The 576,716-nt window shown below is 40.3% G+C and overlaps 5 protein-coding genes and 1 non-coding gene across 12 annotated transcripts; 2 read left to right on the forward strand and 4 right to left on the reverse strand.

Moving 5' to 3' along the window:
* Positions 1-6,883: 6,883 nt before the first annotated feature.
* Positions 6,884-131,537, reverse strand: TBC1D12 (TBC1 domain family member 12). Of its 6 annotated transcripts, XM_036828757.1 has the most exons (14): positions 98,328-98,454; positions 59,083-59,206; positions 55,685-55,721; positions 38,246-38,361; positions 32,633-32,715; positions 32,165-32,282; positions 30,827-30,933; positions 24,282-24,362; positions 21,272-21,360; positions 20,309-20,380; positions 17,566-17,694; positions 17,193-17,302; positions 9,543-9,801; positions 6,884-8,768 (listed from the first exon to the last, which is right to left on the reverse strand). In XM_036828757.1, the coding sequence occupies exons 5-14, from the start codon at positions 32,655-32,657 to the stop codon at positions 8,700-8,702; spliced, it is 1,059 nt and encodes a 352-aa protein (XP_036684652.1). In that variant the 5' UTR covers positions 32,658-32,715; positions 38,246-38,361; positions 55,685-55,721; positions 59,083-59,206; positions 98,328-98,454; the 3' UTR covers positions 6,884-8,699. The 6 variants fall into 6 exon arrangements, with proteins under 6 accessions (XP_036684652.1, XP_036684649.1, XP_036684648.1 ...); XM_036828754.1 differs by lacking the exons at positions 55,685-55,721; positions 98,328-98,454 and adding an exon at positions 131,462-131,537; XM_036828753.1 differs by lacking the exon at positions 55,685-55,721 and having other exon boundaries at positions 98,328-99,412.
* LOC118883156 lies at positions 107,970-108,076 on the forward strand. The gene has a single exon (XR_005016947.1). It is a non-coding gene; the product is annotated as a U6 spliceosomal RNA (small nuclear RNA).
* A 69-nt stretch (positions 131,538-131,606) lies between the features above and the next one.
* On the forward strand, positions 131,607-162,696 carry NOC3L (NOC3 like DNA replication regulator). Its single transcript, XM_036828000.1, has 21 exons — positions 131,607-131,748; positions 132,736-132,943; positions 136,358-136,490; positions 137,246-137,403; positions 137,991-138,044; positions 139,868-139,998; positions 142,832-142,993; positions 143,754-143,847; positions 146,106-146,281; positions 146,689-146,817; positions 151,012-151,143; positions 152,770-152,850; positions 153,182-153,282; positions 156,161-156,233; positions 156,320-156,383; positions 156,465-156,536; positions 156,894-157,075; positions 158,101-158,229; positions 158,912-159,009; positions 161,938-162,022; positions 162,348-162,696. Exons 1-21 carry the CDS (start codon positions 131,740-131,742, stop codon positions 162,474-162,476), a joined length of 2,400 nt encoding a protein of 799 aa, XP_036683895.1. The 5' UTR covers positions 131,607-131,739; the 3' UTR covers positions 162,477-162,696.
* A 4,370-nt stretch (positions 162,697-167,066) lies between these two features.
* On the reverse strand, positions 167,067-330,444 carry PLCE1 (phospholipase C epsilon 1). Its single transcript, XM_036828066.1, is given in 37 exon segments — positions 167,067-168,238; positions 171,164-171,376; positions 171,708-171,926; positions 173,383-173,541; positions 177,718-177,927; positions 179,600-179,728; positions 183,493-183,611; positions 185,593-185,854; positions 187,547-187,710; positions 192,401-192,691; positions 193,794-193,925; positions 198,367-198,484; positions 199,369-199,490; positions 203,856-203,985; positions 209,161-209,319; positions 212,586-212,702; positions 214,209-214,316; positions 217,594-217,759; positions 218,132-218,193; positions 219,682-219,920; positions 222,051-222,187; positions 222,279-222,401; positions 225,460-225,616; positions 226,373-226,438; positions 226,441-226,489; positions 227,402-227,584; positions 234,608-235,283; positions 244,132-244,258; positions 244,261-244,308; positions 244,311-244,335; positions 246,439-246,528; positions 246,530-246,556; positions 246,558-246,699; positions 252,811-252,956; positions 297,748-298,064; positions 329,725-330,046; positions 330,271-330,444. Coding segments are annotated over 36 exon segments (5,904 nt in total). The 3' UTR covers positions 167,067-168,238; positions 171,164-171,187.
* Positions 330,445-397,575: 67,131 nt separating this feature from the next.
* Positions 397,576-479,382, reverse strand: LOC118882391 (1-phosphatidylinositol 4,5-bisphosphate phosphodiesterase epsilon-1-like). Its single transcript, XM_036828067.1, has 4 exons — positions 479,238-479,382; positions 438,736-440,289; positions 399,890-399,945; positions 397,576-397,765 (listed from the first exon to the last, which is right to left on the reverse strand). The coding sequence occupies exons 2-4, from the start codon at positions 439,936-439,938 to the stop codon at positions 397,576-397,578; spliced, it is 1,449 nt and encodes a 482-aa protein (XP_036683962.1). The 5' UTR covers positions 439,939-440,289; positions 479,238-479,382.
* Positions 479,383-553,606: 74,224 nt separating this feature from the next.
* On the reverse strand, positions 553,607-563,807 carry SLC35G1 (solute carrier family 35 member G1). 2 transcript variants are annotated; one of them, XM_036829401.1, is made up of 3 exons: positions 563,544-563,807; positions 558,864-559,044; positions 553,607-556,882 (listed from the first exon to the last, which is right to left on the reverse strand). In XM_036829401.1, the coding sequence occupies exons 1-3, from the start codon at positions 563,719-563,721 to the stop codon at positions 556,144-556,146; spliced, it is 1,098 nt and encodes a 365-aa protein (XP_036685296.1). In that variant the 5' UTR covers positions 563,722-563,807; the 3' UTR covers positions 553,607-556,143. The 2 variants fall into 2 exon arrangements, with proteins under 2 accessions (XP_036685296.1, XP_036685297.1); XM_036829402.1 differs by having other exon boundaries at positions 558,864-559,041; positions 563,544-563,790.
* Between the last annotated feature and the right edge of the window lie 12,909 nt (positions 563,808-576,716).

The following is a 576,716-nucleotide window of genomic DNA, read 5'->3' on the forward strand; positions in this document are numbered from 1 at the left end:
TAGATAGGAAATTGGGAGATTGAGAAATTAGGTCCACAGTGAAGTTAATAAGGTTGAGAGGCAGTTGAAATTGTAGAGATAGCAGAGATTAGAATAAATAGGAACTTGTGGAAATTAGGTCCACAGTGAAGTTAATACGGTTGAGTGGCAGTTGAAATTGTAGAAATAGAAACTAGAATAAATAGGAACTTGGAGAGCAGCAAATAGGAACTTGTAATAAAAATTTGGATTTTTATTATGAGGAATGTCACTAGAGGCTCCTGAGTAAGGAATAATAGGATTTGATTCACATGTTTAAAACATCATAAAACATGCAGTCTAATTAAAAGTGTGATGAGGGGCTTCCCTGGTGGCGCAGTGGTTGAGCGTCTGCTTGCCAATGCAGGGGACGCGGGTTCGAGCCCTGGTCTGGGAAGATCCCACATGCCACGGAGTAACTGGGCCCGTGAGCCACAACTACTGAGCCTGCGCGTCTGGAGCCTGTGCTCCGCAACAACAGAGGCCGCGACAGTGAGAGGCCCGCGCACCGCGATGAAGAGTGGCCCCCACTTGCTGCAACTAGAGAAAGCCCTTGCACAGAAACGAAGACCCAACACAGCCAAAAATAAATAAATAAATAAATAATAATTTAAAAAAAAAAGAAAAAAAAAGTGTGATGAGAATTGTTTATTTTTTCAAGGGCTCACATAAGTGGCTTTAAAAATCAAATCAGAAGAACTATTACCACTAAGTTATGACAAATTTACTGCATACACAATTTATTTAAAATCACTTGGTATAAATTAAGAATAAAACAAACCCTATCATTCAAACACTTTCCAATTTATTTTCACACTTTAAAGCCCAAACACAGGCATTCAAAGCATTTTACAATCTACAAAAGTTTTAATCAAGTTAATACTTCCCTTTCAAAGTTTTTTAAGAATATAGAAGCTAAAATTAAAAGCCTTGGGATTTATTTGATAATCAGAATACATCATGTACTTACAATATTATCAATACTGCTTAGACCAAAAACATTTGAGGCTTCACTTTCTGCTTTTATAATACCATTTTGTATAGTGTTGTACATGAAGATGAAAAATGAGAACAAACGTATATACCCCATTGTTATCAATTTTATATACTCCACGTCTATATTAGTTTATCATTTACACTTTTATTACAAAAATGATTTTTCCAAGTATATTGCAATAGTACATGTCATTTTACCTTAAATAAAATAATGGAAGTACTGTTTACTTAAACGTTCAAAGAATGAAACACTTTTTAAAAATTTTTATTTATTTATTTTTGGCTGCGTTGGGTCTTCGTTGAGCATGTGGGCTTTCTTCTCTAGTTGCGGTGAGCGGGGGCTACTCTTCGTTGCAGTGCGGTGGCTTCTCTTGTTGCAGAGCACAGGCTCTAGGCACGCGGGCTTCAGTAGTTGTAGTACACGGGCTCCAGAGTGCAGACTCAGTAGTTGTGGCGCACGGGCTTAGTTGCTCTGTGGCATGTGGGATCTTCCCGGATCAGGGTTCGAAACTGTGTCCCCTTCATTGGCAGGCGGATTCTTAACCACTGCGCCACCAGGGAAGCCCAGAACACTTTTTTAAATTTATTTATTTATTTATTTATTTATTTAATGTATTTATATTTTGGCTGTGTTGGGTTTTCCTTGCTGCATGCGGGCTTTCTCTAGTTGCGGCGAGCGGGGGCTACTGTTCGCTGCAGTGCGTGGGCTTCCCATTGTGGTGGCTTCTCTTGTTGTGGAGCACGGGCTCTAGGCGCACGGGCTTCAGTAGTTGTGGCACACGGGCTCAGTAGTTGTGGCTCGCAGGCTCTAGAGCACAGACTCAGTAGTTGTGGTGCACGGGCTTAGTTGCTCCGTGGCATGTGGGATCTTCCCGGACCAGGGCTCGAACCTGTGTCCCCTACATTGGCAGGCAGATTCCTAACCACTGTGCCACCAGGGAAGCCCCCAATGCACTTTTTGTAAAGCCAAATTTCCTTCTTGGAGTATTTTAGAAAATAAACCCAACTCACAGAATAAAATGCACAAAATAAAACCTCATTAATTGGAACCAAGAGAAGATCAATATGAATGGTAGAATGTTTATAAAGAAATGCAGTTTTGCTAACTTCCCAAGCCTTGTAACTTTACGTAGCCTATCAAAATATTAAGAGGCAGTGCTTGGCACATAATCAGGGCTTAACGAGTGCTCCTGCATTCATTCAAAGTACCAAGTAGGTCACTTCTTCTGCAATTACACTGTTAGTAAATAAGCAATATGTTTTTTATTGAAGTATAGTTGATTTACAGTGTTGTGTTAGTTTCAGATGTACAACAAAATGATTCAGTTATACATATATATGTATATATATATATATATATATTTTTTCAGATTCTTTTCCATTATAGATTATAAGATATTCACTATAGTTCCCCATGCTATACAGTAGGTCCTAGTTGTTTATCCATTTTATATATAGTAGTGTGTATCTGTTAATCCCAAACTCCTAATTTATCCTCCCCCCTTCCCCCTTTGGTAACCATAAGTTTGTTTACTATGTCTGTGAGTCTATTTCTGTTTTGTAAATAAGTTCATTTGTATCACTTCTTTTAGATTCCACATATAAGTGATATCATGTATTTGTATTTCTCTGATTTATTTCACTTAGTATGATAATCTCTAGGTCCATCCATGTTGCTACAAATGGCATTATTTCATTCTTTTTTTATGGCTGAGTAATATTCCATTGTATACATATTCCACATCTTCTTTATCCATTCATCTGTCTATGGACATTTAGGTTGCTTCCATGTCTTGGCCATTGTAAATAGGGCTGCTATGAACATTGGAGTGCATGTATCTTTTCAAATTAGAGTTTTCATCTTTTCTGAATATATGGCCAGGAGTGGGATTGCTGGATCACATGGTAATTCTATTTTTAGTTTTTTAAGGAACCTCCATACTGTTCCCCATAGCAGTTATATCAATTTACATTCCCACCAACAGTGTAGGAGGGTTCCCTCTTCTCCACACCTTCTCCAGCATTTATTATATGTAGACTTTTTGATGATGGCCATTCACACCTCATTGTAGTTTTGATTTGCATTTCTAGCAAACAATATTTTTAAAGGGCAAGGCTATCTTCTCTCTCTGAAGTGGCTAATTTCCCTGAAATTAAAAAAATTTTTTTTAAATCTTTTTAAAAATTATTTTTCATTTTTACATGTTGTGAAACAGTGAAGTCCAAATTAATGGTTTTACCACTGTAGGGAAGCAAAATTTGTCACCCCAAAATGTGTCTCTTTGGCATGAGGATTAATTTAGCCTGATTATTTTTAAGAAACAGAAGACTCAGCAAGTTTTTCTTGTTACTGCCCCCTTTACTGCCAAAAAGAATTTTGACAAAGGGCCTGTTCTGGAATAGAGCTAAGAATATGGGCTAGGTGAGGTGGGGAACACTCGGCAGGGCCTAGAGATCAGAGTCCACTCAGTGTACTGCAAGGCCCAGCAAACATTTGTTTACCAAACATTTGCTTTTCATCTCCACATGCATTGCCTCCCCCTTTGAAGTCTCAAACCACTACCCCCAACATCCTCTTTTGTTTTCAGCTGAAGACAGTATTTAAGGTGAGCGTTTCAGTCATTTTGGTGAGTTACTCAGTTTTCCTGGTTCTCTCTCACAATACATGTTATTAAACTCTTGTCTTCTGTTAATCTGTTAATGTGTCTCATGTCAATTTAATTCTTAAACCTGCCAGAAAAACTTAGAAGGGTATAGGAAAATTTCTTCCTCCCTGACACTACATTTGGAAATTCATATTTTGGACACTGCTTCGACAAAATCAAAATAATATGAATTCAATACAAAAATCACTTTCCCCCCCAGAGGTAAGACTTTGTTTTCTGACACTATATATGTCAGATAAACTATAAAACAATCGTGGCAAATTAAAATCTGATTTTCCATTGCTACCTCACATGATTTTTGCCTCTTTTATACCAATCTCTGCTGTCTGAATATGCTCATGAAATACAAAATAATTTTACCTTATCCAAACAAAAATAGGAAATGAAAAATCATAATAAACCATATGGCATTTTAAGACAAATTATTCCATGATTATATGCTTTAGTATTATACCCTCCAACAATGCAGACTCTAAAAAGTTGACTGTTCTAGATAAAAATAGCCTTAGTTCCTAAGCTACAATGAAAGCTGTTATCCTAAAGTCAGAAGCTCTGAAAATCTCAATGCCCTTTTGCCAATGCTACCTAACTTTTGTAGAGTGAAAAAATATACTCAGACCAAATCTGTTGTGTTTCTTTACAATAACAATAAAATATCAGAAAGGGAAAGTAAACAAAAAATCTCTTTTAAAATCTCATCAAAAAAATAAAATAAAATACTTAGGAATAAACCTGACCAAGGAGGTGAAAGACTTATATGCTGAGAACTATAAAACACTGATAAAGGAAACTGAAGATGATCAAAGAAACAGAAAGATATCCCATGCTCTTGGATTGGAAGAATTCATATAGTTAAAATGGCCATACTACCCAAAGCAATCTACAGTTTTAATGAGATCCCTATCAAATTACCCATGACATTTTTCACAGAATGAGAACAAATAATCCTAAAATTTATATGGAACCATAAAAGACACAGAATTGCCAAAGCAATCCTGAGGAAAACAAACAAAGCTGGAGGCAAAGTCCCAGACTTCAGACAACACTACAAGGCTACAGTAATCAAAACAGCATGGTATTGGCACAAAAACAGACACATGGATCAATGGAACAGAATAGAGAGCCCAGAAATAAACCCATACAACTATGGTCAATCTTTGACAAAGGAAGCAAGAATATACAATGGAGAAAAGACAGTCTCTTCAACAAGTGGCATTGGGAAAGTTGGACAGCTGCATGCAAATCAATGAAGTTAGAACACACCCTCACACCATACACAAAAATAAACTCAAAATAGCTTGAATACTTAAATATAAGACATGATACCATAAAACTCCTAGAAGAGAACATAGGCAAAACATTCTCTGACATAAATGGTACCAGTGTTTTCTTAGGTCAGTCTCCCAAGGCACTAGAAATAAAAGCAAAAATAAACAAATGGGACCTAATCAAAACTTATAAGTTTTACCACAGCAAAGGAAACCATTACCAAAACAAAAAGACAACCTACAGACTGGGAGAAGACATTTGCAAATGATTCGACCTACAAGGGCTTAATTTCCAAAATATACAAACATCTCATACAACTCAATAACAAAAAAACAAGCAACCAAACCAAAAAATGGGCAGAAGATCTAAAGAGACATTTCTCCAAAGAAGACATACAGATGGCCAAAAGGCACATGAAAAGATGCTCAACATCACTAATCATTAGAGAAATGCAAATCAAAACTACAATGAGGTATCACCTCACACCAGTCAGAATGACCATCATCATCAATAAGTCTACAAATAGGGGACTTCCCGGGCAGTCCAGTGGTTAAGAATCTGCACTTCCACTTGGGGGAACGGGTTCGATCCCTGGTTGGGGAACTAAGATCCCACATGCCACACAGTGTGGCCAAAAAAAAAAAAAAAGTCTACAAATAATAAATGCTGGAGAGGGTGTGGAGAAAAGGGAACCCTCCTACACTGTTGGTGGGAATGTAAATTGGTACAGCCACTCTGGAAAACAGTATGGAGGTTCCTTAAAAAACTAAAAACAGAGTTACCACATGATCCGGCAATCCCACTCCTGGACATAGATCTGGAGAAAACTCTAATTTGAAAAGATACATGCACCCCAATGTTCATAGCAGCACTATTCACAATAGCCAAGACATGGAAGCAACCTAAATGTCCATCAACATGTGAATGGATAAAGATGTGGTATATATACACAGTGGAATACTACTCAGACATAAAAAAGAATGAAATAATGCCATTTGCAGCAACATGGATGGACCTAGAAATTATCATACTACGTGAAGTCAGAAAGAGAAAGACAAATACTGTATGATACCACTTATATGTGGAATCTAAAATATGACACAAATGAACTTATTTACAAAACAGAAACAGACTCACAGACATAGAGAACAGACTTGTGGTTACCAAAGAGGAAAAGCCAGGGGGTGGGGGTGGGGGATAAATTAGGAGTTTGGGATTAGCAGATATAAACTACTATATATAAAACAGATAAACAACAAGGACCTGCTGTATAGCACAGGGAACTATATTCAGTATCTTGTAACAAGCTATAATGGAAAAGAATATGAAAAAAATATATATATGTGTATGTATGTATAACTGAATTGAATCACCTTGCTCTACACCAGAAACTAACAAACATTGTAAATCAACTATACTTCAATTAAAAATATATATACTCAAACCAACAACATTATATGAAGGTCATCACTGCAAAAGAAATCAGCAAAAACTATGACTATGTTCTCTGACTTTAGAAAACTATGCTAGTTGCTGGAGTCTTCCAGTAGAATTTAAATAATACAATGTAGACCTGCGCTAAAAGGACAATGAAGTGAGAAATACTGATTAAGTAGACAAACAAATAAAACACCATATTAAATTTCACATTATCTTGAGGCTTTTAGGAAAGTTATTTTTTAATTGAAAATATACTTTAACCAAAAAAACTGTCATACAACTGACCATGCGAATAATGAGTAACTCCATACTGCCTGTATAAGAGGTTCAAGGGCAAAGACAGTAACAATATTTTAGCTGCCAGTACTGTCAGTCTCAAGAGGCTAAAGGCCCAGTGCATCCCAGGAAGAGAAATTTGGCAAAAAAGTTTATTCCCTTTTTATCTCCACATGTAGTTAAATATCCCCAAAATAATGAAGACTCATTTCAAGTAATTACTCTGTTTACGAGTTTTATTTACACAGTAATTGTTAATAGTGGTTTTTAATAAATTCCTTGTATTTACATTTTATATACACATTTATACTTGAAAGGTAAAAGAAACTGTACAATAATAAAAATGAGAAAAAGAAATACAGTAACTTAGGTCCAACTCTGGAAACAAATACACAAAAGTAAGATTAAGTTTAGGCAGGTAGTATAACCTCAATGAGATTACTGCCAGGGGTTACATTCCCTTTATCAGGGCCACCAATACCAAGGAAGTAGTTACCAGAGTTAAAATGTCATTCTAAAACCTGTTAAGACCCTGGGTACTCCCTCAATATTTTATTACACTACTAGTTTCCACTAAGCAAGCTCCTAGGAGAGGAGTTAACTTCTGAGGGTTCCATTAGTGGTCCCTAGGCTAGAATGACCCATGGGGTAAAAATACATAGGTACCGTCTGGTCCCATACTCCTAAAGAGGCAGGCGCTACACTAACAAGGTTCTCAGGCTTGTTAGTTTGAAGACTATATACCACTAACAGAAATAGTGTGCTTAATTGTTGTTTCAAACCAAATTGCAACATAAAAGCACATTATAAATCTAATTATTAACCAAATACCTTTTTATATAGATATCACTCATGATATTCAAGTGATTTACTTTAGGTTTAAGAATTAAACATATTATAATAAATTTAATGGCAATTTACCAATAATTAATCATTCCTTTATCCACTATATCATCAAAGTTACTCATTAGAAAAAAATTAATTTTACCTTTTACTCTTATTTCCTTTGATTAGAAAATTATACACAGTGTTTTACAAGTCATGGACTTGGCTACATATTAAGATTTCCAATTTCAAACTGGAATTAACAAATTTTGTTTCTACAATGAAAGAATTTTAACTAACATATTTAAAGTCTTGCCAAGTAGCATTCTAATTAAGAACTCTCAAAATTCATTACTTTTTACTCTTACCAGTGAAAAACCTCATTTATATTTATGGACTTACTCCCCCCAAAAAGCCTTCAGTCCATTAAAGTGCAAAGAAATTTCCTTCTACCAGTTAGCTTTCTTAAATTACTAGATTAACAATTTCTTAGACTAGAAACAGAGAGGATAAAATGCTCTGAGTGATAGGAATTCCTTGAGAAAATGAAACAATTTCCTTTCAAAACAAATAGACATGATACTGTGGAAAAACACCTACACAAATGCTAAACAATCTCCTACCAATATTTCCAGTTCCCAGATAACCTAAATTTGCCCCAACCTGTGAGTGAAGATAAACAACTTCAGTGACGTAAATAATTTATAATCAACATTGCTTATTCTTGGTCTATAATATCTTCAAAAGTTTGGAACTGGAGATAATATCTGTACTCAGGTGTTTATTTCCAATAGTATTTTGGAAGTTAAAGTAGTATTTAACAATCCTGTTCTGACCTCCAAAGTGCTAATTGTTATGCTCCTCCTTTATGCTAAATGTTAAAAAAGAAAAGATGTAAAAATTTGAACTATCTCCAAAGCTGTTAAAAAAATTTATTGCATTAAACTGTTCACTCCAAATTACGGAGTATGAACTAGCCATTTAAACTTTTTTCTTTGTAAAATGGCTCTCCCTATAAAATACTTTTTTATTAATACTGTCAATAGGTACTCATTTACTTCAGCCATGGAATTCAAAATCAGCAGTTTTCCAATTCTTGATTCTTTTAGCTTTCTTCAACATTTTCTTCCATGCTTTTTACATAGGAAACAAAATACTTTTATCAAAAACATTTTTTTAATATTGCAATTAGTCTGTTAATTTTGAAGATTAGCTTTTCAGAGCTGGACTATTATTCTTGTCTCCTTCTTTAATATCCTTCATCACAGATGCAAAGACCTGGAAATTATATAAAGTAAACATTAATCCTCAAAAAAACTACCATGCAGATTAAAGAGATTTTAAAAACTATAGTTTATTAACGTGAAAAAGCTTTAGTATACATAACTCTGTCCCCTGAAAGACTGCCATTCTCAAATCCTCTTGTTTGTTTCAACCCAACTTTATGATATATAGTTAGATTCCAGTTTTCATCACTTGCCAAATATTATAAAATTACTGTTAGGTAACAAAACATCCTCTGGACCAATATTCTTATATTTTCATTTTCATAAGCAATAAAACTTGAGAGCTTATAATGCCTACTAGCTATCATTCATGGAGCAAGTGTTAACACTATTTTTTATGTCATTTAACTTTCGACTGCCAATATATTTGCTTCCCTAACAAGACTAAGCATCTAAAAAGTCAGGATCATACATTATATTCTTTTTATTGCAAACCCTTAGTACACATCAGGTATTTAAAACAATTGTTGTCTATCTGAAATATCAAGGTAATTATACAATTGCCCTGGCAAATACATGACTATTGTAGGCTGTACTTCACTAAATTCATAAAATATTACTGGACTTACATAAAGATAAAGCCATAAGTCTGGAGAGGTGAAAGCGGAGCAATTCATTTTTTTTTTTCAAAGTCAAAAATTATTTTTGCAAGTTTTTTAAAAATTTAAGCACTAACATTTGAGAAATACATGACTTTTTTTTTTTTTTTTTACAAGAAATAAACTGTTTTTATACATCTATTACAAGTAGGAAAATGCCACGCTACCTGAGTCCATTTTTTGGTACTATTCTGCATTTGAATGGCTGCAATACAGGTGAACAGCTTTTCTGATGTGATATCTTCTGGCAATTTAGTTAGAAACTGTGCTATATGAATAAAGTCCATCTGTAGGAGAATATCTTCATATAATCGGAGGATTCCTAATCCAGTCCTAAATAAAAATTCCTCCCCATCTCTGCAAAATACATCCCAGACTCGACAGGCCAGATCAAGTGGTAGTGATTTGCTATATAGTGTGAAGATCCTAAAATTAGGGGGAAAAAGTCATTGGAATTTTTCATTCATTTATTCATTCACTCATTAAGTATCTATATATAAAAAGAACAGTGCTTAACTAGGGTGAAAAAGGCAAATAAGATATGGCTCCTTCGCTCAAAGAACGTGAGTAGTTGGAAATGAAGTAATAAATAACAAAAGTATGTGAATTTACAACCTTACATTGAGATATGGCCTAATACAAACTAGAGTGGCAGAATAACCTCATGGTTAAGGGTATGGGCTCTGAAATCAGAACACCTGAGTCTGAAACTTAGATTTGCAACTTACTGGTTGTGTTACCTTGAGTAAGATACTCATCCTTGCTGTGCCTCAGTTTCCTCATTAGTAAACAAAATAAAATTACCTAACTCTCAGAATTGTTTTGAAAATTAAAGGAGTTAATAAATGTAAAGTATTTTGAATAGTGCCAGGCACATAAGAAATGCTCAATAAAAGTTACTTCTGACAGCAACAGTCAGCTCTACCCACCACCAGAGCCTCCCATCAAGCCTCTTAGATAGCCTCAACCACCAGAGGGCAGACAACAGAAGCAAGAAAAACTACAATCCTGCAGCCTGTGGACCAAAAACCACAGTTACAGAAAGATAGAGAAGATGAAAAGGCAGAGGGCTATGTACCAGATGAAGGAACAAGAAAAAACCCCAGAAAAACAACTAAATGAAGCGGAGATAGGCAACCTTCCAGAAAAAGAATTCAGAATAATGATAGTGAAGATGATCCAGGACCTCGGAATAAGAATGGAGGCAAAGATTGAGAAGATGCAAGAAATGATTAACAAAGACCTAGAAGAATTAAAGAACAAACAAACAGAGATGACCAATACAATAACTGAAATGAAAACTACACTAGAAGGAATCAATAGCAGAATAACTGAGGCAGAAGAACGGATAAGTGACCTGGAAGACAGAATGGTGGAATTCACTGCTGCGGAACAGACTAAAGAAAAAAGAATGAAAAGAAATGAAGACAGCCTAAGAGACCTCTGGGACAACATTAAACGCAACAACATTCGCATTATAGGGGTCCCAGAAGGAGAAGAGAGAGAGAAAGGACCAGAGAAAATATTTGAAGAGATTATAGTCGAAAACTTCCCTAACATGGGAAAGGAAATAGCCACCCAAGTCCAGGAAGCACAGAGAGTCCCATACAGAATAAACCCAAGGAGAAACACGCCGAGACACATAGTAATCAAAGTGGCAAAAATTAAAGACAAAGAAAAATTATTGAAAGCAGCAAGGGAAAAACGACAAATAACATACAAGGGAACTCCCATAAGGTTAACAGCTGATTTCTCAGCAGAAACTCTGCAAGCCAGAAGGGAGTGGCATGATATACTTAAAGTGATGAAAGGGAAGAACCTACAACCAAGATTACTCTACCCAGCAAGGATCTCATTTAGATTTGATGGAGAAATCAAAAGCTTTACAGACAAGCAAAAGCTAAGAGAATTCAGCACCACCAAACCAGCTCTACAACAAATGCTAAAGGAACTTCTCTAAGTGGGAAACACAAGAGAAGAAAAGGACCTACAAAAACAAACCCAAAACAATTAAGAAAATGGTCATAGGAACATACATATCGATAATTACCTTAAACATGAATGGATTAAATGCCCCAACCAAAAGACACAGACTGGCTGAATGGATACAAAAACAAGACCCATATATATGCTGTCTACAAGAGACCCACTTTAGACCTAGGGACACATACAGACTGAAAGTGAGGGGATGGAAAAAGATATTCCATGCAAATGGAAATCAAAAGAAAGCTGGAGTAGCTATACTCATATCAGATAAAATAGACTTTAAAATAAAGAATGTTACAAGAGACAAGGAAGGACACTACATAATGATCCAGGGATCAATCCAAGAAGAAGATATAACAATTATAAATATATATGCACCCAACATAGGAGCACCTCAATACATAAGGCAACTGCTAACAGCTATAAAAGAGGAAATTGACAGTAACACAGTAATAGTGGGGGACTTTAACACCTCACTTACACCAATGGACAGATCATCCAAAATGAAAATAAATAAGGAAACAGAAGCTTTAAATGACACAATAGACCAGATAGATTTAATTGATATATATAGGACATTCCATCCAAAAACAGCAGATTACACGTTCTTCTCAAGTGCGCACGGAACATTCTCCAGGATAGATCACATCTTGGGTCACAAATCAAGCCTCAGTAAATTTAAGAAAATTGAAATCATATCAAGCATCTTTTCTGACCACAACGCTATGAGATTAGAAATGAATTACAGGGAAAAAAACGTAAAAAAGACAAACACATGGAGGCTAAACAATACGTTACTAAATAACCAAGAGATCACTGAAGAAATCAAAGAGGAAATAAAGAAAATACCTAGAGACAAATGACAATGAAAACACGACAACCCAAAACCTATGGGATGCAGCAAAAGCAGTTCTAAGAGGGAAGTTTATAGCTATACAAGCCTACCTAAAGAAACAAGAAAAATCTCAAGTAAACAATCTAACCTTACACCTAAAGAACTAGAGAAAGAAGAACAAACAAAACCCAAAGTTAGCAGAAAGAAAGAAATCATAAAGATCAGAGCAGAAATAAATGAAATAGAAACAAAGAAAACAATAGCAAAGATCAATAAAACTAAAAGTTGGTTCTTTGAGAAGATAAACAAAATTGATAAGCCATTAGCCAGACTCATCAAGAAAAAGAGGGAGAGGACTCACATCAATAAAATCAGAAATGAAAAAGGAGAAGTTACAACAGACACCGCAGAAATACAAAGCATCCTAAGAGACTACTACAAGCAACTTTATGCCAATAAAATGGACAACCTGGAAGAAATGGACAAATTCTTAGAAAGGTATAACCTTCCAAGACTGAACCAGGAAGAAACAGAAAATATGAACAGACCAATCACAAGTAATGAAATTGAAACTGTGATTAAAAATCTTCCAACAAACAAAAGTCCAGGACCAGATGGCTTCACAGGTGAATTCTATCAAACATTTAGAGAAGAGCTAACACCCATCCTTCTCAAACTCTTCCAAAAAATTGCAGAGGAAGGAACACTCCCAAACTCATTCTATGAGGCCACCATCACCCTGATACCAAAACCAGACAAAGACACTACAAAAAAAGAAAATTACAGACCAATATCACTGATGAATATAGATGCAAAAATCCTCAACAAAATACTAGCAAACAGAATCCAACAACACATTAAAAGGATCATACACCACGATCAAGTGGGATTTATCCCAGGGATGCAAGGATTCTTTAATATACGCAAATCAATCAATGTGATACACCATATTAACAAATTGAAGAATAAAAACCATATGATCATCTCAATAGATGCAGAAAAAGCTTTTGACAAAATTCAACACCCATTTATGATAAAAACTCTCCAGAAAGTGGGCATAGAGGGAACCTACCTCAACATAATAAAGGCCATATATGACAAACCCACAGCAAACATCATTCTCAATGGTGAAAAACTGAAAGCATTTCCTCTAAGATCAGGAACGAGACAAGGATGTCCACTCTCACCACTATTATTCAACATAGTTCTGGAAGTCCTAGCCACGGCAATCAGAGAAGAAAAAGAAATAAAAGGAATCCAAATTGGAAAAGAAGAAGTAAAACTGTCACTGTTTGCGGATGACATGATACTATACATAGAGAATCCTAAAACTGCCACCAGAAAACTGCTAGAGCTAATCAATGAATATGGTAAAGTTGCAGGATACAAAATTAATGCACAGAAATCTCTTGCATTCCTATACACTAATGATGAAAAAATCTGAAAGAGAAATTAAGGAAACACTCCCATTTACCATTGCAACAAAAAGAATAAAATACCTAGGAATAAACCTACCTAGGGAGACAAAAGACCTGTATGCAGAAAACTATAAGACACTGATGAAAGAAATTAAAGATGATACCAACAGATGGAGAGATATACCATGTTCTTGGATTGGAAGAATCAACATTGTGAAAATGAGTATACTACCCAAAGCAATCTACAGATTCAATGCAATCCCTATCAAATTACCAATGGCATTTTTTACGGAGCTAGAACAAATCATCTTAAAGTTTGTATGGAGACACAAAAGACCCCGAATAGCCAAAGCAGTCTTGAGGCAAAAAAATGGAGCTGGAGGAATCAGACTCCCTGACTTCAGACTATACTACAAAGCTACAGTAATCAAGACAATATGGTACTGGCACAAAAACAGAAACATAGATCAATGGAACAAGATAGAAAGCCCAGAGATTAACCCACGCACCTATGGTCAACTAATCTATGACAAAGAAGGCAAAGATATACAATGGAGAAAAGACAGTCTCTTCAATAAGTGGTGCTGGGAAAACTGGACAGCTACATGTAAAAGAATGAAAGTAGAATACTCCCTAACACCATACACAAAAATAAACTCAAAATGGATTAGAGACCTAAATGTAAGACTGGACACTATAAAACTCTTAGAGGAAAACATAGGAAGAACACTCTTTGACATAAATCACAGCAAGATCTTTTTTGATCCACCTCCTAGAGTAATGGAAATAAAAACAACAATAAACAAGTGGGACCTAATGAAACTTCAAAGCTTTTGCACAGCAAAGGAAACCATAAACAAGACGAAAAGACAACCCTCAGAATGGGAGAAAATATTTGCAAATGAATCAACGGACAAAGGATTAATCTCCAAAATATATAAACAGCTCATGCAGCTCAGTATTAAAGAAACAAACACCCCAATCCAAAAATGGGCAGAAGACCTAAATAGACATTTCTCCAAAGAAGACATACAGACGGCCACGAAGCACATGAAAAGATGCTCAACATCACTAATTATTAGAGAAATGCAAATCAAAACTACAATGAGGTATCACCTCACTCCTGTTAGAATGGGCATCATCAGAAAATCTACAAACAACAAATGCTGGAGAGGGTGTGGAGAAAAGGGAACCCTCTTGCACTGTTGGTGGGAATGTAAATTGATACAGCCACTATGGAGAACAATATGGAGGTTCCTTAAAAAACTAAAAATAGAATTACCATATGACCCAGCAATCCCACTACTGGGCATATACCCAGAGAAAACCGTAATTCAAAAAGACACATGCACCCGCATGTTCATTGCAGCACTATTTACAATAGCCAGGTCATGGAAGCAACCTAAATGCCCATCAACAGACGAATGGATAAAGAAGTTGTGGTACATATATACAATAGAATATTACTCAGCCATAAAAAGGAACGAAATTGAGTCATTTGTTGAGACGTGGATGGATCTAGAGACTGTCATACAGAGTGAAGTAAGTCAGAAAGCGAAAAACAAATATCGTATATTAATGCATGTATGTGGAACCTAGAAAAATGGTACAGATGAGCCAGTTTGCAGGGCAGAAGTTGAGACACAGATGTAGAGAATGGACATATGGACACCAAGGGGGGAAAACTGCGGTGGGGTGGGGATGGTGGTGTGCTGAATTGGGCGATTGGGATTGACATGTATACACTGATGTGTATAAAATTGATGCCTAATAAGAACCTGCAGTATAAAAAAACAAACAAACAAAACAACTAATACTAAACTTTCATTGGGTTATTTGTATGGAAATATGTTAATATAAATGTTTCAGACATTACATGAAATTTCTAAAAATCTTAAAAAAAAAAAAAAAGTTACTTCTTACTACTGTATGAGGAAACCAAGTACCATCTTTTAGTAACCTAAATACAAAACCATAAATTCTGACTTTCCTCTTTTCTCTTTCCACAAACATCCACTCTTTTGTTTTCCCTTCACCAAACTTTACTTACTACTTCTTTTGGAGCATGTATACCCTCCAATAGAATCACCAAAATGGTTTTTCACATCCTTTCTGATAATGTTTGATCATGTAAGTCTTTATCCAGTGGTACTCTGGGGTAGCACTCTGGTTGAGGAAGGAGGGAGAATAGGTGCTAGAGAACTTCTCTTGATGTTGCCTTGGCAAAGAAGGTACACATTTTTACACAGACTGTGTTTATCTGAGGTACTGCTGATGAAACGTGCGTGAACAAGGGAACTAAAGGCTCTCCCGCTAAAAAATGAAAAAAATTCCCTTTAGCACTGCCACTCATTTATTCCTCTTTTTTCTTGCACCACTGATCCTGGGATTCATATGTTATAAGCTCAACAGAGGCAGTGAAACAAAAATCCGTGTCTACTTCTTAAGTTATAAACATATATTTAATTGCATAACAAAAAACATACTCTTGGTAGTACAGAGAATACTAATTCACTGTTCAAAATGAGGAAGGGTACCAGTAGTGCCTAGGGAATTTCTAGCATACAGTACTACTCAGTACTAATTCCATCCCGCTCCCTTTATCAACTGTGATCCTGCTGTGCCTCATGCTCACAGTCCTTAAGAGGGACAGTTGAGGAGTTTTTTCCCCCTTCTTTACAGATTTACAGATTTGATCTTGGTCCCTTGCGTCCCATATTATAAAACCCTTCTCCCCATGATCTTGGGTCCTACTCAAAGGAATTCTAATGTTCCTAATGGGAATGGAAGAGAATACACTGAAAAATAACTTAGTTTTTTTTTAAAGCCTAAATAAAAGAAACCTCAAACAACTGGAAAGATATTTGATCAATGCCATTATTAATTTATTTTTCCATACTAAAACAATATCATTTATATGAAACCCACTGATGTTTAATGATTAGGATTTAAGGTTTAAATATTTCACATGTACTCCTAACAGTCTATCTTAAGATCAAATGCTCCATCTCTTGGGCAAAGTTCACCCCCCTCTCTGTAATCGATTTTACTGCTCACCAGAGTCCTAGGCAAAATTTCCAACTTAAAACAGAAGAGCTAGAATTGTAAAGTTGAAAAAAAGACATTAGCACCTAAATAAGGCATCATTACTCGGTCAGAAAGCTGGATAAGGCCTTGGAAAAAAACAAAGCCCTCGATAAAGAAACACTATCATAACTATCATAAACCCTTGGTGTTAAGAATATTAAAGGAACAGCAACTAACTCTTTCTGAGAGCTTACTATGTACCAGGCATTGAATGAGATAATCCATGCAAAACACTCTCAGTACAACTCAAGATATAGATATTATTATTCCCATTTTATAGTTAGGAAACTGAAACACAAACTGAGGGATTCTGACTTCAACCCAGAGTCCATGCTCTTAATCAAATGCCTCCCCACAAAAATGTGAGAGTTTCTCTACATGCAAGCGAAAAGTTTTTTATATGTATGATCCTGTGCATGAAATTTACTCTAGGCAAAAAGTTACACTTTGTTTCCTTTTAATAATTATATTTTACATATGTTATGACTTACCAGTCTATCAAGTATATGTCTGGTGTAAGACTGTAAGATTTGAAATGAAGAAACAGTTTGGAGAGATTTTCTTCAAAAAATACTTCAAACGTTGCAAAATATCTCAACATCTAAAGACAGAAATTTCAACAAAATTATTTAAGAGTATACTCTAGAAATAGAGAAAATAAATCCTTAATCGTAATAGAAAATCTTGCTTAACACCTCTGAGTCTTTTCATCAAGCATTCATAGAACTATAATAATTCAATGAAAAGCTTATTTTAGATCAGATTATCTTAGTCTTCTAATTACTGTTTTTCACTCTAAAAGGGCATTCAGACTATAGAAACTGACAGTCAAAGAAAAACACAATTCATTCCAAATGTCCATACCATGCTGTGATCCACACGAAAAAAGGCTAACTGGCATGGCTTATTCAGGAGATTTGCAAATGCAATGAAGGCATCTGCCTCTTCCAAGTTGAGAATGAGAACTGCTGCTATGAAGGACATCCCCTGGACCTTCAAAGGAAAAGAAATTAATCAAAATGTGCTTACAATAATAAATCTATACAGTTTATTTTATTGTATTGTATTCCTGAAAAATTACAAAGTGACATTACAAAGTAGAATTAACCAAGTTTTAAAATTTCTTTTTATCTTCCAACAAAGGTAAATACAGAGAACCACTAAAAATTATGAAATCTCCCTAATTTTACTTTTCTTTCTTGCTCATGTGGTTTAAAAAGTATTAGGGAAAATTTTGGAAAAAAGAAAAAAGTATCAGCTTTTACTTGCTACAAAAGTCTATCTCAGTATCCTACCTAGTTTTCATTTTCTCTCAGTCTGAAGTATTTCAGAGTATAAACTCACAAAATTTAATGAAAATTAGGTGACTGTCTTCATTGTTATAACACATCTGTCTGAGGTAGAAAGTGAAGAACTACGAACAAAAGAGATCTATGAGAAGTGCCACTGAAATTCCAAGAAAGAAGAGACTATGGGGGTTAGGATAGTGGGGCTGGATTCCCGGAAGAGCAGCTGGAAAAATGAGGAAAAACCATTCTAAGATGGAAAAGACACGTCAGCAAAGACATATAGGGTCAGTACAGTTGGAGCAAGCGATTTATAATGGGATTAATGGGAAAAATTAGAAAAAGTAGTATGCATTTACAAATTATGAAAGGTCTTCAGTAAAAGGCTAAGCTATACAGATGTTTGCTTGTGAGTTATGAGTAGCTATTGCACATTTTTTAGCAGATAAGTAATTGGAAACTGCTGTTGTAAAAATATTCATTCTTTCATTAAAAAAACAGTTTACAGAGCACTTCTGATAGAGATTTGTATAACAGACTTACACAGAGAGACCAGGAGAACAAATAAAAGAGCAATACAGATTGGTGTCCTTGGTTATTTTAAATATAACTGGAATGTGAACCATTACCAACTTTTTACAAGATATACTGAAGAAATTCCACAGATAAAACTTCTGTGTGATTTACTTATAGATTAAGTATGTATTATTCATTAATGCAGTTAAAAACCTATTTTATCAAACCACATCATGAAATATGTATTCCAATATAGTTTATACTACTCTTATCACATATTATAAAACAAGTCTGATTTGACTGACTGGCTTGCCAGTGAGGCTTGTCATCACCAGTTAGGTTCTAAGGTGGTCATTTTACATAAATCCAATGAGCCAATAAATTTGTGTATTCTGTAGAGTATTAATGAAGAACTTGTTCATATATTTTTCTTTAAATGATGATGACATATATAAACTCATTATAGTGTTAAAATTCTACTGGCTACACTTTTTAAAAGAAGCATGAATTTTATTTTAAAATACCAATATTTAACAAGTGCTAAAAATTAAATCCTTTACAATTAAACTTACAATAAAAAAATTTAAATGAATGTCAACTTAAAAATGTGAAGGGGTTACATAATGTCTTTCCAGTTCTATTACAGAACACATGAGCAAGAGGGATTCTCTGTTCAAATTTTACTTCCTTCATATGGACATATCCTTTAATACTACAACCTGCCATACCCAAACCTTCACTCCCCCTCAACCCACGCCATACTTTTTCCATAGCACTTATCACCTTTTAATGTAACATATGATTTACTTATTTGTTGTTATTTATTGTCTGTCTCTTCCTTCTAAATTATAAGCATCAAAAAGGGAAGAATCTTTCTTTTGTTCACTGAGGTGAACAAAATGCCTAGAACAAAGCCCGGCATATAGCAATAAGCACACAATAAATATTTGTTAAGTGGATCAATAAACAAATATACAAATGAACATGCAACAAAATAGGGTAAATTGTACCACACAGCCACCCTATTGTGAGATCTCTAAAATTCTTCTTTTTAAGACAAAGGCAAGAAGATGAAGGTTTAATGATTTCTAGTTAAACATGACAAATTGAACATACAGTTTTCTTTGTTCCCTCCCAAATCCAACTAAAATAACAGTAAATAAAATGATAAATATTAACTTAGGAGGACGAAAAGAATGGAAAGTAATATAAACAGTAGATAAAAGATGTCAACAGCATTTTAGAAATTTTAATTTAACTAAATGGAGAATGTTGAAACTAAAATATGTGCAGAGGAGGAAGCCAATAAGCAGCAAGCCAATTCAGCCACAAAATCTGGAAAGCTCAGGAAGTGAAGTTATCAGGTTCCTCTAAAATTGAAAGGTAGGGCTAAAACTAGGATTGGCTGAAAATCTGTGAAAGGAGCAAATCCCCTCCTCTATCCTGTATGGACAGGTATCTATCTACCTTTCCCTCAACCCAGCAGAACATAAGAGGTTTATCTCTGAAGGGACAGTCAGGAAAAGGAGAGTTAGGGAGAAGGCGAGAAGGCACCACAGCAGGAACAATAAATAAAAGTTTACAAATTGAATGGTAAAATCCCCAGCTGCTCTCCGAGAAAGCTGGCTATCAGTCTCATAAGCCTCTGGTAGGAGATGGGAAGATTCCTCTCCGGGTAAGTTAATATGACCAAGAAAAAAAAACATAAAGATACCGACATTTGGGAGCTAATACAACATAAGATACTATGAGATAAGAGAGATAAAATGTTTATATTCAAAAAACAGACTGAAACAAATACTTACATAACCAACATCAGGTCTGTAACATGTATACGCCCCTAATATACTATGTAAGACATCATGATATGGGCCACCCTTAGAGGAGAGAAAAACGAAACGTCAAGCTATACAAATAATTGTCTCTAAGTTAATTCTCAAAAAACATGTTAATAAACTTTACATTTCCTAAATGACTGGTTTTAGTCAGTATACTTTATCACTCCACAAAGATGTTTTCTAAAGTATGAATAAAAAAAATTATGAAAAACCAAAAAAGCCAAATAAACTCACTTGATGGATGGATACAAGCTATGTAGTTTGCGTGCAATTTTAAAGATGTCTAAATTTGGTACAATAAAATTATAATGAAAATAGATTCTTTCATTTGCTATAATACAGTTTCAGCAAGAGAAAACCATCAAGCTACACGAAATTAAGTTTACTAACAATTTTAATCTTAATGGTAAAATTTTTAATCTCATTTTATCAATATAAAGATAGAAGAATTCCATGAATAAAGACTTGAGTCATATAGATATATAAAATGTAATCATTTCTCTCCTCATAAAATATAAACAACTTCATAACAGCCTCTGCACAAAAAATAAACTGTTTCTTCCTATTTCGATAGTACTATAATTCTGAAAAATTTTAAAGTTTTGGAACAAACTTCTTTATCTTTTAACAATTTACTAGGCAAAAATGTTAAAATTTAAATATTTTACAGAATAGAAAGTAAAACAAAGAAATTCACTTCGTGGAAACTCATCAAGTACCTTTATGTGCTATGCTAACTGCAATGCATTCAATCAGTGGAATAAAATAACAGAAATGCCTTTACTATTTTCCTACTAGTTTTACATTTTTTATATAAAGGTCTACAATTTTTATAGTTTTGCCTTTTAAAAAATAATAGCTATGCATTTAGAGAATTTGTTCCCTTGGATTAAAAAAAAAAGTTGTTACAAGCTGGTTAGAAACCCTTACCTTCTGAAAGATGTAGAGAGATGGAAATGTACGGGATATGTCCAACTTAATTAATTCCAGACTGGCCTCCCGATCAGCAACAGATACACCTGCATTTGCCAGTTAGATAAAATTGAAATGATTACTTGACTATACCAAGTTCAATCTTACCAACACAGAATGATCACACAGCATATATGTTACTTAAGGAAAGTTAAAAGCTGAATAATTAAGAAATTTAAAGAAATGCCATATAGCTTTTGCTGGGACTTAGAGCCTCTAATATGAAGAAAGTATCTATACATTTATCAGAAAGGTTTTTTTTTTTTTAATTTATTTTTATTTATTTATGGCTGTGTTGGGTCTTCGTTTCTGCGCGAGGGCTTTCCCTAGTTGCGGCAAGCGGGGGCCACTCTTCATCGCGGTGCGCGGGCCTCTCACTATCGCGGCCTCTCGTGTTGCGGAGCACAGGCTCCAGACGCGCAGGCTCAGTAATTGCGGCTCACGGGCCCAGTTTCTCCGCGGCATGTGGGATCCTCGCAGACCAGGGCTCGAACCCGTGTCCCCTGCATTGGCAGGCAGATTCTCAACCCCTGCGCCACCAGGGAAGCCCTATCAGAAAGTTTTATGGTGAAAGATTTCTGCTTCTAGGTTTCATAGAAGGTAGGGGAAGACTACTGCTCCCACAATAAAAACTAGGAAAAAGGACGAATTTCAAATACCACTTGTTTTAAAAAAGGCATAAGAGGGAATTCCCGGGTGGTCCAGTGGTTAGGACTCCATGTTCTCACTGCTGAGGGCCAGGAAAGCGGTCTAAAGGATTTAAATCCCAGAAAGAGACGAGCCTTCCCTTTCCTAGGTGAGTGGGTACCAGTGGCCATTTTTCTTCCTAGGGGCCTCTGCCAAGTCTCAGAATGGGCTCAGGACTGAGCCTCCATAGACAAAGGTACTCTGCTTAGGGAAAGAGAAACCAGAAGAGCTTTTCATGGCCATATAAGACTGATGTGACAGAAAGGATCTGGAGGGGCCTGAATGTATATTTGGTTTTACCCTGTGGGACTTTTGCTGAGTGCTAGTGTAGTGCAGAAGGCCAAGCTGGAAAGACATAATGAAATCACTCATAAGCACATGGCCCTTGGGAGAATGTCTCATTGAAGAGGGGAGCCTGTAGTCAAAATAGGACAGTTCTTCCTATCAACAAATTTGAAACCCAAGATTAACTAAGTCTATCTAAAGCTGGAATCTTGCCCAACCTAGCTCAGTTACTGACTGAACTGAGGCAATAACCCAATGGCCTAACAGAAAAGAGCATAATTCCTCTGAGGGGAAACACCAGCTTCAATTTATACCTTTTTTATTTATAATAACTGACATACAATTTAAATTTTTAAGATATGCAAAGAATCAGGAAAATATGACGTATAATTAAGGGAAAAACCAGCCAATAGAAGCAGACCTGCAGATGATCCAGGAATGGAATTAAACAAGAATATTAACTGCTATAAATATGTTAAAGAAAATAGAGAAAATGATTGAGGAAATGTGTGGGATGGAAAGATAAAGAATTTCCCCAGAAAAATAGAATCTATAAAAAGAACCAGGTAGACATTCTAGAATTATAAAGTGTAATTTCTGAAATTAAAGATATATATTGGATAAATAGGATATATTTAATAGACTGGATATAAAAGAAGAGAGGGTTCATGAACTTGATTACAAAAATCATCTAAACTGACACACAGAAAGAATACAAATTTAAAAAAATAGTATAAGAGACTTATGGGACACTGTTAAATGGTCTAACATACACGTAATTGAAGTCCTAGAAGGAGAGGAAAGATGAGGCAGAAGTAATATTTGAAAAGATAATGGCCAAAAAAGTTTAATGACAACTACAAATTATAAACACCCAGGAAATAAGAAATCAGTAATTTAAACAGTTCTTCTGATTGAAGCAATTCTTCATTTACATTTAATTTCTACTAAAATATAACTTTTACCATTTATTAATCATGAGAAAATGTCTCTGAAGTAAATGCTCATAATTTTAATTCTTACGCTTCCAATATTTCATAAAAGTGAGTTTAAAACTCAGGCTGAGGCCCTGCCAATTAAAACTTCTTACATCTTCTTCCTTGCACTTTTAGTTTCCCACAAATAGCTGACATAGCTAACAGGTCTTGGGATGATACTTACACGAACCCTTCTGCAAATCAAATCTTCTTTCTAACCTTGTTTAGTCAATTTTCCCCACCATACTGTTCACTTTTCTAAATTAGAAAAAAGAGTATTCAAGGAATTTAAGAGTTGTTTACATACTCATGAAAACCACTATGAGATATGCACCATTTCTCTACCCTAAACCATGCTCATTTTTAGAGTTTTACTTATAGGGAAGAGAAAAATTTGCTTCCTATGAAGTAGAAAGAAAAGTGACTGGCAGATAAACAGCTCCCCATTATTCAAGGACAAGAAATATTTAAATAAATTTACCTAAATTTAATAAACTATGATGACAGGAAAAAAAAGTGTTCCTGTTTTCGCCAAAATGATCAGGAGAAAAACTGATGAGAGTGGAGGGAAAGATGAGGTCTATGCGTGAATTAAATGAACAAAGGTTAAGGCACAATAAGAATTATAAATAATACATTAGGGAGTGAATGAAAGTCAGTGAGAGTCAGGGGAGACAACAGGTCACAAGTGAGGTGTGCAGATATCTATCTTTAAGTTAAGAGTTGGCCTAAAAATACTGCACCCCATTAGTCTTACTGTTATGATTAAATCCTGGACTCTGGGGTCCAACAACCTGGGTTTACATTACAGCTTCACTGTTCCCAAGTTGAATACTCTGAGCCTCAGTTTCCTCTTATATCATTCAGTATAATACCATCTACTTAAAGGGTTATAACATTAAAGGAGATAATGTATGTGAAGAATTACTACAGTTCCTGATACATTGTAAAAATCACACTAGTATCTCAGCGACTGGATTTTGAGAAATTTTTATTAACCACAACAAAAAAAATCACACCTTCTACATCATTCTCTGAATTTGTTTCACTGAAGCTTTTCCACCGTTCCTTTGCTCTTGAGAGGAAGATTTCATAAAGTTCTGGGGGAAAAAAAGAACAAAAATTCATAAATAATAGGAAAGAAATTTATTCTCTTATTATCTATTTTTACTCTTACTTAAAAATAAAGAGAAAAAATCCTATTATAAGGTCAGATTTTTCTTATGTAGCAGGCATCAAAAATGTGGCAAATTGAAGTACCTGATTCTATCAAAACTATTCATTACTCAACCAGAAAGATAGCAAAGAAAATACTGCACAGAGTGGTCATCCAAATAGCTACAATATAGAATGAATGTTAAGAGGCAGGAAGAGATGCTTCTGCTGAAGAAGTATCACTGTAGAATAGCAGAGACATGATTTTCTTGGAGTCAGTCAGATCTAGATTCAAATTCCAGCTCTGCCACTTACTACCTGTGGGACTTCAAGAAAGGTACTTGATCACTCTGGAACTTGGCTTTCTTCATCTGTAAACCGGAGAAAAACACCACCTACTCATGGGGTTACTGATGATTAAATAATTTACATACAGCTCCTGACACCTTACAGACCCTCAGTAAATGCAAATGCTACTTCTTGCTTTCCTTCTCTCTTGAAACTGGTTTCTCCATTATGATATTGCTATCTAAGGCTACCGAAGCTATCCAAAGCTACCAAACTTCACAAATTTCGCCAGCAGGGCTACATACAAAAATCTCAACCCCTATCTTTTTACTTTAATTGCCCAATCACTTTTTGAGACTACCACTCTGTGCTTCCATATACAGCATCTCATTAAAACTTCAAGAACAAAAGAAATTGAAAATTTTTCTCAATTCTTAAATTTTAATTGTTTCTACTTTCTATTATAGATATTTAAAAATACATAAAAATAGTAAATTTCCATGACAAAACAGCAAAAAGTACTTCTTGCCAAATAACAACGTTTATATATTGCCCAAAATACCAAGAACATTTTTTACTTCAGTTAATCTTTTTTAAAAAATGTATTTAGGGAATTCCCTGGTGGTCCATTGGTTAGAACTTGGCACTTTCACTGCTGAGGGTGTGGGTTCAATCCCTGGTTGGGGGACTAAGATACCACAAGCTGCACGGCACGGCCAAAAATTTATTTTTAATTAAAATATAAAAATAAAAAATGTATTTGTTTTTAAAGGTAATATATGAATGTGATTTTCTAAAAAATTCAAACAGTACAAAACAGTACAGAGTGAAAAATAAATTTCCTTCCCTCCAATGCACTTTGTGCTTACCAAAACTCTAAAGATAAAAATATGCAAACACAAGCATATACATATATATTTTCCTTTAAAAAAAAGTGGCAACATATTACATGCATTGATTTGCATCTTGCTTTATCACATTGGAAGTTGGTCCATATTAGTAGAATAAATCTACTTTAGGTTTGCGGGTTTTTTTTAACAACTGCACAGTATCCCAATGTATGACTGCACCATAGTAAGTATACATAATACTGGGTTGGCCAAAAAGTGCCTTTGGTTTTTAAGTAAAAATAAAAGACACATTTTTTATTTTCATCAAGAACTCTATTGAACAATGTATTCACCCTTTTGTTCCACTACCTTCTGCCATTTTTCAGGCATCTTCATAATTCCATCTTCCCAAAACTTTTTATCTTTTTGAGCAAAGAACTGTTCCAGGTGCCTTTTACAGCCTTGGGAATTGAAATTTTTTCCATTAAGAGAATTTTGTAAAGACCGAAATAAATGGAAATCCAAAGGTGCAATGTCTGGTGAATACAGCGGATGAATCAGAACTTCCCAGCCAAGCTGTAACAGTTTTTGCCTGGTCATCAAAGAAACATGCGGTCTTGCATTAGCCTGATGGAAGACTATGCGTTTTCTGTTGACTAATTCTGGACGCTTTTCATTGAGTACCACTTTCAGTTGGTCTAATTGGGAGCAGTACTTGCTGGAGTTAATCGTTTCATTTTCCAGAAGAAGCACATAATGGAGGACTCCCTTCCAATCCCACCATATACACAACATCACCTTCTTTGGATGAAGACTGGCCTTTGGTGTGGTTGGTGATAGTTCATTTCACTTGCCCCATGATCTTTTCTGTTCTACATTATTGTATGATATCCACTTTTCATCGCCTGTCACAATTTGTTTTAAAGGGAACTTTATTATGTATGTATGTATGTATGTATGTATGTATGGCTGGGTCTTCGTTGCTGTGTGGGCTTTCTTTAGTTGTGGTGAGCGGGGGCTACTCTTCGTCGCGGTGCATGGGCTTCTCATTGCGGTGGCTTCTCTTGTTGCAGAGCATGGGCTTTAGTAGTTGTAGCTCACAGGCTCTAGAGCACAGGCTCAGTAGTTGTGGCGTACGGGCTTAGCTGCTCTGCAGCATGTGGGATCTTCCCAGACCAGGGCACGAACTTGTGTCCCCTGCATTGGCAGGCGGATTCTTAACCGCTGCGCCACCAGGAAACCCCCACAATTTGTTTTAAAAACAAAACATCATTACGTTTCAGTAGAGAATCGCATGTGGAAATACGGTCAAGGTTTTTTTTTTTTAGCTTAACGTATGTGGAAACCAAACATTAAAGTGATTCACATAACCAAATTGGTGCAAATGATTTTCAACACTTGATTTGGATTTTTTGAGTATGTTGGCTATCTCCCTTGTGGTATAACATTCGATTGTTCTCAATTAATGTCTCAGTTTGATTGCTATCAACTTCAACTGGTCTACCTGACCGTGGAGCATCGTCCAGCGAGAAATCTCCAGCACGAAACTTCACAAACCACTTTTGACACGTTCGATCAATCAAAGCACCTTCTCCATACACTGCACAAATCTCTTTTTGCCATTTCGGTTGCATTTTTACCTTTCTTGAAATAATAAAGCATAATATGCTGAAAATGTTGGTTTTTTTCTTCCATCTTCAATATTAAAATGTCTACACAAAAATTCACCAATTTTGATAAGTCTGTTTTAAAATGCACGCTGATATGACAGCTGTCACATACAATCTAACAAAAGTGTTTTGAATGAAGTTAAAGACAACTAAGTGCTATGAGCCATCTTACAGATAAAAACGAACGAATCTTTTGGCTAACCCAATATATATACTAACAAGAACCAGATCATTATAAAATTGCTGACTTTTACATTTCAAATAGACTCTTACTATTCTGATCCCTTCTCCCTTCTGTTCACTTCTTGTTACTACTCATGGTTTGGAAAGAAGAATTTTAAAAAGAACAAAAAGCTTAAAATTTCTATTATTTGTGCCCAACTCCATCAATGTTTTGATATAAGACGTAGATATAATCTTAAAATTTAGATATATAATTTTTTTTCAATTCTTAAACTGAGGTTTGCACTTTTTCATTTCAAACTGATTCCAAGCTAGGAATTCCAGTTTCACTGTTCTACTCAAACTTCAAAACTGTCTTGGAAAAAGAAAGACTCACCAAATAAATACATCACTTTTGAAAGTCACAAAATTGATCCAATAATAAAAATGTAGCAATGCATTTCCAAACATCAAAAGATATCTCTTGGGGCTTCCCTGGTGGCGCAGTGGTTGAGAATCTGCCTGCCAATGCAGGGGACACGGGTTCGAGCCCTGGTCTGGGAAGATCCCACATGCCGTGGAGCAACTAGGCCCGTGAGCCACAACTACTGAGCCTGCGCGTCTGGAGCCTGTGCTCCGCAACAAGAGAGGGCGCGATAGTGAGAGGCCCGTGCACCACGATGAAGAGTGGCCCCCGCTTGCCGAAACCAGAGAAAGCCCTTGCACAGAAACGAAGACCCAACACAGCTATAAATACATAAATAAATAAATAAATAAATAAATAAATAAATAAATAAATAAATAAATAAAAATAAAGGAATTCCTTAAAAAAAAAAAAAAAGATCTCTCTTCAGGGAAGAGTTACAGTGCTCATCTATAATAAGATGACCTGCATCTCAGTTCAATTCCATGCTTGACTGGGCATGTCACACATTTTATTCTGTATGTACAAACGTAGAGCTTGAAGCAGACTAAAGAAGTATCTTGGATTTGAGCAGAGGATACTTTGAGATCAGTGTATGTTTCACTTTCTTGTTTTCTGACAGTAATGATACTGTATGCATTCTCAGTAAATTTCACTTTCACTATAATTTGATATTCATCATCACAAATAACTGTTAGAACACTACTTTGAGATAGCTGATTATCTTATCCCCATTTACAGATGAAGAAAACTAAGACCTCTAGATGTTAAGTAATTTGCCCAAGGTCACAAACCTAATACATAGTGGAACCAAGATTTGAACCACATTTGACTGACTTTAGAACCCCTATTCTTAGTTACTATTCTCTAATGGTTATAAATTTCATGATTAAAACAAATACAACAGGAAAAGAATCAAACTATTAGAGCCCCTAAAAGTAAACAAAGTTATCAAAACTAAATTTACTTCCACTGAAAGTTAGCTTTCTTCCCACCACTAATGAAAAAGAAGAGAATGAGTACCCATTTCACTCCTGAATACATAACTGTTTAGTAAAGAGAAGCTAAAATGACTTTGAAAATAAATGACCCAGTTATTTTACAAACCGTACAAATTTCAAGCTTAAAAAATAACTTTTTGATTAGAGAATCACAAAAGATTAATACCAACTTAACCAATGTTTTAATGTCTAAGTTGTCAGGATACCTAAAAGTGTAAAGCCAAAGTTCTCAAAAAAAACCCCAAAACTGCAAACAAAACTTCAAATAGCCACCAATACTTCTTCATCTTACCTATATGCAAAACTGATTCCTAAGACTTTAACCAATACAATACCTTTTCTAGGCTTAATTTAAAACTCAATTCTTGCTCTAAATTCTAATTTTTTAATTAAAAAAAAAGTCAAGTTAAAATGACATGTTCATTATAGGATTTTTGTGAAAATCAATTTTATAAACCATACATGATCATGCTATTCAAAGTTGGCATCACTTTTAAGACTAAAGATAAACATTTAGATTTTTGTTATAAATTCTGTACAACTATATATAATGCTGATTGCTGTAATGAATATCCTTGTAGAAAAGCTTTTGAAACCAGTCCTCATTATTTATTTACTTAAAGTGTTAGAACTGGAATTAATGCATCAAAGGTTACATTTTTTGATGCTTTTGGTAAATATTTCTAAATTATTTTCAGTCATACTCTATGTGGGTAATTTTCATTAATTTTAAACACTTTTGAGGAGTAAAAAAAACAGGTACCTTGATTTTTTTTATTTATTTATTTTTTTTGGCTGCACCGCACGCATGTGGGATTTTAGTTCCCTGACCAGGGATTGAACCTGCACCCCATATATTGGAACCTTGGAGTCTTAACCACTGGACCACCAGGGAAGTCCCGATGTTGTTTTAATATATATGTCTTTGATTTAGCGATCACTAGGAAAATGGTTAAATAAATTATACTACAGCCAAACCGTGGAATACAGTGCAGCTACAGTACATATAAGTGCCCCTTTTATGCACTGACGTAGAGGGATGTTCGGATGGTTTGTGGGAAAAAAAAAATAAAAGGAAGAAAAAGAGAAGGCTTAAAAATTATCATATGTAGATGTACACTTTTTTATGTGCATAGAAAAAAGATCTGGAAGAACATACACCAAATTGCTAACTGGTACCTAGAGTAGGATCAAGAGCAGAAGTTTGGGTGGAAGAGGGGGACGAAACATGCAGTTTGTACTTTACTATTGTTTGACTTTTTTTTCAATAAATATGTAAATAAAAAATTTTAAGTAACAATGTATTATTCATATTATTATACTAGAGTCCCTAAGTCTTTCTGTGGTACCTTTATCTGGCATTATCATTATCACTCAGACCATTTAGTATCTTTTATTACTAATTATTTTACCCTACTGATAATATCCTTATTGTATGTAATTTTTTTTAGTTCATCAAAACTACACTACATTTTACTCCTATCTACATTTTACTCCTATGCATCAAGGTTTTAAGAAATTTAAGAAAATAAAAACAATGAGAATCTTACTTCTTTTTGTTTTTTAAACTTTAAAATTTTTAAATAAAATATTCAAAATGACTGGTTTGGGTAGAAAGATAGGAAAAGAAATTTCTAGCTTTCCCTCAATATTTATGGCTTTTTGAAAAAAGAGGAAACTTTTCCACAGCTATTTTATTTTTCCTTGTATATGTTTATTCACCTATTGTTACCTAGACCCAGAAGTTTTTGAAGTTACCTACAGTTAAGATATTTAGATGTCAAGATTATTATTGATGGTTGTAAACTAAAAGAAAACCCACAAACTTTATTTATATAATATGAAATATAGTAACTTACTTATTAAATCTTACCAGGTTTTAGAAGGGGGTAGGGAATGAAGCATGCTCTTAAAATGACATATATGGTATATGGCCATATATGGCCTTTTCAAATGACCAATCTACTAATCTGCTTTGGAAGGCTGAAGATGGCTGTTTGCATGTGTGGGAGTAACTGAATATAGAATACAAACCAGGAGTGATATTTAGTTCATTTCCTACAGCTAGACTCCAAACTTTCCCACGGACACTAGGGGGCAATCCCTGCCACCACAATTCTCGAACTCTTCTTGTACTACGCCTAGAATTAAAGGGGGAGAAAAAAAGGAGAAAGTTACATTTTATACCAAAAACACTAGTTGCATGATGGTTTATCTAGTCTATGACCAAGTGACTTAATGATTTTTCAGAACATAGAGAGTTAAGTATGTGATGCACTCTTTTCTTGGGTTCATGTATGTAGGCAAAAAAAGCCTAAAAATATATAGCAATTTAAAGGGAACTGCCTTCTACAACTGCTGCTTATACTAAGGATACAATGAGAGAATCAGAAATATGGGGACAATTATGAAAAAAGAAGATAAAAGGAACATAAAAATGCATTGTCAATTCAGTACCAAAAACAAAATCACAACATATTTACTATGTGTAAAGCCCTAGTCTTTGAGAGGCAGCACAGTCTACTGAAAGAAGTGTGGGCTTTAAAATCAGATAGACTTGAGTTCAAATCTGGTTAACCGTTCATTAATTGTACAACCCTGGGCAAATCACTTAACCTCTCTGACTTTGAGCTTCCCTATAAAATAAATGGGAGTAAAGGTTATAAGAATCAAATGTGATTACTTGTATAAAGAGCCTAATATAGTATCTGTCACACTGTGACAATATTCAACAAATTCCCAATGCACATCCTACACTAGGCATTGCAGAAGACATCTCCTACCGTCCAGTCTAGAGGAAAAATAAGGTATGTATAAAAATACTGTCAAAAAATAAAAGGCAAAGTAAGGCAAGAAGTGTATTAGTCTCAAAGTATAATGAGACATTACAGAAGGGAAAGATCATATGTATCTTACTATCTTGATTATGAGAGAAGCATATTAGAAGTCACTTTAATATTTAACATTTAATAAGTGCATATTACAATGAATGTACATATTTAACATTTTCTTTGCCAAAAAACCTGCTATTACATCAATAGTGCATCTTGCAATAGATGGTATGTTAGAATTAAGAAAATATGGTAACTGAGGAAATTAGAAGTTTCATGGATCAACTAATATTTCAGATGGGACTCAAATGATAGGTAAAATTCTGACAGGCACAGAGGGTGGTCAGTAAGGGAAGTAGGCATTAGAGACTGAGGGATTTACAAAAGCAAAGCACAGAGATAAGCATGAAAATTTTCAAACATTGGTTAATAGTATAATTTAGTCAAAACATAAGATACATGCTGGAAGTCATAAAAATACAAAATTGGAAACGAGATCTTTGGAGACAGACTGAAATTCAGGAAAAGTCTGCTTACTTACATTACTTCCCAGTTGGGTAGTATTTCATTGATCCAAATTACCATTGCACTTGCAATATTTTCTTCCTGTTTAAATCGTTCTTTCATTATTTTTTTTCTTTTATGTGCTTCTTTAATTTCTGTTTTAAACAAGTAAAAATTATTTCATGAATAGATTCATGAATAATATCTTCATTTATAAATTAAGATACTAGTAGTCCCAGGTTTATGACACAATTACAGAGTCTCTCATAGATAGTCTGCTTGCTGCCTTTCTCCTCATAATAGTTTTGTAAAAGTACTTACAGAAAAACTGTGATTCTAGAATGATATTTTATTTCTCTTTAAGAACAAATTTAGTTAGAAAAATAAGAAATCAGCATCATCTTAAAGACAGGCTTGGTCAATTTCACCATCTTCCAGCCTACTGAAATTAATTTCCTATTGATACCAATAAATTAAATATACCAATTGGAGTTAAGTTTTATACCTCGTTTTTTAGCCTCAGCCACCATCTCATCATATTCTTGTCGGTGACGTAAAGCTTCTTCCACAGATTTGGCAGGAAGATTTCTGAGGAAAAACAAGTTTTACATCAACTTTTAAAAGACTAACTTAAGTTTATTGACTTCTTTTCTTTTTATAGCTGGATACAAAGAATTTCTAACCCAACCTTCACATTTCATACATTAAGAAAGTCTAAGGTTGAAAAGAACTCTGCATCTTAGAAAAGAATCAGAATCCAGGTTGCTAATATTTGTTATACATATGTGTGTATATAAATTTATATATCATATATATTTGTTTATATATCATTTAAACATGTCCAATTTTAGCCAATAATCCTAGGTTATTTGTTAAACCCACTTACTATAGTTTTTTTTTTTTAGTCGACTTTTTTAAAAAAATATTTATTTATTTATTTGGCTGGGTCAGGTCTTAGTTGCAGCCTGAGGGATCTATTTCCCTGACCAGGGATCGAACCCAGGCCCCCTGCATTGGGAGCGCGGAGTCTTAACCACTGGACCACCAGGGAAATCCCTAGTCAACGTTTTTGAGGTATAATTTCACACAACAAAACGGAAAAACATATTTTAAGAGTACTGTTTGTTGAGTTTTGACAAATTTATATACCTGCGCAAACAACACACCAATCAAGATATAGAATGTTCCTATCATTCCAGAAAGTTTCTTTTTGACCCCTTTACACTTAATACTTACCTACCTCCTACCTTAAGCAATCACATATCTGATTTCTATCACTACAGATTAGTCAGCTGCCTTTAAAGAATTTTGTATAGATTCTTTTGTACCTGACTTCTTTTGCTCAGCATATATATATATATATATATATATATTTTTTTTTTTTTACGTCTTTATTGGAGTATAATTGCTTTACAATGGTGTGTTAGTTTCTGCTTTATAACAAAGCGAATCAGTTATACATATACATATATCCCCATATCTCTTTCCTCTGTGTCTCCCTCCCTCCCACGTTCCCTATCCCACCCTTCTAGCTGGTCACAAAGCACCGAGCTGATCTCCCTGTGCTATGTGACTGCTTCCCACTAGCTATCTATTTTACATTTGGTAGTGTATATATGTCCATATATACACTACCACTCTCTCACTTTGTCCCAGCCTACCCTTCCCCCTCCCCATGTCCTCAAGTCCATTCTCCAGTAGGTCTGTGTCTTTATTCCCGTCTTGCCGCTAGGTTCTTCATGACCATTTTTTTTTTTCTTTTTAGATTCCATATATATGTGTTAGCATATGGTATTTGTTTTTCTCTTTCTGACTTACTTCACTCTGTATGACAGACTCTAGGTCCATCCACCTCACTACAAATAACTCAATTTCGTTTCTTTTTATGGCTCAGCATATTTTTGATATTCATCCACATTGTTCTGTGTATTAGTAATGTATTCCTTTTAATTGGTGAATAATGTTCCATTTATCTATGTGGATGGACATTTAGACTGTTTCCAGTTAGGTGCTACTATGAATAAAAACTACTATAAATATTCAAGTGTGGCTATCTACATTCATTTCTCTTGGTAAATACCTAAGAGCAGAATTCCTAGATCATAATGTAAGTGCAGGTATATTTTTATAACAAAATGCTTTCCACTTTACTAGAGTTTTAAGATACCATTCTGAATAAAAATTTGATAATCAGTTACTTGCATATACCATATTTTGGTTTATAAAATCAAAGGCTTCACAGAGGCAGTGATTTAGATACATGACTACGCAAGAAGAAACACATTTGAATATTACCATATCTAAATGTCATAATAAGGTCCAGTTTTTGGAATTAGATTTTTAAATTATTTTCAACAGGCTAGGTGGAAAAGGTATGTGACAAACTTTCAACTTATACATTCTACTTCTTCTCTTCTTGAGTTAGTCAGATTCCTCAGGTATGTTGTAGCAGGGAGGAATAAAGGTTAAGATTTCTGCTTCAGGCCATAATGGAAAAAGAGAGTCAGGTTTATCCTCTTGTCTTAATTAATTAGAAAAATGAGTTAAATATATTAAACAATATTTTTTAAGATAATTGGACAACAGGCAGCACAAGACAGTGGTCCTTATGAGAAAGGAAATAAACAAGGAAACCCTGCAAGTGCCTGACCTTACAGCCTGTCTCCAGGTCTCAGTGGTAGGAGAGAGTGCCAAAACAGAGCCCACCGGTCTTGCTGAGTTGAGGAAATAGAGTTTGAAGTTGGGGAGTCCAAGACAGACAGAATTTGCATAACAGAGTACCAGAGAGAAAGGAGCTGCGAGGCTTTGCCTGAACACTGATCTATGCATGCATGTGATTAAACTATGGTGGCCAGGGAAAGAAACACAAGAAATAGGCAGAACAATCTGAAAATCACACTGGACTGACCCGTCAAAGTAGAAAGACCTCCTAATAGACAGGGTATCAGATAGAGTCCTTAGGGTATTGCCTCAGTAGTAAGGATAAATTAGCCCTAAAGGCTGTTCTGGAAGCACTCTAACAATGCTTATATCAAAAGGATCAAACCAATTCCAAATAACTTAATTGCATACCAAACCAAAAAAATATTTAAAGTAATACAAGAAAGTCCAATATCCAACCATGTAAAAATACAACAGCTGGTATCCAATAAAAATTACCAGGGATGTAAAGAATCAGGAAAATACACTATAATGAGAAGAAAAATCAATCAGCAGAAATAGTGCAGAAATGTCAGATAACAGGATTATAAATCAAGGACGATAAAACTGCTGTTATAAACATACTCAAGAAGGTAGAAGAAAGCAGGAGCATGATAAGAGAAACTTAAGATCCAAATCAAATGTCTACAGATGAAAATTTCTAAAATGATAAATTCAAAAAATGGGATTGACAGCAAATTATACACTGCAGAAGAAAAAAATATAAGTGAACTTTAAGATATAATAATATAAAACTATACAAAATGAAACAGAGAGAAAGAATACCCCTCCAAAAACACAAATGAGCTATGGGACATGGAAAAATATCAAGTAACATGTTTAATGGACATCTCAGAAGAAAGGAGGGAGGGCAGAACAAAAAACTGTTGAAGAAACGAAGGCTAAAATTTTTCCAAAATCGACACAAAACTATAAATGCACAGACACATTAAGCTCAATGAACCCCAAACAGATGGAACATGAGAAAACCACACCAAAGCAACCATAATCTAATTTATGAAAATCACATAACGGAAAGTCTTAAAAGCATTCAGAAAGTAAAAGAATTCACTGAAGGCTGAAGAAGTCAACAAAGACATGAAAGAAAGGAAAAAGCCTTACTCTTAAAGAATTATGTAGGTGAGGGACTTCCCTGGTGGTCCAGTGGTAAAGAATCCACCTTCCAGGAACTTCCCTGGTGGCACAGTGGTTAAGAATCTGCCTGCCAATGCAGGGGACACAGGTTCGATCCCTGGTCCGGGAAGATCCCACAGGCCGCGGAGCAACTAAGCCTGTGTGCCACAACTATTCAAGCTCCTGCATCTAGAGCCCATACTCTGCAACAAGAGAAGCCACCATAATGAGAAACCCGCATACCGCAATGAAGAGTAGCCCCGGCTCGCCTCAACTAGAGAAAGCTGGCACGCAGCAACAAAGACCCGATGCAGCCAAAAATAAATAAATAAATTTATTTATTTATTTATTTATTTTTAAAGCTCTCCTTCTTTGGCTTTTTTTTTTAGCTCTTTTTTTTTTTTTTTTTTATAGCTACTTTATTTATTTATTTTATTTTATTTTTGGCTGTTTTGGGTCTTCGGTTCATGCGAGGGCTTTCTCTAGTTGAGGCAAGCGGGGGCCACTCTTCATCGCGGTGCGGGGACCGCTCTTCATCGCGGTGCGCGGGCCCCCCACTATCGCGGCCCCTCCCGTCGCGGGGCACAGGCTCCAGACGCGCAGGCTCAGCAGTTGTGGCTCACGGGCCCAGCCGCTCCGCGGCATGTGGGATCCTCCCAGACCAGGGCTCGAACCCGTGTGCCCTGCATTGGCAAGCAGACTCTCAACCACTGCGCCACCAGGGAAGCCCATAAATTTATTTTTTAAAAAAAGAATCCACGGGGCTTCCCCGGTGGCGCAGTGGTTGAGAATCTGCCTGCCAATGCAGGGGACACGGGTTCGAGCCCTGGTCTGGGAAGTTCCCACATGCCGCGGAGCAACTGGGCCCGTGAGCCACAGTTACTGAGCCTGCGCGTCTGGAGCCTGTGCTCCGCAACAAGAGAGGCCGCGATAGTGAGAGGCCCGCGCACCGCAATGAAGAGTGGCCCCCGCTTGCCACAACTAGAGAAAGCCCTCGCAGAGAAACGAAGACCCAACACAGCCATAAATAAAATAAATAATAATTAAAAAAAAAAAAAAAAAAAAAGATCATGCTACCTATCATGTTACTATCTTTGTTCATCTTTGGTGATCATATACATATAGTCCCAATATTCATGGAGCCTATAATCTAATGGGGAGATAGATAATAAACAAATGAGAAAATTATAAAAAAAAAAAAAAAAAAAGAGTCCACCTTCCAATGCAGGGGATACAGGTTCGATCCCTGGTCAGGGAATTAAGATCCCACATGCCGCAGGGCAAGTAAGCCTGTGCACCACAACTAGAGAGCCCGCGCACTGCAACCACCAAGCCCGTGCGCTCTGGAGCCCGCATGCCACAATGAAGAACCTGCGTGCTGCAACAAAAGATCACACGTGCCGCAACTAAGACCCGACGCAGCTAAATAAATAAATAAATACTTAAAAAAAGAATATATTCTTAACAGTAAACCAACTGGTTGACAGTCAGTAGTTGCGTGGCATAAAAGGCAAAAAGGACAAATACATCATAAGTGCATATTAAATGTCAAGAAAGGAAAAATAACTGCTCTATCATGTGACGATAAGGCGGGGGGTGTGTATTGGCAAAATAAATGAAAAGGATTAAGCAGAACAAACCTCCAGTTATATAATAAATAAGTCACAGCGATGGAATATACAGCATAAGGAATATGGTCAATAATATTGCAATAACTTTGTATCAGGAGGGATGGTTACTAGACTTACTGTGATCATTTCACAATGTATGTAAATGTCAAATCATTATGTAGTAGTATGAGTAGACAAAAATATACTTATGCAGTGACTTTTCCAATTTTCAGTTTGTATTATTAAATCTGTATCATTAAAGATATTATGCTATAATACAGAATATATACAATTCATACATTAATTTGGTAAAAAGATGAGGTAGACAAAAACGTCACTTTTTTTTCCCCTGAAACAATACTGTACATCAACTATGTTTCAATTAAAAAAAAAAAGATAAGGCAGAGGAAGGTTGAAATAGGAACAGATATAAAAAGCCAAGATTTTATGTTTCATACACTGGGTCACAGAGATTCTAGAAAATATGCATAAAGCTTGGAGATCAACAATTCTTCCCTATTAGTGTTAGGATTCATCTCTGGGATTAAAAATAATTTTCTCTAACAAACCCATTTCTTTAACTAATTTCTTGGTATCTTTTAAATGAAATAGTAATAAGAAAAATTAAAGTTTAAAATTCAAACAGTGTGCCTGATGATCACTAAAATACTTACGATGGTCGATCCTCAAGAATCAGGGCAGTGGTAGAGAGTGGCTCAAATTCAAAATTCTTTCGTCTTGAAGACTGAGGTGGTGGTTTACAGGTTCTCCCTGTTCGTGCTTCATATTCCTAGAGTAGACAAAAATATACATATGCAGCAACTAACTTTTCCAATTTGCAGTTTGCATTATTAAATCTGTATCATTAAAGATATTATGCTATAATAAGGAATATATACAATTCATACATTAATTTGGTAAAAAGATCAGGTAGACAAAAAAAGTCACTTTTTTCCCCCTGAAGCAATATAAACTATGAATTTATATTATATGTAAAGTATGAAAGTATGTTAAAAGAGGGGAAGATATAAATGTACTAGATTAATTAGCTAAGGTTTTAGAAAGATATTCCTGCTTACTTTCTATGGTATCAGTTATCCAAGTCCAGCTTTTAATAATCTACAGCAGATAAGCCTACTTTCTAAACCTTCAGCCAAGATCAATGATGGAAATGTTGACACAAGAAATAGGTAATCCTGCTGCAATGCTCTGAAGATTTCTCTCAAGGGTGACACTGAACCTCTAATCAAACACTGGTTTTGGATTTCAACCTACTCTGAATCTAACTACTATAAATCTACCTACTTACTCTAAATTGAAACAATAATTCACCAACATATCTTATCCAAAAATACAGCCAAAGACTGTCAAATACTTCACTAAAATTAAAAGACTGTTACTACAGTATTTTTCTCATTCAACTGAATTGATAATTCTCTTAAAAGAAGTGAAGTTAATTTAACATGATATGTTTTTGGTGAACACATTTAAATTTCCACATTTGAGCATTTTTTTCATAAATGTTCACAAGCTTCTGAAATTTATTTCTAGAAATTTGCAAAAGATCAGTAACAAGATTATGGTTTGTAATTTCCAGAACCCACATTTTCCCCGTTCTAAAAAAAAAGTCAAGCTAGTGTTTGATCATCTCCAGATAACGAATATATTTGCCATGACATTCTCAAAGATTACTCAGTGATTTCATGAGATCTGTGAGCCCACTGGCTTCTAGAGAAGACATTAATTTAAATGAAGAAAATTAAATGCACTTAAAGTGGTCAAATGTTTCACTTACTAACTAGCTGCTTTCCTACCATGGCCTATAATTCTTTTAATATTGTTATCTCTTCTAACTCAAAGACTGTTTCTCCCTACTGAATCTGACAGTTGCAAAATATGAACTGATGATTCCATCCCTCTTAAAAATCTGATAATCTTGTTGAAGATTCATCTTATTTGATATCACGTTAAAAAACAGTTTATGTTGTCTTAGTCATTTTCTATAAACTTCAAGCTTACTTTATGGTTCCTGCCACTGTTTATAATGGTTTGTACTATTGTTTTATAACTGTCTTTAGTTTTACATCTCTCCTTCCACCTACTAAATCTATGCTGTTAATCTGAGAGTTCCTTTGCATGACTGCATTGGATTTTTAGAGACTTCTTCTCAAATTATTTAGAACTGTGTACTTTCATTTTTATTAATTCCCATTTCAAAGAACTGCATAGCCTTTCAGTGTCAAAAGCCATGGGGTCACTCATTTCTTTTTCTCTTTCGAAATTTTCTTTCCTAATATCTAGGATACACATGTAATTATGATCAATGTTTCTTTTCTTCATTACAAACTCAAGTGTAACAAATCCCCGTTTCTGCTAATGTTTTTCTTATTAAAAACCATAGATGCTAAATACATATGAGGTTTGTTATCACTTAAACAGCACTTTGTCTTCCTACAATGTGACCAGGTCTCACTGCCAGATAGAATGCAATGAATACTATCCAATAAAGCACGTTCCACGCAAACAAATGCCAGTACATAGATAGCAAAATAAAACTTTTTTCTTTTTGAATTTTATTTATTTTTTTATACAGCAGGTTCTTATTAGTTATCTATTTTATACATATTAGTGTATATATGTCAATCCCAATCTCCCAATTCATCCCACCACCCCCCCAAAACTTCTAAATCAATATATTAATAACAGCTAGCATTTACTGTCACAATGTACCATGCATTGTTTTAAACACTTAACACATTTAATCCTTGAAACAACCTTGTGAGGCACCTAACTCACAGTAGAGGAAACTGAGGCACAAAGATGTGCAGTCACTTGCCAAAGGTCATAAATTGCAGGCAGGGTAGGCTCCAGAGCTTGGCCTTTTAACGATCTATTATCTTACTATGTATTAGCAGACAGTCAAGTAATTATCTATGACAATTTAAAATAATGAGACAGATGAAACCATTCAGTGAGAGGCTGATGGAGAACTTTAAAGTGGGAAGATCAAGCTAACAATACCTCAATCACTGATCCATCTAAACATTATTTTAAAAGACCACCAGATAGTATGTGTTTCCTGATGCAATATGAAGTACATAGCATCATTCTTGAAGTATTCTTGCCAAAAGAAAAATCAAACAAATATGATTAAGCCTATAGAACTGTACTCTCCGATATGGCAGTCAAAAGAAGTGATAACCAAATAAGTCATATATGCTCAAGTTTACATAGAAAAATATCAAGGAATTTGAACTATAAGGGGTTTTCCTCTGGAGGGTTAGACTAGAAATGAAGTGCATTTGTCTTACTTTAAATTATTCAGTACTGTTTGACTTTTCTTACAAGAAATAAAGTAGTTTGTTTGTAAGAGAGATCATTTTATAGTCACGGTGGATAACTCACAAAGATTTTACTGAAGAGTTGGGATCAGAACTGGGGCAAAAATGATAGGTATTAATTACATAGACAGAAAGGATTGGACAGAACATGCCAGGGGGAGCAAGCAAAGGCATGGATTAGGGAAACACATTAATCTCACTGAATATGAAAAAGGATGAGAAATAAAGTATAGGCTAAATTATGGGGCCTTTCACGGGCAAAAATATTTGGAATTCATGATGAACAAAATGGAGAGCCACTGGAAGTCTGAACAAAAAATGAAAAGTCTTTTATTAAAAATTAACTAAATAAGTACACATTTAACATGAAAGGCAAGACAAAAGCAAGTACATAAATATCATTTATTTATGTATCTACCTTACAAATGAGCTTTATACAGAATTGTCACTCAAATATTTTTCACATGAGAGAGGAAAGAAGTTGTATTCTAGTATTTCCTATCACAGATGCTTAGCATAAAAATGCTTTAAATTTCTAGAGAATAATTATTTTAAAAGCTTAAAACATGACATCAATCCATACTTATCTGAAAGTAGGATAGATTTATACATATTTAATGACTTAAATATTTGCCAAATAACTTAAGATGCTCTTTTAACATGATTAAAATTACAAATTATATTAGAAATAGTAAAATATTAAATATCAGTACTTTCAAAAATAATCACAAAGTGATATCAAATACATTTAGGCAAATGTATCAGACCACAGGACTAATATTCCATATATTTAGCTAACTGTGGTCTCTATTTGACCAAGAGGCTCACAGCACCAATCAGAGACTCCACTTCTCTACTACTCTCTCAGCTATGCCCTCCTCCATGTGTGGGCTTCATCTGGAGGTTGGCTTGCTGCTCAGAGAAATGATTGTAGCAAAGCCAGCTGTCACATCCTCATAGCATAACTTTCAAAGATCCTCTAGTTGCTCTTCTAATAATAACTCTCACAAAATACAAAGAAAGCATCTTTCCTGGAAGGTCCCAGGAAACACCTCATTCAACACGCAATCACAATGACCTGAAAAATAAGCTTTATCAATGAGTTAAAGTTAATTAGGGCTTATCCCTATAGGTGAGGAAAATCACATAATTCTTAAATGAGTCGAAGGCAATAGAGAGAGAAAATAGTGTTCAAGTTATTGATAAGTAGTTGATATACATAATAAGATTTCATTTAAAAATACAACCAAATAATATCTCATGGGAGAAATTCCTGAAGTCATTTTCACTTTAAATCCATGTGGGTCATGTCATAAAAATCCCCTGTATATTCCTTCCATAGAAGTTTAATAAGGAACAAAAAATTGATAATTTTATAAGTTATGAAGAAACTTTATAATATTAAAAAGCAATTGGAAATATCATAGTCCAAGGAAATCAGTAAATAATGCTAGCTATAGCAAATCACCGTTTGAAAATATCACATCGATCTACCTCATTTCCTGCCAACAAAGGTCAGTTGTTGTTGTTTGGTTGTTTTTTTTTTTTTGGCCATGTCGCGCGGCATGTGTGGTCTTAGTTTCCCAACCAGAGATTGAACCCAGGCCCTCGGCAGTGAAAGCGCACAGTACTAACCTCTGGACTGCCAGGGAATTCCAAAGGTCAGTTTGTTTTTTTTTTTTTTTTTCAAAGGTCAGTTTTAACTGACTTATTTTCATGAGTTGTTGGGAGCTACCTACCAAAGGTTAAGAGGCATTTAGTTTTTCTTTTAACTTAGGGAACGTATTTTTATGGGGTATTGTAATGAAGCCTGTTTATTTTTTTAATTTAACTTATTCTTCATCTTTCACTCAAAATATTGTTCTATGGAATGTTTACTTTAACTGGGGTAACTAGAATAGAAGATGAAACCAGCGCTAGGGGCAGGCTGGCAAATATCTGTAGGATAATTTATTCTAGTTACTGTAAGAAAATTTGAGTCAAACAGGCAATTAATTCTAAGTCTGATCAAAAGATGGTAGGCAATTGCTGTCATCTCCACAAGCATAAAGTAGAAAAAATTACTTACAATTCCAAGGCAAAGAAATACTGGATTCACATAAACGAAAAAGATGTTTTTCCTCAAAATAATCTCTTAGAAAAGAGAAAGCACATTTGCTTAACAACATCTAATTTTATGGGTGCTTTCTCTCTATTAATTTGAACAGCAAAGCACTATTTGGAGAAGGTGCATTATCTTCAAACTATCTCAGTCAACACTAGTTTGGAAGGTGATTTTTTTTTTAAAATAATTTTTTAAAATAAATTTATTTATTTTAGGCTGCATTGGGTCTTCATTGCTGCGCACAGGCTTTCTCTAGTTGTGGCAAGTGGGGGCTACTCTTCGTTGCGCTGCGCAGGCTTCTCACTGCTGTGACTTCTTGTTGCAGAGCACGGGCTCTAGGCACGCGGGCTTCAGTAGTTGTGGCACGTGGGCTCACTAGTTGTGGCTTGCGGGCTCTAGAGCACAGGCTCAGTAGTGTGGTGCACAGGCTTGGTTGCTCCGTGGCATGTGGGATCTTCCCGGACCAGGGCTCGAACCCACGTGCCCTGTATTGGCAGGCAGATTCTTAACCACTGCGCCACCAGGGAAGCCCCTGGAAGGTGATTTTTTTTTTTAATAGGTTTTTTTGTCGTGGCTTTGTTAAATTGGAGAAGGAAAGGAAGAAAATGGACACAAAGTAATGAAGGATTCCCGGAGGTATAACCATTCAATTGCAAACTATCATAAAGAGCCTTTTAAACATTACCTTAAAGAACAATATAGTAAGAGATCAGGTTGTAGAGATCATAATTTTATAATTATAGAACAAATAAAAGAAAAAATGTAATGCATCTGGAAACTTGTGGCTTGAGACAAAATTTTAGTAACAAGATAATACACTTAAAAAGCACTATATCTCCTACAACTTTGACGAAAGTGAAGATGATGTGCTCTGGGGTTAAAGACCGCAAAAGTGGTCAGTGATGCTGAATGTACTGACATCAAAGATGTATGCAAACAGATCTGAATAAAAAGACACTATTTCTTAATATATTATTATATATGCGAATTGAATATGTAATTAGAAACAAGTAAGTATTTGGTTTTCATCTACATTCCTAAAACTAATATATACATGTTGGACAAAAAAATTCTTCAGAAAGATAGGTAGATTCCCACTTGGTGGACTGGGTAATTCATACCAACTTTCTTGCTGAAAACAACCTCTGGGATCCCAAAGGGGTAACAAACAAGGTGAGCCTATCGATCATCCCATTAGTATGCATGGGGGCAGTTCTGGACATCCAGGGCAGGAAGGGAAAACTTGAAGAAAGCCTGGCTGTTAGTTGGAATGGTCAAGGGGGGCCAGAATTTGTGGGCCAGAGTAGCAGAAAAGCACTCCATTGAGAAAGAGCTCCAGAAATCTGCACAGGAGTCCTCTTGAGTCTTCAGCTGAATACCAAACTGCACATGTGTAAGGCGAAATACTACAAGGCTGGGCAAAAAACAACTTCCGGGGAAAGAACAATTACCGTGGAGTGGTAAGCAAAACAGTTTCCAGAGCTCACCCACGGCTGAGAAGTATTCATATTCCCACCAACCAGAATGGAAAGTCTTCACTGATTACACAGGATATTCAGGAGAGACATGAATGTTCAGACTCACCTGAAACTATGCAAGTCAGAAGACAATGGAAAAACCTTTAAATTGCTGGAAGAAAAAAAATAATAAAATAATGGGGGAAAAAGCCTGTTGATTTAGGACCCTATACCAAAAAAAATATGTATCTTTGAAAAATAAAAGCACAATAGAAATGCTTTCAGACAAACAAAACCTGAGAGAATCTGTTGTCAGTGGACCTGCTCTATATTTTAAAGGAAATCTTTCAGGCAGAAAGAATACATCATATGAAAACATGAATCTACACAAAGAAATAAAAAGCACCAAAAATAGTAAATATGGAAAATATTTTAGAAAAGACATAAATAAGAGACAAAAATATATAAGTCATTTTTAAAAGGCTATCTGACTACTTAAAGCAAAAATAATACCAGTGTACTGAGGGGCTTACAGCACAAAATCAGAAGGGAGAGAAAGGCAGTATACTGTTGTAAGGTTATTACATTATGCTCAAAGTGGTATAACATTATTTGAGCATAGATTGTGATAAAGATAAATATCATAAGCCCTACTGCAGCAGTTCTCAACAGTGTCCCAGAGATGGTTTCATGAGGTTTGCAAAGTCAAAACTATAGTCCTAATAGTGCTAATAGTTTGTCAATGTGTTGACATTAGCACTAATTTTGCTAAAGCAATATTGAATAAAACTGTTGATGCCTTAGCACAAATCAAGGCAGAGACACCAAACTGTACTACTAATCACTGTGTTCTTCATGACATGCACTCACAGGTTAAAAAAAAAAGGGGGGGGGAGGGGAGAAGGGATGGCCAATTTCACTTTTTAAGTGAATTAATAAATATTTCATTCTTTCAGTTTTAATTCTGGGTACAGCAGTAATTGACAGACAATCCCCATAAACAAGAACTCTTTGAGATCCTTCATACCCAGAATCCAAAGCAGTTGTAAAAATATAACGTTTGAGAACTGTTGGCCAAGAACAACCACTGAAAAACTAAAACAAAGGTATATTGAATAAGCTAACAGTGGAGTTAAAATGGAGTACTAAAAAACTCATTTAATCCAAAAGAGGGCAGGAAATGAGATAAAAAGAAACAAAGACCAGATGGGACAATCTGAAAAGAAGTAGCAAGATAGTAAATTTAAAACAAGTCATACCAATAAATGACACTCCATTTAAAAAGAAGAGAGTATTAGACTGCCTACATAGACCCAAATATATGCTACATACAAAAAAACCACTTTAAATATGAAGATGGATAAAAAGTAAATGGATAGAAGAATAAATATCATGTAAACACTAAGTGAAAGCAAGCTTCAGTGGCTAAATTAAAGTTAGACAAAAACTTCATAATAAGAACCATTACCAGGGCAAAAAAGACATTACATTAATGGTAAAAAGGTCGATTCATCTAGAAGACATAAATACGAAGCTTCAAAACAAAAAGAGAAAAAAAAGAGCAAAAGGAGAAATAGCCAAGTAGATTATGGTGGACATTTTATTACTCCTCTCTCAGTAATTCACAGAACAAATAGAAAATCAGCAAAATTATACAAGACTTGAACAACACTATCATCTAACATGACCTAACTGACATTTATACAACATTAACCCAACATCAGCAGAACATACACATTCTTTTCAAGGACACAAGGAACATTCCCTAAGACAAGCTATATCTAGGACATAAAACAAGTCTCAATATATTGAAAAAGACTAAAATTTCATAATGTATACTGTATGAGCATAATGGAATTAAATTAGAAATTATCTACAGAAACATCTGGGAAAATTCTAAAATATTTGAAAATTAAAACAACACATTTCCAAAGAATCATGACAAAAGAAATAACAGAGAAAACATTTTGAATCGAATGAAAATGAAAATTCTGAAACTTGTAAAATGCAGCTAAAGCATAGTTAGAGGGAAATGTATAGCTTAATCCACATATTAAAAAGATAAAAGGTCTAAAATCAATGATCCATCTTAAAAATCTAGAAAAAACAAATTCGAACCAAGAGGAAAGTAAATAATAAAGAGCAAAAATAAATGCGACAGAAACAGAGAAAGAGGTAAAAATCAGTGAAACAAAAGAGGTACACGTTTTTAAAGATCAGTAAAACTGATAACTTCTGGCAAAACTGATCAAGAAAAAAAGACAAATTACTAAAATCAGGAATGTATGAGAGATAATCTGTATCCATTATCACATAACCAGTAGACATTAAAAGGATAAAAAGAGAATATTATTAACAATTTTTTTTCCAATAAGTCCAACAACAGAGGTGAAATGTAAAAATCTCTTAAAAGACATAAGTTAACCAAGTCTGACTCAAGAAAAAATAGAAACAAAAATAAACTCAAAATGGGTTAAAGACCTAAATGTAAGGCCAGACCCTATAAAACTCTTGGAGGAAAACATAGGCAGAGGGCTTCCCTGGTGGCGCAGTGGTTGAGAATCTGCCTGCCAATGCAGGGGACACGGGTTCGAGCCCTAGTCTGGGAAGATCCCACATGCCGTGGAGCAACTAGGCCTGTGAGCCACAACTACTGAGCCTGCGCGTCTGGAGCTTGTGCTCCGCAACAAGAGAGGCCGCGACAGTGAGAGGCCCGCGCACCGCGATGAAGAGTGGCCCCCGCTTGCTGCAACTGGAGAAAGCCCTCACACAGAAACAAAGACCCAACACAGCCAAAAATAAAAACATACAAATAAATAAATAAATAAAATTAAAAAACAAAAACAAAAACATAGGCAGAACACTCTATGACATAAATCACAGCAAGATCTTTTTTGACCCACCTCCTAGAGAAATGGAAATAAAAACAAAAATAAACAAATGGGACCTAATGAAACTTAAAAGCTTTTGCACAGCAAAGGAAACCATAAACAAGATGAAAAGACTACCCTCAGAATGGGAGAAAATATTTGCAAACGAAGCAACTGACAAAGGATTAATCTCCAAAATATACAAGCAGCTCATGCAGCTCAATATCAAAAAACAGACAACCCAATCCAAAAATGGGCAGAAGACCTAAATAGACATTTCTCCAAAGAAGACATACAGATGGCCAACAAACACATGAAAAGATGCTCAACATCACTAAACATTAGAGAAATGCAAATCAAAACCACAATGAGGTATCACCTCACATGGGTCAGAATGGCCATCATCAACAAATCTAGAAACAATAAATGCTGGAGAGGGTGTAGAGAAAAGGGAACCCTCCTGCACTGTTGGTGGGAATGTAAATTGACAGCCACTATGGAGAACACTATGGAGGTTCCTTAAAAAACTAAAAATAGAACTACTATATGACCCAGCAATCGCACTCCTGGGCATATACCCAGAGAAAACCATAATTCAAAAAGATACACATGTACCACAATGTTCATTGTAGCACAGTTTACAATAGCCAGGACATGCAAACAACCTAAATGTCCATCGACAGATGAGTGGATAAAGAAGATGTGGCACATATATACAATGGAATATTACTCAGCCATAAAAAGGAACAAAATTGAGTTACTTGTAGTGAGGTGGATGGACCTAGAGTCTGTCATACAGAGTGAAGTAAGTCAGAAAGAGAAAAACAAATACCGTATGCTAACGCAGATATATGGAATCTAAAAAAACAGTACTGATGAACCTAGTGGCAGGGCAGGAATAAAGACGCAGATGTAGAGAACAGACTTGAGGATGCAGGGTGGGGAATGGGAAGCTGGGACGAAGTGAGAGAGCAGCATTGACATATATACACTATCAAATGTGAAATGGATTGGTTAGTGGGAAGCTGCTGCATAGCAAAGGCAGATCAACTTGACACTTTGTGACGACCTAGAGGGCTGGGATAGGGAGGGTGGGAAGGAGGCTCAAGAGGGAGGGGATATGGGGATATATGTATACATAGAGTTGATGTACTTTGTTGTATAGCAGAAACTAACACAACATTGTAAAGCAATTATACTCCAATAAAGATGTGGGAAAAAAAAAGAAAAAATAGAAAATGTCATACCCCTATATCAATTAAAATATTAAATTTATAATTAAAAAGCTATTCAACAATAACAACGAAAACCCCTGCATACTTGTTTTTTTTAAAAATATTTATTTATTTATTTGGCTACGCCGGGTCTTAGTTGCGGCAGGCAGGAGCTTCGTGGTAGCATGCAGTATCTTTTTTTTTTTTTCAGTTGCAGCACATGGGATCTTCAGGATCTTCATTGTGGCATGCGGGATCTACTTCCCTGATCAGGGATCGAAATTGGGCCACCTGCATTAGGAGCGCGGAGTCTTAACCACTGGACCACCAGGGAAGTCTCCCCTGCATACATGGTTTATGTCAGTAATTCTCAATTGGGGTAGACTTTGGCCCCAGGGAATATGTGGCAACATCTAGAGACATTTTTGGTTGCCACAACTGTGAGGGGATGCTACTGGCATCTCCTGGGCAGAGGCCAGGGATGCTGCTAAATCCTTCACTGCACAGGAAAGGCCCCCAAGAACAAAAATTACAAGACCTAAAATGTCAATAGCACTGAGGTTGAGAAATCTTGGCTTAGATAATTTCACTGCCAAGTTTCATCAAGCATTTAAGGAAAAAAAATACAAATTCTACACATATTCTTTTAGAATGGAGACGAAGAAAAAACTCTCAATTCATTCAATGATTTCAGCATTATCCCAATACCAAAATCAGACAAAGATATTAAAAGAAAATTACAGACCAATATCTCAAATGAAAATGGAAGCAAAAATCCTCAACAAAGTATTAGTATTTCAACTTCTGTTTTCTGCTCCAGCATGCAAGAAGCTTAAAAGTTGCCAACCCATTCCAATAAGTAAAAAGCTGAACAAACTAAAAAAATCAACAACTCTTCTTAGATTCCTCAGAGAAATGAGGTCACAGGGCAAACTGATGCCCCAAAATTAGAGAAATAGACAGGTGGATACAGAGAATCACAACTTATCAGAGCAGAAACCTACGAAGAAACCTCTGTGGGAATCAATGCCAGGGTAGGAAAACCTGAACTGTAATTGACAAACCTGAACTGTAATTGAGAGGCTCAACGTTGACAGGTCTGAGCGCTAAGACTCCAAGAGATCCCAGAACCACATACTTTTGCAAGTTTTACCTCCAGGAACTCTATCAGGTACTCACAGTGCATGTCAGAGAAAAATCTCCTTGTGCTTCAAGCAGTAGGAGGGGAAAAGGAACTTTCTTTTTTTAAAGATTTAATTTTATTTATTTTTGGCTGCGTTGGGTCTTCATTGCTGCGTGTGGGCTTTCTCTAGTTGCAGCGAGCAACTAGAGAGAAAATGGAGTAGAAGCAATATTTGAAGGAATGATAACCAGGAATTTCTATACATTAATGTCAACACCAAACCACAGATCATGAAGTGCAGAACACAAAATTTGGCAGGAAACATGCCCAAATAACTATACGTAGGCATATCATATTTAAACTGCAGAAAATCAAAGATTGAAAAAACATTCTTGAAAGAAGCCAGAGGTGAAAAAAATTCCTTCCCTATACAAAAGCAAAGATAACAATTACATTCAACTTCTCAGAAACCATACAAGCAAGGAGAGAGTACAGAGAAATATTTAAAGTGTTGAGGGAAAAAAGGCAAAACCCTCAAATTCTGTACCCTATGAAATTATCCTTCAAAAAAAAAGAAGAAAAAAAGACTTTTCCAAACAAACAAAAAATTGAGAGAATTTGTTGCCAATAGATCTGCCTTGCAAGATCTACTAAAAGAAGCTCTTCAGAGAGAGGGAAAATGACACATCAGAAGCTTTTATCTACATCTAGAAAGAAAGAGCATCAGAAAGAAATACATGAAGGTAGAATAAAAATTTTATTTTTATTATTCTTAACTGATCCAACAGATAAGTTTGTTCAAAATAATAACGATATATTCAGTTACATATGTTTGTGTGTGTGTGTGTGTGTGTATGTGTGAGAGCATGCTCATGTATAAGTGAAATGAATGACAGCAAAGACACAAGGGATGGAAGGAAGGAATTAGGAGTATTTTGTTATTATAAAGTACTTGCACTACACATGAAGTGGTAAATGTTATTTTAAAGTGGGCTTAGATTAGGTGTAAATGCATATTACAAACTCTAGGATGGAGGGAGGAAGGGAAGGAGAGAGGGAGAAGGAAAGCAGACACAAACTACAAATATCATAAATGAAAGAGGGGACCTCACTACAGATCTGATGTACGTTAAAGTAATATTATGAACAATCAGATGCCCATAAATTTGATAACTTAGATGAAATGGATAAATTCCTTAAAGACACAGTCTGTTAAAACTCACAGAAGAAAGGAAAGAGACAATCTGAACAGTCCTGTTATCTATTTAAAAAATTGAATCAACAATTACACCCCCAATAAAGCTGGAAAAAATGAAAGGAAGAAGGGAGAAAGGGAGGGAGAGAGGGAGGGAAGGAAGAAGGGAAAGAAGGAAGGAGGAAAGGAAAGGAATTGTGTTGATGATTAATTACCTTCCAAAAGAGAAAGCAGTTTGGCTCAGATGGCTTCACCAGTGAATTTTAAGAAACATTTAAGGAAGAAATTATACCAATTCCCTATGATCTCTTCCAGAAGACAGAAGCAGAAGAATACTTCCTAATTTAATCAATGAAGCCAGCATTACCCTAATATTAAAACAGGCAAAGACATTAAAAGAAAACTACAGAACAATACCTCTCAGAAACATAGCTGCAAACATCCTCAATGAAATATTTGCAAATCGAATCAAATAATGTATAAAAAGGATTATAAACCATGACCAAGTGGGATTTATCCCATGTATGCAAGGCTGGCTCAACATCTGACAATCAATTAATGTAATCCATCACATCAATAAGCTAAGAAAGAAAAATCACAAGATCATATCAATACAGAAAAAGCATTTGACAAAATTAAACTCATTCATTGACAAAAACCCTCATTAAAGAAGGAATATAAGGGTACTTCTCAACTTGATAAAGAACATCTACAAAATACCTATAGCTAATATTATATCTAATGGTGAGAAACTCGAAGTTTTCTACGATCAGGAACAAGGCAAGGATGTCCCCTCCCACCACTGCTTGTCAACATTGTATGGGAAGTCCTAGCTAATGCAACAAGACAAGACAAGGAAACACAAGGTATACTGATTGGAAAAGAAAACAATAAAACTGTTTTTGTTTTCAGATGCCATGACTTGTCTGTGTAGAAAATCTGAAAGAACAGTCAAAAAAATTCCTGTAACTAATAAGCAATTACAGCAAGGTTGCAGGATATTAGGAAAGTCAATTGCTTTCCTATATACCAGCTATAAATAAATGGAATTTCAAATTTAAAACACATTAATATTTCCATTAGCATCCCCCAAAATGAAATACTTAGATACAAATCTGACAAAATATATACAATATCTACATGAGGAAAATTACGAAACTCAGATAAAAGATACCAAAGAAGAACTAACTAAAGGAAGAGACAGTCCATGTTCATGGACAGGAAGAGTCAGTATTACCAAGATGTCAGTTCTTCCAAACTTGATCTACAAATTTAACACAATCCCAATCCAAATCCCAGCAAGTAACTTTGTGGATATTGACAAAGTGAGTCTAAAGTTTATATGTAGAGGCAAAAGTCCCAGAATAGCAAACTCAGTATTGAAGAAGAAGAATAAAGTTGGAGGACTGACACTACCCGACTTCAAGACTTACTATAAAGCTACAGTAATCAATACAGAGCAGTGTTAACAAAAGACTAGACAAATAAGTCAATGGAACAGAACAGACAACCCAGAAACAGTTCCACATAAACACAGTCAACTGATCTTTGACAAAGGAGCAGAGGCAATAAAATGGAGCAAAGGTAGTCTTTTCAACAAATGGCGTGGAGCAAGTGGACATCCACACGCAAAAAAATGGATCTAGACATAGAACTTACACTCTTCACAGATATTAACTCAAAATGGATTACAGACCTAAATGTAAAACAAAAAACTATAAAACTATAGAAGACAGGAGAAAACCTAGATTACTTTTGGTATGGTGATGACTTTATTTAGATACAACACCAAAGGCACAATCCATGAAAGAAATAATTGAGAAGCAGGGCTTGATAAAAATTAAAAACCTCTACTCTGTGAAAGACACTGTCAAGAGAATGAGAAAACCAGATATGGACTGGGAGGAAATACTTGCAAAAGATACATCTGGTAAAGGACTGTTATACTAAATATACAAAGAACTGTTAAAACTCTATTGAGTTCTGTTTTTATTATTATAAGAAAATGAATGATTCAATTAAAAATGGCAAAAGATCAGAAAAGACACCTCACTAAATAAGATATACAGATGACAAGTAAACATATGAAAATATGTTCTAATTAATATTCATTCAGAATTACAAATTAAAACAATCAGATACCACTACACACCTATTAGAATGGTCAAAATTCGAAACACTGACAACACCAAATACTGGTGAAGATGTGGAACAACAGGAATGCTCACTCATTGCTGGTGGGAATGCAAAATGGTACAGTCACTTTGGAAGACAGTTTGGTTGTTTCTTACAAAATCAAAATACCATATGATTCAGCAACCAGCCTCCTTGGTATTTACCCAAAAGAAGTGAAAACTTACACCCACAAAAATACTTACATACAGATGTTTATAGCAGCTTTATTCACTGTTGATAAAACTTGGAAGTAACCAAGATGTACTTCAAATTGTTTTCTACATATGATGTTTCAAATATTATATCCAGCACCCAAGCAAAGGTAACCAGGCACACACAGAGATAAAATAGCATCTGCTAACAAAAACTAGCAGAATCAATATTCAATATAAACAGACCTATAGAATTTCCAGACATTGGAATTATGAGACACAGGCTATAAAAACTATACTTACTATGTTTAAGGAGATAAAGGCCAAGCTTGAAATTTCAGCAGGGAACTGTAAACTGCAAAAAGTGATATAGCAGATTTGAAAAAGAAACAACCAGCAACACAAGAATTGAAAAACACAAAACTGACATTAAGAACTCAAAGTAAAGAGCTGAGGGATCTGTATTTTTAACACTTTCCCTACGTAATCCACTATGTTTGAGAACCAGAATCATAGACTACTACAATAAATCTTAATGTCCTTGTTTGCAAACCCACTCTTTTCTAATTTAACTTCTACAATGCTTCCAGAATTTTTCCAGTATATGAATTTGATGTCTCAGTGCCTTATTTAAAAGTATTTTGGTTAAAACCCAACTTTCTAACCTTGTGGCTAATGACCTTCACCATCTACCCTACTTCCCTGAAATACTGACCTAAAATTGAGCTAAACAAGTCTGGTGCATTCCTGCTTGTTCATTCAATTTTCTCTATCTGGAATGGCTTTCCCCATCTTGTCTACCTGGTCAACTCCTACTAGTATACTTCATAACACAGAAACTGCATGTCATCCTGAGCAGAATTAATCACTCTTTCATCTCTACTCTCGTACTTTGGTTCACAACTGTATTACAGCACTCACTACACTATATTAAAACCACATATGAACCTTCCCCCTCCTTCCTACAGTTATACTAGAATAACTGAAAGGCTAGGACTTATATTTATCTATTTCCCAAGAACCTGAACCATGCTTATGGTATTATTCACAGTCAATGTATGTTGAATAAATTACACATTCATTGAAATGAAAGCCAGACAATCTTCGAGAAGAATCTAGGACCAATTAAAGAATTTTGTCCTTCAAGTTCTACTAGAGAAAAGGTTTAGAGCTTGCTAACACGAGGTCACAGAGTAAGATGGTCACAGAATGATATCCTACCACATTCTGATGCCTTGAGCTCTGTATCTAAAGGGATTCACCAGAAAGAAGGTGTACTAGGAGGGAATGTGAGAAAAGATCAGTCTATCGGTTCAAACGGAGGGTGGCAGGAGTCTTTGAACAGCTTCTTGAAGTAAAATATGGGGTCTGGAGAGAAGAAAGAATAGAATAGGAGCTTCTCTTTTAAAGACAATGTAAAAGCCAAAATAGCCTGATGTGTATACAGAGTGACTGAACTTTTGAGTTTCAGTGGACAGTGAGAACACTCTTCCTAAAGGGGTTAGTGCTTTATTCTTTTCGTTTTCTTTACCTAATTTAACCTTCTTTCTTAAGGCTCATACTTCTCCCCTCTCCCGGAAGCACAGGCCCAGAGCTGTTATAAATTCAAGGTGACAATACATTAGGTAAATAAAGGTGAAAAAACATGCAAGTGTGTAACAGTTTTAAGGACTTATCAAAAACAAATTCTGAACTTAGTCCAGCCCCTCCACAATTTAACAACAATGAAGGAAGTAGTTCATTTATTGAAGTGCTCACTCAAATTTTACACCAAAGGTATCCATATTTAAGCATAACTAAAACCAACAAACTGTTTTCAAGTATCCTAATGCTACATACACCAATAAAGTCAGTAACCAGAAAATTAAGCTCTACACTTGCAAAGTGTTATATATTCACTGCTCACAAAGCACATGTATTCTAGTCCTTTCCACAGCGCTCTTGTTCCTGAAGTTAACAATTTCAAAATCAAAGGCTTAATTGAGCAGCGTGACCTATCCTACTTTTAGACAATTTGAAATGCTCAGATTAAGAAATCAGTTAGTGCCTTAAAACTTTTTTCCTTGCCTGCCAAAAGATATCTGAAAGTGATTCAACCACTCAACTAAAACATCACTAAGAAAAAGACATGAGTGATGAAAAACATGAAATATCATCTAAGTACTCCAATCTAATTTCCTCATAATGAAAAAGATGCCAATATAAAAACAGTGCCAAAAAAATCACTTTCTACTGAAAGACTGTCAGTTTGACATAAATAGAGTATACTCAATCTAGTATGCAATCATGTTACAATTATACATAACATGGCGCATTTGAAATAATTCTCACTTGCAGTTTGGAGGTCATAAGACAAACTACGTAGCTGTATTCCAACTTCAGCCTATTAATTTAGAAAAAACCAAAAACTTAGATCAACTGAACTACAATATAACTGAAATACTATTTATAATTAACAGATGCAATTTTTAACATGGCTCACCAACTGGTTCAAATGGCCACAAGCAGGAATTTCACACCTGCAAGAGAACACATGTGATAATCCTCATAAAATAATATTATGAATATTCATGTGATTTGGGAATTGACTGTCAAGTTAAATGCCAAACTTGAGTCGGTCTGACTTTGTTATTACTCTAAAATGATTTTTATGTTTCTTTACTGTTAACATGGAAAGCACTAAAACTGATCAGACCTTTAATAAAATTTACAAGAATAAAACTTTAAAAAATATTTAACCTACAAGTATCTTTCACTTTTGAACTTCATATATCTGAAAATCCATAGGTACAAAACACATAAAGTAAGGCAAAAAAAAAATTTATATATAGTAACATTTTGTTCGTGGAAAAAAATAACACCATATATGTAAAAATATACACACATGAAAATAATTGTGTTTTCCATACAAAAATTGAATTTTAAAAGGCCTAAAAATATGAAGGGAAAGTAAAATGAGACATATCACCCTATAATGTTTTATATTTTATAGAGAACATAATCATGTTATTTGTGCAATTAACAATAGAGGAAAAAGACTGTAAGTCAAACACTACTTTACTCTATAGTTTGGTTTATAATCTTATAGGTGTCTTTCCACTAGAAAAAAATTCTGGCCCCCAAACATATACTCATCCTTAAGAACATGGCAACTACTTTCTGAATATTTGCTTAATAAAATAATTATCCTATAAAATACTACTACTACTCTAATATTCTAACAAATTTTACTGTTTTGCCATTCAATAAGCAAGTGAGGCATCTTTAGGAAGGTCAAAGGAATCTATTTTTTCCTTAGTACTTCTAGCACTGCCTCACTGTTTCAGGCAGTTTTACACTGGAATACTAGTTATCTTCATTTTCTATAGCTTAAGACCTTATCCTAAAACATGACAGATGTGTCTTAACACTCTTCACGGCTTTACTCTTAACATCATTTTAAATTTCTGATTCCAAACATATAACACACATTTGAAAGGAGTAGATAGATGGTCAAGGATCTCAAATGTAGTTTTATATTGATAATATTTTACAGAGTTTAGAAATCAGGGCTGTAAAAAAATGTTTTCAAGTGGGAACAGAGACAGAAAGTTATAACTTTACCATTACCAATAAAAGAAAATCATGCCCACTTTTAAAATGACAATTGCAGTGAAGAGAACAGCAAAGTGAGACAAATGGGGAGTAAAGGACACAAACAGTAGGGAAAGAGAAAGCAGAAAAGGAGAGGCAGAAACATATTCCATCACATGGTGAAAGAGATACATATTTTTGAACATGGAAAACAGTCAGAGGAACAATGACTTCGCTATCCATCACAGCCCCCCAAAAACAAACAGAACCATGAAAAAGGCACCAAAATACACATTAGCACCTACACACAAATGGAAAACTCAAAAATTAAAAGAAGCAGCTGGGAGAAATCATCATGTGTAAAAGGTCAGAAAAGGCACAGAGGATAGAAACTGCATTTCAACTCACTCCTTCTTCCCATATGAAAATAAGAGTTGTTTTTTCCTGACCACTAATCAAATTTTCAAACAACATATATATAAAAAGGAGAGAGGAGGTGAGGCCTTGGCTTTCCAAAATGAAAACAGCAGATTAAAGGCACAGACATATCGGTAAACAGATAATTATCCACTAGTAATTTATTTAGAGTTCTACGGTAAGAAAATATCACAGAATGTTAGTTTACATAAAGATATTAAAGTATATGCACAAGCATATTTCAGGTAAACTATCATAAAGTCAAGAATACAAACATTCAATAGCAAGACCACTGTTTTTGACTCTAGAGGGCAAACTTGGTCTTCTGAAAGACTTCACGAAAAAAGAGTTAAAATTTAAGATGTCCAGATAGCAAAGATGCCCAAACTTTCTTGGATTAACAGTAACCTTAGTGTCTCAGTAATTTTTTCTTGGTGCCCCCTAAACCAACAGAAATCCTTAAACATTCTGTTTACTAAGTAGCTATGTCCAACAATTAAGTAAAGATTTATGTCCTAGCACTTAGTAGCCACTTGAAAAAATAGTACACGTAAATTAAAAGAAAAACGTTTTACTGCATTCTTAAATAACCACAATTAATTACTAATTGGGCATGTGTGCCTTTTGTGCACTGTACAATTTCACAAACCTTGAAATCAGATTGGACACCATCACCTTCATTTCCTGTTCCACACTGATTTTTGCACAGTATCTGATTTTTATCATAGCAAACTTGGAAAAACCAGATTCACAAGGATACGATGCCACAGAAAATAATATATTGCCATTTAATGTTGAAATTGTGTACTACCTCAAGCTATCAGTCTGCACCATATCCAGCAGATGTGTAGCGTCACTGAGTTTGCCATGGTTCCCCCCTGCGTTAGCTGCAGCACATGGGGTGCCCTAGGCACACAGCTTGGGAATCACAGCACTACAGTTTTAAGTCTCAGCAACATATAAACTGGTCACTATTTTAATTACTTGTAAATAAAATTAACTATAACAAATGCTTTTAAAGATCTAAAAATTATGTTCTCATTTACTTGGGAAAACAGTTTTTCTTTCGAGCAATAAAAAGAACACTATTAAATACTTAAAGGAAGGCATTTTTTCCAATTTGAATGATGATTGTTGCTTTAATGTGATTATTTTTATAAATGCTGGATGTGCTAAATTTGATAAATTACAACTGGAAGGAGAGAAATAGGAAATTTATTATTTTATCTTCTGAGAAACAGCTTCTCTAAAATTAAAAATGCTACAAATTGATATAGTCTCACTGCATTCCAGTCTCACTTATCTCCTAGTACTGAGAAGCACAAGCTCAGGAGTCAAACAAGATCTGAAATTCTTAAGAACTCAAGAATATGCGTATTAAAACAGGTAACAGAAGAACTGGCTCCTAAATTACTAGAAACAGACTATATACCCGCCCGTCTCACAAAGTCCTTGGTTAAGACAGAAAACCAGAAAAGTGACCAAGGAAAGAATTCGACCTCAAAATCTACTCAGTTTTCACTTTATGCTGCTTTATCAGTTCACAACTACCCATTATCCATAAAATCTGTGCCTCTGGCAAATGCTACCATGTTCAGCTAGAAGTCAAAGTCTGTGGTGACAATGGTTTGCTAAGGAAAAAAAAAAAGCTATCCAAGGAATAACTAGGAAACAAAATCAATGTTCTATGACTGTAAAGAATTTTCACAACTATAAAAGATAACTGAAAATATGTCATGCTTTAAAAAAAATTTAAAGTTACTACAAATATCTATAGTCCCAAAATTTTACATGTTAAAAAAAAAAAGGAATGAAAGTAGAATAAGGTTAATTATCTAGCAAAGAATATCTGAAAAGCAAGACAAACCACATGGCTACATTAGTACTTACCTGCTGAATGATTCTGGAAGTTTTCTGAAGATTCTCTCTGGGAGGGACTTTACCAAATAATTTCCAACCAGGAGCACTATGTACAACTGACTTGAGTTCCTTTGTCCTTTTCGGAAAAAGGTTTCTGAAACACAGAAAAGTTACATGAATTGTGTTTCTGGTAACCAGGGAACTACTTAATAATAATTTTTAAAGTACGCTTATCCTCAAGACAAATACAAAATACTTTTAAATAAAATTATTTCTACTACTTATACTACTGACTATTAGACTAACAAGACTCACTTAAGACTACCTGGCTTATAAAGAAATACTAGAAGAATCATCAACAGAGATATTACAGAGATAAACAAATTGGGAGAAAAATGACAGCTATAAATAAAATGTAAATATTTGCTTTGAGTTAGCTACAAAGTGTACTAGAATTGACTATACATATACTTGACAATAAAAGTCAAGAATCTGAGGACAAAAAAGTTAAAGAGAACTTATATAAAACAGGTAAAGGATTAAGTAATACAATCTTTGGGGAAAATACTATTTAATTATTCTCAGCAATAATTTGTTATTGCTTGAAATAAAAGGGTACCTACTGAGCCTCTATTCCTATAATATATGTATATGCAAATTGTTTTTCCTAGGACAGGTATGCACAAGAAAAGCTTACTGCAAAAGAGTCAATATGTAACCTAGTAAGAAACTCTCTCTCACTGAAAATCTAAAAAAAAAAAAAAAAAAAAGAATCTGCACAAGGATCAAGGATTTTACCTATTATCTCCATTCCCTTACCAACCAAATTAAGTATCTATTGCACATGTAAGCAGGAATGATATTCAAAATATGTATACATCAATACAGCATGCCAGGGCACCATGGACCAATCAGAAAGGTACAATGAATCCAACTGAATATAAAGCCTTCATATAAGCTGTGATATAAATATTCATTAAGAAAATTTAAAATTTTCACATACAGTTACAGTCACAAAGTATCTGAAAGCCCAAATAACTCAGGTTTTCAAAATATCATATAAATATATCTGTTCTTAAAAGTACATTATTGTGATAAGAAGGGGGTAAGCTTTTAACGCGTAACGTTAAGGCTATTCTTCAAGTTTAGAAAGGTATCAATGGACTCCTACAAAAGAATATGGGTTAATCAATAATAAATTAAAGAAACACTCTCATTTCCTTGGGTGTGCAATGGAAGTGAACTGATGACAATTTAGAGTAATTTCTGCTTAGGATACTCCAGAGGTTTCATCTCTGAGACCACGTATAGCGACTCAATTCTCTATTTTATAAGATCTCTAAGTTGGAGGTTTTCAATAATGATTATACTGAGGACTGGTATATTTATAGTAAAATTTCAAGCCTCAAACGATGGCCTATTAATTTAAACACTATTTGATATCTTATGTGCTGCTCATCAATTTATTGCCTTGTAGCTCTATATTCACCTTGCAATATATGCTCTGTGACAACATGGAATTCCTTTGAGCATTTCTCCTTTTAAAATAAACATGAAGCTGTTAAGCTTACTCGATAGAGGGCACTGAAGGGACACCACAGAAGAAAGGGCCTCTGCTCTCCTGTGGCTTCCAGCTGATGCAGAGTGGGTTAGTGGTTTGGGTATGAGGATATCCAGTAGAATTCTGCTCAGTCACGTGCCCAGAACATTAAGTCCCTGAGCAAACTTACAGCCTCAGCAACTCAACCTGCAGATGGCTTTCCTGCAGTCTTATTAACATGTAAACTGGCACCCAAAGGCTTCCTGCCAGCACTGATGCACCAATTCCCTCTGTAAGCCCCACACAGCTCATTTGTACTCCCCAGACGGTTCTCATCAAGCCATGCTTCCTCCACAAGCCTCTATATGGCCTGCCTACACACCAAAGCTTTGCCATCCAACCATGCTAAACACAGGAGAAAAACTTTGTCACCATGGTTTATGCAAAGAATTCTTGAATGTGACATCGAGCTTAAACCTAAACATTTGCACATCAAAAGATACCACTGATGCAAAATAAAGCAGTAGAAAGATCTAGAATTCAGTCCCTCCACCAAAGTAAAAACTGAGACAGAAATAGCAATTGGAATCAACCATTTTAGAGCTACAGAACCTTATCAGACACTTACAACCACCAAGAGAGTGCGTGAAAGGAGAGGCTGTTGATCTTTCCTAAGTGAACAGCATGTGTGAACCAACTACCATCCCCCATTCCTCAGCTCCTCCCTCCTGTAGCAGTGGGGATAGCAGCCCACTGGCTCCAGGAGCAAGTTTCTGGAACAGGCAGCAGCAGCTTCCATTGGTGGTATCTATCAGAATATTAAAAGAGAACTCTTCTTGTCCCTTTTTTTGATCCAGACATTTAAGGAAATCTTTGTCAGGTCACCAGCTAACTGCAGCAATAACAGAACAGAAACTTGCAACCACACACAAAAAGGATTACACACTTTGCAAAAACAGTTTGGAAATAACACAAACAGATGACTCCAGCCCTTAATGAGCAAAAATCAGCAATCACTGAGAAGTGAGAGAACAGATTTACGTAGTTACCACATTATAATACTTAGAATGTCTAGGTCTCAACAAAAAAAATTACAATACATAGTAAGAAACAGCAAAGTATGGACAATTCACAGGAAAAAGAATTTGGCAAAAACCATTCCCGAGGAAGCTGAGACAATGAGATTACTAGTCTAAGATGTTAAATCAGCTGTCATAAATATTCTTGATGAGCTGAAGGAAACCATGGACAAAGAACTAAAGGAAATCAAGGAGGGAAATGTAGAACAAAATGAGAATATCATTAAAGAGACAATTATACAAAGGAACCAAACAAATTCTGGAGCTGAAAAGTAGAATAAAATTAAAAATTCACTATAGGAGTTCAACATCAGATTACAGCAAGCAGAAGAAAAGATCAGCAAACATGAAGATAAGACAACTGAACTTATTGAACTTATCAATTATTCTTAATTGAATTCAGGAGCACAAAGAAAAAAGAATGAATAAAAATGAGCAGAGTCATGTACTATAAGAGTCCCAGAAGCAAAAGAGAAAAACAAAGGAGCAGAAAAAATTTTGAAGAAATAATGGCTAAAAACTTCTCAAATATGATGAAAGATACAAATCTACACAACCAAGAAGCTCAACAAACTCCAAGCAGAATAAACTCAAGGAGTTATACACTGAGACACATTATGGTCAAACTGTCAAAAGACAAAGGGAGAATTTTGAAAGCATCAAGAGAGAAGCGACTATCAAAAACAAGGTATCCTCAATTTCTCATCAGACACCATGGGAGCCAGAAGGTGTCAGGCTGACATAAAGTTCTGAAAGGAAAAAAACTATCAACTGAGAACTCTATAGGCAGCAAATCTATCCTTCAAGAATGAAGGAGAAATGAAGATATTTCTAGATAAACAAAAGTTGAGGGAGCTCATTCCTAACAGATCTGCCCTACAAGAAATGTTAGGAGTTCTTCAGAGTGAAATGAAAAGTAACTCAAAGCCATAAGAAGAAATAACATTGGTAAAATTAACTACATAGGTAAATGTCAAAACCAGTATTATTGTACTTTTTTGTCTGTAACTCCACATTTTTCCTATGTGATTTAAGAGGTAAATGAATAAAATAACCTTTACAAATTTATGTTGTTGGGCACACAATGTATAAACATGTAATCTCTGACAATAACAATATAAAAAAGAAGGAACAGAGATGTATAGTAGCATAGTGTTTGTACACTAATGAAACTAGCTTATATGCTAATGAAATGAATTTGGTATTATTCAAACTAGGTTGTCTTAAGTTTAAGATGTTAATTGTAACCCCTAAAGTTACCACTAATAACTTCAAAATATACATAAAAGAAGGGAATCAAAATGGTATACTAAAAAAACTCAACTAGGGCTTCCCTGGTGGGCGCAGTGGTTAAGAATCTGCCTGCCAATGAAGGGGACATGGGTTTGAGCTCTGGTCCAGGAAGATCCCACATGCCGCGGAGCAACTAAGCCCCTGTGCCACAACTACTGAGCCTGTGCTCTAGAGCCCACGAGCCACAACTACTGAAGCCCACGTGCCTAAAGCCTGTGCTCTGCAACAAGAGAAGCTACCGCAATGAGAAGCCCGTGCACCGCAACAGAGTAGTCCCCGCTCGCGGCAACTAGAGAAAGCCTGAGCACAGCAACGAAGACCCAACACAGCCAAAAATAAAATAAATAAATAAATAAATAAATATATTAAAAAATTAAAAACTCAACTAAATACAAAAAGTGATAATGGAGAAATTGAGGAACATAAACCCGTATAAGACATACAGAAAACAAACAGCTAAATGGCAGAAGTAAATCCTTTCTCATCAACAATGAATTTAAATATAAATTGATTAAACTCTCCTATTAAAAGGAGGGTGACTGGCAGACTGGATTAAAAACACTATATGGTGTCTTGTACAAGAGATTCATTTTAGATAAAAAAATACAAAGAGGTTGAAAGTAAAAGGATGGAAAATTATATTGAAAGCAAATAGTAACCAGAAGAGAGCTGGAGTGGCTATATTATTGTCATACAAAATAGATGTTAAGTCAAAAAGGTTACAAGAGGCAAAAGAGAACATTATATGTTGGGGGAAGAAAAGTTTAATCCAGTAAGAAGATGCAGCTATTATAAACATATGCACACCTAACAACAGAGCTCCAAAATATATGAAGAAAAATTGACGACACTGAAGGAAGAAACAGACAGTTCTACAATAATAACTGGAGACTTCAGTACCCTACTTTCAATAATAAAACAACCAGACAGACCAAAAAGGAAATAGAAGACTTAAACATTATAAATCAATTAGGCCTAACAGGTATACACAGAGCATCCCACTCAACAACAATAAAATACACATTCTCAAGGACACATGGAATATTTTCCAGGATGAACTATATGTTAATGCACAAATACTACAGTAAGTTTTAAAAAATTAAAATCACACAAAGTATCTTTTCCAACCAGAATAAAATGAAACTATAAATCAATAACAGGAAGAAAACTGGAAAATTCACAAATATGTGGAAATTAAACAACATAGTCTTTTTTTTTTTTTTTTTTTTTCCAGATTTTGGCCACACCCTGCAGCATGTGGGATCTTAGTTCCCCAACCAGGGAATCAAACCCATGCCTCCTGCATTGGAAGGCAGAGTCTTAACCAGTGGACTGCCAGGGAAGTCCCTAAACAACACAGTCTTAAATAACCAATAGGTCAATGAAGAAATCATAAATTAGAAAACACCTGAGATGAACTGAAATGGAAATACAACATAGCAAAACTTACAAGATACAGCAAAGGCAATGTTAAGAGGAAATTTTATAGTTGTGAACACCTACATTTAAAAAGAGCCATGGGCTTCCCTGGTGGCGCAGTGGTTGAGAATCTGCCTGCCAATGCAGGGGACACGGGTTCGAGCCCGGGTCTGGGAAGATCCCACATGCCGCGGAGCAACTAGGCCCGTGAGCCACAACTACTGAGCCTGCGCGTCTGGAGCCCTTGCTCCGCAACAAGAGAGGCCGCGACAATGAAAGGCCTGCGCACCGCGATGACGAGTGGCCCCCGCTCTCCGCAACTAGAGAAAGCCCTCGCACAGAAACGAAGACCCAACACAGCCAAAAATAAATAAATAAATTTATAAAAAAAATAAAAAGAGCCATACCTCATATCAATAATCTAACTGCACCCCAGAAAAAAACTAGAAAAAGAAGAGCAAACTAAACTTAAAGCTAGCAGAAGGAAGGAAATAATAAGGTTCAGAGTGGATAAAATGAAATAGAGAATTGAAAAACAATAGGAAAAAATTTTAAGCAAGTTCTTTGCAAAGATCAACAAAGTTGACAAACTTTTAGCTAGACTGACTAAGAAAAAAAGAGAAGATTCAAATTGCTAAAAGCAGAAATGAAAGTGGGACATTACTACGAATAAGTAGTATATATGAATACTATGAACAACTGTTCACAAACAAATCAAATAACTTAGGTGAAATGGAAAAATTCCTAGAAATATACACATACTACCAAAACTGACTCAAGAAACAGAAAATCTAAATAGACTTATAAGTAAGGAGATTGACTCAACAATCAAAAACCTCCTAACAAAGAAAAGCTGAGGACCAGATGGCTTCACTGGTGAAATCTAACAAATACTGAAAGAAGAATACCAATTTTTCTCAAACTCTTCTAAAAAACTGAAGAGGAGAGGAGTTACTCAGTTTTCCTGGGTCTCTCCCATGTATACATATTATTAAATTTTTGTTTGATTTTCTGTTAATCTCTTATGTCAATTTAATTCTTAGATCAGCCAAAGGAATTCAGAAAGGTAGAGGAAAATTTCTTCCTCCCCGACAGCTCCTTCAAGATTGTTTTAATGTTTTTCCCACTCATCTTTTGTATATTCTTTTTTTTTTTAATTTATTTTATTATTTTGGCTGCGTTGGATCTTCGTTGCTGCCCATGGGCTTTTCTATAGCTGCAGGAGCAGGAGCTACTCTTCATTGCGGTGTGCGGGCTTCTCATTGTGGTGGCTTCTCTTGTTGTGGAGCACAGGCTCTAGGCACAAGGGCTCAGTAGTTGTGGCTCGCGGGCTCTAGAGTGCAGGCTCAGTAGTTGTGGTGCACGGGCTTAGTTGCTCCGCGGCAGGTGGGATCTTCCCGGATCAGGGCTTGAACCCATGTCCCCTGCATTGGCAGGTGGATTCTTAACCACTGCGCCACCAGGGAAGCCCTGTATATTCTTGCTATGTTTATTTCTAGTATTTTATTTCTATTGATATTGAAAAATGGTACTTTCTCTTCCATATATCTACTAATGGTTGCTGTACATATAATAGCTATTAACTTTTGTATTTTAACTTTATATCCTATTACTTTATTGAATTATCTTACTTTCCATTTATTCTCATGGATTATACGGGAACATAGTCATACTACCTGCAAATAAAAGGTTTTACTCTTTACAAGTCTTTCAATCTAATGTTGTCATTGTGCTAGCTAATACCTTCAGTACGATCTGAAAACAGTATGGTAAAAGCGGACTCATTTTCTCGTTAACTTTAAGGGAATCCCTCCAAAAAAAAAACAAAAACAGAAACAAAAAACCCAAAAAAAAAAAAACTAAAGAGCAGAGAACACTTCCTAACTCATTCTATGAGGTCAGCATCACCCTGATACAAAGCCATACAAAGACACTAGAAAAAAGAAAACTACAGAACAAATTCCTCAAAAATCCTCACCAAATACCAACATACAGAATTCAGCAGCTATTATAAGGATTATACACCATGACCAAGTGGGACTTATCCCCAGAATGCAAGGGTAGCTCAACATATTAAAATTAATCAAGGTAATTCATCATAGTAATAGAATAATGGGTAAAACCATATGATCATCTCCATTGACGTAGAAAAAACATGTGACAAAATCTGACACTCTTTCATGACAAAAACACTCAATAAACCAGGAATAGGAGGGAACTTCCTCAACATGCTGAAGACCATATATGAAAAATCCACAGCTATCATCATACACAGTGATGAAGGACTGAAAGCTTTTCCCCTAAGATCAAGAACAAGGCAGGGATGTCCACTTTTGCCAATTCTACTCAACATAATAATAGAGCAATCATGCAAAAAAAGAATAAAAGGCAACCGAATTGGAAAGGAAGATGTAAAGTTATCTCTTTTCACAGATGACATGATCTTATATGTAGAAAATCTTAAAGAATTCACATCAAAAAACTGTTAAGAGCTAATTTGTGAATTCAGCAAGGTTGCAGAAACACACAAGATAGGGTTGTGTTTCTATACACTAGCATGAACAACCCAAAAAAGAAATTAAGAAAACAATTCCTTTTACAATAGCATCAAAAAGAATAAAATACTTAGTATTAAATTTAACCAAGGAAGTGAAAGATTTGTACACCAGAAACTATAAAACCCTTTAAAAAGAAATTGAACAAGACCTAAAAAAATGGAAAGCATCCCATGTTCATAGACTGGAAGACTTTATATTGTTAAGCTGACACTACTACTCAAAGCAATATACAGATTCAGTATAATACCTATCAAAATCCCAATAGCATTTTTTGCAAACATAGAAAAACCCATCCTAAAATTTATAAAGAATATCAATGGATCTCAAATAGTCAAAACAATCTTTAAAAGGAACACAAATTTGGAGTACTCACATTTCTTGATTTCAAAACTTACTACAAAGCTACAGTAATCAAAACCTTGTGGTACTGGCAAAAGGACAGACATACAGAATAACGGAATAAAATAACACAGAAATAAACTCTCACAAATGTGGTCAACTGATTGTCAACAAGGGTGCCAAGGCAATTTAATGGGGAAATGACAGTCTTCGAAGAAATGGTGCTGAGAAAACTGGATATCCACATGCAAAAGAATGAAGTTGGATCCTTACCTTATAAACAAAAATTATCTCAAAATGTATCAAAGAACTAAATTTAAGTGCCAAAACTGTAAAATTCTTAGAAGAAAATGTACAGGCAACTCCTCATTACCTTGGATTCAGCAATGATTTCTTATTTAAGCATGGTACCAAAAGCACAGGCAACAAAAGAAAAAAATAAATTTGACTTCATTAAAATTAAAAATTTTGTGCATCAGAGGACACCATAAGAGAGTGAAAAGACAACTCACAGAACAGGAGAAAATAATTGCAAATCATATACTGGATAAGGGTCTAGTATCCAGAATATCCAAAGAGCTCTTACAACTTAAAAAAAAAGAAAATCCAATTAAAAAATGGGCAAAGGACTTGAATAGACATTTCTCCAAAGAAAATCTATAAATGGCCATTAAACACACTTGAAAAAATACTCTATTGAGTGTATTTATCAGTCATTAGGAAAATGCAAATCAAAACCACAATTAGGGACTTCCCTGGCGGTCCAATGGTTAAGACTCCACTGGAGGGGGCACGGGTTCAATCTCTGGTTGGGGAACTAAGATCCCCCATGCCGCATGGTGCAGCAAAAAAAAAAAAAGGTGCTGCAAGGATTCAGGAAAATGGAACCCCTGGTGGGCATATAAAGCGGTGCAGCCACTATGGAAAACATTTCCGCAGTTGCTCAAAATGTTAAACACAGAATTTCTACATGACCCAGCAATTCTACTACTAGGTATAGACCCAAAAGAACTGAAAACAGGTGTTCAAACAAAAACATGTACACCCATGTCCATTGCTGCATTATTCACAGTAGACAAAAAGTGAAAATAACCCAAGTGCCCATCAACAGATAACTGAATAAACAAAATGTGGCATTTACTTATGTTATGGACAGAATTCTGTCTCCCCAAAATTCATATGTTGAAACTCTTAACTCTCAGTTCTTTAGAAGGTGACTGCATTTTGAGATATGGCCTTTAAAGAAGTAATTAAGTTTTATTCTATTATTATTTTTTTAATTAATTTATTTTATTTTATTTATTTTTGGCTGCATTGGGTCTTCATTGCTGTGCGTGGGTTTTCTCTAGTTGCGGCGAGCGGGGGCTACTCTTTGTTGCGGTGCGTGGGCTTCTCATTGCAGTGGCTTCTCTTGTTGCAGAGCACAGGCTCTAGGCACACAGGCTTCAGTAGTTGCGGCTCGTGGGTTCTAGAGCACAGGCTCAGTAGTTGTGGCCCACGGGCTTAGCTGCTCCGCTGCATGTGGGATCTTCCTGGACCAGGGATCGAACCCGTGTCTCCTGCGTTGGCAGGTGGATTCTTAACCATTGCACCACCAGGGAAGCCCAGTAATTAAGTTTTAATGAGATCATATGGGTAGCCTCTTCCAATCTGATTGGTGTACTTAAAAAAGAGGAAGAAACACCAGGGAGGTACAGCAAACAAAACAAGGTCATGTGAGGACACAGAGAGAAGGCAGCCATTCACAACTTAGTAGAAAGGCCTCAGAGAAAACTAAACCTTCAGACACTTTGATCTTAGACTTTCAGCCTCCAGAACTATAAGAAATAAAATTTCTGTTGTTTAAGCCACCCAATCTCTGTATGTTTTTATGGCAGCCCCAGCAAAATAATACAGCATACAATAGAATATTATTCAGCCATAAAAAGAAATGAAGTTCTGATACATGTATGAATGAACCTTGAAAACATTGCACTAAATGAAATAAGCCAGATAAAAAGGAACTAATATTATATAATTCCACTTATGTAGTATATCTAGAATAGGCAAATTCAGAGCAAGAGAAAGTAGAATAGAAGTTACCAGGGGCTGGGAAAAAAGGGAGAATGAGGAGTTCTTGCTTAATGGGTATCTGTGTGGGATGATGAATAGTTCTGGAAATGGATAATGGTCATAGATGTACACACTGTGAGTGTACTTAATGCCACTGAATTGCACAGTTGTACATTAAAATATGGTTAAAATGATAAGTTGTATATTTTACAATTTAAAAAGGCATCATTAAGAAAGTAACAAGATAAGCCAAAGATTGAGAGAAAATATTTGCACCACATATATCTGAGAAAAAACTTCTGTCCAGACAGTATAAAGAACTCTTACAGCTCCATAAGACAAACAACCCAGTTAAAAAATGGAAAGAGATCTGAATAGACAGTTTACCAAAGAAGATAATTTAAAAGCTAGTAAGTCACATGAAAAGTTGTTCAACATCATTAGTCATCAGGGAAATGCAAATCAAAACCACGAGATACCACTTCACACCTCAAAAATGGCTATAATAAAAAAACACAGACAATATGAAGTACGAAGAAAAACAACCCTTATACTCTGCTGGTGAGAATGTTAAATGGTGCAGCCATTTTGGAAAACAATTTGGCAGGGTTTTGTTTTTTTTTTAAGTTAAACATAAATTTACCATACAACCAAACAATTCCACTCCTAGGTATCTACCCAAGAGAAATGAAAACATAAATCCGCACAAAGGCTTGCACAGGAATGTTAACGGCAGCATTATTCATAATAGCCAAAATGTGAAGACAAGCTAATATCCATTAACTACTGAATGTATAAACAAAATGTGATATATCCAGGTAATGAAACACTATTCGGCAATAAAAAGGAATGGGACGACTGGTACATGCTACAACGTGGATGAACTCAAAAATATTGTGCTCAATGAAAGAAGTCAGATGTATAAGACTGTATGCTGTATAATTCTATTTATATGAACTGTGCAGAAATGGTTAATCTATAGAGACAGAAAGTAGATCAGTGGGGATGAGAATGGGAATTGACTGCAAATGGACACAAAGGATCTCTTTGGTGTGATGGAAATGTTCTACAACTACACTGTTGTACTGTGGTGATAGCTGCACGACTGTAAAAATTCAATGATAAATATTGAATTGTACACTTAATGGGTGAATTTTATGGTATGTAAACTATACTCCTACAAAGCTACTAATTAAAAGACTATTAGACTAACAATCAGAGTATTAACACTGCCAAAAGTTGGTCTTCTGTCAAGTTCAGTAAAAAAGACAAAATTTCCAGGAGATTTAGCCCAAAAAAGACAACAGAAATAAATTAGGAACAAAGAAAAAGGTATAAAATCAGATACAGTAAAAAAAAAAAATTTTTTTTTTTTTTTTTTTTGGCTGTGTTGGGTCTTCATTGCTGTGCGCGGTCTTTCTCTAGTTGCAGCGAGCGGGGGCTACTCTTCGTTGCGGTGCGCAGGCTTCTCACTGTGGTGGCTTCTCTTGTTGCAGAGCACGGGCTCTAGGCACGCGGGCTTCAGCAGTTGCAGCATGCGGGCTCAGTAGTTGTGGCTCACAGGCTCTAGAGTGCAGGCTCAGTAGTTGTGGTGCACGGGCTTAGTTGCTCTGCGGCATGTGGGATCTTCCCGGACCAGGGCTCGAACCTGTGTCCCCTGCATTGGCAGGCGGATTCCCAACCCCTGTGCCACAAGGGAAGCCCTACAGTAAAAATTTTAAAGGCAAGAGAATACTATGAACAACTCTTTGCCAATAATTTAGGACATTCTGATAAAATGGACAGGTTTATGGAAAAATATGACTTACCAAAACAGACTCAGAAGAAATAGAAAATATCAGTAGTCCCAAACTATTTGAAAAACTGAAATAGTTAAAACCCCCTACCTCCCCCCCAAAAAATCAGGCATGAAAAGCTTTACATGAAAGTTCTACCAAATTTTTAAGATAGATATTGCACCAATATTGTATAAAATATTTTAGTGAATAAGAGAGAACAATCCTTAATTAAATTTGTAAAGCCAATGGCAAACACAGACAAGAATAGCTTAAGAGAGTAAAATTACAGAATAATCTAACTCATGAACATAGAAACAAAAGTCCTAAACAAAATATTGGCAAACTAAATATAATCTTGTATAACACAGATAAATACATCATGACTAGGTTGGATTTGCCTCAGGAATGCAAAGGTAGTCAAACATTACAAGGTCTTAAATGTTCTTCAATACATAAACAGAAAAGAGAGAAAAACTGTATGATAACCTCAATAAATGCAGCTGAAAAAAAATGGTAAAATTAAATATTTCATTCATGATAGAAACTTTTGTAAAAGACCTAGAACTTCCTTAACTTAATAAAGGACACCTACTAAAAACCTACAGTAAATGTCATTCTTAATAAAATGCCAGAAACATATTCTTTTGAAATCAGGAATAAGACAAGGATGCCACTATCCCCACTTCTATTCAACACTGTCCTGAAAATCTTAGTGCAATAAGCAAGAAAGAGAAATAAAAGGTATAAGGATTGGAAAAGAAGAGCAAAAATCATCATTCACGAAAACATGAAAGTTTGTATTAAAGACTCAAGAATCTACCATCAAATTAGTTTAGCAAATGGTTAGCTGTAAGATCAAAAAACAAAACCCAATGGACGCAGCTAGAGATTATCATACTCAGTGAAGTCAGTCAGAAAGAGAAAGACAAATACCATATGATATCACTTATGTGTGGAATCTAAAATATGGCACAAATGAACCTATCTATGGAACAGACTCACAGACACGGAGAACAGACTTGAGGTTGTCAAAGGGGAGGAGGGGAGGGAGAGGGATGGACTGGGAATTTGGCGTTGGTAGATGCAAACTATTACATTTAGAATGGATAAACAACAAGGTCCTACTGTATAGCGCAGGGAACTATATCTAATCTCCTGGGATAAAGCATAATGGCAAAGAATGTTAAAAATAAGAACGTCTCTATGTGTACAACTGAGTTACTGTGCTGTACAGCAGAGATTGGCACAGCACTGTAAATCAACCAAACTTCAATTTAAAAAAAACAAACCAATTTTGACTTTGTATCCATCAACAACAGCTAGGAATGAAAAAGTCCAAGGAGATACAATAGCAACAAAATATAAAGTATCTGGGAATAAGTCTAACTGAAGTTTTCTAAGACCTTTACGGAGAAAAGATACAATCATCCTGAAACACGTTTTTAAAAGACCTAATCAAATAGACAGCTTATATTTATAGAAAGGAAGATGCTATCATAAAACTATCAATTCTCCCCAAATTTATCTATAGATTCCATGCAATCCCCATCATAAGTCCAACAAGGTATTTGAAGAACTTGAAAAAACAACTTTAAAATTTATATTAAAGACTAAATAAATGGCCAAAAATAGCCAAGACACTTTGAAGAAGAAAAGGGTAAGGCTGACTTACCCTACCAGATATTCAAATTTATTAAGACTATCATTTTTAAGATAGCATGGTATTGGCCCAGGGATAAAGAAACTGATCAATGGAAAAAAGAATACACAACTCAGAAACACACCCAAGCATAAATGGAAACAGGCAGTAATGCAGATCAGTGAGCAAAGGATAGATCATTTAATAAGTGGTGCTGGGACCTTTGGCTATCAATGTGGGGAAAAGGAAACTGGATCCCTACCACCTACCACACATAAGAGTCAGTTTTCAATGGATTAAATAGTTATAGCAAACATCTAGAAGTTTTAGAAATACAGGAGAATATTTTTATAATCTCACAGTAGAGAAGAATCTAAAAGCAAGACCAAAAAGCACTAATCATTTTTAAAAACTGGATAAAAATCACCAACATTAAAATTAAGGACTTCTGTTCAAAGGCACTATAGAGAAAGTATACAACTTTGGAGGAGAAACTCCAAAACACATAAATGACAAACGATTGGTATACTGAAAATATAAAGAACTCCAACTAATCATTTTCATAAAAGACAAACTAATAGAAAAACAGATAAAAGCTATTGCACAAAGAGGGAAAACACAACAAATAAAGAAACTTATCGAAAGATATTGAGCCTCATTGGTAATAAGTGAGCTCACAAACCAAAACCAGAATAACATTTTATGTACACTGGACTGGCAAAAACTAAGAAATCTGATAATACCAAATTTAGATGGAAAGGAACACTGCGAGGAATTTACGTTGATGTAATCACATTTGTTCCAGTTGCATACACTACACTACAATCTAGGATTATACTTCTAGCTACAGACTCTACAGAAAGTTCTGGACAGTGCACTAGAAGACATATAAAAGAACATTCAAGGCAACACTGTTCAAAAGAGCAAAAACCTTTTTAACAATTCAAAGACCCACTGACAGAAGAATAGAAAACTTAAGTTGTGCTGTATTAGTAAATGTAATATTATTCCACAGTGAAAATGAACCAAAGCTAAATCCATCAACATAGACGAATCTTAAAAACAATGCTGAGTTTAAAAACAAGGGCCGGGCGGTGGGGGTGGGGGACGGGACAAGATGCAGAGTTCACACAGTATATCATTTTTATAAAGCTCAAAAACAATAAAATAATAACAAAAATAATGTGGCAAAAATTATTCCTTAAAACACCAAGGGAATTCAGGACAGTTGCTACATCTTAGGGGTGAGCAGGATAGTAAGACACTCATAGGTAGTATATTAGATACTGTAATCACTACCAAACACATTCTCATTTGAAAAACTAGAGGCTATACATATCAATACTGTATATTATACCTCTATAAGTTACAGAACAGAACTCTTTAAAAATCACAACCAAGGGGCTTCCCTGGTGGCGCAGTGGTTAAGAATCCGCCTGCCAATGCAGGGGACACAGGTTTGAGCCCTGGTCCGGGAAGATCTCACATGCCGCGGAGCAACTAAGCCCGTGCGTCACAACTACTGAGCCTGTGCTCTAGAGCCTGCAAGCCACAACTACTGAGCCCACATGCCACAATTACTGAAGCCCAAGTGCCTAGAGCCCGTGCTCCGCAACAAGAAAAGCCACCGCAATGAGAAGCCCGCACACCGCCACAAAGAGTAGCCCCCGCTCGCTGCAACTAGAGAAAGACTGCGCACAGCAATGAAGACCCAATGCAGCTATAAATAAATAAATAAATAAATAAATAAATAAATAAATAAATAAATAAATAAAATCATAGCCAAAATGCCAAATATACACAAATTTTTTTAAAAAATTTATTTATTTATTTACTTATTGGCTGCGTTGGGTCTTCGTTGCTGTGCGCGGGCTTTCTCTAGTTGCGGCGAGTGGGGGCTACTCTTTGTTGTGGTGTGCGGGCTTCTCATTGTGGTGGCTTCTCTGTTGCGGAGCACAGGCTCTAGGCACGCGGGCTGCAGCAGTTGCGGCACACGGGCTCAGTAGTTGTGGCTCGCGGGCTCAAGAACGCAGTCTCAGTAGTTGTGGTGCACGGGCTTAGTTGCTCCGTGGCATGTGGGATCTTCCCTGTCCAGGGCTCGAATCCGTGTCCCCTGCATTGGCAGGCGGATTTTTAACCACTGCTCCACCAGGGAAGTCCCTATACACAAATTTTTGAGTAAAGACTCTTAGAAATTATTCTGCATCGTTAAAAAAAAAGTTATGCATGTATGTATGTGTTTATGTGCAAAATTAATTTACAAGAATATTTTGGACTTCCAAAGTTAAAATCAAGGAATACTAACTACTTAAATCAAACAACAGTAGGTCTTTCAATGGATGTAGTTTCTGAAGAATCTTGCTATGACTGGCAGGGATACAAAGGAAAAAAGCAAAAAACAAATAGATGGCCTCCACAATAAAAACTGTGGTTCCAGTATGTATTATAGCACAATATTACAATGATGATAAGTTCAGAATGAAGTTTAAACTCTCATTAAGTCATAAAAACAAACCAAAGCTAAATACCTTATATTTACATATCCAGTAACTTTGGTTATTATAAGAGATTTCCATAAAAGAAATACGAACCCACAGGTATCCAATTGCAAAGAAAGGCCATCAGATAATGTTTCACATTAATTTCTTATGCCACTAAGAAATTTTGGATTGGGTTTTCAGGTTATCCCTTGCCACAAAAACTATTTATAATGTAGCTAAATGGCATATACATCTGCAATGAAAATTTTTAAATATTGTTACAAATACACAGAATTATCTTAAAACAGCATTACAGATCAAATGGGCTTCTACTCGTTAGCCTACAAAGAGAAATACCACTTTATTAAATCTGAAGGGGAAAACACAATGAAAAGGTACATAAATAGACTAAAAATGTGCCATACTCTGTCCTCCTTCTCATGCCCAACCCTTGGTCCCTCCTAATCCACCATCAGGGGACTGGGAAAGTTGAGGTCCCAATACAAATAAATATGCAGGACTAGATTCCTCACCATCACCTTTTCAAACCAAGGAGTCTCTCTCTCTCTCTCTCTCTCTCTCTCTCTCTCCCTCCCTCGTCCACCCCTTTTTCCTATCCCCCACCCCCCAAGACAGTCAAAGTTCTTAAATTTAAAGCAACACTAAAGGTTTCTTTGCAAAACAAACTAAATGTGTTCAAGCACCCACACCTGAAAGAGGACAATTCTTTCTCTTGAATTCTGGAGGTAGAGCTGGACTGTATGAATGAGATTTACACGGCAGTGTTGAGAGAGAGAGTCATTCATTCTGTCCGTTTCACGTTTCAGGGGAAGGGCAGGGCAGAGGGACACTCCTAGCTTCTCTTTTCCCCCTTATCCATCCCCAGTTGAGGGGATAAAATTCTGGTGACAGACATTGCTGCCAAACAGCAGAGAAGATACAGTCTGCTCTACTTTTCTAATACGCAGGTCATTTCCTCTGCACCCCTCTGCCCCCCACCTCCACAGGAAAGGCCTGCTGTGCTAGCGACTAGCTGGATACATTTAATTCAGCTGAAGAATCAGGAGGCACACTGCACCCAAAGGCATGTCTCTCAACCCAGATTTCATGAGTATGATGTTTTGAGGTCCTATTTGTCTGTGTCCATATCTTTTTCTCAACTGATTCCAAACCCAGATGGGCTGATAAACAGGTGTTCTCCCCAAACCCCAAAAGTCAAATTTTTATAAGTTGAAAGGTGTCTTATTGCTTCAGATATACTGGAAATATTAAAAACTATGTTTTCTTGTTCGGTTTTTTTTTTTTTTCATTCTGTGACACATTTTGTCAGTATATATAAGGAATAGGGAATGGTAGTGGTAATCCATCTTTCCCCCATTAAAGTCACTCTCCACTCCAATCAACACTATGTTCACATACACAACCATCTACACACATAGAGATACAAACACACTATCTTCCATTCTCTCCACTAACTTGTGTCCACTCTTCATAACAAAAAGAAATTGAGAAAATCTGTTGCACCAGCTGAGATACAGCAGTTCAATGTTTCTCTATTGCTGAAAACATAAAGAAAAAAAGAGACACACCAAGAAAAAACTGATGCGGGGATTAGAAGAGAAAGAGGAAGGAAAAAAAAAGGCCAAGCCTTCTCTTTAGTGGTTTTTATAATAAAGGTTGATGAATGGCTCTTGATTGTTAATACTTGCTTCACTTATCTGTGTCTGTTTCATTTTTCTAAGATTTCTTCATTTCTTTTACCGCACTGAAAGAGTTACAGATGATATAAAAGAGTCAGACCACTTGCATACTACACCTTATTAAAGGATAAAGCTAACCAAAAAGGGGCAAAACTTATTCACACCATGTAAGTTCTCTGATCATCATTTCTAAAGTAGAATCTCCAGTACTTGGGTCTTTAAGAATTGGCAAACCTACTTATATATCTGAGTAAAAGACATGTAAACTCCATATTTTCTCAGATTGTGGAATCTAACACAGCTACAGAAAACTCTGACTACCGAATCCTGAACCTTCTTACTGCCAATAATATTGTCACCTCTAACAAAACAAAACAAAAAACACTGTTTTTTGCCTAACATTTACATATATATAACTATTTTAATATTTTAGATTCATTAGATAAATTCTAATCATCACTTAAATGTAGTTGTACATTAAAAAGGGGTTAGAGGGCTTCCCTGGTGGTGCAGTGGTTGAGAATCTGCCTGCCAATGCAGGGGACACGGGTTCGAGCCCTGGTCTGGGAAGATCCCACATGCCGCGGAGCAACTAGGCCCGTGAGCCACAACTGCTGAGCCTGCGCGTCTGGAGCTTGTGCTCGGCAACAAGGGAGGCCGCGACGGTGAGAGGCCCGCGCACCGCGATGAAGAGTGGCCCCCGCTCGCCCCAACTGGGGAAAGCCCTCGCACAGAGGCGGGGACCCAACACAGCCAAAAATACATATAAATAAATAAACGAATAAAATTAAAAAAAAAAAAAAAAAGGGGGTTAGAATACTTTTCCAAACAGGAAAAAATTCAACTTTAATCAAGAGAGTAAAATCAGCTTGAAAAACTAGAAATCATAATCTGATCTTCAAACTCTGTCTCAGCAGAAGTTGGACCTCTGAAAACACAGCAGCTTCCTGGACTTTGTACTTAAGTTTCCCCAAAGTATAACAGAAGGCCAAAAAGAAAACATTATCTAGTGAACATGGAATGCCACAGTGACTACATAATTAATTCAAAGAAGTATAAGTACTGTCTCTTTAAAACGCGGTACTTTGTCTACCCTTGAGTATTTTGGATTAAAGATCTGGCATGAAGATTACTTACATTCTTTCCAAACCTCAATCATTTTTCACTTGAAAAAGACTTTCAGCTGACAAAATTCCAAAAAGAAAAAAAAAAAAAGTGGTTTTTTTGCTTTGTTTTGTTTTTTGCCAGATAGGCTTTTTTATTAATTCCAAGAATTTTCTTTTTCGGGTCATTTATGGATTTTGTCTTTGTCATTATTACAAACCCTAAAAATCAAAAAATAATAGAGAATTTTATTTAATACACACTGCTTAATTAACCTAAGTATTGCCATAGATCAGGACTATCAGAAAAGGACAGAATTCAGTATCATTTATTCTTTGTCAAAAAACCCCAGAATTTCAATGCTGAAAGTAAGGTTATAATTTTTTTTAAGTACTGAGCTGCCAGGGGCCTCAACTGTAACCAGGTCAAAGGTTTGTCATCAAGAATCAGTGAACCTGGGACTTCCCTGGTGGTGCAGTGGTTAAGAATCCGCCTGCCAGTGCAGGTGACATGGGTTTGAGCCCTGGTCTGAGAAGATCCCACATGCCGCAGAGCAACTAAGCCCGTGCGCCACAACTGAGCCTGCGCTCTAGAGCCCGTGCGCCACAACTACTGAGCCCACGTACCACAACTACTGAAGCCCGTGCGCCTAGAGCCTGTGCTCTGCAACTAGAAGCCACTGCAATGAAAAGCCTGCACACCACAACAAAGAGTAGCCCCTGCTCGCCGCAACTAGAGAAAGCCCATGCGCAGCAAGGAAAACCCAACGCAGCCAAAAAAAAAAAAAAAGAATCAATGAACCTACATGAACAGGGTAGAGGAGGTCCATGAGCCTCCTCAAACTGTATGCACAATTTGAAGTAAATGATGTACTCACGAACATTTTTCTTGGGCAACTGTCTATAGCTTTCATCAAATGCTCCAAGTATTCAGTGTGCCACCCCACCACTCTCAAGAAAGGTTCACGAGCCACTTCCCAAGGTCACATCAATAGTAAGTGTTGGAGCCAGATCTCTTCACACAGTTCCTCTTCTTTTTAATCACACTTATCTTGTTCATGTCCTCCACAAAACAATCAAGACACAAGAGCTTCACAACTATGCCTATTCTCTTTCATCCTACACGTTGCCAAAATGCTTCCTGATATTCATTTAAACAGTTCAAATACATAAATTATTTTCTTCTTTCTCCTGTGTTCATGTCAGCAAGTTACCTTATGGTATATCTTATTTCTTTTAGTAAATAAGTTTCAGGCAATATCTTACTGATAGAAATCTTTTTATTCTTTTCTTGCATGGGAAAACACAATTGAATACAATTAAGGGGGGTAAAGGTAATTATAAAAATATTCTTGCTTTTCTGCTACATACAAATTACATCATGTATCAAAGGCCTCATGAAGAGGAACTCCGTTGCTTTAAGCCTAGTGTAGTACCTAAGACATTCAGAGGAAAGACAGAAACCACTAGAACAAAAGAGGAAGGATACAGTTAAGAACTTTTAGGAGAACATGAGCAGTAACAAGGAACAACATCAGCAAAATATGAGCAAAATATTCCAGTCACCAGGGGGTAAGACATCTTTTAACCTCTAAGAGAAAGTTTGGGGGACTTCCCTGGTAATTCAGCGGTTAGGAATCGGCGCTCTCACTGCCATAGCCCTGGGTTCAATCCCTGGTCAGGGAATTAAGACCCTGCAAGCTGCACAGCGTGACCAAAAAATAAAAAAAGAGAGAAAGTTGGGAAAGGAAAGCAAGATAACAGATAATGATGAATAAAATTAGCCACGTGTGAATACTTATCCACTAATGCCTCTCATATAAATAAAACTATGTTAGTGTTTTTGTTTACAATAAAAGATATCTTTTCATGTATTTAATCTTCATAATCAATACACAGTTTTGGGGGGGTGATAAAAATGTTCTAAAATTGTGGTGATGGTTGCGCAACTGTGAATTGAGTAAAATTCACTGAGTTGTACACTTTAAATGGATGAGTTGTATGGTATGTGAATTATATCTCAAAAAAGTTATTATTTTTTTAAGTGAAAAAAAATCAAAAATGACAATATGTAAAGACCAAGTGGGATGTATTTCAAGAATGCAAGGCTCATTCAATACTCAAAAGTCAATCAATGAACACACCATTGTAAAGCAATTATACTCCAATTAAGACGTTTAAAAAAAAAATCAATGTAATTCACCATCTTAACAGTCTAAAGAAGAAAAAACACATGATCATATCAACTTATGCATTTAATAATATCCTAAATCCATTCTTGATTAAAAAAAATAAACAGAAAACTAGGAATAGAAGTTCTCTGGCCTAGTTAAGGGCATCTACAAAAATAACCTACGGCCAACATCATACTTAAATGTGAAAGACCAAATGTGTTGAAGATTGGAAACAAGAATGTCTGCTCTCATCACTCCCCTCAAAATCATAATGAAAATCCTAGCCAGTACAGTAAGGGAAGAAAAATAAGTGTTACAGATTGGAAAGGGAAAAATTAAATTTTCGCTATTTGCAGACAACACTATTGTCTACATAAGCAATCCCATAGAATCCACAGAAAAGCTCCCAGAGCTAGTAAGTAAGTTTACCAGGGTTACAGGATATAAGGAAAACAAAAATCAATCATATTTCTATATAGTACTAGCAGTGAATAATTAGAAACTGAAATTTAAAAAAATATATTATTTACAATAGCTCCAAAAAATATTAAATATTTAGATATGAATCTAAGAAAACATGAGCAGGATGTGTATGCTGAAAGCTACAAAACTCTGATAAAGGAAATAAAAAAAGACCAAAATTATAAACAGAGAAATATACTGTGTTCCAGGTATGGAAGATTCAACCCAGTAAAGATGTTAAGTCTCCCCAAGTTAATTAACAAAGATTATCTGTAAATATAGATAAGCTGATTCTAAAATTGATGTAGCAAGGCAAAGGAAGTAGAATAGCCAAAACAATTTTGAAAATTTATCTAGTTGTCATTTTCTGCATTAGAATGTGAGCTCTATGATGTTGCCAATGCATTAGACTGTGAGCTCTGTGTTCACCATTGTATCCTAGTGCTGTGCTTGCACACATAAACGAAAGTCTGCTAATTTGGGGGCTACAGAGAAAAAAATAACTGCTGTCCTCAAATTAGCTGTCTTATCCCTTCATGCCTGCTATAACAACAACAACAAAAAACACATAGATTTGCTGGTTTATAAACAAAAGAAACATCTTTCTCACAGTTATGGAGGCTGGGGAAGTTTAAGATCAAGGCACTGGCAGATTCACTGTCTGCTGAGAGACGGCTTCCTGGTTCACAGACTGTAGTCTTTTCACTGTGTCCTCACACAGCAGAAGGCACAAGAGAGCTCACTGGGCCTCTTTTATAAGGGCATTAATCCCATTCATGAGGTCTCCACACTCATGACCTAATAAGCACCTGCCACAGGCTCCACCTCCAAATAGTATCACGCGGGGGATCAGGTTTCAACATATGAATTTTAGGGGGGACACAAACATTCAGTCTATAACACTAGTCTAATGGAAGAGTGCAGTCTGGGGAGCTATTATTTCTATGAACCTTTCTCCCCATAAGCCACTTCTTCTATAAATCATTCTCTCATACTTTTCACTTTCTACCTTAAATACTGATCTGAATGCTACTTCTAAACTGTAAGTGCATTGAGAACAGGATTTGTTTAACTTTCACAGTACCCTGCATATAAGGTATTTAAACACTCAGTAAATTTTTACTTTTTAAACTAACACAATAAAAGTTGGCTGTCTTTATTTTGGCATTCAGTCCTACAAGTTTTACCACATGTATAGATTTGTGTAACTACCACCACAGTCGAGGTAATGAACACTTGGATCACCCTGAAAAAACTCCATCATGTTACCTCTTTGTCGTTACCCCTCCCTCCACTGGCAACCTCTGTAAAGCACTGAAATCAGCCTGAAGATGGACTTACAAGCCAGATTCAGTGCCAGAGGAATAAATATTGCTTCCGTCATCTCATGCTCCCTGCTAGTATCAACATCGTAAGCATATATGTTTGCAATGTGATCATCACTGGCTTTACCAGAAAGGCTTTATTCTAGCTCCTTCTTTTCCGGCTATACAGTCTGTGCTCAAATATTCTTGCTGAATGAACAAGGGAGGATTCAGACAAACAGAAAATTAGAGGAGGAGAATGACATATATCTCATTATGGCTAGAATAAACTTCAAAGCACAAGCAGAAAAGAATAGAGCATTTCATTTCTTGCCCCCAAATCCTTAACCCTCTCTAATATCCATGGAAAAGTTTTAATTTTTTATCCTAGCATTAAAGACTCTTTACAATTTGGACCCAAATTATTTTTCCAACATTATTTCCTACTACCCTTTTTACAACTAGGAGAAATACATGTGGCTTTAGCATACCTGCAACCCACTCCCCACTTCGACACTGCCTTTGCCCCAACCCTGACTGAAGCAGTAGCCCAAAGTGGCCATATTTGTATCTCATGGTCTTGAACCTCACTCAGTACTGATTAAATTGGACTGCTGATAAAACATGGACAAATTCATATGTAGGCTGAGACAATCAGATTCCCAGGATTTTTAAACAGAAGACTTAGAGATCGAGTCAAATGATGGTAAATGCCTGAACTGATAAATCATGTGCAGTTGGGACAGCTGTATAGGGCTTTTGCAGGTAGAAACCATGCACTGAACAACCAAGAGGCAGAATAGAGATGAGAAAAACCAAGCATCCCCCGAAAGGCAGAGAAACCATTATTCCAGGTACTCTGTAGCCCGGGTATACTTTATTTTCTATCTTCAGAATGTGCACAAGATGCCTATTACATGCCTACAATAAACCCTCCTTCACTTAAGGTAGCTTAAGTTGGCTTCTGTTCCTTAAAACTAATTAACTCTAACATATTAGCCAAACTGTACTCTTTTTCACACATTCCCTACTTTCTTGCCTCTATGCTCTGGATAGCCACATACATCTTACCTTTTATAGTAAAAACTAAGTTGGTTACACATACTTAGAACTGTAATATACCAAATTTAAAACATTTCTAATATGGGGATATATGTATACATATAGCTGACTCACTTTGTTATACAGCAGCAACTAACACAACAATGTAAAGCAATTATACTCCAATAAAGATGTTAAAAAAAACAAAACATTTCTACTTTTGTACATCAAATGACACTATCAAGAAAGTATAAAGACAAGCCACAGAATAGGAGAAAATACGTAATTTGTTTCACTAATTAGAAAAGCAAAAGAAAATACTTACTTCACAAGTGGAAAAAGTATACTTCAAAACTGTCAACAGCATTAAGGCAATACTTATAAAGTTCAACATTTCTTTTACATTATAACACTGTCGGTTACAGATGCTGTATTATGGATTTTACCACAACCTATATAAGTTAGTCCTTTAAATATGGACTGTTTTGCAAACACCCTGTTAAAAAGAGTTGTAGGCTTCACCAAAATTGATACAGCTATACCTACTCAAAGATGACCAAATTCAAGGGTGACAGACCCCCAAGTCACTGACTTTATTTAATGCTTCAGAAGAGTACCAGAGGTGAAATAATTTATGCTTGTTTACACAAACCTCTACTATTTACACATTATGTGTCTAAATAATTTGCCTGGGCATGAATCTATTACATCTAGAATATTAGAGTACTTACTATAGTTAACATACAAGTGAACTTGCTTAGTTGGCTTCCTAATGTATTTCAGCTATGACTCCCCTCCAACGTTCAATTCTTCAGTCCTATCTTACGTTGGCCCAACTGATTTCTCTCCAACAGAAACATCCCTCAGAGAAAGGTACCAAAAATACTTTGAGAAATGATACTATTACTCCCAGAGTGATCACTCCAAAGGTGCCAATCATTTGACTATGTAAGTTCTCATACTTTTTAAAAAGTTTTTAATCCAATAAATCTTTGTGTTCCTATATATGGCTCCATATATATGGTTCATATATATGGCTCTATGTCTCTTTGCAAAGACAAAAGAGCAAAAAAGACATTTCAGGGCTTCCCTGGTGATGCAGTGGTTGAGAATGTGCCTGCTAATGCAGGGGACACGGGTTTGAGCTCTGGTCTGGGAAGATCCCACATGCCGCAGAGCAACTAGGCCCGTGAGCCACAACTACTGAGCCTGCGTGTCTGGAGCCTGTGCTCCGCAACAAGAGAGGCCACGATAGTGAGAGGCCCGCGCACCGCGATGAAGAGTGGCCCCCGCTTGCCACAACTAGAGAAAGCCCTCGCACAGAAACGAAGACCCAACACAGCCAAAAATAAAAAAATAAATAAATTAAAATTTAAAAAAAAGACATTTTATATCTGCAGAGAGTTTGCATCTTAGTAGAAAAGACACATACATACAAGTAACTATGGAAGTCTCAATACTTTGTCTTTACCTCATTCAATCCTCAAAAATGGGTGATGGGTATACTTCCTCCATCCACTTTTATGAAGCAATGTACAGAACTTGTGCATTGGACATACAGACTTAATTTTACCACTTTATTCTCTCAGGGTTTTCCCTGAAATCGTTTCTCTTCTGCTCCACAACAACTACAAACTACTAGGTATAAAATAAATAAGATACAAGTATGTAGTGTACAGTACAGGGAATATAGCCAATATTTTATAATAACTTTATTTATTTTTTGTACCTTTACTTATTTATCTACCTATTTTTGGCTGCGTCGGGTCCTGGTTGCTGCGTGCAGGCTTTCTTTAGTTGTGGCGAGAGGGGGCTACTCTTACTTGCGGTGCGTGGGCTTCTAGTTGCGGTGGCTTCTCTTGTTGTGGAGCACAGGCTCTAGGCGCGCGGGCTTCAGTAGTGTGGCACACGGGCTCAGCAGTTGTGGCTCGCGGGCTCTAGAGCTCAGGCTCAGTAGTTGCGGCGCATGGGCTTAGCTGCTCCGCGGCATGTGGGATCTTCCCGGACCAGGGCTCGAACCCGTGTCTCCTGCATTGGCAGGCAGATTCTTAACCACTGCGCCACCAGCGAAGCCCTATAATAACTTTAAATGGAGTATAATCTATAAAAATATCAGATCACTATGTTGTACACCTGAAATTAGTATAATACTGTAAATCAACTATACTTGAATTTAGGGGGGAAAAAACTGGCCTAACAACTATTCTGGCTCTTTTCTCCCCTCATCAAATTCCTTACAAAACATGGTAGACATAATTTTTCACATCACTCTCCATTTTCGTATCATCTCACTTCTCTCAGAAACAAAAATCAGATTCACAGTTTACCTTCATTAAAGCTTCACAAAACAGCTACTGGTATAAGCATATGTCACTGAATTTGTTAGCTACCCCTTCTGACAGGGACTGAATTTAATGTTGTTTACATCAATAATGTGGATATCACACTTTAATAAAGAGCCTGACAAGTACAGGTAAACTACCACTAATGTATCCAAGCCCCAGTTTCTCAAGTCCCAAATCATCTGCTACACTGCTACAAGAGTCACTGTTCTAAAATGCAATCCTAAGCACGTTGCCCTTGTTTTAAAAACCCATCAAAGGGGCTTCCCTGGTGGCGCACTGGTTGAGAGTCTGCCTGTCAATGCAGGGAGCACGGGTTCGGGCCCTGGTCTGGGAAGATCCCACATGCCGCGGAGCGACTGGGCCCGTGGGCCACGGCTGCTGAGCCTGTGCGTCTGGAGCCTGTGCTCCGCAGCGGGAGAGGCCGCCATGGTGGGAGGCCCGCGCACTGCGATGAAGAGTGGCCCCCACTCGCCGCAACTGGAGAGGGCCCTCGCGCAGAGACGAGGACCCAACACAGCCAAAAATAAAAATAATAAATAAAAAATAAATAAATAATTTAAAAAAAACACACAAAAAAAACAACCCATCAAAGGTCCTACGGACTGCCACCTCTCACAGAATCAATTCAAAATGCTTAGTTCTGTCACACAAACTCCTTCATAATTTAGCCCCAATCTTTGTGCCTCGGTTTTTGACACTCTACCTCACCAGCCCTAAGGTGAGGTCATACTTGTAAGTCTCTACAGTTCCAAAAGTGCTGTGCTATTTCATGTATAATTCTGCCTATGCTGTTGTATGCCTATACTGGCTTCACCCTCATTCCAATCCAAACCCTCCTCATTGGTATTAAAAAAACAACAACAAAAAAACCCCAAGCATTCATGTCTCATCTACTGTGAAGAGTTCCCTAACATCTCATCCCAAAGTTAATCACTCCTTCTTCAGTGCTGCTAAGGTACCCTTGCATTTTCTTTTATAACACTAATCAGGTAATATGGTTAAGTACTGATTTATATGACTCTCCTATCTTAAGTTTGTTAATAAAATATTTTTAATCTAATTTCCTTAATGCCTCATATATATATATATATACACACACACACATATATATATATTAAAAAAATAGGGCTCAATAGCATCTGTTGAAAGAATAAATGGTAAGAAAATCGTAAACTAACTCATAAGAATTGTATATGCTTAGCTGGGAGGGTCCAAAAACAAAAAAAGATTCAGTAGCAATCTTATGAATTGTAATTATGTAAAAGAACTGACTTGTTCTTTGTGGCTTTAAAGGGCAAATTAGGACCAGGAACATTACAAAGAGATACACTGTGCTCTGACATAAAGAAACTTCTAACAATTAATACTCTCAATAGGCTGCATTGTTAGTGAAAAAATTGAAGCAGAGGCTAAACCACATCTATTAGGTGCCTAAACTCTCTAACAATAAAGAGGCAGACACTTAGCGCTAGGGTTGTTGTTGTTATTTTTGTTTTGTTGACATTTTGCTCCTCTGACCTAGAAGTACTTCCTGAATTGAAGGTATACATGATAGAACCTATCTTCCAGCAGCATAGTTGAAATACCTCTCCTGACCAAGGTAACTACTGTCTTTTTTTCCACTGGGTGTTATGATGTTTCCATCAAATGGATGACTAAATCAAAAGATTTTGGTGGTCTCATACAAGAGCAAAACAATCTTACCTCTTCATTAAAATGCGTAGCTAGTTATTATTTTAATCAAGAACATTTTATAGTGGTTATCTTCTAAAATTTTTTCTTCATGCAGTATAATTCTCAGTTATTTTATTAGTATAACCAATTTTGAAAGTTAATCCCTGTCCTAGTACTGTATTCTCAACAGCATTAATGTGCTTCTGGAAGTATATCACAAAGATGGACGTCACCCTCTAGTTATATGTGCAGTTATCGTGCTGGTTACCCTATATAGTAACTGTGTATCAAAAGCTTTATTTTATTAGTCTTTAGATAACAAATTCTGGTGCTCAACACCCAATTAAGAATCACAACAAACCTTTTGTTTTCCAAACAACACCCAACACCCATTGGTACTAATTTTAGGTAGCATCAATGAAGTTAAAAAGTCAATTCAGCAGGGGTGGGGTGAGGAGTGTCAAGGACCATGTAAGAAAAAAAGCAACTTAAATTTTATCACTTTTCAAAAACACAGAAACTACTTATTCAATTGAGACCTTTTCCTGATTTTAAACTTTAATAACTTACTTCAAAACTTAAATTTCTACACAATATATCTTCCTGATAATGAACAATTTTCTTCTCATGGGTGAGAGATTTAAATTGTTTGCTAGATTTACCATGGTGCTTGTAGGAGAAATTTGCCTTTTAGCACTTGAACTCAAGTAAGAATACATTCTGTAATATTGTATATTGCATTTATCTTACACTTTGATACATGTACTTTTCAATACATAAATCTATCATACTAACAACCTAAACTTTTAAAGTCTAAATTAAACCTGATATACACAACCTGTCATTAAAAAATATTTCTGTTGCACGATATAACCTGTTAAGAAGCCATGAGGGGATGGGGATATTAGGGAAGTTAAGAAGAAGAGGCACAGCAGCTATCTTTAAGAAGTTGCCAGAAACATCCACAAAGGCATTGAAGTAAGCAGAATAGAAAAATAAATATGTAAATAATCTGTGGCAATACTCTGAAGCCCACAGGCCAAAGTACAGAGCTAACTTCCAGCTAACATTTATTCTCTCCAGCAATTTTTCTCTATACAAACCTCTTCAAACTCATTCTCTAACAGAACCTCCACACCCTCCCAATTTTATCTTCTTTCTTACCACCTTAACTGGTATAGTACAGAAACAAAGTATTTATCTTTAGTTTTATTTTATATTCCCTGTCCTGCTTTTAGAAAGCAGGTAATGAGCATTTTATGTTTTTCTAATAATGACAACAAAAACTAATAAACTGTTATAGTCTTTGAATAACTTTTCCCTGGGACAGCAACAGAAAAGTATTTCCCGTCCTTGACTAGAAAATGACTACAAACAGTCTAGATGAAAACCAGATTTGGAAATTCTAAATAATGCCCAGTGTATGATGGGTAGTTGTATATTACAGTATTGGGGAAAATATGAGAACACAGCACAGAATTTGATTTCGAAACTATCATGTTCAGTTCCAAACCTAAAATGTTTTAATCTGTGTGAGGTTAGAGACAGGCAGAAGGAAGTATTTTTTAACCAAGAAATGTATCCCAAAGTAAAATTCATATTAAAAAGAAACTGAAAAGCAAAATTCAAAGGTAAATTAAACGCATTACCAAGTTTACTCTCAAACTAGCTCTAAGCAGGAACGTAACTTATAGCTTGGTTTCCTAGGTAAACTTCTCTTAATTGCAGGAAAGAGCCTGCTGAAAACCCAGACAGTCACATGGTTTTTCCTCTTTCTTGTTTTGGCCACAGAAATAAGAAGTGCAAGAAAGGCTGAAGCAGCAAATTCTGGAGGGGAATAAGCCATGTACAACATGCAGGATTTTTTCTTAAAGGCATGGAGAAGAATTACAACTACCCAGCAGAAGGACAGAAAATTAATACCCTTTTTGATAAACTATAAATAAGGAGAAGTAAAGTTATGACTCCATGTTGAAGAGACCTGAGTAAGGTTTTGTGAGTTAAAGTTTTTCACAGAACATGTAAGCATGGCTATCTAAACTACATAAAATGAAAGTAAAAGACCTTTCCCACTAATAAAAAGGAAACTAAGATTTAATTAGGCAGAGACAGTTTCTTAACCTAGTGAAAGTTAGCAAAATACTTCTACATTTGTTTTTATACCTCTTCTCTACTATATCTCTATTTATACTCATCAATTACATAGTACCTAAACATGACCCAATTTTAAATCAATAAAGCAATCTAAACTATAAATGTTATGTTGTACCTTCTTTCAGTTATTACCTGAGACCTGCCTATCAATAATTTCAGCTGATACTTGAACAACGCAGGGACTATGGGGACCTACCCTCCACACAGACAAAAATCCCAGTATAATTTTACAGTCTGCCCTCCTTACCTGTGGTTCTGCATCCAGGGAGTCAATCAACAGAGGACGGTGTAGGACTGTAGTATTTACTCTTGAAAAAAATCCACATATAAGTGGACCCACGCAGTTCAAACCCCTGTTTTTCAAGGGTCAAATGTATTTCATTAATTCTAGTGTGGGAACCACCTGCATCAGAATCACTTGAGAATCTCTGTTAAATATCTGGATTCGTACTGGGCCCCACCCAAGACCTACTAAATCAAAAAGGGGGCTCAAGGAATGTGCATTCCTAACGCCCCCCCCCCCACAGCCCACACCACAGGTGATTTTTAACACTAACGTTTAATGATTACCATCCTAGGGTCTAAGCAACTAGCAACCACCACTCCCTGGGGACAACATTTAGTGTAGCTAACAGGGTTCCTAGGAATAAATAAGCCACCTCAGAAAGGACTGGCTTTCCCTTTCTGAATAATACATTCATAGATGGGTAACAACTGTATCACCTCAAAATCTCCAAATGTTTTCACTTTTCCTCAAAGCTTTCCTACCACAAAATACTAAGTATGAAATGTATGAGTAAGCCAAGTTAAACATTTCATGAATTTAAACTTACAAAGTTGTCTCTGCCTGTCGTAAAAGTTCCTTAATACAATAAAAGATGCAAACATTTTTAATCTTTCTCAACATTCTCTCCTTTCAGTTTCTTCTCAGATCTGCTTTTTAGGCGAAGCTTCACTACTTCTGGAAATTTTATATCACTACACCAGAGTCCATTTTGACACCCATCCAATCCCAACACAAATTATTTTAAAATCTGCTACACAAACTGTGCAATGTTTCTTCAGGGAGTACACAAAAAATTCATTCCAGTCTCTCCCTTTCTTTAAACCAGTTGATTTCAGTGATGAAGTTGGGGAAGGGACTGTGGAGGTCATCCGTGGTATGAATAACATTTGAATCCTCACTATATACCAGATAATAAATACAAGGCCCTTAGTATATTATCTTATTTAACCCTCATGACAATCCCATGAGATAGGTATCACTATTACCCCCATTTTATGGATGAGTTGCCTAAGGTCCAGAGAGGTCAAGTAACTTGTCCATAATTACACAGCTAGTAAGCTTATTTAAAGCCAGGCAGTCCAACTCCACAACCAGCATCTTTAACCACTACATTATATCCTACAGTTTGAAGATGCCACCTGCCAAAAGCAAGTCCCCTGAGTCCAACTAAGTAGGGGTTGTGGATTCTGGAGAATCCAATTTTTTTTTAATGTGCTTTTAGGTGATTTTGAAGCACAACAAAGGCTAGGAACAGTCCTCCGAAGTGGAACACTGGCAAACTTTGAGAAATACCTCATGGTCTGGAAGTTAAAAGTCTCAAATTCCAGTTCATTGATTAACTAGAATTTACTTATTACCCTATTCCTACTCCAAAGAAATTTTAAAGAAAAAAAAAATCTAGAATTTTCTAAAGAAAAAAAATGAGAGCTGCTGGTCTGTCCTCTCTGTATATGGGAAACTAAACAAAGATCACTGATGTTTAGACTCTGAGGCAGAGTTAGACCTTTACCGAAGAAAATGTTCAAGGTAGAATCTAGAGTTGAAGGGGATATTTCTATCTCTGGCAACCTTCTCATTTTACAGATGAAAAAACATGCTGTTTTTTTAAGCATCCTCTTTAACTTGGTTCACATTTGTAGTATTTAGCCAACAAATATTTGAGGTGTACAATAGTGAATGCAAGAGAACTGTGCAATATCACAGTGTATTGGAGCTGAAAGGGACTCTGAATCTCCTAATTTCACAGATGGGTAAACTGAAGTCTAGAAATTTAATGATTTGCCCAAGATCACACAATTATTTAATGGTAGAAGAAAAGACACTACCTAGGACAAAAGCCAAGTTTCTTATTTCTCAAGACAACAGTATTTTCACTACACCAAAAGCTATGTTTTTGTTCATAAACTTCTTATAATTCACAGAAATCAATGTATTAGCTCCAAACCCTGGCAATCATATCTATGTCTAGTTCTAATTTTTTTAAATTAATTAACTATCTGACTCTGGGCAAATGAGTATAAAATAAAAAAATAAACCTTACCCTTTAGGTCACAGGAATATTTCAAAAATCAAAAAAAACTTATAGGGCTTCCCTGGTGGCACAGTGGTTAAGAATCTGCCTGCCAATGCAGGGTACACGGGTTCGAGCCCTGGTCCGGGAAGATCCCACATGCCGTGGAGCAACTAAGCCGGTGCACCACAACTACTGAGCCTGCGCTCTAGAGCCCGTGAGCCACAACTACTGAGCCCACGTGCCACAACTACTGAAGCCCACGTGCCTAGAGCCTGTGCTCCACAACAAGAGAAGCCACCGCAATGAGAAGCCCGCGCACCGCAAGGAAGAGTAGCCCCCGCTCACAGCAACTAGAGAAAGCCCGCGCGCAGCAACAAAGATGCAACGCAACCAAAAAGAAAGAAATAAAATTTAAAAAAACCAAAAAAACCAAAAACCTTATATAACAAATAGTTACTGGTTGTTAAATCTAGTAAATGTTGCTCCAAATAGTCTGAACTGAAAAGCTTTAAAAACCATTGCTCTAGATCACCTGAAGAACAACTCATTACCACGTCTAACTCATTTCCAATACTAAATTAATACCACCTTACTAGGTGATGGCTAGCAAATAAAAGTTGTGACAAATGTACCACAGTTATGTGATGCTGCCAACAGGGGAACTGGGTGAGGGGTATGCCAGAACTCTCTGTAGTACTTTTGCAACTTTTCTGTAAATATAAAACTATTCTTAAACAAAAAGTATTTTAAAAAATAAAAAGTAAATCTCTATGCCCATTTTGAACAGTTCAGAAAATTTCTACCGAACAAGTTAACTCCAAGTTAATATTAGAACAATAGCCTGCTTTGCTTATTGGGGCTTAGTGTTAAAATGTTAATTTAGCTTAGCACTTCGAAATAATATGTTTGGGGACTTCCCTGGTGGCGCAGAGGTTAAGAATCCGCCTGCCAACACAGGGGACACCGGTTCGAGCCCTGGTCTGGGAGGATCTCACATGCCGCAGAGCAGCTAAGCCCGTGCGCCACAACTACTGAGCCTGCACTCTAGAGCCCACGAGCCACAACTACTGAAGCCCGCGTGCCTGGAGCCCGTGCTCCGCAACAAGAAGCCACCGCAATGAGAAGCCCGCGCACCGCAACAAAGAGTAGCCCCCGCTCGCCACAACTAGAGAAAGCCTGCACACAGCAATGAAGACCCAACGCAGCCAAAAATAAATAAATAAATAAATTAAAAACAAAAACAAAAAACAAAATAATATGTTTGGGCGATTAAAACTAACTTAGTCCCCCAAAATTGGAGTTTCCCAGTACTTTCTAGCTAATTTATATTCAGATGATCACATCTCTAACCATGAAGTCCTTGAACCAATGCTGGATTGCCAATTGTTTAGTACAGATATCTAGGGTCTTGCGGTTGGTTGGTTTCTTTAAGAAAATACTGGATCTGAGAGGGGAAAAAGGGTCAGAAACAGGGGAAAGATACAAAAGACTCTTCAGCCATTAGCTCCTCAATCTAATATTATAATGGGTAGCTTCACAACACTAAAATCCTAAAGGACCCTTATTTTTATTCTAGAGCAACTGATTACACATTCTTTCCAGCTTTTCTAAAATTTTAAACAGTGTAATTATATTAATATACAGTTATTAATATATAAGTAATGTCCAAGAGAGTTTCATTAATGAGACAAATATTTTAGCCTTTATTTTTACAATCTCTTCTAGTAACAAAAATTCAATGTTTACAGCAAGATATTTCTTCATTCTCCTTATAATCATACCACACCTGTTTTAAAGAACTGCTTGTTTTGGGGAGCTATAAAAATCTCTTAAAACTTATCAGAAGTTGGATATTTTGCCTTTTCTTTATTGAGATGTTAAAGAAGGGAGTTTTTGAGAAACTGGTCTTAAAACTGTAGTTAAACAAATAAAGGAGCCCTATCTGTCGGAGGTCAATGATGGCTCAGGTGAATAATGATTTCATCAACTAGTGTTCACCAACTAAATTCTGAGTAGGAGAGAAAATTTCGTTGTTTCTGAGAAGCTTAAGAAAAATTATAACTTAGAAAGTTTTTATTCTCAATATCATCACAAAAAGTATATTCTCAACAATTTTCCTATTGGGGAGATTGGAGACTGCCTATATATGAAAAGAAATCACTAAATGAGCCTTTCTAGTCTTCCCTGCTCAGCTACTCATAATAAAAGGAGCTCCGTGAAAATAATTTTGTGCAACAATGTTTAGAAAGTTTCAGAGTCGATAATTACTGGGAAAGCTACATGAATCTCTATGTTCCAGAATCTATAAAATCAATCTATAAAGGTCTATATAGATTCCACAATCTATAAAGTCTATCTTTTCAGATAAAAGAAAAAAAACCTTCAGTATTTTTTCCCCTACCTTAGCTATGCCCTTTTAAGCCACTGAATTCTTATGATTCATCTTGAAAATTTTGTAAAAAACTATCAACACTACCAGGAGACACAGATACTTGCGTGTTTCTAAACAACAGTAACTCTGCCAGTGCAATCCAAACAAGCCTCAAAAGTATTAAACAGCTTTTTAAAAATGTTTATTTTATATTAGAATATAGTTGATTAACAATGTTGTGTTAGTTTCAGGTACAGCAAAGTGATTTAGTTATACACATACATGTATCTACCCTTTTTCAAATTCTTTTCCCATTTAGGTTACTACAGAATATTGAGCAGATTTCCCTATGCTATACAGTAGGTCCTTGTTGGTTATCTATTTTAAATATAGCAGAGTGTACTTGTCAATCCCAAACCCCCAATCTATCTATTTAAAAGGTTTTTAAAAATACACCTATTAAGAGTGTATCGACTTAAAGAATAAACCACTCTAGTCTGAAAACAATTAAGACATGAATTTGCTTAACGGACACATAAAAATGGTTTAAAGCTACTTCACTTTCAAAACAGAGTAATAAACAGATCCTTGGGCTTCCCTGGTGGCGCAGTGGTTGAGAAGCTGCCTGCCAATGCAGGGGACACGGGTTCGAGCCCTGGTCTGGGAAGGTCCCACATGCCACGGAGCAACTGGGCCCGTGAGCCACAACTACTGAGCCTGCGCGTCTGGAGCCTGTGCTCCGCAACAAGAGAGGCCACGATAGTGAGAGGCCCGCGCACCGCGATGAAGAGTGGCCCCCGCTCGCCGCAACTAGAGAAAGTCCTCGCACAGAAACAAAGACCCAACACAGCTAAAAATAAATAAATAAATAAATAAATAAATAAATAATTTAAAAAAAAACACAGATCTTTAAGAAACAAAGGCTAGCCTGAAAACACAAGAGATTTGCTTCTTAGCTTTCATCTTCTTCTCACTGCTAAGTTGGTGACAGTGGCAGTAGTGGTACTCACCTAGCATTTCAAAACTTTTATAGACAGGAAAGGGCCAAGGATCTAAAGGAATGTTACTTCTAGGGCTCCCGTAATCAAGTCACCATAAACACAGAGAGATGCCCGTGTGAAGCTAGGGCAAGCCCCCAACAGGGACTGAAATAGAACTCACCTCATCTAGAAGGGAGGGCAAGCAGGAGATGATGAGAGCTGTCCCATCCTGGACCAAATTCCTTTTTCTCCTACATGATTTCTACCCTACTCAATGAAGCTCCTGTCAATGATGTGTCTTGATTGAACATATTTTTGTAGTAATAGATATACTGCTATAAAATGGTCCCCTCTCTTTACTTGTAAAAGGTTAAAACAAACATGAAACTATTCTTTCAAACTATTTCTGTTATAGATTTTTTGCCCAGTTAAGAGAAAGAGAGGAAGTGGAAAGGAGAAGGGAATGATGGAGATAATCAGGCGGGAAAGAAAAGAGTCACAGGTGAACAGAAGTTATAATCAAATTCCTGGACTGAAAATCAGAAATCCTGTTTCTAATCCCAGCTCTGCTACTAGCTAACTAAACTACTCTCTTTAGACAGTGAGATTCCTCACCAAAAAATGAAGTGAGGGAAGGGGCTGCACCAAGAACAGGAATACATCCTAGAACAAGATATCCCCAAAGGAAGGCCTCATCTGGGTTTCAGAATTGAGAATGACAACTGTGCACAGGAAGAAAAAACACTCTTAGGTTGTAGGAACAAGGGAAATTTCTGATTATTCTCTTCGGGGATGGACGATTTGTTCAAAATTACACTACCTAGAGAAGAGTAAAAACGGAGAGTCCATGCAAATTGTCACTTCAACACAATCTGAATGGGATTCTTCATACTAGCACTAGGTACTGTAGATTCAGAAATGAACATCACAGTCTCTGCCTTTAAGGTGTTCAGAATCCAGTTAAGGGTTTGACTAAATGTTAAGAGAAAAATTATGCCTCTGTCTGATTGTGCTCTTTCCCAAGAATGTTAAATGAAGGAAGCAATGATGCTTAGAATCTTGACATTCAGATCTCAAAAATGAAGCTTACATAAATTAACTTCAGGGGACCTAAGTTTACTGATTTCCTACCCAGTGCTCTGCTACACGTGAAAAGCATATGATATGAATGTCAACTACCATGGTAATTAAAGTCCTATCAGTCTACAGGTTAAAGAAATTTTCTAAATTATATAAAAATTCCTGCCTGCTGTCAATGTGAAAGCCTCTTATAACAGATTTGCCTTGTTATTGTTTGAATATTGCAATACATATATAATGTATCTGTCTTCAAACTTAATCCCCACTAGCCTGCACTCCACCTCCAAGTCAGGGACCATTGCACAAACCATCTCTATTCCCAATGGGTGGCACAGCGCAAGTACTCTGGGTATACTGGTTGAATTAGTGCTCTCCACAGCCCCTTTCAGGTGTAAAACTGCCTGAAAGGGCTTCCCTGGTGGCACAGTGGCTAAGAACCCGCCTGCCATTGCAGGGGACACGGGTTCGAGCCCTGGTCTGGGAAGATCCCACATGCCGTGGAGCAACTAAGTCCCTGTGCCACAACTACTGAGCCTGCGCTCTACAGCCCGTGAGCCACAACTACTGAGCTCGCGTGCCACAACTACTACAGCCCGTGAGCCACAACTACTGAAGCCTGTGCGCCTAGAGCCCGTGCTCCACAGCAAGAGAAGCCACCGCAATGAGAAGCCCACGCACCTCAACCAAGAGTAGCCCCCGCTCACGGCAACTAGAGAAAGTCCCCGCGCAGTAACAAAGACCCAACGCAGCCAAAAATAAATAAATAAATAAATAAATTAATTAATTAATTAAAAGCACTTAAGGTGTGTTAAGTTTTTTAACTTGTGACCTTGTGGAACTTTTGGGTGTTTATTGGTCAAGTTTTGATGTCAGCTGTCAGGCAGTTTTATTTATTTATTTATTATTTTTGGCTGCGGTGGGTCTTCATTATGGCGTGCAGGCTTCTCATTGTGGTGGTTTCTCTTGTTGCAGAACACGGGCTCTAGGCACGCGGGCTTCAGTAGTTGTGGCACGCAGGCTCAGTAGTTGTGGCTGGCGGGCTCTAGAACGCAGACTCGGTAGTTGTGGCGCATCGGCTTCGCTGCTCCGCAGCATGTGGGATCTCCCCCCGCCAGGGCTCGAACCCGTGTCCCCTACATTGGCAGGCGAATTCCTAACCACTGCACCACCAGGGAAGCCCCCTTAAGTGCATTTAAAATATTGCCACTACAAGCTTTAAGTATATCTTTGCAATTGTAGGCACAAATACAGATCTCACTACTATATATGTTGTCCTATGAGTAACACATAATTAGGATTTCCCAATCTTGATTTAAACAACTTCATAATTGTAAATTTACGCAAGCAGGAAAAATAAAAGTTAATAAAGTAGAAAAAGGAGTAAGAAATATTAATCAAAAAACTGTGCCTGTGAGTCTACAAATATGCACACTAACTGTATAATCCTCTAAAACTTGAGTCGCATTCCTTATTTCTTTTACTTCTGGTTTTTGTCAAGATCCCTGAAAAGGGAACAAAAACACAAGAGAAAGGAGAAAGAACTCTGAAAGGGAGAGTTTTACAAGTTGGGAATACTTTCCTGTTTTCCTAGAGACTTAAAAAAAAATAAGCGTGTCAAAATCTGACCCAAAAATTGCTTTTTCATTAATGTACATTAAGATGAGTATTTTCTAACGACATATTTATCCCTATCAAAGTCCCACTCTGAAACCTTTAGTGTCCAGCACCGTAATTTAATTTCAAGAATAGCAGGTCAAATCACATATACAACACCATAAAAAATTAACAAGATGCTGAAAAAAAGTAGAGGCCTATCTGGTAAAAGTAAAGAGGGATTTTCTACATAAAGCGCCATAGTAATTTGGCTTTAAAGGCCGCGATCAAATTCTAAACACCAAACTGACGGCATTTTAATAATGGCCACTGAAACAAGCTGTTAAAGGCTATGAAACACAACCACCTCTACTTTTAAGAATTCCCAAACTACTTGAATGGGTTTAGACTCCACGCAAATAGCTCTGCAAAATGACTTCCCTTTCTCTTTCACAACCGCACCCGTACACACACACCGCACCGCACCGCCACCCGCCCCTAATCCTTTGTAGTACATGGGGACGAGGAAGGTGGTCTGTTTTTCCGGAAGAGGGAAAACTGTAGGTAAGGCACTAGCACGCCGGCCTGAAAACACAGAAACCAGGTGTGAATGGCAGGTAGAGCGTCCAGCGGACAGGGGAACAGAAAGATTGGCTCCCCGCGCTCACAACTTCTCCGATACACAATGCAGACCTAGATCCTCTTCCCCCGGTGAAAAATCAAAGCTCAATCCGGACGCCAGCGAGAGCCTCCACGCCGCTCTACGCCAGCTCCCGGCCCGAGCCCTCCCCGAACCCCGGCGCAGTCTGCGCTGTACCTGGCGAAGAAGTCGGCGAAGCCGCCGCTCCGTCGAGCCCAAGCCGAGGTCCCCGCGGGGCCCTGCTCCGCGGCAGGCGAGGGCACCGGAGGCCCCGACGGCGGCAGGTGGTCGCGGGCGCTCTGGAGGCGGCTCACCTCGAATGTGTTCCGAGAGTTCAAGCGAACGTCGGATAAAACGAGGCGCGACTCGGCGCCGGCGCCTCCGCTAGTCCTCTCGGCCGAGGTGACCGGCGACGCGCCCTCCTCGGGACCCCCGCGGCCGGCTCCCGGCTGCTCCAAGTCCTCGCTGCCACTGCCGCTGCTGGCCAGGCTGCCCCCCGAGCCGCTGCCCGCGTCCTCGGGCCTCTCGGCGTCCGCCGCCGCCAGGCAGCAGCTTCGCAGCGGGTCCTCGAGCGGCGCGGCCCAGTCGGACGGGCTGCCCGCGCCGTCCGCGCCCTCGTCGCCAGGCCCCTCCGGGCGGAGGCGGCGGTGGCGCGGCTCCCGGCCGCCAGCGCGGGCCAGGTCGCGATAGTCCGGGCCCGGCAGAAAGCCCGAGTCCCCGTTCGTCATGCCTCCGTGCCGCGCCGCGCGGGCATCCGCCGCCTCCGCGCCGCGGTGCTTGGAGACCGCGTCCGGCGAGCAGGCGTCCGAGTGCGGGGCTGCCGAGCGCGGCAGAACGCGGGGCTGGCCGGGGGGGAGCGGACAGTAGCACAGCCCGGGCTCCAGCTGCCCCCCGGTCGCCGCGAGATAACGCCTAAGGAGCTGCTGAGGCGGCGGCGTCTCCTCCTCCTCTTCTTCCTCCTCCTCCTCCTCCGGAGTCTCCACAGCTTCGGCGCCTCCGCCAAAGCCGCCCGTGGCCCGAATCATCTTCCCGTCCAGGCCTGCGGGCTCAGGCACCGGCACAGGGAGCAACTTCGGGTTTCTTCCCGAGCAGGCTCCGGCATCCTCCGGACCCACCATCTGGGGCCGGGTGAGCGCCACCCGAGGAGGCGGCGGAAGCTCCCCGGCACGGGCTCGGTCCGGGAAGAGCCCTGAGTGCTGGGGCAGCAGCGGCTGCCGCCGCAGCGTTCCCAGACCCGCCCCTCCCTCCCGGGAATTCGGGCTGTTGCGGGAGGGCGGGCACCCGCCTGGGCTAGCGCACGCGCAAAAGCGAGACCGGTCAAGCCCCGACCTGGAGATTCCATGAACCATAGAGACGGTAGCTAGAGAGACACGCTCCGTGACACTCCAACTGCCAATCTGGAATCCGGCGTCTGGATGACGGAGGCTGGTTGGCCCACGCGGAACGTGACGGTCCTTACAGAAGCACGGGTATGGCTCGCTTAGCAAAAATTCACTTGACGTACTTAATTTATGGGAGTAGAATACAGTATGTTAGATGTAAGCCCTTCCAGCTCTAATTGGTCGCTAGTCGACTTTACGCTTTTATATCCACCGCTCCATTGCCACAATTAAGGGTTTCTTGGCCTCAGGTCAAAACTCTTCCTTCTCCACTTCATCTTCCCCAATACTACCAGAGTTATCTTTCTTATCTAGGACCACGTTTCATCATATCGCCCCCTCTTAAAGATTTCCATTATCACTTAAGGAGAAAGAGGAAGTAGAGTCAGGCAGAGAGGGCTATTGAAATAATTCCAGCACCCCACGAAAATGGATTAAAATGGGGTGATAATCAATGAGTGGAAATGAAGTGTAGAAATCAGATGTGATAACTGATCCGATATAAGGAGTGACTGAAGAGGGAGGAAACAGCCAAATTACTACAAAACTCTTGAGACTGAAACTGATGTGGTTTGAAGAAATAAGGATTTGGATTGGAAATAACTTGATTAATAGGAGAAATATATCTGGTAGATATAAGAAAGAAAGTAATAAGTAATATTTATACTTATAAGTATAAGTAAGTAATAAGTAAGTAATAAGAAGAAAGTAAGAATATCCAGCATATAGAGTTCTAAATCTTGGGTTAGGGCTTCGGTTTAGAGACGCAGATTGAAGAGTCATCTGCATAATGCAACTAGGTGAGTCATGAGTAGCATCATCTAGGAAGAAAGACTAAAGATGGAGGTGGGGCAGAGACTCAAAGGTGTCGCTATTTCAGGATGGACAAATAAGCTGTATTGCGAGGGATTAAAGAGGCACTAGTTGTGGATAAAATGAACTGGCAAATATAGACAGCTCATTCTAGAAGTATGTCAATGAAAGGACAGCAGTAGGAGAATGGAGAATTAGAGGAAGCAGCACTGTCAAGCGTTTAAAATATATATACACACACAAAAGAGTGAATGTAACCTATATATGAGAACTAAAATGTGTAAATAAAATGGTCATCCATGTACCTAGCACCCAGTTTAAGAAACGTCAAGTGTCTTTTATAATGAGCATTTTTCAAGGCCCTAAGTAAAGACTAAGTGGCAAGGGCATGGTTAGCAATACATTTAGTATCAAGATCTTTCAGAAGAAATGGCCTCCACGACACAGGTGGAAAAGCTAATATAGGAAAAGAGAAAATATTTGCAATTCATACATATGATAAGGGTCTACTATCCAGAATATATAAAGAACTCAACTACAAGAAGACAAACAACCCAATTTAAAAATGAGTAAAGGGGCTTCCCTGGTGGCGCAGTGGTTAAGAATCCACCTGCCAATGCAGGAGACACGGGATCCAGCCCTGGTCCAGGAAGATCCCACATGCCGCGGAGCAACTAAGCCCATGCGCCACAACTACTGAGCCTGCGCTCTAGAGCCTGCAAGCCACAACTACTGAGCCCACATGCCACAACTACTGAAGCCCGCGAGCCTAGAGCCCGTGCTCTGCAACAAGAGAAGCCACCTCAATGAGAAGCCCGTGCACCGCAACGAAGAGTAGCCCCCGCTCACCGCAACTAGAGAAAAGCCCGCGCGCAGCAACGGAGACCCAACGCAGCCAAAAATAAATAAATAAAAATGAGTAAAGGACTTGACCAGACATTTCTCTGAAGGAGATATGCTAATAGCTGTTAATAAGCATATGAAATGATGCTCAACATAATTAAGCACCAGGGAAATGCAAATCAAAACCTCAGTGAGATAGCACTCACACCCACTAGGAGGACTATAATCAAAAAAGCAGAAAATAACAGGTGTTGTAGAGGATGTGGAGAAAGTGGAACCCTCACACATTGCTGGTAGAAATGTAAAATGGTATAGCTGCTGTGGAAAATGTTTGGTTGTTCCTCAGTAACATAGAATTACCATATGACCCAGCAATTCTACCCTAGGTATATACTCAAAAGAATTGAAAACAGATGTTCAAACAAAAACTTGTACATGAATGTTCACAGCTGCACTATTCATAAAAACCAAAAGATGGAAGCAACCGAAATGTCCATCAATAGAGGAGTGGATAAACAGATTGTGATATATACACACAACAGACTATTACTCAGCCATAAAAAGGAAGTAAGTACCGGTACATGCTACAAAGTGGATGAATCTCAAAAACGTTATGCTAAGTAAAAGAAGCCTGACACAAAAGGTCACATATTATATAATTCCATTTATATGAACTGTCCAGAATAGGTAAATCCATAGAGAAAGAAAGCAGATTGGAGAGTGTCAGTGGCTGAGGAAAGGGGATAAATAGGGCAGGAATGCCTCATGGATATGGGGTTTTCTTTTGTGTGATGAACATGTTTTAGAACAAGATACAGGTGGCGGTTGCATGATATTGTGAATGTACTAAATGCCATTGAATTGCACTTTTTTTTTTTTTAGTTTATTTTTGGCTGCGTTGGGTCTTCATTGCTGCTCATGGGCGTTCTCTAGTTGCTGCGAGCGGGGGCTACTCTTCGATGTGGTTCGCGGGCTTTTCATTGCGATGGCTTCTTTTGTTGCAGAGCACAGGCTCTAGGCGCGCAGGCTTCAGTAGTTGCAGCACGCAGGCTCGGTAGTCGTGGCCCGCGGGCTCTAGAGCACAGGCTCAGTAGTTGTGGTGCACGGGCTTAGTTGCTCAGCGGCATGTGGGATCTTCCCGGACCAGGGCTCGAACCCGTGTCCCCTGCATTGGCAGGCGGATTCTTAACCACTGTGCCACCAGGGAAGTCCCAAATTGCACGTTTTTTTTTTTGTTGTTGTTTATTTAAGACCCATTTATTCTCTAGTTCTGCCCATATGGAGACACCCTCCTTGAAAAGGCGTTAAATCCTTCCGTTCACTGCAATGCCTTGTGCTGAAAACACGTGTTCCAAGGTTTCAACTATGAGATCCACATTCTTAAAGCACTGATTCTTAAACCTCATCTAGATTTTTCCCCTTGGATGGGGGGAGATGACCCAAACACAGCGAAGAACAGCTCAGGACTGTGGGCTCTGCTTGCCCAGAAGACTTTGCAGCTCCCCTGACCACCCAGCTGGAGCCAGGATTAGGACCCTGAGACGAGGGGCACTGCTGGGCTGCTGCCACCGCCACCGGCCCCCAACTCCTGTCCTCTTCACTAGGCTGGCTGTCACCTCTAGTTTCCCTGGAGTTTGAGGATTCCAGACGGTCTCTTCTCACACTTCTGTGTCACGCCTGCTGCCTCAGCACTGCTGATCCACACCAAGGGGCAAAAGCACACAGAACTGCTTTCAACACACCAATGTTCCCCACAAAAGTTATTTGATAAGCCCGCAGGTTCTTTTTCAGCAGAGGAGATTCCCAAGGCCATGACTTCCCCCGGCTCCCCAGTGCCCTTGCCGGCAGACTGGACGTCCGTCGCCACCGTGCTGAGTCGCGCACACGCCCCTGGCTCCACTCCAGCGCACTCTCCTGGAGAACTGAGGACTGTGCCCTGGGCTCATCAGCAGGATCTGTTCTGAAGCCAGTCCTAGAGTGACAAGAGCCACACCTGCAGGTCTATTCCACTGACCAGCCGCACAGGACCGAGCTGGGCCCATGGACCTCGGTCTGGATTGTGTTGGCTGGTCATTCTTGCCTAGGTTCACAGGCCAACCGCCAGTGTCCTTCCTTTCCTGCTCATCACTGCACCAGCGGCTCACTCCTACCTGCTGCTGTCACACGCCTGGCAACCTCGTGTTCCGGGGCCAGCCAAGAAAGAACTGAGACCCCAGCAGGCCCCTAGTTCCCAGCAGGCAAACTCCCCATTAAACTACTGCTGCCTAGCCGTGTTCTCGAGGCTTCAGAGCTGGGAAAGTGCAGAGAGCATAGCAAGCTGCGGCGCTCCCAGCCCCGGACCCGCGATGCTCCGCGGAGGCGCCGGAACCTCGCCGCATCCCGCCCCCCGCAACACAAGCGACCTCTGCGCCCGCCTCTCCCGCGGACCCGGGTGCGCCTCCCGGCTCCGCGACCCAGGACGGAAGCGCAGGGCGCGGGGCCCGGCCGGCGGCGGGCGCTGGGGCGGGCGCTGGGGCGGGCGGGGACCCGGGCTCTGGCCCCAAGGCCGCGCGGACCCGCCAGCCCCACCTCTGTCCCCGCCGCCTGGAAAAAGCTAAAATTGCACGTTTTTAAATGAATTTATTTTGTGTGAATTTGACCCCAATAAAAAAATTTAAGTTAATGTAGGAGATACCTAGACATAAGTATAGTTGTACGATGGTAAAGATGAGGGTAGCTAAGAGAATCTAATCTCAATCGTTTGTCTTTTCAACCTTTTTCCTCTATGCCTAGAGAATTTATCCTTGCAATTTTCTTCCTGCTGTCAAAACTTCCCTAACTTGTTAACTTATTTTTTTCAAGCAACCACTCTATTTCTTCCTCTATGAAATCATACTCTTTTTAAAATACAGTTTCTTCTAATTGTTTATTTTGTTCAACTCCTTTCTTTCCCACGGTCAATAGAAGCAGGTTTTATGAACCATAATAGCCCATACAACCCTTCTATTTTATCAGTGCAGACTTCAAAATTGACACATTTATATTTCGTAACTTTGTCTACAGTAATATGTATTGCATAATAAACAATGTTAGTGGTTCTTCTTAGTGATTAGTGGTTATATGTCCCACTTTCAACAATAAAAGTTTCCGACTTATCTGATAAGTAGTATCATATCCTATCTTACAAAGAAAAAATCAAAAATCTGCTTTCAAGGTGTAGCATATCCTTTCTGTGGTCCTTAAGGGTTTGACATCAAAAACTTTTGTTACCATATTACGTTACTACAACTCAGGCATAAATAATATATCCTGGTACAGTCCTATAAATCAGATGAAATCATTATGATGAGAAGGCATATTCTTAATCTCTGCTGTAAAATATTAATTAATATTAATAATATTAAAATATGAAAAACTATTGGTATACCTGGATTCTTACATTTCTGAGAAATTTGACTTTCACAGAAATTCTCAAAACACACGTAATTAGGGTTTCCCTGGTGGCACAGTGGTTAAGAATCTGCCTGCTAATGCAGGGACACGGGTTTGAGCCTGGTCTGGGAAGATCCCACATGCTACGGAGCAACTAAGCCCATGCGCCACAACTACTGAGCCTGCACTCTAGAGCCCATGAGCCACAACTACTGAGCCCACGTGCCACAATTACTGAAGCCCGCGCACCTAAAGCCCGTGCTCTGCAACAAGAGAAGCCACTGCAATGAGAAGCCTGCGCACTGCAACGAAGAGTAGCCCCCACTTGCCGCAGCTAGAGAAAAGCTCGTGCGCAGCAACGAAGACCCAACGCAGCCAAACATAAAATAAATAAAAAATTTTTAAAAAAGAATTTCCTTCCTTTAAAAAAAACCCCACATATTTAGTCATATTCTATGTGTATGACCCAATTCTCGTTATTGAAGAGTGAAGAATGGTACCACTATCCCATATTATTATTTTGCTACAGTTGTACTCAAGGAGAGTACAAAGGCCTCCAAAAAAGACCTCAAAGCTCCTTTCTTTAGTCATCATTTTTTTTCTTGTTACACTGGATTTCCAAATAGCATTCAAAAGCTTAACCTTCTATCATGTTAAATCACCATCATCAACACCCACATACACTTTTTCTCACTTAGCTGCACATTAGCAGCAACATTTAGGGAGGTTTTTTTTTTTAAATGCTGATGTCTGGGCCACACCCAAGACAAATTCAGTCAATATCTCTGGAGGAGGAGCCCTTACACTTGTATTAAAAGCCACTCAAGTCATTCTAATTTATAGCCAAGGTTGGAAAATGCTGCCTTATAGCTACAACCTATCTCTCTCCTTCCCTGAACAAGCGAGCTTCTTTAAAAAGATGTTGGGCTTCCCTGGTGGCGCAGTGGTTGAGAATCTGCCTGCTAATGCAGGGGACACGGGTTCGAGCCCTGGTCTGGGAAGATCCCACATGCCGCGGAGCAACTGGGCCCGTGAGCCACAATTACTGAGCCTGCGCGTCTGGAGCCTGTTCTCCGCAACGAGAGGCCGCGATAGTGAGAGGCCCGCGCACCGCGATGAAGAGTGGCCCCCGCTTGCCGCAACGAGAGAAAGCCCTCGCACAGAAACGAAGACCCAACACAGCCAAAAATAAAAAATAAAAAAAAAAAAAAAAAAAAAAAAAAAAAAAAAAAAAAAAAAAAAAAAAAAAAAAAAAGATGTTTACACATTGTGCACCTCCAGATGTGATACCCTGAGAAGGATACAGTGTGGCCGAGGATGTACAACCTCAGTCTAATCACACAAAATCATCAGATGAACTTGAAATGAGGAAAATTCTATTTTAAAAAATGAAATGGGGGGGACTCTATTCTTCAAAAAAAGGCAGTATCATAGAAGACAAAGAAAAGCTGTGGACAGGCTTGAGATTAAATATAACAATATGACCAGTACATGCAATACCTGCCCCTAAACTGGGTTTTGTATTAGGTAGAGAAAAGGAAAACATTCTATGAAGGACTTTATTAGATCATCTGACACAATTGTCATAAGCACAGTGGATTTTTTTTCCCATAAATTTATTTATTTATTTAATTTATTTTTGGCTGCGTTGGGTCTTTGTTGCTGCCCGCGGGCTTTCTCTAGTTGCAGCGAGCAGGGGCTGCTCTTTGTTGTGGTGCATAGGCTCTAGGCGCACGGGCTCAGTAGTTGTGACTCGCAGGCTCTAGAGCACAGGCTCAGGCTCAGTAGTTGTGGTGCCCCTTGTATTGGCAGGCGGATTCTTAACCACTGCGCCACCAGGGAAGTCGCAGCACAGTGTATTAAGTAAAGGTGTCAATGTAAAAATTGATATTTATAATTAATAATTGCTATATTCTGTTAGAAAATACTTCTGCTTTTAGGAAATGTACACTGGAGTATTTGGGATAAAAGGCCATGATATACGTAATTTACCCTCAAATGATTTAGAAAAAAAAATTATGCATGCACACACATACACACAGAACAAGGGATAAAGTAAATGGGATAAAATGTTAACAGTGGGATAAACAACAAGGTCCTATTGCATAGCACAGGGAACTCTATTCAATATCCTGTGATAAACCATAATGGAAAAGAATGTGAAAAAGAATAAATATATGGACAACCAAGTCACTTTGCTTAACACAACATTGTAAACTATACTTAAATAAAATTTTTTCAAATCTTAACAGTAGGCAAATCTGGGAAAGATATATGTGTTCCTTGTACTATTTTAATGTTTATAACTTTTTGTAAGTTTATATCCAAAAAATACCGTTTTAAAGATGTCTCTATTTTCTCACTCGTCACCTCCCACCCCCGCCCCAATTTACTCCATTCTAGCTTCTGTCCACAATTCATTACCCTCATCAATGACTTCCCTGTCCCTAATTTAAGGGAAATATGTCAGTCTCCATCTTGCTTGATTTTTCTGTTAATCACTCCCTCCATTTTGAAACATTCTTTCACCTGGCTTTCAACCTTTTAAAAGAAACACTCTTTTTCCTCAGTTTTCATTATTCTATTGTTGCCATACTAAGTTTTCCTCCTACCTCTTTGGCCACTACTTCTCAGTCTCCTCAAGGGAAGAGAGAATTCTTCCTTTTTAGCTGAAATTTCCTAATGGAATAGTTCTGAACCCTCTTTTCTTCTTATTCAACCCCCTTTACCCTCGGCAATCTCATGATTTAGATGATCATCTATAAACTGAGGACTCTTGAATTTGTTATCTACAGGTCCAACATTATAATCCAAATGCCTTCTTGATATTTACATGGAGATATTTTTAGACATCATAAACATAACATGACTAAAATGAGTCTTTCCTAGTTTTCTTCCAGCATTCTCCATCTTAATACATACCACCACCCTCCACTCAGTTTCTCCAGGTCCTATATGTCAACTGTGTACCCAATATATCTGCTTGGTAGTCTCAAAGTCACCTTGATCCCAATATGTCCAAGTCTAAACTCATAATTGCCTTCTCCAAATCAGCTCCTATTATAATATTCCATGTCTCACCAAATGACAGTACTTTAGTTCACACACCTAAAACCCAAGAGTCATCCTTGATACCTCCCTCTTTCTTATCCCCTTATCCAGGTGTAGTGGGTTGAATTGTGTCCCCCCAAAAGATAAATACAAGTCCCAACCGCAAGTACCTGTGAATGTGACTGTATTTAGAAAAAGGTCTTTGTAGATATAATTAAGATAAGGCTCCCAAAATGAGATAATCCTGGATTAGACATACTCCCTCTCCTAACAGAGCTAATAAATAGGTGTGATGGATGTCGCTGTAAAAGAAAAAAGAGGAGTGCTCACTCCGGCAGCACATATACTAAAATTGGAATGATATAGAGCAGATCAGCATGGCCCCTGCGCAAGGATGACATGCAAATTCATGAAGTGTTCCATATTTTGGGGAGGGATAAATTAGGAGTTCGGGTTTAACATATACAAACTACTGTATATAAAATAGATAAATCAACAAGGACCTACTGTATAGCACAAGGAACTCTACTTAATATTCTGTAATAAACTACATGGGAAAAGAATCTGAAAAAGAATGAATATATGGGGGCTTCCCTGGTGGCGCAGTGGTTGAGAATCTGCCTGCTAATGCAGGGAACACGGGTTCGAGCCCTGGTCTGGGAAGATCCCACATGCCGCGGAGCAACTAGCCCGTGAGCCACAATTACTGAGCCTGCGCGTCTGGAGCCTGTGCTCCGCAACGAGAGACTGCGATAGTGAGAGGCCAGCGCACCGCGATGAAGGGTGGCACCCCGCTTGCCACAACTGGAGAAAGCCCTCGCACAGAAATGAAGACCCAACACAGCCATAAATAAATTAAAAAAAAAATTAAAAAAAAAAAAAAGAATGAATATATGTATATGTATAACTGAATCACTTAGCTGTACACCTGAAACTAATACAACATTGTAAATCAACTATACTCCAATATAAAATAAAATTTAAATTAAAAAAAATCAAACAGTGATAATAGTGGGGGAAAAAAAGAAAGAAGAAGAGAAGCCATGGAGTGTCTCCATGTGGAGACATGGAGACTGGGAAGAAGGCCATGTGAAGATGGAGGAAGAGATTGGAGTGAGGCATCTATAAGCCAAAGGAACACAAAGGATTGCTGATGGTGCCATCAATTAGGAGAGAGGCATGAAGTGAATTCTCTTGCAGAGCCTTCAGAAGAAACCAACTCTGCCAACATCTTGATTTCAGACTTCTGGTCTCCAGAATTGTGAGAGAATAAATTTATGTTGTTTTAAACCACCAAATCTGTGGTAATTTGTTATCACAGCCTTAGAAGGCTAATGTACCAACTAGTCACTAAAGTCTGTTTGTTTTACCCTCCTAAATATCTTTTTTTTAATTATATAATACAATGTTACCCACTGTAGTTCACCATGTTTTACATTAGATCTTCTGAAATTAGACAGCTGAGAGACCCCTACAAACTTTCAGCTATAAGATGGATAAGGTCTAAGGATCTAATGTAAATATCCTCTAAATGTACTCACTTCACACTCTGTCTACCCACCCAGACTAAGTTACTATCATCTCTTTCCTGGGTGACAGAATTACCCTCCAACTGGTCTCTCCACATTCACTTGGGGCCACATTCAAACATTTTCCCATGCTGCAGCCAAAGTACATTTTTTTTTAAGATTTATTTTTTTTATGTGGACCATTTTTAAAGTCTTTATTGAATTTGTTACAGTATTGCTTCTGTTTTATGTTTTGGTTTTTTGGCTGTGAGGCATGTGGGTTCTTAGCTCCCCAACCAGGGATCGAACCCGCACCCCCTGCATTGGAAGGCGAAGTCTTAACCACTGGACCGGCAGGGAAGTCCCGCCGGAGTACCTTTTTTTTTTTGATGATGGAGTGGAGGGAACTTTAATTTTTATTTATTTATTTATTTATTTATGGCTGTGTTGGGTCTTCGTTTCTGTGCGAGGGCTTTCTCTAGTTGCGGCAAGTGGGGGCCAATCTTCATCGCGGTGCGCGGGCCTCTCACTATCGCGGCCTCTCTTGTTGCAGAGCACAGGCTCCAGACGCGCAGGCTCAGTAATTGTGGCTCACGGGCCCAGTTGCTCCGCGGCATGTGGGATCCTCCCAGACCAGGGCTCGAACCCGTGTCCCCTGCATTGGCAGGCAGATTCTCAACCACTGCGCCACCAGGGAAGCCCCGGAGCACTTTTTAATAAACACATATCTGATCATGTCACTGCCCTGCTTTTTTAGTCACCTTCATATTAACCTTTCAGCCTTTTAAAAGAAACACTTTTTCCTTAGGTTTCATTTCTCTATTGTCTCCATTTTTTTCTCCTGCATTTTGGCTGTTTCTTCTAAGTACTCTTTGGGAGGATTCCTCTTCCTTAATCCAAATGTAAGTGGCTTCCTATTCTCTTAAGGCCACAGACAAAATCTTTTTCATGGCCTACAAAGCTCTTCATGGTCTGTCTACTTGTCTAGTCTCCCCTCCCACTTCTCTCCTAAACTCCCTGAACTTCAGTTGCGTTGGTCTTCTTTTTGTCATAGTTACTACAAAGCTCCTTGTGCAAGCTTCTATATCTAGGTTGTTCTCCATGATGACCTGGGTCTGTGTTATGCTGATTTTTATCTACCTCTCCAATCTCATCTCTCATTTCCTTTCTCCTCACTCATCATTTTTCAGACACATCAACTTTTCCATGTTTCTGAAATTATGTGCTCAGCCCCTTCTCCTTAAGGGTCTTCGTGCATGTTGGTCTCCCTGCCTAGAAGACTCTTCCCCACCTTGTTAACCTGATTAACTCCTATGCTTTTTCAGGACTCAGTTTTAATGTCACCTCCTCAGAGAAGCCTTCTCTGATCTCCGCTCCAATTGTTTAGACTCTAGTTATATGCTTTCATAGCACCTTTTCTCTTTGTAGTCAGTATCACAGCTATAATTTTATATGTATATATATATATAAATATATTTGGTTGGCATTTGTACAAACACACACACACACACACACACACACACACACACTACACTACAAGCTCTACGAGGGGAGGGAGTATGGCTGTTTTTTTCACCTTCTTAGCAATAGTATCAACCACAGTGCCAAGCACATAGTAGCAATAAACATTTATTAAAAGAATACATGGGGCTTCCCTGGTGGCTCAGTGGTTGAGAATCTGCTTGCCAATGCAGGGGACACGAGTTCGAGCCCTGGTCTGGGAAGATCCCACATGCCGCAGAGCAGCTGGGCCCGTGAGCCACAATTACCGAGCCTGCGCGTCTGGAGCCTGTGCTCTGCAACAAGAGGCCGCGATAGTGAGAGGGCCGCGCACCGCGATGAAGATTGGCCCCCTCTTGCCACAACTAGAGAAAGACCTCGCACAGAAACGAAGACCCAACACAGCCATAAAAATAAAGGAATTCCTTTAAAAAAAAAAAAAAAGAATACATGAATAAATGGGTGAATAAAACTACACTCTTAAACACATGCAATTTCATTGTCCACGGATGAACGTTTAACCTAAAGATGGTTCGTTTTGTATGAATATGCACTAGTGAAACCTAAAATAACTATAGGTTGTCCTCACTATATACAGATCTGAAAACTGAGTCTTTGATGACAAACTGACTAAACAAAATTGTGGTATGTCCATTTGAAAATTGGCTGACAAGATGTGGAATAAATTTGGTATCAAAATCCAAAAAAAAGTTCTGTGAAAGAATCTTCTGTGTGACTATGTGGCTTGGATTGCTGCTGAAATCATCCTCAACTTCCACAAATAATTTAAATTCCATGCATGCCTGGTAAAGCCTCAGCCGGTAAGAGAAGGTGACTAGGACTAAGGTTGTGGGTTATAGTTAGATAACAAGTATTGAGAAGATGTGTATTGCAGATTAACCAGAAGGGTGAGACATGTGGGGAATGAATGATAGTAAGATCACAAAGCAGCTGCTGTTTGGTAAACCACAGCGGGCCAGCCACAAACCAAGAGACTGATGAGATGTTCTAGAAATGCATACTGATCCTTTGGGGAAGCAAACTGATACCACATATCAAGAGGCACTGCAATCCTACTCCTGGGAATCTGTCAAAAGGAAATAATTCAAGAGAGTAAAATAAAAGCTATACAAAGATGCCTGTAACAAAATGTTTAATAGTTAAAAATTAGAAATTACTTAAATTGTCAATAATATGGGAAGTGTAGGAAAAACTAGGTGTATCAGTGAAATATTATGAAGATAATTAAAATGATAGAAATACAGAAATATGGGGAAATTTTACAAAATAATATTAAATAAAAGGTAGAGATACACAATTGCATATCATAATTATAATGACATATAAAATCTGCATCTCTAGCTTGATAATGGTCAAAAAGGATAGATATGAAAAGAGAATGATGGAGTTTTTTGGATTTTTATACTTCTCCTTTTTATGATATTTTTAAATTGATTAAATGGCAATTCTTTAAAAGAATAGTCTGAAAAGCACTTCCAAATACATGTCATAGCTATGAATTTTGAAGAAGCAAGAGTTGCAAACATTTTTTATGCTGCAAGAGGGCATTCAGCTACATTTGGAGAAAAAAGCATCTACAAGCCTACATTTAAAGACTATGCACAGACTTACAAAAACAATGACCTGTTCTGCAAATAGTTGGTACTGCTATAATCAAATGAGAGGTTTTACATAAATTCACTATACGGAGGACTAACATTTGTTAAGTGTTAGTATTTTCAGAAACGTTTGGGGCCAGACCTGAAGTAGGTTAAATATTTCTCTTTTTTTTCAGTGATGTCTGTATGTTGATAACAAAAGTATAACAGGAAGTCATTTTGCAATAAAACATAAGCAGAAAAACTTTTAAAAAGCCACAATCCCTCTACCCAGCACTAATCAAATTCAATATTAATTGAATACTCTTTTATAGATGATTTAATTTGCTGTGTTGTTTCCTAATCTGTGGATGAAATAAAAGCTTATTTAACCAACCCCATTATTGGACATTTTGATGTCTTCCAATTGTTTACTGTTATAAACACTGGTGCAGTTTGATTCATTGTATATAAATATCTGTACATATCTTTGGCTATTTTCTCAGGAAAATTTATCAGAAATGGAATAATAGGGGAAATCATATAAATATACATTTTATTTTTTAATTAGACTTGAAAGCCAAAGATTTTGCTTTCCTTTATATGTTTTTTTCCTATGTCCAATTAAATCTCCTTTCTATCCATTAAATTCTCATCCATTATCCAAAACCCAGCTTTGGGACTTCCAGGATGGCACAGTGGTTAGGAATCTGCCTGCCAATGCAGGGGATACGGGTTCGAGCCCTGGTCCAGGAAGATCCCACATGCCGCGGAGCAACTAAGCCTGTGCACCACAACTGCTGAAGCCTGGGGGCTGCAACTACTGAAGCCCACGTGCCACAACTACTGAAGCCCACGTACCTAGAGCCCGTGCTCTACAACAAGAGAAGCCACCACAATGAGAAGCCCGCGCACCGCAACGAAGAGTAGCCCCCACTCACTGCAGCTTGAGAAAGCTCGCCGCAGCAACGAAGACCCAATGCAGCCAAAAATAAATAAATAAATAAAGGTACACAAAACCCAGCTATAAGCTCTATTTTTCAAGACAATTTCAGTGAGTACTCCAATGCCCACTGATCTCCCACATCTTGTACTTTTACTTATTTTGAAATAATTTGAGACTTACAAAAATTTGCAAAAACAGCACAAGGTATTTCCATACGCTCTTCATTTAGATTCCCCAAATATTAATATCTAACGTAACCACAATACAATTATCAAAATAATGAAACATTGCTATCATACTATTACCTAATCTATAGACCTTACTTAAATATTGCATTATGTCCCACTAATGTCCTTGATCTGGTGCAGGATCAATCATTCCTTTTAGTTTTCATGTCTCCTTCTACCCCTCCAATGCAGGACAGTTTCTCAGTCTTTCTTTGTCTTTCATGGCTAACTATCCAGTTGCACAGGGCCCTGCCCTGCACATTTGATTTAATGCTCTGTTATTGTTGTCTTGAAATTCTTCATCATTTTTAAAGAAATTTTGAAAATTTCACATTTGAATTTTACCAGGGCTCTGTAAATTATGTAGCTGACTCTGAATGACCTTGACACTTTTGAAGAAGATTGGCCAGTTGTTTTATAAGATCCCTCAGTTTAGGTTTGGTTTCATTGTTTCCTCATAATTCAATTCAGGTTATACATTTTTAGTAAGAATACTACCTAAGTGATGTTGTGTCCTCAAGCATTGTAGCAGGAGGCGCATAATACTGGTTTATCCCAATACCTGTGATATTAACTTTAATAACTTAGTCAAGATGATGCCTTCCAGTTTTCTGCACTGTGAAGTCACTATTTGGTCCTTTGATACACATTTTCAAATTGCTTTGTGAAAAGGCTGTACAGTTTTACATTCCCTACCAGCATTGTGTGTAAATGCCCATCTTCCTGAAACCTCACCAAAGATAGATAATATCTCTTTAAAAAACTCCCCAACTTTATATCAGTAAAAGGACTTCTCTTAATTATTTCAAACTACTTTTCTTTGAAAAGTACTACTGGACTTTCCTGGTGGCACAGTGGTTAAGAATCCGCCTGCCAATGCAGGGGACACGGGTTCGAGCCCTGGTCCGGGAAGGTCCCACATGCCGCGGAGCAGCTAAGCCTGTGGGCCACAACTACTGAGCCCACGTGCCACAACTACTGAAGCCCACGTGCCTAGAGCCCATGCTCTGCAACAAGAGAAGCCACCGCAATGAGAAGCCCATGCACCACAATGAAGAGTAGCCCTCACTTGCCGCAACTAGAGAAAGCCCAAGCGCAGCAACGAAGACCCAATGCAGTCATAAATAAATAAATAAATAAATAAATACATTTATTAAAAAAAAAAAAAAAGAAAGAAAAGTACTACTAATGAAGCTGGACCTCCCTCCCCCACCCCATTTACATTTCTTCTTTTGAGACTAAGTCAAAAATTTCTTTGTCCAACCTGCTTGTAGTCCACCTTAGTGATTAGATAATCCTAAGAAATATTTGTGAGTTGAAAGGGGATCATGGAGAAGTATACAGATTATGGGCACAGGGTTTTAAATGTTTAGGAAAAGTAAACAGAAACCTCCTTTAGAAGATGACAATTATCTTTAGTATACAACGGTGTGTTGTAAATTCCTGAAGGGGAATGTGATAAACTGGCTCTGGATCTAGGCTACTGGGGGAGAGGAGAACCCCAGTGGCTTGCTCACAATGGATGTGTGAAGGATAAAAGGGATACAGGAGAAAATAGAATTCAATAGAAGATTCTAGGATGCTCTGTTGGAGAGCAGTGGGGATGAGGTAACCATAAAACAGAAAACCTCTGATAACTGAGTTATTCTGGTGATCCAGCTGGCATGACTTTGTCAAATCAAGTACTTGCATAACCTATGATCCGGCAATTCCACTCCTGGTTATACCCTTCAAAGGAATTTCTCACTCGTCCCTAAGAGGATATGTTAGAGGACGCTCATTAAAGTGTGCGAGTGTTGTTGTTGCTGTTCTTGTGTGAGGTGGAATAGAATTGGAGACAATCCTGAATTGGAGTAAATATATAATAACCAAGATGAAGAACTATGTAACAAATAGTAACAACAGATTAGATATATACAGAGCATGATTAGTATACACAGATATACACAGAACAACTATGTTAAAAACAGTGCCAAGTGAAAAAGAAATGAGAATAATAATACAATATCATTTACATAAGTTAATAACACATACATACAAAACACATATGCCTTTTTCAAGAACATGAATTTTTAAAATCTGTATTAAAATGGTTGCATATGGAAGAGAGAAAGGAATTGCTAAAAGGGGATAAAACTGAGTATACTGATAAAAAATGTAACAGGGGACTTCCCTGGTGGTGCAGTGGTTAAAAATCCACCTGCCAATGCAGGGGACATGGGTTCGAGCCCTGGTCTGGGAAGATCCCACATGCTGCAGAGAAACTAAGCCCGCACACGCCACAACTACTGAGCCTGTGCTCTAGAGCCCGCATGGCACAACTACTGAGCCCACGTGCCACAACTACTGAAGCCCGCGTGGCTAGAGCCCGTGCTCCACAGCAAGAGAAGCCACCGCAACGAGAAGCCCACACAACACAATGAAGAGTAGCCCCCGCTCACTGTAACTAGAGAAAGCCCATGTGCAGCAACGAAGACCGAACGCAGCCAAAAATAAATAAATAAATAAAATTTTAAAAAATCTTAAAAAAAAATGTAACAGAGTTTTTGCATGGATGAATGATGATAATGTGTTAAGAACTGAGGAAGGTGTTAACTCTCTGCATTCAAGGAAGAAGAAAGAAGGGAAGGAAGGAAAGAAAGAAAAGAAAGAATGGCAGAAAGTAAGAAGAAAAAAAGAAAAAGCAAGAGAGCAGCAAACTGACCAGTAATAAGCCTCTGCTCCCTTGGATCACAGGGCTTTGCATATGCTGTTTCCATTTGCTAAAAATTCTAATCACGACCACCACCACCACCACACACACACACACACACACACACACACACACACACACACACACACAGAGTTAATTCCTCTTTCCTTCAGATCTCTGCTCAGTCATCATTTCTTTAGTAAAAGCCTCCTATGACCTCTCTGATGAGGCCACATCCCCCTATTATTAATATAATAGGTCTTAACACTGTATACTCTCTTTTTTGGCACTAATTACAACCAAACGTTTTAGAATTAGAAAACTTTACATTTATTTGTGTGGTTCTTTGATTAATATCTGCTTCCCACTGGTAGACCAAAGCCCAACAAGGGCAGGGATGGTATTTCTCATTCTCATGCCCTGACACTGGCTGATAGAGAGTAAGAGGCCAGTTAACATTTGTTACATAAGTGAATTAATAAAAGGGTAAATGAATGAACTGACAAGAATAAAGATTGGAAAAGAGAAAGTGGAAGAACTATGAAAATACCCTCACAGAAGGTCTTGAAATTATTTACCATAAAGAAGGAAGGACTGTTTCTTAATTTTATCACACCTTTTGCATGCCAGGTGCTATACACCATCTCACTAACAGGTAAGTATTGTTATCCCCATTTTATTTTTTTATTATTTATTTATTTATTTTTGGCTTCACTGGGTCTTCGTTGCTGCGTGTGGGCTTTCTCTAGTTGTGCTGAGCAGGGGCTACTCTTCGCTGTGGTGTGTGGGCTTCTCGTTGTGGTGGCTTCTCTTGTTGTGGAGCACAGGCTCTAGGCATGAGGGCTTTAGTAGCTGTGGCACACGGGCTCAGTAGTTGTGGCTCATGGGCTTTAGAGTGCAGGCTCAGTAGTTGGGGTGCACGGGCTTAGTTGCTCTGTGGCATGTGGGATATTCCCGGACCAGGGCTCGAACCCGTGTCCCCTACATTGGCAGGTGGGTTCTTAACCACTGTGCCACCAGGGAAACCCCCCATTTTAAATTTTATTATTTATTTATTTATTTTTGGCTGCGTTGGGTCTTCGTTTCTGTGCGAGGGCTTTCTCTAGTTGTGGCAAGTGGGGGCCACTCTTCATCGCGGTGCGCGGGCCTCTCACTATCGTGGCCTCTCTTGTTGCGGAGCACAGGCTCCAGACGCGCAGGCTCAGTAACTGTGGCTCACGGGCCCAGTTGCTCCGCGGCATGTGGGATCCTCCCAGACCAGGGCTCGAACCCGTGTCCCCTGCACTAGCAGGCAGACTCTCAACCACTGCGCCACCAGGGAAGCCCCGGGAAACCCCCCATTTTAAAAGGTAGTAAAGGGCTTCCCTGGTGGCGCAGTGGTTGAGAATCTGCCTGCCAATGCAGGCGACACGGGTTCGAGCCCTGGTCTGGGAAGATCCCACATGCCGCGGAGCAACTAGGCCCGTGAGCCACAATTACTGAGCCTGCGCGTCTGGAGCCTGTGCTCCGCAACAAGAGAGGCCGCGATAGTGAGAGGCCCGCGCACCGCGATGAAGAGTGGCCCCCGCTTGCCACAACTAGAGAAAGCCGTCGCACAGAAACGAAGACCCAACACAGCCATAAATAAATAAATAAAAATTTAAAAAAAAAAAAAAAAATAAAAAATAAAAGGTAGTAAAAACTAAGTCTTTCTGCCCTTAATGTTCATGCTTTTTTCCATATACCATTTAGGATGTGGGGATTGAGAGAAACTGGAAAAGGGGAATATTCACCAAGAGTGCTGAATAGAAGGGAAAGGAAAAAAGAGATGGAGAGAAAACAAGGGTTTAGCAGAATGCAAGGGGATACTAAGCTAAAAAGGGAGATGGCTACCAAAACACTACTTTTGACCTAAAGCCAAAAGTGATTGATCTGAAAACAGTTCACCCTTGGGATGGAGAGTAAGAATAGGCTGAACTACAGGAGAAGCAAGAAGAACTACAATTCTACAGCCTATGGAAGGAAAACCACATTCACAGAAAGATAGACAAAATGAAAAGGCAGAGGACTCTGTACTAGATGAAGGAACAAGATAAAATCCCAGAAAAACAACTAAATGAAGTGGAGATAGGCAACCTTCCAGAAAAAGAATTCAGAATAATGATAGTGAAGATGATCCAGGACCACAGAAAAACAATGGAGGCAAAGGTCGAGAAGATGCAAGAAATGTTTAAAAAAGACTTAGAAGAATTAAAGAACAAACAAACAGAGATGAACAATACAATAACTGAAATGAAAAATACACTATAAAGAATCAGTAGCAGAATAACTGAGGCAGAAGAACGGATAAGTGACCTGGAAGATGGAATGGTGGAATTCACTGCTGTGGAACAGAATAAAGAAAAAAGAATGAAAAGAAATGAAGACAGCCTAAGAGACCTCTGGGACAACATTAAATGCAACAACGTTCGCATTATAGGGGTCCCAGAAGGAGAAGGGAAAGGACCAGAGAAAATATTTGAAGAGATTATAGTCGAAAACTTCCCTAACATGGGAAAGGAAATAGCCACCCAAGTCCAGGAAGTGCAGAGAGTCCCAGGCAGGATAAACCCAAGAAGAAACACGCCGAGACACATAGTAATCAAATTGACAAAAATTAAAGACAAAGAAAAATTATTGAAAGTAACAAGGGAAAAATGACAAAAAACATACAAGGGAACTCCCATAAGGTTAACAGCTGATTTCTCAGCAGAAACTCTACAAGCCAGAAGGGAGTGGCATGATATACTTAAAGTGATGAAAGGGAAGAACCTACAACCAAGATTACTCTACCTGGCAAGGATCTCATTCAGATTTGATGGAGAAATCAAAAGCTTTACAGACAAGCAAAAGCTTAGAGAATTCAGCACCACCAAACCGGCTATACAACAAATGCTACAGGAACTTCTCTAAGTGGGAAACAAAGGGAAGAAAAGGACCTACAAAAACAAACCCATAACAATTAAGAAAATGGTAATAGGAACATATATATCAATAATTACCTTAAATGTGAATGGATTAAATGCTCCAGTCAAAAGACACAGGCTTGCTGAATGGATACAAAAACAAGACCCATATATATGCTGTCTACAAGAGACCCACTTCAGACCTAGGGACACATACAGACTGAAAGTGAAGGGATGGAAAAAGATATTCCATGCAAACGGAAATCAAAAGAAAGCTGGAGTAGCAATACTCATATCAGATAAAATAGACTTTAAAATAAAGAATGTTACAAGAGACAAGGAAGGACACTACATAATGATCAAGGGATCAATCCAAGAAGAAGATATAACAATTATAAATATATATGCACCCAACATAGGAGCACCTCAATACATAAGGCGACTGCTAACAACTATAAAAGAGGAAATCGACAGTAACACAATAATACTGGGGGACTTTAACACCTCACTTACACCAATGGTCAGATCATCCAGACAGAAAATTAATAAGGAAACACAAGCTTTAAATGACACAATAGACCAGATAGATTTAATTGATATGTATAGCACATTCCATCCAAAAACAGCAGATTACAATTTCTTCTCAAGTGTACACGGAACATTCTCCAGGATAGATCACAAATCAAGCCTTGGTAAATTTAAGAAAATTAAAATCATATCAAGCATCTTTTCTGACCACAACGCTATGAGATTAGAAGTCAATTACAGGGAAAACATGTAAAAAACACAAACACATGGAGGTTAAACAATACGTTACTAAATAACTAAGAGATCACTGAAAAAGTCAAAGAGGAAATAAAAAAATACCTAGAGACAAATTACAACGAAAACACGATGATCCAAAACCTATGGGACACAGCAAAAGCAGTTCTAAGAGGGAAGTTTATAGCAATACAACCTACCTCAAGACACAAGAAAAATCTCAAATAAACAATCTAATCTTACACCTAAAGGAACTAGAGAAAGAAGAACAAACAAAACCCAAAGTTAGTAGAAGGAAAGAAATCATAAAGATCAGAGCAGAAATAAATGAAATAGAAACAAAGAAAACAATAGCAAAGATCAATAAAACTAAAAGCTGGTTCTTTGAGAAGATAAACAAAATTGATAAACCTTTAGCCAGACTCATCAAGAAAAAGAGGGAGAGGACTCAAATCAATAAAAAGTAGAAATGAAAGAGGAGAAGTTACAACGGACACTGCAGAAATACAAATCATCCTAAGAGACTACTACAAGCAACTATGCCAATAAAATGGACAACCTGGAAGAAATGGACAAATTCTTAGAAAGGTATAACCTTCCAAGACTGAACCAAGAAGAAATAGAAAATATGAACAGACAAATCACAAGTAATGAAATTGAAACTGTGATTAAAAATCTTCCAACAAACAAAAGTCCAGGACCAGATGGCTTCATGGGTGAATTCTATCAAGCATTTAGAGAAGAGCTAACACCAATCCTTCTCAAACTCTTCCAAAAATTGCAGAGGAAGGAACACTCCCAAACTCATGCTATGAAGCCATCATCACCCTGATACCAAAACCAGACAAAGATACTACACAAAAAGAAAATTACAGACCAATATCACTGATGAATATAGATGCAAAAATCCTCAACAAAATACTAGCAAACAGAATCCAACAACACATTAAAAGGATCATACACCACGATCAAGTGGGATTTATCCCAGGGATGCAAGGATTCTTCAATATACACAAATCAATCAATGTGATACACCATGTTAACAAATTGAAGAATAAAAACCATATGATCATCTCAATAGATGCAGAAAAAGCTTTTGACAAAATTCAACACCCATTTATGATAAAAACTCTCCAGAAAGTAGGCATAGAGGGAACCTACCTCAACATAATAAAGGCCATATACAACAAACCCACAGCAAATGTCATTCTCAATGGTGAAAAACTGAAAGCATTTCCTCTAAGATCAGGAACAAGACAAGGATGTCCACTCTCACCACTATTATTCAACATAGTTTTGGAAGTCCTAGCCATGGCAATCAGAGAAGAAAAAGAAATAAAAGGAATCCAAATTGGAAAAGAAGAAGTAAAACTGTCACTGTTTGCAGATGACATGATACTATACATAGAGAATCCTAAAGATGCCACCAGAAAACTACTAGAGCTAATCAATGAATTTGGTAAAGTTGCAGGATACAAAATTAATGCACAGAAATCTCTTGCATTCCTATAGACTAACAATGAAAGATCAGAAAGAGAAATTAAGGAAACAATCCCATTCACCATTGCAACAAAAAGAATAAAATACCTAGGAATAAACCTACCTAAGGAGGTAAAAGACCTGTACTCAGAAAACTATAAGACACTGATGAAAGAAATCAAAGATGACACAAACAGATGGAGAGATATACCATGTTCTTGGATTGAGAGAATCAATATTGTGAAAATGACTATGCTACCCAAAGCAATCTACAGATTCAGTGCAATCTCTATCAAATTACCAGTGGCATTTTTTACAGAAGTAGAACAAAAAATCTTAAAATTTGTATGCAGACACAAAAGACCCGAATAGCCAAAGCGGTCTTGAGGGAAAAAAATTGAGCTGGAGGAATCAGACTCCCTGACTTCAGACTATACTACAGAGCTACAGTAATCAAGACAATATGGTACTGGCACAAAAACAGAAATATAGATCAATGGAACAGGATAGAAAGCTCAGAGATAAACCCACGCACCTATGGTCAACTAATCTATGACAAAGGAGGTAAGGATATACAGTGGAGAAAAGACAGTCTCTTCAATAAGTGGTGCTGGGAAAACTGGACAGCTACATGTAAAAGAAGGAAATTATAACACTCCCTAACACCATACACAAAAATAAACTCAAAATGGATTAGAGACCTAAATATAAGACTGGACACTATAAAACTCTTAGAGGAAAACATAGGAAGAACACTCTTTGACATAAATCACAGCAAGATCTTTTTTAATCCACCTCCTGGAGTAATGGAAATAAAAACAAAAATATACAAATGGGACCTAATGAAACTTAAAAGCTTTTGAAAAGCAAAGGAAACTACAAACAAGACGAAAAGACGACCCTCAGAATGGGAGAAAATATTTGCAAATGAATCAACGGACAAAGGATTAATCTCCAAAATATATAAACAGCTCATGCAGCTCAATATTAGAAAAACAAACAACCCAATCCAAAAATGGGCAGAAGACCTAAATAGACACTTCTCCAAAGAAGACACACAGATGGCCAAGAAGCACATGAAAAGCTGCTCAACATCACTAATTATTAGAGAAATGCAAATCAAAACTACAATGAGGTATCACCTCACACCAGTTAGAAGGGGCATCATCAGAAAATCTACAAACAACAAATGCTGGAGAGGGTGTGGAGAAAAGGAAACCCTCTTGCACTGTTGGTGGGAATGTAAATTGATAACAGCCACTATGGAGAACAGTATGGAGGTTCCTTAAAAAACTAAAAATAGAATTACCATATGACCCAGCAATCCCACTACTGGGCATATACCCAGAGAAAACAATAATTCAAAAAGACACATGCACCCCAATGTTCATTGCAGCACTACTTACAATAGCCAGGTCATGGAAGCAACCTAGATGCCCATTGACAGATGAATGGATAAAGAAGTTGTGGTACATATATACTGTAGAATATTACTCCGCTATAAAAAGGAACAAAATTGGGTCATTTGTAGAGACGTGGATGGGTCTAGAGACTGTCCTACAGAGTGAAGTAAGTCAGAAAGAGAAAAACAAATATCGTATATTAATGCATATATGTGGAACCTAGAAATGGTACAGATGAACTGGTTTGCAGGGCAGAAATAGAGACACAGATGTAGAGAACAAACATATGGACACCAAGGGGGAAAGTGGCGGGGGGGTGGGTGGCAGTGTGATGAATTGGGAGATTGGGATTGACATATATACACTAATATGTATAAAATAGATAACTAATAAGAACCTGCTGTATAAAAAAATAAATAAAATAAAAGTCAAAAATTCAAAAAAAGGGCTTCCCTGGTGGCGCAGTGGTTGAGAGTCTGCCTGCCAATGCAGGGGACACGGGTTCGAGCCCTGGTCTGGGAAGATCCCACATGCCGCAGAGCGACTAAGCCCGTGAGCCACAATTGCTGAGCCTGCGCGTCTGGAGCCTGTGCTCCGCAACGGGAGAGGCCACGATAGTGAGAGGCCCGCGCACCGCGATGAAGAGTGGCCCCCACTTGCCGCAGCTAGAGAAAGCCCTCGCACAGGAATGAAGACCCAACACAGCCATAAATAAATAAATAAATAAATAAAATTAAAAAAAAAAATTCAAAAAAAAGAAAAAAAGAATAGGCTGAACTAATATTATGCAGTGCCATCCTGAGATCTAAAATCTAGATGCATGGGTCTCACATTTCAAGTGTCTTTAGGGACCAGTAAGGCTGATGGATATCAGACAACAGGAAGTAGTGGGGCCTGTGGGGGAACCAAGACTGAATACTGAGTGTATGCCCCACCTAAAGGCATTAAAAAATCAGTGAAAAATATCACACACGCACACACAATTTTAACCAAACAAAACTATTCCTCTGGCACAGTCTGGCCCATGAGCCTCTAGTTTGTGCCCCTGTGACTGCTCTAAATTCTAGAGAAAAGAGCTGACCATGTCAAAGAAATAAGTAACAGAAAACATCCAGAAGAGCCATAGTAATCAAAATCTACAAAAAGCAAATGGGGTATATAAATTTATACCTAGAATTCATCTTAATTCTTCAGTTAAATTTAATCCAAAAAAACAGTAAATATTTATTGATTATTTGTAGATACAAAGTAATGACCTAAGTGTCTGGGGTTAAGAGATGGAATATGTTACTACTTCTGTACTTTGGTATTTAGTTCTCAGTTCAGGTCCTACAAGGTTTTATGAATGGGCAGTTACACAGGTTACAGGTTACAAAATAACCTTTATTGTCTGCTCAGTAGAAAAATCAGTCCCTCATGCTGTCCATGATTTAAATCTCACCTACATGTCCATTCAGCATTAATCCTATCATAGTCATGTAATGTCCTGTATTCTAAAATTGTCTCTTGTCTATCTATATAAAAATTCTGACTTCTTTAGTCTTGGGTGATAATAACTTGTGTTTTAATTCCAGTGCCTACTCAGGTCCCAGTAAAGATGCTCAATAAATGTTCACTGAACCCAAAACTAATGTTTTTGAAATATGTCCACAAATTTTTTTATATTTTCTCTTCAAAAAAGTGAACTCTGGGAATTCCCTGGCAGTCCAGTGGTTAGAAATCCACGCTTTCACTGCTGAGGGCACAGGTTCAATCCCTGGTTGGGGAACTCAGATCCCACAAGACACACGGCGCAGCCAAAAAAAAAAGAAAAAAGTGAACTCTAACTCCCCTATCATTAGAAGTGGTCTGAATTAAGTGACTCACTTTTAAGAAACTGAACAGTGGAAGTGATGACTTCCAAGACTAGATCTTAAAAAGGCATTAGAGTTTTCCTCTTGCTCTCTTGGATAACTTGCTCTGGGGGAAGCCAGTTGCTGTGTCATGAAGACATTCAAGCAGCCCTATGGTAGTGAGAAACTGAAGCTTCCTGCCAACAGCCAGTAAGGAACTGATGCTTCTTGCCAAGAGCCATATGAGTGAGCCATCTTAGAAGTCAATCCTTGAGCCTCAGTAAAGTCTTCATACGACTGCAGCCTTGACCAACAGCTAGATTGCAACTTCCAGAACCAGAACCATCCTGATAAACCACTCCTAAACTCCAGACCCACAGACACTGTGTGAAATAATAAATGTTTATTATTGTTTTAAGTTGTTAACTTTTAGGGTAATTTGTTAAGCAGAAATAGGTAACTCGGGGCTTCCCTGGTGGCGCAGTGGTTGAGAATCTGCCTGCCAATGCAGGGGACAGGGGTTTGAGCCCTGGTCTGGAAAGATCCCACATGCCGCGGAGCAACTAGGCCCGTGAGCCACAACTACTGAGCCTGCGCGTCTGGAGCCTGTGGTCCGCAACGAGAGGCCGCAATAGTGAGAGGCCCATGCACCGTGATGAAGACTGGCCCCCGCTTGCCGAAACTAGAGAAAGCCCTTGCACAGAAACGAAGACCCAACACAGCCAAAAATAAAATTAAAAAAAAAAAAAAAGAAATAGATAACTCATATGCCTACTGAAATTATCATCATGTTATGACATACACACGTCTTATGTCTAAAACCTAGCTGTTTTGGAGCCTCTTTCACTTACCTCCTTCCCCGCCTCCACTTCCCATTTTTGCCACCTCCAGAAGCCACCCATTCCTCTTTTTCTGGAAAAGTCCTAAACAGAATATTAAAAAGTCATTTTGCTCCTAATGGGCCCAAGAGAGGGACTGCTCAGGGTCAGATCTTTACTTCTTTCTGATGTGACAGATGTTGGAGGAGATATTTTGGATCATCCAGACCTCTCATCAATCTATTCATAAATATCCACTTAGTTCAGTTATGTATCCATTTATTCACCCGAGAGGATTTTAATTATAATCAGCAGCGTCAGCTTGGAGAATGAAGGAAAGCAATCAGAAGCATAAATGCCACCTAAACAGGTCTTCGGAGTGTATGTGGATACGCCCATAAGTGGAAGTATTTTCAGACTTGTGACCAGGGGAAGGACTTGACCTTTGGTGATAGATGGAGTAGAAAATATTACAATAAGCAGGGGCAGCATTGTGAGAGGTGTGAAAATGATATACAGGATACCTTAGATGTTAGTTTCATTCTATAGTCTCTTCCCTGCTCAGCATACTTCCCAGCAGCTTTAGCACAGAGGCTGAGACAATGTGTCCTTGTTTTACAGAATATTGTTTTACAGAGAGCTCCTAGAAGAGTCTGGTACAGAGAGGAGAGTGAGCAACTATTGCTGCCAAAGAGAGTATCAGAAACTGGACATGACTTTGTGCATGGAATCTACTTCCCCTTCCCCACAGATTTTGGAAAGCAATGAATAAATAGTGGATCTGAACAGCCAATGCAAGTAAAGAAAGAGGAAACGTCAGGTCTTAGAAGTTTAATTTATCAACAAAAGTCTTAAATAGAAAAGAACATATATCACAACCCTAGGAAAATCCCTCATTGTTTCCTGATCTATAATATTGCAGATTAGAGAAAAAAAGCTTAAGGTATTTGATCTCTTTTGAAGACCACTCCCACTGGTGGGACTGGCATCTTATTACGTTTCCCACCTAATATAACACCAACTTGACTACACTATAATATCTAATCCTCAGATTTATTAACTTTAAAATGGAGCCAATATTTATCTCATAAGATTATTGAGGATAAAGTAAGATAATTATATTTAGGGAAATATAAAAAGTGCTTCATAAGTGATAATTGTCTTAGGTTGGGGGTCCCCGAATTTGACCCTGAGTCAAGGTGTTATGAGTTGAATTGTGTGCCCCACAAAAGATATTAAAATTCGCATCCCTAGTACCTATAAATGTGACCTTATTTGGAAACAGGGTCTTTGCACATGTAATTAAGTTGTGATATAGTCATCAGAGTGGGTCCTTGATCCAATATAACCAGTGTTCTTATATGAGGGGAAGACGGCCACGTGAAGACACAGAGACATGGGGAGAATGCTATGTAAAGATGGAGGCAGAGAATGGAGTGATGCATTTACAAACCAAAGAATGCCATGGATTGCCAGCCATCACCAGAAGCTAGGAGAGATGCATGGAATAGACTTTTCCTCAGAGCCCTGAAGAGGAACCAATTGCACCAACACCTTTACTGTATTTCCAACTTCTGGCCTCCAGAACTGTGAGAGAATAAATTTCTGTTGTTTTAAGCCACACAATTTATGGTACTTTGTTACAGCAGCTCCAGGAAACTAATACACAAGGATTTGAGAGTAGGTGGTTTATCTTGAAGGAGAGACCTGGAACCACTGATAGCAGAGTGGGGAAGTGAGACTGGGAAGAGAAGGCCAGTAACAGAGTGGGCTGATGGGTAGGTTACCTCTGCAGGTGGGGCTCAACCCTTTTGTAGACTCCTGGAGACAACGTGGAAGATGCCTCAGAGCTGTCCTGCTTCTCAGGAGTGAGGACATCGGTATACTTACTAGTATAAATGTCGGTATATTAGTGTTCTATGGCCGCTGTAACAAATCACCACAAACTTGGTGGCTGAAAACAACAGAAATTCATTCTCTCACAGGTCTAGGGGCCAGAAGCCCGAAATCAGTATCCCTGGAATCATGCAGTCAGCAGGGCCACCCTCCCTCTAGAGGCTCTAGGGGAGAATCTGCTCCTTGCCTCTTCCCCCTTCTGATGGCTGCTGGCACTCCTTGACTTGTTGCTACATCACTACACTCTCTGCCTCTGTGGCAACAATGCCTCCTCCTCTTCTGTGTGAAATCTCTCTCTGCCTAGCTCGTAAGAACACATGTGATTGCATTTAGGGCCCACCCGGACCCTCAAGAGTAATCTCCCCATCTCAAGATCCTTAATCATACCTTTGGCTCTACAACATAAAATTCAACAGTGTCAGGGCCTGATATCTTCAGAGGACATTTTCCAGCCTACCACAGTTGGTGTATGTATATATCCTTCAGCTTCCATTTGTCATTGGTTGAAGGCTGCTCTCAGGGGTGTAAATTCCTTGGCACTTCTGGCCTGTCCTGCAGAGGTTGAGAAAAACTCCTCAGGTGAAAAGTTGCAAGCCCTTGCAGAGGACTTTTTTCCGGCATGTACGGAGGAAGTGCTGAGAGGATGTCAATGAGATGACAACAACAATATCTGCTACGTTATTTTATTTTTTGTTATTATTTAGGTTTTTGGTTAATTTTAAATTGAATAATTAATCATTAGTTCTAATTATGGTTATTAGCTATTTTAGCCTAATTTTCTGATGACACACAATATAAATTATTTGCACTCTCTGAACTTAGAAAATATTATCCCACCTATCTGAACTTTGTCATTTCTACAAGGGTCCACTTAAATATACATTGCTCTGTCCTTTCCTCCAAAGCAGCTTTCTTTAATCGTTTTTTTTTTTAGCACTTGTGCAATCTCTTATTAATCTCTATTTGATCATGCATAATTATCTTTCTCAACTATATGTATATATTCCTCAACAATATTTTAGCATTGATGAAGGTAGAGGAATGGCATGTATATTTTCAAATTCTTGATGCTGAGATTTTGGAGACTTATAATTATAATCTGGTACCCTTAGTAATTTTTCATAAGGAAATACGAAGCATCTACTTTGAACCTATTACGTGCTTTTAGTTTCTTCAAGGTCCCTTGTTGTAACATATAAATTATCTTGTAGGACAGGAAACTCTGAAGCCTTACTGTACTATGTCCACTTAGTGACAATTTTCAAACCAGTTTGTTTATAGAAAACAGAACTGTAATATGGTGAATGGCCGAGAAATCCCTGGCTTATTTCTAAAGATCTCTAGAATATCAGGATTCTGGCTATGGGTAAATGAATGAAATAGGCAATGTTGGAAGAGGTCCAAGTGAAAAATATAGTTTCATTTTGAACATGGTGATTTGAAGTTCCATGGTTATCTTCTGGAGATGTCCAGGAGGTAGCTGGTTACAAGACTGAAGCTTGAGGGAGAGGTATGGACCGGATGAAAGATTTAGGAATCTCTTTGCATTAGGTAGATGGATGAGATCACACCAGAAGAGCAAGTAGAACATAAAGAGAAGTAGAAAAGTGGGCCTGGGACTTCCCTGGTGGTGCAGTGGTAAAGAATCCGCCTGCCAATGCAGGGGACATGGGTTCGAGCCCTGGTCCGGGAAGATCCCACATGCCACGGAGCAACTAAGCCTGTGCGCCACAACTACTGAGCCTGCACTCTAGAGACCACGAGCCACAACTACTGAGCCCGTAAGCCACAACTACTGAAGCCCGTGCACCTAGAGCCCGTACTCCGCGATAAGAGAAGCCACTGCAATGAGAAGCCCGCGCACTGCAATGAAGAGTAGCCCCCACTTGCCACAGCTAGAGAAAGCCCGCACGCAGCAATGAAGATCCAACGCAGCCATAAATAAATAAATTAATTAATTTTTAATAAAACTTAATAATTGTGTCTGAGATAGATAAAAAAAAAACAAAGTGGGCCAACAGTGGAACCCTGAGAGTCACCTACATTGAAGAGGCAGGAGGAAGAAAGAATGGAAGTAGGAGGAGAAGCTGGGGAAGAGGCTGTTAAGGGAGCCAAGGAAGTCGAAATTCTAATGTGAGAAAGGAAAAATGCAGCAGAGAGATCTAATAAGGTTAAAAAAGAAAAAAAAAGATGTAATTCAGTGCACACTTAAAAAAATTTCACAACAACTTGGAGGTTCTTGGTGATCTTAATGAGAGTAGTTTCAGTGGAATGTTATGGGCAGAGTCTCAAAAGGGCTCACAGGAATCTCTGGGTACAATACCTGTGAAGCTAGTTTGGGGTAGTCCAGTGACCCCTCTTAGCCCAAGTGTCCAAGAAAAATATGGAAGATCCAAGAGGATCTAGAGCCCAAACGGAGCTTAGCAGTGATTTGAGTGAATGGGAAATGATACAAAGCTGGGGACGACATAACTGAGAAACCAGAAGATCACATTAGTAAGAATCATGTAAACTTCCATTTGTTAAGTTTGCGTTTAAATAATAGATTGCTCAAAATCAAGACGGGAGAGATTTAGCTTGGCAACAACTGCTTAAAAATGATCCAAAGATTTTTAGTTGATTATAAACTTACAACGGAAAAAAAAAAAAAAAAAAAAAAACAACTTACAACGGGCCAAGAGTATGACTTAATTCTTAAAAAGGCTAGCACAGGCTTGGGCTGTGATAATAGAGAAGAGGAAGTAGAGATAAAACTAGTGTTTGCATTTTTTGTTTTTGTTTTTTTCTAAGTAAAGACAAACAGGGAAGGAGGAAAATAAAACAGCAATTAAAAGGAGATGGAGTCATTAGGAAAAAAATTAAGGATGGAAGAGATTTCAGTATATTTATTGGCCAAGGGGAAACATCCATTAGGGAGAGAAAGAATACAGGAGAAAAGGGATAATTAGTGATACATGGAGTCGGATGAAGCTGGGAGAAGTTGGTTTTGAACTGAAATGGGGATGCCTCACCCTTGGAGAGACTGGACAGAAGGCTGAAAGGATGGGAGTGACCACAGATAAGCTGTTATGTTTGGGAGGGAATTCAGACACTTGGGAAGAGCACAGGATAATGTTCTCAATTTGCTTGATGAAGTAATATTCCAGTGGGACAGGTTCTGCTGTTTCTGAGAGTGTGTGTAAAGAAGACAGAGCAATGGGGAAATTGGGGAAGTTGGAAGGGAGGGTAAGAAGGGTTCTGGATAGAATGGGATTCTTGATCTTTGAAGGGGGATCCAGAAATTGGCAGGTTTCCTCTCAGTCTCTATAAGACCAACACCCACTAGGGAGCTCAGATTCTTTGGAGCCTCTGCTGGCTTTTCCCTTCTGGCTCAGGACTGCTAGGCCAGACTCTGTCAGGGATGTGCTCAGAATCACAGACTTAAAAAAAAAAAATCTGAAGTGGAATTTTAAAATTTATTCATGAAAAAAAAGTCTTTGAGAGACAATCATTTTGAAAAACATACTCTTATTCTTGCAATGCCTAAATCTTCCTGTTAAAACTCATGACTGGCGGAATTACTAAGCAGACAGTAGAATTTACAGAAAAGTAACAGTTGTAAGATACTGAAATGCAGATGAATCTCACTGATATAACTCTTAATCAGACAGTGGTTGAAATTAAGGCAAAAAGTGTTTCAAAATAAAACATTAGGAATCATGGACTTTTCAACATCCTGGTTGTTATATCACAGCTTTGCAAGATGTTACCTTTGGGAGAAACTGGCTAAAGGATATATGGGATCTCTATTATATTTTATAACTGCATAGAAATCTACAATTGTCTCAAAATAAAAAAATTAATTAAAAAAAAAAAGAATCATAGACTTTTGAGTGCAGAAGGTCATAAGAAATCATTAGCCATTCCACAAACGCGCCCAGAGAGCTTGTCGAGGGCCAGGCGAGGGGCGGGTACTACACGAAAGGAATAAGCTCTTCTCTGTCCTCACGACTTTACGGGAGGAAAGCTGACTACAAAACTCAGCATCTATAAAAGAAAGATGAGACGAGCTACATCCGACAACAAGCTAAACATGAGGAGAGGTACAAAATGCAGGCAGGTGATTGAAAAAATCAAGTCCTCTCGTTCTGAGGGGAGAAGCCCGATTTCCTGAAGAATTTCAAAGAAACAGGGCAGGAGTCAAAGATTCAGAGACCCTGGAAAGTGAACCCCACCCCAGGACCATTCACCTTTGGCGATTCGCTGTTCTGTGCGTGCTCATGCGCGTGCACGCCGGGACGCCGCCGGCCCAGGGACGCGAGAACGTCACCGCGAAAGGGCGCGTGCCCGCTCCTGTCTACGGAAGTCCCGCCCCCGTTTCCGGCGGCGGAGGGTGGGAAGGGGCTAGGGGCAGCTTCCGGCTAGAGCAGTGTCGCTGGTTTCGCACGTGTGTTTCACTTTCGGGATTCCTGGATTACCCCTGCCCCTGGTGAATTTGTCGGGCCTGGGTTCCCCTGCAGATTTAAGGATGAAGGTGGTAAGTGTCCTTAGAAGCCCGATCCCCGCGGCTTATGGCCCCTTTGGCTCACAGAGTCGCTCCCTGGTGTAGCCTTTCTGCGGCCCTTGTATGGGGGGCGGTGGCCTAGATTAGGGGGTCCCTCCTGGCTCTAAGCGCTGTCAGCTTCCCCGCCCTTAGCCCTGGCTCCTTTTTCATCGCCCGCTGTGCGCGCTTGGCTTCAAGGGACCGCACTGAGACTAGCACGGAGTCTTGAGTTCATACATAGGATGTCAGATTTGAAGGGTTCTACAAGACCATCTTCTGAACCCGTTATTTCACAGATGAGAAGCAGGGTCCTGCCTTCAATGAGCTTATGAGTTGTGGGACCTGAGATAAGTCCATGTTTTTCTTCCTAAAGGGTAGGAGATAGAAAAGCGAGTAATTTCTGAGTGAGAGGTCACCAGCAAGAGAGTTGTAATCCACATACCCAAATTCAGTTTTGCTTTCCTTAATTTAAGGGTGTTTGACAAATCACATAAACTCTTTCAGCCGTAGCTTCCCCAGTAATATGAGGATAACAGCTGTCGCTACTTAACTAGGCTGTTGGAGGTAATATGTTAGAGCACTTTGTAAACAGTAAAGTGATATGTAAACGTCAGTTATTGCGAAAGAGAGCCAGCGTTTTGCTCTTAGTATGCCAAACTACAGGCGTTAAACTAGCCTTGAATAACCGTTTACCACTAGCTTGGTGGTTCTTCACCTTTTTTGGAGTCTTAGACTCCTTTGAACAGCTGTGGATTCTGGTCACAGGAAGACCCTCCCGTTGAATAACTGATGATCTAGTGCCATTCTGTAGGATTAATGCCATAGTGTGGTTTTAGCTCTTATATCCAAGACCCATGGCTGTGAGACATTAAAATTGTGGAATTGGTCTAATGAAATTTTATAATCAATTCTCTTTAACCTGATTTTAAAAATAATTTAAATTTCTGGGTATGCAGTGCTTCTTCTGTTGTTGTTTTCTAGAGAAGAAATAAAAAACAGGTCCCAAGCTTTCGGAAGTTGCTAAAAACTAGTAAAGTCAAACTTGAAAACAAGCTAAAAAACAAACAATTTAAACAACAAAGCACTCTCAAGAAGTACCGAAAAGAACAGAGGAAACTAAGGCAAGCTGTAAAAGATGCTGTGTCTAAGAAACCTATTCCATTGGAGGACCCAAAGGAAAAACGACCAGGTAATTGTGAAAACATTCATGTGCTCCAGTTTCCATTGATTTGTTTTAAAATGTTCTTCATGGAATAACTTTGCTTTCTAGTAATCACTCTTCTTGTTCTCAGGTCTTCCTAAGAGTAGGTAAGGATCGTAGTCCTATATGCTTTATCACAGTTAGTATGAGAAGACATTTCAGTACAGTATTCACAGTGAGAAAGAGCTAGCCTCTCCTTTCAGTTTGTCTAGAAAGCAGATCTGAAGATACAATACATACTTGGGAAAACAGACTGAGAGTAGCAATGTAAATAATTGTTGGGCATGTCAGTGCTGCCACTTTGCCATTCACTGGCAGTTAGTTAAGGTAAGAACATTGCTTTTCTCTGGTGCATTCTTCACAGTATTGCTAAGTTTCACTTAGTTTTCTAAACTTCTGGCTTTCTTTTCACTTGGGAACTTGGAGTGAAACCGAGCTGTAATTGTCAGGGTTATTCTTTTGTAAACCTGTTCAAAAACTCCCAAGTACTCAAAAAACAAGTAAGGAATATGACCATTTTGAGTTAGACCAGTTTTTCTACAGGGTTACTCGTATTTTCAGGGAATTCATATTTGGCTATATCTGACTATTCATTCTTCCCATGCCCATCTCATTCTCTTGTCCTGACCTATTTAGTTTGATCCCTTGGCAACACGTTATTGTGATGTATAAAAGGTCATGGGACTGGAAGTCAGAAAACTTGAACTTTTAATTTTGTTGCTTACTAGCAGTGTGGCCTTAGTCCATCACTTAATCTCCAGGTACTTCATCTATAAAAAAAAAAAATGCATTGGTTGAGTTAGATGTTTTTAAAGATCTATCTAAATTTCAGAAGAATTTAAAAAGCATGATGTGTTAGTAATTACATTTTAAAAATAGAAGCAAAAGATTTCTTCATTCTTATATGTTGAGCATCTAAATGAAGTCTCTCAGGCAGTCGGGTATAAGAGTATAATGTTCAAGTGAAAGATCTGGGTTAGAGAGAATAGTTTTGGGGATTATCAGCATGTAGATGGTAATCAAAGTCTTAGGCTTGGGTAAAATCACCATGGAGACTGTGTAACATGAAAATAAGAGAACCTAGAACAGAATTTTAAGGAACCCCAGCATTTAAGAACTGGGTGGAGGAACCTGTAATGTGGTTTGAGGAGGAGCCAGAGAATTTGGAAGAAAACTTGAATTGTACAGTGTCTTAGAAATCAAAAGAAGTGTGTTTCAAGAAAGAAGGAAACTCTTTATGTTCTAACATGAAATAGTCTATAAAATAAATTTTTATTTTAAAAAACAAGAAGAAAAGTAGTGTGTAGTGGAGCTTTCACCCACATGAAATTACAGGTTATCACCACATGTAAGATAGGCTTACACCAGTTGAGTAAAAAATAGTATGTACTCATAGACTCATATGTGAACTATCAGGAAGAATTAAAAAAAAAAAAGAAAGAAAGAAAGAAAGAAATGGACTTTCCTTTGACCCAACAATCCCACTGCTAGGAATTCATCCTATGATTATTTGAAAAAAAATTTCCAAGAGTATATATGCCCAAGCATATTCATTGCAATGCTGTTAATAATAGCAAAAAAAAAAAAAGAAAGATCACCATCAAAAACTGAAGATAATCAAAATGTCCATCAACAAGGAATTGTTGTAATAAATGATATAAATGTACACAGTACTATACAGCTGTTAAGACTGAGGTAGAGGGGACTTCCCTGGTGATCCAACGGTTGGGACTCTGTGCTCCCAATGCAGGGGGCCTGGGTTCGACCCTTGGGCGGGGAACTAGATCCCACATGCCGCAACTAAGAGCCCACATGCCGCAACTAAAGGTCCTGCATGCCGCAATGAAGATCCCACATGCCACAACTAAGACCCAGTGCAGCCAAATAAATGAATGAATGAACGAATGAATGAGGTAGAGCCATATGCTAGCTATATGATCTACAAGATCTATGCAGCAAATGATATAATTATCATCACTTCCTCCTTTTATCATCACTTCCTCCTTTTTTTTTTTTTTTTTAGCAGTTGCATATTTTTGTCTTATATGTAAATTTAACCGGTTTAAAATGTATTTTAAATTTTGGCAAGATATTGATGTGTTGCTTGCTGGAAGATGACCATCTTAAAATGGTAAGATGAAGAAATTAATAGATTGGAGAGGTTGAAGATGCAGGGGAGAGGGGGCTTCAATGGTACAACCAGGCAAGAGAAGGCAAGAGTTTTTGGGATCCAGAGCACAGGAGGAGAGGTGTCTCTTCCAATGTTATGGGATGGAAAAAGGAAAAGGTGGATGCAAATGCTGTTGAATTCATCATGGGAAACTGAAGGAGTTTCTAGCTTATAGCTTTTCTTAGGGACATAGGAAGCTAGGTCCTCTGATGATTATGAAGTGAGGTGGGTGATGGGGTTAGAAGTGTGATAAAGGTAGGAGATTTGAAAAGATACTCTTGGGAAGAGAGAAAGTTGACCAGGGAAGTAAACTAATTGCTGGTCAGTTTTGAGCATTGGCAGGCTCATCTGTGCAGCATGTACGTTTACATAGCTATGCTTAGGAGAGTTAGTAGAGTTAGGAACAATTATAAGTTCCATTAGGAAAGATGCTAAGATTGTCTTGTTCATGGTTGGATCCTCAGCACTTAGAACAGTGCTTGGTACTTAGTGGACATTCATTTTTTACTACAAAAAAAAGAGAAAGAAACAGAGAAAGAGAACGAGGGACAGAGAGAGAAATTAGAATGATCTGTAGTTGGAGTTTTGTTTGATGTGAGTGCCTAAAATGTTGAAGAGAAAGTAATTGAGGATATTGACAAGGCAGTGTTTGAAGTGATAACCATGCAATCTAAGTGACGAAGTAAAGATAGAACACATTGGTAGATAGAAAGTAGAGTGGCCAAAGGATTAATTGAATGTCTGTATATTTGGTCAAGAAGTGTAGTAGTGGAAGTAACTGAATGAGAGCTAGAAAGACAAAAGGTTCTGGTCAGAGAGTGGAGTCAGCACCAAGGTTTGGGATGTGGCCCTTGGAGGGGGTGGCTGAAGTGGAATGGAAGTGAAAGTCTTTGGAGATCAGACAGACTAAGGGGCTAAGTCATTGATTGGCTCTCAGATGCTCTGAAGGACATCGCAGAATGTGTGGACACATTTATTTTTTGGTTGTTACAGTGACCTAAGAATGCTCCTGGCATTTAGATTTCAGGGGTCAGAGATGCTGGCATTTGGCCTAGCCCAGGACACCCAAGTACAACAAAGAATTGTCCTGCCCAGCGTGTCAGTAGTGCTCCCGTTTAGAAACATTGGGCTAAGGTGTTAGTAAAGCACACGCTTTTCCTATCATAGACACAGAAATGCAGCGTTCTACATTCCTAATACTTGTTTCTGATTTTTTGTTGTTGTTGGAACAGGTAAAAGGATTGAGAGGGAAGAGGAAGACGAGGAGGAAGCCCTTCCTTTAGATATGATGGATGAAGATGACTTACAGTTAATGAAGGATTTAGGGCAAAGAGCATCTTTTCTAACGAGAGATCTTTCTTCTAGGTAATACTTCATTTAGATTATAGTCATTTGCATCCTTTCAGTGCTAAAAACTTGGTTCTGAATTTTACTTAGGTGGTTAGTGCAAGATGCTGCTCATCTCTGAACACAGTGTTTACAAAGAGTAAACCCTATTCAGTCTATTTCCTAAATAAGGTTAGTTCATAAATAAAACAAGCTGATCTTATTTAGTGTATATCTTTATTTCTTTTGAGTCTGAATAGTGAAGTGGAGTGAATGGGTGAAGTATGCTGTTCTCTATTTGAGGCAGAGCAGTCCCGAGTTCTTTATGGCCGTGTTACCCATGTCTCAGTCCTTGTTACCCTATTAGGTACATATTATTCCCTTTTACAGAGAGGAGACTAATGCTTTCCCATTGTCATAAGTAGTGGATCTGAAATTTAAACTTAGATACTTCTAAGTCCAAAGTCCATGCTATGTTGTGACAGTTTTGGGGAAAGTAAAATAGCATGATGTCACCCTTGGCTCTGTGGAATATTCTTCAAAGAAAAATCTGCTGTAACGTTCACCTTTATTTTGCCTCTAAAGGGAAAACTAAGTGTAGCCATAGTTTGAGTCTTTATGGTTGGCTATACAGTTCATTTATTCATTTACTATACAAATGCCTGGTCTAGATGCTAATATCTATATGCCTATTAAAGGTTTGGTTAGTGGTTTATTTTTCTGTGCTTTTAAAATGATAGGTCTCTAGGTTATTTTTTTAATATATTAAAACTAAATTTTTTTTTTTCCTGCAGTGAGCCTGTTCACGCCAGGAAGCGGAAGCATGAGCATGTTATAGATAAATATGAAAAAATACCAAGAACTCTGCAAACTGCACCAGAGAAGGAACTGATTCACTTACTTCCTATTAAAGATAAAAGTGGTATAATCCCACAGACCAGAGAGAAACCAGGTGATCAGCCCATGTATTAGTTAAAATTTTAGTTCCTTACTAATAATCACTTTCAAAATTTTTTCATTCAAAATTTATTTTATTTTGACTTTTACCCGTATTACAAAAGGGGATAGCTACAGTTAGTCATAGAGCAAACTTGATGATTTTGGCCGGAAATACAGATGATTATCTCAGGTGCCCGTTGTACTATGAGTACAGCTGAAGCCACAAGGTTAAGGTGATTCTTTTCAGAGTATTTCATTCTGTTGTTTCTAAAATTAGAGCATATTAGTCATCCTTTTTTAGCCTTTTTTTCCTTACATGCATTTTTTGTGAAAAAAAACACACACAAAAGTCTAGAAATCAAAGATGTGAAGTTATGTGGTATATCACCAAAAACACACCCATAAAACTACCATCCGGGCAAGAAAGAAGTACTGCCAGCACCCAGAAACTTCCCTATACTTCCCTAAATCACTAATTGCTCCCTCCTGACAAAAGTAACTATTTTCCTGAGTTTTAAGGTAGTCACTTCCCTGGTTTTCCTTGTGGTTTTACCACTTATGTATATTATCACATTTTTAATATGCATATTTTCCATATAGTTATTGACAGTAACCAAGATGAAGAGGATCAAGAAGAGATGGAACCTGAAGAAGGTAATGGGATGCATCTTTCTAGTTACTAAATTGTTAATTGAGAATTACATTTTTTTACTTAATAGTGCATTAATTTTACATAAAATCTGGAATGTGCATTTTGGAGTACTGGTCATTTCAAGGTCATTTTGAACATTTTCCCACATTTTGAAAGTCTTACCTTGTGTAATTTGAGTCTTTAAAAAAATAAATAAATAAATACATTTATTTATTTATTTATTTTTGGCTGCGTTGGGTCTTCGTTGCTGCACACAGGTTTTCTCTAGTTGGGGCAAGCGGGGGCTACTCTTCGTTGTGCGCAGGCTTCTCATTGCAGTGGCTTCTCTCGTTGTGGAGCATGGGCTCTAGGCGTGCAGGCTTCAGTAGTTGTGGCATGTGGGCTCAGTAGTTGTGGCTCGTGGGCTCTAGAGTGCAGGCTCAGTAGCTGTGGCGCACGGACTTAGTTGCTCTGCGGCATGTGGGATCTTCCTGGACCAGGGCTCAAACATGTGTCCCCTGCATTGGCAGGTGGATTCTCAACCACTGCACCACCAGGGAAGCCCTGTAATTTGATTCTTTGTTGCTTTTATTATGGAAAATTTTATTCAGTTATGTTTGTGATGTCTAGGTATGCATGAAGAATCTTATAAATTGTTACTGTTTTGAATTCTTTTTAATTGTAAATGAAGGACCTGACTGCAAATAACTATTCACTTTTTAGCTTAAATTATAAAAATGATTCTGTGGTACAAAATTATTTTGGTTCTTTCTTAGAGCAATTATACTTTATGTATGTCTGCTTTACATAACTAAATGTGGGTTCTAATAGCTAGAACAGTTCTAATCAAAGTTAAACTGAAAGAACATATTTTATTTGTTGAAACTATATTGGTTTGGAATTTGTGATAGAACAAGCCAGTTAAATTTTACTTTCTCTTAGCAAACCATATTAGTGTAAATGAGATTACAGGTCAACTGTTAACTGTTTTTAGGCATCCTTCATCAGCTCATTACAGATTATGCTTGTGTGTTTATTAAATCTAATTCCCTGTGAATTTCTTAAGGTGGATGTATTTTGTGTAGCTCAAAGGACTGTATAGAGTTGAAAATAAAGGAGCATGTACTTTTTAAAAAACTAAATGAGATTGCTCTTTCCCTTAATTAGTATGAATTATTGTGGGTTTATTAGCACAGTAGTTAAAAATGTGAACTCTTAAGTCAGACTGCCTGGGTTTGAATCCCATTTCTGCCAGGGATATGAGCTTAGGCAAGTTACTTTCTCTTTGCCACAGTTTATCTACAGAATTGGGCTAATGATAGTACTTGTCTCATGTGATTGTTGAGAGGGTGATATGTAGTAATCTTGGCCCATAGCAAGTGCTTGATAAAAGTTAGCTATCATGATTATTTGTTTTTTATAAATTTATTTATTTTATTTATTATTTTTGGCTGCTATGGGTCTTCGTTGCTGTGTGCGGGCTTTTTCTAGTTGCAGGGAGTGGGGGCTACTTTTCGTTGCGGTGCATGGGCTTCTCATCGTGGTGGCTTCTCTTGTTGCGGAGCACAGGCTCTAGGCGCGCGGGCTCAGTAGTTGTGGCTCGTGGGCTCTAGAGCACAGGCTCAGTAGTTGTGGCGCATGGACTTAGTTGCTCTGCAGCACGTGGGATCTTCCTGGATCAGGGCTCGAACCCGTGTCCCCTCCATTGGCAGGCGGGTTCTTAACCACTGCACCACCAGGGAAGTCCTGATTATTTGTTACTACAAGAAAATTATTTGATTAATTAAGGTTCTTGGATACTTGTAAATAAAGACATGTTTAAGAGGGGAAACCTAATCTGTTTCAGAGATCATTGAAGAACCCATTGAAGAGCTGACATTAGAAGAACATTTAATTGAGAGGAAGAAGAAACTACAGGAGAAGAAAATGCGTATCGCAGCCTTGGCATCTGCCATATTATCAGATCCAGAAAGTAATGTAAGTATAATTAATTTGCTTAGGCTTTTCATATTATATGGTGTAACAGTCTAATCTTTTTTTTTTTTTTTTTTTTTATGGCTGTGTTGGGTCTTCATTTCTGTGCAAGGGCTTTCTCTAGTTGCGGCAAGTGGGGGACACTCTTCATTGCGGTGCGCAGGCCTCTCATCATCACGGCCTCTCTTGTTGCGGAGCACAGGCTCCAGACGCGCAGGCTCAGTAATTGTGGCTCACGGGCCTAGTTGCCCCGTGGCATGTGGGATCCTCCCAGACCAGGGCTCGAACCCATGTCTCCTGCATGGGCAGGCAGACTCTCAACCACTGTGCCACCGGGGAAGCCCCTGATCTTTTAATATTCTCTTGTTAGCTATATGCACACACAGAAAGGAAGATCATTAACAAAATGTAGTAACCGAGTTAGAATAAGAGTACACAGGACCTTAGCCTAATCCAAATCTGTAGTCTTAGAAAAGTTACTTAAACATTCTGAGTCTTACTTTCTTCATCTCTGAATGAAGATATTGGACTTAATGTTGTAACTCTAAAAGTGGTTAAGTGTAAAAATTAACAGTACTAGGGAGGAGGAACCAACTTGCAAATTGCTTGACTGATCTATAGAGTTATTAAGGAAGGTGTTACACAAAAGCCAATGAGATTAGTTCAGGAATACTTGTAAGTGGAAAAAAAATTTTTTTTTAATTTATTTACTTATTTATTTATTTTTGGCTGCGTTGGGTCTTTGTTGATGTGTGTGTACTTTCTCTAGCTGCAGCGAGTGGGGACTACTCTTCATTGCGGTGTGCAGGCTTCTCATTACGGTGGCTTCTCTTGTTGCAGAGCACGGGCTCTAGGCGCGCGGGCTTCAGTAGTTGTGGCACGTGGGCTCAGTAGCTCCGTGGCATGTGGGATCTTCCCAGACCAGGGCTCGAACCCTTGTCCCCTGCATTGGCAGGCGGATTCTTAACCACTGCGCCACCAGGGTAGTCTGGAAAAAGTCTATCTGGTTTAAATGAAGTAGACTGAAGAGTTACAATGAATTATCAGTGAACCATGGGCATGGGGGTAAAGGTGGTGATAGTTATAACATGTGGGCTCAAGAAACCTGAGGTTCAATCTTGGCTCTTTTAAGTACTATCTGTTAGACTTTGGGAAAGTCGTTTTACCCAAGCTCATTTTCTTCATCTCTAAAAAGAGGATGGTACTTTTTTTTTTTTTTGGCTGTGCTACGCAGCATGTGGGATCTTAATTCCCTGACCAGGGATCGAACCTGTGCCCCTGCAGTGCAAGTGTGGAGTCTTAACCACTGGACTGCCAGGGAAATCCAGATGGTACCTATTTTAAAACTGTTGTGAGGATTAAATGATAAAATATACATGAAGTCATTTAAGGGGTACTATTATTCTTTTTAGCTTGGTGTCCCCAGCATCCTACTGTGATGAGTATTTGTTTATTGAATGATAAAATAGATTATTTACATTTATAGAAAAAAAGTTCATATGGTATGCTTTGCTGTAGTACTTGTCCTTTTCTAATAAAGTGAGGGGAAAGGTCTGGAGCAGAATTGGGGAGGGGAATTTGGAATATTTCTCACCAGTATGATCTCATATAATCAGTATAAAACCATAGAGACAAGAGCTATTGATCTCATTTTACAGTTGAAAAATTAAGGCTTACAAATTCAAGTTGTTTCATATTTTAACAGCTACTAGATTGGAACCCAGGTCTTCTAACTCTGGATCCTCATGCTTATTTCATACAAGTTAGGGTTGCAGCAAATAGGTGGTGGTATATTTGTCCTCTCACCACTATATGGCAAACATTTTTGACCAACCAGTGCATTCTCAAGATAGCAAAGCACTCCAGCAGGCAGTGGTAGTTCATCCAGTCAAGCACATTTGTTGAAATCAGTTTTTCACTTCTTCATCACATAATGCAAATGATCTTTATATGAGTCTTGTTGAAACTAAAGTTAATGTGGATACATTATATTTAATTCCTGATTAGTTCATGTATAGGTGATTAATATACTTGATTGATGTATGTAACATTTTAATATATTTCAAAAAGTGTTTTTAGGGACATAGGACACACATGTTTTAGGAAAACCCAGTGCCATTTGCAGCAACATGGATGGACCTAGAGATTATCAGACTAAGTGAAGTAAGTCAGACAGAGAAAGACAAATATATGACATCACTTATGTGTGGAATCTTAAAAAATGATACAAACTGACCTTATTTTAAAAATAGAAGTAGACTCAGTCATAGAAAACAAACTTATGGTTACCAAAGGGGAAAGGGGCAGGGGAGAGATAAATTAGGAATTTGGGATTAACAGATATAGATTACTGTATATAAAGTAGATAAACAACACAGACCTGTATAGCACAGGGAACTATGTCAATATCTTGTAATAACCTATAATGAAAAAGAATCTGAAAAAGAATATATGTTTTTATATATATATATATAAAACAATCACTTTGCTGTACAACTGAAGCATTGTAAATCAACTATACTTCAGTTAAAAAAAGTAGCATCATAAATAAAAAGAAAACCCAATAAAAAAAGAATTTCTAAAAATAGGTAGATTAATAAATTTATACTTTTTAAAGTATATTTTTTCTAACTGCTTATTTAACAAAAATATGATGAACTTATAGCTTTAGTGATATATCTTTTGTAAATGTGAGCAGTGTCTGTAGTTGTGTGTGGCTGGACTAGACTGTGAGCCATTGTGTGAATTCCACTTATTGTGCCAGATGTGAGGCTGTTGTCTTTTGTTTATAATTGTCTTGCCATTTCTCTAGCCGTATGAGTTATTTCTTTAACAGATTAAAAAATTGAAAGAATTACGTTCCATGCTGATGGAACAGGATCCTGACGTGGCTGTTACTGTTCGAAAGTTGGTGATAGTTTCTCTGATGGAGTTATTTAAAGACATTACTCCTTCTTATAAAATACGACCCCTAACAGAGGCAGAAAAATCTACCAAGGTAATGCTGGATATAATTTTTTTTTTAACATCTTTATTGGAGTATAATTGCTTTACAATGTTGTGTTAGTTTCTGCTGTATAACAGAATGAATCAGCTATATGCATACATATATCCCTGTATCTCCTCCCTTTTGTGTCTTCCTCCCACCATCCCTATCCCACCCCTCTAGGTGGTCACAAAGCACTGAGCTGACCTCCCTGTGCTATGCAGCTGCTTTCCACTAGCTATCTATTTTACATTTCGTAGTGTGTATATGTCAGTGCTACTCTCTCACTTCATCCCAGCTTACCCTTCTCCCTCCCTGTGTCCTCAAGTCCATTCTCTACATCTGCATCTTTATTCCTGTCCTGTCCCTAGGTTCATCAGAACCATTTTTTTTTTAGATTCCATATATATGTGTTAGCATACGGTATTTGTTTTTCTCTTTCTGACTTACTTCACTCTGTATGACAGACTCTGGGTCCATCCACCTCACTACAAATAACTCAATTTTGTTTCTTTTTATGTCTGAATAGTATTCCATTGTATATATGTGCCACATCTTCTTTATCCATTCATCTGTTGATGGACACTTAGGTTGCTTCCATGTCCTGGCTATTGTAAATAGTAATGCTGGGTATAATTACTACACAAAATAAGCTGAAAATTTTGCATACCTAGAGATGGGAGAAATAGTGGGGACACTCATATTTTGTGCTAATTTAAAAATGGATTTCAGTATTTTGATTTAAGAAAATCATCTTTTTTGGTCCTTTTAGATCCGCAAAGAAACCCAAAAGTTAAGAGAATTTGAAGAAGGCCTGGTTAGCCAATATAAATTTTACTTGGAAAATCTGGAGCAAGTGGTTAAAGGTATATTAAAAATATCTTAAAAGTATGTAACACACTTAGCTTTGATCAGGAATGTGAATTCTATATTCTGCCCTGTGTGTTGAGAGTCATATAGTGTATGGTCAGGAGCAGAGTCTATAGAGTCAGACTTCCTGGGTTCAAATTCTGGTTCACCTCTTAATACCTAGGTGGTGGGCAAAGGACTTAATCTCTCTGTGCCTCAGTTTTTCCTGTCTATAAAATGGGAATAAGGATAGTACTTTACCTCATAGGATTGTTGTGAGTAGTGAATTAATTTATAGATATAAAGTAGAATTATAGTGCCTATACTAGGCACTGTGCTTTATCAGCTATCAGTATTAGTATTATCGTTGCTGCAGTTCTTTACCTAGTAAGTAGCTGTATGTTTCTTGAATTCACGAATGGCTGGAATTTATTCTACTGTGTTTTTTTTTTGAGGTTTTTTTTTTTAACATCTTTATTGGAGTATAATTGCTTTACAGTGTTGTGTTAGTTTGTGCTGTATAATAAAGTGAATCAGCTATATGCATACATATACCCCCATATCCCCTCCCTCTTGTGTCTCCCTCCCACCCTCCTTATCCCACCCCTCTAGGTGGTCGCAAAGGACTGAGCTGATCTCCCTGTGCCATGCAGCTGCTTCCCACTAGCTATCTATTTTACATTTGGTAGATGAACTTAGGGGCAGGACAGGAATAAAGGCACAGACATAGAGAATGGACTTAAGGACAAGGGGAGGGGGAAGGGTAGGCTGGGACGAAGTGAGAGAGTAGCACTTACCTATATATTCGACTGGTTTTTATTTGAAGGGGGTAGTCAGGGGAGAAAGATAATGTGAACTGGTTGTAATGAGTGCCTTGAAAATGGACTTAACATTATCGGGATGATAAACTCTTCTATCAAACCCTGTTCTCTTTCTCTTCGTTCAGAAGAGGAAGGACATGGGAGACATTCAGGCATGAATGGGGAAGAGATTTCATTGCCAAGGCGAGGTGCTTTCACCTGACTCAGTTGGGCTCCTTTACTCAGTGCTGGGTCTAAGGATCACCCAGCTGCTAGCTCAGCTGCAACAGAGCTACTTAATCTGTCGGCCAAGTAACGACATGGAGGTGGGGTGGGTGGCATGGGTATTGCTTCTGTGCTCTGGCATCCCGACTGGAACCTACATACTAGCATTTATTTATTTACCTATTTATCTACCTGTCTGTCTATCTATTATAATGTCTTCAAGATTCATCTTGCTGTAGCATGTGTCAACATTATCTTCCCTTTTTAAGGCTGAATAATATCCCATTGTATGTATACACTACATTTTGTGTATCCATTCACCCATCCATTATAAAGTCTTGTCAGTTTTAAGTAAATAGAAGGTATCATTCTTACTTATGGTGAATACAGTCTGAGGAAAAATCACATATATGAGAAGCAAGTTTAAAACAAAGGCACTAGGGAATTCCCTGGCTGTCCAGTGGTTAGGACTCCACGCTTCCACTGCAGGGAACACAGGTTTTATCCCTGGTTGGGGAACTAAGATCCCGCATGCTGCACGGCACAGCCAAAAAAACAAAATAAATAATAAAATAAAATAAAATGAAGCAAAGGCACTGTCTTCTGTATTGTCTTTCTCATCTCTGGTTGTGTATGATGTAGGAGGAGGTCTTGAACCTACTCTAGAAAAAAATCAGCGTATTTTCATATCCTCATATTCAAGATACTGTGTTACAGTAACAGAATATGTATGTAGAAGTTTCTAGAAAAGAGGTACTGTGAATCATCAATAATTTTGAAGGAGAAATTAAACTTTTTTTGGACCTCCTGGGTAAAGAAACTACAGTGAGCATCAGCAAGAAGCCAGGGGAAATGATGCCTATGGAAAGCCAAGATTCTTGTAATTGTGGTTAGTCAGAGGGTGGATGATGGTAGGCAAATTTAATGGTAACATCTGTACGTGTGTCTAAGTGTAGACAAGGATGATGGTAGGCAAATTTAATGGTAACATCTGTACTTGTGTCTAAGTGTAGGCAAGGATGATGGTAGGCAAATTTAATGGTAACATCTGTACTTGTGTCTAAGTGTAGACAAGGATGATGGTAGGCAGATTTTAATGGTAACATCTGTACTTGTGTCTAAGTGTAGACAGCTCATATTTAAGAAGTCACATGGTATGTTGAATTTTCATATTACTGCTTATTACTGTAAAACAAACTAATTGAAATTTTAGCCGATGAGTAAAGTAACTACAGTTATCTCTTGATTAGATTGGAAGCAAAGGAAGCTGAAGAAAAGTAATGTGGTTTCCTTAAAGGCCTACAAGGGACTGGCAGAGGTGGCTGTGAAGAGCCTGTGTGAGCTGCTGGTGGCCCTGCCTCATTTCAACTTCCACAATAACATCATTGTACTGGTTGTCCCTCTCATGAATGACATGTCAAAATTGGTGGGTTGCTTTTGTTGCTGTTGTCCTTAACAGAAAATCATAGACGATGTGATTATTTTTTTTCTCTCTCTCAAAATTCTTTTGGCGCTATTATTTATTGCTAAAATGGGGTCCTTTGTTAAATACTGTCTCTTCAAGAAAACTGTTTGAATGTAAGCTTGGTGAAGTGGTTCTGAATAGGAGGTGGTTTTGCCCTCTTCTTCAGGCTGTCTGCACACATTTTGATTGTCACAACTATGGTGGTGGAGGATTGTTGCTGCTGGTTTCTGGTGGATAAAGGTCAGGGAGGCTTCTAAACATCCTCCAATGCACAGGACAGGGCCCCACAACAACGAATTATCTGGCCCCAAATGTCAATACTGCTGAGGCTGAGAAACACTGGTTTAGTGTAACATTTTATTTTTCAGATATCTGAAATGTGTTGTGAAGCAGTAAAGAAACTCTTTAAACAAGATAAATTAGGCCAAGCATCACTGGGTGTAATTAAAGTGATTTCTGGTTTTGTGAAAGGCAGAAATTATGAAGTTAGGCCAGAGGTAAGCCTTTTTTTTCTCACTTTGTATTGTGTTTGTTTTGAAATTACGAAGTTAATTTTCAGTTGTTATGAGGAATTTATTTTTTATAGATGTGTAAAGTATAAAGTGAAAGTGCTCCCCAGAAGTAACTGCTCATAACAGTTTGGCTTGTATCCTTCTAGATGTTTTTCTATGCAGATAGAGACATACTTTGTATTTTAAAATTAAAAAATGGGTTTATACTTTGGAAACTATTCTGGAGCTGTTTTCACTTAATGTATTGTGGACTAATGTATAGGGCTATCCCATTCTTTTTAATGTCTGCTGTAGTATTCCATTATGTGAATAATATATAGTCCCTACTTGATGGATGGCTGAGTTGTTTCTAGATTTTTGCTGTTACAGTCAGCATAGAAAAGAATGTTTTGGCCACGTTATTTTTTCACACTTGTGTGAGTATTCTGTGAGTTAAATTTCTAAACTGTGGATACTGGATCCAACAGTATACACATTTAAATATTTGAGAGCTCATGCCAAATTGTCCTCCAAAAACATTTGATCACTTGTGTTCCTGTTAGTGATAGGAGTGTCGTTTCCCCACAACCTACCCAGTGTTGAATATTTTTACTCTTTAATCTTTGTTAGTCTGGTAGGTAAAAAATTACATAAATTAATGTATATTATTTTGTTTACACATTTTTATTAGTGAGGTTTTACTTCGTTTCATACATTTATTAGTCATTTGAATTTTTTGCCTGTTTGTATTGTTTGCCAGTTTTTCTCCTCAGGTATTTGACTTTCTTAAAGACATGTAATAATTTTTAAAATGTGCCTATATTTGAATAAATATGAGCCATGTACTAGGCACTGTTCTAGGTCCTGGAGATAAAGTAGTGAACAAAAGAAACAAAAGCTCTGTGTGTTTGTTGAGCTTAAGTTAAATAGTAAGGATATTAAGTCTCTGTTGCAAATATAAGTTGCAAATATTTATTTGTTGCTCTGTCCTTTAATTTTGTGCCGTTGTCTTTTTGCTTTATAGAAGTTTTACATTTTAATTACTTATTTTACAGAATTGATTTTTTTTATATTCAAGAATATCAAGTATCTTGCCATTTTCTTTTATGTGCTTAAGTGAAGTTTTATAGTTTTCTTCATTTGGGTCTTAGATATTTTCATTAAGTTTTAGTCATATAGTTTTGATTGTTAAGCTGATTTTTTTTTTACTGTTTTATTTCCTAATTTTGAAGTCTTCTTCCTTTGCCGTCAAATTCTTTTCATCCCTTGTAGCTGATAACTTTAGTTGAACTGCTAAAATTACAAATATTGGGCTTAAGTATTACTCAGAATTTTAGAGTAATCAGGGAATAAGGCTTGAACATGAAATTGGCCATAGGGAAACACTTTCATTTTAATGATGCTAGAATATAAACTGGTTTCTTTACTTTCTTGGTATTTGTTTGTTTGCTTGGTGTCTATATACTTTGTACAGTAATGTGATTTTTTTTAAGGGATACAATGTGGTGATTTAATATATGTATATACTGTGAAATGATTACTGCAATCAAGTTAATTGACACATCCATCACCTCTCATAGTTACCTTTTTTCTGTGGTGAGAATACTTAAGATCTACTCTCTTAGCAAATTTCAGGTCTATGATACAGTATTATTACCCAGAACTTATTCACCTTATAACTGAAAGTTTGTATCCTTTGACCAGGATTTCCTCATTTCCTCCATCCTCTGGCAAGCACCATTCTACTCTCTGGTTCTGTGGGTGCGACTTTCTGAGATCATACAGTATTGATCTTTCTGTATCTGGCTCATTTCACTTAGCATGATGTCCTGCACGTTCATCCATGTTATCAAAGATGACAGGACCCTCTTTTTAAGGCTGAATAACATTCCATTGTATGTATATCCCACATTTGCTTTATTCCGGCAGGCACGTAGATTGGTTCCATATCTTGGTTTTTGTGAACAGTGCTGCAGTGAACATGGGTGTGCAGATATCTCTTTGAGATACTGATTTAATTTCCTTTGGATATATACCCAGAAGGGGGATTACTGGATCATATGATAATTGTATTTTTAATTTTTTGAGGAGCCTCCATACTGTTCCATAATGGCTGTGTCAATTTACATTCCCACCAACAGTGTACAAGGGTTCCCTTTTCTTCACAGCCTCATTAACACTTGTTATTTCTTGTCTTTTTCATAATAGCCATTCTAATAGGTGTGAGGTGGTATCTCACTGTGGTTATGATTTGCATGTCCATGATGATTCGTGCCGTTGAGCATCTTTTCATTTACCTGTTGGTCATTTTTTTAAATTTTATTTATTTATTTATTTATTTATGGCTGTGTTGGGTCTTCGCTTCTGTGCGAGGGCTCCCCCCAGCTGCGGCAAGTGGGGGCCACTCCTCATCGCGGCGCGCGGGCCTCTCACTATCGCGGCCCCCGCCCCGTTGCGGAGCACAGGCTCCAGACGCGCAGGCTCAGTAATTGTGGCTCACGGGCCCAGTTGCTCCGCGGCATGTGGGATCTTCCCAGACCAGGGCCCGAACCCGTGTCCCCTGCATTGGCAGGCAGAGTCTCAACCACTGCGCCACCAGGGAAGCCCCCTGTTGGTCATTTGTTGTTTGTCTTCTTTGGAAAAAATGTGTTTTTAGGTCCTTTGTTCTTTTTCAAGTCAGGTTATTTGTTTTTTGCTGTGAGTTGTTTTGAGTTCCTCAGTATTTTGGATATTACCCCTTATCAGATACATGATTTGCAGATATTTTCTGCCATTCCATAGGTTGCCTTTGCATCTTGTTGCTGGTTTCCTTTGCGTGTGGGAGGTTTTTAGTTTAATGTAGTCTCACTTGTTTGTTTTTGCTTTTGTTGTCTGTGCTTTTGGTGTCATATCTAGAAAATTAATGCTCAGACCAATGTCAAGGAGCTTTGCCTCTATGTTTTCTCTTCTAGGAGTTTTATGGTTTCAGGTCTTACATTTAAGTCTTTAATCCATTTTGAATTAATGTTTATGACTGGAAAGATAAGGGTCCAGTTTCATTCTTCTGTATGTGGATATCCAATTTTCCTAACACCATTTATTGAAGAGACTGTTCTTTCCCTATTGTGTATTCTTGGTTCCCTTACCAAAGATTAGTTGACCATGTGCCGCATTCTTTGACTTGGAGTTATTTTTCATTTGTGGGTGATATTTTATGAGCACATAGAATACCTACAAAATACTCAAATCTTTCTGAGACCTAGAGTGACTTCAGGTTCATTGTTTATGCTTTTAGTTCTTCCTTGTTTTCATTACATGCTTTAAATGAAGTTCTCAGTTTTCTTCCAAATGTACATATTGGAACCTCAAAAGAATACAAACCTGTAGTTCTTTTTTCCTCCAAGAATAATGCTGTGACTGCAGGTCAGTAGAGTGGTTTCTTCCCCAGAAAACGTAGGATTTTAAACCCCCTTTGTCTTTGTGTTTGGATGGTTGCTGTAGCACACAATACATCAGTTTCTAAATTAGTTTCTGAACTTTTTTGAGTGGCTTAAGGCAATAGTACATGTGGTCCCTGGACCAGTATCAGCTGGTGATAAGAAATACAAATTCTGGGGCCCCACTGCAGACCTGCTGAATCAGAAGCTCTGGGGATGGGGTCTAGCTTTTTGTGCTTTAACAAGCCCTCCAGGTGATTGTGATGTTTGCTAAAGTTGGAGACTCATTAGCCTGAAGAAAAATAAGTGGTCTTAATAACACTAGTCTTCATGTTATTTTTTTTGTTGGGAAAAAAAGATTAGAACTGTTAACTGCAAAACTGAATCTGGTTTGGGAATTTAAAGCTGGTTTAGAAATGTCTAATAATATCCTCTTCTCCCGTACTGGTCCAAACCTTTTTCTGACCTGTCTACTCTTTGTAATCCTATCTACCAGTGCCAGTTAGTGTTCTCTCTTCCTTGTTCTTATTTCACTGCAAAGTAATATTATGTGTATTTAGCCAAATACTAGTGTCCTTTCATAGACAAAAATTACTGAATACGTTTAACAAAAAGATAATAGAACTTTGTGTAAAATGTGATAAAAGATTTTTCAAAGTTTTTTGTTTTTTTGGGTTTTTTTGGCATGAAGGAAGGAATAACACTGTTGAATGCTTATTCTGTTTAAAGTATTTGAGGGCAATATAAATATTAAACTGTGTATTTGTGTTTTCTTCAATAATAGATGTTAAGAACATTCTTGTGCCTAAGGATCAAAGAAGTAGAAGTGAAAAAAGATACAGAGGATATTAATAAACAAAAAAAGTTCATGACTTTCAAGGAAAAGAGAAGAACTCTATCAAGAATGCAGAGAAAGGTTTGATTGATTTCCTTTTTTGTTTTAATTGATTTTAGATTAAAATCATAGGCACAGGTAAAAATCATAGTTAAGTCATAAATATAAATATTTTAAAATCTGATATTTAGAGAATTTTATTTTCCCCAGTTATTGCAAAGAAATGTTTTGTTAAATCAACTTAAACAGACAGTTCATTAGCAAAGAGAGCAGTAGATGAAAAGGTTTTCTTGCCCTGCTGGCTTTTTTTTTCTTTTGGCCACACCGCACCACTTGGCATGTGGGTTCTAAGTTCCCCAACCGGGGATCTAACCCGCGCCCCTTGTGTTGGAAGCATGGAGTCTTAACCACTGGACCACCAGGGAAGTCCCCATGCTGGCTTTTGAGATCCTCTTAGATTCATCGTGATAACACAGATTCCTTCCTTAACAGAAAGGATGCATTCATGTGAAGTTGGCAACAAAGTAGGTTTTAGTCGAATCTCCTTTCTCTGTTGGTTTGTATTTGAAAACTAGGTTGAAATTCCAGGCTTTTGTTTATTTACTATGAGACTTTGGAAACATTTTTTTTAATATTCTGAGAAATGGAGCTAATAATAGCACCTACTTTGCAAGGTGATTGTGCAGTTTAAATATAATGACATAGGAAAAGCACTTAGAGTGTGCAGCGCTGGGCACACTTTATACACATTAGTTACCACCACCACCATTATTATGATCACTTCTCAAAACATTTCTAAACAGTTTATTAGGGTTATCAAATGGGTTATAAAAACAAAGGAAAAAATAATTTCCAGGGATATCCATCTTTGAATGTGTCTAATAACTTTTGAAAACAAGACAGGAATATCAAAATAGACTTAATGATTGTTAACAAATGAAGGTAAATATTTAAATTATTTATACCATACTATCTTAATATAAGTTGGATGTGCCTGTTAGGAACAGCATGTATGTGGCTACAGTGGGGAAACAAAGACCAAATAAGCAGCTCTTTAACAACTTCATGTGAGGGAAGGAAACGCCAATCCTCAGTCGGTCCCCAGTGTCTCAGGCAGCTTAGCAACCATTGTTTGCTGCTCTAACAGCATAAGGGAGTGGAAGAAAATTGGTTTTCTGTTGAATTTCTGTATAGTATCTGGTTTTATGCATTGTATGTAAATGAGTTTGGGAAGCATTGTTGATGACTGGTTTCCACATTATAGATGATTTAACAATAAGAATTATTTCTGGGCTCAGCATGTCCTTCCTTCCTTTCTTTTTTTTTTTTTTTTGAAAAAATTTAATTTAAATTACAGAAAACTACAGAGAGTAGTATAATATATCCCATGTATTTACCATTTTGATTGAGCAAATATTAATATACTTCAGTTTCTTTCTTGAAAAGAAAGAAACCATTGGTGATAGAGTTGGAGTCCCTTTGTCCCTTCTCCAGTCCCATTCTTCTCCCTTCCTCCTAGGAGGCAGCCACTGTCATAAATTTGGTTTATGGGTGCTTCTTATCCATTTTTTAAATTTTTGCTTATATTTGTATCTGTAGACAGTCTGTGGTATTATTGTGTGTGTTTCATAATATTGACATAATGCCTCTCTGAAGCTAGCTTTTTCATTCAGTGGTATACTCTTTTTTTTTTTAATCTATTTTCAGTGGAAGAAAGCAGAGGAGAAACTAGAGAGAGAGCTTCGGGAGGCAGAAGCTTCGGAGAGTTCTGAGAAAAAACTTAAACTGGTAGGCAGTTTCACGTATTCTCATGCTTTTAAAATGTCTTGTTAAATGATTTCAACTAGAGATTTATTGCTTCAACTTGTGGTTGTATGACTTTGATTTGTTTCATGAGGCTTAGATACATGATGTGTAAGAAATGATAATGTGATCGATGATGCTAGTTTTAGGAAATCACAGGATGTGTATCTTCATTCTGCTTTGTTGAAGCTCTTAGGATTGAATAGTGGGGAGTGATGGGAAAGCACAGAAAAGGTTGAGTTTTGAAAGCTGTAGTTGTGGTAACTCGGGAGAAAGTATACTAGGTTATACTGAAGTCATTTTGTCTGTTCTGCAGCACACGGAGACTCTGAATATCGTGTTTGTGACCTACTTCAGAATATTGAAGAAGGCCCAGAGGTCACCTCTCCTGCCAGCAGTTCTGGAAGGTCTTGCCAAGTAAGGGCGGTGTAGGTTGAAGCCTTTTAGATTCTTTCTAAATAAATAAGACCGAGGTAACCATGAATTTTAAACAGGGTACACTAATGATGACCCGGTGTCCTTCTTAGTTCTCATTCCTTTTTTATTTGTCACCAGCTTTTCCTTGAAACTGTTCATAACACTGCACTTTTTTGGTTTTCTCATCTCAAACCTTTTATTTTAAAAATCTCCTTCACTAACTCTTTCCTCCTACTTATTACTTAGTTCTTGCTGTCCCTAGGGTTCATCCCTCAGTTCTGGTTTCCTTCTGTTCTGTAGTCAGTTTTTAGTCTTGCATAATCTGGTCCTCTTAAGATAGGTCTTTTTGTATTCTGTCAACACTAATGAACCTACTGGGGCATGTGAGCCAGAATAATGGTTGTCAGGATAGTTTTCTACAATTATTTGAGGTATTGTCCTGTAGAACAGTGCTATCCAATAGAAACATAGTGTGAACTACATAAGAAATTTAAAATTTTCTGTTAACCACATTGAAAAGGAAAAAGAAACAGATGAAATGAACTTAAATATATTTTGTTGAACTCATTTTATCTAAAATATTATTTTGATATACATTAATGTCAAAACATTAATGAGATAAAACATTAGTGAGATATTTGGCATGCCTTTTTTCATAATGTATCTTTGAAAAGTGGTATATATTTTACATTATAGCACATCATCTCAGTTTGGACTAGCCACATTTCAAATCCCTAATGGCCAGTGGTTACGTTGGACAGCACAGCTTTAGAAATAGGACTAATGTCTGGAAGATAGAGAAAAGGCAAATTCGGTTCAATATGGAAGAAATTACTTTCTAATGACTGTAGCTATTTGGTGATGAGATGCTTTGCCTTATAAGATAGTGTGGTCCTTGTCATTGAAAGAGAGGTTGGTCAGAGGTTCAAAGAGAAGGGATTATTCTTACCTTAGGTAGGACCTGTTGTTTGTTTTTTCAATGACCAATTTCTTTTTTTTTTTGTTTTTGTCTGTTGGGCCTTTGTTGCTGCGTGTGAGCTTTCTATAGTTGTGGCGAGTGGGGGCTACTCTTTGTTGCTGTGCACGGGCTTCTCACTGTGGTGGCTTCTCTTGTTGCGGAGCATGGGCTCTAGGCACGTGGGCTTCAGTAGTTGTGGCGCGTGGGCTCAGTAGTTGTGGCTTACATGCTCTAGAGCGCAGGCTCAGTACTTGTGGCGCATGGGCTTAGTTGCTTCTCGGCATGTGGGATCTTCCCAGACCAGGGATCAAACCCGTGTCCCCTGCATTGGCAGGTGGATTCTCAACCACTGCGCCACCAGGGAAGTCCCAATGACCAATTTCTTTATTTAAACAAATTTTTAATAATACATGCTCATTTAAAAAATTCAAATAATGCAATTAAGAATTAAAAGATCACAAGTTCCCTTCCTTCCTATATCAGTATGTAAATCTGCCCACCTGCCTTCTTTCATACAAATTGAATCTTTCACACAAATGTATACTGTTCTGGGGACTTCCCTGGTGGCACTGTGGTTAAGTATCCGCCTGCCAACACAGGGAACACGGGTTTGATCCCTGGTCCGGGAAGATCCCACATGCCACGGAGCAACTAAGCCTGTCCACCACAACTACTGAGCCTGTGCTCTAGAGCCTGCGAGCCACAAGTACTGAGCCTGCAAGCTGCAACTACTGAAGCATGCGCGCCTAGAGCCTGTGCTTCGCAGCAAGAGAAGACACCGCTGTGAGAAGCCCATGCACCATAACGAGGAGTAGCCCCCGCTCACCACAACTAGACAGAGCCCGCACCCAGCAATGAAGACCCAATGCAGCCAAAAATAAATAAGTAAATAAATAAAAACAAAAATAAATTAAAAAAAAATGTATACTGTTCTGTAACTTCCTTTTTTTTTTTGGATAAACAGTTATTCTGGGTATCCTTCCATGTTAGCACATATAGACCCACTTTTTTTTTAAGTTCATAATACTCCGTGTCATGGATATTTAATACTTTATTTGGTCAGTCCCCAGTGCTACACTGGAAATATCTTCAATGTACTTGTGTGCACATATTGCTAGGTCAAAGAGTATGATCATTTAAAATTTTGATAAATATTGCCATATTACTTCCCAAAAAGGTTGTACCAATACACATATGACCTCTGAGGTCCTTCCTTCTTCTAAGATTTACAGTGTCAAAGGCTCTTGCACTAATATTGAAGAGATATCCTGACTTTAACTACTTCGGTGCCTGATATTTTATAGTGTACAGAGTCCTCTGACATTTAGTAGCTCACATGATTCTTTCTCTTTAACTCTATTGAGTGATCTCAGTTATTTTTAGAAATAGAAGGCCAGGACAGTCAGCTCTTACCTAGGATTATATAGGTAATTAATTGCTGAGCCTGAACTAGACACTAGCTCCAACATTTTTTCTTTCCTTTTTAAAGCTTTCATAGGGTCCATTTTCTTATTAATAGCAAAATCTTTCCTCTTTTCCTTCTTCCTGCCCCATTTTCCTAGAAGCTGTAACTGCTGACTCCTTTGTGACTTAGAACATTGTTGGACACCTGGTCAACTTGATTCAGAGAACTTGTTTGCTCTTAGCAACTTCTTTCTCTGGTTAGGAGTATTTTTGAAATATATTTAGTTTGTTTAGTGCTTCATATATTCCTGCCGAGTATAGTGTCCAGTCGTGGATGAATTGTCCAAGAGGCCAGTCTGAATTAATGAAAAGTATCGATAATCACCATCATCTCCATCATAGCTAACATTTTGAAATAAGTAATATTAAAAATATGGTTTTAAAGTCAGGTTTAATTTTTAACTGCTTTATATCTGTTTTTAGGTTACCTTTTAACTAAGTTTTGTTTGATTCTAGGTTTGCTCACCTTATAAATGTGGAGTTTTTTGATGATTTATTAGTAGTTCTACATTCTCTCATTGAGTCTGGTGTAAGTAACTCTACTAATGAATTACTTTTTAAGATATAAATTGTAATTATTCTTAATATCCTTTTTTTTTTCCTCTTCATTTTAAGGACCTAAGCTATCAAGAAAGTCTTCACTGTGTCCAGACTGCTTTTCATGTTCTTTCTGGGCAAGGTAAGATATTTTCTTGATCAAGTTTCGTTTACTTTGCCTTTGGAGGCTTTAACATACCTAATTTTTGTTCTCATTTCAAAGGTGATGTTCTGAATATTGATCCAATGAAATTCTATACACATCTTTACAAAACACTGTTCAAGTTACATGCAGGTATGTATGTTTAGATAATGTCTTTAATAAATCTTTATCTTCTAAGGATATTTTGTGACTGGAATTATAGTCAGTGAAAATTGAGAAATAGGAGCAGGTATATAAAATGCTGGCCTGCCAGTGCCACACATCTGTATTTAACCTTAAGTGAGACTTGGAGTGAGAGAACTTTTGGAATTGACTGGAGATGCAGTGCAGCTCACATCACCGTGTGAGCAGTCTGGCACTGCTTCATCGGTTAGGGAAATGATGTGGGACAGGTGCGATAGGCTCCTCTTGGATTTTTCCAAAGATCAGTGAAGTTGCATGATGAAAAAGTAATGAGAACAGCCCCAAAGGGTATATCTGCTGTTGTAGGTGCTACGAATGAAGGTGTTGAGATCGTCCTCCAGTGCCTTGACGTCATGCTGACTAAGCGCAGAAAGCAAGTTTCTCAGCAGCGGGCCCTTGCCTTCATCAAGCGCCTTTGTACCCTTGCTCTTCATGTGCTTCCAAATTCAAGCATTGGCATTTTAGCAACTAACAGAATATTAATGCATGTAAGTAGTGATGCAAACGAATAGAGCTAAGTTCTTACAGTGCAACAATGGTGTTTTGTTTGATGCATGTTTTTTTCCCGCATTTACATTATTTTTTTAATTATAAAAATAATTCACACTTGTAACAAGATAAGGTGATAAAAGAAGTACATGAAATTACAAAAGGAAAGCATGCCACCCCTACTGACACTCTCCATTTTTACGATTTGGTGGGTATCCTTCCAGAAGACTTAAAAAAATTCATTTATAAATGTGTACACTAAACACACACAAACAACAAAACTTTTTTCTTTTTTAATGGAGAGGGGATTATGATATACAATATTGTTCTACAACTCTTTTTTAACACTTAATGGTGATGAACACATTTTGTGTCAGTACAGATACAGCTACTTGGTCTCTTTAATGACTGTTGGTTTAACAAATACTTACATAGTTCTTACTATGTGAATTCCACTGTTACAATGCTTTACAAAAATTAACTCACTTAATTTTCATAACAACTCTGTGAAGTAGCTACTATTATTGTTCCCATTTTATAGATGGGGAAAACTGAGGTCCAGAGAGACTAAGAAACTTGCCTAAAGTGACGCTGCTAGTAAGTGGCAGAGATGGGATTTAAATTTAGGCAGTCTGGGTTTTACACTTTGCATTTTTCTTTTGATGGATGTAAGTTGTTTCCTTTTTTGCTATTATAAATGATGCTATAGTGAATATTCTTATAAGTGTATCTAATGTAATTATTTCTATAGGAAAGATTCCTAAAAGTGGGGTTGCTGAGTGAAAGAATATCTGTTTTCTTTTGCAAGATAAAATTAATTCTTTTCAAAGCAAGCTAATATTCTTTTGTTCTCTTGTGGAATAAACTTAAATTGCAAAAATTAAGACTAGGTATAAAGTGCATGTGCTTATAGCTCTTACGTAACTGTAAAATCAAATTATGTAAAAGTACAGAATCCAATAACGTTCTTAAAATTAATAATATTACTTTAATTAATCCTTCTTTTTATGTGACATTTTTGCAGACTTTCCCCAAAACAGATCTGTTGCTTGACAATGAATCTCAGGGTAGTGGAGTTTTCCTTCCTGAGCTGGATGAACCTGAGTACTGCAACGCTCAGAACACTGCTCTTTGGGAATTGCATGTGCTGAGGGTAAGAGCCCCCCTCCCCTTTTTGTGAGGGCTTTTTCAGTTTTACCCCCAAGTAGTTATAATTGCCAGAGAACTTAACATATTTTGTTCTGGGACTGCCTTTCCTAGAATTCCTGTCTAAATACTCTACATTTCACTTTGCTCTTACTATTAAGATGTTGAGATGCGTTTTCTAAGGAAGCAGAAAATGATTTCAGTATTGTGGGGTGAGATTTCTTGAAGTCATTCCCTGACACTCTTCAGAATAGAAGATGTGTTATCAGGCACATTTGTATTGGGTCTTATTCAGGGGGACTTCCAGAGGCCTGCGGCCCGTCAGTTTCAAGAGGGTTTCACCTACGTTGTGATCCTACAGTGCGGACAGCAGCATTATAGTGGAAATATGTTTCAGGAAACCTGTTGTAAACTAACTTCTTTCACTCTGAAAGAGAAATTGCCTTTTGATTTTTCTTTTCATACTGTAAAAGCAAGACTAAGCTACTTCACTGGTAACTTGGTCATCAAACAGATTTGTGTTGGAATCTTGTGAGCAAAGATACTGTTTTTTTTCTGTAGGTATGTGGTTCTAATGAATTACATATGCATATGTGGTTTTTTTAAAAAATTAATGTTTATTAAAGTGTAGCTAGTGTCTTATAAAATATTGACCCGTGCAAAATATGGTTGTCCTGTTTCCCCTTCAGCGACATTACCATCCCATAGTGCAGAGATTTGCAGCTCACCTCATCGCTGGAGCCCCTTCCGAAGGCTCGGAAGCACTCAAACCAGAGTTGAGCCGAAGGTAGTATTTAGCATTGCCTTATTATAGAACTGCAAATTTCAGTTGATAGCTGTTTTGACTATGAGAAGTCTGTTTTACAAAGTAATAGATTTCAAAATGTAAAGTGCTGGTTGGTTATCTGGACTTGGTCCACTTCATATTCCTGAATTATTCCAAAGAGAAAACATTGCTGACTGTGATTTTGTTAGTTTGTTTTGAGTAATTACTTAACCTTTTTTTTTTTTGGTCATAAAAAGTTTCACACATACAGGTGAGTAGAAAGAATAGTGAATCCCCATGTGCTCATTACTTAGGTTCAACATTTAATAAGATGATGCCATATTTGCTTTATGTGAAGGTCCATGAGTCCAGCCACAGAACCTTTTTTTTTTCCCCCTCCAAATGGTTCTGCTAGGACAAGAAAGGGAGACATGAGGAGGGAGAGAAAAGAAGTGCTTTGAACACTGCCACCCAGAATGGAGCAGTTTCTCTCCTTGGCCCTCATAGCCATCTCTGTTCAGTGCCCCCGACCTGTGAGGGTTTGGACTGGCACTTCCAGCATTCACCTTACACGCTTCCAAATGGGGAAAAGCGTCCTTCTAAAAGAAGTTTTTTTTTCCCACAACTTTTTGATCTGAAAAAAAATTCATACAGAGAAGTTGAAACAGTAGTAATTATCGTTTTTTCCCCCACAAAATCAACTAGGAAATACTTCAGTTATACAGAAAAGAAGAGAAAATGGTATGACACCCTTGTAATATTCCCATCACTCAGAATTAATATTTTGTTGCAGACTTTTCCCCTCCTTTGCAAGCCCACTGGTTTCTTTAAATCAGAGATCACAGACAAGTGACCTGTAGGCAAGATTTTCTGGCCTCTTCAGAGTTTGAACAAGAATCTAATTGGTTGGTATCTTTTAAATATTGGAAGAATTCGCCTAAAAATCATTTCCAGCTTCTCTTGAAATACTGAGAGGTTTGACGAAACAGGTCTATATTTTTACAAGGCAGTAGTCAGCTGTATCCCTCTCTAAATGAGACATAAATTGTAATTTCCTGTAAACCCTTTTCCTTCTGGGTAGGATAGCGATAACCTTTGCTCTTATTAAATAGTAAAATGGCCATTTACTTCTTTCATCCCTCATACTTCCCACCTGTACCCCAGCTTTGTTTTTCAAAAGGAAAAGGAGAAAATGATTCTTTGTCACTTCTTCACAATCCTTTTCTGGTATGTTTTTGTCAGAGATCCTCACCATTTGCCTCATTTATGCCAGAGGTTTCCTTTTCTGGAGGAAGATGAATGGATTTATCCCAAAGGCTTGAGAAGGGAGACTCTTGATGGGCTTCCCCTGGGGAGTGGAGCTTGGGATGTGAGCCTGATTGCATCCCTTGCCGATCTCCTTTGGAGAATGTGAACCAATCTCAAATCATTAAGGATTCATTTACAGGCATGGGTATAGACATTTATTCTGTCCTGATTGGCCTCTCCTTGCTTTCAATCCAGGCAAACAACTGAAGGGTTGAGCTGATTGAAATCCGTGGAAGATGACTCCATGCCTTACGCTCTCATGACTAACTTACACTTAGTTGCGTATCGTTCACATAACTGGTTGAGTTGGGATTTGATCATATTGAGCTTGAGGGCTTTTGCTCAGCCTTCCTTTTGTCCAGACCTATATTTCTAAATGTATACCAGACCTCTCTGAGGTGGATTTAGTTGGATAATGATGTCATAACATGGGGTTTAGGATTTATTTTATATAAGTGTGTTTTGTTGGTTTCCAAAGAAAACAAAAACAATAATTAGAAAAGATATATGCATTCTTATGTTCATTGCTGCATTATTTACAGTAGCCAAGATATGGAAGCAACCTAAATGCCCACCAATAGATGAATGGGTAAAGAAGATGAGGTATATATACACACAATGGAATATTACTCAGCCATGAAAAAAAGAATTAAAGCTTGCCATTTGCAACAACATGGATGGACCTAGAGAGAATTATGCTAAGTGAAATAAGTCAGAGAAAGACAAATACTATATGATTTCACTCTAAAAAACAAAACAAATGAACAAACAAAACAGAAACAGAGTCATAAATACAGAGAACAAACAGGTGGTGACAGAGGGGAGGGGATTAGGAGGAGGAGAGAAATAGGTGAGGGAGATTAAGAGGTACAAACTTGCAGTTGCAAAATAAATGTCACAGGTATGAAATGTACAGTGTGGGGAATATAGTCAATAATTATGTAATATCTTTGTATGATGACAAGTGGTAAGTAGACTTATTGTGGTGAACATTTTGAAATGTATAGAAATATCAAATCACTATGTTGTGTAACAGGAACTAACAGTTGTAGGTCAATTTTACTTCAAAAACAAACAAACTCATAGAAAAAGAGATCAGATTTGTGGCTACCAGAAGGCGGAATTGGATGAAGGCAGTCAAAAAGTACAAACCTCCAATTATAGGATAAATAAGTACTAGGGATGTAATGTACAACATGATAAATATAAGTAACACTATTGTATGTAACGTATGAAAGTTAAGTGAATAAATCTTGAGTTCTCATCAGGAGGAAAAATTTTTTTTCTATTTCAGTGATTTTGTATCTATATGAGATGATGGAAGTTCACTAAACTTATTGTAGTAATTCATTTCATGATGTATGCAAGTCAGATCATGCTGTACATTTTAAACTTACACAGTGCTGTATGTCAATTATATCTGAATAAAACTGGAAGAAAATAAAACTGGGACAAAGAAGATTTTAATGAGAAAAAGGAAACAAAAACGAAAGCAGGATTATGTTATATATAGGTTTAGAATAATGAGTACAATCTAATTGTTTTCTCTGGGTACAATCTAATTCTCTGGGTACAATCTAAATATTTTCAAGTTACACAGATATGGTGGTGTCTTTACTTTTCTTATATTTGTGATTATAGATCTGCTGCAGAACTTTTTGAGGCTTATAGCATGGCAGCAATGACATTCAATCCTCCTGTTGAATCTTCAAATTCCAAAAGGAAGGTATGTGATACTTTTCATTATTTTTTTTAAAGGATGAAATAACTAAATTAATATGTCTCTTAGTACCTGATTTCAACTTGCTTGTTTTGTGTTAGGAGTTGATGGTAGGATAGATTTCTGGGGTTGGAATTCTATAGAGTCAGTCAGGAGACTGTTTCATTCAATGTAGGATATGGCTGATATGTCCAAGACCTGACCCAGCACCTGTCGTTATGTTTCATGTGTTAGTTTGGTGTCAGCTGTTGCCATTTTTAACTTTGCTCAGGCTTGGCTTTTGCTTATGGCATAAGCAAACTTTTAACTCATACTTTTAATATTTTTTCAGGATAAAGTTTTACAAGGGGATTCATTTTTAAGTGAAGAGTTAAGTCAACTAATCAAAAGACATTGTAGTGAAGTTGCTACTCAGTTGCCTCTGGATTTCACCAAATATTTGGAAACATCACTACGGTAGTAGAAGAATGAAAAGTCAGGGGACTTTGTTGTATATTTGTGTGTTTGTGCAGATGCACATAAAGATATATTGTTAATTTAGGACCTTCTCTTGAGGAGGAAGAATTATCCTTTGTGTGGCACAGGGTTCTGCCCCAATTCTGAAAATATGCACAGGAAAATCAAGACCATGAGATTGCTTTCTACCATTCAGTTACTCTTTATAACCAAATACTTTTTATAACGAAATAAATGTTTTTTTTAATTGTACCACCATGATGGAAGTGAGAAACATTCTAAATTTGAGTATACATATTTTTATGAAAAGTTTTAAGAAAAGAAAAAATAGCTTCCAATTGGATACCAGGTTCTTTGGCTCTTACTGGACGATATGCTTCAAGAAGTAACCTAATTTGGCATTTGTGAAAAAGAGTGAGTGCTCATCATGGCTACTTTCAAAGAAAGTTTGAATGTGATTCTAGTCTCTTCGAAGTTCGTCGCATTTTCTGACATGCTCTGGAGGGTGATGGTGGAAAAAATCAAGTCTGAGACTTTCTTTACCATTCTGTTTTAAGGATAAAGGGTACCGAGCGAGGGGTTTTTTTTTTTTTTCTCCCTTTTTTTTTTTTTAACAGATGAAATGCCTATTCTTATGAATATAATTAAAAAGCAGTATTTTATGTGACAGCTATTGCCATATTCTAGGAATGGCTTATGAAATAAGTGTTTTAATGACCAGGTTGCAAATATCCTCTACTGTGAATAGCTGAATAAAACAGCTGCTTTTTTCTGCTTCTATTCTTGTGAGCATTTAAAAAAATGCACAGCAGTCCAACTAAATAGATCTATTTCTTCAAAGCTGTAGAAGCCAAATATTTTGGCCTAGGGTAGTGCTTAAAGTTCTTTTTTTTCTCATGAAGTAAATGAAAATAGAAAGTTCCTTTATCATGGCAGCAGAGTGGGGCATATCAGCTAAATAGCGCATGTTAATCTTTTAGCATATTATATGTGGTTTTAAAAAGTGTTTTTAAGATCAATTATTTTAGGCTTGATTATTTAATGGTGAGAAATGTATGGTTCATTATATAAATACTTGCTTTTAATGCACTTTTTTTTTTTTACAACAACTTTTTTTTTTTTTTTTAATATTTCAGCTTACTTTTTTTTTTTTTAACTTTGGGTTTACTTTATTTATTTATTTATTTATGGCTGTGTTGGATCTTCATTTCTGTGCAAGGGCTTTCTCTAGTTGTGGCAAGTGGGGGCCACTCTTCATCGCGGTGCGCGGGCCTCTCATTATCGCGGTCTCTCTTGTTGCAGAGCACAGGCTCCAATCGCGCAGGCTCAGTAATTGTGGCTCACGGGCCCAGTTGCTCCGCGGCATGTGGGATCTTCCCAGACCAGGGCTCGAACCCGTGTGCCCTGCATTGGCAAGCAGACTCTCAACCACTGCGCCACCAGGGAAGCCCTAATGCACTTTTTAGATATTAAAGTCCAGGAATGTTATGAATATTTGTTTAGATGACCAAGGGGTCTTTCCCCATTGGAGCACAAGTGACCAGTACATGTCACAAATCATTTATTTTCCAAACATATACAAATACATTTATATTTAACGTTGGCAGTAAAAACTATAGTTTAAATGAAAAATCAATTTTAAAATAAAAATTCATCAACTATTTCACACTTGCATTATGCTTTTAACCTTCTTGTTACACATATAGAGAATCACAATGGGACCATAAAATTATACATCTTGTATTTGAATATCCTATATGAATTTGAGGATGAAACATATTTGTGTACTAACTTCTGTAGCCTTGTACTGATGAGTTTCATTTTCAGAACTAAATATTATAGTCATTAATAATAACATACACACACACCCTGAGGCTATAATAAACTACAGCCTTAATATCTATTTTTTTAACTAGATAAATATTGAGCACCTACTATGTGCTTAGCACTGTGCTAGGCACTTAAAAGTGAAGTCGGGTAATAACAGGCATAAGATGTAGCCTCAGTCTTGCATGCCCTTGCATGTTGAGTCAGATCATTCACACATTTTTTTGAACGCAACATTACCCAATTCAGTGTCAGAGTGAGTTGTTTCGAAGTTCAGAGACCTGTATCATCTGAAATGGAAGGTTTCAGAGGCCTGCTGGATGGCAGACTTGAGCATAGTATGTTTTGGATCTAAGAGATGTGTACGAACAGCTTGGTAATCATGGGGATTAAGTATTTCCAAAACATTCAGGTATTCCTGTCAGAATCCTTAGCCATCATGCAAGGACTGCATTGAGGAAGCTGATAGGAAGAAATGGCAGAGAACATATAAATTGTTAACAATGTACTGTATCATGTTGACCCAAGTTTGGGCTTTGTGTAAGAGGCAGTCTCTTTTTCTAACAACTTTTTGGAGGGTCCAGGTATTCTCCTCTTCTTGCCTTGCTGCTGATTTAAGAGAAGCAACTAAAAGTGTTCGAGGCAGCCCGCTAGAGAGCTCTTTCCCTGTAGGCTGCCTCTCACTATGCCAAGTTCAAGATCAGACACCAGCCAGGAAAATCCTCCTTACTGGCATGGGAGCAGAGTTGGGGAGCTTCGTGTTTTAGTTAATTCAGTTTTACCAGGCCAGTACGCAACCTCTGATTACTTTTCAGAATTAAGCAAGGCCTGCGGGTGTCTGGCAGAAGAGGAGAGGTCTACAGAGATACTAGAAAGGGAGAGAACAGAGGAAGGGGAAGATGTGTTTTAAAAAAAAGTACATCCGGAGCCATAGGGGAGGCCCGCTTTCATTTAATGAGCCTCCAGTGTCTCCAGAGCCATCAAGATGGGAGACCTTTGTGTGAAAGTAAATTTGACTTTTGACTCACTTTTGTTGAGTCTAGACTCCATATTTCTCCCCAGCTGGAGAATTTATAAATAACTTTTACTTGGTAAGGATGACACGAAAAGAGGCATTCCTTTAAGAAGGCACTTTCTTCCCAAATAATGTTGTTACTTCCTGCAGATTTATCCTCAAACTTATTCTCAGCTCCTTCACACCCTTATATAATCTTTGCGAAACAATTACAGAGGAGGTGACTGAGAGGAAGTTAATCTGTTTTTTCCAGCATCACACATCTTATTCTTATTCTTATTATCTTTTCTTGCCAGCTATCATAATCTTAAAAGTGGCAACACCCAACAGAATTCATGCTCCTTTGTTTTTAGTGAAGCATTTTAAAATATTTTTTTTCAAAATCTTGTAATAAATACAGCTTGCATATTTGTTCGTTTATTGGATGAAGTAGAAAAGAACAGCTTATTGCTTTGCCAGGCAAAGGGGGCCACAGGGGGCTAATGCCCTCAAAACTGCGTGTCCTGACCTGGAGGGGTTAGTGAGGAGTTTTATAGTAATGGTTCAAGGAGGGCGCCATCAGCTCATGGACATTCTGATTGGTTGATGGTGAGGTAAGTGGGAGTCGGCATCATCAACCTTCTGGTTCCGACCGGTCTGGGGTCTGCGTGCTTGTGGGCACCATACCCTTCATTTCTCCCACTTGGTGGGGGTTTCAGCCAGCTTGTATATATTTAGATTCTTTTCCATATCGACTTTACTGATGAAAGTTCGCTATCCACATTTTTAATGGTATGGAAAGTATGAAGTAGTAATGGGTATAGTGTGGGTGACTATTTTAGATGCATTCTAAATAGGATAATTTCTTTCGTTTGCTATAGTAATATAACTGTATAATTCAGAGAAGCTCTAAATCAAAATTTCCTACTTTTGGCAAACACCAGGTTGTGCTGGTTAGCTGTAATAGTAGAGTAGTCCCCCCTAAAGTCCCCAAGACTCAAATACAGTAGAGTATGTCCTTTTACCTCAAAATGAACCACCAAGTTGGGCTGCAACATAGGCCGGAGGTTGGGTTCACTCACTTGCTAAAACCTAGTCTCCCTTTCAGTGTCGAGGTAAGTTTCAGATTTTGTGCTAAGGGCCATGGGGTGGAGTGCTGCAGGGCTTAGAGTCAAGGCCAAGTGATAAACCTAGTGAGACCAGTCTTGCTTTCCATCTCGCTACTCTGCACAGTTTTCATCTTGACTCTTGCCAGTTAGACCAGTAACCCAATTTTTATGACACAGTAAGCCCAACCAGAGGAAAAAATGCCTCTTAGTTTAGAGAAACTTGATTACGGTTTCTGGAATATTTTAAAAAATGAGGCAGCATTGTACGTTTGTTGTAGACTGATTATTTGATTTAAAAAGAAACCTGTAGCACTGTACAAACGACATCAAACTGGAATAGCCTGAATTCTGTTGACAAGCCAAGAGTAGTTCTTCTAGCATTAAAGCTTTGACTCAGTCAGAACTTCCAATAACATGAAAGCTGGGCCGTGTGTTTTTAACACTTCTGTTAGCGTATGCAAAGAACTTGGGGATTGTTTTATTCATTTTTTATGGTGAAAAACTTCTCAAAGCAAAGGTTAGGATTTTTAGTGTGTTTTATAATTTGAAGAAAAACGTCTTAAATTTTAATGTCAATAGAAGGATAAAATTTGGATTTTACTTAGAGGAACACCTTTCATTTTAAAAATCATAATTTGCTTCATGCCAAGAATAAGAAGAATCCTTTACACGTACATGATAGTTGTATACAGCAAGGTTTTTAAAATAATTTACATTAAATGGCAAGTTACATGAATTCTGGCCTATTTCAGATATTCAGAGCATACATTTTCTTTTTAGGAGATTTGTTTTCAAATAGTGAGCTAGAACCACTAACGCTTCTAATCTGCAAGCAATATCAAGAAAGCTATGTATAATAAATATATAGGTACAATGTCAGTACAAACCTAGTAAAATAAATAAACACCAACTCAATCTACTTTTGCTTTAAAAACATGGTTAAGTTTCTTGTTAAGATGTCACAACTCAGTAGATATTATACGTTATTCTAAATTCATTTTATGGAAACCAAAAGTCTGTGAATATATAAGCAATAAACGTAAAAAAAACCCAACATCATTCTGTAGCTAAAAAGAAATACTACAGAATTCACAATGGTACACAATATAGAAACTAAATTGAATTACTTTTTAATGAATCTTATAGGACATATTTACACTTGCAATGCCCAAAATCTTCCAATTCTCAGCCATAAAATGTATGACTAAACTAGCCTGCTTGTTTTCATATACCTCTGTGCATCTTGTTCCCAGTTTTCTAAGTCAGGTCAGCAAACTATGGCCCTTGGGCCAAATCCAGCCTGCCACCTGGTTTCGTGTGGCTCTTGAACTAAGAATAGTTTTTACATTTTTAAATGATTTAAAAAAATCAAAAGAGGAATATTTATTACATGGGAAAATTATATGAAATTACAATTTCGGTGTCTTTATATAGTTTTCTTGGATCAGAGCCACATTCATTCACGTACGTATTGTCTATGGCTGCTTTTGCACTACAGCTGAGTTGAGTCATTGCAGTGGAGACCGTATGGCCCATAAGGCCTAAAATATTTACTGTCTAGCCCTTTACAAAGTTTGTTGACCCTTATTGCAAGGTTAGCAATGGTTTTTCCAACTGTTGACACGTGTAAAATGGCATCTGCTGGGCTTCTTTGCTTCATCAGGAAACTGGTTGGTAGCTAGCGCTGTGCCATTTTGCTTGACCTCAGTGTGGACCTCATATCGCAAGTTCAGAAATCATCAATTTCCAGTTTAAGTCTAATGAAAATAAGGAAGTTATATCTGTTTCCATCATGTTCATTCTTGACTTTATAACTTCTTGCCCAATGATCTTCACCTGTAAAATTGAATACATAGGCTTGTTAGTCTCTTTAAAGTTAAGGAGCAGAAACGTTCATAGTGTAGCAAGGTTTAAGGTTGTTCAACCAACAGAAACCCAAGCTCTGGTGACTGGGTTTGGGGGAGACACTATTTCCTATAAACTCACAGTGGTAGAACATGATGTTCCTGGGAGGTGGAACATGAGGCTATTTCTGCCCTGGAACATCACATTCTTTAGAAAGATTTTTTTTTTTTAAACCATAATTAAACTGTTCAGCTTAAAAAAAAAAAAAGGTGGACTTCTGTCAACTACTTGGGTAAGTTAAATAATTATTTGTTTAGAAATTTTTAGATTATTATTAGGAGGTAACTTGAAACTTTAGAGGTGACTATTTCAGAACAAATAACATGAAATATATCACTCAGCCATAAAAATATTAAACTTGTTTTCTTACGAGCATATACATACAGAAAGGCCCTTCTTTTTTCACAAATGCTCTTTCTTCGAAGCACCATTTGTAAAATTAATAACATGGGATCTATATTCCCATAGATGCACCAATGGCTATTACTATTATTATATCAATGGCTATTTTTATTTTATTTATTTTTAAATTAAAAAATATTTATTTATTTATCTATTTATTTATTTGGCTGCACTGGGTCTTAGTTGCAGCACAGGGATCTTCATTGCCGTGTGCAGGATCTTCAGTTGCAGTATGTGGGATCTTTTAGTTGCAGCATTCATTTCTTAGTTGGGGCATGTGGGATCTAGTTCCCTGACCAGGTATCGAACCTGGGCCCCCTGCATTGGGAGTGCGGAGTCTTAGCCACTGGACCACCAGGGAGGTTCCTCAGTGGCTACTTTTAAAGAGAAGCTGGGCTTCCTTGGTGGCGCAGTGGTTGAGAATCTGCCTGCCAATGCAGGGGACACGGGTTTGAGCCCTGGTCTGGGAGGATCCCACATGCTGCAGAGCAACTGGGCCCGTGAGCCACAACTACTTAGCCTGCGCGTCTGGAGCCTGTGCTCCGCAACAAGAGAGGCTGCGATAGTGAGAGGCCCACGCACCGCCATGAAGAGTGGCCCCCACTTGCCGCAACTAGAGAAAGCCCTCGCGCAGAAACGAAGACCCAATGCAGCCAAAAATAAATAAATAAATAAAATAAAATAAAATAAAAAAATAGCTTTAAAAAAATAAAAAAATAAAGAGAAGCTTCCCCAAGTTTAGCAAAAGATGTGAGGTCAATTGACTGATTCTGAATATCTGCTTACTATAGGAAAATTGAGTCCAAAGGCAACTGTCTAAATCACCACCACCCTCCCTACTCTCCTAAAATATAAGCAACTAGTAATGCTCATTATAGCAAGCACATTATTTTAAAGTCAAATTTCTAGTGGAGTTGTATTCTTACGTACTTACTAATCTTCTGGCACACCGAGGGCTCTTTATGTGCAGAGTGTAATTTCACTCTGTCATTACGGAGGTTATAATAGGTGTGCATAACATTATCACACCCATGATTTATTTGATGCTAAGTTCTTGATATGGAAAACAATATTTGAAATTTTGATTCCTGTCTTTATTGTGTGCTCACACACCCACTACCACTGTGAGTCATTTTCCAAAAGTTGGAGAGGCTGAGCATGGTACTTAGTCCTAAAGCTCACTGGGCTTTCGGAGACACTGCCTGTCTTAGTGACACTGTGGCAGGAAAGGAAGTGAGTCTGAACTTTAAAAATGGGATACCGGAGGTACCGCAACAGAAAATGGGTGTTGAGCCTTCTCAGAGTCTGGAACAGCCCAGGGCTTCACTATTCTCTGCATATTCACTATTATCTGATGCTGTGTGATGTGGATTGCTGCCATAGCGCCGAGATTTCTTCCTGATGCGTCTTTGCGTACAGAACCTAAAAAGCCCTGACTCGGGATAATGGGATGTGCAGAAGTTCTGGAGGAGGCAGTTTCATGTATTTGGCCTCGTCTGTTTTGAAAGAGCTTTCTTTGTAAGTGTACACGGGGCACCAATTGTTTTAGGAGTTGCTCCTTAAACATTGGCTCAATGTATCAGCCTTCTTTTGGGCTGTTATAAGTCAAATTTGGCCCTGTCAAGAGATATTAATAAATTCTTTAATTATGAGCTTCTACAAATATCTGATTGTGATGAAGACAGATGAGGCAGCTCTGTAGTATAAGCAACAATGCCTTCACGGTGCAGTTGGTCTCTTGAGAATTTTAAATCTTAGAACTATGATGGAACAGGTGAAAAATGGGCGTTAATAATCCCTTGGGTTCATTAAAAAACTAAGTGAAAAGAAGAAATCTATGTTTGGTTTCCTCACATGCTTTTTCTTTTTTTAAATTCAGGTTCCATATAAATAGTCTGTTTTAAGATAGAATGAAATTTACTCTGTATGTGAATACCAAGCAGTAAGCTGGCAACCAAAGGCATGATTTACTGCAGGGTGTTAAGTCATTTTGCTTTCTTTTTAATCATTACATCCTGGATGCCAGATTTTAATTTTTTAATTGAGGCAGAAGAAGTTGAGGTTGTTGAGAGTAAGTCAGACCTAAATTAGAAGAACATCAAACTAGAAATCCAAAGGAATAAAAGCTGAATGGCCCATAGCCGCCCTTCAAGAATGTTCATATGAGTTACCAGTAATTAAGACAGTTCTGTGTCTGATGAAATAAGGCTGTTGTAGTTTGGGCAAGTTTGTTGTCCTCTTGGGGCCTTTAGTTATCTACAAAATAAGGAGATCTAAAATTATCAGTGCTGAAGTGATGTGTATCCTCAGAGCCCTCTTCCTGTAGGGTACCATTCCTACCTGCCTCAGGGACATCCTCCTCTTGGAAAAGACAAACAACAGTGTACAGACTGTGTCTTACAAAGTAGTGTAAGTTGACCCCCCGTTTCAGAACAGTGCAATGACTCAGAATACCTGGGTAAAACGTGCTACCCTTGCTCACTGTCGATAGTCTATCGTGTCACTGGAGGACATGCTGCCCACAGGTTTCTCCTCCTTGTTTTGGACATTTTCTGAGGCCAAGACCTGAGAAGATGACGTGAGTCCTCGGGGCTGTTTAGTCGACTTGGTGAGCTTCTTGAGTTCGCTTGCAAAAGAGATGCCTTTTCTTTTGTCTTCTCGGGATGCCTGTGGAAAACGAGAATCTTCCATTGGTATTAGGTTAAAGCCAGGGTCCCCAATCACATGACACTGTATGAGAAAAAGCCCTTTCTTGTTCCCTCTCTAGTAAGTAGAGCTTTGGAAAGCAGGGCTGAAGGACTCCCCTCTCAGGACTGCGTAAGCTCAGAGGGGAAGACATTTCTTTCCACACAGTGAAAACAGCCAAACAACATTCTTCCGACTAATTTCCTTGACTCGGGAACTTTCTCCTAGATTTCATTAGCTCCTGAATTTGATTACAGTGTAGTTATGAATATCAAATAATTTGTGAAAAGAGAAGAATAACCTTGCACTTTACCTGCACTTGTTCCTTTAGCTTAAGGATGAATTTTCCTGCACCTTTCCACCTGCTTTGAGCTTGAAAAACACACTCCTGATCCAAAAGGACACGCTGGGAGGACTTTGGGGTAGAAGACTTCCTGTTGGCAGTGTCTTTCACCACCTCTTCCAAAAGCACATAATCACCCGGGTTGGGGTTGCTCAAGATGCTATAGGAATATTTGGCTTTGCATAAGGTCTGAAAGACAAGTTATGATGAACTGAATAAAGACACACTATCTCCAACACCTGCTTCACTGTAGATGAGACTTTGAGGTGGGAAAATATCAGACTTTAAGAGATGGAGGGGGTCTTTCAGATCATGTCATCCCACTTCTCATTATACATTTTCGTAGTTGTAGCTAGCTTATAGGAACTTTCCCACATTGCCTCATTTAGCTTCACAACCGTCCATGATTTAGGTGTTACTATGCCCATTTTTCAGACAAGGAAGTTTAAGCATACAGAGGTCAGGCAGATTCCAGTGGATGCACAGCTAGTAAGTAACAGAAAAAGGACTTGAACTGGATTTTCTGCATCCGCCAAAGCTGGTAGAAATGGAAGGTCACGCAGACAGTGAGTGGCAGAATCTTGACCCTCGGGAGCCTCTCTGTCCCTCGAGGCTCCCTCTTCATCTCAGAGTCTTGGATGTTAGAACTTACCTGGTCTCACTTTTCATTTCGTACAAGATTATCTTTCATTTATGCATTTATTCACTCATCACATGTTTAGTGAGGGCTTACTATGTCCCAGATACTGTATATAGTTTGGGGAGTTCAAAATCTATTAAGGAGGCTAATATTAACCAACTATCATGCAATAAGAATAGCAAATAGCACTTAAGTAGTGTTTGCCATGTGCTAGGTGTTGTAATAGGTGAATGTGCTTTACATATATTTACTTAATCTTCACAATAACGCTATAAGGAAAGTGCTAATGTACTATCTCCATGTTACCTTAGCACATGGTGTTGTGCTGGAGTCCACTGGAATCAGATGTGGTGGGAGGATTTACAAGACAGAAACTGGCAAATGCTATAAAATCAGGGCCTTTTTTTTTTTTTTTTTTTTGAAGAGAGCCAGTTTACCAGCACACCAGCGTAACTAAGGCACAGATGGTTCAGTAACTTGCCCAAGCTCTCAGAGCTAGTAAGAAGTAGAGCTGGGATTTGCACCTGGAGCAATCTGATCTAGAGTCTGTTAACTGTTATGCTATCTTCTCAAGTGAGTGTTTAATAAACGCAAACCATAACAGGGCTTCAAAAGAAGGAAACAGAGTTCTCTGAAGCCATGCACACAGAGAAGCGTGACCAGAGGAGGGGAGAGGGTCAGGGGAGGCCTCCTGCATGTCCTCTGAAGGATCCCTGAGAGACGGCCATTAAGTATTGGCTTAGGCCTTTCTGGGATGATGACATTCCCGCTCTGCAGAGCCACCTTCTAGATCCATTATCGAGGCTTCAGAGAGAGCCTGACTCATAGTAGATACTGGGCAAGTATCGTTGAAGGAATCAGTTATTTCCCAGCCTTAAGAGGCACACTCTCCCTTGTCAGGTCCCCTTTGTTCTAGAACCTCATTCACAAAGGGAGCTGATATCTGATTTGTCCCAATAGTTCACACTGAGGGCAGGACTGAGGTGAGGAAGGGGAGGCCTTCACCTGCTGAATGACGTCCTGCGCGGTGCTGATGCGGGGCGCCTTGATGACCGTTCGCGGTTGCTCTGGAGAAACGTCATGCACTTGGACAAAGAAACTCTCCTCCTCTGAGCTCAAGATCATCTCCTTGTCATCTTGAACGATGCTCTTCTCTTCCAGGTTCTATGTTAAAAAAGAAGAAAAGTCTGAGTAGATGGTAAGATGATGTAGAATACGGAAAGAAAAACCTAGCAAAAATTTGACATGGATCTTGGTAACGTGGAAACAACTTCTTAGCTTTATAGTCCATACGCTAGTTACTATTTCATAAACTATTCTAAAAGGATATACATCTCTTCTTAGAGGAGGAAAGTACTGTAGGTTTCTGCTGATGTTGACACACTGATAAGGTCTGATCCAGAACAAGCCAGTAGATCTGCTCCTATTAGCTGTGGATTTTGAGTCCAAATCATCTAGAGATAAATTTGTTAAAAGACAATATGCCATTTTGCCAATTACTAAAAGCCAAATAAGAACACAATAAATACATTTAAGAGAAATCTACCCATTCCCCCACAGACCTTGAGCACTTAAGAAATGCTAGACATCTGAAACGTGAAACATGCAAAATCGGCATTCAGGCAGGCTGGATGAACAAAACCCACAGTGGAAAGGCTAAAACAATGAGTGGAAGTAAGTCACATCGAAATGAATGTCGACAAAATTCTCAATAATTATGAGAATTGGTCATCAGGTTAGACGGCTTTTGGTGGGTTGGCTTTCAGTGAATTTTACATATATAATTATATATTACATACACAGATATATCTATAGACATATGTATCTTTTAAAATATTTTCAAGCGGTAAAGAAATATATCAATAAAAAGGCAAACTTCCCATTTCTACCTTTTTTCTTTTCCTCTTCCACCTCTCCCATCTCATTCTCCACAAAAAACCCACTCTTATTAGGTTGCATATCCTTTTAACCATCTGCTATGGATATACAAATGTATTTTTGTGTATGTGAATAAATATATACAAAGAAACCCTGGAATTATGTGAATTTAGATATAATGTGATCGTCAAACGGCTCCTGTTCTCTGTTAGCCCCATTCTCAAGTGAGGTCGTGTAAAGTTGTCTTCTGCAAGGGGGAGGCAAGGAGAGGACGGGGAGGCAAGGAGAGGACGGGGAGGCGAGGAGAGTGTGGGGAGGCAAGGCAAGTGAGCAGTAGGCAACCGCATCTCAGGAAGTGAGGGTGTGGCAGGAAGGCCCTCCAGCCCCCAGCGTTCTAGCTTAATCTCAGATCAGGCCACAGAAATGGTGCTACCTAACCAGAAGACTCCAAGAATCACTGCCATTGTCCTGGAACGTCCAGCCCGCCCCAGGACCTAGAATTGTCCCCACTGATTTTAAAGTCAAAATGGGCAACTGTCACCAGGTGGCGCCAAACTGTAGCCAGGACCAGAAAGGACTGGCTCCTGGGGCTTCTCACCAACCAGGCGCACAGCCTCGCCCCAATCATTTCATTAATCTTGCAGTCGTGGTCCCTAGAATTTACACAACTGAACTGTTCTGACCCCATTCATCATGTTATGCGTGAGGGGGAGAAAGCCACTGTCTATTTTTATTACATAACATGAGACTGTACTCTAGTACCTATGTCATTCTACAACTCCTTTTTTCTCTCCACTTAAAAGACTGTGATCATCATTTCATGTCAGTTCCTAAAGATTCTGCATAATATGTCATTGTATTGATTATAATATATTTAACCAATCGGAGAGTGGGGTTGGGTGCTAGTTCACATGACATAATTTATAATCTCAGGGTTCTGAAAGCTAGGATGTAAGTAAGCAAGACAAAAAAAAAAGTTCTAAGTTGCCACATAAAATATCCCAATGACCATGCACTGGGAATTACTTCTAAGAGCACTCCTTAGAGCCTTACTCAGAGCTTATTAATGTTTAAGCCGTTTTCAGCCACATTAGAAGCCACAGATTATGACCATAACAATAACCTTCATTTGCATATTCCTTTATAGTTTACTAAGCGTTTCTCTACATATTGTCTACATGTTTGGCCTGAGTCTCATGATAATCTTTTTGAGTCAAGCAGGGTAGTTCCTCTCATAGATTTTACAAATTAGGGCATAGGGGTTTACAGAATTCAGATGAGCCATTGAAGGTCATCCATCTAATTTGTGTCAGAGGCAGGTTTGTCTGATTTCAAATCCAGCAGGTGTCAGAGGAGAGCATATTGACCACAGGAAGATACCTAACAGCTTGAGAGCCCAGAAGACAAGAAAATCATACAAAGCAGGCAGCAGGATCAGAGGTAACAGACTGCAGCTTCATGGGCAAACTGCTTATATATCTTACTAGTTCCACAAAGTAACTAAATGGAAATACTTATAGCCCAAATCTATCAGCCATGCCAGTGTCCGCTTGCATTCAGTACGCGCGCTGAATTCATTTCGTCAATCAGTAAATTTGTATTGTGTGTTGCTGTGCAGCCGGTAAGCCTAGATACATGAAATATGATTTGTTATCTTCTGAGATGTATTTCAGTCATTTCGAAACTCTCCTCCCAACAAAGGCATATAAAGGAGAACTTGCTGTATTGTACTCATCAGAAAATGCTTCCCCTCTAATTTCTCCTCCTTTTTAAAAAATGCTTCTGTTCCACCAGCCTTTATTAAACATTCGTTCCCTGTGTCTCTACTGCCTGCTGTCATATACATTTTAAATTGCATGTGGGGCCTCCCTTACTCCTGGTCCTTCCAACCATGTGATGAAGTTCCATGGCAACACTCAGCAGGCTGCCCACGTTTCCTCCTGCTCACCACCTCCCACGGTGCGTGTGGGAGAAGACACGGAGACTGATGCAACTCCAGCCTGGCCAGCACAGGGTGGTGGAAAGAACACTGACCTGGAAGCCGTAAGACTTGAGTGCTGTCTGCTTCTCACCCTGGCATGATCTAACTTCTCTGAACCTGTTTCCTTTGTGTAGAATGGTTTCCATTACATCATGAGATCATTCAAACTAGTGGGTGCTTGAGAGCGTTAAATGCTGCAAGTCATGATGCAAAGATATGGTTTAACAAATTCACTTCTTCACTGAAATTGTCATTTCTAGGATACTTTTTTACATGTGACAAAGACAATTAGAAATAGGAAAAAAATTTAGAGAGAAATTAAAGATGGCTTCAAAAATCCAGCTAAGCCCTCTATTTTCTCATCAAGCTATTATTATTAGAATTGCTTTTCCTCCGTCTTAGTAATTTGTATGTCTGATGGGGAGAGGACGCTAGGGAGACAAGTACGTTTCTTTGCTTAAAGCAAGTGTCCTTTTATCATCCAAGGCAATGTTAGGAGGGAAGGTAGTGGCTCTGGTTCCCAGAGGAGATGCTGGAGTTCTGTGGAGGCTGTAGGCAACGTTCATAGTTAGGTAGAGAGTGAAAAAGTAACACATGAAGCTGAAAAGGGGCTCCTTATCATCTCCACTGTGTCCCAGCAAGCATGGACCAGCAATGGGCGTTTTACCAGCCCAGCTCTATTACATGCCCCGAAGAGGCAGATCATGTGCCTAGAACAGGGCTTGGCACATTGTAGGTGCTCAACAAGTATTTGTTTAATCGAATTGTTGAATTGATTCAACTGCTTCATTATCGACTTATCATGAGGCATGATTGTCTATGTAATGATCTTATATGTCATTTTAAAAAAATGGCAGTAAGTTAGTGGGCTCCTGTCAATTTATTAAAAAAAAAAAATGTGTTCCATCAGCAAACCCCATCAGGAGCCCAACAATCTGGAGTCGACAGGCAGTCGTATTGTTTCCTTTATGAGAATGATCATGGGAATATTGTTACAAATTCGGACCAAAGCTGAGAGGTTATTCTTACTTTGTGTAAAGTTATGGAATATTTTCAAAGAAATACTGTTATTTCATGTATTAGCACAAAACATTTTATCAGCTAAAACTTGAACAGGCAACAAACCCCCAAACGCAAAACGCCTACAGGCCTTCCATTACACACTACTGTGACCCTCATAACCATGTCTTCACACAAACAGATAAAACACTGGACGCACCACTGATGACATGCTTAAGGAATCCTTCAGTTCTTTCTCCCTTTGTTTCCTAAGGGATGATTTTTAGACCGAATTTCTGTAACTTAGAGTTAACATTCTGAATATGTGCAGAAGAATAAAATCAATTCTCCACACTTACTTAAGAAGACTATAAAGCAAGTTGCAATGATAAGAAATTCTGAATCTGAGGCAGGCGGCTAGTGGTGAGGTGGTGAGTTACATATGAGCTGCTACAATGTAGGCTGCCCCAGGACACACTTACTTCCTGCTGGGTTTTTAAGACAATCCTGCCAACATATCCCTCTTCCGGAAACCAGCTGCTTAAAATCTGCATGATCTCTTCTTCTGGACCAATGGCTCTCTGGAACGGTTGTTTCCTACATTCATTCTTTTCTTTAGATATAAAATATTTTTCTTCCATTAAAAAATAGTCTGTGGCAATAGGTTTGGTGTCTTGATCAATGGTCAGACTCTAAAGAAAAAACAAAGGCAAATTTAGGCACACCTCTGAAGAGTGGGCAAAAGAACAAGTCTATTTTCATGGGGTTCGGATAGGTTTGATGTGCAATTTATAAGTGAAACCTACCCTGCAGTGTTGCATAATTCTTTTTGGAAGATCTAAGAATTCTCTTACGTCCAAAAAGGATTGTTTATGTTCATTCTGGGCAATGACACAATTTATTCATAATCCCCAGACAGTATAACTATTTTTCCCACTGCTGGAATGAGAGCTCTTACTGAATTAAAAACTTTAGGTTTTTCAAAAAAAAAAAAAAAAAAAAAAAAAAAAAACTTTAGGTTTTTCAATCCGTGAACTTAGCTCTTTGTAATCTTGCAACACAGGACCGAGGGCAAAGAACCTAGTCCAGCTTTTACCAAGATAATCTCCCATTCTCCTTTTGGAAATACTCAATCATCTGCTAATCTCATCTGAGCTAAGTTCCTGGGAATTCCCCTTTCAATAAACTCTTTGGTCTTCGAAGGCTTTCTCTAGTTGCGGCGGGCGGGGGCTACTCTTCGTTGCGGTGCGTGGGCTTCTCACTGCGGTGGCTTCTCTTGTTGCGGAGCACGGGCTCTAGGCACATGGGCTCAGTAGTTGTGGCTCGCGGGCTCTAGGGCGCAGGCTCAGTAGTTGTGGCGCACGGGCTTAGTTGCTCTGCGGCATGTGGGATCTTCCCGGACCAGGGCTCGAACCTGTGTCCCCTGCATTGGCAGGTGGATTCTTAACCATTGTGCCACCAGGGAAGTCCAGAGTCACAACCTCTTAATTTTGTTTCATTTTATGATTGAAGCACTGATTGATTGTAAAGCATAACCCAGGCACATTAGGAGAACTTGGTAAACACTAGCCATCATGATAGTTGCTCTTACTGATGTTTTCTTTCACACTTTTTTCTATTGTCCAGGTTACTGACAGAGGCTAAACTTGAAGTGAGTGACCAGAGAAGGCTGCCACCATCTGGCTTAGATTGAGCAAACATCCTTCTCTTCAGGCATACCCCCCCACCCTCCGCCCCCAACAATGATGCAAGGACCAGAGTCAGCACTTGGCACTGCTGCATCTCACTTGGAGAAGCAGAATGAACTGGGGATGGGGTTGGGGAGCAGAAGATTCTCAAGAAGACTCTGCTCCCCTTACCCCAGCCCTTGGTCTATGGTCGATGCTGGGCTGTGGATTGTGTGGGGCAAGGCAGCTACTACTACAGCAATAATTCAGGGCACGAAGCTTCCAGGAGCAGGTCAGTCGACACTGTTAGCTCCATGATAGGGCCAGCGTCACTCCCTCCCCAGTCCTGCTTTATAGCCCTGTGATTACTCATGTAGGGTGACAGTAATATGCTACTTTTTATGGGTGGTCCGTGGAAATGTTTCCTTACTTTACATCATCATATTTTTTAACGTCTCCAAAACCCCAACAGTGCTTTGTGATCTTAGACACCAAAGTTCATGGACGGACTGATTTAAAAAACAAAACCCCCCAAACCACTTGGTAGTAGCTTCTGTTTGATAATCTATGAAATCTGACACGAGCTGCTTTCTCTGACTTTAAGTCTGTTGTAAAAGGTTGGGCAAAATGTTAACCTGTGCATAGAGATTCCCCTCAAAGGAGAACTGTTTATTAACTACAGGCTCAGTGAACTTACTTGTTGGAGAAGCTGCTTTGCCTTGGTGCCTCCATTTATGGAGAAAACAGCAAAGGGCTCTGGACCTGGGACCCCATGTACTGTGACTCTGTGAATCTGCAAACATTTTCTTTCTTCTGTATTAAACATCTGTCAAGGAAGATCACATGGTTTCTCATTCATTTACATTCTCATATTGTTTCTAGGCTACACCAATACAGAAGTGCTAGTTCTTAGACGTACGTATAGGGACACGTAAATGCAAGACAAGAGCATCCTTTTATAACCAGATGCATCTTTTTGTGGTTCAACAGGCAATGGTGCATCTTGCTTACTAGTCTAGTAAGAATATTTAGCAGCATACCACCAAAATATTAATTTATTTTAAATAACAGTGTCTCTTTCCATCATAATTAGGGGACTGACATTATCTGAAATGTCAGTCAGTCCTTACTTATGAACTGACATTCAACAGTGTCTGTTGAGTTCCATCCCTCTTCAGGGCACTGGGTTAGAATTTTGGATGGTAAGATGATAAATAAAATATTCTGGCCTTAAGGAGCTTGCTGTCCAGGCATACAAATAATTATGATACAAAAAGTATTTCTGTTAGGAGGAGTTGGGGAGGTGTATAACTCGCAAGTCCTTGAGCAGTTTGTGTATTAAGATATATTCATTCATTTAAAATACAAAATCATTTATGGAGGGCTGGCAGTGAATCAGACATTTTGCCTGGCCCTGGGGATTCAGGAAGAAATGGGACATTATCCCTGGCTTCAAGGGCTCCCAGTTGAATAGAACAGCTAGAAGAGAACGTGGACAATTCTAAGAAGCATGGTTAGTTCCTTGGGAACCCAGGTTTGGAGGAAATCAGAGAGCACCTCCTGAAAATGGTTATCATCTGAAGGCCCAGTGTGAATCAGCAGATAAAGAGTGGGACAAGAACATCCCAAATATCGGTATAGCCTGTGTACAAAGCGTTAGAGGTGGCCTAAAGCAGGGCATTCTGGGAACCTCCATGAATTCTGTGAGGTGATGGAGGGGAAAAGGCTACCTAAGTATTTTGTTTAGCATGCATTTTGTTTTCATTTTGTGTGGGGGAGGAGAGGTTGGCTGTTTTGTTATGCTTGTACAATGTGTTTTTATTATTTAATCAATTTTGTTAAGGCATGATTTGCATACCATAAAATGCATGCATTTTAATTGTATGGCTTAGCCTGCACTATATTTTTAAAAAGTTGAAATAGTTGCCAACATTTATGCCAATCCAGATGTCCTGACAGTCTTGAAAACCAAAATATCTGGCAAAACTGCTTGGCAACAAGCAGCTGGAGCTGAGAGCAGGGTGGCAGGTGTCCCTTTAAATGGACCATGAGCTCTCGGCTTTCCCCAGAGTCTCTGTCCAGTCCACGTACAAACGTTATCCTGAGAGCAACGGAGAGCCGAGCAAGGGTTTTTAACAGAAGAGTGACATGGTCAGATTTGAGTTTTAGATAGAACTGTCTAAAAGGCCCTAAAGAAGGACATACAGAGGTGGTCAAACTCAGAGGGAGGGGGACCAATTAGGAACCCATGGCCACAAGCCAGGTGAGAATGAACGAGGGCCAAGATGGTAGGAACAGATAGAGATGAATGGATTTGAAAGATACTAAGGAGACAGATTTATCAAGTCTTACATGGGGCAGTGAGAGAGAAGGAGAAGTCCAGGATGATCTTCAGTTACTGTCTTGAGCAATGGAAGGTGATGACTTCCAAGGTCAAAGAGCACATATTTACCAAGCATATACGCTGCTGCCTGGGATATACCTAGGATGGTATGGTGTGATATAATTGAAAATAAATATTTGGTCTTTGCTCATAGTTCCTGGCACACATCTTCTAAGCCCTCGGAATCTCTGGAGTGACGAGAGTTTTCTGTGTGCTGATAAGATGACTTACGGCTGGAGGCCCCTAGATGGCTTCAGGATGGGAGCTGATCACCAGAAAGACCAAGTCATGATTAGATGGTTGGAACTTTCAGCCCCCGCTACTGCTGACTTCAGGGGAGGGGAAAGGAGCTGGGGGTTGAGTTAATCACTAATGGCCAATGATTTACTCAGTCATGCCTATGCAAGGAAACACCCATAAAACCCCTAAGAGACGGGATTCTGAGAGCTTCTGGGTTGTTGAACACATGGAGGTGCTCGGAGGGTGGTGTGTCCAGAGAAGGCATGGAGACTCTGCTCCCTCTCCCCTCATGCCTCACCCTATGTATCTCTTCCATTGGCTGGTCCTGAGTTGTATCCTTGGTAATAAACTGGTGATAGTAAGTAAAGCACTTTCCTGAGTCATTCAGGAGTCATTCTGTGAGTCATTCTAGCAAACTACTGGCCCTAAGGATGGGGTTGTGGGAACCTCTTGGATTTATAGCTGGTCAGTCAGGAGTACCAGTGACAGCCTGGGACTTGTGACTGGCATCTGAAGTGGGGACAGTGCTGTGGGACTGAGCCCTTAACTTGTGGGATCTGATGCTCACCCCAGGTAGATAGTGTCGGAACTGAACTGAACTGTAGGACACCGAGCTGGCATCAGAGAGTTGGAGAAGTAGTGTCGAGAAGACACCACACATGTGGTGCCAGAAGTGTTGTGAGGAAGAATGGTTCATTCATGGCATGTGTGGGATCTTCAGCTCTAATAGGTATTGAGGGCAAGCAACCCAGAAGTGGACACTAAGCTCTGCCTTGCCTTTCTGAAAGCATCTAATTCTTGCTCTTAGGTACCAGGCAGCCCCGTCCCTGCTTCCCAGTCCTCTGCACCAGGCAGAGGCAATACCTCCCCCTACTTTGGCCAAAGTGCTGTGCTCAACTTCGATCACTCGTTGAAGGGAAAAGGAGGAGAACTTAAGAAAACAAGGTGAGGTACAGAGAAAGAGAAGAAACTGTCGAGGTTAGGGAAAGAGAAGCAGAGGAGAAAGCAGGGCTATTCAGAGGTGGCAGCGGCAGTGGCCAAACCCAGCGCCACTGTGAGCATAGAAGGCGCCTTTCCAAAGGTTGTTAGGACCCTGTTGAAGTACAAGATTGATGCAACCATGAATAGATTATTAAACATGTAAAGAGGCGATTGATGGACACCCTTTTCTATTAATTTTTAAAGAGCAAGCATAGTGGAATTAACCAGTTAATAAAAAGAGACTTCCTTGTTTAAGCAAACAACCCTGCATTACTGGGGTGACTGCTGGTCCAATGGTTCTCGAAGTTCAACGGGTTGGACCTTACCTGGGGAACTTGCTAAAACACAGCTCCTGTAAAGGTGCTGTGGCACCTTTTTGCGGTGTTCCTCTCCCACTCCCAAGAGCGCAGATGCTGTGTCTCCCCAGGTGCCAGGGGATTGCTATGCTTGCACAGTTTTGTGTCGCCAGCGGCGCCTGGCTGCTCACCCGACCCTGCTCGCCTGTGACATCTGCCCCTGGACTGCTGAAGAAGCAAAGGATTTTTTTCCTCGTCTAACCTAAACTTTCCAGAAGTATCAAGATGCTTCCTAGCAGGCTTTGCATAATTAGCCTTTTCCCCGTGTTGTTATTTTTGGCTCACTTCCCTGGTAGGCACTATAATGTACTCGTTCAGCGCATGGGCTTTGGCACTAGATGAACTTGGGTTTATAGCTGTGTGACCTCAGGTGTACTTAGCTGTTACCTTCCTTTGTAACATGGAGATGATACTAATAGCTATTTCATGAAGTTATTGAAAGGATTAAGTGAGTTAGTATATGTGTAAAGTGCTTAGAAAGTGTCAAGTGTCAGCCATTATTATTATTATTATTATTTCCGTAGCTACCTAATCAATAACTCAAATGGACCACATTCCTGGACCACAAGAAAGCCTGCCTCCAGCATAGCAATCCCCACAAATAAGCAGAGTGAAACAGAACTTAATTACCAAAGAGGCCGGCATAGTATTGCCAGAGGAATTTTCTTCCATCCTCCTGCTGTTTATGAATAAACTAGAGATTTCCAAGACTTCATTGTGGAGGTTTCGCAGCTGAAGATGTCGATATCCTGGAACAATGCAGAATTGGGAAAAGCTTGTTAGCTGTGCACTGCAGAGCTCTGCAAAGGAGATCCCCCAGGGAGGTCAGTAAATGATAGGGAGAAATAAGACTTTAAGATGGGCAGGGGTGACAACCAACTGATACCTTTTCCCCAGGAGTTTTGCCCCAGGGGACAGTTTGGGGCTACGTAGTGGTAGTTAACTTGTCCAAGGTCTGTTTTTAACTTAGACTCAAACTGAAAATTTTAAACTCAAACCAAATATAGTAGGAAAACCTGATCATTTTTGTTTATCAAATCATCTAGAATAACTGTTCTACAAATATTCCATTTTAGAACAGCTTTAGTGATAATAAAATATTCCAACAATAGGGGGTTGGTTAAATAAGTTATGGTGTGTATTTGTACAAGTATAAAATGGAATAATATGCAGCTCTTAAAAGTGGTAATGAAGACGTATAGCTATTAACCTGAAAAGTTGTTCACTACATACATCAGTAAGTGAAAACCAGTAAGTTGCAAAACACTAAGATTAGTAGGAAGCTTACTTGTTCAAAATACATACTATATGCTAATATTATATACATGGGTAGAGGTGTAAAGCCTGCAAAAGATATATACCAAAAGTAACTATTTTGAAGAGATGGAAAAAAGGATAATTTAAAAAAAGTTTTTGCTTCTCTGTACTTTGTCATATTTCTGTAATAACTGTGATGAACTGAATGGTGTCCTCCTAAAATTCGTATGTTGAAGCCCTAACCCCCATTACCTCAGAATGTGACTGTCTCTGGAGATAGGGTCTTTAAAGAGGTGATGGGGTTAAAATGGGTCATTAGGGTGGGTCCTAATCCAATATGACCAGCGTCCTTATAAGAAGAGGGGACTGGAGGGCAGACACGGAGAAACACCAGATGCTGTGCACACAGACCAAGGGATGGCCCTGTGAGGACACAAGGAGAAGGTGGCCATCTGCAAGCCAAGGAGAGAGGCCTCAGAAGAAAGCAAACTTGCTGAAACCTTGATCTTGGGCTTCTAGCCTTCAAAACTGACAAAGTAAACCTCTGTTGTTTAAGCCACCCAGTCTGTGGTATTTTGTTACACAGCCCTAGCTGACTAACACAGTGACCATGTACTACTCACAAAATGGAGAAAAGAAACAAGGAAAAACCAAAGAGTAGGAGACTGTAACATGTTGGTGGTGCTCAGAGGCTGGCAGAGTATGGCTGTGGGAGGAAGTATGTCCTGGAAACTTGGTACTCAAAGGAGGTCAGCAAAGTCAGCATCCCTGGAGCTTGTTAGAAAGGCAGAATCTCAAGCCCCAGGCCCACAGCATCAGGGTCTGTATTTTATTACTAAGAGCCTGGTGACTCAACTGCACATCAAAGTTTGAGAAGCAGTGCACAGACATTCTGGACAGGTGCGACAAGCTGACGTTTCCCCCAAGGGCCATGGCAAAGCCCACATGCCGCAAGCCAGCAGCTCTGGCCTTTGCTCAGAATTCTCCACCTTCCCTGCTCTGCACCCAAACCCACCCCCGGCTTCTGACACTGGACTCCCACCAGGCACCAACTCCAACCTCGTCCCACTCATGCCACAGCACACCCCAACTCTCCCTGTTCTCGGTTTCCTCTCCTCACGTCAGTCTCTGCTTTAAACATGCCAGGGGTGCAGTGGGCGCTATCTGGGGAGGGATCTATGGGGACAAGAGCACAACAACTTCCGCTCCCAACATCAGCAACAGTGGGAGAGGCTGCACTTCATAACAGACGTTGTCAATAACTTTGGATTTTAGGATAACGTAAAAGAAAAACGTCTTTTGAGACATGCTCAAACAGTGTTCAAACTTGTATTATTTGCTTCTGCCTCTTATTTTAACTTTTTAATGTGAAAATTGCAAACATATACAGAAGTAGAGAGAAGCGTGTAATGAACCCCGGGGCATCCATCGCTCAGCTACAATGATTATGAACTTTTGACAATTTGATTCTACCTCGCTTTAGAGCCTTGAGGGGGATGATTCTCTGAGCAGTTACCACCGAGCTGTTGTTCTCCACGACGGCAAAACGAAGAAATAGGAGATCTTCAAAGTGAACCCGGAAGAGGAACTGTTCATTCCACATGGGGTTCAGAGTATTGCGGTGGATGGGCTTCGTGCGGAAGTGGCAGCTATCCAGGGCCATGCCCAGGACGTCGACCTCTATACACGGGCTTCCCGTGCTGTTACTCGGGCACACGTTCTGCCCAGAGACAATCTGAGGAGGAAAAAGGATCAGAGTCACTGAAGATGCGAAAGAGACAGAGGTCACCTCTGAGCCTCATCGCTTTCCTCCACAAAGAAAGACAAAGAACCCTCTGGAATGGACCAGGTGAATGATTAATAAGGCTGCTAAAAAAAGAGAAGTTATCATAATCAGGTAATTGCATGACTGGAATCATGGTAGAACCTATTTTGTCAACAGCATTCACCTAACTATAACCTTTCAACTGTCAACATGTTCAAATATCTTCAAAAACCATGTAATTAAGATGAAATTAAGTTTGTCAAGAAGTTGGGAAAAAAGAAGACCTCATATATGAAACCACAAATGTGTTACTTACGTTCTGTTCAAAGTGTTTTAGGTGTATCTTTTACAACTTCAAAAATTTTTTCTTGAATAGTTAGGTTCTGGAGCAAGTCACAGGGAATGTTGTTAAAAATTCATAGCCTTCTGTCAACATGAAGCTATACTCAAGTCTAGTGAAAATGGTCACACAGAAAAGGAGCTACTGCTCTACTGTCTTAGGGAAAGAGAAAAAGCAGTTTGGTGGTAGGAAAATCTCTGAGTTGGGATCTCCCAGGGTTTTGAGGTGTTGTGAACAGAGGCTGCTTGGCATTCCTCCTTTGTAGGGAAACAGATGAGATCTAGAGATGGATGGAGGGATAACTTCATCGCTCTCCGTCTTTTCTATCACCCATTCAGTGTTTTGTTTTTTTTGTTTTTTTTTTTTTTCCCTCAGCTAAGAGGGAGTGAGAGAAGCTGGAAATAAAAATGAGTAATGAGCTACCAGGACTCTGATGTTAAGGGCAGTCTGTGGAGTTTTGACAGTTAGTTAATTAGGCAATAAAAGGAATAAGGAAAGGCCAGGAATGACAAAGGTTAAACTGTAAGGAGGAAAGATATTTAATTGATTTGTATACTGATGCCTGTTTTACCTTTTATAAGAGCTTGTTAGAGTTTAAGATGACCTGCTCTAAGAAAGAGCTCAGCTTTTATGGGATGCACTGAGAGTTATGATTCTGAGGGCCCTGGAAGACAGAATTACCATCATCAGTATGGAGGTGGTAGCAGGGAGCTCGTAACTCCACCTACTGGGCTCTAGCGAATACAGCGCCTGGTGACTGCATACCTAGACCTCAGCCGCTGCTTTCTGAGAAGTAAAGAAATTCTTTTGGGAACTAAATCTGCACCAACAAAATTGTGACATGAGAGTTTTGTAACGCCTTGAGTTCAAAAGGCATTACACCTTACAATCCCAATAGAATATAGGAAGGGCGGGCTTCACTGGTGGCGCAGTGGTTAAGAATCCGCCTGCCAGTGCAGGGGACACGGGTTCGAGCCCTGGTCCAGGAAGATCCCACATGCCGCGGAGCAACTAAGCCCGTACGCCACAACCACTGAGCCTGCTCTCTAGAGCCCGCGAGCCACAACTACTGAGCCCGCATGTTGCAACTACTGAAGCCCGTGTGCCTAGAGCCCATGCTCTGCAACAAGAGGAGCCACTGCAATGAGAAGCCCACGCACCACAATGAAGAGCAGCCCCCGCTCGCCGCAACTAGAGCCTGCGTGCAGCAACGAAGACCCAACGCAGCCATAAATAAATAAATAAATTTATTAAAAAAAAGAATATAGGAAGGGCTTAAACACCTTCCTATATTCTATTGGGACCATCAGGGCCAGACTTACAGTTAAAGAATAGACGGCAGACTCCATGTTGTCCAGGTCTCTTTCCAAGGGAGAAAACTTCTGATACATGGGACAGTTCTTGTCCCACAGAACTGGGGGTTTCAGAACATAACCACAGCCACCGTTGGCCTCAAACATGGCAGCATTTAAATGTAAAGGGAGATCTGCAAAACAGTCAACATCACTTGTTACTTTGTCACTAACGTGTCATCTTACAAATTGACTTTTTCGATTTCCCTAAGCTTAAGCAGGAAGAAGAGAGAACCATCCACTCACTCCATAGATTGAGTGCCTACTACGTGCCAGCCCGTGTTAGGCACCAGAGATACAGCAGGAAATAAGACACAAAATCCCCATCTTCATGGAGCTCACTGTCTATGCGATATGCCCCATGTTCCCACTCCAACCCAGGAGCCACTTAAAAACTCCTGCCACTTAAAAACTCCTTTTGCAAATTAAAATTTACAACATCCTTCCAAAAAATAATCTTTGAAATACCTCATTTTATACTGAATTTTAGAAAGGCATAATGGCATTTTCTTATCCCTAAACACCAAACCATGAAGACAATTGTACAACCAATTCTTGCTCTTTCAAACATAAGATAAAATCTTAAGAATCCAGGAATGATCAGGAGAAGAGCCAGAGAAACATATCTTTTTCTTGAAATTTCAATTTCAACTCATAAATCATAGTGTTTCTACCTCTATTTTTAAACTGTAGTTAAATATGAAAAAAAAAATCATTATCACATGTGATTCACATTATGTCCACAATCCCCTCCATAGTACACTCTGGGAACCCTCACAACAGCTTCCAGTCTTCTGTGGCCAAATTTTATTTGGCAGAGTTGTTTGATGAACGGTTGGATCCCTGCACGGATTTTGGGCTCTTACACACTCAAATGCTCATCTGATGGCACAAGTCTGTAGAAAAGTTGCATTCCAAATGAGCAAAAAGTTTATGAGACACACCTGACGAATGTTCCCTCTGATAGATTCCTTCCATGTGCAGAATGAACTCTGATACATGGACCAACATCAAGGAAAAGTGTGCTAAATGAGCACCACAGAGCAATGAGAAGTTGGCCTCTCCTCATCTCGTGTGTGAAATTTTTCCCCATACGTGGGGTTGGCTGGGATTGTGTGCAGGAATTTCTAGGGTCAGATGTCTTAGACACATATCAAAGCTCCTTGGACCTCCGTCTCCTTATCTACAAAATTAGTGCATTGGACCCCACCTCTCAGACCCCTTCCAGCCCCAATGTGACTGATTCATTGAGGCCAATTGTCTTGCCTGCAGTGGGAGAAAATTCTCTTCCCAGGCTGCTCTGTGACAGAGGAATGTAGATGTGGGTGGAGGATGGTTCAAAGAGTGAAGCAAAGTAGCTCAGGAAGAGTTGGTAAGTAAGAAATGGATACACAGTACATTGCTAAAAAAATTACAGCAGCTCACACTTACTGCACTCTTACTATGTATCAAGCCCCATTCTAAGAACTGGTGTGTGTTAGTGCCTCCCAATAACACATGAGGTAGATTCTTTTAGTATTCTCATTTTTATAGATGAAGAAACTGAGGCACAAGAAGTGAAAAAGCCCAAGGCACATAGCTAGTAAGAAGTAAATGTTAAGGTTCGAACCCAGACAGCCTGACCCACAGTTCCTAATCTTAACTACCGAGCCATTTAATGTACATCTCACAGGGGTATCATAAAAATAAGTGAGGTCATGTGCAAAAATCCCTACCCCAGCATTTGGCACATAGAAGGTGCTCGATAAACAGTAGGTATTAAATTATGATTATGATGTCAACACTCATTTGGGTTTGAAGTCTGATTTCATTAGCACTGTGTCTGTCTTTGTAGCTTTCCAAAACTTCAAAGCACTTTTGCTTAACTAAAATCTCTTTTGATGATTTGGTATGTAACACAGAATCACATGAAGCTGCTCAGTTTGGAGTAAAGGTGGGACCTTAAATCTCGCCCTCCTACTGCCCCCTATAGGTGGTCCCAGAACTTCATCTAGGGCTATAGTTTTAAAATCTCTGTTTTAACCAAGTGAAAGAATGTGCATAGCTCTATGTAACCCCATCACCCCTCTCAGTCAGTGCACGGGATGGCAGATCAAGCAAATCCTTATCTTTATGTCCTTCTATTCATTTAAAAACCTGTATTAAGTGGAAACCATTCTCATAATCATTATCCCTATATTTTGAGGCTGGAAAAGTCATCAGAAAGGGTGTGACAATCATTCAGGAAAGCGTAATAAATATTAATAGAAGTTTTCCTTTTGAGTGGGGCTGCATTTCTACATATTTGTAGGTCCTGGACATGAGGCAGGAATCATTCTGCCCCAGATGGAAAGAACTTTGAGGGGCTGTTGCCTGCAATAACCAGGGTCTGCATACTAGACTCAAGTCAGTTTCCAAACTCAAGAGTTGGTTTTAATGAGTGTAGACCTGAGCTATTTCTGGTTCCAGATCACTGCAGACCTTCTTGGAGTTGATGGAGCCATTAGAGATCTTGGGAAGAGATGACCCTAAGTCCATGGACACCGCTCTGGGGCACTGGGGTCCCCTGAAATTCAGGAAGTGTAAGGCAGATGACCCATGGAATATATCTGGAGGCTAGAGGGGCACTGGGAGGGGGTTCTTTGTTATTTGGTTGGGATGCTTCATGGAAAATCAAGCACTCCTTAACCCAGGAATTCTTTTTCAAAAATTAAAAAATAGTGATTCCAACGTTGACTCTTCTCTGTCTATTTGGACTTGAAATTCACATAGCAATACCTAGAAGAGATCTGGACTCAAAATCAAGAACTATAGGTTCAGACTGCAGTGGGGCTCATTGAGACAATCTGTTAGCTCAGTGCAACATGCATTTATTGAGCATCTACTGTGTGCAAGGGATTGACCAGGCTCTACCCCAGTGCGCAGGAATGAAGACCATTTTTACAGATGAACACACTGAAACTGCATGTAGCATGAGCTTTGCCCAGCGTGGGAGATTTTTAATCATTGCTTGTTGCGTAGAATCAAGAGAGGTTATATGGCAGCACTCCCTCCTGAGTTGGAAGATTATGTAGAGAAACCTGAGGATGAATCACACAACACAGTCTCCTGCCCCACCCCGAGCGGGGCAATGGGAACATGCACTCCGGCTTGATTTGGGAAAGAGACAGAGCCTTCAGGGATGAGTGGAGGCCAAGGTGCAGCCTCAGTGTGTGCTTCCAGACCACAGAGAGGCCCAAGGAGGGGCAATACCCGTGTCCCCTTCAGCTGTGGCTCCCTCTGCCATCAGTGGAGCCAGTGTGTCTGCGCCAGCCTAGGCACTTCAGGAGAAAGGACACGTCCCAAACCAAGTGCATTTCCATTTCCTTGAGAAAACCATTTTGCTAGTTATTTCAGTTCACTTAAAATATTTCAGTATCATCTCCACCAAGGGCAACAGTGGACATGGGGCTATAGTCAGGGCCAGAGATATAAACCCACAAGCCACTTGGGACAGATTGAAAATAAATTTTTACAGCTTTTAAAATATTTCACTATTATTTCCACTTGCGAGTCCAAATCATACTGTTTTCATAACTTATCAAAAGCACTTAATGGTAGCTAACGTTTGTGGAATGCTGTCTGTGCTCCAGGCATTATGCTAAGTATGGTACTTCACCTGCATTATCTTACTCAATTTCAATTGAAAGAAGCAAATATAACAAAGGCAAGAAAATATGACTGATGTCTCTAACCAGGGTCAGCCACAAATGGGCTCTGGTGGTGCCAGTGCCAGGTGGCTAGCTGGTCCCAGAGCTACAGCTGTGGTTTGACCTTGGCTGCAGACAGGGCTAAGCTGTGGTCGATGGGCCAGCACAGTTGGTTAGGATCTGATTCAGTTCACGTGAGAGGAAGGAGAAGGCTGCTTGATTGTTCAAAGAGAAGACTCTGGTTTTTGAATGAGCTTCTAGGAAACGTTCCTCATCTGCTCTTTCCTCATCTGCTGTAGCTCCCCACCTCTCACCACGTCTAAGTGGAACCAAAACACTTTATTCTCTAAACTCCCAGAGTCCTTGAATTTATCATTATAAGTCATACTGTGATTTTGAGCCACTTAATTGCTCTATGTCTTGGTTTGCTCATCTGAAAAATGGGGATCATAAAGGTACCCACTTCTTAGAGTTGTTTCAAAGATTAAATGAGAAAATAGGGGTCAAGAATTGAGATGGTGCCTGGTGCACAGTGAACATGAAATAAAAGGTAGCTTGTACTCTGGAGTTTTTCGCCTCATCCGTTACCTCAGGACAGTGGAGAAGCAGGAACACTACTTTCTCGGTTCATGTAATTCACAGACTTGTTTCCTTTGTGTCAGCTGCTCTTAGAGCGCTGACCATTAATCTCCATCTCAATCTCAAAGGGATGAGGAGAAGCTAAAATGGTATTAACTTGCAAAGTGTTTCGAGAGACCCTACTTTTTCACTGCAAGAGCAAGAGATTAGCAAGACAGTTACTAAGGGGTGTTAGGAACTCTCTACCCCAACAGGTCTTTAAAAACAAACTGGACACAGCCCTGTCAAGAACAGTCTTATGTTTGAAAAGTGCTTTAAAAAGGGGGCAGAACCAGGCGACTAATAGGGGCTCCTTGAAGGTTCTTTTCTATTGCCTTAACTCTGGAAAGTCAAGAGCACAGTTCAGTATCGAATTCACTTCTGTTCTCTGCCATCTGTATTTTTACCCTCACATAGGCCTCCGTTGGGAATCTTGCCCCCTTTGAAACATGTTTTTTGTTGAACTACGTTTGCTGAGATATAAGACGCGAAGGAGCGAGGGGAGGGGGCACCCTTCCGGGTGAAGCAGGCCCGTTACCATCCGTCTGGTAGTTGAGCGCCACGAGCTGTATCCCATGGAGCCAGAAGAGGAGGGGGCTGGGGTTGGATGAGTCGATGCGGGTGGCAGCCGGATACGTCCTCAGCAGCTGGCAGGCAGTGTGCTGGATCAGTTTCTGAGAATACCTGCGACACAGACGTTTGGCGGCATTTTCATTCAGCGAGGAGATGTGGTAGCATTTGGGAGTTCTAATGATCGCGCTGAGGGACGTGGTTGGGTTGACAGAGGAAGGCGAGTCCTCCCAGGCCTGTCGCATTCCTTCACAGGAATCTAAACCCCCCAAAGATTAGCCTCAGATTAGTGCAGAAAACTTTAAATATTTTAGCAAGAGAAACCTGAACAACACCCCAGGAAACAATCACGACACATCACACGTCAGAATACATCTTGAGTGTTACTTGCGAGCGAGTCCACCACCTTGAGACGAAATGATAGCTATCGAGGGTATGCCTTTCTACTTGCTAGATGGGGTGCTAGCCGTTCAAGGGTCAAAAAATAATAAAGCCAATTAGACCTTCTCCCAAAAAGGGATAGCTAAAATGAGTGCAGCAACACCTTTTAAAATTAAAAGCTTGAAAGTCCTTTGCCTCAGTACCTCATCTGTCCTGTGGATATATTTGCATAAATACACAACAGTATATGTACAAGGGTGTTCAATCTAGCAGTGTTTTTTATAGCAAGAAAAAAAAAAAAAAAGCAACAAAAAACCCGGGAAGCAACCCAAAAGTTCCACCAGCGAGGAAGCGGTTAAATAAATGCATTCCACACAATGGAATGCCACAGGGGCAATAAGGAGAAGGTAGATTATATGTACAGAAAGCTATGTGGAAAGTTACAGCAAGTATAAAAGTTATACAAGTTATGTTCAGTTATATCCCATTTGGATTATCTTAAAAAGGATCTTATTTTTCTTGAACTAAACACAATAAACTTAACAGTGGTTACCTCTGGGGACTAGAACTGGGACATTGTGAGTGGAAAGGAACTTTAATAATACTCTGTATTGTTTGAGTTTTTTAACTATGAGAATTTATTACTTTGACAATAAAAAGTAATTAGAGATAAAATGAATATATCTTCTGGAGTTATAATGGTGAAGAGTGCAGTTCCAAGAACCACTAGAAGGTTCCAAGGTGGCTCCAATTTTTATTTTTGAGGCAAACACTGTTAGAACACCTTCAGTGAAATGCTATTTTTTAGGAAGTTAAGGGGGTAATTTTGTAATTTAAAAAATATTTATACCACACTTAGATAACATGAACATTCATGAAAATAAAAAAAGATTTAAAAAGTTCCAGGGAAGTGCTTAGTGAAATACTGGAATCCTCCAGCATGCAGATTCAAGCAAAATACTGTTAGAAGGTGACTTTACTTTTTCCAGATGTTTTGTTAAATGATGCTGTCTCCCCGGGGCTCATTCTGCCCGGATTGTTGCCAAAAATGGACTTCCTGCTTTTCCTTTCTTTTCCTCTGCTAGAGCCAGATGCATTTAGAGTTGACAGGCCTGTTCCCATAAAATGAAGATAAATAAGCCAAAAACTACAAGCAAGGGAACTCAACATTTTCCATCCCTGTTAATGTTTGTTTTGAAGTCCTACTATTCCCTTGTAACCCAGTACAGAAGACCTACTAGCATTTTTAGCACCGTTAATGATAGCATTGCAGGCAATGATAGCAAAGTTTTTATCTCTGTTGGCAAATGTGACAAGGCCTGCATGATTATTACAGGACGACCACAGATCACACTCACACCCATCTGATTGTACACCAGAAAGATTTCGAAAAATTGCGTGAAAAGAAAGGGCTCCAGAACCTAATCACGCAGTTTGGAGAGATGAAAGAATGGCCAAGAGCCTGAGCGGTAGCATCATAATTGTCTAGGATCAATTCCTTCCCGAATGAGCTTTGACTTAACATCTGCCTTCTTGATTCCTCAGTTTTCTTACCTACAAAATGGGTGCAATGATAGGAACTCACTCACAGGGTTAATCTGAGGATTGAATGGGAAACAGATTATGATGGTAATCATGTTTCATGGCTTCTCTTTCTCTCTTCTGGTCCAACCACTCCCTGAATCCTTCCTGCCTGTCACAGTGCCCGGGCGCAGTGGGAACTTCACAGATATTTGCTGAATGAGGAAATGAATGCACACCATGCAGACCTGGCTCCAGGGCAGGAAGTGTAATTTAAAGGCACCAGTGCCTCCAAACCATTCCCACTGTCTACAATTGTACCATTAGAGAGTATTTCCTTTAGCTGAAACAGCATTCGGGGGGCCACTGTGAGATGAAAATTTATCTTCCAAGAACATCATCAGAGAAGACAGGATAAAGTAGTGTTTAATAAGAGTGTAGACTCCGGTGTTTAAACCCTGTTCCCTGCGATGCGACCTCACACAAATTACTTAACCTCTCTGACCACTTCTTCATCTCCAAAAGGGTCATGGTTAGGATTAAATAAGATAATGTATATCCGCATACTTAATAGAGTGTTCTGTTCAGAGAAAATGCTCAGTACACAGCAGCTGTGGGGCTTCTACATTTTTTTTTCTCTGAAGTATCCAAAACTGCAAAGATGCACAAACTTGGACTAGTGAATTCTTATGCTTTACCTTAAAACTTTATGTGAATTTTGCCCTCTACACAATGATCTAACAATGGATTTTCTCCCGAGTAAAAGAGATGAGGGGTCAGAGTGAGGGGCCATGTTCATTCTGGGGTTTTTGCACACACCCCGGCACATGTTGACATCCTCCAGGGGTATGTGGGCCCTCCTGTGAGAAGCCTGGGCATTCTCTGGAGGGGGGAGGGGGTGAGCACGTAAGGAAACAAGGGCTGGGTGATAAAGAAAGGGGAAGGAATCTGGAGAGGCCCAGAGAAGTAACTGAAGGAGCAACAAAGAACCTTCATCTCCCCTGCTGGTCTGTTCACCAATGAAAATGACAACAGCCATTTCAAGAGAGCCAACTATTTTCCAGATAGTATGCTAATCACGTTGCATACCTTATCGCTACTTTTTACAATAACCCTGCAAGTTAGCACTGTTATGCCTCTTTCACAGGTAGGGAATCCGAAGTGCAGAGAAGTTATAGAACTGTTCTGGCCAAGCTCACTGAGAAGTGGAGCCCTGCCACTGAAGCAGGTCTGTGATCTTGGGGAAGTTACTTTACTTCTGGGGAAGGTCGTACCCATGATCTTCATGGTGCCTCACTGCTCGGAAGAGTTTTTTGCATGTGGCTCCTTGGAGGGGACTTGGGATGGTGAAAGGTGAGATGCATTGAAATTGACAACGTAGCAAAATTAAAATCAACAGTGTAGCAAAATGAACATTTTTTTAATTATTGTAATTCATATAATTTATTAAGTTACGGCTCAAGAAAATGAACACTTTAGGGTATTTTCCTCCTGAGCATCAAGACTAATCATAATGACAATAAATATTTAGAAGGTATTACGACAATGATTCTGGCAATACAATTTAGTCATTTTGAGAAAGAAAATAAATTTGGGGAAAGAAAAATATAAGAAACTTCAATTACTAAAAAAATATATTAGAATATAGTATACCTATAAAGAATGTGTGTTATATAAACACTTAAAAAAACCAGCACACTTGGAATTTTAAAAATAAGTCAAACAACCCCATGCTTCGCCTGTGCCTCAAGTCAAAAGCTAGACCAAATGACGTTTTGACCCTTCCACAATTCTCTACCTGTACAGAAACTTTATCTCTCACAGTGACTTCAAATATCTCTTGGAATTTGTGCTCTTTGTTTACTCAGTGCTTGAGAGGAAAAGACAAAGCCAGAGGAATGGTTTGGGTGCAGTGGCAGCTGAATTTATAAAGAACAAGAGATGCAGTGAGTATGATTCTTGGATGGAGTGGTCTTCACATCTGTTCCTGTGATGAAGGACATGCAGGCCACGAGGCTCTTTGACAGTGAAAGGATTTTACCCCGTGATAAGAACAATTTCACCAGCTGCAGATATGGTCATACTGTACTTATGAGACAGAAAGTCAGGATCTGTGAAACTAAACCTACATAGCTAAGGTCTTGCATTTCTTTGAAATCTTTGCTTGCTACTTATTTATTCTCATCCTCCTCAACAGAATTTGCTAGTAGATAAGCAGTAGCAGCTGCCAAAAGTTTAAAAACAGTTTATGGGAGAAAACTTAAAATCGAGAAAGTTCAATCTATGATTTTTTTCCCCTTCTGGTGTGTGAAGAGACCACTCGTTACCTAGTTTTTCAATAGTCCAGGACCTCTGTCCCATTTGCAGGGCAGAGTGTGAGAACTAGGGCTTAAGATAAGCCTCTGGAAGCCAGGATCTGCGTCCAGACCATCTTAAAAAAAAATGAGGGTTGGTATTTTAACATCCCTCTCTAGGCCAAGTTCATATATGCTGCTTACTAACATTTAGACGGATCCCCCAATTCCAGCTGCTTTCCTGTTCTCAGAAATCTTGTACAAGGGAATCCTTCTTCTTAATAGGAGCAGATGAGTTTTTCTGACTTCTATATATTTATGGACTTTCCCGTTTGCCCTCCACCTCCTGCTGCCCCACCTGGATGAGCTCATTGACAGCACACCCTAACAAGAGAGGCAGGGTAGCGCTAGGGTTAAAGGCAGGACTTTGGAGATAGACAGGCTTCAGAATCATAGTTCTACCACTTATTAACTGAAATGCACATTTTTTGGGGGGGCAGTGGTTTATCAGCTTAAGTTCACTTGTACTTCTAAAAATGGCCAACTGGGGAAACCTCTCCACTGAAACCTTGTCCTTGATCTTTGCAGTTTGGGTGGAGACTCACTACCCAGCTCAGGGATGGGGCATGTGACCTAAGCCCTAGACAGCCAGAGCACTGCATGTCCTTGGCCACAGTGATTGGTTCAGGGAGGGGCAAAGGATCCAGTGAAAAACCATGAAACTGCTGCTGAAACTTCTGGAACAGACTAATACTGAAGCTGAATCTAGAAATATGCAGCGCTAGCCTGCTGCAGCTGCCTTGCAACCGCAAAGGGAAAAGAGCCAACATAGTAGCAGCTGAGTGAGAAATATGGAGAGAGAAAGCCCTGGACCAAGCTGTACCTGAAACTCATGTATCCCTTCACTTTTCAACACATAAGCCAATGAATTTCTTCTTTGCTTAAGTAACTTCTGCCACTTTCAAACAAAAGAGTCTTAACTGATATGCTCTGAAACCTTGGGCCAATTATTTCATCTCTCTCAGACTGTTATTTAAAAATGGAGATAAATCCACCTACTCATAGAATTATTATGGAGTCATTTAAGATGATGTATGTAAAATACTTAGCGTAAATCCTGGTATTAAGTGCTTAATATTTTAGCTATTAGATGTTATGAATATTATTATTATTAACTATAATGGAGAGATATATGATCTGAAAAATGAACATTTTATGGTATTTTCCTCATCAGCATCAAAGCAAATAATAATAATAATAATAAATATTTAGAAGATACTGTAACAATGATTTCAGCAACACAATTTAGTTATTTGGAGAGCATTCACAATGCCCAATTAAATAAATAGAATATTTTAATCTTTTGGTATCTTTAAATGTTATAAATGATACTGTCTATTCTTTTTTTTTTTTTTTACCTTTTATTTTATATTGGAGTACTTGATTAACAACATTGTGTTAGTTTCAGGTGTAGAGCAATGTGATTCAGTTATACATATACATGTATCTATTCTTTTTCAAATTATTTTTCCATTTAAGTTGTTACATAATATTGAGCAGAGTTCCCTGGGCTATACAGTAGGTCCCTGCTGGTTATCCATTTTAAATACAGTGTGTAGATTTAAATCCCAAACTCCCTAACTATCCCCCCTTCTCCCGACAACCACAAGTTCATTCTCTAAGTCAGTGAGTCCGTTTCTGTTTGTAAATAAGTTCATTTGATACTGTCTATTCTTACCTGGAAACTTTACTGCTTGGCAATAGATGACAAGGTCAGAAAGCTCTGGTGCAATCTGTCTGCTTTCCTTTTTATTCTGAGGAAGATAAAATTCTTCTCCCAGTTCCATGTCATAAACCTATCAAGGGAAAAATGATACTGGTTTACAGGGAAGGTATATGACACTCACCTTGGAATCCCTAAAGCTCTTTGTTTCTTTCTCATGCCATCACTGTGTTTCACTTGCTCTACCTTATCCATATACATGTCCTAACACCTTCCCTAGAGAAAAGCTTTCTGAGAGCAAAGGGCTGAGTCTAACTCATCCTTCATCTTCCCTCAGAGCACAGTCCAGCGTCTTAAATGTGGAACACTCAATACATAGTTGTTGGACGAACAGACAGCGGAGTATGTATCTTCTGTGGCTCAAATTTTTGGCGTATTTTATTATTTTGTTGTCCAACAATGTCACTGTAACTATGTCTATAGATCTGCTCAGAGTCTATACACTGTGCGGCGCTTGAGGGTTGGGTCCGGGTATCTCATTTTTCTTTCTATTCTTGTTGTCCTTCCTCTGTTAACACTTCCCAATCAGGCCTGTTTATCTTCCTGGTCATCCGGAACACCTTTAAAACTTCTAGCAATTCCTTGAACGTACCAGCCTCCTGGTCTGAATGCCCTGTTTTTGTCTGCTTCTCAACACCATCGTGCTCTGATAACACTGTGTAATCACTGTTCTTTGTACTTATCTACAAGCACTGTTAACATGTTTGTCTCCATGGCCAAATCACCTCCTGTGCTATCTCATTGCCTGCCACACACTACATCTTCAGTAGGTATTGGCTGGACGAATCGATGACTAACCTTCTATAAATTGCAGATGGGGGTCCCATATCATCACCATGTGGACTTTGGCATCTAAGGGAAAGTGAGCGGAGAGGTGAAGGGAAAGGATAGGGAGGGAGTGAAATCCTATCTGAAACTGACGGTCCAAGTGTAATTTAACAGAAACCATTCACCCACCTTTCCTTTGTTGCAAGCAGAGTTATCTGCTTTCTTTATCCTCTTGGGGATTTCTTCATTATACTCAAACTGAAGTTTGTCATTACATGATTTATTTTCAGGTCTGTCTTCTAGAATGTTGTCTGAAAACGAGTTGGCAGGCTTCAGTGAACAAGAACTGAATGCTTCACTTAAGGGCTATGGCTATATCATTGCAAGGATGTTCAGGTACTTGTGCTTATCTGTAAGACTGAGGCGCTGGCTACCTGTTACCAAAATGATGGCTTGAAGTATAATTTTAAAAATTTGTTAAACGATACATTTACTTTTGATTGAATAGACTAATTTACCAGTAGTTTTGGTACCATATAGACGTAATCTAAATGAGAAAGCTCATTTTCATACAGATGATTGGAACTGTGCAAACATTATGGAAGATACCCTGTCAAGAAGCTCTCAGCACACAAGTTTGGGAAGGATTTAGTGGCTGAAGCACTTCTAGATGGTGCAGGCACGATTTAATCACGCTCACTTTAAAGTGAAGCTATTAGCTTTTTTTACCTCTAGAAATGTCAAAACCAGAGGGAAAAAGACACTTACTTGCAATGCAGTTTTCACAATTATGCTTAATTGGAAAGTAAAGTTTTCATAACTGTCTATCAATTTATTAAGGGAAAATCTTAAGGATAAGAATTAAAATATATCTAAAAATTTCCAAAGTATGACAGATAATCTTATACTTTGCTCTTGTTTTGGTATTACTATTCAAAATGATTTTAAAGGTGTTAGAGATATAACATGATTATGTTCTTCTAAAATGAAAAACAAGAAAGCTCATTTCTCACCCATGATTTTACTATCTCATCAGATCACAAATGCTTAGACCAAAATATCCTTATACCAAATCAGGGCCATGCAGGCTGCCAAGAAATAAATGAGATCAATCATTTCATTACATTTTTATTCTTATGAGGGTCACAACTTCATGCTAGTCAGGCCTAAGCAAATGGAAACAGAATGTCGACATTCATGCAGTTAAAAGGTCAGGTTCAAGTGGCTTTACCTTCCTGACTGTTAGGAGCAGGAGAAGCAGTAAGGACATCTGCTACAGAAAAACAGAATCAGAAAGGGGATAAACATAAGGAAAATTAAGGCAAAAAGCCAGATAAATTAAACTAAGGTATGAAGCAAAGCATGAATAACAACAGCTTAGATTACAAGGTAAATGAAATAAGAAATCTTCCATCGGTTTAATATTTTGACTACTAAGGGATGCAAAGGCTAGCAATAAAAGAAGTGCAAACATTGTTAACGTTAATCATGCTGCCACATTCACATTATGTATTTTCAGCTACTGATTGTCCTAATACTCCCCAAAATACTTTATGTCAAATGGATAGAAACTGATTAATTTGTTAGAATCATGCAGTCATTAGACTTCATATATACGAAGTCATAGAATGTCTATATGAAATTGGAAATTCAAATCTCTACTCTAGTGCATGTTCAAAGCTAGTCAAGATAAACAGCAAGGTTGGGAAAAAATTAATTGATATTTATTTAATAAAATTTAATTGAATAAATATTCATCAAGAACTTAGTGGCCAAAAGGCAGAGTAGCAGTTCCTGAAATATTTGAGCCTCATTTGCAACTTCCTTTAGATTTTCTGGAAGTAATTCTGTGCCTAGGAACTACCACATTTTTTCTTTTAAAGTGTTCTTTTCTAAAAATAATTTATTTTATTTTATTTATTTTTGGCTGCGTTGGGTCTTCGTTGCTGTGCGCTGGCTTTCTCTAGTTGCAGTGAGTGGGGGCTACTCTTCGTTGCGGTGCGCAGGCTTCTCATTGCGGTGGCTTCTCTTGTTGCAGAGCAAGGGCTCTAGGCGCGCAGGCTTCAGTAGTTGTGGCACGCGGGCTTCAGTAGTTGTGGCTCGCGGGCTCTAGAGCGCAGGCTCATTAGTTGTGGCGCACAGGCTTAAGTTGCTCCGCGGCATGTGGGAGCTTCCCGGACCAGGGCTCGAACCCATGTCCCCTGCATTGGCAGGCAGATTCTTAACCACTGCGCCACCAGGGAAGCCCAGAACTATCACATTTTTATAACCAAAAGAAGTTTTAGACGAATTTGCTCATTTTATATATGTGAAAACTGAGGACTAGAGCTGTCACAGAGATAAACTGGGCCACCCAGACTTTAGAGACGGGTTTCTAGCCTGAGGTGCCTGCGAGGGGCTCAGAAGGCCTGTGAAAACTCCTGCAATTTTATGTAGAAATTTGAGACCATGTTTATTTCTCTGAGGGGACTGGTCACAGCTTCCATCTCATCCTCAAAGGGATCCATCATTACCAGAAGCTTAGAAACTTTCGGGGTCCTGCTAAGAAGCTGGGAATGGTCCTACCCTTAGCAAGCAGGTTTCTGTTTTCTTCTTATCTCAGCCAGAGAAAGTGAGGTTGAGGGAAGGAGGCAGGGATGAGCTCGGCACCACAAACCATGACCAAAAGTGCAAGACTGTCTGGCATTTAACAGTAGCATCAGGATGCCTTAATAGCGTAAGCTTAAACAAGTCCCGGCATAATCAACTACAAGGCCTATTTGGGAATCAGCCAGTCAGAGGACTCCTTTAATGAAATGGGAAATTATCATGCGGTGGTATTGGAATTAACTGTCATAGCTCATAGATGTTAGTGCTAGAAGGGAGAACATCAGACAACCTGGAACAAAATCTTCCCATTATGCATCTGAGGGGCCTAAAGTCTAGAGTGGCGAAAGGACATTGACCCAAGGTCTCACAGTCTATTGGAGCAGAACCTGCGGGTGCTTTCCATGTATACCCCACCCCAGCACATGTGGGTTTTTAAAAAGCATGCAACTGTCCTAGAGATTCAGTGGGGTAGGGTTTAAATTTTACCCTCCTAACTGAAAATAAATCAGAAAGCTCCTTCCCCCACCTTCCCCTATGCATTTTGTTATCTGCATATCAAAACTTCCTATACTGCTATTACTAATAATTAAGAAAAGTCTTTTCTTTCCTGTTTTCAAAAGTACAGAAAAAAACACAGAAGTAATTTATGATAGAGAGTGAATTTATCTTCCAGAGCACTAACTTCTTACAGGGGCAGATAACATCTGGATTTGGTTGATTTCTTAAATGTGGTTTTCATTTCTTATCAAATAAATTTGTTCTATGAAACAACATTACCATGACTGTGGTAGAGATCCACAGGGAGGAATAAGTCAATATAAAAAGATTCATACTCCCATGACTTCTGAGGAACAGGATACAAGAAATGACCTTGACTCTTTCCCATTTTCTCCCTCTTTCGACCTCCCCATTAGAGAATATGCCCTTCGTGTTATCTGATGGGACTTCAGATCGAGTACATTGGCTTTTAGTTGACGGTATGAAGCAATCAACAATTACTAAGGACAAATATTACATGGACAGAGACTAGTATTGCATTTGGGGGCAGAAAGACGTTGGACTGTAGCTGCTGGCTATGACGGAGGCTCACAAAACCAAACACGGCCAGGAGACAATCGTGCTGCGTGAGAAGCAGATATATGAAGGAGTGTAGCTTGATTCTCTTAATGCAAGTGGTAAACGGTTACTGGTCTGCTTATATCTGCATATTAACAAGACAATATCCTACAGAGAAGTAATATAGTCTACATTTATAACGTTTAAATAAACAAGAATTTTGGTATTTTTTCATTACTAAATATTTGTCTTTCATAAGTTGCCAAAATTAAACAGTCTACCATCAGCAGTGGTACCTGAGAAAACATTTTGCAATCTCTAGCAAATGACACTAATTTAGTGCAAATGAAACACAACTGAAACCTAATTATCTCCTAAGAAGAATCCTTCACCTTTAATAGGTAAATAACATCATTCATGTGACTTTTTTGTATTGCACCATTAGCCATCACCCATATCTTTTTGGTGGGGCCAGAAGGAAATGTCTGGTTGGCTTAGTAATGTGAGAACCAGGGAAGGGGGGCGGGGAAGGGAAATGCTGCTTCTTTCTTTGCTATGCTCTTAGAAAGCAGGAGCGAAAGCAGTGAAGGGGAGCAGCAGAAAGCACAGGAACGCGATGCTGCCCCCTGCAGGTGGTGCAGGGGAGAGAAAAGAGTCAGCCCTCGTCTACAATTCCTGCCAAGAGCATCTGCTACACCAGGTGCTGAAAGGGTGGGAACGGGGTCTCTCTGCAGTAATTCCACCTCTTCCTCTAGAAACCAATTTAGGAACAACCCCTGGATTGCTTCCCACACCCTCCTACTCTTTCCTTGAGTGCTGTCTGTAGTGGCTGACAGAATCCCTTTCCAAGGAGGACAGGTCCTCCTTGCTAAGCAGCAGGATTCCAGAAACTCTTAGATAATATTACAACAATCTGTATTGTTGGTCTATGGAGCATCAGACTTATTTTTGAAAAAAAAGACACCCACAAAACCCAGTAGAAAAATCTTCCAGGCACTTCCCTGCGTATAGCATAGGGTTGGCTCTCTTACCGTCAGAGAGGGATTCATAGTCATAATCATATTCGTCCTCTTCATCTTCCTCTTCTTCGTTATTAGCAGGTGGAGGGTTGGCACTGCCGCCATTATAAGCCTGAGCTTGCATGGACGCTAGCTGATGAGCCTGTAACATATCCGTAATTAAAGACTGCAGATGCCCAGCTACCGAACTTTCATTTATAGCTACCAAATGACCACCTAAGGCTCACCACAGTCATAAAAAGTGGCTTAACCTATTTTGATTATTTGAGAAAAGCCCCAAAACTCTACAGTCACTTAAAGAACAACGTCAATACTTCAGTGAATGTTAACGTCCCTACAGGAGGAATCCAGGAGCTTTTAGGAAACAATCACAAGGAATCCATGTGTGGTGCCCAGCCATCCAGGTTTCCTAGGACAACCCCACCAGGAGAAACCTGGGTGCTTCAGAAAACCACCATCAATCCCAAATGATGAAGAAGCAAATCAGCCCATCCATTTTGGAAAAGTAAATCTCTGCTAAGAAACTGTTTTTTTCCCCCCCTTCTTAAAATACTATCTAAAGGCCTTTGACCTTGAGAAAAATGTTAGAATCCCTATGGACGAGACCAAAAGAATAGTTGATTTAAATAAAGTTTTTTCAACAGACCTTTATCTGAACCGTCAGTCAGATTAACAAAATAGGCCTAGAGATTTCTGGAAAATTGATGTGTGCTATCGGGGAGGTCATGTGCTTCTACATTTGACTAGAATTACTGTGAAGGAATATCACAGGACACAAGAATAAATATAAATCTGGGGCCTAGCATAAGGAAATAGTGCAAAATACAGGCAAAGTTACTTGCGTGAATTAAAAGCAGGAAGCAACCTAAAAGTCCAACAATAGAGGAGTGACGTCAGTAAACTATGGTGTATCTGCTTGAGAGAATAAGACTTGACAAATAATTGTGATATATATTTATTGAACAAAGGATACAGAATTTTGCGTGTGTGTATAGATATAAATAATATTTATACATGTAAGCATATACATATATACATGTATCTATGCAAATATATATATAATTCTATATCCTTTGTTCAATAACTATGTATCTTTCTGTCTACATATAATGATTATAATTATATAAAACGATGTGCATAAAAGGCTAGCTATTAAATGTTAATACGGTAGGAATTCTTGACCTGTTTTTATGGCACAGGCCCCTTAGGCAGTCTGGTGAGGTAAGGTCCCTTCTCAGAATGATATTTTAAATGCATAGAACATTACAAAGGAAAAAAAGAATGCTGATACAGTTATCAAATGTTAAAAAAAACTGTGCTATAGGAATAATATGTTTATTTATTAACATAGTAAAAAATATATAATGGTAGGTCAAGTAACATTTCTGAAATAGTGATGAGCATAAATAATTCTTGGAGATATTAGCAACAGCTGTGATATAATATGAAACATCTGTGATTTCTACTGGTGACAAAGACATAGATGCTGCCAACTTTACTGTGGTTTGTTCCCTACATTTATAATCAGAGGAAAGGCTAAATTTCAGCTAGAGGTTAGTGAAAATGAAGATGTAATTTTTTTTCGGGAATTCCCTGGTGGTCCAGTGGTTAGGACTCAGCACTTCCACTGCAGGGAGCATGGGTTCAATCCCTGGTTGGGGAACTAAGATCCTGTAAGCCGCATGGCGCAGCCAAAAAAAAATTTAATTTTTTTCATCTAATTTCATGGACCCCCTGAATTCTGTCTGTGGATATTACTAAGGTTAAGAATCCTTGTGATACAGGTTGTGTTTGGCTTTGGAATTATGTGTGTTTTAAAATAATTCTTCCTTAAGTTTTCCGAAATGTGGTTATATTACCTTTATAATAAAAATATATACATAAGGAAGATACAGTGTAGGCTATGTTGATATCGAGATAAATCTTTTACATGCCGTCTGCTCCAGATAACTGGGCATTGTCTAGGCTCAACATTTTTATGGAACGCTAGCTCCATGCGTGTTAATAGCTGTCATGTAAAAAAATGAGAATTACTGTAACCACAAAACACAATGGAAGTTTAAAAACAGCATCTTACAGAAACTAAGTTTCACAGAGCCTTCATTAAATATGCTAAAGGGCACCACGGTTCTTCAAAGATCTCCAGTGCAGCATTTCCCACACTTATTTAACCAGGAAAATTTTCTTTTCTTTTTTCAGAGTGTCTCACAGGAGTAGCATTCTTCCAAGCTTTGGGAAATCTGCTCTAGGCACAAGTGAGCTACAAAAGCAAGTCTATCTGTCCTGGATAAGCACAGGGCCTTCCTGCAGTAAACATGCAGGGTGGAGCCAAGTACCGAGAATGATGATGCCAAGAGCCCGGTGGGCCCCCTGACAGAAGGTTTTGAGAACCAATAATGGGGGTGCTGCCGTTCAAAGTCCCACTACCAGCAAATGTCAGAAGGTGGAGTGTCCAGGTCCCTTCGACGCTCAGGTACTTCCCCCAGTGCAGGAAGTATGGGACAGGTGGCCCAGCGACAGCCAAGAGCTGACTTCCTTATTCTTTGCCATATCCTACTTATTTTGAGGCAGAAAAACAGGACCCCAGCCCTTGATAAAAGCAATTCAGATATAGGCCTGGGGGTTAGAGTGGGGTGTCAGGTGAAGAACTGGCTCACATGGGTCCAGGCAGGAGCCATGTCTCATTTGCTCTGTTCCCCCAGCCCCTAGCACAGCACCTGTCACTGAGTGTGAACTGTCTGAGTCTAGCAGGTTGGAGTTCAGGAGACCAAGGGCAGAATACTGGTGATCTGGTGGGGTGTAGTTAAGGATCCTCGGCAAGAGCCTTAGCACGAGCCTGAGGCAGATGGAGGGCTTCAGAAATCCTGCTCTGAGTCAGTGCATCCTTGCTGAGGGTGAGTTCCTTGCACAGAAAGGACCCAGACCTTCTAAGTTAGAGGGCTGGTCTGAGCACACTGGAGCTCCTGGCATGCATTCACCCAACCCCGTGTGAACTCAGATAACCAGGTCCAGACCCACAACCTGCCAGGCAATTAAAAGGCCTTGCAGATATGACTGTCAGTACTCCTTGGGAAATCATGGGGCTCTGGAAGCGATTTTAAAAAACTGAAAATGGGATTATATTGTCCCATTTTTCCAAAAGGAGGAAGAGGTAAGTTGTGGAAGTTGTATGGTAGAAAGTGCCAAAGTAATGCCTGACAGAATCTCAGAATGGATTATTTGGTTGTGAGAACACAGAAAATAAAGAGACGATTCGCAAGAAGTAGCATAGGTTTACTAAGAACAAATCTCCCACACAGTAACCTCTTTAGACTTTGCGGGTAAGGTAACTCACTTTGTGGGAAATAACAGATAAGCAGTATTTTCCAACTTTCAGGGGGGATAAGAATTATTTTTAAATAAACAGATTACCAAGTCTTCCTTATGGAAATTCTGATTTAGTTGGGCAGATTTGGGACCTAAGAATCTGTGTCTTTGAAAGTGCCCCAGTGATTGTTATCAATGTATCCTACTTCTGTGTTGCCTTTGACAAGGTCTTCCCTGAAGACCTGAATCAGAATCCTGGCTCTGCCACTATGAACTAGGTGGCTTCGAGAAAGTCCCATAAAGGCCGAGATCTCAATTTCTATTCTATAAAGAAAGAGGTTGAAGCAGATTCTGCAGAAGTCTGGGCTTCAGAGAAGAGAGCACCAGACAAGAGTTATAATCACCTAAACTTGAGGGAGGTCCTGCAAGAAGGGCCACAGGGCTCTCCACTTGGCCGTCTGGCTCAAGAGCAACTTGGGTGAAGGCACAATTTGGAAAACTGCTAATAAATAATTGGATGACAGATGTCAAAATCCACAAAGAACCTTGTATGCTATAATAACAAACCAAAACCAAGAAGAGCAAGTTTAATAGAGATAAATGTGAGACTCTTGCTACACGAAAGTTTAAAATTAATTATAAACCTGGAAAAATGGTGAGACTAGGCATAAGTTTAGTCCTGTGAAAATAACTGAACTCTTTGCTCTCTACAAACTCAACATGAGCCTGGTAGGCGTTAAAGAATTTAAATAGCGAGAACGGTCCTAGGTTGTACTAACTGAGATATAAAGTTCAAATTAAGAGAGGTGATGGTTTCACGGTCCTTGTGCTGCAGACCCTGAGCATTGACTTCTGGAAATCACATTTTAAGATTCACAAATCCAAGCATATCCACAGATGGAAGAATATCCAAATATTCTTAATGGAAGTGAAGATTTGACGATTGTTCCAAATAGACTACTCAACTAGGTCAAACTGGACTTTTGACTCGATTCGACTTGAAATTAAAAAAAAATTTTTTTTATTGGAGTATAGTTGATTTAAAATGTTGTGTTGGTTTCTGCTGTACAGCTCGACTTGACATTTTTTAATCAATGACTTAGGACAAAGGTTCCAAATCTGTTGGGCTCATAGAATCCATCTGTTCTCTGGGAACCACTTAAAGCAGAACTGGAGTAGGGCCTAGAGGCTTGGAGGTGATGCTCAGAGAGAAATTAAAAGCTCTAGGCCGTGACCTAGTTTTACTTTGGACTGTCCACGCTGCCGGGGCTGCACCATTCTAGTCCTGCGGGGCGCTGAGGTTCATGCAGCAACTCTTGGTTGCTGTAATTTTCAAAAGTGGTGTTTCAGGGCCAACAGTGCTCTCCTAAATAGGACAAATAGTTTTGGCAGCTGTCATTCTGTGGGATGAGTAAGTTCAACCTGGCATATGGATTCAGTGGTCCTGGACCTGAACTTTTTCACAGATCCTTGGGCTGAGGGCCCTCCTACATAGGCAAGTCTGTGGTGCTCGGGGACTAGATCTCTATGGGTGAGGCAGGTACAGAAGTGCCTTGGGGTCCATATGCCACAGTGATACACTGTGCCAACTTCCATGCTGGGAGCACAGGGCTGCTGCTATTGGGGTTCTACTACTGACCTCAGGAGTCATAACCCCATGTCCAAGTGCTCTCCCAACAGGGGACTCTTCTTAAAGAGGACTATAGCGACCATTGTGGGATTGACAGCTGTGAAGCCCAGGCCCAGAGACAAGAGTCACATATTATCCTGCTCAGAATAAATTAAATAATGAGGTACATTCTACATCAATTTTTCAAAATAAAATTTTATGTAAGTGGGAAGAGAGTATTTATCAGTCTATTCAGTGGAAAGCCAAAAATCAAATGTATCATTCGAGGAAACTGAATCTTCAAAAACTGGTTACCCATCAGTCATCTGAAAGGTTAGAATGACATTAATTTCTTTGTTCTGGGCACACAGCATACTCATAACTTCTTTAACAAGAGAGTACCTTTTGCTTTAATATATCCACCGGTGTCTGATGGGCTTTTAACTTCTTATTTTTGAGAAGCACTTTCCTCCTGAGTTGGTCAGGTGAGGGAAGCATTGGATCATCTGAGAAATCACTCTCAAATAAGAATTTAGCCACCAGTTTTTCTCCAAACACAGTCTAAAAACAATAAAGGAAAACACATAATCAATGCCCTTTATCTATACCTGAATCATCAGCTAGATATTTCAGCCCAGTTGAATTGTTCTAAAAATCCTAGGAAGAGGAACTAGGAAAGATGTTGTATCCATGTGTCCCGCGCCCCAGTCCTGCATAGTTTCTTACTGGAAAGAAGGGAAGTGGTTAGAAGGCCAGGAGGAGGGGTCTAGGCCCCTCTCCAGGGGGGGCCCAGCTCTAACTATTTAGAAAAATACTCTGGGGTCTGATGTACTAAAGAAGAAAAAGAGATTCAGTTAGAGGCTGTGATTTGTAGAATATGGTCTGTTCCAGACATGGGTAAGAAGTCACAAGGATACAAACCTTGAAGTAGGTAGGAAGTGGGGACAAAAATGAAAAATAATAGGGAGAATCTGTCACCACCGAGTATAAAGAACCACAGACACCATTCTCATAAAGCTTTTCTGAGCACTGGTCTTCAAAGGGAAATGTGTCTCCCCCAAGGAGGTGGGTGGTGGGGGAAGGCACAGGATGACCCATTTGGGGTGAGGGTAGAAAACATGTCAGTTTCCATTTCTAGTTATTTTTTAATGAAAAAAAGAACAAAATGGAAGCTTATTAGTGCTTAATGTACAGACTGAAAATGGCGCCCTCAGTCTGTATGTCAGGCACTGTTCATGAAGGTCCCTGAGGGACGGGGGGGGGATCTCTTGACGCAGAGGGACCAAAGGTGAGTCCCTCACATCTTTGTTTGCTAACATCTTATTGAGATGATCACAGTTTGGGTGCTTTGGTGACGACGTGTGGTTAATTTCACAAAAAGACTTTTCTTTGAAATATTCTGTAATGAGATGAAAAGTGATTATGAAAATCTTTTACGACATATAGAAGCTCACATTTTATATACGGAAAAAGCAGTTAGTTAAAGAAGTATTCTAAGTTATACAATTTTCTTTAAAAAAAAAGTATCCTAAAATTTCGGACTTTTTCTGTGTTTATAGTGGGTAGCTGTACTTTGTTACCAGACGATGATGATGATGATGATGATAAAATCACTGTTAATCTGTTCCTATATGATAAGGGTAACGTTTTAACACTGAGTGAGAAAGTAATTGCTTTTTTAAAAAAAATAAATTGGTTTATTTTATTTATTTATTTTTGGCTGCACTGGGTCTTTGCTGCTGCACGTGGGCTTTCTCTAGTCGCGGCGAGCGGGGGCTACTCTTTGATGCGGTTCGCGGGCTTCTCATTGCAGTGGCTTCTCTTGCTGTGGAGCACGGGCTCTAGACGCGCGAGCTTCAGTAGTTGTGGGATGCGGGCTCAGTAGTTGTGGCTCACGGGCTCTAGAGCGCAGGCTCAGTAGTTGTGGCGCACGGCCTTAGTTGCTCTGCAGCATGTGGGATCTTCCCGGACCAGGGCTCGAACCTGTGTCCCCTGCATTGGCAGGCGGATTCTTAACCACTGTGCCACCAGGGAAGCCCGAAAGTATTTGATAAAATTTGTGTTCTGGAAAGAGTAAAGACAGCTGTCTAAAAATATTTCTATTGTGATGTGATTTTGTTGTAGGAAACAATGTGTGTTAACATAAAAACTCTTATGTATGCACACTCAGGCTACCTGGAAGCAGATTCTCTAATGATTAAAAAATCCTCTAGGGCTTCCCTGGTGGCGCAGTGGTTGGGAGTCTGCCTGCCAATGCAGGGGACACGGGTTCGAGCCCTGGTCTGGGAGGATCCCGCGTGCCGCGGAGCAACTAGGCCCGTGAGCCACAATTGCTGAGCCTGCGCGTCTGGAGCCTGTGCTCCGCAACAAGAGAGGCCGTGATGGTGAGAGGCCTGCGCACCGCGATGAAGAGTGGCCCCCGCTTGCCGCGGCTGGAGAGAGCCCTCGCACAGAAACGAAGACCCAACACAGCCATAAATAAAATAAATAAATAATTTGAAAAAAAAAATCCTCTAAATGAAGGATTTTAGTGGAGTCTGAACTCATCTGTTAAAAATATAAAAGGCAACACCTTTTCAATAAGTTTATAAGAAAAGCAGATTGATACCAGGAAACATATAAATTGTCTAGCCAAATTCCAATAAGAACCTTTGCCTCATTAATGGAATTGAGAAATGAGTACCATGATTTGGCAAGTGCAGTTAATGACACCCCTTTTCCATTCTGGATACAGGTATCTTTGTAAGGCATTTTTATCAGCTACTATAGCTGTTAAAGCCAAATATTGAAATAATAAACTAAACTTAAAACCAGACATCCAAGTCAGTGATCACAAAAATTTCCAAAATAATGAAGTGTAGTTAATCATATTACTCCCACTAAAAATTTAGATAATAAATAAATAAGTTTATTTAAAATTTTTTTATAATAGCAAAAGGGTTTTTGTATCATTAATAAATAATAGTATTTAAAAGTTATTCTTTACTTCATCCTTTCTGTTACTCTCTTTTATATTCTAGTTTTGCATGTTTTAATTAATGTATAAAATATGTTAATAAGTAGGATATGTATATAATTTATGAATAAGTCAATACACACACAACAGGAATACGTGGTATATTTTACTGATGGGGTATGCAATCAAAAAAGTTTAGAGACCATTATTCTAAATGATGGCAAAGAAAAGGCAACATGAAAGGCTAATCAGTTTTGTTGACATTAGTATTTGGGGACATTTCCCTCTAGCCATGCCCCTCCCTCCCACTGAGAGCCATATTCCCATAAATGCCTCTACCAGTGGAGGAAGGGGGAAGTATAATGGCGTATTTGCCCTTAAATCTGTCTGCATTATAGTTCCCTTGTATAAGGAAGAGCCGAGTGTTAACAGCACTATTCTGGCCAGTCTAACCTCTTCGCCACCTTGGATCTCCATATATGAAGTTGGGCCACAAGAAGATTTGACTTATTTGCCCTGAGATATTTTCAGCTTTTCCACATACAACTGACAGGTGACATCCTGGCATCCCTGATTTGCGGTATCAAAAGTGTTGGAAAGTTGGTCTCTTGTTAACTCCGAAGGTTTTCTGGAAATGCTCAGGAGACCACAGAACAGTGCTTCTATCACTCCAGTTGAAAAGATGGACCACTCAAGAGACAGCCCAAACTCCCAGGGCATCCCCATTTCTCAGGTCTGAGGGACGTTCACTGTACGTGCTTCACAGCTGAGGTCCAGCTGTGGCGTGGTCCACATTGGCCCCAAATTAAGCTCAACAACAGTCACAAGACAAAGGCCAAGATACCATCCCGTCATTTAGCTGATACCTTACCTTGAAAATTTCTGCCATTTTTCGTTGCTGAGGCAATGAACAGTGGTTCTCAATCGATATGATGATGGGGAGGTCGGAGTTGATAAAGGCACTGCGGTCAATGGCTTCAACCACTTCCTATGAGAGCCAAAACAGCACGTGAGAGCTCAGATGTCTGCCCAGGGTGTCAAAAGGCAAGGCACTTACGGCAACAGAAAGCATCTAAATTGTTTATGCAGAAGACTCTGGCCAAAGTGGTTTTTATCTTTTCAAATGTATTTTCAAGTTAAGCAACAGGCTATTTTCTATAAACACATTAAACTATTCATATTGAGTATTGTTCACATACTATGAGGAACAGCTATCAGTATCCTGAATTTAACAAATATATATATATATATATATATATACATATATATATATATATATATATATATATATATATATATATATATATATATATATACTGAGTATAAGTAAAAGACACTGTATTAGTTACAGAATCAAAAATGATAAGGCGAGGGCGTCCCTGGTGGCGCAGTGGTTGAGAGTCTGCCTGCCAATGCAGGGGACACGGGTTCGAGCCCTGGTCTGGGAAGATCCCACACGCCGCGTAGCAACTGGGCCCGTGAGCCACAATTACTGAGCCTGCGCGTTTGGAGCCTGTGCTCCGCAACAAGAGAGGCCGCGATAGTGAGAGGCCTGCGCACCGCGATGAGGAGTGGCCCCCGCTCGCCGCAACTAGAGGAAGCCCTCGCACAGAAACGAAGACCCAACACAGCCATAAATAATGAAATAAATAAATAAATAAATAAATAAATAGCATTCCCTTTTTTAAAAAAAAAAAAGATAAGGCGTATGATACTTTCCTGCTTTCAAGGAGTTTATAATCAAATCTACTTGGGGCAATAAGACATATATCACATATATTTATGTATGTATGTAAACACAGTTATTAACTCCTCCTTCCCTCAATATAGGGTACAAAAAGTTTTAAGAGGGCTGAATAGGAAAATGAGTTAAAGAGAAAATGCATTTTAGCCACCATCTTCACATACAAGACAGAAATAAGAAAATTCCTTCCCAGCCCAGCCACGGTTCAGAAAAAAATGATGTTACCGCCAAAGACTCTCTGAATGAGGATAGTAATTGCACAATGAACAAATAAACTACTTAGAATTTGAAATAATAATACAGTGAGACCAGTCTTCCTGGGTGACCAATCTCCCCAGGTGGAGTCAATTCTCATTACTTCATAATGTTATTTAATCATCTCCTGACACATGATGTTGGCCTTTGTCAGCAGGACACCGGGAGAAATGACCTTTAATTCCTACAGCAAGAGAACAGACCCTGCCTTTTATATATCATCTTATGATGTAAAAATTTCAACAATATTATTACATGATAACTAATTTAAGGTAATGGTTACTAAATTTTGGTCAAATGAGAATCTAAGGAAAGTTCTAGATCAACTCCTAGGAAAATGAACATGTGCACATCCCACACAATTTGGGGAAGCCTTAAGACGCAGGAATAAGAACTCCCAACCTAAGGTATAACTTGGAAGAGTCATTCATTTAAATGACGAATGAAGATAATGACTCTTTGTGATCTGATTTAAAGAAAGTTATGAAGCATTACCTTGAAGGGGATCTTGGTTGTCAGGGTGTGTCCATGATAAATGATGGGCATCCCATCATCTCCGTCCCAGCAGTCCAACTCTACACTCCTACAGCCTTGCAGGAGGACCTGTGGGATCAATGAATGAATCCACCCCAGATGAGCAAATGGAGATAAAGTCTCAAATTAAACCCAGCACAGGCTTCCACATATCAGTGTTCACTCTCCAGGCTAAAACAGAAGGGCCTAAGATTGAAAAGAAATATTGCATGTTGGCCGAAGGCCACAATTTATTAGGGGTGGGGAAGGGAGAGAATAGATTAAGGTAGAAAGAGTGCTTACCAGAGCTGAATACTATTGGAAGGTAAAATTTGATAGCAAAAACATAAGACCATTTTCCCATCAACTTTGGTCCCTCAAGGGACCTACACATGGTGCATCCTGAAATGAGACAGTCAGGCTATAACTCTATCTGGGCAGATGTCAGTGGAGGTGACACAGGTGCTGATGAAGAAATGAGGCCACTGATTCCTTAGTGAACTGGCCAAACATTTATATAAATCCAATCAGGATAAAATCTCCTCTATTTAGACCCACATTCTGCCACCACCTAATACCTTTGCTGTGAACATATAGCATGGGAGAAGAGTAGAAGCAGGGAGTTATCAAGGATTTGCCTTGCTGTCTAATCCTAGAACAGCCTCTACAGCAGAGATGACAAATAATCCATAAAGTCCCCTCTCCACACCCATAGCAGTCATCAGTAATCAATCATAATATACTTGCCCCCTAAGCTCTGATGTGTTATCTCACAGCCTCCTCAGCAAAGAACTCCAGGAAACACTACCAGTGAATTAGATGAGATGATACCTATTTGCTTTTCTGGATCTAGAGCTGGAAGCAGAGCTCCTGATATATGTGCTTGGGTTGCATCTCTGTAACGTTTGCTTGGAGCAACTTCTTCCTCCATAGACTGTATTTGTGGACTATCTTAAAGATGACCATATTTTGAAAGGGTCAGCCAAAGCCAAAGGTGGATATATCTGTGAATGGGCCAACTCTCTGATTTAAGAATCCACCTAACTATTTTCATGTGACAGCAGTCCAGTACTGGGGGCTAGCGGCCACTAGACTTGCTGCAACATAACTTGGATAGTGGAATCCCCCTTATTTTAATGTTTTTATATGAGATACTTGCTAGATTCTTCCCATTGCACAGCATACAGCACCCAGTTTTCCTAGGTAACCTATCTTCCCAGGGCTAACTGATTCTTTGGCAAAGAATCCCAAGGCTATCAGTGTCTGTCAGCACTAGAGTATCTAGAAGTGTGTTGCTTTGGGCTGAAAACTGTTGTGTAATACGACAGGTGGGACATGAGGCTCCCTCATCTCTGTAGTGAGCCGCGCTGGGAAGAATGTTCACTGACCAGCAGCAGATGAGATGGGTTTTCAGTATGAAAAGACTAAAGGTCCTTATCAATGTCTGCATGACATTACGGCTTCCACATATGGTTAGAATAGGAGAACCAGGGCTGGAAATTCCAGGTGAGAACAGGGCTTTTTCTCACTTCTCATCTGACCCATACAGTAATCTTGGGAGGTAACTGGGAGAGCTGAGAGAGAGCAGAGAGTGGTAAGAAATGAAATAAAAGGGAGCTTCATACTAAGTTTAATCACATCTGTGAGTCTATTTGAGAGGTTTCTGTGCCTTATTCAAAGGCTGTGACAATCTCTACTTGAGGTGTAATGTTAAGGAGTAAAAAAAAAAACCTCCCTGATGTCAAATAAGGAAATGCAGTAGGAATCAAAGCTAGGACATTGGTCCCTGTTTATTTTCCTGGGATAAACACACACACACACACACACACACACACACACACACACTTCATTTCTTTCCTCTGGAACAATGGATTTCAAACTTCTTTTAACCTTGGAATTCTCGGTACAAATGGAGGGCCAATATATAAAGTACATAAAAGAGCAAATCTTCAGTGGCAGTGGTTACTGTCTGCTCTTCTGTGTCAGCAGCTGAGGCCCCTTGACAGAACTCTTATTTTGAAAATCACTACTCTAAGGACACATCTTCATTTCATAATAAAATCCCCTTAGATTTTAGAGTTTAAAATACATACTCCAGGGCTGCCCTGGTGGCTCAGTGGTTAAGAATCCGCCTGCCAATGCAGGGGACACGGGTTCGAGCCCTGGTCTGGGAAGATCCCACATGACGCGGAGCAACCAAGCCCGTGTGCCACAACTACTGAGCCTGCGCTCTAGAGCCCGTGAGCCGCAGCTGCTGAGCCCATGTGCCACAACTACTGAGCCCGCACGCCTAGAGCCCGTGCTCCTCAACAAAGAAGCCATCACAATGAGAAGCCTGAGCACTGCAATGAAGAATAGCCCACGCTCCACACAGCTAGAGAAAACCCACGCACAGCAACGAAGACCCAATGCAGCCAAAAATAAAATAAATAAATTAAAAATGGATTTCTATTAAAAAATAAAATAAAATAAAATACATGCTCCATACCAGATAAGCTTTGGGACAGAAGTTTGACCAATGCTTTGAGGAATATATAGACTAATATCAGAATAAAGGAAGCTCAAGTCTGCTGGGTTTTTGTAAACAGTACAATTATAATTTTAACACTTGGACGCCCCCCAACACACACACACACACACACACACGCCTGGACGTAGCTAGCTCCTCCCATAATTAACTCACCTTGTGGGAGTTCAGAAAACAGGCAGCATAGACAAGGATGTTGCAGAAAATATAACAGAAGCAACAGACATATGGATCATTGAGAGCTGGATGTTTAGGTCAAAAGGATGTGCTTTTTCTACTCCGGAGACCCTTCTGAGTTTTCAAGAATATTCCCATGAATTTAAATGTGTAGGGACAGTGCCTGCAGTCTGTAAAATTGTTTTTTGTTGGTTGCCATAGGGATAGATTAATTTTCTGACAAATTGCAAACCAAAACAAACAATATTTTGGGAATAACTTCACAGACAGTTGCATTTTCTGCTATGCTTTCCCACTACAATATATTGATTTATTTAGCATTTAGTGAAGCAATTAGATAGTTTTCCCATGGGAAAATCTAATTTTAGTAGAGGTAGGTCAGACTAACCAGGATCTAAAAGCTATGAGTCTCAAACAACTACTTTTTAAATTTTGCCTAGGATAAAGGTTAAGTGTAGATGGGGGGTGGGGGGAAAGAAACAAAAAGAAGTAAAGAAAACAACTGTATGTATAGGCAGTTTTCCCACACATCGTGTTTCCTCACATTTCACAATTAATAGTGTATAAGTTCTTCAAAGGAGTCTGGGGTCAGGTTTTTGTGACTTTGGGGGTTACGTAAATAAGGTTTAATGAAAACCATATTCCAAGTGAAATTCTCAGTACCTGGCTGTAGAGTTCTACTGAGGATTCTCCTTTGAGTTGATGGCCTGTGAGGTAGGTATTGTGTGACGATTCAATGTAATAGTAGGAGAGGGGCAATTGCAATTCTTTAATGTTCTCCTGCGACTCATCATTTTTTGAGGCAAAATTATCTTTATCCATCAGAAACCTAGAGGAAACAAAGTTTCTTAGAATTGCATGGGAAAAATATATACTCTTTTTTTAAAAAAAACGAACTATAGTTGACTTACAATATTATATTAGTTTCAGGTATACAACATAGTGATTCAGTATTTTTATATATTATACTCCATATAAAGTTATTATAAAACAATGGCTATATTCCCTGTGCTGTATATTACTTCCTTGCATCATATTTATTTTACACCTTGTAGTTTGTATCTCTTAATCCACTTCCCCTGTCTTGCCCCTCTGTCAAACCCTCTCTCCACTGGTAACCACTAGTTTGTTCTCTGCATTTGTAAGTCTGTTTGAAAAATGTATGCTCTTAAATGATGGGCAAAGATTTTTTAAAAGTTACCTTGCAAATCCTTCAAACGACATTAGGCCCTGATGACACATACTGATACTAGGCTCGAACTTCTGCAAGGGATACAAAGAGTGTTATTTAAGTAAAGGAAACTAAAGGGAAAACCCACCACATCATTTTTTGAAACTGTTCTGTTTTCATCAGGAAACATCTAAACCAAATATTTGAACTAATTTAGTTATGCAGTGGTAAGGTGTAGTTTTTTAGTCTAAAAGAAAACATTAATTATGTGTGATTTTATTATACGAAGCATATTTATTTAAGAGAAAAAAGGAGAGTGGGAGAAAAGAATAAGACTGATTTATATGAAAACAAATGATATCGGTTTACCCAGGTGAAGATGGGGATCATAACGGCAGCTGCCATAGAGTTGGTGGGAGGTGAAATGCGAGAATCCACATAGAATCCTCCGTACAGTGCTTGCGCGCCATCATATTACAGTGAGCGCACAGTCATGTGATCTTAACCTTACATTTTTAGCGTTGCCAGTGATCAAGTCCAGTTGCTGGCCAGCTAGTCCACTGATTCCCAATTAACTGACAAGTCAGGCTGAAAACCTAGACTAATTCTGCTGCATGTGAAGCAGCCCCAAGGAGCTATCTCGCCGCCCCCTATCTCCTGCCGCCCCCTAGCGGAAGCCATCACCGCCTCTCGCCTGGGTTACTGTGACAGCTTCCTACCTGGTCTCTCCGCTTTCCTCCTTCCCTAGCACAGTTTATACTCCAGTGGGGCCAGAGTGACCTCTTAAAAACACAAATCAAATCATGTTACTGCCCTGCTCAAAAGTTTCCAATAGCTTCCCATCTCACATGGACTCGAGTCAGATTCCTTCCCATGGCCTAAAATGCCTGGACGATTCGGCCCCTGCCCACCTGTCTGAAATCATGTCAGCTACTGTCCCTCTGGCATTTGTTATTCCTCACAGACTCCAAGCTCGCTCCTGCTTGCTACTCCCTGTCTGGAATGCTCTTGCCTCAGACCTTCACATGGCTTATGCATTCAGGGCTCAGCCCAAGTGTCACCTCCCCACGGCGGCCTCTGCTTACTCCTCTCAGCCCTCCTGCATCCCTCCATCCCCTTACTCTGCTCAGTTTTTCCAGAACCCATTATTACCTGAAATTACTTTATATTTTTATTCATTTATTGTCTGCCTCAGCCACTAGAATGTAACTACTATATTTCCAGGTCCTGGAACAGAGCCAGGTCCATAGTACAAGCTAATAAACATTTGTTAAACAATCAAAGTGGCTGACAACCTAACTACTAATTCTACTGCATGTGCTAGAACTACGAGAAGCAATCATGTACTGATTCCTTACAGGAGTCACTGAGTAAGAGAAGGCTTAGGACCTATGTTAATCATATGTTAAATAAGAACACATATATTTGGTATTTAAAAAAAAACACAAAAACCAACCCTCTATTTCGGCCCTAGACTTAAAGGTGTTAGAAGGAAATATAGAAAGAGTAAATGTTTACAGAAAATAATTAGCATAGTTAGAGGCTTTACACGTTTGCTTGCACACCAAATGGGTACAAACCTGGATGATGCTGAGGATTTCATCGTAAGTGTAGTGTTCTCCTTGGCAATTCACTAGGAAGTCATTGAGCTGGAGGATGCCAACTCCAAATACGCCCAGGGATGTGCTCTCCACCCCAGTGCCATTTGTCACGATACTTGCAGCAGCAATGGCATCAGATATCTGCCTCTGGTTGTCGGACAGCTGCTGTTTACTCTTAATGAATAACCCCAAATCGGAGACATTTCTGGTCAGCAAATCTGAAACAGAACCACCCACAGAACACGGACAGGCTAGCCAGCATCTTTTATAAAGTTCATTTTGGAGATAATGGTGTTGTGGAAATATTAAGCTGGAGAAACTCTTCACTAATCTGTCTAACCAAGCCATCAAACTCAGTGCTTCTTCCTGGCTTCACATAGTTGAAAGAATAAACAAAAATGAATCAATGAATAAATAAAAGAAACTAAGAGAGAGCGAGGTCAAAGATTTTGAAAGCCCATAAGCTTCAGTATTAGATGGAAACTAAATGTAAATTTCTTTGGGGACTTCAGGCTGTATTCAGACTTTGGTTTTTGAGACTAGCTACTTCTACATCTTTATGTTTGCAGAGATGGAAGACGTACCCTTAAGATTACAGTTTTTTCTGTACTTTAAAAGTGTAACTGTAAACATTTGTGTGCAGGTTTCTGTGTGAACATAAGTTTTCAGCTCATTTGGGTAAACGCCAAGGAGTACAATTGCTGGATCATACGGTAAGAGTACGTTTAGTTTTGTAAGAAACTGCCAAATTCTCTTCTGAGGTGGCTGCACCATTTTACATTTTCACCAGCAATGCCCTGATTGCTCCACATGTGCACCCATTTTGGTATGGTCATTTTCATTCTAACCACCTTGGAGGACAGTCTGTCAGTTTCTTGCAGAGCTAAACACAGACGTATCATATGATCCAGCAACTGCATTCCTAGGGGTCTACCCAAGTGAGCTGAAAACTTACCTCCACAAAAACCCTGCACACCAAATATTTATAGCAGCTTTATCCATAACTGCTAAAACTTAGAAGCAACCAAGATGTCTTTCAACAGGACAAATATCCATACAACAAAATATTATTCAGCAATAAAAAGAAATGGCCTATCAAACTATGAAAAGACATCGAGAAACCTTAAATGCATATTGCTCAGTGAAAGGAGCTAGTGTGAAAAGGCTACATTCTATATGATCCCAACTATATGACATTCTGGGAAAGTCAAAACTATGGAGACAGGAAAAAGATCAGTGGTTGCCAGGGTTCAGAAGGAGAGTGGGAGCAATGAAAAGATGGAGCACAGGGGATCTTTAGGGCAGTGGAACTATTTATTCTGTATACTACTGTAATGGTAGATACATATTATACTTTTGTCAAAACCCACAGAATGTACAACATAAACAGTGAACACTAATGTAAATTATGGACTTCAGTTAATATAATATATTAATATTGGCTCAACTGTAACAAATATACCACGCTAATACAAGATATTACTAAGGGAGGGAACTGTATGTGTGTGTGGGGAGGGTACATGGGAACTCTCTGTACTTTCCCCTCATTTTTCTGTTAACCTAAAACTGTTCTAAAAAATAAAGTCTACTAATTTTTTAAAAAGTGTAACTACTGGGCTAGTCCATAGTTATGCCCTTTATGACGAAAGTTGAAAAAGGTCAATATTTTTAGCATAAGGACAATATATTTTAAAATAATTAAAAAAGCAAATGCATGAAAGAGGACAGTTTTTTTTTTTTTTTTTTTTTTTTTTTGCTTTTTAGTGTTTATAGTTTCCAGCAAGAACAGAAGAGAAAAATAATAGGCTTAAAATGAATGGGTGGTGATGGTAATGGTGGTGGTGGTGAGTGGGATCGAGGAACTAGACATTCTGGTTCACATATTAGGAAAAATGTCCTGGATGTTCAGACAGGAGTGCTCTGCTGAGGTCACGAAAAACTCTCCTGTCAAAGGGCAGACAACTTCCACCCTGGGGTTCAGTACCCACCCACCTGGAGGCATGGAAGAGACTGGTGGTTCCCAACTGGGATATGCCACACACCTCGTGGGCTTTTGGAAATCAGTGGGAAAGGTTTTTAGTTGTCAGAATGAGTGGGAGGCTCTATTGGTGAAATATTCTGGAATCCATGGACAGACCCACCCAGTGATGAATTTCCTTGTCCAAAATGCTAATGATACCCTTTCCCCTGACACCTCCATTAGAAAGATAATTCTCTAAGCATTTCACGATGCTCCAGGTAGCAGCATGCCATGTGGGACACAGGCTAAGGACTTGTGTGATTGGATCTCGAACTTTCATTTTTAGGTAGAAAGGCCTCAAAGGGAACTATTAAAATCTCGCACAAACCTAGGTCAGGCTGAAGACCGCTGGTGTTTTCATCAATGGTCAGGTTGGTGTAGAGGGGGGCCGCCTCGGAGCTGGCTCGGTCGCAGGGTACGGCGTAGATGTCAAAGAGATCCTTCAGGTCCTTGCGGCTCCTCACACTGGGTGCGGGATGGAGAACACCTCACCTTTGGCATTGTTATAACAAGGTTAGGGTCAGACAAGAAAGGCTAAGAAGAAATCCAGCCATACCTGAATGATTTGAACAGTTCAACAAACTCCACAAAACTCATGCTGCTGTCTGAAACCATGAAGCTCTGAAAGCCCTTCATTCCTCCTTTGATGCGCCCATGCCAGCTGCTGCTGCTCCAAGCACTGCAACAAAGACATGGCCTTAATGGGCAGAACTGGGACCAGTTTTGTCATTCTGCCCCAAGAGACATTCTCTGATTAGCAACATGAACAAAAACATGGACTGCAAGTCATTGAAGGTTTAGGCTCTTTTCTTTTCTTTCTTTTCTTTCTAAGCATTCCTTTAATTACATACATCTTTTCATTTCTCTCAAAATTAATCCATATTGCATCGGAGGAGATAAAACATTATACACGGAAACCACTTCATGTTTATAGCTTATTTAATAAGGGCACAAAGCTGAGGTTAATATTCCTCTACTAATCATAACAGTTCTTTGAAATCTCAGGTCAATGGGAGAAAAAAACTCCAAAAATTCAGTGGTTTTGAAGAAAAGTCATTTTAAAAAAGAGCTCCAAATTACTCAGTCATGACTTATGGAAGATTACGCATGTTCTTTCCTATATTCTAAAATATAGAAACACATTTAAGAAGAAAATCTTGAATGTATCAATGTCTTCTCTTTTTCCTTTCTTAACCGGTTCTTAGATGAAAACAAGGAAGGGCTTTTAATGTTAATGGAAAATGTGAGTAACAAAAATATAAGGATGGAAAGAAGCCAACTCTGCCTAGAATTATATTTGCACCTACCAAGGCTGGATCTATTTAACATAAAAATATCAGTCAACTGGGTCAAAAATTCAGTCTAGCTGTTTCACAATATTTTTTTATTTTCTACACTGGTTCCCTGAGAGGAGAGTATGAGAAATGTTTTGACTGGTTTTTGGTCAAATCAATGACTAGGATCTTTTTTTTTTTTTCATTTTTGCTTTTGTCTCTTATTTTTTACTTTCTAAATATTTCAAATATGTAAGAAAGTAGAGAGAATACTGTAATGAATAGCTAGTTTGTCCTCAGTCCTGCCAATAGTGTTTATTCATGGAAAATTATTTTGTGTTGACATCAGAAGGTCACCTCCATTAATGGAAGAGTAATACAAATGGATAGGTTTATTGTACTTTGTAGGCTTGGGTTATTGATCGCCAATGTGGTATGGGAAACAGAGGGTGGAGGTTCAGGAAGAGGAAAAAATCCGATAACAAAATGGCTTATCATTTGCATTTAAACAAGTACATTCCCTGCCTTCCTTCCTTCTGGTTCCAGGTTCAGCCTCTGTCTGTAGGCACCCATCTCCGTCTGACTTTAGGAAACTCTATCAGTCCACTTGTTCCCTTCCTAGGGCTCAGTCTTGCTCTCTCCTTGAAGAGCATTCAGGCTGACTTTTCTTCTCCTGTTTCGTCTTCTCTGTCTGGTTTAGCATACTTGGTGGGCACTGCCCCCTGTCCTTCTATGGCAGGGTCCTCTGATCTTGCATCTGGCATGGTAGTTCCTCTACTTTTACCTCTTTGAAAAGATTTTCCTCCTTTACTTTGTCCTTCCTTTTCCTGCTTATGAGTGATTGAAATAAAGGGAAAGACCACTTAATCCAAGTTCTCTGGCTATTTTATTTACCCGGGATACTGTATAGGCTGAAATATAATGTAAAGAATTCTGATTCTTTGTAGCTTTAATTTTGTTACAAACCGGGCTTCCCCTGTGGCGCAGTGGTTAAGAATCCACCTGCCAATGCAGGGGACACGGGTTCGAGCCCTGGTCCAGGAAGATCCCACATGCCGCGGAGCAACTAAGCCCGTGAACCACAACGACTGAGCCTGCGCTCTAGAGCCCGCGAGCCACAACTACTGAAGCCCGCACGCCTAGAGCCCGTGCTCCGCAACAAGAGAAGCCACCGCAATGAGAAGCCTGCACACCGCAATGAAGAGTAGCCCCTGCTCGCCGCAACTAGAGAAAGCCTGAGCACAGCAACGAAGACCCGACGCAGGCAAAAATAATAAATAAATAAAATAAATAAATTAAAAAAAACCCCAAAAAACCCCTACAAACCTCACAAGAGTGGTATAAAGAATTCCCATGTACCTGTAACCCAGTTTCATCAAGTGTAGAAATTATGTTCATTATTCGTATTGTGAAAGGATGCTTCCCTTTAAAAGATGAGTCACTGTAGGGTTCTTTTCTGTAGCAAGCTTCCCAGGAAGAGAGGAAGAGGGGAGGAGGGGTGTGTGTGTGTGTGTGTGTGTGTCTGTGTGTTGTGTGTGTGTGCACGCGTGTGTAAAATTACCGTTTCCAAAGCCAATATCTGTACAGACTCACTTCCTCCTCCCATTCCTCTGTTTGACGAAGTAAAGAATGTCTGTTTTACCATGGTTCTGTCTGGAATCTTTGCATTTCTTAAACTTTAGTAGGGGGCTGAGGGAGATGATGTGGCGTTCTGATTCCTTTGAAAGACTTTCATTTTAATATTAGTTCTTCTGAGAGGGTAGCTGTTGTTTCAAATCTGTAATTTGCATGGACCTTACAAAATAATTTACACTAATACTAGCTAAACCTATCTAACTTGCCGTAAGACATTCAATTCTCTAGACGTGTATATCTCATACATGAGAAGAGTCCGAAATATATTTCACCTATTAGCAAAGGGTCAAGCTGCTTACATTAAAACTTAATTTATTCTTTGTTTAGAGCAGTGCTCGCCAATAAAACTTTCTGCAATGATAGAAATGTTCTTTATCTGCACTGTTCAGTACAGTAGACACCAGCCACTGGTAGCTATGGAACACTTTTAATGTGGCTAGCATGACTGAGGGACTGAATTTGAAATTTTATTTAATTTTAATTAATTAAAATTAGAATTTAAATAGCCACTTAACATTTTTTCCCTGTGGCTAGCAGCTGCTATATCAGTGCAGATTTAGAGACTCACAGCTCCGATTTTGTTACTGCTATTGACCTTTGAAGGGTTGGTCTGTCAAAAAATGAGAAGCAATTATAGTAATATGAGAAGGTAGGAATACAAAATCAAGAAAATTAGGAGCTTTAAAAAAATTGGGGGTTTTCAGTTTTAATGTGATTGTTAAGTCGAAATTAGAGATAGTCTTTCCGTAGAGCACTGGGAGAGGATGCCCTTCTACACAACCGGAAGGATGTGAAGGGTCCTTCTGTTTTATCATGTTAAGGCCCCACCTGGACGGGCTCTTGTTTGAAGAAGACAGCACAGGGGAGGACACTGGCCTGATGGGAGATGACGTCCCGGCAGCCAAGTTAGGGGACCCAGCCGTGGTCAAAGAGTGGGCTCTTCTGGAAGGGAGAGGGTTAGGAGGGCTTGTGATGGCGTTCGCCTCTGTGAGGGTGAAAGACAGAAAAGAGACAATGACTCCGATTATACTTGCCCTCAGAAATCAAATGAAAACCAAAGATGCTTCTGAACGTCTGAGGAAATCAATCCATGAAGGTAATTAATGTACAAGAAGCATCAAAATATTCTGGTGGGTTCTCAGTCCTGGCTACACATCAGAATCATCTGGGGAGTGGGACTTCGCTGGTGGTCTAGTGGTTAGGACTCTGTGCTTCCACTGCTGGGGGCATGGGTTCGGTCCCTGGTTGGGGAACTAAGATCCCGCATGCTGTACGGCCAAATAAATAAATAAACAAATAATGAGTAAATGGTAAAAATTAAAAAAAAAAAATCATCTGGGGAACTTAAAAAGTGCTTAGATGTCCAGGTCCCAGACAGAGAGTGTCTGAATCAGTTGGGCTGGGGTGTGGCATCCAGATATTTTTTAAAAGCTCTGATATCCAGCCAGGGGATAAGAATCACTGGTCTAATCTATCAAACTGTATCTTTTATATCTAATATTCCTTGTCAATAATGGCAAGTTATTTAATGAGAATTTTCTTCTTAATTACACTGGTGTTTGCAAACTTGTATTTGCAGAAATACCTCTTGGGTTCCATCATCTAGTGAAACACAAAGGTAAGTATATTTAATGTGATAAAGAGTTTTGTTAAGAATGCCCACAATATTTAAATCACAATTTAAAACCAAATGCATATATTTTCCCATTAAAAATTCTCAGACGTAAAGACGCTGCTTTACCTGATTCTTCTTGTTCGTTAACGTCTTGAGGATCAGAACCACTCCGACTCCGACACTCTTTGTGCGTTTTGCTTTGCGGGTGGCCATCTCGTCGTCGGTGGCCTCTCCACTCTCACCCTGGGAACACAAAACTCACATCGTTTCTCATTCTGTATTTCTCTCCCATCACTGCTTAGTTCAGGTGGGTCCCTATTTTCTCACTGACCCACCTTCAATACCACCTCCACCTGACAAAAATAGTAAAGACCTATGTGAAGGCTGACCAACTATTCTCATGTTATATTTTTGTTCTTCACTAAAATGCAGCACTCCTCTGGGGAGGGTGACAAGAGGAGGAATAAGACCCTTGGAATCTGTGTAGAGACAGAGTTATGAAGCAGACAAAGTTCAACCTAGGCATCAACATATGTCTTAGGCCTCCTGTATGCAAAGACTGGGATTTCTTCTAGTTAACCAAGAAGAACATATATTATCATGTTACAGTGAGAATATAAATAATGTAATATATAATATATAGTGATACATATATATATTTATCATGGTAAAAAACAAAACATAAAATTTACCATCTTAACCATTTTTAAGTGTATAGTAGTGTTAACTATTTGTACCTTGTTGTGCAACAGATCTCTAGAACTTTCTCATCTTGCAAAACTGAAACTCTATACTCTTTGAACAGCTCCCCTTTTCTCCTTCCCCTTACCCCCTGGCAACTGCCATTCAGCCCCATATTTTCCTTCTCTCTGCTCCCACAGCACTTTGCAGACAGCTTGACAGTGACTCTTATTTAGATCTCACTGTGTTTGTTAACATCTCTGTGTCCCTCTATGGACCTTGACTTTTCCCTGGTGTTGACTCAGTTCCTATCACTGGGCCTGGCATCCAGGAGGTGCTTGGTAAGCTCTTGTGTTTCATTTGTTTTACACCTCATCTTGTCCCCAAGCCAAATGAGCTAAGGTAGTTTATGGTGATGTAGACCATACAGTGGTCCTGGAATACTGGGGTTAATGCTTAATAAATAAACTCTACCCTCATAAGGATTTTCTTCTTTTTCTTGGTGGTGCTTATACCCAAGGTGTTGTTTCTCTGCACGTTGGGCTTCTCAGCACTCTTTGCTGATGTCCCGGGACTGGGGTTTCGAGTACTCCATCGTCTGCCGCCAAACAACTCCACAGCGTGAGCCAAAGTTGGGCCTTCATATCGTCCATCCTCCTGTAAAAGAACCACATTCTGAACACATAAGGAAAGAGCGAGCAATGGGGAAGTAAATATATTAACAGCTTCCAGTAAATTCCCAGAGGTGGAGGAGAATAGGCTGTCACCGAAGAATAACCATCTGGCCACGTAAGTGGCTCTGCTTTCTAACTGTCAGAACTCTCTGTTGGGGATTTCATCATGTCCTCTGTTGTCCTGGTCATGCCCTGCTGAGTTCCAGTGATGTGCTTTAATAGGGCCACGTTCACCTGGGATTAACAAAACAATTTCCCTTCCCAGTTTCAGAGGTTATGTTCCAGAATTATCACTGCAGGCAAATTCATTAAGATGTACTTTGCAGATCTGGCCTTTGGAGGAGTTGGAGGGTATACATGTGTGTATGAATCTATTTAAGTAAAATCAAGTTCTATTTGCTATTGCATCACTCCAGTGTATTTTCACCTAGTTTGATGCTTGGGACAGTCTGACTTGAAGTCAGAGTAGGTGGAGTACACAAAATTCACTTTGGAGGGCTCTGGGAGCACCTTGAGTAGTTGAGCTGCCATCCTCCTTTTTTTTTTTTTCTTTGTTGGATAATCTTTTAATAAAACGAGGTGCACACCACTGATATTAAGAATGGAGGGGCTTCCCTGGTGGCGCAGTGGTTGAGAATCTGCCTGCCAATGCAGGGGACACGGGTTCGAGCCCTGGTCTGGGAAGATCCCACATGCCACGGAGCAACTAGGCCCGTGAGCCACAACTACTGAGCCTGCGCGTCTGGAGCCTGTGCTCCGCAACAAGAGAGGCCGCGATAGTGAGAGGCCCGCGCACCGCGATGAAGAGTGGCCCCCGCTTGCCACAACTAGAGAAAGCCCTCGCACAGAAACGAAGACCCAACACAGCCAAAAATAAATAAATAAATAAATTAATTAATTAAAAAAAAAAAGAATGGAATATGCGCAAAACAAAACAACCCTTTTTGGCTAATGGATGGAGAAGCAAGAAAAAGCATGAGAAATGGAGCTGCCATCCTCTTGAGTGACTGATATCCAAGGACAGAGAGCCCAGGGGACTCAGAGCACCATGCATATTATGATGTTGTGAGCAGCGAAAACATACTCAGTGGGTAGGTGATGGTTTACAATAGCTGCTGCTTGCAAGGCAACTCTGTGTAACATGCATTGAGTATCAGTAGGGATTCATTAATCCCTACTGATTAATGAATGAGTAATCCCTCCTGATTAATGATCAGTGGTCAACAATTCTCCTTATAAGTCAGGAAAGTCAGTTAATAAAACTACAAAAAGGTCACATATGAATTAAAAACAATACTGATGATATTTCACAGGTTGTAGAAAAGGTACCTCTTAAAATTAATTTCCATTTACTATCTTTACTTTCTGCAAATTTTTAAGGTTAGTCCTCCTTTGCAATTCCAAAGAAGTGCTTGTAAATAGATTTTGCTTTGTTATAGATAATATGCAAATAATAGAGGCTTTACGTGTGTGCACGTGCGCGCGCACTTGCTCCTTCATCCTAATGTTCAATGACCATCTGATTTTATGACTTGAGTTGTGACCTCCCACTTCCTGCATCCTGTTATGGATCCCAGCATGCTGAGTAACTTGGATACTTGATCTTCTGAATGACATGTGATGAAACCTTTTAGTGACCTTTTGTCGTGGATATCTGTGATTTATGCCTGCTTATGGATCATTACTCTTTTCTCTAACCATACCCCAATTGTTTTGATCTCTTTTTCACTAGATATAGTCTTGGGTCTATCAATCAAAGGGGAACATCCTCCCTTGATCAATGGTTGGTACAGGATCCAAATAAGCCAGTCAGAATTTCTGTGCGTGGAAAAATGAATCTTGAATGCAGTGATACAGAGAATGAAAATGGTTGGAGATGATTCCACCTCGTGTAGGCCTGCTGAAGAGAGTCCCTGATAACAAGTCACTACAACTGACTCCAAAGTGGAATAAACAATTCATGACACAATTTCATAAATAGATTTTAACTACCTTATTGCATAACATACTCTGAAAGAAACCTTGTGAAATTTTTATCTATGGGTTTTAAATAACACATCTTTAAACATTTAATAGACCCCTTCATTAAAATTTAAAAGTTCTGCTCTGCAAAAGACACTGTCAAGAGAGTTAGAAGACAAGCCACAGACTGGGAGAAAATATTTGCAAAGAAATATCTGAGGAAGGTCTGTTATCCAAAATATACAAAGAAATCTTAAAACTCTACAATAAGAAAACAAACAACCCGATTAAAAAAATGGGCCAAACACCCTAACAGACACCTCACCAAAGCAGACATACAGATGGCAAATAATTCCATGAAAAGATGTTCCACATCATATGTCATCAGGGAAATGCAAAATGAAACAAGAAACCACTACACACCTATTAGAATGGCCAAAATTGAGAACACTGACAACACCAAATGCTGGTGAGGTTGCGGAGCAACAGGAACTCTCATCCATTGCTGGTGGAAATGCAAAATCATACAGCCACTTCAGAAGGCAGTTTGGTTTCTTACGAAACTAAACATACTGTTACTGTATGATCCAACAATCACACTCCTTGGTATTTACCCAAATGAGTTGAAAACTTATGTCCACACAAAAACCTGACCATGGATGTTTACACCAGCTTTATTCATAATTGCCAAAATTTGGAAGCAACAAAGAAACCTTTTAGTAGGTGAATGAATGAATAATCTGTGGTCCACCCAGACAATGGAATTTCATTCAGAATAAAAAGAAAGCTATTAAGCTACAAGAAGACAGGGAGGAAACTTACATGCATATTACGAAGTGAAAGAAACCAATCTGAGAAGGCTACATATTGTATGATTCCAACTATATGACATTCTGAAAAAGACAAAACTATGGAGACAATAAAAAGATAAGTGGTTGCAGGGGACTGGGGGAAGGGGTGGGGGTGGAGTGGGAGAAAGAGATAACAGGCTGAGCACACAGGATTTTTAGGGCAGTGAAAATGCTCCATATAATATTATAGTGATGGATATATGTCAATAAATATTTGCACAAGCCCACAGAATGTACAGCACCAAGAGTGAACTCTAAGGTAAACTATGGACTTTGAGTGATTATGATGTGTCAACATAGGTTCATCCTTTGTAAAGAATGTACCATTCTGGTGAGTGATGTTGATAATGGGGGTGCCATGCAGGCATGGGGGCAGGAGGTTTATGGGAAATCTCTGTACCTTCCTTTCAATTTTATTATAAACCTAAAACTGCTCTAAAAAATAAAACTTTTAATATAAAAACTTAATAGATCCATTACCATGTACATATAAAAGAATCAGCCTCCACTGCTTTGGTTTTTCTAAATTCAGAACAGGTCAACGTGTGCCAAGCTTTACTTTTAATGGAAATATTTTAGGCCTGGAAAAAGCAGGATGCTTTTGTTTAATCTTTAAAGGAGACTCTCTGGGAACTAAAATGTAGTTTGAATCTTTCTTTCGTTTTATACAAAACAATAAACTTGTTTAGGACAGGTGAAATATGTCCTTCTATTTTTAATTTGGGAGAAGGACTGTTGTGAGTGAAGGTACATTCTCAGTTTTAGAAAACAGTTCATGTGGAAGTTGAGGATTAGGAAATTCATTCCTTAAAAAATATTCATGCACTTTTAACTCAGCATGTCTTTGCATATGATATCTTTTTTTTTTTTTAGAATTTTTTTTTTAAAACTAATTAATTTATTTATTTATGGCTGTGTTGGGTCTTCGTTTCTGTGTGAGGGCTTTCTCTAGTTGGCGGCAAGTGGGGGCCACTCTTCATCGCGGTGCGCGGGCCTCTCACTATCGCGGCCTCTCTTGTTGCGGAGCACAGGCTCCAGACGCGCAGGCTCAGTAATTGTGGCTCACGGGCCCAGTTGCTCCGCAGCATGTGGGATCTTCCCAGACCAGGGCTCGAACCCGTATTCCCTGCATTAGCAGGCAGACTCTCAACCACTGCGCCACCAGGGAAGCCCTGCATATGATATCTTAAAGACTGTGAAACTAATCTAATTCTTTAAATAGATCCCATTTTTTCCATTGAAGATAGCCAGAATCTGTTTCTGTTGCTTACAATCAAAGAAGTTTACTGATAATCCTGTGTATAACCTTCTCAGCTTCCCAGAGATCTTTCCAAGTATATGAGTTCCCAAGCTCTGCCCATGATAACCTTGAGCCAAAGCTCATGATACCAGCCTTTCCTCCACACCCCACATGGAATCTCTGCAGAGTTTACTTTCTTTTAATTTCCTGTATTCCTAGGCTTCATTACAAATGTCACTATTTCTTCTTGTCTTTTGCTTTATCTCCTGCTACTATTTCCATTAGATCAATTTACATTTACTAGTACTAAAATACTTATATTTGAAAGTAACCGTGAATACCTTCATCACACAAAAGGACTCTGATGTCAGAAAGATTATTTTCTATATAAGCTCTTCCCAAACTGGGGATAAAGAGATACACTTATAGGGCTGTTAACAGAAGTTTGGAAGAAATCAAGACTTTTCATACATTTCTTTAATTTATAGATACATTTAAGTAGGTTTCATTTGTACTTTGAGACTTCTCAGAGCTTTAAATGTGCTAAGTCGTATTATAAGTCAGCAAGCGGGGCATTTAGCAAGATGCCTGTTTGACCTTTTGTTCTCCAAGTACGAAATTAGCATCTTTTTGATGTTTCCTGAGATCATTTGGGAACTGGTCTATTTGATGGGAAAATGAGTAGTCCGTTGACCTTTTTCACTTTAAAAAAAAAAAGAAAGAAAGAAAGAAATCTTGAGCGTCGAAGACTGTTGGCTGTCTTAGGCAGCTCATGTAGTACATTGTTTTGAGGAATAATGTCACCTGTGTGCTCAGAAGTGACTGAGGTATAATGGAGCTATTTTGCTGTTACACTGTGATGGCTTAGTTCCACACGGGGTGGAGGGGTAGGGGCTGGGAGATAGGAAGGGGTGTAGCTGTGTTTGCAACTGTGTAGGACTGAATCTGCTCCAAGTCATTTCCTCTATCTCTGCTCTTACCTCTTCTCATCAGACCATTGTTCATGGTCTCAGCTGGTGCCTCCTTCAGCACAAACTGAAGGTTGCCAGGTTAAATGAGAAACTAAGTAGACCTTATATGTTAATTCAGTTACTTTATGCTATAACATGGGGAGGGAAACAAATGGAGCAAATAAACCACATAGGCTTTGTGACAGTGATTGTAAATGAGCCCAAAGATTTTGGTTTATGCCCAGCTTGAATGGATTTTCATGATTCTAGAAGGCTGAGAAATGACTATAATTGAAAATCAAGGGACTTCCCTGGTGGCGCAGTGGTTAAGAATCCGCCTGCCAATGCAGGGGACACCAGTTTGAGCCCTGGTCGGGGAGGATCCCACATGCTGCAGAGCAACTGAGCCCATGTGCCACAACTACTGAGCCTGTGCTCTAGAGCCCGCGAGCCACAACTACTGAGCCCGCGCGCCTAGAGCCCGTGCTCCGCAACAAGAGAAGTCACCGCAATGAGAAGTCTGTGCACCGCAACGAAGAGCAGCCCCCGCTCGCTGCAACTAGAGAAAGCCTGTGCGCAGCAACAAAGACCCAATGCAGCCAAAAATATGAACAAATAAATAAATAAATTTATGAAAAAAAAAAAAAGAAAATCAATATTGATAATAGCTCCTGAAGACCTTTCTTCCAAGCAGCTGGCAGCACTGAGAGCTCCCTGTGGAGTAGACAGGAAGCAGGTATTTTGGTTTCCATTTTAGACGAGTTAACTAAGACTGGCTTTGCGCAGTGCAGCATAATCGTGTATATAGGTCTATGTGCTTATTAAGTCATTAATCAAGTTAGTTATTCAGGATATCATCTCTACTCATAAGTACTGCATGGATGTGGGAAAAGGGGAAAGAAGGGGTCCTATATGTGCCTCTACTAACATTCCAGAGGGGAAGATGTTTTTACTTGTCAGAAACATGTTAGCACTGTGAAAAGTACATGAAATCAGCCATTTGAGTAATTTAAATCATACTTCTATTTGTTCTGTGACACTAGTAGAAAAGATAATTTCCCCCCCAATAGATAGAAAAGCATAGAAAAGAAAAACCGAATACTTTGTGCAACTCATTTGACAACACCACTAACACTGTCACCTTGTAGTGGGGTCTATGACTCAGTTTCTGAGCAATCTCTGTCCTCCTTCCTCCACAAATGTGCTACTCTGGTTATGCCTGTGTCTCTTCTCACCACCTCATTCAGCCCAGGCCTCCTGCCACCCTTAGCTGGAGTGTCAAAGTACCTGATAATTTAGGGTTAATGAAAAACTCACTCAGTTTAAGCTGTGACTGTGAGAAACTGCCTCCTAAGAGCTGCTGCCACTACAAATATGGTTTGGAAGAACTCTAGGTATGAGTTTATCTCACATTTGGGAAAGTTTCTTTTAACCTTAAAAGTCCTACAGTTCAGCAGCAATACACAGTAAGTTAAATAACCCTCCCAGAGTCACGGAGCACATTAGAAGATGAAACAGGATTTCAATTTCCAAAGTGAAGGTTTCCAATGTATCAGCTAGTCCCTAATTAATAATAAAAGCATTCAGATACAGTGCTTTCCATTTTCACTTTGAGTAAGTGAAAATGCTTATATTAACTCGTTTCTTTCCAGATGTGAGATGTACAATGACCACAGTCACTGTTTTCATACAAAATAATAATAGGACCTACTATGAGCCAGACACTATTCTTTATACCTATGAATTTACATTATGGCTTTACACATATTAACTCAGTTAAACCTCACAGCCACCCTATGAATAGGTATCATTATTATTCTCACTTTATAGATAAGAAACTGAGGCACAGAGAAGTTAAATAAAAGCTGTTCCATATCACTTAGGTAGGAAGTGACAAAGCTGGGAGAATGAAACTTGGTGGTCTAGTTGTCTAGTGTGTTTTTATAACAATTATATCTGGAGAATTATACTACTGAGGAGAGAGGGAAGGCTGTACCCCTTACCTGGTAGAGGCTGACGTATTGTTTCCGCAGCCACTGCTGTCTTTGGTCAGGGAACTTCCTCATCTTTCTCACAGCTCTAGTGAGTTCCAACAATCCACTGAAGAGCATTTTAGCTGTGTGCTTTGGTGCCACAAAGTGCAATAACCTATTGTCTGTGGTCTGAAGCCCGTAGAGCAGTGTCACTCCAGTCTCTGAGAGAGACATGTTACTCAGTTTGTTCTGGACACACACAGTGTGTATATCAATGCTAGGGTGTCCCATGTACACAGCCTTTGCTGAAAACAGATCCAAGACCCCCTCTGCCAGGCCACTTAATCCAGCATTGCCCAGTAATGGGAATTTGCCAGGCTCGGATGTGTTACTAAGCACACCAAGTTTTGCTTTAGCACTGGCTGGGGAAGCAGTGGTGGGCTTTATCCAGGTCAAGGTGCTATTGTCAGGCTGAAGCTGGAGGAAGCAGCGGGCAGAGAGGTGCATGTCCTGGTCATAGTGGATGACCGTGGCCCCCTGCAGCAGGAATTGGTGCACATCAGCTTGGATGGACAGCGCGTACCACGGGATGAGCTCTGTCCCATGGTCAAAGGCCTTCTGTGGCTCTTCTGATGCGTGAGGGTCCCATTCTTGGGGCTGCTCAAAGATGTCATTTTCAGAATCCAACAGATCTCCAATTATAAACCTGATAGAAAGAGATACAAATTTGGTCTGTCTTATAATCAGAAGTGAGAACAACAGGAAGCTTTCACTGACACTGGACACCATTTTTAATTCCACTGTGAATTCAAATTAGCATATAAAATATAAAATGCTAAAAGTCACAGAGTAATTTTTTTAGCTGTATTTGAAAACCTTATTTATTTAACAATATGTCTGACCAAAGGCTTAAAGAAAGGAACTACTAGATCAGTTACTGCATTTTTAAAGATTTTGTTTGATGTGGACCATTTTTAAAGTCTTTATTGAATTTGTTACACTATTCTTCTGTTTTATATTTTGGTTTTTTGGCTGCGAGGCATGTGGGATCTTAGCTCCCTAACCAAGGATTGAACCCGCACCCTCTGCATTGGAAGGCGAAGTCTTAACCACTGGACTGCCAGGGAAGTCCCCAGTTATTGCATTTTTAATGTAAACAATGATAATCTTCACTATTTATTAGTTTTTCCTTTTGTGTCAGGAACTGTGTTAAATACTTTACATACATTTTTGCACTTTATTTGACCTATTTGCAAAGTAAGTTTTCTTTTTTTTTTTTTAACCTATGGGGAAACTGAGGTTCAGAAAGGATGAGTAACTGCTCCAGGTTACCCAACTCAGAAGAGACCTACCCAAGGCAGGATTCTGGTCTGTCTGACTCCTTAGCCTGGGCTCTTCATTACTAGGTGCGTTGCCTTCTACTTGGTCATAACAAAATACAATGGGGCTAAAATAGGCAAAACAAGACTTAATAAGTGGGCCTGCGAAGTGCCTCTGTTAAAAATAAAATACAATTAGTTCAAAGGCACTCATTGGGAAATACTGTCATGGTGCCAGATGAGCAAGAACAGCCCTCCTTGACTCAACCTTAGATTTTCACTGTATGTGTGTGCGCACCTGTGTGTGCACATGTGCACATAAAGGACTCGTCTGCTTGGACAGTTTAGCAAGTTGCCTTCCCTGAGTCAGGAACCTGGATTACCAAGGCCAGAAGGATCTTAGGGGGAAGGTAAGGGAGCCTTTATTGCCTCCTTTCTATTTGGCCACTTGGTAGAAACATGGCCTAAGAGAGACTCATTCTCTTCAAAGCATGAGGAATTGTTACTAAGATCAAGCTTTCTGCTGTTTGATCCATAGATATCACTAGCAAAGTGGTGGATAAAATTGAGAAGGAGTTGGTCCATACATCCCTGGGAAGGAATGTTCCCATGATCTTGAGGCAGTTGGGCAGCCGACTGCCCCTTGGCAAGGCATGAACAGCAGCCCTGGGCTTCTCGGACTCTCAGTCTAGATCCTGGTCCCTGAGCAAGATCCCACTACTGCTTTCAAACAGCAAGAGGTTCTTCTTCCTTGCCCCACATAAATAGATATTCTTAAGAAAGAAAAGAAATCCACAAGGGATCTCACAAATCTGATGGTCAGAATATCCTTTTCAAATCATCCACACTGGAAACACTGGAAACAACCCAAATGTCCAGCAACAACAAAATGCATAAATAAAATTCGCAGTAATTCATACAACACAATCCTGCACAGCAATGAAAATGAACATGCAATGGCTGACTACGTGCAACAACATGGACAAATCTTAAGCAAGACATACAGGCATATATACTGTATGATTACATTAATATAAATTTCAAAACCAGGGAAAACTATACTATATTGTTTAGAGAGGCATAAATTATAAAGAAAAGCAGGATGTACTATCATACAATCATAGCAGTGAACTTTTCTTTTTTTTTTTTATTTTACTAATTTATTAATTTATTAACTTATTCCCTAAAGCCTAGTAGAGCGTATAGTGCCAAGCTTCTCAAACCTACACCAAAAATACGAAGCAAATTTGTGACATTTCCTGGAATCTTCTCTCCCTGGAGTTCTGGGATGTTAGTTGCAGCTTTGCTTAATTCTTCTTGATAGGACATGTTCTGGAAGTTGATTCACTGAATATAGTTCATGGTCTAAGTACATAGGTTGGGAAATTCTTTTTTTTTTTTTTTTTTTAATTCAAACAGAAAGCCACAAAAATTATAATCATCCTCATCAGTTCACTCAGTCCCATGTAATTAATTTTTTTTTTCATCTTGATCTTTTGCTAGCACTTTTATGAGTTCATCAGTTTTTCATTAGAGTTCTGAAAATGCTTATTCATTCAGTTCAGCAGTACAGTCAGTTACCAGAAACCTGTACTTGTCAGAGTCTTTTCCATGAATTCCTTGAAGATGAAACCCTTTTATAGGAACATATTTGCAAAAGCATCAGAGTACACCCAGAACTGTCTGTAAATGACAAAAGACTTAAAAATGACCATGGTTAAAGATTTGATGAAAGTTCATAATAATGCAATTGACAAGGAAATTTAGTTATTTCTGAGATATACATTTTAAAGTAATAAATAGAATTATGACTTATAACATTATACCAGAACATATAAGATTTTTAGAAATTTCATGTAATGTCTGAAACATTTATATTAACATATTTCCATACAAATAACCCAATGAAAGTTTAGTATTAGTTGTTTTGTTTGTTTGTTTTTTTATACTGCAGGTTCTTATTAGTCATCAATTTTATACACATCAGTAAAAAGTAGTGTCTGGAAAGAAAAATTATGAGGCTTTTCTGGAGCCTGTTTCTGCTGCTCAGAGATGAGGTTAAGTAGAGAGAGAGAGGACACTGTCTTTCTTAGCATCAGTTCTATTTTAGAACACAAAGAGAATTAATGCTAGGTGTTAATAATTCCTTTAAAAGCCATTCTTCCAGGGACTAATGCCCAAGAAAAAATAGACAATGGTTTGTAATGAAATAAGTTCATTTCAAGAAGGAAACTAGTAGCTTTGTCTCTTAGATCATATAGTGAATTTTATGCACTTCTGTGCCTGCTTCTCTCAGGAGACAAGTTTCTGTGGGTTTACAAGAAGGAATAAGGTGGAACTTAAAGAGTTGTTCAGGAACCAAGTGGCATTAACCAAATCAAAGATGTGGCTTACCAGCAAAGAAACTGCCTAGTCAAACTTAGGTCATACGCTTTAACGAGAGGACCAAGGAGTGAAAAGAGAAGGAAAGTTTGTATCCGACCCCTGAAGAGGTTCTAAAGTTAGAAACCATAAATTGACAGATAAACACTTTTCTAATGTTCCCTGATGAAAATCTTATATTAGGGGACAAGTGGGCTATCTATCATCCTGGTTACGTATTTTCTTCATAAAGTTTTGTTACTGCTGCAAAGTTAATATGATTGCACAAACATGATTCATCGAGTGATAAGCTTAAATTTAATTTTGTTAGATGAAAATGTACACCTTTTCCAAAGGACTTGCTATAGCTATTCCCTGTAATAAAATCCAGAGTTTGCCAGAATTTGCTTCCGGCAAATTCTTGCTTTTAATTAACCTAGCACCTTCCTCAACCACAGGCAGCTTCTAAATTATAGCTCCGTAGTGTGAGGACTTCAAAGTCAGCCTTCGTGAGGTTAAATTCTGGCCCTGCTAGATGTGAGATCTTGAGTGAAATGGAATTGCTGTGAGGATTAACTAATTTAACATATGTAAAGTATTTAGAACAGTGTTTGTTTAAAAGTAGGCTCTTGATAAATAATAACATGTCATATATTAATAATATTATTGCCCAGTTTGTATTTGCAAAGTCAATATCCTAAAACACAGCCATCCAAACAAACATTGCTTCTCTGTAAAAATGGTGTCCAAGTTTCAAGTTGGGATTCAAGTGATAGACGAGCTTAAACTGAATGTTGTACAGATAGTGGGAAAATGGCTTTCTTTGTCACAGAAGCAGGACTGGGTCTTGGGTACTTGGTCAAGGAGACAGGAAGAGAGAGAAAGAGAGGGGGTCCTAGGTATCCCCAGCCCCAGGTACCCCCAGCAGAGCCGGGGGTGGGGTGTTGGTGGGAGGAGATCATGTTAAGGTCTGGCCTGGGCAGAGGCAGTCAGCTGTCCCTAAAGGCTGTTAGGAGGTAGGTGTTTGTAAGGCTGGGATGTGTCTGCACCATGCTCTGTGGAGAATAAGTGATTGGTTTCTTATCATTTTATTATTTTGTGTGTGCACATAAGTGTGTGTGTATGTGTGGCAAATCCTGTAACTCTGATCTTTTCTCAGATCCTCTACTTCCTCATGCTCGGCTTTTTTATTTCTATCCTTGTGGGTTGGATCATCTTCCAGGGAAGTCTCCAAGGAGGTTGTTGGGATGGAAGAGCAGAGAGTACTCTGCATTCTCCTGTAAGGAAGGGCAGGGTGACTGAGGGCTGCTCCTAAAATGGTGACTGCTGCCACTGGTACCCACGCCTTAAGGACTTGGGTTGGTATTTGAAGGGTGTGATGGCAGGCATTAATTACAATAGCCACCATTTATATGCCTTTATAATGCAAAACTCCTTATTTTACATGCACCCTCTCACATAATCCTTACAAAAACCTTATAAAGCATTATGATCATTCCCATCTTACAGATTACAAAACTGAGGCTTAGTAAGATTTAGTCACCTACCCAGGTGACACAAATAGTTAAGTGGTGGGGGCAAGATTCAGGCCCAGACAATGTGACTGCAAGCTTTGAGCACTTACTCATCCCAAGCAGCCTCCATTCTAAGGTTCTGTCTGAACTTGTTATCTACTTATATCCAATTTCTGCAAATGGACAAAACCTTTTTAAGCCGCAGCATTTTAAAGAGGGTCAACAATATCGGGTTTTTTTTTTGTTTTGTTTTTTTTACATCTTTATTGGAGTATAATTGCTTTACAATGGTGTCTTAGTTTCTGCTGTACAACAAAGTGAATCAGCCATATGCGTACACATATCCCCATATTCCCTCCCTCTTGAGCCTCCCTCCCATTCTCCCTATCTGACCCCTCTAGGTGGTCACAAAGCACCGAGCTGATCTCCCCGTGCTATGCAGCAGCTTCCCACCAGCCATCCTTTTTACATTTGGTAGTGCATATATGTCAGTGCTACTCTCTCACTTAACAATATCGTTAATAAGAACTTGCAGCTCCTATATGACCCAACACTCTTCTCTATACATCTAAATATTCTTAATTTCCGTTTTCCTACAGTGGTGCTATATGCTACTTCTATGCCTTCATGACAGACTCACACAGGCAAAACTCATTATTCTTCATGCTGGTAAATTTGAAAAGTCATTATTAATGAGCTTTATAGGTCATATGAAATGTAACTGGAATATTTTTAGAATTCAGATGTTCCTAAACTACAGGAACTAGAAATTAAAAAAAGTTGAGGGTTCTACAGTGACAAGAAATGCCTTAAACATTGTAGGAGAAAAGATCCTGCCTTGCAGTTGATCACGTGGTCAGGTTCACGACCCAGCTCTGCTAGGCACCACTTAGGCAAGTGACTTCACCTCTCCGGGTACCACTTCTTCATTTGTACAGGGAGATGATGAGTTGGATGAGTTGACCTTAAGATCTCACTGACATTCTGAGATTCTTTCAACCCTGTTCCTTTCCTGCTGAGGTCTTCAACTTCTTACGATCATTTTTTCTGGGGTTTCTGTGAGTGTTTTGAATGGGTGTTCTGGCAGGAGTAGCTGAGATATTTGAGAAAAATTATTAGAGCACCCTTTGGGCTGCGTGAACCAAAGGACCATGAGATTGCCCCTTCTTTCTTTGATGTCGTTTTCACAGGGTTGGTGGCTGCCATAGGAACAGGGGCTGGAGGTTATTGTTTATAGAGTCTTTGTTTCAGCCAAATCAACAACAAAGCACAGTTCCCATGGGTTTTGGGATCTGGAAATCCCTTTTCCACATACAACCCTGTGCTGGATATTCTAATGCAGGACTCTGGATCAGGAATGGATTCCCAAGTCCTGGCAGATGGCCCCAGAAACAGTGCTCGCTGATCTGGTTTCCGTGAGTTTTATTAAACACCCTCACCCCCATCTTGTGCATTCAGTGGTTCTTTTCAAAATAGCAGTCATGTGGGGTAAGAAAACTTACTGGTACTGAGGTGCATAAATTTCAGTGTGAGGATTTCAATAGGACTTCACAGGTATTGTAAAAGAAATATTTGCATTTTGTGCCTCTTTTCTCTTTGTAAGAGTGCTTACAAGCGGGGTCTGGAAAATTGGAAGTGGAAGAGCAATGATCTTAGGATGTAGATGATAAAATGATTAGGGAGGAGACAAGGGAATAAGCAGAAAATTGGAAATAAAGATTTCATGAGAGGTGATGTTATGAGGTAAGAAATTTATCACTTGAAGGAATCCCAGGCAAAAGGAAAGGACGGTAAATGAAAGTTCAGAGGCTTGGTCTCTGAGGCTCAACCAAAGGTAGCATTCCTAAAAGTATTTTAGAAAGACTGACACCTGTAAGTAATATATACACCTACACACACACACACACACACACACACACACACACAAACACACACACACACACGGCCCCAAGTGAAGGCTGTCATAAAACAGCGTCATGTGAAATTTTATCTATTCAGGGATGATGTATCCTTTATAGTAGGATTTAAGGAAGGAATTTCAGCCAGATCTCAGTATGAAGAACAGGCATGCTTCTCTCAAACATCTGTTGATTTTCTTTACAAATACTGTGAATCCCGATTCCCTCTTTCCTATGGTCACTATCTCAGAACAAAATTTAGTCACTGTAAAGACTATACAGTATACATTTCTGTATGTTTTATTTTTTCCTATCCTATTTTCTTTTTTCCTTAATATCTTCAATTATTTATATTTATTCATATAAGCATCTACAAAATATTTTCCCTTTTCCTTAATATCCTCAATTATTTATATTTATTTTTGTAAGCATATACAAAATCTTTAGTGGGAGGATGTAGATATATACATAGATACCTGTGTATAGAGAGAGGTAGATAGAGGTAGATATAGATTAAGGACTTAAGTGGCTATGAGATGCTTCTTTGTGCTTATTTATAGATGGTCCTCTCTCTATACATAGAGTGGCACCAATGTCAGCAAAAACTAGTGAGAAAACTTTCAAATAATCTTTGACTTGAGATCAACTAAGAAGAACAATTGGTAGAAGCTACTTGTGAGATTTGAGCTTTAGGGACGAGGCATTGTGTTAAGGGCGGTAGTGGTTAATCTTCGAGCACCTGGGTCCTCTATGGGGGAATGAGCTAGGAAGCGAGGTTTGAAAAAAAGCCCAAAGACTTTGGAGAAACCTGGAATACAGGTTCACCTCCTTAATAATAGCATTCGGGATTCAGATACAAGGCGTTCATTTGTGTGTTCACAACTGATTCTAAGGATCCAGCACTACAATTCCAAAAAAATTATTTTCCAAAAACGCTGTCCTCCTTCCCAGTGTAGGCTCATACACACACACACAACCAGGAAGGCTCTGCAAAACAAACAGCAATGTCTCACAACGACTTGGAGACAACCGCAAGGTATGACACATGAGTACTCAACACAAATAAAACCTTTTGTGGCCAAGATGTCAAAGTCAGTAGATGTCATACTTTTGGATGGTGCTCAAGGCTTCCTCCAGCTGGGCCAGGCTCTGTCATTTCAGTTGGGCTTGACCATGAGGAAATGGCCTTGAAGAGATGCAATGCCTGCCCTAAGACCACTGATTTCTGAACTTCTCATCTGGTCGTGGGTTAAGCAAGCATGTCTGGCTAGATTGCCATGCTTGTCAATAAATAGCAATTGAAACAACTGATCAATTACAAAGCTGCAGATGCCACCTGAACATGAGTTACCACCTGCCTTAGAATCATCAGAGGTTGGGGGGTTGGGGGGAGCTGCAACAGTGCTGATTTCTGGGTATGACTAACTCCAACCCTACTAACTCAGTATATTTGATTTAAAATACGTTAATACTCACCCTGTGCCCCACCTAGTGATGAATAAAACCCTTTTTAAAATTTTATTTTTTTAATTGAAGTATAGTTGAATTATAAAGTATACTATGGATACTATTTACAAAGGATACTATATATCCTTTTCATATTCTTTTCCATTATAGTTTATTACAAGATATTGAATATAGTTAGTTCCCTGTGTTACACAGTAGGACTTTGTTGTTTATCTATTTTGTATATAGTAGTTTATACTCTGCTAACCCAAACTCCTAATTTATCCCTCCCTCTGCCTTCCCTGTTTGGTGACCCACAAATTTGTTTTTTATGTCTGTGAGTCTGTTTCTGCTTTGTAAATAAGTTCATTTGTAACATATTTTAGATTACACATATAAGTGATATCATATGATATTTGTCTTTGTCTGACTTACTTCACTTGGTATGATAATCTCTAGTCCATCCACGTTGCTGCAAATGTCATTATTTCATTCTTTTTTATGGCTGAGTAGTATTCCACTGTATATATGCACCACAACTTCTTTATCCATTCATCTGTCAATATACACTTAGGTACATGTATCTTTTCAAATTAGAGTTTTCTCCAGATATATGCCCAAGGAGTGTGGGATTGCTGGATCACATGGTAAGTCTATTTTTAGTTTCTCAAGGGACCTCCATATTATAATAAAAACCATTCTTATAGAAGCTATGAAATAAAGGATCATGGTTTTAATCCTGAAATTTAATTGCTAAATTTTTAGAATGGCCAGGATAGCTCTAATTTTTAAAAAGGGGTAACAGATAGCAAGAAGTTAAATTATGAGCAGTAATTTTGAACAGAGCAGCCAGATTAGACAGGTAAATCCTAAGTCAGAATCGGTAAATTTTACAGATATAAGAAGCACAGCTTTACTGATAAAGGTGGTGAGTTTTTTATTAGGTTTGATCTGAAACCAAACTGGAGTGGGAAAAAGAAGAAATGAGCATCCCAATTTTTAAATGTAAAACTTACTGCCATCGGGCTTTATCCTTCAAGGAATTTTTCCTAGAGCTGTTCCCTTCACTGGAGCTGTCCTCCTCCTCTGTCTCAGACTTCGACTGCAGCTTCCTGATGATCTGAAAGCTGCTGTTGACGGTGACTCCTTCTCTGAATTCTTTAAGCCATTCTGTCCCACTCGCTGTAAGAATTATCTTGTCCACTGTAATCGGCTACAAACTACAGAAAAATATGTAATGAGGATTTGTGATTGCAACTTCACATACTACATCTAAATAACCTACTTAGCTAGGGAAATGAAATCGTAACAGTCATAAATAATGGCATTTGTGCTTATTTTACCGGGGGAAAGAAAACCTCCAGGAAAACATTTTTTCCTTTCACCGCATGAAATACTAAAACTCACTCTTGTTTCCACTAAGACAACTTTAGCCCCTCTAGAATCAACACTCCACTTTGAATTTACAACATAAAAAGCAATATTATTTCAAGGTTCCCTAGGGAGAAGATTAGCCACTTTACAGAGGAAGGACAGGGTTATTTATCCTTGTAGTGAAGAATTGAGAAAAACCATGACAAAAGCGATTATTCTATGGAACTGGATAAAATTACTGGGGCCCAAGAAAATGATGGAGAAAGGGGGACATTTTGCTTTATTTCCCATATATCTTACGGTAACACAGAGGCTTCCTGGTGGTTTATAAGCTCTTATTGTCTGTATTTGTGATCAGGAAGTTTCTCCCATCAGAAGTCAGAGTGAGACAGGCTGGGACCTGGGACCCATTGCTGGGACCTGGGACCCTTTGCTGGGACCTGGGACCCTTTGCTGAAGTGCTGCAGTGCTTGCACCTGGACACACCTCTCCTCCAGCAACAAAATACAAAGAAACTGTACGGGACTAAAAATAACCGGGTGCATGCACAGTTGGGGCAAATTCTAGACCCAAAAGATACAAAGAGACCAAAAAAAACCCAACTGCCACTTTTGAAGAGTGGGGAGCAAAAGCAGGGTACTGAGCATGCCCCGTGCACACAGCACCACCAGAGGGGTTGGCAAAACACCTAAGCTACCCCTCTGGCCCGACCCCTGGACACATGCCTACCCTCACCCCATATAAGGAACAAGCTCTCCCCACCCCCGCTCAGGGAGCAAGCAAGCAGGGGAACCTACTGTTTGTTCTCACTCCCCCTTGCTGCAGCAGGGGCCCCAATAAAGCCTTGCCTGAATTTCTTGTTGGCCTCTAGTCAATTTCTATTGATTGGGGAAGGCCAAGAACCCTGGTCGGTAACAAGAGGGGCAGCTAGGCCATGAGATAGGGTGTTCCTGCCTTCTGAGACATGAGGGAGGCAGTGTGGGTGCAGCTTGGGGGGGGGCTTGCTTTAAGCTTTCTCCTCCATTTCTTGCACTTTATCCCCCCCTCATAAGCCAGGGAGATGCAAGCCAGTAGTGCTGCCGGCACCTGTCAAAGGTTTTAAGTCTCCCTGATACCAGGCGATGCTTTTGTTCCCAGGTGACCTGGAAGAGGCTACAGTTTTAGGAGATTTTTCTCACTGCCACTGAGAAGGGCTGTGTGTGAGTGTGAGAGTGTGTGTGTGTAAGGTCAGCAGTGGGTGCTGTCACCATGGTGAGAATGACTCTAGATTTCGGTGTGGGACTTCCAGGTATGGGACTCCTCAAAATTCTCTGTAAAGTTCCCCCCTTTTAGTCCCTTCTTTCGTTTCTAAACACTATATAAGAGATTTCCAAATCTTCTTCCGTTTTCTCAATGCCCCTTCTCTCCAATGCCCAATGCTCTGAGTCCAAGCTCTGTGGTCTTCTCCACGCTGGGGGTCAGGAATGAGAAGCAATGGGCCAGGGGGGAACGGAGGCAGTGCGATCAGGAGCCCGGAGCTCGTCCTTAGAAGACGTACCAGATTCCCACAGAGGAGAAAGGAAGGCAGTGTTGACTTCCCTTCAGTCTTTCTTCCACTGATCCAAAAATGTTACCACTCTCGCTTGACTTCTCGTATCCCCTGCACCCAGACGTTCCCACCCAATAAGAGAGAAGAAAAACCCCATCAACCTTAAAAAAAAAATCAGGAAACAATACCCACTTGCACTTGTACTTTCACATTGCCCCATTAAGCTAACTTAATGTTAAGGCCCCAACAGTGTTAGTTGGCATTCTTTTCTCTGGAATGTTCAAGGACCTAACTGTTACCCAACACAACAGTGACAACTGATAACCCTGGGCTCAGAAAGGTCTCTCTTCTGGCTTTAGTGAGTGACAAGCCAGGTGGCAACAACGATTCTCCAGACCATGAGGATTTTGAAAGGCCTCACCTCTAGAGTTTCTTCTTGGGAATTGTACCTCGGGCAAAGCTTCATGAGGCCGGAGGCTCCGTCAAGCACCTCACAGAGCTCCTTCAGAACACACCCCGCAGAACGGAACCACCTTACAAGCCGGGGATGTGCAGCGCCCGAGTCACCACCTTCCTGTACTCGCAGGAAGATTCATGCTGGGCCATGGCGTCCTTCAGGCTCCTCATCGTCTCCAGGTCAGACTGGTCCATAAACTGCCACATTTTTAAAACTTTTCTTGACCTGTTACAAGTCAATGACATTTTTTTTTTTAGACTGAAGGAGAAATAATATAATTTACAGTAAATAGCCTAAATTCCATTTTTTTTCATGTTTTCTTTCTGTTTCAATATTTATTTAGGATTCCCCAAATGATGTGAATATTACTTTAATAAATCGAAACACAAAATTAAATAGGACAGATACATACAAAAATACATGTGGGGACTTCCCTGGTGGCGCAGTGGTTAAGAATCTGCCTGCTAATGCAGGGGACACGGGTTCAATTCCTGGTCCGGGAAGATCCCACATGCCGCGGAGCAACTAAGCCTGTGTGCCACAACTACTGAGCCCACGCGCTGCAACTACTGAAGCCCACGTGCTCTAGGGCCCGCGTGCTGCATCTACTGAGGCTGCGTGCTGCAACTACTAATGCCCACGCGCCTGCAGCCCGTGCTCCGCAACAAGAGAAGCCATTGCAATGAGAAGCCTGCACACCTCAACGAAGAGTGGCCCCCGCTCGCCGCAACTAGAGAAAGCCAGCGCGCAGCAACGAAGACCCGATGCAGCCAAAAAACAAACACACACGTGTGGGAGGAGTTAATTTCGGAAGGTGGGCACTGAACTTAAGTTTGAGTTTTTCTGATTTCCCAAAAGAGAAACTTCCTGCGTAATACGGTTTCTACAAGTATTTATGGAGGATCGCCCACAGAAAATGTGTTCCATCCACTCCTCTTGATCTTTTAAATGTTACTGGATTAGGCCAGTCCCGCAGTGATACCCACGAAGCCAGTTTTGACCTCTTCTGTTGAATTGCTTCTACTGAATCCAGCTTTGACATTAAGTCACTGGCCTGTCTTGAGGGACATTATCTTAAAGTATTTGTGCAGAACAGATGTTAAATGAGATTTTCCTATTTGAAATTGCTGCTGAGACCAACAGCTGACATTGAACCCCACCTTCTAAAGAGAGGCAGTGGGTTGGCACCAGGAGACCCAAACTGCTCTGCCCTCAGAGGTCTCCCACCCTCCATCAGCAGAGGAACTGGGTCTGAGCAGCCACGTAGGGAATGCTTCTTTGGAGAGGGCTGTCAGGGCACCGTATGTGAGAAGGAGGAAATCACCCAAGTGCAGGGGCTTCAAGGGAACTCCATGGAGAGGCTGATCCGTGTCCCGGCAGGTTGTTGGTCAGAGACTGACTGGTGTGTGACTTGCCTGGGGGAAGTCTAATGATGAGAGGCTGCCTTGAGCTGCCTGAAGGCAACATGAGGGAGAAGGTTCCAGCGGGCATGGCTCGCATTTGCAGAGTCTGGGCGGGCAAAGCGCTGGGTGTTTCTGTGAGTCAGGAATGGACTCTGAGAGTCAGTGGGGCCTGAGTTATCTTGAAAGGCCTGCCGGTGAGGTGACCTTAGTGGAAAGAGTCTGTGAGGGTAGGACTTGCAGAACTAGACGCTGTAGGGGGGAGGACTCAGTAGTCAGCCAGGCCAGAGGTGCACTGCCCCTTACCAGGTAACGGTGCAGGGAGGTCGTTATGGGACAGTGGGTGAAGTTAAGGCAGGTAACTAGGAAGTAACCCTGAAACCACCCCTCATGGCTCTCAATGGGGGCTCCAAGGCCAGATCACAACTGCCCCAGTCAAGTAAGATGGGCTCCCTTTATCCCTGCACCCTTCTCCTCTCCTCTCCTGCCCATTTTTTCTGCAGGGACCCTGAGTTGGAGGGAGAGGGAGAGAAAGATAAACCATATCTTCCCACACTACCGCAGCTTTCTGAGACTGGTTGGGCTGCAAAATTGGGGAAAGAGTGAAGCTTTAAAATGAGAAGTTGAAGTTTTGATTTATATCAGACTGGATTAAAGATCATTATGTAATATCTCAGATATCCAAAGACATAAGAAGCACAACATGACAAACACCCACACATCAACCACTCAGTTTAAAAAATAAAGCATTAATAATATGATGGAGGCCCCAGTGGATTCCTCCACGAGCACATCCTCCTCCCTCTCTCACCACAGGGGACCACAACTGCGACTTTAGTGCTCTCCTTCCCTTACAATTCCTGATACTTTCCAACACAGGCAGATATCGCTAAGCATTTTGTAGAACTGTTCTGTGCATTTTTAACTTCATACAAATGGTGTCATGCTGTAGGTACTCTTAGGCAACCTGCTTTGTGGCATTGCCGTACGATTCTCAGGTTCATTCACGCTCATGGCTGTAGGTGCATGAGACTGCTTATTAACCACAGAAGTGACCGGGAAAGACACAGCATCCCCAGAGACACGACCCAGAGTCGGGGGAAGGAGAGCTAATTGTCAGGTTTGAAAGACAGTGAGGTCAGAAAAATAAAATTGTCTCCTGATTTCACCCCCACTAAGTTCAGCTTGTTCTACAACCAGTTCCTTATAAGGTGGTGAGAATCCTTTTGGGCCATGGAGGTAGAGGTTTAAATAAATGAGTGAATACATGAATGAGACTTGGTTCTCATTATTTAATCATCCTTCTTTCTGTGAGTAATGGAGCCGTCTTAGTACTTTGGGGGGCAAAAGACAAACCTCAGTAAGATCAATGATTTTTTGTTAGATTGAGAATTGACACTTTTAAAAAAAACCTTTATTTCTTTTTATGATTATAAAGGTAGTAGACGCCCATCGTAGACGACCTGGAAAATACCAAAAATATAGAAAATCCACCCATAGTTCTTCCACCCACAGACAACATTAGGTATATTTCCTTCCAGTATTTATCCTATTTGTGTCTCTCTGGTCTAAACATTTTATAAATTTTGTTGTATAAATATGCTTAGGTTATTAAGTATAGACTGCTTTGTTCCAATGTAGTTTTACGTATTTATGTTACCCTGTTTTCCAATGACATTAAACATTTGTTATAAACATAATTTTTGGTGGCTAAATAATATTCCACTGTAAGCCTGCATCATGTTATTTCCTTCATTTTTCTATTGTTCATTGGGTTATTTTATTTTATTATTTTAAAATTGAGGTGTAGTTGGACACTTGGGTTATTTTATATTGACATTAAAGTTGAGTAAATCTTGTTATATGTAAATCTTTGTACTTCTAACTGTTTCCTGTAAACAGCTGAGAATTTAGTTTGAGGAAGCAACATGTACAAAGTATATAGAAAAGCAGTCACTAACAGTAAGCGCCCCCTTCTCATCTAATCGTTTTAAAAATAAAAAAACTTTCAGTTATCTTGGTGTAGTTCAATTACCTGTAATCTAAATATTTCAAACCTGAAAGTACACACATGAGCTCTTCCTCCACGATCATTCCATCATAAGGACATCTAGCAACTTACCTCCTGTATATATTGTTCCAGCCAAAGAGCTATTAAACTTGGTACTTTTACCTATCTATTTGTAAAGATCAGTTCAGTTTTAAGCCAAATATAGGAGCATGAAACTAGTTAGCAGTGGGTCTGGGGTGCCCAGGAATCAGTGGTGAGGTTCAGCTGGTTTGAGGTTATTCCTCATCTAAGAAAGAGTTACCTGACTATATGGACTTCTTGGATTTTGAATTCAAACTAAGTTGGGTCTAAAAGTTCCATTCACCCAAGGCCTCCATGGGTCATTCTGAGGCCATTCTTGTATCAAGAGAGTCTCTAATACAGCGGTCCCCAACTTTTTTGGCACCAGAGACTGGTTCGTGGAAGACAATTTTTTCCATGGACCAGGGGTTGGGGGGGATGGTTTCGGGATGATTCACGCGTATTACATTTATTCTGCACTTTATTTCTATTATTATTACTCTGTAATATATAATGAAATAATTATACAACTCACCATAATGCAGAATCAGTAGGAGCCCTGAGCTTGTTTTCCTGCAACTAGATGGTCACATCTGGGGGTGATGGGAGACACTGACAACCTGAAGTATGTTGCTTATGTCCAGTCTACTCCGTAAGATGCAGCTTAATTGTCACTTGCCACTCACTGATGGGGTTTTGCTATGAGTCTGCAAGCAATTGACTTATTATAGTCTCTGTGTAGTCAAACCTCTTTGCTAATGATAATCTGTATTTGTAGCTGCTCCCCAGCGCTAGCGTCACTGCCTCAACTCCACCTCAAATCATCAGGCATTAGGTCCTCATAAGGAGTGCACAACCTAGATCCCTCGCATGTGCAGTTCACAGTAGGGTTCGAGCTCCTATGAGAATCTAATGCCGCCACTGATCTCACAGGAGGTGGAGCTCAGGTGGTAATGAAAGCAATGGGGAGCGGCTGTAAATACAGATGAAGCTTTGCTCACTCACCCGCCACTCCACCTCCTGCTGTGTGGCCCGGTTCCTAACAGGCCATGGACCACTACGGTTGGAGACCCCTGCTCTAATACATGGTATGTGGCAGCCAACCTCCAAAGATCCACATGTCCTGCTGCAGTGCGGTCCCCACACATAATGAATCAGTGCTGGTCCTATGTGACCAGTCCAATATGGCAGAAGTGACAGTGTATTACTCCTGAGGCCAGGACATAAAAGGTACTGCAGCTTCTGCCTTGCTCTTTTGGATCGTTCACTGTGGAGGGAGCCAGCTGCCAAGCTGTGAGGACAGTGACATCCAGAAGAGAAGATGTGAAGTGCCCAGACAACAGTCTGCACCAGTCTGCCAGTCAAATACAGAGGATAAGCACCATTAAAATAGAACTATTTTATCATAATATGATCATTCTTTTTTTTTTTTTTTAAGAAAAGTAACACAAGTTCTTTGTAGAAAATTTATCACAAAGAGAACCAAATCATCTGGATAAAGCCTCCTATTCTCCCAGTATTTTTCCTATTTTTCCTTCTTTCGAGCTATGCTTGGTGCATTTGTATGACCATTTCAAATGCCAATGACATGATCATTTGAGTTTATTCTTAGTTGAGAAAGTTCAAAAGGACAAAAAAATTTCCAACTCAGAATTTTCCCCTCCACCCCCAACCCTGAATCCCTATGTAGGGCCTGGAGAATCAAAGAAAAACCTTGAAATGTTATGAAGCAAGATCTATTTATAGATCTATCTATAGATTTATAGAGCCCTCAATGGGAAGGTGAATCTCAGACAACAACAACAGCAATCACAGGTCCTCTTTCTGGAGCCTTACTACATGCCAGACACACATACTCAACACTTTACATTATCACATTAAATCCTATGTAAAGGGGTAGGTGCTTTTCATTATTGTCTCCATTTACAGATGAAGAAACTGAGGCTCAGTGAAGTCAAGTAACTTGCCCAGATCACACAGCTATTCAGGGTGGGGAGCCAGGATTTGATTCTCTGCTATTCTCATTCGACCATTCACACTCTTCTCCTTCACACCACACTTTCACCTGCAAGAGTGAGGAGCAGCTACTTTGTGCAAGGTAACCGAAGCTGAAACGGAATAAGGCGGAGGCTTTATTGGCAGAATGGTGATCTTATTATTAGCTTGATGGAGAAGGCGTAAGAGCAGGATATCACAGAGGTTAAGGGCACGGACTCTGAACTCAAGGTGGCCTGCAGTCACATCCCGGCCATGCCAGGTGACCCTGCGTGAATGACTTAATTTCTTCTGTAGTTAGAAGTTTCTTCTTTGTATGGTGTGGGAATAATAATAGTATCTACCTCAAAAACTGTTCTTAGAATTATATAAAAGATTTAATGCATGGAACATGCTTAGTCCAATGCTTGACACATAGTAAGTATTCAATAAAAATGAGAGCTAACATTATTCAATGCTTATTATCAGTGGTAGCCACTGTTATTGCTAAGGGCAGTCAGTAGTTGGGAGCTTATAGTGCTGGGGTAATTCGTAAGGCAGAGCTGGGAAGAGATAGGTAACAGTGGGGCTTACAGGGCAGGCAGGGGAAGAGACAGGTCAGTGATGGGGTTGATGGAGTTATGCAATCAGATACTTAGCTTGGCCAAGAGCATGGGATCAGAGCAGACCCAGAGAATTAGGATCGTGACTTCTGAATTCTGCAGCATCTTTGAGGGACACGGATTGTGGTGCTAGCAGAGGTTATTTCCCCCAAATAATCACTACTAATTGCCTGGTTTGGGTAAATATGGTTACCCAGACAATTAATTCAGTGCCATTCAGCTGGTAAGAGGAAACCCCCCAGAAAACCATATTCCCCACCGCCCATACCTGAGGCCGGCCAAGAACTCCATGACGGCGTTGTAGTTGCCCATGTTCCAGCAGCATTTGGCCACGTGCACCAAATACGAGAAGACTTCCCGCTTCTCCTCCATGGAGCCCGCCGTGAGGATCAGCCACGTCACCCAGGAGCTCACCTGCAGAATGCAGAGAGGGGCGTCCACTGAAACCATGCACTGGAAGCTGGATACATACTTTTTCATAAGAAAAATGTTTTTTTTAAAAAAAGTCAGTTTAGTATTAGGAAATGAAGGACCCAGCCAAGAGACTGAATTGAGGCTCTAGCTCCATCACTGCTTTGCAATGGAATTAACCTCTCTGTATTCTTCATCTTCATCTTTAAAATGAGGCTGAAAGGTAATTTATACAATCCCTTTTCAGCTATAAAATTCCATGAGACCATAAGAAAACAAGGCCTAAGGATAACTATGATTTAAATGTATTTGACCAAAAGAGCAAGAATAAATGCAATCAATGCACTTAGCCCATAAATGAAAGTCCATTTGTCAAATAGTAAAATGCGTAATATTAAATGAAAAAATGCAAAAAAATTTTTTTGAACTATCTTTCACAAAAGCATTATCTATTATGCTCCTCAAATGACTAAATAATAGAAGCAATATAGCACTTCATATATGTTGACTCATGTATCTCTCACAACAATCCTAAGAGTCAGGAACTATAACTGTGCTCATTTTATAGATGACGAATGAGGGACAGAGGGCCTAAGAGACTTGCTCAAGGTCCTCAACCAATAGGTGGCAAAGCCTGAATTTGAACCGAGGTGTGTGGCCCAGAGGTGTCCCTATTAACCACTCAGTAAATGCCTAATGTATATACTGTTCTCCTGCTCTAGGCTTAAATTTAGTCTAATGTGATTTGTCTTTTCTACTACACAGACTGGAGTATAGTATTTAATAATAATCTACTACTAAATTCCCCCCTTTATGGTATGCAGCCTCAAAATCCTTTGCTTAACCTCTAAGATTATTTTGCTGCTACCTGTACTTTGGTGCTTGGACACTAGTGTTCACTTACGTTACTTTCTCCATCCTGGCTAAGGTCTGGGCTGGTAAGTTCAGTTGTTAATAGATCAAAGCCTTGGTCTTGACCCCACATGGCCCATTAGTTGTACCTGGTTTAGCAACAGTATTGAAACCTGGGGAGCAACTCATTTCCCTGGCTTGAGCGGGAGTGAAGCCTGAACAGAGAAGCCTGAAGGGAAAAAAGAGTTCAAGGTCTAAGGCAACCACTTCCCTGACTCCCTCCCTCCAAATAAAATGAGAGGAATGAATGGCATTTAGTGCTGGCAGCAACCACAGAGGGCAGTCCAACCCCATTCTTCCAGATCAAGAATCCAAGGCTCATGGGAGAAATGATTTGCCAAGGTCACAATTCTTGTTGATGTCAAAGCTAGGACTCCCAGGCTGGTGCTCTTTCAGCTGATGAAGGGAGCTAGTTTTTGTAAACTTGGCTGGCACTGGTAGGTCCTTCTAAGCACTCAATAAGAGATGCACATTTGAAGACAGAGATGGAATCAAAGGAGAAGGTACCGAGAAGAGTACCAAAAAATGATTAAAAAAATTAAAAAAGCAGAACAGAAGAGATCGATGCTGAACATGTCTTTCCTCTCCCTACACAAAAACAAAAAGGGAGATAGCAACAGAGAGTTTCAGTGCTAAAACAGGGTTATAATCTGGTAGCAGCCAGGAGCACTGCAGTAACAATCGGTCTCTTCCCTTCTGAAATTTGCTGAAGCAAAATGTGATGGGCCACCTGCCACCCCTGAGCCCAGCACAAGCCCAGTGGGCTCTGAGCAGGCACCACCGATCTCTACCTGCTCTGGACTTGGCTGAACTCTCGTGAAACATCAGGAGAACAGATCTGGAATCAGACCCCTAGGACAAGCTGTAGTCCAGATCATCCTGCAAGGAATTAAGAGCCTCTTGGAAGAAGATAACCATTCGTTTGATCTCCTGGGACTGCTTTGAGCACACAGGAGCCCTTTGGGATTCCCAGAACCAGCCCCTCACCTGCAGCTGTGAGCAATCCCTGGCTCACTGTCTCCAAGCTTTGTCCCTTCACCTGGTTACCCAGCTAAAAGTCACCAGGCTGGTGAAACTCTGGCTCTCTAGACCAAGACATTATTTTGCCAGTAAAGACTGAATGTTATTAATGTTTCCAACCAATTCTTCCTTTGGTGTGATTAGTTTTGATAAGCCCTATCCTGCTCTAAGAAATCATCAGAAAACACTCAGAATCATAACATCATTGACTCTGGGCTAGAAATCCAAATCCATCTCCTTAAAATAAAAATGAAATCCTGAAAAGTTAAAATGGTTCTTCAAAGACACCCGATGCATTAGTTCTTGAGGCCTCTGGCTATATTCTTTCTATGGCTTTAGCTCCTTTCCTGTTGAAATTGATGGCAAATCAGTGTCTTTGCAAAGTCTCTGTACTTTCAGGCTATTCTGGTACCACACAGTGACTTATTAGTGCAGGGACCTGAAAGGGTTAACATATCTTCCCCTGCAGAGACCTGCTTCACAGAGCAGACACAGACCACCAAGTGGTTTGTGCCTCAGTCCTGGTCACACATCCAGATTTATTTCCTATCAGTCAAATCATTTTCCATATACTTTCCCACAATGCTAGGAAAAAAATAGTGATACCATATTTCACATGGAAACCTAATTTAAGCCAACTGTTCTGTCTCTGAGTGTGAGTCCCCAGGGCTTGGTTATTGAGATTATGTAAGCACTGTTATTACAAACACACAAACACAAACACACACACCCCAACATCTGCTTACAGACTTCAGGGACAATTCTTATTGTGGCCTAATGTATTCATAATTCCATAGGCATTAAGTAACGAGAGTGTCAGCACTAATTATAAAAAATAAATGACACGAAAAGGAAACAAGCATTCAGTGATGACTGTAAAATGTAGCCCAAAGCGTAAACATGGTCCTATTTACTAAGTGGACAAGGCGATGTGTTGCCAATCCAGAAAGAATTTCAGGACACTGAAATCACACAGAAAAACACAAAAATCGCATACATGTACAGTACTATGACTCAAACATAGGGGGCAGTCCTAGAGCAGAAAGGTGTTAAATGTGGCAGATTATTTTGCCTTATTTCAATGGTCAGCACAGCATCAAGAGAGAATCTGGCTCCCAGCCTCATTCTTTAAGCGTTCCTTCCAGAGGCTCTGTGCTTACCCTGATGACCCTGACCCCTTCCTACATGCCTACAAGTCCTCCACAATTGTTTTTTTTCCTTTCCTTCTCAGGCCTCTCTCAGTACTCCGAGGCCCAGCCAAAGTGAAGTGCTTGCTCCCTCTTCTCCCATCAAATGCCTCCTCGTATCACACGAGCTTCGTTTGGGAGGAACGTTCTTGCTCCATTCAAAATGACCTTTCCCTGGCCCACCACGTCTTGCCTGTGTCCTTTGTAAAGTCAAATCCTTATCTTGGCCCTTGAGGCCCCTGTCTGTTCTCCAGTCTCACCTCGGCTCTCCCCACACTCCTGCTTTTAGGGAGGTGAACCAGGCTTTTCCCACCCTAGGGATCTTGCACTGGTTGTTCCTTCTGTGGGAAGCCCCCCCCCCCCTTCTGCCCCATCCCTCCACCTTTGATTTAGCTAACGTTGACTCATCCTTTGGGCAGAACTGTGCTTAGACCTGCAGTCCGACACCCTGCCCACGCCCTGAGCTACAGAGGCCCATGTTGGCCCTCATCCAGCTGTGTTCCCCCCAGAGTGAGAAGCCTGTGGGGAGGAGGGAACCTGTCTGCCCACTGGCTGTGCACCCACCTCCAGATCGCTCACCCCTGTAGACCCAGGATTCCCAATCCCCTGTCCAAACAGCTCACTTCCAGGCCGGCAAGGCCCTGTTTTCTAGATCAGTCCTCTTGAGGGTAGATCATAACTCTAGGCCTGAAGGCTGGCCAAGTGGGGAGGGTGGTGTATTGATGGAGTTTACACTTGAGGCCTGAGGTGTCCACATGATACACAGGCATACGAGCCAGGATGGAAAGAGGAGGTGGGAAGGCCACAGGTGGGCCTTCCTTTGTACTTCGTGCTGACTTCCCTAAAGTCAGGGGCAGGGCTGCCTTCAGGAATCTGATGAAAGCCTTGCTGTCTTGAGGAGGCCTGCCCTGATGTCCCACCTGGGCTGGGTCCATGCGCTGTGCATTATGTGGTGCCCCAGACTCCCTGGGCAGCCTTCCCCAAAAGGCTGACTTTGGGGCTGCCGTGCTCACCAGCAGCAGAGCCCACTGTAAGTGCTTGAGGAGAGTCTACGAATGAACGCATGCGACCTCCCCAGGGAAGGCCTTTCTGGTGGCTCACCGACGCCCCACACGCAACTTCCTCCTGCTTCTCTTTCACTGAATGTCGGACCTTGAGTCCAGAGTCACGTCTGCACTTGGATTCTCACAGCTGTGTGGATTTGCATCTGGCTTAGCTTTGTTATATTTGTGTGCCTGACTCTTTCACATGGGTCTGTTCTGTCTCCCTCCCAGACCTTAAGTCCTTGAGGGCAGAGACCATCTTTCCCACATCCCAGTGTGGGGACGCTTGGTGCCCCTGACCAGCAGGCAGGCCACTCAGAGTCCCAGGAGGCCGTGGGCAGAAAGGATTCTCAGCCTTCAAATGGTCAGATATTATATTTGGGAAAAGGCCTGAACACTTCCTACTGCTGTTCCCAGGTCCAGAAAAAGGGGACAAATGACTTCCTGCCAAAAAGTTTTTTTGAACATGCTGAGCAGAAGTTTTTGTAGAAAGATGATCCTTTGTAACGGGTATCTGGTCACCCTCACTGCTAAGTCCAGCCTCAAATGGTGAAATCTAAAGAAGGCAATGAAAGTCTCTCTAGACAAAGCTCCTCTGAAGTGGGTTGTATGCAGTGCCCATCTATACCCGCCCTCCATTGAGCTTTACTAGAACAACCCTTGAACTAGACGATGTGGCATGCACACGCAGGCAATACATCGATACACGTGTGCATGCGCGTGCGCACACACACACACACACACACACACAATGCCCCTGCCCAGGCAGTACTCCTCACAACATGGAGCACCGGCATCAAAATCTCCAGAGTGGTGGTAGGGTGTTTACTCAAATGCAGATTGCAAGGCCTCATCCAGACCTAGAAACCAGACTCTCTAAGACTGCAGCCCAGGAATCTGCATTTTTAGATAACTCCCTGGTGTTGTTATATACACTTAAGTTGAGAGCTATCCCAGGGGTTCGGTGCTCCTTTCTGCGCCCCTGAGCCTCGAATCAGGAGAGCATCACTTCTGTAGTACCTGTCCAATGCTATAAGTCACCACCTCTGTGACTGTACTTGAGACTGGGGCTGTCACCTGTTGGAAGGTGGAAGGAGGAACCAGCGGGAGATAGCATAGCATAGCTGGTGGGGAGCATGGGCACCGGAGTTGAGTGGACCTGCCTTCAACTCCCAGTTCCACTGTTACCCTGTGCAGGTCCCTGAGGCAAGCAACCTACCCTCTCTGAGCCTCAATTCCCTTTTCAGTAAAAGGGGAATAATAATACTTACCTGATAAGACTGTTGTCAGGATGAACCTGGAGGTTGTATCTAAGATCTCAATGTGATGCTCAGTGTGTAGTTAAGGGCTCAATAGATGTTTACTACTGCGGCCACCTGCTGCTTCTACAACTACTATTAATATTGCTACCTGAGTTGTAGAGAAGCTGAATTCCAGGAAGCAGAGCACAGAAATTCAGAAGAGAGGAGTCTCCAAGTTCCACTTCCTAACTACAAGGAAGGAAGCAGCCCAAGGCTGAACCAGGAAGAATCTGTGGTTGCCTTGAGGAGGGTTTGTGCCCCAAGCACAAGCCTGTCCTAAAAGGATAACTCATATTTCCTCTTCTCTGAAGGCTTCCCTGACTCCTCATTAGGAATAAATTATCCATTGTTTTCTATTTAAATTGCTCAATCCCATATACATATGTAGATATTTATATACACGTATGCATAGGAGTATTGCTAGTACCTTGTCCTAAAGCAACCTCTCCCAAGTGTGAGCTCCTTGAAGCAGAGGCCGGGACTTAATGTCAGGGTCTTGTACTAAGGATGCAGTGACCACCAAGCTACACATGCTCAGGCATCCTCCTTGACGTGAAGTGAGTGCAGAAGAGTCTCTCGAACTCCTGGTCCTGCTTGGCATGGTTCCACCATGACTGTGTTTAGGAGAGGCTCAGACAGAAACAAGGAGGCACCTGAAGGTGGTTTCTGAAGAAGCCCTAAACACATCTTGGATTATACCCTCCAATTGCATCACAGTTGTCTATAGAACAAACTCTAAACCTCTCTTTTTGGCCTTCAAGCACGGTACCATCTGATCTAAATTTACACCTCCAGCATTAATTTTCACTGTTGCCCGCCACTCATCTGTCTGACATTCCAATCCTACTACATTTTGTACCATTTCTTATTCTCTGCCTGTTCTTTTTTAATTAAAAAAAAAAAAAGGGTCTACTTAAATAGACTCTGTCTTCTTTGCAGATATTACATTTCAAAAAAAAAAAACTCTTAAGTACTTAACATGTATTCATTTAATCCTACAACAACCTCATGAAATGTATGTCATTATCATCCCATTTAATAGATGAAATGGAAACAGAGAGGTTTAGTCACTTGCCCAGTGTCACACAGCTAGTAAGTTGTGGAGGGAGGAATCCCAACCTAGGCAGCCCAGGCCCAGAGCCCAGGCTCATAATATTGTCTCTGCAGGCACAAGTTAGTTCTTGAATGCTGGTATTTCTTGGGGCTCTGTCCTTGACCCTTCTTGGATCTCTTCTTATGCTACACCCTCTTCTTAGATGATTTCTTTCACTTATGTGGTTTTACCCACCTCTCTGCTGCTGTCTCCGAATATCTATCTCTTGTCCTGTATATCCAAAAATTAACTGGACCTTTCCACCTGGAGAGCCCAAGGCCACCTCAAGCACACCCTGATTCCAGTCCTTGACTCCTCCTTCACCTTCCATTCCCACATCCAACTGACTGCCAAACAGCCCAGATGTCACCTCCTCCAGGAAGCCTTTCTTGAATCCTCATATGGTTAATCAAAATTACTTTATCACTGCACTGTGACCACTTTCCCCCTGGCCTCTGTCCCTGGAATTTGAGCTCCTTGAAGGCAGGCACTGTTTTACTCATTTATTTCCCAGCACAGGGTCCAGCATGAGTGGTGGGTCATCAGTAACTTCTTACTTTGAGTCACACACAAAGCACAGCAGCCAACTCCCTGCCAGTGCTGCCCTTCTCAGAAGAGTCCAAGGGCCTGAGTGCCCAGGGCATTTGGAGGCTGCAACCCCATCCTATAATCACCTGTCTGCTTGTTCTTCACCCAGGAGGCTCAGAGGCTTGTGCTGGGAAAGGATACTCTGGGAGCCATGGCATAGAAGGCCTGTGGGCAATTGGGCCCATGACAGGAAGACTCCATTTTCCCTGAGAGAACTGAGCATCAGAGAGTTAGGGTAGTGATGGCTTTCTCGTCTGCTCTGGAATGAGCTGGGACCATTCTGAGGTGCCCTGAGTGATGTTCAGGAAATGGCCTCCCTGGTTACTTAAGTCCCCCGATGGGGAACTCACTGACTGCAGGCCACACTGTTTGGAAAAGGGAGAGAGAGAAGGTTGTCTTCCAAGGCCACCGAGCAGGTCTGGAGGTTCTGAGACCTGCTGTGAATCACTCTGGGTCCCAGGGCAGGTGGACACCTGTCACAGGAAAGGAAAACTGAGCCCAACAAGTCACTATTTCACTTGTAGGGCCCAATGGCAAATGTTTGCCGATCGCAATGTGGATGGTGAGCAGGTAACAGGAGACCAACAGTTAAACCGATAGCAATGATCAAACAGGAAGGAGAGAAGGGAGGGGAATAAAATCGTTTGCATGTGTTGGTCTATGTTCCCCTGAAGACAAGTCTGTGTGAAGAAACAAAGGATATTGGCATCCCACCAAGATCAATGACATCCTGCTCTGTTGGACTCTGGTAGATACAATGGATCACTAAGAAGAAGATAATTAAATCTGCCGTCTGTGCAGTACGTGTGTGTAGGGGTGAGCTTCTGTGAATGAAACTTGTTAGGGAATAAATCTGATGAAAGCCAGAATTCTGTCTCTTTAGCTTCCCTGTTTCAATGGGAGGTGGGGGAGAGAAGGGAGAACACTGGATTTGGAGCCAAAGAAATGCAGGTTCACCTCTTGGCACTGCTTTTCACTATTTCTGTGACCTTGAGCAATCATAGATAGGTTCTAAAGGGGCAGCTGCCCTGAGAAACCAGGGCCCTTTGTCCAGGAAACATCAGGTACATTGGACAGCAGTTACATTTGATTCAGAGTGGAATTAAACAACGGCATGGGACACTGGCCAGTTCAACATCTTTCCTACTTCGTGAGAAGGAGGTCACCTTTTCTAGGGAAAGAATAGATCCCAATTCCAAATAAAACCCAACAGAGCTGTACATGTAAGGCAAAAATTCTAGGATGTCCAGCAGAAAATAAAAGCACTCGGTGTGCCTCCCCAACCACCTAATCTATAAAAATAAACAATGACTGTCCTTTGATGAGGTCATGTAACTGGTTGAATGGTAACTACCCTGGTGGCGCAAAGCAACGATCTTGAGCCTGACAGCTGAGTGTGCAGAAATTCACTTCGGGAGGCAAACGACTGCCCAGGGGCCTGGCTCCAGCACTCCCACACTGTACCTGACACTTCATTTGTCCTGTTTGCTGACTGGCATGCTTCTTCATGTGTGCCTGTCCGTCTGCAGCTTTAGATTTCGAAGTCTTGGCAGGCAGACCCTTGCGCCAGTTTTGAGTTGTTCCCATGTTATTCTGCATACAGTAGGTGCTCAGTAAATATTCCAGCAGCTGTAGTTTTCTCTTTCTGCTCCAAAGACCCAGATAGAGACAGGTCAGCCAGATTTTGTGGTAATGTGCCCCAAACTGTGTTCTGGGGACATGTTCTTACCAGATGCTAAGTATTTTGTGAAGAAAGTATCTGGGGCCATACAGGTTTGGGGGATGCTGGGATAAATTAAGATTTCTTCACTGGCAGGATTTCTTAGAGCTTTAAATATGCTAATGTGCATGGTAAATCTCCAAGAAGGGGCTAATATTCAGAGTTTCCCAAATTCTTTATACCATATGATATTTTTTCAAAGGAACACTAGCATCTAGAAAACTCCTGGATTATTGGCACCAGTCTCTCTGAGCTCCTACAGCCTGGAGCCGACACAGCCAGAGGCTCGTTTCCACTGGTAATTCTGGGGACCTCGGCTTGCATCTGCTCAACCTGAGAACACATCCCGCCATCTCTAGAAACTGCACGGTGTGAGCGGACTTCGGGAGGTAGAAATAGCCAGAAATGGCAGCATATGGTTTTGTAACAGGTGTCATAAATTCAGAATCAATATATTATTGTAGGAATTCTAAAACCAAGACACAAAGAAGATTTTCCTTATAATCCAAAATGAGGAGATTAAGGCAATTAAGGCCTGTCAGCAACACCTACCTTACAGAATTGCAGGGTTAAAGGAAGTAAGGTGAAAGTGCTTATACTTAGAAGCACAGTAGAAAGGTTAGCCAATGTTATTAATATTAATGGACATGTATTCAATGATTTCCAGATATGGCATTTGGTTTTGTGAGGCACCTGCATTTAATGTGGTATTTCTTTGAATTTAGACATTACAATATTTAATTAATGTCTTATTGTCTCCCTCACCCCTCACTGGCCTCTGCTCTATTAGACTTGCACATAGAATATGCCTATATTACCCCCAGCCCCACTCTTTTTTTTTTTAAGATTTATTATTATTTTTTTTAATAAATTTATTTATTTTGTTTTTTTTGTTTTTTGGCTGTGTTGGGTCTTCATTGCTGTGCGTGGGCTTTCTCTAGTTGCAGTGAGCAGGGGCTACTCTTTGTTGTGGTGCGCGGGCTTCTCATTGTCGTGGCTTCTCTTGTGGTGGAGCACGGGCTCTAGGCACGCGGGCTAATTAGTTGTGGCACACGGGCTTAGTTGCTCCGCGTCATGTGGGATCTTCCCGGACCAGAGATGGAACCCACGTCCCCTGCACTGGCAGGTGGATTCTTAACCACTGTGCCACCAGGGAAGCCCACCAGCCCCACTCTTTAAATTCAATATTTTTATATCTTTCTTGTGGCAGGAAAGAAACTAATAAAGGAGGATGCTATTTATGTCCACAGATAAATTAACAGATATTAATAAGAGCGTAAAAGCAAGTTTTACTATGAGTTGATGAGAGTTCAGTGTATAATGTAAAAATAAGAACATCTTAAAACTAGACATTTTCATATAAGATTGACTAAAAGATTTCTTTCTCTTTTCTCCTAATTTTCTAAGATACGGTCAAAAACTCATGTTTTAGTCAAATATTTTTCTGAAACAAAATCGGTAAGCATAAATTTTTTCCTTTTAACTTTAAATGAATAGACTATAGCCTTCTATCAAATATATTCAACACCTGCAGCTTATAAACTCAGGCCCAGATTTCCTAAAAATGCTGGACATGTTTTAGTATTTTACTGATAAAACCCAGATGTCTTGTCTTACATGCCTTAGAAGAAAAGAAATATATAACCTTACAAAGAACACTCACCATTTTACATCTGATTAAACTCTATGCCAAACAAGGACTGGAAAGAGTATGATGTTTGTACAAACAATCTTTTCAAAAGTATTTTTCAAATCCACTTAAATGTCCTGGAAAACTCCTGAAATGTGAACCAGCAATATTTATGTACATTCCATCCCTGCATTGGAATATTAGTTTGGGGTCATTTCTCCGTGCTTGGAGTAGGAGTCGTGGTGATGATTAGCTTGATTCTTCAATCTGTGTTTCCAGGCCCATGTGGTATGAACCCCACTTTGGTCACATACATATGACAGTACCATTTCGAGCCCAGTAGCTTGGTATCAGAACCACCTGTGAGAGTTTGCCATTTAGCGTCTAATTCTGTAGATCTGGGGAGGGGGAGGGTAGGAATCTGTCCTATTAAAAAGTTTCCCTAAGTGATTCTGATTAAGCCTAGGAACCGCTGATCTAGGGTCTCGGCCATTCCCAAACTTAAGTGTGTACAGGACTCTTCAGGGATTTTGTTAAAATGTAGGTTCTGATTCAGTAGGTCTGGGCTTGAGGTTGGGGTTACGTGTAGAGATTCTGCATTTCGCTCTCAGGTCTCTTCAGTCTTTTTCAGTCAGGAATGGTTCCTCCATATTTCCCTGCCTTTCATGTCCTCTGCAGTTTCAAAGATTGCAGCCTTACACTCTGTAGGATGGCCCTTAACCTAGGTCTGTGGGATATTTCCTCATGACCAGACTTTGGTTACGCTGTTCTGGCAGGAATGCCCCGGAATGAAGCTGGCTTTGGCTCAGTGCATCACAACAAAGGGCACAGGACGTCAACACTTGGCACCACTTGGGCATATCAATCTTGATCATGTGCCCAGATTTCTCTACCATAAAGTCACCATTTGCCCCCTGATAACTGATTAGTGCTTTGTGGGGAGGTCGTTCAGTGACTGCACTGAAACCCTGCTCCTCATCAACCCTCTGTCCATCCGCCTTCCATGAATGACTACCACTTGGATCAGCCACCTACCCCTATGAGAGCTGCCAACTGATGATTTATAGTTCCACCCTTACTTCTATATTGATTAGCTGCTTTCCTTGGTAAGAATGAGCTCTCCTTGGGCTTCCCTGGTGGTGCAGTGGTTGAGAATCTGCCTGCCCATGCAGGGGACACGGGTTCGAGCCCTGGTCTGGGAAGATCCCACATGCTGCGGAGCGACTAGGCCCGTGAGCCACAACTACTCAGCCTGCGCGTCTGGAGCCTCTGCTCCACAACAAGAGAGGCGGCGACAGTGAGAGGCCCGCGCACCGCGATGAAGAGTGGCCCCCGCTCGCCGCAACTAGAGAAAGCCCACGCACAGAAACGAAGACCCAACACAGCCAAAAATAAATTAATTAATTAATTAAAAAAAAAATGGGGTAGGTTTAAAAAAAAAAAAAAAGAATGAGCTCTCCCTTCTCCCCCATTTATTTACTTATTTATTTATTCATTTACTCACTTAAATCAGCAAAGACTCACGGATTGCAAATTTTCCCCACTATATTGGAATCCATGACTATCATAATGAAGCTCAAATTGTTGCAGAAGCTCAAATCCTGAGTCTTTCTGACATGTCTCCATCATCATTCGAGCTTTTCCTTACTTTCTAGCATAACAAGATGTTTCAGACTTCTCTTAAATTTTTCCTGCCCCAGCCATGGAATCAGTCTTTTCTCCAAGAAGCCCTTGGTTTCCTTTTAGTGGAGGATGGTATTTAAAATACAGTATCTGTGTGCTCAGTGTGTTCATGCTACTGGAATGTCATTGTTTCTAGGTCCCCTAGGCATACAGAGCTAGAAAACACACACATAACCCCCCCACACACCCCACAACTATTCCCATATTTATCTCTTTACATATGTTTAAAAACATAAGTTCATAATGAAATCTACATTTCCATTTTAATACCTCAAGGTTCTTTCTTCTTTCTAGGTTTGTATCTTTTCCAACAGTAATGAACCTGGCTTTCATATATTTTTCCTTCATATAGTTAGTACTTATTTATATAATCAGTTGAGTTATTTGCTCAAAGTAACTGGTATTGCAGCCATCCAGGCCTTCTCTTCCATCCACCACCTACATACCCCCGTCACCACCCTACATTGTCTGACATGCCATTGATGTACCTCTGCGTGGCTCCCACACCCCTCACTTCAATGAGGCACGCCTGCTCCTGACTCCTCCATGCTGGGCAAGAAAGGGAAGGCTATTCATCCTTTGCAAATGGACCAGTAGTGTCTTGTGTTTAAGTTACAATGATTAGTAACTTCATAATTGTGAAAGTAAATTTGACCTTTTTTGTTAAAACATTCACTAATAAAAAAGTAAACATTAAGATAATTTAAACATTGTGTGTGTGTGTGTGTGTGTGTGTGTGTGCGCGCACGCATGGCAGCTGAACTTTAAAGCTGTAAAGAACTTTAGAGGTCACTTAGTCAAATGGTTTCAAATTTGGGGGCCCCAGGATTTTATGGGGATGCCTAGGATATGACATTGAATAAGCAGAGCTGCTCTGATGAAGAGAGGCTGGATGAGGAGTCGGGTAGAGTCTCTTCAAGGAATATTCCTTGGGGCTCCTGAGGACATCATTTCAACACCACCAGCCTTATCCACCCCTCAAACTCCAAACAAGGAGAAGGCAGTCTTTACTGACCACTTTGCTATTTGCTAACAGCTTAGCCACATAGATTTGTCCATTGTCCACTGCTGATACATGGCCAGGAACGACCTATGGGCCCAAGCTGTGTATCTCACCAGATTTTGGGATTCTGACATTCCTTTTGAATCCTTATGAAGGGTTATCAGAAGATCACATTGCATAGGATTTGCCCATTGATGGCATAAATTCCAGCTCTTCACAGGAGAAACAGGATGGCCTAGATCCCTAGCTCTTTTTTTTTTTTTTTAATAAATTTATTTATTTATTTTTGGCTGTGTTGGGTCTTTGTTGTTGCACGCAGGTTTTCTCTAGTTTCGGAGAGCGGGGACTACTCTTTGTTGCGGTGTGAGGGCTTCTCATTGCGTTGGCTTCTCTTGTGGAGCACAGGCTCTAGGCGCGCAGGCTTCAGTAGTTGTGGCACATGGGCTCAGTAGTTGTGGCACGTGGGCTCAGTAGTTGTGGCTCACAGACTCTAGAGTGCAGGCTCAGTAGTTGTGGCACACGGGCTTAGTTGCTCCACGGCATGTGGGATCTTCCCGGACCAGGGCTTGAACCCGTTTCCCTTCCGTTGGCAGGCGGATTATTAACCACTGCTCCACCAGGGAAGTCCCCCTAGCTCTTAACTCATCCCCAAATTATTTCAATGTGGCATTTAGGTGAATAGGATATACCCATCCCTACTCCCCACAACTGCAAATAGAAAGAGACATATCTACATTATGACAAAAAAAAAAAGTCTTTCAATGGTAGAAAGGTAAAGAGTACTCAATAAAATAATATCAAGCATTGAAAATGAATCAACCATAGCCACACATATCGACATGGATGAATTTCAAATACAAGGCTGAGTGAAAGAACAAGTCAGGAAAGAACACACACAATCTGGTCAAAACCTTCCAATGATTTCCCATATCATTCTGGGTAAAATGAAATGGTCTACCATTAAATCGAAAAGCTCTATACCATCAGGCCGCTTGACCTCACCTTCTACTAGTCCCCTCCCTCCTCCACAGCCACACTGACCTCCTTACTGTTCCTTGAATGTGCCAGGCATGGGACCCCCCACACACACCCATCTCCACAGGGCATTTGTACTTCCTGTTCCTTCTGCATGGACAGCTCTTCCTTCAGATGTCCAGAGAGCTCACTTCCTCCACCCTTTCCTGTCTTTACTCAAATACTAGACTCTCTGTGAGGTCTTCCCTCACCACCCTACTTCAGGTTATAAGAGCCACTCCTCCCCAACGCTCCCCACCCCCTCCCCTGCTTTATTTTCTCTCTAGCACTTATCAAGTCATATGCTTTACTTATCATCTGTCTCCACCTAACTAGAATGTAATTCCTATCAGTAGAGGTTCTTGTCTGTTTTTTTTTTTTTTTACCGCAGGATCTCCAGAGCCTAGAACAGTGCCCAGCATGTCGTAGGCATTCAAGCAATATTTCTGGATGAATGATTGAATGAACAAATGAATGATATTCCAAGCATGGCCTCAAGAAGCCAACAAAAGTGCTAGCTGTCTGATGACAGGAGGAAGAGCTCATTTCCAACTCTGCTGGATCTGAAGAGTTGCTTTTGGCAGCCTGCCTTCGACATATAATTCTAGTTGACAGATGAACCCCTTTAGTGATCCATTTAGGAAGCTGGGGGGTTGAGAGGAGGGCATGTTGGAGGTGTTCACCCCGGAAAGGGTGTTAGGATGCTGCCTCACTCACAACAAAGTGTTTTTTTTTTTTTTTTTTAAATTTATTTATTTATTTATGGCTGTGTTGGGTCTTCGTTTCTGTGCGAGGGCTTTCTCCAGTTGCGGCAAGCGGGGGCCACTCTTCATCGCGGTGCGCGGGCCTCTCACTATCGCGGCCTCTCTTGTTGCGGAGCACGGGCTCCAGACGCGCAGGCTCAGTAGTTGTGGCGCACGGGCTTAGTTGCTCCGCGGCATGTGGGATCTTCCCAGACCAGGGCTCGAACCCGTGTCCCCTGCATTAGCAGGCAGATTCTCAACCACTGTGCCACCAGGGAAGCCCCCAAAGTGTGTTTTTAAAAAGCTGAAGTACATTTGTTTCCCAGTCAAGGTGGCCAACTGGCAACTTTGCCCTCAGACTCTTGCTGGCCAGTCCTCTCCTCTGTGTTCTATGTATTTAGTCATTCAACAAATATTTGTGGAGCAATGTCTAACTGACAGGACTGCGCTAGGGCCTCATGTGCATAACTTTCTTCTTTTTGTTAAACAGACTTTTTCAAATTTATTTGCATGCAACTGTATTTCATTTTCATTCTCTCTTCCTCCCTCCCCCCTCCTTTCTCTCCTTCTCTCTCTCCCCCACTCACGGGATCCCTAGTTTCAACTTTATTATCTTAAGCAATACGTGTTTGTTATAAAAAGAAAATCCAACAATATAGCCTTCTGTACAGTAGAAAATGAAATTCCCTCCCTCTTTCCCTCGCTATGGGTCACCCTAATAATAACATTTATCGGCCCTCTCTGCAAGTAGACAGGTGAGAGTCCTTGCGGAATAGAAAGGTGGTGAAAGGGGAGAGAAGTTTCACAAACTTGACTTTTATATGTAAAGGGCCTTGCCAGGAATCTCAATTTTCAATTGTCTGTAGCATGTCACGCTTGTCAAAAGCTTGGCTGAGGTAACTGGTATTTGAGAAAGACATCCTAAGGGTCATACCAGGCATTCATTCCTGAGATTTTCTAAGCTTTATCCCTGGGCCAGGCGAGACTCTAGTGAGCAACACACCTGGAGTAGATTATCTTAGCTCTCTACATGCATATCTTTAGAGAGCTATGCTTTTAAATTATGTCCTTTTATTGAGGGTCAGTATAAAATATGGCCAGACAGAGACTGTTTCTGCAAATGCTTTTGTTCTCAAAACAGCTCTTGGAGACTATCCACCTTCTATAGGACACATAGAAGAAATTACTCCCAGAGCTTAGCTTGGATTTTTGGATGAGCTGGTATGCTTCTGCTTCTTCGCCCTCCTCCTCTCATTCCTCTTCTTTCCCCTCTTCTCTAAACTTTCTTTTTTCAGATAACGAGAATAATACTGTATCATCATCTCTCTCTCTCTCTCTGTCTCTCTCTTTTTGCCTAGGCTGCCAGGAAGCTCAGACCAACTTTTGAATCAATGGTATCAGTTTCCTTTTGCCCAAGCGTTCTTTCTTGTATTGTTCTACCCTTTCTTACATGATTCTAGCCTTTTTACTCCATCATTTCTAAAAGCTTCCTGAGATTTTATTTCTTTTTTTGCAAGAAGGAGGAGACATAAATAATCCATTAATAAAGAGTCCAATATTGACATTTTACAATTTACACGTAAGGAAAATAAGGCTCAGAGAGGTTGCCTTTGCTAAAAGCCACAAAAAGCTAATTAATGGAAGCTTTCAGACTAAAACCTGAGGGTTCCCACTCTCTCACTACCCTATATATTATTTCAAATTAAAGACTAGAATTTCTTCTGCCTTCAGATATTGTGAATATTCACTCTGCTTGATTTCCTTTGTGTTCCGCTTTTGGGGAAAGAAGTCAAGGCTGTGGTCTGTACGATCTCCCCACGCATCACCAGCAATGCACAAGGCTGACTGGATCTGGGAGGGAGGGGGATAACTTCTCACATCATTTCTGCGTAAGCAACCTACCAAATTCACTTGGGACCTCAGGCATAATAATGGGGATATGGACAAAATATATTGAGGAAACAAGGTATTTCTGAGTATGATATTTTTGTTGTGGACTGTGGGGTCACCAAAAAGAAGGACACCATGAGTTTAAAGCAAGCTGAAGGGCTCCACATTTTGACGTTTGAAATATGGTAATTTATACTCCCAAAGCAAGTGTGATTGATTGGATTTAAAATAATTATTTCCCCCTAAAACATTAATGTGAAGAAAAAATTCTTATTTGTACTTTTAGGTTTCCTTGTATGGAAAAATAGGGTGAGTGTAAAGATGGGTCTAGAGTGCTGAGTTGGACAAATACTCAGGGCAGACTGACAGGTGTCCCTAAGAGCGGTGGAGGATGGGGTCACAGTTAGGGGGAGCAGAGAGCACGGCAGAGCCCAGAACTGACTGGAGTGCCACTACGTATATGGGCTTTGGAGGCACACAGACTGTCTGGAATCCCAGCTCTCCCAGGTACCAGCTGTGTGAACTCCGACACATTTTCTAAGTTCTTTGAGCTTTGGTGTGCCCATCTATAAAATGGAAACAAGAATAGTTATACCCCAGGACTGTGCAGAGGATTTAATAAGGCCACATGGATAAAGCCCACAGTGTAGACTTGTTTAAGTGCTCAGCTAATCATGGCTATCACCATTCCTGAGTCAGGTTAGAGCAACCATGGTAGCCAGTCAGTAACTAGGTTACTTAAAGAACTAGGCCGGGCTTCCCTGGTGGTGCAGTGGTTGAGAATCTGCCTGCCAATGCAGCGGACACGGGTTCGAGCCCTGGTCTGGGAAGATCCCACATGCTGCGGAGCAACTAAGCCCGTGAGCCACGACTACTGAGCCTGCACGTCTGGAGCCTGTGCTCCGCAACAAGAGAGGCCGCGACAGTGAGAGGCCCGCGCACCACGATGAAGAGTGGCCCCGCTCGCCGCAACTAGAGAAAGCCCTCGCACAGAAACGACGACCCAACACAGCCAAAAATATAAATAAATAAATTAAAAAAAAAAAAAAAAAAGAACTAGGCCAAAATCATAAAGAAAAACCATCAGTACATGGAAGAGGTGCTGGGTACACTTAACTGAAGACAGACTTTACTCTCTGGGGTAGACATAGCTGCAGAGAAGACAGTTTTCAGACTGAAATTGTAATGAGCCAGACTTATGTTAGGATAAATCAAACCAGTGAATAAACTGTGTACCTGGGTAATTGCCTAACTCTGCTGGACTTACATATCTTGCAGCCAAAGAGCCAAGGTTTCCTCACATTGTCATCAAGTCATAAATGGCCAGCCGAGCACAGAATGGGCCAAGGTGCCCCTGGAGAGTAATTAACAGGTAAAGACTACAGTCCTAAGCCCAAGGAGAAAAGACCCTCACAAAGTGAGTGACTGGCAGCCCTGAGTCGTGGGGGGTGAGGCTGGGGGGCATCAGCTTCTATGGGGGGGGGGTTGTGAAGTTCTTGGCTCAGTTTCCTCACAGACAGTGAATTGGATCTGAATGTGAAACATCTTGCCAGAAACTTTGTTACAGGAAGCTCCCTAGAAAGCAATGGAAGATTAAACTGTTACATCTCCTTTAAAGGCATCACTATTATCTCAGGGAGGGGGGGAGGGTACTGTGGCCGGGAATAAATTAAGTTGATAAAAGGAATATGGAAATTTCCCCTTGGTATAAATCATCTTGATTGACCTAGATGGTCCAGATGTTTGGATATGGACATATATTCTACATGCCATGGTCACATTATAAAATATTGGGTTCTACACCATTTGTAAATTGATCTTATCTGTACACTTGCTCTTATTTGTTAATTTGAAAAGCAAAACTAAATAACATTTTAGAAAACAAGCGAAAACCAAGCTGGATTTTTTTTTTAACTTGGCAGAAAAAGTGGCCTTTGATTTTTGTGCCTGATATTCTGAATAATTATCTTCTGGGCTTTAATTTTTTTTTTTTTTTTTACCAAATACTTCTCCATATTTAAGTTTTAGAAAGAAAATGCCCCCAAAATATCTATAGTCATCCTTTTCTTTGGGTATGTAAGTGAGCAACAAAAACAAAACAAAAAATAAATGTTTCATTTGCAGCTTACATAATGCATGTCATATAACCTTAAAAAAATTATCTTGTTTAAAATCTCATCAAGATTAAACTAAAATTCTTCAGAGAATATTTTTCAGTGGGACAAAGTGTTCTATACATACATCTACCAATGAAATTTTAGATCTATTCTTATTTTGTGAGAAGAAAAGTTTTTTAACAGTAAACTTTTAATTTTAGGCTTACCAAAAAATAGCAAGAATACTACAGAGAATTCCCATACACCCAGCACCCAATTTCCCCTTTTATTAATGTCTTAGGTTAGTATGTACATTTGTCACAATTAATAAAGCAGTATTGATATATTATTATTAATTAAATTCCATAATTTATTCATTTTTTTCCCTCAGTTTTTACCTAGTGTCCTTATTCTATAAAGTTGCTCATTTTCCCTCCCTTTCCACACTGTCCTCTTTGGAAGTAAGTCACTATGCGCAGCTCACTCTTAAGGAGCAGGGAGTCATGCTCCACCTCTTAGAGGGCAGTTTCTAGAATGAATTATCTGAAATTCTTTTGCATAGGAGACAGGCCTATTTTTCCCATTTATTTACTCCATCATTTACCTATATCTGTACAGATCCAAGAATATTTATCTTATACTTTGGGTTAGGTTGAGAGCTCAGGTACTCTGTGATATTGCTGCCTTGGCAGCCATTCTCTGTGGCCAAGCATTAAACTGACACTATCCCCTCCCTCCAGCAATGCCCTGGGTAACAGCCTGCAGAATCACAAGTAAATATAGGTTTCGGATATGACTCCCTCAAAGACTCTTGTGATAAGCACTCTCTCCCAATTCTCTGCTCAAGGCCTTGTGCACCTTAGATAAGACCCCCCTGGAGCTTACCAAAACCCTGCTCTTTTTGTTTCGAATCGACCAATCTGGCTTTGGCCCAGGAACCCCAAAGCACTCCACTCATGGATCCTAATAAAGGCACATGGCCCAGGTCCTGCCTCTCTCACTACCTGCACCTACCTTGACTTCTCAATGTGGCCCCTCTAGGTGTGCTGGGTACCTCTTCCAGGACCTTTCCCTAGCAGTCTTTTGTCCAACCAGTGGCTCACCATCTGACACTGGGGGTTTCACTTAACTAATGCTCATTTTAAAAAGTCATGATGGGCTGTACTCTAATACAGGTTTCCCCTGCTATCTGAAAGTAGTATGTTCCTGTGAAACCTTTTGTAAACCAAAATGGCATAAAGAGAAGAAGTGATTACCTTAGGACGCATCTTGCTAACACAAAGTAAATTGATATAAAGCACAGATGCTCACAGATACAGTTCAGAGCTATGGCACTGAGATGTTTAGTGTAGTTCTCAGGGAAGGAGCTTGGTGTTGCCACTCTCACTGCTGGTCGTGGTGCACGCTGCCTCTATAACTGCTCGTTGCAAAACAAATGCTCAATGCCATTTTTGCTTTTTGCCTTTTTTCATAAAAATGAAAATCCTTTTTGGATTTCTCTTGGTTAGCAAAAACAGGTACCAGTATAGATCCTTCGTAAAATTGAAATGCAGTAAAGTGAAATTTTGGAAAGTCAGAGGTACTTGTAGTACTTTACTTTGTTGCTCAAATTGCTCCAGCTTTGCCCACTCTTTCATCTGGCTCTTTCAGTTGACTCCTGTGCCTCTTTAACATACCCATCACTGTGGATTTTTGGCCTCTTACTTATATTCCAGCAGTACTAGCTACTCCAGGTTCATCTTGGATATTTCTGGCCCTAGTCCTAGAATCAGCCATTTCTCCAAGGAGCCCTGGTTCCTTTTATTGGAGAATGGAATTAGAAACCAAGATCTGGGGAGAAGGTGTGCTCATTGCTACTGGGGTATCAGCTGCTTCTAGGCCCTCAGATGCCAGAGCAAGGAAATATATGTGTGTATACTGACCTGTGAATTCATACATATCTATAAATATTTCTACATGTAACCATTTGTCTATTATGCTAATCATTATTTCATACTGATGTCAATGAGAAAACATTTGCTAGTTTGTTTCTCACACCTTTCTGTTTCTACAGTGGAAAAAAGTAAACTTCAAACTTGAAAAGAGTAAGTTAAAATTATTACTTTTATTTTCGGTTTTCCTACCCACCCCTCCCACCCTACCCTGATGGGGCATATTAGGCAGCCAGTCCTCTTAACTGCGGCAGTCCTATGAATGCCTTACCCTGGGGACACCGCCTGGTTAGGCCTGCATTTGTTTCTCCCACAGCACGTCACACTGCCTGTCCTGCTGACTCCACTCCTGCTGATTTCCATCACATAGGGTCATTTTTCTTTACAAAACTGACTCACACTTGATGATTTACATCTTGGCCGTTTATCTGCTTCTGTGAAAAGTTCAAAAACTGGAGCCAAAACAAACTTCGGAATGCATCTAAGGCAAAACCTCTTGTTGCTTTAGACTTGCTGTAACTCACTCTGTCTGCCAGGATGTAGGGGGAAAAAAACCAAAACATTTAGCTCATGTGGGAAACAAGTTTTTACATGTAAGTGGGCATGATCATTATCGTCAAAAGCAGCAGAATTTCTTACTTGGGTACGGTACTTCACAGATTATAAGCACTTCTGCTTATGCAATTTCATTTTTACTTCTATCTAACAATCCTGAGAGAGGAATGTAGAGATTGCTGTTCCATTTACAGATGAAAAAACTGAGGTTTGTGACAACAAATGCTGGTGAGGACATGGAGCAACTGGAACTCTCACACTGTTGGGAATGCCGAATGATACAGATACTCTGCACAATGTTTTGCAAAATAGTTTAGCATTTACCCAAGGGAAATGAACACCTATCTTCACCTATTTGAGAATGTTTTAGTGGTTTAATTCATAATTGCAAAAAAACTGAAAATAATCCAAATGTCCTTCAATTGATGAATGGATTAAAAAAAAACTATGATAGATATACATAACAAGGAATACTACTCAGAACAAAGTATTGACATGTACAATGACAATGATAAATTTCCAATGCCTTATGCTTAATGAAGAAGGCCAACCTCAAAAGACTGTAAGATTCCATTTATATGACATTCTGGAAAAGGCAAAAGGACTAAGAGAGAAATCAGATCATTAATTCACACAGGTTTACAGTAGGGGAGGAGACTGACTACAAAGGGGACAAAGGGAACTTTTGGAATGAGGGAAATATTCTCTATCCTGACTGTGGTGGTCATTACACAACTGTGTTCATTTGTCAAAATGCAAATTGTGCACCAAAAAAGGGTGAATTCTACTGTGTGCAAATTATACTTTATTTCAAAAAAGAGAAGAAGATCACTGAAAGGGGGCGGTGGGGAGGAAAGTTTAAAGACGCTAAGTTACCTACTAAGCAACATGTTCATAGTCACCAAGCAGAAACAGGAACTGAACTCAGGTCTTCTACCTACAAGCCCAGAGTTTTTCTATTGAGAATGGACACTTGTCTAGAAAACAACTGATTTTCTGTTTTCTCTGCTTATAGACATAAACCCCAGTTAAAGTGAGAGTCTTAAGTGCTGATCGCTTTCTACTTGTCCACACTTAGAAGTAGAACTCTCACATTCCCTACCCAGGACACACATTCCTACTTAAGGATTCAGTATGACAATAGCCAATCTATGAAGGATGAGACTGTATCTTAATAAAATGCTTCATTGGGCTTCCCTGGTGGCGCAGTGGTTGAGAATCTGCCTGCCAATGCAGGGGACACGGGTTCGAGCCCTGGTCTGGGAAGATCCCACATGCCACGGAGTGGCTGGGCCCGTGAGCCACAGTTACTGAGCCTGCGCGTCTGGAGCCTGTGCTCCGCAACAAGAGAGGCCGTGATGGTGAGAGGCCCGCGCACCGCGATGAAGAGTGGTCCCCACTTGCCACAACTAGAGAAAGCCCTTGCACAGAAACGAAGACCCAACACAGTCATAAATAAATAAATAAATAAATAAATAAATAAATAAATAAAAGACCATGAATTTCAAAAAAAAAATTATTAAAAAAAAATGCTTCATTGTCAGAAATGTAAGGATTTGAATGGAAATTTCTCCAAAGAAGATATAAAAATATAAGCACATGAAAAGACATTCAACATCATTAGCCATGTAGGGAAATGAAATCGAAACCACAATGAGCTACCACACCACATCTGCTAGGATGGCTATAATAGTAAAGAGTTTGACAAGGATGTGGAGAAATCAGAATCCTCATATGCTACTGGTGAGAATGCAAAATGGTGCAGCCACTTTGGAACACAGTTTGGCAACTCCTCAAGATGCTAAGAATTGAGTTACTATGTAACCCAGTGATTCCACTCCTAGGTAAATACTCAAGAGAAATGAAAACATACATCCACACACAAATTTATACATGAATGTTCATAGGAGCATTATTTGTAATAACCAAAAAGTAGAACAACACAAATGCCCATCAACTGATGAGTGGATAAACAACATGAGTTATAGCCATAAAATGGAATGTTACTCAACAATAAAAAAGAATGAAGCACTGATAGGTGCTCCAGTGTGGATGAACCTTGAAAACATTATGCTAAGTGAAAGAAACCACACACAAAACACCACACATTGTATGATTCTATTTATGTGAAATGTCCTGAATATGCAAATCCATAGAGACAGAAAGTAGATAGATTAGTGGTTTCCAGGAACTAGGGTGAGGGAGGAATAGGGAGTGACTGCCAATGGGTAGGGGGTTTCTTTTGTGGGCAATGAGCATGTTCTAAAATTGGTTGTGGTGATGGTTGCACAACTCTATACTAAAAAGACACTGAACCGTATAATTTAAATATTTCTATTGTATGGCATATGAATTGTATCTCAATAAAGCTGTTACATAATGACAAACACTGAAAATAACAAACAAATGAAAAAAAGTGTTGCCAGCAGTAAAGAAAGCTCACAAGAAGGGATTAGGCATGCAGAGCTGGGCAGTCCCACTCCATTATGCCTGAGTGGGGCCATTTCTCCCATGAAAGACAGGCTATAGATCCTCCCCTCTCATCCTAAGAAGATTCCCTTCACTCTGAACTGGGGGTGTAGCTGCTTCCCCTCTGGGGGCTCTGCCCAGCTGCAATGACCCAGTTGAAGGTGGATCAGACAAGAAATCACTACCTCCAAGAAATGAAGACAACACTTCATGATAAAATATGTAGTATGTAGCAACAGCAGAAGCCTCACTGTCACCCCACCCCATAGAATCCAAGCTGCTGAGCCCAGGGTCATGGGTGTTGACTGGTAGACTCAGTTCCTGCCCCTTCTTTCCCTGCAAATAGGGGTATGCTGAGTGGGTAGTGCATAATGGATATATTGGTTTTAATTTTTAAATTTTATTTCATTTATGTTTTTTATACAGCAGGTTCTTATTAGTTATCTATTTTATACATATTAGTGTATATATGTCAATCCCAATCTCCCAGTTCATCCCACCCCCCTGCCCCCCTTTCCCCCCCATGCTTGGTGTCCATACGTTTGTTCTCTACATCTGTGTTGCTATTTCTGCCCTGCAAACCGGTTCATCTGTACCGTAATGGATATTTTGGATTCAGTATTACATTCAATTCATCTTATGTATTAAGCATCAGAGGATTAAAACAATAGATGGCATTTATTAATCATAACGACCCTATCTACAGGGCATTTGACGGAGGGGCAAAGAGAGGCTTAGTAACATAGGTCATGTAAACCGTGCAGCTGGGATTCAAACTCGGGGAGATCAGATTCCAGAGCTCAAGTTCTAAGGGGTGCTGGAGATCATCTGGTCTAATCCTTTGTCTTATGGGGCAGAAACTGATGCCCAGGGACTAAAGGATTTGCTCAACATCACATGGCTGGCTAGAGGCAAAAGGAAGATTCCACACTCATGATTTTGTTAAAAGTTTCCTTGGCCTTTTTTTAGATTCATTGTACAGAGATGGCAGAAATTCCCTGAAGTCAGGATCTCACATCCATGGTCCAGAGTTATGTAACTTAAGTCCGAGCAGAGGGGTATGTATTGTTTTCTTTAGGATTTCTAAGAAAGAAGTTTTCAAAATCTTCAGGGAGTTATATTGCTGATAGAATGTCTTCTTGTGTGTGTGATTTTTTCCTACTAGTCTCATCTTCCCAGGAGAAAGGAATCACTGGGTGTGGTGTTACTCTCCTCAGAGATGTCCTGTCATGTCACTTCTCTTCCAAAAAAAAAAGAAAAAGCCTCCATTTCTTAGGGAAACTTCTTTCCCATGTCATCTCATTGTGTCCCTGTACACAGGGACTTCTTTCCTGTTAAGAGGAAGTCTTGGATCTCCAGGGTTTCAACACTGGGTCCCCAAATCATAAACTCCTAGGGCTGGAAGAGGTCATGTGAAACCTGGACCAGCGCATCACCTGTCAAGGGTGATGACAATCTTGGCCAGGGTTGGGGCATGGCAGGTAGGGGAGAGGAGAACATGCAGCATTTTTTTTAAGGCTCATTTTATTTTATTTTATTTTATTTTTTGGCTCCGCTGTGTGGCATGTGGGATCCTAGTTCCCCGAATAGGGGTCGAACCCGTGCCCACTGCATTGGAAGTGTGGAGTCAACCACTGGACCGCCAGGGAAGTCCTGAACATGTAGTATTTTTAAATGTACATTTAGCACTTTATTAATTGCTTTTACTCATGCTATCAATTATATTTTGAAATTTCAACTCATGTTAAATGTGGATATGAATGGTTTTTTTTTTTAAATTTTGAAAGAGAACATGAGTTAAAAATGTTAGAAAACTTTACTTTAGATGCAGTTTCTCTACTCTATGAATCCAGATACAGACAGTAGAACCAACCCTAATATCAGTACCTCTATCTGCCACTTTTGCAATCATTCAAAGGGTACGCATAGGTGTGCTGAACTTTCAAAATGGGGACCTCCATTTCCCCAAACCTCTTGATAGCTTGTAAATAGAGATCTTAAAACGTTAGAGTATTGTAAACAAGGAAATTTTTCTTATCTGTTCTAAAAGTAGTGATCCAGAGTTACTGGTTCCCTAGAATCATTATCTGCATCATTAGTTATTTATTGAGCTCTTGAGTCTAGGTTGATCACCATGGCAAACACACTCCCTGAAACGGTCTCTTGTAATTCTTGCAGCAACCTTACATGTTAGGTGGGTGTTATTAGTACCATTTTATAGATGAGGAGACTGAAGTATAGAATGGTTGAGAGACTTACTGGCTGGGGTCCCACAGACAGTACGTGGTGGAACTGGGATTTGAATTCAAACCCCAGAGCCAGCACTCTCATCCAGAGCTGCTGTTTTGGGCACTATGTGAGTACTCCCCTCTGGAATTCTGCAGGGTCCCTGCCACTCCCCACAGAGGACAACAGTGAGTCATCCAGGCTTATGCCTGTGAAAGGGGCAGGAAGGGATTACTGGGGGAGAAAACTGGACAGGTCCTTTGGAGAGTCCCATGAATGCGGCTAAAAATGCCTGAACACTATTTGATTGGCAATACGGAGCTACTAGAGAACGAAGAGCAGAGAGCTGTCTCTTGTTATTGCCACAGGGGCAGGGAATAAATGTGAAAACCAAATGAATGAATGTGGGTCTTGTTAATAGTTGTCACATAATTCTCCTGGGAAAGGATGGCAAAACTATTAGCCAAAGTAGGATGTTTGGTTCTGTGTGGATTTTCATCAGCAGAATATCTGGTTCCTTCACTGGCACAGATAATAGTTACTTATACTGGATTACATATTAGCTATCTTGCCTTGATTGGAATAAGAACAGTAACTAAGTTCCCGTGTCTGGCTTGAAATTCTGGAATATCATAATGCTTCAAAACAGCGTGAAGTAAACATTTTCGTGATGGTCACGAGATAAGGTTAATAAGGAAACCACACTGTAAAAAAGCAGTAAAAGTTTTGCTCTTTAAAAAATACAGTTTCATACCACACTTTCCATGGATTTAGCCTGCTTAGCTCATCCATTGGTTGGGGACCAACCTTTTGAGATCCCAGCAGGGAAGCCTGCCTTGTGTTTATGCGGCACTAGAGAGAATTAGTTTCAACTCACTTGCAGAAGTGGCTTTCAGAGGAAGGGATTTGACAAAGTTGTTAAACCCCGTAGAGGTAGAAGAGGAAAGCTGGGCTGATTATACATCTGAGCACTGTCATCCTGAAATTCATTTTGGCCCCCGGAGTATAAATACACTTCAGTATTTTTGTTAGGATTGCCAGAAAATCAGCAAGTGTTCACTTTCTTTGGCCAACAAAAGCATGACTCTCTGTGCAAAAATTTTCTGCACATTTATAAACAAGAACATTTAGAAAATCCCCTCTTGCTGAGAGATATTACAACAGATATGTTTAACCGTGCCATAAAATAAAGCAGATACTAAGAATACCGTTGGGTTCATCAAGCACAGGAAAAGTTTTTATGTCTCTCTTCTGACACAAGCTTACACATGTCTTCCTATCCCCAGACAAATACCTTCCCTGTACCGTGCTGGTCTGATGAGTGCCATCTATGTTCTCACCTTTGTTTTCTGTGTTACTTCTCAAACAAGTATTCCCACCCCATCATCTACATTTTCTCACCACTGCACCCTGGTTTTCCATCCCTGCAGGCTATTGCGATGGTGGTCTCCAAGTGACCCAGGACCTCCTACCCAAATCTAAGACAAAAATTTTTCTCCCTCACAGAATCTCCCAGTTGAAAAAAAGACCTGTGGATGATTTCAAACTTTTTGGCAAACTTCTTCTCTAAAGGACCAGATGATAAATATCTTAGGCTTTGTGAGCCATTCAATCTTTGTTGCAACTACTCAGCCCCGCCATTGTGGCGCGAAAGCAGCCATAGACAATATGTAAACGAATAAGCCTGGCTGTGTTCCAGTGCAATTTCATGTATGGACACTGAAATCCGAATTTCATATCATTTTCAACCATCACAAAATATTATTTTTCTATTGATTTTTAAAAATCTTTTAACAATGTAAAAATTATTCATACTTCATAGGCTATACAAACAGGTGGTGGGATAGGCCATAGTTTCATCTTGGACAACCTCCCAACCCAAACCAAACCAGGAGTTTCTTCCCAGCTTTTGCAGCCAGCCAACCCAGGCTGTGTGTGAAATTTCTCCAGTTGTAGGAAGCTTACTACCTCCGAAGGCAGCCTGTTCCAAGGCCACGATGAAATGACGGGCCCTAGTTTTGCCTACTAAAGTCACAAAGAATAACTCAATTTCACCTTCACGGCAATCCTTCAAATACTGAAATGCACCTACCCTGACCACCTCAGAAGTCTCCCATTTTGTCAAAATAGTACAACTTCCTTCAGCTGTTGCTTGTACAACGTTTTTTAATTTTTAGTGTCCTCTCTGCTTTGGTATGTAGAAATCCTTCTGCAAATTTGGCCTTAGACTACTGCATTTCAGATGTGCCCAGTTTAGAGGAGAGGCAAGGAATGCTATGTCATTCTGTGATCTGTTCATCTGATTCTGTCCTTCTGGACTATCAGTCCACTTCTCAACTTCCTTGGCTCAGAATAATGTGATACTCATATTGGAAATTCTTTCCCCTTGGTTTTCATCACCCACACGGCCTGATTCTCCTGTGATGCCCACATTCTCCTTCTCACTGGATGATTTTACCTGTCATGACAGTGGGTGTTAGCAAGGCTTGATCCTTGGAGCCTGTGATCTCTCTCACACTTGATGTCTTAGGGAGCAAATTAATTCTAATGGCTCAGCCATCCCTTCGGTAGGGATTATTCCCAAATTGTATCTGCAGCCTCGATCTCGTAGTACATGAACTCCTGGCTCCTACCTCCCACTGCTTACTTCCCACCTGAATTTATTTAATTTAATTTATTCTCACCCTAAAACCTACATGTCCCAACTTGAATATTTCCTTACAAGATAATGATGATGATGATGATGATGACAGTAAAAATAGAAATAACATTAGTTGAGCACTTACAATGCACCAGACACTATTCTGAGCTAAGGATTCACTATCTTACTTAACCTTTACACAACTCATGAGGAAAATATTCTTGCCCCTTCTATAGTTGGGGAAATAGGCTCAGAGAAATAAAGTAATTTGTCCACTGTGCTAATAAGAAACAGGGTCAGGATTTGAACACTTGCATGTCTGAATCAAAGCATGAGTTCTTGACCACACTGGATGGCCTTCGTAACTGCCCAGATGCTGTCACAGGGGTCCCTTGTATTCCAAAAGCCCTGCCTGGAAAGCCTGAAATCAGTCTTGAACCTTCTCTTTCACTGAGCTTTCTCTTTCATTGAGCCTTCCTATTCAATGGGTCACTGCGCTACTGGGATTCTTTTTCTAAGTGATCAGAAGCCATTTTCCCCTTTATTCTCACCAGCATCCTACACCAGGCTCCCTGTCAGCTCCTGTTGTTTACTTCGACTCTCTCCTGATGTGTCTTCCTGCACCCAGGCTTCTTCTTGAATCCATCATGCATGATCATGCATGATCTTGCCTAGAATATGTTTGATCAAGCTGGTTCTCTCACTAAAAAGGTCCCCCCTGCCATTCTACCTCTTTGCCATTCATTTGACCTATCTTGGAGCTGTCCACCCCTAACTGACATGCATCCCTCATCCTGGGCGGAGGAGAGGAGGAAGGCTGGAACATATATCAACTATAATGTAATTTAAATATTTCACATGTGTAGTTTTTGTTCCTTACTATTTTTTGTCTTTGGTTTTTTAAAGAGCAGTGTGTCCTGCAAAACTAGAAGAAAGATCAAGAAGATAAAGTTTGAGGTGAAATACATTTGTGAAATGCTGGTGAACTATAAGTGTCTTTATTGCTGGACTTCCTAAGCCTTCAGTACACTAATGTGCGTTGGGAATATCAATACAGAAGAAAGAAGCTGCAAAGATGTTTCTGGAAGGTACTGAACCATGAATTTTTTAAAAAATGTTCTCCTCCAGAGCAGGTTGAGAAACCAGGGTTCTGCAGCACAATGTTTAGGAAAAGCTACACTAGGAGTATCTATCAAAATGCTAGGCATGCAGCAGGAGTGACAGGCTGCAGTGACGGAGGGGAAGAGCCCTGGACTTGGACTCAGACGGACAGACTGGAGCCCCAGATCCAAAATCAGAGTGGCCCTATAAGGATTAAATGAGATAACTGGTGTGATGAGCTCTGTGTAAGTGTAAAGCACAGTATAAATGTGTCACCATTTGATTAAGGGTTTTAATTTAAGTATACCTTAAAAACTTCCCCCAAGATTGGCTGTTACTTTCTCCAGCTAAAGATTTTAAAAATCATATTTTATATAGCAATAGGGAGCTTTTTAGGCAGCATTAGATCAAAGGACTATAAATATACAGATTTTGATTTTCTCTGCTTCCAGGGAGTATTTGTTGCATTTATATATTCGATTGATCCAAATAAAGAACTGCCACAAATATATGGTGATTTTACTTTTCATGGAAGAGAACAGCATTTTACAAATTACAGAATGCCTCATAACAAAAAGATAAGGCAACTTTAACATGAATTGGGGTGGTTGAGGGGGTACTGGGCCTCATGGCGGCTGTGCGTACCTGGGGTGGGGAGAGGGAGAGAGAATAGAAGAGACTGTTGTGGAAGCTGGAAATGCCAGCAAACTTCTTGGCTGCATCTTTTGTCCAGGGCCTGTCCTGCATGTTTTCTACCCTGTTGATTTATACATGATTTTAGTGTCTGTATAATTTTTAAAGTATGAGGTGTAACGATAAAGGAATGAAACTTGTGTTTGTGTGAGGCTTATGAAATCCGAATCAAGAGATTAGGGTCTCACCTGGTAAATCCATGTGGTTCAGACCCATGTGCCAGGACAGGAGGGACCAAGACCCCACCTTCCACAGAATCTGCCCTGCTTTGACCTGGAGCTGAATCCTCACTTCCTTCCCTGTTCTTTCTCCAGCTCTCAAAGGATCTGTAGCCAAGCAGCTTTGAGAGGCTAAGGCATTAGGGCCCAGACCCACTTTCTCCCCTATGTGACAGATCCACCTACTTCTCCTATGTGACAGTTTCTTAAAGCATGTTCTATAATAGGTATCAGGCCTATAGGTACTCAATACTCATGTATGTTTGTGACATACTGTCTTCTAAGAGAGTCCCAGTGTACGTGAGCACAATAAATGACCTGAGAAGTCCTGCAATGAAGAAAGGAAAACTTAGTTATCACTGTTTGCCCAGCATGTGGCATATATATTAGACCATGGGGCAATATTTTTCCATAGAATGCATACGGACATCCCACACTACAACTATGGGAGATGCTGCTCTGGTCTTACTTGGTTATCCCCCAAATCCCTCAAACAAACCAGCATTTTCTGCCCTCATTGCTTTATTCATGGTATTTCCTGGGGCAGATATTTATTGTGCAACTATTGATAGATGCATAGTGCTACATGTATAGCAGTACAACAAAGAATTTGGGCTTTGGGGTCACGAAAGCCTGAATTTCATCTTAGCTTAGCCACTTTCTAGCTATGTGATACTGGGCAAATTATGTAGCATTTCTGAATCTCAGTTTTCTTATTTGTAAAATAAAGCAGTGATTCACATCTTTCAGGGTTGCGTGAAAACCACATGTGATTAGGTATGTAAAGTGTTTGGCATGGTGCCCAGTGCAAGGCACAGAATTAACAGTGGCTCCATTATTAATTTCTCTATCACCATCATTGCGATTATCATCATCATCATTGTTATCTGAATAAATGGAATAACCATTAGACATCCTCAAACAGCTATTTGTCAAATTAACCACATTTTTTCTTTCCTATTTAGAGGATAATTTGACTTACATACCAAGGATGTTTATTGGTTTTAAGAAATCATTTCGGGCTTCCCTGGTGGCGCAGTGGTTGAGAATCTGCCTGCCAGTGCAGGGGACACGGGTTCGAGCCCTGGTCTGGGAAGATCCCACATGCCACGGAGCAACTGGGCCCGTAAGCCACAATTACTGAGCCTGCGCGTCTGGAGCCTGTGCTCCGCAACAAGAGAGGCCGTGATGGTGAGAGGCCCGCGCACCGCGATGAAGAGTGGTCCCCACTTGCCGCAACTAGAGAAAGCCCTCGCACAGAAACGAAGAACACAGTCATAAATAAATAAATAAATAAATAAAAGAACGTGAATTTCTTTAAAAAAAAAAAAAAAAAAGAAATCATTTCACAGAGCATCTCAAGTTATACCCAGAGACAAAATGAGAAACATCTGTCAGATGACTGCATTAAGGAAATTCACATCTAGCTTAAAAACACTATGCAAGGAGGGGATAAATGGTTCAAGGCCAACCTGATGAGCAGCCTACTGATGTGCCAAAAGGCTTCCTATTAATTCCTATTTGGTTTGACATTTTTACCTACAATTTACATTAAAAAACTTGAGACATATGTATCAAGCCTGAATATAAAAAGTATGGGGAGTGGTAGCTAATTCAATACATAACTAAATTAATACCCAAAAACATTTTGAAAGGCCTGAATGCCCCAAAAGAGAAAATTTAGTAGACTTAAGTATAAAATATTACATCCACATAAGAAAACAACAAACAAAGCAACCTATGCACAGAGAAAAGATGAGCGTGGCCGTTTGTATGCTAAAAGTCTAGGGGTTTTAGTTAACCTTCAGGGGGCTAATAATTAGATGGAAAAAGTAAAGAGCGGGAGAATGACCCAACTGTAAAAGGGGAGAGTCTCACTGTCCAGAACAGATTAGGGAGACTCATTTTAAAGAAGAATATTGAAAAATAATGTAAGTTTGGAAAATGTGGGGAACGTCCAACCTCAAGAGAACCAAACCAAAGGAAGGCAATTTCTATTAGTTCCCTGGGAGCAACAGGTGGAATTTATAAGGAGGCAGATTTCAGTTCGATTTAAGGCAGGATTTTAAAACAAATTACGCTCCATTAACATAATAAGCTCATTAAAATGGAGTGAACTCTGTCTTTGGAAGTTTTTTAGTAAAAGCTGGATAAGAATATGCAAGTGAGAGATTCCTACATTTGGTGGAGATAGGAGAACATAACATAACCTCTGAAACTTCATCAACGATAAAGTTCATAATTGTGCCTGGCAAAAGTCTTCCCAACCTCCAAGGCTCTGAAGCCCTTGGTCATCCTCAAGGGACATGTGCCTGTGTGGTCTCTCTCTTCCACTCTCATGGAACATACAGTCCTTGCCTCTCATGTGGCGTGGAAACCTGCTAGTTACTATTTATTGAGTACCTATCCTGTGCTGGGTGATCTTATACACATTAGCTTGCTTAAATGTTCCAATAACCAAGTGAAGTTGATAACATTATCCTATTTTACAGGTGGGAAATACAAAGCTGAAATCAGGTTATGTGATCACTTGTCTAGATTCCGATAGTGAGTAAGTGGCAGAACCTGCACTCAAAACCAGACTTAGCAATAGAATCATACTCTTTCCACTACCTATGGCATGTCTCTAACCATTGTCTCTCCCGTGAAAAGCATTGCCTTTTTCTAAATATGTATATTTATTCAATATTTTATGTCTTATATGCCTAGAACTAGATTGTAAATTCCTTGAACAAAGGGGCATGTCTTGTTTGTCTCATTTCTAACAGCTCCTATTTCAATAAACAATTGCTAACACCAGTTATTATTAAATATTTATTGACCATCTAGTACGTAAATGGCACTTTGCGAAGAACCAGACATATAGCAATGAAGAGGTTAAACAGGTTTCTAAGGAAAAAAGTAAACAAGTCAATGGTTTCCCTGACTTTTGAACTGAGACATGATCAGAAGACAGGATCAGAAGAAGACAGCAGTGGGGGGAAGATGGTTTTAGGCAGAGGGAACAGCAAGTGCAAAGTCTGTGTGGGGAAAACTAGCTCAGTGTGTTCAGGAACAGAATGAAGGTCAGTGTGGCTGGAACAGAGACAGAGAGAGGGGTGGATGGTATAAAGTTAGGTTGGAGAAGTCAACAGGGGCAAAATCATGCAGGGTCTTGCCCTGCATTTTGGCTTTTATTCCAAATGCAAGAGGAAGACCTTGGGGGATTTTCAGGAAGGGTGTGACCTGATCTGCTTTATGTTTCTAAAAGATCACTCTGGCCGCTGGGTGATCTTGGATTGGATTATTGGGTATGCAAGGATGAAAGCAATACTGGAGGTGAGTGCTGTGGTGACTGGCTCTAAGGTGGTGGCGGGTGAAATGCTAAGGAGTGGTACAATTCAAGATGTATTTTGTAAGTAGAGCAAATGGGACCTGCTGATGGTTTGGATGTTGGCAGTTTGGGAAAAGAGAGTAAATCAAGAATGACTCCTAGGTTGTTAGACTGAGCACCCAGGTAGATGTTGAGATGGGGAAGATGGGGATAAATAGGGAAGATACTGGGTAGTATGTGAATGGGGTTGTGAGAAGGCAGTAGTTCTATTTTGACCATATTTGAGATGCCTTTTAGACATTAGAATGTAAGCTCTGTGTGTGGAGGGGATCTGTCTTGTTCTTTGCTATATCCCCAGCACACAAAACAGTACCTAGAATATAAGTTGGTACTTAATAAAAAACTGTTGAACGAAAAAAGCCAAGGGGAGGCATTGAGAAGGCAATTGGATTTATGAATGTTTAAATCTCTTTGGCAAATGTAGATTCTTAGCAAAGCATAAATACATTCCTCCTTGGCTCCTACATGTGCAGTAAGGATCTCTAAGAGAGTTGTTTTTCAGAGAGTTGAATTAAACATCCTAATAGGGTCAGTTAATTCAGTCCTGGAGAGAGGCTCAAAATCCCAGTCTCTGACTAAAGCATACCTGGTCTTTCCCACAGTGTTCAGTGTCATTTAAAGTGATATGTCTGATGGAAAAGAACATTGGGCCTTGAGGAGATGCTACACTGCTTCTCTGAGTCATGTTAACTATTTTCAGTTAAAAAATACTACTCATGTATGTCAAAATCTTATTTGTCTATTTACTAATTTCCACTGGACTCATTCTTACTTCTATCAGCCCCAGGACTGAGTGGTAACTTGATGCCTGCTTTCGACAGAATAAAACAGGCCTCCAGTGGGTCAATGGCTTTGGCAGTTCTCTTTCTAGGTTGGCTAAATCCTAAAAACATGATGTGAGCTTTAAGCAGGGTAAATAAGAATAAAAATATCCTGTCATAGTAACAAAATATTTTGAATATTTAAGATTCCAAAACCAAGTCCTTTAGGACCAAAGAATGAAAAAAAAAAAAAAAACAGAATGAAAGAAGGAAGGACAGAAAGAAAGAAACAGAAAGCAAGCAAGCAAGTCATCACATTTATTTAAATTTACTTTGGACAATTATCAACTATTATAATAGTTCCTGTCCCAAAGACAGGAATCATTTCCCCCCATTTGCTTTGGAATAAAGCTTTGTTCTTTTCTTTGAATACCTCTGTGTCTGATGGTCTAGAGTAGTGATTCTCAACCATTGGTGGCATCAGTATTATCTTGTGGAGTTTTTAAAAAATACACATCCCTGGGCTCACCACGGATCCACAGAGAGTCCACAGAATCTCCTGGGGACTGGCTCCAGGCATGTGTATATTTAAAAAATATTCTGATTGCCAACAAACACATGAAAGGATGCTCAACATCACTAATCATTAGAGAAATGCAAGTCAAAACTACAGTGAGGTATCACCTCACACTGGTCAGAATGGCCATCATCAAAAAATATACAGGGCTTCCCTGGTGGCGCAGTGGTTGAGAATCTGCCTGCCAATGCAGGGGACACGGGTTCGAGCCCTGGTCTGGGAAGATCCCACATGCCGCGGAGCAACTAGGCCCGTGAGCCACAACTGAGCCTGCGCGTCTGGAGCTTGTGCTCCGCAACAAGAGAGGCCGCGATAGTGAGAGGCCCGCGCACCGCAATGAAGAGTGGCCCCCGCTTGCCGCAACTAGAGAAAGCCCTTGCACAGAAACGAAGACCCAACACAGCCAAAAATAAATAAATAAATTAAAAAAAAAATCTATGAACAATAAATGCTGGAGAGGGTGTGGAGAAGGGAACCCTCCTGCACTGTTGGTGGGAATGTAAATTGATACAGCCACTATGCAGAACAGTATGGAGGTTCCTTAAAAAACTAAAAATAGAACTACCATATGACCCAGCAACCCCACTCCTGGGCATATACCCTAAGAAAAGCATAATTCAAAAAGAGTCATGTACCACAATGTTCATCGCAGCACTATTTACAATAGCCAGGACATGGAAGCAACCTAAGTGTCCATCGACAGGTGAATGGATAAAGAAGATGTGGCACATATATACAATGGAATATTACTCAGCCATAAAAAGAAACGAAATTGAGTTATTTGTAGTGAGGTGGATGGACCTAGAGTCTGTCATACAGAGTGAAGTAAGTCAGAAAGAGAAAAACGAATACCGTATGCTAACACATATATATGGACTCTAAAAAAAAAAAAATGGTTATGAAGACCCCAGGGGCAGGACAGGAATAAAGACACAGACGTAGAGAATGGACTTGAGGACACAGGGAGTGGGAAGGGTAAGCTGGGACGAAGTGAGAGAGTGGCATGGACATATATACACTACCAAACGTAAAACATAACTAGTGGGAAGCAGCCGCATTGCACAGGGAGATCAGCTCGGTGCTTTGTGACCACCTAGAGGGGTGGGATAGGGAGGGTGGGAGGGAGACGCAAGAGGGAGGGGATATGGGGATAGATGTATACGTATAGCTGATTCACTTTGTTATACAGCAGCAACTAACACAACAATGTAAAGCAATTATACTCCAATAAAGATGTTTAAAAATATATATATATATTCTGAGGCCCATTGTTTTCCTTCTGCTGATCAGTGAAAGCCACTGTTAAAGGAAATCATGTCTGATGCTCAAAGAATGAACACAGGCATGGAGGTTCTGATTCACAAGGTGCTTAGCAGCCCCTCTCCACTGCCTTCTCCTGCTGCCCCAACTCTGAGCACAGCCTGAGAACAGCCAAAAAAAAAAAAAAAATCCACAAAAAACTGTACTCCCAGTCTTCCTAGGAGTACAGATGTAACTAAAGATTTTGAATTTCAAAAGCCATCACTTTTGGGGGTGTAGGTTTCATGCAAAATTGAAATACAGAAAAAGAGGAGGAAAAAGATTGCAGAGGTGATGTGGTCAAGAAATGAAGCTAAAGAAATAAAGTAAAATTTTTAATTTTCTTTTGGCATTCTACATTCTCAGGTAACCAGTACCTAAGGAGCCCTCAAAGCCAAAAAGGAAACTTTAAAAGCCAAAGACCTAAAATCCCTTTACTGCCTGGTACTGCAAAATGACAATTTATTCTGTTCCTCTTCTGGGACAATGTTCTCAGACACCTTGTGACACCACTGTCCTACGAATTTCAAGAACCACAGTCTCCCAGTTCAAAGGAAATGCCACATTTTCAATATCACGGAGTCAACAAGGAGGTTAACAGTGTTATATGGGTTGAAATAGTAAAGAATATTTGAATCCTGTCGTGAAGCAAACGGTTTCATTCAGAATAAGAGACCAAGGTGAGGAAAAAAGGCTCTTATGGCTTTTGATTCAATGGCACCAGGTAGATGAAGCAAGAATACTGGCTCCGGAAGTCAGACCATCTGGGTTCAAACACTAGCTCTGAAACCATGGGTCATTTGCTTAGCCTCTCTATGCTTCCATTTTCTCATCCATTAGGTGAGGGGATAATAATAATAATAAGAATAAGAATAAGTAGTGGGATCTATTATCATTAGTTATTGTGAAAATGCAGTTACTTTTAGTGTCGTTTTGTAACCAACATTGAACCCAGGAGTGTCTTGGGTCCTCACTAAGTGCCTCACACATGCCGTCACTCTGACTTCCTATATAAATCATGTGAAGTAGGTACTATTAACATCCCCATCTAAAGATGAGGGATTAGGTACTGGGCTTGAGGTTCCACAGCGGGGGATGATGGATTAGAATCCAGGCAAGAGGACTCCAGAACTGCACCGTGCATGATGGTGTGCTGTAAAGCCCCTCCTCATTTCCAGCCCCATCATTTACTTCGTGTTAACGCTGAGTGAGTAGAATCCTGGGGGTGCTGATTGCCAAGAACCACCGAACATGATTTGCTGTCAAAAGACTCCAGGGCAGATAAGCCCCCTACAAATAACCTGCCCTGCACAGCTGAGTCTCTGTGGTTTAATTGCCTACCGTATTTTTTAAGTCCAGAAACTTCTGAACTAAAATTTCTGTTAACCGGGGAATGTGCCATGAAATATTCTGGGGAATGAATACAATTTCTGCTCTCAGAGGTGTGCCTCTAGGGAGACGTGCTTTCCCAAGGAAAAATCTGGTTTTCCAAAGTGAACTGAAATTTCCCTTACCCTGAGAGGGCTTTATTAACAATTTACCTCATGGGTATTCAGACATGAGGAAAAAAGTTTGTACAGCAGACCTGAACAGATGATTTGCTTGGCTTTCTGCATAAAAGAGGGAGGGGAAAGCTTTGATAGGAAACTTTCCTAACATGGTTAAATGTACAAATTCAAAACCAAGTGAAGGAACACATTTGGTCACTATCATATGTTATGCTTTTTCCTTACTATGCCGAAATGGTATTTCCTTGGCTACGACCAGACAGACTTCTAGATGTTGGAATTTGTCAAAGTGATCAGGATCTCTTATGAAGTACCTAAGGGATTCTGGCTGAAAGGACACAGGCCCAAACAGCCCTTCTCTGCAGATGGTTTATTTATTCTTATGCTCTTTCCCAGAGAGTTAAGCTGCACCTTGGCATTCTTTATAGAGAGGGTGGCCTTTAAACTATTGAGCTGACATCTGGTGAAACCCACCAGATGGAAGGAACAAGCAGCACTGAGTGTCACTTTGGGCTGCCCACATTTGTGTGGCTAGAGAAGCAGGTTGATGACTGCTTAGTTTGACCAAACACAGGAGGGTGGAGGAAGGTCACCTGGGGCAAAGAGCCAGGTGGAATCCCTCCAGAGCCTTCTGGGGTCTCAGTATAACTGTGGGTTCAATCTTGGCCTCATCACCTGCCCTTGGACCAGCTGGTTTGAAAGAGGAGCCCACAGAATGGTCTTGCTAAGACCCACCTGACAAGAAAAACTGCTCCCTCAGGCCATAGGAAAAAGTAAACCTGCTAATGGCCTTTTGAAGCTGAAAACCAGCCCTCAGTCAGAGAAATCAATTGTTACACCAAAGAGTGTCTGGCAGTGATGTGGGCAGTGGTAGGTTATGGAGCTGAAAATTTACTCTGTTGACAGATCCTGAGGACCACTGTAGATGCAGACCATGATGAGTTCCAACCCCAAAGATCATCAGTGGGTGAACAACAGGACAGGAGCAGAGGCTATATTGATGAGGCATAAGGTTTGAGAACTCATGACTCAGAACTGTGATCCCAGAATACACCACCTCCCCAAACCATGTTCCATCACAGCCCTTCGCAAGAAAAGGGCATGAACGCAAAGGGAGTAAGCATGCTCCTCAATCTCTATTTGCCTTTCATATCTTCTCAAATGCGTGTGCTAAAGTGTGTGATCTCTTTGGTAAAGTTATCTACCAAAAATGCCTCTCTGTCTCCTTTTAGAAGAGATAAATGGCTCTGGAATGTATTCGAAGAGGAATTAAAAAACAGTAAGATCAAAAGGAATGTGGACTACAGGTAGAGGCTGGACAGAGGAAGGAAGAGGAGGGAAAAAGGACAATATGATGTGAGACGGTCAGAGCAAGAGACATCGTGGGTGGCCAGGAAGTGAGCCTGCTTCACCTGAAGGGAGGAAGACAGAACACGGGCTCCTTGAGCTTTAGATCAAGGATATGACTACAGAGAGGTGTCCAGATCAAAAGGGTTCAGGAAGCCCTGTCTCCCAAACCAAGCGGAGCAGGATCGAGCCCACCCCCAGCGCCCCCTTGACTACCACCAGCTTGGGGGCTGGCCTCTTGTACCTGCTTCTGTTTACTTGCAAGGATGAAGAGAAGTCACTCTGGTGAGCACCAGTCTTGACATCGGGCAGGAGATAGGGAAATGGGGAGACAAATTGCTTCCAAGCCACAGTCTAAATTGATTTTAAATGATTTATCTCCTGGCCTTCCTTAATGTAAGCCAAACACTTTCAGTTATTTCATGACTGTACTTGGAATTGCATTTTAACCATATTTTCCTAAGAACCAACGTTAAGCAACATTGCCTGAGAGGCATCAGGGATTTTCTCCCCTTTCCCCACATTACAGTTAAGTCATTATGTAAAGAGTTGTTAGAATTCGGGAAACTTCTAGCTCATGCTCAGGTTTTACTGACAAAGAGGAGCAAGCTGCCTCCTTAGGCCATGAATCTTTCTTGCTCATGACAAGCACTGGTTGTGTTCTCGTCTGGAATGTCCTCCTTCCCTTTCCCGTGATGGTCCCCTTCTATCTCAGCCATCACTCAAGGCCCAGCCGCAAACTCCAGTGCGGAGCAGAGAGAGCTCTGATCACCCACCGAGACACCGCGGCTCCCACCGTCTGTGCCACTCACACTGCACGTATTTTCTGCCTCTCTTGGGAGTGATTTGTGCCCATGCCGGACTACAATTTAAGACTGGTAGCTTCTGGCAGCCTCAGACCGTTACTCATTTCCCTTAGTGCTTATCCACCATGGTCTCCTGCTTCTGAGAAGTGCTGAAAACATGTTAACTGAATGACTGAATGTATAAACAAATGCATTCGCTTCTCTCCTAAGTAACTAGCAATGCAGCTAGTAGTCTCTCTCTTGTCTTTGAGATTCTCCCATGTTCAAAAAATATATATTTTACTTCCACTGAGGAAAGTGCATTTATTTTGTGTATCCAATTTTGACAGAACCAAAGTATGGGCTAATAATGTTGTAAATTTTCATCATATATTGCTCATTTCTTATTTAAAAGAGTGTGTGACACACCAATTAAAAAAGAAAAGGCTATAACATAGTAGGCACTCAATAAATAAGTCTTGAGTGAATGAATGAATGAATGAATGAGTGGTAATAGGAAATTCGATAAAAATAGAAATGGTAGTAGAAAAAGGGTAGATGCACAGGAGGTTTAGAACAGAAGTAGAGAGAGGGAGGGAAGAGGGAAAGGAGACCAAGGCTAATTAAATTCAAAATCAGAAATTCTGGTTTTACTACAAACTTAAACTTGATAATGTAACAAGTAGAGAGGCAAGGCAGTTGGCTGAGAAGAGAACAGACTTTAAAGACAGACATCTGGATTCTGACATTCATTCAGCCACTGTGTGACCTTGGACAAGTGACTCAACCTCTCTGAGCTTCACTATTTTTTTAAACCTTTTAATTCTGAAGTAATTTTAGATTTACAGAAAAGTTACAAAAATACAGAGAGTTCCCATACATAGCTCACCCAGCTTCTCCCAGTGTTAGCATCTTTCATAAATATAGTCCCTTTATCAAAACCAGGAAATTAACATTGATACATTCATGCTGATTAAACTACATGCCTGATTAGAATTTCACCAGTTTCCCCATCAGTATCCTTCTTCTAGTCCAGGATCTAATAGGATCCCAAACTGCATTTAGTTGTCATGACTCCTGGTCTCCTCTAATTTTTGACGATTCCTCTGTCCTTCCTTACCTTTCATGATCCTGACACTTTTGAAGAGTACAATGTCTTTCAATTTGGGGTTGCCTGATGGTTTTTTTTCTTATGATTAGATTTAGGTTATTTTTTTTAAGGGGGGCAAATACATCGTAGAGACTATATCTAGTCCTTCTGAGTGCATCACATCAGGAGATGTGACCAGTAATAAGACATCAATATGTCTTATTACTGGTCATGTTGACCTTGAGCACTTACTTAAGGTGGGTATCTACTGGGGTTCTCCACTGTTCTATTTTTCCTTTTGTAATTAATACATATTTTGTGAATAGATACTTTGAGACTATGCAAATATCTTGTTTCTCATATTTTGTTCAATAATTTTAGCATTCATCAGTGGTTCTCGCCTGTAACAATTTATTGCTAGGGTGTCCAAATGGTGATTTCTCATTTCCCTCATCCCTTCTACATTTATTAATTGGAAATCTTTTATAAGTAAGAGCTGTACCTCTCCCTCTCCTCCCATTGATTTATTTATTCACTTATTTATTTATATCAGTATGGACTCATGAATATTTATTTTATTCTATGGACCACAGTCCAATACTATCATTATTTATTTTGTTGTTTAAGCTTCACTTTCTTCATCTGTGAGTCAGAGATAATAACTGTCTTACACAACTGTCATAAGGATTAGTGGGATTAAAAAAAGTGACACTGACAGATAAGCAACAAGGATCTACTGTATAGCACAGGGAACTCTACTCAATATTCTGGGATAACCTATATGAGAAAAGAATCTAAAAAAGAATGAATATATGTATATGTATAACTGAATCACTGTGCTGTACACCTGAAACTAACACAACATTGTAAATCAACTATACTCCAATAAAATTAAAAGAAAAAAAGAAAGTGACAATGTCCAGTCCAGTCCTAAATGCTAGCTCCTTTTCTTCTTTTTCTTTACAGAAAGTAAAGCCACGCTAATTTGGAGGCAAGACCATTCTAAATAGGTGAAATCTGAATTTAAGAATTCTCTTTCAATGGAATGAAGCCTTTTTACCTGAAAGGATATAAAACAACTAGAATTTAGCTCTCTCAGTTTTGCCTAGCGTAGGTCATTTGGGATCTGCCTGTAATGACTACATTAGACTGATTTTTAATCGGCATACACATAATATGCATGAAAATAGATGCTTGAGAATACTTGAATACGGACTGTTCTTTTAAGTAGTTGAAGTGTTTTCCCAGAAATCTTGTCTACGTTTTGAAGTTGCTTAGCTAAACTATTTTCAGAGATCGTCCCAAGCATGCCTTTACCCAGCTGTGGTTCATATCATCACTAATTCTGAATTAGTGAAATCACTGTTTCATCTTTGATTCCCAAAGTTATGGTACTAAATGGAAGAGATTCAAGTTTTCTCTATCCAAAACTAACTTAAAACTAGCTTTGTAAAGTTCAGGCAAATCACTTTTAACTTCAGGTGGAATTTAAAACAACAACAATAGCGACAAAGGATAAGGGTAGGGTCCTAAGGATGTTTGAGTGAGTCGATCAGGAAGTTTAAAATAATTCATGATATACAGTAAAATCCACTAATAAAATCACTCAGTTTACTGGAACTTTCATTTTCCACTCTGTTTTTATCAGCAAGGAAAATCAAGAACATCAGGAGATTTATTTCAAAAGACAACTTTGGGGGCCGTGTGGTTTACAAGCATTCATGTGGACTCCCAGAGAGTCTGTCTTACTCAGTTTGGAGTGGACCAGGAACCTGCAATTTAGCAGGTGTCACCCTCAGTATGAGCCTGATACAGGCGAGAGGCAGGATATTGTTGTGGTTCAAAGCCCAGGCTCTGACACCTGACTCTTTGGGCTTGAGTCTCACTGTTGTCACCTACCACCCGTGTGACCTTGGGCGAAGAACTTCATCTCCTCATGTCTCAGTTTTCCCACTGCTAAAATGGGGTCAATGACAAGGATCTGTCTCCCAGGGTTGTTGTGAGGAACAAATAAGTGGCACATATTAAATAATTAGTATGACAGTGCTAGATGGATATTAGCAATTCCTATGGATAATGGATCTCCCTTTGAGGAATGATGCTCAAGGCATGTCTGGATACAGAATTGCTTGAGCTCAGCCTCTAACACTTTCCATCCACTGGGCTTTATCACTGTTGTGATACAACCATCACCAGGGTCATCACTGGAAGGCTATGGAGGCTGCAAGGTGAACTGCTGTAGTTGGAAAGTGTTTAAGTAACAAAGGCTGATTGATCCTCTGTCAATCAGAGATATATACGAACTAGGATGGGAGCATCCTCTTAGCAGTTAGGTAGTTTACTAAATGACTAAAGTAGGAAACTACTGTATTTGTGGAATTCAACCAACCAACAACCACCAAACACACAGACTGAAATTTTGTATTTTAGTATTCAAGACAAAGAAATGAAGTCTAAAAGAAATAAAATATAGAACAGAAAGGTCTGGGTGTGGGGTTATGTTATGGAATGCAAGTGTTCTCTAAGCCTGAGAGAGCAGCATCCTGTGACCCTAGCACAGCATGGCGACCTCCTCTCCATCCTGTCCTTTATCCTTGGTCCAGGGCCACAGGGTGGCCAGCCATTGGCTCTTTTCCTCCCAGTGAGCGCCTAGAGCTCTTACACTGCCTCCTTCCTAGGTGTTCCCAGACTCTGGTCACATCTGTCCTCTTTAGAACTTGCTTCTGGCAAGGCCTTGGAGGCCATGGAGGGACTTTCTGGGGCTGAGGAGCTTGATGGGATGCAGAGATCAGGAATGAGGTGATTCATTGCCCCTCAAGACCATGTTCCTCCCAGCTCTCCTTACCCAGGTATATTAGTGTTTAATTTCTGCTGAGGAGGTCTGATAGTGGAAGACAGAGTGGGCTAGACAGATCCCATGATCCCTCGGCCAAACCCAAAATTGAGACATCTGGTCTTAAAAGCACTTGTAGGAACAGGGGGAGAATCTTTGAAAATGGGCCCAGGGAGAATATTTTGGCAAGGGCATAGAGAAAATGGGGCAGGGGGATACTGGTTGTCCAAAGGGAGAAGGCTTGTGGACATGGTAATGGTATGGGATGGAGGCGGGCTCAATTAGGCTGAAGGGTGGAGTGAAGCGAAAGGGAGGACGACAGTGTGTCTATCTCATTGCCTGGGAAAGAAACAGTCATCATGGAAGTGGGCAGACAGACAGGTAGACGAGATATCAGTAACAAACAAACCTAAAAGGAGAAATGCTTAAAAATCATTACAAAACATCTCAGAGTGGCTTCTTACCTCATTAAACCTCATCACAAGATCTTCAAGGGCATTATGCTCTCCGTTCTGGGAGGTAAGAATGGATGCTGAGATGGACGCTTTGAGGCAGGGCAGGGACCTCTGGCATTCCGTGGTGCCCAAGTCCCGGGTCAAGAAGCAAAGATAGTCAACCGGCAAGACCCTTCGGTAAATATTCTGCTCCTGTTCCATCAGGATGCTGGCAACTTCCTCTGGGAACTGGATGAGGGGCTGCAGATCAATCAGCTCCTTGCTGATCCCAGCTGAACTTGAAGGGAGGGCACTGGGATTGGCCATAGAGGTGCCTGGCTGGCGTTCTGAAATAAAGCAACAAAAGTCACTGTTACACCAAGGCTGGTGTCCCCTACGCCAGGTATTTCCTTGAGAGCCATTCAAAGTCTTATAGGTTTCTCAACTGAAGTTTCTGCTTGGTGAATAGTTCTATACTATCTCTTCTGTTTTGGAGACCTTTCTGATATCTCTCCTGCCTGCCCCCTCCCACTCCTTGGGGGTAGGGGAAGGCTTAGTTTCCTATTTTCAGAAGCAGAACTGATCTAGCACACCATTCTCTAACCAGTTCACTGTGACACTCTGCAGAGTAGCAGTGAAGTAAAATGTACCATTTGCTTCCTCATCCTTTGGGACTAACCATCACCATGAAAAGAAATGCGGGTGGGCATGGGCACAGCACTTGAAATGGAAGAGGGAAGAAAGGCAGTAGGGGGAGGAGGCCTGTACACATATAGGCATATGCACTCTATGTGTGAACACGCAGGAGACCCAGGGACCCTCTGCACACCAGGCTTCAAAACTTCACGGTCTGCTCTGCCAACATTCAGCCCTCAAAGACTCTGATTCCACTGAGATTTACCTGGAGGTGTGCAGGGAAAGAACCACCTATACAAGTAAGGAAGAAATAGGTAATGAGGAGATGTATCTAAATAAATACAATAAATAAATCTCATTCCCTGCTCCACAACTGGTAATAAGAAGGTGGTAGCGAGAGGGAAATTAATGAGTGCATTAGATAGAACTACCAAAGACATTCATTCATAGGCTCAAAATTATTCCCTTAGCACAAATTCACTTTGCCTCAGTGGATATCTCCACCTTCAATCCCTTTCTTCCCACTGACTCTTCTTTGCCTACACAGATATTAGTTTCCCTTATTCTTAAATACAAACCAGTAAAACTTCCCTTATCCCTTAAACTCCAACTAGCCTTACCCTTCATTACGTACCTTCCCTAAAGGGTAGTCTACTTTCCCTGATTCCTTCCTCTGCGAGTATGGCGACCATATCTTCTGATCCAAAAATCAGGCCACGCAGTCCGTTCAAATTAATTAACCAATAAGGTTGTGGATGGAACAGAAAAATGGAAACCAGGTCTGTCCTGGGAGCTCCTGGTTCTTAGATCACAGTGTTAATTTGGAATACCAAATCATATTTGGTTCTAAGCTCATATTTGAAAATAATTAAAATAAGGCAGGTACTCAAATCAAGCCTACGTGGCTTCACTCTCCAACTTGCTGAATGGTTGAGAAAGTGACCAGATTTCCCCCAAATTGAGTCAGAATGTAGCCTGAATGATGACAGAGGCAGATTGCAGTTTCTGACACTGATAATTTATGTACAGTGGAATTAGTCATATATAGGAAGTCTTCCCAGAATTAACCAGCTCTAAGACAGGATTTCAAAGCATAGCTCTCTGTGAAAGAAATAAAAGTAACTCCCAAATCTTATGAACCAGCTGCTTATCTAATATGCAAGAGAAGAGATAATGTAATAAAATATGTAAATAACATAAGATGATATATTGTAAATCACAATGTATCTTGAGACATGAATCACATGATGTTACAATGAATGAAGAAGAATCTAGTGGTTTGTGGGAAATAGCAAGAAAGGAGACCTAAACAAATTTGAATAAAAGAAGAAAAAGAAGCCTGGTAGGTGTAACTCGAATAAATGTAGTGGCCCCATGTGTCTCAATATAAGCACGGCATCATACTCAAAGGAAACACAAATCTGAGGTTAGAAACCTTGAAACATAATGTAGACCTCTAGTGTAGGTTTCCTTAAAGCAGGATTACTCGGGGATTTTGTATCATGCACCACAAAGAAACATCCCAGAAATCTTTTTGGGACATATTTTGTGTTCTTCAAGTTCCACATTTAAACAGCAGCTGTTAAAAATACTTCCCGCTTTCTCTCATTCTTGCTGAGCTCCCCTTTAATCTCCTCTTTCCTATTCACAGGCCACGTTGCCCCAACTCTCAGCTGTAAGTCACCATCAGATATCCCTCTCTGCAACATGGGCAACTCTATGATGGATTAAAGACCCAGGAGCTCTGTGACCCCTGATCATTCCTCATTATTTGTGGAGCAAAGTTCATTAATCCCACAGGCAACCGTAGTTCTTCTCTTGTGAAAGAATTTTTAGAAAATTTCTGGTGAATATAATTATCGATCTCATTTACCGTCAATGTTTGCTCTCAGCCCCATGTTCTCCAGTTAATAGTTATTCTACAGTAGAATAGGGTTGTATCTCTAGACACTCTAACAGCCTAGCAAAATTTACTGTGAGACACAGTGTCTTCAAGTTCTATTTCCCTGATAACCGAGTTCAGCACTTTATATGGATTAATTTAGGAGGTAGATAGCATTATTATGTGAGGCTCACATAAGGTCACAAAAATAGTAAGCTAGGAAGCTGGGATCTGAATCAGGGTCTTTTTGACTTCAGAGCTCGTGTGCTTGATCACTCAGCATATAACCTCATGTAGCGGCAGAATATCACATTGTCATTCTGGATTTTAGATGAATCTCAAGTGATTTCAGTTAGTATAAATCAACTTCTTGTGCTTGCTTACTTGCAGTGATCTGATAAAATGAACTCTTCAAACTCCAAAGGTAAGGATTTGACCCTAGAGCATGGACAGTTCCCTTCTTTGTTCAGCCTGGAACCATCATGTCAATCACTACGTTACAACTACATTAGAATGGAGCACATAGAAACTCAAAAGTGCCCTCTCCTTTCCTTCTTATAAATTCATAAGAATGTTCCCATGCTTTAAACGGGTATTTTCCAAAGTGTGTAACACTGAATTTATGCAAAACACCGTTCCTTGGTTAATAATTTAGAGACATACTGGGTTAAACAAAGTTAAACAAGCTTTCTTTTTTTCTATTTTAACTGCAGGACTTCTCAGAGCCTTTAATAAATCCCACGAGGGGCATATACTCTCACAGCACACAGAGCCTCGGGCTTGGCCTAGAGCTCAGCAAAACCTGCCACTTCCCATGGATTTCTCTTTTTGCCTTTTGGTCCCTATCAAAAGGTCTTTATTGCTGTGTCTCATACGCAAATATAGAGTTTACCAAGTAATCTCACAAAATCTCTTACATAATGTGTGGGAGCCATGATAGGTTGGCATGGCTATCCGTATTTTTCATAAAGCTTGAGTTAAATTGCTACGAGATTTGCTGAAGAATCCAGTTTGTGAGTGGTCAGCCCTGGAACTGGTAAAAGCTGAGAGAGAATCGGAAGATTCTGGCTCCTTGCCCAGTACTCGGCATTACACCAAGCTGAGCCTGAGTCACCATGGATGTGCTCTGTGTCCAGGGGCCAACCTTATTAGCTGCCAATACATCTCAATGGGGTTAAGTAAGGTTAAGCAGAAATTCCTTCATTCACTCATTGAGTGCCTACTATGTGCCAGGTTTTGTTTCAGACTACACTGATGTTGGGATTCAGCGAATAAGAAAAGATCCTTGTTGATATTGAACATCTTAGGAGAGAAGACTGATAAACACTACTATAATATGGGTGAGGGAGGGGAAGATATTGGATGGAGGTTGGAAAGGTGTAGTATTACATAGCATATTTTAACTGGAATGTTATTTCCTCAAGTCTTTCTGCAAAAGTCTTCAAAACTTTACCATCCAGGATGCTCTTGGCTTGGTCACCCTAATCCTTTTCTGGCGTCTCAACAAGAGCTACTCACCTAGCTCTTGCGCCTCACTGTTTATTAGCCCTTTGCACGAAGTAAAACATTTTAATTTTTACAAAGAACACTGTCAGGCAAGCGTGACATTCTATAAATGACAAATTGAGGGTCAGAAATGTTCAGCAATTTGTCTAAAGACTCATTGCTACTAAGAGATGGGGCTGGAACTAAAATTCAGCTCTGACTCCAAAAGTCTACCATCTACTATGGTCAACATTTTGAGAGATCTTCTGCAGGAGAGAAGGATTCCCTTGATTTCCTGCTGAGTCTGTTTCTCTGTTTTTCTCTGTTACACACACACACACACACACACAGAGTCTTTTCTGGGTAGGGAGAGAGGTGGTTGAAAAGTTAGGCAGGATTATACCTTACAGGAATCTGACTTTAATGAAAAATAGAATATAGTACTTGCATTATATTTTGATGGTAGCTTAGTATGTATGTAGGTATATATTTACAAAGGTAAAACCTTTGGGAGAACCTGCCACATAGCTCTGCTTCTGAAATGTTATTTTTCATTCTCATTCTCTGTAAGTGGTGGTGTGATGGGCACAGACTTTCTTGGAAGGCAAAACAAAAACTTAAACATGCATACCCTTTGTCTTAGCAATTCCACTTCTGGAATTTTATCTGACAGAAATTCTTGCAAAAATACAGACAAAGTGAGGTAAATTCATAGGTACGAAAATTGAAAATTTAAGTGAAAAAAAAGCAAGTTGGGAACAATGGAATATGAACCTATTGGAGGAAAAAGAATTTTATAAATGTAGGTATATGTTTGTATATCCGTCTAGTACACACCAGACTAATGAAAGTGTTTATATATTGCACAGTTCTGTTTCATTGAACTTTTTTCTAATGTAGGTTTGACAGTATTAAAAAAAAATCAAAATGGTATCTGAAAAATTCATCCAGAGAACAAAATTCTAATCTTCTCATGGGCACAAACTGGTTTGGCATTTGAGCTGCTCAGATCTTTTCCAAATATTGCAATACTGGTTTTAAAAAGTTTCTTCAAATTACAATTAGGGAAGAAAGTAGGAAAAACTTTTATTATATCTACTCTATACATTTTTCTTTGATTTGAATTCATTTTGCAGACAATCCCTTTATTTTTTTAACTTAAGCACTGGATTCATCAACTCCACATTTAGTAGCCTTTGAGTGAGACAATTCCAATTATATAAGATAAGACAGGAGAGGAAGGATGTTGATTTCATTTTATGAAAGATTCAGAGCTGGCTTAAAGACACAGTCTCAGGCAGAGTTGAAAATTGCTTTCAACAGGGAAGTAATGGATTTAGAGAAAGGTTAGTTAACTGGTGATTCTTTCTCATTATCTGTTATTGGTTTTCAGAGTAACAGTCAATCTTGCAACAAATGTGTCTGGTTTGTCCTCAAAACTGCATGATTTTACAAGTTCACAAAATCAATGAAGCATATTATTTCTAAGTCTACTTTAAAAAAAAGAAAAAACCAATATGCCTAGATTGAGAATTAAGCCATATTCAGATAAAACTCTTTATGGGACTGAAGAGCCTCTTAGAAGAAAAAAATCTGACAGAATTCTTATTAATAAAAAGTAACTCTGCACCCTGATTTCCAAAGAAATATGAGCTCACTGTGAAAGTATAAAAAATTTAGAGACATATAAAGAAGAAAATTAAAATAATCAATAATCCTACACCCACAGATAATGTCTACTAATATTTTTGTTGTAGTATTTCACATTTTTTCTATATATATACATAACATTTACAAAATTAGGATCAGAACACATACTTTTTTTCTAAACTTAAAACAAAAACAAAAACCCAACTTACTCTATAGTGCACATTTCCCCAACTCTAAGACTAGTTTTCTAATACTGGATCTTAATGGCTCTTTAGTAGTCAATGTTATGTTTAACTATTTTTTATTGTTAGAAATAAAACTGTGATAGAATTTGTAAATATATCATTATATGTGCTTATTATGTTTCCAATAACATTGAAAGAGAGAAAAATTCCCTGCCCACACTGGGAAATTTCCAGGGAGCAGTAATTTTTCTTTTCACGGCACATTAACCAAATGTTTTAGCAGTCTCTCTCATTGACACCAATCTATTTCTGATGATTTTGGGTAAACAAAATTAATTGAGCCAAAATTCACATGGTAAGCTATAATAAGATGCCGTGCTTAAGAGGAAAATGGCATTACTGACTCCAAGTTAATAGGAGGGAAACTCTGGAGTGTCAGTGACAATCTAATGCCCTTGTACCCAGCAGCACATTGCTGATGGCCAACCCAGTAGGTGTGGCTAGTTCTAGAACAGAGCCCAAGCAGGCCACCTGAACTCCAGAGTCTGATCTGGTTGAGCTACCTAAACATATGCTAATTACCCTTAAGGGATTCTGTGTCTCTATTTTATAAGTATAACCATCAATAATAATAACACTAAATAAATTATAATATTATTAAATATATAATAACCACTACTTACTGTATGCTAAGAACTGCACTAAGCTCCCTAAAGAGGTCTCACTCAGTCCTCACCAACACTTTATGCCATAGCACCCTATGCTATTATACCCATTTTAGCTGATGGGGACAGAGGTTACAGAACTTGCTCAATATCACCCTGAGATTAGTGATGGCAGCAGTGCCACGTCAGTCTAACACCAAAGTCCAGGCTCCCCAAATCACCACCCTACAGTGACTTGAAGGATTTGTTCCTCTTAGTGTTTCTATACAACTGACAATCAGATGTTTTCCCAGTGGTAGGTAAATGAAGCAGGACTTGGACCAAAGGCTTGAGCTGGAAGGACTACATTCAGGGATAGTTGGGACAAATTTTCTACACTTTACAAATCAGGAAACTATGCCTCTGAGAGGTCAAGCTTCTTGCCCAAGGTCATGGAGCTGATTATTGGCAAAGTTGGCCCCCAACTCCCAGTCCAGGGTATTCCCTCTCTACTCCACTGTCTCCCCTACTTGGTGTGGTTAGAACCTCCAGTGCTGTAAACTCTTGGGGGGAATCTCCCCCAGAGGGAGAAAACAGGGAAACAGAGAGTATAATCGAGGGGTTATGAGTGAGGTCCTGCCTCACTGTGTGTGAGGTCGAGTCACACAGGTGTGGGGCTGCAGTCCAGCTCAGGCACTGACTTGTGGCATGACCTCGGGTAAGTTCTCTACAACCATGTCACCGTGACGATAGGGAAATTAAAATGAGAAAATGCATGTAAAATGTTTAGTGCATATTCAGCTCTCAGTAGTTAGCTGTTTTCAATCATCATGAATTCATCATTTGAAAGAGGAAGAAGGAATTCTGGGGCCTTTGATCTTAGAAGCCAGATGGAGAGACTTAGTCATGTATCAAACCATTTCAGGCTATGGAAACTTTTGCTTTGTTTTTATAACCTGCAACTTGTACCCTCTGGTGTGGTGCCCACCAATAATCAAACATTTTCAAAAAATCCTCATTTATTCATATGAAAAGAAATATCCGTTACATCTTGCCATACACTGTAGTAATGGATTCCCCAGTTTAAAAAAAGCCATCCCCTACCCACCCCAAATTTGCTGTTCTTAGCTCTGCATCTCTTCCCTCTATGAAAAAGAACATTCGTATCCCTTCTAGATTGGCATTATCTGCAAACTTCATCGAGACGTCAGACTAGTCTCAAGAGTTAAATCCTTTCATGCTAAAATATTGCTGAGCTATGTATGTCCATTCTTTTTTTATTGAGATATAATTCACATACCATAAAATTTATTTTTGAAAGTGTACAATCCAGTGGTTTTTCAGTATGTTCACAGAGTTGAACAACTGTCATCTTAGTCAGTGTTAGAACATCTTTATCACTGCTGCACATTAGCAGTCATTCCCCATGGCCTAACTCACATCAGCCCCCAAAAACCACTATTTTCTGTCTCTACGGATTTGCCTGTTTTGTTCATTTCCTATAACTGAATTATACAACATGTGGCCTTTTGTGTATGGCTTCTTTAACTTATAATCTTTTCAAGTTTAGTCAGTGTTATAGTATGAATCAGTACTTCATTTCTTATTATGGCTAAATAAGATTCCATTTTATGTATATACCAAATATCGTCTATCCATTCATCAGTTGATGAACATATGCATTGTTTCCACTTTTTGACGATCATGAATAATGCTGTTATGAACATTCGTGTAAAAACTTCTGTGTGGGTAAATACCTAGGAATGGAATTGCTGGGTCACATGACAACTCTATGTTTAGCAGTTTTTGAGGAATGCCCAAACTGTTTTCCACAGGGACTTCACCAGTTTACATTCCTCCGGCAATTTCTCCACATCCAGGTCAACATTTGTTTTCCTTAATTTTTTTTTTAAATTATAGCCATCCTAGTGAGTGTGAAGTGGTATCTTACTGTTTTGATTTGCACATCCCTAATGACTAATGATGTTGAGCATCTTTTCATATACTTATTGGCCATCTGTATATTTTCTTTTTTTTTTCCTTAATATTTATTTATTTATTTGGTTGCACCGGGTCTTAGTTGCGGCTCGTCGGCTCCTTAGTTGCAGCACGTGGGCTCCTTAGTTGCGGCATGCATGTGGGATCTAGTTCCCTGACCAGGGATTGAACCCAGGCCCTCTACATTGGGAGCGTGGAGTCTTATCCACTGCACCACCAGGGAAGTCCCTGTATATCTTCTTTTGAGAAACATCTATTTAAGTCCTTTGCCCATCTTTGAATTGTGTTGTTTTGTTGTTGTTGAGTTTTTTATCTATTCTGGATATTAATCTCTTATTATATATATGATTTGCAAATATTTTATCCCATCCTGTGGGTTGCCTTTTTACTTTATTGATAGTGTTCTTTGATACACAAAGTTTTTTAAAAAATTATTTAATTAATTTGTTTATTTTTGGCTGTGTTGGGTCTTCATTGCTGTGCGTGGGCTTTCTCTAGTTGCAGTGAGCGGGGGCTACTCTTTGTTGCCGTGTGCGGGATTCTCATTGTGGTGGCTTCCTTGTTGCGGAGCACAGGCTCTAGGCGTGCGGGCTTCAGTAGTTGTGGCTTGTGGGCTTAGTTGCTCTGCGGCATGTGGGATCTTCCCGGACTAGGGCTCGAACCCATGTCCCCTGCACTGGCAGGCAGATTCTTAACTGCTGTGCCACAAGGGAAGTCCAAAAGTTTTTTTTAAATTGAAGTATAGTTTATTTATAATATTGTGTTAGTTTCAGGTGTACAGCAATGTGATTCAGTTATATATATATATTTTTTTCATATTATTTTCCATTATAGGTTATTATAAGATATTGAATATCACAAAATTTTTAATTTTGATGAGGTCCAATTTGCCCATTTTTCTTTTGTCGACTGTGCCTTTGGTATCATATCCAAAAATCATTGCCAAATACAATGTCATGATGCTTTCCCCCTATGTTTCATATTTTTAGGTCTTTGATTCATTTTGAGTTAATTTTTATATATAGTGTTAGGCAAGTGTCCAAATGCATTTTTTGCATGTGGACAGCCAATTTTCCTAGCACTATTTTTTTGAAAAACTGCCCCATTGAATGGTCTTGATACCTCTGTTGAAAATTATTTGACCATACATGCAAGGGATCTCTATTCTATTCTATTGGTCTATATGTCTGTCTTTATGCCAGTATCACACTGTTTTGATTACTGTAGCTTTGTAGTAAGTTTAGAAATTGGACATATGAGTCTTCCAACCTTTTAACTTTTTATTTAAAAAAAATTATTTTGGCTATTTTGGGTCCCTGAAAGTCCATGTGAATTTTAGAATCAGCTTATTAATTCCTGCAAAAAAGGCAGCTGGAATTTTGATAGGGATTGCACTGAATCAGTAGATCACTTCAGGGAGTATTGCCATCTTAACAATATTGAGTTTTAAATCCATGACCACAGGAGATCTTTCCATTTATTGAGGTCATTTAAAATTCTTTCAACAATGCTTTGTAGCTTTTAGTGTACAAGTCTTGAATTTCTTTTGTTAAATTTACTCTTAAGTATTCTATTATTTTTGATGCTGTTGTAAATGAAATAGTTTTTGTAACTTCACTGTCAGATTGTTCATGGCTAGTGTACAAAAATACGACTGCCCTTGTATCTTGCAAACTTGCTGAACTCATTTATTAGTTCTAATAGTATTTTAGTGGATTCCTTAGGTTTTTCTATATATGAGATCATGTTATCTGATAATAGAGACAGTTTTACTTCTTTGTTTCCAGTTTGGATGCCTTTTATTTCATTTTCTTGCCTAATTGCCCTGGCTAGAACTGCCAATAAAATGTTGAATAGAAGTAGTGAGAATGGATATCTTTGTCTGGTTCCTGATCTTAGGTGAAAAACTCTCAGTCTTCCACTATTATGCATTATGTTAGCTGTGGGTTTTTCATAGATGCACTTTATCAGGTTAGGGAAGTTCCCTCCTGTTCCTATTTTGTTGAGTGTTTTTACTGTAAAAGGGTATTGGGTTTTGTCAAATGATTTTTCTGCATCTATTGAGACAATCATGTGGCTGTTATCCATTATTCTATTAATATAGTGCATTCCTTTGATTTTCATATGCTTAACTGTACATTCATTTTATATTAATATATTGTGTGTGTAAGCACAGTCTAACTGAGAAGAGCTTTGTATGAGCCCAGCAGACATTTATTGTCTATCTGCAGTTCTGACCCTAACTTGGACCTGTACATTGGACAAGAACAGAGGGCAAACTGGGACATGGCTGTAACCATGACTCCAAATCACAAACACTCTGATATTTTTAAAAATTGTTTGTTTTAAAGAAAGGAAATATATATTTTAAAAATTCATGTTGAAAATGCACTCTTTATTATTGTTTGTTATTATAATCACATTTTCAACCTGTGACGATATGAGCATCAATTAAAATAGCTCTATGACTTAAAAGAAAACTGGTACGTGTTATTTCTGATTTAGAACATATTATTGCAGAACTGACCTGTACCAGACTTTGGGTAGGTCAAAGTCACTTAATAAGAAAAACACATACTGACCTGGAATTTTTTTTTTCCCATAAAAGGCAATACTAATGGTACTGACAGCATTACTTGCTAACGTTTTATTAAGTATCTCCTTTAGTCCTATCAGTGACTCTGGCCTGACTATGATTAAGTATTCCATTTTACAGCTGAAGAAACGCAGAAAGGTTAAGTAACTTGCCTAAATATTCACAGGTAGTTAAGTAGTGATGCCAGGATTCTGACTTAGACTCATTTGACTCCAAAGCCCATTCTCTTCACCATTTCTTGTACTCTAGGTACCAGAGTTAAATTTATGCACAAACTCAAAACTCATTTCCCCTTTTCAACTAAAATGGGACCAAAACCTGGAAGGCATTAGGATTCACCGTGTCCCACTTGTTGACCAAATGCTATTTCAAGTCAAGTACTCAGTAGGTACTTACCATGTGAATTCAACCTATGGGATGTATCTAATCTAGTAGTGGACAAGGCTGTACAGGAACTGCTTTGTATTTAATTATGCAATTAATGGCTTTTTGACTATGTCTGATGATTTAAGTAGAAGATCTTTGCTGACAAAGTCAAAGCCACCTTTAACAGGAAGAAAAAAACAAAAACAAAACTATGCCAAAGTGCCTAATGATAGATTTGAGGACATTATGATTTGGTGCATTAAAATCACCATGCCATTGTCACGTAGAGGGAGCCTGGTAATCTACAAGTCTAAGCCCCACACCATGGACCTCCCCTGAGTCCTGGCTCAGGACACTACACGATCTTGGCTCTCCTCTTACCTCTCCAGCAACGGCACTGGCTTCTGAGTCTCCTCGTAGCTCCTGAGCCTGAACTCTACAGTCTCAGTTCTCTCACCTCTCTTTCCTAGAAAAGCTCATCTCAAGCTGCAGCCATCACAGCTAAGCAGATGACTTTGCAAATGTGTAATTCCAGTTCTGACCTCTCGCTCAGCTCCAATCCTGATGCTTCTATTGGGAGTGTCTACGTGAACATCCCAGCATCTCAGAGTCAAGCTATGCAAATTGGATCTAACTTTGCCCTTTCTTTTTAGGGCACCACCTTTACTTCCCCAGATCCAAAATCTTGGAGGCATTTGTTATTCCTCCATGTCCTGGGCTGAGTTTGCACCCATTCATCCACCAGTTATTTCCAGAATTAGGCCCTTCCATCCCATTTTCACTGCTTTCTCTCAATTCCCACCTGCATGGATATCTGCATCAGCCTCTTGACTGTCCTCTACTGTGAGATACTGAGAGGAATCCTCACAAAAGACTTCTTAGGCCAAAGCCTAGAGGATAAGTAAGGCCATTTGGCTCTGTGAAGTGATGTCCATGATGGCAGTGGGAGGCGGAAGAAGGGCGGAGCCAGCCCAATAAAATGTGGAAAGAAAACACACACAGGTTTCATCATGTCTGGGAGAGACCTCATAATTCCTTCCTGAGGTCAGTTCCTCTCTGATTCGGTATAAAACAGTCATAGGACCTGGAATAACAACTGTCATCCTCTGTCAGAGCAGCAGAGACAAAGGAGGTACTGGTGCCCATACCTGGACATAAACAGTTCAGACTGCCCAGCCTCTGTATCCGTGACCCTGAGCCGGAGTGCTGCCAGCTCTGACTGTGCAAACTAGGGCTGCATGCCTGGGAGCGTTGGGCACCTTCATTCTCACGCCTCCCACCAGAGGCATGTGGTAAGGAGGTGGTGAAGGAGGAGCCCTAGGCTTCTCATGCAATGCGGGAGAGCGCTCAGGTGCCCAGGCTCTGAAGTGGGACAGAACAAAGTCCAAATCCCACTCAGCCACTCTCTAGTTGCTTAACCCTGTAATTAATCTCTCAGAGTGGAGCAGGCCATCTGCTCAGCTTCCTGTGAACTCCCAGCTGGAAGGAGTACAAAACACCAGTAAAGAAACAAGAAGACGGGGAAAATCAATTTTCTTAAACTCCTTAGAAGTGAAATATCATGTGTGGTTGGGACAAATACTTTGGCAAACCTCTGAAGTTGGAAGGGGGTGGGATCACTATGAAGTCCCCAAAATGCCTTTTAAAACAGAGACACCCACTTAGCCTGACCACAGGGCCTTGGTTTGTGGACTGGGGCAGGCAAGCTGGGGGCCAGAAGGGAATAGCTCAGGACAACAGAGGGTAAAGCCACCAGCTATCTTCCCCCTTCTCAAGCTCTTCTTAAGCAACTGGAATTTGTAGGGGTACCAATTTATGGCCCCTAAGTCTCAGTTTTCTTATCTTTGAAATGGGGATCATGAGCCTACCTCACCAGGTTGCTTTGGGAATTACATGATGGGTACACAAAACACTCAGTATAGTGGCTGGGCCATTAAGAGAAGACTTACATGTTTCCACATGAACTCTGGGGAGGTTGTCATATGCCCAAGGAATGTGTTATTATTTACTTTTTTATAAGCACGTGAGAGTTGGCAAAGGGAGAGAATAGGTCATTAATACACATAAGACATGTGGCTTTTCATTCTGTTGAAGGCCCAATTACTTACTGGTCTGCTATTTCTTTCAGGGCGACTTCCTTTTTGTTTACAGTTACAGATATAAATATAAATGATACAAAGAGATTCTATTTTTTAACAGCTGGTGGATCATATCTAATTACTCTGTAAGCTCTTCACCTGAAGGGACCCAACTGGACCCTTGCTCTCTCTGAAGGAAGAATCCTCTCTGGCCACTCTGAGTGAGTCTTACAGTTGTTGACCACCAATCCTGGGCACCAAAGAGAACTCTCAAACATCTTTGTCAATGGGAAAGACCTGGGGTCTTTTCAAGGTGACCTTGAAACTGAATGAGACCAAGGGATTGAGGACAGAAGGCAAGGGAGAAAAGAGTGTTTGCACAATTAGTGAGTGGCATAGCTTGCACTGAACCCAGGATTTTTACCTAGGAATTTTGTTGTTAAAATAATGCAGATTCTGATTCAAGAGGTCTCGGTGGGGTCTAAGATTTCTTCTGGTTCTGGGACCACATTTTCAGTTGCAAGAGGGCTGGTGTTGCTAAAGCACTTAGAACAGTTTATGGCATGTAGTTCCTGATTCAATAAATGATAGTTATTATTGTTTCTATTACTCGCACTGGTTGAGTTGCGTGTAGCTCTTAGAAATAGGGCAAGTGCCTTTGGGTTTAGAAATCCATTTTCTGGGGACTTGATTGGCTCAGACCAGTGCCCCAGGGTTCAAAGACGGACTCAGATAGGCTGGTGAACTGACCACACCAAGCTTTGACGATGCCTTCTGAGCCAAAGATTAGAGCTTAAGGGGAAGTGGAACAAACAAACAGGAGAACATTTTTTAAAAGGCTGCCTCCTCTGTGTGGCAGCAACCAAAGGGTGCTGCAGCAGGATGGGGCTCTTGTTCTGTGTGCAGCAGGTGGGCTTCCCGCTCCAAGACCAGGCGTAGGCCTGGCATGCAAGCTTTTGGCCCTCAGAGGATGAGTTAGTTCTCCTTAGGCAAAGGTGCGTGACACAGAAGCCATGAGATACAGAAAGGTCCCTTGAGGAGGCTTCCAGAGGTAATCTAGAGTCTTGCTACTCAACATGAGGGTCTTGGTCATCAGCAGCTGCATCATTTGGGAATGTCCTAGAAACTCAGGATCTCAGTCCCTGCCACAGACCTAGTAAATCCAAATCTGCATTTCAGCAAAGTCCCCAGGAGATTCACACGCACATTACTATTTGAGAAGCACTGCTTTGATGGAGTTTCATTGTAAGTAGGGTGGCCACAGGGAAAGAAGCATCCAGATATAGCAGAAAATAAGCCCATTGGCTTCACAAACCCACACCCAGGACCACAGTCATAGTCATTACTTACCATCACAATTATTTGCAGCAGTAACAACAGCAGCTTACAGTTTTATAAATGGCTTAGAGTCAGCAAATTGAATGCCTCTACATTGCTTTGATTTATAGGATAAGCCTATTATTTCCACTTTGTGGATACAGACAACTAAGGTTCAGAGAGACTGAATAATCATATAATCAAAAATTCATTTTCAACATAGGAGCCAAAATTACAATTATGTTATTCCCCCATAGGTCACTTCATAAATACATGGTTTCTCATTAATTTGTACTAAATTGAGCAGTAGAAAAAATTAGTCTTAATAACAATATTTTTAAAGCAATGCAGGCTTTTTGCTTTTAGGTCCAAAGTAATAAAGGTACAAGAATAATCTTTTTAAAAAAACAATACCACCAGGGGCTTCCCTGGTGGCGCAGTGGTTGAGAATCTGCCTGCAAATGCAGGGGACACGGGTTCGAGCCCTGGTCTGGGAAGATCCCACATGCCGTAGAGCAGCTGGGCCCGTGAGCCATAATTACTGAGTCTCCGCGTCTGGAGCCTGTGCTCCGCAACAAGAGAGGCCGCGATAGTGAGAGGCCCGCACACCGCGATGAAGAGTGGCCCCCGCTTGCCACAACTAGAGAAAGCTCTCGCACAGAAACGAAGACCCAACACAGCCATAAATAAATAAATAAAATTAATTAATTAAAAAAAAATCTTAAAAAACAAAACAAAACAATACCACCAGAATTTATGTCCAAGTTAAACACTAAGCAGTCACCTTTGGGTATGATATATGTGATACAAAGGTGCTCTGGGTAGCCCTGGTCCTTTCTTGGTGCTGTTTTCAGAGTCTGTAGTACTGTTGTTTGGACCTCCTATAGCTTATGTTTCTATCTGCAACTTCCTCCCAGCAGGGCGCCTGCAGAGAGGAGAGTTTAGTAACTGTCACTGAATGAACAGATGGAGAGATTGATAAACACAAAGGAATGTGACACAGCCTAAGGCCAAAGGAATCTAAGACCTGGGCTCCCCCCTACCCCCAGTGTGGAGAGATGAGAAGGTTCTGGAAGGGATGTGGCATCCATGTCAGCAAGCAGACTCTTCCTCAGATAGCTAGTGTAATCTCTCCAAGTCCAGACATTCAGACAGAAGCAAGGAAGAGAAGAACAGGAAGTCCTTCAAATGGAATCCATTGGCAAGGCTGATCTTTGTGACCCACTTTTGATATATGAGGTAGTAAGTCTGTGCTTTGCTGAACACGTCTTGTTACTGTACATCTGTATGTCTATCCCATCCCCTATCCATTTCCCTCCCTTTCCCTTCTTCTATCTCTTTTTCCTCCCTCATTTCCTTCTATCCTTTCTTTTTTTTTTTTTTTTAAAGGAAGAGTTTGCATTTAAAAATTCCAATTTTCTCACGGCTGAGGCAGAGAAGGAGAAAAAGGAATTTACCTGTGCATGATCCACCTGAGCTAACCGGGAAGATGAGAGAGACCTTCAAGGCAGGTGAGGTGCTGTTGGTGGTTGATGCAGCCTGGAATCGTGGGAAGGGATGGGGGTGGATGGGAGAAATGAGCTCTGAGGGCAAGAGCCAGGAATAGCTCTGTCTGGACCCCCGTTCTCCTGAGGTCTGCCTTGACCCAGGGGCCACCTGCAGCTCCAGATGGCCTCCAGACGACGGCACCCTCCCCAGCTCCATTTCCCACAGTCCCCTCCATGCTCCCTCCCTCCTGCCAAACCTGACCCCTTGCTATTCCCTCCCGAGAACTATCCTGATCTAAGCCTCTGTTCTTGCTATTTCTGGAATGTCTTCTTTGCTCCATCTCCACCTTTTTCTGTTTGTTTTGGACAGTGTGCTAATCACTTTATATTCATTAGGTTCATTGATTTTATCCTGTTATAATTTTTTGAGGCAAGTATCTGCATTGTCCCCATTTTACAGGCAGGATGATAAAACTTAGAAAGGTTAAGTTAACAGAAAGGTTAAGTAATCTGCCCCAGGTCACACAGCTTGTCTGTTGTAGATCTGGGATTTAGGTCTGTCTGTCACCAAAGTGCACACTCTTAATCACTAATTTTTGCCTCATATGTGTCACAGTACAGTGTAACCACATATTCGAACATCAGTCTTTCTGTCAACTAAATCAATGACTCCTAGAGATGAAGGACACTGCCTTTTTTCATTGTTTTCATCCCTGGCTAGGGCAAAGCCATGGCCAGCACTCAGCAAATGTTTTCATAGTGTGTTATATTACATTATATTTCCTAGAGGTGAGCTAGAGACAGGGTAAGAGCTTAAGAGGTTGGGAACTTACCAAAACCCTGTCTATGGAAAATGTGAATGCTCTCTGGAACTTTTCCAACCCAGTTCCTGAACATGAAACACACTTCCAGATGCTCTAACTTGGGCTTTAACATCCCATTAGCAGAAAAAAAAAAAGGTACTGTATATGTTTTAGGTTCAGAACACAATTCATATCTGGGTTTGCAACTGAGGTGTTGAGAGACACTACAAAAAAGGACAAAGACCGAAGAGCACGCAGTTATATCAGACTGGAGTGAATCAGTGAGACAAGACATTAACCCACTTGAAGACCCTTGAGGCCTCCAGCCTTTTCCCTTGGATAACTCTGAAAGGCGTCCAGTGAGTTCCAGTTTGGGCAGGGGTTTGTTTATTCTGCTTGGTTCAAATCAGGGCTATGGATCCCTCATGGTTTTCATGTCCCTAAAGGTTTTCCACATTTGGGCAAGATCTGTGCTTTATGGAAGCCCGAGGAGGCCCCACTCCCAGCCCCATGGGCTGAGCCAACTGCGCCACCCTTTGGCACGGATGCAGAGATTTTCACAGTGGGGCTGTGTCATAGTAAAAATGCCTCCATTCTTAACCAAACGTAATTTTTATTACATTTCATTTTTCTCCCTGTGATGCTAAATTTTCATGACCAATCTTTTTCCGGTAAGCACTGCCCCGTGCCAATGAAAACTGCGTGGGTTCACACTGGCTTCTGGCCCTTTATTTTGAGTGCACCATTCCTGATCCGGGAATACTCATGCAAGTTTGTAATTACTACTCTCCCTCCTTCCGAGGGTGTCCTACCTCCAGGCTCTTGACCTATACCATGTTTTTGTTGGTCTCTCCTTCCTAAAATTCAACCTGCTTAAGAGCCTGTGATGGCTTTCTAATGCTTTAGGTCCAAACTTTCACCTTGTTCTCTCCAAATTGTGACCACATCTACCAAATTAGCCTTACGCCTCACTGTATCCGCCCACAGATCATTGCTGAGAATCACTTCCTCATTGTTTCCCAGGCGCTGTGCTCTTTCCCACCCTGTACTTTATCTCGTGCCTGGAATGAGACCCCCAGCAGAAGCCGGTTCAAAGAAGACTTTCCTGCTTCCAGCCCAGCCTCCTAAACCCATGAACTGAAATCCTCCCTAGCATACCATCCAGGGCACACAAATGTAGCTGTCTGCAGGGTCAGACGGGTGAGAAAATGAGACTTGAGCTGGGAGGGAGACAACCCAGTGGCGGCGCCAGGTATATGGGAGAGCGAGCTGGTGTGTCTTGCTTGGGGGTGTGCATGCATCAGGGCCAGTGCAAGGGGCCAAGGGAGAATGGTGGCCCAGAGGTGTCAGAAAAGCCAGAACTCTACATTTTAATGCAAAATTTCCTAATGTAAAAAAAATACTGCAGCTGTCAAAGAAAAAGCCACATAGTCTGGATTTGGCCCACAAGGGAGTTTTTGCTCTCCTGGTCAAAGCAAGACACTGCTATGACTCAGCACTCAGTGAGTTTGGCTTGGGGTGGGGGAGTGTTAACAGTCCCCCTGGGCCTGCAGGGGGGAGTGTCTTCAATCCCCCTTTCTAGTCCACACCATAGCCTGTCTTCTAAACTTCTTGGGATACAGTTCCCAGAAAGTAGAGAAAGCTGGGTTACTAGGTTATCCTCCTTTGCCCACCTCCTCAGAACAACAACACAGCACTATAGCTCATACAAGCTGCGTCTCTCTTTCAGAATATCATTTGTTTTCAGATTCAATAGCCTTGACGGTTTTAAATGTAAACATTTTTATTTGGGGGTAAAGAGGGCTACAGAGGCAGTGTAAGTGTGGGCATCTCTAGTTGATTTTTGTCAGAATCATCCTTTTGAAAGAGAAATCCTATTGTGTCTCTTCTTCTGTTTAAAACCCTCTGATGGTTTCCATGGCTCCTAGGGATACAGACAGGAGCCCTTAACAAGAGCCTGTACTATCTGGTAGTTTGTTTTGCCTCTCTGTGGCTTAGTTTTTTCACGTGTAAAAATGTGAGTCTTAAATTAGATAATATTTAAAAACAAAAAACAAAAAAAAAACACTTCTCAGAGTGCCTGGCCCACAGGGAGTACCCAATACCTGTTAGCCTTTGTCACTCTGAGTTCTCCAGACTTTCCTGAGGAACCCTCCAGATCTCCACTCTCCACTCAAACCTCACACTTGCCATACTCCCGGCTGCCATGGGGCCTTTGCACAAATGATTACTTCTGTCTCCAACACTCTTCCAGCTCCCCTTCTCTTAGTTAATATCTATTGGACCTTTAGCCCTCAGTGGAAACATCATTGCCTTCTCTGCCTGGGTTTAATCCCCCTTTTAGAGGGTCTCACACAGTCATGGCCCTTTCCCTGGTAGCATGTACCATGGCCACAACTTGTCATTTATTTTTGTAATTACGTGATTCCCTACTTGTCTTTAAGCTCCATGTGGGTAGGGAAAATGTCTGTTCTATTCTTAATACCTGGCAGTGCAGGTGTTTAATAATATTTGCAAGGTAACTGAATTTCAACCACTAGCAGCCTGTTCTTGGTGTGCTGGGGGTATGATGACCACAGAGAAGAGGGCCTTCCCCAAAGACAGAGAGAAAATAGGGGCTCCTCTCTCAGCGTGAGGGCTGTGGAATGGAGGTGCCCTCATCTCTTTGCTCAGGAAAGAGACCCCAGACCCTTCAAAGCAGGGCTAATGCAGAGACTGGAGCCTCTCCTTTTTACCCCTTTCTCTTTTCTCAACAACAGTGTGGGTCCACTTTGCAGAGATAAAGCCCTAAGGAGCACTTGCCAACAGGCCCAGGGGTATGAGGGCATATAGAGCAGTGACAGAACCAGACTAGAGAGAAATCATTCCATGGCTGTCTGTCTCACGGTGGGATAGGGCAGGACTTTTCTGCTCAGAGGCCAGTGAAGATCAGATATGCCTTGTGTGGCTCTCAGATGGTCTGTCTTCTGCCATGTACCTTTAGTCACATATTGAGCAGGGCTGGGACCAGCCCAAATGATTTTTGCAAATGATGTTTGAAAAATAGCCATTGCTGGTAAGTTAACTTTAGATATTGGTGATGCTCACAGGTTCAAATCAGATGGCTTCAAACGTGCTTTTCTGGTTTTATTTAGTACAGGTAACTGTGTGTTAGCCTAGAGTTGTGTGCAGGTATTCATTTACTCATTCATTCACTCAACAAATATTTTCTGAGACTTCCTCTCCCATTTGGTTGATTCTGTGCTATGACTGCTGACTCAGCTGTAGAAGGGAAAAGCCTTCCACCCACCCCCATAGGTACCCATATCAAAGAATGCCTGAGACAGCCTTGAAGTCCGTGGAGGTCTCTAGGTCAAGGAGGCAGCAGGTACACAGAGAAGTGATCAATTTTGTAGTCAGACGGACCTGTGTTCAAATTGGGGGTTCCATGTTGTACTTATATATGTATGTACACACACACACACACACATGCTCAGGACAGGTTGAGATTTGAGTGGGAGATAAAATTGGAGGGTTTCCTAATGGTTAAGAACTTGGATTGGGAATCAGACAGACTTGGGACCAAATGCTGGCTTTGCCCCACTAAGCCCAGTTAAACGTTATGGTTCTAGAGTTGGCAGTCCATACGCTCAGATCTTGTGAGTTGCCAGAGTCTCTGAAAGTTTTTATGCTCTCAGTTCCCCTCCATATTCTCAGATCACCCACAACAATATCTGCTTGAAATGGATTTTAGATGTCTGCTTATTAATGTAAAAATGTAGTTCTGCGTATAAACGGGTAAAATACCCACAACTGTTACCAAGGGTGTTTCTGGTGACTGTAAAATTCACAGGTAGAGTCTCAGAGGGGTTGAAGCATCCATTTGTTCAGGCCATCATAGAATCATTTATGGGATTAATATTACAGAAATTGTTTTCTAAAAAGTTTGTTGTTATAATGAAATACAGAGCTAAAAGACTTAAAATACCAAATATGTACATATTTCCAGTTGGCAAAACATTGTAGACCTTCCAGAAGATGGTAAAATCTTCTGTTAGAATTTAGTCCATTGAAAACTAAACACTCTTAAAATGCCCTCTTACTACTTTAACTGTGCTAGTTAAGTTTCTTGGTTTTAAGACTCAATTCCGACAGAAGTTTAAATAATGACTCAGACTATCCTGAGATCTTCTCTTTTTTTTCCTCTTAAATATTTGCTACTGACCCACATGTTATTATAAACAAATTATAAGCATTTTCCATTATGTTCTATAAATGTTCCCATGGACAAGAATTTTCATAGCTCATTTAAATGAGGTTTTTGTTCTTTAAACAATCTAAAACACTCAAAAGGATTAGGTACACATACTGAAAAAATCTCATTTAATTTTATTGTAAAGAGTAATCCATCCATCTTCATAAAAATGTACAAATTCTAACTTGAACACTACATTTTATACCAATCTTAGTAGACATGGTGCCCAATCCCAGGAATAAATGCTTAGCATCTTTTCTACTCTGGAGGGAAGAGAGATGATATCAGCAGAGAATGAAGCTGAAACAACAGAAGCATCATAATATAGGTGAGGGCATGTTTTCCTTGGTTAAATAGATGTTCACATTTCTCCAGGCTCTAAAATGGTTTTAGAAACCTCAGACTTCACTCAAGATGGTACAGGGACTTCCCTCTGAGCCCCTACAGCCTGTTCTTATCTCAACTACAGCATTTATTTACTGTCCTAAAATTGCATGTATACCTGCCCATCTCCTGCACTATCAGGTGACTTTGTCTTATTCACTGTTTTATCCTCAGGGCCTAACACAGTGCTTGGCACATAGAAGATGCTCAACAAATATTTGTTAAATGAATTAATGAGTGGCCTGATGCATGAGTCCTAAGGAAAACCATACACAGGGGCAGCCTCCAGCCTCTAGATACCTCCTTTCAAGTGTCCTGTAAGATGCTACTTCTCTGAGCCCATAGCCAGGGAGACCTGGCAAAGAGCAGAGACCTACGGCTACCAGGGATAAGGTGGCAGGAGGTGGGGGGGGGGGACGGGGGAAGGATAAATTGGGAGATTGGGATTGACATATACGCACTACTATATATAAAATAGATAACTAATAAGAACCTGATGTATAGCACAGGGAACTCTACTCAATATTCTCTAATGACCTATATGGGAAAAGAATCTAAAAAAAAAAAGAATGTGTGTATGTACATGTATAACTGATTCACTTTGCTGTACACCTGAAACTAGCACAACATTGTAAATCAACTATATGCCAATAAAAATAAAAAAAAAAAAAAGAACAGTGGAGGGCTGGCATTTCACGGGGTTGGCAAAGGGTGGCAGCAATCATCATTACCACCATCATCACCCTCAGCATCACATCATCACTGCAACATTTACTGAACACAAATTAGATGCCAGATACTATGCTAAGTTCTTCATATACATTATCTCATTTAATCCTCAGAACAACTCTATGAGGTTGTTGCTCTTATTCCTGCTTTATGGTGGCAGACACTAAAGCCTAGAAAGGCAAAGTCACCTATTCAAGATGACACAGTGTTGAAGTCAAGGCTCGAACAAAAGACAGAATGATGCTCCTGTTCAATTTCTTTTAACCAAGAAGCAACTCAGAGGCTGAGAGTCCTACAGGACAAAGAGAGCCCCAGATAATACTCGTCTTTTTGATTCTGAGCCCCTCTCTCTGCTTGCTTCAACAAAGCCTCTGTCCCCCTTCTCATTTGAATGTGAGCCCCAAATGGTCTTCATTATGGCTGCAGAAAACAATACCATTGGAAACAAGCAGCTTGAATCCATCAGTCTTCACACAGGCTCCAAATGCCTCTTTTTAAACATCACTCATGTAGTAGGTGCACATGGAAATTAACATTCAAATAGTAAGGATGGATAGGAGGTGACAAGTAAGATGCCTTTCTTGGAGGTAAACATTTTTGCATGATTCTGTGTCTATTCTTTGGCAGTTATCTCCTAACTGTAAAAAATATTTTCATCTCATTAAAAAAAAATATATTCTCTCCCTTTCAAGAAGAATACATTTAATCACCTTGATGAAAGATGAGGAATTTGGCCCATTCTCCCCATTACTGCAAGTTACATTTTTTTAGTTTTATTTTTCTATTGGGAACTGTAATGTTTCAGCTTTAAATACTATGCTTATCTTCTCTCTTTACATTTCAGTTTAAATGTATTTCTTAACTCCCCCAAGGCTATCCATCTGCTCTTTATCCTTCTCTAAACCTTCCTCTTCGGGATCAATGCGGCGATTTCTTTTCTTTTTTTTAACATCTTTATTGGAGGTATAATTGCTTTACAATGGTGTTTAGTTTCTGCTTTATAACTAAGTGAATCAGTTATACATATACATATGTCCCATATCTCTTCCTCTTGCATCTCCCTCCCTCCCACTCTCCTTATCCACCCCTCTAGATGGTCACAAGAGCACTGAGCTGATCTCCCTGTGCTATGGCGGCTTGCTTCCCACTAGCTATCTATTTTTAACGTTTGGTAGTGTATATATGTCCATGCCACTCTCTCACTTTGTCCCAGCTTACCCTTTCCCCTCCCTGTATCCTCAAGTCCATTCTCTAGTAGGTCTGCATCTTATTCCCATCTTGCCCCTAGGTTCTTCATGACCACTTTTTTTTTTTTAGATTCCATATATATGTGTTAGCATATGGTATTTGTTTTCCTCTTTCTGACTTACTTCACTCTGTATGACAGCCTCTAGGTCCATCCCCCTCACTACAACACTCAGTTTCGTTCTTTTTTTACGGCTGAGTAATATTCCATTGTATATATGTGCCACATCTTCTGTATCCATTCATCTGTTGATGGACACTTAGGTTGCTTCCATGTCCGGCTATTGTAGTAGAGCTGCAATGAACATTGTGGTACATGACTCTTTTTGATTATGGTTTTCTCAGGGTATTGCCCAGTAGTGGGATTGCTGGGTCGTATGGTAGTTTCTCCTTTAGTTTTTTAAGGAACCTCCATACTGTTCTCCATAGTAGCTGTATCAATTTACATTCCCACCAACAGTAATGTTGGCGATTTCTTATTCCAGTTTGTTTTGGGAAAACATTTGCTTACTGACATTGAAAAGTCACCTTTTAGGACTTTTTGATTTAAAACAGTTATGAGTTCAGTTTTATACGTGGTAAGCAAGCTTTGGGAGGAAGGCTTGGAATCCAGTTGCTGCCGTTTCTTTGGGTATAGAGTTTCAAATAACTGTCTTGCAAGTGAATTTCAGGAATATGGCCCACTCTGAGTTTCTGTAACTAGGACTTGACATTTTTATGATCAGCTCAAACAGAGGAACTCCAAGTGACTGGCTGGGGTTGCTGTCCTCACCAACCATCTTTCTGAATTCAATGTTAGGATTTAACCAACCCTTAATTTCTTGATTTCTTAAAGCGATGGGAAGGATGGATGGGCATATGATCCAACAATTCTATTAACTTTTGCCATTAGTACACGTTGGAAGGATTGGAAAATTATTTTTTAAAGATAAATTCATGGTCATCTTAAACCTAACTCCCTTTATCCCCACTACATCCATTCAGTCTCCACATTCTATTAATTCTACCTCTTACTTACACCTCTCTGCTGCTTCCCAAGGATTTAGACTCTTTGGTACAGTGAACAGTCTGTGCACTGCACAAAAGTCCTGACCCGAGTGGAGGAGAGGTCCGAGATCCAGCCCACATGCTGTGCACTAAACGATATGCGTGGGTATGAGGCTGTATCACTCTGCAGAGAGTGAGGAGGGGGTCTTTTCGTAATTTTTACCAGTTACTAAATGTGCCAGCAGCACCCTACATTGCCTTAGCAACAGCCTCTTAAATGCCTCCAGTTCTCACTGCTCTTTCCTTCCATCCACCTTCCACACCAAACATACTCACCTGAAGTATCAGAGACCCTAATTCGGTATGTTTGCGGGTGAAGCCCAGAAAGCTATACTTTGGACACTCAGGCTGGGCAATTCCAATGCAGGTGGGCTAAGGGTGACACTCTGAGCAGCCCCACCCCACACTGCAGCCAGATGGATCTTCCTAAAAACAGAGTCTGATCACATCACACGCTTCCTTAGAACCCTTCAGTGTCTCTCATTACTTACAAGGTAAAAGCCAAGCTCTTTATCATGAAATACAACCCTATGGAGACCTATTTTCTACCCCCAGCCCAGCCCATGCCTTCTTACTTACTCCCTGTATGCCCCAAGCTTTGGCCAGAACTGCCTGGTAGACCAGCAGTCTCTGAACACACCGTGCCTTTTCCTGTCTCATGCCTTTACACCTGGGTGCCCCGTTCCCTCTGCCAGTTACCATCAGCCCCTCTATCTGTCCCTGGCCCTCCCGGAGGAGTTTCCCTTATCAGTCAACACCCCAGGTCTCTATTCCAACCGAGCAGACCTCTCTCTTAACAAAGCCCAGCTGGGGTCCACTGCAGAAAGAACAGGAGATTGTGTTTTTAATGGGGTAGTAAGTGAGGAGTGAATGGGCTTTTGATAAAGAAGACCAGTCACTGGGTTTAGGGCCGATTCTAACTGAAAATGACCTCGTCTTAACTCGATTACATCTGTAAAGATCTTATTTCCAAATAAAGTCCCATCTGTAGGAACTGGGGTTTGAACTTCAACATATTTCTTTCAAGGGACACAAGTCAACCCACAATAAGGACTAAATGAAATAATGCAGATGAAGGGCTTGGTGCATTGCCTGAATCACAGTAAGCACTCAACAGGCTGTCTGGTTTCAAGTGCTGACTCTATCACGGACTATCTGTGTACACCTAGGCAAGTTTCTTCATGTCTCTGGGTCTCAGTTTCCTCATTAGTAGACAGTACCTCCCTCATTGGACCATTGAATGGTCAATGAAATCACACATATAAAGCATTCAGAGTAATACCTGGCACCAAGCAAGAACTAAAAAATGTTCACAGCTATTACTATAATTCTAATTTTAATCCTTCCCTTTATCCAACTTTCTCTTTACAGATGGAAGAGTTTAAAATTTCAGAGAGGGGCTTCCCTGGTGGCGCAGTGGTTAAGAATTGCCTGCCAATGGAGGGGACATGGGTTTGAGACATGGTCTGGGAAGAACCCACATGCCGCGGAGCAACTAAGCCGGTGCGCCACAATTACTGAGCCTGCGCTCTAGAGCCCATGAGCCACAACTACTGAGCCCGTGAACCACAACTGCTGAAACCCGCGTGCCTAGAGCCCACGCTCCGCAACAGGAGAAGCCACCGCAATGAGAAGCCCGCGCACCGCAACAAAGAGTAGCCCCCGCTCGCGGCAACTAGAGAAAGCCCGCATGCAGCAACAAAGACCCAACTCATACCAATAAATAAATTAATTAATTAATAAAGAGTAAATAAAATAAAATTTCAGAGATATCAGTAATGGGGATGTCATCTTGAAAAAATTAAAAAATAAATGTAATTCCTCTGCTTCACCCTCTTTCTCCCCCAAAATACACACAATTGTTTTGACTCAAGAAGCATCATGTCTCCAGTAATATCTGAGGTAGGTAACTTCGCTCTTCACTGGAGCTTTGGAGAAGCTCCCCCTGGTTATAAGCATGGGTGTGGAGTCACACTCTTCAGTCACACCTGAGCATGTTTAGGTACATCTCGACATGGAGTCACAGTCCTGGATGACACCTGGCCACCTGTGTCCCAAGGCAGAGGGCTTTTGTCTTGTGCCTACCAAACTTCCCAGCCCCGTGAGCTACAGACCCCACCATCAACTGACTAGCCTTGCACTTTATGAATCTCTTGAGGGTAGTAAGGGCTACCTCAGTAGACCTGAAACCTAATATTACATCTTCTCTGGAGTGAGAAATATTATTTTACAAGTTGAAGGCTTCCAGATGTGATCTGTCACATTCTTCCCAGAGGTGACACAGCCCTAGGCCATAGTGGGCAGTGAATGAACACTTTTTAGCTGATTAACTGGCATAAAAACATACCCCAAGTTACATTAAAGCATACTTTAACATCAATGAAATAATTTCAAGGTCACAAAACTAGTAAGTCAGAGGATTTCTTTAAATACACTGAAATCTTGGAATTAGAACTATGGATATGCCTTCCCTTGCCTGGTAGGCATGTAAAGGGTAATTGTTTTGATTATGAGGAAGTCAACCAGGACAGCCTTAATAAACTAAATTATTTATGAGGTACAAGCACATAGCTCAAATGTGTGTGTGTGTATTCCTATTAGGACTTCTTATTTTTATACTCAAAGGCATTTACTTTAGAAGAAGACACAAATAGAACATACTTATTGCAGTAGAAGAAAATAAGTTGAAAATTTATCAGACCTTTCTATCAGAAACAGAATATTCCCCATTTTCAAATAAGAATATTACATTTGTAGGGCAGTTTTTGTTTTCATATTGATATTCTATCTATAGTCTTTATATGATGAATAACTTTATTAATAGCTATTCTATACATACACATACCTAAACTGGTTAAAAATGAGCACTGTCTACTACATAATTTAAATATGGGTAACTATGCTTTGTCCTGGTAATACATAAATATTTAATCCTTTAATTTACAAACTTACTTAGGAACAATTTGAGGAGAAATTGAGTTTAATGTACTAAATTTATTATATTGGCTGATACAATATGCACATTTGAAAACATTTAGCCTCCTTATATTGAAAAATCCTCCTCCTTGTCACTACTTTTTTTACTTTTGCTATTTCAGTTCTTTACATTACTATCAATTATCTTATTCTTTTCTCTCGCTTTTTACTTTATTGTGATTTTGTAATTTTTAGTAGGGAGTACATTGGAAAAAAAGAAACAGAAGCAGGTGGATTTAGAAAATGTATTCCTGATTATTGAAGTTAATAATTCTTTTGGCTGCCACCGCTATACAGAGTTGGTCCTGTGATTCTAACAAGGTTAATGGGAAGGAAGAGAAGGGGAACCAGATGGGAAGTAGAAAGATCTTGATTGTACTCAACTAGTGGAAGTCCCTGACAGTCCTTACACAGTCCCTGGTGTAAGCTCTCCATTTTCCATTTTGAGACAGTACATCCTTGTAATCAAGGGCATACCCTTGTTTTTCGATGTTTCACATCAGAAAATGTTTCTCATTATTTGGCAAACTTTCCACTTAGTAGATGGACCATCCTCATTGGTCCTGAAGGCAGAAAACCAGGAATGTACTGACTGTTGGCTGTTTTTCTAGAGCCACCTGTACCACTGGAGGTGTGCAAGCTGATGGAGATTTCAGAGGGTTAGCAGAATCCTGTAGATTGTGGTAAAGCTGCAAGGCTGCAGAACTCTGACTAATCAACACTTAAGTTACCAATTCCTGACCTGTGAATGCCCTGTGAATAATGAAGAACGGGTTGCACATTTTCTCCTCCTATTCTCACCTACTATAGGCAGCTCCAACCCTCATCTTGTAATCATAACCACTTCCAGGAGACAAGTTGACTTGGGGCACCTGCAGGTCACGTGAAAAGCTGTCTTCATATTTCTTTTTCTTTTTCGGTTCTTTCTAGCATCTTAATGGACCTGGCACCAAAGACCTACATAACATGTTCCTTCTCCTTTTTAAATTCTTCAATTCTTTTGTGTGTGTGTGTATGTGGTAAAGCACATATAACAAAAACTTCAGCATCCTAACCATTTTTAATATAGTTGAGTGGTAATGAGTACATTCATAATGTTATGCCACCATCACCACAATCCATCTCCAAAACTCTTATCATCTTGCAAAACTGAAACTCTGTACCCATTAACAGTAACTCCCATACCCACCCCACACCAGCCCCTGGCAACCACAATTCTACTTTGTCTCTATGATTTTGATTATTCTAAGTGCCCCATATAAAAGGAATCATACAGCATTTGTCTTTTGCCCTCCTCCTTTTTTTCTACCTTTTCCAACTCCATTTAATCCACTTCATATGTGATCTCTCTCTGGAAGAGGTCATTCTTTTGACCTCTTCCTTATCCTTTCCCTTTGGGAAAAAAATTATAAACCCTGCCCTGCCTTCCTTTTCCTTCTTCATTCCACTTATAAGTTTCTCATTAAAAGAAAAGAAATAAAACTTACTGGGAAAATAATTTTCTGAATCTTTCATGTTAGATATGAGTTTCAAAAGATAATTAACCATAACAAACAGACTACAGATGCCAACATCTAAAATCTCTGAAATGGCCCAAAGTTCTTTACAAAAGCTCCATAAAAGTTTTAATTTAACTCTACTCATCTTAATTAAAATTATTTCCCCTCAACAAGAAATGTCTTTTAACTCACTTGTATTGCTCTTTTCCTGGAGGCTGATTATCAGTATTCTAATAATTGTGTTTTTCTCTTTGTTCCATGGGAAGTGTGTAGATTTCAACTGTGTTATGGGTTAAAGGGGTTTTTGAGGACTAGAGTCTGGGAACCAAATCACAACGTTTAATACTGCTTCTCCAGGAAAGTATTCTAAGTTACACACAGCTCCTGAGAAATGAACTTCTGGAACACAAGTCATTTATAAACTGGGGACTGAGTGTGTTACACACTTCCCACAGATTTTCATTGGTGACAGAGAGCTGAAAGTTGTTGGCCTACTCAGTGCCACAGGACACACAGTGAACAATAAAACAAGCAGAAAAGCACTGCACAGCAGCCAAGCATATCCTCTAGACCCCCTGCTGGAGTATACGACCAACAGAGCTCAAGACTCAACTAGTCAGTATGCTGAACCTATAGGTTCCATAAACACTCCATGACTTTGAACGGCCATGTGTGATTTTTTTTTTGACACATTATCTCTCACTGCATGTTAAAGAAATGTATGTTTCACTGTGGCACATATAGACTTTGAAAACCTCAGGGGAGTGGGCACTGAAGTTGAAAAAGGTTTCCAAGAGAGCAAGTCAGAGCTATAGAAATTAGCTTGGAGCTGAAGCCAACTGGCTAATTGTATTATTCAGCAGAAGCTACTAACAGAGGGATATCAGAAACCATTAAAGAGCTGCAAAACAGAAAATAAAAGAAACTCCCAACTCTTGCATAAAACCCCCATTTAAAGATAACATATTAGCTGATGATTCAATGAGTCTCAGAGATGGGAATGCTGATAGAAGTTCTGATCTGAATACAGACAGGCAAGGAGCAATTGAGATCAAGTTATTATCAGGGCAACAGACACCTTAACCAGTGGCCTCCTTTTTTCTCCCCAAAGGTCTGTGTAAGCCTGGAGGCAGCCTGCCTTGGTTGGGGAGCCTGGAGATCTGCCCTTTTGCAATTAATGGGGAAGAAACAAAGTGGCTTTTATTGACTTCTGTTTGTTTGCGGCCAAGCCATTTGTCACATGGAACATTAACTCTGTCTCCAAACTCTTTGAACACTTAGAGCCACTTCCACATTATTTGGCATTTAACTCTCTGCAGTCTGTTCTTTGAATACTTGGTGCATGCAAATGTGGCCTCCTCATTAGGATCATAAACAACTTAAAGGCGAGTAAATTGACTTGTACTTTATTAGGATCTCCCATAACACCTACACACTGCTGGGCACATAGTGGGTATCTGATCAACACAGCTTGATTAACTCACAGGATAAGGTCCTCACATAGAGTCACAAGCACTGAAGCAATGCCAACTCTACATGCTAATCTCAGCCCAAATTCCCAGGAAGAGCATTGATGGAGAATGTAAGCTTGGCAGTTACCAGGAGCCTCATTGGAGTAGGGAAATCTTGAATCCTATGTATAGGGGAAACTGCCTACTACCTAGAGACTGCAAGTTCCTTGGGGGCAGGGGCTATGTTTTGTTCCCTACCCAGCACCTAGTAGGGGCTCAAAAAACATATGCTGAATGAATGAAACACATATGAAACCAAGTGTCTCCTCTCTAGTCTCTTGGATTAGTTGTCCCACATTTTGTGTTTTTGTTCATTCATTCTTTATAACCAATCCACAAAAGTGAAGGTGACTCTAGAAAACAAATCAACATGGCACCCACTCAGGTGTGAACCCCCTCTAGGGCCCGCCCAAGGGGTGCTGGGAGTGGGGAGGTTGAGGATCAAGGAGGAAGGCCACTGGCCTGATAATCGCAGGTCTGGGGCTTGCTGTGGAGGGACAAGAGCTGCTCTCCTTGAGAGAAGTGGCCGGATGTCAGATTGAGCTCTTGGCAGCCCCCAGGCAGTGGAATGCTGCCCTGCATGGTCCCCGTCTGGCTGGCATCTTCCTGCCAGGGAAGGCTGCCAAGCGGGTGGTGACAGCTGTGCAGTGCATAAATCTCCAAGGTTCTTTGGTGCACTGCCATTTCTGACTCGCCTTTCTGCTACTTGTGGGAAGTAGCTGGGAAGTTCTGATCCCATTTTCCATTGGCTTTCATTTTTCAGCAGGACACCTATCTTATCTTTTAAGATGGGAGTCACTGGAAGATGGCCTTTAGCTCTTCTGGTCAACATGAACCTACTGATTCTGTGTAGAAACGAGAACTATATTCCACTCTGTTTTGAATGAAACGGTTGGTTTTCACTGTGGCCACATGACTACACTTGTTTACAAGGCTTTTTTTACAATAATTGACATCTGTCATAGACTACCACTAGGAGAAACCACTTATCTGAATAACTTAAAAAAATAAAGATAGCCTTTTAGCCATTTTTGAAAAAAATTTCAATATCTTAATGCTTATCATTCGGAATGTTTATACCTTAAGGGATTTTGATAGAGGACTATCTTTTTATGTATTCTCTTAAAGCAGCTATCTTTTCTTAAAGTTGCTGATACGTGGACTCAATTTTCCATCAGGAGTTGCAATAAATGTTAACTTAGATTCTTTTCTGCATTCAAAGAAGAAAAGTTAAAAGTGAAATTTCAGACATTACCTTTCAGCATCATTCGTCCGGTGGATCCTCCAAAAGAATTGAGAAGGTTACTTCTTGCTCCTAAAGATGTGGTGGCTTCTAGGAGAGAGCCGGTGATGTACTGAGATATGGAAGTCCTTTGGAGGGTGGCACGATACTCACAAACAGTGTCTTGGACACATTGCTTTAAGCACGGACCAATGCTAATCCTTTCATGGGCTGTCTCGGAGGCTGGGAGCTTTGTGAAGAAATGGAGAAGAGATCTAATTGTCTCTTCTGTTTCTTCTCCCCTTCTCACTGCACTGTAGATCTGTGAATAGCACAAAGTACAGGAAGTATTAATCTAGTTTCTTAGAAAAGCAAATTAACTTGTTGACAAAATGCCAAGATGACTTATTAAGAAAGAAGGCTCAGTCGCTCTAAGTGCAAACACTCGTGAACACTGGACTCATGCATTAACCTGAACATTCTACAGACACCATTTATTTGGGAAAGTTATGTGTAGTTATGAAATGGGCCATTCAAACAACCTTGCTATCAAACAGAGCACTTACAACTTGTACGAACCAAAAATATATTCAGCTCAAATTTCTCTTCCTCCTCCTCAGCAGAATAAAGCTCGTCTGTAGCGGGACAAGGGCAAACCTTTCCTTTTTGTCCTTCTGGACCCTCCTGAGTGACTCTCCCAGATCTATCTCCAAGGAACACTGCAGACTGATTCATGAGGAATCTTCCCTCCATGCTCAAAATGAAGTAAGGATGAGAGGGTTAAAGGGCAGGAGAACATCTATATTTCTCTCTCGGGCGTAATCCTTCAATCTGTCAGCTTGGATCAAAGTCTTTGAATACTTTTTCCATATCCAATGAGTTGCCAGATCCTACCCACTTTTCCTCCTTCCGTCTTTCCTTCTGTCTCTGCCACTATCCTGATTTCCTCTTTCCCTCATCATCTGAATTCACCAAGAATTATCTCAAGGAGATAGGATTATTAGGACAGTCTCCCAGCCAGGATTATTAGGACAGTCTCCCAGCCATAATTCCAATCCATTCCAATACAGTCGTTCAACAGGCATTTATATAGATCTGTTCTGTGAGAAGCACTGAGATAAAAGATGTGGGGCATGTACAAAGAGTAACACACCTCTTGTGCTACAGGACTTCACAATCTAATTTAGAAGATGAGACCTGAAAATTATGAGGTTTGACATTATTTCTGGGAGGTTTGGGGTTTTGTCAAGGTCTCTGGGAAGCCAGAGCCTTCTGGGTAGTGTATAAACGACAGGGAAGAAAGAAAACATGGGTGAGTTAATCCAGCTTTCTGATGGTGGAATAAAGGTTTACTGTATTGTGTTGTCTCCATCATGTCACTTTGAGCACCTTGCCTTGGTTGACTTGTCATTCATTCATTATATCAATGTTTATATACCAGTTATGTGTCAGGCCTGGGTAAATAAGACAGCTTCTCCCCTCAAAGAGTTCACAGTTTAATAAGGAAGACAGATAAGCAAAAAGCTCATAGTAGGGTGGAAATTGAGGTCACCCCCTCTGTTGACACCAGTGAGTGGCCAGGGAAGGGAAGACCCTTGCATGCCCTCCAGACCCTGCATGCGCCCTCGTGATGCTGCACACTCCAAATCTCACCTTAACTAGAGCCCTTGGGTACTCAAAAGGACCCCTGTTGAGCTGTGCTGGGTCCTTAGGAGACCCTAGAATGTACCCAGAATCCCCCCTGATATTCAAACTGTGCTGACACCCTAACTAGAGTTCTACTCTGCCTTCCTCTGCCTACTGGTATATACTTGCTACTTGAAGGCAGAGTGCAGATTCTTTAGCTTTAATTCTCTGTCATTAAATTTCTGGTGGCCAGTGTGGCCACGGAGACGGTGTGCTGGGAGAGAAATAGCCCAGGCTTGGGGTCAGGTATATGGGATGCCTTGACCAGCCAGAGAGGATACTAATGCCCCTTCTTAGAGATGGTGTGGGATTCACCCTGACAATGCATATAAAGTGCTCAGTCTAGTGTCTAGAAATGGCATCCATTACTATTGAGCAAGAAGAGAATGGACTCTATCCTCAAGGAGCAGCAGGTGGTTGTTTAACAACAGAGCACATTCTATGCAATTCACTGTGATGGGGTTATAACCTTGCTCTTAGATGCTGCTGGATAATATCATCCTAACCTTATTTGGGTGTACTGTGAGGACAAATGGGGGTAGAGAGCTGCAGAGCTCAGGATGTGATTTTCTTCTCTCAGCTCCAAATCATACAGGCAATCCCCAACACACTAAGTCTCGAGACAGTGCTTCAGAAGTAAATGTTCTAAACATTCAGGGAAAAGAACCCACTGTGAGATCTGATAGCTAAAGAAGGATTCAGAGGGAAAGAAGATTTGAGCTGTGCCTTGGAAAACAGGCATGGCTCTAACTGGGGCAGCTGGGGGAGGCAACTCACATGGTAAGTAAAGGTGAAGAGGCTGGAACAGTGAATATGTCCTAAGGACACTGAGCAGAGCAGGTATTAAGAGCAGGGAGTGAGTGTAGGGAAATAACTGGGAAATTGGAAAGGTCAGTTGGCCTGATAAAGGAGAGCCATGAATGTCAAGCAAAGAGGTTTAATCCATCAGAGGTGGGAAACCGTTCACTTTTTTTGCTTGTCTATTTGTTTTCAGCAGAGGAATGATCCTAAAAAGGTTTTATTTTACAAAGACTAACATGCTGATGGTTCCTAGTTACCAATGTGTTGACCCACTTTCTTTACTTGCCAAGCTGCTCCGTTGGCTCATTATGGCCACACTCATTACCCGATGTGTTTCAGTTTCCATCCCATGCCTTCAGAGAGTCCCAATGTCTCATTCAGTCCCTTATCGATCTTTCCCGAAGTGTCTTCCTCAAATCATTAGCCCTAGACGAACTGCATGAAATAAGGACTCCTTGATCATGGAAGTTTGAAAAACTCAGTATGTATTTCTACTTTTGAAGACTTACATTGCTTATTAAAATATTAACAACAATAAAAGGGTCAGAGTAAAGAAATCTATTTTATTTTGTTTAACTGAATGTTTTGAGTATTTCTCATGTTATTTGACCATGGATTTTTGTTAAAGAACATAGCCTGCGAATGTAGCATTGTATGGAATAATTTGCTCTAATCTAATGGCCGTTTCTTATTCTCATATCCTTGACCTCAGCGGAATCTCTGAAATAGACCATCACCCAACTTTCTCGAAGTCCTGCCTCTCTTATCATTTCAGTGCTCCATCTTTGCCTTATTCTTATTTTTTAAAATTAATTAAGTAATTTATGTATTTTTGGCTGCGTTGGGTCTTCCTTGCTGCACGCGGCTTTCTCTAGTTGTGGCGAGCGGGGGCTACTCTTCGTTGCGGTGCGCGGGCTTCTCACGGTGGTAGCCTCTCCTGTTGCGAAGCACAGACTCTAGGCGCATGGGCTTCAGTAGTTGTGGCACGCAGGCTCAGTAGTTGTGGCTCATGCGCTCTAGAGCACAGGCTCAGTAGTTGTGGCACATGGGCTTAGCTGCTCCGCAGCATGTGGGATCTTCCCGGACCAGGGATCAAACCCGTGTCCTCCGCATTGGCAGGCGGATTCTTAACCACTGCACTACCAGGGAAGTCCCTGCCTTATTCTTATTAAAGGTTTCCTCCTCAGGCCTTTAGGACAGTTGTGATACAACAGAGAGATGCCAACAAGTGTCTAATGTAGGGGGGTCAACAATTCGCTGGCCGTGGGCCAGGTTCACCCAAGGGACCTGCTTCATTTGACACACACTGTTTTAAAATCAGGAAAGTTTATATACACATCTGAAGTTAGAGCATCATCTGAAAAATGGAACAATCTGGCAACGCTGAGCATTTCCATGAGTTCTCCAGTTCGTGCCAGTCCCCATCACTCTCTAGTGAGCACACCTGGCCAATCATCTGGTCACCATTAGTATATGTGTTTGTGACACTTGCTTTAATGGAATATCGATATGGAGGTAGATACATACGATAAACCCGTACTGAGCTCCTCCAATCTGTCCTCTGTGTGCTCTTCCCTGTGCTAGTTTCTGAGAATACAGAGAGAAAGCCATGGCCTCTACTCTTAAGGGCTGTTGCAGCTCACCTCCAACATATATAAATGTCATGTATATATTAAGTAATTGTTCAGCATTGCTATCAGCTGTTTCCAAGCCCTCAAACTTGTCTGAAGAAATAAGAGATGAAGAGCTCCCAGAATAAAGCTCTGAGCTGCCATCACTACTGCTAACACCCCATCCACAAAGAATCAGAAAGATAGCTAAGGTTCTACCACCATCTGCACTAAAACATGTCATTCATATCAATACTGGATGAGCTGAATTCAAAGTGCTTGTTGGAAAAATGCTGAAATATGGATGAAGTGGTGGTAGATATGGCAGTGCTCAGGGTACATGTTAAAAATAGGCTATAACCTCTTATTAGATTATCCACTTGAAAAAAAGAAGCAATTGTGGAAAATCCCATGTACATAGAATGGGAAGAGGAGGCAGTATAAAACAGTAATTATGAGTGTTGCTCTAGAGTGTTGGTTTGAGTCCTAGCTCCTCTGCTTCCCAGCTGTGTGACTTTGTATAATTTGCTTTTCCATTCTGTGCCTCAGTATGCTTTTCTCCAATAGGGGGATATGATAGTAGCTGCCCCATAAAGTTGTGGTAAGAATTACAAGCTTTTTAAAAAAAAATTATTTATTTTTGGCTGTGTTTGGTCTTCGTTGCTGCGCACGGGCTTTCTCTAGTTGCGTCGAGCAGGGGCTGCTCTTTGTTCTGGTGCGCAGGCTTCTCATTGTGGTGGCTTCTCTTGTTGCAGAGCATGGGCTCTAGGCCTGTGGGCTTCAGTAGTTGTGGCTCGTGGGCGAGCATGGGCTCTAGGCCCGCGGGCTTCAGTAGTTGTGGCTTGCGGGCTTAGCTGCTCTGTGGCATGTGGGATCTTCCCGGCCCAGGGCTCAAACCCGTGTCCCCTGCATTGGCAGGCAGATTCTTAACCACTGCGCCGCAAGGAAGTCCTAAGAATTACAAGCTTTGATAAACATAGTAACATGATTGGAACAGCCACTTAGTAAATACTCAACAAATATTGGTTTTTATGATGATGGTGATAAGGATGATTGTGGTAGACTAAAAAAATGGCCATAAATTATTTCTTTCATTAATTCCAGGCCAGCCTTGTGATTTGCTTAACCAATGGGAATTTAGTAAACATGCTGCAAGTGAAGTCTTGTGTGTTGGAGCTTGCTCTCTCTTGCTGCTTTTAGGAATTCTGAGACAACTACCATGTGGAGAAGCCAGAGCTAGCTTGCTGGAGGATGAGAGACCATGGCCCAGTCACTCCTGTCACCTTTGCCAACAGCCTGCCAACAGGCAGACGCATAGTGAATCCATCCTAGATCCTAGATCATCCAGGGGCCAGTCTACCTGCCATCATAGATACATGAGAGAGTCCAGCAAAGATCAGTTCATCCAGACGAGGAGAACCACCCAGCCAATTCACAGAAACATGAGCTAAATAAATGATTGTTGTAAAGGTCACTATGTTTTGGGAGTGCCTTGTTACACAGCAAAAGTTAACTTACATAATGATGATATGTTGGGCACAATAATGAGTATTTCCTTGTATGAGATTTGAATCCACACACTAGCCCTATGAGATTGATTCATTTCGCAGATGGGGACAGTAAGCCTACAGAGGTGGAGAAACACAGTCAACTTTACACAGCTAGTAAGAGGCTGAGCCAGGGTGGAAATTGGGTTTGTTCAACTCTGTAGTCCGGCTTTACCCATTGCACTAAACATGGTCACACCCAAAGCCCAAACAGTGGGATTCAAGAAAACATCATTATTTGGCAAGAGTTTTAAGTGATGTTAACGTTGCCATTGTTATTGTTTTTATTCATGATATTTCCTTTCATGATCACCCTAAATTACTTTGGAAAACAGTCAAGTTATGACTAATGAATGATCAAATATGTTTCCTTTATATGGAGATTTATAGTTTTAAATTACAAGATAAAAAAAATATAAGCTTTATCTCACTTGATTAATGTGGTAATAGAAGATGCTGAAAACTAGAGAGACTATTGCCCTATATGGGTCAATATCCTTTTTGAGATAAAATCAACACATCACAACAAGGCATCTAATCTTGCTAAACAGATGTGTGTCTATCCATTCATTCAATAATTGATTTATATTTATTGAACGTATACATTGTGCCAAGCCCAGTGACTTGGGGATCCAGGAGACAGCAAAAAGAGCTTTATTTTAGTGGGGAAGGCAGACAGTAAACAAGTAGACCAAATAAGTTAATTAAAAATTGCAGACTATTTTAAACAGTCAAGATATATTTTGGATATGGACTCTACAGGACTTGCTGAAGTCACTGGAAATGAGGAAAGGAAAGGAGTCAAGGTTTTTATAGTTGGCCACTGTGGAGTTCTTAGAAATTATAAGATATATACATATTTTTTAGATTCCACATATAAGTGATAACATATAGTATTTGTCTTTCTCTGTATGCATAGGGAATACAGCCAATATTTTCTAATAACTTTAAATAGGGTACAATCTATAAAAATATTGAATCACTATGTTGTACACTTGAAACTAATATAAACATTGTAAATCAACTATACTTCAATAAAAAAAGATTTATATAGAGAGCTATAGATCAATGTTGCAAACAGTGCCCCTCATAGCACTTATGTTTAACCACCACTGTGAACTGTGAGTGGATCCTCTCCCTCGAACTATACTACTCCCATTATGGCAGGTGCTGTGTTTGAGCAGAATGACCTTGATATTATGATGTTACTTGCAGAAAAGCAAGCGATACTTAGACAACACTCAAGAAAACATTTGAAGTTCCTTGTGACTCAAGAAACCAGCACTGGGACATGGAGTTCAAACCCAAAACATAATAAAACAAACATCCAAGGCTAAAGAGAGCTGGGTAATTCAGAAGGAGTGCACTGAAAGGCATGAAGCAGACAGACATACTGTGTCCACAGCACTCACCCAGGAGGAAAGCTCCTTCCTCTATACAGCCAGAAAGGGCTTTGTCTTTTCTTGACTTCTACTGGGGTCAAAGGGATGCTTGACAAGGGGAGTCAATTTTGTACTTGTTCTGTTTCAAAAGCTATCTTTCTAGGGTCAGAGCTATGGAAAATCATGATGTTCCAAAATCTGATGGCATACCTTCTGAAATCTTTCAGCAAGAAGGAGGCTTGTTACTTAGGTGTCCATTGACTCAATAATAATACTTGTAATCACTGCAACATTTATTGAGTGCTTAAAATGAAGCAGGCACTGAGCACTGATATATGATTTCATTGAGACTCCAGAAGAGCTCTAGGAGGAGATCCCACTATTACCACCACATAAAAATAAGGAACTAATGTGCACACACCTGGGACTCTGCATCAGGACTCTCCATCTCTCAGCCGGTGCTGCTAACCACCAAACCAAACAGAGAATCCTATACTACAATTGTCAAAGAAACCACTTTTGAGAGAGGGGTAATTGTAGTAATGATCCTGCCACCTCTTTTTATTGTCTGTCTCCTCCCTCTAGAATGTCAGCTTCATAAGGACTTTATTTCATTTTTCATTGCTCTATCTCCAGGGTCTAGAAGTGTTTGGCATTATAGCTTCCCAATAAATAGTTCTTAGTTGAATTAATGAATGTCTTATATATCTTCCCCAAGAAATTGGCTAGAATTCTCTAGTTTTTTGGGTCATGACTTTATTGGACTCATCTGAACCACAGGTGATATTGTATTGTCACCTGTATTTGCTGAACACCAGATACAGAAGTCACATGAAATGGCACCAGTTCTTTACAAAACATTCAGAATAGCTGTAGCCAGATGAAGATCTGATTGCTACTAACCAAACGTGACTTGTTCTGAGAAATTTACCAATAGTTTAATACTATTCCATTATCATTTGCTGATTGGCTTAGAGTTGAGCATGTTTAATTAGATCTAGTCTCCATCCTGATTTTTCATGAAAATGATGATTTGGAAGGATAATGGGGCTTAAAAAAAACAGGATATGGATTCACATATTGACTTTCCTAATTCAGGTTAATTCAACAAATGTTGAGTTGTAGTTACAGAGACTATGGCAGATGCTTGAGAACAATGATTAAAAAAAAAAGACAAACTCTGTCCTGTGACTGAAACCCACCCCTCTCCCATAGTTTTCTTATCTTTAACTTGAAGGGGTCAACTAACATTACCCCTACGTCCCTCTTAGTGTTACTGTTTGATGACCAATACTTCTCAGCTTTCTTAAATGGGGGATGGAGGATATTAATTAACCTTAATTTTAATGATAACTTTGATCATCATTATTCTTGAATTTGGTGTATAGTTAGGGTCTCCAGTTTCCTTCTTACTTATCAGTGTTCCCCTTTAATATCAGTTGTCCTTTCTCACTAGTGACTATATATCTACTTCTAATGGCACTCTTATCCTCCCCATAATGTGATTCTTAAAGTAGTCTGAGCTGGAAAAACAAATAATCATATTTATTTGAACTGTGTTAACTGAGAGTTAATAGGATGGGTAGCAACACAGGAGCCTCCCACATGGAATCAAGTGTGAGAGCTGTGGTTTGCAAACCCCTTTAACTGGTCTCATGGGCCCCTTTTCTAACTTCTGGAATCCAGAAGCAGTGTTCTAGATGGTTGAAGATGATGGAAGTTTGATTTCTGATGGATGTGTGTGTCTAAACAAAATGCAATGGTGTAAGAACTGCCAAATTTCCTAAAGCGTCAACAAAAACAGTGAGGCTGTCATGGGGTGGGGGGTGGTAGCTGAGGCAGCTTGGAGACCTGAGTGGTAGGGATGAGGAGGAAGATTTTGGTAGCAGGCTGTTGCTTCCTTTGCTCTTGACTCTACATTCTATTCAAGTGCCTATGTGGAGAATTCCATTCTACTGAGAATATTCAGACCATGCACGAGACGCTGACCAAAGAGAGCTACAGAGAGCCAAAAATAAAAGCTTTGCTAATGCCAGGCCAGTGAACACGAGCTATGCCACCGGATTCTGCAGGACCTAAGTCGAAACTTTATTACTGCAGGAAACATTTAAGAAGGAATGTGAGGGGACGTCCCTCACATTTGATAATCTGGGAAGTTAGCAGCTGGAAATACCCTTCCACATAACTTCTTCCAAGCCACGTTTACCCTTGCATTCAGATTTTGCCTCCTTCATGCAGTCTTCTCCCAGCTCTAGCAAGAACTAAGCATTATCTTTTCTGTGCTCCAACTGCCCCCATGCAAGACTCTATAGTGGCACTTTCTGCGGAGTGTGGAAGTCACTGCTTACTCCCCTTCCAGGCTGTCAGTTCCCCGGGGGGCAGGGGCATGTCTTTTTTTTTACCCCCCACCCCGGTACAATTTATTTATTTATTTTTATTAATTTTTATGGAGGTATGGTTGCTTTACAATGTTGTGTTAGCTTCCATTGCACAACAAAATGAATCAGCCATACACACACAGATATCCCCTCCCTGTCATGTCTTGTTCAGCATCTTGTCCCCAGCAGGGAGCACACAGCTTAGCGCACTGCAGGCAGTGAAGAGAGGGGGCAGTGGAGAAAGAACTGAAGCCTTAGAGCCAAGTGCTCGAAGTGTGGTCCCCAGACTAACAGTAGCAGCATCACCTGGGAACTTGTTAGAAATGCATATTCTTGGGCTCCACCTCAGACCTACTAAATCCGAAACTCTGGGGTTGGGGCCCAGAAATCCATGTTGTAATGAGTCCTCCAGGTGATCCTGATTCCTGCTGAAGTCTGAGAACCTGAGATTTTACGAGACCATGTCACCTTTCATCTCTGACTGCACTTCTCATATTATCCATCCCATAAACATGCACGTCTACGTTATCTTCCTTCTAGAATGGGAGCTCCTGAGGGCAGGGGTGAAGTCCTATCGTCTCTATATTCCCCAAAGCCCCTAGCTCAGAGTCCAGCACAGGGCCATCTCGACAAATGCTACTTGAATGAAGGGGCATCTCTTGCAGAGATTCCCTCTGGCTGTGAATGTAACAGGCCTTTCTGAAATGGCTTCTGGCTTAATATTTCCAAAGATGAATCAGGTCTGATATACTAATTCTAATGGGAATTACCATACAGATGAATCATATTCGTAATGAGAAAACCTGGCTGCCAAGGAAGCCTCTTGAAAAAAAATCAAATCAGGACAAATGGATTATGTTGGGAGGCTTGTGATGTCAGGCTGTGAATTAGGCCGACAGAAGGGATTTAATGGCCTGAACTACCAGGCTCCCTGTAGCTCTAAGGAGCAATGGGTTAGTTAATGAATCACATGGGGACAAAGCCCCTGCAAGACAAAAACAAACTTCCACAAATCCTGTAGACTGTGGTGCCCTGGCTTAGAGGCTCAGGGGCAGTGCTCTTGCTAAGCTGTGCACGTGGAAAGCTGTGAGGGAAAGAAAGTTCCTGGAGTCCTGTGGCTCCAGGCTGCTGTGTCCACAACAGGTAGAGGAGACCAAGGCCAACCTGTATGGCCAGGTTGTTTGATCCTGGGTGGCAACTGGATCCCTACTCACCTCGTCCAAGCTTCTAACTTCCCCTCCTCTGTCCAACTGAAAAGGATCAGTGTTGCCATCTGTCTTGATGGCTCCCAGAGGCCCCTTTCTGCCTGGGTCATTGCTCCTGGACCAACCAATACTACATTTCCTTCCTCTACTCTTTGCCTGAAGACCGCCTGAGGCTGACCTCCTGTAACACACTGCTCTGACCACCAAAGGTGGGAGAGCAGAGCAGACGCCTTAGGGTGGAGAGGAAAGAGCCTGGTCTTTGCATCACACTGATCTTGTTGGACTCCTAGTGCCACCATCTAGTGGCAGTGGGAAAGCAACTTGTGTTTCTTTAATGGAGGTTATCACACGGTTGTTATAAACCAGGATTAAAAGAGAAAAGATAGCTGTGGGTTCTCCAACTACACAGCCCTTGAGTATCCAAGTGGTCATAATAGCATCCATGCCTGAATCTTTAGAGCTCCAAGGCCATGCCTGCTTGCCTGCAAGACCTGAGACAACTTCCTACCCTCAAAAGGTATCACCCTTTCCCCCACCCCTCCTAGTTATTCACTGGTGGTCCCAAGGTTGTGGAGCCTCTTCTGTGCTCAGAAGTAAGTTTGCCCAGCCTCCCGCATGTGAACTCATGTGCAGATGCCCATGTGTTTTCTGGTCCACAGCTCCATGAACAGCCAGACTCTGAACTCAGTTTTGGGCTAGTGCACCCACTATGCTATAAGTGCAAAGCCTTATCACAGCACTTGATTACATAGGTGGCATTCAATAAGTGGGAGCTTATTAATCCTTTTGGTTAATATGAGAGTTATAGCATGAGTCCTCTCTCACCTCAGGTTTCTTCCTTCCTCTCACTTCTCCGCTCTCTTCTTTCTCTCCAGGTTGTTCCTGGAGGTGTTTTCTCCAACTTTCTCTGGGTCCCCATGGCTTCTTCACTCAAATTTTTTATTCTTCCCCATGTTCATGTCTCCCACTTTGCTTTTTTACACTTTGTTTCTTCTTATTATTCTTATTACTCCTATTCCATTTTTCCTTACTCCGTCCTGATCTTCCCATCTTCCTCACTCGCTCTCCTTGTCTTCCCTTTATCTCCATGGCTCATCTCTCTCCTCCACTCCCATTTTTTTTTCACACCCCCTTTTGATCTGGATCCTTTGAGCTTCAGTTCCATGGGCAAAGGAAGAAGGTGGGAATAAAGGAGGAGTATTGACTAGGAGGATCTGCAAACTGAGACCATCCTCTAATTGTGAGTGGACAGTTGTTTGTCATTATTGAATGCACAGTGTTTCTTCTACCAGAAAACTGCAGTGTTTTAATTCTTGAAAGTCCCTTCTTTGATGGGAGTTAAGTAAATGGTCAACGGAGAGCAGCTAGGGACATTCCTCCCCCACATCCCCAAAAAACAGGAACGCTGTAGTTGAGACAACAGTGGACCCACCCTCAGCAACAGGACCCAATGTAAGCTGGCCTCGATTAGTTGAGCTGGTTGCAGGCGTGATGGCACCCACTTCAGAGCCTCATGCTACCAAGAAGACTTGAAAGCTGTTTAGAACAAGCAGTACAGACTCTCAGGTTTCATCCGAGGGTAGAATCAGGCTTAACAGCCAGTTAGTGAACATACTTCAGGCAGAGCAAATGGACTAGGTAGCAATGGGATAGAGACCACCAGGTCTCCAGGAGCTGGAGTCGCCATGAGCTCAGTCAGGTCATGAGGCAGCCTCGGGAGGGCCTCAGGCAGGGGCGCTCACCCAGGGGGATCCCCTGAGAAGCTTGGACTGGCATCCAGTGCAGACATAGACAAAGTCTCTGGCTACACTTTAATTTCTGAAGGGGAAGAAATCTATGCCTACGAATATCTTCCTTGTTTGGACACCATTCATTCATTCACTCAACTAATATCAACTAAATGTGTACTTTGTGCCAAATAGCATGCCAGAAGCTGCAGACAAAATGATGAATAAAACTGTTTTTGTCCTCAAGAAAGTTACAAGTATTAGGGGAGGTAGGCCAGAATGTGGGCAATTCTGTTACAGCATGTGATTCTGCAATAGTGTGAATACAAGGTGCTTCAGGAACACAGAGGAAGGTCACAGAAGGTTTCTCCTAGAAGGTAACATCTAGACACAACCTAAAGATAATAAGACTTAGCCAGGCAAAGGTGAGGGCAGAGTAAGATAAGAGAGAGGAAAATGTTCTAAACAGAGGGAGTAGCATGTGCAAAGTGGCTCCCTATGGCTGGAGCTAAGAGAGTGGGCAACAAGTCTGGGGAGATAAGCAGGGTCCTTCTGAGTCTTTACAAGTGGTTGCAATTCTAGCCCAGAACTATTTCCTCTCACAAATATTTTCTAAGCTAACTACCATGGAAGTACCTTCAATAGAAAAAAAAAAAGGTTTACATCTAGAGGGTTATATCTCCTATGCCTGGGGACACCCAACACCCCTTTAGGGGTATCATGCTAAATACTAAGGATGCAACAACAAACAAGACCCAATCTCAGCTCTTAAGTCACCAAATGGATAGAGATGATCACTTCTAAGATTTCTTTTTTTAAAAATATTTATTTATTTATTTATTTATTTTTGGCTGCGTTGGGTCTTCGTTGCTGCACGCGGGCTTTCTCTAGTTGCGGTGCCTGGGCTTCTCATTGTGGTGGCTTCTCTTTTTGCACAGCACAGGCTCTAGGCGCGTGGGCTTCAGTGGTTGTGGCACACGGGCTCAGTAGTTGTGGCTCACGGGTTTAGTTGCTCTGCGGCATGTGGGATCTTCCTGGACCAGGGCTCGAACCCATGTCCCCTGCATTGGCAGGCGGATTCTTAACCACTGTGCCACCAGGGAAGCCCCTAAGATTTCTTATAATGTGGTGGTTTCCTTGTTATTAATAAAAACCAAAAGGAAGGGACGAAGGGCCCAACATACATGCCAACATGGACTAGGAGAGACCATGAACTTCATACCCACAGTGTAACAGTGACAGAGGCATCCCTCTGGGTGGGCGGCAGGTTAAGACTTTTCCTGTCTAGTTGGAAGTGTGGAGACAGAGATGGGAAGGCTCTGAAGGAACTGTCACCTTCCTCTCTACCTTTGGAAGATAGCAGTGGAAAGGTAAGTCTTCAAGAAGATTCCAAAATATTGGGAACTACAAAAAAGTAAACAGGTGATGGCATTAGAATTGTACTCAAGTTCATGGGAAGAGTCAGGGACACTGTCTATCCCCAGACAGAGAACTTCTGTCCTGTTACAGAGGCTCTCAGCTACTTGCACATCTGAGCACATATGTTCAGGGGTAAGATTATACAGAGAAACTGAAGGTCAAAGACAACAGTTCAGGGACTTCCCTGGTGGTCCAGTGGGTAAGACTCCGCGCTCCCAATGCAGGGGGCCCAGGTTTGATCCCTGGTCGGGGAACTAGATCCTGCATGCTGCAACTAAAAGAGCCTGCGCACCGCAACGAAGATCCTGAGTGCCGCAACTAAGACCGGGCGCAGCCAAATAAATAAATAAATATTAAAAAAAAAAAAAAGACAACAGTTCAGAGGGCTCAAGAGTGTGGGAAAGTCGTCACCTCCCACCTCACTTGTGCCTACCCTGTAGCCAGATAAAAAAGCTATGGTTATCCTGAGCTGCATTCCAAAGAACTCCATGGATATCATTAAAAAAAAAAAGAAAGAAAGAGAAAAACCCTAAAGTTGATCAAAACTGAGGGTTACAGTCATATTAAAGAAAAAAAGCCTTCTAATTTACATTCCAAAAATAAGGCATTTTGGCCCTTACATTTTGTCATTTAAAAAGCCTGTTCTGTTGTCTCTACTGAGCTTAAGGCTTTTCTTGGCTATCAAAACAAAGAGGTCTTTTGTTGACAGAAACAGGCGACAGTGTTTTGGTAAAAAGATTATATATAGAATAATGGTATGAAGCTCTATTGTGTAAAAAGTAGACTTAAGAGCTCTCCCTGTCTCCAGAGTCTCTGGGTGTCTTGCAACAATCTAAAATACTAGCGTCCTTCACTTTGAGGAAACCCTAAACAACTGGACGCAGTCATGATTTTCTAAGACTTTATAAAGGACACTACGCAGATGCGACTACATGTAACGAAAGACAAAGTCAAAAAACAGTATACAGCTGCGACCAACCCCCCCTGGGATCAACCACCTGTGGGTGTCCCAAGATTTTCTCTCCTCTGTACCCTTCATGATTACAGTGATCCATGGTATGTTGTGCTGGATACAGTTGGAACCCATGAACTATTTCTTGAATTGATTTCAGCTGGCTCTTGGTATCTGTATTTATTGGACATTACCAGTATATCAAGGCAGGGGCAAACCAAGATGATGCAGCCAGCATTTGGCATGAGTCCATGCCTGGGGTGGGCTAGAGGGGAGGGTGGGACCACCGAGGCTCACTTCCAGCAGAGCACGTAGGAGCTGACCGAATGTGAATCGAAAATGTGAATGTAGTGCTGAGTCGAAGAAGGGCCCTTTGGTGGGGCCACACTCCGTGTAAAGCCTAGACACTTCTGCAGCTTCTTCAGACATCCGTGGGTGGATGCCTTTTCAAGATCACATCAGGCTTCAGCTGGAGGTTTCTATGATCCATGGCCCATGAGTCAGACCACCTTTTGTTCATTGAGAAGCTCATTCCCTGTGCTCTTTCTTCTTTCAAAATCTTGTGCCCTCACTACAAGAATCCCTACCATGCTCGGCCATCCACTTTATGTGTGTGAAAGAGAGAGGAAGGGAGTTCTCCTTGTTGTGCTCATGATGGGAGGAGAAGGACCACATACGGGGACCTGGCACGGGGCCTCAGTGATGAGCAGACCGCAGAGGACTCTCTCAACGCTTCCTTGTTTGTGATCCGGTAGTGACCATGATGGGCTAGAAAACAGGAGGCAGAGGCACTGGGGTTGAAGAGGGAACAGATTCTGGAAAACAGGCTCTAGAAAGTCAGGGCTGCAGGGATGATGTCAGAAGCTGTTTCTTTTTCTTTTGATGCCCTCCCTCCAAATTGCTCCTTGTCAGCCCTTCGCCTTGCAGCCATGGAGAAGCTAAGGCAATCTCTTTTAGGACGTGGAATATATTCTGTGTTAGGAAGGAGGGCATGGCTGGCCCTGGCTGGGTTAACTCTGGTTTGCATCCGTGCCCTCCAACAGGTTCCAGCATCTGCTCTTCCACGTTCTGCCCTGTACACACTCCTAAGAATTCTTAAGACAGACTTGGCAACCTTTTCCTACCAAAGCCACGGATCCTTTCCCCGCATCGAAAATCAATCAAAGACCACACACAAAGTTAAAAGGGAATCATAGTATTTTTTGACATAAGACATAGAAAATAAGAAAAGCCAAGAGTGGTATGCAGAACATGTATAGCAAATGTGAAGAAAAATGTGATCTACGTTGTGAACAGTTAAGAAATTGGGGTGTGTGTGTGTAGGGGAGGAATTTGGCAAGAAGAGAATCATAGAGAGATAAAATTTTGAAGCTTGAGATGTAGAGAGGAAGGCAGGGGCAGGAGGAAAAGAAGCAAGGATGGTGTGTCTGAGATGGGCACGCTCTGGAGACACCTGTGGTTCACCCTGGTTTTGGATAACAGAACAATTATCACCCTTCATCCCTACTCTGTGAAGTGCTGACTGATTAATCAATGACTCACCTCTGCTTCATCGAGTGTCTCTTGCATGATCAGGGATAGTTGGGAAAGCAGGGCAGGTAATTGGGAAAGTTAATTAATAGGACAAGACAGGAGATAATAAGTGAGAAGAGAGAGGTTCAGGCACCTGGGAACAGGCTGATTTCACTGGGATGTGAGCGGCCACTACTTGCCTAGAATCATGCAAGGGCAAAAAATGAGACAGGGCGTAGCAGAATGAACCTATTGTGAGGTCTGAGGATGAAGAAATAAGGAAAGAACAGCTGCACTGTGATTATCTTGATTACCTGGGGTGATGTGGAGATTATCATACTAGCAAAGCTACCTGTGAGTGAGGTGCTGCAAGGCTTGGTATAAAAATCCAAGCATGACAGGAGTCAGACCAGGGAGAGATCATGGAAAAACCTTCACGAAGGAACTAAGCCCCAAGACGCACAGAGTTGGGCTAGGAAGGCAGAAAGGAATGTGTTCATGGGCAGGAAAAGCTGCTGGCTCTGAAGTGCGGACGTGGGCTGAAGACCAGACTGTGGGCCTGAGCGTCTGGATGTCTTTCCCTCCTCTGCCCCTGTTGGCCACATCACTGTCGGCCCCCATGTGCCCCAGTGGGAAGGGGAGAAAGGCTGGGAAGCCCAACTTGCTCCTACTTTGCAGAGAGCGAGGGGGTCAAGCGAGAACAGCCTTTTCCTTCCCCTTCAGAGAGTTTGCCTCTCCATCCAGGAGGCTTGATGCCAAATGTCCTGAACATTCTGGGCTGGAGGAGTGCCCTTGGGCTGGGACTTTGCTAACACAGCAAAGAATCTACGGTTCTAAGGCAGGTCCTATGGAGGCCTTCGGTTCTCCCAGGTCATTGTGACTTCTTTTTTGGTGGCCGCTCCCCAGTGGCTATCAGAGGGCCAGGTGGGCTGGCAGGTCCTGTGCTGTGCCCACCACATACCCGATGAGATGCAAGGGACAAGGTGGGGCTCAGACATTACACTCAGAGTTGCTTTTAAGTAGACCCAGAGAGACACCCATTCAGACACACTCATACCTGTGCACTGAGAAGACTCGACATGGCCTTACTTTGACTCAATGATCTTCAGTGGTGCCCACCCCATGGCATTGTGATGCCTTAGCACGGTCACGAGAGCTCCTCAATAACCTCTCCCTGCCCATCCTTTTAGCATCACCCTCCATTATTACTACCCTCCCTGAACACACTGTTCCCGCTTACTATCCATCCCCTCAGCACACCCAAGCCCTCCGCCCTAACATCACCTTGGATACCTATACCTTCACATTCCTATCAGAATCCTACCCAGTCTTAATGCCACTACTTAGAAATAACTGTATGACCTTGGGACAGTTACCTTCTCTGCACCTCAGTTTCACTGTGGTAAAATGGGGATATTGTGCGGTGATTAATCATATATGTAAAGCACGGAGAGCAAGGCCTGGGACTCAGCGAGTTCTGTGCAAGTTCTGGTCTTTTTCTCACCCACGGGACGTCCCAGGACATCTGCATGGCTTCTGACCCATCTTCCCCCCCGCATGCTCAGGGTGCTACCTGGAATACAGGTGAGAACTAAATGCCTCTGAGCAGGGTCTACTTTATTTTGCTCTCACTGTCCCCATTTTAAGCTCTGTCTATTTTGAAAGGAATGGGTGGACAGCAGAGTTTCTTCTCTGCTGTTCCTCACTCACTTAGTCAGTGTTAAGTCCTCCTAGCAAAGTATAGCTGTGGCTTTTTAATTTTTTTAAGTAGCAGCTTTATTGAGATATAATTCACCCATTTGAAGTGCACCATCAATGGTTTTTGGTATTTTCACAGAGTTGTGCAATCATCACCGCTCTCTAATTTTAGAACATTTTCATTACCCTAAAGAGAAGCCCCACACCCAATAGCAGTCACTCCCCATTTTCCCCCCAACCTCCCCAGGCCTAGGCAACCACTAACCTACTTTCTATCTCTATAGATTTGCCTATTCTGGGCATTTCATAAAATCCCCTGGTTTTTTAAAGGGGCCAAACTCTTCTTTCACTCATCATTAATCTATTTCCCCAAAATACCCAGCCATAGGACCAGGGCCATAGTAGGCATCCAATAAATGTTTTGTTGAATGAAAACCAAAAGCTGAATGAAAATCAAAACATGGGTTCCATGTAGTTAAACATATTTTTTTTCCCATTTTATCTTTGGACCTTGTTGGTCCAAAGCAAGTTCGGAAAATAAATCAGGAGCAGTGGTGTTGTGTTTTTGTTTTTCTAAGACATAGAAAAGCTTTGCTGAATCTCCTCAAAGTGAAGTTCTAGTGCAGTGGTTCTCAAACGTGGCCGTACCTTAGTGTCACCTGAGAAACAAAAAGGCATGAGCCCTGCCCTTCCCCACCCCCCAAAGTTCAGATTTATCAGTCTGGTGTGGGGCCCATCAGTACCTTTTAAATGTTCCCTGATTTTAAATTAAATATGATTCTATGAACAGCCAGGGTTGAGAACTCTTGTCCCAAGGGAAACAACCATTCTAAGCAAGGGTAATTTGTTGAATTCCAGCCATGCCTAGAATGCTACACAGCCCAAGTTTTCAACCCTGCCTTCAGGGAAATGAATCTGAATTTTAAAGAAAGCAATAAGAAACAGAATATTCATTTCACAAAAATTTTCTTTGGAGCTAACATTCCTGTTAGACTGAACCATATGAAATTGCTGATATTTGATTGTTTTGAGTTACAAAATGGAAATTTCATACTACTCAAACTAATTGAATGCATTTATTTCATGATATAGAAGATACGTATAATACTCAGTCTGAACCGTCATCTTACAAATCCATCTATGCATCTCCCTTGTGCTTCATACACTTTTAAAAAAAGAACATTTCAGGTTTTATTAAATATATATTTCTAGTACAGGATGGAAAATAAATTAGCCATTAAGGAAGACAAAAGCATGATAATTCACAAACAGATAAAACAAACACCAACTTTATAGACAAACTTCACTTTTTCTCACACATTATTTCTGGAAAGCACGTCATAAAGCAGATTGTTATAAAGCAAGTTATTTTCCCATAGGAAATATTTTATGATTAGGGATTGTGTTCCTGACTAGACATCATATAAATTAGAGATATGATCAACAACAGGTCACGAAAGCAAAGCTGCAACAGCTATAAACCTTTAAAATAATAAATTTTTTATTCAAGTACCATAAAATGCCACAATTATATTTTACCCATTGATTATTATACTATCATCGTGAAAGGTAATTTAGCACTACCAATAAAATTCAAAAAGTGCATATTCTTTGAGCCTCTTCTAGTGATCTTTCCTATAGAAAAACTGGCCCTGTCTCTTCCCTGCTTACAGGACCAAGTACAAAGGTCTCAGTCTAGACCTGACCCGGCACAATCTCACTTCCAACTTGCTGGTGCCCTCAGGGCTCTCACGCACTCCTCTACCTCCTCATCCGAGGCTCTGCTCCTTCTGTGTGAGAGCTCTGTGCTGCCCCATTTGGGAGGCCAATACTAAACCAAGGAGCTGTAGTTCTTTGGTGCAATCTCTAGTCAAGTGTATCTGCTTTCATTCCCGGCTGGGAAGTCAGTCTTCTACCTCCTTCCAGTGACCAGAACTGCTTGAATCTCAGTCCTCGTTGCTTGCCAGACTCCTTCCTCACTCTGACTCTGCAAGAGAGGGGCTGAAATCCCCTCCTAGAATCCCACCCTGTAGCTGGAAGAAATCCTGCTACCTATTACCACAAACAAGTGTTTCATGAATGAATGAATTCCTAGATTTTTCCATCACTGCACAACTGAACAGATACTGCTACGTCTTGGTGGGTCTCCCCGATCCAGGTGGCCCTTGGACTGCCAGCTGCTATAGCCTCCTTGTGAAAACCACGTGCTGTGGAGGCAAGTTCGGCCCTTCTGGCTGTACCCAGCAGCTGTCTCCCTTTGGAAGGGTCTCCGGGACCCCTCCCTCTCTCGGCCCCTTCTTCCTGACCACACTGACCTAATGTTTTACAAGCTCCTGGCATAACTCTCTTACCAAAACCCTCCAGATCAATCTCCAGACATTCTCTTTCCTGCCTCCTCACCTCTCTGGTCTCCCACGCACCGTAGAGGGTGGTGGGAATTTGGGAAAGTATCAGCACACGGTTCTAGAACAGTGGTTCTCAGCCATTTTGCCCCTAGAGGACGTTTGGCAAAATGTGAAGACATTTTTGGTTGTCACAATTGAGGACATGCTACTGGCACCTAATGGGTACAGGCCAATGATGCTGCTACACCCTAGAAGGCACAGGGCAGCTCTTACAGCAAAGAATTATGCGAGCCCAAGCTGGCTGAGGTTGAAAAATACTGTTCTAAAGAAATCAAAGAAACCTTCGGGGGCTTCCCTGGTGGCGCAGTGGTTAAGAATCCGCCTGCCAATGCAGGGGACACAGGTTCGAGCCCTGGTCCGGGAAGATCCCACATGCCGCGGAGCAACTAAGCCCGTGCACTACAACTACTGAGCCTGTGCTCTAGAGCCCGCGAGCCACAACTGCTGGGCCCATGTGCCACAACTACTGAAGACTGCGCGCCCAAGAGCCCGTGCTCCGCAACAAGAGAAGCCACCGCAGTGAGAAGCCCGTGCACCGCAACGAAGAGTAGCCCCCACTCACCTCAACTAGAGAAAGCCCGCACACAGCAATGAAGACCCAACGCAGCCAAATAAATAAATTAATTAATTAAATAAATTAATTAAGAAACAAAAAACAAAAAACACAACAGTATGTAAAAAAAAAAAAAAAGGATGATGCTTCTGTTTTCAGTAAAAAAAAAAAAAAAAAACCCTTCCCTCCAATTATCAAAATTCATGCTGATTATAGAAAAATTAGAAAATAAAGAAAAGCAAAAGATCGCACGTGATACACCATCGGTGTATATTTTTACAGTTGTGTTTGTATTAGATACAATTTATTTTCTGCTTTTTCTGCATAACATGACAATCAAGCTTTTCTCTGTATAACTAAAAGACACTGCTTTCATTGTGAGATTCTTCCCATGAACAAACCACAGTGTAATGAAACCTTCTCTTATTAGTGTAAATTTTAGTTGTTTCCAGTTTTCCACTATTATAAAAGCTGTTGTGATATTCACATTTATGCGTAACACTTTTTCTACATGGGTGGTTATTTCCTGGATGAATTTTAGAAAGGGTCTATACTCGTTACATAATTTTTGAAATGCAAACAGGTTTTGTCAAAGGATTCTATCTAATATCAAAAGTCATGTGAAATGTTCCCCTGGATCCCGGCTCTACGCTGGTCTGAAAACATACTCCAAGCCTGCAACTTAAAGTGTCTCCATCTGAGGAACTTCAAAGGAGCCAGCAAAAAAAGAATCCATCCCAGAACTTTGAAGAGAGTGCTGCAGTGGATCATGAGAACAAGAATGAAAGGTCTTGTGATTTTTGGCACAAAGAGACATAAGTGATATGCTCTTAAGATGGAAGGATTTGCTGGTTACAGAAGCAAAATGATTTTACTTAGAATGTCTTTCTTATAAGCATAAGGCCATTTTCTATTTATTAAAGCAGTTTAGGTTAAAATTTTTTATTTTTATTTATTTTTTGGTTGTATTTTCTCTTTATCTCAGGTATTTTGGCCTTTGGGAATGCAAAATTTTGACAAACATCTTAACAGCTGTTGTTGGGATAAATTCAGAACATTTTGAAACAAGAATAGGTCAAAGATAAAATTTTTTTTTTCCATAAAGGCACAGTTTTCCTCAGTTTTAGCAGCTGATTAGAGTATGGCTACAGAGAAGTAGAAGTTAAACTCTCACTTTCTTCCTGCTCCCAGATTCAAAGGAAAATCTACAAGTATATATAAAGCAAAGCAATATGTCTTTTTCTTTAAATTGGAATATAGTTGACTTGCAATGTTGTACCAAAGCAATATGTCTTGATGTGTAAACTCAATGATGGCAGGGAATGGTAAGAAGTTGGGAATCAGAGGATCTGTGTTTCTACTCCTCTATGCAACTAGGAAGCCCCTGGCTTTGTCACTGACATTTGAAGGGCTCAATTTCAAAAAAGGAAGCCTATCAAATATGAAACAGTATATGTGAATTGCTTTTGGAGATACAGTGTACTTCTCTACATGCAATAACAGTACAAAGAGGGTTGTTATTGTGTATTCCCGTGTATTGTGTATTGTCCTTTATGATGTCAATGCAAGTATGGTCAAGGACAGGAAAGTCAGTGTTGATCAGGCGAGCTGTGGGACTGGAAAGAAGCAGGAAGATGTCTGGGGGGAGAATCAGTGGTTCAGAATCAGGTATCATGGCAGGAATCAAATTCTCTTCCAAGTCACAGGTCTAGGAACCAGGATATTAGCAATGATGATGGGAGGCATAAAAACGACATACGTCAGCAGCAACTATGACCACTGACACCACCATCTGAGGGTTTACCTCATTGTAGGCACTCTGCTAAGTGCTTTACTTGCATTATCTCAGTCAATCCCATCATCTTAGCCGTCCAATAGGAGTAGTTATGGAAACATACACAAGACAGACCTAGAGAGACGTTCAGAGTAATATAAAATCTTACAGCGGCAAAATGGCCAAGCAGAGATTTCAACCCCTGTCTTCTGACTCAGAGCTCAAGGGAAAGATCAGGCAAGAGTAGGAGTTAAACAGGGAGCTCAGGGACAGCACAGAGGAGGCATGAACCTGCGAGCCAGGCTGAGGCTGAGGCTGAGGCCTCCCTGACTCTTCCTCCTGGGAAAACAGCAGGTAAAGCTCCTGGAGGCACCATGGGTGCAGCTGAGCTCAGACCCTGCCTGGGGCAGAGTGGGGTGGGGAACAGGAGGTCTTACAAATGGACTGGCATTGTTCTTCCAGTAACAGGGAACAGCTCTTGCTGCTGCATGTGCCCTCTCTTCCCTGCCCTCCTCCATGACTGGGGTCAGGAATGGACTACGAGGCCAGCAGGCCTTGGCCTGTGCTATGGAGAGAAGCAAGGTGGAGCCTCGGTCCACAGACAAAATCTGCCACAGTGGGTTAGCCTCACAGTTCATTCAGCCCAGAGCTCATCTCCAATAATGAAATCAAGTGCAATGACTTATGAACTGTTTTTTTTTTTTTTAAAGATTTAATTCTATTTATTTTTGGCTGTGTTGGGTCTTTGTTGCTGCGTGCGGGCTTTCTCTAGTTGTGGTGAGCGGGGGCTACTCTTCGTTGCGGTGCACGGGCTTCTCATTGCGGTGGCTTCTCTTGTTGCGGAGCATGGGCTCTAGGTGTGTGGGCTTCAATAGTTGTGGCACACGGGCTCAGTAGTTGTGGCTTGCGGGCTCTAGAGCGCAGGCTCAGTAGTTGTGGCGCACGGGCTTAGTTGCTCCGTGGCATGTGGGATCTTCCCAGACCAAGGATGGAACCCATGTCCCCCGTATTGGCAGGCAGATTCTTATCTACTGTGCCACCAGGGAAGTCCTTGAACTTTTTTTTAATAACAAAAAATATTTTCAAGAGAAATCTCACGTAGAAGCCCAGAATTTATAAAAGATAAGAAGGAGAGCGATTCTGGTTTAAAGAGAGATGAAGGAAGCCCAGAATGGCCTCCTTTCACCCATCCCCAACCTAAACACTTTCATGGACATTGGGCCAAAAGCATGTTTGGATCCCTTGACACCAACAGGAATGATACGGACCGCAAACATTCTAACTTTCTTTAGAAAGCCAGTAGCAATCCATTACCATGTAGTTTCCTAAAACCTTTTCAAAAATCTATTTTTCCATCTGCACCACAACTGTGGCTACAGAGTCCACTACTTACTTGCCACTTTCGGAAGTACTTTTCTCTTGTCCCAGGCTCGCTCTGCTCTAACTTCAAGGGCTATCTTCTCTTCTTCTTAGTAGTTACACTAGGAAGTCTATTTATGATTTTAGAAACTTTGTTCACCTCCTCCTCCTCTTTCCAGACAGAACATTCCTAAGCTGTTTAGTCTGTTCTCACTGGAGGGTTAAATGCAATAATATATGTAAAGCACCAAGCAAAAGAGGTAGCATAAAGGAGGGGTTCAGGAAGCATCATGCCTTTATCCCTCCTTTTCCATCTCCTTCACCATTTAAAAGGCTCTTCTCTAGTTTTGCCTTACACTGTAACCCTTTGCTCCTTTCTTAATCATAGTCATTGCTGTGCTCCAAATAAGGCCGGGCAAGATAACAATGACATCTTTACCTACACAACCAAATACTGATACCGCAAGACTGTCCACATCAAGCCCAGCCTGCACCACGTGACCTGTCATCGCAGCCAGGAACACAGAGTTCACTCTTCTCTATGTAGCCTCCAAGTTCCCTGATAGGAAAATTGTAACAAAGAAACCCTGGCCTGAATGAGGGTCTATATTTTGTGTTGCATAAACGAGACAGAGAGAGGGAGGGAGAGAGAGAAAGACAGATAGACAGAGACAGAGACAGAGAGAACCCACACAGGTGAGAAGTGAGGGATCAGGGAGGGTTTGATTATAGCCAAACGATGTTGGAAGAAGAAATAACTTTCTTTTGCCGAAAGAGAGGCACGAGGAGCAGAGAACAGGAGTTCTCAGAGAGGACAGGAACTGTTTGGAAGGGAGCTAGTGCTCACTTCCTGAACTTGTACACGGAGGTAAGGAAAATCAGGGGGAACTTCAAGACATTATTGGCAGGAGGATAAATTGACACAACTTTTCCAGAGGACCGTTTATCAATACCCACGGTTTTAAGTGTATATACCCTAAGATCCAGCAACCACATTTTTAGGACTCTGAACTTATAGAGATATTAACATTGCACAGATAGATGTACAGTGATGTTCATTCCAGCATTGTTCCTTTTCTAAGGAAGTGTTCATCAGCAGTGACCAATTAAATAAATTATGGTGTATCCATACAATGGAATAGTAGGTAATAGTGAAAAGGAGTGAGGTAGCAATATATGTACTAACATGAAAAAAATCTCAGAAATACAATAGATGAAAAAGACAAGTTGTAATACGTATAATATGAGCCACTTTCAGTTTTAAAATTATATAACTATTCATATAAACATAAGAAAGCCACCTGGAAGGATACACATGGATTATCTCAATTTTTTGGAGAGAAGGACAATTGTCACTTTTTACTTTAGGTATTTCTAGATTGTTGGAATTTGTAATTAAAAATAAACAGGAGAGGGCTTCCCTGGTGGCGCAGTGGTTGAGAATCTGCCTGCCAATGCAGGGGACACGGGTTCGAGCCCTGGTCTGGGAAGATCCCACATGCCACGGAGCAACTAGGCCCGTGAGCCACAATTACTGAGCCTGCGCGTCTGGAGCTTGTGCTCCGCAACAAGAGAGGCCACGACAGTGAGAGGCCTGCGCACCACGATGAAGAGTGGCCCCCACTTGCCGCAACTAGAGAAAGCCCTCGCACAGAAACGAAGACCCAACACAGCCATAAATAAAAATAATTAATTAATTAATTAATTAATTTTAAAAAATAAATAAATAAACAGGAGAGCTAGCTATAGCACAGTGGTTATGTGCGTGGGCTGTGAAGCCATATTACCCAAGTTTGAATCCCAGCTCTGCCTTGTCCTAGAAGTGACAGGTAATTTAACCTCTCTGTGACTCAGTTTCCTCATCTGTAAAATGTCATTAATGATAGTACTCATATTATAAGGTTGTTGTGCCAATTAAATGAATTAATACACATAAAGAGGTCAGAAAAGGCCTGGGCATACAGTGAACACTCCATAAATTGTTAGCCTAAAAGAATACCTTTTTTTGTCGTTTTTTAAATTACCGGAGGATAGAAGGGGAAAGGTGGGAAAAGATTAGTGCCAGATAATAAAAGGCCTCAAACATTAGGCTAAGGAATGAGAATTAATTTATTCAGTAGGAAATGAGGAGCCATTTAGTCACTGAATAAATATTTATTGTGTGCCTTTTATGTGCTAGATACTGTTCCAGATGGCTGGGACACATCAGTGAATGAAACGAACAACGATATTTTAGAAGAGGTCTGATGTAATCAAGATTGGCCTTTTGGGTATGATAGTTACATGTCTTAAAAGTGTTTTGTGTGTGTTTGTGGGGGGAGGTGATCAGGAAGACTAGGGCTGTCAGTGAGGAGGCCAACACATTATTCGGGCAATGAAGGCCTGATGCATGAAAGGGACTCCAGGCCCAAAGCCTGGAAGAGGTATCCAAGGCCTGAGAGAAGACAGGCAATCCCTAGTGTTGGCAAGGTGGTGAGGCTGGCAGTCAGGCAGGGAGCTGTGGTGGGCCAGAGAACCTCTGAACGTCAGCTTTTTAGAGTTTATCTCAGCATCGGCCAACTCAGTTGGTCTGCAGTCAGACCACCTGGTTCCAGTCTCATGCTTACCACCACTGACTGACCAGAGGGGCTCTGGAGAACAAAACCTCTCTGGGCCTCAGAATCCTCATATAAAATGAGGGTCACCCTAGATGATCTCCAGGGCCCCTTTTGACTCTAACATTCTATAGTTTTCATATCCCAAAGAGGCAAATGAATGGGACTTCCTTTCCTATTACCAGTGTATTATATACCAGAGTCAAGAGAAACCATTAAAACACAGGATTCAGATGTGTAGGATAATGTATGAGAAGATTGTTTACATTCATTTCCTTTTTGAGAAAGCACGTATTGAATTTGAAGCCAAATGTATGTGTCAAGGTCTGAAGACGGGTTACTCCAATAATTTCTTTCCATACGTGCAGCTGTTCTAAAGCATAAACCACACTCGTTCAGTAAAACCATCATCTGTTCTATAAAGAATATAAGCATTCATCTGGCCCTTATTTTTAGAGTAAGAGGTCAAATGCACAAGGGGTGAGATGTAGTTGAGACCACTGTGCCAGATGCAGACAGGGGCTGGAGGCCAATTATAAATCGTAATATCTGAACTTGTGGGTATTTCAATTAGATGGCTTAGAAGATCAAAAGAAATGAATTATTGAATATCAGAGTGGCCAAACAGAAGCTGCAAAAAAGCCCACGTTTCATTCATTCAACAGATTGCTCTCACAAAATAAATCACCAGAATAAACAGATTCTGACTCATTTCCCATTGCTTGTTGGAGTTTGATTCTTTTTTCCTCCAGGGTCATGGAATGCGTGAACTTCAGGCTTACTCTCTGTGTGAGAAAACCCCTGTATGAGGATGATCGACTCTATGTTAGAAGAAACTGTAACTTTCTACTACCCACAAGTAACGGGCACCAAAGCCAGGCTGCCTGAGCCTTGATCCCAGCCCTGCCAACCTCCAGCTAAGTGACTTCAGGCAAATGACTACTAGGCTCCGTGCTGCCTCAGTTTCCCCCTTACAGGGTTGTGATAAGGATGTGAACAGGGCCTGCTGTACGGTAAGCACTACGTACGCATTTGTAAAATAAATCTTAGTTGCTAGAGACAACACAAGGCAGCTGAGAGCAGCCGCACACTGATTCTCTTAAAGGATACTTCCTCTCCACTCATGCTACTCACTCATAAAAGTACTATGGAAAGCCATGCATTAGACAAGACAAGGATCAGCTGTTCTTCATTTTTACTTCGGAAGGGCTGGGAGGAATTTACATGGAAAAACCTCCTGCCAGGACTGCTGAAATCAAAATGACGCTTCTCTTTAAAAAGGAGATACGAGTTTGTTGGTAGAGATGAAATTAGAATGCCTTGGCATGGTGCCCGCCAGCCTGAGTCTGTAATTTCAACCGTTTGCTTGAGCTATTTGAACCCATTTTATTCTTAGCTGTTCTGCTGTGTGAGTGATTGAGTTGTGTGTGTGTGTGTGTGTGTGTGTGTGCACACATGCATGATAGGGGGAAGGACGATAGCTCAGATGAGACAAGCTGCTTGGGTGCTTGAGTCTGGGTCATTTCAGCTCCAACACTTAGAGTTGTTACCTACAACAAAGTAACTAATTTCTTGAGCCTCCATGACTGGAACTGAAGAATAGTCTTGAGAACTGGTCTTCGGGGCGCTATTTTCTGCAGCAGGGCCTATTATAAAAAGTGGCTGGGATAATTTGTTTTCCTAAGGGTCGCCCCCTGCAGGCCAGCCAGAGGGCTGCTGCCACTCCGCGGTCTAAGACGTGACCTCAGGGTGTCTGGTGGCATACGTAATTAAGAGCAAACCTTGGATTCAGGCCCTAGTTGAAGCCCCAACTTTGCTGCTTCTTATCTCGTGACCTTGAAAAAATATCTGAACCTCTCTTAGCCTCAGTTTGCCTATCTATAAAATGGTGATAATAATAATAACAGGATCTATCTTATCAGGTGGTTGTGAAGAATAAATGAGAATACTCAAGAAGCACTCAGCAGGGTGCCTGGCAGTCAGTGCTCTTTAAACCAGGGGTCCCCAACCCCCAGGGACCAGTACTGGTCCGTGGCCTGTTAGGAACCAGACCGCACAGCAGGAGGTAAGCGGCGGGTGAGCAAGCAGCAAGCGAAGCTTCATTTGCCGCTCCCCATCACTCTCATGACCGCCTGAACCATCACCCCCCCCTTACCCCCACCCCCATCCATGGAAAATCTGTCTTCCACGAAACTAGTCCCTGGTGCCAAAAAGGTTGGGGACCGCTGCTTTAAACAGTTGATTTCACAAGGATATCAGTTCTTGTCCCCGAGCGCCCCAGTGAGATCTTAGATGTATTCATCTTTGGATTGTGATGGGCACTTTATTAGCTGGTTTTTATATTTGCTTTTAAAATCTCCAGCGAGAATTCTTTTAAAACATGCCTGCTCCACTGTTTTTCTTCTCTGTATTTTTTTTTTTTTAATTTCAAAACAAACTAGCTATTTTAAAGTGTGCCTGAGTCGTTGCCTATTATTCATCAGAAGAGATTCCAGGGCCCTTTGTAGGAAGGATTTCATGTCGGGATGCTTTGGTCAATGAGCTGCCTGTCCTGTTTTTCTTCCCCAGGGCAGCCCCTGCAATGAGTGGGGCTTCCAGTACCTCCCTCTGAGGTGGCAGAATGGGGGCCCTGGGAGCTCAGCCCAGGGTAATGGGGCAGAGGATCAGTCAAGAGAGCCAGTGGAGAAGTTCTGGCCGTGGCCCTTCCCATAACTAGCTGTGTGACATTGTACAGGTCACTTAAACTCCCCAGACTGTACTGTCTTTATCTGTGATATGAGAGGGCTAGAAGTGGACAAAAATAAAAAATAAAAAAAAGGAACACAATTCCCCCAGGAGGATAGACGGTATATACACTGTGCCCTTCACTAGTTATCAAAGAAATGCAAATTATAGGAATACAAAGAGAGCTTTTTTTTTTTTTTTGGCCGTGCCACTCGGCAGGCAGGATCTTAGTTCCCAAACCAGGGATCAAACCTGTGCCCCCTGCAGTAGAAGCGCAGAGTCTTAACCACTGGACTGCCAGGGAAGTTCCAAAGACATCGTTTTTAACACTATTAAAATAAAAATTTAAAAACAACATTGCTTATTTTTTTTGCATTATTGGGAACATGGCACATGGGTACAACTGTTTGGGACTGGAAAAAGTTCATATTGTGTCTCATGAAAGAGAAGGAGGAAAACTCAAGTGTGAATCCTCATCTCTGCAACTCACTAGTTTTGAGGCTTAATCTCTTTGGGATTCCATTGCCTCATTAGAGGAAAAATGGGTAAAATGGGGATGATACAGATAATGGCTACTTGCTGGGTCATTGGGAGGTTTGGAACTAATGTAGATAACGGACCTAGCTTAATGTTTAATAACAGACGCTGCTACTGTTTTGAGTACAAAGCTGAAGAAATGATGATGAGGACGCCTGACTCTGCCTGGCTCATATTATAAGGCCACTGGAGAGGAAACCTATTCTCCTCTCCTTCCCTGGACTCCTTGTCAGAACCCGACTTCTCCTCGGCAGGCAGAGAGATAACGGCTTAGCTGCAGCCCCACTCATCCAGCTTCCTCAGGGATTCTGACCCATGGCCTCAGAGGTCCCCAGACAACTCCAAGTACGTGCCCCACACAAACATGATCTACCAACACACACACACCACTACGTGTCAGATGCCAGTCCTGCCCGGCTCAGCTGGCACTTAGCTCCGCAAACAGCCTCCGGCCTCTAAGGCCAGACCCCTCTAGCGCCTGTACACAGAGCAGGGAGTGACACCCACCCTCCGCCCCACAACCTCCAAGCAGACACAAGCCGGCGCCTCCTAAGAGCTCAAGCTGTCTGACGCACGTCTGCAGCCGCCATCACCCTGCACGTCTTCTGTGCCAGCCCGTGGCCACCGTGGATTTACCAAAAAACTCACCCCACCTGGGGGAGGCCCCCCGGTCCCTTTTCTCAAATGCCCACTTGCTTCTGAGGAGCATTTTTCTCTTCTTCCTCAGATTTCTCCTGTGATTCGTCTCTTGTTTTTTGGGAATTCAAGCTCAGCGTTGACTTGAATTGCCACAGAGCCTTTATCTACTCAATATCAAAGATGTCTCTTCTCAAATGTTTCTTTGAATTCTTTCTCAATACCAGGTTCTGTTTCTGTTCCCATTTTGCAACCTAATAAGGACTGAAATCTGTTTTCAGTAGTTGCTTGATTTTTTTTTCTCAGCTTTAAAAATAATTTCAGAGAGCCATGGAACTGAGGCACTGATAGGAACTCACGAATCCTCACTTCATTCATGAAAACACTGAGGGCTCTGGGGCCCAGGTCTATGGGGGGTCACACAGTCACTCAGGAGACAGAAAGCAGACCACAGACTCCTAGGAAAGGCTCCTTCTACCTCCCAGATTGTCCCATGTCGCCTCTCCTTGGTAAACCAGGCCTGGTCCTGCATGGCAGGGCTTCTGACAATGACTGCATTTCTCTCTGTGGAGAGACCAGAGGTTCCCGGCAGCTCTGCAGAAACGGCTCCACCCAGGCATCCCAAATCCATCACCGACTCATTCCTCTCTCTTACTTCCAGGCTTTTGTAAATGCTATTTCCTCTTCTTGGTAACTCTGGCCAAGTCACATTCATTCTCTAGGTGCTTTCTCCAGGAAGCCCACCTGAGCCTCCAGAAAGGGAACCCTCCCATGTGCAGTGTCCCCACCAGTGCCCTGTAAGCCCTCCCTCCGAGCTGGGTATTGTGCACCAGTCTTGAAACAGACCATTACCTATTTGTATCCACCTTCCCTGGAGGTGTGCATATAGCATGGGGGCAGAGCAGACATGAGTAACTCACACCAAAGTGTTAGTGACCTTTAAAATCTCTCCTACCTGCAGAGACCTAGGCACTGAGCCCTTGAAGCAGGGAAGTGTCCCAAGGGCAGTCTAAAGCCCAAGGATAAGTGACTTTACAATTTTAGACCGAATGGCCCTCCTCTGAATTCTTCCAGAAATTTTGAATAAACTTCTTACTCAAGCAAATAAGGGGAGCAAAGCACCCAGGCCCAAATGAATTAGGTTCAGAAAGGTGAACTGACTTGTTCATGATCACACAGCTGTTAAGCGTCAAGGCTTACGTGTGAGCCAAGTGCAGCTTGACTTGACTTCCCAACACCATGCTGCCTGTGTGAATCTCTTAGTTTCATGTAATTTTCTTCCTTCCAAATGCGTGATAAACTCCTCAGAGCCAAGCAAAGGCACTTCCGTTTCCCCTGCATATCCCAAATGGCCTGGCACAGCATCTCAGTACACAACTGGTAAAGAAAGTATATACTTGCTGCCCTTGCTCAGCCTGACACCCCATTTGCTCTGCAAAACCAGGAAGCATCAGCCATGATGGTGGCAACTCCTAAGACTGACGAAACACAAGAAAGAAATTCCAGAGTCACCTAACAATTTTATGCCCATTGCATTTGTAAGAAGTAAACCTCAAGTAGTTATTTGACTCTAAAAAAGACTGAATTTTCAACAGGACCATCACCACAGTTTCTTAAATAAGTAAATGGTGTATAAAAAGAGAGAGATCTGCTAGAGATTAAAAGACTCAAGAGACATGTCAATCAAATGTACTACTTGGACTTCATCCAATTCCTGATTCCAAATATCAAATATTAAAAGACATGTTGGGGGGCTTCCCTGGTGGCGCAGTGGTTGAGAGTCTGCCTGCCAGTGCAGGGGACACGGGTTCGAGCCCTGGTCTGGGAAGATCCCACATGCCGCGGAGCAACTAGGCCCGTGAGCCACAATTGCTGAGCCTGCGCGTCTGGAGCCTGTGCTCCCCAACAAGAGAGGCCGCGACAGTGAAAGGCCCGCGCAACGCGATGAAGAGTGGTCCCCGCTTGCCGCAACTAGAGAAAGCCCTCGCACAGAAACGAAGACCTAACACAGCCATAAATAAAATAAATAAATAATTAAAATACTCAATTTGTTTAAAAAAAAAAAATATGTTTAAAAGACATGTTGGGGACAATCTGGGAAATTTGAATGTAGGCTTATTGTTAAATGTTAATTTAGAATTATTATTTATTTGTTGAGGTATGATAATGTTGTAATTACGTTTTTTAAAAGACTATCTGTAAAAAAAATATAATGAAGTATTTATAGATGAAATGATATAAATCTGGGTTTCCTTTAAGTACTCCAGCAGGAGGGGAAAATACTCCTGGGAGGAGATCGATAAAACAGTACTGGCAAATGTTGATAAATGTTGAAGCAAAGGGATGGGCACATGGGGGTTCAGTGTACTATTTTCATTTTTTATGTGTGTTTGTTTGAAAAGTTACACAATGAGAAGTTTTTTGTTTTTTAAAAAGAATGATTGATGAATCCCCAGCAATCTTCTGTCTTGTTCTACAACTGCTTTTCTTCCTAGAGAGTTCAGTTTCCTCGATGATGTGCAAAGCCATCCTTTTCGTAATGCTCCCAAACATACTTATCCAAGTGAGGTTAAGTACCGTTGTGATGACCGCTCACCTGGACCATTCTGCCACCCCTTCCCAATCAGCTTGCTCCAAACTGACCTTGTCACCCGCCACCAAGCAAACTCACTGTCTCTGCTATCACAGCTCTACCATTGCTATTATCTCTTTCCATTGTTCTGGCTAGAGACCTCAGCATCGCCTTTTTCTCATTCCTTCCCTTCATCCCTAAACCAGGCAGCCAATGATACTTTGGAACATGACTCAGGCAGACACCCTTCTCCTGCATTCTCATGGCTCCAGCCCTGTCTAAAGCCTCTGCACCTCACATTTTGATTGTTGTAGCAACCTCCTGGCAGGCCTCCTTCCTCTGACTTTTCTCCTTTCTGTGCAAATAGTTGGATTTTCTAAAACTCTAGACTGCCAAGGCCTCCTTCCTCTGACTTTTCTCCTTTCTGTGCAAATAGTTGGATTTTCTAAAACTCTAGACTGCCAAGATTAATGCTCTTGCTTGGAAATGCCGTTTCGAAACCCGTCTATTATGTCCCTGTCCACTAATATAGCCTTCTCAGGAGTTCTTGTGGTCGAGCTCCATCTTACTGCCTTGAGCAGCTCACTGTATGCCTTCTCCAGCTCTTTTAGAATAAATCTGGTTACAGGAAGCCTGGAAGCTCCAACAGGCAGGGGCTTCTCTGTCCACCACTTGTCACGTGCTTGGCACACAGTTGTGGGTGCTCAGTAAATACTGGTTGAATGAATGGATTCATTAATGAACAAACACTGTGAATAAAATCATTGATTTCAATTTTCCCTCCATGTATGAAGTACTCTCTTCGGCACAGGTCCTCATCTTGTCAATATAGTATTCCCCAAACCCATGATAACTAAATCTTCAAGAACCTTTGCTGGGAGGCCTTATTTGAAAATCCAAATAAAAGGTGTTCTAGGGTTTCCCTTTTCTCACATACACAGTCTAAACAGACCTTAACTGACAAGTCAAGTAGTCTTAGCTTTACCTCTGCCTACATGTGAATGTGATCTCGCCACCAATGTTTCTGATGTTCAGTTTCATCATCTGTCAAACGAGGAGGCAGTTGGGTAATCAGCGGGACCCTGTCAGATATAATCTTCTGGGTACTTTCTTTTATAGAAGCCACAATGCTTTGTGCCTAACATGTTGTGTTAGCTGAGTGTTCAGAGACAGTCCCTCTTTACTATATGTTCCAGCTGTTTGCCTGACAGGGAAACCAGACTTGCTGATATGAAGTTCCTGTCTGGAGCTCACCTCCTGATGGAGTTTCTTTCATTCCCTTGTTCAGTACACACGTATTAAGTTCCTACTATGAGCCAGTTCAATGGTAATTTGTCCCTCCTAGTGCTGACAGAGTACCTCTTGACCATGGTAGCTTATGCAATTTTTCAGTCTGCCTTTACAGCCATTATGTTATTCCAAACCCAGGGCAACCAGCGGTAGGGGTTATGGTTGGCTCATCATTTTGCAAATGAGTCAGCTGGATAAGCAGCACACTCAAGACCACACAGCTAGTGAAAGGCAGAGGTATCTAGAATCTAGGTCTGCTAAATCCCGGTCCTGGCCTCTTTAGCATCACTCCATGCTGCCCATGGGAGCAGTAACCGGGACAGCTGGGAGGGTGAAGAGAACCGGGGTTCCTGCTTGTAAAGCTACCTCAGCAATCTGTGAATGAAACAATGAAGTGATGGCCCAAATAAGGATGAATCTGGATCACAAGAAGCCCCCAAGAACAGCTGGAGATGACAGCCTCACTTTTAGTCCTGGTGGTAACTCAAGTTCCAGATCTGCCTTGCAGCCTGAGAAGACCCTGACCAGTCTGTCTTAATGGTATGGGAGCTGGGCCACAGCAAGGCCCATGGCCTGGGTAGTTTCTCCAGAATATGGAAATAGAAGAAACGTGGGCTCCGAGTCTAACAGGTGGGCTGAAATCCCACCTGTACCCCTTAGTAGCTGTGTGAAATCAGTCCTGTTACTCATCTGTAAAATGCGCATGATACCACCAAGTAGGGTTTTCTGAGAGGATCAGAAGAAATATCCTACATGAAAGCAGCTAGTATGGTGCCAGACCTGATTACTTCCCTTTCCCCCCACTTCTAGTACCTGTTGCTCCCCTCCTAGGCAGCCCTGTGGCGGTGGCACATAGCAAGTGCTCAGTGTCAATTACTGTTATTAAGGAATGGAAGAGCCCACGAGATACAGCAGTGATAAAGGAGCCCACAGGAAAAGCGGGCTGCGGAGGGGATGGGGCCAAAGCAAAGACACAGACTGCATCTTCCTCGAAGATATGTGAACCCTCGGGGAGACCCAGCAGGTGGCTCATAGCCCTTTCCTGGCAGAAATCAAAACCAGTCTCTCTAGGAAAGAATCAGTTACAGAGAGGGTAGAAGGAAGACAGGGGGCATTTGAAAGGTGATTAAAACATATTTTTTGTTAAACAGTTGCTGGAATAGTCTATAGTTATTAGCAATTGGAAACAACTCCTGAGGTAGCCATGTGAGAAAAAAAAGTTTTCTGCTAACAACTTTTGAATCTTGCTCTAATTTGATTAGATTTAGCTAATCAAAAACAGACATTAGAGCTGAAAGGGACAATTAGTCAGAATTCTATGGAAAATTCACCAGGAAGGGGACTGGATACCCATTTCTTCCCTTGCACATGCGACCACTAGGCTAAGCATCTCTAAACCAATATGGTTCCTTACTCGGGGGCAGCTGCTTGCGTGTAAGCACAGCATCCAAAAGGGATTAACCTGCTGGTGGACCCTGAGTGTGAAACGCTGCCTCTTGGGCATTGATAAAGTGGTGCACTAAAAGGAGTGTCTACCACCCATGAGTAACCACCCTGCTGGCCTCCCTCTGGTCTCTAGACCTGGCTATTCCCTCGGCCTGGAGCACTTCCTTTGCTGACCCTCCTTCTCCAAACCTTCACCTGAGGTCTACTCACCCTGCAAAGTCTCCTCTTGATATGACTTCCTCCAGGAAGCCTCCCTCCCCTCCATGCCAAGTCTGGGTTAAGGGGACCTACCAAGAGCTCCCATAATCACCTGTTCTTTCTCCATTCAGACACTTATATGCTACTGCAGGGATTCTCAGCAGGGATGATTCTGCTTCCAGGGGACGTTTGGCGATATCTGCAAACATTTTTGGTTGTCAAGACTGTGTATGAGAGAGGATGCCACTGTCATCTAATGCTGCTAAGCATCCTGCAATGCACAGGACCATCCTCACAACAACTAGTGACATCCAGCCCCAGGTGTCACTAGTGCTGAGGTTGAGAGACCCTGCTCTAGTGTGACTGTTTACCCATTTATCTTTCTCACAATGGTGGTCTCATTCGTATCCTCAGTAAGATGCCTGGCACACTGTACTCAAAAAAGACCTATTAAATGACTGACTGACCTTCACCCCAGCTCCCATCTCTTGTTTACTCCTGCTTGCTTAGATGCTGACAAACTCCCTGTACTGGACTGTCTCACCTGGCACAAATTCTGACTGTGTTTTGACTCTGGCCAGCCCCCCAACCGGGCCCATTCTACTCCTGCCCTATGCACTACAGAACTAGGGCTACCTGCAGCAAAGCAGAGAACAGGGCATCTGGACTAGCCATTGAGCAGGGCTAGATAAAGTCAAGACCAAGAGAAAGGGAAGAAGGCCTGAGCCAGCTGGGAGCAGGGCCAGATCACCAGGCAAATCGGGCAGCTGGACTGCGCAGTTAGGGGCTCAAAAGCTGATTAGTTTCCAAATCCTCCACATGCCTTTAATTAATGGACAGTGAGCGTCCGTTTCCGAAGCTGCAGGAATCTTCTTCCCCTTAAGTGAAGCAGAACCATATGATGAATACTTTCTTGAAACCCTGAATCACTGCCCATTTGTTTCTTTGGGCTTTTGCTACTGAGTTCACATGAATAATTATAAGCTTATTTTTCATGATCGTAAGGGGCTGGGTAATTCTCAGCAATTTCAAGAATGAAATGTTCACAAAGACTTTCAAGGCCGTGACACAACAAGGTTTGGGAATTCAAAATCACTGCTGTCTTTATTTTCTTATTTGATTTATTAGATTTCATATTTTACATATATCTATTATAATTTATGTTCAAATGAAGTAGTAAAGAGAGATGAAGCCAGGCAACTTTTCCAGACAACAAAGGTTTAGGGGATTGCTGGGTTTTTGAAGCTAAAGATCAGCCCCACGATTTCACCTTTGAATTCCTTTAGAACTCTTGGATGAATGCCGAGCTGTCCCCATGATTTATCCACATCCAGTTTGTCAACTAGGTCTAGAACATTCTGTGCATCTACCACTACTTGATCTAGTACCTCTGCTTCTAAAGATAATTTAAGAGTGTTATTCAGTTTGATATATTTTTCTGAAAAGATCAAGGCAAATAATTTATTATGCCTGCTGGCTCCTTTTTATACATCCGAAGGAGTGTTCCAGTAATCTACAAAGGTTCTACCGGGTCTTTGGCTGGCTCCTTCATTCAATTACTTTAAAAGGCCTTCTTATTTTTGCTTTAATGTCTGTTTCTTACAGGATGCTCCTTAAATTATATGTGGATCTTTTTCGTGGGCTTCCCAGGTAGATTTCCCTGTTCTTCTCTGAATTAACTTTCTATTTTTCCTGAAGACATCCGTTTCTTGGGAACATGTCTCTGCCTTGAGCAATCCTCTTTGAGCTGCATCTGTAAATAGAGGTTATTATCCCAACCTCCAGGGCTACGAGAGTCAAATGAAGTAAGGCACATAGAGGGTTTTGCCTGATGCCTGGCATACAGTAAATGTTTAGCAAACAGTTATTTATTCTTATCATCCTAGCCAAAGAAGATGGGGTAGGAAAAGGAAGCTAGTTCTTCTCAACCCAACCCACCAAATAGTTTTTTGAATCTTGTCATACTTTGTGCTTCCCCAAAGGTGTTGGTAATGTTTTTAAAAAATTACTTGGCAAGAGTTTTGAGGTTTATGACAATTTTTTCATAATTACTATTCACGTTTTTCTCAATTCTCCTGTTATGTATACATCATCTTGATTTTCCAAACTTGCACCAGACCATTAATCTTAAACTTATTAGGACCATTAAATCACAGTGTTCACACACAATACTTCCTGCACCCTCTACGGTGCTTCTCTTCCTTTTCTTCTATAAAATCATTAGTACAGGAAATGATCATTTGTCCTAATTCATCCCAGGGAGGTATTTTGCCAATCTACAAGTGAGTAAACACCCTCATTATTACTAATTGGCCTGATATTTTAGCTCAGCCAGTCCTATTCCAGTCTCCAGCTCAATCTCATTATCCTTGTCAGGTGGCCCATAACCCCTTTCTACTGCCATATTTTCATTAACTGTTGGCTATTTCCACCCACTAGGCGTTTCCTGATGGCATTTTTATGCTGAGGCTCCTTGGATTTCTCCACTACTCTGACAATCTGTTTCATGACCCTGGTCTCTTACCCTTCTTTGCCACGTGTCTCAGGAGAGCCTTTGGTTTCTGAGAAACTCAACAGCCCTGTGTCCTGCTCTTACTAGGACCATAAAATTCCACCTGTTTCATGGATGCTCTGTACTACAGCTATCTCTCTATCATCTATCTATCTATCTATCTATGACTATGGCTCAGCAATGATCACAAAAGGTTCTGATCTTCAGCGTCTTTCTCAGCTTCCAAATTAGCCTTCAGAACCTTCCTATTGTATGCTCCCAAGTTGTGGTACTGGGACTAAAAAGGAGAGTTGGGCATGCATGGGACAGCTTCTGTCCTACTGATTTCCTATCTCTCTTCTATCGTTTTCACCAGAAGGTCTTCACCTGATTAGTGCCAGTGGATAATGACTCCCTTTGCCAACTGTTGCAAAATGGTTCTGGAATGCCCCAAGGCTTCCCCGTGTCCTGCACCTGCCTAAGCCTGCAGTGGTTGCCACAGTTCATTCCTCATGGGTATGATGGGCTGACCCTGCTGGATAGTCCTATGGACCCCAATGGAGAAATCACTGAACAGACACAGCTTCTGGCAAAACCCCTTTCCACTCCCTCCACCCCGCCACACACATACACCTGATGCTTCTCCGTATATCTTCATGTTGCAGGTGAGAATGTGGAAATTATGAGTATTAGATGTCTAAGCAGTTTGAAGTCAATTGGCACCTGGTGGCAAAGCAAGTCAGGGTGTGAAATGAACATTAAATAAAACACTGTAGGTGTTTTACCTTTTTGTTCTTCTTGCAGCAATAGCTCCTTTGGGAAGTAGCAGAAGTGGGTGCCAGAGCCAAGTGCTTATATTTTATTATCCAACTATGTTCACACTGTCACCGTGGGGACTGGGGCCCACATGTATGGGGAAGCTCTTTGTGAATGGTACAGTGATGGACTATCAGAGTTGTATCACCTGCTCCTGAACAGCAAACTCCTTGAGGGCAAGAACTATGTTTCACACCCTCCTGGGTATCCCTTACAGTCCTAATATTATGACTTGCACTGAGTAACTGTTTAATTCCACAGAACATGAACGGGAAGGGATACATTCATACACTCAGTCATCACTAAGCACCTACCATGTGGGTCATACATCATAGTCCTCCCTTTCTCCCCTTCTCCATCCCCATCCTGAGTTATTCACCTCCTTTCCCAAGAATCTCCACTATATCCAAAGCCTCATAAAGGCAAGGACCATGTCTGTCCAGCTCACTGCTGTATCTCAGGGCGCAGCAGTGTGTGGCACGTAAGGCCACATGGAATGAGCCAATACATCAACGAGAACAAATCTGTTTACAACTCGGGCTGGTGTCATGGGAAACACTCTGCCCAATACCAAAGTGTGACCTGGGTTCTTTTGTGTCAAGCATATCCACGTGTGTCACTTGCCATAGGACAGAGCAGATGTGGTGACACTCATGGGGAAACTGAGGTGAGCGGGGGCAGAGACAGGTCATTTTTCCAGCATGTGTGTGTGTGTGTGTATATATCTACATATATATAAGTACAGTAAATGTTTTTAAAATCACAACCTATAAAAAGAGATTATTGGTGGAGGCTGTGCTCACTTTAGTCGATGGCACTGTTTCAGATCATACAATAATTGAGGCTGGAACTTAAAATTGCCCACCTGTAAAGCAATGCCCTTCATCACGCACCACAGTTATTCACACAGAATGCTTGTCCCCATCACTACCCTTCTCTCCACCCCAATTCTGATTACAGGTATGTGATTTTATTTTATGGTTCTCTGCCAGTGGGTTACTGTGGCTATTCATTTCAGCTGCAGCCATTCTGAAAACCAGAGAAGAGAAAGTGAAAAATGAAAGCAGAAGAAGGAGACCTTCACTTTAAGCCAGCATGGTTCAAAGTGTGGTCCCGGCAGGTGGCATCAGCACCTGGGAAACTGCTAGAAACGCAGATTTGGGGGTCCAACCCTAGTCTTCTAGAACCAGCATCTTCGGGGTGGAGCCCAGGAAGGAAGCTGTGTTTTATCCAGCTCTGCAGGTGTTGCTTATGCTTGCTCAAGCTTGAAAAGTGTGGCTCGAAAGCACTGTTGGCTGTTTTACAGAATTCTCTCTGACATTGCCTAGGGGAGAACTGGGGGTCAGGAGTCCACAGAGGAGGCTTTTCGTTATTTACCTTTTTATACCATTTGAATTTTTTTCAGCCACACGCATGTCTTACTATTTCAATAGAATTAAAAGCAACAAATAAATGGAATCTTTATCAAGAGCACACCAAGAGGGAAAGGATAATTCATGGCAACCTTCTAGGACGTTCCTGGTAATTATTCCCCAAATGTTTACCTGGACAATTTCCCCTCTCTCCTAAATGACAGGTAAGGAGGAAGAAGGCAGAATGAGGATAAGGTAATATATGACAAAATCATATTTTGTTTTCTTAACAAAAATATAACAAATATGTTTTGTTTAATATTTCTAAAAATATTAGAGGACTAAGGATATCCCTTAAGAAGATATCAATATGACCATGAAAAAGTCAAGTCAGGACAACATCAAGGTTCCCCATTTCCACACTATACAGCACGATTTTTTTTAAACCTCAATTATGGAAAGTATTTATAACAATAGCTTGTCTAGATTATCTAATAATCAGAAAAGCATGAACATAACACAATTAAGAGTTTGCATGTTTAATCCTTGGCATGATTCTCTTTTCCTAAAGATTACAGCTGCTCTCACACCTTCTCAAATTGAGTCGTAAGCCTGCCTTATTATTAGCCTTCCCACTAAAAGAAAACACAAAATGCAAGAGATTCTACTGCCAGCCTGTCTCCCAAAGGAAGAAACAGAGACCATGTGAACTAAAAGGGCTCATCAAACAAAAACAGTAGGAACAACTGGGTGCAGAGACCTCCCCTCACCCGACCGAAGCTGTAGGGGTCGGAGTCCCCTACACTAAATAAAAACATTTGATTTTCAATAAATAATAGAGACCAAGAGTTCCTATACTCAGCATTTTGTAATAACCCACATGGGAAAAGAATCTGAAAAAGAATACATATAACTGAATCACTTTGCTGTACACTTGAAACTAACACAACATTGTAAATCAACTATACTTCAATTAAAAATAAATTAAAAAAAAAAAAAAAGAATTCCTGCGTCTATCCTTCTGCCACAACAGCCCCAGGCATTCACTCCTACAAAGACACCCACACTCTCACAGTAAACAGGTGTGTCAAATGCCCCCCATCCTCACTTTGACAACTCCACACTACTTTGGAAAGGAAAAATGAGCTTGTGTCAGGAAACTGACACTATTTCTCATGTTATGCTCCCCCATCTACTAGGGGTGTAGAAGGAATAAACACTTAATTGAAAATTTTAATGCTAATACTCATAAAACATCATATGTTCTTGAAAAGGGTTATAGAAATTTGGAGATAGAGTGTGAGCCATTTCAAGAGTAGTCTTCATAGCTTAAATTCCTTAAACACAGTACTTTGCAATGAAGTTAGCCAAATACAGAGAAACAAAACAGTTTTCAAGTTTTATTCTGGGTTATTTTTAACCCCAGAATTTTTTCTTTAAGGAAAAGGAACAGAATTTGGAATTGAGTTGGTGGTGAACAGGAAACTACTCTTCCAAATATCTCTCGAGCTAATCTTATCAAAGGTCTAACATGTTTTTAATGTCTGTGAATAAATATTGATAGCTTAACCACATGGATAAGCTGTATCACCTCTCCCACAAACTATGGACATTGTACACAGAAAATTTTTTTAATAAGGTATTGAAGCATGAAAAAACATGTAGCTCATTTCAACCAGGGATGCTATCAAATATGATTGCACTGAACTCTTATTTCCTCTTAAAAATTAGTTATAACTAAGGATATTCCCTTACCAGGATTGTATTCACAAAAGCCAAAAGATAAAGAAGAAGAAAAAAAAAAAATCAAATCTGCAAAAAGATCAACTTATTCAAAAGCTAGTATTCTGAAGAATATAATGAATTAGAAGAAGTTTTCATTAAACTAGATGTTGATACATACATAACACACCACAGGCCATTATAAAAGGAAGGAAAACAAACATCTAATAAACCCTCAGGGTTCCTGTCAAAACCTTGTAGATTAAAATGCACAGAAATAATCTTAAAGCTGTGTCTTCAAAGGAAGAGAAATTTGCATCTCTATAGTTAAATATTTTGGGTTAAAACATTTTAGAAACTTCCTTAATTAGGGAAGAAACTTCCCTGATCCTCTGTGTGAAATGTCTCAGAGGAATTGTGTTTTGGCTAACACTGCACAGCGGTGTGAGAAAAGGAACAGTCCCCAGATTTCATGCATTAAGAACATCAGGGGACTTCCTGGACAATGGGAACCCTTACCTGGTCTTCTTTAAGCCTTCAGCATCCACATCCATCCTTTAATAAGGTAAAATTGGGTATTGCAGAGAGAGGGAAGAACCAACCAACCCTCAAGGCAGGCTGAGAGCGTGCAAAGCCCCAGCTGACAGGCTGCTTCCCTCTCCTGAGGCTCCCTGCCTAAGAGGCTGCACAGAAACCAAGCCCAGTGCCAAATCTTAATCCCTTTGCAGAATCTCACATGGAGCTGCCTCACCTCTTCCATTCCCGCAAAGCCTCTTCCTGCTGCACTTCCTTCTGAAACCATTAATCATTGCAACGACCCACCGAGTGAAGGCCAATCTCAGACCGTACTAAAAATCCTGTAACATGCGGGGTGATGAGTGTTTACATTAGCCGAAATGAAATGATGTAATATCCAGAATCAAGGGAGGGCCCCCATCCAGAGTCAGGGCATTGTAAGAACCGCTGTGAAATACAATTTTTCTACATGGGGGCAAAAAATAAATCCTTGGGTTTTATGAAACTGGTCTCTGTAAATTTAGGGTTATTTGGATTGTTCTGGTCTCACCGCGTATCGTGTTTTCCAAATAAAAATTCAGAACTTCTCAATTACTCATAGTTTTAGTTGAGATTTAAAAAAAAAAAAAAAAAAAAAGGTAACAAACAGAACCCAGTGTATTCGTGTGCAAAGAATCTGGTATCAAGGTGGTAATGGTGGACGGCACCGATCCAGGGATGTGGAAGCCTGCTATGCTGCAGGAGACCAGAGCCTCCCACAGCTGCAAATGCCTTCAAAGGAAACATCTCCAAAGAAAAGCAGTGTTTCTTTAAGCCAGAGGTCCATTTTTCTTCCCATAACTTTTGATGAACAAGAAAGCCCAGGGGTTCCCAACACCATTCCTGATGGGCAACTGCTATTGATTACTCCAGGATCTTACTGGCCCTGATCGGGGTGAGATGGAAGGGTCTGAGAGGCACATTGCTGCTGGACGAAAAGGGGAAGAGGGGAGGGGAAAGGGTTTGTCAATAGAACCTGCTTGGGAGAGAGTCCGGGTAAGGTTTTACAACCGATCAGAGATTGGCTTGAGACTGGTGGGGAGGCCAGAGGTAGACTATTTGTTTTTGGATGTGTTACCGATCATAATGTGAAATTTTAAAAGTAATTACCACGTGCTAGGCACTGTGCTAAGCACTTTGTATGCAAACCTCATTTAGCCCTGACAACAACCCTATGCAGCAGATACTATGACTGTCCCCGTTCTGCAGTTGAGGAAACCGAAGCTCACACCTGGTACCTAAGTAGTGGCACCAGGTCTGTCTGGTGTGCTCCTTGACCACCAGTCCATTGTTCCTGCCAGCTTCACCAGACACAACCACACCATCGCAAGGGTGCTCTGTGCTCTGCAAAGTGACCAAGTGTTACTACACAAAAGTGTGGGAAGCATGTGTTTGCAGCTCCCAAATGCATAAACCAAATCCTTGGCTGTTGCTGCCCAGGAACGCCAGGCCCCAGAGCCCCTAGCCTGCTTGCCAGGCCCTTGGAAGGAAGGTGGAAAACCTCCAAATGTAGGGGCAAGGATCAAATGTTACATAAAAGGAGCTCTGGCCTGGCCCAGTTCTGCCAGGAACCAGTATGACCTTAGTCAACCCACTTCCCCTTCTAGATCTCTGAAAAAGTAGAAGGTTGGACTTAGTTGGGTTCTAGGGTTCCTTTCAGCATGAAATCTCTATGACATATGATGTTAAATGATGTGAGTGCTGGGTGAGATGTTACTTTAAAAAAACCAGAATTTATGCATCCAAATGAGAAATCACTCCAATACGACAACAACAGCAACCAGGATAACAATAGTAAAATAAAACAATCGCTCTCATTTACTGAGTTAGCGTACTATGCAATAGGCACTATGCTTAGGGCATTACATGAATATTCTCACTTGTCCTGATAAAAGCCCCTGTAAGACAGTGTCATTATCTCCATCCCACAGCTGCGGAAATGGAGGCTCAGAGGGAATGAACGATTTGTGTAGGGCGAGCCACACAGCTGGTAAAGGGGACAAGTAGGGATTGGAGTCAGGCCTGATAGACTGCAGAGCCCACATATTCCATCTACACTACACTGCCATGTTCCAACAACACTCTTGTCTCTCATAGCAATTCTGGAACGCTTCTTTGGCAACTTCCTTCAGAACCTGTACATTGCATTTTAGTAAATATACATTTTTGAACATCTAATCCATGCTGGACACTGCAGAGGTTATAGACATATGGTCTTGCCCTCCAAAGGCTCCCAACCTGGTGGGGAAAATGGAGGCAGAAGGAGGTTATCCCACCGCAAGGGAGATTGGGCTAAGTGTTATAACAGAGGAACAGGACAATGGGAGTTTTGGGCAAGTGAGATATTATTTCAGAATTATCCAAATTACTGCTAATATGCTCAGTGGTGGTAAATCTCCATCCTTAGAGGGTGGATGCAATTTTGGCTCACAGGCAAGTCAATCAGAGCCAAGTCTAGGGAATAAACTGGGTCATCAAGCTGGGCAATACCATTTTTGGTCACAAGCTAGGTGTGGCTATAAAATAGTGAGATGGATTTTCCTGTGTGGCCCAGACTAGCTCTGAAGGCAATTCCTAAAAGGCAGTTCCAAAAATGTTTCGAGCAATGATACCATCTCCAGATTAAAGGCAGAGCCACCCAAAGCGATTCCAAAAGACAAGGCTTCCCAAGCATACCACGTGACCACAGCAGAGGCAACGGCCTGCAGAATCACTTGCTGTGTGCTCCCTATCAGCAGGCCCAGAGGAGCCTGCTTGCTGCTGTGTCCCCATCACCTGGCATAGTGCCTGGCACAGGGGGAGGCTCAACAAATGTTTGTTGACTGAGTAAACGAGAGAGACTTTTGAATGTATAAATTCTGGAGAATTTGTTTCTAAAAGCTGTTTTATTATTTGGTCACACTTAGACATCCGCATGTTGACTGTGGACACATTCCCAACTGAGCTCAATAACCAAACTAAGACTGTACTTACCCAGTCTGTCTACCAGGCCAGGCCCTGGGTGGTGAGCTTGGCCATGACTGGCCAAGACAATTTCCCATCCTGTCCCTACCCATGGCCATTCCAGCAGTGTGAAGAGGAGTGAGAACTAGGTACTAAAGAAACCACCATGCGGGATCTGCTTAGGGCTTGTAGCCAAATGGGCTGACTTCGTGCCAGCTCTGGAAGACAAGTAATGCTGGGAAATGCTTCCACTGCCCCTTTAGGGGAGGCAGGGTACCTGTGTGCCCGCAGCCACGCTGGCCTTCTACCAGGTCTAAGTCTGGGGGAAACTGGGAGTCCAAGGAACCATCCCCCAACCACAGCCTGACTCCGTAAAATTGGGTTCCAAAAAATGGGTTGACATCTCTTGAGACTCCACGGGGTTCCCCAAATAAACAGGACCAACTGGAGTTTGGAATAGATCTCAGGGTAGTCAAAAATGAGAGAGGCTTCCCCAGTCTTCAATTTTCCCCTTCTGTTGTTTGTGTGTGGTTGGCTTACCAACTATCCATATAAACAAGCCAAGGCCTCTTGGCTACTAGGACTCCCAGGACCAAAGGAATTCTTTGGGTCTAATGTGACCCCTTGGCCTGACTGTCCATCACTAGTGAAGAAAGGGGGTGGTGAGAACTTGCCTGGATACTTAATCTTTCAGTGCCTCACTTTCCTCATCTTTAAATAAAGAATATAATAGTAGCCCCAAACATAAGGTGGTTGAATGAGAAAATACATATAAAGGACTTAGAACAGTGCCAGGTCCAGGGTGGGTCCTATTACATATCAGTTGTTATGGTTGTTTCCGATTTGCTGGGAGTGGGGAAGAAGCCAGGTAATGGACACGCTGGTCGTGAGGAAAAGTATTCATGTATTTCTGCATCTATTTACTGTGTCATCCTGCACCAATGTTTTATGCCCTGTTTAATGCCACGAAAGGATTTCGTGTGGTTTTTATATTAAAGTACATAAAATCAAACAACAACATCCAGTTCTAAGAAGTATTCAGAGGCCTGTGCTGTCTGAGGGAAGCCACTACTGCTAATCACTGCATTTAGGTCTGAGCTTCTTGGCAAATGGAGTAGTAAGAGAAACACACTGAGGGTGTATCACAGATGTCATCCAATCAGAAAAAAATGCAAGGGTTTAAGCCGAGAGACAAACTTTCTCCTGGCTCCAAATTTCCAGAGGAATTTATAAGCTGAGATATAGGGCCCTGGGTAACACGAAGGACAATGCCTTCCCTGGGACTTGTGTGAAAGATACAGAGACATCTTTCCAAAGGCCCACGCTTACAAGGGCCCCACCATAAAAGCCGAGGGCTCACATTAAATTGTAGCTCCAAGGAGGCGTTTATGGCTTCACAGAATGTCAACGCTGGAAGGGTCTGTAGTCCAGCCCCCCTGGTTTTATAGCAGTAGAAAGAGCGGCCGGGGAACTCCAGGGACAGCTGGCTGAGGACCCAGATTCAAGCTCCCAGTCCAAGGCTTCTTCCCAACCCCGAATCCTCGCCCTCCCCCTCATTTCTTCCACCAACAAAAGGAAGCCTCCTTCGGTCCCTTTCCCTGTGGGAAATGGCAAAGCTGCAGCAGCCTCCTTCACACTGTGGGAATCCCTTTTCTTTACATCTGGTTAAAAATAAATTTGAAAATGTTTAAATTTTCAAACTCCAGGCTGGCGAGTTTCCAGGTGGCCTTAGGAATCTGCAGTACAAAGCCGCTCTTAGCTCTAAACTGTTGGCTGTGTCTGCTGGCTGTCGAGATGCACTCCTTACCCCGAAGTCGTTTTAAAAGGTTGTGTGTTTTAGCAGCTACCATTCTTAAAAGCTTTCTAAGTGCCCCACGTTGTGCTAAGTGCCCTAAGTGACAGCCGACAGCAACACTATGTGGAAGGTTCCATTATTAAAACAGAATTTTAACTGATTTGGTTGACTAGAGCCTAAGGTCTTATCTACAAACTCTGTTACTTTTATGGAACGAGAATCCTTGTGAGGCAGGAACAAAGTCTGGTACTCATGCTTGTGTCCAGACCTCTGTTTGAGCAATGAAATTCCTGAGGCCAACGCTTGGTAAATGTCATACAAACTGTAGTTGGTATCCTGAAATTCTAGGAGACGCTCTGGAAAGACAGTCTTAAAATCGGGACAATTCTTTAATTGTGGCGTCCTGAGGACAACATCAAAACATCAAAACCCCCCAGGGTACATTCACACTCCACACCTGAAAGGGACATTCACTTCTAGCTGATCACAGGAAACTGGTGTTTGCCATCATTGGGCAAGAAATAAATGGGGCAACATGGCAGGGTAGCAGGAGGCACAGGCGGAACAGTTCCCCGGCTTTGGTGTGATTTCTGGGACTGTCATGTGCTTGTGTGTGACCTGGCCAAGTGGCTTAACCTCTCTAGCCCCCGTTTCCTCTTCTATAAAAGGAGACAATAACAGCAGTACTTCCTTTATAGAGTCATGGGCATTACATGAGATAATGTCAGTAAAGTTGTTTAGAAAAGTGGCAGGTACACATTATGGGCTCAGTGAAAATTAGCTAATGACAGCAGATACGTGTTTTAAGACAGATATCAAAATACAGATTAATGGTTGAAATCAGTAACATAAATGTCCTCAATATAAATTAGATGGTGCTAAATGTTTGAGGCAGTTTCCCACTTTCTATGTACATCCTGATTTTATTTTACCTAATACATACTCTTCTAATTTACAAAGCAATTATGGTACCATATACATATTATGAGTTCATCTAAGTTCTTAGCAGCACCTTTTATTGGCAACATGTAATATTTACTTTCAGATTCTTGACCAAGAAGTAAACTCCAACTCCCTGCTGTTCCTTCTTACTAGGAACTTGGATGCAAAAAGTAATAATCATAAAGAATTGCCAAAATATATGTTCGGCCCATCTATTCCTCTTAAAATTTTAAACTGTAGTCTTTGATCAAATCAAATCATCAGAAAGTCACATACCTAGAATATCAATATTCTTACTTTGCATACAATTGCTTTTTATAAATTTGCTCCAATGTCTTGCCATTGGCTTTTCAATGATGTTCTGTAGTTTTCAGTGTCTAAGTCTTGTATCTTTTTTGTTAAACTTATTCCTAAGTACTTTATTCTTTTGGATGACATTGTAAATGGAATGGGTTTTCTTAATTTCATTTTGGAATTGTTCATTGCTAGTGTAAAGAAATATAACTGATTTTTGTATATTGATCTTGTATTGAGCCATTGGCTTTTATTGATGGATACTACAAATAATATTCATTCATTCAAAAAATACTTTATGAGCACCTATTATGTATCAGGTAGGGTGCTGGGCTCTGTTATATAATGTAGACTGAAATAAATATGGTCCCTGCCCTTTCAAGGAGTTCAGGGTCAAGTAGGGGAACCAGGTCCAAGTGAGGTGCACTTCCCCATTACTGAGAAGATGCTGGTAAGCACTGTCCACATTACCACACAGGGTCCCTGTGTGAAGGTCATGGCAGAAGCTCCTCTCTCTTCCTCAGAATTAGGAAATACTATCTATACCCTTAGCAACAATTCTATTTTTATCCCATGCCCACTGTGAATTGTGTAACTGGATAGGTTTTCTTTGTTTCAGTTGCTAAGAACCTTTGGGCTATGTTGTGGCCAAACTCTAGCAAATGACACTAAGGCCAGAATTAATTTTTATTTTGCCATATCTATTTTTCTCTTCACCCTGATTTCCTTATCTTTTAATTTTATCTTGTTTTGGGTAGATATTTGTAAGCTGCCTCAGATCTTTCATGCATAGAGGCTGGGAAGGAACAGAGGAAGGAGGAAGGAAACTTCAATTACTTGTTAATATTTCTGAGAATGTTAACTTACTATGAAGATCTACTTCTCATTTCTGAAGTTCCACCAGGACATGATTTTATTACCTGAGTAAATGCTTATACCACCTGGAATAAGAACTATTTTATACTTATATGGTTCTCTAGTCTGCTTTTGGCAGGTCTAAACTAAACAAAGTCTATTGGCTTTGTTCAGACACACTGGAAGTGCTTTTCTGGCATCACTTCAATAACATTTTCTTTCCTCATTAGACATAGAGGCTCTGGGCAAGAGCAGGCAAGGTAGAAGGGGCTATCTTTTTCCCAAGTCATTTGTGACCAAGAGGTAGTATAAGTAGTTCAACTTTGTAGTCGCTCAGACCTGGGTCTGAATTCTGACTCTGTTATTTACTTACTAGCTGTGTGATTCTAGAAGGGTTACTTGTCCTCTCCAAGTTTCAGTTCCTTCATCTATACAGATGAGATAACACCTACATTAATGACTATTAGTGTAATCAAATTAAATGAGATTTAGCATAGGGCTAAGGACACATCTATTTAATACTGCACTAGAAGTGTTAGGCAGTGTAATAAGACAAGAAAAAAAATAAGAAGTATAAAGATGGCAAAGGAAGAAATATAACCAACTGGAAGTCACTATTTTAGGAAAGACCCCCAGTGTTCTCCTTACTTGCTGCAAGTAATATATCAAGAAAGAAGGAAAGAAAGAAAGAGAGAGAGAGAAAGCAAGAAAGAAAGGAAGGAAGGAAGGAAGAAAGAAAGAAATATACCCAATGGTATGTGGCAGCTTGGTAAAAATAAATTATATTTCTACCTAATTACAGAAATAAATTCCAGATGAATGAAAATTCCAAATGTGAAAAGCAAAACATTAAAAACATTTTGAGGAGAATGTCTTTACAATCACAGAGTAAGGAAGGATTTCTTAATCAACATATAAAAAGCAGAAATCATAAAGGAAAATATTAGTTGAATCATATTAAAATCTAAAATTTCTATAAAATACATGGTAACGTAAACAAAGATAAAAGACAAGTTACGGGCTAGAAGAAGGTAACTGTAAGATATAAAATAGGTAAAGGAGTAATCCAACTACACAGGAAAACTTACAGACCAACAATAAAAAGACGACCAAACAGATAAATGAAAAAACCTATAAACAGGCAGTTCATAGAACTGCCTAAGTAGCCAATAAATATGAAAATGTTCAACCTTACCAGTAATCAGGGAAATATTAATGAAAACAAGAGCGAGATAATATTTCCCATCCATAAGGCATAAGGCTAGCCAAAATGTCAAGTTTTCTATTTTCTTCCACTTACAGACTTTCCAATGACTGGCCTGACAATTGTCCACATAGTGCTACCTCTGAGGAAGGAAGAGAGAGTGGGGAGTGGGGTCTACAACAATCTCTGTAACATTTTGTTTCTTTAAAGAAAAATTTGAGGCAAACATTACAAATGTTGACACTTGAAACTCTGGGTAGTGGGTGCATGGCTATTTGCCATAAGCCTCTCTGTACTTTCCTGTTTGCTTGAAATGTCCATAATAAGTAAACACAAGCAAATAAACTATATCTAAAACAACCTTGTTGGTACTTCCCTGGTGGCGCAGTGGTTAAGAATCTGCCTGCCAATGCAGGGGACACGGGTTCGATTTCTGGTCCAGGAAGATCCCACATGCTGCGGAGCAACTAAACCTGTGCACCACAACTACTGAGCCTGCGCTCTAGAGCCCATGAGCCACAACTACTGAGCCCGCATGCTGCAACTACTGAAGCCTGCGCGCCTAGAGCCCGTGCTCTGCAACAAGAGAAGCCACAGAAATAAGAAGCCTGCACACCACAACTAAGGGTAGCCCCCGGTCACTGCAACTAGAGAAAGCCTGCGCGCAGCAACGAAGACCCAATGCAGCCAAAATAAATAAATAAAACAAACTTGTTGATATTGAGGAGGTACAACAGAATAGAAAAGTGCCTAAATAAGTCAGTTTTTGAGAAGGTTGGCTGGGCCCAGAATGGGAACCAGGATGCCCTAGAGAGGGCCAGTGTGACGACCAGAAGATGGGGGCAGTGAAAAGGCAGGTGAGTGATGTGAAGAAAGATGCACATTTTAGAGAAAACATTGGTCCAGAAATAAAGTCTAAAAGCAGAAGAGCTACTTCCCTGGAAATCCAGAGTAGTACAGCCCTTGCTTGTCCACTCACTGCACAAATATTTATTGCACTGAAATATTTTATGTGGTCTCTGGGCTAATACCATCTCCAGTCTTATGGTAGAGACAAACTTATAAAATAAACTAATGGCTGACATTGGCAGGGGAAAGGGTGTGTTTTGGGAAGGTTTCCTTGAGGACATGAACTGAAGTCAACCACCAGGTACAGAGATGTAGTAGGTAGAAGAATATGTCCCAGGCAGAGGGACCAGCATGTGCAAAGGCCCTGAGGCAGAAAGGAGCCCAGGCCAGTGCGGTGTTAGTGCATAATCTAAAGAAACCTCAATGAAAGGTTCTGGGGTATTGTGAGGAAGGGTACTTCAATCAGGGTCAAGGGGAGCGTACCTATGTCTTCCTCAAAGTCCAAGGAACCAGAGAGATTTCACTCAGGGTGAAAGACCATGGGTAAAAAGTTAAAGACATCTAAATGTAACAATAAAAGCTGTGCAGGAAAAGGAACAACAGGAGTCATTCACTGGTCTGATATTCCCTTTCACTGAAGTAAAATCAATTATAAACTTGAAACTTTAAGACAGTAGGCTGAGCTGCAGGGGACACAGTGGGAAAAAAACATTAAGAAATGGGAATCTGCTGAGGAAATGGGAAGGTTCCTTGCATGCTGAGTTTTGGAGAAACTCTTAGAGCCAGGAGGTAGCAAAGTGGATTATGTCAGTGGCAGCTAAAAAAGCTAACCTAGGAGCATCCTTCTTGGACGCCACCTCAGCCTAGGCTGGTCACACACAAAAAATTCAGGAATCACAAATTCCAGTTGGCTTGGGGTATGAATTTCTCCAGAGGGTTCTTGGATTGGCACTGGTGTAGCAAACAGAAGATAATATTTTTTACACCTGCAATTTTCATAATGGAAACTGACATCTTCTTGGGATTACACCAAGAAAAATAAATATAACTGAATGTTTTCCCCTAATATCATATCCTATATAGGCTCCAGGGAGGACATTAACATTTTCTCATTTCAAACAACGCTCAGTGCTGGAGTTCACTGGTGGGAGAGTGTGTGACCTCAGATTTGCTCCAATGACTTTCTCTTAACGTTGTGATGAAAATATCCACTTGACTTGAGCGACACTTGCCTATTTGCCCTCAAGTCCAAGTGCAGCCCCTTGAGAGAAAAAGCAACTTGGGACTAATTTTTTTTCCTCAAAAAATTTTTAATGACCACCAATGTAGAAATAGTAAAACTCTATCCACATGGGGGAAAGTGAATTGGAATAATACTGGGGAGGGATGCGGCACATACCACTGCAAGCTTGGGTTCTGCTTCTTCCCAGATATGTTACCTTGCCCAAGAGCTCAACTCCTGAAACCTGTTCCCTTAAGCATAATGGAAGCGAAAAAGCCCACCTCTTAGTGGTATTGTCGTAAAAGTCTGACTTGGTAATGTTGATTAAGCATAAAGCACAGTACGCACTCAATTGTTGTAACTATTGCTAATATTTTTTATGATATTTATAACTATCAAGGCAAAAAGTGCTTCTCAGGGTCATGCTTGATGTTTTCTGATAGGCTAATTTGCATGGAAGACACTGGCAAGAATTACAATCTGAATACATACAACTTCTCTTTACAGGACCAAAATCACCTTTAAAGGGGCGGTTTTAGATGCTGAATACAAAAATCATCAAAGTCACCTGCTCATTGCAACACGTGAGTATTATACAGACTAAATGTGCTGCACCACTGCAGCAACAAAAACTTAAAAGAGCACTGGGATTCAATTTTTTTCTGATTAAAAAAAAAATCAATGAGGTCGTATAATAACCTATAATGGAAGAGAATGTAAAAAAAGAATATATGTGTGTATATCTATCTATCTATCTATCTATCTATCTATCTATCTATCTATCTATCTATCTATCTATACATATATATCTGAATCAGTTTGCTATATACCTGAAACTGATACAACATTGTAAATCAACTATATTTCAGTACAAATTTTTAAAAATTAAAATTAAAAAAAATGAATGAAGTACTTATGCCATATAGTATGTAACATCCCCAGTAGAGACTGAGGCAGTGTTCCATAATCACAAAATGTCTAAATATTCACATTATACAGAATAAATAAAAATTGTAACTAGCCTCATGCCAGTTTATGTCAGGTTTTCCCACCGAATGAGCTTGCTGTGAACTTAAGAAAAAACTTCCAGTGTTTAGGTCTTTTACTTTTAAAATAAAGTCCCTAAATTCAGACATTTTACTTCTGTGTCCTTATCTTACAGAAATAAGATCTCACAGTGGACAAAAATGCAAAACAATGTTCACTGCAACATTGCTTTTAATAGCAAAGGGTTAGAAACAGCTTTAAATGACTGCCAGTAGATATGGAAGCAACCTAAGTGTCCATCAACAGATGAACAGATAAAGATGTGGTATATATACAATGGAATACTACTCAGCCATAAAAAAGAATGAAATCTTGCCATTTGCAGCAACATGGATGGACTTGGAGGGTATTATGCTTAGTGAAATAAGTCAGACAGAGAAAGACAAAAACTAACTGTATGTTATCACTTGTATGTGGAATCTAAAAAATGAAACAACCTATTGAATATAACAGAAAAGAAACAGACTCACAGAGAACAAACTAGTGGTTACCAGTGAAAGGAGGGAAGGGGGGAGGGGCAAGATAGGGCCAAGGGATTAAGAGGTACAAACTACTATGTATAAAATAAATAAGCTACAAAGATATATTATACAACACAGGGAATATAGCCAATATTTTATAACTATAAATGGAATATATCCTTTAAAAATTGTGAATCACTATGGCGTTCCCTTGAAACTTACATAATATTGTACATCAACTATACCTCAAAAAAAAAATGGCTGCCAGTAGGAACATGGATTAATACAGGATGGAACTCCACATTGTGAATACTATACACCCATTACAAAGAATGAGGTTCTCTAGGAAAGGGTTTCTCAACCTCAGCACAACTGACATTTGGGGCCAGATTACTCTTTGAAGTGGGGGCTTGTCCTGGGCACTGGAGGACGTCTAGCAGCATCCCTGTCCTCTACCCATTCGATGCCAGAAGCACCGCCATCTGCCGCAGTTGTGACAACCAAAAACGCCTCCAGTCATTGCCAAGTGTCAGTTGGGGGCAAAATTGCCCCAGTTGAGAACTGTTCTAGAGACAGTCACATACATGGGCAACCCTAAAACATCGATTACTGGCAAACGCAAGATGTAGAATAACACATATTATGGGATTCCAATTTTATTTAAGTGGAGATACATGTGTCTGTTAGTGAATACAGGTGAAGGTCGGGGGGAGGGCAAGGGAGACTTTCCTCTCCTACTTTATCCACTGTGGACTGCTTTAATTTGGTTAAATTTTAATTTCAGAAATGTAGTTCCTGAAAAAAAATCATGATACACAATTTGACAGTGTGCAAAGGTTTAAAACTGGGAATAAAAGTCTTGGAAAAGGCCTTGTGGTCAGGACAGGAAAAAAAAAAAAAAAACACCCACTCGAAGTGGGTGTCCAGCAGGGCTCACAGGAGAGCCATGGTTACCAGCAGCTGCTTCCAGCACCCTGGCCTTGTAAGAGGCTAAAACCATTATCTGACCATCAGACTGGAAATATTCCAGTCTGACTGCAGAATAGCAATCCTGTAACTACACACTTCAAACTTCTCCTGAGGGTTTTTTTGGGTTGTTGTTCTTTTGAGGCAGAAATTAAAGGAATCCTGCCAGGACTCAGCTGAAAGAGCAAGTGCTGAAAGATTCAGTTCTATTTCCACCTACTGGTAGGAAAAAAGACAACAATGCACAATTCAGAAAAGGCAGTACACCCCTCAAACGATTCACACTGCCCCCTTCCAGCCCTAATAAAGACCTTTATCCTCTGAATTCCTACTGTAATGGACCAAAGTCTCAGAAATCACCTGACAGTAAAATAAGCTTAATTGGATGCAAAAGATCAAGTTATCGATTAAATCAGCCACTGTACAGTTTGACAGCATCTGTCTTTACTCTGGGCTGGGAGCTCTCTCAAGAAAATACATAATATTATTTTCATTACCTTCTTACCGAACATTCTCTCTAATAAGGATACCCCTGACCCCTTCTATTTATTTGGCTTTTTTATCAGGCTCTCCAGAGCTCCCATAGAGGCAGCTTAGGGCAGAGGTAAAAGGACAGGCTCTATGGTCAGAGAGACCTGGATTTGAGTCACAGACTTTTCCATTTTCTTGCAGTCAACCTTGAGCAAGTCACTAAACCTTTCGAGCTGCCGTTTCCTCTCCTGTTAAGTGTGGATCCTAATGTCGTCACCTTATAGGGCTGTCACCTCAGGATTAAATGAGCTCTTGTATTCAGCACAGTACTTGATTCATAGGAAATAAGTGTTAGCTATTTTTGTTACACAATAACTCCACGGACTTCCACCCATTTCCCATATGCACAACTGAGGCAAAGGGTGATGCCCAAGAGGACGGGAACGTTGAATAGCGGGACACATTCTGGATGCCACGCCCTCACCGGGGTCATGGTGCAGGCCTCCCCAGAAGCCCTGCTTTTCCCATTTCGCTCGGGAAGAGGATATCATCTGTTGTTCTAACATAAATGCCAGCATATTTATCTCATGACATGCATGTTTCCAGTCATAGGATCCAAATACGTTCCCTTCACTCAAGCGAAGGTAGGCTCTGCCTGAGACAGACACCAACACCAATGCTTTTACCCCATGGCACGTTTAATGTAAAAAACAGAATGTCAGCAGTTTAGTTAGCAAAAAAAAAAAATTCAGTCTTCCAAGATGAATGACTCCTGAAATCCACATTTATGGATTTGTCACCTAATTTTACACTGATTTTGCTTTCTCAGGTAAACCAGCACGAACACTGATACATTCAAACGACATGAAAATTCTACTAGTCTGGTATTTTTAAATGATGTATTGCTGTGACCAAAAATAAAGGATGCACCTGGTGCCTACACTGTGTTGAGTGATGGGGAGGGGAAGATGAGGAACAGGGCTTCCCCCAAAGAGCTCCAAGTCCATCTGGAGACGTGGGCACATCCCCGGCTATTCTGCTAAGAGTGCAAAAAAAAGTGCGACAGAGGAGAGAGAGAATAACTCTGATGGAGGACATGGAGGTTTAGGAAAGATCGCACAGGAAAGATGATTCCTGAGCCACCTCTTGAAAGATAAAAATTCAATACCAGGAGAAAGGGAAGAAGGGAGCCAATGAACAAACTCCACAGAGGCCCAGGCACTTGAAATCCTACTGTCTTTATGGAAAACATTATGTGTAGACCATGTGTTGTCCAGGCATAAATTGTTTATTTGATAAGAGAGGAGTAGAACTTATTAATATAGATGTTCCACTTGGTGTTAGAAAAGTTATTCTTAAAAAAATTAATACCAAGCTCTGGAAAATGGATCAATGCAGAACTGAAATCTGAGCAAACAAAGCTATCAACATCAGTAACTGGACATCACCTTCTAAAAGCAAATGGGTTTAGCAACAGTTAAAAGGGCTCTGGTGCATCACTATGAAATTTGTATCCTAGCAAGACAGTATCATAATGTATCTGAGCAATTATATTAATGCTGTCATAAATGGATTTTACATTTCTTACTTAATAAAGTTATTTATAATAGAGTCCCTAGTGACAAAAATCACCAGGTTGACTAAACCCAGGACACGAATAGCAAATGGATTTCATATCGCATGCAGCCAACTCTAATAAACTGGTGGACATGCTTGGGATGTTTCATTATGAAGGGATTTTAGGCCATGACTTGACTCACCAAAGGAAAGTGTCACAATAATTATCACAGTCCGCCATGGGAGCAATGGGTAGATGGTAGCATATGTGCCCAGCACTGCCATCCCTGACTTAAAAATTAAAGAAAGCTGAGGAAAGGGAAACAAATTAAATCACTCAATAGGCTTCCACTTACTGAGTAGTAAAAACTCTCCCAACATGTTTCCTCCTCTCTACTCTTCTTCACTGTCCCTAATCAATTCTGCCTCTGTTCTTTACTCCCTCACCCGGAATATCTCATTTTCTGAATGCCTTCTACACATCCCGTAAGGTCTAACTCCAGAAGCACTTTCCATGAAGCCATTCCTGACGATTTTCAGTCCTCACTGAGCTCCATGTGACTTTAGACATATTAGTTACAAGTTTTTAAGTCAATTATTTGGAATTCAGAACATGTTCACCCATAGAAAAGGTAATATAGATGTTGATTAGTATCCTAAGCCACTCTAGAAAAATCTAAGTTATGACATGGAAAAAATGTGTTTGTCAGAATGTTCATTTAAAGATAAACTAGGGTGTGAAGGCAATTTGGCTATGACATCTGTCACCCCATCGATCGCCAGGGTTGATTTGGCTGATCTGGCTGGCTAGGTGGGCGTCCCCTTCCTCCCTCACTGCTCCATGTCCGTCCCTCCTGAAGCCGCATGCTCCGTTGAAGATGGCAACCTTCCCAGGTGGAGGAGGACCACTCTTCAGTCAAGGGTATATGAGCAGCAGCATTCCCCTGCTAGAACCTCCAAATAAACTCTCAAGGTCCAGTTATAGAACATAGGGTAGTCAAGCTTCCAAGACTTCAGACACATGCAAATGAGGCATGTGGCAGTCTGCCTTGCTATAAATAAATAAGTAAATAACTGCGATGAGCTGCTTGGGATGGGGAGGGGAGTGGCTGGGAGTAGGGGGAGGGTTTACACACCAAGAAAATGCCCAAAGCTTGGGATGGGAAGCTGGATATAGAAGGATGAAGACAGGAGCCAGAGAGCTGGGTGCCCCCTTGGGTGGGAGCAAAAAGATTTCCTGGTGTCACCTGACAAAGGAGACTTTGTAGTTGGAGATGCCCGGGGAGGGGTCTGAGTTGTTGCTCAGGGGAAGATGATGTAGTAAGCCTTCGCATTGCTCACCAATGCGTCTGGGTGGAGAGCTCAAAGGGTGGGCCACCTGATGGCATCCGGTGACATTCACTTAACCCGCATCGTGACATCCAAAAATGAAAACAGGAAACTCTTATAGTAGCTCTAGGAATTAAACATACTACTATTACTACTAAACTCCACAAGTGTCACTGTTGATGCTTGAGAGAAATATGATTTATTTGTAAGGGAATAAAGAAATAAATGGAGACATTCTGAGTAGTTTTCAAGCTTTGGTCTGTGTTGATCACAAGCTCAAATACCTACAGGAGGCAAGCAGATAAATGACATGGGTAACATGGGTCAAGTTGTAGAAACAGGGCAGGTTAAAGGTAGGGACAATGGGCCCCAACTAAGAACATTCAAATTCAAATTCAAATTTAAATTCAAATAATAATGATAATAACAGCCAAATAATAAAGGAGTACTGCAGTTCAGCCTCAGTAACTTCTCTCATGCCCATTTTACAGATGAAAAATTGAGGAAGAGAGAGCCAGCCATTTGTCCAAGGCAAGAAGGTGGTAGAGCTGGGAGCTGAATCCAGGCAGAACAACTCCCACCACCCCGAACAGTGCCGTGGAGCACAGGGCTCTCTTAATCAGCCACCCTCCAGGTATTCCTTAGCTCCTCAACGGAATGAAATGGGTGAAAGAGAAAGAGAGGTAAAAAAGGGGACAGAAATAGGAAGACAAAAGTTAATATCAAGGAGAGGGGAGACACAAAAATAGGAGTGATAACAGAGGAAGGGGAGTAATGACGTGGCAAAGAAAGAGGCAGACTTTCTGCTGTAACCAGACAAAGGGTTTTCAAGAGCGGGAAGGAGGTTAAGAAGATGTGTGTATGCACCGCAGGAAGGACAGCTGAGGCGGAATGGAAGCAGCGGGAGAGGAAGGAATTGTGTAATGGATGGCTTTTCCCAGAGGAGGAAGAAAGAAGAGTCAGAAGCCAGGCTCAAGGTGGTGCCACTGGCACAGAGGAGAGTATCCTGAGCCAGAACGGCCTTGAGGTGTGAGAGGAGCAGGGAAGCAGTGTGTGAGCACAGACAACCCTCCCAGCCCTTGGAGTCTGTGTGGGACACACCCAAGCTGAACCGCCTTGCCCTGAGAGAAAGGTGTTAGTTTCACAGAACTGACAGTAAGTCCAAGATGGGGTCTTCAATCCCAGTTCCAGCACTTAGTAGCTATCTGATCTTGAGCTGCTTAGCTGTCCTGAACTTTACTGTGTTCATCTCTGAAATGGGGAAGTAATGTCTCCTGCCAGATTTGTTGGAAAGATTAAGTGAGGATTTATAGAGAAGGAGGAACCTAAAAAGTGGGTAGGATTTAAAGAGAAAAGAGAACTGAGACTGGGGTGGGATGGGGAATGGTCAGAATTGAGGAGGCAGTGCCTGAAGGCCTAGAAGCAACAATGAGCCCAGATCTTCTGTCTGCGAGGACCAGGGTGGAAACTTTCCCAGTTAAAGAGAATAGCAGGAATAGTAAGGAAAAGTGTTTAATGTGTAAGGGAATTGGATCGTGGAAAGACCTGGAAGTTTTGCTCAAAAAAAGTGTATCTCCATGCCAAGGAGTAACCTTTTAAAATGTCTTGGAGGCAAATGATCCAGTAATTGGGCAATTAGAGCCTGAGATAAAGGGAAGGGAGATAAGGGGCAGACTGAAAGAAGGAGAACGAATCAGCCAGTGCTGGGAGATCAACGCTCCTGGTGAAGGGTGGGAAGCTCTTCCTTTTTAGGATGAAGCATTTAACAGAGGGTGTGGGTTCAGAGAGGAGTATCAGACATTTAGGCATCCCTTACACTGATGTTCTTAACATATTTGCTTAACATTTATTCATTAGAGCAAGAACAAAAACTGCTTCTCTATTAGTAAGAAAATGTACACCTAATTCATTGTGTTTAAAAAGATATTTATTATACTGATCGTTGGCATGTATTTGTTTTCTTAAGCCAGGCATCCTAACTGTTTAAAATTTAGATAGTAAGTCACTATCGTGCCATGCATTATTCAGTACTGGAATTGGTTGATGGTACTTGCTGATGACAGCTGGCCATTGGCTGGGCTGAGGTTGATGCCTGTGGCTGCAGCTATAGCCTGCACACTCATTCACTGCTTGAAGAGTGGCCAGGACTAGTAGGTATGCTTTAAAACAGTTTTTACTTGATGAAAGGAGACTTCCACGAGAAAGGACAATTCCTGCTTCCCAGGTTATTTTAGGAGTTGACTATGGAAAGCTGAGTTAACTGGCACATTACTCCCAATATATTCTAGTAATATTTTAGCACACCTTATAGAGCTGGAGCCTCCAGAGAGCTATCCTATGGACCTGGCTTTGGTCAAACCCCACCCAACTCCTTGGAAGACATATTTCTTAAATCATGGCCACCCTCTGTCTATTTACCCAATTCATGGCTTCAAGAAGAGCCAGGATTGGGTCAGATGCCTATCCTTTGTTTCTAGACCTGTGGTTCTTATATTTTGACTCTTTGGATATTACCTTGAATTCTGACCTAGAACTTTCTCCCTGTACCATTTTGCCATCTCTACCCCCTAGCTCTAGTTCATTATTCCTGAACAGAGTTTCTGTTTTAGGTCTTAATCTTAAATGGCATTTGACCTCCATTGAGTCATCCAAGTTATGCCAGGTAGCTTGCCATGTTTCTGTTTGGGAACAGTTATATAGCATTAAAGTTCTGAATTCCTCTTGAAAGCAACCTGATATGATGGGGAGGGGGTATGGGCTTTGTAGTCAGGCAGAGCTGGATTGAAATTATAGCATAGGCCATTACAGCACAGTGTTGTCAATTGTAAAGAGGGGATGTTTGCAAAAGATTCCTTTCCCTCCCCTCCTCATTCATTCCTTTCATTAACCATCTATCAAATATCTCCTATTTGGGCTTCCCAGGTGGCACAGTGGTTAAGAATCCACCTGCCAATGCAGGGGACATGGGTTTGAGCCCTGGTCCGGGAAGATCCCACATGCCGTGGAGCAACTAAGCCCGTGTGCCACAACTACCGAGCCTGCGCTCTAGAGCCCGCGTGCCAAAACTACTGAAGCCCGCGTGCCTAGAGCCCGTGCTCTGCAACAAGAGAAGCCACCGCAATAAGAAGCCCACACACCGCAACGAAGAGTAGCCCCTGCTCACCGCAACTAGAGAAAGCCCACGTGCAGAAAAAAATATCTCCTATTTGCCAAGCTCTGTGCTAAGTACTGGGGTAAGGCAAGGGGTTAGTGAGGAAATGATCAATAAAACACCATCCTATCCTTGGTGAGTTTATGGTTTAGTAGAGGAATACAGACATATAAATACATTAATGCAGTCAAGTGGTACTGGTGCCATGAGGCTCTATGGCAGAATAGTTAAGCTGTCAGACAGACTGCCTAGCTTCAAATCCTACTCCATCAATTATTAGCTGGGTGATCAAGTGCAATTTTACTTAACCACCCTGTGCCTCAGTTTATTCATCTGTAAAATGGGGATAATAGATTCGTCGTGAGGATTTAATTAGTAAACACAGGCAAACTTCTTAGTGCCTGGCACAGAATAAGCACTCCACCCATGTTAACGGTTATTATGATGATGGGAGCACAAAAGGAGTGGCCAATTCTAATTTGATGAGGAGGCTAAAGAAAGGCTTCATAGGAATGGTTTAGTTTTTCAGAAAGTCTGGCAGTTGTTAGGTGGACAGAACAGAGTGGTCATTCCAGGCAAAGGAGGTTACATGAGCAAAGGCATGAGCAAAGGAAGAGCCTGGAACTTCCCAGAGCCCCTGTCTTCTACAGAGGAGGCAGCCTCATGGGAAGAGGACATTATGTGCCACCTTGAGGCTTTGGCCCTTATCCTATATGCATTGGTTAGAAACCCATGCTAGGTAACTTCGGTGTGTGTGCCCCACCTCTCTCCCTCACCTCTCCAAATCCCACTCTCCTCCTTTCTCCACCATGCCCCATACCTCAGAGGGTGCCCAATATAAACTGCATCCCCGGCTCCCTTTCCCTCATCCAATGGGGAACACTGGGAAGAATTCAGAGGAAGGAAGCGGAAAGGAGGAGTATTTATTTTCATTTCTTTTGTCCTGTCGCTGTCCCAGGTTGGATGCATCTTTCCACTAATTACAACTCAGGTCAGGCAGTCCTCTATTTCTGGACAAGGAACCATTCCCTCCCCTTACCCTTTTAGGGCTCCTGTTGCTGCTCTGGGGTACTGCACTAGCCCTCATTTCTGTCTCACCCCCTGGCACATTTTTGTAAATATCACCTTGATTAAACTCTCTTTTAATTACACATTTTGAATGTGCCATGTGCATCCTGCCTGACCCCAACTTATAAAAAAACTCTTGAGGGGCTTTTAACAGGGAATGATGTGATCAGATTTGCATTTCAAGGAGGTATTTCTGGCTCTTGGGTGAAAGATGGTTTGGGGGCACCAATAATAAAGGCAGAGCTTTTAACGGTGCTTTGCAAACCAGGAACACTTGTTTAAAATACAGATTCCTGGGCACTACCACCAAAAACTCTGATTCACTAGGCCTGGCGAAGGGTCCCCAAATCTACTGCTTTAAATAATGACTCTATGTGAATATGACAGAACTTCACAGTTGTCTAGGACTAGTATGTTGGGCAGGATCCAGTAGAGATCCAGAGGAGAGGGGAGGACAGCTGATGGAACAAGGTCTGGTCCTAGAGAACCTGGACAGATGGGGAGGAAAATCAGAAGCAAATGTAGGGGGATTTGTTTTGAGAAGGCCAAAGAACACCTTACCTTTTGAGGGCAGACAAAGCAAAGTGAGTGTAAAAAGGAAGTTAACGTAATTTTCACCTTGTACCTTCAATTTCTCACGGAAGTCGGAGGCAGAGTCATACTGAGACTAAAAGGACAGACAAAGGTGTGAGGAGCTAGGGTGATGCAGGTTTAGAATAGCCACTGTGGGGCATGGAGTAGAGAGTGATGACAAGCAACATTTTAGCACTGCTTGTTGGAGCTGAGACAAGAGAGCATGAATTTGTGTGTCCATCCAAAGGATTAGTTTTGTCATTTCTCTCCAGCAGTAGTAGGCCATGTCTAGAAATGGAGAAGGCAGTAGTTGGAATGATCCTAGCTGGAAGGGTTGCAGAGCAGGTATAATGGAAAGATAAGGGGCCCAGGATGTTGAAGTCACACACAAGCATGGGGAGTAGCAGCACTAAAACATGAGGGGGAGTGTCCAATAGATGCTGTCCTTGGTCCTGAAGTAGCCCTGCACATGAGGGCATTGTCATTTCCCTGTGAAGTTGGGGGTGGGTTGGTACATGTTCCTCTGCTCCCCCACAACACCCTGCCATACTAGACTCATGGTGTCAGTGGACTGTGCTCCAAGCCCCATAATACTGTGAATGGGGTGAATACAGGGCCTACTATCTGGGTACCATCATTTGTTGACGATCCAGTTCCAATATTTAAGGAATTAACTCAACAAATACTTATTGAAAACATTCCATGTGCCAGACATTGTGTTGGGCACAAGTGATAGAGAGATAAAAAATGCAGAGAAAGTTTATCCCCAAGTCAAATCTTTTATTTGCTTTTCTTAAAGATCATCAGAGTGGCCCATTTCTTGCTTCTCTTTCCTCTCCAATTCCTTTTCACCTTTCAGCAGCTAAAGAGTGCTTTCTGCAAAATGACCTCCCCCAAGTTCACTCTCTCCCCAGATAGATCTTTGATTTCTGTTCTTCTCCTACTTTCCCCTGGACGTCCATTAGTCTGTAGATGAACTTAGCTTCTCTCTCAGTCAGACAGTACACTACCTCTTTAGGAAGAAAGAGCAAATAGAATACTGAAAAAGCCAGCACAGACTTATCCTTAGCAGACTAGAGTAGCCGGGAGTGCTGCAAACATTAATACACTATTTTTTGTGCCATACTGATATCTAGAAAATCCTCCCCAAGCAGAGAGGGAGGCCACATCACTGACTCTCAGCTGACTGTGGAGCTTTCCCCCAAATAATTTGAAGCTGACCATCTCTGGAATTGTTCCAAGGCTGCTGCTGCCCTCTAGTAGCCAAGGGCCCTATTCCTTCCCAATGGTGCAGGTTGACCCTAACTTCCTTGGCAGGGTGACAATTTCCAATTAATTTTGAAAATCTTTAATGAAAGGTCTTCTTTTATTTTCTAGGGCCTGAACTAAATACTGGGAACACAGAGATAATTAAGGACAACTGCTGTCCTCAGAGATTTCATAATTTAATGGGCTGGCAAATATGATGCAATAAGTTCTAGGCCTGCAACCTGACTAAAGTATGGAAAGAGTGAGACATATAAGAAGTTTTCAATGTGTTGAGCCGGAGTTGGTGGTGGGGATCCAAAGGTTGTGTCTCTTATCTAGGAAGAAATAAAGGCAGCAACAGTATGAGATTTTACATGTAGGAAGTAATGCCAAGAGAAGGCTGGATATGAGTCTGGGTCTAGAACTGGAAAACAGGGTGTAAGTTTTCCCAGATGGCAGGTGTCAGAGGCAAGCCTTGTCTCCAGAGCCAGTAGATCAAAGGGAGGTAAAGAGATATATAACATCACCTATCCAGGGCAATCCAAGAGTCTGGGACCAGATTATTGGATAGTTAAAACAAAAACAACCAGATCTCAATGACAAGGGCACACAAGGGTTCAGAACCCAATTTAGGTAGAGGTAGAGGTTGAGTGAGCAACTGGGGTGGGAAATATAAAATGGGGTGTGACAGTCAGACACAAGCTAGTAGAAGACCTAAGAACCGACAGTTTCCCTAAGGATTGCTGAGTGAGAAGCAGACCAGGACTAAACATGGATGATGTCAAATGCTCTTCACAGAAGAACAAGGAATGAAAAAACTCTTTGGCTCATACTCTAAGAAAGCAGTTACAGAACAAAACACCAAAAAATTGAACTCTCACCCCAGTTATTGCTCAGGGCTCTGCAAAGAAAGGTCAAGAAGCAGCAGCAAAAGGGCTGGGTCTGCTTCCTATGGCACAGGGTCTCTAAACACTCCTCGACCTTCAGCAGGCACAGCCATGTAATGAGCAATTAATACGACCCAAATTCTGTGCTCAGCACTTTTACTCCATTCGTTTATTTAATCGTTATCAAATCCACATGGTAAATATTATCATCCTCTTTTTCAGATGAGAGAATGGAAGCTCAGAGAGGTTAAGTAAGTTTCCTAAGATCATCCAGCTAGGTGATGAAGCTAAAATCTGAACCACAGCTCTGCCTGATTGCAAGGCTCATTCTCTTAATCATCCAATTAGCCTCTCTTACCATGATTAATAATCTGCTCCAGGTTTCATCACTGTGATTGCTCTGGGTTGGAAACAAAGCAAAAAGAATTTTTATAGGGATAAAAACATACAATGTATAGAAACATGCAGGGCAAGGAAGCACCTGTACAGAGTTGATGGCCATGATGTTAAGGAATATCAAGGGTCATCAAAATGAATACTTGGGCTTCCCTGGTGGCGCAGTGGTTGAGAATCTGCCTGCCAATGCAGAGGACACGGGTTTGAGCCCTGGTCTGGGAAGATCCCACATGCCGCGGAGCAACTAGGCCCGTGAGCCACAACTGCTGAGCCTGCGCGTCTGGAGCCTGTGCTCCACAACAAGAGAGGCCACGACAGTGAGAGGCCCGCACACCGCGATGAAGAGTGGCCCCCACTTGCCGCAACTAGAGAAAGCTCTCGCACAGAAACGAAGACCCAACACAGTCAAAAATAAATAAATAAAAATTTTTTTAAAAAACTGAATACTTAAGTCCCCAGACCTCGCGCTTGCCCACCTCTCACCATCCTCAGCTGCCACCCCTGCTCCTGCACCTCTGGTCTTCCTTCAGTCTCTTCAAATGTATTGTGCTTCTTCCCTTCACAGTGCCTTTGCACATGTGATTCCCTCTGCCTAGAACATTATGTCCTACTCCTCCCAGCTACCTTGACCTAACCAATTACCATTCCTCTTCCTAGTACAGAATTGAACCTTACTTCCTTACAAAAGCCCTCACTGACCACCTCATTCCCCACTAGGTTAGGCCCCATAGAACCCTGCATTTTTTCTTCAAACACTTATCACAACTCTAATTAATTTATCTAAGCAATATATCTTCCTCTCACTAAATGGGATGTCTCAAGAGAAGAGAAGACCAGTGGTGAGCCACCCCTAGCATCTTTATAAATATCTACTGAGTGAATGAATAAATAATGACTTAAAAATGGGGTCAAGGTAGGCAAAAAATGTGCCAGTTGATAAAACTCCTTAGAAAGATTCATTCAGTTCACTCAACACACATTAGAATGCCTACTATGTGCCAGGGTCTATTCTAGGTGTTCAGTCTGGGATTACAGAAATGAGATGTGGCAGTGCTATAGCAAGGACCTGAGACAGATGACATGAATATCCTATGAGAGTCAGGGAGAAGGTGGCAGTTCAGTGCCTACTCCCAGCACAGAGCAATGAGAAAGCCAAATCCCCTCCTTCCCCACAAAGAAGGTGAGGCTTCCACTTGTGAAGACAGCAGAGTATGTGATGCCCTCATTACAAAAGAGACTGCTATAAAGGGAAGGACAGGAGGGAGTGTGGCAAATAAGGCAGAGACAGGGTCTGCTCACAGGAGGGCAGGTGTTCTGAAGAGAGCAGGAGGAAAAGGGAGCAGGAGGATTCAGGTGGGGGAAAGAGTCCAGGTGAGAAAGGGCTGAATACGTTTTGGGGATTGGGCTAAAGGCAGCAGGAAGAGTGGTGGGCATGAAACCAGGGACGAGAAAGCAGTGGAAGGGGCTGCCAGTGGGTGACATAAATAGATGAAAGGAAGTGAGAACATCAGGGAAGAAAGGATACTTAGGAGATCTGCTAATAGAATCATGTTCTTATGAAGTTCAGAAGTGCACAGTCAAGAGTCCCATGGTGATTCATGGGACATTTAGAGACCACCTGCTTAAGCTAATCTTTTGATCTCCAATAAAGAACTTCATTTCTACCACAACCTCTTATAATCTTCCTATACAATTGGTTTCTCCAGCTTGTCTCGGTGAGAAACAAGTTTTGTGGAAAGTTTGCTCAGATCAGAAAAAAGCAAAATGGGTTTCGCTTGAAACTCGTCACGCTGAGCATCCAGTGCCCTGTCCCACGGCTTCCCCCTTGCTGAACACTTGGGAGGCATGTTCGCTGCCATTTCCTTAGCCTCACAACTGAAAAACATAGAAAAGTTTCATAAAAGTTGAAAAAGGGCAGAAAAAAATCTAAGTCCCATAATTGTGCCTAGGTTCCTGCTAACATTAATGCATCACAGCTGCAAAGAATATTTCCTACTTTGCAATCAGAGAGTCCAGGAGTTCAATATAAATGCCCTAATCCTTGTAATTTTCTCGTAAGGCAAGCCACAGAGTACTCATTTCTTCAAGGCACAGGAAGGTAAAAGTCTTGACAAGTTCACAAAACTAAGAAACAGACATTTAAAGCAAGCTAATCTTATTTCCCATTTTCTCCTTTATTTTTATGTCTTTATTCTCTTCTGTGTGTATAATTAAATTTTCTAGCTGGTTCTATCAGCTGTAGACCTCACATATTTCCATTACTACTATTAACTACTAATAATAGTAATAATGATAATAATAATAATAATGGTAGGCCCTATTTATTGAGTATTTTAATAGGTGCCAGGCACCATTCTAGGCCTTTATACATATCAACTCACTGGAATCTTACAACCACAATAGGAAATAAGTAGTATGAGTAACTCCATATTACAGCTGAGAAAGTTGAAGCTTAGAGAGAGGAAAAGTAACTTTTCCAAACCTCAGCATATAGTAAGCCTTCATTTCAAAGCCACACTGCCTCTCATACCACCAGAGCCCTGACCTACATTCCACATGCCATTAAAATCATGAACCTTAAAGAAGTGTCCATATGGATATTGTTTTTAACTGCCTTTTTATTTTAAGAAGGCAAACAAAAAACGCAAATAGCATTTCCACTACAACTTGATGTAACTTAACAGTGTGCCAAGTTTAATCAAACCCAGGCACTTCTTCAAAATGAAAATAAACAAAAAAAGCTATCAGGAGCAGGAAGAGAAGGCTGAGGGCTTGAGTTGAAACAGGGACCACTCATTACATTCATGAAAACATAAAGAGACAAAACAAAGCTCGAAAAGCAGTATAAATGTCAAATGTTTTGAAGCACTGAAATAAATTTACCTTCAAACTAGGTAGAAGGTGTGTGAAATGGAGTACAAAGGTACCTTCCCAGTGCAATAGTACATGAGTAAATAGTACATGAGTAAGTAAGATTAGCATGGAACACACATATTGCTGATACTCAAAGCAACAGAGTTATTTTTTCTCAGTCCCACTTCCCAATGTGCTCGCCTGCCCTGCTAACTGGCCGGCTGCATTGGGCTGCCTCGCTGCTTCTTCAGAGCTCAACTATCTAGTGAAACACATCATTTTAGCTCTGTATCACTACTTCTGCACACCTTCCCTATCACTGCCCATGGCACCACTTCCTTTTCTGAGCTCTCCATCCTGGAGTTACCACTGTTTCCTCCTTCTTCCTCAATAGTCAGACCTCATGAGTCACCACGTTCCAACAACCCTCCTTCCACATTGCTCTAGTCATTGGCCTGGCACAGCCCCACCTCCGGTCACCAAGTTGCTGCCAAAGCCTCAGTCCTGGTCTTTGCAGAAATTCTCTCTTCTGATCTGTCCTAGCATCACAGCCCAAGCAACTGGTCTACACCATACCTTTCACAGTGTTATTTCTGTACTCAGGAAATACTGGGGGCTGCCTATTAGTACCATGTCCTTTCAGGCTCTCAATGCATTCCTTAACACACATCTAATTTTCTCCCTTTCCACCATGATTGTGTCTGTTCAGCCAAACTTCTCTTCTTCCCTTCCCCTTCAAATTGTCACCACCCTGTGGGTCTGATATATGGAAGCGTGCACCTGAATTTGTCACTTAGACAGTTAGACCAACAAGCTCTATTCTGGTTTGTATACATGTTCATGTTATGGGACTATTCAAAAATTCATGAGGAAAGATTCCCATGATCCAATTGTTTCTCAGAGGTCCAGCAGATGACTTTAATTTTTTTTGTTTGTTTTGGTGTGGCTTGTTACTATTTTATTTTTGGAAAAGCTGTGTTTATGAGACATTTTTCCTTTATACTTTTATAATAAAGTAAATGATAGACTCCCATTATGTTAGAACTGAGACTTTAAAGTGCAATTAATGTCCCATTCTCATTTTACCAAGGAGAAACTAGCATCCCAGACAGGTGAGGTGATTTGTTTTGGACCCCCAGAACTTACCCTTTCAGGTTCCTGGTCATGAGCCAGGTTTGCGATGACCCACTCATCTCCACATACTGTGACAAATGGAGACGGGGAGACACATGAAGCAGCACTACCGCAGCGTGCTCATTCCAAGGCCAAGGGAAACATGGTCTAGAAATTCAAACAAGTTCTTTACTGAAGAACTTTTCAAATGTTCATGTGTACCATAACTTTCCAGGGGAGGAAAGGGAGGAGTAAAAATATGAAATGCAAGGTTTCCCAAAACTGATTATCACCAAAGGCTAGGCTCAAAAGAATACTTTGCAAGGCTGGAATTCTACAGAATACACTTGCGAAAAAGGCTTTTTCTGATTCCAGAGACAGGCACAATTCTGAAAAGGGAAGTGCGCTGAGCTTCCAAGTTTATACCCCAATAACAATAATAACAGCTACTGTTTATGTAGCACTTGACAATTTAAAAAAGCATTCTAACATGTAGTAACAAACAAAAGAAGCATTAACTCTCCATTAAAAAACTTCTCTGTTAATTGGAGGGGGTCCCCCTGTTACACCAGTTCAATTACAGATAGGTTTTTGTTGCAGAAAGATGGCTGAATAGCTAACAAATGGTAAAACATTATAATTAGAAGGCTCTTAAAATTAATCTACTCCACTGATTCTCAAACTTTGTACCTGTAGAACATAGGTATTCAACTACTAAAAGTGAATAACGGTATGCCTTTTCCTAATTCAAAGAAAAAGAAAGAAACTTAATGAATAGAAAGTGTGAGGAGGAAATGAATTCTACCTATAACCAATGAGCTTAGACGAAGACCCTGAGCCCCCTATGAGAAAGGTGGCCCTGGCTGACAATTAAATCTTAGCCAGGTGAAAACCCAAGCAGAGAATATGGCCCCACTGCACTGGACTTCTGTTCTACAGAAACTGAGATAATAAATTTGTGGTGTTTAAAGGCACTACACTTTGGTAACTTGCTATGCAGCCAGAGAAAACTAATACAGATTTTTGCCAGGCTCTCATTAGAAAAATGGGCAAAGGATGTGACAAGGGCCATGCACACTGTTTGGTGGAGGTCTATTGTTAATCCTTTTTAGAGGAAAATGTTACAGTAAGTGTTAAGAGTCTTAAATATGTCTATACCCATTGACCCACTCCACCTCTAGAAATTTACTCTAAAGGAAATAGAGATGCATACAATGTCACTGTATCATTATTTATAATAATAATAATAATGATGAAAAATATCCAACATTAGGAAAATGGCTGACTTAATTATTGTGTAACCATATGATGGAGTATAGATCAGCTATTAAAAATAACATTTTCAAAGAAAATTTAATGACTCATGCAAATGATTGTGATATAATGCCAGATGAAAGAGCAGCCTGGGAGCTTGGCCAAGAAGGTGGAGTAGGAAAACCCTGAGCTCACCTTCCCTCATGGGCACACCAAAAATTACAACTATTTATAGAGCAACTATTGATTAGAAAGACCAGAATCTGGGGACTTCCCTGGTGGTACAGTGGTTAAGAATCCGCCTGCCAATGCAGGAGACACGGGTTCAATCTCTGGTCCAGGAAGATCCCACATGCCACAGAGCAACTAAGCCCATGTGCCACAACTACTGAGCCTGTGTGCCACAACTACTGAAGCCCACGCACCTAGAGCCTGTGCTCCGCACCATGAGAAGCCACCGCAATGAGAAGCCCACGCAACACAACAAAGAGTAGCCCCCGCTCAACGCAACTAGAGAAAGCCTGTGTGAAGCAACTAAGACCCAATGAGACCAAAAACAAATAAATAAAAAATTAAAAAAAAAAGAAAGACCAGAATCTAGCAGCAAACATCTTCTACAACTAAAGTATAAAGAAGGAACCACAATGAGAAGAGTAGGATGGGCGGAGTCACAGTATAGTCAAGACCCATACCCCTGAGTGGGCAACCCCCAAATGAGAGAATAGTTACAATTGGAGAGGTTATCCCCAAGGGGCAAATGGTCTGAACCCCACATTGGGCTCCTCAGCCCTAGGGCCCTGCACAAGAAAGTCGAGCCCCCAGACTATTTGGCTTTGAAGGCCAGTGGGGCTTACTTTTGGGAGGCCCAGAGAGCTATGGGAAATGGAGACTCCACTCTTAAAGGGCTCACACAAAATCTCACATGCTCTGGGACCCAGGGCAGAAGCAGTCATTTGAAAGGAGCCTGGGTCAGTCCCATCTGCTGATCTCGAAGAGCCTCCCAGAGAAGGAGGAGACAACTGGAGCACCCTGGGGGCATAGACACTGGCGGCAGGCATCTTTGGGATCGCGTTCTACTTTGTGGACGCTGGTGCTGGCAAGTGCCATTTTGGAATTCTTCCCCTAGTTTATTAGCACCTGGACCCAGTCCCACCTGCTAGCAGGCCCGCACCAGCTTCAAGGCACCCTGGAACCCATAGCCAGTCATGTCAGGAACCAGCCTCACCCACCAGCAGGCTGACACTAGATTCAGGAACCCTGGTCCCACAACCGACCACCCCAGAACCCAGCTCTGCCCACCACTGAGCCATCACTAGCCCCAGGCCCCCCTGGGGTTCCACAGCCAGCCATCTGAAGACCAGGCCTAGCCCAACCAGTGGCTGCAGTCTCTGCACAAGGCAGGGCCTGACAACCAATCAGACTGGGGGCCAGCCATGTCTACCACACCACCCACAGTAGTCAGCCCACCACAACAGAAAAACCCTCACAGCCCACATAGGGGCAACCCTAGAGCATATAGCTCTGGTGACCAGAGAGGGGTGCGCTGTTGGGACGCATACGACTTCCCCTACAAGAGGCCACTTCTGCAAGGTTGGGAAATGTAACCAACGTACTAGATACGTATAATTAAAAACAGCAAATTAGGCAAAATGAGGTGACAGAGGAACATGTTCCAAACAAAGGAACAAGATAAAACCCCACAAGAAGGGCGGCTTCAAGATGGTGGAGGAATAAGACATGGAGATCACCTTCCTCCCCACAAATACATCAAAACTACATCTACATGTGGAACAACTCCTACAGAACACCTACTGAATGCTGGCAGAAGAACTCGGACTCCCCAAAAGGCAAGAAAATACCCACGTACCTGGGTAGGGCAAAAGAAAAAAAAAAAAAAAACAGAGACAAAAGAATAGGGACGGGACCTGCACCTCTAGTAGGGAGCTGTGAAGGAGGAAAAGTTTCCACACACTAGGAAGCCCCTTCACTGGCGGGGACGGGGGGTGGGTGGGGGGGAAGCTTTGGAGCCACGGAGAAGAGCGCAGCAACAGGGGTACAGAGGGCAAAGCGGAGAGATTCCCGCACAGAGGATCGGCACCGACCAGCACCCACCAGCCTGAGAGGCTTGTCTGCTCAGCCGCTGGGACAGGTGGGGGCTGGGAGCTGAGGCTCGGGCTTCAGAGGTCAGACCCCAGGGAGAGGACTGGGGTTGGCTGCATGAACACAGCCTGAAGGGGGCTAGTGCGCCACAGCTAGCCGGGAGGGAGTCCGGGAAAATGTCTGGAACTGCCTAAGAGGCAAGAGATCATTGTTTTGGGGTGCACGAGGAGAGGGGATTCAGAGCACCGCCTAAACAAGCTCCAGAGACAGGCGCGAGCCATGGCTATCAGCACGGACACCAGAGACGGGCATGAGACGCTAAGGCTGCTGCTGCAGCCACCAAGAAGCCTGTGTGCAAGCACAGGTCACTATTCACACCACCCCTCCCAGGAGCCTGTGCAGCCCGCCACTGCCAGGGTCCCGTGATCCAGGGACAACTTCCCCAGGAGAACACTCGGCATGCCTCAGGCTGGTGCAATGTCATGCTAGCCTCTGCCGCCGCAGGCTCGCCCCGCATTCCGTACCTCTCCCTCCTCCCAGCCTGAGTGATCCAGAGCCCCCGAATCAGCTGCTCCTTTAACCCTGTCCTGTCTGAGTGAAGAACAGACACCCTCAGGTGACCTAGACACAGAGGCGGGGCCAAATCCAAAGCTGAACCCCAGGAGCTGTGCAAACAAAGAAGAGAAAGGGAAATCTCTCCCAGCAGCCTCAGGATCAGCGGATTAAATCTCCACAATCAACTTGATGTATCCTGCATCCATGGAATACCTGAATATACAACGAATCATCCCAAATTGAGGAGGTGGACTTTGGGAGCAATTATAGACTTGGGGTTTGCTTTCTGCATCTAATTTGTTTCTGGTTTTATGTTTATCTTAGTTTAGTATTTAAAGTTTATTATCATTAGTAGATTTGTTTATTGATTTGGTTGCTCTCCTCCTTTTCTTTTTTAATATATATATATTTTTTCCTTTTTCTCTTTTTGTGAGTGTGTATGTGTATGCTTCTTTGCGTACTTTTGTCTGTATAGCTTTGCTTTTGCCATTTGTCCTAGGGTTCTGCCTGTCTGTTGTTTTTTTTTTTTAAGTATAGTTTTTAGCGCTTGTTATCATTGGTGGATTTGCTTTTTGGTTTGGTTGCTCTCTTCTTTCTTTCTCTCTTTCTTTTTCTTATTACTTTTTAATTTTTTAATGATTTTTTCTATTTTAAAAACTTTATTTTATTTAATTAATTAATTAATTAACTTTTGCTTTCTTTTTTTCCCTCGCTTTTCTTCTGAGCTGTGTGGCTGACAGGGTCTTGGTGTTCTGGCTGGGTGCCAGGTCTGAGCCTCTGAGGTGGGAGAGTCGAGTTCAGGACATTGGTCCACCAGAGACCTCCCAGCCCCACGTAATACCAAACGGCGAAAGCTCTCCCAGAGATCTCCACCTCAACGCTAAGACGCAGCTCCACTCAACGACCAGCAAGCTCCAGTACTGGACACCCCATGCCAAACAACTAGCAAGACAGGAACACAACCCCACCCATTAGCAGAGAGGCTGCCTAAAATCATAGTAAGTTCACAGACAACCCAAAACACACCACCAGCCATGGTCCTGCCAACCAGAAAGACAAGATCCAGCTTCATCCACCAGAACACAAGCACCAGCCCCCTCCACCAGGAAGCCTACACAACCCACTGAACCAACCTTACCCACTGGGAGCAGACACCAAAAACAACAGGAAATACGAACCTGTAGCCTGCAAAAAGGAGACCCCAAACACAATAAGTTAAGCAAAATGAGAAGACAAAGAAATACACAGCAGATGAAGGAGCAAGGTAAGAACCCACCAGATCAAACAAATGAAGAGGAAATAGGCAGTCTACCTGAAAAATAATTCAGAGTAATGATAGTAAAGATGATTCAAAATCTTGGAAATAGAATGGAGAAAATACAAGAAACGTTTAACAAGGACCTAAAAGAACTAAAGAGCAAACAAACAATGATGAACAACACAAAAAAATGAAATTAAAAATTCTCTAGAAGGAATCAATAGCAGAATAACTGAGGCAGAAGAACGGATAAGTGATCTGGAAAATAAAATAGTGGAAATAACTACCACAGAGCAGAATAAAGAAAAAAGAATGCAAAGAATTGAGGACAATCTCAGAGACCTCTGGGACAATATTAAATGCAACAACATTTGAATCATAGGGGTCCCAGAAGAAGAGAAAAACAAAAGGGACTGAGAAAATATCTGAAGAGATTATAGTTGAAAACTTCCCTAATATGGGAAAGGAAATAGTCAATCAAGTCCAGGAAGTGCAGAGAATCCCATACAGGATAAAACCAAGGAGAAATACGCCAAGACACATAGTAATCAAACTATAAAAAATTAAATACAAAGAAAAAATATTAAAAGCAGCAAGGGAAAAGCAACAATTAACATACAAGGGAATCCCCATAAGGTTAACAGCTGATCTTTCAACAGAAACTCTGCAAGCCAGAAAGGAATGACAGGACATATTTAAAATGATGAAAGGGAAAAACCTACAACCAAGATTACTCTACTCAGCAAGGATCTCATTCAGATTTGACTGAGAAATTAAAACTTTTACAGACAAACAAAAGCTAAGAGAATTCAGCACCACTAAACCAGCTCTACAACAAATGCTAAAGGAACTTCTCTAGGCAAGAAACAAAAGAGAAGGAAAAGACCTACAATAATAAACCCAAAACAATTAAGAAAATGGTCATAGGAACATACATATTGATAACTACCTTAAATGTAAATGGATTAAAGGCTCCAGCCAAAAGACATAGACTGGCTGAATGGATACAAAAACAAGACCCATATATATGTTGTCTACAAGAGGCCCACTTCAGACCTAGGGACACATACAGACTGAAAGTGAGGGGATGGAAAAAGATATTCCATGCAAATGGAAATCAAAAGAAAGCTGAAGTAGCAATTCTCATATCAGACAAAATAGACTTTCAAATAATGACTATTACAAGAGACAAAGAAGGAAACTACATAATGATCAAAGGATCAATCCAAGAAGAAGATATAACAATTATAAATATTTATGTACCCAACATAGGAGCACCTCAATACATAAGGCAAATGCTAACAGCCATAAAGGGGGAAATCAACAGTAACACAATATTAGTAGGGGACTTTAACCCCACTTTCACCAATGGACAGATCATCCAAAATGAAAATAAATAAGGAAACACAAGCTTTAAATGATACATTAAACAAGATGGACTAAATTGATATTTATAGGACAATCCATACAAAAACAGCAGATTACACTTTCTTCTCAAGTGCTCATGGAACATTCCCCAGGATAGATCATATCTTGGGTCACAAATCAAGCCTTGGTAAATTTTTAAAAACTGAAATCACATCAAGTATCTTTTCTGACCACAACGCTATGAGACTAGGTATCAATTACGGAAAAAAATCTGTAAAAAATACAAACACATGGAGGCTAAACAATACACTACAAAATAACCAAGAGATCACTGAAGAAATCAAAGAGGAAGTCAAAAAATACCTAGAAACAAATGACAATGAAAACACGATAACCCAAAGCCTATGGGATGCAGCAAAAGCAGTTCTAAGAGGAAGTTCATAGCAATACAATCGTACCTCAAGAAACAAGAAACATCTCAAATAAACAACCTAACCTTACACCTAAAGCAATTAGAGAAAGAAGAACAAAAATACCCCAAAGTTAGCAGAAGGAAAGAAATCATAAAGATCAGATCAGAAACAAGTGAAAAAGAAATGAAGGAAACAATAGCAAAGATCAATAAAACTAAAAGCTGGTTCTTTGAGAAGATAAACAAAATTGATAAACCATTAGCCAGACCCATCAAGAAAAAAAGGGAGAAGACTCAAATCAATAGAATTAGAAATGAAAAAGGAGAAGTAAAAACAGACACTGCAGAAGTACAAAGGATCATGAGAGATTACTATAAGCAACTATATGCCAATAAAATGGACAACCTGGAAGAAATGGACAAATTCTTAGAAAAGCACAACCTTCCGAGACTGAACCAGGAAGAAAGAGAAAATATAAACAGACCAATCACAAGCACTGAAATTGAAATGGTGACTAAAAATCTTCCAACAAACAAAAGCCCAGGACCAGATGGCTTCACAGGTAAATTCTATCAAACATTTAGAGAAGAGCTAACACCTATCCTTCTCAAACTCTTCCAAAGTATAGCAAAGGGAGGAACACTCCCAAACTCATTCTACAAGGCCACCATCACCCTGATACCAAAACCAGACAAGGATACCACAAAATAAGAAAACTACAGGCCAATATCACTGATGAAGTTAGATGCAAAAATCCTCAACAAAATACTAGCAAACAGAATCCAACAGCACATTAAAAGGATCATACACCATGATCAAGTGGGGTTTATCCCAGGAATGCAAGGATTCTTCAATATATGCAAATCAGTCCATGTGATACACCATATTAACAAACTGAAGGAGAAAAACAGTATGACCATCTCAATACATGCATAAAAAGCTTTTGACAAAATTCAACACCCATTTATGATAAAAACCCTCCAGAAAGTAGGCATTGAGGGAACTTACCTCAACATAATAAAGGCCATATATGACAAACCCACAGCCAACATCGTTCTCAATGGTGAAAAACTGAAAGCATTTCCACTAAGATCAGGAACAAGACAAGGTTGCCCACTCTCACCACTATTATTCAACATAGTTTTAGCCACAGCAATCAGAGAAGAAAAAGAAATTAAAGGAATCCAAATTGGAAAAGAAGAAGTAAAACTGTCACTGTTTGCAGATGACATGATACTATACATAGAGAATCCTAAAAACGCTACCAGAAAACTAGTAGAGATAATCAATGAATTTGGTAAAGTAGCAGGATACAAAATTAATGCACAGAAATCTCTTGCATTCCTATACACTAATGATGAAAAATCTGAAAGAGAAATTAAGGAAACACTCCCATTTACCACTGCAACAAAAAGAATAAAATACCTAGGAATAAATCTACCCAAGGAGACAAAAGACCTGTGTTCAGAAAACTATAAGACACTGATGAAAGAAATTAAAGATGATACAGACAGATGGAGAGATATACCATGTTCTTGGATTGGAAGAATCAACATTGTGAAAATGACTATACTACCCAAAGCAATCTACATATTCAATGCAATCCCTATCAAACTATGAATGGCATTTTTCACAGAACTAGAACAAAAAATTTCACAATTTGTATGGAAGCACAAAATACCCTGAACAGCCAAAGCAATTTGAGAAAGAAAAATGGAGCAGGAGGAATCAGGCTCCCTGACTCCAGACTATACTACAAAGCTACAGTAATCAAGACAGTATGGTACTGGCACAAAAACAGAAATATAGATCAATGGAACAGGATAGAAAGCCCAGAGATAAACCCATGCACATATGGTCACCTTCTTATCTTTGATAAAGGAGGCAAGAACATACAATGGAGAAAAGACAGCCTCTTCAATAAGTAGTGCTGGGAAATCTGGACAGCTACATGTAAAAGAATGAAATTAGAACACTCCCTAACACCATACACAAAAATAAACTCAAAATGGATTAAAGACCTAAACGTAAGGCCAGACACTATAAAACTCTTAAAGGAAAACATAGGCAGAACACTCCATGACATAAATCACAGGAAGATCCTTTCTGACCCACCTCCTAGAGAAATGGAAATAAAAACAAAAATAAACAAATGGGACCTAATGAAACTTCAAAGCTTTTGCACAGCAAAGGAAACCATAAACAAGATGAAAAGACAACCCTCAGAATGGGAGAAAATATTTGCAAATGAAGGAACTGACAAAGGATTAATCTCCAAAATATACAAGCAGTTCATGCAGCTCAATATCAAAAAAACAAACAGCCCAATCCAAAAATGGGCAGAAGACCTAAATAGACATTTCTCCAAAGAAGATATACAGATTGCCAACAAACACGTGAAAGGATGCTCAACATCCCTAATCATTAGAGAAAGGCAAATCAAAACTACAATGAGGTATCACCTCACACCAGTCAGAATGACCATCATCAAAAAATCTACAAACAATAAATGCTGGAGAGGGTGTGAAGAAAAGGGAACCCTCTTGAATTGTTGGTGGGAATGTAAACTGGTACAGCCACTATGGAGAACAGTATGGAGGTTCCTCAAAAAACTAAAAATAGAACTACCATACAACCCAGCAATCCCACTACTGGGCATATACCCTGAGAAAACCATAATTCAAAAAGATTCATGTACCACAATGTTCATTGCATCTCTATTTACAATAGCCAGGACACTGAAGCTACCTAAGTGTCCATCGACAGATGAATGGATAAAGAAGATGTGGCACATATATACAATGGAATATTACTCAGCCATAAAAAGAAACGAAATTGAGTTATTTGTAGTGAGGTGGATGGACCTAGAGACTGTTATACAGAGGGAAGTAAGTCAGAAAGAGAAAAACAAATACCGTATGCTAACACATATATATGGAATCTAAAAAATATATATATTGTTCTGAAGAACCTAGGGGCAGGACAGGAATAAAGACGCAGATATAGAGAATGGACTTGAGGACACAGGGAGGGGGAAGTGTAAGCTGGGATGAAGTGAGAGAGTGGCATGGACATATATGCACTACTAAATGTAAAACAGATAGCTAGTGGGAAGCAGCCGCATAGCACAGGGAGATCAGCTCCATGCTTTGTGATAGCACAGGGAGATCAGATCCATGCTTTGTGAACACCTAGAGGGGTGGGATAGGGAGGGTGGGAGGGAGACGCAAGACGGAGGAGATATGGGGATATATGTATATGTATAGCTGATTCACTTTGTTATACAGCAGAAACTAACACACAATTGTAAAGCAATTATACTCCACTAAAGATGTTAAAAATAAATTAATTAATTTTAAAAATTTAAAAAAATAAAATAAGACAAAATTCAGAAGACTTAAGACTGATATAGAATATGACTAAAAATTTTTTTAAAATACTATATGGAAAAACAATAAACATTTTTTTTCACTCCAAAAAAAAGAAACAAACCCCCCACAAGAACAACTAAGTGAAGTGGAGATAGAAAACCTACCTGATAAAGAGTTCAAGGTAATTATTCTAAAGATGATCAAAGAACTTAGGAGAAGAATGAATTAACACACTGAAAAGTTAGGTTTTAACAAAGAGTTAGAAAATACAAAGAAGAACCAAAACAGAGATGAAGAATACAATAAATGAAATGAAAAATACACTAGAAAGAATCAACAGTAGACTAAATGATACAGAGGAATGGATCAGTGAGCTAAAAGACAAGAGTAATGAAAATCATTGAAGCTGAACAGAAAAGAGAAAGAAGAATAAAAAGAAATGAGGACAGTTTAAGAGATCTCTGAGACAACATTAAGCATACTAAGATTCACACTATAGGGGTTCCAGAAGAAGAGGAAAGAGAGACAGGGGCAGAGAACATATTTGAAGACATAATAGCTAAAAACTTCCCTAACCTGGGAAAGGAAACAAACATCCAGGTCCAGGAAGCACAGAGTCCCAAACACAATCAATCCAAAGAGGATCACACCAAGACACATTGTAATTAAAAGGGCAAAAATTGGACTTCCCCGCTGGCTCAGCGGTTAATAACCCGCCTGCCAATGCAGGGGACACGGGTTCAAGCCCTGGTCCGGGAAGATCCCACATGCTGCGGAGCAACTAAGCCCGTGAGCCACAATTACTGAGCCTGCGCTCTAGAGCCTGCAAGACACAACTACTGAACCTGCGTGCCACAACTACTGAAGCCTGTGCACACCTAGAGCCCGTGCTCCGCAACAAGAGAAGCCACCGCAGTGAGAAGCCCGCGCACCACAACGAAGCATGGCCCCCGCTCGCCTCAACTAGAGAAAAGCCCGCGTGCAGCAACGAAGACCCAATGCAAACAAATAAATAAATAATTAATTAATTTAAAAAAAAAAAAAAAAAAGGGCAAAAATTAAAGATAAAGAGAGAATATTAAAAGCAGCAAGGGAAAAGCAACAAGTTGCATACAAGGGGATCTCCATAGGGCTATCAGGTGACTTTTCAGCAGAAACTCTACAGGCCAGAAGGGAGTTGCACAATATATGTAAAGTGATGAAAAGGAAAAACCTAAATCAAGAATACTCTACCTGGCAAGGCTTTCATTCAGATTTGATGGAGAAATCAAAAGCTTTATAGACAAGCAAAAGCTAACAGAGTTCAGCACTACCAAACGAGCTTTGCAAGTAATGTTAAAAGGACTTCTCTAAGCGAAAAAGAAAAGGCTACAACTAGAAACACAAAAATTATGAAAGGAAAAAGCTCATTGGTAAAGGCAAATAAACGGTAAGGTAGGAAATCAACTATGTAGAAAGCAAGTAGGAAGATGAAAAGACGAAAATAGAATCATCTATATTTACAATAAGTATTTAAGGAATACATTAAACAAAAAGATGTAAAATATGATGTCAAAAACAGTAATTGTGCGGTGCCAGGAGTAAAAATACAGGGTTGTTAAAATGTGTTTGAACTTAAGAAATCAGCAACCTAAAAAAATATATATATCATATATATATCATATAAATATATAAATCGTATCATATAAATCATATATATATATGTATTTATATATGGCTATATATAAACCTCATGGTAACCACAAATCAAAAATCTATAATAGATACACACACAAAAAAGAGAAAGGGGTCCAAACATAACACTAAAGATAGTCATAAAATCACAAGGGAAGAGAACAAAAGAAGATGGAACAAAAAAGAACTACAAAAACAACCCCCAAGCAATTAACAAAATGGCAGTAAGTACATAGCTATCAATAATTACTTTAAATGTAAATTGATTGAATGCTCCAATCAAAAGACATACAGTGGCTGAATGGATACAAAATCAAAACTAATAAATATGCTTACTACAAGAGACTCACTTCAGATCTAAAGACATACACAGACTGAAAATGCAGAACTAGAAGAAATAATTCTAAAATTTGTATGGAAACACAAAAGATCCTGAATAGCCAATGCAATCTTGAGAAAGAAGAACAGAGCTGGAGGTATCACACTCCTTGACTTCAGACTATACTATGAAGGTATAGTCATCAAAACAGTATGGTACCGGCACAAAAACAGACACATAGATCAACGGAAAAGAATAGAGAGCCCAGAAATAAAACCACATACTTATGGTCAATTAATCTACAACGAAGGAGGCAAGAATATACAATGGAGAAAAGATGGTCTCTTCAGTAATTGGTGCTGGGAAAACTGAACTACATGTAAAAGAATGAAATTAGAATTTTTTCTCACACCATATACAAAAATAAACTCAGAATGAATTAAAAACCTAAATGTAAGACTAGAACCATAAAACTCCTAGAAGAAATCATAGGCAGAACACTCTTTGACATAAATCATAGCAATATTTTTTTGGATCCATTTACTAAGGTGAAGGAAACAAAAGCAAAAATAAACAAATGGGACCTAATTAATCTTACAAGCTTTTGCACAGCAAAGGAAACCATTGACAAAACAAAAATACAACCCACTGAATGGGGTGAAAATATTTGCAAATGATAAGACCGATAAGAGGTTACTATCCAAAATATATAAATAGCTCATACAGCTCAATATCAAAAAAACAAACAACTTGATTAAAAAATGAGCAGAACCTGAATAGACATTTCTCCAAAGAAGACATACAGATGGTCAACAGGCACATGAAAAGATGCTCAACATTGCTAATCATCAGAGAAATGCAAATCAAAACCACAATGAGACATCACCTCACACCTGTTAGAATGGCTATCATTAAAAAGATCACAGGGGCTTCCTTGGTGGCGCAGTGGTTGAGAATCTGCCTGCCAATGCAGAGGACACGGGTTCGAGCCCTGGTCCAGGAAGATCCCACATGCCGCGGAGCAACTAAGCCCGTGCGCCACAACTACTGAGCCTGTGCTCTAGAGCCCACGAGCCACAACTACTGAGCCTGTGTGCTGCAACTACTGAAGCCCGTGAGCCTAGAGCCTGTGCTCCACAACAAGAGGAGCCACCGCAGTGAGAAGGCCGTACACCGCAATGAAGAGTAGTCCCTGCTCGCCGCAACCAGAGAAAGCCCACATGCAGCAACGAAGACCCAACGCAGCCAAAAATAAATAAATAAATAAATAATACATAAATAAATAAATTTATTTTTTAAAAATGACTCTGTAATCTACATAGGCTTGCCCTTGTATTCTCTGATTGAGCAGGGCATTTTAGTTTCACCTGAATAATTTGTGTGGTCATTTAATTTTTGTCTGTTCGCCCCAGTAGACTAAAAGCACTAGAAGGGAATGTTATTAATGGCTCAGGTAATTCTGAATACTGTAAGAGAGAAACCCTGAACTCTCAGGGGTTTCACAGAGTAGTTTATTTCCTGCTCACACAGTCAGTTGCGGGCGCTCAGCAGGAAGATTTCCACATGGTGATTCAGGAACCAGGCTCCTTGCATACTGCCCTCTGCCTCTCCCAGGACCTCCTAGACCTAAATGTGGTGTACTTCACTTCTGTCCACGCTCCACTGGCCAAAACTCAGGCTCACGGACGCATAGGACTGCAAGGGAGTGTGGGAACGTGGTCTAGCTGGGAGCTGAAAAGGAAGGGAAATAGGTTTGGTAACAGCGAACCAATCTCCTTCACAGAATAGACCACCACAGGTGTGCCTTTTCATCTTCTGATACTGTAAAAGACTGCAGAAATGAGGGGTGATCCCCCCTTCCACGTGACCTATTGTTTCACCTAGCGGGGCATCTTTAATTTCCACGACAGAGAAAAGGCCCCACCAGACTATAAGCTCTACGATAGAAACTGGGTCTGTTTTGCTTTGTTCACCATTGTACGCCCATAGCTAACAAACTTTTTAAGGGTCTGTAAAAAATGATTAAGTCCTGAAGAAATAATTTATAGGCTAAAATATGAAAGACAAAACTACAATATAAAGATTAATAAATGAAATTTCCTCAAAAGGTAACATCCTGTCGATTAGTTAACTACGAGTTCACTCTACATGGTCATGTAGAAATTTAAAACAGCTAAAATCACAGGAACCAAACGATTTATTATTTTAAAAACTCAAAATGATAAAAATCCCTTCACAAACATAAAGCAAAAGCTATATAAAAAATGGTTGGGACTTCCCTGGTGGTGCAGTGGGTAAGACTCCATGCTCCCAATGCAGGGGGCCCGGGTTCGATCCCTGGTCAGGGAACTAGATCCCACATGCATGCTGCAACCAAGAGTTCGCATGCCACAACTAAGGAGCCAGCAAGCCACAACTAAGGAGCCCTGGAGCCACAACTAAGGACCCCGCCTGCTGCAACTAAGACCCGGCACAACCGAATAAATAAATAAATAAATAAAGTGGTTTATATGGTACAGGGAAGGGATTCAAAAATAAGAGTATATCATGAATCGAGTGGAAATCATCATCAAACAGCCCTCTTGTACAGCACTGGTCTCACAAAAGGTATGTAGTCATCATTATTAAACACTGTTATGTTATGTTTTAGAATGACAATGGGGACATTTGGAATTCTTAACTGAAATCCCATAAAAGCAGAGGTCTGAGGGGAAGAAGGAAATTGAGGGTTTAGTGACGATGAACTGGAGTAAAGATAACAAAAGGAAACAATTGTGGAGTTGGATTTAACCCTGGTCTCTCTCTCTTTCCCCAAACTCTTCCTGGAACCACCAGCTTAGCAGGGAGGATCTGGCACCACTTCATTTACAGACTGTATAGAGAATCTGTATTTTTTTTCTGTTTGCTTAGGATTGATTTCATCCTTGTTGGCTGGAAAGATCAGCAAGGCCAACTTCATCTACAGCTGACTGTCCCCTTCCCTCACATGGTAAGACTTTCTTAACTACATCCTGAGACACTCAAACTTGCATTTTTCCCTTGATGATTTAATCATTTGTACTGACACTCTCACTGCCTGTTTCTTCAACCTGGATTCTGACAACTTACAAATCTGAATCTCACGTTCTGACCATTTACTTTTTGTAATTTAAAATACTTACTAGGGAAAAAAAAAAGAAAGAAACTAATGTGGCCACGCTGTAAAACTTCTGTTTTCCATATCTGCTCTATTCTTCAACTTCATTCAGAGGCTGGAAGGCTGGCTCTTACTATGGTGACTAGGATCTTGGCAGCCCCAGTTCCTAGCTGGAATGCAAAATTCCAAATCCCTATCCCCGGCCTTCATTCAATAACTGGGAGGATATTTCTAAGACAGAGCCCTCACTCTGGAGCAGGCTGGAACCCAACCCCTATAACTTCGCAATGCAATTCAACAAGCCCTTCTTTAGACCCTGCTGAAGGCACGCCAGCAGATGCAAAGGCTAATATATAAGAGCAGGTCAAGAGGTGTACAAGCTAGGAGGGGAAACGGCCTCTACACAACTACCATTTAGCAGAGTAAAAACATCATGCACACTAACTAAGGTACTGTAGTAAGATACTATAAGAAACTGTAGTATGTACAGTATTTGCTCAGATGTGGAAAGTACAATAAGCTATTACAGAACTTCACATTTTATTATTATTTTTCATAGTAGTCATAGAGATCATAATCATAATAGCAGCAGTTCAAATTTGCTGGAACAACTGCTATGTGCTATGTTTAGTGCTTTTCAGATATCCAATCTTCACGACTCTCTGCATTAGGTGTTATTTTCATTATTCTCATTTTACAGGTGAGAAAAGTGGAGCCTTAGAAAGATCAAGTAAATTGCTGAAGGCTCCACTGTGAGTTAACGGTGGAGCCGGGACTCCTTCCAGAGCCCAACTCTTAACTGCTCGCTCTGCTGCCTGTATAACACATTCCACTATTATGAAAACTCAAAGAAATGAAGATCCTTCCAGAAGTTTTCCCTTTGGAAAGCACTCCTCGGGACAGTACACTTCAGGTTCACCGGGAGGATTCAAAAGCATGCCATGGCAATTAATCAGGGATGGCAAACGGCTTATTGCAGTCCAGACTTTTTCAATTTGCTAGCACCAAATAAATGTTTAGTTATGGAGCTGAAGAATAATAAAATAAAAATGAAACCTTGGGGAAATAATATGAATCACACCTTAAGACGATATTTTTCTAGCCTTCCAAAGTCATTGCTCTTTATATTTAAAGGCAACTCCAGGTTAACTAGGAGTGAGACTTGATGCTCATTACCTTTATGCCCAAAGCAATCATTAATTTTTCAGTCCAAGTAGGAAAAGACACTTGGGACTTTCTTTGTTCCCTTTCTTTCTTTCTTTTTTTATTTTTTAATTAGAAGAAGGAGGAGGAAAAAAAAGAGTTCTCTGCCCTTGTGCTTAAGGAAATAAAATACAATATGTTTAAGTTGCAATGTGGAGTCTAGATGTGCTTTTACCAACATAATTTCAACTTTCTCCAAACACATCTGTAAAAGAAATTACCCATAAAAATACTCCACAGCAAATTTTAGAGTCAGGTGATACAAAGTAAGAGAATTATCTGCTGCTAGGGCCCCTCTCTGTCCTCCCCGGCCTCCCCTTTCTACACAGCCTTCACTCTCTAAGAAGGAGGAGATGGCAGAGGGACTCACACATATCTTTTCTCAAGGTTTTCTTTATTATCTCTTCATGATTTGGTATTAAGGGGGAAGGAGGAAGTAGAAAAATAGATATCAGAGAGCTCCTTCAAAGGTCATTAGTAATGTTTCTTGTCAAATACAGCTGAATTGAACTTTGAAGACTTTGTTTTTTTGTTTTTGGTTTCTCACAAAAGGTTTCCATTTGGGCCTTCTCCCTCCAATCCCCAATTAATCAATCATTAGTCAAATAAATATAGACAGAGAACCTGTCTTATGAAAAGTGTTTTTCTAGGTAGAAAGGGTTACAAAGTTCAGTAAGAAAGCCATGGCCTCCAGAAGCTTAAAACCTATTAGAATTCATAGGAAAAGATCTGGAACCAGAACCAGCAAACTGTTAACTTGGGGTTGGGACAGGGGTGGGAGATTAGGCAAGGAAGAATCAATTACTTGTAAATTTTTATACACAATTTCTTCCTTTCAAGGAACGTGTATTGCTTTTGTATTTTTTTAAAATTTAAAGCCTAGTAAGGGAGATAATATATAAAAATACAAAGGCATCCAAGAAACACGTCAGATGACCAAAAACCTACCCATAGGTCTATAGATGGTTTGCTTGTCACTGTTCACTTTTAATCATGTGGATGAGAATGAAATGGAGCAAGACCCTATGGAGTCTTCTCAGGACAAACCCCCCTACCCATGTCCTCCACCTGCCTTTTGTCTGTAGAGAAACTTTAGTTAAAGAATAAATTTAATCAGGGAAGTGAGAAAATGCAAAAGCAAAGGAAAGCAGTCAAACAAGATCAAATAATAATAGTTTAGTCAATAAACAAAGTCAAAGACCTTTAAAAGTTCCTCCTCAAAAGCTAGAGATAATATTCTGAGCCATATCCTTTGAGCTGTCTTGTAGATACTGAAATCCCCACCAGGTGGATGAAGTTGACTACATGATGACCAGACTGTAGCCATGACATAAGCTGCCACAATTCTGGGAACTGGCCTCAAAGAAATGGGAACAAACTGACCCTGGAACAGAAAATTAACTGTACTTAAACAATCAAGATGACACTGATCAGACCACTGACTAATTTCAAGACAACTGTCAGAGCTGACTGTGCTGTTCTGCACATAGCCCCCTCCCTCTACCTACACACCCCTGAAGCAAGCTCTTTCCTACTCATCAGCAGGTGAGAGTTGGTCTTTTGACATGAGTCCACCCTCTCCCCTGGTTGCCAGCCTCCAGAATAAAGCCAACTTTCCTTTCTACCAACATTTGCCTCTCAGGTATTGGTTTCTGAGTGGCAAGCAGCTGGACCTGAGTTTCGGTAACAAGAATATGGATGCTTAACTATCCTCAAGCATTATGGACTGTATTCTTAAGGACTGTATTCAGTCCCAGCACATTTCAATTCTGAATCCAGGTTTATTTTACTAACGGTGATTTTAAGTTTGACTAATAGTGCTCTTATGATAAAGAGTGTACTTTCATAATGCCCATGGCTCTCCAACATTGCCCTGTGTTTGAGCAGGGCTAGTTCTGGGATGTGTATGCTTATCTCCAAAATGTTAAGGAATGATGTATCCTTTTGATGAGCATAGTTTCTTTTCAGATGGATCAGTTTCTCTTAAAGTGAGCTAACAATGGTGAAGCAGGTGTTTGATCACCCAGATACACCAATGCAGCTGGCAAAATCTTAAAGCACATTCTTACTCATGAAAGGCTGTGAATCTCTTCTGCAATTACGATTTCAATTTCTCCTAAGTAGCTCTGCAGGTCCATGAGCTTAAGAACAGGTATAAATGGTGGAGTTACACATTCCCCATATGCCTCTTGATAAAATATCACCTAATCAGAGAATTCTTCTCTCATCTCTCTTATTAAAATAGCATCTCTTTTCCCTTTATCCTCTATTTATGTATCCTGCTTTGTCACATATCACCATCTGACTATATAATATCTATTTATTTGTGTTTTGCCTATGGTATTTTCCCCTCTACTAGAACGTAACAGAGACTATTGATTGTCCTTCATTATCCATTCTCCCCTGGACTCAGAGCCCTTGAATTTATCTGAGTATATGATCTTTCAGAATCAAGACTATTATTTCCCAGCTTCCCTTGGAGCTAGGTAGTGTCCATGTAACAAAATTCTGGCCAATGGACTATTTTGGAAAGTGATGTGGACAATCTCTGGACAATACAGTCCTTTAAAAGGAGTGGGCATGCCATTTCTTCCTGCTTTGCTTCTTCCTACTGTTGAGAACATGGATGAAATGTTGAGCCATCTCGGACCATGTGAATGAGGGAAATATACCAGATGGAGCCTGGGTCCCAGAATGATGTGGTAGGGCAGAATTTTAAAATAACCACAGACCACTCTTAAGTGACAAAGAAACACTTCTATCTTATTTATATAACTTTTAAAAAAATCTATTTATTTTATTTATTTATTTTTGGCTGCATTGGGCCTTCGTTGCTGCGCACGGGCTTTCTCTAGTTGAGGTGAGAGGGGGCTACTCTTTGTTGCAGTGCGCAGGCTTCTCATTGTGGTGGCTTCTCTTGCTGTGGAGCACGGGCTCTAGGCACGCAGGCTTCAGTAGTTGCAGCCCATAGGCTCAGTAGTTGTGGCTCGTGGGCTCTAGAGTGCAGGCTCAGTAGTTGTGGCGCACGGGCTTAGTTGCTCCGCGGCATGTGGGATCTTCCTGGACCAGGGCTCGAACCCGCGTCCCCTGCACTGGCAGGTGGATTCCACTGCACCACCAGGGAAGCCCCTTCTATCTTATTTAAGCCATTTTTATTTTTGGTCACTGTTAAAGACAACAGAACCTATATCCCAACTAATACACTTCAAGAGGGCAGGGGCATTTCTGTTTTGTTGTTTCTCTAGTTCATTAATAGAACCTGGCACATAGTAGTAGTAGCTCAATAAATAATTGCTGAATGAATGAATCAATCAATAAATGTTCAAATGCTATGTCCAATTTGACTTTGAATATCTTTACTTGTTTGAGCAAATCAGCATTATGCTTACTTTTATCTGTTTGGTTTGGATTTTGCTTTTACCTTAGCATCTTTTAATTCAGTATATTCAGATGTCTTGTCCCATTAGCAAGAAAATGATGCATTTCAAACCACTCACTAATTCACAGAGCCTTTTGGTCCCCAAGCATCCTTAATCTGAAAAAGCAGTTGAGGAGATCTTTTCAACAAGTTTCCATTGCCTAGCCATCTGACGGCATTAAAATAAACTAAATGTTAATACTCTGTTTCAACTTCTTCCAAGTATCCCATCCCATAAATTGGCAATAGTTAAGAGCAAAAGCACATACATCATTAACAACGTTGATCATTTTCTCCATCACATCATACTGTGAACCTGGCCTACACTTTCTCCTAAAGAAGAATGAAATGGAAGTTGGTTATCCCAAACATTTCTTTGACTTACACAAACTCTTGGACACCTCTTACTCCCTCCTTTCCTTGCATATGACTCTGTGTTTACATGCTTAGGAAAAACTTCTCAGATTTCTTCATGGCAAGTAGTTATACCCTATTAGTACATATTTGCTAGATGATAATTATTATTTTTTTTGTTACAGTATTGCTTCTTCTTTTTTTTTTTTAATTTTTTTATAGCTACTTTATTTATTTATTTATTTTTGGCTGTGTTGGGTCTTCGGTTCGTGCAAGGGCTTTCTCTAGTTGCGGCAAGCGGGGGCCACTCTTCATCGCGGTGCGGGGACCGCTCTTCATTGCGGTGCGCGGGCCTTTCACTATCACGGCCCCTCCCGTTGCGGGGCACAGGCTCCAGACGTGCAGGCTCAGTAGTTGTGGCTCACGGGCCCAGCTGCTCCGTGGCATGTGGGATCTTCCCAGACCAGGGCTCGAACCCGTGTCCCCTGCATTAGCAGGCAGATTCTCAACCACTGCGCCACCAGGGAAGCCCATAGATGATCATTATTTTGTAAAACTTTTTTGGCAAAAATCTTCTGAGTATTGCAATTAGGGTTCAACTCACAGGCTATAAGTTTTGAAGCCCTGACAGAGTAACTTGGTATATTGTGGTAGCCTAAGAAAGGTTCACAAAAGGGATGGGATGTACTTAACAAGGTTTTATAAAATGGCCAGAATCTTAAGTAGTGAAGTGAGGGGGACATGACAGGAAGAGAGAACCAGATCAGGCAAAGGCTTTAGAGGCTAGTAGGGAACAGAATAGCACTATTCATAATAGCTTCAAACTGAGAACAACTCAGTGGAATGGATGAAGAATAGGATATTCCTGAAATGGAATGGAATATGTAGCAAGTTGCAATGAAAATGCACAAACTACAACTATATGAAACAACATGAAGCAGTCCTACAGATAAAATGTTGGGTAAAAGAAGACCTACAAAATAGTACCTACTATGAGTTCATTTACATAAAGTTAAAAAAATAGGCCAAATGGTGTCAGAAAACAGGATTGATTACTTTGGGAGAAGGCAAAAAGAGAGAGACTAGAAGAGGATACAAGGTAAGCTTCTGGGGTGCTAATGATCCATTTGTTGATTTTGGTGCTGGTTACATCACTGTATTCACTTTGTGAAATACAGTGAGTTGTACACTTTGTATGGTTTGTATATTTCTCTGTAGGTATGTTATACTTCATAATAATAATAATAACAATAATAATAAAGAGCAAAGGACCAAGAATAGTAAGGACACTTCTGAAAAGAAGTTGTTAGGATTTCCTAATGTTATTGGCACAGTGACGGATGAATTATCCAATGAATTATATTAGAGGGCTCAGAGAAGACCAATGCATATGTGGAATTTTGCTATATGACAGGGGTGGCATGTCAGATTACAGCTGGAAAATGGATACCTGTATGGAAATAGATTAAAATGGGATCCCTGCCTCACACCATATACAAAATCAAGGATTTAAATGGATTAGGGAATCAAATGTCAACAATAAAACTTTATAACTCTTAGTAGAAAATACAAGTGAATCTTTTAGACTTCAGGTAGAGAAAAATTTCTTTAAAAAAAGCACTGACTATAAAATAAAACTTTACTAAATTTTACTATGAAAATTAAGAATTTTGTTTTTCAAAGGAAATATTACAAAAAAGAAAAGACAATTTAAAAGTGGGGGAAATATTCATAATACACACAAACAAAAAAGGATAATATCAGGAATATATAAAAAACTACTATAAATCAATCAGAAGCACAAGCAAACCAATAGAAAATGGGCAAAAGATGGGAGGCATTTCACAGAAAAAGAAACACAATGACAATATGAAGATATGGCTAGCATCATTAGTGATCAGAAAAATGTAAAATTAACCATAGAGAAATACTTTTAAACCTGCTTGATTGGCAAAAACAACAAGTTGAAAAATATCAAGTATTAGAAAGGATACAGATCCAGAGAATTTTTTTACACATCACTGGGGTGGGTGTGAAGTCTAAACTGATATAGACACTTTAGAAAACAGCCACTATCTTCCAAATTAAATATTCACATACCCTATGTTCTAGCAATTCTACTCCTAGGTATACAGTTGACCCTTGAACAACAGGGTGGTCAGGGACGCTAAACTGCACCTCCCCAACCCTGTGCAGTTGAAAATCTGTGTGTGACGCATCCAAGGTTTTACATCTTTGGATTCAACCAACCCGAAGATGTGTAGTAACATAGTATGTATTTATTGACAAAATCCGCACATAAGTGGCCCTGTGCAGTTCAAGCTCCTGTTGTTCAGGGGTCAACTGTATATCCAGGAGAACATTTTGGACATGAAAACAAGCAACATATATAAAAATGGTCACAGGAGGTCAGTTTAAAATAGTAAAAAAACATGGAAACAATTTAAATGTCCATCAACTGGAGAATGCATGAGTAAACTATGATATATTCAGAGGAATATTTACATCAATCAAAGCAAGTGAACTACAGCAACATAGAACAGTATAAATGCAACTGAGAAATATAATGTTGTTTTTAAAAAGTCTCAAAAGATTACACATAGGCATGCCTTCATGTAAAGTTCAAAACAATGGAAATTTAAAATGCATAGCTTTTTTATAAAAGGTGAAATTCACATAACATACAATTAACTAACCATTTTAAAGTGTACAATTCAGTGGCATTTAATAAAAATGTATAGTTCTTAAGAATACATGTAGATGCAACAACATTGTATAAAAAGAAAAGTAAGGGAATAATGGAAAGGATTGAGGATGATAGTACTTGGGTTGGGGGGAAAGGGGATAGGCAGAGGTATGAGAGGGCCAAAAGAGGGGATACAGGGTATTTCAAGGCCCTAGCTTTACTTTCGGCTGATAAATTTATTTTTTTATTTATTATTTTTTTTGAAAGGAAAAAATTAAAATGTTTTTATTTGTGATGACATGAGTTTCAAGGTAGAAAATCCCCCAAAACTGACCCCCCAATAAGGAAAAGTGAGTGTAATAGAAAGGACGCAGGATACAAGGTTAATATACAAAAGTCAAATGCTTCCTATATATGAGCAAGGAACAGTTGGAATTTGAAATTTTAAAAAATACCATTTACAATATACCTCAAAAAGTAAATACTTAGCTATAAGTATAAAATATATACAGGACTTGGGCTTCCCTGGTGGTGCAGTGGTTGAGAATCTGCCTGCCAATACAGGGGACACGGGTTCGAGCCCTGGTCTGGGAAGATCCCACATGCCGTGGAGCGACTAGGCCCGTGAGCCACAATTGCTGAGCCTGCGCGTCTGGAGCCTGTGCTCCGCAACAAGAGAGGCCGCGATAGTGAGAGGCCCGCGCACCACAATGAAGAGTGGCCCCCACTTGCTACAACTAGAGAAAGCCCTCGCACAGAAATGAAGACCCAACACAGCCATAAATAAATAAATAAATAAATAAATAAAATTAAAAAAAAAAAAATATATATATATACAGGACCTATATGTGGAAAACTACAAAACGCCAACAAAAAATCAAAGAAGATCTAAATAAATGGAGATATATTCCATGTTCATGGACAAGGAGACAACACTGTTAAGATGCCAGTTCTTCCAACCTGATCTGTAGATTCAGGGCAATCCCAATCAAAATCCCAGTAAGCTATTTTGTAGAACTCAGGAAACTGATTCTAAAGTATATATGGAAAGGCAAAGGGCCTTTAACAGCCAACACAATACAGGCATACCTTGAAGATACTGCAGATATGATTCCAGACCGCTGCAATAAAGTGAATATCACAATAAAGCGAGTTGCACAAATTTCTTGGTCTCCCAGTGCATATAAAAGTTATATGGTATTGGGCTTTCCTGGTGGCTCAGTGGTTAAGAATCCACCTGCCAATGCAGGGGACATGGGTTCGAGCCCTGGTCCAGGAAAATCCCACATGCTGCGGAGCAACTAAGCCCATGTGCCACAGCTACTGAGCCTGAGCTCTAGAGCTCGCGAGCCACAACTACTGAGCCTGTGTGCTACAACTACTGAAGCCCGTGTGCCTAGAGCCCGTGCTCCACGGCAAGGGAAGCCACCATAATGAGAAGCCCGCACACCACAACGAAGAATAGCCGCCACTCGCCACAACTAGAGAAGGCCCATGCACAGCAACGAAGACCCAATGCAACCAAAAATAAATAAATAAAATACATAAATCTTTTTAAAAAGTTATGCGGTATTTGTCCAAATGATTTCAACATTTACACTATACTGTAGTTTATTAACTGTGCAATATCATTATGTATAAAAAACCAATGCACATACCTCAGTTAAAAAATTCTTTATTGCTAAAAAATGCTAACCATCATCTAGTCAGCTGATAAGTTTATGACTCTTATTTCATTATTGAAAATGGCCAACTACAAAAACAAACACATAAACAAACTGGTCCTCTGCCTCCTCACATCAACACATGTTGTCAAAAACTTTTTGCAAAGTATAGAAGCTAATTTTACATCACTTTAAGCTTTAGGTGAAGTAATGTCTTTGGGGGGAAAATCTCTAAGGCAAAATGGCAGAAGGCCTCTGAAATCAACGTTATATTTGGAATAAGTCACATGGACTCCTGCAAGTGAGAAAGGTGGTCAGTCTTCTTGTGATGGAATATTTTGCTTTCTCACTGCTGGAAGATGAGCAATCCCAACACCTAGCAGGACTCAGCAGATATCCCACTTCCTCCAGGAAGTCTTCTCAGGCTATACAAATCTTCCTCCCACTCTTACGGCAGGCACTATACCCCACAATTTAGAGTTATTTCGTCAGGGTCCCTAGAGAAAAATCTCTATTTATGGGGAGATAACACAGAGTTTTGGTCAAAAACTGAGGTTTGAGAAACAACAATAGTGCCAGGTACTGTCTAAATGCTTAAAATTAAGAACATTATCATTAACATATGTTATCATTTAACATATAACGACTTATTAATTTTTACAACCCAAAGAAGTAGGTCAAACTATTATCCCCACTTTAGAGATGAGGGAACAGAGGCACAGAGAGGTTAAGTAACTTTCATTAGGTCACAGAGCTAGTAAGTATAGAGTCAGAATTTTAACCCAGGCACTCTAGCGCCTGAGCTCACTTAACCACTGTGGAGCCTTAAGCCTTCAGTAACTTAACTGACATAATACAATCAATTCAGTCCCACACCTATGGGTCAGAAATAGTGTTTGGCTTCTGGCACAGGGGAGAAGAGTTGGCTTGAGAGCCTGGCTCTGACATCGATGCCTGACCAGACCTGGGCAAGGCCTCTGCCTCTCTTTGAGCCTCAGTTTCCTTTTCTGTAAAATGAAGGGTTGGACTTGATGGTCTCCATGGCCCTTCCAGTGCTAATGTTTTATGAGTCTGGGATTCCTGGCTGGATTCCTTGCAGCTCAGGCCATACTAGCTCCTCCTGGGCCAGGTCTGGCCCCTCCCGCTGGGCTCAGTGTCTCACATTTGGCGTTGCTTCCCATAAATAAGAGAAAAAGAACAAGGGGGAAATATCCTCCTGAGAGACTGGGAGGGATCCCACGGCTGTTCTGGATGCTTTGAAGAACTTACAGTCATTAACCAGAGAGAGCTACCTGCCAAGTGAAGGATGGAAAGAACTGGACTAAGGGGAGAAATGAACTCACAAAACTTGGCTACATTCAAACTAAAAGGGCATCTCTGAGTACTTAAAGAACTGACAATGTTATTGCAACAAGATGAGCCAGTTTCTTAAAGAACTGAAGACAGGATAAGCCGTGAAACCTGGAATAGACCAGAGAACACAGGAAAAACCTGATAAACTATGCACCAACCAAAGTTGTTTACAATCTGGGAAAATGGTGGAATAAATGAAAGATAGCATGGACATATTGGCCTCTACCATCCCACCATAAACTCTTCTAGGCCAGGTGCTGTACCAGGAATCTATGCATCCCAGGAACCCTAAAGGCATTAGGTTCAGAATCAGCTGACATTAACAGAGCACCTACTATGTGACAGGCTGTTTCACACATTTTTATCCTATTTTAGAGATGAGAAGACAGAGTCTTTAGAGATCCAGTTTCTAGTTCTGTGTCTTCCACCATTAGCTATGTGAACCTGGTCAAATAGCTTCACCTGCCTAGGGGCTTGGCTACTTTATCTATAAAATGAGGAGCTGAATACAGTTATAAAAGATGGGCCTTCCAGCTCAAGAATTCTGTAGTTCATAAAGTTACCAAATACTTATTTTATATTCACCTAGAAAAGCATTCACGCTGGACCAATTTAATTTGTTTATATTTCAGACCATTGCAACTCAACAGATTGCACCACGCTGAGCACATAATGTATGAATCTAAGAGAAAAAACAACTGTAGCTTTGGGCTTCAGTAGCTCTTCTGATTCTCTTCCACATGGTACTACCCAGGATCATCACATATGGTTGAGAGTGTTGCGCCCTGTATAAGGGCACCTTGTCAAGAGGGATGAAGGAGATGGGGCCAAATTTCAATCTGCCCTCTGGCATGAGCTTTGTGCTCATGAGGCTGAGTCCAAACCAAAGGTGCATTGTGGGTTTGTGGGAGCCTCTGAACTATCCATCAATGCTGAAGGGAAGCAGTGAGCCATACTGTGAAGCAATGGCCAAGTTTGCATTGAAGTTGTTTTATATGCAGGACTTGTAATTTTACCTTTGCTCAAAACACTGCCAGACACCTCGTTTCACCTCTGGTCAGTTTATAAGACCCTCAATAAAACCAATCCTATCTTTCATAGTCACACATCAATACTGACCCAAACCACCATTAACCAGGATGCTTGAATGGACTGTTTTGAAAATCTCAATCCAAGCTCAAAGGATTAAGACATTTTGCATAATGGCAGCATGAATGGAAAACAGAGAGAGCCTTTTGAGATGATTCCTTAGAAAGAGAATAAGCTAAAGAGCTTATTTAGCTGCACATGCCCTGGTGTTTAAAATAAATCTATTTAATTACCTCACACTTCCAAATCATAGTAGCTACCAAATACTTGCCAAAATACAGAAAAACAAAAACTTTGGTAAAAATACTTGCTGGATCCCCATTCTGGGTTTCTAATGTGTTATCTTTATATGTGGACAATTCTTTGCCACCACTATCAAGTCATTCATTTTGAGGCTCCTGATTTTTCTAGCAACAAATTAGATTTGCACTAATTCACTCACAATGCTTTTCCTTTAAATTGTGATCCATAACTACCAAGTCTAATCATTCTGGATTTCCTGGGTCAGTCTCAATTGCAAATATTCTGCCCTTCTCTCCTCTCGATAAAAAGTTCCCAGCTTTTTATTTGGAAAATATGGTTGCCACAATAATGGCATTACCCTCACAAAATATCAGTCATGTCAGTCACACCATCATCACGGTGCCCATATTTGGTTTGTGGCCATCAAAAGAAGAACTGGCTGTTCCATCCAGGGCCTGAGACCATTTTCATGGCCTCATTGAAGAGAAAAATAATGTATTTGCTACCAAACAAGTTTTGGATTCACCAATTTAGAACTCAAATGAACTTTCCCCTTGTTCTGGAAGAGAGTCTTTCAAGGCTAAGAAATTACTATTTGATGGAAGGGTACACAATCTGGAAAAACTGAAGCCATGTGGCTTTCCCACTGCCAAACTCCTACATGCTGGCTCTCGAGACACATCCACACTCACTATTAAAGTTTCACCATTTATAATTTGGTGCTAAATCTTTCTGAAGCTAGGCTACTCAGCATGGTCTACTGAAAAAATTGATTCCTTATTCTATCAAAACATAGGGATAAGACCAACATAGGGATAAGATCAAAACATAGGTGATAAAAGTTACCCAGTCTCAAGTTGAAGATGACGTTATTAAAACTAGGCTGGCACCATGAAAGGGAAACCAAAGGTCGGATTTCGGCAAGCAGGTTCCACTCTATGCTTGCAGCATTTCTGAAAGGATACAGCTGATTCTGGTTTTGTTTTGCTGCGTCTGCAGTAGTTTTTGAGTCCCTTTTTCTCCAGGTACCTCACTCTGAATCCTCAGAGCGTGGAGTAAGAAAAGTTGTAACTGGGGGGAGATTTCATAACGTTGGCCAAGCACTTGAATACACAACCAACTCATTTTTTTTCTGCAGCCCCACAACCTTGTGAAGTAGGTGAAAACTTCATCTTAATGGTGTGATTATGGAAAGAAATGTTACTGAGTAATGTTTTTCATACTCAGGTCAGTTGCTCAGAATCTTTGAAGGGTCAGAGAAAACTTGAAATTAAAATGGAAAAATACTGAATTATGTTCCCGCTAGTTTTGGTTATTTCAGTGTGATCATGAATACGCTACAGATTCTGGGTCAGATGTGTGTGCAGTTTGCTTTGGACTTTGTTCTTGCTTACTTACTTATAAAACTTTTAAAATGTCCTTCTAAATTACAGCAATTCAGTAAAAAATTCAAACCTTCGGGCTTGGTTTCTTCCCCCTTGCAGGCTGAGTCATAAAAAATAAATCTTAGCCATTTCAATAGCCAACACGCCCCTCACATTAAGAATTGGTATTGTTCCCCACGTCTCCCATTTCAGCCAAAGGTCACACCCAGCTCACATTTGAAGAAAGAAACAGCTCAAGGATTCATCCAGCTCAACATTTGCACATTTAATAAGAGAGCAGAACCTCTGCCAAGTTACCGGGGTGAGTTACAACAGAATCTTCCAGGGAAACTTCTGAGGAGTTGTTATGAGCGTGGGTTATGGAGGTAGGCAGACCTGGGTTCCAGGCCTGACACTGTGTGAGCTTGGTCCCGTTACTTATCATGAGCATGAAATGGGGATGTTCATAATATCAGTCTCGTAGACAGTTGCTGTGAGCACGAAAGGAGGGAAAAGAGCAAAGACATCTGGAAAGCCCAGGGCCTGGCACCCTGTGAGAGCCCACTAAGTGCTTGCTGATGTACTGCTCCAGGCATTTCAGGGCTCAGCCAGTGATGAAGGAGCATCTCTCCTCTGTCCTGCCATTACTCCAAGTGTTAGAGTGACGGGTTTCTCTCCAAATCAAACCTCCAGGAGGTACTGCTGGGTGAGGCAGAACACTCACTCACCCCAAAATCCATGGCTGGGACTTAAATCAGCAAGTCATAGCCTGCTGGGGTTTTTAACAGGAAACATTAAGTTAATATATGCAAATCATATACACAGTGTCTGACACGAAGTAGGCAATGAGTCCATGCCTGCCCTCAATTTCCTTTACCCAAAGGAATTAAATAATACCCAAAGGAATTAAAATCCCAGGTCCTAAAGTGACTTGCTTAAGGTCACACAACCAGTTGATAGTAGAGATGGAACTGGTACTTAGGTCTTTTTTGGGAGGTGGGAAGGTGCTACCTCAGGTCTATTATTGAGAGTATTAAGGGGTCAGATGGTTTGAAGGAACTGGCCAAACACCTCCCAAACTCCAACAATGATCTCCTCAACTAACAAACATGGCATGCTGTCCCCATCTCTTTACCACCAACCTCATCCCTGACCGTGACTGAGAAACAGAAGCTAGATCCCCTCTGGTCCATGATGGAAATCTGCCTGTACGGACTGGGGGTTCTGAAGGGCAGGGACAGAGCTCCTGGGTCTTGACAGGAGGGGGCTTTCTTTCCTCCCTGGCCCATTGCGGATAACAGCAGAATCAGGTGTTCCCTTATAAACACAAAACATTTGGAAACTCTCTCAAGGGTCTTTACAGCCAGTTGAAATGGTGGGCCAGGAACAAGGAGGTCCAAACATGTCCCTTCTTTGTCTTTTTGGCAAAATCTGTGGAGGTGACAAGCATGGATCTCTGGGTTCACAGGACTGAAAAAGATCCTTTTGAATATCAATGGAAAATTCTGATTCTGTCCTAGGCACTGCATTAAGGAACTGGTTCCAAGCTCTGAGGGTCAGGGGAAGGATAGCTAACAAGCTTGCACTGGGTCTGGGGAAGGAGAGAAGACACCATAAGTGGGTGGAAACCGCCTTTATTCATTTGTAATTCAGGGAGTCATTCAAGAAATAAGTATTGATGGGACTTCCCTGGTGGCGCAGTGGTTAAGAATCTGCCTGTCAATGCAGGGGACATGGGTTTGAGCCCTGGTCCGGGAAGATTCCACATGCTGCAAAGCAGCTATGCCCGTGTGCCACAACTACTGAGCCCATGTGCTGCAACTACTGAAGCCCGCACACCTACAGCCCGTGCTCGGCGACAAGAGAAGCCACCGCAGTGAGAAGCCCGCGCACCACAACAAAGAGTAGCCCCCGCTCGCCGCAACTAGAGAAAGCCCGTGCACAGCAACGAAGACCCAAGGCAGCCAAAAATAAATAAATAATTAATTAATTAAAAAAAAAAAAAAAAAGAAAGAAATACGTATTGAGTACTGACTGTCAGAGAAACTCTGTACTGGGATCCGTGGTAGGGGGAGGGGACTGGTAGTAAAGACCATGGAGAGAATGTGAAATCTAAGCTCAGGAAGGAAGGATGGGTAGGAATTAGCCAGGTAGAAAGGGGTGTTCTAAGCCAGGGGAAGGCAAACTTGCTGTAGAGGACCAGATAATAAATATTTTAGTCTTTGCAGGCCATACAGTCTGGATTGCAGCTACTCAACTCTGCTGTTACAGGGAGAAATCAGCTGTAAACAACACATAAAGCAACGGGTGTGACTGTGTTCCAATAACTTTCATTGGTGAAGAGTAAAATTTGAATTTCTTATAACTTTCACATGTTATGAAATATTATTATTCTTGTGATTTTTTTGAACCCTTTAAAAATGAGGAACCATTCTTAACTTATATTTTAAGAATATCTGTATTAAGGTATATGGGTGTTTAGTCAAGGCCATTCCTGAACTAGGAAGATAATATGCATTTCTAAACCAAAGATACTCTTAGACCCTCATACCCAGGGCTGGAACTAGGGTGAGACAAGTAAGCTGCCTAGGGCTCAAAATTTAAGGAGGCACTCACTAATAAGTACAGGGTTGGCACTTGCAAGACCCTGCCTCCTTAAACTTTGCACCTAGGCACCTGCTTGTCTCAGCCCAGGCCTGGCCCTGCTGCACCTGTGCACGATGGAGCACGTTACTATGAAGTGGGGACATCCTCCTCAACCATCACTGCCTCAGATGCCTTCCTTGTGATGCACAAGTTTGCAGGAGACAATCTGGTTCCCAGCCACTGCTCTGGGGAGCAGAATTTGGATAATTAGAAAAACGACCTATATGCATGATAAAAAGCTTGGGCAGAAGAGGAAGGAAAAACTATGCAGACTGGAGTTTGGAGAGAATTGTGGGGAGAAGGAAGATAGAAAGTTTTACTTGAAAGTTGTTGCTGGTGGGGTAGTGTAAGAAAGACTAAGAATGAGATCAATATCCAAAGGAAAGGTTTAACAAGATTCACTGTGCATTAAAATTGGAAGCCTTCTTTGCTGCCCTCTTGACTTTCATTCATTATATCTATACCTATACATATATCTAGCTATATATTGCAAATCACACATCTGATAATGGACTTATATCCAAAATACATAAAGAATTCAATAATTTAAAAGAAAAATTTTTTTAAATGGGCACAGGATTTGAATAGGCATTTCTCCAAAGATACAGACATGGTCAACAAGCACATGAAAAGATGTTCAACATCACTAGCCATCAGGAAAATGCAAATCAAAACTACAATGAGATATCACTTCATACCCACTAGGATGGCTATAAGCAAAAAGATGGACACTAAGAAATGTTGGTCAGAACATGGAGGAATTAGAAAGCTCACACATTGCTGTGGGAATGTAAAAAGCTGCAGCTGCTTTGGAAAAAGGTCTGGCAGTTCCTCAAAAAGCTAAGCACAATTATATGACCCAGCAATTCCACTTCTAGGTATATACTCAAGAAAACATATGTCTACACGAAAACCTGTACACGAAAGTTCACAGCCAAAAAGCAGAAAAAAAACCAATGTCCAGCAACTGATGAATGGATAAAGAAAATGTGGTATATTCATACAATGGAATATTATTCAGCAGAAAAAAGTCACATAGTACTGATACATGCTACAATATAGATGAACTTTGAACCCTGAAAATATTATGCTCAGTGAAAGAAGCCAGTCACAAAAGACTACGTACTATATGAGTCCATTCATATGAAAGTCCAGAATAGGGAAATCTATAGACATGTTAAGTAGATTAGTGGATGCTTAGGGCTGGGGGAGGGGGGAAGGGGTGGAAAGAATGGAGGGTGATAGCTAAAGGGTACGGGTTTTTTTTGAGGTGATAAACATGTTCTAAAATTGTGGAGATGGTTGCATACATATGTGAATATACCCCAAACCACTGGATTATATACTTTAAATAGGTAAACTGTATGCTATGTGAATTGTATCTCAATAAAGCTATTTTTAAAAGAAAAAAAAAAAATCAAAGCATTTCTCCTTCCCTCCAAGGAGGTCTATTGGGTTTCAACGTATGGGCTCTCCTTGAAGACCAATTGTGTCTTTGTGTTGCTGAAGGCAGAGGTGGTTTTCTGCTGAGTTCTTTCTGAGGGTTTGAGGGGTGATGGCCTAAATGAGAGGGAAGGGGTTGGGGTTCAAGGGCTGAGTGTTGGGGTTAGGGATTTGGATAACTGAGCTCTGTAAGACCCTTGCTTAATCTGAGGCTCTGAATGCATCCAGGCCCGCTGCTACAACAAAAAACTACTGGATGGGGCTCTTCAGGGTCAGAAAATGACCCTAGCACCATTGTCTGAGAAGAGGTTTTCAGGGAAGATCCTGCCTGAGCCATGAGTTAGTCTAGTCATGGAGGGTCAGGGGATGGTCACCGCCCCCTCCCCCCATTGCCAAAAATGCTTCAATCCTTGAGTGTTGAATCTGCATCACTCCAGGAGGCCTATAAGCCCTGAGGGGACTGCTGTACTTGAGTCAGCACCCGGGGGAGGGGGGGAGGGGCGGGGGGGAAGAGGGCCACTTCATCACTCATGACTAAGGGGAAGTCATTCTATGGGCAGCCTGAGTTCCTCCTGTGTAAAAAATGCACACTGTGGGTTAGATCAGGCCTCCATCTGATGCTCTTATCTTTGCCCACGGGTTCTGATTCTTTTCAGGCCACATTTTAACCACAGCCCATTTCCAGGGAGGGGGCAGCCCTCTCCAGCTGCTAATTCTCATTACGCAGGACATCTGGGGAAAAGGAAAGAAAAGAAAAAAATCCTAATCTGATTGTGTCCCAAAGCTAACATAAGAATAACAGTTTATAGCAAAACTTAAAAAAAAAAAAAAAGGGTAACAGTGGCCATGAATACATTCACCTTAAACTACGGCCCAGGGTCAGTGTTTTTCATTCCTTTTTTTTCCTCTTTTGTTACCAAATCCTAGCCAAAGAGCTGGTGTAACTTCAGAGATGTGGAAGTAAATTCATTCTAAACTGCCCCAATGCAGCTAATAAGGGAAAGCTGTCCTATTGACAGCCCGTCACATTTTCCACTGATGCACTAGATGTGACTAAACTGCACAGGGGCTGGCCGGGAGCTGGATTCCCTTTCACTGTGCTCAGCAGGAAGGGGCCAGCATCGTCCTATACCCATGTCATGTCCCCGACATAACCCTTAGTAATGGAAGAGGAGGCCTGGCATGTCCCCAAGCACAGGCTTTCAGCTTAGCCTGGGCACCCTGTGAAATTTTAATTATTTCAAGGTCCAAACTGTACCCAAGTTGCAGGGAGACCAAATTTCCAGATAAGAAAACAAGACATGTTGCTATTTCAACTGCCATCTATTACAACACTGGACAGCAGGGCTCAACGGATATTTGATCATCCATAACAGTTACAACTTAGAAGATGAATTTATTATCGGCTGGTCCCTTTACACATAATAGAGAAAATAAAGAATCCAGGACATATATGCTGACAAAGGCATTTATGTTAAACACTCAAATATTTTTCACTGCCTCTTAAGTTTAATTTTCTCTGCTAGAGAATAGAATAAAATGTGAAGGAGAAAGACACATTTTAGAAGGCAGAAAGCAGAACAGGGAATAGCAACGTAGAAGCTGGTTTCTAATTTAGTTTTCCTAGTCTGATTTCTAAAAAGTAAAACTTCATTTTTTCTATTTTGTTGTATATATTCTTTCATGGTAAATCCTCTTGTGGATCAAGGCAGGGAAACAAATGAAGCAATAAAACAGGACCTGGTGGGCTGTCTGCCCTGCCACCTTCACATTCTCCATGTTCCATCATTCAGTGCACGCAGAACTAGGTTACATGAGTGATTCCAGCAGAGGCAGGATACTCTTGTACTTCCTATTCAGAATAACTCTAGGTACTTAAACTCCCCAAAATTCAGGCAAGGGGAGAATTTTTTTTAAAGGAAAAGCACCTTTAACCAACATTTAACCTGGAGACTTTAGCTACTTGCCAAAATATGCTGTCTAGTTGAGCCAATAAATCGAAAGCAGGCAAGGGGGGTTGTAACTGAATAAGGGGTAGGTTTTAATTTTTTACAGGCAGGAGGAGGAGGATACCAATATGGTTAGTCAGTCAGCAAGCATTCATCCTCATTAATGTCTCCCATTCAAATCCATTCTTCCCTGCACAGCTGTGCAAACATAAATTAATTGGGTCATTTTGACGAAGGCATACAAGAAAAAAATTTTTTAATGTGAGGCAAAGGAACTAATTGGACAAATAACACATACTCTAAATGTGTGGGAGGGATTAAGCAAGCTACCACATCATAGATGGAAGGACATACCTTCAAATGCATAGCACGGTAAACATCCCTGTGTGAGAAGGCACCAAAGAGTAGAAGGAGGTGGGGACAGTTCATGACAAAGCTCAAGATAAACAGCCCCGGGTGAGAAGAGGGGCCAGGCACCGTGCAGAGGACTTTATGGTAGCATTTCATTTAACCCCCCAAGAACCATTATTCCCAGTTTACCTTTAAGGCAATTAGGGACAAGGAGGTTAAACAACTTGCCCAAGGTCACATGGCCAGTAGGTGTTGGAGTCAAAGCCACAATTTCAATTCAGGGCGACTGACTCCACAGACCATGAGTCTAAGCATGGCATTGTCCTGTTTTCTTAATACTTGGCATCGTGCTTGCACTATGAAGAGTATACAAAAGGTAGGGCCATTTCTTGACCTTAATAAACTTACAATCTGATTGGAGAGCCAGGACGGACACGTGAAATAATCAAAGAACAGGAACAGGAGCATAACCTTGGGGGTCTGCAGTTTTTTTAGGTGGAGGATGGAATTTACAGGAGCAGGGGGAAAGGGGCTATAATTCATCTGTGCAACTTTTGGGAAGGATTTCCACCAGACTCAAACTAAAGAATGAGATGCAGAGACAATACGATACTTTAGAGAATATTGATTCATTCCTGCCATGTTTGAATGTTCAAAAAAGGCTCTCCCTTTTAGAAATTACCCTTAAGAAAGGACAGGAGAATAAGCAACAATGTCATACTTGTATAGCACAGGGAACTATATTCAGTATCTTTAATGGAAAAGAATATGAAAAATAATATATATATATATATATATATATATATATATATATATATATATATATATATATAAAACAATCACTTTGCTGTGCACCAGAAACTAACACAACATTGTAAATTAACTACAAAAAAAAAAAAAAAAAAGAAAGAATGAACAAACGAACGAACAGGAGGACCATTGGCCCATCCCCCAGCTTCATATTTAGGGTTAATAAAAATGCCCACAGCCTCCAGGAAGCCCAGACAGAGAGAAGGAGAGAGAAGTTCCTGAGGTTTACTCTGCAGGAGGTGTGGCAGGCTCTCCCAGCCTCCAGAGACTAAGAAGCAGGAAAAAGATGATTTGCATCTTCTCTTTGGTTCTTTTCTTTGGAAATTACCCATCCCAAGGCCTCTGACAGACAGAAAGGGACAGGTTTGAGCTAGGGACCAGTGAACATTCTCAGAAGAAGTGGCAGGGCTCCAGAAACTGGAGGAATGAATAAAGGCATGCCAAAAATTATCCTGAAATTGACATCAGATTCATGACCCTCATGACTGTATAAGTGTATGGGGAACTCTGATAATGGTTTCAAGCCATCTACTTCCATTTACTTTGCTGTATTTAAATTTCTGTTGTGTTCTTAATGTTCAGTTTCAAGTGCACATGGATTTTGAAATCAATGCATTTTTAAGTGGGATGACATGTTGCCATCAGCAGCAGTTTCATGGTCAGCACTGGACAAGTCACCATAGTGCAGGCAGGACACACATGCCTGGAATGAGCTTTTTTCTCCTGTGTGGACAAAATTCTGTCAGAAGAGCTGGGGAGCATGTGGGGAGCTGACACCAACTCTTGGCTCAGGTTTCATGAGGAACCAGATGAAGATTCAAAACCATATCCCTTGACACTTGCTGGGTTGAAGTGCCCATCAAATGTACAGAGAGAAGGGCCTGCAAGCTGTCACTTTTCAGGCAGGCTCCCAGGGCAGCCCTGACACTCTTGAGAACCAGAGCCGGGTCAGGGAATTTAGGGCAGAGCAAATATTCCCGAAATGTCCTGACCAAAAAGCAAAGAGCTCAGTTTAAGCTCCTGGTCAGTGGTTCTGAACTCCATAGAATCATAGAACCACCAGGGGAACTTTGAGAAATTATTCATGCTGTGCCCTACCCCAGTGATTCTGATTCAGAGGGTCTGGGGTGGAGCCTGGACATTGATTCTAACACATAACCAGGGTTAGAGCCACCGTGTGGAACACGAGAAGTCTGAGATACTATAAGCATTAGTGAGTGGGGCTACTCAATCAACATACAGTGAAAAGAACAGAATTCTTTCCTTCCTTTGAAAGCTTAATCTAAATTTTATATCTTTCTTGATCTTGAGAAACTAAGAGTGTGAGTTGCCTGGATTACAGTCCTAGTTATACCACTTACTAGCTAAGTGACTGTGGGCAAGGTACAGAATTTCCTTGAGACTCCGTTTTCTTAGCAATACAGTGGGGTTAATAATCAGACCATATCAGAAGGTAGTTGAGATGACTGCATGAAATCAAGTATGTAAGTTATTTGGCCCAATGCCTGGCACATGTAAAATGCACAATAAACATTAGCTCCCATGGTTGATGATGATTAAAATAAAAATATACTAGTCATATTTCAATAAAAGGGATGTTCTAGACCAGGTTTTATTTACCGGGCCAGGTTTGAAGGAACTGTGCAAAACTGAAATGCAAGAGTTATAGAAAGGGTTCTTCCATGAAGATCAGTTGAAGGAAGTAGGGCTATTTAGCCAGAGAAGGGAAAAACCAAGATGATACACGGTGCTGGCTTCCGATGCAACGATCAGGTCCAAGAGTGGGCAGCTAATTGTGTGCATTTCTAAAGCAGGAATCTTAACTTAAAGAGGGGGAACTGCGGCTAGAACTCAGAGAGCCCAGAAATTTGGATGAAAAAAAATGTTTGTATTAATCTCAAATAGAAATTTAGCATTTCCTTCAATTATGAATGTAAGCAACAAACTTCAGTAATACTAGCAGTACCTGTGATTTTTGTCACCAACAGAAACCACAGATATTTCTGTATATTATAGTCATGGAAGAGGCCTAAAAGAGTATTTATAATTAGGGTGACCAACTGCCCTGGTTTGCCCAAGACTGAGTGGCTTCCCAGAACATGGGACTTGCAGTGCTAAAACTGGGAAAGCCCCAGGCAAACCATTCCCTCCTAACATTCATCACTACTTTGAAATTATGATCGTTATCACATTGCTAGATGCCATTATTGCATTATGCCATTATGGTTCTCTGCTATAGTACAATTCCAAAATTATCTTGATAAATGTATATCCACATAATCTGTGTCTTTTATGATCCTTTGTACTTCGTTTGATGCATTTAAAAGTGCTCTTCTCAGTTTAAAGACTTTACCAAATTGCCAAAAGGGCCTATGGCATAAAAAGGGTGAAGAGGGAAGGAACTGGGAGCATTGCCTAGAAAACGGAGGAAAACAGATTTAAGTTCCTTTAGGCCTTGCAACCTAAAAGCAAACAATGAACTACATGGTAGAAGAGGACAGAAGCAGGTATCTCCAAAGGACACAACTAGACAATCAGTTGAGGGAGCCATTTTCCCAATCCCAGTTGTCTCCATCTTATAATCCTGTGTACAGTAACCAGGGGCTCTCCCTAATTTCTTCTATCCTGATGACATATGTATGTGTATTTTGTTACTTATATTGTTGTGGCATTAACACAATCTTGATAGCTATCAGTTCCAGTATCTGTTAGCACTACTAGTTTCCAAAAACTACAAATGCTTCCTCTAAGAATCATTTGCCAGAACTGAAAATTTCCCATGAATTAAGACAATGGAGATTTGGATTTTTTAAAAAATCAACTGTAAAGAATTGATCAAAAGAAACTTTAACTCTTACCGGATACCACTGGGCTTCGGACAGACACTGGCTCCCATCTTGCCTAGTCACCACTGTTGACAGCCGTTCCATGACTCTCCCACAAGGCAGTAAGAGACCGGTTCTCTTCCGATCAACGTAACTCCAAGCCCCCAGCCCAATGTGACCAGAAGGCAGAGTTCTCACAATTGCCCTTGTCCCAGTATATACAGATTTCTTTACTTCCCTGTCATTTTTACAAAATCTCCTCACTAACCAAGTGGACCGCTCCTTCTTGCTTTTGAATAAATCTTCTTCTACATCTTCACAATTATCAGGGAAGTCCTCAAAATGGCTCAGAAAGGTCTTGGCAGATGGGCTGTCAGTAAAATCCTCCCTGCAAAAGGTGTCACTTGAGCATACTACATCGGCCTTCGGGCAAGAGCCTTCAAAGCACAAGTATTTGTCATTCAAGGGGTCACAATGATCATACTGCAGCTGCCTATTCTTATTGTCACAGTTACTTGCCAATTCCATCAGTTTACAAGTATACGCCATGTAATTGTTCTTTTGTTCCCCACCAACAGCAGGTAGTACACAGTTTCCACAATCATCCAAAATCAAGTTATCTGATAGGGAACAGAAAGTGTCTGACATTCTTCTGTCCACTTCATACTGAAAGTGAAATACCGCCATGTTGCTGTCAGGGTGTCCCCTGCCCGTCTCTAGGATGGCTGATTGAGTTCCTAATGGACTAATGCCCGCGGGAGGTCTGTCTATTTCCAGTTGAATTCCAGGGAACACCTTTCTTTCCAGTGAAGACGGGATTCCAGTTTCCAAACACAGGCTTTCCTCTGTGGTAGAATCGCACGTTTCATAAAACTGGCTCTGAGGAAGGCAACGCTGATGGTTTTTCAGTATGTTGTTGCAGTTAATGTTAAGGTTTTTCACAGAGTCTGGTATGCTTTTCTCCCAGCACTTTTCATTACTGTTCTCATCACTCGTTATTTTCTCCCTTGCTACTGAGAGAATCTGGGGCAAGTTGCTTCCAGAAGATTCTTCTGTAAGTTTCGTTAGTTGTGAGATGGTATGAGAAGTCTCCCCGCTCTGCCTGACAGGATGCGCCTTTGGAACATTGATGTCCGAGACCTTATCATTACTTTCATCTACAGCCGACTGAGCAGATATCACTTTTCGCTGAGTCACAGGTCTGAGAACAGAAGCTGCCATTTCTTCAGAAGTCATCTTGACCAATGAGCAGGCTTTAGCTATTGCTGTTTCTCCTCGTTTGTGATCATGTCAAAATGTTAATAAAACTATGGGTTATTAAAATAATCTCAGGTGTACAAGCCCTCTGAGGAACAAAGTGACAATTCCTTCATTTAGGTGCATTAAGAGCCAAATAAATTTCCCCAGTTATCACTTCCTACCATGTGCAGTATGCTCTTCTAGATCAAGGTTTTAAGGTGGTAGATCAATTTTCTTTCTTTGGTCATTTGAAGCAATTCTTTCGAAGACTTTTATTCGACATCGCATTCTGTAACCTCTGATTCATCACTGGCTTACAATGATTTAAAAATCCAGTTCGAATGTATCCTGTGAGAAAAAGGGATAATGTCAAACACTGGGGCACTAAACAGATTTTCAAAAATGAACTCATAATTCTTAAGCTAAAGCAAAATATGAATCCATTTTGAGTAAGGAGTTTTGCAATTAGAAGTTGGTTTCATTTTTCTGATTCAATATTTCAGAACTTCTGTGTCCAGCCAGAATGGAGTAACAGAGACCAGATTTATATCCTTCCTTAAACAACTGAAAAAATATCAGAAAAAAATAATGAAATAATGGTTTTCAGATATTGAACAACAGGCAACATAGAACAATGATCCCTGAAAGAAGAAAAAAACAAATAAGGTGAGCTCTATAAATGCCCTAGCTTACAGCTTGAGAGTTTTTAGGCTACCGGGGAAGGAGATGGGACCCAGATGAAACCCAACAGTGTGTCTAATTTAAAGAGAAGTAGTTGAGAATTCAACGAGGCCAAGGAAGTTAGAGAAAGAAGACACATGAAGTAGAGAGGAGCAAAGATAAGGATGATAGCAGGCTTCTCATAGAAACAATGCAAGCCAGAAGACAGTGGAGTAAACCTTTAAAGTACTGGGGGGGGAAAAAAATATATATATATATACTGCCTACTTAGACTTCTATACTCAGCAAAAATCTTTTGAAAACAAAAATGAAATAAGGACTTTTTAGACATAAAACGCTGGAAGAATTCATCACTTGCAAACTTACATATAAGAAATGGTAAAAGAAGTCCTTTAGGCAGAAGGAAAATGATACCTGATAGAAATCTGAATCTATAAAAAGAAATAAAGATTATGAAAAATGTTAAATATGTGGATAAATACAATTTTTTCTTACTTTTTAAATAACTTAAGATAACTGACCATTTAAAGCAAAAATAATAACAATGTATTGTGGAGTTACTAAAAATGCAGAAGTGAAATACATGACAATAATAGCACCAAGGTCAAGAGAGAGGAAATGGAAATATATTGTTATAAGATTATTTTCTACATGAATCGGGATAACATTACTTAAAGTCAGGTTGTCATAAGCTAAAGATGTATACTATAAGCCCCAGTGCAACCACTTTAACAAAAAAAATATAGGAAGTAAGTAAAGGTATTAGAATCTTAAAATTTTTTTCAAATAATAAAAAAGAAGGCAGAAAAAAGGGAAAGGTGAACAAAGAACAGATGCAACAAATGGGAGACAAATGATAGATTTAAACCTTTCAAAGAGCATCTTTGGGCAGTGTTTCTAATTTTTTCCCATAAAGTATATATATTTTTAACTCCCTCTGTTTCATTTGAATAAATTATTCAGTTGAATGTCAACTGACATAAACATTTTCAATTTGTGAAAGACATTATTTAAAAAAATAATTTAGCCTATTTTATTCTCCAAATTATTGAACGCTGCTCTCTGTTGGGAACTGTGTAATGGGCTAGAAAGCCAGGATCTGCTTGCAAGTCTGTTAAGGAGAGAGAATTGAACAGATTTCAGTCCAATGTGGCAAGTGCAATCATAAAGGATATGCAAGGCACTCTGGGCCCATAGGGTGCCCATCACAAGTATACTGTTCCTTTATAGGTAAAGCTGTTCTTCCCAAGGCAACTGATGAGCATTCAGGCTCTGCTGTCAACACCAGATTCGCCCTGTCTTTGCTCTTTGCCACTCAGATGTCCCTCTTCTCCTTGCTTCCTCCTTTTCCTCTCTTCCATATATGTCCCCTCAATCAAGGACAGTCACAAACTCTCACCTGCTCTCAGCACATGCAGGTCTTCACAACTACCTTGAAGAATCAGAGGACACCTTATCAATCATATACATCACAGGGAACAAACCAGCCCACCCAGAGCAGCAACGTCCTGGTACAACATCCTAACCCTTTCCACCTTTTGTGTCTTCCTTCCAACTTGGTTTCTTTTTTATTTTCTTCGGAAAATGCCTCTCTTATTTTTGTAGATATATGCTCAGTATAAAACAATTCAAACAATGCAGAAAAACACACGCAATTTTTTTTACCTTAACACAAATTCCACCACCCGGAGATAACCATGATTAATACTACGAGGAACCTCCTTCCAGAATGCTCCCTATGTATTAACATACAGAGATATAAGTATATAATTACACACATACCAGATCACACTGTACATGCTGTTTTATACCTGCTTTTAAAAATTCAAAACATGAACAACTTTTCATGTCAAGAACTATACTGAATACTTTAATGGCTTATGGCACCAGCTTTCAATATCTTTGCTCCATTTTTTAGAGGAATGTAATTTTTCAAGCCAAAGCCTTCAGATTGACAGTTCATCTGTCCTTTCTAACCCATGAGGAAGGTTAATTCAAGGTAGGTGCTGCTTAAGTCCTGTTCTAAGCATTTTATAATTCTTATCTCATGTAATTCTCACTCAACTCTACCAGATAGTGTGATGGTTTTAAAATATGTCCACAAATTCTGTGATACTCCTCCTTTCAAAAGGTGGAGACTGATTCCCCTTTCCTTGAATGTGGGCTGTACTTAGTGACGTCCTTCTAACACAGACAATATCATGGAAGTAACAGTGTATGACTTCTGAGAATAGCTCATAAAAGTCATCGGAGCTTCTTCCTGGCTCTTCCTCTCTTGCTTTCTCTGGGGGAAATCAGCTACCATGTCATGAGAGTTCCCTGTGGCAAGAACTGAAGCCTCCTGCCGACGGCTACTTGAGTGAGCCATCTTGGAAAGTGATCCTCTAACCTCAGTCAAGGCTCCACATGAAGGCAGCCTCAGTCGAGTTCTTGACTGTAACCTCACCAGTGATCCAGAGCCAGAAGCACTCACCTGAGCCCTTTCCAAATTCCTGACCCACAGAAACTGTGAGATAATAACTGTTTATTGTTTTGAGGCATTAAGTTTTGGGGATAATTTGTTGCACAGCAATAAGTAACTAATATAGATGAGTTCCATCATTATCCACGTTTGAGAGATTAAAAACCCAAGCAGAGAAAAGCTAAGTCACTTGCCAAAGATCACACAGCTGGAAAATGGTGAAGTTAGGATTCAAATCCAAGAAGCCTGACTCTAGAACCTATGCTCTTCTCCATAGTTATGCTGCTTTCTTTGCTGTCTAGTCTAAAACCCCACAGGTTTGAATTTCTGATGTCCCCTGGCTGCAGAGATCGATGGCTCCTGGGAGGATCCTCTTTTATTTGCATTTGTCTCTGGAAGAGGCTGAGGTTTCTGTTTTGCCTCCAGGTGTAACCAGGACTGAGCAACATCCCAGGAAAATGACTCCCTGGAGCACTGACTTGGCTCCATCTCACGTCATTCCTTTATTCGACAAATATTTATTGAGTACAAAATTAAATGAGGCAAGGATGTGCCCTTGATTTCCTTACAAGCTAGTGCATCATCGGTTAAGATACAGTGCAAATAAGGTGATGATCTGGGTTAACAGAGGAAGAGCATCTAAATCAGATGGTGGGCACAAGGTGGGAGTGACTGCAGGAAGTATTTCCTGGAAAAGATGATGACGGAGCTGAGGTATGAAAGACAATAAGGAGTTAGCTAGAAAAGAGGTGTACGGACTTTTACGAGAAGAGCAATTGTGGACTCTCCTAGAGAGAAACAGTAAGACACTGGCGCCTGGCAATTCCGGCAAATATTTTAACCACTCTGCAGTTTGATTTCCTCTCCTGTAAAATTGAAATAAAATCACCTACTCCATAAAACTGTGAAGGAAATGTTCTGAAAACCAAAAGTTCAGTGCAAATGTTTGTTATTCTATGCCTTGTAAATGTCTTGATGAGAGAAGATGACCAGAGTTTAGCAACTCGGTTGTATTTGTGACATGGTGTTGAATTACTTTTGCCAGATTCACACACTCCACTCCTCAGGTCCGGTCAAATTTGAATTTCTATTCTATAACTGGGATTGACTCCTTGAATCTCAGCTGCATGACCACAGCTGGTTATATGATCAACCTCGAACTGCCCTTACCACGTCTATAACATTGGAATGAAACACACATGTTGCAAATGTCAGCAGTGCCTGGCCCATCAGTAAATGTTAATTTTCTACCTATCTCCTCTAGGTTGTCTTTGAGGGAAGCTGGGTTTGGTTAGAGATATAGTTAGCATTAGACCGTTAACTGAAGCCCAAATGAAGATCAGAGTCTAACAGATTTGAAAAAGAAAAGGAGGGAAAAAAGGATTCTTCGTTTCTTAATGTGCACAGGTTTGTGGGGAAGATTGGAGAAGGGCCAGCCTGGGAGAGGTCAAACAATATGTGAGTTAAGAATGTGGCAGAACAAGAGAAGACTTGTCAAGGTAGCATTTCCAAGCTAGAGATGAATTGGGATAGATAATGTGTCAAGGGAAATGATTGGCCAGGAAGTAAAGTTATGGAGACGCAGGGGGTGCTAGAAATCCTAGCCAATCCTAGCTAGAAATCCTAGCCAAATCTTGTAGTAAGACAAGAAAAAGAAATGAAAGGTATAAGAAGAATCAGGAGTGTCACAGAGTAAGTTTTCAGCTTCAGAGTAGGGGACTATCAGTCATAAATAACCTTGTTGATAAGTTTCCATGGGCTAAATCAGAGGGCTAGCAAACTACAGCACCAGGCCAAAATCTGGCCTGCTATCTGTTTTTGTAAATAAAATTTTATAGGAACACAGTCATGGCCATTCATTTATATAATGTCCATGGCTACTTTCACATTACAGTGGTAGAGTTGAGAAATTGTGACAGATACCATGTGACCTGCAAAGCCAGAAATATTTACCATCTAGCCCTTTACAGAAAAAGTTTGCCAAACTACACACTAAATAAATGAGTTAACAAAATGCCTGTTTAGAGCCAGAAAACTAAGCGTGCGGCTTATTAGCCATTTTCATATATTTGAAGAACTGAGATGAGGAAAAAGGCTTGTTTCATAGTTTCAAAAGGTAAGATCAGGGCCAAAACAAATGAATTATTGGGGAGGCATGCTTTGGCTTAGTTTGATAAATAATTCCCTAACTTTTAGAGCTGTTTCACAAAGGACAGGCTATCTTGGACAGCAGTCTTCTCCTCATTGTCGATAGAAAGATTTAAACAGGAGAGGTATGATGTTCAGCATAGTAGGTATTCAATGTCTGTTGAACAAATAATAGAGTGGATGAATGACTGCCTATAATGTTTAATTATAAAAACAATGGCTAATACTTATTGAGCATGTACTGTATGTCAGGCATGTTCTAAGCACAGTGTACATATTATCTCATTTCATCTTCATCTTTTATCTCATAAAATTATCAGTAGGGTCACAGAGACTTGTTAATTGTCCCCCCAAATCTGTTCTCATTTTCCTCAATAATAGAACTTCTGAATTTTAGTGAAGCATATGGCCATCCCTTTATTAGCCTCCCCTACAGCTAGATGTAGTAATACAAATAAGTTAGTGCTAATTAGATATAAGCAGAATGGTTTGCTACTTATGGACAGTGTCCTTGAAGGGAGAGAGTATGCCCTTCTCTTCCTCTTCTTTCTCCCTTCTGCTGGCTGCAGGGAAGGCATGATGGTTGGAGCTAAAGCAGCCATATCAGACTGTGAGGTAAACATGAGAATATATGCCTTGCATAGCAAAGAAACAAGATAGAAGCCACTGTGCCTGTTTCCTAGAATTGGAAGAGATAAAAATAAACTGCTATCTTCTTTAAGCTACCACTATTTTAGGTTTTCTGTCACAGGCATCCAGATCTGTTCCTAACTAATAAAGATGAGTACTATTGTCGTCCCCATTTTAAGAATGAGGCTCAGAGTATTTGAGTGACTTATCTAAGAGTACAGAGGAGTGCAACAAGGAAGCTACATAGAAAATTCCTGCATTGGAGGGAAAGTTATAGTCCCTAATTCCTACTACATTTCCAATTTTATGCTCTTAAACCAGATGGAATACTTTGTGTCATAAAAAATAGTAAAATTAGAAAAATATTAAATACAAGCATATTGTCTTTTCTAACTGTAGGTGTTGGAAGGAGGTGGAGCATAACAACAACAACAAAAACTAATGTACTAGACAATTGTCAATTATTTACTAAGCACCTGTTATATTCCACAGGGTTCAGAAAGCAAGATGGCTGAGGACCAGGGGATCAGTAAGGCTCTGATGGAGGGAGATTTGAGCTGGAACTTTACAAAGAGGTAGCAATTATTTTTATCCATATTCGGACAGAATGAGCATTGTAAAGAAAGTTGAAGAAAATACGATGCATAACCGTGAATTCATCTGAAGCTCATAGCAGAACATTTCAACTAATCAAAGAGGGCTTCCCTGGTGGCGCAGTGGTTGGGAATCTGCCTGCCAATGCAGGGGACATGGGTTTGAGCCCCGGTCTGGGAAGATCCCACATGCCGCGGAGCAACTGGGCCCGTGAGCCACAACTACTGAGTCTGCGCGTCTGGAGCCTGTGCTCTGCAACAAGAGAGGCCGCGATAGTGAGAGGCCCGCGCACCGCAATGAAGAGTGGCCCCCGCTCGCCACAACCAGAAAAAGCCCTCGTACAGAAACGAAGACCCAACACAGCTAAAAATAAATAAATAAATAAATTTATTAAAAAAAAAAAACTAATCAAAGAAACTGAAAATTGCTCAGTAATTTCACCGTCATGGAAGAGAAATACTAGGGTAACCAACAAAGTTGGTAACAGAATAGTTCTATTTGCATCTTAACTTACAGGATTTTATAGAGTCCCTTTGAGTATCATGTGTATGACAGACAAACAGCCATGCCACAGTTATTTACTTATGCATGCTCTCCTCCAAAGTCCACTCAGCAAAGAGATTAAAGAAAATATTATGTCTGCACAACCCTTTCCTCCCTTTCTCCCAACCACAGGCACATGGAGTGCACAGTTGTAGGTGTATGTACACACCCACACCCAAACTCTGCATGATATGAGTCAGTCTTCACTCTTTCTTCTCCACTGAATGTCTGCTGTTCCAGCCTCTCCTGACCTCCTTTCTCTGAACTATGATGACAGAAATTCCATAAGTCACATAGAAACAAAGATTTTAAAACACTCCCAAAAGGCACTGGTGTACCCATCTAGATCATTTTCCAAGACCCCAACGACTTAACCCTTTGTGACTTCTACTCTCTTTATTAGAAAAGTTTCAGAGTTTGATGCTAGACTTATGACCCAGAAAACTCAGAGAGACCTTAATCTTTCTACTCTGTGTACACTGGATATCAGGAGTTGATTGATAGGTAGATGAGAAAGTTACACAAATAAATATTTTTGAATGAACACATTGATAGGTCTGCCGATACAGTAACATGGAGGATCACAAAAAAAGTTTGTCTATACAGGTTAATTCTCAATTGTAAAACTCCCAAGGAAAGGAAATCCTCACTGTAAACACAGTCTCCAGTCAGCTTGCAAATTGCCCCTTCTCTCCCTATTGCTCTCCCAGAAATATGGGGATACAGACATTAGTAGAACGTAACTTTAAGCCAAGAGCGGAGGCAAATAGGATTATGGTGTTGACACTCACAGGACGCATGCACACAAAGATTCATGTTTTTGATGAGATGATGAGAAGAGGGAAAAGTGGGCAGTAGAAGATGGTATTTGACCCTCCATGATTTAGTCCCAATCGATTTTTTCCAGTTTCATCTCTGACCAATACCCTCAAGGAAAAGACATCCTGTCACACTGGTCTTTTTGCCCTTTATTGAACCAGCCTAGCACTTAATGCCTCTTGCATTTCCCTTACTACTGTCTTCTAACTTAACTAAGACTCCATCCCCAGCTTAAACAGCATCTCCTCTCTATAGCCCTCTCTGATGCTCACTTGTCAGCATTAATTGCTCTCATCTGTGTTTCCCATAGTTCTTCCCACATCTCACTATAGCATGTCACGGCACACTATATTGTAGTTATTGATAATGTAGGACCCCTGCGTGGATTGAGAGCTTCTGAAAAACAAAGACCTTGCATCTTCAAACTTAAGGATTTTTACAGAGACCCTGCACCCCACATTCCTGGCTTATACCTAGGCATATACTTGGTCTCAAAAGGCATTTGACTCTCTCCTTCCTTTCCACGGCTATTTGAGCCCAATCCTTGCCCCTTAGAACCCATTAGAACTTAAGAGCTTCCAGTCTCCCAAATTCTAACCTCCTCCTCTTTCAATCCATCCCATACAATTTTTAGAAAAATCTTCCCCAAACACTATTCTCATCCTTTCATCCACATCAGTTGAGAAGGAACAGAGCGTCACATTATTTAGTGTGGTAAATCCAAACCTTACCCCAATCCTCAAGATTATCATCAATCTGGGACTTCCCTGGTGGTGCAGTGGTTAAGAATCCGCCTGCCAATGCAGGGGACACGGGTTCAATCCCAGGTTCAGGAAGATCCCACATGCCACGGAACAACTAAGCCCGCGAGCCACAACTACTGAGCCCACGTGCTGCAACTACTGAAGCCTGCACACCTAGAGCCCGTGCACAGCAACGAAGAGTAACCCCCGCTCTCCGCAACTAGAGAAAGCCCACGCACAGCAACAAAGTCCAATGCAGCCAAAAATAAATTTAAAAAATTAAATAAAAAAAAAAATGACTATCATCAATCTGCAAGGGCTTTGTTTTGGATTGGTTTTAATCAATATATCAATTTGGAGAAAGATAACATCCTAACCATACTGAGGCTTCTAATCCATAAACATGATGTAGCTAACTCGTACTCGTGCTTCCCTCTCCATATATATATGAATATATGTAGGTATATGTATACACACATCTCTGTATATATATATACATATCTTCTCTTTTTTGCTGTTTCATAACTATTTTATTGTGACTTAAAAGCTTTGCCCAAAACAATATCTGATTTCCTCAGAGATAATATTTAAGTTGAAATACCTTTGTATTAAAACTAGATTAGATGTCATAGACATCTAACAGTATTTTAAAAATAAAATACTGGGAGCAAGATGTGCCTTAGAATTAAATTGGTTTTATTGTTTTTAGGTAGAATAATGCCTGCATGTTTACTGTTTTTATGAATGTGACATATTGTGTGATAGCTAGGCCTAGCAGCTGTCTCATGGTGAGTGATACTTATATAAGAGCAACCTAGGGACTTCCCTGGTGGCGCAGTGGTTAAGAATCCGCCTGCCAATGCATGGGACACAGGTTCGATCCCTGGTCCCGGAAGATCCCACATGCCGCAGAGCAACTGCGCCCGTGCGCCACAACTACTGAGCCTGCGCTCTAGAGCCCGTAAGTCACAACTACTGAGCCTGCGTGCCACAACTACTGAAGCCTGTGAGCCTAGAGCCTGTGCTCTGCAACAAGAGAAACCACCGCAATGAGAAGCCTGCGAACCACAGCGAAGAGTAGCCCCCTCTCTCTGCAACTAGAGAAAGCCCACGTACAGCAACTAAGACCCAATGCCAAAAATAAATAAATAAATAAATTTTGAAAAAAAAAAAAAAGAGCAACCTAAAAAAAGAAAACTCTGTAGATACTGGGGGAAAGAGGGACTCTTCTTGACTATTTTCTGCATGTCATAGATGGAAGAGCTGCTGCAGGGCCAGGCTGCTTTCACAGTGCGTGTGTCACTTGCAGAACGTCACACAGCTGAACTGTGTGTGCTCGCAGGAGGCAGAGGACAGCAGGTGTGTAAAGTAGCCATGCTGTGTAGAGGCAGGGCCAACCACACAGCCCGCTGGAGTCTCAGGGAAGAGCAAGCCATGCGTGGCATTGTTGTCTGAATGTGAACTCTTAATAGATTATTAACATAAAGTATTTTCTTATAATCCTCAAGAATTTTTGGCTCATCTGGAACCTTTCGTGAAGGTGGTGGAGGGCTACCAAGGCAGCTAGATCTGAGAAGCCACAATCCTGGAGAGCAGGGAAGCCCAGAGAAGAAAGTCTGACATTTGCTTCCACCTTGTCCTACAATGAATTTGCTGCTTTGAAAATGATGGTTGACTCTCTACAAAACAGACACAGACTCACAGACATAGGGAACAGATGTGTGGCTGCCAAAGGGGAGGGGGGATGGGGAAGCGATGGACTGGGAGTTTGGGGTTAGTAGATGTCAACTATTACATATAGAATGGATAAACAAGGTCCTACTGTATAGCACAGAGAACTATATTCAATATCTTGGGATAAACCATAATGGAAAAGAACATAAAAAAGAATGTATATATGTGTATAACTGAGTCACTTTGTTGTACATCAGAAATTAACACAACATTGTAAATCAACTATACTTCAATAAAAAAATAAGTTAAAAAAATAACTAAAATGGAAAGTGATGGTTGAGAGGCTCAGACATAGATTACACAGATTAATATTTTGTATTCATCTATATAGAGGTCTTGCACGTCTTTTGTTAAATTTGTTCCTATGTCGGTGCTGCTATTGTAAATGGAATTATTTTACATTTCATTTTCTAGTTGTTTGCTGCTAGAATGCAGAAATACAATTGATTATTGTGTGTAGACATTATAACTTATACCCTTGCTAAGGTCACGTATTACTTCTAGCAGATAATTTGTAGGTGACTTAGAATTTTCTGCACGGACATCCATGTCATCTTCAAATAAAGAGTTTTGCTTCTTTCTTTCTAAAATGTATACATTTTGTTTCTTTTCTTCCTTTTCTGCACTTGCTAGGATCTCCAATTTTGATGCTAATATAAGTATAAAGAGTGCATATCCTTGCCATGTTCTCAGTCTTAAAGAGTATTCTATACATGATTACTTAATAGGATGTGAGGTGTAGGTGTCTCATAAATGCCCTTTGTTAAACTGAGCATGTTTCTTTGTATTCCTAGTTTGCTGGAATTTTTATCACAAATGAGTTTTGCCCAATGCTTTTTCTGCATTTATTGAGATAACTGTATAATTTTTCTCCTCTAATAAGTTAACATGGTATAGGAATGTAAGAGATTTCTGTGCATTAATTTTGTATCCTGCTACTTTACCAAATTCATTGATTAGCTCTAGTAGTTTTCTGGTAGCATCTTTAGGATTCTCTATGTATAGTATCATGTCATCTGCAAAGTGACAGTTTTACTTCTTTTCCAATTTGGATTCCTTTTCTTTTTCTTCTCTGATTGCCATGGCTAAAACTTCCAAAACTATGTTGAATAACAGTGGTGAGAGTGGGCAACCTTGTCTTCTTCCTGATCTTAGAGGAAATGGTTTCAGTTTTTCACCATTAAGAACGATGTTGGCTGTGGGTTTGTCATATATGGCCTTTATTATGTTGAGGTAGTTCCCTCTGTGCCCACTTCCTGGAAAGTTTTTATCATAAGTGGTTGTTGAATTTTGTCAAAAGCTTTTTCTGCGTCTGTTGAGATTATCATATGGTTTTTATCCTTCAGTTTGTTAATATGGTGCATCACATGGACTGATTTGCACATATTGAAGAATCCTTGCATTCCTGGGATAAACCCCACTTTAAAGGATGCTCAACATCACTAATCATTAGAGAAATGCAAATCAAAACCACAATGAGGTATCACTTCTCACCAGTCAGAATGGCCATCATCAAAAAATCTACAAACAATCAATGCCAGAGAACGTGTGGAGAAAAGGGAACCCCCTTGCACTGTTGGTGGGAATGTAAATTGATACAGCCACTATGGAGAACAGTATGGAGGTTCCTTAAAAAGTGAGAGAGTAGCATTGACATATATACATTACCAAATGTAAAATAGATAGCCAGTGGGAAGCAGCTGCATAGCACAGGGACATCAGCTCGGTGCTTTGTGACCACCTAGAGGGGTGGGATAGGGAGGGTAGGAGGGAGGCACAAGAGGGAGGGGATATGGGGATATATGTATACATATAGCTGATTCACTTTGTTATACAGCAGAAACTTGTACAGCAATTATAATTACATAAACATTGTAAAGCAATTATACTCCAATAAAGATGTAAAAAAAAAAAAGTTAACATGGTAAACTATACTAATTGATTTTCAAGTATTGAAAGAATTTTGCAAATTCATGGAAAATTCAAAAAACCTAGAGTAACCAAAATAATTTTTAAGGGGAGAACAAATTGGAGGACTTACACAACCTATTTTCAAGACTTCTACAAAGCTACAGTAAACTTGATGGTGTGCTATCAGCATAAAGATAGAAATTTAGGTCAATGGAATAGAATAGAGTCTAGAAATAGAACAACACATTCGGTCAATTGGCTTTTCAACAAAGGTGCAAAGGTAATTCAATGGGGAAAGGACAGTCAATAAATGGCCCTGGATCCAAATAGAAAAATAGTGAACATCAACCCCTACATCACAATACACAACAATTAATTCAGAATGATTTCCTGTGCTAAACATAAAATCTAAAACTATAAAACTTCTAGAAGAAAACAGGAGAAATCTTCATGACCTTGGGATACGGAAACATTTCTTAGAACACAAAAAGCACTAACCATAAAAGGGAAAAAATGGTAAAATGGACTTAATCAAAATTTAAAACTTCCACTCTTGAAAAAAAAAATACCATTAAGAAACAGAAAGGCAAGTCACAGATTGGGAGAAAATAGTCACAATATATATATCTGAAAAGTTCTTGTATCCAGAATATATATTAAAAACTCTTATAACTCAATAATAACCAGATAAGCCAATTTTTAAAAATGGGCAAAAGACTTGAACAGACACTCCACCAGATAATATAACGGGAACAGCCTATTAACAAATTGTGACAGATCAGCAACATTTCTGTATGGAAAAAAAAAGTGAACCTCAATCCCTTCTTCATACCATACACAAAAGTTAACTCAAAATGGATGACAGTCCTAAATATAAATGCTAAAATTATAAACTTTCTAAAAGAAAGCATAGGAGAAAATCTTTATAACCACTGGAATAAGCAGAAATTTCTTAGACTGAACACAAAAGTACAACCACAAAAGAAAAACAATTGATAATGTGAGCTGTATCACAATTAAAAATATCTGCTCTTCAAAAGGCAAGCCATAATATGGTAGAAAATATTTGTAATATAAATATCTAACAAGAGCTCTGCATCCAGAATACATAAAGATCTCCTACAACTCAATAATAAAAAGACAAGACAATCTTTTAAAATGGGCAAAGATTTGAATAATCTCTTTTCAAAAGAAGAAATACAAGCACATGAAAAGATGTTCAACATCATCAGTCATCAGGGAAATACCAATTAAACTCTCAATGAGATAGCACTTTATGCCCACTAGGATGGCTGAAATTAAAAAAATTGACCATACCAGAGTTGGTAAGAATGTGGAGCAACTGGAATATTGTGGTGGGAATATAAAATGGTACAGCCATTTTGGAAAACGATTTGGCGTTTTCTTATAAAGTTAAATATTCACTTACCATATGACTTCCAAATTCCACTCATAGAAGAAAAATAAAAGCATGCATTCACAAACAGACTTGTATGCAAATGTTTATAGCAGCTTTATTCATAATAGCCTCAAACCGGGAACAACCCAAAAGTCTATTAACAGATAAACAACCTGAGATCTAGTCATAGAATAGAATACTGCTCAGCAATTTTAAAAAATGATCTTCTGATGTTGTAACAAACATAATCTCAAGATTTTGAGATTCAAAACATAAATCTCAAAAATATTAGGTTGTATGAAAGAAGCCAGACACTGACTGATTCCATTTATTTGAAGTTCTAGACCAATGCTGTCCAATATAGTAGCCACTAGCCACATGTGGCTATTTAAGTGTAAGTAAAAAATTAATTTAAATTAAGTGGAATTAAAAATTCAGTTTCTCAGCTGCCACATTTCAAGTGCCACATTTCAATAGTCATATGTGACTGGTGGCAACTGTACAGGACAGCACAGATATAGAGAACATTTCCATCCTGCATAAAGTTCGGTAGGACAGTGCTGTTAGAAAACATGCAAAATTATGGTATTCAGGAGAATCAGATGAGTGGTCACTGGGGGTTGGTGGCAGGGTGGGAAGGAGTGGAAAGACTATAAAATGGCACAAAGGCACTTTCTGAGGATGGTGGAAATGCTCTATATCTTGATTGGGGTGGTAGCTACCCAGGTATATACTCATTCAACAGTATACATTACCCCACATCAGCTTTTCAAGTGGACCACAGGGCTCATTTCATTCCCACTTCGACTCTCAGCCAGGCACCTCTGAGCACTGAACAGCTTGCTCAACTGTACAATGTGATGCTGAGAGAGCACCAGGATAGTGGAAACATTCAATCTGCGTTTGTCTCCATTTGACCTTGCTAAGGCTTAGTTTCTATATCTGTAAAAAGGGCGGGGGGGAGTAAAAGTTTCTCATGTAATACTCACAATAATCCTGTGAAGTAGAAATCCCTCAAAAAATAGTACCTTTTATTCTTATCATTATAAAAACTTCTCCAGAGTCTTCACATTTAACTTCCTGATGTAGGACCATGTCTATTTTCCTGTAAACCACCTCTGAGGACTATAATAATAGAGGCTCAATAAATATTTGCTCACTTACTGCTTTGTGTAGAATATTATTTGTATGTTAGCATGAGATGATTTTCCTTAACTCAGCCAGTGCATGCGGCTAAATGATTCTTTAAGTTGTACAAGTTTACTGGGTGCTTAGCACACGTGCAAGGTAGTACATGACTTCACAGAAAGAGAAAGGCACAGCCAATGCCTTTGTTATTATAGAGCTACAAGGAAAAAACTTAGGATATGAGCTATTATCATGAAATACTGAATAGTACAGTCCAGCCAGTTAAAAAGTGGGAGGATCACTCAACAGTGTGTACTAATTGTGCACCAGATAAAAAATGAAGATACAGATGGCAGAATTCAGAATGAATTCAAGTCACAAGTGAAGAATTCCTAGAAAATGTCAGTCTTTAAAAGAGGACTCTGCCCTGGGAAGCGAGGCCAGGGAGAAAACGGAGGAGAGAGGGAGAAGGAGTCTTGTCTTGGAGATGGGATGGAAAGTCATGGGTTGGCTGGCACATGGAGGCTACTGTGCCCTTGCTAAGCCTAACTGCAGCAGAAGCAGTAGAACCATCCTGGACAATTCATCCTGGGGTTGGAAGTTCTCATACCAGGTCAAGGCAGCACAGTTTTGGAAGCCGTGCAATGAAGAGGAAGAGGAGAGTGGGAAGGACCCGGAGCCACTTCCCTGAAGGTCTTGCTTTACCCAACTGATGCATCAAAAATATAATGGGCTTCCCCAAGCAGCCAACTGCCACCATTTAGCTGGGGTACCTAGAGCTCATGTTACAAGCAATTTTTAATTAACTGATAGTTAGGCAACATCAACACACCCATTCGCTAAATGTTTTTTTCAAACTGGTATTCTACAAGTCATTCCTCAATTAATGTAATTGTCTTTCCAAAGAATTAAAAATACATGTGATGAAAACAAACTCACTCTGAATGAGATAAACATAATAGGACTCTTCTACTACCTAACACATTCTCACATTACAGCCTCTCAGTAAAACGATCCTGATTTAATCAAAATAAGATATGATTCAACTCCTACAAACTCTTTTCTTCGTGGCTGTGCTTCTTGCTCTCCCTCACTCCTGGGGTCCGTTGCACCTGATACCTAGCCTACTATTTCATCATCACACTGAGTAAAACATTTTCCAGACACAATAACTCTCCAGTTTCATAGACGTTCCCCCACAAAGCCCTAGCAGATGGAAAGCGCTTTTAAATCCACATACTTAATGCATAGGATGGCCATTTTCATTTTTATATTTGCATTATATTTAACACCAGCACCAGTGAAAGTCTTCAGAGGTCCTCTGGTCAACAAACTTCAAAATTATTCCTGTTCCTCATGGCTGCTCACCAATGACATCAAATTCTGGGTGGAAGCCCAAGCCAACAACTGACTCAAACAGTTGATATCATTCTAATGGCGCTGGTTTTCAGTAGAGTTAAAACTGCAAATAGAACACCTCATTAAAACTCAAAGTTCACTTTAGCTGTGCCTCTGATTTACTACTGAGAAGTCATCATCCAAAAGGGAGAAGCAATATTATTCATACTTTTTCCCTGATTGAAAAAAAATGAAGTGAACAAGTTTTCTGGGTTCTGCTGCTCTTGTTTTGTTGTTGTTGTTGTTTGTTTTTAATTTGTTTAATCTATAGGACAATACCTTGGCACTTTTGCTATTTTTCAGAGCAGTGTAACCCAAAGTACAGAGCTGTTTGCTGAGTCCACAATCCAAAGCAAGCAGGGCTGCTCTGACCTGCACTACCAGCCTTCCGGCCATTCCTGAGCCTCTGACAAGGGTGGAAGGGGAGTGGGGTGGGCATTCAGGGAGGCTGAGGGATGTGCAGGTGGAGGCAAGGAGCCCTGACACGGCCAATCTCAGTATCTGGATGGTGTGGGCTCCTCAGTAGATCAACTGTGTCACATGACACAGGTAGTACCATACCTGGTAAGGTGTAGTTCATTTTTGTTATCATTATGTCATTATTTCAAGTATCAGTTATGATTTTTATGATGAATGCCAGGGATAAAAAAACAAAGCAGGCTTTGGCAAGAATGTTGTACCACTTTCTATATTAATGAACAAATAACACGTTATATTTTTCCAATTATAAAAGTAATACACATTTACTGTAGAAAATTTGGAAAAAGTCTGGTAAGTATAAAGTAGAAAAGTAAGGTAAGATCATTAAGTAAGTCCTAATTTTGTTATAACTTCTTTCCAGTTTTTCCCCCATGAACACAGATCTTTCATGGAACTGAAATTATACTGTTTATACCATTTTTATCCCGCTTCTCTTGTTTAATATTATATTGTCTAAAAGAATAACTTTGGGACATAATGAAATCTATATAAACATTAGCAATCTCTTTCCCAACATTCTAAATCTTATTATAAAAAGGAGAAGATCAGGAAAAATCACATGCTGTGCCTCCCTGAAATCATGCATCATCTCACATGTTTGATATATTTGTAAACACTGCCCCATTCTTGGAGTACAACTTCCAGATTGCTCAATCTTTCTTCCAAGGGCTGGCCAACCAAAGGGTAGGATTCATCCATTCACTTATTCAACAAATATTTTCTGAACACCTACTGTGTGCCAGATGCTATGCCAGGAACTGAGTACAGATGGTCCATAAAACTACCAGGTCTAATTGAAATTTATTAAAGGGATATTTGCTAGGTTTAAGTGACATGATATTAAACTAGGCCAAACGGAGCCAGGTTTGAGGGTGATCTGATCAAAACTAGCCTTTCCAGTTCACCAATTTGACACCCACCTCAGCCAGGGCGGTCTAGCTCCTGTTCCCTGAACCTGCCTTTCTTTTTTTTTTTTAATTAATTAATTAATGTATTTATTTATTTATTTTTGGCTGCATTGGGTCTTCATTGCTGCGCACGGACTTTCTCTAGTTGCAGCGAGTGGGGGCTACTCTTCGTTGTGGTGCGTGGGCTTCTCATTGCGGTGGCTCCTCTTGTTGCAGAGCGTGGGCTCTAGCAGCGCGAGCTTCATTAGTTGTGGCTGGCGGGCTCAGTAGCTGTGGCTCGCAGGCTCTAAAGCGCAGGCTCATAGTTGTGGCGCACAGGCTTAGTTGCTCTGCGGCATATGGGATCTTCCCGGACCAGGGCTTGAACCCGTGTCCCCTGCATTTGGCAGGAGGATTCTTAACCACTGCGCCACCTGGGAAATCCCTGAACCTGCCTTTCACCTGACTTTCTGTGTCTTGCTCACCACTCCCGAGAACCCCTACCTTCCTTTCTGCAGAGCCACATTCCATTCAGGAAGCTTTTCTGAACAGTGACTCTGAGTCTCACTCTCAAACTGTTGCTGCACCAACCATCCAGAACCATCCATTCTGTAGACAACCTTAACTGCCCTTGTTCCCGAGTGGGGTGCTGGTAGGTATCCGGGACAGGCACCAGGGCCTCATTTTCTTTATTATTTCCCTCAGCTATGTACTACATGCATCACTACTAATCACCTAACCATTCCTCTCAGGAACTTCTCCAAATGAATCCCATCTCTGAAAGGATCCTTCAGGAAAAACATTCTACCCTCGCAATTGCTGCAGGGTGTGTGTGTATATATATATATATATATATATATATATATATATCCTTAAGAAAACATAACTACTTTACTTGGGTCACCTCACCACGCTTATGCCACATCAAGACCTGAGATCTTCCACACAAGGCACCAATCTCAGCGCCTTGTGTATAATCTTATTCAGTCTTCACAGCAACTGCGGTGAGGTACATGCTACGACCACAATTTCCAGTTTAGAGAAAAGAAAACTGAAGTTTAGAGAGATTAAGCAACTTGCCCAGAGTTATTCAGTTAGCCACTGGTGAAGTATTCAAATCCACACAGCTACTTCCCCATAGCAAGCTTTTTCTGCCCTGGCGAATATTCTTCCTCACATGTTCTTCCCATGAGGCTGAAACCAGTAATTCTCACATTTTCATCGGCATCAGAATCACGCAGGGGACTTGGTAAAAACACGCTTGCTTGGGTGCTGGTCAAGAGATTCTGGTTCAGGAAGGAGGGGGAGATCTGCATTTTAACAGGCACTCCCCCCCAACCAAGTGATTCTGGCACCAGCTGTCTTCAGACTACACTGAGAGATATGGTTTTAAACACTAGGAGAATAAACCCATCAGGGGAGAGGTTTTTGGAAAATGGTATTTGTTTTCTCATTACCCATGATCCATCAGGGCTTTTAAAAAAAATTTTTTTACTAAAAAAATTTTAAAAAATTTTTTATTTTGTATTAGAGTATAGTTGATTTACAATGTTGTAAATGCTGTACAGGTGTATAGCAAAGTGTACAGCAATGCTGTAGAGGTGAACAGCAAAGTGAATCAGTTATACATATACATATATCTATTCTTTTTCAGATTCTTTTCCCATATAGGTTACTACAGAATATTGAGTAGAGTTCCCTGTGCTACACAGTGGGTCCTTGTTGATTATCTATTTTATATACAGCAGTGTGTATATTTTAATCCCAAACTCCTAATTTATCCCTCCCCCCAACCTTTCCCCTTTGGTAACCATGAATTTGTTTTCTATGTCTGTGAGTCCATCAGGACTTTTTAAAAAGTGGCAGGAGTTATTGTTGAATAGGTACAGAGTGTCAGCTTGGGATGATGAAATAGTTCTGGAGACGGATGGTAGTGATGGCGGCACTACAACGTGGATATACTTAATGCCACTGAACTGCACACTTAAAAATGGTTAAAACGGTAAATCTCATGTTATATTTTACCACAATAAAAAAAATGGCAGGATGCCCAACTCTCAGCTGTCTTGTAGAAGGTGCCTCTGACACCCTTTCCTGCTGATGTGGAAAGAGGTGAGGTTTACTCCTGAGGGATGGATCCCTTGGGAAAGGGACAACTGAGAGTAAAAGGTGGAGAAAGTTGGCCCTCTGGTGGCCCCTCCCCAGCTTCGGGCTGGCTGTGACACTCAAAGCCCAGGAGACAGTTCCCAGCACTCTTAAGCACACCTCATCCCCTGCCCGCCTGCAGTCTGTCCCAGACATACTCATGAGTGTCCCTGGACAGAGTAAAGAGGGAAGAGAGGAGCTCAAGGGACATTGGGGAAAGAGCCTGCTTCAGGGCTCCAGGGCCAGCTCCACCCTGGGACCCTCAGCATGTCACCCCACCTCCCTCGGGCGTCACCTGGCCCGTTCCTTCTCACCTTTCAGATTTCAGCTCAGATGCCATTTCCTCAGAAAGGCTTTGCCTGCCCTAAAGCAGCCCCTCCTCCCCTCCCACTCATCACTTTCTGTAATACTACCCTGCCTGATTGTCTTCTGAGTGTTTACCATCACTGGATATTCTATTTACTACTTATTATTTGTACACTGGTTACTTGTTGGCATTGCCTGATTAGAACCAGAACTTCCTGACAGCTGGGAATGTGCTGGTTTTGTTCACTGCCATATTCTCTTGCTGGAGATATAAAAGGAACTCAATGAATATTTGTAGAATAAGTAGTTGAATCAGGCTTATTTGTTTCACTGTGTATAATCTGTTCCTTCTACCTCCCAAGGTGATGTGTAGGAAAGGTCAAATGAGATCAGGTGTGCCAAGGTGCTTTAGAAGGAAAGACTCCACACAAGGTGGGGCTATCACGCATTGGGGTAGGAGGGAAGGCAGCTCATGAAGCCCTGAGCACCTCAAGGGGTCTCCTCCACGACCCTGCACAGTAGGTGCCCCGCCTCTCTTCTCCGCTCCTCCTAGACAGAGACTTGTCTGGAATCTAAAAATGATGACGCTCCACCCTGCAGACCATCCAAACACGATGCAACCCAATTATTTATTACAAGGCTAGGCCTCTCAGTGAGTTTTCTCACTAGTGGGGCTCAAATAACAAGATGCTACTTAGGAAGGCAGCGATCTGCCAGGAGGGCAAACCTAGAAGAAGAACCACAAAGATGCTCCCTGACCTAAGTCAGTGGGGTTCAACAAGCCTGAACTCAGTGTCCAGCATATTCCAGATCCTGGGCTCAGCCCTAGAGACAGAGGGGGTGACAGAGACTATCACAGGGGAGTGGGGGACACAGATACTGAATTGAAAACTCAAAGTCAATGAGGTGAATCTGGCATATGGGGGGAGTCAGGGAAGGCTTTGTAGAGTGACTGACACCTAAACTGAATTTAAAGGACAGAGGAAAGAGGGATGGGGAAGAGTAGGCAGCCCAAGGTGAGGCACAGAATGGAGAGACCGTGTGTTGTGTTTAGGGAGCTCCAAGTAGTAAATGCATTGGGTGTTTATTGCTGGAGTGTCTGGTGTGCCAGGGAACAAGTGGGGGCAAAGGGGCTGCGAGATGTACCTGGAAAGGTGGGTGGCGGCCACTCTCCCACAGGCAGCAGATCAAAGCTGTTTCAGACACACGCCCTTGGAGGCCTGGTAGAGATGAACTTGCTCATTGGTCCAGCAGCCCAGAGGGCTGGTCTGGCTTGGCTGGGAGTAGAAAAAGGCGAAAGGCAAAAAATCAACCAGACTTCGCTGCATTGCAAGCAGGGAGGGCTTGAGTTGGGAGGGGCTAGGCTTGGAGAACTGGAGAGAGATTCCGAGGGAAATTTTTTCCCAGCCAGACTGGTCGCCCGTGCTGGAGGACTTAGGCTGCCTATGTCGTTGATTCAGGGTTGCCTGTGGAGCCCTGCTCTCGGATGTCTCGCCCAGGGACAGTGCAGCTTCCTAACAGCCTGGCAGAGCTTCGCAGCTGCTGTCAGGGCTAAACAGAGGGAAGAGGGGAAAGAAGAACCAGTGTGACTCCCTGCATTTGATTTGAGCCAAAGTGGAATCTCCTCTGAGCCCTGAGTAAAGGCAGCAGAAAGGAAGAGAAGGAAAATTAGGGCCCTGGTATTTTGCATAAAATGCTTATGGCCCAAATTTGCTCACGAGAAGTGATATGATTCAGAGAGAGCATCAAAGACAGGAAAACCAGAGAGAGAAGGGATGGGTGGGAGAGAGAGAGAGAGAGAGAATGGCTGTGTTGTGATAAAGCAGGTAAAGGAAAGTGTTCCCCCTTCCTTTCCTTCCCCAGTGATCCTTACACTCAAGAAATCTCATGCATTCAAGAAAAAAGGGAAAAACATACCAGTGTCTCACTGGGGGATATATTTTCAGGGGCTCCCAGTGAGAATTAAAAACTTTGTATATTCATTTTGATGATATTTGTAAAAAGAAAAATATTCTCAAACCCAACCCACCCTTCCCCAAATCAATCACTCCAACTTTGGCTTGGACCTGGGGATAGAGGTGAAAGTCCCCACCTCATTAGCATACACTCACCTTTTCCCTTTCTCCACACTACTTCCAGCTCCTCCAGCTTAAGGCAGAGAGGATCCTGGCAAGGTTGAACACAGCAAGTGGCTGAGCCTGAAACAGAAATTCCCTGCCATAAGGTCAACAGCATATTAGTAGTTGATCCCTTGGGGGATGGTGGGACTGGAGCACCAAGGGGCAATAGACTACACCTCAATCATCCATCTGTGTTTCTATCCTGCAAAACCCAGACAAAGAGCTCAGCCTCTCTTATCTACTCCTGCATCCCCACAACGAAATAAGGTCTCCTTCCTCTAAGCCACCACAGCATGTGGCAACTTTAGGAAGCAGCATTTTTTGCCTGTCCTCTTCCTTACATGCTTCTCCTTGCCCCTGATAGCCTGCCAACTCCTGGCTTACTATTGCCAGTGTATCCCAGTTTCTGCTGGGCAGTCTCCTACACATTGCAAGCAGTAAATATCTGTAGAATGGTCAGATGCAAAAGTTGGAAACAAGATATAGTGCCTACTAAAGAATGGACTTGAGGACACGGGGAGGGGGAAGGGTAAGCTGGGACAAAGTGAGAGAGTGGCATGGACATACACACACTACCAAATGTAAAATAGATAGCTAGTGGAAAGCAGCCGCATAGCACAGGGAGATCAGCTCGGTGCTTTGTGACCACCTAGAGGGGTGGGATAGGGAGGTTGGGAGGGAGGGAGATGCAAGAGGGAGGAGGTATGGGGATATATGTATATGTATAGCTGATTCACTTTGTTATAAAGCAGAAACTAACACACCATTGTAAAGCAATTATACTCCAATAAAGATGTTTTAAAAAAAAAGATATAGTGCATCAGTAAGGGAATGATTAAATAAAACATAGCACATTCATACCCAGGAAAACAGATATTGTTGTTTTTGTTTTTATGACTTAGATACATTTACCTAGAAAGAGTTCCAGAGTATATTGTTTCATTTTTTAAGATAAAAAGAAACTGAAGAACCAAACACGTTAGGAGATCACTTATATAATACAAAACAAAACCACACACACAAAAACAAAAGTATATCTTTATGTGTATGTGTGTGTACAACTGTATAAATGCATAGAGAAACGTTTGTAAGAGTACCTGTCGAACTAGGAACGGTGATTACTTCTGAAAAAGAAAAAGGAGAACTGGAGAGGAATTATGGGGGCTTTTACTTTATCGGGAGTGTTTACATTCTTTACAACCAAGAATGTATTCACGTATTGTGTAATTAAAAATAAATCAAAAATATAATTTTTTGAAAGTCTTAAATTATTATATGAGATTTTTCATCCTGTGAAAGTTTGTTTTAATGCATTAAAGAGCCTGTGGAAGGCAGTAGAACTAGCTCCCACTTGGGCAAGGGATTGTTTACCTTGCTTATCTCTAGTTAGAGCCAACAATGCTAATGATTCTGAATAGCACTGGCCACTCCTTGGCCATCCCATCCCCTCCCACTCATGGCTTCAACTATCACCTCTATGTGGATGACTCCCAAATGCCTCTTTCCAGACACAGCCACTCCCACGAGCTACAGTCCTGACTTTCCAACTTCCTGTTGGATACAGCCAACACCCCATGTACAAAACCAGACTCCTGTCCTCCCTTCTCTCCCTAATTCAATTCTTCTGCCTAACTTCTTCCTTCCTCTTAACCGGCACCTCCTTCTTCCCAGGAACTCAGAAAGGAAACTTCCCAGTTATCACTAGTCCTCTTAATCCACACACCCACCTAGTTATCTGTCCTATTCTGGTGATTTTTCTAAAAATTTTTTCCCAGCTGTTAGCCACTGACACCACCCCAGGTCAGACCCTTTCCATCCATCACCTGGACTAGTGGAATCGTCTTCTAAATGGTCTCCTTATAAATTGGGAGACTGGGACTGATATATACACACTACTATATATAAAATAGATAACTAATAAGGACCTACTGTACAGCACAGGGAACTCTACTCAATATTCTGTAATGATCTATATGGGAAATGAATCTAAAAAAAAAGTGGATATATGTATATGTATAACTGATTCACTTTACTGTACACCTGAAACTAACATAACATTGTAAATCAACTATAATAAAAATTTATAAATAAATAAATAAATGGTCTCCTTGCCCCTGACTGACTGCTTTGATCCTTCTGCTAGATGCCCAACTTCCCACTTGGTGAAGGCCCAACATTCCAGACTGTTGAGGTCATTTTGAGCCTCCATTCCATCACCCTATTGTATTAGCTATTTTCCCAACTTTGAGTCATCTGCAGATTTGGGAAATAAGGCTTTTTGCCTTCATCCAAGTATCTGACAAAAATGTTAAACTGGGCTGAACCAAAGAAGCCTCTGGACTATAGATCTCTTTCCCAGGGAACCCAGAGCTTATCACTGGAGGAAAGAACGCAACTTCAAAAAAAAATTAGTGTCAGATACTTTTCATATACCATCTCATTTATACCTTACAATAATTCTGGGTAGCAAGTACTGTTATCTTAATTTAGAGGTGTAAAACTGAAGTTGAGAATCATTAGGTAACTTGTTAAAAGCCTATAGCTATTAAGTGGTAGTTTTGATTTGTACCACAAGTTTGTGTTGGTTCCACAGCTCATGGTTTTTCTACCACACAGTTGGAACTTTTCATGAATCCTTGCCTTCTAAGAGATACAGCACACACTTCTTAATCTGCATCGAGGGACTTTCACATTCTAGCTTCAAACCTACCTTTGTAACAGTAAAGACTATACCATATGTCAAACACAGTAATGTTTTACATGCTTTATTTCATTTAATCTGTGCCAAACCTATGAGGTAGGTACCATAATTATGTCCATTTTACAGATTCAGAAGTTGATGCATAGATTAAAAATAGCCTAATCTGTAAATTAAAAATTAACTCAAAATAAAATTTTAAAAAATAGCTTCATTAAGGTTACCCAGATAGTAAACAGCAAAGCTGGATTTCAAACTGGGGTCTGCCTGACTAGAGAGATACTTAGGAGGTAGAATGGACAGGAAGTTCAATTCATACAGTCAATGAACATGTATTTATGGAGCACATTTGTCACAGGCTCAATATTGTGCTGCGGCTGGAGATCACAGCAATGAACTATGCCCCTGGGTTCATGGAGCGTATGTTTTACTGGGAAAGGCAGACACAGAAATAGAAGGTAGCAGAGTGAGGCGAATACTGGGAGGACGAAGTTCAGAAGGGGTAGTCTCAGAGGGCTGAGGTTTCCGGGCTTGGTAAGTGAGTCTACAAAGGTTCTATTCACTGTGATGGGGAACACGGGAGAAACAGGTTTGGGAAAAGATTGAGTTTAATTTGAGACATGAGTTTTGAGGAGATGTCTCACAGGCAGCTGGATATGCAGGTCTGGAGCTCAGGAGTGAGGCATGGACCATGGAAAGATCTGGAATCATTGATGAAACAACTCATGCAGATGGATTTACTCTAAGGATCCACAGTATGTACCTGGGGCGAACAAGGAAAACGAAGACCTCAAAGGAGACGCTGCTCACCTGGCCGACTAATGCACTCCCATGAACAGCTTTCTGAGGATGGCTTCTCCTCTTCCCAAGCAGAACAACTTTCCATCCTTTCCATCAAGCCACACCCAGCTTCCTCCAAGCCCTCGCTCTGCTCCAGAAAACTCCAGCCCAGAGCTCCCTCTCCTAGACTCAAGCCATTTAACAGCTGGCCAGGGACTCAGCCATTTCTTGGTAAGGATATTGAAAATTTCAGGTATTTGTGCCCTGTCTCCCTGACTGGACTGAAAGATCTTTGATGGCAAATCCTGGGTATAACATTAGGAATGCAGTCAACATCCTCTTTACAGAACCAACCAATAGTACTCAGTTTCAAAAAGCGTAATGAAGCAATAGCAAAGCATTTATGTGGACTAGTTACTCCAGATGAACCTGAATGCCTTCCTCAATACAACAGCAAGCACGTCCTGGGCACTCTCCCAAGCTTCCCCCTGAGCCTCTGCACTGAACAGAGCTGGTCAAGGTGAGCATTCCCTGCCTCTCCTTGTGCCTTCTAATCTACTCCTATTCCCAAGAGCCCTTGCTTCCAGAATTCTTCAAGTTGAAAAGAAATTTCTTCAGGACAGAAGAAACGAGGATGAAAATGTTTTACTTCAGAAAACACCAAGTAGCAGCAATAGAAGCCTCTTTCCCATGAGTCAAGTCACAGAGTTTTAACCAAGATCCTTTAACAAAATATTGTCTAATTTTACAATTTATAAATGATTCCTCATTTGTGATGTTTTATACTATCCTTCTATAAATAAGCAAATGTCTGAAATACTGAGAAAGGTAGACAGTAACATCTTGTTTCACAAATTACAGAGATTGTCAGATTCTCACCTGCATCATCACCTGGCTCAGGTAAGCTCAGGTGGGCAGTAGCCATGGGGATCTTGCTCACCAGTGTCCCCCATCAGCAGGTATAGTGCCTGACTCGTGGGAGTGACTCAGAAGGACTGCTGAATGTATGAATGTTGAATGGATGAGACAGTAAAATTGGGAAGAAACAAAATTGTAGAAAAAACAAGGAGACAGGGAATGAGGGGCGACATGGAAGTAGCAAGAGTATAAAGAAAGCTGAGGCAAAGAAATGACCAGCCACTTCCTTACATCTTAGGCTCAGATTCTCCGCAACTTCTCCACAAAGACACCCACACAGTAGCTAAATCTTTGGGTCAGTTTCTCAGTCCTATAGCTGTCAAATGCACACTTACAGTACTGGCCATTTAATATTTTTAAGTTTTGGAACCGCTTTCTCTCTTCCTTTCTATATGCCTTAGGAACACTTTTTTTTTTTTTAACCTTTCACCTAAACTAAGACTTGACATTGAATTTGACTCCTACTAGACTCTAAGCTTGTATTTCAGGTTTGCTGCTTTGCTACTTAACATGCCATATCAGTCCAGAAAAGGAGACAGAGGTCCACATTCAGTGTCTGGAATTGTAAGGAACAGTGCCTAATCCTCTAACGGTAGTTCCAATTCTGCCTATCTTATGAGGATTGCAAAGAAACAAGAGTGTCCCAGTTAATAAATACATACATACATACATACATACATACATACATACATAAATAAAGGCACTACATTTTCACTTCACAGGAAGAGCCCCAAGTAACCAATCTACCCTTACTCTCTCCCCTCTACCCTCTGCACTTCATCTCCCTTACTCTCTCCCCCTCTACCGTCTGCACTTCATCTCCCTTACTCTCTCCCCCTCTACCGTCTGCACTTCGTCTCCCTTACTCTCTCCCCCTGTACCTTCTGCACTTCGTCTCCCTTACTCTCTCCCCCTCTACCTTCTGCATTTCTCCCTACTCTCTCCCCCTCTACCTTCTGCACTTCATCTCCTTTACTCTCTCCCCCTCTACCGTCTGCCCTTCTTCTCCCTTACTCTCTCCACTCTACCGTCTGTACTTCGTCTCCCTTACTCTATTCCCCAGGAACAGTATCTCCAGCTCCTCATCACATCTGAAGCTGCCCCTGTCACTCTCAGGAAAGCACAGGCGGTCTCCAGGAATTCAATCTATGCACACTCAGGAGCAGCAAGCTAATTTTAATATCAGTCTTTGATGACCCTGGCCAAAATAAAGTCAACTTAAAAAAAGAAAACAAACCAACGAAGTAAAATCTAAATGGGCTCTAGATTGATCTCTCCCTTATAGACAGAATTCATTAACACAATGATAATAAACTGCCACAGCAAGATTGAAAACATGGTTTAATGATGGGAAACTTGTTAACGTGATATAATAAACCAGTAGGTCAAATGTGAAAAAAGGCACACAATCATCTCAAAGATTACCTTTTTGACTTTTGATAAATTCAACTCCCTTTCATTAAAAACAAACAAACAAACAAAACTATGAATATAAAACTCCTTCCACAAAGTGATTTAAACAATTTTAAACCAAAAGCCAAGTGAATATGAAAAGCATTTCCATTAAAATCAGGAATAAAATTGAAAGGTCTATTATCCTCCTTCTTAGTTATCAATGTTAGATAACTAAGAATCATTATTTGCAGACAATACAATTCTCTACCTAGAGAGCTCAGGAGAATCAGCTAAAAAATAAAGTTGATTAAATAAAAACCTAAAACATATTTAAAAAATAAGAAATATATGATTTACATGAAGACTACTACAAAACTTCACTAAGAGATATAAAACCATTTGAGTAAATTAATAAACATACCAGTATGGAAAGACTAACTACTGTAAACATATTAATTTCTCCTAAATTAATATATAGTAATATAATTATATACAATGTATATAATATATTATATATAATAAATCTATATTATTATATATAACATATTATATATATTATAATATATAATAAATATATATATTTATTATAATCCCAATCAGGATATCAATAGATGTTAGAGATTTTGACAAAGTGCTTCAAAATTTAATTTATAAGAATAAGCAAGGAAAAATAAGGAAAATTTTAATAATTATAATGAGAGAGAGCTTGCTCTGTGTGACATTAATATATGTTATAAGGCTAAAATAACTAAAACAGTGTGGTATTCATTCAAGAATTTACAAACAGATATCTTAGGCCTAAAATTGACTTTAGAATATACAAAATCAGATTAGGAATTGTCTAGGATTATCCAATGAGTATATTATTTAAGGAAATTATATAAGGAATATAAATATATACATGAGGAAATAAATACATTTTGAAGGAAAATTAAGTATTTAGAAAACAGATTAGGTCTTCAACTCATAATATGTACAAAAAAAAAAAACTAACTTCAAATGAAAAGTTGATTGTAACTAAAAGCCTATAAAACTAAAGAACACAGTTAATCACAGAAAGTAGATAAAGAATACAAATTTAAAAGCTGTGGAAGTAATCACCAGGGAGGACATAGACCTCTCTGGCCATGTGGAAATTAAAATTTTCTGTACATTAAGGAACATGATAAACATTTCAAAAATATGATATTTCATTAATATTTATATAGAGTATCCCATAGTAGGATAAACGTAATTCGCTTAATTATGATTAACAAAGTTAGGTGAAAAGTTATAAAATGTGAAAGCATGATCTCAATTTGGGAAAAAACAAACAGAAGAAAAAAAACTAGAAAGCCATGAACCAAATATTGGACTTCTTTATTGTGCCTTTCTCTATTTCCCAAATTATCCAAAATTAACTTGTATTATTTTATAATCAGGAAAAAATGCTAGTTGAGAAAAACAGCATCAAATGACAATGATATGTTATAGTCTTAATTCATTAAGACGTCTCAAATTAAAAAAAAAAGACAAATGGACAAAGAAAGTGATTAAATAATTAACCAAGAGAGAGCACATTGATGAGATATCAATGTTTTATTGTTTCCAGTAATCAAAGAAATGCACATTCAAACTATGAAGTACCAAGTCCGGTATCTCTTATTGACATACCACTGGAAAAAGACTACTCTAGCACATCATTAGTTGAAGTGCAAATTGTTGCAACCTTTTTGGAGAGCATTTTGACAGTACATATTTCAAGCCTTTAAAAAAGTTCTTCACTTTGACCTAGTAATTTCAGTTCTAGGACTCTGTGCTAAAGAAAGAATTACAGATCTAGGCAATGAAGAGTTACTTAAGTAGAAAAAACTGGGGATCAACAACTAAATGCCCAACAAGAGGGGAATGGGTAAGCCCCTCCACAGGACCACATGACAGAATGAGACCCAAACACTGAAATCAAGGTTTGGAAACCTTTAATGGAGTGGGAACATCTTAATGATGGAATGTTAGGCAAAGAATGCAGGATTGAAAATTGTGTGTTATGTATCTGTACTATGGTCTTAATTTTGTTTGAAACAAACAAACCTCCCAGTTCTGCTGCTCCCCAGTCAGGCGGCTTTGGTCAAATTTTTGAGTCCCTGAGAAGACGAATTTCTTCAACTCTAAAAGTGAGAGGGGAGGACCTCCCTGACAGTCCAGTGGTTAAGACTCCACGCTTCCCAACCTAAGTGTCCATCGACAGATGAATGGATAAAGAAGACGTGGCACATATATACAATGGAATATTACTCAGCCATAAAAAGAAACGAAACTGAGTTATTGTAGTGAGGTGGATGGACCTGGAGTCTGTCATACAGAGTGAAGTAAGTCAGAAAGAGAAAAACAAACACCGTATGCTAACACATATATATGGAATCTAAAAAAAAAAAATAGGTTATGAAGAACCTTGGGGCAGGACAGGAATAAAGACGCAGACATAGAAAATGGACTTGAGGACACGGGGAGGGGGAAGGGTAAGCTGGGACAAAGTGAGAGAGTGGCAATGGACATATATACACTACCAAATGTAAAATAGATAGCTAGTGGGAAGCAGCCCCATAGCACAGGCAGATCAGCTCGGTCCTTTGTGACCACCTAGAGGGGTGGGATAGGGAGGGTGGGAGGGAGCTGTAAGAGGGAGGAGAGATGGGAACATATGTATATGTATAGCTGATTCACTTTGTTATAAAGCAGAAACTAACACACCATTGTAAAGCAATTATACTCCAATAAAGATGTTAAAAAAAGACTCTGCGCTTCCACTGCAGGGGGCATGGGTTTGATCCCTGCTCAGGGAACTAAGATCTCACATGCCGCAGGGCGTGGCCAAAAAAAAAAAGAAAACAAAAAAAAACAAGTAAAAATGAGAGGGGAACATTTGGATCCCTCAATTTTCACTGTTGCTTGACACAGCATATAATAAAAAAGTAATAAACAAATCATAAACAGACGCATAACATCTGCATTAATAATTAAAAGATAGAATTTTAGTTGTTAAAACTGTTTCGAATTAAAAATTCTTTTTTAATTAATTTTTATTGAAGTATAGTTGATTTACAATATTCTGTTAGTTTCAGATGTACAACGCAGTTGATTCAATATTGTTATAGATTATACACCATACAAAGTTATTGTAAAATACTGACTATATTCCCTGTGCTGTACATTACACCCCTGTGACTTATTTATCTTATAACTTATTTATAACTGTGACTTATTTATCTTATAACTGAGAGTTTGTACCTCTTAATCCCCTTCACCTATTTCGCTCCAACCCCTGCCCCTCCCCCGTGTGGTAGCCACTAGTTTGTTCTCTGTATCTGTGAGTCTGTTTCTGTTTTGTTATATTTATTCATCTGTTTTTAGATTTCACATATAAGTGAAAACATACAGTATTTGCCTAAAAATTCTTTACTTTTAAACCAATAACTTAAACAAGTGACATATTTTAGACCTTACTGCTTAGATAATGATAATTCATTAGAAATAGGCCGCATGGCTAGAAATAAGCACGCTCTCTGATCCTCTGTAACTAATTTGATATGGGCTTGCCCGCCTGAGTCAGGAACACACTTCACCTGTTGTCAGCCATCCCATGACTTGGCACTGGTGAGGCCCTCAGTCAGCAAAGGGTAGTTAGTCAAAATCCTAGATCTGAGAGATGCCCCGGGAGAACCTGCAAGGCTGTCTGACTGCTGTTGCACTGAGGGCGCAGGAATCACTTTTTGGAGTTCTTCTTACAAATTTATGTAGTTTCTGCACATAGCTCAAGAAGTTCTTGCCATCCTCTCAGATTCAAATAATAATTGAGCATATTTCTTTCACAACTGCCTGGAGCTTTACCAATCCCTCCCACTGTGAATTTTAGGACCCTGCTGGAGGCACGACAAAAGAACAACCAGGCTGAGTTAGGGACTAATTAGCCTGCTGAGCTGCAGAGAAGTGAATCTGAGTTTGCTCAGACCCCAGGAGTTACCAAAACTGCAGACTGAATGAGGCTCACGCTCTACCCTGTCATCCAAATTCATTCTGCCTTTGGGGGGAAAAACGAATATAATTTCATGCCAAACGCATTTAACTTCTGTGAATTTTATCCACCTCCCTGAGACTGACAAACCAGACTATTAGAGAGCGCTTCAGTTCCTCCAGGCAAACAGATCATAGGTGAAAATATGTTCATCAATGAAATCTGAGTTCGTGTTGTTAATAATAACAAATGAATTGAAACTTTCTTTAGAAATGACAGTAACTTGAACTAACTCCAGTGATATCCAAATTAAACTGTGTTATATGATATTTTAATCCCAGATGTGTCTAGTATGCACTTGGTCACATGTGTTTTTCCCAATGACTTTTTTTCCATTCTCTGGATTTTCCATAGTCAGTGATATTATATAGTTTAAACCTAAAATGAAGTCATCAAAACAGAGTCTTTCCTTGCTTCTGCCTCTTTCCTAATTCTGAATATAGCAGCATTACTGTTTAATTATTAAAATGTAGCTGTTCCTACAAAGCAATAAAATTCATAAATGCTAACCGCATTTTGTTATAGCTGTGAACTTGTGTGCACGTGTAATCAGCTCTTTTGAAAGAGATGTTCCAGTATTTTTATAAACGGAGCACATTTCACTGGGGCCACCACACAGCAGATCACTCAACGGAGCCAGCAGCAATGCCATCACTATGTAGATAACGGTACTAGCCAGCACTCCTTGACCAATAACCCAGTCAAGCACAGCCACCCTGTTTATGTTTATTTTGTTTTGTTTTCTTAAGCCTTAAGGGTAGAGGGGAAAGGATGCAAGAGCATTAAGTCTGCCTTATAGACTCAATGTCGTGGAGAAGAAGCAGGGAGGAGACTGGAGTTCCACTCTGTCCCTCTCGTCCCAGGCCCCACAGATGGCGGGCAGGGGAGGAAAGAACAAACGTCCTGCAGCTCCTGAGAGCAGAGGGGACCCTCTTCCTGGCAGAGGCAGAGAGACATCAGAGACCTCGGGGAGGTGCGGCCGTGCACCCATGAGAAGCAGCCTTGTGTCACTGCACCTGAAGTCACCTGTGGTCAGGGACAATGGACATTTCAGTGGCAACCAGGCAGAGAGAGGAGTAATGGAGTAAGATCCCCAGCTGCACCGGGGGAGAGCACCACGGGAGAGCAGAACCCCGTGAAGAGATGATGCTAGATTCTCCTTCCGCCATTCCATTGGGAGACTCAGTCAGAATAAAAATGAGCCTAAGAGCCAGGATTTGTTGAATCCTAATTGTATATCAGGCGCTGTTCTAAGCCCTTTACACGAACGATCTCATTTATTAGGTGCTACTATTACCCCTCCCATTTAGTGAATGAGGACCCATTTAGTTTAGGCCTCAGCAGCACAAGTAGTTTGCACAAGGTCACACAGATTGCATATAAATAGTGGAGCCAGGTAAACAAATCTAAGCAACCAGGCTCCAGATCCCCAACTTGTAAAAGGCAATTAGAGAAAATACAGCGAGTTCTATTTCCTGCACATCCAAGTCTTTGGGCGAAAGGTCATACATAGTGTGCCTTAACTTGGGGTTTAGGTTTTCTCAAACTTCTCTCTGTCTCTCTAGCAACAGAAGTGCCCTTTCATGCCAAATCTAAGGCAGGACCTCACTGCATAAATAAAATGAGTAAGAGCGGGTTGCTCATCAGAAACGGGTTGAAGGGCTGAGATCTTCATCTGCCTGCATCTCCCTCACCTGACAGAGGCCCCGACACCCCTGGAGCACAGCTGGAAAATCAGTATCACTCTGAATTATGAGCTTGAGAGACAAAAGAAGCACAGCTAGAAAGCCAACAACAGCCAGCTAAACCAAAGGAAAAGGAAGAAATAACCACCAGCCGCCCTCCAGCAGTCACAGAGGTACCTCACCATCCGGGCCCTGACACTAATCATCTCAAGTTTGAGCATTTGAAGGGCCAGAAGGAGGTGGAATTCAGGGCTGGAGCAGAGAGTCAGGAATGAGGCAAATCCAATAAACAGGCAGAGGTGGGAAGCGGAGCCAACAGGGCGCCGGGGCCAGCGGTCTGTGGTGAGTGAACAGGGCTGCTGTAGGCACAGAGGTGGGAACCCGAGAGGGAGGCCAGCACAGGAACTGCTCCCAGAACCAGCGTCCTCCAGCTTCAAGCTGTCCACACATATTATATGAGATAGAAATGGCAAAAGCTTACCAAGTACTTTGATACCCATGTTTCTTTTTTCTTTTTTCTTTTTTTTTTTTTTTTTGGTGTGCGGGGACTACATCACCCTCCTTCTTGCCGATTCAAAAATTGCTTTTTCCTTCTTTACAGTAACATACCACTCAGTGGCCGGTACTGTCAGCCTTAGCAGACAGAAATGCCTGCTTTGGGGAGTCGTGTGGGTAACAATTAAGAGTCCCAGACTATGTGGATTCACATCCCAGCTCTACCCCGTACTGGCTGTGTAACCTTGGGCAAGTTACCTAACTTCTCAGTGCCTGAGTTTCGTCTTCTGTGATATGCAGATACTGAAAGTAAGAGGGTTGTTGTGAGGATGACAGGTTAATACACACAAAGTAGTTAGAACTGTACCTAGCAAAGTTCAAACTAAATTCTAGCTATTACCGTTCTCTTATTTTGACAGCTTTCATTTCCCTCCTGACCACTTTCTGTTTTCTCTTCCACACTCTATCAGTTCCCTATTGCTGCTGTGACAAATTGCCACAAATGTAGTGGCTTGAACAATACAATTTGTTATCTTACAGTTCTGGAGGCCAGAAGTCTAAAATGGGTTGGCAGGGCTGACTTCCTTCTGGAGGCTCTAGGGAAGAATCCGTTTTCTTGCCTTTTCCAGCTCCTGGAGGCAGGCTGCATTCCTTGGCTCCTGACCCCTTCCTTACATTACCCTACCTCCTGCTAGGGACTCTGATCCTCTTGTCTCCCTCTTATAAGGACCCCCTTGATTACACTGAGCCCACCCAGGTAATCCAGGATAACCCCTCATCTCAAAATCTTTCATTTAATCACATCTGTAAAGTTCCTTTTGCCATGTTAAGTAACACATTTACAGGTTCCAGGGATTAAGACTTAGAAAACTTTGGGGGACGACTGGCATTATTCAACCTACCACACGTCTTTCCAAAGCCCAAAGTTGCATACTGGCAAGACTTAGGTAGGTCCAGAGGGAAAAGACAATATTAGTAGCTAACTTTTTGAGCACTGACTATGTGCCTGGCACTATGCAAAGTGCTTTAGGTGCATTATCTCACTTGGGTCTTAGAGCAACCCCGTAAAATTACTATCTTACAGAAAGGTTAACTTCTTGTCTAAGGCTGTACAGCTAGTAGACGGCAAAGCTTATGTAAAACTAGGTAAATTTGATTCTAGAGCCCTTGTATTTGACCAAGAGTGCCTTGTCCCTACACCTTAAGCTATTATAACTGGAGTCACCATGACCACTACGGGCCTTGGAGACTATGCCACGAGAGGTACACATGCTCATGGGACACAGGCACACAGGGGTCCTGCAGAGTCCACGCTGTAAGGTCCACACAGATGGTGGAGCCTTCAGAACATCTTCTTACACTCAAAGGAGAAAGCCTGGGGTTACTGAAGAGTTTCTTCAAGTGCAGATTTGGACCAAAAAGCCAAGAAGGGACCAGTTGGAGAGAGAAAGTGAGAAGTCCATTCCTGACCCCAGACCAGCCCTGCAGTTCTAATCAACCTCCCAGAAGAAGAGAGAACCTCACAGTCTTCCCTGGAGAGACTTCCAACTCAGAAGACCCAGATCCAGATTGATCCAGATCCTCTGAAACCCTACCAGGAAGTTTCAGAACCCCAGCTACTAAACAATTTAGCTATAGCCCTATCTGAAACTTTCTAATGAGCCAAGTTAAAGCGATTTGGTTTCACTCAGCCGAAAAAAGGGCCAGTCATTTGTTTTGGGTGATGAGCCCAGAGGTTGTTTCAGGAAAGCACAATGGTCAAGGGAACAGAGTCTGGAGCCGGCCTGCTCTGACTGAATCCTGGCCCTGGCACTTTCTTGCTCTGACTTCATGCAAGTTACATGACCTTTTAGTTTCTCAGTTTTCCCATCTTCAAAAGGGGCATAGTCAGGGAGACCCATATGTCCTTATCCAAAATCAGAAGGTTTCTAGCTTTCGTAATGGTAAAACAGTACATGTGCCATATATTAAATAATGCTATAGGTGGGATCTGCAGCAAACATGTCCATTGTTTCTGAAATAAAAATGTATAAATGTTCTTACCAGGTGAGAAAAATAAAGACCATAATAACCTCATGACCAAATTTTGTAGCCAAACTTATGAAAATCACAGTTTCGAGAGTTGTTATTTTGTTTGTTTGTTTGTTTGTTTTAATTTTGGAATTGCAGGTAAGGGATAACAGGTCTCTGGCATTTACCACCTAATGTTGTTAGGATTAAATGAATTAACAGATGTAAAGTGCTTAGAACATTGCCTGGCACGTAGTAAGCACTATATAAGTGTCAGCAACAACAACTACTATTATTATTCTCATCTAAATAGACTTGGTAGGGGACTATGAACAGGAAATTGCTAATTTATGACTAAATTCGATTTGGAAATTAGTACACTGGAGATTAATAGTCATTAATCCTTTAGAACAATATCCCAGGGCAGATTTCTGAGATGATGGAAATGTTATATATCTTCCTTGTCCAGTATGGTAGCAACTAGCAACATGTAACAATCACTTGAAATGGGACTAATTTCATTTAATTCTAACTAACTTAAATTTAAATGCAAATAGCCCTATGTGGCTTGCGGCTACCCTACTGGACAGAGGGCCGGGTTCCAATCTGGCTCATGAAAACCTATTTAAGCCATAATACAGATGAATCACAGCATTAATAAAAACAAGCCTGAGTTCTATACCATGGGAGCAGAGAAGACCCTATGATGCTGAAGAGAGTTTTCTCTTCCTTTCTAGGCCCCATAGTTGGCTCATGGCAAAGTGCATCTTTGATATATTATTCTTCTTTCTCTACTCCCCAGTTCCCCATCTCCAACTCTCCTCTTGGGAACCCCACATAATTGGGCCACATGCTTCCCTAAGCGCCCCCCATCAATACCTCCCAGCCCTTCTACAGCAGTACCATGCTCCCCAGCCACCTGCCTTCCCTCTCCCAACCAAATTCCCACTTGCTCAATGCCAAGATCTCAACCAAGTGTCCAGAGGAAAGCAACCTGATCAAACAAATCCACACTCTAAGCAGTTACTGCTTTTTCTCACGTCTTCCCTGCTACTCCTGAATCCGAAGCTCTAAATTGTTGTGCTCCCCTGGACCCCTTCTCCCCGCAAGCAGAGGGAGCCCAGGCAGAGAAAGAAGGAGCCCAGACTGAAGCAGTTGTTGTCCTCTACAGGCTGATTGCCAGCCAGGTGTGTGGAAGGCAGGCACTGCCAACACACATGTGCAGAGCAGCCTCGCTCCTTGCAAATATCTCCTCTTGCCCAGGCAGGGCAAACATTCCCTGCTCTCTGCTTTAGAAAACAGCAAGCACAATTCTTTTCAATTTTCCTTTATTCATTTAAAAATTTGTAGGTAACAAATTGCACATCAAATGAATTGTTTAAAATTCACGACAAAAGCCCAGGGAAGACTGTGATTAAGAACAGTTGCAAATAGAAAAAGAAAACCAACCACCTTCATCAGAATCTAGCTTCACCACAATGCACTGGAGCATGGAATTTTTAATCACACAGGTCAACCTTGGAGTACATCCAAGGAGCTTATGTTACTATAAGGACTGGAAGACTGTCCCTCCAGCTCTTACTTGATCCCCAGGCTTGGACCAAGGATGATTATTATGCATGGCTCCTAGGTATAAGGAAAATTTTCCCTGTGGGGCTGTAAGTGGAGGACAATTTGAATGGTAAACATTATGTTCTTCTCTGAATCCTTTTGGTTATATTATCTCCTTTTCCGAAGTAGAGATTTGTATTGAAGAAACAAAGTCGTAACACTATTTCTAGAGGGCCTTCTAGGTGCAAGCTCTGTGCCAAGAAAGCCACAGTTAATTCCTTCAGTAGGGAAAATGAAACATCTACATAAATAACTCTCAAAGAACGCTGAGAGAAGAAAGGCTAGGGAGGTATTCAATAAAATGCTGCATGCATCAGAGCTGGAGAATGTTGACTATTTGGGGCTGGGGTATCACGGAAGGTCTCACAGCAGCAACAAAAACTTAGTGTGAAGGATGGTTAGGATTTAGCGTGGTAAAATGGAGCAGGAAGGGCACTCAGGAAGAGCAAAGAATGTTCTAGATGACAGCATCATCAGGCATCCTTCAGAAAGTATCCGCGAAGACATGGCTGCATACAGCATTCAGAGATAGTCCGCCACCCCTTCACCCCCAATGCCAACTGGGCCCTGTAAGGGCATCTACAGGGTCACCTGCATCCACCTCCCAAGACAGGCTCTCAAAAATTCTTCCTGGTGGGGTGCAGCACTCTTGGCCTCGGCTGTGCCCATTCCGTGGCAGTGGCTCCACCCTATCCCCACCAGGGCTTCCTACCAGAAACACAAGGAAATTCACTAATCCTGCAGAGATCTAAATGACCTACTGGCAAATTTTGCATGATGAAACTCAAATTAAGAACTATGTGGAAATAAAACTTTTCCATCAAGTGAATCCTACTTAACATCTATTGAGGGAGCTCCCTCTTTAAAATGAGGCTGCTAAATCTTTGAATGATGGATCTTTCTTACACTGAATAATTAGTTGAGTCAGTTGAACCAAGTGTTCTCATGACTTAAATACCAGGCAAGATGTGCGGGGGGAGCCGTAAATTTACACTGTGCATTTAACATTAGACACAAGGAAGACTTTTCCTTCTAGGTTATTCATTATCACAGCATTAGAAGACTCTAAGAAAAAAGACGAAGCCATTGTTCTAGTTACCAGTGAAAGTGAGACCAGGTCCAATACTATATTTTCTAGGATTTGATGTAGCTAATCTCTCCAGGAACAATCTCTTGAGCACTTTCCGTGAAATACTGGCGGCTAGGGGGGCCGCCTCAGCAAGAGCTTATACTTTTCTTCTTTGTACTGCACACGCAAAATGCAGCGGAGACCCGAGGCAAACATTTGAAGGGGCGAAGGAAGCACTTACAGGGTAACCTCCAGCCCATATGAGGGCTGGCCCGCGCCCCCTAGGGAGTCGCCTACCTCAGTTCTCCCCTGGGGAGGGGAGTAGGTACCTGTACTCCCGCCAGGTACGCGGACTGAGGCTGCTGCCCCTGGCCGGATCTACTGGACTCATAGATTAAAAGCCCATCTCTCCCCTTCTCCAAGCCTGAGGAACCGAGCCACAGAAACACCTTCTCACCTTTCCTCTTCTAGCCGGTCGCGCCGGAGTCCCCAAGTGCAGCGTCCCTCTGGGATGCGCCTGTCGCTAGCGGCGTCGGGTGTCCTCGCTACCGTGTGTCAGCGGCGGAGCGGACGACAGGAGCGCGCAAAGCCGGGAAAGTGCCCGGGAGACAGAGCCCGGGGCGCGCCGCCCGCCGCCGCCGCCGCCGCCGCCGCCGCGCCCACCCGGCCCCGCGTCGTCGTGTGCGCCCCCGCCCGGCGCCGCTCCCTCGCTCCGCGCCCGCAGAGCTCTGCAAGCTGCCCGGACGGCGGCGCGGGCGGCAGCGGAACCCCCGCCCTGGGCCGGGCTTTCCCAGAACTCACCCGCCCCGGGTGAGAGGCCGCGAGCGCTACCGCGGGCCGCCGGGCGGCCGGGGGCGCGGCCTGAGCCGGGCCCGCCCCCGGCCGCGGGCTGCGCGGAGACGGCAGGCGCGAGGGGCGGACCCGGCCGCCACCCACGCCCCGGCCGCGGGCCTCGCGACCCCAGCCCGGCCCAGGCCTCGGCCCCGGCCTCGGCCTCGGCACCCGGGGGCTGCCCAGCACCCGGGCCGCAGCGGGAGCTGGCGAGAGCGCAGCGGGGTTGCCCAGCTCCGACCGGAGGTGGGCAACTCGGTCCACCTCAGGCCGCGGGAATTTAGTCTCACACTTTCCGCCAGGGACCGTCCCTGCTCGACACACACGGAAACCGAGGCTCTTGGAGGTTAAATTACTTGACCAAGGTTACTCTGGTAAGGGCAGCACCAAGTCTCCAGTCTGTTCGGTCATTCGTCATTCAGATATTTACTGTTGAGCACCACAGTGGGCGCAATGCAGTGCCAGGCTCAGGAGGTACTCCTTTGACTGCTATAGTGACCGTCCAAATAGTGACATCCAGGTCTGTGGACTCCAAATCTAGTGGCTTTCGCTGCTGAAGCAAACAGGAGGTGTTCAGCGCTGCCAAACACTGCAGGCTCTGCACGGAGCCTTACCTAGCCGTCGAGGTGGCTTTTATACCCAACTGGCAGTCAGGAGAGCCGGGGACCTGAGGAAAATCGAATTATCATCCCCCTCCCTTTCCCCTAAACCCCACTCCCTCTTTACCTATTTTAATGGACTGACCTGTTCCATAGGTCTGACCCTTCCTCTTGTATTCAATCAGGACCAATTCCGGCGGCCCCTAGCCCTCCCATCTGTCCACTCCTTGGAGCGAAGCATCCCCCTCAACACAGCCATATCATTCTTCCTCTTCTACAACTTTAATCTGTGCAGAAACCTTCACTGGCTCCCTGCTGCCTTCCAGACTAACTCCCCACGACTGTAGGAACCCAACATGGCCTGGTTATTAGGGACCACCCAACAGGATGCTTCTCCCACTCTGAGCTGCTTTCTACCTGGACCATGACCACCTCCTCCCACACCCTTTCCTCCTGCTCAAGTATGACCCTTTCTTTCAGGTCACTGTTAAAAGTGGCCTCCCCTCCTTTGAGCCTGCAGGCGCAGGAGGGGTTGGAGCAAGAATGTGCAGGAGGGGCACCAAAGAATTCTGCCTGTAAGAAAAATATGCCAGCCTGGTCCTTAAACTCTTTTGCTGTTTTCTCACCACTAGGATTTTCCTGAAAATCAACGTTACCTCCTTCCTTGAGAGCCGGTTTTGGAAAGCTCTCTGCAGAAGACTCTGAGGAGACTCTTTGTTCATGAAAAGCTTGAGACCTTAGCACTAGAGGAATAGGGAGTAGTCATTTGCTCTGACCCAGTGCTCGCACGGTCCTGGACAGGTGAATGGAGGAGCCAGGAAAAAGGAAGCATTACTGACAATAAACAAGGTAGGCTATTTATTGAATATACAGTTGTGTATTATGGTCTTATAATGCATTTAATGAATTAGTAATATCAAACATCATTAATCACCTGGAGCCCTCAAAGACTTGTTTTGTTTTGTTTTGTTTAATTAGGCACATGGGAATTAGGCTTGCAAACTGGTGGATGCACAAGCAGTTAACATTGAATCCTCCAAATGAGTCACTCCACCATTAGTAACCAAGGAAAGTCTAGGTCCGTTAGACAGGAAAGTTATCTGAGTGTGATAATCAGCATCACCTATCCCTGGAATAGGGAGCCGTCCCCAATTTTTTGCAAAGAGAGCGGGTCCAGATCAATGTCCTTTGCTCACCCCCCTCAATCCCTCTCTAAATGAGACTGGAGGGAGCCGTGTCCCTGAGGCTGCCTCACCGCATTGGAATGTCTGAGCTAACAGTGCTTCCAGAGGGTTCATTGCTCCTCTGAACAGAACTGCCCAGACTTTCTGGAGATTTTAATTCACTCCCCAACCTCGCCAACAGTTGCACACAAGGTGCCTTTTTTACACCCTGCTCTCTGTTCAGTGAAACACACAGACCATCTCAGGGGAACAATGGCTCCATTCAAGACTTTTTCAAAAGTACAGCGTATAACCTCCACACTGTGGGTTGCTGCCAGCCATTATCTGAAAGAAGAAAGACGGTCAAATAAAGTGCTCGTGAATTGGGGGAGCACTGGACAGTTTCCATGGAAAATTCAGCTTCAATCAACTAAGTTATGCATCTTTGTATACAAGACCGTTTTGCATAGTCAAAAACAACAACAAAAACAAAAGCCCCAAGAAATAATGCTGTGGAAGCTATTTAAATGTAGTGCATCTTTGTTTGAAATTTCAGAAGAAAGCACACATCTCTCTTGAACTTGTTACATAATGGTCTCCATTTGATGGAAACTGATTTAAGTTGTAAACATTGGGACTAGGGAACTTAAGTCGTAAAATCATTTTAAGAAATGGAATCACGTCCCTACTTTCTTCCTCTCACATCCTGTAATTTTTGTGATTGGTGGGGGGTGTCTCTGACTTCATGGTTGTTGCTGCCAGTGGGAGGCCCCACACCCCCTACTGCACATACTGCAGAAAAAAAGATTGGCCCTTTGCCACACTCAACAAGCCGGCCATCAGTTAACCCATTTATAAACAAACCTTAAGGTTGGGAACTGAGTAGTCAGCACAGGCACCATTGACAAATTTATTGATCTTTGTTCAACAGTAGCTAATTGCTAAGCAGAGGAATTTGCCAACAGACTTCTGGGTAGCCTTGGAAGCCAAGGAAGAGCTGAAGGAACAAGGCAGCCCTGAGTTTAGGAGTTGCCATTTTCTCTCATTTGAAGTCAGTGTATCAGATTGTACAGGGTTTACCAGCTGTCTGCACATAGGCTAGTGAGTTCAGATAGTGGGGACAGAGCCCAAAACAAGCTTTCCAGAGTTATCTCATATGTGAGGGTAGAAGTACTAAGGCAGTTCGAGGTTGGTGAAAAATACCAGTGTGTTAGAGCAGCAGGTAGCTCTACTTCTGTTGGGTGGTAGGAGTGTGGGTGAAGGAGATCTGTCTCTCAACATAGCCGGTATTAGGGGCACAGACTGATGTGGATCCACTTGAGTTGATAGCCTCAATCCACCTCCCAGGTGTGAGCCCCTGAGCAAGTTACTTACCTCTCCTCGTTTTCCTCTTCTGTAAACTATATCTACCCTTCATGATGGTTGTGAGCAGTGAGTTAGTCTATGTGAAGCACTTAGATTAAAGAAATACAACTCTGAACTCTATTTTCATTTATATTTAAGGTATTTAAAAACTGTGATCTCCTTTGAATATTGCAAATATCTTGTTAGTGTTTTGACAGAAAGTCCATCCATCTTTTTCCCTTGAAACGTTCTGGAATCTCATTTTAATATCTGGTTCAGTTGCTATCAGCAAAAGGCAGGTGTAGCTCAAATCATCTCAAGGAGCCATAACTAAAAATTATAAAAGCACAATTAAAAAAGTTTTAACTGTACTAGAATCCCAAAGCATAGACATTGGAGCTTGAGACTTCTCTAGATGTAGGTTTTAAAGTTTCATGTTGTTCTAAGTGGCCAAAATTTTGAAGAGGAAAAGAACTCTGGTGTGATCGTGGAACTCAAAGGAAAATAATATTCGCTTGAAAAACATCATGTTTTCTTCAAGCTTTGCTGGAGCTAGTCTGCTAGGAAAATGGCCATGGCTCCTGGGTGATCCCAAGTGCTGTGAATTGTCCGTAGATTGGACTGGTCACCAGTGGAGGGTGGATGGCATGAAGGCAGGTTTGCATAGGTTAATTTGTTCACTGATTCTTCAGCTGGTAACTTGATGCTGATTAGCTCTACAAGCCCCCAACGAGCTCATTCTTTGGTTTCTCGGCCACTTCTCCTTCACCAATGTTAGCATGTTACTATCTGCTAGCCTTCCCAGATCCTTTTATTCACAATTATCATCCTCAACCACTCCTTATGCCAGAAAATGATAATAATGATAACAGCAGCTGCAATTGAGTGCTTACCATTGTGCTGTTCTTTTATTCTTTTATGCAAAAAATATGTATTGAGCACCTACTATGTGCCAAGCATTGTTCTAGGTACCAGAAATACAGCAGTGAACACAACAGTCAACAAAGTCCCTGCCTTCATGGTGCTTATATTCTGGTAGGCATAGATAGACAATGAGCTATGTAAAAGTAAAGCATATAGTATAGGAGAAGGTGATAAATGCTTGAGGAAAGTAAAGCAAGAAAGGAAGACAGGGAGTGCTGCAGGGCTTGGGGATGATTGCAATTTTAAATACAATGTCTCAGGTAAGACTTCATTGAGAGGTAACAATGGAGTAAAGGCTGTAAGAGGTGAGGGAGGGTGGAAGACACTGCTTATTTCCCTCCAATATCCATCCTCCATTGTTTCTTTTAGCTATAAAACAGTTCCCACCTACCCTGTTTTGTCTGGGCCCATGATTGCCCACTACTTTCCCAACCTCCCTTGCATCTAGGCTAAGTTCATGGCTTAGTTTCAGCCAATGACATATGAACAGAAAGTCAGCAGGCAACATCCAGTAATGTCCTTAGAGCTGAAGCTGCTTGCCTCTGATTTCTTTTCTCCCTTCCCATTATTTGAGAATTGGCAAGGTCTGAGGCAGCTGTCTTGGCCCAGAGATGGAAGCCCTATGCAGAGAGAGCAGAGGTACCACAGCAGCTTGGACCACTCACTTTGGGACTGTTACGTGAAGTCAAGGGAGGCTTTTTTTCAGATGGGAGAAATAATAGCATGTTCCTGTGTTGAAAGGATTGACCCATGAGAGAGAGAAAAATGGATGATACAGAAGAAAGAGGCAAGTATTTCTGTAAAAATGTCCTCGAGTGAGTGAGAGGGGATGGGGTCTAGTGTGCAAGTCAACGGGCTGGGCTTGGACAGGAGCACAGACAGCTCATTTAAAGAAACAGGAGACAAGACAGATTATATTTTCCAAAAGTGACCACGGCAATATTTCCAGGCCCACATACTTTTCCAGAACTTTGCCACTGATAACAGGTGGAGACCAATTCCCCTTCTTGTGAATATGGGGCAGCCCCAGTGGCTTACCCACTTCTTATTCAATAGAAAGTGGCAGGAGTGATGCTACCTGGCTGCAGTGGCTACGTCACAGAAGTTGAGACAGCTTCCAGAACTCTCATACTAGGAATGCAGATGCCATGTTGTGAGGAAGCGCAGGCCACATGAAAAGGTTATGTGTAATGTTCCAGCTGATGATTGCAGCTTAGGATCCCAACTGACAGCCTGCATCAACCCTGGGCATGGGAGTGAGCGTGCCTTCAGGGGGTTCTAGGCCCCAGCCTTCAAGCCATCCCAGGGATGGCAAGCAGAACAGACAAAAGCTATTCCTGTGAAGCCTTACCCGAATTGCAGGTTTGGGAGCAAAATAAATTTCAGTTTTTTAAGCCACAAGCTTTGGGGTAACTTTTTAATATAGATTTAGTAGATGAAACAATAGGTATGGAATTTGGGAGGTGAGTAGAGTTGGTAGAAGCTTGTGAAAGTTTTCTTCAATAAAGTGGTAAACAGTGTTTTCAGGTGAGAGTAAATAGGGTAGGAGGTACAAATAGTTTGAGAGAGAATATCTGAAATACTCATTTAGAAAAGTGGGAGAGTCAATGAAATAGGGAAATATAATGCCAGGTATTGTGTCCAATTGTGGTCACAAATGAAATGTGAGCCCAGACGTCATGATTGTACATTTTTCTTTGGACAGATTTATGGGTGTATGAGAAGAAAAAATGGAGAACTGGATTTAACAAGGGTTATTAACCAAACAAGAAAGAAGCAAGGACTTAGGATACATGCAAGGGAGTGTTTACAATGATCAACCATAAAGTTAAGCCAGGAAAGGAGGAAAGGAGAATCAGTGAGGATGAAGGCTTACCATGCACTGTGCTCAGTGCTTTATATACAATATATCTTGTATTTCTCTTCACAAAAAACATATGAGTAGACACTAATATTGTTTCCATTTTAGAGATAATGAAAACTAAAGCTCAGAGAGGTTAAGCAATTTGCTCAAGGTTACACAAATATCTAGATTTGAACTCATACAATCTGGTTGCTAAGCCATACTCTTACCCTAGCCTTCCTAAGATACCTGAATTAGTTCCTTCCGCACTGAGCCTACCTTGCTCACCCCAACACCACGTCATCCCTGAAGACCTCTGCAGTGAAGGCTACCTTTTCTTCCCTAGTTAACAGGGCAGAAGGAAGAAGGGCTTGTTAATTCCTACCACCCTCTCCCCACCATTTATCCCACTCCCACTTTTCCCAGTGCCTTCCCTCAACAGTCTTCTTTCAAAATTTATGCCACTGGCATGTCCAGTTTCTTTCCATCTTCACCAAAGCCTTCTATCTACCCTTCCTCTCCAGCCTATTTCTGGTATTATCCTAGAGGATTCCACATCCATGCTCCCTTCCAATACTGAGAACACATGTGCCCTCCATGAGAGCAGGGCCATGTGCACACGACATCCCAGCATGGAAAACCATACCTGAAAAATGGTAGTTCTCAGCAAATCTAGGAACCTCCTTGCCTCATTGCTTTCCAGCACTACTCAAACTCAGCTGTTGGCAAGCAAGGTCACACCTCCAAAGTCTCACCTCTGAAATTCCCTTCTCTGGTCACAGTTTTCTCTTCTGTTATTAGGCTGACACTTCTTTTTCTTTATTTTATTTTAATTTTTTTTTGGTATCACATAGTTGTTCTTTTTTTTTTTTTTTAAAGTACACAATTCAACGGTTTTTAGTATATTCACAGACTTGTGCAACCAACACCAGAACCAATTTTAGAACATTTTCATCAACACAAGAGATAATCCCACCCCACCCCCCCATAAGCAGTCATTCCTCGTTCCTGTCACCCCAGTCCCTGGTCACCACTGCTCTGCTTTCTGTCTCCATGGATTTACCTCTTTGGGTCATTTCATAGAAATGGAATCATTCAATATGTGACCTGTCAAGACACTTCTTTTTCTTCATTCTCATTTTCCAGAAGCAGCTTCTCACCCTATGCTATCTACCTCACCCTGACAAAGATGTTGTGAGCAGTGTATGCAGTAAAGTCTCCATCAACCAGAGCTCTGTATGTCTAAAATGTGTTCCAGATCTGCCCTCCTGAGCAACTGTACTTTCTCTAAAGTCTGTATTGCTCTTCTGACTCCTCTCCTTTGCTCGCCTTTCCTCCTACTCTCCCAGCCCTTCCAGTATCCTTTTGATCTCTTCTCTTTTCTCTCAATCACTGTCCCTCCCACTAACATGGCTTGTTCTTGTGACTTGTTTTTGTAACAATTCTCTAGGCCTGATTTTATTCATTACTTTAGTATAGATTTTACTAATATGATGAAAAAAGCTAAGAAACAAAGTCTAAATTACTTTTTACAACATTTGCAATCTGCACATAGGGAATATATCTTCTCTTCCAAGTTCCATGGACATTTACCAGAATGGGTCAAGAAAATCTCAAGAAATTCAGGCTATATTCTCTGGCTAAAATGCAAGAAAACTAGAAATTAATATTAAATATTTCAAATGAAAAAGCATCAACTGCTCAACAATTTAAACGTGTTCTTCTAAGTAATGATTGGGTCACAAGAGAAATCCAAACAATAATTAGAGATTTCTTGGAACATGACAAAAATGAGAATATTATATAATCTAAATTTATGAGATGTGGCTAAAGCAATAATTAGAGGCAAATGTGCGTCTTCAAATGTTTTTTTATTATTAAACAAGAAAGTGTAAAAATATATGAACTGAGCATTCAGATTTTAAAAAATACCGAAGACAATTTCAAGAAAAATAAAATTAAAAAGATAGTAACAATGAAAGCCTACCCAACTAGAAGATAAATCAAAGAGCTGGTTCTTTGGAAAACATAAAATGCCTTCGAGGGGAGCGTTAAAAAAGAGTAACACTCCTGGAAAACATAATCAAGAACAAAAACACTGGGACTTCCCTGGTGGTCCGGTGGCTGGGGCTCCATGCTCCCAGTTCAGGGAACTGGATCCCACATGCCGCAACTAAAGATTCCGCATGCCACGAGGAAGATGCCACATGCGGCAGCGAGGATCCCGTGTGCAACAACTGAGACCCATCGCAGCCAAATAAATAAATAAATATTTAAAAAAAAAAAACACTAGCAAAATGATAAAAGAGAAATAGAACACTATAATAAAGGTGTGAGACTTTCAATTATAAAAGAATATTATGAAAAAGTTTAAGCTAATCAGTTTTTAAAATCTGCATGAAATTGATAATATTCTGAGAAACTGTATTACCACAATTGATCCAAGAAGGAGGAAAGTCTGTATTTCCTTTGGAACACCATTGCTGGGTTTGGGGAATTTTGGGTTTAAGGAATTCTTCCTTACAGTTCTTGTTTTTCCAAGTTATTAGCCATAAACCATGTTTGCTCAGCCTCCTTTGCAGCTGGGGCAGTGACATGTTACCCAGCATCATCAGCCAGGCATGTGTGTGTGAGACTTAGATTCAAAAGTGAACAATTTGAAGAGGGAAGGTCTATAGAGAATACATTTTGCTAGCAAGAATGAGAGCAGAGAAACTCAGCTTTCTGGGGTGTCTGTAAAGCTGGATTCTTGGTGCCAAGGTGGCTTTAGTGCTGGTAGCAGATGGAATTCCAGAAAAGTTGAGTTCCTGGCAGTAGTGCTAACTTATAGCCTCCAGTGCCTGGGGAATTATTTGGGGCATTATTCTTGGAAGCCTAGCTTTGAGGCTGACTCTCCAGCTCTCAACAATTCTGTGAGCTACTCAGATTCCTTTTGGTAAATTGCTTTGCTGCCTAAGTTAGTTTCTGTTACTTGTAACTGAGAATCCTGACTGACCCAATAACCAGTGAAAAAACTGAAAGTAGTTAATTGATTAAATATTTACTGAGTGACTTTTAAGGTAGGAATTGTGTAAGATACTAGGAAAATGACAGTGACTGGGAAGGACTGACATAATCTCTACCTTCATAAAGTTGATAATTTAATGGAGTACTTAGCAATGAATCCTCACCAAAGAAAGATTTAGCATGGTATTTTCAAAGTATTTTTACCCAATACTAGTTCATCAATAAAACGGGGCTCTGTGGCCAAATACATTTTAAAGTGCTGGAGGCTTACAATTCACATTGACATACTAAAGATTATGAGAGGTCCCAGATAAATAACTATTTAACTCTGTTTAACCCAGAGATTCCCTAATTTATAAAATATTGCACAGAACTCTTGCTGTGAAGTGCTGCCCATGGGCCAGATAATTTTAACTATCGGTTCTTACAGACTTTCAGTAGATATAATCAAATGCTCATAAAATATTTTCCAAAGCAAAGAAAATATCATGAAATATCACTTATAAGTCTAGACATGAAAAATCCTAAATAAAATATAATTAAATCGAACTCAGCAGCATATTTTGAAATCATCTACTCTGTGCCAGTCAAAATTTATCTCTGGTTCAAAGATACTTGAATATTAGGTAATTTATTAATAAAAGAATGCATGTCAATAAATCAAAGGAACCAAATTATCATCTCAATAAATAACCAAAAGACATTTCATAAAATTAAACACCACTTTCTACCTGATATAAAAAGTCTTTTTAAAACACATAATAGAAGTGCATGTTCTATGTACTATACTATATCTTTCACAAATAACAGCCATCATCATACAAATTATAATCTATTTAGAGGCATACCTATTAAAATTAATACTAAATAAAAATGCCTATTTATGGTTTTTATTATTCAATATAGTCTGGGTATTTTATTTAATATAGTAAGATACAAAACATAAAATAGAAATAGACCTCCTGAAAAGGAGGAGATAAAATTATGATTACCTGCAGAAAATGTGATTATGTACCTAGATAATCCAAGACAATCAACTACAAAATACTTAAAATTAATGAGGGCTTACTAGAGTGGCTGGATACAAGACAAATATTCAAAAATCAACAGCTTTTCTATATAACACTAATATCTACTTAGAGATATATTGGGGTGATCTCATTCACCATAGCAACAAAAACATTAAAAATGGAAATTAGGTACTGGTTACCAGAGGGAAGGGGGTTGGGGGTATGCAAAATGGGTAAGGGGGATTAACTGTATGGTGATGGATGGTAACTAGACTTGTGGTGTTGATGACTCTGTATTGTAACAGATGTTAAACTACAATGCTGTACACTTGGAACATAGAAAAAAGTAATAAAAGAAAAAAAGAAAAGAAAAAGAAATTAGGGATAATCATAATGATGTACATATTGGATGGGCCAAAAAGTGCCTTCAGTTTTTTAAGTAAAAATAAAAGACACATCTTTCATTTTCACCAAGAACTTCATTGAACAACGTATTCACCCTTTTGTTCCTCTACCTTCTGCCATTTTTCAGGCAACTTCATAATTCCATCTTCCCAAAACTTTTCATCTTTTTGAGCAAAGAACTGTTCCAGGTACCTTTTACAGTCTTCCAGGGAATTGAAATTTTTTCCATTAAGAGAATTTTGTAAAGACTGAAATAAATGGACTGAAGGTCCGATGTCTGGTGAATATGGCGGATGAATCAGAATTTCCCAGCCAAGCTGTAACAGTTTTTGCCTGGTCATCAAAGAAACATGCCGTCTTGTGTTATCCTGATGGAAGATTATGCGTTTTCTGTTGACTAATTCTGGATGCTTTCTGTCGAGTGCCGCTTTCAATTGGTGTAATTGGGAGCAGTACTTATTGGAATTAATCGTTTGGTTTTCCGGAAGGAGCTCATAATAGAAGACTCCCTTTCTATCACACCATATACACAACATCAACTTCTTTGGATGAAGACCGGCCTTTGGTGTGGTTGGTGGTGGTTCATTTCGCTTGCCCCACGATCTGTTCCATTCCACATTGTTGTACAGAATCCACTGTTCATCGCCCATCACAATTTGTTTTAAAAACGGAACGTTTTCGTTACATTTCAGTAGATAATCACATGTGGAAATATGGTCAAGAAGGTTTTTTTTCACTTACGTGGAGTGTGTGTGAGTGATTCTTTTGGAGAAATTATATTTGAATAAATAGGGAGAGACACAATATTCCTTCATGAAAGACTTAAAGATTAAAGATGCCAGGGCTTCCCTGGTGGCACAGTGGTTAAGAATCTGCCTGCCAATGCAGGGGACATGGGTTTGAGCCCTGGTCCGGGAAGATCCCACATGCCGTGGAGTGACTAAGCCTGTGCGCCACTACTACTGAACGTGCACTCTGGAGTCTGTGAGCCACAGCTACTGAGCCTGCGTGCTACAACTACTGAAGCCCACACACCTAGAGCCTGTGCTCCACAACAGGAGAAGCCCCCGCAATGAGAAGCCCGCGCACTGCAACCAAGAGTAGCCCCGGCTCGCTGCAACTAGAGAAAGCCCACGCGCAGCAATGAAGACCCAATGCAGTCAAAAATAAATAAATAAATAAAAGATTAAAGATGCCCATTTCTACTACGTTAATATTTAACATTTACCAAAATTCCAATGGAATTTTTAAAAACTTGCTAGAAAATGCTGACGATTGCTGAAACTAAGGTGATTGTCACATTTAATTTCATTATAATATTCTCTCTACTTTTCTTTTGTTTAAAATTTTCCGTATTAAGAAGTCTTGGGGACTTCCCTGGCAGCCCAGTCGTTAAGGCTCTGTGCTCCCAATGCAGGGGGCACAGGTTTGATCCCTGGTTGGGGAACCAAGATCCCGCATGCCACATGGTGCGGCCAAAAAAAAAAAGAAGTTTTTTTAAAAAACTGAAAATTCCAAAAAAAATCATTAAAAAATGATTAGCTACAAGAATGTTTGAAAAGAAGGACAATGACAGGGTAGCAGAAGTGACATTTCAGCACCAGCAGTGACTATTCCCAGGCAGAAGCCATGTGGTAGCAGTGTGTCCAGAGAAAAGCCAGAAGCTGGTCCTAAGCTGACTGTTCGTGTCATGTGAGCTTGGCTGTGTCTTGCCCTCCTTGGTTTCAGCCATTTTCTGAGCCTCGTTCTCCAGACTTCCCAGTGATTCTGATATAATACATTACTTTTCCACTCAAACCAGCTAGAGTTGATTTTTGTTCTTTGCACCCAAGAAATCTGATTCAAACAGTTTATAAAAGAAAAAACATACTTCTAAATAATCCATAGGCTAAAGAAAAAATCATAACAGAAATTCTGAAATATTTAAAATTGAATGACAATTAAAAAAAACAACAAGCTACATACCAAATCTTATTGGCTATAACTAAACAATACTGACGGGGAATTTATAACTTTTAAACGCATTTATGAGAAAAGAAGGGTGTGTAATGAATAGCTTAAGCATTCAACACAAGAAACTTGTCAGAGAACAGCAGAGGAAACCCCAAAGAAGAAATTGTACATATAAAAGGAATTATTTAAATAGGAAAAAAAAAGCTGGATTTTTGGAAAAGACTAATAAACTAGGTAAACTTCTAGCAAGACTAATTAAGTTAAAAGACGTAAACACATAACGTAGAAATGGTAATAAAGTTTATATTTATTGAGAAGTTTCTTAGTGTCAAGTAAAGTCTTCTAAGTACTTGACATGACTCATTTAATCCTCACAACAAGCCTCGAGATGAATACTATTATTATTTACATAATAGGAAACTAAGGCGCAGAGAGGCTCTTTGCTCAAGTTTCATGATCAGTTGAAAAGACCCTAAGCAGAGTCTCTATTCTTCACCATTATTAAGCTAAAGAAGGTGAACATAACTAGAGTTAGAGTAGAAAGTAAACGAGTACATGACAAGTCTATGAAAAATTTTATGCCATTAAATTTAAAAAGAATGAAATAGACAATTTTTTTTCCTTTTAAAGAAAATTTGTTTATTTAATAGCTATCATAGGCAGTGTGAGTCTTCTTTGTTCTTTTTCAAGGTTGTTTTGGCTATTTTGGGTCCCTGGCATTTCCATAGGAATTTTAAGATCTGTTTTGTCAATTTCTGCAAAAAAAGCAGCTGGAATTTTGATAGGGATTACCTTGAATTTGTAGATCAACTTGAGTTGGTTTGTATCTGTAGATCAGGAACATGGATAAAAATTCAAACAGTGTAGAAAGTAAGTTTCTCCCTCATTATCCTCTACCACGCATTTAGATATCCTCCCAGGGCTGTTCTATGCATATTCAAGCATTTACTTGTAACTTCTTTTTTTTTTTAATTTTTAAAAAAAATTTATTTATTTATTATTTTTGGCTGTGTTGGGTCTTCGTTTCTGTGCAAGAGCTTTCTCTAGTTGCGGCGAGTGGGGGCCACTCTTCATCGCGGTGCGCGGGCCTCTCACTGTTGCGGCCTCTCTTGTTGCGGAGCACAGGCTCCAGACGCGCAGGCTCAGTAGTTGTGGCTCATAGGTCTAGTTGCTCCGCGGCATGTGGGATCTTCCCAGACCAGGGCTCGAACCCGTGTCCCCTGCATTGGCAGGCAGACTCTCAACCACTGCACCACCAGGGAAGTCCCGTAACTTCTTTTTAAAAAAACAAACAAACATATTGATAATTTGTGTTATATGTACCTTGACTTTTTCAGCTAACAGTGTCTCTTAATGATTTTCCCATGATAGTGCATACAGTACTATCCCCTTTATTAATGGTTATGCTCCAGTGTGTTCCCATCCCATTATTTACAGATCCAGTCCTCCATTGATGGAAATCTAAGTTGTACCCATCATTTTGCTGGTAGGGAAAGGGCTGCAATGAATAGCCTTTTATATACAACATTTCACTCATGTAAGAGTAATATTTCCATGGGAGAAATTGTTAGAAGTTGAATTGCTAGGTTTCAATTTTTTTTAATTAAAAAAGACTGCCAAATTGACCATGATAGGGGTTGTAATGATTAACAGTTCCACTGGCAATGTAGGTGAGTACTCGTTTTCCCACCCCCTCCAACAAAGTGCTTTTCAAACTTCTTGAGGCTCTTCCAACATGGGATTGTTGGATTTCCCTGTAGAGTGTTATTTTCTTTGGCACTTTGCCTCCTTTGTGGGAGGTTTGCAGCCTTGGGTGTCTTCTTTAGGAACCTTCCCACACCCGTTTAGCCTTCATTGTATTTGGCATCCTTTCTTCATGTATCTAAGAGATGTCTGAGGCCAATCTTAATTTACTTGTTTTAGATGATGTAATCATTTTCCTGGGTGTCTAAAGGACTATTTTGTTTTCTCTGACGTCTAACATACAAGAGCCAAGATGACTCTGGGACAGTAAAGGAAAGGGATGTACTCTACCAAATATAGAAACTTTATAACTTTTAGACAAAAATATAGGATAATGTCTCTATGGTTTCAGAGTAGAAAAGGAGTTCTTCAATGAGGTTCTTTAAAAAGTTAAGGAATAAGAGAAAATCAGTAAATTTGGCTTTAACCATATAACCTATATAACCATAGGTATCTTTAACAAAGTTAAAACAAAATCTAAAGACTGAAAGAAAAAAGTTGCAACGTAATAACAGACAAATCATTAGTGTCCTTTAAAGAATGTCTTGAAATCAGTAGGAAAAATAGAAAATGGGCAAATGTTATGAACAGGTAATTTATAGAAAAAATAAACCAAAAGGACAAAAAACATATGATAACATGCTAAACCTCATTTATAATCTAGAAAAAACTAAAACATTTAAAAATGGGATAGTTTTTTACACCAAAAAACTGTCTCAGCTACTTGGCCAAAAGTGTTCTGAAGTCTGGCAAGAACAAATGTTAGAATTAGAGGCCATGGGGATTTGTACACTGTTGCTGAGAATGTAAATCAGTACAACCTCTTTCAAGAGTCATTAGACAATATCTAGTGAAGTTGAAGATCCTTACACTACAAATTCCAGTTCCACATCTGTGTCTATACATAGAGGAATTTCTGCATATATACATAAAGAAACATACTATAATTTCTTTGCAGCCTTGTTGTTAATTGCCAAAATAAATTGAAACAAGCCTGAATATCTGAATGTTTGTCTATTGGTGAATGCACTAATGTGTTTGTTTTTTGTTTTGTTTTTGTTTGTTTTTGACAGAATGCTATACTATAGTTTAAGTGAATAAATTAGATTGTGAGTATAAACATGGATATATCTCAAAAATATAATTTTGCTTGAAAAAGAAGAATTACAGAATGACCTTTACAGTATGATAGCATTGCTGTAAATTTTAAAAACAAACAAAATAAGATTATATCTGGTTTATGGGTACATGTGAAATGCAAGTGTTAACAACATGGACAAGATATGTACACATGAACTTCATGACAGGGATTTGCCTCTAGACAGGTAAGAAAATGAAAGAGAAGGGTATAAAAATCAATTCAATTATATCTGTAATGTTTTTGGTTTTTAAAAATATCTGAAGCTTGACTTTATTAAAATTAAAAACTTCTGCTCTGCAAAATACACTGTCAAGACGTTGAGAAGACAAACCACAGACTGGGAGAAAATATTCTCAAAAGATACCTCTGATAAGGGACTATTATCCAAAACATACAAAGAGTTTTTAAAACTCAACAATAAGAAATGAACAACCCAATTGAAAAGTAGGCAAAAGACCTGAACAGACACCTCACCAAAGCAGAAATACAGTTGGCAAGTAAGTTTATGAAAAGATGTTCAACGTCATATATCGTTAGGGAATTATGAATTAAAACAGCAGTGAGATACCGCTACCTACCTATTAGAGTAGCTAAAATCCCAAACATTGGCAATACCAAATGTTGGTGAGGATGTGGAGGAACGGGAACTCTCAAGCATTCTTGGTAGGGATGCAAAATGGTACAGCCACCTTGGAAGATAGTTTGGCAGTTTCTTATAAAACTAAGCATACTCTTAGCATACAATCCAGGAACTGGACTCCTTGGTATATACCAAAATGAAATGAGAACTTAGGTCCACATAGAAACCTGCACATCAGTGTTTATAGAAACTTTATTCATAGTTGCCAAAACTTGGAAACAGCCATGATATTTTTAGTAAGTGAATGAATGAATTAACCTGTGGTATATTCAAACAATGAAATATTTTTTAGTGCTAAAAAGAAATGAACTATGAAAAGCCATGAAAAGACATAGAGGAACCTTAAATGCACATTAGTAAGTGAAAGAAGCCAATCTGAAAAAGCTACATACTATATGATTCCAACTATATGACATTCTGCAAAAGACAAGCTGTGAAGACAGTAACATGATCAGTGTTTGCCAGAGGTTAGGTGGGAGGGAGGGATGAATAGCTCAGAGGACTCAGAGCACAGAGGACTTTTAGGGCAGCTGAACTATTCCACATGATACTACAATGGTGGATACAAGTCATACATTTGTCAAAACCCATAGAATGTACAATACCAAAGGTGAACCCTAATGTAAACTGTGGACTTTGGGTACTAATGATATATCACTGTAGATTCATCAGTTAACAAATGTGCCCCTTTGGGGCAGGATGTTGATGATAGGGGGAGGTACTGTGCATGTGTGGGCATGGGGGTATAGGAGAACGCTCTGTACTTTCTGTTCAATTTTGCTGTGAACCTACAGTTGCTCTAAAAAAAAAAAGTTTATTAATTTAAAAAATATCTGAAGCAAATATAGTAATATTTGTTAATTCTGAGAGGTGGGTATAGTGTTTATTACTTTCTGTACTTTTCTATGTTTAAAAAATTTCTCAATACCACAAAAAAGAAAAAACATGTGATAAGATCACAAGAATAAACTGAACAAAATATAGAAAAGATGGATTTGAAAATAACCCAAACACACACACATACATATATATAATATACATGGGTATAATAAATAATAAAATAAATATAACGAGCCAGTGTGAAAGGGATGGACTATTAAACAATGTATTAGGAAAATTGGCTACCTATTTGGAAAAATATCAAGAACCTCACCTCATGCACACACATCAAATAAATTTCAGAAGAATTAATAACTAAATGTTAAAATGAAACCATTAATATAAAGAAGTAAAATAAAATGGAGGTGAATATTTAACTTGTCTAATTGTGGGGAAGAGTTTTCTAAGTCTAAAAGCAATTGAAGGGAGACTTCCCTGGTGGCGCAGTGGTTAAGAATCTGCCTGCCAATGCAAGGGACATGGGTTCGATCCCTGGTCTGGGAAGATCCCACATGCCGCAGAGCAGCTAAGCCAGTGCACCACAACTACTGAGCCTGCACTCTAGAGCCCGCAAGCCACAACTGCTGAGCCCATGTGCCCCGACTACTGAGCCCATGTGCCCGCCCATGCGCCTAGAGCCCGTGCTCTGCAACAAGAGAAGTCTTCTCAATGAGAGGCCCACACACCGCAACGAAGAGTAGCCCCTGCTCTCTGCAACTAGAGAAAAGCCCACGCGCAGCAACGAAGACCCAACACAGCCAAAAAATAAATAAGTAAAAAATAAATTTATTTAAAATAATAAGAGCAATTGAAGGAATTTGAGTGAATGTTTAAAATACATAAATATTTTAAACTTTTACATGTTAAAGTATTATGAACAATTAAAAATACAAAAACCAAACTGCAGAATGAGCAGGTATGATTTTTTTTTAATTTATTTATTTTATTTATTTATTTTTGGCTGTGTTGGGTCTTCACTGCTGTGTGTGGGCTTTCTCTAGTTGTGGCGAGCGGGGGCTACTCCTCGTTGTAGTGCATGGGCTTCTCATTGCAGAGCACGGGCTCTAGGTGCACAAGCTTCAGTAGTTGTGGCACATGGGCTCAGTAGTTGTGGCGCACGGGCTTAGTTGCTCCACAGCATGTAGGATCTTCCCGGACCAGGGATCGAACCCGTGTCCCCTGCGTTGGCAGGCAGATTCTCAACCACTGCGCCACCAGGGAAGCCCCGCAGGTATGATTTTTATAGTCCGAAAATAAAAGCAAAACTGAAGCTATGCAACAAAACCTTTATCTCCCAGTCAGCCTTATGCCGCCTCCTTACCCAATTCATTTCACTGCACAATTCTTTCTAGTCACTAGGCTTAAAATTCCCAGGAATCTTTAACTCCTCAAAGTCTTTCTCTTCACCTCCATCAATAAATTGCAAAAAGATTTTCAACTTCCACTTACTGAGTATGTGTTATGTATCAAACACTGTATTAGGTGCTTTACATTCTTTGTCTTATTTAATCCCCAACTCTATAGTATTGGCATTATCTCCTCTTCATAGATAAGGATCAAAGTTAAGAGATATGAAGTAATTTTTCTGTAGTTCACCTGTGGGATGCAGCTCGTTAATGAGTCGTGAGATCAATTTAGTGGTCGTGGCTAGCAGCTTTAAGAAATGAAATAAAGTAGAAGAGAAAACATCAGAATACATCATGCATATTAAGGGTAGGAGCTGTTTCATTAACCTTTGATTCAGGAGTGTGCGTGTGTGTGTGTGTGTGTGTGTGTGCGCGCGCGCGCGCACGTGCTGGAACAAACGTAAAATGTTTTTCTTACTGTGTGTCATGTTTAGAAAAATTTGAGTGCCACTGTCTTACGACAGTGGAGGATTATGAGGTGGAGGATTCACACCCAGGCTGTGGGTCTCTAAAGCCTATAGCCTTGCAACTTCACCACTTACTGTTCAACCTGGCATTCGAGGCCCTCCATCACCATCCCCTTCCTATCTTTTCAGTCTTATTCTCTACTTCTTTTGCCCAGCCATGGACTATCATCTTTCCACAGTATTTTCTCAGAATGCTCTGTGGTTAAGCCTTGGATCAGACTGTTTCTGCCACAGATCTCCTGTCACATCTACTGGATAAAAAACCTCCAGAGAGTCACCGTGTCATCTTTTACATGAGCCACACAACCACATATTTTCCCATTTTGATTTTAGAGAAAGAGGATCCATTCTTACAACTAAGATTGATAAAGTGCATGCTCTTACGTTGCATTATACTTTGGTGGAAAGTTAAGCAGCCTTCGATGCTTTAAGGTCACTATGATGCCACTGAGTAAATCTGTGATAAAGGACCAAGAGTGGCACCAGTAGTAGCTAACATTTATTTACTATGTGCCAGACCCTGAGCTAACTCTTTTTTATTTTTTAATAAATGTATTTATTTATTTATTTTTGGCTGCATTGGGTCTTCGTTGCTGCATGCGGGCTTTCTCTAGTTGCGGCAAGCGGGGGCTACTCTTCGTTGCAGTGTGCGGGCTTCTAACGGTGGTGGTTTCTCTTGTTGCAGAGCACGGGCTCTAGGCGCGTGGGCTTCAGTAGTTGTGGCACGCGGGCTCAGTAGTTGTGGCTCGTGGGCTCTAGAGCACAGGCTCAGTAACTGTGGTGCACGGGCTTAGTTGCTCTGTGGCATGTGGGATCTTCCCGGACCAGGGCTTGAACCCGTGTCCCCTGCATTGGCAGGCGGATTCTTAACCACCGCGCCACCAGGGAAGTCCCCTGAGCTAACTCTTTACAGGCATTACCTCATTGAATCATTAGCCCCATTTTACAGATGAGAAGGTTGAGACTTAGAAGGGGTGTAATTTGCCCAAGTTTGCATAGCTAATAAGTGGAAGATCTACTTTTCAAAGCCAGGCAGTGTTTTCCAGAAACTGCTTGGTTAACTGCCATTACTATACTGTCTCTAGACTGATTTCCCTGAAAGACACCCTGAATGCTTAGTTTCAAGTTCATGAAATGTGATAGGGAAAGCCTGAGGGATGGAGGGTTGTTCACATGGGTAGTGCCTGGGGAAAAAGCTGCTTCAGAGGGTTGAAGTGAACTTGGAGGGGAGGGTTATGTGACCTGGTGTGAGGCAGCAGCACAGCTAGGACAGAGAACAAGAATTGCTGTTGAAAGATCCAGGGTCATTGGGGTTAAACCTGAAGGTTTAACCTGAAGGTTAAATCTAAAGTTAAAGACAAGAATCAAAATGGAGGAGTCAGCAGCCAGGAGAAGGTGGTTCAGTACTAAGGCAGCAACCAGCCAACTCATGTATGGGAAGCTCCTTGCTTGTACTTGGGGACAAGGGACTTGAAGGTCATCAGCAGTCATGGGGCAGTGTCTCCCATATGCCTCGCTAGGGAAACACTGGGCGCCTTTTCTGCCCAGCAGCTCACACGTGCCAGGCACTCACCCTGGGGCCAGGCAGGTGACGGTGTGTAGCCGCATTCCTCTGGAGAAGGAACACTGCCATTTGTCATTTCAGTGAACCTCGATGTGGGACTCAGATGACCTTTCTATCACCTGCCCTCTAACCGAAAATATTTTAAACAGACCGTTGCCCTAGTAAGTGAAACCAATTGCTGTGTATTTGTAACTTTACTTGCCCAGTGAACTCAGAACCGCGGAGGGCTGGGCATTGACAAATAATGAATAATAATAATAATAATGTATATTTATTGTGTATCTGCTGTATGAAGGTCTTTTAACACATTCTCCTCTTTTGCCCTAGAAAGAACAAACAAGCTAATCTTCAGAGTTACAGGGGGGAAAAAAAACTCCAGGCTCCATCCAGGTCCTCTCTTTGAGCTATGCCAATGCTTCACAGTTGGAAAGGCATTTCTCAAGACTCCTTCCCATGTATAGAAGGTGATCATCCTACAGGGCAATCAGTAATGAGTTTTTAAAGCTTATTGCACATTTTACCACGTCCCACATCATCCTATTTTAATTTGCTTCTGTTTTCACATGTATTCCTCTGATCTTCCTGTCTCCCTCTTATAAGGACCCTTGGGATGATCTTGGGATCACCTGGATAATCCAGGATATCTTCCCATCTCAAGATCCTTAACTTAATTACATCTGCAGAGTCCCTGTTGCCACTTAAGGTAACATATTCTTAGGTTCTGGGGATGAGGAGGTGGATGCTGCTAGGGTCCAGTGTTCAGGCAGATCTTAACCAGGGAGAAGTAGTCTTGAGGCTTCACCTTGTAAAATATAGGTTCTTTTCCAATCTGATCCCTTGGTAGCTGTTCCGATTTACCCTATCTTTGTTCTACCCTTTATGATATTATCATGTAATTACACAATATGTCCGGTACTATTTTATGTAACTCATGCATTTTAACTCATTTAGTGTAAGTACAGGAAGATTAAGTAATTTAAGTGGCAGAATCAGGATTTGAACCCAGGCAGTTGTTCCCTAGAGTTAATGACTATGTTGTCCTGATCTTTGATGACCCAGCTTCCTCCTGAGCACCCTGGTGCTGAGTGTGGCATCTCACTTAAGCCATTTGACATCTCACGACATCTTCTTCAGACTCTGGCTCCCACAAGGATACACCAGCATGACCTCTGCTTTGGGCCACATACACCTTCAGTCAGGCCAGAAGCCGCCTTCAGCCTCTGAGCAACTTTGGGTTAGTAACCAAATTAAATCTCTGACCCCTCACAGCCAAGGACCAGCCCTTGGCCATGGTAACTCCACAAAGGATCAGTCCTTAAGGTCCAGCTGGATGCATTTCTGCCGAAGTTACTACAGTATTCAAAAGTATTACTTTTAGAATTGGGAATGTGACTCATGCTTCTATTTTTTATTGAGTACATAGAAGCAACAGTTAATGCAGTTTGGTCTGGACTCTGAGCATAACTGCACTGTTGAAAGAGCAGTCATGCTCAGATTTATTAGAGACTGGAGGCTCTGCCATACTTCCTTAAAGTTTTTCATTATTCATCTATATTAAGCTAAACACATTCTGGTATGTCAGACAACACAGAGCTGCTGTTCTGATGAGACAATTTCCTTAACCCAGGAGACCCTGGATACTTAGGAAGTGCATAGACAGGCTTCAAGTAGTCTGTGGATGCACCCATTGGTCAGTGATGCGTTTCTGAGAGGCAAGAGCCACCAGGAAACAAGCAATGAGGCTGTTATGTGCCCCCAAAGATGGCGTTCGTCTCTTACCAGCTGCTTTGGCCAGAGCCACCATCACCTTTTACCTGCTCACCTGCCAACAGCCTCCTATCTGGTCTGTCTGCTTCTGCTTTTGCCTCCTACCATCTACTTTCCATACCGCAGACAGAATAATTCTTTCACAGTGTGAGTCAGTCACATTTCGTGACTGAATCACATCCTGCTTCTATTTAAAACCCTCCAGGGGCTCCCATCTCACTCAGAAGTCCCTCCTTGGCCTGTAAGACCCTACTTCATCTGGTATCCCTGATATCTCTTACCTCTTCCCTTCCACTTTCCCTACCTTCTTGTTGTTTTTGAATATGATGGGCATTTTTCTACTTCAGGGACTTTATACTTATTTTCCCTCAAACATTTTCCAGGGTTTCATCCTCACTTTCTTCAGGTTCTTGCTCAAATGTGGCCTAATCGTTATATTCTTTCCTGACAAACCTTAATTACAAAATAGCAACCCCCACTGCACACATTCCCCAGCATTCCTTATCCTCTTTACCCCATTTTATTTTTCTCCATAGCATTTATCTCCAGCAGACATATTGTAGACTGATTTATTGATGTGATTACTTTCTGTCTCCCCATTGAAGGCTCGATGAGGTCAGTGGTTTTGCTTGTTAACTGGTATCCATAGTACCTAGAATAGTACCCGGCACATAGTAGGTGCTCAATAAGCAGATATAGAATCATGGTGAAGGTGCAGCCTGGACTTTGACTACCTTGGTCTCAATCCTGACTCTGCTCTTTATTGCTGTGAGAACTTAGGCAAGTTCATTTACCTGTGGCTCTGTTTCATTATCTGTAAAATGCAGATAATAATAGTATTCACCTCCTAGTGGGGTTTAGTGTTCTTACAAGAAGAGGGAGAGAGACCAGCGCTTGCTCTCTCTCTACCCTGTGAAGATATAGCAAGAAGGTAGTTGTCTGTAAGCCACGAGGAGGGCCCTCATCAGGAGCTGAGTCAGCCGGCACCTTGATCTTGGACTTCCGAGTCCCCAGAACTATGAGAAACAAATGTCTGTTGTTTGAGCCACCCAGTCTATGGTATTTTGTTACAGCAGTCTGAGCAGAATGACAAGCCCCAAACTAGAAACAACCTAAATACTCATCAACAGATGAATGGATAAACAGATTGTGATGTAGCCATATAATTAAGAACTACTCATCAATTTAAAAAGGAACTATTGATACATGCAACAACGTGGATGAATCTCAAAATAATTACGCTTAGTGAAAGAAGTCAAAGTTTTAACAGAATATAAGAAGTATATATTGTATTATTCCATTTACATGCAATTCTGTAAAATGCAAACTAATCTGTAATGACAGAAAGCAGATTAATGGTTGCCTGGGGACAGGGTGAGAGAGAGGGGCAGGAAGGAAGGACTATAATGAGACAGGGGTCAGGAATTCCCTGGCAGTCCAGTGGATAGGACACTCTGTGCTTCCACTAACGGGGGCCCGGGTTCAATCACTGTTCCGTGAACTAAGATCCTGCAAGCCACCCGGCGTGGCCAAAAAAAAAAAAGAGAGCGAGAGAGAGAGGTGATGGACCTGTTCATTATCTTGATTGTATTGGTGGTTCATAAGTATATACTCAGGTCAAAATTTATGAAGTTGTACACTTTAGATATGTGAAGTTTATTACATACTATTAATACTTCAATAAAGCTATTTAGGAAGAAAGCAATGTACAAAAGAACATTTAAATATTGCTACCTATTGTATTAAAAGAAAGGAGAAATAAAACTTGTGGGTTTTTTCACTTATTTTTGAAAACGCACGTGCGCGCGCACACACACACACACACACACAATTACAATGGTTTCCTATAGGGGAAGGAGAGAATAGAATGAAAAGGAAGAGATGTTCAGCAGATTAAAGATACCACAGATTTTTTTGACATCTTCCTATCAAGAGGTGGAATCTGTGTTCCTGATTGAATATAGGTAGGTTCAGACACTGCTTTGACCAATAGAATTCGGTGGAAGTAATAACTATGCCAGTATGCAGGCTTGGGTCTTAAGAAAGAGCTTTCTCTTCCTGTCTCTAGGAACACTGGCTCTTTGGAGCCCTGAAATGCCATGTAAGAAACAAGTACTATGAGGTTGCTATATTGCTAGGAAGCCTAAGCTAGTCATGAGGATAAGCCATATTTATATATACATGGGGGAGGTACCCAGACAGCTCCCAGCTGTTCCAGCCTCCCGCATTCAAATCATCCTTGCTGAGGTCTCAGACACTGTAGAGCAGCGTCAAGGCTTCGCTGCTGTGCCTTTTCTGAATTTTTGATCCACTAAATCATGATAAATAATAATAAATTATTGTTTTAAGCCTATGGTAGTTTTTTATGCAACAATATCATTAAGACTTCTCTGAGTGTGTGTTTTATTTTAGTTATCTAATACAGTGTAATGCCCCAAACTTAGTGGCTTAAAACAATGACAGTTTATAATTTCTCATGATTTTGGGGTGGTTCTTTTGCTCCATGAGGTGTCAGTTGGAACCACTCCTATGTCTGCCTTAAGCTGGAAGCTCAGTACTTCTCCACTTGGCCTCATTCTTCATGTGGTGTCTCGTTCTCCCAGGTCTTTCTATGTGGTCTCTATCTCCAGCAGGATAACCTGTACTTTCTTACAGCTTGATGGCTTGGTTCTAAGGAGTGTTCCCAGGAGACAAGTCCCAACAAGAGCTAATCAAGCTTCTACTTGGTCTTGCTTGCTAGGGTCCCAATGACCACAGCAAGTCATATGGCCAAGTGCAGTGTCAATGTGAGAAAAGACTACACAGGCATGGAAAACAGAGTTCATACTGATATTTTAAGGGGGGGATATAGCTCATTTATACAGAAGTATATCAGCTAATCTGTAAAAAGGAATAATAATTGGATTAACAATACTATTTGTAGAGACTTCCCTGGTGGCGCAGTGGTTAAGAATCCCCCTGCCAATGCAGGGGACATGGGTTTGATCCCTGGTCCGGGAAGATCCCACAGAACAACTAAGCCCATGTGCCACAACTACTGAGCCTGTGTGCCACAAGTACTGAAGCCCGCACACCTAGAGCCTGTGCTCCGCAACAAGAGAAGCCACCACAATGAGAAGCCCGTGCACCGCAACGAAGAGTAGCCCCCGCTCGACGCAACTAGAGAAAGCCTGCGTACAGCAACGAAGACCCAACGCAGCCAAAAGTAAATAAATAAATAATTAAAACAACAACAACAACAACAGCAAAATACCATTTGTAGCCACCAATGTAGTAACTAATTAGGAAGCATTGTCAAGGAATCCCAAACCCTCTGGGTGAAATATTGTTGGGGAAAGAGATAGTCACACAGTCTCCGGGTATCACCTGTATAGATTAATTATTAATTACAAAGGGAAAAGCTGCTTTCACAACAGACAGTACTTTAACCCAGTGATGAAACGTAGCATGACCAGTAACTGGACAACCTGACATCATGTGCTTCCTGATGAGATGCAGCGAGGAGCACACGGATAGTGCTCTTGACCAAAATGTTTGACCTGAATTTAATCATGGAAATACAATGTGGCAAATCCAGAATGTGAGATATACTATGAAACAATTGGTCAGGACTCTTCAGATAAAAGTCAATCTCTGAAAGAGTTAAACATATGGCAGGGCACTTTTCTAGACCAAAAGAGAGCTAAAAGATGTGACAGAGAAATGCAATGTGTGAACCTTGATTGAATCCCAAATTTTAAAAAGCACCTTTAGAAGATATTTTGGAATTACTGGGGGAAATATGCTTATGTACTGTATATTAGATACTATTTTGTATCAATGTTAAATTTCTTGTGTATGGCAATGGTATTTCGGTTATGTAGGAGACACATGATTGAGTATTTAAGCATCAGGTATTATGATATCTGGAACTTTCAGACGGTTCAGCAAAAGGAAATTGTGTGTGTGTATGTGAGAGAGAGGAGCGCGCGAAAGAGAGACAAAGAGAAAGAAAGAGAAAAAGCAAATGTGGCAAAATATTCGCAATTAGTGGATCTAGGTGCAGGGGATATAAGGATATTATTCTCTCAACTTCTCTGTAAATTTAAAACTATTAAATTAAATAGTTGGAAAAAACAGAAAAATAAACAGTTCAAGAAGAACAAATACCATTTTATGCCTATTAAACCAATTCCTCCCACTTCACTGTGCTTTGTTTTTTAAAATAACACCCAGTACTGCCAAGGTTGTGGGAAGCTGGTAAGTTGACTTGCCAGTGGCATGACCATAGGCTCATCCTATGTGGCCTAGACTATAGCTGTGCTTACCGAGTATAGAAGCACATTCATCCTGGCTGAGGCTGTTATTGCCCTGAAGACTTTTTTCTCCAGGAATTAGACTGACAAAAGTAAAATGCTATGCCTGAAAATTGGAAATGGAAACAACCCAAATGTCTAACAATAAGGGTTAGCCTTAGGAAATTATGCTCTACCACTAGATGGAATATTATGCAAATAATAAACATCAGTTTTAAGACTTCCTAAAATGAAAAACAAGAGATCGTGGTTAGTATTTTGTTCTTTAAAAAAAAAAAAAGGAATGCAAAACTGTGTGATTCCAACTTTGGGGGGAAAAAAGCGTGAATATATATGAACCAAGACTAACAGGTAATATGCAAACATTAAAGTCACTGTATTATAGTGTCAGAATTATGGATGAGTTTTACTTTAAAGTCATTTAAGACAATAGAAGTTTATGAAGTAAAGAAAAAATCTCAATGAAATTAAATGTGTTTCTATATAAACTTTCACAGAATGGTAAATAAAGGCATCATACTTTAGTGTATCCTGGTTGTGTGGGTATTCTAAAGGTCAAATGACAAATTAGTTAACCTTCAAAAAATATTTATGCCAAGGGTATGGACTGGAAGGAAAGAAAAAAACTCAAAACCATGTGCCAATGTGGTAGGCTCCTGAACGTTTTTATTTCTCTTGATATTATTATTTTATCAGTACATTAAAAATAATTTAAACAAGAAACAAATCATGAAACCCATAGTCCCCATTCGTTCAACACATTTTACATATTTGATCTCTCTTAAGCTATGGACTCACTCTTTAAAGTAGGGGCTTTTCTTTCATTTCTCACCTGGCTGGCTTCTGTATCTTCATTGGGAGGCTCCTGTCATTTTGGTTCTAGCATCCTTTCTCCCTCCGCTGGTAATAGCACCTCCAGCCTTGCTCTAGGGGCACTACCCCTCCCCAGTTCTTAGCCACATGCTGTGTGTGTGTGTGTTTGTGTGTATGTGTGTGTGTGTGTGTAGCTAACTTTATACACTGCTCCATAAGCAATAAAACTAGCTCATAAGAAGCCTTAGAGCCTTTGCCTGGTTCTCTTGGAACACTCACTCTTGGATCTCCGTGCTGCCCTGTGTGAAGTCCAGCAATCCTGCTGGAAAGATCACGTAGAGAGTCCCTGAGCCCACATGGAGAGAGAGAAAGGCTTAGCCTTCCAACTGTCCCTGCTAAGGTGCCAGACAAATGAGTACGGTCATCTTAAAAGCCACTTCCCCACAAGACCAATTCAGCTACAGGTAGAATGCCCCCTAGTGATCCCAATAGATGCCAAAAGGACCTGAAGAATTACCCAGCAGAGACCTGCCCATTCTTTAGACTCTTCTAGTGTCTGTAGAGCTGTCATTAAACTGTTTGTTTATTTCTTGTGAGCAACAGAATCTAGCTTTGGTTAGCTTATGCCATATATTAGTTTCCTGCTGCTGCTGTAACAAATTACCACTAATTTAGTAGCTTCAAACACAATTATCTTACAGTTCTGAAGGTCAGAAGTCCAAAATAGTTCTCACTGGGCTAACAGTATTGGCAGTGTGCATGGGAAATTCCATTCTCTTGTCTTTTTCCACATTCTAGAAGCTGCCTACATTCTTTTGCTTGTTCCCCCTTCCTCCATCTTCAAGCCAGCAGTGTTTCATCTTCAACTCTCTCTCTGACTCTGTTCGCATTATCACGTCTCTCTTCTGACCCTCCTATCTCCCTCTTTCCCTCATAAGGACCCATGTGATTTCCTTGGGTCCACTCAGATATCTCCTTTTGTTAAAATCTTTAATTTAATCACATCAACAAAGTCTCTTTAACCATGTAAGGTAACAGATTCACAGGTTCCAGGGATTAGAACATAGATGTATTTGGGAGGCCATTATTCTGCCTACCACCTGCTATAGAGGAATATTTTGGAAGGACACTATATTATCTCATGAAAGCTAAGGAGAAGTTGAACCACAGAGATTAGGGAGGGCAGAATCCTTGTCATCTCTAGAGACTTGAGCAGCAGGAATTAATAACAACATTAATAAGCAAGACAGTTAGGAAGCTCTTACCACGCATCGGTCACTGCCCTAAGAACTCCACGTGTATTAACTCATTCAATCCTTACCTGAGCTGTATGAGGTAAATACTATTATCTGCCCCATTTTTAAATATGGGGAAAGTGAGACACAAAGACCTTCTTACTAGAGCTACGCCATTGATAGAAAGAAGCTCCAAAGGCTTTCCAGCTTCTGTCTTTTAGCTTACAATTGCAAATTTCTGGGACAGATCAGCCAGCTTGGTCAGAAGACCACCCTGGACTATGGCTACTGAGAGGGTCTGTTGGCACAGACATAGCCACCGTGTACCACTCTCAGAGAAGGGATTTGTATGAGCCACACAGCCATCCCAAGAAGTGTCCACTGCAAGAATAAAGATTGCTCTCGAGGCCTTCTTTGGAAACAAAAAAAATACGTATGAATAACCTAAGTTATATTTGACCCATACAGTGATCTATGGAAATCTATAGGATAAAGAATGTTTTTAGTACCTACAACACTATGTAATTCGATTTAGCAACTGTTTAGCTAATTAGGAAGTAAGAAATTGGGGCTTAAATGTTGCTTTAAAACTGATAGAATGATTTATTACTCCATTTTAAGTTGAGCAGTCATTTCCAGATACTGGAGAACAAAGATTTCTGTGGTCAAAAAGTTGGGGAAATGTGACATGTCCCAGAAATTTACATCTCATATTAGCATATTAAAGATTAATTCAAAATAAACTGTTTTACTGTTTATTGGTTAAGCCAACAAACCTGTTTTCTTAGCACAACTATTAATATATCTTCCTCTGTAATATTTTATCTTAATACCAATTTGGGTAGCTCTAACGTGAGAGTGCAAATAAACTGAAATATTTATAAAATTTCACCTTTTCTCATCATGGTGGCTGAAATTTAAATTCTATTCAAGTACAGTTTTGTTTCTTGGTTGATAACATAGCAATTTTTAAATGCGTAGACCAGTAATTCTCAAAGTATGGTTCTGGGACCAGCAGCAGCTGCATCACTTGGAAACTTGTTAAAATGCAAATTTTCAGGCCCCACCTCTGACCTACTGAAGCGGAAACTCTGGGGTGGGGTTCAGCAATGTGTGTTTAACAAGCTCTCTAGGTGATTCCTATGTAGGTTAAAGTGTGAGCGCTGCTGCAGAAGACTCATCAATAGCTGTGCTTCATAATACTCAACTTAAATGGGCCTCTTACAGACCATGAGTCCCGAAGCAAAAAAATTAGCTTAGAGTGACCAACCATCCTGGTTTGCCTGGGAGTGATGGGTTTTCTAGGATGCAGGACTTTCAGCTAAAACTGGGACAGTCCCTGGCAAGCTGGGATGGTTGATCACCCTCTTCCAGTCTGTCTCTCCCCATTTTACAGATGAGGAGACAGAGGTTAAGGGACTCACAAAAGTCCTAGAGCTAGGACGTTGTAGAGGTTAGGACGCAAGGGCAGAATGTTTAGTTCATGTTGCGTTCTTATCCATCATACTACATTGCCCGCTAAATGGATGAGAACCCATAGCTGCTTGCTGTTCCATGGCAGAATGGTGGCTGGCTGCTCTGGTTTCTCAGAGCTCAGGCTGCAAGTCTTTCTCCATTTGAAGGATACCCCACTTGGGGTTGAAATGAAGTTCCATTCATGGAGATCCGAAAAAGACAACGTATTCTCCATCTCCTACCAATAGTTTAGTATAATGTAGTGACAAAGGCCTGGCTTTGAATCCTAGCTGGACTTACTAGCCCTGTAACCTTGGGCAAACAGCATCCTCTACACCTCAGTTTCCTTATTTATAAAACAGAGATAAAGGTGGTACAAGGACCAAAGGATTAAGTGTGTGAATGCACATAAAGCTCTAAGCACAGTGCTTGGCCCACAGTGAGCAGTCAATACATGTAAACAAGAATCAGGAGGGAGATCACTCTCATTCTTTGCATTCAGGCCTTGGTACCTAACCCACCCAGCAAGGTTTCTTTTCTACTGTACTGCAGAAGATGGCAAAGAACCAAAGGACGGGAGACTATTCATTTAGCAAGTAAAAATGATGATTAGCTGCAGCACCCTACATGGTACCTAGCACACAGTAGAATCCCAACACATATTTTTGAATGAATGAAATGCCTGCTATAAGCCGTGTATGATATCAGGTCTTGAGGATATAGAGATAGACATGATAGGCCAGACTTTGTAGAAACTATCTAATAGGAGAGATTTTTTAAGAAAAGATAGTAACAGAGTACAATAGTCATCACGATAGGAAGATGCAAAATGGAATTGGGTAGACACTGAAGGAGCATTGAGGAAGGACTTAACTAAGAGTGCAAATGAGAGGTTAAGAAAGGCTTCCCAGGAGGACAGCACAGCTGAGTCTAGAAGAACAAGCAGGAGTCAGTCTTGAGAGAAGGAATGTGTGGGTGTTTCAGTAGAGTGACAGTATGGACCAAGGGGAGAGGTGTGAAGACCATCATTGTTTTGTGAAATGAACAGAGTTGAATATATTTTAACAGTTGATCATTGGAGAGACTGTTAGACCCAGCATGTCCAGGTGGGCTGGGAAGGAGAGAGTCTGTGTTCTCCCTCCTCCCAGCACACATGTGCACTGCACTGGGTTTTCTGGTAAAAATGTGGTTGAATGGCAGGAAAATTAGACAGGAGAGTAAAGGTCCCTGTTCTCAGCTTCGGGGAAAATTTATTCTTTATTCATTTTTGTTATCTAGCGCCAAGTTCAAGCTTCTGCAAAGACTGGGTGTTCCCCAAATGCTTCAGACAGACTGGCAGAGTAGCAACACAGGCAGCCAACACTGTGAACAGGCTCCCCGATTGTTCTGGGGACTTGCTGTTCCCCAGCTCTTTACCCTGAGGGGCTCTGGAGGCTGGGATATGCAGGCCTGGTATTATCCGACTCGACAGAAATAGACTCCCAGGCATGGAAGGCAAGGCACACAAAGGGAGATACATACCCGGCTATATGGGTGTGTACCCCTAGATGCATTTTTACCCCTGAAGTAGAGATTAGATATTTCTGACTCTTTTCTACAAAACTGAACTTGGACTAAACTGCATGTAAACACATTCGTTTCTTCAAATCACTGTCTTTCATCATTTCACAATTAGATTGCAATTTATTGGTTTCTAGAATTAGATTAAAGCAGTCTGTAGGCAATGACTCTTATTAAACTAATATCTGCCAAAAGGAAAAGCTCCAAGTTTGTTTGAACTCTAAATGATTCAAAATGTGATATTCACATCTCCTCTCTGACCTCCAGTTTTTAATCCTGTTGAACTCAGTCTGAATTTTATATAAGGTTTATTTGTCCTGATCAGAAGCTTAATAGACTGAAATGTAATTATTATACTTAAGATATATGGCTGTGAAAGGGACTAAAACTTGTTTTCTTCCTTGTATTTCAGCTCAATTTCCGCTCAATTGACTTAACTTCCATAGCCATTTTTTTCTTTCCTGGGGAGGTCAAGTGGGTTTCAGTTGCAGAGAAGAAAACAAAAGTAATCTCTTTCATTAAGAAAGCATAATATTAACAAAAGTAAAGCAAGACATGTCTGAGTGAATTGACCTCTCAGAACAAACCAACACTATTTCTAAATGACTGCAACAATTTACAAGTTATTGTTTTAACCCTCTCTTCCATTTTACAGTGGCAAACAAATATAATAACTTGGGCGTAAATGTGTTCACAAAAGGGTGGTAGAATAGTTCAACAGGTTCTAATCCTGGCTCTAGCCTCTGAAGAAGACCACTAGAATATCCGGGTCTCCTTTTCTTTGCCTTTAAATGGGGCATGAAAGTACCTGTGCTGAGAGTAGCTTGGTGGTTGTTCAGGGTGGGTGGGAGGAGGGAATAGAGATGACTTCTAATAGGTTTGAGGTTGCTCTTTTGGGATGATGAAATGTTCTGGAATTAGTTGGTAGTGATGGTTACACACCTTGTGAATATACTAATAACCACTGCATTGGGCACCTTAAAATGGTGAATTTTATGGTGTCTGAATTATGTCTCAACTTTTTTTAAAAAAAATTTTATTTATTTATTTATTTATTTATTTATTTATTTATTTATTTATTTATGGCTGTGTTGGGTCTTCGTTTCTGTGCGAGGGCTTTCTCTAGTTGCGGCAAGTGGGGGCCACTCTTCATCGCGGTGCGCGGGCCTCTCACTATCGTGGCCTCTCTTGTTGCGGAGCACAGGCTCTAGACGCGCAGGCTCAGCAATTGTGGCTCACGGGCCTAGTCGCTCGCGGCATGTGGGATCTTCTCAGACCAGGGCTGGAACCCGTGTCCCCTGCATTGGCAGGCAGATTCTCAACCACTGTGCCACCAGGGAAGCCCTATGTCTCAACTTTTAAAGAAAGTACATGTGCTACTTAACAGGACTATCATTAGGAGGTATACACAAAACCTTTGTAGAACAAAGAGTGTCATTTTTAGTGAGGATCAGTTGTATTAGTGGGGAGCGTTTTGTTGTTGTTCTTTGTGTTTTGGTTGCATGTAATAGAAACCTAATTTGAGACTGTACTGATTCACATAACCAAACCACAGGATGCCATAGGCCCTGGAATTCGAGATTCCAAGTGGGCCACATTCTCTCCACCTCTCATCTTGGCTGTTCTGAACATCACTTTCATTCCTTCCCCTGTGGCAGGGGAATTGGTATCTTGGCAGCCAGACAGGAAGCTTCTGTTTCGTCACCGGAAGGGTCAGAGTCTTTAGTTCTCTGGCCTAAAGTATAAAACTACTATGGAATGACTTCCGTTGGCCCAGTTTGGGTAAGTTATGCCACCTTAGACCAGTTACAGAGACGTGGGAGATGCCTTCTGTAAGAAGGTTGGCAGGTCCCACTAGAATCACTTGGGTAGCAGGGAACTTCCCAGAAAAGGTGGACAGAATGCTGCCTTCAGCAGACGAAACAATAAATGGCCCACAGTAGACCAATGACCCAAGCCTCCCCACGTTGGAGTCAGAAGGGACCTTATTAGTTTATTAGTTATTTATTTTTATTGAAGTATAGTTGATTTACAATATTAGTTTCAGGTGTACAATGTAGTGATTCAAAATTTTTATAGATTATACTGCATTTAAAGTTATTATAAAATATTGACTATATTCCCTGTGCTGTATGGTATATCTTTATAGCTTATTTATTTTATATATAGTAGTTGTACCTCTTAATCCCCTACTCCTATCTTGCCCTCCCCTCCTCCTTCTCCCCACTGGTAATCACTAGTTTGTTTTCTATATCTGTGAGTCTGTTTCCTTTTTTTGTTATATTCACTGGTTTGTTTTATTTTTTAGATTCTACATATAAGTAATAACATACAGTATTTGTCTTTCTCTGTCTGACTTATTTCACTTAGCACAATACCCTCCAGGTCTATCCATGTTGCTGCAGATGGCAAAATTTCATTCTTTTTTTATGACTGAGTAGTATTCTGTTGTATATATATGTATAATATACATACTATATATATATATATATATACACACACACATACATATATTGATATATATATACACATATGTATATACCACATCTTCTTTATCCATTCATCTATTCATGGACACTTAGGTATCTTCCATATCTTGGCTATTATAAAGAATGCTGCTATGAACACTGGGGTGCATGTATCTTTTCGAATTAGTGTATTTGTTTTCTTCAGAGAGATATATACCCAGGAGTGGAATTGCTGGATCATATGGTAGTTCTACTTTTAATTTTTTGAGTAACCTCCATACTGTTTTCCACAGTGGCTGTGCCAATTTACATTCCCACCAACAGTGTACAAAGGTTCCCTTCTGTTCACATCCTGGCCAACATTTGTTATTTGTAGTCTTTTTGATGATAGCCATACTGACAGGTATGAGGTGATACCTCATTGTGGTTTTGATTTGCATTTCTCTCATGATTAATGAAGTTGAGCATCTTTTTACGTGCCTGTTGGCCATCTGTATGTCTTCTTTGGAGGAATGCCTATTCAAGTCTTCTGCCCACTTTTTAATCAGGTTGTTTAGGTTTTTTTGATTCTGAGTTGTAGGAGCTGTTTATATATCTTGGATATTAACCCCTTATCAGTCATATCATTTGCAAATATTTTCTCCCATTCAGGAAGCTGTCTTTTCATTTTGTCGATGGTTTCCTTTGCTGTGCAAAAGTGTTTAAGTTTAATTAGGTCTCATTTATTTACCTTGTTTTTGTTTCCTTTGCTTTAGGAGACAGATTTATGTCAAAGAGTGTTCCGCCTATGTTTTCTTCTAGGAGTTTTATGTTTTCTGTTCTGACATTTAGGTCTTTAATCCATTTTGAGTTTTTTTTTTTATATGGTGTGCAGAAGGGACTTTAGACACCTCAGAGAGCATCTAATCCAACCTCCTATGTCATAGAGGAGGGAGCTATGTTCAGAGAACTAGTTAGCAGAACCAAGACTAGATCCCTGATCTTTTAACCAACAACCTAGTGAACATAGATTGGTGATTCGCAAATCCATACCACAACGTAAGCTGAGGAACTTGTTAAAAATGCAAAGTGCAAGGATCTCACTTGAGACCTAAATAGGAATTTGGGGGACTAGGGTATGTGAGTCTGGATTCAGTTACAAGTGCCCCAGGTGATTCTGATGTTTGGGATCCACCCTTAGAAAAGAAAACAAAATACTAATACCTGCATCCCCCCATCCCCCGAGATGCTCATGTGTTGATCTGAGGTGTAGGGGTCTCTCATGTGCAGCCAAGGTTGAGAATCACTAACTTAAATTAATGCACATTAGAATCACTGGGGAAACTTTAGTAATACTTCAGGTGCCTGGGTCCAGCCCCTAGAGGTTCTAATTTAATTTGCCTGGGTCTCAGGGCAGTGATATTTTTTCAAAATCTCACCAGGTAATTCTGAGGTTCCGTCAAGATCTGAGAACCATCGACTCAGATCTTACTGCTTTCCTTATACAGAAGTTGTAAAAGGATATGGATATGGAAAGTTATTGTCAACTAATGTTGCAAAGTGGGTGATGACGATGACGAAGATATTTCGTGAGTGCTCACTATGTACCAGGCACCATGCTCAGCATGGTATCAGCATATCTCATTTAATCTTCAACAGCATTAGCCTGCTAGAGTTATTTTCCCTTTCCCTTGATTGTAGCGTATCATTGGTTAAAGACTATCTCTTTAATAACAGCTATCAGAGAGTGTCTCTTGTTGCTTAACAAGAAAGTACAGAAACTTTACCAGTCCTTCAGTGACAAAGGTTTGCTTTACTTAGAATAAACATAAATGTATAGTTATTTAAGATGAAATACAATAAACGTGTATGGTCCTATCAAATGCAAATAACTCATCTGAAGTGATATGAAATGAATAGACACCTTCTATAAAATCTGCTAACTTCTCTTACATTCACAAATGACAGTTATATCCCATTCTGGGGCATCCATACTGGGCCTGGCAGCTGGCAAATTTATTTAGACACATCCCATTTCAGAAATAGTAAAATGTGGGGGAAAAGGTATATCTTAGAGTCATGGAAATATGGTATTTATTATGCCTATTTTCAGATGAGATTTTAAGAGATTAAGTGACTAACCCAAAGTAACATGGTTGATTATATGGCCAAGCTAGAAATACAATCCAGCACCCCTGATGCTAGAGTTCTTAAGAAGCTCCTTGACTAACAAACTTTACTTACAAACTTTCCTTGACAAGAAAAAAGCAATTTGTCAGAACAAAATCTTGTCAGCTCTGCCTGCAGCCAACAGTTGAACTTAGGAGTCCCCTGGGGCTTGCAAAGGAATGAACACAGTGGTGGGCTTTCAAGACCTAACCAACCTCTAGAGTAGAGTTGGTATGTCTTTCAGTGCAATGCAGGAACTGATTTTAAAGTATTTTAAAGCAGGTACAAAAACTGAAACTTCAGAGCCCAACAAGATATAAATGCATTTATCTTTGAAAACAATATTTTAAAAAGTCAAGACAGTTAAGAAAGGAAAACAGGTTGAGACTATAGAATGGGGATGAAAATGATTAGTTGGATCAGTTTTATGCTTTGAACAGGCCATTGTCAAATTGTCAGTATGACCAAATTCATCTGACATTGTTTGGTTCTTTTTCTTTTAAAATTACTGTTTAGTTATAAGAAAATTTAATGCTGATTTTAAAAAAGAAAGCAACAAAGAACAATTCAGAAATAAAAAGAATAATTAAACATTTAATAAAAGTAAGTTAAACATTTAATCTCCCTCCCCACTCATCTAAGAGATAATCAGTTTGGGGCATATTTTTCTAGAATATCCATGTCTAAAACAATTTTTCTGTATTAACATGAGGTCATTATGTGTAGTTTATAACTTGCTTTTTTTTCAATTTAACAATATATAGTGACCATCTTACCTTATTTTAACTAGAGGGTAAATTAAACAACCTTCTGTAAGCACATTGAATTTCTTTTGTAGCTCCAAATGTTTGTTTGGCATCACAGAAACGTTCTTAAATGCAGCCCTACTCTCCCAGCTTTAATAAAACTCTGTAAGTCAAATCTAAAGTCACTGAACAAGATGGCACGTTGTTCTTCTCCGCTGGTACAGAGAAGACTCAGTTTGTGGCTTCCAACGTTTGTGAGGTGCTAAACAGCAACCTCCCTCCCTGATTCCTCATACCTACGGTCAGCACTGTGCTGGTAAACCAGCTTTGGGTGGGGGTGAGGAGGAGTAGTTTGTCGATATCCATGGTGTAAATACTCCCACTATGGCCAATTTCAAGTACAAACAGTTTAACAATTAACTCGCAAAATTCTTGATTATTTAACAATCAGCTCTGAGCTGCTAAAGCACATGCGTGTCAAGTCAATCAACGATTAATGACGGCACCTATAGGACATTTTAATCTGATTTCCTACGTATGGTCACTGCAACTAAAAGAAAGGCGGTATATGGAACAAATGACCAAGGGCCAAAAATGGGAGGAAAAAAATGAATCAGGGGAACATCCCCCTCATATTTCTGTATTAACTTGGAATTTCTAAAGTATAACCTCTGAGTATAATGAGGTCCTTTTGTAGATGTACAGTATGAATATTATTATGCTAGCATTTTTTTCTTTTCCCAGATAAAAATAAAGTAGCTCACAAGTCTGGTTTTTTGTACCATTAAAGTTCTTTTGCAATTTTCCCTTTCACAGCTGTTGAATAGCTTATACCTCCAATATTTTTTTCCTGCATAATGATTTTTATGGAAGCAAATATAGTAAGCATTTTAAAGTCTGTCTGTTTTACTGTCACCAGCAGTGACAGTAAAACAATGGGACTTTTAAAATCCAACCATGCGTTTGGAAAGATAGGAAAACCATGAATTTATTTCCTGGGAAACCACACGCTCGTTCTGTTGAGGATGCCATTGCTCAAAGTGTTTCGGAAATCCTCTTTTTAAATTGTCTTTAGCACAAGATTATTAGGTATGGATGAAAATTAGCTAGGTTGCCCTATTGTGCTGCTTCATATGTTTTAAATAAAAAAATAGAACCTCTGATATAGGGTGAAAAGCAATAGATTTGAAATCAGATCTGAATTCAAGTCCAACCTCTGTTTTGTAACTTCGCATCTTCCTTAACTTCTCTTAACCTCACTTTTTTCCTCTGCAATTGGAGAATAAAAGTGTCTACAGCAGGGCTTGTCCTGAAGATTAAATGAAACAAGGCATTGTTACGGCACCTTGTGATATGAAACCCACTCTCCAAATGTAAGTTATTATTGGCCCAGCTTTATTAAAACTGAATGGGCTTTGCTACTTCCAAAACTTAGATGTAACCGCTGAAAGCACAAATGTTCCATCATTTAAAAAGTATTCGATCGAATGTGGAAGAGGCTCTGATTCCTCATTTGAACCCACATGAGGACTCAGCTGGGATCCAGAGAAATTATATCCTGGGTTGAAGCCCTCCTCACTCACCAGGTCCTTAACATTCTCATTTCTTCCTGATTCTCTGCTTCCCTGCACCTACTCCATTGGGTGAGAGTAGGGAGTGCTGGCTAAACGCAGGGTATTTATGAACTGAAATTTGCAAGGATCCTGGCTGGGCTTTTGACAGGAACATCACCATCCCTTGTACACCTAGCAGCCTCAGCTGGCCAGCCCTTCCTCCTCTCAAATGGCTGACTCCAGCACTGCTGCTATTCTTGCCACATTAAGATAGCCTCAACCTGAGGGGCAGGACCACAGATTCCACCGTGAAGCACAGAGCATGTACAGTCTGAGGCTATGAGTGAGAAATTAACTGTAAGCCCCTCTAAGCCACAGTCACCCGCACTGCTAAGCAGATCCCAACCCTCCCACCCCGAACCTGCTTGATCACATGAATGAAATATTTAGCCAGGTTACCCCAAGTTTCTTGCTGTAAAACTAATCCTTTGTGGTTTGCTAGAGCAATTACTGAAGTCTATCATCTGCAATACTTCTGTCAAATCTAAAAGTATCCTCTCTTTTCATTTTTCATGTTAATCAGAAAAAATAAACGGCCATCACTAAGGTATTCCAACAATGCTGGCACCACGTGTAGTCTACAAAACAGAACAACGGATAAATACATATCAGTTTACTGCATTCTGGATTGTTTTTTCTTTTTAGTTTTAAAAGTATGCTTTGGTTATAAGAATATAAGGAGGGAAAACTGTTTAACATCTGAGGAAAAAAGAAAACCTCTCACATGTGGCTACAAAATTTTCATTTATGGTGACGAATTGTCCTGTATGAGAACCACCTTATCCAAAGTTTTACTGTGGGAACCCTCTCTAGATTCCACAGTCTGGCAGTGCAGGTCTTTGTAGTTAATGCAAGTTAGAGTATGATCTGCCTTAAAAAAAAAAAAAAAGGCAAACACAAATATAATAATATTTGAAACAGTTTATAAGATAACAACTGTTCCAGTGACAGATTAAACATAGTAAATACTCTGGCCCAAGATTTGGTTATTCTTTGGTTGGAGCCACCACAGATGATTTGAAAAACAAAAAACAAGCAAACAAACAAACAAAACAAAACAATCCCCCCCCCAGCTTTTTCTTTTAAGAATTCCTTGAAGTGGAGGAATCTCAATGTGATAACTCTATTAGTATTCTGTAACTGTCAACTTTGAAGCTGAGTATTTGATGTTTGAAGGTAAATTAGATACTAAAGTAGCAGACCAAATGTTCAAATGTTCTCATCTAGTACTAATCAGTACCTCAGGCCCATTTTGTAAAGCATTCAGTTATGTATTTCATTATTTGCTTTTGCTGCCTGTAAACGTTAGCAAAATGTACACCCCACCGTAGCTCCTGGTCACTTAGTCCCATCAGTTATTAGTTTCTCAGGGTCAAATAGAATCTTTGAAGTCTTAGTATTAATGTTAAAATAAACTACTTAATTGGAAAATGTTTAAGCAATGATGAGATTAAACATTCCCTTTTTTTCTCCTAATGGAGACAATAGTCTTTCACAGTGAGTATTTTAAAAATATATATATATATATATTTTTTTTTTTTTTTTTTTTTTATTTATTTATTTTTGGATGTGTTGGGTCTTAGTTTCTGTGCAAGGGCTTTCTCCAGTTGCGGCGAGCGGGGGCCACTCTTCATCGCGGTGCGCGGGCCTCTCACTGTTGCGGCCTCTCCCGTTGCGGAGCACAGGCTCCAGACGCGCAGGCTCAGTAGTTGTGGCTCATGGGCCCAGTTGCTCCGCGGCATGTGGGATCTTCCCGGACCGGGGTACGAACCCGTGTCCCCTGCATTGGCAGGCGGATTTCTAACCACTGCGCCACCAGGGAAGCCCCAAAAATATATATTTTTTAATTTTAAAAGTAACTCATGTTCACAGAATACAAAAATGGAGATTAAAAAACTGAAGACATAAGTTACCTGTAGTCCGACCACCAAAAGAACAACTTAACATTTTGCTGTTTACCTTTTAAGAAATACTATATTGCAACTGAAAAATACTGGGTTGGCCAAAAAGTTCGTTTGGGTTTTTCTGTAAGATGCTACGGAAAAACCCAAATGAACTTTTTGGCCAACCCAATATCTGTATTGAGAATTTAGTATGTGCCCAGAACTGTTTTGGGTGCTGAAAGAGATGAATGGGGCAAAGACTTGTCTCCAAGGACTCACAAAGAGGGCATTCAAGTTATTGACCAGGAGTTCATTTTCAAAGGGTTAGCTGACATTTGATAGTTTTCTATGTTTTGAATATTATGGTTTTAAGCCTAATTGAAAACAGTTCTATCTAACGTATGTCAAAGTCTACTACGATATCTTTGAGTCGACAACTTCATTCTGATACACACACACACACACACAGCATTACTTCCCAGACTTATTTACATATGAAGTCCTTTTGTCAATGAAAACATTGCTGCACCCAAAAGGAATGAAAGTACATATCCACAAAAAGACTGGTATAAGAATGTTCATAGCATCTTTTTTTTTTTAAGAATTTTTACTTCATTAGTTTATTTATTTATTTATTTATTTATTTGGCTGCGTCAGGTCTTAGTTGCGGCACATGGGATCTTTCGTTGTGGCACGCTGGCTCTCTAGTTGAGGCGCGCGAGCTCAGTAGTTGGGGCACACAGGCTTAGTTGCCCCGCGGCATGTGGGATCTTAGTTCCCCGACCAGGGATCGAACCCCCGTCCCCTGCATTGGAAGGCGGATTCTTAACCACTGGACCACGAGGGAAGTCCCCAGCATCTTTATTTAAAATAGGAATGAACTAATTCCCATAACAACATATCTATGAACCTCACAACATGAGCTACTGATTCACACAACAACAGAAACATTAGGCCAATGGTAAGAAACAGGCACAATTTGGTACACACTGTATGGTACCATTTATATAAAATACAAAATCAGGCAAAACTAAGCTATGGTAACAGAAATCATTTAGAATATTGATTCTAGGAGTGTTTAGAGGTAACTGGAAAAGAGCCCAAGGAACTTTTTGGAATGATGGAATGTTCTCTATCTTGATTTGGGTGATGGTAACACAAGTGTATGCTTCTTAGTAACTTTTAGTTTTGTTATACTTTTTAACTTACAGAAAAGTTGCAAGGCTAGTACAAGGAACTTCCACATTCCCTTCATCCAGATAACCAACTGTTGGGTGTATACATTTGTTGAAACTCAAGGAACTGCACACTTAATTTCTGTGCATTTTACTGTGTGTAAATTTCATTTTATAAAGGGGGAATAATGCTATTTTTACTGAAAAACTCAGAATTTGTTAAATCTTCAAAAGAATGTTGGATACTTTATGCATTACTGCCTAGATTTTTTGGGTGTGAAACCCAGCATTCATTAAAAACCTGCTCTACCAGCATTCTGAGGGAGGCCTGTTGGGACCCAATGCTCTAGGACAGCAGTTCTCAGCCCTGACTGCACACTGGAATCAGCCACTTCAGGGAGCATCTAAAACTCCTAAAGTCCAGGCTGCACCCCACACTAACTATATTAGACTCTCCATTGGTGGTGTCCAGGTATCCGCCTATTATTAAATAGTCCAGGTGCTTCCAAGGCACAGCCATGGTTGAGAACCAATGTCTTACAGAAACAGCACCTCTCTCTCTTTTTTTTTTCCAAAATATATTAGATTTGGTTTTTATTGTAGAGCACACACATCTCTCTTACAAGCATCTGTACTTGCCCAATTAGAAGATGGCTCACATTTAATAAATATCACCACCAAGTCCAAGGACCTGGCGTCCTCCCTTGTAGGGTATCACTGAGATCAGAGGCCTATCTTACTGGCTGGTGCCCACCTGGCTGGTTTTCTGACTTCTGGGATTCTGGATTCCAGCCTTTAGACCCCCAGTTCCTGCCTGCCGTGGGTCAGGTACCCACATCCACCTATGGTATTTGCCCATTTTCTTCCATTCCAGCCTGTGCTACTAATGATCTGATTGGTTTCTGGACCCCCTGCCATGTGACCAGCATGCAGTGAGAAAATGCTTTTGTCCCTGGGGCTGTGCAGTCTTATCCTGAAATTTCTCAAGCCATCCTACTTCCCACTGTGTTTCCAGACCTGTTTCTGGTCTCTTACCTCATTCTTGACCACAATCTCAAACTGACCTCTTGGATTTAGCAGCTGATTCTGCTCCAGTCCTTGCTCCAAATGGTACTGCACCCCATGCATCTATCCCAGTAGCCTTCTCTGCCCTCTCTAGAACCAGTACCTTCCAACCCAAACCAGGACCTCCCTCTAGTGCCAGCTGGGTGAACCTCAGCTTGAGAAAGGAGATGGGGCAGTTTCTTCTGCCTCAGCTAATGTCCCTCATCTCACCTTAATGTGCAGTTTGGGCCTGACCACTCTGGCTTGGCTGGTCTGACCCTCTGACCCAGCCTGGCCATTTTATTCTGCTGGACGTTGCAAAGAGCTGGAATTAAATAAGAGAAAATGCCTGGACATGCATTAGGCTGAAACCGTTGTATCAGGTTTCTGTGTGCTTCAGAGGGGCTGGTGTCTGCCCTGCATTCCATTCCACTGACCATGTGGTACATTCTCGGTACAGGCGGCCGGATGAAGTGCGTATCAGAAAATACAGCTGCTCACCCTTCAGAACTCCAAGTGCCCTCTCCTGTCATCCGCCTTCCCTGGCTCCAGCCTGCCCCTTCCTGGCCTGGGCTGTAGCTTTGATCCAGGGTTTATCCTCATGTCTATTCATGGTTTGGATCTGTCTCTAGCTTCAAACCCATGTCACAGATCCCTCCAAGGGGATGGAGAGGCCAAATTCCTGACTTCAGGTTCATGGACATCTGTTGCTTTTGCCTGCTCAGGCTCCACTCCATTCTTCTGGTAACAGCACCCAACTTTGGCTTGGGGGAATCTGTGCTCATCTCCAGTCAGAAATAACATAGATCCATCATGTGTGTGAAGTGTCCCTCCCTTGGCCAAGGTGTGGGCAGAAATCCCAAACTAAATCATTCAAGTGCTCTCTGAATGGAGCAGAGCAGCAAAAGCTTTACAAAGGCCCCAAACAGTCAAACCTACTTATCTAGAATGTAATGCTTTTTTGCTTCTGCCAACTAGAGCCGCTGAACTCTCTAGTTCCTGCCCTTTTCTAAGCTTCATTCTAAAGCTTTTTGTTCAATTCCCAGAGTTCCTTAATTATTATTATTATTTACAATAGTAAGAATTGGTTCTGTTGTTTGTGGCCAATAGATACAACTAGCTCTCAGGGAACATATTTTTTTTCTTTTTGTATGATTTTATAGAATTATTTTGAAAGGGTGATTTGTATCCCAGGATCGCATTAAAGGACTGTAGATCAGATTAGATTACAGCTCTTCCCATACAGTCCTCACACTGTGCAGCTTAGACTTTAGGAACTGAGGTAATATGCAGTGCCCTGATCATCTACTTGCTGTCTTTATATTAGGGGAACTGTCTATTAATCACTTCTGATGGATGGGTTGGGGGGGCATTTATTTAACATTTAGAGACATCCATAAGAAATGTGAATAACTTATTCACCTAAATTTTCTTGAAAACAGCATCTCAGAGCTTCCAAAGTTCACTAGAGTGTTTTTCTTTTAAAGAGATGCGCTATCACTGAATGCTTTATATTTTAAATATTCTTCTACCTCATGATTTTTAATAGTTGCCTGGTATTCCATCGTATAGCTATCACTAAAGTTATGTCATACTTTATAATTACTATTGCTAGACATTTAATTGGTCTCCTTTCTTTGGTTATTATAATAATTTATGTTCTTGTTCATGAATTTTTGTGTGAATGTTTATTTTTTAATTTTCATTTGGTTGCACTGGGTCTTAGCTGTGGCAGGTGGGCTCCTTAGTTGTGACATGTGGGCTCCTTAGTTGTGGCATGCGAATTCTCAGTTGCAGCATACATGTGGGATCTACTTCCCTGACCAGGGATTGAACCCAGGCCCCCTGCATTGGGAGCGTGGAGTTTTATCCACTGCGCCACCAGGGAAGAAGTCCCTGTGTGAATGTTTAACTATCAAGATAAATTTCTAGAAGTGGAACTTCTCAAAAAAGAAAAAAAAAAGAGATACCCTTTGATTTCTATTTGGTAATTGAAAATAATGGAATTTGGTCAAATTTTTCAAGTTTCCACAAAATTTTCTGGTTGCAGGAGGATAAAATATCCTCTTTTTTGGTTCTGAAAGGAATTGTAATTATTATCATCTATTATTTCTAATATATATTGTATACTTCATATGCAAAAATAACATCCTAGATCCATCATGAATGTAAAGTAAACAATTGGAGTGGTTTTTTTTGAAAGACTTTCTTTCTTTCTTTCTTTATGGCTGTGTTGGGTCTTCGTTTCTGTGCGAGGGCTTTCTCTAGTTGTGGCAAGCGGGGGCCACTCTTCACCGCGGTGTGCGGGCCTCTCACTATCGCGGCCTCTCTTGTTGCGGAGCACAGGCTCCAGACGCGCAGGCTCAGTAGTTGTGGCTCACGGGCCCAGTTGCTCCGCGGCATGTGGGATCTTCCCAGACCAGGGCTCGAACCCGTGTCCCCTGCATTGGCAGGCAGACTCTCAACCACTGCGCCACCAGGGAAGCCCTGGAGTGGTTTTTACAGGGTGAAAAGGGTGTCAAGTCTTTGGGGGCCCACAGGCTTTGTATCTATGTATCATCTGTGTATCACTTGTATCATCCTAGCCAAGGTAATTGTTTTACATCTCAGAGCCTGTTTCCTCATTTATAAAACAGAGCATGCCAGTAATATCTATTTCATGGAGACCCAGTACAGGTTGGATGAGAACAGCTTTCAGGCTGGCATGTCATAGGCAAACAAACATTTGTTGAATTTGTGTATTTCTTCCCAGGTCCACTTTGCTCTCCCAAAATGCTTTCTTAAAATTATACAGTAGACAGATGATATAAAACTGTCCCTGGGACTTAATCATAGAAAATATTCCTGACAAAGTACATTTTGTGGTATTTGGTCCAGGAACATAGCCAATGATTTTGTAAGCATTATCTTGCCTTTGTACAATAGAACCTCTTATTCCTTTGGCTTCTTGACTACTTTGGATTGCTCTACTTCTACATATGCTCAAGTTCAACCTGGAAAAGACCAGGGTCTAAACTCAAAACCCATTATCTTACTGAGGAGAAAACTGAGGTACAAGGGAGACAAAATGTGTGGCTTGCCCATGAACACAATGTTAATTAGGAGTCAAAAAAGGCTTTTTAACTGTCCCACTCTCTCTGTCCCCCAACATTTGAGGAATTGTGCTAAGTCAAGGAACAAACTAGATGGATAAAGAAATGATAGAGAAGCTTGTCTCATGTCAGGCAAACTTTCAGTCTATGGGCACTTTGAAAAGCACGAGAAGAGGTAGGAAGTGCTGATGGGGAGGGCTTGGAATGCAGACTGTAGTCCTGTACACAAAAGCCACAGCCGGTCAGTCCACCGCACTGATTCTCTATTTCTGATAATGGATGCATTTTGTATCTGTGTGAAATTGGAAGACACTAAAATAAGAAATAATAATAAATGTATGTTGATACTGATTTTTTTTTTTTTGGTCTTTCAGTTCCTGCCTATGTCTTAGAAAATTAAAATAATTAAGAGATGGTTTTCATTTAAAGCCCAACTCAGCTGTATTTCTCGACACAAATAAGAAATTTAAATCAGCAAGGGTGTAATTATTATCCAAATAATTGTAAATGTTTGATTGTAAGTGTTGTATATTGTTGTAAATGTTGTAAATTGTAAATGTTGATATGCCAAATAAGACATCTGGCTTATGAAGGCACTTAATAAATATTGAATGAATGAAAGATAAATATATGTATGAGCAAATCAAGTCATTTGTTAATTTTTAAGTTATATTATGGCATATGGAGCTGGAAGGAGCCAGGAACATTGGTTCAATCCTGACATTTTACAAAGGAGGAACTGACCTCAAGAAAGGTCACTTGGGACTTGCTTGGTGGTCCAGTGGTTTAGACTCTGCACTTCCAATGCAGGAGGCACAGGTTCAATCCCTGGTCGGGGAACTAAGATCCCACATGCCACATAGTATGGCCAAAAAATTGTAAAAAAACCAGAATCACACAGCTTTAAAAAAAAAAAAGGAAAGAAAGAAAGGAAAGGTCACTTGACTAAGGCATAGGCTAGTGGCAACTCTGGAAATTTTCTTACTTCCCTGCAAGTTGTCATTGCAAACCTCTTCCCACAAATTGACTTTTAATGTATACACAGTCAGCTTACTGACTTAATAGGTTTCCCCCCTCAGTTTGCCCCAATAATTTAGCATTCTTTCATTCATACAGCATATATTTATTGTATGCTACTGTGCCAGGCACTGTTCTAAGCAGTGAACAAAACAGACCAAAATCCTGCCTTTGGGGAGCTAATATTCTAGTGGGAGAAAGGCAGGCAATAAAAAAAGAAAGTAAACATATGTTATATCAGATGGTAATAAGTTCTCAAATAAAGAAGGATAAAAATGATGTGGATTCACTCCTAGGTGTATACTCAAAAGAAATGATAACATATGTCCACACAAAAACTTGTACCAAATGTTCTTAACAGCATTACTCACAATAACCAAGAAGTGGAAATAACCCAAATATCCATCAACTGATGAATGGAGCAATAAAATGTGGTACATCCATACAGTGGAATATTATCTGGCAATAAGAAGGAATGAAGTACTGATACGTAGTACAATGTGGATGAACTTCAAAAACATTATGCTACTAACACAACATTGTAAATCAACTATACTGCAATAAAAACAACAACAACAAAAATTATGCTAAGAAACCAGCCACAAAGGACTACATATTGTATAAATCCATTTATATGAAAAGTCCAAAATAAGCAAATAATTTAGAGACAGAAAGTAGATTAGTGGTTGCCTAGGTCTGGGAAGTTAGGGTGATTGAGAAGTGATGGCTAAAATGTGCAGAATTTCTTTGGGGAGCAAGGAAAATACTCTAGAATTGATAATGATGATGGTTGCACAAGTCTGTGAATATATTAAAAGTCACTGAATTGTACACTTTAAATGAGTGAATTGTGTAGGAGGTGAGTTATATCTCAATAAAGCTGTTTTAAAAATAAATATGGAAAGTACTAGGGTGAGAGTGGGCTGCTGCTCTTTTAGGGAATTTGGTCAAGGAACGTCTCGTTGATAATGTGACATTTGAGTGGAGACCTCAAGGAACTGAGGGAGTGAGCCTGTGGATATCTGGGGGAAGAACGTCTCAGGCAGAGGGGACAGCAAATGCAAAGGCCCTGTGGTGAGTAAAAGATTGAGATGTTAGAGGAACATCATGTGGCAGTTGGAGAGAGCAAAGGGGAGATGGTAGAAGAGGAGGCTAGATGATTAATAGGATGGGGTGGGGATGTGTTGGTGGGATTTGCTGGCCTCCGAAGAACTGTGGCTTTTCCCTGAGTGAAATGGGCGGGTACTGGAGGCTTTTGAGTGGAGGCATGACATGATTTCTAGACAAATCACACTGCTATCCTTATCATAGATCAGAAAATTAACTCATTTCACAACAGTATTCAAAGGAACTTGTGGCTTCACTTCTAGGCTTAAAGTTCAGAACGTAAGTGGAACCACAGGCGGGGGTAGCGGGGTCTCTTACCCAAGCCTGCTGAGAGCATTGCTTAGTCTGTACTGTCAGAACTAGAAGTTAGGGAGGAGCTTGGAACTCTGAGGCTAGATCTGACATAATTTCATCTGGTTTTATAGAAAACTTTCCACATAAGAAGAGACAGCCATCAGATTACCCAGTAACTATATTTTACAGTAAGAATGCCAGGCCATAAAAGGATGATCTGATATAACTGGAAGTTTCTATCTGATATAACTCAAGGCCAGTGGTAGAGATGAGCAGTGGAAACTGACTTCTGAGTCCTTGCCTAAATCAAAGGATAAATGGAGGGAAAATAAGTTACTGAGTGCACAGACTTCAGAATCCATTTATCTGTCCTTAACTTCTGCTCTCTTTGCTTGTGCTTTTTACTAAGATACACTGCAGAATCAGTGACGGCAAGAACGGGTGGAGGGAGGAAGTGATGAGATTTATTTTCTTTAATGATGAAATAACTCCCTTCCTCCACATTTCAAATCAAACTATTAAAAAATGCATATTCTAAAGTATCCTATTTCTGTGGGTGAAGTTTAAGGAATAGATTTCTTTTTGGCTTTTTCACTTTGCTTAGCTAACTTCACTGTTGACAACTTGCAAATTGCATTTACTCAAATAAAAGAAATAACGTGGCTGAGTACAAGACATTTTGAAAGAATAAGTAGTCTGTATACTAGAGAATTACGTTGCAGGAGGTGAGAAATGCCCTTGAGTCAGTCGTTCTTAGTATCATAGATGACATTCAATAGGAAATCAGGAAACGCCAGTTGAATGGATGAATTTATAAAGTGCTAGGTATGTATTTTTTTCCCAGGCTCCTAAAAATGAGCTATTCCAAATGCAACCAATAAAATCATGCGCTCTAGAAAAAGATCTGGATCATTGAGGCAAATCATCTATTGTGGGAGATTTCTACCCTCAGTGTGCTCATTGTTCTTAAGGGGATTGAGATAAGTTTGGGAAAAAAAGATGCTGTAGCTGGTTTTATCAGTGGGTCTCAGGGGTTGGATCCGTAGCATCAGGGACCAAACTGAATAGACTAGCTGTGCTGGAGGCTCATGGAGCCAGGGTTAGGAGCTGTGGCATTGGCTCAGTTCGCATGTAAAATGAGTTTGCGGACTAAGGTTGTTGGGAGCCTGGGGAGTGGTCTGAATAAGGAATCAATGACTTTTGGTTTTTCCCCTCCCACCTCGGAGTACACTTCTCTCTCTCATGACCTCTCTAATCCTCTTTCCCCCTTCCTTTTGCCCTTTTCCTGCCGTCTCATTTTCTCTGTCTCTCTCCATGTGTATTATTATACTAAACTGAAACCTGTTTTTACTGACTGATGTACTTACTGAATGAGGTTTTATGTTCTTATGTTTATTTTTTCATTCATTCTCTTGTAGGCTGCATGAGAAAGGAAAATGAAAACAAAGAACAGTAAGCCCTACGCTTACTTTTTAAAGTGACTAACTTAAAAAAATTTTTTTAAATGGATTCCTTTTTAGGGGGTCAGTGGATTTTGATGAAAAAAAGAAAACTTTCCCACTGACTCCAAATCTATACAAAAGTGCTCAGAAAGATTCCTTTGGTCAAGAAGAAAAATGGTAAACCAAAAAGGGGGAAAGGCCATCCTATTTATGTGTCTTATATAATAGACAGAAATTGATTTTTGATAAGGAAGCAAGCAGCTGCAAATACTGAAGTGCAGCTTTTATGAGAAATGGTTGCTCTATTTTAGGGTTCTTGCCAAAGCTGGAACAGGTGCTGATTTTTTTTTTCTTTTCTAATCACTCCTAGCTCACAGGGGTTTAACTGGCTAGAGGGGGGCCTGCACTCCATAGACGTATGCCCACATGGACTGCTGTTCAGACAGCATAATGCTCCAACCAGCTTGATGCTCTGATACAATTCCCAAAGCCCTTCTGGAATAGTGGGCTAGGCGGACTCCCACACATATTAAAATTAGAATTGCACCTGCCATGTCCAGCATGTGTTAAGTTTCTGAAAATACTAGAGAGGGAAGATGGCAGAAATATTCATACCAATGTCCTTAAAGAGGTCGTAGTGCTAGGACATTGCTGGTGGGGATAAAAGGGGAGGGAGTGGGAATAAGCAATAGCTTTTGCCACTGAAGTCTTCTAATTAATGCAGGATTATGGGACTTCCTTGACGCAAATTGTGGCAAAACATTTGATTACACCTCTTTATTTTATAGTTTTCAAGCATAAGCTTAGTTTTGCCAGACTTCTGAGTGCCTTCTTTCTAAAATATTTTAAATTTTACTTAAAATTTTGTTGAGAACAGAATACAACACAGAAAGATTCAAAAAGGAAGGTGAAGGCGCCACGTGTGTTTCCAGAGGTAACTTCGGGGAATTCACAGTCCGCCTATGCTTGTCACAGGCTCAAATGCCATAGAGCCCTTGGCCACGTAAAGGATAGGCTTGGCCTGGTTATAAGACAACCGGGAGTGGAGAGGGCTGTCGTGAGCTGCAGAGGACGTCCTCTCTGTGAGGCTCCTCAGCTCCAGCCAGTTGTCACCATGTGAGAACGTGGGCTCAGTGTTGCCAGATCTCCTGAGTTTTCAAGACAAGACAGAAGTCTGGATGCGATATAAGATTTCTCAATTTTTTAAACCCTGGGGAAGTCAAAGAAAGCACGTCCGCCAGCTTACATAGCCGTGGGCTGTTGATTTGTGACCACTGCCCTCTCTCCCATCTGCGGCTCAGCAGGCCCCCCTTCTGTGCAAGTGTGCATCACTGGTTCCACTGGTGTGGCCTGGCTTGGCCCCATCCTGCAGCTACCCCATGTCTTGCCAGGGCTGGAGTGTGTCCCCATCCTCCCTAAATCCCCTCCCTGCCACCATCCCTCCTCGTTAAGTCTTACTCAGTCGTCACTTTCCCTCCGACCTTCTCTGATGACCTTTCTGGGCTTCCTCAGCCCATTTTTCATTTAAGTCATCTTTATTGATGCTTATTATGTGCCTGACACTCTTCCAGGCGTGGGGACATATCAGTGAATTGGACAGGAAAGAGGCCCTACCTTTGTTGAGCTCCCCTTCTAATCGTCCCTGATGGCTCCTTACCCTTGAATCCACAGAACTTGCAGGGAACTTGAAGCTTCATCACACCTCTGGCACCTACAGGCTAGGACAGATCCCTAGTGAATGTCTCCAGTGTGTAAACTCTCTCCTTCACTAAAATGGGAGCTTCTTGCCAGCAGAGACCATGTTTTCTGCTTCTTGGAATTTCACAAGGTCTCCCCTAAGTGATCTTGAACTAAGTGTCTAAAAATGTCCACTGCTGGATTGAGTAAATGGATTTCATCATGACCAGTGGAATGGAGCCTGTTAGAGGAAGTCATCACTTCTTATCACTGCTCTTCAGAAAAGATTAGTGGAACTTTCTTTACTTGGAATTTCATACTACAACATTTTATTTTGAAACGTAGGTTAATTAACCTTAGAGAATAAATAGCTTGGACTTTGGAGATCCACTGTGTGGACTTTGTGGTGTCTGTCAGTTTCGTGCCATGAGGCTCAAAGAGAAGCTAATCAAAGGGGACAAGGGCAGAAGGGAGGACCCGGCTGCCTGTCTCCTCTCAGGGATGATGTTCCAGGACTCTGCATGACTTTGTCTTTGTGCTTTGAAAAATTTGAAGCTGCTCATTCCAAAAAACATGTAGGTCACACTTGAGAACACAAGTTTCAAATCTGCCCATCAGCATTTTTCACCCTCTCTGATCACTTAAGTCAGTTCCGTGAGATTTAGTAGTGGAAGTGTATGGAACAGTTGGACAAAAATATCTTTATTTCTACTGAACTAGAGAGCTATGTGAGTCCATCCTAAGGAGAGTCATCTCAAGGGAGAGAGTAAAGCCAACATAGAGGAAAATAAGGAAGAGAGAGACGGAGAGAGAGAGAAGATCCTGATGACACTGATTGAACTTCTGGATCCAGCTATACCTGAAACAAGTATACCATTTGAGTTTACAGTTACAGTTTTCTGACTTCCTTTGTCAGAACTTAGGCAATTTAAACTGGCTACCTTATCACTTGCAATTCAGTGATTCCTGATTAGACTTTGTCATTTAATTTAAGCCTTTAATAAACATTTATTGGGCATCTACTATGTTGCAGAGATTATTTTGCTAGGAATTGCTGGGGATACAGAGTTGGAGTGAGATAATTTCTTTATAAATTAAAAATTTGAAAACTTCACCTTTTATTAGCAATTTGATGTATTTGTTCTCTCTCTCTCTCACACACACACACACACACACACACATTCTTCTTTTTTTCAAATTAAACACTTGAGAGTAAGTTGAAGAGATCAAGACTCTTTACCACTAAAATGTATTATCTTCTTAGAATTAGGGCTGTCTCTTATTGTCAAATTTAGGAAATTTAATATTCATCCAATACTTTAATCTAATATGTAATCTATATTCAAATGGAACTGACTATCCCAATATTGAATACAACAACACTTTTCTTTACCTATCCAGGTTTTAATCCGGAACCACACATTGCATTTAGCTGTCATTTCTCTTTAGTCTCCTTTAATCTGCAATGATCTGTCAGCCTTTCACTGTTTTTCATGGCATTAACATTTTTAAAGCGTGCTTGCCTATTGTTTTACAGAATGGCCTTTATTTTAGGTGTGTCTGAGTGCCTTCTTGTGACTTGGTTATGATTATGCATTCTTGGCAGGAATATGACAGGAATGGTGTTTTTCTTTCAGTGAATCACAGCAGGAATCATCTGATGTGGTTCATTCCGTCTTGGGTGATGTTCATTTTGATCATTTGGCTAATGTATTATCTGCCATATTTTGGTAAAGATACCATTTCTTCCCTTGTATTTAATATGTAATCTGCAAGAAGATGCTTTGAGCCTGTATAAGTATTCTGGTCCCCAACAATTTTTCCCCAGTAAATTTAGCAACTATTGATGATGCTTTCCTGAATCAATTAATAAGATGGTGGTTGACAAGTGTTGATTTTTAAAATTCTGGTGTTTCTCATATATTTTTCAGTTAGCATTCTTCTGTAAATAAGAACTTTCTCTCTCACTCTATTCCTTTATTTTTGTCTGTTTGTTTTAGTGTAAGTATAGACTCGTGGAATCTTTTCATTTTTGAAATAAGTCAAATGTAATGAAATGCTGTTGATTTAATTTTTGAATATGTAAGAACATTAACATGGTTCCAAAAATCAAAACTATACAAAAAGGTGTACTCAGGGAAGTGTCACTACCTCCCCTCCCGCCTTTCCCACTCTCTGTAGGGGACATTATCATTAATTTCTAGTTTATCCTTCTTATAATTCTTTTTGCAAAAATAAACTAGTGCATGCATAGTTTTATCTACCTTGTTTCTCACACGTGTATTATTAAATTGCACCTTGCGGGCTTCCCTGGTGGCACAGTGGTTGGGAGTCTGCCTGCCAATGCAGGGGACACGGGTTCGATCCCTGGTCTGGGAAGATCCCACATGCCGCGGAGTAGCTAAGCCCGTGCGCCACAACTGCTGAGCCTGCGCTCTAGAGCCTGCGGGCCACAGCTGCTGAGCCCACGTGCCACAACTACTGAAGCCTGTGCGTCTAGAGCCCGTGCTTCCCAACAGGAGAGGCCACGACAATGAGAAGTCCGCACACCACAACGAAGACCCAGCATAGCCAAAAATAAATAAATAAATAAATTTATAAATTGCACCTTGCTTTTTAAACTGTATATACTAGAATTACACCTTTCAGTGTTAAAGAGCTCTTCCTTATTTTTTTAGTAACAGTTTTATTGAGATATAATTCACATACCATGCAGTTCACCCATTCAAAGGGTACAATTCAATGGTTTTTAGTATATTCACGAAGTTGTGCAACCATCACCACAATCCATTTTAGAACATTGCATCACCCCAAAAAGAAACCCTGTACCCTTTAACAGTCACTCACCATTCCCCCCAATTCCACCAACCCTAAGAAACCGCCAATCTATTTTCTTTCTCTATAGCTTTGCTTATTCTTTCATGTAAATAGAACCATGCAATGTATAGTCCTTTGAGACTGGCCTCTTTCGTTTATCACAATGTTTTCAAGGTTCATCTATGTTGTATCATGTATCAGTACTTTCTTTTTATTGCCAAATAATATTTCATTGTATAGAAATACCACATTTTGTTGCTCCATTCTTCAGTTTATGAACACTTGAGTTGTTTCCACGTTTTTGGCTGTTATGAATAGTGCTGTTATGAACATGTATGTGCAAGATTTGTATGGACAAATGTTTTCGGTTCTCTTGGCCATATACCTAGGGGTGCAATTGCTGAATCATATGGTAACTCTATGTTTACTTTTTGAGGAACTGCCAGACTATTTTCCACAGTGGCTGCACTGTTTTACAATCCCGTAAGTAATATATGAGGGTCCCAATTTCTCCAAGTTCTTGCCAACACTTGTTATCATCTTTTTAACTACAGGTATCCTAGTGGATATGAAGTGGTATCATACTGTAGCTTTGATTTTCACATCCCTGATACCTGATGATTCCTTATTCTCTTTGACTGCAGCATAGTACTTCCCTGTGTGATGTACCATAATGAGGAAAGCAATTTCTTACAGTCTTTTGCCCTCTGGCGAGCTCATTGACCAATAGGAGAGACAGACAGTTAAACTAATAATTAGAACACATCGCTCATACAATTATTTGAGTAAGAACAGGCTACTCCAGAAGTAGAAAAGAAGGAGAAACTCATTCTAACTGGGAAGTGAAAGGCTTAAAAGAGGGGTGAGTCTGAAAGGCTAACTCGGAGGTAGGGAGAAGAGCCTTTGAGAAAGTAGAGAAGCTTCCAAGAGCTTGTGTGTTTAAGGCGATACTCCTTTCCTCCTCTAGTTTCACTATTCTTACAACATCACATGTAAGCTACTTATGAAAGTGAATCCTTTTTTTTTTTTTTCCTGTACAGCTAATTATTATTTTTCCTTACAATACAGGAGGTCAGTGAAGGACTGGTAGGAACTTAGAATTTTCTGTGGTCAAGATGGCATGTCAATAAATAAAGCCATAATAAAACAAAACATTGAATGACATGAGATGTCTAAATTATAATTAAATACTTTGCAATCCATGCCAAGTTGTTCCCTTTGTGGGTATAAATACACAATGATAATCTAGATTTTGTTGGCATCTGACCATAATGAAGTAAACTTGGATTGCTTTCCTTCCTTAATCAGCTTCCAAATTCCTCCTAGGTAAGCCACAAGTTGGCTGGCATATCTATGAGAAGAAGAGCAGAGTCCTGATTTATTCCCAGTATGCAGGTGGCTGGCTTGGCTAAAGGAATCCTTCATCTCACCAGGTGGACTCTCTCCTATTTTTCTTCTCAAGGGATCTGTCTGGGAGCCAGGTCTGGACCATTCAGGGCCAGGTTCATTCTGTCACCATCCCAGGTGCATCACTGTGATGGAAAGAGATTTGGTTCCTAGCCTGGTTTCCAAGCCTTGCTCCTTGGATCATTTGTGGGCATTGGTCCAGTTTATGATGGTCCTCTGCTTGGCTCTACCCAGGGACTTCGGGGTGGCTGAGGTAAGGGGTAAACAGAAAAGCCAACCCCAGTCGCTCTGGGCCTGCTGGCCTTTTTGACCATGGTCTGGTTATTTATTCCAGAATTCCATTTTCCAAATTCCATTCCAAATTCTGCTAGGATGCTGTTTGCTAATTCCTTGTGCTGACACTGGTCTTAACCAGAAAGACATGGAATCTTCTTGTTCCCTTTGGTGCAGCATATCATGGCACCAGACTTTGCAAACACTTGAATGAGATTATTCCATTCGGTCCCATCTCCGATGGAGATGACCCCGAAAGGCAGAAACCGGTAGTTTAAATGGAGCAAGGAACCAGGACTGGAGGTGTCTGGGAACAGGAAACTTAATGTTTTATTTCTCTGAACTGTGCAATTTTTTTTCTTTATAAAGTATACATATTACTTTCATGAAAAAAGAAGACAAAATAAATTCACTGTGAATTTTAGCCAGGAAACAAAGCTTTTCCTTCAGATCAGGTTGACATCAAAGCCCCTCTGATGGCTTTTCTCAGTGGCCAACAGCAGGAGTCTTTCCTCTGTTAACGTTTGCCTTCTCTTGTACTTAACTTTAAGAACTCTTTGAAAAAAAAAGCCTTCTTTCCCTTTTCCATGCAAATTTCAGAAAAGAAGAGAAATAGATTTGATGGAGGGCATCTCCCTGCTTGGAAATGGATACTCACTGTGAGCTCATGCAGTGAAGTGGCTAAGAGCACAGTATGCAGGAGTTAGGTAGGTGGGACAAGGAGGTCCTGACAAGCTACTTGTGGTTCAGGAAGACATCTGAGAAGAGCATCCTTCATCTTGATCCCAAGTGGCTTTTGCTTCTCCATTGTGTAAAACATAATAATTCTTAATACTTACTCAGCATTAGGCATTATGCTAAACTCTTTACTGCCACAAGCTCATAATTCTTGCAACATCTCTGTTATTTGGAAACTAATAAACCCATTTCATAGATGAGGAAACTGAGGTTCAGAAAGGTGATGTTACTTGCTCAAGGTCATCTAGCTAATGATGAAGGTAGGATTCAAACTTGGGTTGACCTGACTTCAGAGCTGGAACCACTAACCACCATGCCATACTGTTCTTTGGTTTAACACACTTTTCAGATGTATATTGTAACATTATGAGATGTTCAAACAAGGCATTTTGAAAATATTCATACTCAGTGCCTGTGTCCATCAAATGTTTGCTTAAAGTTTCAAAACCATCCCGTTTCATTTGTTTTATAGGTTGAATAAAAGAATATTACATGTAAAATTTCACCCCTGGAATTTTATTTACATTGTAAGACTGGTATAATTGTGTTTATGCCTTGCCAAACTGAGCTTGGTTAGCTCAATTTGAAGCTGTTTTTAATAGGATTTGTTAAATAATTAAACATCTATATCTATGTCTGCCTGTCTATCTATCATTTGGCTTCTAGTTCTTAGGTTACTTATTTCACCTCTACCAAAATATAATAACATTTATAAAATTAAAAGCTAAACATAAATGTCCAAAACTTATAAAAACTCTATTATAAGTATACAGAGTTAGACAGGCAAGACACCAAAATTATAAGAGCTAAGCCTTTATGTAATATAATACAATCATGGTAAAGCAGCTAGTAAGGCAACTCTTGCTATTGCACAGTTTATAGTTATGATGTGATGAGCACCTATGCAAAGTAGGTGGACCCAAATCTTGCTGGACGTTTAATGGAGGGAAGCTCCCTGGGCTGTGAGAGCGTGCTCACAATTTCATATGAGTCATGTGGTCCTGAAACGTTCCTGAATTTTTTTGAACAGTGCAGAGCTACAACCTCCATAATTAGTTTATAAGAAGTTTGAATAATTGCTCCAAGATGGAAGAAGTCTCATTCCACATGGTTCACAGAAACAATTTAGCCTAGTGGTTCAAATTAACATATTAGTAGTATTTAATATATGTGTAGGTTGTTTTCACTACAGTTTTCAAAAGAGTGAGGTGTAATCTTTATGCTCTGACATGGAAAATGTCCGTGATACCCTGTCTGGACAGAAGTTGGAGGACAGCGTGTTTAATATGATGCCATTTTTGTAAAACTCAATCAAACAAACAAATCTGTATGTATCTATATAAAAAAGAATCCAGTCTACTACTTAGCATCTAGGGAGGTAAATTGGGGAGCTGAGCCTTCCATTTATATTTTACACCTTTATATGTTGTTGAATTTTTGAAGTATCACTTTTGAAAGAGAAAAAAAAAGTATATATCTTTTTAAAAATATTTTAAAATATACCCAAAGGCGTTTGAAAACCACAATGTCTTGACCATCTAGATCTAAACCACAAGGGGGTGCTGTTGGCCTTTGGATGAGTAACCTCAGGAGTGCCTCAGTTTCCTCCTCTGTGCAATGAAGGTAAAGCCCATCTCACAGAGCAGTGGTGAACTTGTAGCTGCCTTTAATTTTCCTAAATCTGAACAGGGCTGGAGGGAAGATGAATCCTTCTTCTAATTGACTGTATTTGTAAAACCAGAACAAAGAATTTTATGTTTAATTTCCTCCTTTGACTTAAGTCTCTTCTCACATACATAATGAGAGTGCTGGAGGGGAAGGAAGATTGGAAGTTGGATTTCTTGGGTCACTCTCTCCTTAAAGAATCTGATGAAAGGTATACATTTTAATCCCAGAAAACTGCATGGAATTGTCAGTACAATTCCTGGAGATATCCTGGCCCAGATTAAGGACCCTTCATTGATTTAATTTTACCCAGGAGGAAGACATGGTCTAGAGAAATCAAGGCCACCAAGACTATAGGGAGGGCTCAACCCTGTTTCCTCACTGCTGTTTTCCATACATTTGCAACCAGCCAGGGAGCCAGGTGACCAAAGCATGTGGAAACGGTAGATGGTGACTGTTGGGGAAGGGGACACTCTGTAATTGAGCTTTTGCATTGCAGCTGCATTCCCACTCGAAGAGTCAGATTTGTGTATGTATTTAAACATAGGTGTGTTCTTTAAAAATCAGTAGCTGGTTAACATTAAAAAAAAGAAAAGCTACTGTTCCTTGATGGGTCTTGTGGGTCCACAACAGTGACCTCATTTAATCCTCACAATGGCCCTAGATGGCCTGGTGGACACAATGGGGCCAGTCCATATCCCCTTTGCTGTGGCACCGGGAGCCCAGCTGCTGTGAACTTGGCAGGTCAGTGATTCCACTCTGCCCCACCCACCCAGAGCTGCTCTTGGGATTCCAGCCACCTTCAGTGCTGTGGTGTGGTAGGTGCTCCAGAGCACCTCTGGGTCAGGTGGAGACTAGACTTTCCCTGAAACCCTATCCTGGCTTGCCTCTCTCCTCCCTCGTCTATTTCTCTCAGGCTCTCACAGGATTTTCCTGAAGAGCGTGTCCCCAGTAAATCACACACCCTCATCACTTTCCCAGGCTCTGCTTCTAGGGAATCTGACCTACTACAAGGGGTTAGTGTTACTGACCCCGTAACTCTAGTTTCCAGAGAGTCATGACTTATGTGATGACAGCACACTGGTAAGATTCACTTTATAGACTCACACTTGGGGACTCAGAGGTCGTCTGTCTAGTCATTTTACAGAAAGGACATGTATGTATATATACTTATATGTGTATGTATATATAGATTTTATGTGTTTTTACTCATATTTACTTATATATATGCACTCCCTTGCTTTTCCATTTAGTATTATACCACAATTATTTTCCCTTATTTCTATCTTTATAAACATAATTGTGAAAAAATGCATAAGATTCTAATCTACGAATATAGCTTAAAAAAAAAAAAACAATTAATATTGGGAGTTCCCTGGCGGTCCAGTGGTTAGGATTTGGTGCTTTCACTGCCATGGTCCGGGTTCAATCCCTGCTCAGGGAACTAAGATCCCGCAAACCATGCAGCGCAGCCAAAAAAATAATAATAATAATAATAATAATAAATAAATAAATTAAAAAGCCTAATATACTCGAATAGGGAAATAGTTATTTACATTTTTATTATTATAAATTATAAAATGAAATATCTTCATGTAAAGATTTTTTTTTTTTCTGTGTTCAGATTACTTTCTTAGGAAAGACTCCTAGAAATAGAGTTACTGGGCCACAGGGTATAATACATACTGCATATTTATTTTTAAAATTAAAAATATTTTTTTAGCGGCACCTCGCAGCATGTGGGATCTTAGTCCCCAACCAGGGATCGAACCTGCGCTCCCTGCAGTGGGACCACAGAGTCTTACCACTGGACCACTAGGGAAGTCCCTGGATTTATTTTCAAAAAGATTTTACCAGTTTATACTCCCAACCATGGTGCCATCTGGCAATTTGAACCCTCTTGCCAATCTTGAATATTGTCATTAAAAAAAAAAAAAAAAAAAGCAAAAAACCAGAACTTTAACTTAAAGTTAAAAGGACTCATTACTCTGTTAAGGTACTTTTCTTTATTTGTAGTAAGGTTGAAATTTTTTCATATATTTATTTGTGTTTCCTATTTTGGGAGTTTTTCCCCTTGTTTACAGCTTTAATAATGAACTTATATATGGTTTTTGAAAGTCACTCTGGAAAAATACACTGGTTATGGGCTTGGTTATTAAGCCCATTTAGAGATATGGATTTAGAGATATTTATCCTGTAATTTTTCCAGAGCAACATTTTCTACCTGCTCTGAGGCAAAGTGGGTGGGGGAAGATTTGAATTTGAAGAAATTCCATTTAGTAATTAACACTCAACTCACCAGATTTACCTCCCTCGCCAGAAGCAAGATGGAATGTCTCAAAGAGAGGATTTCTAAACATAAAATGCAATGAGATAATTTAACAAAATATTTTAAGTGGAATAGAGCAGAACTGAAAACATCCCAGTGGAGCCAGAAAATGTCTACAAATTTTGAAGAAACACAAAGCAAGCAGATGACATTGTTAAAAATGTAAGGATTAGGGCAATAAGCCCACATATCTTGAAAATACAAACACAAATGTCCCTAAATTTAGGTTTGTCATATAATTTCAACTTTGGCTTTGAAAATGTTTCTTACTTCATTGTTTCTTTATTTCAGAAGTGAGGCGACAATAAGAAATAGTAAGTTGAATAGATAATCGACAATGAAAGTTTAGTAAGCATTTCGGCCTCCTTCTCCTTAATGTAGTATTATCAATTATATATTTTCATGCTAAAAAATTTTAAGTGCTCACAAAGTTTCAAGAAACAAGACTAAATTCTGTACTGAAATTCTTCAAACTTGAGCTCTAGCCAGAGGTGAACTTTATTTTGGAAAATCTGAGAAAATAAGCTCCATCAATTCTGAGTGGAAAGGATCCTGAAATACTCCTTGCTTCTCCCAGACATGTTATTTAACCTCGCACATTCCTCACAGCAGCTGCTCCAAATCTTCTCCACTTTCCCCAAATCTTCCTGAGCTGTGTAGAGAGGACAGAGGCTGGGAGACCTTCCTCATTCAAGTTCCTCCTCATCTCCACACACCCCGTGTCTACTTCCACTCAATTATAATTTCTTCTAGGGCACTTGGCTTTCATGCCTTTATATTCCCCTTCTCCTAGCACACAGCAGAGTGCCTGTTCATAGGCATGGCTCAATAATTAAGATTTTTTAAACGAATGATTCAGGTAAAGTCAACTTTTTAAAAAATTGAGATATAATTGACATAACATTATATTAGTTTTAGGTGTACAACATAATGATTCGATATTTATATATTGTGAATGGTCACCACAATAGGTCTAGTTAAAAATCTATTACCATATATAGCTACAATTTTTTTTCTTGTGATGAGAACTTTTAAGATCTACTCTCTTAGCAACTTCCAAAAATAAAATACAATATTATTAACTATAGTTACCTTTCTGTACATTGTATCTCCATGACTCATTTATTTTATAACTGGAAGTTTGTACCTTTTGACCACATTCACCCATTTGACCCACCCTCCATCCTCCACCTCTGGCAACTACCAATCTGCTCTCTGTATCTGTGAATTTAGGGTTTATTATTATTATTATTATTATTTAGATTCCATATATAAGTGAGATCATACAGTATTTGTCTTTTTCCATCTGACTTATTTCACTTAGAATAATGCCTTCATGGTCCACCCTTGTTGTTGCAAATGGCAAGATTTCCTTTTTACAGTTGATGTGTGTGTGTGTGTGTGTGTATGTATATATATATATATATATATATATATATATGAAATGCACCTAGGTTTCTTCCAGTCTTGGCTATTGTAAATAATGCTGCAATGAACAACGGGATGCAGATAGCTTTTCAAGTTGGTGGTTTTTTTCCTTTGGATGAATACCAAGGAGTGAAATTGTTGGATCATATGGTAGTTCTATTTTTAATTTTTTGAGGAAACTCCATACTGTTTTCCATAGTGGTTTTACCAATTTACATTCCCATGAACAGTGAACAAGGATTCCTTTTTGTCCACATCCTCACCAACACTTGTTATTCCTTGTCTTTGTGATAATAGCTGTTCTAACAGGAGTGAGGTGATACCTCATTGGAGTTTTGATTTGCACTTTCCTGATAATTGGTGATGTTGAGAATCTTTTCATGTACCTGTTGGTTATCTGTATGTCTTTGGGAAAATGTCTATTTAGATCCTCTGCCTATTTTTTAATCAGATTGTATGTTTTTTTTTTTTTTTTTGGCTATTGAGTTGTATGAGTTCTTTATGTATTTTGGATATCAACCCCTTATCAGATGTATAATTTGCAAATATTTTCTTCCATTCATAAGTTGCCTTTTCATTTTGTTGATGGCTTCCTTTGCCATGCGGAAGTTTTTAAGTTTGCTGTAGTCTAACTCGCTTATTTTTGCTTTTATTTCCTTTGCTTCTGTTGTCAAATCCAAAAAATCATGATATCAAGATGCTTACTGCCTGTTTTTTTCTAGGATTTTTATGGTTTCAGGTCTTATGTTCAAGTCTTTAATCCATTTTGTAAATTTATTTATTTTATTTATTTATTTTTGGCTGCGTTGGGTCTTTGTTGCTGCGCATGGGCTTTCTCTAGTTGGGGAGAGTGGGGGCTACTCTTCGTTGCGGTGCTTGGGCTTCTCATTGTGGTGGCTTCTCTTGTTGCGGAGCACAGGCTCTAGGTGCACGGGCTTCAGTAGTTGTGCCACATGGGCTCAGTAGTTGTGGCTCAGGGCTCTAGAGTGCAGGCTCAGTAGTTGTGGCACACAGGTTTAGTTGCTCCGTGGCATGTGGGATCTTCCTGGACCAGGGATTGAACCCATGTCCCCTGCCTTGGCAGGCGGATTCTTAACCACTGCACCACCAGGGAAGTCCCTTTAATTCATTGTGAATTAATTTTTGTGTATGGTGTGTAAGGTAGTGATCCAGTTTTATCCTTTTGCATGCAGATATCCAGTTTTCCAATACCGTTTATCGAAGAGACTGTCCTTTCTCTACTGTATACTCTTGGCTTCTTTATGGTAAATTTACTGACTATATATATGTGAGTTTATTTCTGGGGGGGTAAAGTCAACTTAAACAACATGACTCCAGATTTTATCTGGTCAAACACTAATAGAGCCTGTTGCCTTGAAATAACGAACTAAGAAAGAGCACAGCAGAGTGCTTTACACAGGGCTAGGTTTGACTCTTGTTGTACAGATAAGTTGTTTAACCACTCAATCCCCCAGCCCCATGTTTTTCAGACACTTCGTCTCTAAAAATGAGGATAATAAAATTTCCTGCCTCACAGAGCTTCTGGGAGGATTAAATCAGATAAGGGACTTGGTACAGAGTGTGCCCCTTAGCAGGTACTCAAAATGAATATAATACATATTATATATATAATCAGTATCAAACCTCTGAATAATATGACAGCTTTGTAAACTGCTTGCATAATGTCTTTATGTCATGTGCAGGCCAGCCTCTGCTAAAAAAAAAGGGAAAGTGGGTGTTAAATGAGCTAGTGAGCTAGGGAATTGTTTCTTGGCCCCTTCTCCCAGGTTTGAGAACTTGTGTCTGACTGTGGTGCCAGGAAGATCTATCCCTTCCCCCTTTCACGGATGGAGGACAGAACAAATGGCCTCTGCTTCAGTTTCCCATGGAGCCCTAGGTACCACATCTCCCGCTCTTTCTAGTAGAACCTCGCTCATTGCTGACATAGGATGGATGCAGTTAATGTCTGCGAAGTTGAATTGCTTGAATTCTCATGCCCCATCTCATGAATGGACTCTAGACAAGTTGTTTTCTTCTAAACTTGTCTGCTCATATCTTAGAGCTCATTTTTATTTTGCAAATTCTAAAGCTTTGCCTCTGACATTCCTATCAACATAACTCAGTCACAAAGATTTCAAGGCAGAATAATTAATATACATTGATTATTCATTAATTCACTCAGAAAACATTTATTAGATGCCTACTGCGTTTTCTTAAAAAAAAAGAGCACATGTTTAGGTGTAGAAGAGCTTGTTTGCTTCTCCCCCGACAGCCTTTAAATGCTAATGCTAACCTTTATCTTTTTCTAAAATAATGTCTGACTATAGCGACATCTACTGGTAAAACTGAGCTCTAAACCAAGGGGATCCTGCCGTGTATAGCCTCAAAGGTATTTTGACAATTCCTTTTTCCCTAAAGTGTAGTCCAGGCAGACATCCAAATCAACATTCTTTGATAATGAGTACTATGCCACTTCACTAAATGATTTTCTGTAAATGATTTCAGAATCTTAAAAGCTTTCCTGTTTGAAATACTTCTGCTATCTTTGCTGAAAAATCATAGACCAAGCTGCCGGGCAGCCTTTTGAAAGGACCATACACAATAAAGTGCACAGAACCTTAGAAAAATATTACATTAAAGTAATTCATATTGATTTGGAAAGCTGAGAACCATGACTAACATAGCACCGCCATTAACTGGTGGTTCTCGGGACATTCCAGTGCAAATTATTATTTAAAAGCTAATTTGTGGGCCCTTGGAATTTTGTCTTAAATATAATGCCATGTCCAGTGGTTAAATTCTTTTTTTAAAAAAATTAATTAATTTATTTATTTTTGGCTGCGTTGGGCCTTCGTTGCTGCACGCGGGCTTCCTCTAGTTTTGGCGAGCAGGGGCTACTCTTCATTGCTGTGCACAGGCTCCTCATTGCGGTGGCTTCTGTTGTTGTGGAGCACGGGCTCTAGGCACATGGGTTTCAGTAGTTGTGGCACGCGGGCTCAGTAGTTGTGGCTCACGGGCTCTAGAGCGCAGGCTCAGTAGTTGTGGTGCATGGGCTTAGTTGCTCCGCAGCATGTGGGATCTTCCCGGACCGGGGCTTGAACCCGTGTCCCCTGTATTGGCAGGCAGAATCTTAACCACTGCACCACCAGGGAAGTCCCCAGTGGTTAAATTCTTAAGGTATCCATCAATAGTTCATTTTATACAACATAACTGAAATAATGTGCATTTGCAAAACATGGATAAAAAGGGAAGATAAGAAATAATGCTTTGCAACATTAGTAAACAATTAGGATGTTTAAAAATTGAAAAATAAAGTTTTTAAATAATGGATTTTTTTATTACCTTGAATACTGGGGGGATAAATGACTAATTGTCTAATAAATGATTTGCTAGCTTGCAAAATGTTAACTACCACTCATAGTGCCATTGAGTTTTATCAGTCAATGGATGCCTTTGGCTAGATGTCCTCATGGTTGCAAGAGGCTGCAGTAGCTCCAAGCATCACCTCCTTACAAAGCAGAAAAGGTTCTTATCAGAAACCTCATTGTGAGAATAAGAAAATCTTTCCCAGAGATATTGCCTATAAACTTTCCTTCTCATCTCATTAACCAGAATTGGTTTCTTTGCCCCTTTCTACGCCAATCACTGGCAAGTGGATTAGATCATCATGGTAGTTGAAATTCACTCCCACCTTAGCCCCTCTCCTGAGGTTGGGTTGTGGGTCACTTTCCCTAAGCAAACAAAATTGGGGATATTCAAGCAAGGAAAAGGGACGCAGATGGATTTGGTATCTACTAAACTGAGGAGTAAATGGGGTGGGGTGGAGGAATATGAGACAGGTGTGGGTGATTCTTTCTAGAAGTCTAAGTTTGATGGGAAGAACTAGGATAACAGCAAAAAGGAAATGTTGGAATTAGAAAAGGATTTGTTTGCTTTTGTTTGGCTTGAAGATGGAAGAGACATGAACATATTTATATGTAGGAGGGCCAATAGAAGTGGAAAGTTTGAGGAATTAGAAAAACAAGTTCTTAAAGCATATGAGAAAGGATGGAATCTCTAGCCAGGTACCAGACTTTGGGATTTTGAATATCAAATTCCAAAAATCGATTGAGTCCATCAGAGAATGGCCAACTTTTAATTTCCTCAATTAGAAGCACTGAAAAAATCAACAATCCTTTCATTAAAATTACTTTCTGTGTAGCAGTTTCTGACTTGTAAACATTTTTCTTGTTCACTTTAGAACTGTCCATATTTTTTTTTTTTTGGCTATTGGGAAAATTGGTAAAACTTGAATAAAGTCAGTATATTAGATATTAGCATTATATTGATGTTAATTTCCTGATTTTGCAAATTTTACTGTGGTTATTGAGAGAATATGCTTTTGAAGGAAATAGACAATGCAGAATTTTAGGGATGTGATGGTTAATTTTATGTGTCAACTTGGCTAGGCGATGATTCCCAGTCGCTGGGTCAAACAACCATCTAGATGTTGGTGTGGAGATATTCTTAAGATATGATTAACATTTAAATCAGCAGACTTTGAGTAAACCAGATTATACTCCATAATGCGGGAGGGCCTCATCCAATCAGTTGAAGGCCTTAAAGAGTAAAGACTTGGGTTTCCCAAAGAAGAAGAAATTCTTCTTAAGACTGCAATGTAGACAGTTGCCTGATTTCTAGCCTGTTGCCCCGCGGAATTCAGACTCGAGAATGCGACATCAACTCTCACCTGAATTTCAAGCCTGCTGGGCTGCCCTGCAGATTTCATGTTTGCCAGCCCCCATAACTGCATAAGCCAATTCCTTAATCTAAACTGCCGCCCCCCACCCCGTGCCCATACATATGTCTCTCTCAAGATATGTATATATATCCTATCGGTTTGTTTCTCTGGAGAACCCTGAATAATGCAAGGGGTAAATGGCATCACGTCTGTAGACTCTCAGATGTTCACTTTTGGGGAATCTGGGTGAAAAGGTAGTGGGAATTATTTGTACAGTTCTTGCTGTGTTTCTGTAGTTCTGAAATTACATCAAAATAAAAAGATAAAAGAAAAAGAAAATGTATTTGAAAGCCAGTTTGGAACATGGCTTTTCTCTTATACAGAGCTTATGAACTTGTCTAAGTTCCCAAGGTAGACTGACAAAGGACTATTTAATGTAATACTGGGCCCTCTGAAGGTGATTAAATAGGAAGAAGGCAATAGTGTTTTATTGGTGATTCAACCAGAAGGGAAAGCATTATACTTGAATAATAGATTTTAATTAATCTTTATTTTGGTGGAGAAACTATTGCAAAGTTTTTTAATATTCAATTGCCAGTGTGAAATATTAGAGGGATAAACAGTTGGGGGGTTGAGGAAAGAATGGAAGTTAAAGAAGAAACCGGTGCTCAGGGTATCTAGAGAGGAAGGGAGGAGAGTTTAAGGAAGGTTTCATTTAATTTGGTTTACTTGGAAGAAATTTGAGCATATTTATGCACTGAGGGGATGGAGCTAGGGTAGAAGGAGTAGTTGAAATTATACCAGAGAGAAGCAAAATCTGGTACACATGAAAAAGGACGGAATCTTAAGCAGTGCTTTTTAGATTTTATATACCACTAAAATGTTTTTAAATGATAAAACTGGAGGACCGATATAAAATTGTCAACTTCTACATTTGCCAGGTAAGGACATAAAAATAAAGATAGACAAAGCCATCCAAACAATGGGAATCCACTATTACCATCGTTTCGTAAATAAAAGACATTTAAACTCTAAATATAGAAAAGGCATAATGTAGGGATTTAATAAATTTAGCATGATGTTCTTCTTTCATTGAGGACCGTTTATATGGATTCTTGCTTTTGGCATTAGTTCTAGCTGAGCACATGTAAGCAGCTGTGTCTATCTTGGTAGCTGGTACAGAGCCTGCCAGACGTGGTGTTCTAACAGCACACCTTGGACGGTTGCACATCTTTGTCTCCACTGTGACCTTGGCTCTTCCTTTGACTTGCTTTCCACAGTGGATCCTGATAACCCCTGACCTGGCCCCAGGCTCTGGTTCCTCCTCTTCCCAAGAGCAACTTTACAAGTAGGACCTGTGGCATCCACTTCCACTTGCTTTATTGAAATTGCATGTTTATCTGCCAAGGTTGTGATTATTTTTATATCACCAACTTTTGCCCTTTGTTAATGTTCAGACTCACTTATCTCTTTCTGGTTAGCATAGCTTTCCTTTTCTCTTCACTTTGTTCATTTCCTCACCATTGCTTCTTAAAGAATATTGTTTTGCTGGGGAAGTTTATTAGCACCTTGTTCCTGCTTCTCTAATCTGCATAGTAGGTGCCTCTTTGCTTTCACAGGGAATGGCTGGTTTGTTTACACACCTTACTGGTGATATTAGTGCCGTTCCTTTGAGCTTTGATCAGGCCCTGCGCTGTTTCATGACCTTTGGGGTGAAGTCCAGAGCAATTCATCTTCTTGTATCTGTAAATGGGAAGCATGAGATCAGTCAGAAAGTGCTTTGGGTCAGATCTCTGTTCTTTGCTAGTTATGTGACCTCACAAGTCTCTTAAACGCTCTAAAACTGTAAAATAGGGAAAAGAACATCAATCTTCTAAGGTTACTCCGAGGATCAAATGAGAGAAATGTGTAAGGAGCTTTGAAATATGCTGGCACGTGGCAGCTACAGTAACAATGGTAGCTGTTACTGCAACCCTCCTTTCCTCCCAGCACTTTCTAGAATTGTGCTGTCAAACAACCACTAGTTACATGCAGCCACTGAGCATCTGAAATGTGGCTGGTCTCAGCTGAGATGTGCTGTAACTGTAAAAGATACACCACTTAAAGGGGAGACTACAGTGAGCTTACAGTTTACATCAGACTGTGATGTAACTAAGAAATAAAACGCCATTGACACATCTCTGAGATTTGGGGGGTATGAAAGCAGCTAGCATAATTACCATGAGTAATACAGGAGTATTACTTACAAGAAAGGGGACGAGGGATATTCCTCTGGGAAGAGTTACAATAACCAAGTACACGGAGACATGTGTGGAACATGTGCCAGTTTTATTAATATACAGTGAGAAATAGAACAGTTTAGGGAACTAGGTGCTCAATCTTTTGCTTAGTCCATTCTCTTTTGTACTTAAGGTATGTGAGAAGCCAAATTATAATCACATGGATACTTGATATACTATGGATATACAAGGAATAAGGGGTGTTGATTTTATAATTGTAGTGTTAGTAGCTTGGGGACTTGACTGCTTGATCTTTGGATCATGTTTCTTAAAATCAAGTTGAAGAGTCCCATGGGCTATATGGCAGGGTGTCGAGGGTACACAAACCCAGGATAAACTTGACACATTTTCCTAGGGTACCAGAGATTTGGGGGATAAGAAGTTAAATAACCGAATTAGTCATTTAAAATAATATCTTTACACTAAAACACACCGATATATTATTAATTTGGATGCAAAAAATTACATGAATTTTTTAAAAAGCATGAAGCCTCAAAGAACTTTTGAGCTTGACATGGGCAGCTTCAGGCTTGGGGTGAGCAATATAGCAGCGGAGTCAGGAGCAGAGGCTTGGGGATTGACACAGGAGGATTTTAAGACCCAGGCTCTGCCACTTATTAGCTACATGACCTTGGACAAGTCATTTAACTTCTCCAAGCCTCTGTGTCCTCAACAATGAAGTGAAGACAATAAACAGCCTTCCCCACAGCATTGCAAGATTCAGTGAGCCAGAGCACAAAAAGCAGTTAGGACAGTAGCTGACACTAGAAGGACAAAATAAAGGGTAGTGGTTATTGTTGCTATGCTTATAGCTATGCCTCAGACTCTCCTCAGCTTTTAGGGAGAAAAGCTGGGAACTCCCCGTCTTGGTGCATCCCATCTCTACAATGGGAACACGTCTGCCACAGCCACCATCCTTTCCTGCTTCTGAGGCTGGCCAGTCCTCCTGATTGGTGTGTTACACCCTTAGAAATGTTCTTAGTGCATCTAGGGAAGTTATGGCTGAATGCAGCTGGCCAAGGGATAAAGTCTGTGTATTTAGGCAGCACTGCACAGCTCTGTTCTTCCCTTCTTTGAGACCTCAGGAGGCTCTCTCATTTCTAGGTGCTTGGGCAGTATCTTGCTGTAGCCCAGGTGTACTGATTACACAATGTGTATATATGTCATGTTTGCATGTCATTTTGACCATTTTGAGGGCTTGACAATATTTGATGTTTCCTTGTTTTGACTGTGATTGTACATGGCTACTGCTCAATAACTATTGATTAATAGATTGAAAGAAATAAAACTAAAATATATTCAGTGTTGTCACCGCCTTCTATACTCTCACATCCAGCTCTTGCTACATGAGAGGGGAGGAGATAGGAGAAGGGCATACATACCTCCAAATCCCCAAATCAAGAAACAATCCTTTCGGACTTCCCTGGCAGTCCAGTAGTTAAGACTCCGAGCTTCCACTCCAGGGACACGGGTTTGATCCCTGGTCGGAGAAGATCCTGCATGCCATATGGCGCAGCCAGTAATAACAATAATAATAATAATAATAATAATAAGTAAAAAGAAAAAAGAAAGAAAGAAAGAAAAAACAATCCTTTCACCACAGTGACAAACACCACAGTGTTTCCCTGTCCTGTATTCTACCCCAGCTAGGTAGGAGATGTGAGGTATTGGAAAGGTCAAGGTCTTTGGGATAAGACAGACTTAGGACAGTGGCTCAGTTCCATCACTTACTAGTGAGGGCACTGGAATTTACCAGGTAGGTGACCCCCTTCAACCTCTTTGAACTTTAATTTCCCAATCAACCCATCTCCCAGAGTTGGCAAGGATTGAATGAGACAAAGATCAAGAAGCTCTTGTTCTGGATGGGACATGTTTAATAAATATTACTTTCCATATAAAAATAATTTGGGGGACTTCCTTGGTGGTCCAGTGGTTAAGAATCTGCCTTCCAATGCAGGGGACGCGGGTTCAATCCCTGGTTGGGGAACCAAGATCCCACATGCCGCGGGGCAGCTAAGCCCTCGCGCCACAACTACTGAGCCCGTGCGCTCTGGAACCCGTGTGCCACAACTAGGGAGATAAGCCTGCGTGCCACAACAAAAGATCCCGCATGCCGCAACTAAGACCCAACACAGCCAAAATAAATAAATAAATATTAAAAAAAATTTTTTTAATTAAAAAAAATAATTTTGGTGCTGTGGAAAGGCAGATATCTGGGTCACGGCTGGGCAATGTTTTGGGGGATCTTAGGGAAAATTCAGATTTTCCTTTTGTATTTTCTTCAGTCATGGAGTAAGTGGGAATTTAAGTCTGATTTGTAAGCTAGATAAGGGAAAGAGGAGAAAGTAAAAGGAAGTCAGTGATGGTGAGCCAGGTGATAAATCAGATTAAAACAATAAACATTTCTCTGTGTATGTCTGTCTGTCTGTATATATATCTCTATTTCTCTCTTTCATCCCCTCCCTTCTTTTCTGTCAAGTCATTTTATTGTTTTTGTTCTACCAGTTTTATTTTCTGTTTTATTTTTGGACTAGGTTATATATCCACATAGCTCAAAATTCAAAAGGTATAAAAGGGGATGCAGTGAAAAGTCTCCTTTCCACCCTGTTCTTCAGCCGCCAAATTCTCCCTAAAGGCAACCAATGTCACCAGATTCTTGTGTATCTTCCTGGAATATTGTTTACCCTCTTTTTATACAATCGATCACATACTCTGCTACTATCTGAATCTTGCTTTTTTCACTTAATCTTGAAGATTATCCCACATCCATGCATGCAAAGCTCCCTTGCTCTCTCTTAATTTACTTTTTTTTTTTTAACATCTTTATTGGAGTATAATTGCTTTACAATGGTGTGGCTTAATTTACTTTTAATGCCATTGTATTTTGTGTTATGTACCATTACTTGTTTAACCAGTACCCTACTGAGGAACATTCAGGCTAGTTCTGTTTTTTGCTATTAAGTAATGTTGTAATAAATAATCTTGTATATGTCATTTTGCAGTAAGCAAGTATATCTATAAGACAAATTCCTGAAATGGAATTTCTGGGTGAAAAAATATGTGCATCTGTAAATTAATCGATGTTGTCAAATTGCCCTTCATAGAAGTTGTATCAACGCATGTGCTGCCCTACAGAGTAGCAAAGTCTTCTGAGTTTTCTAAAGTACACATACAAAGGAACCAAGGGACATACGTAGGAAGTAATGGAGACAATTTGATATGACCCAATGACCATGGGCTAATTGGATTCTTATTGTTCCTTTGCTCTCTCTCGGGTACATAATCTGGACCTCTTATATAGATTTAGAGTTATTTAACTTCACAATTCTAAAATTAAACTCCACATTAAAGGGGCTTCTAATTTACAAACTGATATTTAGCTGCATTTCCGACTGTCAGAACCTCATGAAATAGAAGGGATGGGTTTAATCTTTGTTTTTTAAGTTTTCAAATTTGATACCTCTATGAAGCCTATGGCTCAGAAAGCTTTTGGTCTTGCACCCCTTCACTCCCTTAAACATTTCTGAGGACTGGACTCCAAAGAGCTTCTGGTTCATGTGGGATATATATATTTCACAATATTTAAAAGCAAAACTAAAAAGTTTCCATTTGTTTATTTAAAATGATTCCATTATAACATAAATAACATAAATAACTTTTCTTATGAAAAGTTAACTATTTTTTTAAATTAGTGATAAAAATAGCATTGTTTCATAGTGTTGCAAATCTGGCTTAGGAGGTGATAGCTGGCATAGCACCTTGTGGAACACAGTGGAACCTTTTCTTGTGGACTGGACTTCTATGGTATAACATTTTCTGCCCTACCTTGACACCAGATATGTCTGCTCCTTACCCTCCTGCTATAAATCCTCACCCACAATTTCCAGGAAATGATGGGCAGTGTCAAGATTCATGGGTTCTTTGTGAACTGGTTTTCCTAATCTGGTGTTCAAATAGGCTAAAACTTGACTGGGTCTTTGTGGATCACAGAGGGTCCCTCTTGCAGAACTCTGAGTATGGTAGCTGTATTAGATTTGATGTAAGGGACCAAAGGGGTCATATAGTAGTGTGTTTGGGGTAATGCCCAGGCTTCACGTGCCCAGCCTACACTGTAATTACCAAATCATCATGCCCAGTACTGACCATGCCTCCATACACCTAGATCAGAGGCCAGCATGTTATCCAAGAGATCGGGCTCTCTTCCTACTGGATTACCCTCAGTAGACTAATTATGCTTATTGGGTGAAAAGATAAGAAGCTAGAAGAGCCATGCTGAGTTTGAAGAATACTGCATGTGAAACACACAGAGAATCAGGCTCACCCCCCTAGTCAGAGCCAAGTGCGATACTCACAGAGCTAAAGCCAGAACTGGAAAGACGGTGACACCTATGGGTAAGATAAAAAGACTGGTGACCATTGGCAGCCCTACATGGGCAGATCAACCAGGAAATTAGAGCTGTCCAACAGTAGAATTCTGTGTCAGCAGGAGGGAGCCAGATGAGGTTTGTAAGCCAGAAAACTGTTCATACCATTCCTGGTGAGACTGCTCAGGGGGAAGGACCCTGGGCTAGGCATCATTCTGAAGAGGAAGTGAATGCTCAACTCTACCATAGTAACCACAGTTCAATACTTAAGTGTTTTTGTCCTCCTTTGTGGTCTACAAGTCCTTCTATGACACTTCTTTGTAACATGGGTTGGGGCAAGTAATGTTTTTCTCTTTAATAATTGAAGCAAATGAGGAAAACAGGCTCAAGGACACTAAGTGGAAGGGCCTAGCTGGAAAGTGATTACACCACACCCAGATCTTCAGACAGCTAATCCAGTGCTTTATCAGTTCTTCCAAGGTGGACTAGTATGGGTGGGAGAAGCTGGAGACAGTGGAAGAAACAGAAGCTCAGCTGAGCCACTGGAGGCTAAGAGGCTTTAGAGGGCAAAGAAGAGAGGGCAAAGAAAGCAGGCGAAACACAAAGGAAGGGATCTCTTGGCAAATGTGGGAGTTGGTGGGGAGACTGACCCGAGTATCGAATTTGTATTGGGACACAAGAAGTCAAGTTGGAAAAGTAAGAATAGGGTCAGATGAATAATTTGGATGTGATGTGGTGCATAAGAAGGCATTGCTATGGCTACATGAGAACCAGAGTAACAGTGAAAGCAGGGCCTTAGGAAGATTAGTCTGGCAGTGGAACAAGGATCTGAGTGGAAGAAAGAGTCTAGAAGCAGATAAGCAGGATACTGTTGTGGTGATTCAGGTGTGGGGTGATAAGTCTCGGACTAAGATGGCAGCAGTGGAAAGGTGGGGAAAGAAGAATTCACAAGACAATAAGAAGACAGACACTCCATGACTTAGTAACAGATTAGCTATAGGAACAAAAGTTGCTCCAAGCTCTGAGGATCTAGAAAAATAAAGGCCTCACTGTAACATAAGATTAGGACCTTTATTTTTGAGACATTAGATTTAATGTAACAGCATCAGAGAGACAGATAAACAATTCGAAACTTATTACATCACAACTGAATGGCCAGAGGTCAATCTCTTTAAGAAGTACATTTTGAAGCACATGGATGAAAAAAGAAATAAGGTATATTAGCTAGCACATATGCTATAATCATAAAAACCAAAATATAGTTTTCTTTCATATTAATTTTATTAGTAATTATAAAATAAAACCAGTTTATGAAAATAGTTCCCTTTTCAAGATATAGGAACTACAGTCTTTGCAAAATATACGCACCCATAATTGTTACAATACATATCCTTGTATATACCTTGGACATTATAAAAGTATTTAAGAGTCACACCCTGTAAAAGTTGGGAGAAGAAACATTTTCTCCAACTTTGGTCATATATTGTGACATTCAAGCACTTAAACCACACTGTTGAAATAAAACATGTCTCTAGTGTACAGGCCCAAAGGGATTTAACTTTCAAGGTCCCATAGGTTCTTTTATTGTGCAAGGTAAAGAACCAGGAGAGGGTTCCCTGAGAGTTCATTTACCTTATATAGCTCAAGCAGTGGTTTACTTTCCATGCTTAATCATGGAACTAAAGCAGGGATAAATAAAGCCACGGAAACCCATCTTGGGCAGGGCCCCTTAGCATCCCTAAACATGGAGCATGTCTCTTACAAGAGGATCTCTAACCCTTGAGCCCTAAGACGCTCTAATTCTATAATTATCTAACATACTTGCAAAATGATGCTTTTGCAAATCTAAACTCTAATATTGCAGATTAGGCTAAAGTTATAAAGATAGTGTGACTTTCCTAAATAGACTTCATTTAGGATTTGTCTGGTGGGAAGCACTTGGGAAGATCAGCAAGCCAAAAATTTCCTCTTGGAACTACTGGAAAAGATCCTTTTCTCACCAAGGCATAAACCTCAGAAGCCCAAGTTCTTTCTTACTTTGGAAGAATTGTGATGAAACAGTGGGAAAGAGCCTATAATCTTTCAAATCTGTAGGCTTAAGATAAGAGCTCTGACACAGTAAGAGCTGGAGACCATTATAGCCTCACCAGTAAAGGGTTCACTGTGACAAAGAGCCATCTGCGTGTACTCTCTACTTCCTGATTAACCTCCCAAGTTTTCCTAAATATTACATTCTCTCTTTAACTGCAGAATACTGGCCTGATGAAGTTCCAGACATAAAATGTGTTGTTTGAATTCATGATGTTAGTATCATGGTGCAGAAGTGACACTTAATATCATACTGATATACTAGAATTTAACAGTGATTTTTTTTTCCTATTGAAGAAACTACAAAAATCAATCGACCATGGATTCACAGGTCTTTACATTTACTATATAACATGAAGCATTATTATATATAATTCCATAAGGGAAAAAGACTACAAAAATAAGTTTACTAGGATTACTGTATTTTAAAAAGTAATTTTAAAAAAATATACTCCAAAGTCCCCTAAGTATTTGGTTTAGAAGGTAAGAGAGGTATCTTAATAGGGTGAACCATAAGGAACTATGGTTTTTGTAAGTTAAAAAGGTAAAATCTCATCAATTTCTTATGGTTCAACCTAATAAAGCCCTGAGAAAATTTTATTTGGCATCACACCATAAATTCAAAGAGAATTTATAGAAAATCACATTTCTAGTATAGGGAAAACACTTGAGGATGGAATGTGCACACTGGCCATGCCAAGATTTCTTTCTTAAGATTTTTAAACACCTTAACTTAGAAAGTTAACAAAAATTTAGTGCAGTTTCAAAAAAACAGAGGACAATTAGACTTACAGAATGTAGCTACAGATGCTAATGCCACTAAAACAGAAAACTATTAGCCAAATTTGGTGATTTAAAGATTTTTTTTTTAAGTTTATGTATAAAAATTTCAGCATTAAAGTGAAAAGGCACAAATATGGGTTAAAAGAATGACAATAATTTATAAAAGCCTTGAAAATAAGGCTAATTCATTTGTTTTATTAATACCATTAAGTAGGCACCTACTCCAGGTTTCAGCTTTGGCCTCCTGAATGGGATTACATTTCAAATGAATTCTCAACACAACACTAATTATACAGCAGCATTATTATCAATAAGTTTCTTAGCCTCTACACTGCTAAAAGAGAATCTAAAATTTCCTCCCACCTATATCCCATCAGTACCAAAAATACACTTTTAAAAATTACATATATTTATACTTAAGAGTCATAAAAAATTGTGCAGTTTTTCTTCAACTAATGATGTGTTCTCTTACCAAATGCCACCCCAACAACCAAAGCCAAAAAATAACTGACACACACAAAAAATAATAATTGCTACACCCAACTGACTGGCTATCCTCAACTAATTAAAGACGTACCATATTCAAAAATGGTACCTTAACTATGAAATGTATTGAATATAGTCAATGAAGTAAATGCAGATTTTCCAGGTGTGTATGCGGGTGGTATGTCTCAACTGGGTGATGGTGTACTTCAAAGAAATACACATTTCAGCAGTGATGCTTTATTTGGAGCTCTGGTACCATTTACGAACGGCCGCTCCAATGCTACTGGCTACTACGCATAAGGAGCCACCCACGGTCCACCACGACGGCACATCAGGAAAGAAAATAATCTGAAAGATAAAAGCAAAGACTACATCCATAGTCTTCATTAATGCTACTAGCCCTGCTTTTTCTATCTGAATGGCTTTTGCGAGAAACACCTGACCTCCCAAACCAAACAGCCCAATTAGTATGAGAAATAGCCTGTCCAGCCCACAGTGCGGCAGACTCCATTCTCCTAATATAGAAAGGGCAATGACGCACTCGGTAAGGCCAGCGACTACATAATACCAAATGCTCAACACGTAGTCCACAGATGTCCCTATTTTCCTTAGGATAACTAAAGTCACGGCAGCAAACACAGCGTGTACAAGTGCTGCGAAAGCACCCTTCAGGTGAACTGAATAGTCTTTATCCGTCTCCACGACTTCGGAGCCAAACAAAAATGGCGGCCTCACGATAAGGATCACTCCGGTGATTGTGAATGCAGTGAAGACAGCGTCCCAAGGGCTATACTTTTCCTTGAGAAATATGCAAGCAATTATAGACGTAAACACTGGACAGCTAAATGAGATAACCGTGGCATCAGCGAGGGATGTTGACTGGTAGGCGTAGTATAAAAGGATCATGGCACTAGAACCAAGGACTCCTCTGAGAAGGAGAAAGATTCGTTGACCTTTGGGGCCTATAAACCCAGTTCTGTAAATTCAAAGGAAGGAATGCATATTAAATGAACTCGGTATTGGTTTTCAAATTACATTTTTAAATTAAGCATTATCTTAAAAGTCCTATCAGAAAACAAGGAAATAGTAAATTAATTATAATGTCTACAACTATTATACACCTTTTAGAAAGTGTTTCCTAAGTATAGCTTATGACATTAAAGTGTTCACAGTAGAAGCAAAAATAGCACAAGAAAATACATAAATAGTATAATTATAGGTCAGCAAATATAGATAATATTTTCCATAGGTATAGATATATGCCTGCAAAAAAGACAAAAAGGAAAATACACTGAAATGTTCATCATGGTTATACCTTAACAGGTGGACTCATAGGTAATTTTCCTTTCTATTTATTTTCCCCAAATTTTCTATAATGAAAAGTGTTATTTTTATAATAAATACAATTTCATTATTTAGCTGCCCTGTATAAGAAAACTTGGGAATGCGAGTGTGCGTTCTCAATCTTAGTGAGTTTTTCTGTTACAGCTGAAAGCAATGCTAAAATTTATTTCAGCCATTGAATATGAGACAACTTTTCATTGTTCTCCTTAGGAAAAGAGTTAAAATAACACTGGAAAAGAAACTGTAGCATTCGGATAAATATAATAACTGCTGCTCAAATGCTTTACAATTAAATATTTACGAAGCAGAGTACTGTGTAAGTTCCTGGCTAGGTGCGGTTCATTGGTCTGTGCCAGAGCTGGCCTTTTTAAAGCAGTGTCTAGGCTTGATATAGGGACCCCTTGGTCTCTGGAATTAGAAATGAAAGTGTGGTCACCTTTGGTCCATACTTTGAAAAGCTAAGAGTTTTTCATGACAGTGAAACATAAAATGGGTCAAAACAGATTAGTGCCAACAATTTAAGAAAATTCTTCTAAGTGCCTTCCTGCCAATACTTTTACTCCAAAATAGAGAGAATGATTGTGTTAGCATCAGTGGTCTGTTGCCACTTTTAGACATTTCTGAAGTCTTACCATCATTTCCTAAAATATTGTGACTTGTCCACACCTACACGGGAATTTCTGACAATATTTTTGATCTTAGCGGATTTTCACCTTTTTCACCAAAGACTTGGGATAAGGAGTAAAACTATTCTAAGTAAATCTGCACTGAGTTATAGATACAAAGAGACTTTGGTAGCAAGTGACTGAAGCTTTTAATCTGGAGTTTAAGCATCTTTACCCAAAGAGAGAAAGACCCAAATAGCCACCAGGAACCCAAAAGGCGCTCCTCCCAGGCGTCTAAGTACACTGGGGTGTGTAGAGGTTACAACAGTGTGGAGGAGGTATAATTTTCACCTGGGGAGGGTGTGTGTATGGGGTCCATGTGGAAGGGGAAGGGGGGCTGGGTGGGGAGAGAAGAGTAAGGATGGGGACTACAGTTTTCATACAGGGTAGAGGACAAAGGTTATCATTCCCTCCAGTTTACAGATGAGGACACTGAACAAGAAAAGAGCTAAAAAGGCCTTTCTCAAGATCCCCTTTCCCCTTTCCCATGGCACCCTAGTGGGAAGACCTAAATATTATTACTGTAACCTTCTGTCTGCCCTGGTAGGAGAGCAGCCTGTTCTACTTAAAGAAACCTCTGACACTAGGAGACACTACTGTTTCCTCCCGTTTACTTTTTTCTTCCAAATACTAGTTATGCCAAAGGAAAGAGGGAGGGTGGTACAAGATGGGGGGAATTGTACAAGCAAAGCTTTGTTCTCAAAATAGGGGGTGGTAAATAACTGAATCTCTTTCCCCTCCTTTGTTTGGGCATGTGGTTGGTGCTTATGAGAGCATCTTCTGTGGGTGGATCCTTGTGACTTTTCATTAATCTGAGCCAAAGGGTGTAGGGACTGGTAAATCTATGAGAGGGATAAAGCAGAGTCTGTAGAGTAGATAATTTAAGCAGGTCAAAAGATTTACAAACATTTATTAATACTTTCTACTTTGCAGGTAAGAAATACTTACTTTCTGTATATTAAGCAAGGGATAATGATTAGCATTTGGAACACACATCGGAATGCACTAATTTCTACAGCGTGGATGTCTTCCACTTTTTTAACAAATAAAGAGCCCACTGAGAAGAGGAACGCAGACAATAATGTGTAAAACAAGCCAAGTCCAGGACAGGGTGCTTTCTTCTCAGCTTCTGAAAAAGATTAAATTCTGGTTAGTCCTTGCTTCCAAGGGTATGTTTTATCACTTTTACTTAGAAATTGAGAAAAATGGAACAATATTAATAGCTAACAGGCTACAAAAATTACCTCCTAAGCATATCCGTTCTCTGGATCTGAACCATTTTCCCCACGAAGAATAAAGAACCATAGACAAAGGGCAACAATTTAAACCTACATTTTTAAAATGCAGTTCACCCTAGAAAATGGATCTCTTTGGCTCACTGAAGACTCATCCCTCACTTCTAAAGTCAAAAAGAAGTAAAAAGCTTGCCAAGATGGTGAAAGAAATCTTTAAGAAATGCTTATCAAGATGGCTAGAGAAAAATGCTTCCAAGTGATATTTTATATCATCTCATTGGTGAACTCAGCTTTATGTAGAAAGTGTTCTTTTCTGGAAAACAGGTCCTAACTGTGTGATATGGCTACTTGTTGATTAGCTGACTTCCCCCACAAGCCTGTAAGCTCCTCCAGGGCTAAGATCTCAGCTGTCCTGTTCAGGCCTGGCCCATGGAAGACCCTGAATAAATATTTGCTGAAGGAAATAATATAAGAAAATTTCGTGGAAAGATGTAGGGTCTAACACCACAGGCAAAAGCATAATCTGAGAAGGCTCTCTGTTTAGTTATTTTGAACAGTTAAGGAGATCTTAAAGTTTTCACGGTTTACGACTTACCTTCCATTTAGAACATAAACTCTTTGAGGCCAGGGGCTAGGTTATCTATCCCTCTGACTTCAAAGTGCTTAAAAATTAAAAAAAACAAAAAACAAAAAACAGAACTGCCATCTAATTCTTGGCTTGATCTGAACCAGGAAACTTCTGCTTTCTCCAGGGCATCAAGTATTCAATCCATTAATGACAGTCTGTAGGAGCAGCCACTGCCTCTGTCTTAAACAGCTGCCTAAGACAGGAGTAGAACCTGCTTTCAATCTCACCCCCATCATTCAGAGGAGAACAAAATGCAACAGGGTAAGCAGAGAACTCCTTAAAAGATAGGCCACAGACTGAGGAATTTTTTTTTTTTTCTTTTTTGAAACTAACACAAAAACAAGGACAGAATAGGAAGGAAACACAGTACTGGCCCTTGTTAGTTAAGAGCATAGCAGAGGTGAAGGATGTGTAGGCACATGCAATTTGTAGTAAAACAAGGATTATCATTCCAATCTAGGAATTTACAATGGGTTACACAGCCATAAAACAGTATTGCACAAAGTCTGTTTGTTTTAATGCCCTTTTCTGATAAACACAAACACCAGGTAATACATTTCAACATCCTCATGTTAATTAGATACCTTTGCCCACAAGTGACAAACAATTTGCAAAGTGGGACCAAACTCTGATGATGCACAATCTTCCTGGGGGTACACTACAGCCTTTGTAGTAAAAGATGCCATTCTGGTCAGTGGTCTCCACCTTTTCCTGTTCTAGGTGTACTGCTGAAGAGAATGACTTGACACTAGCAGTTGTCATGTAATAGGTTATCCATTATAAGTGCCTGAATCCTCCACGTTCTGTTCTATATCTATGTGCTCAGATACTGTAGGAACCAAACTGCACATACCCACTCAGCCCATGAGAAGGAAGCTTTAGAAGACTTCTAAGTTAAGCAGCACAAAATACATGTATTGGCTCTGGTCAGCCTTAGAGGTCAGTTTCTGAAATTTCAGAATTCAGGTCCAAATAAAATAGTTTTTCTTTCTTTCTATAAATTTATTTATTTTATTTATTTTTTATTTTTGGCTGCGTTGGGTCTTCGTTGCCGTGCGTGGGCTTTCTCTAGTTGCGGTGAGCAGGAGCTACTCTTCATTGCGGTGTGCGGGCTTCTCATCGCGGTGGCTTCTCTTGTTGCAGAGCACGGGGTCTAGGCGCACGGGCTTCAGTAGTTGTGGCTCGCGGGCTCTAGATAGAGCGCAGGCTCAGTAGTTGTGGTGCATGGGCTAAGTTGCTCCGCGGCAGGTGGGATCTTCCCGGACGAGGGCTCGAACCCGTGTCCCCTGCATGGGCAGGCGTATTCTTAACCACTGTGCCACCAGGGAAGTCCCAAAATAGTTTTTCTTAAAAGAAACCCAATCCTTACATAGAACCTACACCCTCAGACAGAACAGAATAGGAAGATCGAGGACAGAAAACATCTCCCTGGTCTATATTTCAAGGATCTTCTCCAACCTAAACTTTAAAAATTTTCTCCAGTAATATTTTAACTTAACATGATATTTTAACTCTTTTAAAACTTTAAGTTACAATGTCTAGTTGAACTTGATTATTTGTTATAAGACTGAGGACTGGTGCTCCTCAGGCAAACCTCAGTCTCTTACAGAACAGTAATTTCAATTCTCTCTGTCAAAGGAGATGGACAAGAGAGTAGCATAATCCAGAGAGGCATTTGCCTATGTAATATGCTTCCATGATCATATTCCACTGAAAACATATCTAATAATTTGGCAACTCTAAATAATTCAAGTTAAGTAAGTGGCCACAGTGCGATTTCCTGAGTCAGAAGAAAACTGAAAAGTTGCTCACTTTCTCTATCCTCTGCTTTAAACTGGTGATTCACTACCCAGGTTGGGAATTAGAATCACCTGAGGAACTTTTAAAACTTCAATGCCAGCCCTACCCTAGACCCACTGAAATAGGACCTTGGTCACTGTAAAAAGCTCTACTGGTTTCAGGGCCACTGCTACCCTAAGGAACTCACTCCTTCCAGGGGGATGTGAGGCACAGACTTAAGACAACTTCTTCTCCTTGCTTCAGTCTAAGATCCACACTGTCCCTCAAGAAAATAAACAAATGTCTTAGGATAGCTGTGTGCTGTCTGTGAAGATTATCCAAGAATGTAAGAAAAATGGGTAACAGTTTCAACCTGAACTTGAAAATGAACTTTCTTGAGATAACCAATTGGGTTAAGAGGCTAAAATGATACTGCCACAAAGTTCAATGACCACAGTACAGGGGTTTAAAGTGTTTCTAAGGCAATCCCGTTTTTGGAATATTATCTGGTCACCTTATAGTAATAAGTATTACTAAGTCTTATTATTAGCAACTTTCTTTGAAATTAAAAGACCCCTCAAGATTCTTAGGTGCAACTGTTTATGTAGGTTTTGCCACCTTCTGCCTGAAGTATTCCTCTTTGGTTCACAAACAGGGGAATCATTTAAAAGTTTGCAAGGACTAACTCAGCAGTCCATCGTAACAGCATTCAGCCATAGGATGCTAAGGTGAGAAACTGACTTCTTCAAAGCTGAACATCTGGTCAGCTCAGCTGAAGGTAACCCTTACATAAATGATCAGAAGCCTGATACTTTCTCTTAGCATTAAGGACAAAAATGCAGCAAGAACCATCTCCCTGGGGTTTGTCTCTCTACAAAATGTGTGAATTTTCTGACTCTCAAGAAAGTGCAGACAGAAAGCGGGGTCGGCTAAAAGACATAGAAATCCCAGGTCACACTTAAGGGAGGTGATCTAGAGGATGAGGTGGTGCAGACTGTGTAATTTTGTTTTGAATGGAGATCTGCCTATTTCTCTTTTCTTTGAGGAAGCTGCTCCAGGTGGGTGGTGTTCAAGGAGGAATGTGCTTGGGGCTAGGAGAAAGGGCCCTGGGCTGGGTTGCTAGCAAACTGGGATCCTATCCCTGGTGCTGCCCGGACCTGTGAAGTGTCTCATCCACACATGCTAGATCTTCGGAAAAACAAAACAAAACAAAAAAACCCTCCTAAAGCCCTCACCTTCCCAGGCCTCAGTTTCATCATTTGTGAAAGGAAGACAATGAACAAGATAAAGGGTTTCTCACACGGGGTCCCTGGCTTTGGAGGCGGGTCCGTGAACCTCTTACCCGTGTTTATAAGACTGTGCCTCTGTCTCATTTTGCATCAGTTCCTACAAATTCCTTGTAACTCAAAAAGGTTAAGAACCAGTAGTTGTCCCACTCAACTCTGCCTTCCCAAGATTCTAAAACTCTGAGACAAACGTTTTTCTAGACTCGATGCTTTTCAACTTCCTCTTCAAGCAACACCGTTTACATTGAGATCAGTTTTCTTGCTTAGCTTCCTTCCAACCTCGTCCAGCTGCGAGATGGCCTTTCTCGCTGACTCCCCATCTCGGGCAGAGCGCACCGAACGGCAATCTGACTCCATGATCCTGCCCGCAACACTTTTTTTTTGTTTGTTTGTTTGTTTCCGCAACACTTCAATCACTTTAATTATAGGAACAGTTTCCGAATCCTAAATGGGTTCCAAAACAATCAGAAACTTTCTCCGCTCTTCCCGCCGACGGGGGCGCGGGGGCTTCTGCTTTACAGCCCGCACCCCCCGCCCCCAGGTGACAGCGCGAGGGTGTTCACGAGCTCCGAGCAGGGTGGGAAGGGGGGGCGCGGTCCACACGGGGCCCCCGGCCGGCGGCTGCGGGGACCCCCATCGCTGGCGCCCGCCCGGTCCCCCACGGGCGAGACCCGCACCAGGGTCCATGCGCCGCACTCACCCTGCTCCGCGCGCGAGCCGCACGGCAATGAAGGACACTGCCAGCACCCGCCGGGGCCGGGCGTCTCCGCTACCTCGGTGGCCGCCGACTGTTGCCTGGAGCCCGGGGGCAGGATGTCCACCAGCGGCAGCCCGGACTCCAGCCGCTTGGCGGCCCCAGTGTCGTCCACGGGCCGCATCGCCCAGCCGGCGATCTCCCCGCGGCCACCGCGGCGTCTGGCGCCGGCAGCCGCGGCTCCACTGCTCCGCTCTTCCGGCCCGCGGAGGTGGCGGTGCGGCGCATGCGCGCGCGGCCCTTTCGCCTCCCCACCCCCTCCACGGAGAACCGCGCTCGTCCTCTGTTACCCTCTCACCTTCAGGTCCCCGAGGGGAAGGCTGGCCGCCTCCCAGGTCAGGCCCCCCAAGGCGTCCACCCCTCTGCTGCGGTCCGGCTAGACTGGCGAGCGGCTTGGAGTCATCCTTCCCAAGGCACACTAGACCTCTTTCTGTCATTGTGAAGGGAGGCAGGGACCCCCGCGGGTCGTGTAATCTCTTAGGGCGGCCAGTCGGGAGGTTAGGGGAGTGTGCATTTATTTCTCCGTGTGGCGCCGCATTCAGCACCTCTAGGACACCCTGAAGACCTTGCCAAGCACTGTGCCTGTCTTTGAAGGATCGTGGGTTTTTCCTCTGTTTTCTGTCGTTGCCACTTATCCAAGGAGAGTAGAATTTTACTGGTTTTAGGTTTAAAAAAAAAAAGATTAGCACGTAACCATACGGGAAATGTATCTATAAGACTGGGGCAGAACCCATTTATATGTTTTTTGTAACCGTAGGCATTCATTATTGATCTTCATTGTCTGTATTTCTGTCTGTCCATCTCTCTCTTTTCCTTCCTCATTTGCTTCGTCCTCCCTCCCTCCCTCCCTTCCTTCCTGTTGTCAATCAAGTCATCCTAATTTGGTTAGAAATAAAATTCCAATAATCTGATGGAACTGCACCTGGTAAAATCAAAGATTTATGTCATTTGGCCCTAGGATTCACTAATACCCTCTTTATGTTTACGTAATCCTTTTTTCATCTCTGCTTGCTTCAAATGTGAAAAGAGTCTCTGGGCAAGGATGAACCTGTCTAAACTGTTCTAGGTCCAAGTTCAAGCAGGTTACTAAACAAGAGAATGAGGTTTGCCTTTACTTAGACATTTGCACAAAGGGATCCATAGCTGAACAATATTGGACTTGAAATCAGGAGTCCTGGGTTTTGGCTCTGATTCTGTCACTGAGTGTGTGACCTCGGACAATCACCACCGTGCTACCTGAAGCCAGCCTTGGTTACTTCATTTAATTGACAGAGATAAAGTATTTCCCTTCCTACTTTGCAGAGTTGTTGTGCAACTAAAGTGCAATGATGTGGGCAACAGCACCAAGTCACCCGAAAAGCACTTTACTGGGAAAGCAAGGTGTATTTTTAAGTAGGGAAAACATATAATTTATCCTTCAGACTGGGATTTTTTTTTTTTTTAGAGTAAAAAGGGGAGCTCGTTTAAAAATTACGCAGGGCAGTAGGCATAAACTGGTACTGCCCTAGGCAAACTGGGACAAATGGCCATCTGAATTCTAACTTAATTAACATATACCTTTGCCTTGTTCTTAAAAAGAATTTAAGGCTGCTTGCAAAAATATGTGCACCTGATTTTATTGGTGGTCGTAAAGGTGTTTTGGTGGGGAAATTGTAGGGAGGGGTGGTGAGGGTGGTAGCTCATGGTTATGAAGGAAGAACCAAGAAGCTCCTCCAAACATCTAGAAATCAAGTGCAATTTCACAGTTGCATTCTGAGATTTAGATGTGCAGAGCATCTGAAGAGCCCGTGAGATGTTGTGATTTATAAGAAATATATATTTGGCCACATTCAGATAAGCAAAATATATTTCTCACATATATTTGATCTTCCACCTGGGTTCCTGGCTCATAGCTCTCAAAATCCTTGGAATTTCCTGAGCAGTAAGAGCAATGGGAACATGTTTTGTTATAATATTTGGTTTCTTGTCCTCAGGTCCTGGAATGGCTTCTGAGCCTTAGAGGTGAAACAGATGTCTTGTTATTCATAACAAGCTTCTTTCCACCACAACTGGGTTTAAGTTAAATGGGGGGACTATTCAAAAGCACCTAAGGATGGGGGCTCATTGCCATGGTAACCAACCCTGGGATTAGAGGGTTGGCACTTTTGGTCCCACCCTCCACTCTCCACTCTCCACTCCGGGGTGGGGGGAGGGGCTAGGGGCTGGAGATTGAGTTCAATCAGCAATGGCCAGTGATTTAATCAATCATGCCTATGTAATGAAGCCTTCATAAAAAACCCAAAAGGAGGGGTTCGGAGAGCTTCTGGGTTGGTGAACATGTGGAGGTGCTGGGAGAGTGGTGTGGCCGGAGAGGGCATGGAAACTCGGCATTCTTTCCCTATACCTTGCCTTATACATCTATTCTATCTGGTTGTTCCTGGTTATATCTTTTGATAACAAACTGGTGATCTAATAAGCAAAATGCTTCTCTTGGTTCTGTGAACTGCTCTAGCAAATTAATCAAACCCGCAGAGGGGGTCGTGGGAGTCTCTGATTTATAGCCAGTTGGTCAGAGGTACAGGTAACAACCTGGACTTGCAACTAGCATCTGAAGCCCGGGAAGGGAGACCTTGGAACCTCCAGTTTATAGCAGGTTGGCCAGAAGCACAGGTGATAACGTGGGCTTGTGACTGGCATTTGAAGGCACGGGGGCAGTCGTGTAGGACTGAGTCTTTAACCTGTGGGATTTACCTGTGCTATCTCCAGGTGACTACTGTTAGAATTGAGTCGAATTGTAGGACACCAAGCTGGTGTCCAGAGAACTGTTGTTGGTGTTGGGGGAACCTCCACCCCACCATGGTGGAATTGGGTCCAGGAACACTTTTAATCTCCCTCTGGAAGTGATGAAGACGCTGGTTAGGAAGTGAAAGGAAGAAATAATTGGATGAGTTGATCAAGAAGTACCGTAACTACTTCACTTTGATCACCATCCTCAAAAAGGGAAAAGAGAAAGAGAAGAAAATAGGTACCATACCAGTGTTGACTAAGGTGACAAAAGGGTAATGGAATGATTTTGGTCTTGGAGTTTATTCATTTAACTTCCTTTCCCTCTGCTGCTGACCTTGATACATGAATGATATCAGTTACAGTCATTCTTGTTTGCTAAACAAACAAGAGCCATGCAAACTTAAAAAGCTACTGATAAGAAAAGTATAGATCAGACTAGAAGTAAGAAGACATGGCTCTGTTGCAGCCCCACCCAGCAGAGGCTTGGAGTGGTTAAGTTCTTCTTTGAACATTGTTATTTCAAGGCTCTGGTGACACATTGAGCTGGTGAGAGATGGATTTCCCCTATAATATGAAGAGTGGGGCAGAAATCCTTACTGCTGGGGAGACCAGCTCAGCCCATTGCAGTGGTCTAGGTGAGATTTTGACCTCAAGGCAGAGGAGGCAGGGAGGAAAGATAGATTCTGAGTTAGCTAAGAGATGGAATGGACAGAATAAGTTGACTAGATGTGAAAGAGCATTGCTTCTGTATGCAAAATCATGCAGTGTTCCAACTGAAATTCTTCTGTTCAAAGGAATTCAATCCTCCAGTTAAAACAGGAGCTCTTGACATGATGCCAGCTAGCCACGGTGGTGGTAGCACCCCTATAGTTTTGGTGTCAAGAAGAAAGAAGATGAAAGTAGAAGAGAGGTGGGCTCTAGCTGTCCCATTAACAAGTGAGAGTCCACAGTCCTCAGAATCCCAGTGGTGGCAAACAGAGACCTTCAGCAACTGCAGGAGTTCAACTCCTGAATTCCACTATGGTTTGAATGTCAGGGATGTTCTTAAGTGAGACATTTGTAAATCAGGAGCTCTTTTCCTGGTATGTCTACCTGCTGCATACCAGGCTGGTATCTCGGCACTGATTTGAAAGACTGCACATTTTTCCTCCAAAAAAGTTAGTTTCTTATTCTTTTAACTAATGCAACTTATGATTTGGAAAATGGCAGTTTGTTCCAAGGAGTGAGGTTCAGTGTTTTTGTTTTGGGGAAAATGAGTACTGTGGAACATAAGATCATAATTCTAAATGCCTTGGTAAATGAAAGAGAGAACAAGCAAAAGAGAGGTGTTTTAGTAGAAATGTAGGATAGTACATCAGAGAGGCAAAATGCACTGTTTCAATAGATGATAAAGAACTGACTCTGGAAATATACCAGGAAGAAAAATGCCAGGGTTGGTTCCTCAAAAAAATTAAACATAGAGTTATCTTACAAGCCAGCAATTTCACTTCTCGGTATATACTCAGAAGAATTGAAAGCAAGGAATTGAACAGATATTTGTACACCAATGTTCATAACAGCATTATTCACAGTAGCCAAAAGATGGAAACCACCCACAGACCCATCAATGGATGAATGGATAAAGAAAATGTGGTATATACATGCAATGGAATACTATTCAGGCTTAAAAAAGGAATGAAATTCTGACAGATACTACATGGATGAAACTTGAAAACATGCTAAGTGAAATAAGCCAAACCTAGAAGGGAAAATACTGTATGATTCCATTTATATGAGGGACCTAGAATAGTCAAATTTATAGAGACAGAAAATAGAATGGTAGTTGCCAGGAGCTGAGGGGAGGAGGGAAAGAGGGATTATTGTTTAATGGGTACAGAGTGTCAGTTTGGGCTGATGAAAAGAGTCCTGTGATGGATCGTGGTGATTGTTGTACAGCAATGTGAATTCATCCAATGCCACTGAACTGCACACTTAAAAATGGCTAAAATGGTAAATTTTATGTTATATATATTTACCACTATTTTAAAAAGTTAAAAATATGCCAGGGAAAACCCTTCTGAGGGTATTCAGTAGACAGCTAAAAAAACCAGCAATGTAAATCCAAAGTTGAAGTAAACCCGGGTCTGCATACAAACTGAGGCATACAAGATATTTTCCCCAGCACTGGCCATACCCTCTCTTAAGTTCTGGCTCATAATTATACAGAGGTAATGACTCATTAAAAAAAAAAAAAAGGAAATAACAAGAGGAAGAGAGGTAGCATGGTATTGCATATTCCAGGCTTCTGAAACTTTTCCATCCAAGTATCCCTCACAGCTAAGACATGGGAACTTGGAGCTCTAATTTCTGGAGACAGAATTTAAAGCCCCAGAAATGGGAAGCTTCTTTGAAGTTCTGTGTCCCATCTTCAAAATTTATGCCAAGTTTTTATTCTATTCCCTAACATATTTATGTTTATCTTAGTATCATTTTTTCATGTAACTAATTCAACTAATGTTTCAGTGCCTACCCCTGACCGTTCACAATTCCTAGCAGGGGTAGAGTGGGGGACAAAAGAAGCAAGGCTGCATTCCTCCTAGGGATGCAGTGGGGGCTGATGGAGGAGTGGAAAAGGACTCCAGCATGACCCAGAATCAGGCAAAACCTATGCCCAGATGTGTGAGTTTTGTTTGGCTTCCTGCTCCCTCCCCGTTGGACACACTGGCCAGGGAGTCAGAACAGTGCTCTGTGTGCTTGTGCGAGTCTGGACACATGCGCTGGGCTCTCTTCATCTGCATTTCCTCTGCTCAGAAGTCACAGGGCTGGATCCCCAAGCCGTCACTGTTGGGCAGAGGGGAGCCCTGCAGGCCTTAACATGGCCGGGACTTTCTCCAGCCATCCCTTGCTTTACTACTCTCTGTTCCCACTCTCTCTGTTCCCACGCTGCAAAGGATAGCTCCCATATGAATGATTTCTGGGGCTCCAGGGAACCTGTTTCCTCCTGAGGGAACTTGCTTTCTGTTTGCGGATTATCTGAGAGTGAGGATGTCTGAACTTTAAACTTGGCTGTATATGATTAAAGTACAGCATAATCCACTTTACTCCCAAGTTTGTTATCATTTGGGATTTGGATTCCACCCAGCTCTCTTAAATAATTACTCTGAATGCTCAAAATACACCCAGCGCTGTTAAATGCATCATTACATTTACTCTCAGGTGAACTTTATCAGACAGTTTAGCAGAATAACTAAAAGCAGGGCTCTGGAGTCAGACTGCCTGGCTACCCTCCGGGCTGCCTCCCTTACCAGCTGTGTGACTTCAGACACGTGACTTAGCCGCCTCCCTCTGAGCCACTGTTTTCACGTCTATAGAAAGGGATAGTAATAGTATCCAGCTGCTATGAGAATGAAATGAGGTAATAACATGTAGAACACCAGAGAGCAAGTACTTTTTTAAAAAGGTGAGCGTATTATTACCCTCATTTTACAGAAGAGAAAATTGAGGCTCAGAGATGTTCAACAACTTGCCAAAGTCACGCTGATAGGGAAGGGCAGAGGTAGAGTTGGAACCCAGGACCATCAGAAGTTGAAGTCCATGATCCAGACGATTACTCATCCAGAAGACAATTACCAGGATTGCTGGCTTCCAAGAGGACCTCATTAGAGCACAGTTTCTTTCACTTTATATCCTGGCTTTGACCTTAAGGCCATTACTGTGGCAACATTTCATGACTACATTCTACACTACAGTGATGCTCTGTGGCTTGTCTCTCTAGCTTATGGTGTCTCCCTAGCATCTGAACTTTCCCAATAATGGGATTTAATGGGAAAGGAGAAATAGAGCAGACAGCAAGAGAGTGGAGGGAAAATAATAGAGTGCCCCAGACAGGCAGAGGATTCAGGAAGGGACTGAAATCAGGTCTGTGTTACTTGTGGGGACCTATTCACTTTGCAAATTGCCTATGAACAACCCCTCACCCCTGCCCTGAGGGTTCTAGCTAAGACCCCAGCTTTGGACAACAGAAGTGAGTTAGGAAGAGAGCAGAGCTGTGGACACTGGCGTGTGATAATGAGATTATCATTATGGATGAGATAATAGGTTGGCTTTGGTTAATATTATTATAAAAATTACTTTGCTTCAGAGCATTTTAATTTTTAATAATATGAGTCCTCAAGGGAGGGAGAATTAGGCAAAGGGTCAGACATCAGGGACTTCCAATATTAAACCATAAAACATTATTTACTTTACAGACAAACAGACGTATGGACACACACACAGAGTTCTTGGGAAGTACAACCTTACGGAGGCCAGCACTGGTTTTCTGGAGCATTAGCAGTTTCTCCCTCAGTGGTGGTAAGGATGGGAAGCACCCAAGAAGTTCCACTTTTACACAAATCCAGGTATATTTGTTTAACCTTTCTGCTTGTTCCATATGTACATTTTAAATTATAAAACTAGGTTTTGAAATTTCATGCAATATTTAATGCATGATAACATTTTTGATAGTACAAAAGGGTACACAATGAATAATAAAAACTTTTCTCTCTTCCCTCAATCCCACTTCTCAGAGGCAATCACTGTAAACAATTTATGTTTGTAACTCTTCTAGTGATTACCTTTATACTCTTCTTAGGTCTCTTAGGTCTTATACATTCTTAGGTCTCTGGTTACTGATTTATTAACTTTAGATGATTTCTTTTATTCTGCTTTGGAAGATGAAGAATTTTAGTGTATTTTACCACCTCCTACTTTTCCTTGATCCTGTCATATCTTTTCGATCAACTGGTGTCTGGCTAAGTTGGCATCTGCCGAGGTGGGGACATATTTCACTTTAGGATTATAATGGTTGCCCTTTGTCAAACCTGTATTCTTGCCAGGCAGGCAATGTGCTATCAATTTATATATGGTAATTTAATTAATCTTCAGACCCATGCTACTCAAGAGGCACTACCCCCATTTTACAGATACGTAAAGTTAGGTTTTGGCTAGTTATGTTTCTTGCTCAGAGTCCTATAGTTAATGACCGTTGGAGTTAGACTTAGCCTCGACTCTCTAACACCCAAGCCCACTTTCTTTTTAAAAATATTTATGTATTTATTTGGCTGTGCCAGGTCTTAGTTGTGGTACTCGGGATCTTCCTTGTGGCACGCGGGATCTTTAGTTGCGGCATCCAGGATCTAGTTCCCTGACCAGGGATCGAACCTGGGTCCCCTGCATTGGGAGCGTGGAGTCTTAACCCCTGGACCACCAGGGAAGTCCCCCAAGCCCACTTTCTTAACCATTACTGCCCTAGAATAGCAAATGCCTTAAGGCCAGTCTAGTTCTGCCAAGGTGAATAGTTCCTTCATTATGCAAGTTAAGTATGTATACGTGTGTGTGCGTGTGCACATGTTCATGTGTATCCATATTTATAATGTAGAAATAAAATATATGACAGTGCTATATTAAAGAATGGGAGAGGAAAAATAGAACGTTATAAGGTTCTTCATATAGAGATACCTTTGTTATTTTGTGGGTGACAGTCAATTATCTTTTAAAGATAATAAAAAGGAGGAGGAAAATTTTTATATATACTCAGATATTTACCATTTCTGGCACTCTTCATTCCTTTGTGAAGATCTAAGTTTCTATATGGTATCATTTTCCTTTAGCCTGAGGAACTTTTAAAAACATTTCTTGTGGAAGAGATTCTGGGAACAAGATGGTGGAGTAGGAAGATACAGAGCTTACCTCCTCTCATGGGCACACCAAAATTACAACCATTTACAGAGCAACTGTTGATGAGAAAGACCGGCATCTAACAGAAAAAGATTTTCTACGACTAAAGATATAAAGAAGGAACCACAACAGATGGGTAGGAGGGGCGGAGTCGTGGTATAGTCATGACTCCTACCCCCAATGGACACCCACAAAGGGGAGGATAATTAAAATTACAGAGGTTCTCCCCAAGGAACAAGGTGTCTGAACCCCACATTGGGATCCTCAGCCCAGGGGTCCTGTACTGGGAAGAAAAGCCCCTAGTAGGTTTGGCTTTGAAGGCCAGCAGGGCTTACTTTTGGGAGACTCAGAGAACTGTGGGAAATAGACTCCACTCCTAGAGGGGCCATACAAAATCTCACATACTCCAAGACCCAGGAAGGAAGTAGTAATTTGAAAGGAGCCTGGGTGAGACCCACCTGCTGATCTTGGAGAGTCTCCCAGAGAAGCAGAAGGCAGCTGAAGCTCACCCTGGGGACACAGACACTGGTGGCAGCAATTCTTGGGAGCTCATTCTACCACTTGGACACTGGTGCTGAATTACAAGAAAAAAACTGCAAAACCCACAAACATGTGGAGGCTAAACAATATGCTACTAAACAACCAGTGGATCACTGAAGAAATTAGAGAAGAAATTTAAAAATACCTGGAGAAAATGAAAATGAAAACACAACAATCCAAAATCTGTGGGATGCAGCAAAAGTAGTTCTAACAGGGAAGTTTATAGTAATACAAGCCTACCTCAGGAAACAAGAAAATCTCAAGCAACCTAACCTTACACCTAAAGGAACTAGAAAAAGAAAAACAAAACTCAAAGTTAGTAGAAGGAAATGAATCATAAAGATCAGAGCAAAAATAAATGAAATAGAGATTAAAAAGCAATAGAAAATATCAATGAAGCTAAGAGCTGGTTCCTTGAAAAGATAAACAAAATCGATAAACCTTCAGCCAGACTCATCAAGAAAAAAAAGATAGAGGGCCCAAATCAATAAGTCAGAAATGAAAAACGAGAAGTTATAACTGATACCACAGAAATAGGAAGGATCAAAAGTGGTTACTGCAAACAATTATTTGACAATAAAGTGAATAACTAGGAAAAATAGACAAGTTCCTAGGAATCTCCCAAGACTGAACCAATAAGAAATAGAAAATATGAACAGACCAATTACCAACAGTGAAATTGAATCAGTGATTTAAAAAACAACTCCCGGGACTTCCCTGCTGGTGCAGTGGTTAAAAATCCACCTGCCAATGCAGGGGACACGGGTTTGATACCTCGTCTGTGAAGATCCCACATGCCGCAGAGCAGCTAAGCTCATGCGCCACAACTACTGAGCCTGTGCTCTAGAGCCCATGAGCCATAACTACTGAGCCTACATGCCGCAACTACTGAAGGCTGCATGCCCAGAGCCCATGCTCTGCAACAAGAGAAGCCACCGCAATGAGAAGCCTGCACACCACAATGAAGAGCAGCCCCCGCTCACTGAAACTAGAGAAAGCCCACATGCAGCAACAAAGACCCAACGCAGCCAAAAAATAAATTAATTAATTTTTTAAAAATTAAAAAAAAAAACCTCCCAATAAACAAATGTCCAAGAAAAGATGGCATCACAAGTGAATTCCAGGACTCCCCTGTTGGTCCAGTGGTAAAGAATCTGCCTTCCAATGCAGGGGACACAGATTTGATCCCTGGTCAGGGAACTAAGATCCCACATGCCATGGGGCAACTAAGCCCGCACGCCACAACTACTGAGCTTGGGCACCTCAATGAGAGATCCCGCATGCCACAAACTACAGAGCCCATGCACTCTGGACCCCACGTGCCACAACTACAGAGCCCACGCGCCCTGGAGCCCACATGCCACAACTAGAGAGAGAAAACCCACACTCCAAAACTAGAGAGAAGCCTGTGCACTGCAATGAAGAGCCCCCGTGCCTCAACGAAGATCCCATGTGCTGCTACTAAGACCTGATGCAGCCAAAAGATAAATAAAGAAATAAAGAAAAAAGAATCAAGTGAATTCTACCAAACATTTAGAGAAGAGTTAACATCTATCCTTCTCAAACTATTCCAAAAATTGCAGAGGAAATTTCTGAACTATTCTACTGAATTTCTGAAGTTTCTGAACTATTCTACTAAGCCACCATCACCCTAATACCAAAACCAGACAATGATATCACACAAAAAAAATTACAGACCAATATCACTGATGAACATAGATGCAAAAATCCTCAACAAAATATTAGCAAACGGAATTCAACAATACATTAATAGGATTGTACACCATGATCAAGTGGGATTTATCCCAGGGTTGCCAGGATAGGTCAATATCCACAAGTCAATCAGTGTGATACACCACATTAACAAATTGAAGAATAAAAATCATATGATCATCTCAATAGATGCAGAAAAAATCTTTTGAAAAACTTCAACATCAATTTATGATAAAATCTCAACAAGGTGGGTATAAAGGGAACATACCTCAACATAATAAAGATCATATATGATAAGCCCGCAGCTAATATACTCAACGGTGAAAAGCTGAAAGCATTTCCTCTAAGATCAGGAACAAGATAAGGATGCCCACTCTCACCACTTTTAATCAACACAGTATTGGAAATCCTAGCCACAGCAATCAGGCAAGAAAAATCCATATTGGAAAAGAAGGAATAAAACTGTCAGCATTTACCAATTACATTCTACTATACTTCGAAATCCTAAATATGGCACTAAAAAACTACTAGAGCTCATCAATGAATTCGGTAAAGTTGCAGGATGGAAAATTAATATAAAGAAATCTATTGAATTTCTATACACTAACAGTGAATTATCACAAAGAGAAATTAAGAGAATGACCCCATTTACCATCACATTAAAAAGAATGAAATACCTAGGAATAAATCTAACTAAGTAGGTAAAAGACCAGTATTCAGAAAATTATAAGACACTGATGAAAGAAATTGAGGATGACAGAAACAGATGGAAAGATACACTGTGTTCATGGATTGGAAGAATTTATATTGTTGAAATGACCACATGACCTAAGGCAATCTACCAGTTCAATGCAATCTCTATCAAAATATCAATGGCATTTTTCACAGAGCTAGAACAAATAATTTTAAAATTTGTATGGAACTGCAAAAGACCCTGAAGCAACAGCAAAAGCAATCTTGAGAAAGAAGAACAAAGCTAGAGATATCATGGTTCCTGACTTAAGACTATACTACAAAAGTACAGTAATCAAAACGGCATGATACTGGCACAAAAACAGACAAATAAATCAATGAAGCAGAATAGAGGGCCCAGAAATAAACCTATGCATTTATGGTCAATTAATCTATGACAAAGGTGGCAAGAATATATAATGGAGAAAAGACAGTCTCTTCAATAGTGGTGCTCAGAAAACTGGACAGTTACATGTAAAAGAATGAAATTGGAACATTTTCTCATGCCATATACAAAAATAAACTCAAAATGGATTAAAGACCTAAATGTAAGACCAAAACCCATAAAACTCCTAGAAGAAAACATAGGCAGAACACTCTTTGACTTAAATCATAGCAATATATTTTTGGATCTGTCTCCTAAGGCAAAGGAAACAAAAGAAAAAATAAACAAATGGGACCTAATTAAACTTAAATCTTTTGCACAGCAAAGGAAACCATCAACAAAACAGAAAGAAAGAAAAAAACCCTACTGAATGGGAGAAAATATTTGTAAATGATATGACTGACAAGGGGTTAATATCCAAAATACATAAACAGCTCATACAACTCAATTTAAAAAAAAACAAACAAAAAATGCAACCCCATTAAAAATTGGAGAGGACACCTGAATAGGCATTTCTTCTTTCTCTCCTGAGAAAGACTCTTATGCTTTGCTCTATGCCAGCATCTAAATGCCTATAACTTAAAGCTGGGGCATTTGCAGGACTTACCTCATTTGTTTCCCTCCTTCAGAGATTACAGTCCTGTGAAGCCTGTTGTTCATTATCTAAAGTATATGTTTTGAATATTTTGTCCATATTTATCGATATTTTATTTATGGCAGGGTGTAATATCAATTAGTTTATCACCGATTGTAGTCGAAGTCCTCTATCCTCAGAGTTTTGATCTAATAAAATGAAGGTCTGTTTGGTGATAGTTGTACTGAAAGCTTAGAAATTGAGATAGTCTTATCAAGCTGCAAGGCCACTTTGGGTTTGGTCCCATGCAGATATACAGTTACCAGCAACCCCTTGAGTCTTCAGCCAATAAACCAACCAAGTCTCTCACACCTTCTGAAATCCATCAACTTCTTCCTTTCACTATCCTTTCTTGTTGGTTGTTTAGTGTAGGTTCAACTACTTGCTTAATGCCATGTTCTTACTTGTGGAGACTCTTTTTTAATGTTATTAGTTATCATAATTATCTTTGTTAAGTAATATTTTATTGAAGTATAACAATCATACAGAAAAAAATGCACAAATCATAAGTGTATGGCTCAAAGAATGATCACAGATTTAATGTGCCCATGGAATAATACCCAAATCAAGAAATATAACCAGTTTTCCAAAAGTCTCCCTTGTGCCTCCTCCCCATCAGTACACCCCTTCCAAAGATAACTAATATCCAGAC

The sequence above is a fragment of the Balaenoptera musculus genome, chromosome 16 (genome assembly GCF_009873245.2).
Source record: "Balaenoptera musculus isolate JJ_BM4_2016_0621 chromosome 16, mBalMus1.pri.v3, whole genome shotgun sequence".
Lineage (NCBI taxonomy): Eukaryota > Metazoa > Chordata > Mammalia > Artiodactyla > Balaenopteridae > Balaenoptera > Balaenoptera musculus.

What these genes read in the sequence shown, in the direction of transcription:
- LOC118882391 (XM_036828067.1), bottom strand. Translation starts at nt 439,938, where the DNA reads ATGACTTCTGAAGAAATGGCAGCTTCTGTTCTCAGACCTGTGACTCAG. An exon ending in CCGAAGCCCAGTGGTATCCG is followed by an intron (nt 399,946 to 438,735) that starts GTAAGAGTTAAA and finishes CATTTGTCACAG; the next exon opens with TATGTGGAGATGAGTGGGTC. An exon ending in ATGACCAGGAACCTGAAAGG is followed by an intron (nt 397,766 to 399,889) that starts GTAAGTTCTGGG and finishes TATGTTTTTCAG; the next exon opens with TTGTGAGGCTAAGGAAATGG.
- TBC1D12 (XM_036828753.1), bottom strand. Translation starts at nt 99,268, where the DNA reads ATGGTGGGTCCGGAGGATGCCGGAGCCTGCTCGGGAAGAAACCCGAAG. An exon ending in ATTCTTGAGGATCGACCATC is followed by an intron (nt 32,716 to 38,245) that starts GTAAGTATTTTA and finishes GTTTTTCCTCAG; the next exon opens with AAATCTTCCTGCCAAATCTG. An exon ending in TTCGTGTGGATCACAGCATG is followed by an intron (nt 17,303 to 17,565) that starts GTATGGACATTT and finishes TTCTGTCTTTAG; the next exon opens with ATGTTGAGATATTTTGCAAC.
- NOC3L (XM_036828000.1), top strand. An exon ending in CCCAAAGGAAAAACGACCAG is followed by an intron (nt 132,944 to 136,357) that starts GTAATTGTGAAA and finishes TTGTTGGAACAG; the next exon opens with GTAAAAGGATTGAGAGGGAA. An exon ending in TATCAGATCCAGAAAGTAAT is followed by an intron (nt 139,999 to 142,831) that starts GTAAGTATAATT and finishes TTTCTTTAACAG; the next exon opens with ATTAAAAAATTGAAAGAATT.
- SLC35G1 (XM_036829401.1), bottom strand. Translation starts at nt 563,721, where the DNA reads ATGCGGCCCGTGGACGACACTGGGGCCGCCAAGCGGCTGGAGTCCGGG. An exon ending in CGGCTCGCGCGCGGAGCAGG is followed by an intron (nt 559,045 to 563,543) that starts GTGAGTGCGGCG and finishes AATCTTTTTCAG; the next exon opens with AAGCTGAGAAGAAAGCACCC. An exon ending in CCTTGCTTAATATACAGAAA is followed by an intron (nt 556,883 to 558,863) that starts GTAAGTATTTCT and finishes TTGAATTTACAG; the next exon opens with AACTGGGTTTATAGGCCCCA.